General features: G+C 43.3%; 6 protein-coding genes and 1 long non-coding RNA gene across 24 annotated transcripts; 2 read left to right on the forward strand and 5 right to left on the reverse strand.

The window, feature by feature from the left end:
• Positions 1-21,917: 21,917 nt before the first annotated feature.
• LOC128786341 (tubulin tyrosine ligase 3-like) lies at positions 21,918-26,077 on the reverse strand. 5 transcript variants are annotated; one of them, XM_053939558.1, is made up of 11 exons: positions 25,827-26,077; positions 25,624-25,727; positions 25,155-25,502; positions 24,895-25,023; positions 24,703-24,817; positions 24,499-24,606; positions 24,099-24,264; positions 23,876-24,024; positions 23,557-23,803; positions 23,043-23,475; positions 21,918-22,971 (listed from the first exon to the last, which is right to left on the reverse strand). In XM_053939558.1, exons 1-11 carry the CDS (start codon positions 25,864-25,866, stop codon positions 22,135-22,137), a joined length of 2,676 nt encoding a protein of 891 aa, XP_053795533.1. In that variant the 5' UTR covers positions 25,867-26,077; the 3' UTR covers positions 21,918-22,134. The 5 variants fall into 5 exon arrangements, with proteins under 5 accessions (XP_053795533.1, XP_053795532.1, XP_053795531.1 ...); XM_053939557.1 differs by having other exon boundaries at positions 24,099-24,267; XM_053939556.1 differs by having other exon boundaries at positions 24,099-24,267; positions 24,466-24,606.
• A 154-nt stretch (positions 26,078-26,231) lies between these two features.
• LOC128786347 (uncharacterized) lies at positions 26,232-30,638 on the forward strand. The gene is made up of 4 exons (XR_008430251.1): positions 26,232-26,319; positions 28,099-28,212; positions 29,318-29,372; positions 30,550-30,638. It is a non-coding gene; the product is annotated as an uncharacterized LOC128786347 (long non-coding RNA).
• On the reverse strand, positions 27,938-43,918 carry ANKEF1 (ankyrin repeat and EF-hand domain containing 1). Of its 4 annotated transcripts, none has more exons than XM_053939560.1 (11): positions 43,849-43,918; positions 38,805-39,191; positions 38,168-38,367; positions 37,001-37,150; positions 36,405-36,528; positions 34,787-35,582; positions 32,958-32,975; positions 31,916-32,142; positions 30,536-30,702; positions 29,220-29,357; positions 27,938-28,199 (listed from the first exon to the last, which is right to left on the reverse strand). In XM_053939560.1, the coding sequence occupies exons 1-11, from the start codon at positions 43,916-43,918 to the stop codon at positions 28,074-28,076; spliced, it is 2,403 nt and encodes an 800-aa protein (XP_053795535.1). In that variant the 3' UTR covers positions 27,938-28,073. The 4 variants fall into 4 exon arrangements, with proteins under 4 accessions (XP_053795535.1, XP_053795539.1, XP_053795538.1 ...); XM_053939564.1 differs by lacking the exon at positions 43,849-43,918 and adding an exon at positions 43,031-43,117; XM_053939563.1 differs by lacking the exon at positions 43,849-43,918 and adding an exon at positions 43,031-43,111 and having other exon boundaries at positions 38,805-39,220.
• PAK5 (p21 (RAC1) activated kinase 5) lies at positions 43,551-207,162 on the forward strand. 6 transcript variants are annotated; one of them, XM_053939566.1, is made up of 10 exons: positions 43,551-43,638; positions 44,759-44,831; positions 167,134-167,348; positions 188,885-189,682; positions 194,839-195,330; positions 197,726-197,859; positions 199,557-199,683; positions 202,161-202,286; positions 204,314-204,448; positions 205,045-207,162. In XM_053939566.1, exons 2-10 carry the CDS (start codon positions 44,783-44,785, stop codon positions 205,198-205,200), a joined length of 2,232 nt encoding a protein of 743 aa, XP_053795541.1. In that variant the 5' UTR covers positions 43,551-43,638; positions 44,759-44,782; the 3' UTR covers positions 205,201-207,162. The 6 variants fall into 6 exon arrangements, with proteins under 6 accessions (XP_053795541.1, XP_053795542.1, XP_053795540.1 ...); XM_053939567.1 differs by lacking the exon at positions 43,551-43,638 and adding an exon at positions 44,000-44,078; XM_053939565.1 differs by lacking the exon at positions 43,551-43,638 and adding an exon at positions 44,039-44,117.
• Positions 49,647-63,936, reverse strand: LOC128786344 (D-beta-hydroxybutyrate dehydrogenase, mitochondrial-like). 2 transcript variants are annotated; one of them, XM_053939571.1, is made up of 4 exons: positions 63,596-63,936; positions 56,136-56,288; positions 53,322-53,452; positions 49,647-50,802 (listed from the first exon to the last, which is right to left on the reverse strand). In XM_053939571.1, the coding sequence occupies exons 1-4, from the start codon at positions 63,927-63,929 to the stop codon at positions 50,455-50,457; spliced, it is 966 nt and encodes a 321-aa protein (XP_053795546.1). In that variant the 5' UTR covers positions 63,930-63,936; the 3' UTR covers positions 49,647-50,454. The 2 variants fall into 2 exon arrangements, with proteins under 2 accessions (XP_053795546.1, XP_053795548.1); XM_053939573.1 differs by lacking the exon at positions 56,136-56,288.
• Positions 207,163-210,148: 2,986 nt separating the features above from the next.
• On the reverse strand, positions 210,149-221,600 carry LAMP5 (lysosomal associated membrane protein family member 5). 3 transcript variants are annotated; one of them, XM_053937648.1, is made up of 7 exons: positions 220,598-221,600; positions 220,020-220,118; positions 219,578-219,750; positions 219,256-219,387; positions 219,071-219,176; positions 217,463-217,651; positions 210,149-211,298 (listed from the first exon to the last, which is right to left on the reverse strand). In XM_053937648.1, the coding sequence occupies exons 2-7, from the start codon at positions 220,057-220,059 to the stop codon at positions 211,120-211,122; spliced, it is 819 nt and encodes a 272-aa protein (XP_053793623.1). In that variant the 5' UTR covers positions 220,060-220,118; positions 220,598-221,600; the 3' UTR covers positions 210,149-211,119. The 3 variants fall into 3 exon arrangements, with proteins under 3 accessions (XP_053793623.1, XP_053793622.1, XP_053793624.1); XM_053937647.1 differs by lacking the exon at positions 220,598-221,600 and having other exon boundaries at positions 220,020-220,544; XM_053937649.1 differs by lacking the exons at positions 210,149-211,298; positions 220,598-221,600 and adding an exon at positions 215,008-215,177 and having other exon boundaries at positions 220,020-220,554.
• A 2,482-nt stretch (positions 221,601-224,082) lies between these two features.
• On the reverse strand, positions 224,083-390,760 carry PLCB4 (phospholipase C beta 4). Of its 3 annotated transcripts, XM_053937644.1 has the most exons (38): positions 390,700-390,760; positions 309,098-309,198; positions 306,896-306,976; positions 306,536-306,595; positions 305,177-305,320; positions 296,045-296,124; positions 295,447-295,500; positions 290,220-290,301; positions 289,418-289,518; positions 288,721-288,778; positions 283,861-283,969; positions 280,766-280,976; positions 280,087-280,180; positions 279,447-279,526; positions 278,913-278,997; positions 275,861-275,951; positions 274,660-274,755; positions 273,501-273,601; positions 271,769-271,804; positions 268,972-269,113; positions 268,203-268,287; positions 267,846-267,970; positions 265,766-265,817; positions 263,450-263,552; positions 261,692-261,856; positions 258,711-258,915; positions 254,867-254,955; positions 254,325-254,475; positions 251,598-251,647; positions 251,411-251,476; positions 246,694-246,809; positions 242,845-242,920; positions 237,178-237,353; positions 232,430-232,531; positions 231,230-231,287; positions 230,692-230,778; positions 228,618-228,654; positions 224,083-225,901 (listed from the first exon to the last, which is right to left on the reverse strand). In XM_053937644.1, the coding sequence occupies exons 2-38, from the start codon at positions 309,179-309,181 to the stop codon at positions 225,813-225,815; spliced, it is 3,621 nt and encodes a 1,206-aa protein (XP_053793619.1). In that variant the 5' UTR covers positions 309,182-309,198; positions 390,700-390,760; the 3' UTR covers positions 224,083-225,812. The 3 variants fall into 3 exon arrangements, with proteins under 3 accessions (XP_053793619.1, XP_053793620.1, XP_053793621.1); XM_053937645.1 differs by lacking the exon at positions 271,769-271,804; XM_053937646.1 differs by lacking the exons at positions 228,618-228,654; positions 271,769-271,804.
• Between the last annotated feature and the right edge of the window lie 54,113 nt (positions 390,761-444,873).

The raw sequence follows: 444,873 nt of genomic DNA on the forward strand, positions 1-444,873 counted from the left end.
ATGTTTTGGGCTTTACAAATGCAGTTTTAATTTTGCCTTAATCCATACTTCGTTAAAGTGGGCCATGTAGAAACTGTTTCTCTGGTCTCCCAAGCAGCTTTCTGTGTTACATTAGGAAAGGAGAAGAAAAAAAAAAAAAGGGCAAAGTTATAGCATTCAAGACAGCCTGAAAAAATATTTTTCTTTTCCTTGGCCTCCCTTCCCCCTTCCAGGCTTTCTGCTCCAGTGGCTTGTATTGTAGTCATACTATGCTTGGAGTGACTTGTGAGCATCCCTAATGCTGCATCCCTGGCACTGTAAGCAAATAAGCTATTTTTGTGCAGCAATCTGTAAGCTGCACTTCAAGAAAAATTTCCTTGTCTGCTGACAGACACCCAGGAAGGCTCAATGAGGTTTGAACACAGTGGCAGAAAGAGGAACATTGCCTTGTTTTCCCTGGTGCAATAAATTCAAAACAGCTGGAGGAGGGGGCAGTGGCAGTGGGGTTTCCCCTCTGTCCATGAGCACCGTGGGAGCAAGGGGTTCTGCTGCAGGCACTGCATTTGGGTGTGTGGCACAGGGAGTGCAAGGGCAGCAGCGCAAGGCCTTGCAGTGTGGCTGGGGGCTGTGGCAGGCAGGGGCCAACACAACCTTCTGGAGTGCATCAAAGGTCAGGGCACCGCGAGCTACAACTTGGTGAGACGCAAATGGGACTCGATTTATGCCAGTTGTGTTTCAAATGTAATCACCTCACAGGAGGGAATTCTGCCTTAACACAAGGTTTGAGTGGAAGAAGAGGAAGTTGCCTCCTCCCTCTGCCCCTTTTATCATCGCTGGTGATGAACAGGGGTGTGTGGAGGCTTTCCTAGCTGTAGTCTGGAAGGAACACACTCATCCCACTGGAGTGACTGGCACCAAGGTTAACTGCAGAGAGGATGTTGGGCACCTGCAGGATGGAACCAATGGCAGGGAGAGGTATCACAAAAAGGTGGATTGCTTTGTCCTTAGATCTGTCCTGCTAAGGCAAAATCCTTTCCTTCTCAGAAAATCATGGGTCTCCCTGCCATGAAGTCACATCTGGCATCCAGGGAAGCTGCTTTTTCCTTTGCTTTCATTTCTAGAGAGTTTCCTGCAACTCTCTTTGGATTTTAAGCTGTTTGTTGAAGTCTTATATTCTTTCCCTCCCACTCCAGTATTTCACTTTTTTTTTTTTTTTTTTTGCCCCCTGCCTTTTGTTTGATAACAAATTGCTGCTGCACCACTGGAGCTGTGGTTTGCTCTGCTCTTTGTACAAATGGTTTCAAAGAGTGGAGGAATGGCTCAGGCCTCCTGACTACTCTCCCCATACACCACTTTTGAGGCTTCAAGGCTCACCTGCTTTTTAGCAAATCAGAGTTGACACTGGTTGACTTCAATGCTGGTGGAAGCTTTTCCCCTGCTTCATGGGGTTTGTGGATGGGCTGTTGGCAAGTGTTCCTGACTGCAGCTGCTAAAACCTTATTTCTCTCTGTATGGAGGTGCAGAAGTTGCTTCCAGTGAGTCCCTGGGGGCTCTTGCTGCAGTGTCAAAAGCTTGTTTCATTGCAGGGATGGGGCAAAGGCTGCAGAAGGCCAGTTCAGTGCACTGAGATTAGAGCTGCCTTTGCTGGGGGAATTGATGCATGCAGTGTAATGTGTGAGTTGTAACCAGAGGTCTGGTGTCCCAGTTAGCTCCAGTTAATATGTGAGAATGGCACTACTATTACTGAGAATAAACCTACCCTGCATGCTATAAAAAATCCAGCAAGACGCCCTCAGATCTTATAAACACTGCTGACTGCTGCTTCTTGGGGCTGGCTTGAACTGCAGCCTAGGGAGGAGCCAAGAGGTGGAGGAGAGCTGCTCTCCCTCCCAGAGTGGTCTGGCCTGGGGTGGAATTAACCTCTTTGTTCAGTGCAGAGGAAAAAAAAATTCAAAGCAGGCCAGGGTTGACCTACATTTGATCCTTGCAATGTGCAAGTTGTGCTTCCTGCACATTTTCTTGTGGTGACCTTTTGTTCCTAGGAGGTAAGAACTGCTTTGAGGCATTGCTGTATGTTTTGTACAGCAAAACTTTCCTTCCAACAGGAAAGGATAATTTGAAGATTGCTATTTCTGTTACAGGAAATCCCAAAATCGAATTAAAAAAAGGAAAGTTGTTCTTGTGAAGTCTTCAAATATCATAGGATTAAATCTCTCTTTAGATTCTGACATTATGGATGGGATGATTGCCACTGATCTCTCATATGTGCCTTGTGCTTTGGAATGGGATGTTTTGCCAAAGTCTCTCGTCACCACCAACCAAATCTCAGAGAGCAGGGAAGAGAAACATGGTCTGTGCCAGTGGGGTGAGGGAAGGGCCAGGGGGCCAGGTTTTCAAACAGGAAACTGAGGAAAGGATGGGAATTTTCATCTGCTTGTGACAGAGGGAAGGAAGCAGGAACTGGTTATTCGGGGGACAAAAGGCAATTCAGAGCAGCATATGGTGGTCCAAGGCAGAGCTGTGCCAATGCTTTTTTTCCCCTGCTCCCTTCTGTCTGTTTTCTGGAGGAACGAAGGCACGGGTGAGGAAGAATGTAAGGAAAGCTGCTTGAGGCTGAACAAGGCTTTTGACCTTGAACAAAATATCTGCATTTACAGAACTGGGAGAGCCACTCCCAAGGCCTAAGTGATGGATGGCTCCCTTGCACCCTCCTCACCCTTTCCTTAGTGACCGCTACCTCCAGCTGCTTTGAGCCTTTAGTTGATGGAAATAAGAGTCTGAAAAGACCCTTCTGAAAAGACTCTTCTTCAAGGGGAGCACAGGCAGCTGCCTGAGGCCAGGGGCCTCTCCCCACATCACTGGAGCACTGGTGGTGCTGTGTTAGGTTTACTGCAAGAGATGTTCAGAGCCTCTTCCATGGCCCACACAAGAGGAGGTACTGGCAGACTTTAAGGAATACTGGGATTTTTCAACGATGTTTTCCACCAGACAGTGACAAGGCCTCTTGGTGCTCATCTTCTGGGAGCCGTCAGCGAAGAAGGGCACTGGTGCTGCTGCCGAATTCTGTATCAAAGTGTGTGTTTTGTTTTACTTTCTCATGAGGAAGGGGCTGGAGAATGTGCAGGTGAGGATGGACAGAAGTGGCCCTTCCCAGCAGCCTCCCCCCTGCAAGGTCAGCCCCTCCCCAGTGGCACAGCATGTGTGCACTGCCTGCTGCATCGTGCTGTTTGCAGACTCCTAGCTGACAAAGGGAAGAAAAAACACACGAGGTGTCTGCAGGCAGCCACACCTTCACAAGGTCCCATCTGTAGCAGAGCTCAGCCACAAAACCGATCTGACCTATTTTGCCTTGCTGGCTCCTGACATAGGCAAAGGCTATCCAGTCACAAATCCTTGCCATGAGGGCACTTGGTGCCTTTTGACTGGGTTTTGTCAGCCAGCACCTTTTCCGTTCTGTGCAGCTAGCCAGGTGAACTCAGCTGAGCTAAATGCCTCGGGGGCAGAGAGCAGCCTGACCTTATCAGTGGATGTGTCCCTTTCATTTGAAGGATGCTGAGGTTATAGAGTCAGAGGTAAGAGATGGAAAACAATGTTTGCCGGAGCAGAACATCAGCTCCTGCCACGTTACCCCTCCTGCACAGTGAAGTGAAGCTGTGACCAAGACCAGAGTGCAACTGGTTGGCTCCAGGTTTTGATACAACGTTGAGTTCAGGTTATTTGTGCAGTCTTGCTTCTGCTGCATCCCAGCTTCTGAGAGCTTAACTGCTTCCATGTCTTCTGTGTGCTGCTTAACAAAAAACAAAAAAAAAAAAAACAAAAACCAAAAAAAATGGAGAGAACTAGAAATCCATCTGTCCTGTTTTGTGGCATTGCATTTAAGACCCACACGGGGCTGAGACCTTTTGATTGGCTTTACTTTGCTTTATGGGCTAGTAGAGCAGTGAACTGTCAGGCACTTACATGGTGACCCTGTTTCGTTTTCTCTTCTCTCTGTCATACCTCGTGCTTTGCAAGATCCAGCTTTGCTTGAATCCTGCACAGTACCCTTCCTGTGTCCAACTCCTGCTCACTTGTGAGCAGTCAGCACAATTTATTTGCTGTGGAATATAATCTGTCAGCAGATTTTTCTCCTTCCTCGTGGAAAGGCTGAATCCAACACAGTGCTGCCACTGTACTCTGCATTATAAACTGTTCCAAGCAGGGATTTGCACTTGCAAAGCATCTTCTTCTGTCCCTCTCTAGTGGCCAGCACACAAGCAGAGATTAATTAATTTCCATCACCAAAACAGTTTTGCAGAGCAGTTGGGCTTGCTGTCAGATGCTGTGATTGTCCCTTGATGGTAATCATCCAGTGTGGAATATCAAGTTATGGCTCCAAAGGAACAGCAAATCAGAGCTTTCGTTGATATCAGCCTCTGCAATCCCTCTGAAGGCAGCACAGCTCCAGCACTTCACACTACACATGGTGTGTGCCAGCCTTTATCTGGCATCTCCAGCTCTAATAGGAACATACGCTTGGCTAAATTAAGAAGGAATATTTTTGTGCTTTAGTATAAGCATACTAACAATTCCAGATTATTTTAAGGATGTGTCTTAAAAGCATTAAAAGTGGCATAAATAATATTATATGTAATTTACCACTGTGGAGACTATCAAGTGTTGTCATGCTACTGGCATTGTATTTAATACCCAGGCCGCCAAGAGGCATCACTAATGGAATTTGCATTAATATACACAGCTTCTTTAAAAATTAATTACCCAAAGTAGAGCATCATGTACTGAGACTCTCAAACAGGAGAGAAACACTGAAGCAGCACTAAAATAAGCAGTCTCGGAGCTCCTTGGGAAGCCAAGGGTGGCTGGAAACATTGCCCCAGCCATTCTCTCCTGCCCAGCGCATCATGATGGGGATGCAGACATAAACTGACAGCGGGAAGCATTGCCATGGAAAATTCTGAAGGAAATCATAGATTTGGACTGGGCCCGGAGGCTGCTGTGATGCTACTGAAGGCTGCAGCTGCAAAGAAATACAAGTAACCTGTTAAGTCACAAAAAGGAAATGTGATCTTTTCCAATGTTTCCCTAGAGGCAGGGAGGTTGCCAGCGCCTTACAACACGTGTGGGTCACACTTTTGTGTGCTGAGGGAGGTCTGCATGGGTCAGAATGCCTGGCATCACCAGTGAGGATATGTCTGATAACCCTCATCAACCCCTCTATTTTCCTTTTCTTCCATCAGCCTGCAAATGCAATGGCAGATTGGGATGCTGTTCACTTGACTGTAATAAATTCTCAGCAGCCATTCAGTCTCCAGCCCCTCCAGTTTCTTCATGTGCTGGAAATGGCTGGAGATGCATTTTTGCTGCTCTACATGGAGGACAAATAAACAAATGTTACTGGTCACGTGTATTGATAGCTTTAGTCAGAAGCTGAACAAAGTTAATGGTATTTGTGAAAACACTTCGGCAGCTCGTGTCCTTCCTTTCTTTTGTACTTTAGTTTTGCTGGTTTGTAAGTCTGAGCTCTGTCTATGAGGGATCTGACCTCATTGCCTATGGATATCCTTTGTATCAGCTGAGTGAGGGGCAACAGACCCAGGAATGTGGATTGTGCCTGGGCCAGGCAGAGTTTCTTTCTCTCCAATAAGTTTTTCACATTGTTGAGTTCTTTACAGATTTTCTGCCAAGAACTTCCCACAAGTGTAGGTATTTTCCTGCATTACTACCTGTAAGTGAATGTTCTTTCGCCAGTACTGTTAAAATTATGAGTAATTTCCAGCCTTCTTACTGTCACCTTGAAGGTATTTATGAGTTCTGGCCCTGCTCCCTGTGAGTCAAGGCAGTGCCATTGTTGCTCTTGCAATCCCAAGCCTCGCTGTCCAATTTCAGGGTTCGTTACTCAGCAGTGGAAGCTCTCTCTGGGCTGGAATTTGGAAGGTGGGCTCTCAGGCTGGGAGCAGCTACAAAATGTCCAATGCAGCTATTCACTGTTATACTCATGGCAGAGCAAGGGAAATGAATGGTTTTAGTGGCAGTTGGGCTGCTTTTGGTGAGTTACTGGAAGTTAAATTATTTTCAAGCAGTGCAACAGTTCTGCTTTTGCTGCAGCTTCTGTCCCCTCAGTGTCTCCATCTGCCCGAGGCATGTGTTCAGTCTGGGCAAGGGAACTCAGGTGCAGAGACTGGTGCAAGTCTCGGTGGTCAGATAGCTCTGGGCCAAAAATACTGTAGGCTAAAATACAACTGAAGACCTTAAAAGGGGAAGCTTTCAAGACAAATTCTTCAGTTTCTCTGAATCCAACCCTAGTCAGTACTTGTAGGCTTCTTGGCTCTCTATGGATGGAGAGGAAGGCCAGGTATAGTCTCTAAGAGCTGTTTTTTTGATTTAAAGGGAGGATGTTACAGTGAGAACTGAGATGTTTAATGAGAGCCTGTTTTTCTGATTCATCATTTCAGAGCTGTGTTTGGTGGTCTGGGTTACCTTCCCTCTCCAATCCCCAGGAAATCATGTTATTAGTGACAAATGCTCAGGCTGCTGCTGGTGTCTGAGGGTTCACTGCACAGAGCAGGCTCAGGGGACAGGAATATCCCCTCGGGAAGGCTGAGGGGGTGGTTGGCAATGAGAAAGAACCGTCACTTCATTCTGCAGCAAAATGAGACACAAATTAAATGCTTCCACACTAAACAGAAATTCAAAGGGCCCCTTTGCTGACCAGGTGTGCTGAGGGGCAGAAGGGGAACGGAGAGCTGGGGATGGGGGTGTGTGTGTTTGTCAAGGGATCCATTGCTTTCCACCCAGTGTAGGATGAACTGGTCACTGGGACATGAATAGAAGCCATCAAAAATGAGGGATATTGGAGATGAGTTGAGCTGGACTCCAACTCTCAAAGACAATCTGAAAGCTCTGGAGTGGGTCCAAGGAGTGAAATGGGTCAAGAAGCTCTAAATCTGGGAAATCATTGTTTGTACATCAGAATGAAAATTGGTATTTTCCCTTTCTTTCTCTGCCCACGCTGGTGGGAATGCCATTCTGGTGACTGCCCTGAGCCCCCCCCTGCCGTGCTGCTTCACCACCACCCCTGGAGCCCTACTCCTGCAGCCAGCATTCCAGGGTAAAAGAGGATGGAGAAGGGATTGTTCTCTGCTCCAATGCTGGGAACTGGGGATACAGAGTCTGAGGCTGTTGCTCCCAGTTTTTTTGTGGGAGAACTCCCCTGGGTTCAGACTGTCCTGAGCTTCTTCCAAGGCTGAAATCCAGAAAGTGCAGATATAGTGCTGGCAACAGCAGGCGGCCCCTTCCCTAGAGGAGGATGGAGCTGTCGAGATCTGCAGACAGAGGCTTTTGCAGGACTGCAGTGAAACAGGCAGCTGAAAACATTCAGCTACATTGTAAGGGGTGAAAGAGACTGCTGAGGCACTGGGGAGGGCAGGGTGCTTTCTGTGTCTCAGGACAGGCTGCACAACCTCAGCTGCTCCCACGAGCCACCAGGGCTGAGCTGTGCCGTGGGAAGGGCTCTGCGTGCAGAGCAGAATTCTGCGCTAACAGGAAGGGGATTTGTCTTGTTGTGCCTTGCTGCCTTTGATTTCCCCAGAAACAAAGTGAATCCCACAGGCATTTCTTTCTCTCTTTCCTCCTGAAGTTGATGTTTTTAAGAGATTCAGGAACTGCGTTATTGAGGAGACGGCTCCTAGGGAAGGCAGCTTACAGTGCTGGGCAAGGCAGCTTCTGCTGCCTGGTGCTGCATCCTGAGACTGAGTTAGGAGCACTCTGGGAAAAACTGAACTGATGCTCAGTGCCTGCAGCTCAATGGTAGCTCTACGGTAGTAGTTTAAACCAGCACAGGGCCTGGAGCAATATCAAAACAAGGTAGCAGAGGACTGGAGATGTAGCTAGTGAGGGCAAAATTGTTGCTTTCCTCTCTGTTACCAGCAGCATTATTTCAGCCTCAGATTATTCCTGCTTCCAGCTCCAATGCTCAGCCAAGCCGTGGGACAGACCTGGCTTCCTGACAAGGAAGTGTGAATCTGAACCAGCCATCACCCTGTTTCTGGAGCAAAGCTGATGTTCCCAAGGAAATCCCTGTTCTGGGGTGGCAAGGCCCCATGCTTCAGGGCTGTTTCGGTATGTCAGGGATTTGGCAGCAGGAGAGTGGGGGGGTTGATGGAGCAGGGGTGCATCTCCAAATTATAACCTGGTCCTCTTTTACTAAGGACAAAATGGTGGTTGAGTATATATATATATATATATTTTTTTTTTTTTTTTTTTTTTTAATATTACTGACAAGATGGAGTTTGAGTATTTTTATTCTCCTCTCTCCTCTATTATTTTTCCCTCCAGCTCTTACTAATGCTCTGCTGCTGCTCAGCCAGGCAGCGGGGGGCGGAGGGGCTGTGTGACCCTGTGTGTCCCAGGCCCTCCTGTCCTCAGGACATGGCTTTGCAGATGGGACTAAATCCATGTGCTAGCCAAAACCCCGGCAACACTTTCCTTTGAATCAGCATCTCTCTGGGAGCCTTTTCCAATATAACTTTGGTACTGTAAATGCTAGAGATATTTACCTTCTGTTTCAGGGGAGAGAGAACTTTGGTCTTCCAGCATGATATTTAATTCCTTGGGTGGGCTTAGCCTTTATGGGCTCTAGGTTGTCAGCCAGGGGGGCAGGGGAGCTGTGCTGGATTTCTGCTTGTTCCCTCCTAGGTGTGTGAGGTATCACCCTCACAAGCAGATGGCTTTGGAGGAGTCTGTCTCCAAGGAGCTCTGCTGGCTCTGGATGTGGCAGAAGTCACAGTGCAGAAATCTTAGCAGCAGCATCACCTTGCAGATGTTATCCTCCACTCACCACAGTTTCCTCTCTCCAGAAAGGCCTCTCTGATTGTTGCTCGTAGCATAGGAAAGAAAGGGTGACCACGACATGTGGGTCTCGTGAGCAGAGAATTTGAATTGACATGCATTGACCCAGAGGCTCTTGTGGCTGCTTGTAGGGTGATGCTCCACAGCTTTCATAGTCCCAGGCAGTCAGGGATTGTCCCAGCTGAGGGCAGGGCCAGAGGAAAGGCATCTCTAGTTTTCTCATGGTCTTTTAAAAATGGTCATCAAAATGTTTCCATTTTCAACAGCAACACATTTTCAGAGGTTACTAAACAACACCTGGATCTCTGAAAATTAAATACAACTTTTTATCCAAACCTAGGTATTTCTATATACTCTCCCTAGTTTACCGTTAGAAATGCAGAATGCTTGGAGCAGAAACTAAAAATACTCCCAGGTTTTTAATTGTGGTTGAAAAGGCTATTTGCCTGTTTTGAAGGGTTAGTTTTCACTGTTATTTGGAACTTGTTGCCTAAAGCAAAGCACAAAGTTTAGGTTTGGCCTGCCCACACAACATTGTCACACTGATCTTTGGTCAGCCTGGCCACCCACAGGCTATCCAAAATATCACCCTTCCTTGTGTGGCAATGGAAGGTGGGTGAGGACACACTGCAGCCAGTGATGGAGACATTCACGGATGCTGCCAGCTTTCTCATGCTCACCTGCTCCCTGGAAATGTCTCCTGAAGCTAATGGCTGAAGGGAGAAGGGTTCCAGGGCAAGGCTGAGGTGCTGCAGACACCACCCCAGATGATTTACCTGCTCCTGCAGGGAGCCACTGGCAGTGCCAACAGTGAGTCAGGTTTCCTGCTCCTTAAATTTAGACTCATCAGCCCTCACCTCTCTCTGCAGCTTTGTGAAGCATATTGGAATCCAAGGTAGTTACAAAACAATGTAAAACGATTACCATAAAAATACATCTGTTTTCTGCAGTAATGCCTTGGAATACCACAGAGCTCTTGGAAACTAGAAAGGTGGCACACTGTGTCTTGTGTGGACTTGGAGAAGTCTGCTAAAATGGTAGGATTTTCTTTCCTTTTCAAATCATTATTGTAGGCAGTTAGAAAAAAGCCAATTCTATATTCTCTGTGATGAGATATTGATCTAACTTCTAAATCCCTCTAACCTGATTAAGGCCATAAGAATTTCAACTATTGAAAAATATTAAAATTTTTTAATATAAATATCTTAAGCTTAACATCTCTAATGCAGCCTAAGTCTTTCCCTGAGAAATTCAAATAGCTCAGCCTGTAAGGATCATTCAACCCTACCAAAGGCTTTAACATATGTTTGTATGTAAATATAGTTTCCATATATATATTAAGCTTTTGTACATATATGTAAATGTAGATGATGTATATGGCAGTGTGCAGTCAATCTCAAGAAGGGATTTTATTGGTACCTTTTCATGGTATGTAGTTGGGCAAACAGAGCCTGATCTAACCCAGGCAGTTTGGAGATGTCTGTTATCCTTGTCATCCTTGGGATCACACCTTCCCTAAAGGGAGGTGAAGCTCAGGCATACGGGGGTGATTGCAGAGATGCTCCTTCCCCTGTGGTAGCATTCACTTCACTGCACATGCTGGAGCGGGTGTCAGTGCAGGAGAGTGGAGATCCAGAGTTCTGGGAAATGCTCATGGCAGATATCCTTCTACTGGAAGGGAAGGCTGCAATTTCCAGCTAAATTTACTGTGCTCTCATGGCTTGCCACGTCCTTGTGTGTGGTTTGCCACACTCTGATACCCACTCCAGCCTGGCATGTGCACCGTGCTGGCCACAGGGGTGACTTGAGTTCCCAGAGCTGAGTGTCCTTGTCCTCCTTGTCCTTGTGCTGGGCACAAAGTGGAGACAGATCTTGGCAATTGCAACAAGTGAGAGCAGGAGGGGCCAAATCCAACCAGTTTGAGCCCTGTAATGGAGCTGGTCTGGTCCTGCAGACCACAGACCTTTGGGAGACACCACCCCTACTAAGGTGGGAGTCTTGAGTTTCCTTGGAAGCAGGAAGCTTCATTTCACTCTGTGCTGATTTTTTTGGCCTTGGAGCATTGTGCTCCCTCATGTCTGCAGAGCATGGTCAACCCAGAGCTGGGAAAGAAGAGCTGCAGGTCAAAGTGGCTGTAGCACCTTTCACAAGCAGTGATGGGTGGTTTTGCTGCTCCCTGTGCTTTCCCTTCCCCATGTCCATGTGCTTTGTGGAGCTGTAAGGATCAGAGCTCCTAAACTCCCCACCAAAATGCTGTATGTGGTGTTTGGCTTTTCAGAAATACCATCTGGTGGCAATTGTCAAACTGCTTCCTCCTGTGTGCCAGCAGCCCCTGCTAAATGTGTGTAGGTTGGTGTTGACACAAGCTCCAGGCACATCCTGCTGCTCTGATCTGCAGCTGTGAACCCAACATACCAAGTGGGCAACGCCAGTCAATCACACATCTGGATTATTTAAAGGGTTGGAACTACTGGTGTGCTCTCAGCTGGCTCACAGTGGCATTTGCATTTTGGTAGCACAAGCGCAGCTTTTAATCCTGCCAACAAGAAATCTTTGCGGGTGCCCTGGCTGCATTCAGAAGTACAAGTTTCCTTGAGGCATTCCTGGTTGCAACAGTGAGATAATCAGTGATTGCTTTTTGAAAGTCACAAGGTTCTGGCTGACTTGTCTTTTCCCATGGAAAAATATTAGGATATATGATCTGGGTATGTGGTGGTAGCAATGGAGAAGCTCTTGACAGAAATAGAGAATCCTCCCGAGGACTTTTGCTCTCTGGCAGCTGAAAACTTATCTGCTGAGCTCCCTTTTGGGTAACTGAAGGAGACTGAATTCCCATTGTGAGCAATGGGAATTCAAAACTGTGCCCAAGGACTGTGCTGAGCGCTTCTTCCAGTGTGGAATATTGCCTGTTTTAGTGAAGGGACGGCCAAAAAAAAGAAGATAACTATGGAGAGGAAGAGACAGATGCAAGACGGAGAAGCACACAGAGCTGGAAGTGACGTAGCAGAAACACCACTTAGCACAGAGGAGAAAACCAGCATGGTGGCTGTCTGAGAAGGGGCAGCCAGGGTAAGGTGCAGGCCTGGAGAGATGCAGAAAAGAGGTGAAACAAGGCAGGCCAAATAGATTTCAGTTGTTGTGATGAGGCAGAGGGCATGAGGGATAAAGCAAAGCCAAAAGAAGGATGACAGCAGATAGCAGAAACTGAGAGACTGTTTTCCAACAAAAATGACAGCAGGTAGCAGAAACTGAGAGATTGTTTTCCAACAAAAATGACAGCAGGGGAGAGGCCACTGTGCTTTTGCCATCCAGCTACACTAGAAATTCAGAAAGAGATCCTCATGGATAAAATTTAACAGCCTTTTGGTTGACCTGAAATCTCCAGATTATTCACCAGCACCTTGAAATGCTGGGGCTGAGGTGTGGCAGGTTGGTTTTGTTAAAACACTCTCACTCCTTGTACTGTCTTCACATCTGTGATATCTATGGGTAAAAATAATTCAGCACAAATGTAGTTTGTGTCTGTCTTTAAGAAATCAAAATTGTTGTGGTGCCTTGTGGTGCCTGGTGCTTATATGGAGAGCATTAGAGAGGCACAAGCAGAAAACTGCTGCTGTAGGGAGGCAAAAAGATACGGAGTTAAATACAGCAACCAGCTCCAGCATCACAATTCCCCCAGCCCCTCTCCACTGAGCTCACAGTTGATCAGTGTGCGCTCCCGACAGCCCCTCTGATATATTAATTAACGCAGCACCTAACGAGGTGTTTGAGCGGCGATAAGCCCAGCTTTTCTGTGCCTTCTAGGCAGGATGGCTCACACTGACTCCTAGGCGCTGCCGCAGTACGGGATGGAAAGTGGGAAGCTGGAGGAGCTCTGGTCTCTCGCTGGAGAGACAGGAGGCTGGGAAGGCGCTCCCCGAGTGCCGGCAGAGCGGAGCGAGCCGAGCTGTGGAGCCAGCCCCCAGCAGCACGACAGCAGGGAGCTCTTAGGAGGATTCCTGCAGCAGCCTGCTGCTTTTAAAATCTGGTCAATAAACATTAGGTAAAATGGATGTTCCTTTGTCAGTGTGTTTAGCTGAACTTCAGTTACACTGGGCACTAGCCGGGAGACATAAAATGTCTTGTGCTGGTTTATTAAAGAGGACCTTTAATTACCTTATTAAGGACTGGTCATTCTCTCCAAGTAAATGAAAATCCAAATCTGTCAGTGCAGTTCAGTCACGATTATTTGCGTCCAGTGGCGCTGTAGAGAGGCTCCAATGTCCACAAACTCCCCTCATGGTGAAGGCATTTTCATGTCTCCTGTCTGCAGACACTGCCTGTCGAGTGTGGCTTTTTGAATGGGATTTGGAGTAAAACAGAAGTGTTTCAATGAAGACCTGGCTTTTGGGTCTAGACTGGAGTATTGACCTCCTGCTTAGATTTTGATTTGGTAGGGTAGGATGATCTGTTTGGGGGTGGCTTGCTGTGTCTGCTAGGATTAGGAAATGGAAAATCCTGCAGCATTGCCTCCCAACCTATTTGGTTTAATTCAGATTTGGGGGATCAGGGAGGCAAAGCACAGGCTCACTCTGAGTTTATGCTGTTCCATAGTGGGCCACAAACTGGCAGCTCTGCTACTTGAAGGGAGACTTGGTTTTGTGACTGTGGCCAAATGACAACTGCATAAACAAAGCAGAAGTGCTGCTGAATGATTTGATGGTGACATGGGCTTCTTGAGACCTTCCCCTTCAGTGACTCAGGCTCTTGGTCCCTCATGTGCTCAGACACATCCACACACAAAGGATGTTCAGGCAGTCTGCTTCTGACACATTGGGTTGCTTTTTAATTTTTTTAAATTCTTAGTTGTTAATCCCACTGAGCCAAGTGGTATAGATTTTACTGAAGGGGAAAATTGCTTGTTGCTATCCAAATAATGCAAGAGTCTTGGAGGCAGAAGGTGCATTTACCTGCTATTAACCCACCTCCTCACCTAAACCCAAACACCATGACCTGCACAAGGCACCTCCCTTTGCCCTGCAGCACAGTTGTTTAAAATGACTCATTGTGCATCAAAATATGCATCAGCTCAGAGAAATCCTCCACTGCATAACCTGTCACTTCCCTGGGACTGCAGAGCAGGACAGCAGAGGGCAGCAGAGCTCACAAGGGGGGTTGAACTGGCCACAAGTCATAGAAGCAGCAGGACTGATGTGGATCCTACTTTAGGATCTACATTCACCATTTACTTTTCACAGGGCTTATCAGAGAAAGCTGTTTCACCCTCTTAAGTTTCTCAATAGTTAAATATGACACTGGTGGTTGTGGTTTATGCTTGTTGCAAGCACCCCATCCAAGGGAGTAATACAAAAAGAAAGAAACAAGGTTATATCCAAGCTCTAATTTGGACTGTAAATCCCCTGGTGACCATGGCTCTCTGAGCAGCTCTGAGTGCCAGGATCTTCCTCTACAAACACCAGGGCCAGGAGGTACCGGAGGGCCGGTGTGAGTTAACCGGTAATAGCGGCAGGAGCCACTGAGTCTGTGAAGCAAAATCAATGGAGCAGGATCTAAAAGCTGTACTAAATAACTCCTCAATAATCATAAATCTTGTTACCAACAGCTCTCACGCTGTTTTACAGTGGAAAAGATGCCCTCACATCTTTTGCAGAGGCGGAAATTCAAGCATCGAGGAACAGAGCGATCATTCCTAGAGATGCAGCAGAGAAACAAGGGTCTGGATTTCTGGGTTGGTGCGTTATCCACAGGGCTGCATTGCCTCCCTACTGTGACCAAGTGAAGTGGCATAGGAATAGCCTGCTGGCAATTTTCAGCTCTCTGGCAGGTGCTTTAGGGAAGCATTTCCCTCTAGGCCCTGTGGAGCAGTGCTGAGCTATGGAGATTGTCCAGGAGGATGCCGAGAGGCAGCAGAGGAGCAGGCTTGAAGAAGATCTGCCTCTTCAGCCAGGAGCCTGCCTAATGGGTTTTTTTTTCCTCTCCTCTCAACTGGTCTCAGCACTTGCAGCAGAGGCAGAACAGTCTGTGCGTGGTTTAAAAATCTGTTTTGCAGCAGGAGATGGGAACAGCAGAGCTCGGGAGAAAATGAAGCTTGTTGGAATATACAGCAGTCTGGGTCCATCCCTGCTTGCTTGCCACAGCGTTTATCTCTATAAGAAAGGCAGATTTTGTCTTAACTTATTTGGGAAGTGCATCAGGCAGGGATTAGAGAATAACCTCCCCTGGGTTTTTCCCCAGAGTTCTGCACAGGATCTGGGCAAGACCCTCTGAGTGGTAGCCCCTTCCTTGAGTTGCTGATGGAAAATAGATGTCTGATCTAAATGTGGGATTGTAAGCAGCAGTGGATGGTGAAGGGCTAAGTTTCTCAGAACGGCTCCTGATGCAGACAGAAATTCAAGTGTCTTTAACCCTCATCCTACTTTTTTTTTTTTTTTTAATTAATACTGAAGTCTGTAAATTGATTAAACCAGTATTTACCTAGTGAGAGATAATAAGGACAAATTAACTTTTCAGTGAATTCCCCGTGGTGTTATAAGACAAGATATCCTTCACCGAGTGACTTTAGGGTTTGTATTGGGGACAAAGAAGAATCAAACCAACTGTGCCTACGCTGGGGGTTTAATGAGGCTGAGAGTGAGATTTTGCTGCAAAAGACCAAGGCCTTGCTTCCTCAGTAGGGCTTTCCTCTCTGCCTCAGCTGCGTATCACCAGAGGGCAGCAGAGATCGGAAGAAAACTGCTGCGAAAACCCTGCAGCAGTGGCCAGAGAAGCGGAGAAATCTCTCCTCCTCTATGTGATGGTGAGCAGCCTGCGGTGCTGGGTGCGTGTCCCTCCGGGTCCTCGCCAGCCGGGAAGTGCCGGGGGCTCGGCCCTGCACCGCTGCGGCACTTGGAGGAATGCAAAGAGAGCTCTGTCTTTCTGGCTGTGCTCTGCACCAGGACCTCTCCCCTGTCAGCTGCCTGCCACAGGGAAAATGTAGGGGCTAAATATTCACAAGGAAGGCGAAAAGCAGCTCAGATTGACAGCTGTGTCCCAAGTCCTGCTCTGGGCTGGGAAGAAACTAGAGCGTGCAAAATGCTAGGTCCCTTTTGCTCAGCCGAGGCAAAAGCCTTGTGGAGGGATCTTTCCCCTGACAGTGACTTTTATTCATGGCATGTGGGCAAACTGCCCCCTTCCTCCCTATGCCATCACCACCGTGCCCCAGCCCCTAGGAGCAGACCTCAAACACAAGTGATTTCCTCACAAAGTAATTCAGCTTTATTGATGGGGGAGCCTCCCCAGAACAGGATTGTTAGAGATCCAATAATTTGTGTTATATTGCATTTATTTGTATGAAATAATTATTTAACTTGATGTTATTAGAAGATCCAGTGGAAGGAAGGCACCAACATTTACCTTCCTTTGGAGTGAACTCCTCACTGAAGCAAAGCTGCCTGCTGAGGACTTGCAGGTAGCATATATTTGAAGGATTAAATAGCCTAAAATATCCACCAGGCTGCTGACTGCCTTGGCACTGTGACTTGCCTGTTTGGATGTGACTTTCAATTGAGCCTTTCACTTGTGCTGTAATTTTTTTGGCTTAGTTTATTGCTTCCAGGCAAATTTCCGAATGTTGTCAGGAGCCTGGGCAGAGAACCCAGTGAAACAGTACTGATGTCTCAGCTGCTGTAGTGTAAGCCTTTTGGAATCAGGAGGCTTTTTTTACTACTAAAGAAAGGAGAATGGTCTTTTTGTATTGCTGTGCCATGATGGTGTTTGCCAGGGTGCCATCCCTCCTTCTCCTTTTTCCATGCTCTTAGGAGGCCTTTGCAGTGCTCCTGGTTAGAAGGAAGGGAGGTGCAGGGAGGGAATGGGCAGCCCTTCAAAGCATGAAGGAGAGGCAGGTGATGAGGTGTGGTACCAAAACTTGACCTACCTAGTTGTTGTTTCTTTCCTAGTGCCCCTTTAAAACAAGATTCCCAAGCAGATGTTGGATCGGGAGCTCCGTACCAGAACTGGACTCAGGACCTCTTTACCACAGTTTCTTGCTGCAGCTGAGTTTGAGACTGAAAATGTCAGTGGCTGAGGATAAACTAAAGACAGAGCTGTGGAGAGTCTCTCAGGTGTGTTTTACATGGTACCAAGCCAGGCCCCAAGGCAGAAAGTGTGAGATAAATGAACTGGGAGGTGTGTGGGGTTGAATGGTGTTCATGACATCTCAGAAAACTCTTCTGAAGGTCCAGGCAGGATTTTAAATCCAGGTGTCTAACAAGGATCTTGCTTTACCCTGCTCCCAGCACATATGCAATGGCACCCCAAGGCTCCCCAGTTAGCAGCAGGACCAAAGCAAAAAGAGGTCCTCAGCGGGGATTTATGCCAAACCCACTCTTCTGTCACTGTTTGGAGAGATCCAGCCTCTCCCAAGCTCCTGAGACTGCTGCAAGCACTCCCTGTAAACAGGCAGTAGTTAACATTCAGCCTTGCAGCTGAGGCATTTGGTGGTGATGGGTCAGACCTGTCATGAGCAATTGTTTGTCTTCCCTGAGTGGATAAACATGCAAATACAGTCAAGGAAACAGAACTGCCCAAAGCCCAAGATTTGCTGGCATTCATTTTAGTGAAAATTATTGATGGTAAGTCTCAAAAGTCTGTTAGAACAGAGATATTAAGCATGAAGGGGTTTTTGTTTGTTTTCTTTTTGAGTTTGATTTTTTTTTTTATTTATAACCCTTCTCGAGCCTGATAGAAAATGGCCAGTTTTAAAGTTTTGATTACATACCTCACAAAAATTTTATTTTAAATGACCATATTTCAGCATTTTTCAGATCCTGCTCTGACTGCTGAAGGGTCACATTAAAGTTGTTTTTGTAAGCAGAGCAACATGCATCTCTGAAATTCATTTTCACTGAATATTTTTACATTCAGGTAAAGTTTCCTCCCACACTGAAAGTACACTGCCCAAGCCTGGCCCCAGCAAACTCATTTACAAAAAGATGCAAATCAGTGCTTCAAATGCAGATGGTGCCTGTCAGTACACGCAGGTTTGACTGTCAGAAGGTGGATATTCCTTGTTTACTGATAAATTCAAATCTGTTCGCCCAGGAAAGCTTTAAAGCTTTCAGAGCCACATGGTGACAAGGAGAAAGCACTGAATGCTCAGGCTGGGAGGGGATGCCCCCAGCTGCTGGCAATTCACAGGCAGCTGAAGGCAGCTGGAGGGGGGCCCTGGACCTTTACCAGTGTGACCCCCTCAGCTGGGACAGGGTGAATGGTGTGGGAAGAACACGGCCAAGAGCTCCAGCAAGCTGAGAGGGGAGTGCTGCCAGGAGGAACCAGCCATTGTGAAGGGGGGTTAAGAGGCAAAAGGGGATGAAAGTCATGATGAAATGACTCTTTAGCTATTTCCTTTAAGTAATGGTTAGATTTGATTTTTTTTTTCCTCCATAGAAGATGCCAGCTCACTCTGGCCCATCAGATAACAATTGCTGACAGGCATCCAGAATTAATAGGCAATTTGAAGCTACTTCTGGCTCTTGTGAACGTTTCTGTTGGTCCTGTGTAATGGTTGCACAGCTCAACTGCAATTCCCTATGATGGGCCAGGCTTCTTCTGGCATCTTTACTCACCACCTAGGAGCTGCATTGCACAAAACTAACTGTTTATAGACTGTTTTCTGTGTTTCTACAGCTCTCCTGCCTTTGGGGGTCTGTGGGCTCTGTTTCTCCTGTAAGCAGCATGTCACAAGCTGTAGCAGTTGTAGCAGCCCCAGAGTGTTTGATTTTCCTGCAATCCCTGTGCCACAGGAGAAGATCTGTTGGGTTGTACAGGCACTGCTGGTAGTAGGAGAGGATTTATTCACCCCATCCGTCTGTAAGATCACACTCAGCAAATACTCTGCCATTTTATTTTCTTTTTTTTTTCCTGCCTTCTTCCAGGAAGTCTCCATGACCTATAATGCCAGCACGCCATGATTTAGCCTTGCCCCAGTCAAGTTCATTCTGGGGGCAGGAAGTAGGCCCTTAGTTAGGGATGAGGAAATCCTACTTCCTCCAGCCTATTTAAGTCAATACAATTCCTCTAACTGAAAGTCTTCCCTGATTTCATATTATAAATGAGGTGTTCCTTGGAGCTATGGCAAGAGATTTGTGGCAGTAGTAATGCTAAATTTAATTTCCTGGGATTCAGTCTCAAACAATTGATAAAGCTGGGTTATTCAGGAGCCATTCAAAAGTCCTAAGCTGTAAATGTATTTATTAGCTCCACTGCTGTGCTTACAGCAGCCCAAGAATTTCACTATGTGGAATTTTTGTCTGTTTTGCATTAGCGTATGTGCACAGATTACTGGGACTAGAACAATATTCGTGTTGCAAATTGCCTTTCAGGAAAACCCAACTGAATGGTAAATGTGTTTAAAATGGACAGGAAAAAGCAGGTTCTTTATTTCAGTAATAAATACATACTTAGTGAAATATATGATAAATTGGGAAAAATACATGTACTGTAGGACACCTGTAAGGTTAATCTGAGGACAGAGGTGAGAGGGACTTGTATCATATAAATGTTATTTTGTACCTTTTACTGAAGCTATTGTGGTATCAAAGCGATGACTTGATGTCCTGTTTGCTAGCCAAGGTAACTGTGATCACATCTTCCTCCTTACAGCCGTAGCAGAGGCAGGCTGGGAAAACTCCAGGGAGGCTTAGGATGTCTTGGGAACAAGGAACTACACAAAGGGACTCACTGTGCATGTTTGTGTTTTGGGTAGATGTGTGAGGGATGCCTGGATGGGGGCATGGATGAAAGAGGAAATTAGGTGTCCACAAATCCAGCAGGACATGAAGCACTCTGAGGTAGCAAGAGCAGCCAGCCCGAGGTACTTCTGCTAGATTGAAATGATCCTTGAACGCTTCACAAGTGTTTGAACTTCAAAGGCAAATCACAAAGTGTGGCTGAGGTTAGATGACCGCCTGCCTGTGAACCAGCACTAGCATACAACTCCTCTGGCCTTAGGTTGTGTACATGTGCAGAGCTCATCTTTCCCTTCCTTTTTTTGTTGCTGCTCTCTGTCTGCTTAACTTTTCTGCACTGGTTTCCCCCTTTGATTTATTTTTTGCTTGTGTCACCCATCTCAAGAGACTGAGTCACAGTAGTAATCTGTTTGAATTCCTACCTGCAAATTTCCTTGTTCTCGGTACATTTTCTGACACACAAATGATTCAGCTTCCCAGAAGGGTCTGTCACATGGGAGAACAGAGCTTTCCTCTCTATTACCAAGGTCTCTCTGTCTCTCTCTCTCTGAATATCCCTTGGCTACCTTTAAGACCATCCACCAAATGATCACTCAGCTTTTCCATAACCAGTTCATTAGCACAATTTCTTTCCCTCTCTCACAGCTTACTTCCAGCTCTTTGTTCAACACCCTTATTTCTGCTGACATCATTTAAGTTCTGGAACTTCATTCTTTGACTCTCCTTGTGACACCTGCTCTCAGATCCCTAAAATCTTCCTGTGCCGCTGTCATTGCTTCATGCAAGAAACTGTCCTACTCCACTTCTGATGTAGAAGGGGAGTCTCTAAATACATTCTCACTGCCACCCTTGAGGACAGTCTTGGAAGATTCATCCTGACTCAGGCAAGCCTCTCCGTTTGCTCCACTTCTGCCTGTGGACCACTGGCATCTGAATGAATTCACCAGTCATGCAAAAATGTTTTCTGAGCACTGGGTTTTCTGACTGAGTGGCAGATATCAAAATGCCAGTTAAGTCAGCTCTTCTCCCTTTCTTTGTGTGGAACCACATGTGAAGACTGGGAGAGTCTGCAGATCATTCTGGCTGGGATGAGAAGGCCCAAGGATGATGCCTGTAAGGATTTCCTAGGGGAACAGAAGATGCTCCCCCCTCAGTACTTGCTCCGCCAAACAACTTTTTCAGGGGCTACTCACCATCATGGGTACATGATCCAAACTGATGCAGATGGCCCCTGCTGCTGGCCAGGTTTGATTTTCCCCTTGCATCCAAGTTCCCTTCCACTTGCTCCCAGTGGCCCTGATGAATGCAGCCAGCAGAAAATGGCCTGTCTGGACCTTAACGCAGCAGGAGTTCCGCAGCGAACAAGGAAGAACCTTGTGGTTCTTGCAGAAAGGAGGCCTGAGGAACTGGCTCTAACAGCAGAGCACTCTCCCAGCTAATCTCCATGTAGAACTCTTCTGGCAGAAGCAGCAGCCTCTTTCTGCAGCTGATGTATCATGCACTGGTCACGCCTGCCCAGCCCAGAGCGGGGCAGGAGAGGCCCGGCCCAGCCATTCTCGGAGAACAGCAGCAGGCACAGGGCCTGGTGGGCACAAGGGCTGGGGAGCCATGAGATCCTGTCTGCTCTCTGCCAGCACAGGGGCTGTCCTGGTTGTGCCAGTTCCAGCTGTCAGGAAGAACTCACTCCACACACTGAAACAGATCCCCCAGAGAGACTAAGAAATGTCCTTCCCTGGAGCACTCACGAACCACCTGGACACAATCCTGTCCCGTGTGCTCTGGGATCACGCTGCTGGAGCAGGGAGGTGGCACCAGATGACCCACTGTGGTCCCTTCCAACCCGAGCCATTCTGTGATTCTGTAACAAGGTGGGTGACCTTGTCACAAAAGGAACCTGCAGGAGCTGGTGCTGCCCCAGGGCCTCACTGCACTCCCCCCTCACCTCCTTTCCTGTACCTCCGAGCAGCCCCAGGAGCCCTAGTGCCTACAGGGGACCCCTGAGGATATTTGACTTCCCCTTGCCAGTTCATTAATCCCCACCTGCTTCCAGGCTCAAGCACCCACTTCTTTTCTTGGCACGCACACAGGATGGGATTCCTCCTGGCATCCCCCTGGTGTTGCAGGGGGCACCAGCCCTGCCAGCACTCCATGCCTGACTGGTTCCCAGTGCCGGGGTGCAGCAATGTCACCGGTGCCACAGCTCTGTCTGGCAGGGGCCACCACAGGCAGGCAGGAGTGGAGGCAGCTTCTCCCGCCTCCTGTGTTTCTATCTCAGCGGAGGAGCTGCCCTGGCAGCCCCAGGTCCTGCTTGCAGCATCATCCCCAGCTGCATCCATATTTCCAACATACAGAAGGTCCAAGCCAGGCTCCTTCTCACGAAAGTCTATTAAAGCAGGCATGCAGGTTAAGGTGGCTACCACGGCACAGCAGTGGGCTCCCGTTCTTGTGGGAGGCAGCCGGGTGCTGCTGTGTTACCCCATCCAGGATGGGCAGGGCGCTGTCACCTCGTGGGGGTGTCTTCTGCATTCCCTTGGGAGCTGCCGGGTTCTCCTGTCCCAGGCAGGGGCCGGGGGTCCCGGTGCTGTTACAGTGCCGGCAGGCGCACTGGCCTGGCAGGAAGTCCTGCAGGAGCTGGTGCAGAGCCCGGGGGTCGCCAGGGTCTGCTGGGGGCTCCCCGGGGTTGTGGCACAGGCCCCCGCACCGGGGGATGGGCATTGATCAGGGGCAGAACTTTGTGGGGCCGAGCAGCCTGAGGCTGCCCACCTGGCTGACTGAGCTGTGTCAATCCCTGGCTCCCGGACCCTGGGCGCCACCAGGGCCTCCTGGGCGCTTCCTGGAGCGAAGGCAACCTATCCAGGGGATGGCTATTGATCGGGGGCTGAGCTTCCTGGGTGTGAGCTAACTGAGGCTGGGCATCCTCAGCTTGCCCAACCAGATGAAGGAGCCATGGCAGCTCCTGGCTCCTGGCAGAACCGCCTGGAGGTTGCCAGGGGCTCTTGGTTGCTCCCCGGGGTGGTGACACAGGCCCCCTATCCAGAGAACAGCTGGTGATCGGCAGCAAAGCTGTCTGAGGTGGAGCTTCCTGGGGCTGAGCTTCCTTGGGCTGCCCCACCACCAGGTGAAGGAGCCATGGCAGCTCCTGGCCCCCAGCAGAGCAGTCCAAGGGCTGTGGCAGTGCTGGAGGGTCAGACTTGGGCAGGGAGCAGCTGCTCTGCAGTCCCAGAGGAGGCAACTTTTCCTGTGCCGCTCTGGACCAGGGGACCTTGGTGGCTCTGTCCCCTGAGGGTGCAGGGAGCTGGGGATTGAGTACAGTGGTGGAGGGCTTGTCCTGGGAGCGATGCTTTGCCAGCTGGGGCTTCTTCAGAGAACGGCCTGTGACCATCAGCTTCAGCCCCACAGTCAGACATGAGGACACAGGTGCCTGCAGGGGGACACAAGGGCAGTGAGGGCTCGGGGTGCCTGGGGTGTGGCTGTCCCCAGCTCCCAGCCTACCTCCCTGTAGAGGAGCTCAAAGGCACCAATGGAACAGGTGGGGTTGTCCTTGCGGTCGAGCACGAGGCGCAGCGTGTCCCGCTGGACGTTGGCGCACAGTCGGCGCGTCACCGCCGAGGAGGGGCTCATGGTGGGGCAGGAGTTGATCTCCAGCAGCCAGGGCTGGAAGTCCTCCCCGATGAGAAAGTCGGCCCCGAAGAGCTCAAAGCTGCCCTTGCGGGAGCCCACCTGGTCCCGGGTGCAGCGCAGGGCATTCAGGATTGCCGCCTTCATGCCGGGCACCATGACCTGCTGCCAAGCATTCGCCTGCCCCAGCTGTGCCAGGTGGGCCTGGAACTGCTTGTTGGACCAGATCTTGTCGGGGGGCACGCGGGAGTCCGGCTGTGATGTTTTGTACCGCTTCTGGATGGAGACGTTGCAGAGGTGCCTGGCGCTGCGGCAGGGAGAGCGCGGCTGGGTCAGGGGATGCGGGGGGCTGGGCAGTGCGAGCCGGGGGTGAGGGGGGGACACTCACGGCTCCAGGTGACACAGGGAGAAGGGCCAGGAGCAGAAGCGCAGGTAGCAGTCTCGGTAGAACCAGACAGTCAGTGGCTTCCAGTCAGTCACCAGGAACCACTGCCGGATGTCGAATTTGGTGTTGAAGATGGTCAGCGGCCGTTCCACGTACTTCTGCACCACCCACTCGCACACCCGCGCCGGGGGGCTCGTGCAGTTCTGCGCCAGCTCCAGCACCTCCTCCAGCCGTGTGGCACAGACGATGCCTGGGCAACACAGCGATGGTGGGATCCCCTCTCTGTGGGGATGTGTGTGCCCCATGCTTCCCCCAGCCTTACCCCTGCCACGGGATTTGGCGCTGGGCTTGACGATCCAGATGTTAAGGTTGCCCTCCATGCTGAGCTGTGGCAGCTTCTCCTCCAGGCGCTGCAGCAGGTACTGGCACCGCTCCTGCTGCTCCCTGCCCAGCACCAGCCTGGTCCCCTCACTGTGGGGGGACACGGGGGACTCAGCATCGACCCTGCCACCATCCCCCCTGCCCCCATCTTGCTCAGCACCCACTGTGCCACACGGTAGTATTCGGGCAGGAAGCGGTCCCAGTCGATGCATGTGCGGCAGGGCGATGGGGTCTTCCTGTCGATGTCCTGGTGCCCCAGGATGCCCAGGTGCTGCTCACAGACCTCCAGGGCCTCCTCCACCAGCTGGGGATACAGTGGGGAGCGCGGCTCTGCTGTGGACAGCATGGGGTGAGAGACAGGACTCCTACACCAGCCTTGGGGCCGAAGCACTGAGCCTTCCTGTGGGATGGGTGCCTTTGGAGCTAGGGCAGGGGATGGAATAAGGGATCCCAAGCCACAGACATGAACAGAGGCTCAGCCTCCAAGCTCAGCCCTCAGACACACCCTGATGTCCCTGTTTCATCCCTCACCTCCACCCTGCTCAGCCAACTCCGTGCACCCACCTGACACCTTGTCAGATTCTGGGGGCTGCTCTGTCCCCACCGGCCTGTCCCTGACCTTCTGCAGGGCCAGTTTGAGCAGGCTGCGAGCTGCTGTCAGGAGGAAATCCTCTGAAAGAGGGAAGCATCATCCCTAGCCAATCCTGCACAGGACACAGGAAGACTGGAGCACAAGGGGTGACAGGAGGGCAGCAGCCCCAGGCTCACCAGTGAAGGCTTCCTGCTCGTCCATGAGCCCCAGCCGGTAGCACCGGGGGAAAAAGGTGTTGAAGTCAACTTGCTCGAACCAGGGCAAGTTTTGCAGGCTTTGGCACAGCCCCTCCTGTTTAGAGATGCTTGTCATTCCCTTCTGGACACCCCCACCCCTTGTGACCCTTCCCTGAGGCCCTGGCCTCCCACCTTGGTGCAAAGCGCGGACAGCCGGGGATAGCGGTTCACCATCTCAATCCTCGGCAGCAGCTCCTGGTCAATGCTGCTAAGGTGAATGGTCCAGAGGAAGTTTGGCACCTGGTCCTGCACCAGGAAGGACTGCGGGAGAGAGTGGGCCGGGGTGAGCCAGGGAGCCTCTTCCTGCCCCAAGCTATGCCCTGCCTCTGAGGGTCCCAGGGGAAGGACATGGGGAGCTGTGGCAGAGCTCAGCCCTAGCCCTCTTAGCTAACCATGAGGTTATGGATGTCATCAGAGTCCTCATTGCACTGCTCCATGTCTTCCTTCGTGTCTTCATCTTCCCTTTGCCCCTTGTTCTCCTTATCGCGTGGCCATGGGTGTTGCAGGGGCTCTGCGGTGCCCAGGGAAGGCTGTGTCCCACCACGTGGGCTCAGCACTGCCTTCCCCTGCTCATCACCGCCACCACTTGCCCTCGCCTCCAGCTGCCGTTTGCTTTGGTCGCCAGGCTGCTGCTTCAGCTGCCTGCCATTGCGGGGCAGCTTCCTCTCCACCCAGCCGCGGGCGCGCAGCAGCCGGCGAATGACGGGGTAAGGCCCCTGCACTGCAAAGATCTTCTTCTCCTGCGGGACAGCAGCGAGCTCAGCCTGCCCACCCCAGTGCTCTGGCTCGGCTCTCCTGAGCCACAGGCGCACAAATGCAAGCATGTGCCATCTCGGGGCAGTGTGAAATCGAACCCCTCACCTTAATGGCATTCTCCACACGCAGCCTGGCCTTCCTGAGCCGCTCAGACTCAGCTGCATACTGGCGGCAATGGTGGTAGCCGATGTTGGCAGCTGCTTCCTGCCCTGTGAGGACAGCCCCACCTGAGCCCACTGTCCCCATGTCCCCACATCCCCATGTCCCGAGGCCCACGGGGCGGCCAGGGAGGGGGAGAACATGCTGACCTGTCTGCCTCTGCCTCACCAAGTCTGGGGATCCTGCCATGGCATTCCGTGACCTGCCAAGCCTTCTGCCAGCATCCCAGCTGCACTCCACAGCCTCAGGATGCCCCACTGTTCCCTTGTCCTTGGCCTGCTGGGCCAGGGGCAGCTGGACTGTCACCTGCTCAAGTATTTCCCCTGGCTGAGGGGCTGCTTTGTGTCACACTGTCCCAGCCTAGTCTGATGGTGAGGGGAGCTGTGGCTGGCTCTGCAGGTTTTCCTATCCCCCCATCCCTTAGGGGCCATGGTGGGTGTCCTGCACAGGACACGGCCTCCTTATTCCATCATCACTATGATGCCACAATACAGGATGCTCAAAGCAGCCTCAGTACACAGGTCCTGGTTCTCCCCTCTTATGAGGGACTTTAACTGCCGTGACAGCTGGAGAGGCAACACAGCAAAGTACAGACAGTCTAGGAGGTTCCTGGAAAGCTTTGATGATCCCTTCCTGAGACAGGTAGTGGATTGTACTTGGATCCTTGTAGAGGATTCCACAAGGAATGGTGTGCTGCTCAACCTTGTACTAAGAACCAGGAAAAGCCTCATTGGACATGTGAAGGCTGTGAACTAACCCTAGGTAATCTCCATGACAGATCTCTGCCAGAAACAGTTTTACCTTACAGTATAATTTCAGACTGCTGCTTGATTTTATTTTGATGGTTACTGTTCAGCAAATTGCCTCTGCGCTTTTCCTTCTTTCAGAGATGCAGTTTCATTTACGATTGTTCATGGGCTCCTTGCCCACGCTACCTTCTATGACTCAACTGCAGCTCTACTATTTTTGTTATTTACAATCATCTGCAGCCAGCAGAAGTTTTATGCTGGCAGATAAAAATCACACACTGGTCATTCAGTGTGGTTTCACTCTAATTGCCCCTGAAGGATCTGTTAACAAGAACCTCAGTTACCCAGCCACAGAGGTGGGTCACAATGTTAAACTGCCATCACAGACAGGCTCCCTTGTTTCTGGTGGAGTGATCAGTGTGGTCCAGACCTGCTGGAACGTTCTTCTCCAGGAGAAGTCAGGACAACCCTCAGAGGGTCATTAATAGTGAAAGCTTTGCAGCTCTCAGGAATACTCACAAGGAGCTGCTGAACCAGAAGTGGTTCAGAAGGAATGGGAAATGAATCAGTTGCTTCAATTTGTCCTTCAGGAGGTGATGGAGCAAGGTAAATATCTTAGAAAGAAACTAGAAGCAAAAAATTTGGAACAATGAATGTGATGTCAATTTTGGATGCCCCAGAACAGTGTTTGTTAATAACCTCCTCTGGCAAATTGGAAGCGCTTAGAAAAAAATTACTGGAGGATGAAGAGATACATATTCAGGTTAGACATTAGGAGGAATTTCTTCATGGAAAGGGTTAACATTGGAATGGGCTCCTCAGGGAGGTGGTGGAGTCACCATCCCTGGATGTGTTTAAGGAAAGACTTGATGTGGCACTCAGTACCATGGTCTGGGTGACACAGTGGTCAAAGGTTGGACTCGATGATCTCAGTGGCTTGGAACTCTGCAGTGCAGGTCTCCATCAGCACCCTCTATGAGACCCCTCCTTCATCTGAGAGATAACAACAGTCTGTATGAGACATGGCAAATGGATTACAGATTATTATATCGAGATTATTATCCTTTCAAAAATCAGAAGGAAAACAATATGAGCCTGCTGGGGTGGAAGCAGTTTCAGGCCTCACGTGCACTTTGGCAAATGAATGGGAGAACATGAAAGAAGTACACTAGGCACTGTGGTAGTCCTGGCTGTAAATTCTGAACTCTCTGTTGCCTCTACAGACAACTCAGAACATTGCTGACTTAGCTAATTACTGAATGCCATCTTCATATCTATATATTTAGAGTAGAAGGGTAATGTATCTTCCAGGAAGAAGTTTTGTGTTGGGGTGAAGAAAGACTTATAAAGCCACACCTTTACAAAAGATGCGTGTGTCACAAAAGTGGCTATTCCATGAAGTATACTGAGGCAGCTCCAAGACTTAGAATCACATGAGGATAAATCTTTTTTCCAGACTAAGCCCTAAACAGAAGATTGTGTGTAAGCAACATAATCTATAGAGGAAAAACTTGACATGATTTTCTTTTATGGTAACTGAGATATATTTACTGAGCACTGCACGATTCCTTCCTTGCAAATGAGTAGCCTTTTACATCTTTGTCTCCTCAAAACCTGTGCTGAAGTAGCTTTTTCCAGGTGCTGTGCTTATTTCTTAAATTTTCTGTTGAAGAGGGTTGTAAAATCTTCCATGTGACCACAAAGAGCAGCACGTTCACGGAGCAATTCTCGCTTTTCTGCAAGCTGCATTGCTGTGGCATCAGGGCTCCATATCTACAAAATAGAGGTATGTGTGGTTAATTTGGATGGGCCTTTTGCAACAGAAGCACTAAGAAGATACTGTTAGCCAAAGAGAGCCATGTTCTAGCAGTCCTTTCCACTATGAGACATAGAAAAGAAGCAGTGTGGCCTCCCAGCAGAAGAGAGGTCAACAATTTGTGTGTGTATAAACAGAGCATTCTCTTGTTGTGACTTCCAATCTATATCATGCCATGGACTCCGATTACAGATAATGTGGGAAAGAAGATCTTAAGGTAATTATTTACAATTACTGACTCAGCCTCATGATCCTCAGAGTGGAAAATGGTAATTAGCTGTAGAGTCATCAGCTATGTAGTTTCAGTCCTCTGAGACCATTGTAGAAACTAGCATAAACCAAACACAACTGCTCAGCCAGCAGTGGTGTTATTTTCCTTTTTAAGGAGAAAAAAAAAATTACCTCACTGTGATTATGTTGTTCTGTTTCTCAGTTATTTCTAAGCGTGTATTAATAAGACCTTGACAGAAAAGCTGTATTTCCACTATTCCAACTCTAGGTAGCAAATATTTAGTGTGCTGTGGTCCATCTAGTTCAGTAACTGTCACTGAAAAAAGTCATCATGTGATAACTAATCAACAGGGCAAGTTAGAAGTTGATGCCCATGCTATCCAAATAGACTCCTATCTTTTAAAAGCAGGAATATAAAAATGTAATTGCATTTTTATTTTACTGTGGCTGCACTTTAATCCAATTTTAAAATCTGATAAGAGCTTGATTTCCACAAATATTTGTCTCATATATATATATATATATATATATATATATATATTTATATATTTGTGTTATTATATAATATACCTCCATGAACTCTTTAACATACTCTTGTTTGGTGGCAACCTCTTCAGGCTGTGTCACGTCATCTCTAAGCTAGCTGAATGGTGGAAATGTCATTGGATTGTTCTGGGTTTTGATCTCAGCAAGGTCTACCCTTAAGTTACCATGGAACTGCACTCATGTTTTGCTGCTGTACGTACTTTTCTGGGTCTGAAGGAGATGTCATTTTTGTCTTCTCTCGTGGCCAAAGATTTCCAATAAGTAGAACTGTCCTTACGGGAACGCTTTGTCTTTTCAGGAACAGGTTCTTCCTCAGGTGGCTGAGATACATCTGGAGACTGAAGGGAAAGAAGGTACCAATTATACCAATACATCATGTTCAGAAGCAAGGCATGCATCCTGCATCTTCTGATACTCTGCTACACTATTTACTGGGAGAGTATTTTTCTTAATCTCTTCAGAATCTGTTTCTCTCAAAGTTGATTTTTTAAAATCAAGAATTGCAAGGGCCAACCTTTAGAAAGGTAAAAGACACCTCTCCTCCTTGGGCACTAAAACATTAACTCCTCTTTATGACTCCCAAGAGAGTCACCTTGTACCACTGGTGGTCCCATCCTCTTCCAAGTGAGGAATAAACAAGCATCCTCCTGCCTCTGAAAGTCCTTTGCTGTCCCTGACATTCAAAACCTTTGTGCAAGGGGGATGCCAACATTTAGCTACTGGGACATATTTACTGCACTGCCCAGGGCAGCTGAAGGACACCTCCAGCCATGCAGATGCAATTGCATCTTCTCGCTAAATAGCATTCCAGATGTGACTAAAAGTACCACTGGTGAATCAGGAAGGTCTCATCCACAACAGGAGAATCTGGAGGTGGTCACGGAGGCTGGTGTCAGCTTGAGAATAGGGGAATGCTGAGGTGCTCAAAACTCCCAGAGGGTGCAGGAAAAACATTCAGAAATAAAACAGGCAAACATCAGTGTAGGATTTGAGAAACAGGACTCAGGTAAATAGTGGAAGAGGAAGCATATTGGACAAAATGGAAAATAGGAAGTTAGCAAGCCTGGTATTGTCTCAGGGAGTTCAACTAGGAGAATAAAAAACCTTTTAACCAGTTTGAAGGGTATTGCTCTTATCTTGTGAAAAAGGAGGTTCTTCCTTTAAGAAATTATGGTTACCAGTTGTTCAGAGTTTACCACAACAGACCTGGATGAGCATATACTTTAGGAGGAGGGAAAAAGAAAAGGAAATCTTTTTCTGTGTCCTGTCAGTGATGCAGGACATCATTCTGATGTGTGTCTGGGGAAGACATGAAATTTGTATAATTAGCAAGACAAATTTCAACCAATGAACAAGTTCTAATACTCACAAGAACAAGTACGGGCATCTGAAAATACTCACTTTAACAAAGTTGCCCAAGTTACAGCATTAGAGAGAAATGGGTGGCAAAGAAAGGAAAGAAAGAAGCTCCCTGCTAACTATTAGCAAATGAGTCCTTTGTTACCATCTCTCATACCTCTTTTTTCACAGGTTTCAGTGGCTCTGCTGGTTTTGGCTTCCCACCTTTTGCTGGCTTTGCTTCTTCTTTTTCTTGTTCTTCTTCCAAAATTTGCAGTTGATTTTCAAGCAGTTCAATTATTGTAGCATCTTCAAATACTTGGGCAAGATCAAGAATGCTCTTTCCTGTATTTAAAAAAATAAATATCTGTGTAAACAATGAAAATTAACTTTGGCACTGGTTTATTGCAACTGGACAATCAACTGAATTTAATATGGCCAGTATTTTATTACCCATCCCATGTGCCAGCAGCATGCCTGACATTCATGTGAGGACCAGCAGTCATCAGCACTGCTTGCAGAAATAAGACCTGGCAGAAACAAGCTTTGAAATTCATTTTTGCAGGAATATTGCAGGAATTCTTGTATTGCTTGCTTTGTTCTTAATGTTCTGCCATTTGCAGCTTAATACACTGGTCCTGCAGGTTGTCATTTTGATCTCTGAGAGCTGAGAGCATTTAGCTCTAGGAGATGGTCTGCATTCCTGACCTTGTACTGTGCTGCCCATCTCCTTCTGCCTGTGCTTGCTCTGTGGCTGGCAAGGGAAAGCCCCCTGATGGAAATAAACAGCTTCAGTGCTTAATGAAGGAAAAAAAATCTGTTCTGGTTCTTATGAGACTCTGGCTGTAAAGTAGCTGTGAGATTGAACTGCTGTGTGAATCAGAACTCCACATGATATAAGAAATAAGGAATACACATCCCTTCTACAAGCAGGGTTTCACTACTAGGCATTTTGGCAAGGAAAGTCTCATTGTGTAACAATGTCACTTCCTATGTTAGAGCAAGAGCTTGAAAGGTGATGCATGTGAACTTTTAAATTACTCTGGAGACAGTGGAAATAACACTGAAGGAGGGATCTGCTTTGAGGAGGTAACACTTCAGTACCGGCTCAGATTTGGTTTTCTGTTAATTATGTTCTTCTCAGGAGTTATATCTACATGTAGAGCAGCAAGGAAGTTTTTTTAACCAGGGCTGCCTGTGCCTAAAAATAAATCACTTAAATGAGGGGCAGACTATACTCTGGGCCACAACTGAAATCTAATTTTCCCTCAAATAATAATAGATAGAATGTTTTCATTAAAGCCACTTATAACTCTGTATGTATCTTGTGAGGAGTAACAGTCTTCTGAATTGAGTAATTAATCATGATACTTCATTTTATAGATATGCAAAGCCCAAGAAAGCATTTTTTCAATAATGATTCCAGACTGGAGTAAACTAACTGAACCTGTTACCTTCATCCCAATGCTGACGGCAATGCTAAATGCAGAACAGTTCCCAAAGTGTTCCGGGTGTTTTTAATAAAGAAACAGCCTATTTTGGAGACATTGCTATTTACCATTGCTGTTTATAGCTTGGACATCAGCACCTGCAGTGATTAAGAAATAGACCATGTCCAGCCTGCAGGCCTCAATGGCTCTCATCAGTGGGGTGGCATCGCCTATTGCAGGGGCATTCACGGCTGCTCCAGCCTTCACCAGCACCTCAGCAATATCCAGGTGTCCATTATAGCAGGCATGATGCAGAGCAGTCCACAGGAAGTTGTCTGTTGCATTTACATCAGCCCTGCACAGGGTAAGAGCAGTTGTGGCAGCTGAAGCTGTTGAGTATCTACACTAACAGCCCCAGCTCCAAGTGCAGTCAGCTGGAACTGCCCACTGCAATGGGCAGTTTATATATATTCAATATAATATAAGTATATATATTCAATATAAGTATATACATTCAATATAATATAAGTTTATAATATTCAATATAAATAGCTATTTTCATATTGCTATTCTGAACCCATTTGAGTCCCTGAACTTGTCATGGAATAGTAAGTGTGCCTGGGTGCTACTCATGTTCCCCCCTAAGCCATGAGTTTTCTTCACATGGAGCTTTTCATGGGTACAAGAAAAAACCCAGTCATTCAAACACCTTAGCCCTCTAAAAGGCTGCTAGTGTTTGTGCTCCAGGTTCACTGAGAATGGCAGAAAGCAGATTAAGGAACTCAAAAAGTTCACTTCTGGGCCAAGAACAGGTGTTACACGACATGTGGCAACACTACAGAGCTCGCCTGCACGAGAGGGAAGTGTTCACCTTTCCTTTCATTGTTGCTGCCTTCTGCCTGCATCATTTCTCTGCATTGGCTTCTCCCTTCCACAAATGAGTTACAGAAGGTCTGCCTTGGGAATCTGAGCATTGAAAAACTATTCAGCTACTGTGCTGCTGGGCTAGGATCTGTTTCTGCTCCCAAATTAAAACTGGGATGCTCTGGATAAAGGAAGGGCTAGTTCAGGGGAGATCCTTGCAATAGGCTGCCTTTGGATGAAACTGAGAGGAAAAGCATTATCAGCCCTAGAGGTCCTGAAGGGAGTTAGGGACACTGTCCCACTTACTTGGTGGACAAAAAGCTGCTGTCTTCCCAAAAGACAAGGAGGAGAAAGAAGAAAAATTATGAAGGAAGCTGCTTCCAGGGATAGCTATTCACTCTTCAGGTCAGGTGATTGTCTAAATAAAAGTACAGATTCATCTGTTCTTCTTTCCTTGTTTAAATTTTTAAACTTTTTCAGAATTCTATCTTTGATGAGTTCTTAGCACAGTAAATTCCCCCGACCTACCACGTTTATCTCTCCTTTCAGTCACTAAGCTGTTATGGTTTATTTGTATGCAGTTTTCAATTGTTTTAATTCTCATTAAAATAAGCTCCTTCAGTTTTTTCACTTTCTCTCTCAACCCAACCTCCTTTCCTGCACTCACATTCTGTCTGCCCCTTAACCCTTCTTCCTAACTTCATCCTATCAGAAAGAAACCAATTAATGGGAATAGGGACAATGCAGCACTGATTTAAAAATTCCTCTGTATTTTCTGCCCATCAAGCACAGAATTTCCCATCAGACCAAATTTAATTTACTTCTAGTTCTTTCTGGAGGAAGATAGAAAGTAGATACCACCAATTTAATTTTAAACGTAATAGATGTTAACCATTTATCTGGATAAATGTTTTGTTTTGTATTCAATATGGATTTGTGGTTCTGTACTGAAAAGGTTATAATGTAAAAGGTATTTGAATGCCTGTGCCAAATTGCAAGCCCATAATGCTGAGACATGCAAACCTAAATGCTACTGATAACTTTCCTGTCAATTTTCATTTCTGTCAATTGAAAAAATCTCAAAAGTGGTACTATTTTTTCAAGCTAAGTTACTGTGTTTCTAGTTCTTATTGTTAAATATTGTTGTGACTCCAGTGCTGTCTATGGAGGCTTGGTAAAAGGAGTAGAGATTAATCTAGTGGATTAATTTGGTAGCTCCTACATCTTTATCTTTGGAAAACCTGAATATACACATTACCCAATTTTCCTTATGCTCTAGGAATGTCAGTGTAATTACCAGGGTGTGGAAAGATCCATGTGCTGTTTGTTTTTGCAGGAACCAGAGCAATGACTACAGCCCCTTTCCCTGACATATTAACATGAATTCTGTCTTTGTATAGTAGAGAGAGAACAGAGTTAACAGAGAAAGAGTTAACAGAGAAAGAGAGAACATCTTTGAAAAATGTTCATTTAAGCATTTATGTGAAGGATTGTAGGACCACAGCAGTCTGACAATAAGAGATTATGCTATTACACAAGTATGACTGAATCTTTCTGAAACTGCTTTCATTTTTAAGCTGTCATTGAGATTTTTCACAAGTGTGTCTGCAGGCTACAGAATTGCTGGAGCACTTCTAAAATGAGGACCAGGCTAATTAGTAGCAGGGGCTTCTGATGTAAATCCCACTGTTTCAGCCTGCCTCAGCTGCAGAGGAAAGTGAAGGTTTAAACCAGTCATGTGGAACAGGAAAGTCCAGGATCACCTCGATGATTTCAGGCAAGTCCTTCGAGTCAGATTTCCCCAAAATCATTTTCCAGTTTTGAGAGGTCACTTGTGAGGATGCACTACATAAGACATGGGTATGAACTCTGCTGCTGACCAAATGTCAACAGCCCAGACACCACAAATTTCAGTCCTGGTGAACTGGTCTCTTGGTTGCTTTCATTTCCATGCTACTGAAATGCAAAAAATAATAAATTTAACCCCTGTGACTTGAGATCCTAGGGAACTAACTTTAATATTAAATGTTACGTAAGCAAAAAACAAATCATAGCCTTTTGCATCCAAATATTTACTGGATATTTATGCTTTTGAAAGCCTTCCCAAAATAGCAATTAAATTGAAATTATCTTACCCCTTTTCCAGAAGAAACTCCACAAGAACTATATTGCCACTTGCACATGCAACCATCAAAGGTGTTTTGTAATATTTATCTTTTACGTCTACTGGCACGCCCTCGTCGAAGGCTTTCTGCAGAGACACAAAGTCTCCTTCTCTGACCAGGTAGTTGATATCCATGAGGGTTTTCCTTGGCTCCTCTACATACCAGGCACGGTCATCGAGCACAGGATGGGCGGATTGGAGGGCCTGTTTGAAACGCTGCTCTTCAGGAATGTTTGGGACAGCCTCAACCATGTAGGTAGGGAAGCCATCTTCCCTAAGCGAGCGTTCACTCTTAGGGATTACACAAATTGGCACAGGAAGGCCTTTTTTGCCTTTTTTTCTCGGCGGTTTCTTCTTCTTCTTTGCTTTGGGCCCAAAGGATGATAGCAGAAAAGTTTTCTGCAAGTATTTTGAGCCTTTAAAAAAATCGTCAAGGCTGATCCTGTCAGTAGATACTTCATGCTTTTTAGCAAGAATTTCTATTTGTTCCTCATCCACAGTGCCCCAGCGCTTCCGAATGACTGACATAAAATAATTTCTGGATACCATCCCATCTCCTTCTTCATCAATCTCACACTCCTTGCGGATGGCATCCTCATGCTGCAAAGACCAGTCGTACACCTTCAGGTACCAGGCAAGGACCTCATCTGGTTTTTTAAAGGCCTTTTCAGCTTTGCGCAATACTGCTGCTGCTGCTTTAAACCCACCGCTCTTGGCAACCTCCCTTGGGGTCAGATGTGCCAGGTTTGACCATGTAGGATCACAGCCTAGAAATATGGACACAATCTGGCTAATAGTGCAGTGGAATTCATAATGATGTAATATAAGAAAGTTATAATAAACAGGCAACTCATTGCCACAGGCCTACAATTTTATATAAATAGCAGTGGTAGGTGGAACCACATTATTGGTCCCAGGCTGGAAGGTCAGCCACATGTCCATATTTTTTTTCCCAAAGGGAGAAGCATTGAGCAACCCATGGTCTATTTATTTATCCACTCATGAATATGCATAAAAAGAGAAAAGTTCAATGGACACTTTACGTTTTACTTGAAGTGGTGAGCAAGGTTAAGAAGCAAACTAATATTAAAGTGTCACTTATTTCTGTACCCCAATTTGGCAATGGATCACTACTTTGATTCCAATAACAGAATGTGGATTTTGCATGGTCCTCTTGAATCAAAGCTTGAAGTGCCATGATCATCTGATCAAGTCAGGATAGGATCACAGCTGCTTCAGGGCATGTTTCAATATCCATGGGCATGAATTTTTCCTCATAACTGCACAGAGATTTTTTTTTAAGTGATCATCAAATCAAAAATTTATTTTCTATTGGAAGTTTCAATACAATACATCTAAACCTGGAAGCACTTAATACTGTCCAACATTAAGTTATACAAACCCCTGGTGCTTTCCTTGAGAAATGTTTTCTTATCCACATAAGAGCCTCTGTTAGCCCCTTCTAAATGAGAATTTTGCCACAGGGTACCCAAGAGTCAAATCCTTCATAGACACCCAATTGAAATCTTTCCTTTAGCACAGAAATAGAATACAGATAATAGTTGTGAAGTAATTTAGTTTTAATGTACCTCTTTGTCCTATATATCTGCAGCAATCTGTAAATCCTCCCTCTGCAGCATAATGAAGTGGTGTGTTACCATTCATAGCAATCAGTTTCAAGTCTGCACCATAACCTGAAATAATCGTCAGAATCTAGAAAAACAAACAGAGTCCCACCAAAAATCTTGTCTGTTCTTAACACATGGAAATGTGAGATTGATTTACAAATAAATGCAGTATCTTACATTCCCATTCTAATAATGAAGTTCTCTCCCATGTCCAGCTGGTCAATGCACATATAACATTAATGTTTTCTCTAGTACTATGCTTATTTAACTGATGAAACAGAAACCTTGTGTAGTTATAGACACCAAGGAGAGTGAGTCTTCTTGCCAGCTCACTGTGAGCCCCCATCTGGCCTATATATCACTGTTGGAATCCCTTTGATACTTAAAAAGAATCTGCTTTTGATTACTGATCATTATGCTTTGATCAGCTGAGATAATGGACTCAAAAAAACCCAAACGAAACACACTCCAAAAACCCAAAGCAAAACCCTGTAACAACAAAAAAGCCACCCAGCTTTGGCTTTGCAGCAATGCTTTAACACCACAAATGTTAATACCTCAAAAAAGCCTTCTTTGGCTGCGAAATGTGCAGCACTGTGTCTTTCAAAATCGAACAGGTTCACATCGGCTCCCCTCCGAAGCAGATCCAGCACCACCTCGGCAGCACCTTCCCGTGCAGCTTCCATCACGGCCGTGCGCCCCGTGGCCTGCAGGGGAGCGAGAGAACAACCAGTTTGTTCCGTGTGCTAAGGCTGCAGCAGTGGGAGCTGGCTGTTCCAAGCTGGCATAAAACTGGAAGTCTCCTTTTAGCTATTACTGGGAACAAACGACAAGCCTAATAGTTTCAAAGATATTTGCAGGTAAGCTTTCAGAATCTGCTCATAGTGCTGCTAGCTAAGAGAGAGCAGTCAGATCCCAACAACTCAAGTACATTGAAGGCTCGAGTCCCTTGAATAATGCCCATGAAAATCAATTCCTTAGTTAAGGAATCCTGTATTCTGTGGGTATCTTCTCATGCATATTTACAACATCTAACACAAAATACCACCTCAGCTTATGAAAGCAGGAGCATAAGGAGCTCTGGCTGGAGGAATACTATGGGGAAGGCAAAGCAACCAGGGAATTTCACTATGGTTCTGTGAGGAAAAGTTCACACTCTAATACATTAATGTTGTCTTTTCCTAGATAATAATGGATGTTTGCTTTGGATAACTCTAAGGGGAAGCTTGAGCTTCTTGATTTTATCAACAGCACAGAGCTTCAGTCTTTCAGGTCTTTGTTAAATTAAGGAAGCAAACAAATAAATGATTAAGACATACAAAAGAGAAAAAGTTTCTTATGCCTTGTTCCTGCCTTGATTGCTCATCTGATTTTCCCTAATGGACTTACCTTTTGGTGAATATTATTTCAACTCTGCAAATCTAAAGGCACATCATGGCAAATACAAATCAGCACTGCTCCACTGAAGTACAGTGAACTGCAGTTCCTAACAGCTGACTCAGTTACATCTAAGTTTGGGGAAATATTTGCACTCTAAACCTATAAAAATCGAAAAGAAGACTTAAATCTGTCTCCTTCAAAAAAAGAGTGGCACAGAAGCGGGGAAGGGGTATGGCCACCTAGTTAAGCAATTTTCACTGCTTTATTTTTTTAATGTGAGGATTTAAGGTCGTGTACTCTGCTCTATATCCTGTATCAGTCCTTAGTTACAGAAATGCTCATACCGGATCTTTTGCATGGGGATCTGCTCCTTTGTCCAAGAAAATCAGGCACATTTCTTTAACCTCATGAGCTTGCTCACAGGCTTGTAGCAGCACAGACCTCCCAGTAGTGGTACAGTTGTTGACATCTGCACCATATTCCAAGGCAATTTGCAGGCAGTGGGAGTGGCGTTCTGTAGGTGAAAGGCAGTAAAACAAAATACCTGCAAAGGAAACCAGTGGGGATTAGGGTGCAAAAGGAAATTACCAGAAATGTTCTGAGGCTGTGAGCTTCACAGCTGACCAGTCTGCAACAGAGACCCCTTCAGTGATGGTGTATTCATGCAAAAAAGACTTCTACTTCAGAGACTTTACTTAAGGAGAAAACCAGAGCTCTGTATGCCACAGACCATGTGAGGAATGTGAGTCTCAATTATAAGTTACCTCTCAGCTCTGTACTGGGGAGACTTATGATTTAAAGGCCTAGATTCTTCAGGGAGAATTATTTTCATTTCCATCAAAACTGTTATGGCCAACAGCTTCTGTTGGGCCATAAGGATAACCCTCAAGCACAGTTCCTCTCCACAGGTGGGACACATCACGTGTAGTAAGTGTGCCATGCAGTTAAGGGATTGCTTTATGGTACTTTCTTCTTACTCACCTTTCCCTTCATTATCCACAGCAGTCATGTCTGCATTAGCTTTTGCTAATAATTCCAAAATCACCTCATAGCCTAGCTCAGCTGCCTTCATGGCTGGAGTGCATCCCATGTTGTCGTGGACATTTGGATGAGCTCCATGTTCCAGCAGGAAGCGACACATTTCAATGTCATTTTTCATGGAGGCCACGTGAAAGGCACTATAGCCTTCCTTGGGCTCTGTGTAATTAATGAGATCTGGGAATCCTTTCTGGATCAGATTTTCTATTTGCTTCTTGTCTTTCTCGTGAACACACTGAAGAAGTTTGTAGATCTGTAAGTTTAGAAGCCTTTTATCTACTGGTAGCATCCCAGGATAGGGAAGATTTTCTTCTTTCAAGGAAGTACTTTCTGCATGGACAAAAAAGAAAACATGCAATCTCACAGAGGAGATTATAATGACATGTCATTAAAAATCAGGAATCAGAACATATTCACAGCATGAAAATATCCACTTTACCTGGACAGAACACTAGGTTTTGAACTAATTTATCTTTTACTGTGGGCAGCACATATAGAGACTATATAAACCCAAGTGGGCACCTTACAAAATTTTTGTTTCTAGTCATCCAGCTGTTCTGAAGAGGTCTCATTCAAAGAGAAAATTAAGTTAAGAAGCTGTAGGGTAACTGCTCTCCATTCAAGGAACTGTTATAATTTACAATTACTTGGAAGCCTAAGGGGAGGCTGTTCATCTGTTATTTTCAATGGGGGAAAAATCACAAGACACCGTGTCCTCTGCACTTGCTGAAACATAAAATTGATACAAAAATTTATACTAACATCACCTCATCGGTGCTTGAGCACCTTCCCCTTTTTTTTTTTTTTTTTTTTTTCTTGGTATCTGATGTATGAACTTCCTGATGAACTTCCTGCTAGGCTATGTACATAAAAGAGTAAGTCAAATTTCTCTGCAACAAAACCCTTGGAGAAAAAAATACGCAGATAGCAGGGCACTGGTCTGGGAAAAGGTTCTTCCAGCTCATGCATCACAAGCTTCTTGAAAAAAATTCAGTGCAGGACTTTGCACTTGCCTTAATTCTGGATGTTTCTCGGTTTTTTCCTTTTAGGTTTTTTAGCCTCTTTTAGATAGTCTCAGCACTCATGGCTGGAGGGTCAGGAAGGGTCAGACATTGTAGGGACCATTTCTGAAGCTTTCCTAAGTGGATGGGAAGCTTCCTATCAGCTTCAGCAAGCCTTGGGTCAGCCCGTCCTCCAGAACTCTTACAGGACATGCAGCACAAAAAGATGAAGGAACATCTGTTAGAGAATACTTGGGGTTTGGTTTGTTTGGGTTTCTTACTTATTGCAGTATAGTGTGTAAATGAGACCACTCAGCATCTGCCTGGCTACTGCTGGGTGCTTTGTGGATGTCTGTGAGAAGGGGAAATTGCAGAGAGAGATGCAGAAGGATGCACAACTCCAACAGACTTTGTGAGGCAAGACCTCCCATTCTGGGAAGGAAGCCTGAGAGAAAGCTGCAGGAAAAGTATAAAAAGATGACTGAAGGTGAATCATGTTGGGAATGCAGAGAGGTAATTCTTGTACCACAGGTACAACTTGCCAGTTGTAGTTTCTGTAGCTATTGCCTTTCATTTCTTTGGAAGTTCTGTGTCCAGCCTAGTTTTGGAACAGAGATTGGATCAATCTGTTGGCAGATTTCTGAGAACTGTCCCTCTTGTTTTCCCTGCCAGACAAGGCCCTCAGCTCCCTCCCTGTGCATCCAGCTATGCTGGCTGAAGGTGTTGTTATTAAAAGCTGCTCCCTTGCAGAAGTGTTTAAGTGAGTACTAAAATGCAAAGACTTTCTCTTTGCAATGAAACCTGGTCTGAATAGATCAGCTGCTCTCAGATGTTCTCCATTTAAACATGGCATTACTTAAATCCTTTTCTGTTTTGGTCTTACATAACCCTCATTCTGATAATAAACAAGTATATTCTTACATCAAACAATTAAATCTTTAGGTAGCAATAATTTAAATCTGTCACCTGTGGCTTGTTTGTTCTATCCCTGCTATGTTGTGCTTCCTATGGCATTTTGTCCAGTGAAAGGGAATAAATGCAGAGATTTTTATCCCGCTGACAGGAGTTACACCTATAGCAACCCTGTAGTCCTAAAGCTTAGGGCTGAGAAATAAGGGTACTTCAGAGTAATGCCCTGCTAGAAGTGAACACTGGAGTCCCCAAAGAGCCTGGCTTTTAGAGCCTGAAGCAATTTCTGAGCAAATCCTCAATACAGGAAGTTTTTTCTCTGGCTACTGAGTACAGGGAAAAGTTGTGATGCAAACTCTACATCACAGGGGCCGTGAGGAAGAGTAGCAGGAAGGTTCTGCAGGGAAGGTTCTTACAGTACTTACACCACTGAAATTCAGCAAAAGAAATGTTTTTAAAGATACTTAGATGGAACTGACAAGTTAAATATTCTCTTATGCTTTTGTTCCACTTCCCACCATCCTGCAGCAGTAAGGAACTTGGGTTTACTTCCAAAAAACTTTCTTCCCACTTTTATTCATGATTTGCACCTGGATTTTGCACAGCATTTTTCAGGAACTTATTTGGGATGAAAACCTGCTTTTTCTTCCCTTCTATCTCCCCCTGAAGCAGCAAACACCAAAGAAGTGACATTCTCCTTGGTCATAGGTTAGTAATGCCACAAAATGAGTAGAACTCATGAACTAGTAATGAGCAGAACTGCAGTAAAAACCTGTTAGTAACTAATCTTCAATGAACAAACATGAACAAATTGATATAACATTCAATACATGTGGATTTGGATTTATTTCATGGATTATCTTGGAGACTCCTTGAGATATTTGCTCCCTATAACCTCTGCCCCACGCTGGACATGAGACTGATGGCACACCTTACACTTACTGCACACTTTAATTTTTGCTCACAGTGTAATGCACAATTTACTACCATTTTAGTCTTGATCAGATTTTTTCTGGTGCTTTTGAGCTGCTTATCACAGTATTATTTTAACATTTCACATGCAGCAATAAAATTATTTCCATGAGCAGAAGTGAAATTATTTTTATCGTAATAGTGAAGTCTGTTGTTATCACAATTCAGCCACTGAGTCCTTACCCAGTTTTAAGTCTTCAAAGCATTAAGAACCAACAATTTACACGAAAACAACCATAACATTTTAACTGTTACAGTTATTATTTCTTTGCAGCATTTGTTGAAAGTGACTGGATCCAGTTTTATTAGAAGTTGCTAAAGTAGCAGCATCAAAGAAAGACAGGTGGGACAAGAAACTCTAGCCAGGGTCATGTAAAGTTATAAGCAAGGGAAAAAGGCTTCTAAAAAGAAAACTGCAACATCTTGTCAGTTTTCATTAAGTAAACACTACCAACCCTGTGTACTTCGTAGATTTTTTTTTATCACTTCACCTATAACAGATGGTTTAATGGAAAATGAGGGATTGTTAGTGTGGCTTTGAGACAATCATGCTCTTGGGAAGGCTTCATGAAGCCGTAACCACAAATCCCAAGCCTGTAATGTGTGCTTCGCAACAATTTTATCTGTTGACAAACATCAACAGACTCACTACCTTCATTCTGCCGGCTTGTGTCACTGTTCTGATGGAGAGCATGAACTCATTTCAAATCCAGATTAAACCTTTTCTCAGTGAACCTGGCATTAAAAATACCATTTTAGTCGGATTCCTGTTTTCCCACTAAACTTTCCAAGCTGTGATGTAGGTAGATTGATAGAGAGGGAAGTTCTGGTGGCCAGTGATCTCATTCCCTGTCTCCCAGTCAAAGCCTGCTGCCTGACTGCTGCTGGAAGAACTTGTGACTCTGCCTTAAAAGTTTGCACCGTTTGTCTGTTTCAACATTTCCAGTTGAAAACATCCCTTTAATTATCACTATGCAGAAACCAGTAAACAAAATTTTCATGTGTTTTATCTTTAGTGGGAGAAAATAGCTGAGCACTTTCTAAATTTAATCCCTTTGCATGCTGGGCACAGAGATAAGCACAAGCCCTATATGTCAGTATAAAAGGAACCAATATGGTAACAGTGCCATGGTATATTTACAGCTTTATGTGAATAATTGCACTGGATTTTTGACTGTGACTAATGTTTAATAGGAGTGATGCAGCAAAATCTTCCTAAAACTGAATTCCAGTATCATGAATAGCCTATAATGCTGTGGTTTTTTGGTGTTAATTCTCCAGTAATACCTTGCCTTGGGCTGAGGCACAGCTGAGCACAGTGATGGGCACTTAGGTCCGAACTGAACCAGTTTCAATGTTGTGTGGAGATCTCAGCCCAGATCCAGTCCTCTGGGAAATGGGGCCCAGTCCTGAGTGCTGTAAAGGCAGTTCCAAGGTTATGGCTGGCTTAGATCAAAATATGTGCATCTTTTTGTCTTCAGCTTGCTTTGCAACTTCCAGTCACTTCAGTACCCATCAAAACTGGGATGTAATGGAGCCAAATTTGCCAGCACCTGGCAATCAGCTTTGTGAGCAACACCTGTGGGGACAGGGGCTCGGGCGGGGGGGGGTGGCTCCTCAGTCAGGAGCCCAGCTGGGCTTCAGGGAAGCATCTGGAGTGCTGTGCAGTCGGGGATGAGGTGCTGCTGCGCCCAGGAACAAGGAACAGGGTGGCAGCCGGGATTGGTTTATTTTCCCTGGACTGCGACTCAGAGGAACGGGCGGCCTGTAGAGGATACTGGCTTTAACGGGAGAGAAACTGCTGGAACGGGAGGATGCTGGAGAGACGGTGATGACCCAAACAGGGTTTCCTGCTAAGGACGCGCTGGTCTGTCCGTTCAGACACCCAAACTGAGGTAAATGCCAGCGGCGAGAGGTGCGGGCCGTGAGGGGGGCGATGTGCGGCGCGTCCGTGTCCTGCGAGGCTGCGCTCAGCCCTCACGGCCCGCCGGCTCTGCCCGAGCCCCTGCGCAGTGCCGGGGAGGGCGGCCCGAGCCCCGCCGCCCTCTCGCCACCACGTCCGGCAGCGGCGGCGGCTGTGACCCTCGGCAGCCCGGGGCACTCACCTGAGGAGCAGGAGGACGCCGAGGGCTCGGGGGCCGCAGCCGGATCCCCGCCCGCCTCAGCGGCCGCCATCGCCGCCGTGGCCGTCTCCTTGGCAACGGCGTCGGGCCTGTGGGAGCCGTGAGGCGGCTCCGCTTCCCCTCGTCCGGCGGGGCCCCTCAGCCCCACCGCGTCCTCTCGGTCCCCTCAGCGCTGGCGGATCCCCTCAGTGCCACCGGGTCCCCTCAGCTCGGTACAGACCAGCGCCCCGCCGCCCTCCGAGCCGCCGGGGGTGAGGTGGGCACTCGGGAAGGACTTGGGTGTCGTGGGCTCTCTCTCCTTGTAGCTGACTTACCCGCCAAGCCTCCTTTTCCTCCCCCATGGGAAGCAGCAACGCTGTGTGGTTGTTTCAGCTCCAGAGTTTACTGGAGTTGCCACAAAAATGGAGTGGCAAGATTCGCATATCACCTAACTGCCTGGCCATTCCCCCAGGGTTTGTGTAGCACAATAATGTACATGAGCTTGGATGAAAATGTAATCGTTCACAGTCAGTTGGGCAGAGAAACCTGTATTAACAGGAGAAAAATGCCAGTAAATGGAAAAAAACAAACAAACAAACAAACAAACAAAAAAAAACGCTCAGAGCTTGTCAAGTGAAGCCTAAGTCATTCTAAAAGGCAACAGCACTAACCCTGGGACTGCCCGAGCTCTGTATCTCCTTTCCGTCCATTTCCTTCAGTGCCGAATTCCCAAATGCCACAACCCAGCCCTCAGTGCTCCTGCCAGGCTCAGTAGTCACGTATGGGATAACTGCAGCAACACTGCAGTTCCTGGCCAAGCCTGGCTTTGAATTGTTTGCAAATCACCTCTTGCATTAGGAAATTTCTTTTTTTTAAAAAAAATTGCTTTGTGATGTGACATCTCTTCTGCCAGGAAAGTGGTGACACAGCTGGATGCATGTCCAACAGCATGGAAGGGCGTTTGATGAAAGCCGTCGGACTGTGTGGTGAGTCACAAGAGAAAACATTGTTTTAGCATAAAGTTTCATTATTTACCCTGCAAGGAGTGCCATTTCTACAGCAGCTAGTTGGCATTAGCACTCTGTGGTGCGAATTGGCTGGATTGGTAGTGATGCACTATCGTGCCTTGGTGTATTGCTTTCCTTTACGGAAAACATAGCATCCAGGCCCTTCTCTTTCTCCTAGGTTGCACTAAATGGTTGATGCAGACATGGCACAGTAGAAGATGTTTCCCAGCCTGTTCTGTGTAAGACTTTTACTTTTGCTGTTGCCACAAATAGGGAGACACATGTCTTGGCCAAAGGCCTGGGGTAAATCCTCCTTTTTCACTTTGTTGAGTAGTTAAATTCCCATTAGAAAAGTTAGCACATGTATTTTTAAATTTAGTCCAACATGGAAATAACTGAAGATCCTATCTGAAACATCTGCATGCCTTTTCTCTGGAAGTTGTGGAAACACTGTAACCAGACTATAACCAGTCTGGGTACTTAGTATTTCACCCCAAAAATGAATGTGCATGTAACTGCATGTGTATATGTTTAGATTTTTCTGCTTATTTTCTCATGGTGATCAGCTTTTCATGAGCTTTTTGAGAGTGATAATGAGGATTCATGATGGAAGAAGCAGCTCAGCATCATATTGGATGTTTCAAAGCAATGTGGCTTCAAGAGCAGAGGTGCTGCTCTGGTATTAGGGTATGGCAACATCTCCAAAATAAATAGGATTAAAATCCTCTTAGAGAAATTCAGAGTATTCCCTGTCTATAGAGATAAATAAAGCTCACCAGATAAAATTATTCCAAGGTCTGAAGCCTCAAGCTGCTGGGCTCTTTTTGGCTGACAGCTCGGTCTTGGAGGAGTGGCAAGCTACTGCAGGAACGCAAGTGAGATGGTGCTGGTAAAAATGTAACTGAGTGTCCTAAGGAAGGAAAGGTGTGAACTGCTCTGAGCTTTGAGGATGCCCTGGAGCTCCCAGAGCCAAACCTGGGAGACATGGCAGAGCACAAATGTGGGCACAGTGTCCACGTGCTGTGCTAAGGCCCCAGGTGTGCCACTGCCCGAGTCCTCACCTGAGGGCAGTGCTGCCCAGAGCTCTGATGTGCTGTGAGTTAGGGCAGCACTAACTTGAGGCTGCTCTGTCCAGGGTGCTGTAAGCAGCTTCACTCCCTTCCCACGTGGGACATTTCTCACAGCCAGGAAGGAGCTTCTGGGACAATCCAAGATGTTCTCCACTTCATGGTTCCCTGGATGAATGCAATCTGTGGAGCCCACAGCAGATAGGTTTTGCTCACTGTGTCTGATAATGAGATCACCACTAAATCATGTCCAAATCAAGATTATTCCAAAGAGCATTTATTATTGAGGAGCATATATTTCTGCCTTGTTTTATATACTCTTAAACATTAACCTCAATTGTTCCTGCAACATACATTCTTTCCCATGATAGGTAATGCTCCCATTACTGACATGCTCACTTTGCAGCTCCAAAATCATCTAATTACACATGAAAATATTTCACTGCTGAATGGGTGCTTCCAAATACTTCAAATACAAAGGTTGTGAAGTTTTGTTTGGTGCTAGCAGAAGGTGCTAGGCTGAGAGCACTATGCAGTCCTGGAACATGTAGAACAATCCAGCTGCCATCTGCTGTTCCACTTGCTGTCTCTGCATTGTGCTGGGTTTTCTCAAAGCCCAAGGATGCTACAGCTGTCCCACAGCTGACCTCTGGAGGGATTCTGTGCACCACAAGGACTCTCGGGCTGGATGGCCCTGGGGTCCTGTTGACATCAGGGGGAGCTGGGTTGGTGACAGCCTCACTTCAGCTGCAAGGTGTGCTTGAGGATTGCCTGGTTTTTACTTAAGCCTTTTTACTGTGGAAGTAATTATCACTGCTATTCATCCCTCTGGATTCTGATGCTACTGCAAAAAAAAATCTGCTGTGTGGTGCATTCCGCCCGAAATCTCCTTATTCAGACCTGCCAGCTTGGGAGAATGTCACAAATTTACACATTTGGCTAATTCTGAAGGTCATCTTGGGAGCTGTGGTGGGGGCATACTGCCCTCTCCAGGAAGGGAAGTAGTTTTCTCCTTGAGACGGCCTTTGTTTCACACAGGAGCACAGCCTCCTCGGAACTGTGCTGGCAGGTACCACCCAGCTCCTCCTCCTGTATTTCCTGGGATCTGCTCTGTTTCTGGTTTTGATGCTGCTGTATGAAGCTATTGGTATCACGCAGACCAATGTACAACTTACTAAACTGGTTTAGGTTTCTTCCCTCTTCTTTATACTCTTTGTATAATTGCTTGGTCAAAACCAGCACTGATTCTTTCTATCAATTAATATGCACTCTTAGTAATAGGCTTTTTCATCAAGGAGAAAATCCATGAAATAACTGTTAGGTCCCTGATACTGTGTCCTTGGAGAAGAGACTTGAGAGGAAATCCGAGTCTCTTTTGGTGTGGTTATTTTCAAGGGAAAAAAAAATTCCCAAATTGTCAGCAAGGCTTATAAAGACAAATAGTGACAAAAACTAAAGTGTTTTGCCAATAAGTTCTCTGTTGAATGTAGCTCAGATGAATGCTACATAGAAAAACAGTCCCAGGAAAGTATCTACAGCACGTTAGCTGGGTTTTGGGAGAGGGGTGTTTCAGGTATAAAAGTAATGTCAATAGAGGTTTGGTTGTGGGGTTTTGGCGGGGTTTTGTTTGTTTGTTTGTTTGTTTTTTCTTTTATCTTTGTCACCTAAATTTTTCCTAAAACTGTTTCTTTTTTGAATGGTGTAAATACAAACTTCTTGTATACCCCTGCACTTCAACTTGACTTGAGGTAAAGGTGATTTCAGAGTTACTGAGGGAAAGGGAGGCACTCCTCAGCCAGGGACGTGGCAAAGTAAAAAGGGATGGTGGGGCAGTCCAGCAAATCTGCAGCATGTGCTTCCCAGGTACCATATGGGCCAGGATGAGGGCTGGGATTCCTAGAGTCAGGGGAGCTTTCCAGTGCTACAGAGCAGAGCAGGAGTTCACTGAAGAGCTGACAGCTCTAGGAGTTCTCAGAGTTCATCACTGACTTGGTTAGCAAGGTTTGTTCAGTAAAACCTTCAGTTACTGATCCTGCAGCTTCTGTACCCTATGGCACTTGTGGAGGAGGGAATGCTGCACCCCTTTCATCACCATTTCCTATGAGGGTACACAGCCCAGGGATTATTAAATGATTTCTGCTACTTATTTTCATGTTTACTTGTTTAACTCTTGTGGCTTGGAACACATAGAACTCAGTGGGAGGATCCAGATGACTTCAGTGGGATGTTCTGTTAATAACAAACTGACTCTCTTTATTAGTTCTTTATCTGCAGATCATAATGTTAAAAAGCTGAGGGGCAGGAATAAAGATGATAATTTTGTAGCTGGTTTTCAGTTAGCTTCCAGGCTGATGGTTAGATGTCAATGAAAGCCTTATATGTCCCATCAGCTCTCACCCTGTCACTGTATCCTCTTTAAAATCCTATGCACTGCAAGTTCTCAGTTTTCAAGGTGAAGGAATAAATGTTCTGGAGTCTTTCTCATCTTATGTTACATGAGGCTACTGAAATATTGATCACATGCTTCACCCCATACCCAGCAAATAAAGAATTTCCAGTTGGAGGTTATTGTATGTCTGTGAGGCAGATCTGATGGTGCTGGCTCTCAGCAACTTAGTGCAGTAACTCTTAGAAATGCAAACAGAAGGGAGACAGTGTAATGGGGTAGAGATCAGCACTTGTACTCTGGGCCTGATGGAGAAACATCTGGGCTTCAAAGCTGCTTGTGGAGTCCAGTGCTGCTTACTGTGAGGAAGGGCAATCTGCACAAAGAACAGCTAAGGGCATGAAAGCAGTGCTTCCAAAGCAATGCAGGGCTGCTGAAATCCCTGAGGTCAAGCAGGGGGAACTCCTATACAAGAAATTGATTGGTTCAGTTGGAATAAGCCTCATTCCTGTTCCCTTGCTTGGCCTTGCTCAGTTGTGGTTAAATGAGGAGAGAGATGATAATTATCTGATTATCCTGCTATTGACAGTCTGTGGAACAGTTGGGAGCCCAGGCTTGTCCTCTTGCCAATGCCAGCTCCAGGGATGGATTCATCATTTGGAAAGAGAAATAACATGTTCCACAATCTCTGACAGGTGCAGTGGCTGTTCCACTGCTGAGTGTACCAGGAGAGAGCCTGGAATTGTCACTCTGTGGGCTCATCTCGCCTGTGTTCTGATTCATACTGCCCAAATTACCTACCAGGAGAGAGCATAAATTTTCTCAGCAATTAATTAAATATGTTAGGAAAGATTTCCCAGGTACAGGGTGCAATTTCTGCTTCAGATTAAAAAGTTAACTGTGTCAACTTAAAGCAGTCTTTGATTTGTTAGAGGAGATCTGGTATGGGGGAAGCTAATGCTCAGTGCTGCTGCCCTGTATCTATCACTGCCACCACAGTTTATCCCAGCTCTTCTGGGATCTTTTGGTCCCAGAGTTCTTGGATTTTGTGCCATACCATAACCAAGTCAAATTTAAAACTGTATGTGTAAACCAGCAATCTTTTCCATGACAATTAGTAGGAGAGTTTTAATGGAGCTGCCATGATGAATTACTCTCGTAGAGAAATATTACTGTTTCCCTTTCCTTTCCCTTTTCTTCAGACCTTATTCCTTACAATAGCAGCCAAACTTGAATATGTTCTTTCTCAGCTCCGAGTATACTGATATGTCTCATGTCTCCTTGGTGTTTAGCTCTCTCACTATACTTCAGGTCAACACATTGATTAATCCAGACACTGGATAAAAGATAAGAGTTTATTTAGGATTAAATACTAATTTATAAATGGAATATATAACTTGTTTTCCGAAGTCTGTGATGTATTGGGTTTGTTATGGATTTATCCAGAACGCCTGCAAAAGGACTGAACTGTGGTTAGCCAAGACAATGTTTTCATATTATAATTTTATTATTCATAGAATCATAGAATGGTTTGGGTTGGAAAGGACGTTAGAGATCATCAAATTCCAGCTCCCTTGTTGTGGGCAGGAACACCTTCCACTAAACCAGGTTGCTTAGAGCTTCAAAACTTCCTAACTTGCTACAGCCATTTAACTCCATTCAAAGTATTTCGAGGTCCAATGCTCATTTCTGTGACTTTTCCATTAACCTCTTCCTATCACCCCTGAATAAATTGCTACTCAGGTTTCTACAAATAAGGGCTTTTCATCTCTGCTGTAATGACTTCAGGTTTACAGTTGCCCTGTAGGACATGCTCCATTTTGTCTGCATCATGTCTGTAACACAATAACCTGCTATTGCTTTAGAAAAAGATGTATTACATTTTCCAGGCAATAATGAAAGCGGCTTAAGTGGATGGGGTTTTTCCACAGGGGAGAGATAAAGTTACTTAAACAAATGATTTAATTTTACACAGGGTCCTGTATGTTTTTCCCTAGCAATCAGTGACAGTTCTGACTAGGGAGACTCCCCAAAGTTTGTACTGGTTAATCAGTGTCACCGTACTGACACATGGGGGCATTAAATTCAGCTCTGACTTTCACATTTTATAAACTGCCTCACCTGAGTCAGTGAATAGCACCACTGTAGGCTATGCAAGCTTTACTTTGCTCAGAGCATAAGACAGAACAGAATCCATCACAACAGTTGGGAACAAAGCACACACAAACACCAGGGCCTTCTCCTTCAGCTTCGCCACCATGTAACGTGCCTTGGGTGCAGGAGATGTTAGAGCATCCACCATAGCATCTACAACCTCATTGCCATTAGTGCTTCCCTCACTGAGGATGCTGTTGAAAAAGTTTGCCCGCTCTTGAACGTACTCCTTGTTGTAAACAGCCTTTTCCTCTTCACTCAGTTCATTCCAGATCTCTTCGGCACTGAGTGGTGGCTGAATTTTTGTAGAGCGCGCATAATTTCCTGGCTGGATAATACAGACCTGCAAGTGAGATATAGAACTTATCAAGGTGCAATCAGTCATTGTGAATTCAGTTAAACACTATAGTCAGTAACACAGACCAAAAGCTCTCTACAGACAGCCAGAAAATGCTGCTTTGTTGAAATTTTAATGCTGGAAACTTGACTGAAATCAAATATATTCCTGTGAAATATTTAAGACTGCAGAGGTGCTTTATTCTGACTTCCTCATTTCGCTCTGATGTTAATGTTCTTGACTACTCAGCACACTCTCACAGAATGCAATAGAGCATCTTTGATTGCTGTACAATGCTTAACGGTGTAAATGTTTTGACAATATTGAGACAAAGCATTTCAGCATGACTTTGATGTCTCCAAAGTGGAATAGTTTGGATTTTTCACTCAGTGGAGAACCCTGCAATAATTTTTGACCCAATTTGGGACAAAAGGAGGTACCAAAGAAAATTATCATGTCCTGGGGAAAGAACTGCTGTTTTCTCCAAGTGGGTGTAATTAAAAGTAAACTAGGTCTTGTCAGTAAAGAACAGGGGGACCAAAGGGTCCTGCTCTGCCTCTCACTGAAGCCATCATCAGATTTCTGTAGATTTGTGCACATAGATTTAAATGAAAGCACACAAGTCCTTTGCTGCTCCACGTTTTCTTTGTGTGTTGCTGCTGTTCTGCTCCCTTCTGAGTATTCCAGGGAGTTTTGGAGCAGGCTGAGCACTCACAGCACACATGCTGTTCCTCAGTTAGCAGCAGCCTTGTTCAAACTATTTGTAGATATGCAACATTAAAGCTCCGTGGCATTTAACTGACCTGATTTCTAAAGACTGTAACACAAGGTGAGGGAAACCCGTGCTGAGCTGTGTCAGAGACTTGGAGATCTGACAGGCATTCTTTGGGAAGTCTGTGATGATATAAAACCCTGATGCCTTCACTCAGCCAACCAGCCCAGCTGTGTCAGTCCCTGCCTGCTGACCTGCATGGTGACGGATTCGCTGCTCTCAGGAGGACTGGGGTGCAGGTCCTATGCACAGGCAGAAGGAAGGGAATGCAGACTAACTCCAGCAGAGGGATGGTGTGCACAGCTGGAACAGCTTCATGCTGCCTCAAGCAGGTTTGTCACACAGCATCCTTGGGAGCCCTCCCTTCTGGTGCTATTGAAAAAAGTGTTTGGTATCAGCCAAATAATAAACTTCCCACATTTATTGTTAACAAAGAGGGTTTGGAAGCTTCCTTTTTTTGGAGTTGGCTTGGAGAGAAGGAGAGATGGCTTGGTTTTTGCCCTTCCCACATTTTCTGTAGCCTTTCTACTGGAAGACACACGCTTTGTTTCCTGTAGGCTGTCAGCTTGCTTGGCCAGAGTTCAGTGGGACAGAGCCATAGCTCCATCTGCTCCTTGCCACCTCTGTGCAGCTTTCTCCTGAAAGGACAGACAGGGCAACAGAGCAGTGCAAGGGAGCACAGCAAAAAGGGACTGTGTATTTTGTAGGCTCTCCATAGGGCAGGTTCTCAGGCAAATGCCAGCCAGCATTTTGTATAAAGTGAGAAACAGAAAAATACCTCTCAAAGATACTCCAGAAATGTTTGTCAGGCTGGCTGACTCAGTTATGTGCTGGGACTATTGCAGAGGTGGAACAGGAAAAATCCCTAAACAACCAGAGTAGCTAACCTGTTAAACTAAGCCCTTCCATGCATTTGAGATTATCCTCAGCTAATCAGCAGAAATCCTCATCATGCTGTGTGGTATTAGGATGTGTAAAGTCACTTGTATTTTACAGCCACTCATATTTATCTGACGGGGGTGGCTAATAGATGCATAGCTGTAATATTTTCCAACACAAAGCTTCTGATCAATGCTGTAAGTCTGTGTACATAAACAGTACACCAATGTAAACCTGACAGGTAAGACTTCCAGTGTTTGAGAAAAGTGTTTCAGCAGTAGAGTGACTCCAAGGAAAAAGCCCAGTGAAGCTACTTAGGGATCTAAGCTCCAGGTTTGACTATTAGAGTTGCTTAGGGCACTAAGAGCACTCTTAGAGCCTCTTAGGTTAAGAGAATAAAAACATAACTACTCTGCACAATGCTGTCTCTTGCAGTGCAGCTGTTCTCACAAAAAGCAAGGAGCTGCTGTTGTAAGAGGAGAGAAAGAACCCCTCAGGCAAGTGACAGGCCTCCTTCTGGCTGCACAGCACTCAGTGTCTGGGCTCTTTGCAGCCACCCAGGGAACATTTGGGTTCCTCACTGCTGGTGGGAGCTCAGGCAGGCCTGTGTCAGGCCTTCTTCACTGCAGAGGATGTGGAAGTTTCAGTGCTGATACACAGACTGTTACCCAGCAGCTTCTCAGAACCAAAAACATTCCCCAGGAGTGCTATTCCCAGTAATTTTCAGCTGACTGATTAGCCACAGAGAAACCACCTCTTTCCAAAAGGAAGCTGCACCCATGAATGCATTTCTGAGCTTTTATCTTTGTTACTTTGTTTCACATAACTCATTACATCACTTACCTGGTTTCCAGGTTCTTGTTACATCACTTACCTGGACACCAAACTTCTTCATTTCCAGTCTTAAAGCATCACAAAATTTTTCAATAGCTGCCTTGGTCATAGAATAAATGCCATTTCCCAGAGTAAAATAGGCAATGATGCTGGACATGAAAACAATACGTCCTGGAAAGAAAACAGTGCAAATAACGTAACTTCACTCTCAGTCTTTAGCATGGAATTGATTTGCCTCAGTCTTGAGCTGCTAAGAATGCGGTGTTTAGCAGGAGACTGTTTTACTGCTCACTATGCCAAAACTAGGCAATGTCAGTGTGCAGTCCCAGCACAGAGAGGCACTCAGCTCTGCTGAGCAGAAAATGTCACACAAAAATCTTCACCTAGTGACAGATGTTGGATTTGACAAAGTGTAACATATTCCCAGTGTGCTGCTTATTCCTTCTGAGCCTGAGATAGGATGAAAAAGATGGAAACAAAGCAGTGCCCTAAAGACTGACAAACAGTAGTAAGAGACTGTGCTAGTAAGAGGAGAAGGACTGCAGAGGAGAGGGGATGTGATTTTCCCTGAGGTGGATTATATGGTTACTAATATCAGTTTTTTCTGTGCTAATAATGTCTCTGCACTGAGACCAGGTTCTGTAACTTTGCATATAAAGTCCAAGCCAGAATGTACAGTGATAAGCTTCACCAAGGAAATATGACTTGCCAAATATGTGCAGGTTTATAATACCTCACAATGATTTCCCTGATCTGTGCTGCCTTCCCTCCTTTCTAACTCCTGCTGAGTGCAGGCATGCCTTAAATAGCAGAGATTCCTCATGTGAGGCACTGGACTGTGGTTCATTTCCACTGTTTCCTTGTAAGCTTCTGTCACATAGTCCTACCATGAGGTAAGGAATGTCTGAGTGTGGATATACAAATACCAGAGGTGAGGGAGAAGATGGTCTTGTCACTGACAATACAGAGAATGCAGCTGCACTCCTGCTGTTGCCACAGATGCAGATAACATCTGGGCCCCAGATCTCACCAAATGGAGTAGGGTTGGGGGATATCAAAAGGTATGATGGGAATGCAGTGAAATCTGTCATTCTGAATCACAGCATCCCAAATAAATCTTATCTAGAGTAAGAGGAAAATAACTACCAGCTTGCTGATCAAGATGCCCTATCAGCTGGCCTGGCCAGCTGGAAAAGATATGGGGAAATGTTGCTCCTCTCAGGGTAGAATGTTTAAGTCCCAGGCTGGAGGGCATTACCTCCCTTTACAAGTATTAATACTTTTGAAGTGTTTCTTGGAATAGGTGCACATCCATGGCAGTAAGCAATGGGTAGGATGACCTCTGTCTCATTTGTCCAGTAGCTGAGTGGTCTGGGGCTCACACCCAGGATGTGGGACACCTCATTTAACTTCTCTTTAAAGTGCCTAAGGGAATTGAAACTCAGCTTCCCCAGGAAAATGCTCCAATGTAATTCAAGCTTTTCATTTGGAGAGGTCACTTGCTGCCCCCAAACACATAAGCTTTAGCTGTCCTGGTTGTTCCTGCAAGGAATGCGACAGCTAATCTAGGATTCTTCCTAGAATGCCTTGGCCTCCTCTCCTACATGGATAGTACTTGGAAACTGAGTGCAGGAGTTAATCAAGGAAACACTGACAGCCCTGGGAGAGATACAAAATGTTCCTTTGAGCTAAGGTGTGTGTGCAGCCATCCAGACCCAAACCTTCTAAAGGTTATGCATGTGCTTAATATTGCATGCACTGTTAGTCCCTTTTGCTTCAAAGTAATCCTGTGCAATTCATGGGGTTAGAGAAATGCCTCTGGTGGATCAGCATCACAGAGTTTCAGCAGTAAGTAGGACATGACAGGGAAAACAGATGCCTCCCTGTGTAATGGCCACATAACACACTCACTGGGTACACACAATAGCACATCCTTCTACAAAAACACATCCAGGTTTCTTTCTTCTTGTGTCAGAATGTCATCTATCAAAGGCAACCAAGCAGAAAGAAGCAGAATAGCCCAAAAAAAGGGGGATGCTTTTATCTTACCAAGTTTGTGTAGCAGTGACACCTGGGGTTTCCAGGTGAAACCTACCCCTTCCTGTGCTTGATGCTGCACACAGAGCACAAATCCTCACCCTAAAGAGCCTACAGCCAGAACAGACAAGGAAGAGGGGATCTTCCTCCCCAGACATGGATGGAGACAGGTAGGGAACAAACTGCAAAGCACCCAAGACATGCTGCCATGCTGCAGAGGGCTATTAAACATTTACTTCTCAGAAAGAAGGATAAAGCCCACATCTAGGGAGGTTCATGCAACTACATATATCCCACTGGATACCCATGCACCTCTACATACTTGAAGCTTCCTGCCCAAGGTCACAGAGGCTCCACAGAGGTGGAATTGGAAGGTGGATGTCTCTAGTTCACCTCTGTAGGGTCATTCCTCCTCTCCTAATTGCCAAACAATAAAATTGTAAAGCCTAAATAATAAAATTAGGCAATTTAATGGATCTTTGTGTTTTCTGGTTGTCAGTGCTTAAAAAGGCTTGCCTGGGCTTAATGATCTATGGTAAACATTCTTCCTCTTTTTTGAGCCCAACACTGAGAGAAATCCTTATTTATAAATACTTTTTTTTCTATGTGCTGCAAAGACAAAAACTTTAAGGATATTTTTTCCCGTTACGGCGTCACCCTCTTTTCAGGATCAAGTTGCTCTTTCAGGCCACACAGAAGGAGGCTGTCATTTCAGTTTAATGAAAGACAATTAAAGCCTCTTTTATAGATGTTACATTACCCTGATTATAGTAAGCTAATTATTCTACAACTCTAAATAACAGTGGATTAGCATTACCCTTGTATTTCCTTAGAAGGGGAAGAAAAGCCAGAGTTGTCCTGATGCTCCCAAGGATATTCACATCTGCAAATTTTTCATATGTCTCCATAGGCAGCCACCCTGTCTCACCAAATGTTGATATTCCTGCATTGTTGACAAGGCCCCAGAAACCTATAGAAGAGAAATGACTCAGCAAGCACCTTTAACTGCAAAGTAACCACTGTTAGATAACAAAGCAACACCACGGATTCGGACCCTTGAAAGAAACTGTATAGTTTTGTAACACCTTTGTCTTTTCCATTTTAAGGTGCAGGTGTGTTTTGTTTAGTGAAGGAATGCCATTGTGGCCATAATCTGGGCTAAATGGAATCACAGAATAGTTTGGGTTGGAAAAGCCCTTAAAGATCATCCAGTTCTACCCTCCCTCCCATGGTCAGGGACACCTTTCCTTTAAGTCTCAGTGCTATTTAATAATTGCTCACTTTATAGTTGTCTTAAGATATTTATGAATAACATGATCTGGGAGACTACATCTTACTGCCAATGTGGTATACCATGATATTTTAATTACTTTAATCCCACTGTGTGCTATGAGCAGCTTTGTGAAAATTATATTAAGTGGTCTAAAGGCTAAGGCGTACTATTTTCAAAGTGCCTGACTAATTTAAGAGCCTAAGTCTTGCATCTTTTTCCAAGATTTGAGCTCTGATTTCCTCTGAAATCAGCCACAATCAGGTACATGGCTGCAACATTGGGTAAAATAATCAAGCAGGGTCAGAAGCTACAATATTTTTAAAATTTTGTACTTTTGAACAACTTTTTTGCCCATGTAATGACAGGTTTTGGTGCTAAGGAGAAAAATGTCAGCATTTACAAGCAGAAGGGTGTTGGCAGTGCTGCTTGCTGTGCCCAAGCTCAGTGACAGGAAGCTGAAGCCCTTCGGCCCAAAGGCACAGCAGGTCTCCTGTGAGCCAGCACTAACAGTGTTAACAAGCTCTGCTGTGGAATGCTGTGTTGGAGCAGGGAACACTCGCAGGCTGCAGCTCACACGCTGTACAAATGCTGATGAAGCCGTGCTGGCTTGTGCCTGCCTGCACAGCCCCTAACTGTGGATGGCCAGCAAAGCAGGGAGTGACACAGTGCTTTTGGAAACATATCTGTTCCTGTCCTCAGTCCTCAATGACAGCATCTCGAGGGTGACAGCAGCATAACTGAGGAGTACCAGGGCAGCCTGACTGGCACTGAAACAGCTGAATTTGCAGCTTACTTCTGCCAGCCTTGACAATTTTGCTCATGCACTTCTTTTAAGGAATCCTTGTAGGTGTCCAAGGCAAATAATTGTTTTGTCATGCCTTGTACAGGATCTCTGAGCCTGGGTTTCTGGAGAGGCAGAGCAGGTTTTAGTGCCTCTCGTCCCCTGGATACATGAGTTTGGGGCAGGGGTGATGCTGACCCAGCTGTAGCTTCCTGTACCTGTGGCAGCAGAGTTATTCTCAGGAGACTTTTGATCACCTTAGTCAAGGCACTGCGGAAACCTTTGGCCTGAATCCTTTTCTTTCTGAACTTCTCTGACAAAACTACTGCAATAATTTCATGGTATCTTGAAATACCCATTTCTCATGGGTCCTTCCAGAGCCCCGCCAAGAAGTGCTAGTATCAGATTTCATTCAGAACAGTAGTTAGAGATGAAACAGAAATTTTTTTTAATTAGTTTGTAAAGCAGACCTCTGTAAGCTTTTATAACATATATACACTTGTTTTACCTAATGAAATTGGTCTTTAAACAGAGAAAGAAACTGATTTATTTTTGTGAATGTCTCATTTGCAGGGCAAAACACTCAAAATTAAGAATTTGCCACACAGAACTTGGATAACTCCATCCTCCAAAGAGAATCAATCACTATTCAGTAGCCTGTCAGCCAGCAATCCTTGACACTAGACCCCGCTTACAACTTCAGTTGCAGACAGACTGCTGCCCTAGTAATACAACAGTTTCCTCTGGATTCACTTCTTTTCCATGGCCCCAAATGTTAGCAGGCAGAGGAGAGAAAATGGACTTAAAAATTAGCCATGGAATTGGGCATCATAGACTTCCTTCTTGCACCCTCCACTGCCCTCTTTTTCCATGTCTTTCCATCATTCTCTGGCTCTATTTCTCCATCTTAAAATGGAACCCAGCCCCATGGGACTTACCTCCCCATAAAATGCTTCCAGATCAATGGCTTAGAGAGCCCTCTGTAGAAGCTAATTATCAATATTTTTGTACTTGCACACGATCCACTCTGCAGATGGGCTGAGCGACTGCACACCCCATCTGTTTCTGCTCAAAGCTGGAGGTTTCTGTACTCAGGGTTATTTTTATATAACCTAACTCTAACACAACCCAAATTAAAGCCCAACATCACTGCAAAAGCTGTTTTCTGATATTTTCAGCTTTACCTTTTCTAATTAAAAAAAGTCATTTTGCTTCTGCCACTGATCCCTGTGCAGCACAGCAAGAACACTTGCTTCATATACACCTAATTTCATCAGGCTTTCAGAAATACAGCCATTAATCTTTAGACAATTGATTTTCTTCTTCTTTCTCTAAACTGTGAAATCCAGAATTTAGCTTGCAAGGCTTAAGTTTTCTCTCCAACCATTGCCTCATGTGCTTCAAAGCATCTGGGTGCCTGCTGGTGAGGCCAGCCTGTGTATTTTGTGTATCTGGGAGCTCACAAAATAATGGCTCTGTCCTTCTGTGTAGTGGCCAAATCGAAAGCCATGAGGAGAAAAATTGGCCTGAGTTAAAGTAAAACAGACTTGAGTTTAACCTTTAAGTTAAACACAAATAGACACTTTGGACCAAGTCAGCTCAAAACACTTAGTTTGCCCTCAAGCAAAACATACTGTTTCTTAGAACATTTTGGCATTCCCAAATGGGAAATGTTCTGATATTTTCCAGAATGTTTCCTGCCACTTTGTTTAGTTGAATCAATTCACAAAATTCCACCCCAGTAGCAAACAGTTCATTATTCCCTTATGTATTTTCTAAGAATATTTCCTGCTTCCTGAGAAACAACCTGCCCAGCTCTGTATTCAGAGTACTTGAATCTGGTTTGCTCTTTCTTTCCTGAAATGCTTGTGGTAAAAATTAATGCTATAAATGTGCATTCAAAATATATTGTAAATTTGCTTAGCCAAATGCAGCTCAGGTAGCCTAAAAAATACAGAAGAAAATCCCGAAGGACAAGGCACAAGAATTAAACAGCTGAAGGAGAGTGATGCTGCATTTCCTCAGTGTCCAGGCAGAGCCACATTTGGAAAAAGCAGGTGATGTTTGATGTGTTTAGACTGTCAAAACAGAACTCAGTCCAAACACAGTTCATGAAGAGAGGTGTTAGACTATGCTACTGCAGGCAGGGAAAAAATAAACTGGAAAGCAGGACTGGATGTCACAGAGATTTTAATTGATCTCTGTGTTGGGAAAATGGATCCTGACAACAAAGATTAAAAGATACAGCCATGGATCTAAAAATCACATTAGAAACTGAACTTAAGATTAGTGAGGCTTTCTAGAGAACAGTAGCTCTCGTATAAACCCAATAATTTCTACTTCACAACATGGTGACCAAAAGGCACATATCCAAAGTCCTTATTTAGGCCCAAAAGATATGTGGTATTTTTTCCAGAAACTCTTAAAATCCTCTTCCTATTAAAGTTAGTCCAGCTGCAGGTGTGCAAAACCTTTTGAAAATCAGGTTGTTTCTGTATTGGTGCCAACACTCAAATAATACCTGAATTCTACCACACACTGTAAATTCCAACAGGTATTCTTGGGATCACTGATCTTTAGAGTTTCTCCTTTAAGTCTGAGCCCATATGAAAATGACAGGGTCTTTTCTGATAGATTCCAGACCAATACTAAAGGAAACTAAGCAGTGCAGGGTAGTAGGAGGCCAGATGAGATTCCCGAGTTATATTTACATCCATTTATGAGTCACCATCCTTTGCTTGGAATATTATACTGAAATTCTCTTCACTGTAAGGATAATCTATTTCTATAGGGAGTCTGGACTAAAATATTGTACCATGTTTGAATTCCATTAATACAAGATCATAATTAAGCATAAAAGAGTACTTAAAAACCTTTGAGTAGGAAGTGGGACTAAAACTAATATCCCTCCATTCCAGCTAGGTAATGTCACCCACTCATAGCAGGCAAGAAAAGGAAAAGAAATTCTGATTTGAAACAGAAGAAAATCAGAAAAATTCTGAGGCTTGCTGTAGAGCCTAATAGAATTGTAAATCACCATGCTCTGAAGTCCCACTCTATTTCTTATTGGCTTTGGATTTCTACTCTTGTATAACGGAGAGAGAGAAGATAATGAGGAGCTTGGGCTAGTTATGGTTATAGCATATAGGAACTGTAGGGAGAATTGTATTTTATTCCTGATACTCTGATTTTATTCTGATATTCTACACATTTTTGTGTACATTTTATACTGAATAGTCTACTTAAATTAGAAAGTCTCTTTTAGTCTTTTGTGAGTCTACTTATCCTGGGCACAGAAAAAAGGCAGATGAAGGTGATTTAAAAGAAAGCATATCTGCCAAAAAGCCCTGTTTGTCTGAGATGCATAGTCCATGGGATCCATAGTCCATGACACTGTAATCATAAAGAATATTTAATATTTACCAGGATTTACTCTGAACTACCTAAACCCAGGCATGCAAAAACCAATCATCATTTAACTGCTTTCTCTTCATTTTCTTCCAGCTTCTGAGGTTTTATTCAGAGTCTATGACCTTTGCACTCTTACCATTAGGCCTGGGATTATTGAAGTGACTATTTCTGGAATGGTACAGGAATGTTTTGGTGATCAGAATTTAGAAGTCCAGCACCAATATGATGTACTTAACATCTTTCATACCTGTGTGAAACTGATTACAGTTAAAATGGCAAAAAAGGAGGGAACAATCCCTAAGCAATACCTAGTGGTTCTCAGGGACAGGTTCCTCTTCCCAGTTTCTGTGGGGAATTGCTGAACAGAATTCTCCTGTTCTGAGGGAGGGGGAAGGAGAAAGAAAGAAAACTGTATCTTAGTATTTACAAGCTCAGAACACTGCTTGCAGCTACTTAAAAGGTGGATGTTTTCACAGCTTTTAAACAACATAATGCATGATCTACTGTAACCTTCAGCACAATCCACTGGATTTCTACATCAGTTTGAGCTGATGTAGGAATCAGCTTGTGCAAAAATCAAAAGCAGACTTTTTTATCTGTCCAGTGCTTATTTCCAACAGTCTACTTGACTCACCACCCACTCTTTGCTCTCCTCATTACAAATGTCTGAGCTGCATTTGATTTCCACTTTGGTCAGGACTCTGTTGTAGGCCCTGGATGTTGCTGTCTATGATCCACCAGGGAAAATGTCCTAAAGTTTCACCACAGAGGGTTGTTTAACTGGTGGGACACTGAGGCACATGCTTTGGGTAGCAGGTAACATGTTCTGTGTAGTCACATACTTTTCTTACCTTCTAGGTTCTTTCAGAACATACATGCAATTACAAATGGTTCAGAATTATCTTTCCTAATGAAAAAGAATTTAATTAAACACAATCTTTGACCCAAATATAAAAAAATTACAATTCCTGTATTTAATAAATAAATTGGTTAATATGAGAGCTAGCCTCCTGTTTAATCATGAAACTGAAACTGTTTCTATAAAGGTAAAATACTAAAGAAAACAACATATCTATTTTCAGAGGTGCCAAGAGCGAACACTCCTGAAGTATTTTTCTTACAGTCTGCATGAGCATTGCCACAGTTTCCTTACAGTTGAGATAAAAATATTTGTGCCCCTCTATTTTTGAAATTATGAAGAAGACTTGTAATCTTAGTCCATTAACAGCAGACATTAAAATAACTCCTTTGCTTCTTCTTATTAAATAAAAGGAAGAATACTTGATAAATGTGAGTTTCCCCATGTGGCCTATGTGCTACCTGGATCTATAAAACTATTTTTTCCTTGCTGCCTTTGCAGAATACCCTCAAAATTCTGCAGCAGCAGAGCTGCTGGAAAAAGGTTTCATAAAATGTGTGTGATTGCCCAGGCCAGTGTGGCTGGTGTGAGGGCCCAAGTGCCAGCCCAGAAGCAGCACTGTATACATGCTGTGTGTCTGCTGCATTCCTCACCAGCCGTGCTGAGAGTCTGGATGGGCCTGCAATTGCTCTGAAGGCACATGCACAGTCTGTAAGCAGCAAGGACAACCCACGAGTTAGTGCTGACTCTGGGCTCCAGGGTCTACGTGGGAGCACGAGCACGACCACTGCAGGACAGCATAAGCTGTTGGAATTGCAGGATAAATTATGTGAAACCCGGAGTTCCAAGTGACCTGGTCCCCAGGGAGCCTTTAAGGGCTTCTGGGAGATACTTGTGTTTATCTGTAGGTTGAGAAAAGGCCTGAGAGGGGAAGGCTCTGCCTTTTAATAAGATAAAGTCAAGATCAACCATAAATACATGTGCTTAATGAGCAATGTCCAGGCTTTATCTTCCTTCACTTCTCATTCCATCCCCTTCCCAATGAGATAATGAGCCAAGCAGGCAGAGACCTTGCATTTCCTTATCTCTCTGTGTGCCCCATTCTCCACTTTTATTCCCTGTATGAGCAGTAACTGTTTGTCTGTGATTTGGATGGAATCTCTCTTCTGAGCCTGAGGAAATCTGCTCTGCATCAAGTGTATCCCAGAATTACACCCTACAGTCCCAGTGGGAAAGGAGGTAACTGTGGCCCCATCACCTGTGCTGTGTCATGCGTGCTCAAGGGATAACCCAGGATTTAGGCTGTCTACAATTATTCTGGAGCTAAGTCTATCCATTCCCCTGGGTGCACACTCCCTGTAGGGTGTATAATTGACACGCTTCGCTTTCAGTAACCTCTCCAGGGACTAGCTTGACAAACCTCAAATGGTTCAAAGAAGCAGCTGCTTTGGTATGGCACAGCAGCTGACCTTGCTGCATATCTTGTTCTGTTTCCCCTTTCACAAGTCATGCCCAGAAAGGCATCAGTCCCATCCCTCCAATGCCTGCACAGTTGTTCTGCGCTTTCTCTGCCGTTTGTGCTTTTGGGTACCTACAGAGGGGCTCCAGGGACGCCCTACTCGGGGAGTTCCTCTCCCGGTGGAAAGGTGAAGCTCCCCGGTGGCACACTGGGCAACGCACCCGCTTTACATCGTCGGCACCTTCGGACAGGCCCCAGTCCGTGTATGCACCAAGGGATTTTTAATAAAATCCTGTCGTCCTTACCAATAGCGGTAAGCGCACCTAGCCCATCAGTGACGGTGCTCGCTACCCTCACGCTGTGACAGTCCAGCTGACCCTCTCAGGCAGCTGCCCGCCAGCAGTCCCGGGCGAACCGAGCCGCCCACTTGGCGACACCGTGTCCGCCGGTGCCTGAGCTGCCGCTCCCCCGCCCGCGGCCGCCCCGCCGCTCACCTCGCTCGGGCAGGTGGCTGAGCACCAGCTCCTTGGCGGCGCGTACGTCGCGGGCGCGGGTCACATCGAGCCGCAGGACGCGCAGGCGGCCGGCGCCGCCCGCCTCCCGCTGCAGCCGCCGCGCTCCGTCCCCGCCGGGGCACAGGCAGCCGGCGAATACGGTGAAGCCGAGGCGGTAGAGGCGGAGCGCCAGCAGGTGCCCGAAGCCGCTGTCACAGCCCGTGATGAGCACGGCCCGCCCGGCCGGCTCCAGCCGCGCCGCCCCGCGCCGGCACAGCCGCGCCAGCGGCAGCAGCAGGAGGAGAAGGAGCAGAAGTGGGGCCGCTGCCCACATCCCGCCCGCGCCGCCACAGCCCCCCTGTCTGGCAGAGAGGAAGGAACGCAAACCTGCGGGCAGCGCTCTTCCCGCCCCGCATCCCCTCCCCAGAACAGCTGCCGCCCGCAGGCACCGCCCCGCCCCGCGGCGCACGGGGAGCCGGGGATCGCGCTCCAGCCGCTCCAGCCCCTCCGGGCGGCGGCACGCTGGGGAAATCCAGGCCTTGGAAGGGGTTTCTCCCCACCGGGGTCTCCCCCAGTTTTAGTTCCCAAAAGAAAGCGCAGGCTGGAAGCATCATACCGTGATCAGCTGGAGCTGCTCTGGCGAAAGGGAGCTGGGTTATGCCGAGATCCAGCGGTATGGACACTTCAGCTTCCCTGCTCAGCTAAGTTTATACCGTCCCGCCAGTTCAGACTGACCGCAGGACACACATGAAAGCAGCCATGAGTGTTTCTAGATCGGTCAGGTGGGGATTTCTAAAACAGCTGTATTATTATGTTATAGTTGCTGTATCTTATGTTATATATTACGTTGCATTATTAAATTGATGTGGGTTTTTTATGACTCAGGTCTATGACTCTTGTTATCTCAAAGGTGCCTACATTAGCCCAAGGTGAAGGAAATGTCTCTTTCTTGTAGGCTAAAGTGACAGTTATACATTGGTGAAAAAAAGATCCCTGAGAGCTACGATTACAGGAAAAATGTGGTTAGACAGAGTATTCTCTGCCCTTTCTTTTATCTGAGCAACTCTCCAGGCAGCTATTGAAAGTGATACTATGTCATATTGCCTCCTCTGAGTAAAATGAAATGACTGAAAGAACCAGATGCCTTTATTAATTGTGATTTAAAGTTGGCTTGTGAAAAATACAAAGGGGGCAGTCATTCATTGACATATACACAGCAGTAGAGGAAGCAGCAGGTCTTAACACACACAGAGAAGCTTCCAAATATTTGCTTAAACTACATACCTCTGGCTCTCCAGTCAGCCCTGTTTATATTTAGTGAACAACCTGTATCTGGTTGTGGCAGATGGGTTTCTGAACTGGTGTTGCCCTGCTGTCCAGGAGTCTCCAGAAATTGTGTGGTCCCTACAGTCAGCTGTGTTTTGTGTTTGCTTGGGGATACCTTTGCACTGACATAGAGATTTTAATGGCATCCGAAGGAAAAAGGGAATAATTATTGTTTAATTTGCTTTTCCAGGCCCAAGGCATTCCTGTGTTTTTACTCTCGCTGCCTGCACCTCTGCCTAGATTTATTTTGGCTTTAAATTGTTCAGTACTCTCCCTCTCTTCTGCACAGCTCAGCTCTCCATAGGCATTGCATAATAGGACTCAAAGCCTCAAGTGGCTTGGGAATGCAGGTTATGCTTTGCTGCTGGGAGACAAAGTAGGACATGGAATCGTAAACCCCAAAGAAGATAACCAGATATTTGTCCTCAGTAGGATTTATTTGATCATGTTCCATCACACTGGGAGATGCTGCCCCTTTTTAGCCTTCAAAAGATCACTCAGTCTTCTGTGACTACATGAGTCACAAAGTTTTGTCTTTATACTAACAAAATAATTATGCAACCCTCAAAATCATGAGAGCTGGTAACAGCCTGTCCTCCAGCCACCTTCCCTGTCTGGTTCCTTCTAGCATAAAAAGACAAGGAGGGATTCCAAATTCTCCTCCTCCATACCTCCTACCCACCTCTCATCCATGTCTGCCAGTCTCTCCTCTCTCAGCTTTTGTGTCCTGTTAATAAGATAAGGATCACAGGCAGTGACAAAACCATTCATTTGAAGACTAAGAGGTTACCCAACTAACCTCTGAATTTTATGCTGCCTCTGTTCCAAAAAAAAAAAAAACAAACAAACTTCTAAGGGTGTTAAAAAGGTGGTACACAAATGTGACACACTTCCAGCTGAGAACAGGAGCAGTATGTTGTCAGAGCAATGGAATAATTTAGGCTGAAAGTTATGGATTACAGCTGTGTCCTTCACACTTAAAAACAACTTCATGATTACCTAGTCCGGGAAATGAGGCCACTTAGGTCTCTAGTGCAGCACATTTGCAGTAACATTTATTTATTTATTGGAATGATTTTCCTCTGGTTTATAGTATTCTGTTCCTAACTCAAATATATACACATATGTGTTCACACACGTATACATGCTTGCATGGTAGTACTTTGAATTTATGACCCTGCTTTGTCTAGTTTCTGACATATTTCCCATTTTTAGGACTTATTTTAGTTTTAAAAATGAAGTTTTTATCTCAATCTATTCTACTTCTTATGCAATTCCAGTTAGCTGTGGCTTACCTGTAATGAATCTAAGTAAAAGCTTGGATTCTGAGGAAGTAGATGAGGAAATGGAAGACACTTAGAGACTGACGCTGATGGGGGATCTGGACAATTCTGCTCCCAGAATATGCCCAGGGACCTTCAACTCTTCCTAAGAGCATTTCTGGCAACAGCAACCTCTGAAGCTTTTGCTTCAAAGCTTAAAGCTTTATTCTGTGTCGCTGTAATTTTTACAGTGTGAAATAACAAGTTGCTCTGGGAAGCCATCATAGTATCTTTTTTTGTTATTGGGTTGCCATGTCGTCTCTACCCTAAAAACACTAACTGCTTTCCTAAAGGACTTTCAAGTTTCTGTAAAGGACCAGGATAAAGGAGAGCTGGGATGTTCCTCTACTGCACCCTGGGACTTCCAGTTTGATTTCAGGGAAGACAGATCTCCTTTTTACCTCGTTCCTGAGCAGAGGATCGGTGGCTGTAAGGAGCAGAGCTTGCTGTGGTTGATCTGTTCATATTATTTAAATTCATATTTAAATAATATGAACAGATCTTTGTCCAGCATAGCTCCAGCAGAAATCGAGCTACAAGGGAAGAGAGGGGGCAGTGTAGCTTTTCTCTGCTCTTAATTATCTTCTTACATTTTTCCCTATTCTCAAATCTACTCACCTCTGCTTATTTTCCCCATTCTCTTGTTCCTGTTCCCTCAGCTCTCAGCCCTCTACCCCTCCTGGCAGCCTTATTGCAAACTGGAGCTGTCTCAACATTTGCCATCTGCCATGCTCAGTGGTGCCCACTCTCAGAAGTGGGTAGGAGGAGTAAGATCTTTGATGTCTTTCTTACAGGCTCAACTCTCCAGCCCGGTGTGGAAGTCATTATTATTTTGTATTCTAAAGCAAAGATGAAACTCTGATGTCCTTTGAGGTAACTGCAGAGCCATCCTTGGTTTCACATGAATCCCATGTGGTGCAGAGCACTACTTTGTTAAAGCTTCAGAAAAATGCTGAGAATGTGACAGAGTGCCTCCTAAAGGTTCCAAATAACCCAGCAAACAATAAATACAGATCCCTCTTTTTAACATTCTAATGCTCTTGGAGCTTTAATGATTTTCAGGGTGCAGGATCAGGATTTTGGCTGTATCACACAATTCCCAACAAATGTGACTTCTCTTTGCCATGCATTGCATCTTGTCAGCTCAGCCCCCAGATCATGTAGCATTCCTCTTTCTATTGTACAGTAAATAGCATAGCAGGCTGCTGGGACCTTTTGATGCTGGTGAAAATTAAGCTTATCTGACCAAAAAAAAACATAAAATTCATCTTGACCAGCCCATCTTGAAGTTCAGCAAATTAAGCTCCTACTTCTAATGTGACACCGCTTGCTGCAACTATCCAAAAAGATGACATTGAATTTGCATCTACAGTCAAGCATTTCAGGACTGGGAAAAGGTGCTTTCCAGGAAGAAATTCAAAATATGGGGTTTTAGTGCAGTTGAACAGGCAAAGACAAGGTGAACAGGAAGGCTTGCAGTTTTTAGAGCTGGCGAGCTGCATGTCCTACTTTGGGATCCAGGCAGAGAAGGCTGTGCTGTGGTGTCAAAGGAAAGGAGCCCATGGGCAGCTGTCATTCCATGGAATTGGACAGGAGCAGTTGTGGGCTGTGCATGGGGAATATCGAGCCTTTGAGTACTAAGCAGGATCTCTGGTTGTGTATAATGTGATGAGCTATATTAAAATCTTGCTGCTTATTTTTAAAAAGCCTTGACTCAGTTGACAAAACAGATTTAGGATGCCACGTGTGTTACTCAGTGTGTCAAAAAAAAGGGAGACGGCTTCTACTTAAAAGGCAAGGCAGGAATATCTCTATCCATGTAACATTTTCAAATACATGTCACTGCATACAGTGTCTAGACTATTCCAGAGATTAAGTCTTCCATTTGTCAGAAGTTATTTTAGTAAGTCCCTAGGATTAAGTCCTTTTTGGCAGTACTGGAATAGCAACAAAGCAAGAGAGAGAGATGGAAAGAAAATTCTCCTAGGAAAATTCGCCATCTTCTCTAACCTGAAGTGACTGATCCTTTTTCCACTGCAACACCCCTGGCTCGGGGACAGATGGTTCAGCTGGAGTATCCTTATGCAGGGGCAGTGTGGAAAGGGAAAAGACACCTTCTACCTGCCAAATAACACATTCCAAAAACAAACAAAAAAATAAACACTGTTGTATCTAATTTCTGACTTGAAACATAAATGTGGGATGATTCTGACTTCGAAAGGCTACTGTAAAATGATCCCAAGGGAGTAAAAATGTTTGGGCTGCTTCTCCACACAGACTAATACCCACTTCTGTCATGGAAGTATTACCTCAGCACAGCTAACTGAGAACTTCATTTGGAGGTGCAGGAAAAGGATGAGGGGAGATCAAGTCTCCTTTTCTTCCTGGTGACCAGATTTGGAAAGTGCTGAAATGAAAATGGTCTCCTCCAGCACATGTTTGCACCTTAGGCATACAGTGCAGATACAGATTCATCAGGTAAACTGATGGCACAACATTATGAAATTAGGATTTATCTCTGGTTAAAAGTTAATTATGCTGGAGAAACAGCATGTGTTTGAACACAGGGGCTCTTCCTGTGTTGATGAAAAGCCCTTGTACTGCCAGATTGTTGGGAAATTCCAGTGGTGTCAGAGTAGATACAAAATCAGTTCAATGATGATAAACTGATCCAGTGTAAGAATTAGCAGATTTAAAAAGAAGTTTACACAGGCCTTAAATATCCCACTCCAGATCTGGCCAGAATTAACTTTCAGTAATTTAGATTAATGCTGTAAAGGAAGTACCTGAAAAAGCAAAGGACATATTTACATTGATTTGACTGCAGATTCTTACCGTGAAATGTGAAATCTTACTCATGCAAGGAGTTCCTACAAGTGACATAGCCAGCAGGGGTGTAACTTTTGAGTACAAAGTGTGCCAATCTTGCTGGTTCTGACTAACATTCCACTGTGGCACCTATAGATTTGCCTGTTAGAGCTCTTATTTTTATGGAAAGTCTATCCCACCAACCACGTTAGAAGCTGAACAACGTTATCATCTCTGCACTTCTGCAATTTTCCCAAGCCAGGGACCCAAAGGGTTGCGGTTTCCTTGGATCATCAGTGCAGAATATTGACAGTAATGAGTTCTTTGCACTTGGGAGTTACTATTTCCAGGAAAAATCCCGTGCCAGTTGGTGCCCACGAGGTGGCAGCCTGTGCGGGAGAAACCTGCAGAAGAGGATTGTCCTGAACACCTTCCCCCTTCCCTGAGCAGGCAGAAGCGGCCTCTGCCCTGCAGCCCCGGGCTGCAGCACCCTCTGCACCAGGTTTAGGTGGTCGGATAATATGCCAGCCTCACCTGCACCGCAGGATCCCTCAGGAAGCAGCTGAGACACAGACAAGCAGGAAATACCACGGAGAAACCAGGCAGGCTGGGATGATTTAGAGGAATAGCAGGAAAGTTCCATCCTTGCAAACACAGTCTGGAGGGGGATGCAATGAAGGAGACCCAGGAGGCTGATAGCCAAAGTATACTTCGTGCTGATGAGCAGTGAAAGAGCTCTGAGCTTGCAGTGCAATAAACATACATGAGCACAGGAGGGTGCTGCTCTTTCTCTTAGCATAAGGCAGCATCTCTCTTCCCTGCTCCGTGGTGCCATCAGCTTACAGGCCTCAGAAGGGCTTGTGTTTGTTCATCCTGGATAGAGCCCATGGGGATACAGCTGCTGAATAACCCCAGATCGCTGCATATTTCTACAGTAAAGTGACATTCACGTGAAGGGCAGATTGTGGTTTGAGATGACAACCAGCACAGCCAGGAGCCTGCTGGAAAAGCACCCAGGTCTGTCATCCTGCAAAATGCTGGTACAGGGGAAGGTGTGGATAATTTTACTGCCATCCCTCTCTAGCTAAGGGTATGAATCAGAGACTGAGTGCTTGACATCCCTGTTGCCCTTGTGTGCAGCTGTTCAAGGACAGCCCAGAAGGTGGCACATCATTTGCCAGTTGGTCAGGGCTGGAGGAGCCAAGACACTGATTTCTATTGGAAATTACTCTGCAATTTTGTAGAGTATCATTTGCCAGATATCCTTAGCAGTGTATCAACTGGTAGTGAGGGCACAAGGATGGGTAAGGAAGTGCAGGAGAAGTGGTCTAAGAGAACAAATCAAATCAGAGACTAATGTGACAGAGAAGCCTGGTTTCCTTATTTACAAGTCTGAGTTGTCCTGTGTGCAGGACAAGAATAATACCTGCAGACCCTGATGCCCCCTCAAAATGAAAAGTAAACGCCCAAAGGATGGAAATACATGAAGGTTTGTATTTTTAAAAATAGGAGTCAAATAGACTTTTTAAAAATGGAAGTCAAAAGCCAGCTCCATTAGAGTTGGAGGGGTGCAAGAGGAGCTGTATCATAGACAGCAGAGAGGCTTTGAATAGAAGAAACAGAGATACTGAAATTTGCTGCTAAGCTCACTGGTGCAATTTGAGACCTACAGAGAGTGACTTGAGACAGCAGCTACCACTCACTCACCTGCATCTGATCCCAAACCTCATATACATAATGCAGAAGGAATTAATCAATAGGTCTGGTTTCTTCCTGGAAAGCCCACAGAAAAGAAGGCTTGGCTTTTCTGACACAGTTCCACCTCCAGCTGCCAGAAGCACTGTCCAGCCTGACATCTCTGAACAACTGCATGGGGTTACCTGGTTGTCCCTGCACTGGGACAGCACAGACAACCAGGTTGTGGATTCAGAGGGGAAGTACATGGCTGGCAGGGATCCTCCGTGAGGATAACAGGATTGGAAATGTTACTGTTTAGTGCCTCCTCATACAGTCCTACTTTTATGAGAACATACTGGACCCATGTTTTGGCAGCTGATGTTTTCCTATACACCTGAACTGAGCAGTTTCCCTGACTTGGGATTCTTGTCTCAACATTTGTATCACTGGTAAGAAATTGCAACTGCACCACTGCAGAAATATGGGGCCTCACTTTTCCAGCCGAGGCAGTGTGCAGATCATTTGGACTGGCACCTTCCCAAGCATAATGTTCTGAAATGTCATTCTGCTCCTGGGTGAAGCTTGGCTTCTTCCCAGCTTGTCTTCTCCTTTGGCTTGCAGCATCTGTGCGTCTTGCCCTCATTTCTTGGCATGCAGATGCCTGAAGGTGTAGAAGACAGTGCTCTTGTTAATGCTGGGAAAGTGAAAACAGATGTATTTTAAATCCTAGAGGGATTTTGCCAGGGTACTTCTTGCCATCGTGCAAATGCCCACTTTTTGAATGGACCCCCAAATGCAAGGGAGATGCTTTGGAGCAGCATAGGGAATGTTCAAGGCCTCCTGACAGCATTCTAAACTGGGTCATTTTTAATGCTCCTCACAGGGGGCTCAAAACTTTAAGCCTCTATATTTGGAACTTTGGATTTAAGGTTTTAATGATAAAATTTGCATTTGGGTTTTGACCATTCCCTTCCTCTGATGGTGTTGCACTTCCTTTTTAATTTTGGCAGATTTCCAAGGGTGCCAGTCAGGGAACAGGAATTGACTCAGATTCAGACAATGTGCTACAGAGCAGCCCAGTTCTGTGATGGTGTTCCCACTTCAAAGGAGCTTTCTTTTGAGCAGAGCCCACTGGTGTTGCTCTGGCAGTGGACAGGGATGGCCACAGTTGTATTTCAGACCACTGAGAATCAAAGCCATTCCTGAAGCACTGGGAACATTTGGAGGCTGAGTTCTTATCTGGGTTGCTAAAGAATATGCTGTTTCTGAAAGCCTTGTGTCACATGGAGGCTGGTAAATAATGAATGCGAGGATGCACAGCTGAGTGTTGGCATAAGAAAGGAGCTGTGTTCTGAGCACCAACTTCTCAGCCTGGCAGCAGCAGGACACAGTTTACCTAAATTTGCTCAGCTGTTTTTTTTTTTTTTTCATTAAGTTGATAATAGCTTTTCCTTTTCTGTCATTAAATAGCTTCTGATAAGAATTTATTTTCCCAAGGGATACAGGAAAGACTTGGAAATCTCTGAAAAAAATGAGTAAAAAAAAACCTACCACAAATGGAGTGTGTTCTACTTTCCAAAGCATTTCATTTCCTCTCCTGAGTTGTGATTTGACATCTAGAGGAAAGGGGGTGGCAAAACTTGATTAAACCAGGCTCGCGTTTGGACAGCACAGCCTCAGAACCAACACTGGTCCCAGGTCCTGCAAGGTTTTAATCCCAGGCATGGAAGAAATTGAAATCAGGTCTTTACTGTGTCGTGGCCATACCAGGAGGGAAGAGCAAATCTCTGACAAAGGTCAACAGAGACCCAAAGGCAGCTCACGGAGCTGGCCTTGTGCAGCTCTGTCCTGATTTAAAAACTCAGGGAGTGGCTTAATGTTACATCACAGAGTTTTGGCAGCACTGACAAGGGCAAAGCAGTACTGCTCTACCCTGTTCTCTCTGTTCCCTCCTCATAAGCCCTTATCTTCCTGCCTGTGTTCTCTGATTATGATAAAGGTGGTTCTGGCCCCTCCAGAGCCTGCCAGTCCCTCAGCAGGCAGTTCACTGGGCAGTGCCAAGGGATGATTCCATAATGTCCTTAAGTAGGTTGGAGCTCATAGCAAACACACAGGAATAAAGCAGCAGCAGAGAACTCAGTATCTGCTTAAATATTCTGATTACAGGTGTATTTAAAGGTGCTAAATTTCTGAAGCCAAAAGGCATTCTTAATATTCATTAAGTTAATAATGTCAAGGGCTTTCTTGTGCAAGGACATGGAGGAAAAAACCCAGCTTAATATTGCACAACAGGGTTTTTAAGATTTGCTGGTCTCAATTCAATTTTTATTTTGTTGTTCCATAAAATTGTGTGTTTGGAATAGATTTATACTAGGCTAGTTCCTTGGAGTCTCTGATTGCCAAATCCTTTTCTCTTTTTTTTCCTCCCCACAAGTGAATTTCTATTAAAATGTAGCCATTTGTAAACAACCAATGTATTCAATAACTTTCTCTCTGTGGTACATTTATGCTAGAAATCCAGAAATGAGAAACTCTGAAATGGCAGCATACTGAGAGCGCTGACTCCATTTGATTTCCTTCTAGCCTGAATTTTCATAACCGTTGCATTTGGGTTTCAGTTATACCCTACACTGGGTGATGAATATTAAACAAGGTCTACGGACATTTCTTGGGTTTGCTTTTACAGACTCTGCTTGTACAGAGATATATTTTTTGATGGTGCCCTTCTTGGTGCCCTCTATCTCACTATTTTATTGTTCTCAGGTTGTTCTGAGAGACAAGTGACAGTGTGAGACAGGATGAGAATGATTACATTTTTCAGGAAAATTATACAGAGTAGAAAATCAATAGTTAGATGCTCCCTGAAAACTTCTTTGAAGAATAATTAGCTTGCAAGAGAGCTCTGATGGCTGGAATTCCTCCCCAGTTCTGTATGCATAAGATAAATTTAGTCTGGAATAAGCAGTGTGTTTGAGGTCTCTTTGCTGATCTGGGGACATGATTCATGTGGACAGAATTAAGAAATTATATAGAAGAGGTGTGGAAGAAAATCAGACTGACCACATCCATCCTGGGCTTGGAAGCCAGGAACAAGCAGCAGCAGAAACAGGGAAAACCCAGCAGAGCAGAACTGATGGGAATTAGGGGCTGGGGCTCAGCACCTGATGGTCCAGGTGACTCTGTTCTAATGACAATTATCCACTGGACTGGCAGAGCTGGGGGATTACCAGTGGGGGGAGTCCAGCCCACTCCACAGCTGTAAGTCCTTCATTTGCTAAGCAGCAGCATCAGATCAAGGGTTGTATTTAAGCAAACTGCCTTAGGTAGGGATCAGGACAGGCTTTCTAAACTTGGAGGGGACAGTGGGGAGCAGCAGAGGTGTCTGGGTGCGCTCCACTATTGTATGCTGGTTCTTTGACCATTTTCAGTGTGCTGTTTCCTTCTGGGATGTTGCTACAGGTAATCCTGAAGTCAGGAGATGTAATAGCTCTGTGGGTTTGAGCTGGCCTGGGAGTGAGATCAGTCTTGCTCTCCAGAGCTGTCAGTGGTCTTTTTTTCAGAAGCATAAAACCACCCTTGGAATGCACAGACGGCTTCTGCAAGGGGTGTCAATAGCAGTTCATGATAGACTAAGTGACATCTAATCAATTCATTATCTCCCTAAAAGGAAGAACTAATAAGGCTGAAGAATGTGCTGGAGGCATAATGTAGGAGGTATTGAGGGAGATCTAACAAAACAAGAGAATGAAGCAGCACAGTAGTAAAAGAAGTCACCATAGTAGAGATGATCACAGGGTATTGGACAATGATCTCCTAGGATGAGTGAAAAGTCAATGTTTAGTATTTGTTGCTATTTCCATTCTTAAAGTCATAAGCACTGTATGAAAATACATCTCTGTTTTTCTTGGGTTTGGTGTGTTGAGTTTTTTTTGTCTGGATTTTTTATATGTATCTATTCTTAGGAACTAGAAGAACATCCAAGCACATGTGTAGCAATAAGCATGTGACTCAAACCTTCTACAGCCACAAATGTTGCTCCCTCTTAATAAAATATGTGCTTAAATGGTCTGTTGGAGCAAAGCCCAGTAGTGCAGGTTTGAGCTGTAGGTCCAAAAGTGGTGCTAACAAGCAGATCTAGAATTATAGACCTGTCAGCTTAGCTTTGGTTCTGGAAAAACACTGGAACAACCAACCAAACTATTGGAGAGCACCTAGAAGAAATTGAGGGGATGAGTAACAGGCAGCATCATTTTTTTTTGAGACATGAGACTCAAAGGTTTGAGTTCTGAAGCTGCTTCATGTGTGCCTCTATAATGATGACATGGCTGAAAATATCTGGATGCAAAATTGGTTGAAAAATTGGTAGGGATGTGTTTTAGGAGGGGTTTTGTTTTGCATCTGTCTTTTGTTACACCTGTGGCATGGCTGAGGCAAGAGAGAGCATGAAGTTTAAACTTGCAGCTGGCAACACTTCAGAAAGGCTGTGAGCCCACTGGGCAGTGTTAGAATTCAGTGTGATGCTTACAAGTGGAGAGGTGGTAAAAACCCCACCAAAATCAGCTTGCCATGCAGCTGGGACAGTGCTTTGTCCCTCTGCTGATATAGATTTATGTATTGCAATAAACTCTTCATGTAGGTTATTCTGTAGTTATGACAGGATTGGGACCAATGGCTACATCTGTAATTGACTTATCAATGGGGATGGTAGGTTTTGGTGGCTCACAAGCTGATCATCAATAAAGAACACCATTATGTTACAGAAGAAGCACATTAAGGACTGTTCCCCCTGTGGCAAGTGCAATAATCCAGCAAGCAGGAGCATTTGCTTTTGCCTGGGGTACTTCCAAATTGAGCTGGACTGGAATGAATATGAAAAGGAAGGCAGGAAGATCCAAAGGTCCAAAAAGGACCTTGATCCAAAAGGCTTGATTTGCTAGGGAAGGTGGAGGGGGTTTCATCCTCAGGAGAGGGAGGCTGACGGGAAGACTGTATTTCTCCCCAAAACACTGTCAGCTGCAAAGGAAAAAGGCAATAATTTGGTAATCCTGACCCTGGCAGTTAAGACAAGAATCTTCGGGCTAAATTGCTCCCAAGGAAAATCAGGGCACTTTATTTTTAGTAACTAATCTGATACTAAGGGAGTGTGAAGGACTGGAGCAGATTTCCTGGGAGAGGTCTGTGACTTCTTCAAAATAAGCTAGACCCCCTGTCAGGAATGGCCTATGCATGTCTTCCCCTAGCCAGGCCAGTGGACTACATAATCTCTGGAAATTCATTCTAGACCTCTGGTTCTTCTAGGGCTCATTTACACTAATCTACCAGCATGAATCCAGGTTGATTTAACTAAATCAGAGCCAGTAATCTCATCTCGATGGAAAGGGACTCTTGTCTTCTCAGCAATACAGCTTTAGTTATCCAGAGGTTTTCCATTTTGGAAATAATGAACGTGTAAGTGTAACTCACTTGAGTAACAAGTATTAAATGTGTAAGCACAGAGAAGAACAGGGTAGGAGGGTGCATGCAGCAACAAGGAAATCACAATATCTAACCTGAAACTCATTTGATAACTAGTGTGTGAAGTCCAAGTTGTTGATTTTTTTCCACATTGTCTCAGCCACTCAGTGATGGTTTTGGAGGCAGATAGAGAGCAGTAATGTAGAGCACGTTTCTGACAGCTCTCCAAGCAGCAGCAGAAGTAGTACTACAAAGAGGGAATAACCAAGGTAACTGAATTTTTTTGCTTGGCTTCTGAATTTGCTTTATAAACAAGCTCCCAATAAAGGAGTTTTACTGAAATCTCCTCGTTAGGAGAACTGACTAATTGGTGGGACAACCAATGTCTAATGGGCTTGATCTCAGTTTCCTAAACCCAAGCTCTTGGAAATGTTAAGGCTTCTTTGACAGAAATGTTCAAGTTCAAATGTTGTGGGATGATCTGTCAGCAGCATTATCCAAAGCCTGTCTGGTATATAAATGGCTCCTGGGACAGAGGACTCCAGACCCCTTGGCTTTCTCTTTTCCCCAGGTCATACTCTGTAATGCTCCTATCAGTTTCACTGCCCTGTCTATACAGGGGGACAGGTTCTCACATCCATTGGAAAAGAGGCAGAGGAGTGGAAGCCCTCTTTGGAAACAAGTATTCAGCCACAGCAGTGGGTATTTAAGGTTTTGGTCGGTGTTTGAGGTTTGTCCTGCTGGCCCTAGGCAAGAGAGGGTTGTTATTCAGTGTCTACTTGGAAGCACACAGAACTTATCAGTGGGGAATGGTATTTCAAGCTCTGCCTTGGGCACAGCTGGCCTGTGACACAGTGCAGTGCAAAGTGCATCCAAGTGGCACAATGGAAACTTGTCAGTTGTTCCTTATTAAAAGAAATATTCAAAAGGCCAAAATAATTCACCTACCCATAAGACATTGCTGCTTGCAGTTGTGGTTTTTCATGCCTCTCAGAGCTGATACAACAGCATTGCCCATAGTTATTTTTTGGTTTTTGTTGTGGTTTTTTTTTTTTTTTTTCATCCCTAGGGAATGCCAAAATAAATTAGACACATTATAGCAAACTAATCTTGTGACTTCACGTTTCCAAGTTCCTGTGCTGTGGGATGTGGAATTCAGGCTCTCTGGACAGATGCTGCCTGTGGCAGTCACTGTTTCATTGCTGTGTTTGCTCACAGATAAACAGCTATAAATGTGAAAAGTTCCCTCTCATGTGGTTTTGGGGACACGTGTTGGGATGGAGAAGTGCCCCCACTTCGAGCTTGGCAGTGGGGAAAGCTGTTCCTCAGGGAAATCTGCTACTTGCAGAGATTATTTCCCCCCCTGCCTTGCACTTGTCAGTTTGGAGATTGTCTCAGCTTATTTCAAAGTCAGTTTTAAGCCTTTTAAATGGGCTTTATACTGATATACCAAAAGGGTGTTTATATATGATTTTGGCATTTAGAGAGATGAAAGCAAAAGTTAGCACAAACTTTCTCTCTCTGCCTTAAATCAAGGTAAAGGATTGTAAGGAAAGCCTGTGGCTTCTTAGAACGTGTGCTGTGTCCTGTGGTATGACACCAGTAACATCCCATAATTGCCACGGTATGAATTGCAAATACAACTGCTCTAGGGCAAAACTCAGCAAAGCCTGTGTGGCACCTCCATGGGCCTGGTGCTGTCCCAGCCTGGCACCAGTTCTGCCTCATCCTTCTGTGTCTCTCTGCTTTCCTATCTTTTGCATCTCTTCAGCACCTCCTTGATGAACTCTCAAGTCAGGGGCTACTGCTAAGTTATTCCTGCAAGGGAACAAGCACAGGATCCAGGTGTGTGTGATCTGCAGAGCCTTGGAAGTGCTGGGCTGTCTCCAGTGAAGGTGAGAAGCATGTGTGGCTCCACCTGCAAGTCTGGTGCAAGCAGAGCCTTGGGGCACAGCACCCATAAGATTATCCTGCTCAAATTGAGCAAGTCCCACCTGTCCTGAAACCTGTCACAACCATGTTGTGTGTCTGGAGTATGCAGCACAGCCAGGACACACCATGGCATGGTCACTTGGGCATGGCTGAGTTTGAGACACAGGAAATCCCAGTCCTGCCTTTTTTTGTTGTTGTTGCAGAAGTGAGTAGTAGAGATTCAGGTGATACTAACCATGGCTTAGGAGTGTTGAGCTAATTATAGAGATCACTTGAGCATGGCAAGCATGTCAGAGGGTTCTGTATATGTTTATATTGATTAAACTATTAACAAGAATAGCAAATCCCATTACACTAATCATTATTTTGCTTTCCTGCCTTCTCCTCCCTCTTTGTCCTTCCCTGAATACAATGAACACATGAAGGGAAATTTCTCACCTCAGGCTGTCTGAAACACCTCCCAATATCCAGTGTGGAGGTGGATACTACCTGCTCTGGCTGTTTCTGTGTCTGACCCCTACTCAGGAGAGGAAAGTCAGGAGAAAAGCGTCCCAAAAATAGAGAGAGAGTGCTACTGAGGGAGTGACAAGGGTGCAGAGGATTTAACCCAAGGGGATGCTCTCTTAGTATCTTTTGACAGGCACGCAGACATCTATAAAGGAATAATATTGGCTTGTAGATTAGTTATTAACATAATTTAAAGTGGTAAAAGGATGTGTTCGTGTAACCAGCTTCCCTCTGGTTCTCCATCAGCACTAACATTTAGGTTCTGTTAGGAAATAATTTTACAGTGTTGCCCAGGAAAATCTGTTCTATTTGAAGTCCAATTCTGCACTTTCTTAAAAAGGTTCAAAAAATGGAAGTATTGTAGGTGAGATTAAGGTGAAAGAACAGGTCTTGGGTGACCAATTGTTTCTGTTCTCAGTTGCAGGACATGGGATTTGGTGCTAAAGCTATTTTTCTTTTAGCAGACTTTTATAGCCCAATTACATTTTTATTAAATGGATCAAAGTGATCTATTGAAAAACATGTTGGAATTGTTGGGGTTTGTTTTCAGAAAACATTCATTTAGACTTGGAATACTTTCAGGATTTTTTGAATCTCTAATTTTAATGGCTGTATGCTTGGGGGGATGTGTCTAAAAAGATGTTGCCAGAATCTTTTGGCCAGGTTTGTAGGTTTGAAAAGCCAGTTGCTTTCATGTTTCTGTGTTATACGTTAGTGATGCAACATTCAACACTATTTAAGGAATTCAAATCCCTCATTGTCACTCAAAAGCATCTGGGCATTCCAATCCCTTAGTCAGCATCAGCAGTCTGTAACTTCAGTGTTAGTTTGATATCACTAATTTGTGTTAAACATACTTTTAAGTGCAGTAATATTATAATTTATCTCATGGTGGTATTGCCTCACAGTGATAATTTTCTGCTTGCATACAGTAGTTGCCGGTATCCCAATGGACTGGAAAGCTTTATAAACAGATGTAGGCCATTCCCAAGTCCTCAGGCTAGCAAAACTTCCACTGAGGTCTTCAGGAGCTTTTCTCACATAATGTCTCTAATATTAGACCATGAATACTGCAGTGTGCACAAGCAGGCAGCATCCTTTGCTTGAAGGTCACTTTGGGAGAGAAGCAGTAGCCGTGCAGCGGCCCACACATGTCCCCTGCCATATTTTGGAGGAGAAAATAATGGTTATCAGCTGAAATTGTGCAGGGTTATGTGCACAGAATGGGATTTTGCACTGAGGGAGTTGACAACACTGGCTCAGAGCAGGGTTCTGACTAAAGGAAACATTTCCTGGATGTTCTGCAGAATATAAGGGTTTGGCGTCATTCATGTAACTGGTTATTTGCCAAATGTGTAAAGACTAAAACCTCAAGCTTTTAATTCAGGAATTTTCTGCTTTAGCATGTTCTCTCTCAGTGCTTTGATGTTACAGAATTAAAATGTTTGTTTTCAGTATGATTTAATATTAAGCTGGTTTAATGTCTTACAGGAGCTGTTTTGAAAGGTTTCCTTTTCCTCTCTGGATCCAGCTCCCTGGGAGGGTAACATCTCTTATCATCAGTCAGGCAGTTCTGAGGTGTGGCTTTAGATAATGAAAACCAAGCCCTAGCATTTTGCTTCCCAGCAGAGTTCTTCCTTTATTTCCTTTCACCTCAGATGTTTTTTCCTCTGTGCATATCCCAGTGCACACAGTACAGCATTGTAATGAACAATCCAAAATTTCAGTGTCTTGGTGTTCTCTTCCTTACAGATTAGGCTTGCAAGGGAGTTGCAGACCTGTGGCATGGTTCTGAAGGTGTTTTCTGTCTTCATCCACATTTTTTTTTTTTTGTTGGCTTGCAATTGAAGTCAATGCTCGTAGTCCCCTCCTGCCAGGAGTTTGTTACTTCTGATCCCAGCTATGCTCCTTTTTTCCACTGTGGTGTGACAGTGTCAATGTGTAGCGCTCTGGGTTTCCTTGATGGCTGAAAGACAGCAGGAGAGTTTTAGCTCTTTGGTGCTGTTTGCTCATTTCCCTGAGTTCACTCCTGCTGCTGCTGGGCTGCATGTGCTGCCTCAGACCAGCTGCTGCAGCAGGCACTGGTGACACAGGCTGTACCCACCTCGGTGCCCTACACAGTATCAGAGCTTGCTCTATGGCCCTGATCCAACACTCAGGCTAAAAATGCTACTGAGAACCAGACACCTGCAGCAGTGTTAGATGGAGAGCCAGGGACCATCTCCCCTTTAGCAAGAAAAGATTAGACTGCCCACTGGGGACACTGGCAGATCATATCATGAACTGTCTGGCTTTTTATTTTCTGGTTTTAATGTTTTTTCCTGTTTTCCCTCCTGTCCTAAAGCCTGGATCAGAGAATCATAGAGTGCTCTGGGTGCTTCTTTTCAAGCAGGGATGTTGGGGAACACAATTTCAATTGTTCTTACAGCCATGTGCTGGAGTAAATGGAATTCAAGGGCCTTTGGAGCCTCCAGCAGTGAAAATACAGGAGCTGGGGAGAAATGGTCCAGCAGTAAACAGACAGGATATTTTGGGGTTTGCCCTTTAAGAGTGACTATTGTGTGTCTTAAAATCCAGTGAGATGCTGGAGAACAGTTAATGCTCTGCCTCAGTGTTGGAGACTGAGCTGGCTGGTCTTGTGTTTGTATTGCTGTGCTCCAGGCTGGACTCCTCAGGGCCACATTGGTACAAAAAGGCAGCATCCCTGAGCTGTCCCCGTGCTGCAGGAGGCTGCTCCTGGGCTGTTCTCCCAGCCTCCCAGCCCTCTCCCCACCCCTGGGTCCCCTTCCCTGTCCCAGCAAAGGTGAAAGAGGTGCAGGAGGTGCTAGTTGCCTCTGGCAGGTAACTGAGCTGTGAGGGTGCTGCCTCACCTGTCAGTTTTTGGACTTCAGTAGAGACACGAGCAGTTTTGGGCTTCTCTTCAGGAGAGTCAGGACACAGGTCAGTGGGTGAAAGAGAACTGAGATGCAGAGAGCTGCAGATAGAAAAATGACACTGTTTCAGCCACTAACTCAATAGCAAAAGACAACATTAATGCGTTTAAAAAAAAAAAAAAAAAAAAAAAAGCAGCTTTTTAGCACAGCCTCTATGGGCTTTGGATTCCCAGAGTGAACACCCTGGAGGTACTTGGGTTTCTTGGTTGTTTACCTCATTTTTCTGGGACATGTTCCACATCTAATACTTCCCACTTGGGAAAGAAGGAGATGCCTACTTTTTCCTGCTGTTTCATGAAGGAGTATTTAGCTGTCTCTTCTTACAATTTTATTTTTGTTACTGCTCTTTTACTAAGTGCATTGGGACACCACAGCCAGAGCCATCCCTTCCACAGGGCCAGAACCTGCCTGTGTTGTGGAGGCTCTTACAAGCCCAGAGAACACCTTCCAATGGTGGCAGTCTCACAGAGGAGATTTCACACACAGCTAAAATTAAATATCATTGCTTGTAATTTATAACTGAATAAATAGCTACAAATGAATGTGACATGTAAATAAATAAAGCCGTGCTTTAATTAGAGGGTTATTTCTAATCAGGAAGTCTTCCTTCCTACAAACAACTGACAACACAGTTCTTCCAAGTGGATGCTAAAGCAGCAGTATTTTTCATGGGTAGAGCAAACCAGGAGGAGAATTTCTGCCATCTGATAAAGGCCCAGTGCTGCCAGTTACTGAATTGCATTTTGCTGATGGGGGCCATGGGGTTTTATTTGTTGTGTCAGGAGAAGGGAACTCAGCTGGTCCCTGGGACAGTGGAGCTTTGCAGAGCTGATCTTGCACATGTTGGCTCTGTCCTACCCAGGTAGTCTTGTTTAAAAGTCCAATCTGAGAGAGCAACACTTTTCCAGAATATTAGCTAAAACTTTAAACCCGCATTTTAAGCTGTCTGTGACCAGCCCTGGTGAGAAGTGGCCACAAACAAGGGCTTTGCTTTTGAAACTTTGGAAAGAATGTTAAGAAAAAGCCCTCTACTGGCTGCAACATTATAAAGACATTTTCCCCTCATCTAGACATTGTCAGTGAAATGCAGTATGTTCAGCTGTACCTGTCTGCAATAAGCAGTTCCTGCGTGGAGCTTTGAAAGCCTTCTTCCCCTCACAGGAGGGTTTTGTCTCAGGTACCCCGTGCGTGTCTGGTGCCCCTTCATCCCAGATCAGGATGGACGGCTTCCTCATCTCCCCGTACATGCCTGCCAAAACAAACCAAACCAACAGGCTTTGAGCTCGGCTAACTCACCCAGATCATTCCTGAACTACATGGGGATGTTTCTGCAAAGACACAACAGCTACAGATGAAATCTTGCCACTTGCAACTCATTCTAATGAAAAACCTGAGGGTAACGAGCTCAATAGCAGCAGTCCATGCTGGCAAGGAGGGGGCCATAGTGTGCAAGGCTTCCAGCATTAGGAACAGAGCTGGTTCATAGGTGGATATTCCTCCCTGTGTCCACTAAAATGTGTAATTACATATTCCCTTGGAATTTCAAATATTTTTTTATCAGTTCCTTGAAGTTATTTTTACAAAAGCTTTGGAAATGTTTCCCATCAGTTATATGACGAGGCTGTCTAGAATAAACAAGAGAAAGCTGTGTTCTATGAACAGCCTAATGCACTTCAAAAATTTCAGCAACCCACTGGGAAGTCAGCTTATTTGCAGAAGGTCAAACCAATTTTATGATCAGACAAATGTTAGCAAATTGCTTTTCTTAGAAGCAAAGCAAGGGATATGCTTGAGGAAAAATCAAATTACTCTTATTAGAAACCATCACTGAATGAGACCTGTTCTCTTTAAGGCAGTTATTCCCTTTGTAGTGCCAAGCCATTACATCCAAATATCACACGGAGGCATATTCAGTTACAAAAGTTTTTTACTCTGTAGAAAAACATTAATCAGAACTGGGGCATTTCTGTCTCTGCTGTAGTGAATAATCTTTGAGAAGGGATTTTTTTCTGTTTGCTTGTGTAACTTCAAAATAGGGTGCCAAGGGGCTCTGACCCATGCAGAATGCAGTGTCTCCTTAGGAGACATATTTCTTTAAAACCTGGTGGCTGCTCCAGATTGTGTCCAGAGAGTGCGTACATGGGAGAGGGGAAAGGCTGGGTGCCGTTGGAGGAGACAGTGACTTGCTGCTTGAGGAAAGAAGTGCCCTGCCTGGCCTTGGTGAGAGAGAGCCAGGATAAGGTATGGAAGAAAATAACTCCGTAGTGTTCTAGCAAGAGCCCAAGAAAAGCTCCAGATTACTTTTTCCTGGCCAAAATTTGTCCTTCTCAGCACTTGGCCCTGCTGCTTCTCAGAAAGCAGAGCTGGGAGTCAAAGTCTTCTTTCACCTGCTGCCATGGCTGAGTGGCAGAGTCAGTGCATCGACCTGTCTTGCATCAGTATCCACATGACTGACGCAGGGAGACATGGTCTGTGCCCTGGAGCTGGTGGCATGAATAAAAATCTGCAGGAGAGGTCAAAAGAGAGGGATGCAGAGGGCAAATGGATGATAGGAGCATTCCTCCTGTCACCTCTGTTTCCAGCATCCAAACATCTGGGGACTTGGCTTCTGTTGTATTATTATAGACCTTTTTTTATTTTTTTTAGTTTGTAATTTATTCTCATATATCTGCCTGTATTTTTATTTTCTGGGCCTTATATAAATAACACTGGAGTCTGCTCCTATTGAATGGATGGATAAGAAGGACCTGGTCCCTCCCCTTGCAGTTTGATACCTGGTAAATTAGTTAATGTTGTGTGTATGGTTATGGGAAATGCTCAGGAATCTTCCATCAGTGTGTTTATTCATTGGAAAATGTGCCCTCCATAATTTAAAACAGGATGGAAATTCAACTCTCTGATGAGGACTAAAGGCTTTCCTGATTTTGTGTAAGTCTTGGGTAGCAACAAAAGCGAGCAAATGCATTTTTAGTATATTTAATATGAAACCGCAAAGGTGGCCAAAGGGAAAGAAAGGAAGGCAAGCAACCTAAAAGGAGTTTTAGCTTTAAATTGGTGGCATCTCAGTTAATTTAATAATGTCCACATGAAATGGGAGTGGGGAACAAGGCTGTAATGAAGGACAGGGACCTGGACTCTTACAGGAAAAGAGCAGTTCAAATCCAGAACAGGATTAGAAAAATTAAAAACTTTCTGGGCTACTATATTTTAGCTGTGCTCTACGGTTTGATTGAACTTCTGTGATGTTTGTTACGTTTCTACATCGAGGACCAGGCAGAATGGAATTTAAATGCCAACACTGAGGTCTAGAGGGAAGGAGAGAAGCAGCCAGGTGTTGTGCCAGATAGATACATGCAGGTGTAAATGTCTGGATTAACCGCTGGGAATGGTTCTCTGGAGAGAAACGGTTTTATGGGAGGAAATATGAATACTGTTCATTATTGAAAATAACTATTTGTTGTACCTCAGTCTGTTGATTTAAAGAGTTACTCGCATCTAGTCAGGGGTTAGAAATTAATGCTGACTGGCAGGGTAATTTCTTATCAGACAGCTCATAGATTTCAAGCTATTTGGCCAAACCAGAGGAGTGAATACTTAAGAATAAATATAGTTCTAGAGACCAGGAAAAAACACCTAAGAACATAAGGAAGGTACTCTTTTTTTTTTTTTTTTTTTTTTTTTTTTTTGGCGACATAGAACAAATTAACTCAATAATGTGAAAAACAGGTTGATTTTTAACCCTCTGGTGGCAGATGAACTTATGCCATTTTTTTGAAGTCAGTATTGCTAAGGCAGCCTACCAAGGAGTGAAATTCAGCTCTGTGTTGGTATTATTAAGAGCTTTAGCACCACAACCTGTAGCTGGCAGACTTTTCTGAGACTTTTTTCCTCAGGATCTCCCCAGGAAAGCAGAGGAACCGTGTAGTGCCAAAGCAAAGCTCCAGGAGCTGAGCTGACCATAGACCTGGCCAAGTGCTCTGTCCTGCTATAAGGAGAACTCCATACAAGAGTTTGCTCTTGTCCCGCTTTTCCTACTGAAAACGCCATACAATCCTTCTGTGTTACCTTGGAGTTTGCAGCATAAGTTTTGGGAAAACAGTCTGTTAAATGGGAAATATGAAAAGAGTAGATTGACAATAAATAATCTACTCAGACGTTGTATAATCACAAAGATAATTTATTTGTATCAGGAAAGTATTTAATTATCATATACAGAAGTGTTCAATTTTTATGCATATTCAGTTTTACCACAAAATTCAAATTAAGTCTCTAAGCATAGGTGTTAGAACTGTTCAGCAGGTTTCTGTCTCCAAACACTGTAATATGGGAAAGAAGAGCTGCAGAAATATTTTCTCTCACTTGATTCCCTTTCCCTGTTAAAACTAACCTCTAGAAAACTTTTCTGAAGGACTGAGGTAAGGGGTAGAGTAAAAGCATCCACGTGCACACACACACTTTGACAAACTGCATTATTTGGAAAAGACACAGATCTGTAGAACTCTTTGGGCTTCAATCCTGGTATTTTTAAAAAATTTTTTTTTGATCAGAAGCTGTCCAGCTCTGGTTAATGAAAGACAACATCTCTAAACTGGTGCAAAGCTAAGCTCTTGTCTGTTCTTAAATTAGTATAAAGGTTATGTTACACCTGTGATTATTTCCAATGACTTCCAGAATCAGAGATTAATTCAGCATCATGCATAAGTGATAAATAAATAGCTTCCCAGATACTTTGGGGTTTATTTTACTTTGCAGGATCTCCAATCCTGCCACTGCAGTTGCATGAAAAGGTGTTGATCACTTGTTTAAAGAATGATATATCATAAATATAGATATCTTTTTGGCAATCTCTAAAAATACTCTTCAGTCTTGTGTGGTTTAATGATTGATGCAGCTTGGAAATCAAGCTCTTGTCTAGGGGTTGTTGGAAGATAAACTTATGGTTTAGGACTAAAATTCACCTGAGTTAAGCAGGGGCAGTGTGAAGAGGGTACTGTTTTAGGATGCTAAAAATGGCTTCTGGCAGAATTTAGCAGCCAGTATAACATAAGTATCCAACTGGCTGGGCTTTGTTTGGTTTCTTTTTGAGAAATGATCCACTTCTGTTCCTGTCTGCAAACAGAAGATTTGGAAGAAAGATTAAAAAGGCCTTGGCAGTATGTGGCTCTCTCACCTCCTCCTCTTTCTGTACTGTAGTCGTGGCTGATATTAGTGGTGAGCATGGCCACGTGTTCTGAATGCACCCAAATAAATAACCCTCTTTTTAACGTAGGGCAGACCAACATGCACTTTTAATTATTGCTTAAAGGTCTTGGTTTGCAAGCAGTGGTCCTATGACCACCAACAAGCAAAAAACCAAAGCTTTGGGATGGAGGTTTTGAACCCAAATGGGCTCTGCCCACTGGCAATGAGTGAGGGATGGGGGGGGAGGAGTGTTGCTGCAACTTTTCTGGATTGTGTAACACTTTAATCAGGAGATTCTATGTGGATGTCCCCCGTGCTTGGCGGAGAACTTGTCTGCTGAAACAAAAGAATTACAAAACCACTTTAAGGAAGTGAGAATTGGCCTCCCATAAAATGTCCAGAGTTACTGGATGCAGGGCTTCATTTGGAAAAAGAAAAGGATACCTTGACTCTAGATGATGCACAGATTCCTGTTTTTAAAAGGACGCTTTGACTGAGGAGCTCCCCTTCATCTTAAAATAAATAACTCCTCCCAGCCTATGGTTTCAGAATGAGATCTATTTTCTCTCTCTGGGTTGTTTTATAGCCCTGATGCTGCTGTATCAAAGTGCTTCTCTCATTTTGATAAATCCCCAAGAGACAGGAAGGCAGTATAATTGCAAGCCAGTTTTTCAAAAACTTCTGGATAACCCCTATTAAAAGCACAAAAGCATAGCTGCAAAAATTATTCATTTCACTTGTAAGTCCAAACGTGGTCATTTACAGCTTGGAAAATGGGCTGATTTATTCGAAGTGGCCTGCAGTTGTTGTAGCTGAGTGAAGTTAAGTAATGCAGTACTCTTTAAAATTGCATGAGTGTATGATTTTGTTTGCTTTATTCATTTCTACTCCCTTGTAGTTTATTGCAGTCATTGATTATTGCATCTGTTCAATCCATCTCTGCAGCTGAGGGAATGGCTGCTCATGCCACACACTAAGCTAGACTGTTCCAAAAGAAAGCTGAACTTTCTGCTCTGAGTGTAGGAATGGCTGAATGGCCTTGCCTTTATCCTAAGGAAAGCGCAGCATGGACAGTAAAACAACCGATCAATCACACTGGCATCCTTAGGAAGCAGAAGAGTTTCTACAGTGTGTCCACCACACAAGGCAGGAGTTCCAATGTCTCTGTCTCCTGTTCACGCTCACTTTATGGTCTTCCTTTCTGGGTCTGTGTCCCAAGAGAGCCTTCCTGGACTAAACTGTATGGCAAACTAAAGTCTGGGAATGCTGAAGGAGAGGTGCAAGGCAAGGGGAAGTACCAGGAGAGCATCTACCACTGCTACCTGCTGCACAGCAGAACTGCAAAAGCAGCCTGACCTTTGGAAGAGGTGGAGACTGTCCAAGGAGCCACGGGGCTGCTGGAAGCCTCGTCAGCCCAGTGCTGTTTGTAGCTCTGCCAGCATCTCCTTGAGCAAGCCCTGCAGCTGCTGCCACCCCTCCTCCCCCAGGATCAGCTGTGCCTGGCTGGGCTGGCATGACTGCCCTCACAGCTCCACTAAAAGAGATTGCATCAGTGTCCCACGGTGCACAGAAGAAAGTAATGAGCTGCATTAACACAGCTTAACACACCTATTTAAACTGATCCAATGATAAGGTGATCTGCCTGCACTCACTTAGGGAGAGGTCATGAGAGCCACTTTGCCAACAGCAACATGGAGATGAGGACAGATGGCCAAGGATGACAGTCCAATATCTCCCACTGGCCTAGCTGTCTGCTTAGGTAGCTCTTTCTAGGCCCTTTGGAGCCTGCAGAGCAAGGCTTGGAAACATGCATTTGCTGCTGGTCTGAAAAACCATGGTGCAGTGTGGTGGTGAGAGAGTGTTTTGGACATGGGCCCTAACATTATTTAGGAATTAATGTTATTCATTTGCATCAGTTATTTCTCTGCTTGTGTAGAAGTTATTGTCCTTCCTAATTGAGAGACAGGGACAGAGGGAAGGTGGTAAGTACCAAAGAATCCAGCAGTTGTCAGGTCTTATCTGAGATCCAGGTACAAGGCATGAAATCCTGACCCAGTGAAAACCAACAGAACTCTTGTAAGCATCTTCAGCATAGCAGAGATCTGAACTAACAAAGGAAGATTGTCCAGTGTGAGGCATTGCTCACATCAAGAATCATCTCTCCTGTGGGAACCTGAGGAACTACAGAGGATGCCTCATCCCTGGAAGTGTTCAGAGCCCGGCTGGATGGGGCTTTGAGCAGCCAGGTTTAGTGGAAGGCATCCCTGCCCATGGAATTGGGGTTGGCCCTAGATGGCCTTTAAGGCCCCTCCCAAGCCAAACAACTGTGTGATCCTCTGGCACAGTCAGTGCTGGTTTTGCCTAGCCCTGTGACTTGGGTGATCAGGTGAACTCTGAGGAACTGTGACAGCAGAGGCTCCAGCAGTTAACCAGGTGAGCATTTTGGTTGTCTGAACTCTTTTTGAGTCAGGTCAGGTTGCTGTCTGTTGGGTCTTGCCCATCTCTACATTTTTTTCCTGTTTGCCCTACCCCACCCTCCCTGCAGTCAGTCCTGAAATTTGTGAGGCAGTTGCCAGCATTTCCAGGCAACCTGCCCAAAGAGCAGCACGGCGCAGCAGTTTCTCAAGCAGCAGATCACAGAGGACTCTTGCAATATCTGATAGTACAAGCTCAGCTACTGGAGATGAGCAATAAAACACCTTCTCTCATCTTTTCCCCTCTGTCTCTTTAACCTCTTGGTCACAGAAAAAGTTTGAATATCTCATTTAAAGGCACCAAAGGCTAAAAGCCAGAAGAACCAAAGTCTTTTTATGTACCAGGTTAAGCTATCACACAGCAAAGGAAGAATTTGGAAGGGGGCTGGCTTGCATTTCTCTGTGTCTTTGTTACATTCTCCTTAGGCCTGGTAGCATCTTATTAACTTGTACAGTCACTGCAAAATAAAGGTGCTGGCCTTTCTTAAAATTTGGGTAGCTGGGCCTGTACTAGAATGAAAACTAGATTATCTTCGCTGTCCTAAGTATTTTAATTCTAGAAGGAACCATGACTGGGGGATTCTGTCTTCAATGTGTTACCTTGAAAGGCATTTAGGATGAATTTCAAAAGATTTGATTATATAGGAAAGTATATTTTTATTTACAATAGCAAAGATACAATGGTAAAAATGTCCTATAGGGACAAGTAATGAAAAAAAAAAGACCAAAACCCATAAAAAACTAGCAAAGGTTCCTTTCTTTAGGAACTAAAAATAGCATACACAAAGTGCATAAGAGAAGTTTTTAAATGGCGAAGAATGTGCAATGGTTCTGCCCTACAGCACTAACTCTTCTGCCCTTGTCCAGATCCTGCTGGCCAAACTGCATGTGGAGACCCACCAATATAGGCTTTTCATTTGGTTTAAATGCTTTCATTATTAGTCAGTTGGTGGTGAGTGTTCATGTTCACCTAACCCATGCCAAAAATATCACAGTAAATTTTGCAAAATTAGTATCAGCACTCACTCAAAACTTAACAAAGAAACCCAAGAAAACAGTGAGGTTTTCTTTCTCTTTTTATTTTTCTTTTATTTTTCTTTTTCTTTTCCCCCTCCCAACTTACTGCTTTGATCTGCCATGCAATTGGGTCAGCACTTGGGAAATACATTTCAACATCCACATCTATGATGTGAATATTATGCAGGAGTTCCTAAATGTAAAACCTCACAGATCCTATGACATCCCTGTTTATCCCTGTTAAAACAACATGACACCTGCAAAAGCCTTTAACTAGCACGGGGGCCAAACTAGTCAAGAGTAAAAAAAGACAGGTATCACTGTGCCAGAGCCTTCTTTAATTAGAACAGCATAGGCCCACAGAAATCACCAGCTCCCACAGATCATTACTGGTTAAGAAAGCCTCAGTTGTTCATTTCCAGAGTAGGATTATGCTGATACTCAGCTTGGGGAGCTTTTAGGCCTTGTCCACACAAGAAGGTTTTACCAGAGTAATTTTCCTAGGGTAAATGAGCCTAAATGCTCATGCAGGCAGCTGAGCACTCGGTCTGAAACCCACTGCTGGTGTGCAGGGAGCCATTTCTGGAGCCTGCAAGCAGGCAGTGAATTGGGGGATGCGTCCTGGGCCATGCAGAGTTGCACAGGCACTGCTGGTCTGCTGGGTTCTTCTGAGGAGAAGAGCACTGTGAGGGAACTGTGTCCTGAACAGCTGCAGCCAGCAGCAGGTGCTGGCTAGGGGTCCCTACCGCCCCTCTGAAGGGTGTCTGCAGTACAGGAGGCTTCGTGGTGCGTGCTCTGACTTCCAAAATGTCCTTCCTCTGCAGGGCCTGGGAGCACAGAGACAACTTTCAGGTTTGGGCAGCAGTGCCAGGGGTCTTACTTGTCCTGGGGAGAGGTGGATGCTCTCTGAGATCCCAGCTTGGTGGGAGCGAGCAGAGAGGCTGCCCTGGGGAGAGCCCAAAGGGAGCCTCAGAGAGACCACAGAGAGAACAAAGAGGAGAGGGATGGAGAAGGAGGGTAGCAATATGGGGAACGAGAGAGCTTTGCAACTCAGAGGGCCCTTAGGTAGGTTCACAGAGGAGAAGAGGGGTTGGCCTCTTCCCTTGTAACCCCATAGCCCGGAGGGCAATGAGGGTACAGCCCTGCTGGTTGAGGCTGTATTCTCTGTCACTCCCAAGAGGTGTAAAATGATGGCTGTGGAGACACGGACTCCTGGATCCCAGAGGTGCCTTAGCAGGGCATAAGCCAGTCTTCCCACTGGCACCTTCACCTGGGAAGGGCCGGGCAGATTCCCCAGCATCCCCTTGCAGCCATCCCCTCAGCAGGACACTTGCCCCGTGCTGTCCCAGATGAGCTCTGCAGGCTACCTTCGGTCCTGTATTCACACAGAAACAATGTGGTGTGGTTCAATGCAGTGTGGTTCAGGGACACTGTCCCAACCTGCCACACAAAGCTCTGACTTGACTCTTAGGAATCCCACAGCAGCCAAGAAGTCAAGAGGGAACTCAGTTGAGTTCCTTTTTAATCCAGAAGAGGTTAAAAATCAGACACATTCCTTCACCTCAGGTCACTGTCTGGGCTTTGCTCCCCATTGTTCATTTCTGTGTTTTCTTCTCAGAGCAAGTCCAGCCCTCTGTGCCTTGATAGGACCTTCTCCCCCTCCTTCCTTGGCCTACCTTGCCTTCCTTCAGGGACTGGGGTCTGCTGGGGCCTTTCACAGGCACCAAAGCAGGCTCTTTCCCCTGGAAAAAGCAAAATTTTTGTTTTGCACAACAAAATGCATTGCAGTTAGAGTGTTATTACCATTTGCTAAAGCATTCCTGCCTTCCTCGTTTGCTGAACTATGATCTCACAATCTTGTGCATTTTAATTTCTACAGTAGGCACAATCTACAAGTTTGCCCTACAAGTTACCTTTCAGGGATAAGTGGCTTTCTATGAAGGTTTTCACTGTCTTCTGATACTCATCTTCAGTCAGGTGGAGCTGGGCTACCTCTTTGTTCGATGAGCACTCTTCTGTCAGTGTCCTCTCCTCTTGAGCAGACCACTGTGCAGCAGACACCCCGAAACCTGCTTTATCCAGGTTCCTTGCAAACATCCTCCCAATAGAGCTGTTGGACACAAGAATTACAATTGCTCTCCCTTTCACATCAACATTCCTCTCCACGGTGCCAAAGGAGAAGACGATAATGCAGCAGGTCAGAAATGCGATGGAAACGCATGCGAAGGCGTAAAAGAGGCAGGAAAGGGTCATGGCGAGCACTAAGTCTGTGGCCAGCAGGAAGAAATACTGCAAGAGGAAAATCATCGTTAGGAGGATTAGCTGCTGCCTCCTCACTCTGCAGCCAGCCAAGGAATCTGCCAGGAGTCACGGCATGCACCGCCACGCTGTTATAAAGCCAGGAGCCTTGCGAAATGTGCGGAGGCAAGGCACAGCCCTGTGGGGAGGGTGAATCATTTTCTGGGATAGAGCAACAATGGGGATTTTCAAGCCACATATGCTTGCAGGCAAAAGCAGTGCTCTGTTTGTCTTGGCTTTGCCGTGCTCTTGGAAGCTCTGCTGAGCTGAAATGTAAGGATCTGTTTTGTAAGGTCATTTCATCATGTGTCGTCTTTCGGGCCAGCGATGTATATAGGTTATTTGGAAGCAGACAGTTTTAAGGGATTTCTTCAAGGAGTGTGTGCATAGCACTGGGAAACCATGAAGTTGAAATAATCCCCCATATCTGCTCAGCTCTCTGAGGCTCTTAAATTTGCCACTCTCCTACTGCTGTAACACAGGTGGTTTTGGTGAGTCTGGGCAGGGATCCAAGTGGGCACAGGAGTGGGAGCCCTGCCCTGTGTAAGCAGCTCCTATTGTACTGTAAAACAAACCACCCTGGGTGCACTGTGCTGCTGGGCTCTAGGGACTGTGCCAGTCCAGGGGGGTCACTCACGTCAGAGACAGGAAACAAGCTGGGTGCTGGAGAAAGTTTTTTTTTTTAAATGACAACAGAGATTGAAGGGAGGGTTCTGCTGTTTCTCAGGCAGGCAGAGCAGTGCCATGGCTCAGGGTGTAGTTACCTCTGACTGCAGGGCACAGAGCAGGACTCCCTGCTACAGCTGTAGCCTCTGCAGAACTGGGGAGAGCCCAGTAGACTTGGGAGTGAGACCAGCAAAGGTGAATGCTGCATCATCAAGACTCAGCTGACCCCCAGAAGAGAGTCAGGCCAGCTCTTCTGCTTTCTTACTGAGGCTGGAGGCAAGGCCTTTCTGTCCCTTCTTGGTCATGGTGGAAGTGCTGCTGATCACCGCTAAACCCTTGGCATCAGAACCTGCTCTTTAAATACTATTTTTAAAAATTATTTATTTTTGGTGTGGGTCCATGTAAAGGGCCCCCCTTAAGAACGTGTGGCTGTGCAGGTGGGAGTTGTGTTCTTTCCCTGTTCCAATTGGAAAGGCACTGGGAGCGTGGGACTGGCTGTCAGCACGACCCACACACGTTGTACTGGTCCTTCTTGCTTGTCCTCCGTGCGAACGTGCAGATCCCATCTTGTGGATCAATAGTGTTGTGCTATTACAGCCATCCAGCTTCAGGTGCTTTTAGGATGATGTTGCTGTCAGCTGCACCCCAAATCCACTCTGTGCACCCCCCCAGCATGTGTACAAACATGCAGATCATTCTTTGGACCAGGGAAGTAGCATCCAATTGGCTTTCCAGTGGCTCAGCAGCAGCGGGAGGCAGCAGGGCTGTGTGTATTTGGGGGGGCTTATTTTACTCACCAAGAGCTTTTACAAACCTTTAAGCCCTTCTTGCCAGAAGACTGGGACAGGACATGGCCTGCAAAGAATCTGTGGAGGAAAAGGACTACCTGCACTGCTTATTTAGCAGAAAGAGGTATCATTCCTGTTCCTGGCACAGGAACCACGACTGTAAATGCCTGTGCTCAGTGCTGACTGGGCTGGGAAAGCACACAAGTCCCTCCCTGCTGGTGAGGAAGCACAGGCCTGGCCCTGCTGCCAGGCTTGGCAACCTGAGTATCTGCGGGTGCCATGCCTGAGGGTGGCACTGGCCCTCCCCATCCATAAATCAGAAGGAGTGGGTGGCCCTGGCCAGACTGCTGTGTCTCGCCAGCATGAGGTGTGAGCAGGGCAAGCTGCTGTCAGCAGGCTGAACAGGCCATACCTGCCAGGCTTTGTGGGCAGCCTGAGCCTCCTGTATCCTTGCAGTCCTGGCCAAAAAAGTTCCGTGGTCCTTTTTGCTGCTAGAAAGGAAAAAAACTCAAGGCACTGCCTCTGTAAACAATGACTTTGCACACGCTGCTTGTTAAGTGTGCTGACAGAGCGTGAAAAGCTCCACGCTCCTCTAAACATAGGAGACAAAAGGTCAGTCCAAAAGGCAGAAGAAGGAGAGTGGAGGCACGGCTCCAATCTTCCCTTGCTGGCCCCGGCTTTTGGGGCTTTTGCCTGTCGGTGAGGCCAGTTGGAAGTTTTAATGGTGATGCAGTTGGGGTAGTGTGTTTCTGTGTGGGATGCACGGAAGGCCACGTTTCACCTCAGATCTAGGGTCATTTTTCTAGGGAAAAAAAAAATCGTTCGAGTTCTTGGGCTTTTGGCTTAAAAAGAAAGGGATATTTTACAAAACTTACCTTTTTGTAGTAAATGCCATTTCTCATGAATGCAGTGGCGCCACCTGTTGGCCGCCAACGAGACTGCAGCAGCGGGGGCTGGCAAAGTTCCCCGCCCCCCTCCCCTCCCCCCCATTTGCGGGGGCCGCAGCCCTGGGTGGCACTTCCCCTCGTTTTGGGGGGCCCGCAGCCCTGGGTGACCCCTCTGGAAACAGCAGCGACTGCTTCCCCCACCACACCGCCACACCTTGCAACAGGGGATGTCAGTATTCTCATCCTTCTTCTAGGCTGACCCTTCTGCTCTTCACCAGAAATCCTCTGGTTTTAAGAGGTAAACCATGAGCTACCCAGAACCACTGAGAAAATTATTTTATTTGTAATTTCTTTTCCCCCAAGGAATGATTTCTTTCTTCAGTGATTCTTCTAAATCAACAAATAAATATTAAAATGAGAGGTGCTAGCGCAGGTCAAGAAAACACTTCAAAAGCAGTGATTTTTTTATTTTTTGTTTATTTCTGTCTCCACTGCTGTAATATCTGGGAACAGTGAGTAGCTCAGGCTTGCCTTGGGTTTTATATTAGCATATTCACAAGCAAAAATCTGTTTTGCCAGTTGATGACCCATGGGGCAGCAGTGACACATCAATTGTCTCCATTTCTGGCTGCCACCAGTTTGTGGTTTGCACTACAGTTCCCAGCCTAACTCTTCCAAGGGTTTCCACTGAATCATTTCCTAACCAGCATTAACCCTCGGGCTGCTGCACCATTTTAATTGAGTAGATTGTTCTTTTCAAGCCTGTTCAAGTAATGACTGATTCATGCTCCACTTCTGCATGGGGTTTGCTGTTTCTCATGTTGAGCAAGAAGTTGAGTGAATACATGTGCCATGTGAGCTGGGTTATTGAGTGATCCCCTTGGGTCTCCTGGGCATCCCACAGAAGGTGTCTGCCTGTTTTCAGCAGAGCGATTTGGGATTTTTACTGGAGGGTGTGTGGAGATCTCATGGCAGGCTTGAGTGCACCTGATTACAGCTCTCTCCACAAATTGGTGTGTTAGAAGAGGCAAGAAAGAACCCAAATCTTCTGTCTCTGTGTCAGCTGAGTTCAAGAGCTGATTCATGAGAGGGAAAGTGATACTTATGCAGGGGAGCAAAGATTTGGGATGACAGTGTTGCTGTAGCACTTCTCTGTTGGGCTCACTCTCCTTGCAGGATGGCTGGAAATTGCAGTGGGAGAACAAGAATCTATCTGCCTTTGCTTGATGCTTCTTTAGCCATATGAGCAGTGATCTGTTAGAATAGCTATGTTAGCCTTTATTTGGGGCTTGCCAGAATTGCTGGCCACCAGAAAAGGGGATAGCACCTTCACTGGAGGTTTGGTGTCAACACTGGCTTGATTTGACCATGTGGTTCAAAATGCCTGTTTACAGGGAGCTGTATATTTTTTAAAATCTTACTGCTGTTTAATCTTTGTGTAATTAGAGCCTTGCCTTAAACCTCTTTCAAGCAGGTCCTGAAGCTCTGTTTATTTTCTGTATTCCTTGAGCAATAAAAAGCAATGTTTTTCATAGAAACCACATCCTCAAAATCAAACCTCCAGGAGACTTGGAGGCTTTACAGGGGCACCACAGGGCTTTGAGGCACTTGCTGAGGATCCAGGTTTGAGCTTGGTGCAGTTGTCATTTGGCCTCCCTTTTGCTGCCTGCATTTCCATGGGTATTTTGAGTTTATGAATTAAATTATTTCAATAATGTTTATGAGTTAAATAATTTCAATACTGTTAAATTTGATGTCAGCTTTACAATGGCTTCCCTACACTCTGGGTTTATTCTGCTGAGGAAGGGGAGGTACAAATTAATTTGTGATTTGGAGTGTGCTCAGGAGAGTTGTAGAGATTTGAGAGCTCAAAGGTAAGTGCAGTGAGAGCCTTCAGAGGCTCTTTGGTGGTCAGCAGTTCTCCGCAGGCCCTTCAGCAGCCTGTGGGAGCTCTCACAAAACAGCTGCTTCTCTTTTCCCCCTTCTGTTTGATTGCAATGCTTACTCCAAAGCATTATACCTGCATGAAGGATCACTAAGAAATTCAGTTCCTTACTGAATGAAAACTGTTGTTTAAAGCTACAGAGCATTGTTTTGTTCCCAGGCGCAGAAATAGAGTTTAAATTTTGCTCTATTGCCTTTGTTTGTTTTCCTTTCTCTCTTTTTCAGTAGCAACATGAAAAGAGGTAAAATTAGACTTAAAAAGAGAAAAAAGTTGAAAGGAGGAGTGGGGGAGAATAAAAGTTGCGATTTTTTTCACTTCCTTTCTTGAAAATTTTTATTAGAAAAGCTGAGATGCTGGTTTGATCCCCATTCAGTAAGTCTGGAGATTTTGTACATTGAGTAAGGAATGTTGTATCTCTTGCAGACTTCCTGGAGTGAAATGAAAACAATGACTAGCTAATGCTTTTTTAATTTTCAGTTTGGTACCAGAAGCAATAGTTGATGGTAATAAAAGAGTTCTTTCACTAATTATCTGGCAGCTTAGTCCTACCTGACTCCTAGAAAAAAGCTCCCTATTGCTTATTAATGGATGCATCCAAATGTTCTGTGATGTTTGACACCACTTTACTATTCTGGTCATGAATCTAAAGAAGAAAACTACCAGTTTTCCTTTTTTTTTTTTTTTAATCTTTTACAAAGGATGTTCCTTTGTGATTCAATAAAATACTGAGATATTTATGTATATATCTCATTGGATGCTCTAGTATTCTTCCCATTTTTATTTTCTGAAGGCAGATTTCCTTTCACTTGAGGCTTCTTGCTCACTGTTAAACATGGTTTAGTCACAGCCTGCTAATTGAGTGGAGCAGGAGCACAGAGGAGAAAATGCAAAAGGCAGCTACTAATGAGAGGTGCATGATGTGTGGACAGCGTGGCCATGCAGCAGAGCTGCACCACAAGGAGTTTAAGGGTACACAGCCCTCAGTGCCTGTAAACCAGTGTGTGAGGTGAGCACATCATTACAGGGCACAGGTTGTCACAGGGTCAAACTTACATCCCACAGACAACTCTAAATTATTCATGTGTTGACTTGCAAGCATTGACCTTTTCAGTTAAAGTATCCTTTTGTGTCTTCCATAGAATTTCTTAAGGTTAAAAACAGAGTGATGGTCTATAGAAATTGTTGAAACCTTCACAAATATTATCAGTCAGTTTGAGACTCTTAAGTTATAACTAAGTCCTGCGTTAATTAACTTGACTAATACGTTGTCAGAAATAGAATCTTTTGTCTTCTCTCAGATTTTAGCAGTGAGTTTTGTAGCCACTGGGGACTTGCAATAATGTTTTAATGGTATATATGCACATTCTTTGAATGTTTCTGTACTGGAACTCAAATCCTTGAAAAGCTCAGCTATTCCTGAAGAAAAATTACTTGCAGAAACAGCTTCTGTTGGGTCCTGGTGTTCTGAAAACCCAGTTGTACCTCTGGCCTTTCTTCCTGCCTCAGCCCTGAGCTGCACTCTGCCATCAATGCCCAGCCTCCAAGGCCAGCTCTAGGTGAAGTATTCCTCAGGACAGAGCCGTGGGCTGATCCTCACTCCAGCCAGAGACTCAATCTGCCTCCAGTGTTCTGGCACCCACCCCTGGTGTCCCCTGGAGCCTCCTCTGCAGCCCCCTAATGGCTTGTAGATCTTCATTTTCCCTTTTTCTGAAGTCTAGCTCTAGGTCAGTCCATGGGCCAAGGAGCCAGCATTTCCAGTGGTTCCATACAGCTGTGAAAGCTCTTTTAAAACCCAGCAATTCACCTTGCTAGAATTCTGGTCCTGGTTGTCATGGTCTTGTAAAATGAGTTGGGTTGAAAGGAACCTTTGGTGGACATCTAAGTTCAGTCTCCTTCTCAGAGCTGGTTCAGTTCTCAGGACTTCTGTGACAAACTCACTACAGTAGCAATGCTGTGGGTCTTGGAAGCTCTCCATGTGTAAAGACATTGAAAATCCAGCTGGATATAGAGCTGGACAGTCTGCTCTGGCTGACTGTGCTTGACTAGGCGAGTTAGACTAGAAAAATGAGGTCATTTCCAACCTCAACTGTTCTGTAATTCCATAGGATCGTGTTCATGGCCATCACATAGTCCCTGCATGTAAGTGGGTAATAATCCAAAGGGGGGCTAGTTGGTGCTGGAATGGTGCTGGAGAATGGGCTTTCCAGTGCTCTCTGTAAAGCACCTGACCTGAATGGTTGGTCAGCACCTCCCTTTGGGAAGCACAGTTTTACTCACAGCCCTCCTGTGCTTCCTGGAGGCTCTCAGGTCTCCTCTCCCTTGAAGAACCTCGAGTCAGTCTCAGGGCATTGAGCTGGCATTGAACCTGGAAACTCTGAAGAACAGAGACCCCCAGTGGAGATTTATCAGGTTTCACTCGACAGGAGAACATTAATGATTCTCTCTAGAGAACCAGGAGACTCAGCACAGGTCTGGAGAGTGGCAGAAATGCTACAGGCAGGAGTTTTGCCACATTTTTAGGATGATGTTATGTACCTGGCATATCTGTCTTGTTTGGGAAACCCGAGTCCCTGCCTTAAACATTCTCAAAGTTTTATGTAACCCTGTCAGCAATCACCAGTTTACAGAGTGGAACAAAATGCTCATATTTATAAGAAAAAAAAGGACAAAATTCATCATATGATTTGTTAATTTTAAAAAATCACAGATTTTTCAATGGTCTCTGAGTTGGATTAATGGAAAAATAAAATTAAACATATAGATAAAGTACAGAATAATTCATCAGAATTACTGTTCCCCATTTAGAAATGCAAGTGCTGCTTCTCTCCCTGGGTCAGGCCCAGCTGATTAAACACCACATTCCTCATGCGAGAGATCCCACGTTTCTCTGCTGCTGCCACACTGGGCCTTTAACTCCTGGCATCTCTCAGTTATGGTTTATAAAATAAAATAAATCCTTTTCCCATCATAAATCCTATATGAGTCAGTATTATCCTGCTTCTGTAGCTGAGAAAATTAGGTCAGACAGGAGAAATGACTTGATGGAAGCCCACCAGGGAGCTGTGTGTCGGAGTGACAATTAGGGTGGAGGTGCCCTGGGATAATCAGTCGGGTCCTGATGTTTGCTACATCCTTCCCATGCTGGAAAAAGCCAGTGACATCACTTCTTCTTGTCCTTCGAAACTGCTGGGTGGTGACAAAAATGAGTTATGTCTTGGGTTAAGCACACCTTTGAGTACATTTCTTAGAACTGCCAAATAGTCTAACTCCCAAATTGCTTTCCTGCTCACCATTAATATTAATGCAGATTTTCTGACTTAAACACATGGGTTTTTCTTGAGTGTACAGATACCAAATTGACTTAAGCCTGAGAAGAAACCATATTTGGGAAAACCTGAAAATCTTCTTTAATCAGAAGCTTATTAAATGCAGAGCACAAATATGAACTGCTAATTTTCAAAATGGACACACTCTACTTTTTTGCTTCCCATTCTTTTTCTCCAGCACAGTGATGGATGTTCTTTCTGTGCTCACCATAGTCAGACTTTTCTTGAAGGTCAGGGGCTGAGGATTTAAAAATGCAACCTGACTGCAGTTAAATTGCTTTTGCCTGTCAACACATTCTCTAGTTCTGTATACCAGTGTAGATCAGAAATATTTAGTGGTCTCTGTTAAAGGTTTGCCTCCATAGAAAAGCAAAAGAAGCACCCTGCAAGGAACTGAGGTAAAACAAACACCCTGCTTTGGATAACCTGCTGCAGAGGATTCTTCCATACAAAATACCTTTTTAATAACATCAACCAGTTGCAAGTGTGTCAGGTATCTGTTTCACCTGCGATGATCCAATGTTTTACCTGAATTACCTTCATTTCTGGTCTATCTTTCCAAAGTATTCTGGGCAAGCCCCAAAAGTGTCAGTTTTAGAGGCCTGACAACAACAGATTGGAGTCTGGTGAAGGTGGTGTTTGTTAGGGTTTGGTTGTGGCTTAAATCCTCTTTCTCCATATTCCAAGGGTGGAGACTCCCTCTTCTCTGGGCTCTAGAGCCCTGGTGTAGCCAGTCAGTGCCTACAACCAGCCTGGTGACCCTCCACTGGCATCACTCCAGCTGGTCAACCTCCTTCTCCTCCAGAAGGCATCATGTGTCTTCTCCAAATATACTTGCCTGGACTTAATAATTTCACTGGGAAAATCCTAATTGCTCCTGTATGGATGAACTGTAATCTTTCAGCAGTGTTTTTCCAAGCACTGATTTTTCTGGCCCTGCTCCCAGTCAGGCTTTGGTGCCTCCAGAGGGATTCAGCCAAGCTGCCTCCTTGAATCTGCAAGATACAGCTCATAGCTTCAGATAACAAACGCTTATGTATTTTCATTTTGTTTTTGTACTTTCTATCTAAAAACATATGCTCCACTGCCTCCTTCTTGCAGGAGCCCCAGTCCCCCTCCTGAAAGCTCATGTGAAGCTCCTGGCCTGCTGCAAAGCCCAGCATTCTGGGGCTGTTGTCAGAAATAAGGCCTCTTTATCTCCCTTCCTGTGTTGCCCATCTCCATCCAAAAGAAGGGTGAGATGTAAAGCAGAGCACACGGAGAGGCTTTAATCCCGCTGATGCCATGGTCCCTCACTGCTTGGTGGGTCTGTTCCCAAGAAAAGCGTTGCTGAAGCCATATCTACCTGTCCTTCTCATTGTTGTAAGGATGCAGCAGCTCTCCTCAGCCTTTTGTATTCTCTATTCCTCCTCCTGAAGTGTGTCAGGAGTTGACAGTGCTGTGTGGGAAGTGCAGCACAGACAGGGGCAGAAGGGACTCCTTCCATCTGGGTGCAAGGTTCAGCATCGCTCTGAGTTGTAGCACATCAGGTTTGGCCTTTGGTGCTTTTTGCCCAAGGGAAACTGATCTGGGCATTTCTCAGAGTGGCTTTCATTAATTACGCTCCAAAAGGAGTAGCCCAACTTCTCTGTTGCATGACTTCCCTTCAAAGCAAACCTTCCCCTGCCTGTTCAAGCAGTTCATGATGTTGTGCCACAACATTATGCTGATAACTGTAACCACAGAAGCTGCCTCTGTGCTTCATAATTCAGTCCTGAACTGCTGCCTACACCTGTGGTACAACCCACGTGAGCAATTTCAACACCCCTGGAACCTCACACAAGCTTTGCCTTCCATGTGAGACTGTGCCATTCACAGGAGAATTATAATAAAATAGGTCTTTGCATCCTTTTTCTGCCCAGATTACCAGAGCTACCCTAGCACTGCCTTTAGACAGGAGAGCTTGGGCAGTGGTGTCTTAGCTGCCTTGAAGATCAGATTGGAGGGTGTGTTGTGGAACATCACAGAAGACAGGAGACAGGATGTATCCCTCTGCTTCTGGATCCCTTTAGCTCTGAAGATTTAAGCTAGGTCAGTTATAATATAGCTTGAAGCAGAAAGATGAAAGAGCTGCAATTAACATCATCAAGTCTGTATTTTCATATGAACAGCAAATGCGAATGTTAATGCAGACAAGCAAAGACCTCTCCCAACCTCTGTGTGTGCTGAAATTTTAGCAAGCACATCAATAAACGGTTTGTGGATATTTTTGTATTTTAGCCTTGTCATCAGCAACTTTTCAAGATAATTATGTTATGTGAAATGATTACTAGAGAATGAAAGAGCAAGCTCCAGGGTAGTTTGTCTCTGTGGCTGTTCATTTTTCAGTGATATGAATGATGGTTTTAATCAACAGGTCTGTGTGATGGAATAAATCCCACTGTCTCATCATTGCTCTGGGTGCAGGCTGTTTTCACCAATAACTATATTTTATAACGAGAAACAGCTCCTGCTGAATCCCAGCAAAAAAAAGGACACATGGGCTGTACATGAGTACAATTGTGCTTTATGGCTGGCATTTCTAAAGCTACACAAACAATCAGGATGCCCAGATCCCATCAGTGTTAATGAGGACAGAATAACCAAGTCCTTCATTGCCCTAAGTGGAAAATCTACGTACACAGTGCTTAATTCAAAATATATAGAACTCAGTGGGTAGGCTTCTGTTGATATCAAAAGATATTAAACCTGGCCTACATCAAGAACTTCAGAGAAAGCATCAGCCACTTCACGCCCTAGCAAAGGGGTTTTGAGGTAACCCAGCTGACTGAACACTATGGGAATATTAGAGAGGACTGATACAGCTGGGCTGGGGAGCAAACAACCTCTAGTGCTGAGGGTCCCAAAATGCTGCAGCCCCTGCAGCCTGCAAGGGGATGCTTAAATTGCAGCACTTTCAGGAGGATTTGTGGAGGTTTGGTAGCACAAGCTGCAGCAGCTGTGTCAGGGCAGGGATGGGCCTCAGCGCATTGAGAGAGACAGAAAAACCCAAGTCCTTCCTGCACCTTCCTTTTCAGCCCAGCTGGCAGCAAGGCTGTTCCTTAGCAAGTGGGATGGCCCTGACCAGGCTGTGTCCATGCCCACAGAGGTGGCAGCCTCTGCACAAGGCAGTGCATCTCAGTCCTTCGTGGCCTCAGTCACCAGACTGAAGGGCAAACTAAATTCAGAGGCTATCCCCAGTTAACTCTTGGATGCTGTCCTGGACATGCAAACTCCAAGTACTTGTTTTGCCCAGCACTGAGCTGTTAACTTGTGGCTTTGCTGTGTGCCTCGGCTGGTGCTGAGCACCAGTGACAGCAGGTAATGAGAGTCGCTTACAGAGCAGCCATTGCACCAGTGGACACTTGTTAAGGCCAGCCTTAGTATTGTGTGCATGTGAGCAGAGTTACAGAAGTGACCAGGCTCTCTTGGCTCTTTTAGCACTTCTCATGTTCCCTAAAGGTTGTTTGGGCATGATCCAAAATTTCTATATAATGTCTGTGCCTGAAAGCCAGGAAAAATCACTACACTGTATTTTCCAGCCCTTTGCCTAGGATGCAACCTGGGCAAAGGGCTGAGCATACTCCACTGTGAAAGGATTTGTTCATTTTTGAACACATCTCTCTAGAGGGTCAGTGAGCTTTGCAAAATGACCTGGATGCAAGAGGCTCAGTTTCAGCACTGCATCTGTAAGCAGGTGGACCTTAGGGGGGCAGGAGAGGTGCTACTCAGTTGTTGGTGATATTAAATTAAGATTCTTTGTCTGAGTTTGCCATTCATCTAACAAAAACTGGTTTTCATTTGCTAACCTTTCAAATGTGTCCATCTGTAATTAAATACAGCCTCTCCACCAAAGAAAAGGATAACTCACATACAGGTTAAAAATTGGAACTGAGTATGTATGGTATTTATGTTGGCTTTTCAGTACCTAATGCTCTAACTTCAGCTTTTACTTAGGTTTTATATTCTGTTTTTACTTTTTTTTTTTCCTGGTAACTTGAGTCAATAGCTCTTGGGTAGAAACTAGAATGTAATTAAACATGCAAATAAGTGGACTTCAGATATATGAAATACTATCAAGTGTGTTGGATAGATAAGCAAAACCCAGGCTTATCAAACATGTTTTGTGTTCAGTGCTGTGTTAGCAAGTAAGGGTGATGTTACCCAAAGCCAGCAAACTGAAGTAGTTTGTGGTCTCCATGTTCTTCTGATTTTATAACCAGCAGCTCTCTGCCTTGTCCCTCATTTCAGTTACTGGAAATAAGTGTCTTGTTTTTCCAGCTCCAGATTTACTTGTTCATTCCAAGCTAAACCAGCAAAATAAGGAGATGCTGTATCTGCTGCAAGTCCCTTGTACTTCACCAAGCTCCAGACCTAAAGCTTCAGATTCCCCTTTACTTTTTCCTCCTTGAGACAGGACTCTTAAAGGCTGGTTTTATAAAGGCAGAAGTCAGATGCATTCAGAAAAGGTTAATCATTCACAGTGGCACTGTAGTTAGTAGCCGGGGAATGGAGACTAAGGAAATTGATGCTGACTTTCTGGGGTGCTTTAAATGTTCTTGAAAACTTTCTCTCTGGTCTTCTTGAAACCTTCCTTTCTTGTTTACAGCATCTTAAGGCTTTTCAAAGGATGAATTAAAATTCAGATTCTTTAGGAAGGTAAATCTAAGGAAACATATAGAAAAAGAACTGGTGTAACACTGAAAACTGTTCACATGGGAAACAGAAAAGGAAATTGTACTTTAGCATGCAGTGCATGCCTCATTGGATTTCACTAAATTGCCCTTGCTTTAGCACTTAGTCGCAGGAGTAATACAGCATTTCACAAAGCAGATAAACTCAGAAAAACTTTAAATGATTTCTGGGATATTAAATTCACAGAGACTAAGATCTATTGTACCAGCCTAATTATTTTGAAATACTGCTGGTAAATCAATGGATGTACACTTAATGTTTAATTATAGGGACCATCTATTACTTCCACTGTGTGGACCAAGTCCTGCTCTCATTTGCAATTAATGAAATCTTACTATAGGCAGTAATTCTGTGTGAAATGGGCAGTATTTCAGCACTCGTTTGATGATACACGTTGTGACAGAAAAAAAAAGCCAAGAGCAGAACACGTGGCTCTTGCTTTTCCACTACTGGCCTAGAGGTGGCATTGTAAAGATCTCCACAAGGAAGAGCAGATGAGTCCACTAAAGAAAAGTGCAAGTTCATTCTCAGTGGTTTTCCAGAAGGAAAGGACCTCTTGGGTCTATATTGGGTCAGGTGAGCGTCTGCCATCCAAAATCAATGCAGCATCTATGGCAAATAATGGCGTTTCTCTAATTCACTCAGAATTTGTCACCTTGGCTCTGACCTGCTCACTGCCAGGCTGAGGCAGTGCTGGGAATGTGGGCTCCTGCTCCAGCTGAAAGCTGGTGGCCAGGAAAAAACCGAGTCATTCCCAGTTTGGGGGAAGTATATTCCTCTTGCTTTATATTCTTCATGCCCATTTAGAGATGATGTTAGATGATGATGGTAAATTGTGACTGATTCCATTCAATGCTTGGCACTGCCAGGGGTATTTGTGTGTTTCCAGGCAGAACATTGCTGTAGCATTTGCTCCCAACTTGCTTCTATGTCTTTGTCTGTTGTCCTCATGAAAAGGATCCAGGTTTTGAGCTGGAAGCTCCCAAGAGGAGGGATTGCTGTCTGTGCATTCTCTATATGACTGGAAGAGAAAATGGGTTCATTTTATTTCACCACTAAGATCTCCTAGCACAAGGTTCACCCTGTGCCAGAGTGTGGAAGTGGGGCAGCATCACCATGCCTGGGCAGCAGGTGCTATGTGAAAATGTGATTCAGAGAAGAATATTATCCATCCAAGTAACTCATTAAAGGGAGCAGGTATTACTTAGGATTATCCAAAGGTCCTGCTTCCATCATCCCCCCTTTGCTACGTACTGATGTCAGAGCCACCTAAACTTCTGCCGTCCCCGTCTTTGCTTTGGGTCTGTGGTAGGCTGGAGACGTCCTGCCCTAGGAGTGCTCCTTGGGGAACTTGCCTGTCCTGTTGCTCCCGTGGCCTCCAGCAAACCTGCCCTCAGCAGGGCTAAATCCCTCGGGACAAGCGGCACGCATCGCCTCTCCGCCAGCGGCACCCTTCTGGGAGGGGGGAAATCTCCCGTTGCCATGACAATGAGCCTGTCGGGATGATCATCCCTTTCTGTGAAGAGCAATTGGAAGCTTAAAGCAGTGCTGCTGCCTCCCAAAGGTTATTAGTGCCACACGTAAACAGAGCTGGGCAAAGCCCTGGGAGAATGAAGGGGCGGGGGGGAAGCTAGCTAGTGCCGCAGACCCTTCCCCACTCGGGCTTCGAGCGGGGCAAGGCGATCGTGTTCTGCCTCTTTGTTCCCTGGCACAGATCCAATCCGGCCTCCCTTTCCCCAGCAAAGCTCCGCTAAGCTGGAGCACACTACAGCGAAAACGGATTAGAAAGAAAAATCATCCTTGCTGCAGCGGAGGGAGAGAGTGTATAAATCAGCGGGATAGAGGGTGCTCTGCCCCGGGCTGGGCTCGCCGCTGCTAACGAGGTTTTAAATCAAAGCTGCTCGGGGCCCGGCTGTGCGCCGAGCCCTCCTGTACGTTCTGGACCTGCCGGGAAGGGCAGCGGCCAAAGCCGCCCTGGGTGAATGTCCGGCAGGGCGGGCCGAGCCTGAGCCGCTCGCCACGCTGGAGGGAGCTCCTGAGACGGCCGAAGTGCCGTGCCCTGCCCTCCCCGCTCAGAGCCCAGAACCACGGGAACACGTGCTGTTTCAGGATGCCCTTAATGGCTTATGTTGGCAGACAGGTTGTTTCTTTTTAGATCTATGAAGAGTTATATTTCCCCCCCTGTGTAAATAGTCTTATGTAGGTTGTAAACAGTCTATATAGGTCTTGAATTTTTTTTTTTTTATTTTTACATACAAAACCTGACTTTCTTGGAGCCACGTGACTTCGGGAGCCGGAGGAGTGAATTTTCAGGTTGAAAGTGATACAGCATTACACTGTGAATTATCCTTTCCCCCATCAACTATTCTATAAACCTGGGCTGGCACTGGCACAGTACAGAGTGGGAGGGGGATGTTCAGCCAGCCCTGACAACTCAAAAATAGAGTGAAAAGTTGAGGTAAGTGAGCACAGCCCCGTGGATAAGCCAAAGTGGGAGCTGGGACGTGCTCCTTGCTGTGGGTTGGGTTCAGTGTGGCTGGTGTCAGTGTCCACAGGTCACCTGGCAAAAGCATCCCCAGAAAGAAAGGAGTTCTTGCATGGGTGGAAAAGCAGCTGGGCACGGGAGGACTGGGGGGAAGACTACAATGAAACAAACCTGCTTGGTTTGTGCAGGCTTTGGCAGCCTTGAAATGTGGGTAAAACTGGTGAAAGCCGCCCAGAGGTGAACGCTGAATAAGGACAACTGAGACCATATCTTCCTCGAGCTGGTTAAAGATTGACTGTGTTTTGGCACTTTTCCTCAGTTCTTGTTTTTATTTGCTTCAACCACTGGGTGCTGAGCAGCAATAAGCAACCCCAAAGGCTTATCCTTTGTGGAAGGGCTGTCTCCAGAGTACCCGGGGCAGTGGGGCTGAGAAGGGCTTTCAGTGCTTGTACCATGGTGGGAAACCCCAGATAACACCATAACAATGCCAAAAAGGGGGCAGCGAAAGGGGTTTTGGTTATAAGGTGTGATCTGTAACCAGAGTTGTGATGCTGGAGGACCCTCAAGCACAGGCATTTGGGTGTGGTGTTCTGTACAGGCCTCAAAATACAAAGAGTCAGGACCACACTTCCCAGAAAATGCTGGGTTTTTCCCTGGTGTTGTTGTGCCAGCAGGAATGGATTAAGGGAGGATTCCCTCATTTGGGAAAGGGGGGGGCCTCCTTAATCCCCGAAGCCTGGATTTAAAGATCCTAGAGAGAGTAATCACAGACAGTGGATTAGCATCTGTTGGGGAGCCTGGCAGGAGAGGGCAGCATGGCACTGCCAACCCCCGGGTTGTTCCTCACCCTTGTTTGCAGCTCCCTTGCCCAGGCCTGTGTCTCAGACATGTTCACTTGGAAACACAAAATTCACAGAAAGGAAGATGTCAAAAAGAGCATTTCCTCAAGTCATGGATAATTTCCTGCAAGTAATAAGTGTGTAAAACACATCTGGGGCAGGTGACAAATGATGGCAGGGGTGTGGTGTGTTTGTTTGTTTTTATAAGCACCTTTAATATTGCTCTTGCAAGGCTTCTGCCATCACAAACTGAGTCAGCCTTTAGCCAGAGAAGAAAAAGAGGAGATACTTGTCAGTCAACAGAAACTAGCTGGTGTAGGGCCATTCTCATGCTGCCCAGAGGCGTGTTGGGCTCCAGCCATGGAAGAAAACCCATGGTTAGTGCCTTGTTTGTGTGGGGAAGCCTGGAAAACAGAGTTTGTGGCAGTATGGCCCTCATCTGTTACTTACTGTGGCTCAGCTGTCAGAGAGCAGGACCATGCACTGCTTTTCTCCAAGAATGCCCAACCCAGTCTTTTCAGCAAGGTCTGACTTCTTTCTCATCCAAAACAAAACCTTAAAGCATACAATTTCCACACAGATATAGCACAAGTGAAGTATTTAGCCTGGCTGAGGCATATTTCCCCTGGGAGATCTTTCAGGAGAAATGGACCATATTGGCTTTTCCTACCGGCCTTAGGTACTGCTGCAGCAGCACATGAGCTCAGTGGTGTGTGTGTTTATCTGGCAGGAGACAATTGCCTCAAACGTAGTGAGGATCTGCTCCCCAAGAGCTTCACTATTTCAAATTTAGAACTGCATTATTTATTCAGACAGGATTTTCTGGCAGCAAACCTCGCATCCTTTTTTGCATCCTCTGTAGTCAAGAGGAAGGATGGAGCTACATGTGATGGTGCCCAGAGCATGGCCTGTGCTCCGTGGCAGTGTCCAGGCTCAGCTGGGCTGGGTGGAGCAGCCAGGCAAGAGCCAGGACACCCACCTGGGGCAAGGCAACTAGAGCTTCAGGTCCTGCTGCACGTTGCCTTCTTGGCTGAATCCTTTAGAAGTTCCCTTTGGGCTATACTGGATCACCTCTGTGCAAGTGCAGCCCATCAGCCACCTTGGCTTTCAAGCACAATATGATCATCTCCCTTCACCATTCCTGGCTCAACTGAGGGTGTTCTCTCCTCTCCTGCCCTTGCACCTGCTCAGCCACACTGATGGAGAGAGGGCTTTTTGTTCTCCTGACATCAACGCCCAGGCTTGGGAGACTCTGCTCTGCCCAAAAGAGGGCACATCCACCCCTGGAGCATGGCAGAGGAACACCCAGGTACTGTCTGGCAGAGGAAGCTCCATCAGCAGGTTACCCACTCCCGTACTTGCATGCTGCTGGGACAGGTGTCACATGCCCCATGTTGACAGACCTGAACAACTGTGGGGTTTTCTGCCTTTTTTCTTTCCCTCCTGGGCTATGTATTATTGAATTTGGATAGTAGGGGGTTTTTGTAAGAGACTGTGCCACTGCTCTGGAATACCCGCTCCTACAATTTATCCTTTCAATTTAAATGTTGCCAAGGAGCTGTGCTAACCCTCGCCTCTTAAAGGGAGAAAATCCTTTCTGTTGTTGAAAACTGACTGTGTGCAAGTCTCTAAGGACCAGCACCAGTTTGTACCACGCACCAAACAGGAGCAGTGATCTGAGTCTGGTTTGTAAATCAGGTCACTGACATTAGCAAGGCAAGAACAGCAAACAACCTGGTGCTATTCTCCTATCTCTGGTTGGAGGAGACCCGGAATGGTACCAGCAGAAGGGCTGCAGGGAGAGAACAAGGTGTCTTGGCAAACCTGTGTGTATGTAATAGTCAAGAGAAGCTTTTGTTTTCAGCAGGTAGTTTTCTATCGCTCCCATGGAGCCATCAGTGCAATTGCAGCATCCAGAGTGCTCAAAGAGATAATGCCCAAGAATAACAGCTAATGGGGCAGAATGAGAGAGAGAAGATGAACAACTTTTTTTTTGTTACCATATGCTTTAAATCCCTTCAGCTCTCTTCCTATAGCCAAAGTTAGGAAGTTAGTCTGTTTCAAAAGAGCCAGATTAGCAAAGCAAAAACAAGGAAATAACTGCCTGCCCAGCCCTGAGATGCCTTCTCTCAACATCTCATCAACTCACCCTGCCAACTTCAGGCACCTTCCTGGTTTTGCTGTCATGGTCAAATCAAAGAATGAAGAGTCCTTTGCTCTGAGCAGAGACCACCAAGATAAACCCAGGAGTGGTTCTTCAAATCTCAATGCATGCCTGGAGTGCTGGAGAGCATCCACTGAGAGGGAGGAGATGGATCAGAGTCCATGGGGGAGAGGGCAGTGTCTGAACCTGCTGCACTGGTTTGAGCATCCTGCAGGCCCCCTGCCCTGGGCAGCAGAGGCTGAAGCTGATTTTTCAGTCAGGGCACTGCTAGGGATGGAGGGGGGCAGACTTGGCAAAGCCATGATCCTGTTTGCTCTGATCACTAAAGGTCACAAAGTGGCTCCGTCTGTCTGTAGGAGGAAATGAACTCTGGAATCTTCAGCAAACTAATTTCAGGCTTGTACTGATTCCCCTTCCAGTTTAATTTAATCATCTTTGGTGTCTGATTCTACAAACACGGCTTTGTACTGCTAAAACTTTGCTGCATATTAGCTGAGAGGCAGCTGGAATTTGAATTTGATTTGAGTATAGTGAGAAACCTTATATTTAGCTCTTGGCAAATCTCTCGAATGCAAGAGCACATCAGTTTATAAATGCAGGTTGCTTTGATCAGTGTAATTTTGGAGGCTTAAGTATAACAGAGAGAATATAGGCTGGGTACTGATACTCGTAAAGGAGAAATAGACAAGTATTCTACCAGGTGATTGGAATTACATTACTCTACAATATCAACCTACCTGGAATTTGCTGCAAAGGATTGTTTGTAATAGAAAAACACCTTGGGTTACAAAGTACTTCCAATGCAGTCCTTTGTAGCCTGCAATATAAGGGTCAGGTACAGAAACACTCAGGTGAGGGGACTGAGGACAGCCAAGAATGGCCAGAGCTGGACAGACCCAGGGATGTGATGCAGACTAGGAAATAAAGACAAGCTGAAATAGCAGTGCCATAAATTGCCTGCTTTCATCCCTCTTCTCTGTTGGACAAAACCCCTGCTGGCTTCTTTGCCATGTAGGATGCCAAACTAAGAGTCACTCTTGGCATTAAAACACGTGTAGGATCCAGGGCTTTGCCATATGTTCTAACAAAAGCAAGTACTTTAGTTTGCAGTTTGGGGCTGGAGCTGGAGGCATTCCCAGCGATTGCCTCTTCCGAGAGCTTGTGTCCTTTTGGAACCCGTCCTGTTTCAAAAGGAGCCACCTCTGACCAACTTCACAGCAGCTCCTACAGGCACATGGACCCAACTGTGCCACTATACATTCTGCAGTGCTCCCTGCACATCCCTGGGGCCTGCTTTTCTTTTTGAGTTGCTGTTAGAGGGAAGGGTGCTTGGCACCTGCAGAGTGGGGAGCAGGGGCTTTTAGCAGCTGGGAGGCTCATCTGTGGATTTATTGCTTCCCAAGAAAAACTTAGATTTTTAGACAGAGGGTTCCCTTTGCCTAGGAAAAGTGATTGCTTCCAGGACTTAGGAGTACATGGTTTTAAGGAGCTCAGGTTCTGCTCCCAGCAGAAAGAGAAAATAACCAGGGCAGTAGCAGTGACTTTGCTCTTCATATTTGCATGGGTAGAACAGAAAATGGAGCTTCAATGAAAATATTATCAATGGTGTTGTGGGCATGATAATGGAGCATTCACCACCTCCCAAAAAGCAGTAAGATGAAGAGGTGACCCTTCCTATCGCTTCTGCCAGCTACTGGCTTCAATGAAATACCCCATCACTTTGATTTGTTGACATGCTGGGAAAAGCAGTTAGTTTTTACAATCAGTCAACACTGTGAGTTCAGATCTTCTGGAGCAGAAATGGAAGTGGAGACTCCCCACCTCACGTGTGCAAGGAAAGACTGACATTTTCAAAGCGCTGCTGTGTGATGGTGTGCTGGGACCTCAGCTCTGGGGGTTGCTCATTCTCTGCTTTGGGGGGCAGTGGCTGCCTCTACCCAGATGTAATTCCTTGGGGAGCTTCACCAGGAGATCTCATCTTCAGCAGGGTTTGGTCTGTGCGAGTCCCCAGCATAGCCCAGGGGACCTAACCTGGAAAATTGAGCACACGGGCCTCTTCCACAGCCACAGTGCCAAGAGGTTATTTCCCACTGTCAGAGCTCCTTCCAGCCTGCGATTCCTTCTGCTCCACAATCCACCACATCACCGTAGCCCAGCAAGCACTGGAGATGCTGCAACCATTATTCTTATGATGCCTTAAGTTTTAGTTTTTATATTTTTCAGATTCTGGGCTGTTTTGGTGTGTAGTTCTGAGCTTCATATTAGGGGATGGTAAGCTCTCTTCACAGAGTAGGGAGACAAAACAATTCCTTCTCTAACTGGGGACCAAGGACAGATGATCCAGATCTCAGGCCCAAGAGCATAAACAACATGGACTGAAGAGAGAAAAACAAGCAGGATGGGACTTCATGGGCTAAAGCTGGAATTGGACAATTTACTCCAATATGCAAATGGAGCAAAACTTATAAAAGTGAGAGACCCCATGACCAGTCGTGCATTTTGTGACCATTTTGGTTCATCTTGAGTGTAGCCCTGGCTAGGCTCTTGTGCTGCCCAAGGTGGATCCATTGAGGCCTCCTAATAAAACCCTACTTTATTCTTTAGCTCTGTCTAGCCTCTGTTCTAGGGCAGCCTTCCCAAGGCACCACTTGAACTATGGCTAGAGCGAGAGGACAAGAGATCTGGTGCCTTCCAACTGCTGCCCTTTGGGCCCATGGCAGCCACAGCAGGAGATGGTTTGTCTCCTGGTGAGGAGCTGAGCAAGGGCCAGTCGGCAGCAGGGATGCCGTGCTCAGAGCAGTGGGGATTGATGCACAGCATGTCTAAAACGCACTGACAGATCCGCAGAGAGCAACTTTCATGCATCCCATATGTTGCTTAGCTTCTTCTGGGTGACTTAAGAGAAGCAAAAAAATCTTTCACTGGAGGAGAATTAGAATATTTATATACTTGGCCATTTTTAGGTGTCTTTTTTTTTCCCCTTTGGCTTCACCTGATGTGGTCAAAAAGAATAAAAGGTATCAGTTAATAATTCTGGAAGAGTGCACATATGTATTAAATTAGTATAGTTTCCTGTGGCCCTAACAGCAGGCACAGGAACGTTCCCAAAATTGTCAAGAGGTTCTTTTCTCTCAGAATTGCAGCTCTGACTAAGATAATCAAAGATACAGTGCTGCTAAAGGGCACAGTAAGTGCCGGGGCACTCTGATTTCCACCTGAACTTTTGGCTTGTTACCTATTGCAGAACTTCCCAGAAAGTATGAAATTTAACCTTGAGGTCAAACAAGAACTTTTTGGAGCAATGCTATTTTTGCGTCTCTCTGTTTCATGTAGGCAAACACGTGCAGTGCAGACCATCAGTCCTGATGAAGTGCTGTTGTTTAATACTTAAATGCACATTTGATCTAGTTTGCATTTCCTAAAAACTGTGTTACTGATTTGACAATATATTTTTCCTCAGAAAAAGAATTCTGCAGTTATTTATTCATTCTTGCCCCTTGGAGAGCTTGCTACCATCTGTTTTTCTTGGCTTTGCATTACCTTATTTTTTTCCACTTGTTTTTTTTCCCCACTGTGCACCACTGAAGGACTATACTATACATTATCTCATAGCCAAATTATGCAGGGTATTGTAAACATGTTGTAAACTTTGCCAGCTGCAAAATCAAGGGCTCTGAGAGATCTTCCTTAGTACTGGAAGTGATCTTTGAAGAAAGAAGGCAGCCTCTTGGAAGCAGATTTGCAGGGCAGTGTGACACAAAAGTGTAATAGTGCTTTTGCCAAATGCTAGGGGGAGGAAAAAGGAGCAAATCCATTTGTTCATGGATCCTAAACTTTATTGCAGAGGCTGAGAAGTCCCTGAGCCAGTATCTGCTCAGCACCCACTGCTGAGGCGCAGCAGGGCTCTGGCAGCTGGGAACAGCGATTTGAGCCTGATAAAATCCCACACTGCTGTTCTTTCAGGCAGGACAGGACCATGCTCAGGGCACATCACAGGACTGAAGCTCCTGCATGGTCCCAGAGTTATCTCTGGAGTTGGAGCAGCCATGTCCTCCAACCATGTCCTGGGAAGATCCAAACTGCAGAGCATCTTGTGCTCTGCCTTGCAGGGTTGAGGCCCATTGCTACCCTCAGAAATAAGAGCTGAAGGGGAAGAATCATAGGTGTGGGAGGATAAGTCTGTGTAAATATTCCTAATTTTAGATTTTTATGTATCTTTTGATCGTTCAACAATAAGAATGTTGGCAGCAGCAATACCAGGCATATCAGAAATGGCTCAGAAATATACAAAAACTTTAAAACCCCCTTTATGAAATGTGTGTGTTCTCTTTGTCTGTCCTCTGGTGACTGATCTCGGTAATAGTGAAGGTCATGCCTTCAGGCTTTCATCCCACGGTACACTTCCCAAAAGGGCAGATATCTCTGTGGTAGACACCACTCAAGCCCAGGAGAAGGCAGTGCAGGAGGGAGGACTAAGCAGCACGGAAATAGAGGTGACTGTCACCCTTGCTAATAGAGAGGCAGGCCATGGGGCTGCACCAATGCATTCCCAAATTACTTGAAGAGGACTAAAAAGTGATGTGGATTATAGGACCACAGGGAAAAGCCCATTTCAGTGGATGGTGGACATGTAAAATACCTGTACAGGCTGATGACACTCGCACAGCCCTCAGTGAAATGTAGCTGTCTACATTCGCTATAAATTCATAATGAATGCTTTTGTGCTTGGATTTAGACTGACAAGGAAAGCAAAGGCACTTTAAGTTTAGAGGAGATTTGAAGTGTAGTTATGAGAGTCATTGTTCTGCTACCAGAGGAGTGGCCCTTAAACAGCATTTTGGACAGAGGCCAGGGGCTGCACAGGAGCACATGGTGCTTGGGTTGGCAAAGGCCCACTCCGCCCAGCATCCTTCAGCCTTCCTCCTTCTGCAACAGCTCAAGACCTTAAAAGGCTGCTGCCACCAGGACCAATAGCTGGACAGGGTGCTCAACTGCATTGCTTAGGGAATTCAAACCTGTCTTTTTAATTATTCCAGCAATACTTCATCTTCCTCTCCAATGGTTAGCGAAAAGGATCACCAGTTCAGTCATACTTACATAATGTGGCTGTGAATATCCTATGACTTATTGCCCTATCCCTGATCTTTTTACAGGGTTAAAAACATAGGGGTGAAGAATTGTTTGGCTGAGTAAGATACATTTCTTTTTGCAAAGGACGGATGATGTTCTTCCAGCCCTAGAAGTATTCTTGTGAAAGTTATTTTTTCTCTACAGAGTCTTTTATTACTATTATGGGCCTATGCTCATAGGCTTGCACTCTCATTAAGAGGCACAGATTTAAATAAGGGACTTTAATCAACAATTTTCATCATGATTTAAATCAGCTAGCAGGAAACACAAATTGATTATTTAAATTAATCTTGTTCTTCATTTGTAGTTTTTAATTATTTTCCTAAGAAACAACTGATACTTCCTCACCGGAGCCTGGTACTCTTTTTTCACTTGTGATCAGGATATGCTATTACCATATTTATTTAAGAATCTGCATATTAAGTCTAAAGTTACTTAACAATTTTCATTTATATGACAAACCAATGACTGATGCCTCTACTCCATGGCTTATTTTAATGTTCATGTTAAGGTACACTGCAGAAAAAAGTAACATACACTAGTTACTGTGCTTTAATTTAAATCACATACTAATCTTAAATATGATGGACAGATGGGGCAAGAGGAAGAACACAGGTATCAAAATTGATTCTGCATTTGAAATGGACATTTTCAACGCAGGAAATACTACCTCTTTGGCAGCAGACTTGGGTGTTTCTAATCACCAAATCCTTATAAAGACTCATATGGGAGAAAGTGCAATCTGCTGTTCCCTCTTTGTTTTCAACCCCCAATGATCTTCTCAGATTGGAGCGAACTGAAAGGAAGAACATCTTTTTGTGCATCCTGAGAAGAATTTGGTCTGTAGGAAATGGGCTTAGAGTCTCAAGAATCCCCTGATCCAGTTGGTTCAGCAAATACTTCAGCCACTGCAGTGGCTTGACTTAATCTAAAATTTGTAGAGGTTAACTGCTACTTCTTTTAGTATTACAATGAAATTTAGGCCATAATGTTTAGTGCCACTGGTTCAGGTTTTAAATTAAAATTATCAAATTTTAAATGTATAATGATAAACAAAAAATAATCCTATGTTCTGATTTTTCTGAGGAAGGTCATTTTGTATTTTTATCTGTCTTTAATTTGCATCAACTCTAGCACAGGGCAGTTGCAATGACTTGAGGAGTCGTATTTCTGATTCATAACGTTGTGTGTAAGGTAAAATGAGCCTTTTTTGAAAAGCTTTGGGGTATATACACATCCATTTTTCAGATTGAAGGCATTAGATAGTCAAATTTGTCCTTTAGGTAATTCAGCTGTCTTCAGTGGAGAAACTAATGCCCAAGTTAGAGACCTGGTTTCTTGTTGGCTTCAGCCATGAAGACAGAGAGTCCAGGGCTCTCTGGGATGGGATTTTCCTATGCTGAGGGATGCATCAGCCTCCCTTCTATGTGAGTCTCAGCAGGTTCCTCTTACTGAGCCTCTGTGCCAGCCATTCTCCCACCACCTCATAGGATATGGAGGGATACCTGCTCCCTCCCTCCCTGTCTTGTCACTCCTGGAATGGTGCAGTGGCTCTCTCCTGGTGCTATAGTTTGGCAGCCATCAGCCCATTTTGCCAATTCCCTGAGACAGTTTCCTCCAAGTCACACTTGAGACTAAAGACAAAACAGCAAAGGCTTGATTTCTGTTTGTTCCCCTGCCAGAAGCTGTATGTACCGTGCCAAGATGTGACATGCAGCACCTTGCATTACAGACACACGTCACTCCGGACTCAGAGCAGGGAAACCTCACTGCGTTGTCCCACCTTATTTCTGGTCTGATGCACCAGGGGAAGGCTTCAGCTTTGTGGTGAGGTTTAAAACCAAGTTGTTGGGGTTTTTCCCTTAAAGTTTTAGCCGGGTTTGGGGTTTTCTGGGGAGAGTTTGGGTTGTTTGGGGTTTTTACCAGAAGCCTAAATGTTCTTTGGTGATTGTTCTTAAATGTTCTTCTGATTCCAAATGATGCTTCTGGCTGCAAAACCCACTGCAAAGAAATGGAAACCAGGAGCAACAGAGTGTCTTCAACAATGGCACCCACTCAGGGTGACCCAAACCAGCCTGTCTCTGAATTTCACATCTAGGAGGTGAAAATTATGGCCCAGGGTTTTGAATAACTTTATACTATATTTTGGGCTGTGTTGGTCTGTGCCCCAGGTCCCTCTCAGAAAGCAGCGTGGCCCTGGTTGTGCTGGCACTGCCCCAGCAGTGCAGTGGGCAAGGGCTGAGGCTAGAGCAGGAGCTTTGCCATCCCAGCAAACACTGACACTGTGTGCTGTCAAGAACCAAGGGAGCTCCTTTCATCTCACAGCGTTATGTAGAGCAGTGATGGAGCGGAACATAAAAACAGTAGAAGCAAACACTACTGTAATGGGTAATGGAAGAGCACATTTATGATGGATTTGTTGTTGGTGTTCTTGCTGTAGGGTTTTTCATATGTGCAAAAACCTATTTGGACCTCGGGTGCCTTAGTGCCACGAGAGCCTCAGCCTCTGCACGTCCCTCTGCCTGACCCAGCACATCCACCCCACACAACTCCAATGTACCTTTGTCTTCAAGCTGTTCCTGTCGAATCCTTCTGCTCCTGCCACACAGAGCGCATGTTAATGCAAAGGGGCATCAAAGAAACTAGAAATGATGTGCAATTCAACGTCATTAAGTATGAAATCACTCCTCTCCCGTGCAGGGCTGTATCAATCAGGTTGGCTTTGGCTCTTTTCCTCCCGGGGAGCCTCTGCTGCAGGTGCCTCTGAAAAGCACTTTGCTGTTTGTGCTCTGTGTTTCCTGACAGGGATGGTTTGTGGTCATCCATGAGCACACACCATCATCTTCCTACTGATTTAGCATGTGGAAGGATGGATACATACCCTTATTAAAGTCAGTCTTAATCTTTCTTCTGGAACACTTCAAAAAATGTAGGCTTAGAGCAGCTTTCAGAGGCAGCCACAAATTGCCAGCAGGAATACACCAAAATTAGATGGGCTAGATGGGGTTTGTCTGTTGTCATCCTCTGATTGCTTCCTTCCATCACTTGCCTTAACCAGATTTGTCCCTTAGCACCTAATGTGACCATTGTCTGGGGAGAGCTTACAGGTAACAAAACACGCTGGCACAGTTGTTTTTATATTAAAAAAATGTAATAACTGAGGTCCAAGTGCGAAAGGAAGTGGGTGGGTGGATATAGGGGCATGTGGGTGGATGGCTGCAGAGTTGGGGTGTAGATGAATGGATGTGGATAGGAGTGTGGATTGGTACATGGGCAGGTGGATGTATTGGTGGAGGGGTGCATGAATTGGGTGTGGATGAGTGCACAGGTGGTGCATGCATGGATGCATTGGTTGGTGCAAGACTGGGTGGGTGCACGGGTGCCTTGGCTAGTGCAGGAATGGGTGTGTGGGTGCCCACGTGGATGAGTTGATGCAAGAATAGGTGGGTGATACATGGGTGCATGCATGCACGGGTGGGCACACAAGCTGGTGCACACATGGGCGGAGGGATGCATTGGCGGGTGCAGGCACGGCTGTTTGTGGGGGCAGGTGCCTCGGCTGGTGCAGGAATGAGCGTTTGGGCACGCAGGTACACGAGGTAATGCAGGAATAGGTGGGTGATGTACGAGCGCACAGGTGGGTGCACAAGTCGGTGCGTGCATGGGTTCCTTGGCTGCTTCAGGCAGGGCTGTGTGGGCGCGCAGGTGCCTTGGCTGGTACGGACACGGGTGGGCGCCCGGAAGGGCTGGTGGCCGGACAGACAAAGCCCGAGGACAGAGGTCAGGGCAGGTGCGCAGCTGCCGCTCTCGGCGCAGCCCGGCCCCGCCGCTCCGGGCGGCAGGCGCGGGCGGGGCGGGGCTGCCGTCCCGCTGCGGGGGCGGCGCTGCGCCCGCTCCGGCTCAGCTCAGCTCGGCTCGGCTTGGCTCGGCTCGCCTGGGCTCGGGAGTGGGCGGCGGCACCTGCGGCCGCGCCGTGAGGAGCCGAGCGGAGCCAGCGGAGCCGCGGCCCGGATGTAGCCGGAACATGGCGCTGGGGGCGGCGTGACGGCGGCGGCCGAGGTAGGGCGGCGGGGCCGGGGGCGCGGGGACCCGCCCGGGGGGCGCGGGCGGCGGCTGCCCCTGCCCGGGCGGACGCTCGACCTTGGGGGCCGCGGTGCCGCCCGGAGCCCGGCCGGCCGGCTGTCTGCGCCCCTGGCAGCGGCCGGTGCCCGCAGACAAAGGCACGGCCCGGGCATCCCCGTCCGCACCTGTGCGGAGCGGGCAGAGCCGCGGGCGCTGCCAGTGCAGGCTGGCGCGGGGCTCCCGGGTTCCTCTCCCAAGCGTCGCCGTAGGTGATGTTGCTTTTGGTAGCTTGCCGGGGTTTCCTACAATAATGCCTTTTCTTTTCTTTTTTCTTTTTAAGCCATTTTTGCTTTTTGTCATTTCTTCCCCCCCTGAAGTTGCTCCCAACTTTCCGTGAATATGATGTGATTTTGGATTTCCTCCAGGGAGCAGGTGCCCAGAGAGCCGTACAGTCGCTCGCTGGAAATGTTCCTACATGTGCCTCTATACCTCTACTCCCTCCTTTTTTTTTTTTTTTTTTTTTTTTTTTTCTTCTTCACGTAAAGGGTTAGAAATGCCTGCAATCGACTTCGCTCTTCTTTCAGTGTTCATGAGCCTCGGATCATCGCAGCTAAAGAAAATGAGCTGCATAGTGACTGCCGTGCTTGAATAACACTCCAGCCTCAGGCCAAGAGGGGTGTTTTTTTTCATAATATCGATCAGACCTTGAGAATTTTTTACCAACCCGCCAGCAGCACGCAGGCTGTCTTTCTTCCTCTTTGTTACGTACCAGCCCTGTGTTAACATAAAGAAACAATGGATTTTTTTTCCCCCAAATTATTCAGTGTTAGATCGAATGGGCTGTCATTGCCAATAAGAGTAAAATTCCCAACAACTTGAGAGGGGCCAGCAGTGACACTCTGCTAGTAGCCTTTCCTTTTCATTTTAGAATTTTTTATATGCTTTAGCATTTGCAAAATGAAGGAAATTAGTTGGTATCTGTGTTGAGATAGATCTCTGTGGTCCCTGCTGCCCAGGCAGCACTTAAGGAATAATTGCTCCGAATGTATGGCCTTTATTGTACCGTGAAACTTCCAATTCCGCTGCTCAGGGCTGCAGCAGGGAGCCGTGCTGCCCTGCCCGCTGTGACAGCCGGCGCTGGTGGCTGCGAACATCGCTGCTGCTGCTGCCGGGGACAGAGCTCTTGTCATGTGGAGGTGTTGGGGATGGCCCTGGCTGCCCGCTGAGGAGGGCGTTTCGGAGGTGGCAAGTGGATGTAGTGCCGCTCCTGGGGCTCCCTGGCCGTCTGCCCGCCCCCCCCTCAGAAGCGACCGGGAGAAGCTGGAGAAGCTCTTCTGGTTCAATTTGAGGTTCACAAAATGGCCCTTTGCATTGCTCTTTTTTTTCCTGCCCATACGTTGCTGTTTCTACTACATGTGGGTTACAGCTGTGTTGATTGCCCCATGGTGAGCAGCTGCTCTCCTGGTTTTCAGGTGGGAGTGAGAGACCTGTCTGCGTGGGGCAGGGCGCTGGGTTTCATAGCTGCTGCTGTGCTTTGAGAGTTACTCCTTGTGGTTTGCCTTCTTGCTTATTTCTGTGGCTTAGTCACATTTTTCTGGCTGTAGGTTGTTTTAGGTTGATGAAAGGTCTTTGCTCAGTGTGGAATTGTGTATTTGTGCTACACAAATAAATGTATTTGTGCTAATAAATAAATGTGCTAAATGTATTAATTTGAGATAATAACACTAAAAAGCATTGCTTTAATCAAGGGAAAGATTCTCATGTTGAGAGTGCTGAGGCTAAACTTTTTCCTTTCTCCTGCTTCAAACATCTTTCCAAATGGTTTGTATCCCAGTGAGACCATGATTTCTAGCGGAGATGAATTTTCATCAGCTGATTTGAGACCAGTCTGCCATAGTCCCATGTCCTCATTGTGCAGGAGCTTGGGGTGCTGTTACTCACCTCTGTTTTAGCCTTGCTGTGAGGCAGTGAGAGCTCACCAGTCACAGCGTGTGTGCGTGTGCTCAGCTGGAGGGACTGCTGAACCAGGCTTAACTGGGCAGCTAAGGAGTCATTTCACACCGGGAAGCAGTGCCACCGAGAAACTCTGGCAGGTCTGTTGTGGAGAGCCCTGTTAGGAGTCATCAACAAACTCCCTTGGCAACCCCCTGTGGAGCCAGACCTAGTAAATCCCATTGCTCCTTTGATTCCCTTATTATTTTGGCACCTCTGTTTGCTTCCCAGTGGCTTTTCTGTTTGGATTTTTTCTTTTTCCTGGACATCTTCATCCATTGTGAATAGTCACAGTAAGTCAGTGTTTGACTTTCAGTGAGTTCTCAGCATCCCAATGACTGATTCTAAGATGGAAGAGTGTAACAAGCAAAGTTCCTGCAAAACATTTTACTTCCCCATTACTATTTGCCAATGTAACAGATTTTGGCAACTCTTACTTTGAACACTAATATCTGGGAAGTACAATGCAGTGTAAGAAATTTTCTCCCCAATGTCAACTCCTGCTGTCAGTCAGCTGTGAACAAACTCTCGTGGTAGTTAATCACAAGCCTAAGTTTGGCTTTATCACATTGGTCTCACTTCTGACCCCAGATTTGCTGCTGAAATAGGGGAGACAAACTGTTTTCATTGACATCAGCTGGGGCATGCAGTTTGGGTTTAAAGCTGAGTTCTAGGAGAGCTCCAGCTTATGTGGCGGGAGCCCAAGAGGTGATGCTGACACAGATCTGTCAGGGGTACAGGTGTCAGCTGTTTCAGGGATGTGTGGAAAGAAAACCTGGAAAATGGAGCAGAAGAGTGCCTGCATCTCTGCTTCTCCTCTCTGATCACCCTCACATTTGACACTTAAATCCTTTTCCTGCTTTGAAGCTGCTCCAGTTAGGAATCTGAAGTGTTTGGCGTCTACTTGTTCAAATACATAAACTAGCTCTGGTTTTGCCGGTTTACTTTGCAAAAGCTACAAATACAAGTGTGGCATGTGCCGAAACTGCCAACAGGTGTCTGTGGGTACAACAAATGAAGAGGTTCAGAATCATAAATCTCAAACAAAACTTCTCTTTTAAATACCTCCTTGGGATACCCTACTCCTGGCATTAGCGTTGCTGACTCATGGTGCTGTTTGGCTGTGCTGGAGGCGTTTTTGGGACTCTGCTTTGCTCCTTGCAGAAATCAGAAGAGTTTTTTTGTTGGATCTGCTGCAGCGTTTGGCCAGGTCTCCCCGGGTTTTGGTGAAAGCTGAGCAAAACCTCTGTTGTCAGGATGGAATGGTATGTGATTGCAGCCAGGTGAAACCAGACAAATGATGATGGAGACTCCAGGTGGTTGATAGCCTCACACCTGTAGGGCCTACACTTTCTACCATCTTCCAGCTATACCCTTTATTTTTACTATTAATTCTGATCTCTTGAACATACTTGTCTTGCTACTCTCAATAGCAGTTTGAAGCCAGAAATGTGTTTTAAACTGCTTGCTTAAAAAATGGATGGCATGACCAACAGAGCCTTGGTTTTGGTGGCATGTTCCCTTGTAGCTTATCCAGTGTCTGATGCAGGTTTATGTGTTGTTCAGTAAGAGCTTCATAGTGTACCATCCTTCTTTCTAGATACAAAGCTTGATATATTTATGACAATTTCCCCCAGTTACATTCCACTCTGATTATTGGTGGTGAGGGTGCCAGAGCACTTCCTGATGCACAGCTGCATTCGCTTTATTATCAGGGAAAAAGCTGAAAAGGGGAATTACTCAAAACCATTAACAGCTGTGAACAAAACCCCAGTTAATTCTGCCCATTCAAAAGGCAACTCCCTCCACCTCCATTTAGAGCAAATTTCAGAGCACTTTAGTGGTGTTTAATGTTCAGGTAACTCTAATTAAGCCTTTAATCCATTAGGCCACAGAGATTCACTGGGGACTTGGCTGTTAATGCGGGTGTTTCAGCCTGCATGTCACCGAGCCCAGGAGGACTCAGTGTTGCATTTGGAGGTCTGTCCCTGTGACAAAGAAAACAAAGTGTTTTCTCTGCAGTTACATGTTAAATTTTGCTGGTTTTGGGTTTTTTCCTGGAGAGAGGACTGCGGCCACGGCTTCTGGTCTAAGACCAGCCGCAGTATTTGGTTCTCTCATGTTTCAGCTGTGCCTGTTGAAAGCCCTGGCACAAAACTCCAGTTTTAAACCAAGTCTTGTGCCTTAAAGGGTTCAAAGATTATTCTTTCTGAGTGCTGCCTGTGAGTACAGTGATGTGAGAAGTGTGTGCTCCCATTGCGTCACGGAGAGCCAGCCACAACATACCAAGTCAGCTATTTCGCATCTTTTCCAACTTTTTTTTTCTTTTCTGTGCCATGTGAGAATGCTGCCACTTTTGGAAGATGCATCTGGTGGAAGTACAAAGGTAACTGTTTCGGATACAGAGCTTGAATATCTTTTGAAATCAAACCAGCAAAGCAGAAATACATGAATCAAGTTCAGCTCTTCAGGGCTGCCGTTTGCTATTTGCAGCCTTCCTTATCTCTTAAGCAAAGCTTTTATTTAAACATGAGCTGTAGATACCAGTTAATATTTACACTTCATGAACCACCAAAACTGGGGTCTTGGAAGGGCTGGAAGTTGTGAGGGCTGGAGGAGGCCTTGTTTTCACCCTGTGGAGCTCAGGGCACAGGGTGCACCCATCCTGTTTGTGCATATGGTGTGAGCATGGCCAGAGCATGCCGGAGAGGAGCGGCGTGACTTGCTTAGAGGCACAAAGTGATGGAGAGTGGAAGTGAAGTCCTGTCTCCCATCATTTTCCTTCTGGGCTCTCCTGGCTTTGCTCTGCTGTTAGAGGTTGCTGCCAGCAAACGGCTCTGCCTGCAGTGGGACATGCTGCCCCGATGTCACAGGGCTGGGAGTTCTGAATTTGCTGAACAAAGATGCTCTTCCAAAAATAGGTTAAGCCAAAGAACTTAGATGCCAAAAATAGCACGAGATATTTTTTCCATTTTCTGACTGTCCTTTTTTTTTGACTGTGTTTTAGATTTATTGGTCCCTGCTGGAGGCAGCTAAAGAAATAAAAGAGATACTGCAGCTGTAGTTGAGGGAATAGTGGAAATAGACATACACAGTCACCTCTGATGGGGGAAAACTGCATGCGTCAGCTATCTCTGTAGAAGTACACAAAAATGCAAAATAACAAAGTCAACGAAAATGTGCCATGTCACTAAACCGCTTTCTTAGCAGAAATGTTGTTGTTTTTTTAGAAGTTAAGGTACCCCACAAAGGGAAGGGTAGAGAGAATCCTAGTGACAAAGGGGAGGACAAAAGAAATGCCAGCAAACAGAAACTGGAATGAATAAATGCCACAAGAATGATCCTGGTGATAGCCCCTATAAACCTTTTATTACAATGTGCTCTGCTGTGTGTGAATAATTCACTCGTCCCAAACTGGTGGCAGTAAAATCCGCCCAGCGCTTTTTCGTAGAGGCTGGGCAGGTTAAAGCTGTTAAAATTTAAGGCTTCTTTCTGGGGATTCTCCATAGGAAGTTTTGTATTATGAAGTTAAACTCCAGCTTTCCCGTTCCCCAAGCTAGATGCATGCTCAGAGGAGTGAGCTAATGGCTTGCACTGCAGCTATTTAAGGTGCTGGGCTGAGCCTGCAGCTGGGAGTCAGGAGGCATGGTGGCTCTAATCCTGGCTCTGCTGCTCACTGAGCCACCTCCAAGAAGTTATTTAACCTCTGCGTGCCACTGCTTCCCTCCGGGTAACAGCAGGGATTATGATAATTGCTTTTGAAAAGCACCTTAGGTGTTTAGTTTTAATTTTTTCTAAAGGTGCAGAACTCCCCAGTTCTGAGCTGGAGAAACTTGATCCTTCCCAGGAGGCTTTCAGTACTTTACAGGATTGTGAAAACAATTCTTAATGCCATATTGTTTGTCTGGGCCATGTAAATAAATAAACTTAAAAGATTTTTGATGTGTTTTTTGCACACTACTCACAGAAGGGCTCTTAAGATACAACCGAAGGACATAGAAATGAGGTATAGTTCAAAAGGATTGTTACAGGGCTCTTCATGAAATGCAAGTTAACTGTCAGAATGTTTAAATTGTTTCCTTTCTCAACCAAATCTTGCTGAGGCCACAGAAAGCTGGGTTTGCATGTACTAAACTTCTCTCACTTGTGTATAAAGGCCCCAAAGGCAACAGATTTGTAGTAGTGCTCACTTGGATTTGCAGGGTATTTGGTTTTGTGTTTTACAGCAAAGGGTGATTTTCTAGGCTGAAGAAGTAGGAAGGTTTCCCTGAGAGCTAGATGAGAACAAAGTAAATGCGCCCTGAGCTGTGCCTCCATCCCAGATTTTGAAGCATGCAGGAAAGAATAATGGTACATGAATTTGTCTCTGTTGCACGCACTGAACTTCTCCTTTCCAAAGAACAGAACTTCTTCCTATTTAAGCTTTGTGTCACAGGGAAAAAATAATCAAAGGGCAGAGAATTCCATGGCTGAGCTGCAGCTGAGACCAGAATATTAAAGAAGAAGTTTGTGGAGCCTGGTGCTGTTAGTGGGGTGGCTGGTTGGGAGGCACCGTACATGTCATGGGGTGTGCCGCAGGGTTTGGGGCAGCAGCATTACCAGGGGTTTTATGTTGTTATATTGTCACACAAACTTAGTGTGATAGTGGAAAGTGCTCCAGTGCTGAGCCAATGACTGTAATCTAAGCCATTGGCTGCTGGGGAAACTCAGGAAATAAAAAGGGTGCTCCCGTTTTTATGTAGGAGCTTGAAATGAAGCAGCCAAAAGCAGGGGGCTGTGTTCCATCTTCCCAGCACCAGGGATATGGGCCCCGTCAGCATGTCTTGAGAAAGGCCTGACTGCCAAAATAGTTCAGTGTTGCTACAGTAGTTGCAGGTGGTGATTGCCTTTTAAGTTCTGCTCTCTGTTCTGACATTTTTAGGACAGTAAATGAAGGATGAGAAGTAGAAATGCAAACAAATTAGAAAGATCCTGTGTATGGATGTCTGTTATTACAGTCGTGTGGCTGGATGGAAAGAGTGCTGTCCTACTGGAAGTCAGGGAGGGGTTGGCAATGAAGGAAAGTGGTTATTGCCAGTAGCTCCCCTGCCAAAACGGAGTATTGATGACAGGGCTCAGTTTAAAGCAGATGGTGTAATCCATACCCTAAAGACTGCCTGGGGAAACACGTGCAAAACCATGTGCCTAAATGCCATGGAGGATTTATTCCTAGGGGTGAGGCAGAAGAAGCTTTCTCTTGGATGGAAATTACAGTGAGTCTTGGTTCTGGAGAGCAGGGAAAGTGCTTTACTGAGGCAGGGTTTTTATGAGGGACTCAAGCATGTCTCTCATTTTCTGTTATTAGAGATACAGCACAGAAACTACTGAAGATGCAACATCCATCCCACATCAGTGCTTTCTCTACTCAGTCTCTTTGAGGACCAGCTCTTAGCACTGTCAGGATTCACATGGAAACTACATAGGGCTTTTTCAAGTACTTAAGAAGTACAAGGCATGAGGTAAATAATTTAAAAAATGGTTCAGAGCATTGCTAGCTGAAAAGTGACTTACAGTCTCTTAACAGGCTAACAATAAGTGGATGGTTTTTCTTCTGTTTGGGGAGAGGAGTATGAATGTGTTGCCCATCAGCAGGGCTGCTTCCTTCCAAGAGAAACGTTTGCTGTAATGAATCATAGAATGACCTGGACTGGAAGGGATCTTAAAGATCATCTTGTTCCATCTCCCCTGCTGTGGGCAGGAGCACCTTCCACTATCCCAGGTTGCTCAGAGCCCCATCCAGCCTGGACTTTAATACCTCCAGGGATGGGGGAGCCACAACTTCTCTGGGCAACCCCTGCCAGTGCCTCACCACCCTCATAGGGAAGAATTTCTTCCTAACAGTTAATCTAAACCTACTCAGTTTGAAGCCATTCCCCTTGTCCTCTCACTCCATGCCCTTGTAAATAGTCCCTTTTCATCTTTTTTATAGGCTCCCATTAGGTACTGGAAGGTCCAGTTAGGTCACCCTGATGCCTTCTCTTCTCATGAACTCAAGTTAAAGCCAGGGCTTTTTTCTTCTTGGGAATCCAGTCTGAATTTGGACGTCATCAGTGCAATGGATCCCTGGCATTGTGTGTGAAATGGGAAAAAACTGGTACCTCTGTGGCTCACATTTATAATAAACTTCTGTTTGAAGAAGCATTTTGACTTTTTCCTCAGCATCTGGTAGGACTTGGTCTACAGTATGTTGTTACCGCATTTAATTTTTGCGCAACAACCTGATGCTGCTTCTTAAGAGAGATCTTCAGCTGAGGATTGAAGGGGTTTTGTATGGTTTTGTTCCATAGCTTTTGCCATTTTTATTCCTCTCCTGTTTACTTTGCTCTGATATTGATCTGACAGCATCTTGCTATTTTCCTTCAATTTCCAATTCTGTGTGAAGAAGAAAAATAGTCAACTGTCCTGATTTAGCTAGAAATTAAATTGCAGCTATTTTTCCATGGAAAATTTCCTTAATAGGAAAATTGGTGATAATTGCTAACTAATGCTTTTTAAAGACTTTTTTTTAAATGGGTGAAAGGCTGTCAAGCTGTCAGTCAAGACAGATATTGGATAATGCTCCATTCCCCTGACAAGTTCCCTTTATTATATGCGGCATCTGTTTCGCTCTGTAAATTTGAGCTGCTCAAAATTTGCCCTTTAATGTTTATTTTTTCTGTCCTTTCTCAGTATTGCTCAAGTAGTCCTTGTGTACCTGTACAGCATGGTCAAATGGATGTAATAATCTTTGAAGAAAATGACTTGGAGGTGTGATTAGCTTTGTAGTATCATGTTATTCCTTAACCTTTTAACAGTCTCTGGCCTGTCATTCCATGATGCACCCACCTGTCCTTGCTGAAACCAGTAACCAGCTCTAAAAAGTGCATTGCCTGCCTTTGTGATGAGCACATTAAAGCCAGGCAAGTGTGAAGCTCTGAGTTGCATGAACATTTGTGGTCCTTACAGGCCATTTCTCAAGACTTTTGCCTATAACACAGGGCATTTAATTTTATCTTTATTTCTTTTAAAGCGGATTTGGAGAGAAAATTGGAGATTTTCTTCTTCTTGGTTCCAAAGGCCTGGGGTTTTCAGAGAAATTGTTAAGACAGGAGATTTATAATCAATGCAGATACTGGACCTGCTGAGAGTAGCATCTGTCCAAAGTACTGGCTGCTCTTTCATGGTTCTGGATTTAAAGCACTATGAAGCAAAATTTATCTCAACTCCAATCACCACCGGCATTGCATGTAAAGCACCACAAATATACAAAACTGGTTCAAAGCAGAACAGTCAACATTCCCAGACCATTGCCCCACCTCCAGCAGTATTTGCAAGTTGGAAACCATTGCCTTTCATGCACCAGGAGGTTCTGGAGTTAGCATCTGTAGCAGGCTTTGCTGCTCAGGCTGGGCAGGGGATGGAAAACTGCTCCAGCAGTGTTCCTGTGCTGCTGGGAGAGGAAATACAAGTGAAAGGACCAAGTACAGTATTGATTTTGATGTAGATTACAGTAAAAATTGCCGTGATGTCAGAGCAAAGCATTGCAGTCATTACAGCAAATAATGAGAAAAATAAAATTATAGAAATAACCATCTCCCTTGGCCTGCAGATAAATCAAAGCTTAGCCCTTGAACTCTCATCACTCACTAGCCTGGAACATAAATCCAAGGATTTATCATTTAAGCCTAATGGGTTGTAAAATCTGGGCTATTTTGGAGGTAGTAGCAGAGATTTGCAGCCCAGGCAGAGAGTGGGCTCTAAGCCACTGGGCCTTGTGTAACTGGGTAAATAGCAAGCTTCAAATAATGCTATAAAGCTATCAAATGTAATAACTAATGCAGCCAGGCGAGCATGTGGGGAGGGGAGCCTTGCTGGGGACAGGCTTGGCCATCCTGACAGAAGCAGCCCTGCTGTAGAAAGACCTTTTAGGAACAAGTTGAGGTCCCTTTTGCTTTACTGGTGACCAGGTACGTGCATGTGGTTTGGTTCACATGTAGCAGTTTTATTTTCTGCGCATCAGTTCTGTCCTCCATGTGGGCCCAAGGGAGTGAGCAGTGCAAACCAGAAACACTGGGGCACCGACACCTCTCTTACTTTGTCATCACCATTTAAATATTTATGATAGCACTTCACAGTGTGCTAGTTAATGCATGATAGCATGTTATGTAAGAGCAATAAAATTTTAGAAGGAGGAGACTTCACTGCTGTCCTTTGCTAGTAAATCTTTGCTGCCAGTTCACTGTAGTGAGGCATGTAAAGGCTGTGCCTTTTTCCTCAGTTATTTTAAGCGAAATGGGAGTTTTTCTTCCCATGTGGAAATGGGAATTTAGCTTTTACTGACATTTGTAATCACGTGTGTTTTAAAATTGCTCTCCATGTCTTACTCAGGGGAGACTTTGGATCAGGTCAAGTTCCTGTAGAAGTTGATAGCTCTGAACTTGCAAGTGAGTGGCAGGTTTTGGTGTATGATGGGGAGCACATCCCTTGATGAGGGAGTCTGGGAGGGGGATTTGGGCTGGGAGTCTTTCGGGTTAATTAAAAGTTCAAAGTAGCTTGTACTTTTCCTAAAGGGTTGTAGAGTATTGATTCCCATTAGTGCTGTACTGCTCCAGAGAAGGGGATTCTTGGGAAATTATTTGCAAAGTCAGTTGTGCCTGGACTGACCTGAGTTGGATTGAAGTTTGGGATGGGTGGCATAACTACTGGGAGAATTTGCTGCAGAATGCTGACTGTGAAAACAAGAAGCTAATGTAGATTTGACTTTGGGACAGCCAAAAGATTCAACTGTGGGACAAGTGAGAGGGTAACCCATCATAGGAGGAGCCTGTCTAGCTTAGCATAAATAGTCAAATTGATTTGTACAGAAGTGTGTACATTTGTGCCTTAATGAATGCAGGAGAGTCCCCCCATGCCTTTCCCTCTTGAAGGCAGACATTGGGAACCTGTGGTTAGTTAGGTTTCAGAATTGCAGAAAACAAACTTAGGAGTTAAAGATGATTTGTACTTGGCATGAGCACTGTTATCTGTCATGATGGCTTTCCTAGCAGTAGTGTATGTGTTTGGGAAGACAGTTTGGGGATCTGTGCCAGTAAGAGCCAGCCTTGGAAGCAAACTGTGTGGGGATGGCTGAGAAAACAAGCCGCTAGCATGAAGGATGAGCCGGCATGTAGCAGGCTCTGGGGAGGGTGGGATGCAGGGACTGAGGGCCCTGCAGGGCTTGGGCACATTTTCTGCGCAGTCATGGAGAGATTAAATGTTCAGCAGGTACTGGATTATTTATCTGCTGCGTGCACATGGGTGTTTACAAAAAACAAGTGCTCGATGATCAAGACTGTTATCTTAGCTTTTAACAAAGATGTTTGTAAGGATGCCAAGTGGGAAAATGAAACCTGCCAAAATCACAAAGTAGCACTAGAAGTTGCTGACTTTTAATATTGAGCCTTTGTGTATACAGGCAGCCCTAATTATGTGTGCTGTTTGATACACATGATTGAGCAGCAGTTGTTTCAGCATTTATTATGTCTCAGTACCTGCTGGTGCAAACTGGGAGTGCCTTGGCTGAGCAAGGCCGGAGTCCCCAGAATCACAGAGTGTTCTTACAGGAAGGGCTCCTGGATCTATCAGCTCCCATAGTTAAGTCTTTGCCCAGTTATGTGTTTCTAATAGCCATGTTGGAAGATGTGGTGAAGTTTTAGTTCTTTTGGTGCAGTTTGAAAAGCAGAAGCTGTGGTAGACCTTGGTACTTTGCTGGGGACACCCAGTCATTATCTTGTAGTTCTGTGTTGACCCCAATTTTCCAAACACTTTCCTTTTTTTAGACCTCAGGAGACTGCTGGACTGTGCCATGGGGGTCTGAAAATTCCCTTTTACATTTGAGAAAGGTGGTGGGATGGACGCATCTTGGATGGTTTTGAGTTTGATCCATGGGATGGGTGTTGATTCGGTGTCTGGCTGGGTCTCAGTTCACTTCTATAACCTACCTGGCAGTTCCAAAATTTCCCGAAATTTGCTCTTTCCCTCTTACACTTCTCTCCTCTAATGTTTTTGAATTTTGCAGTTTTATATAGGCTCCTTTTCCTCCCCCTCTCACCACTTGCTGCTTCTTCTCCTCCGCCCCAGTTACTAAAATTTCTCCCTGATGCATCACCGTCATCAGCAGAGCTCTTCATCTGTGGGCTGAAAGCAGAGCAGAGCACACTGGGGGAAGAAGAAATGACCCCGGACCCTCCTTAAGTTTTCAAGTGGTTGGAAATTGTTTGCTGATCAAAGGTGGCACACAGGAGTCTCTCCTCTTTGCTTCCTCCATCCTTTTTGTGGCAGCTTTCTCCCCGTTCCTGGCTGGCAGGGCTCACCCCTCGGGCTCTGCAGGGCCTCTGCTAAAATGAGAGTGGCTTTGCATTTCCAGATAAAAAGAGCTTCTTGTACCCTGGTGTGAAAATCCCAACTGCAAAATTCCTGCAGTCAGGGTGGTAGGTGCTTTCCAGAAGATGGGAACCCCTTTGGTAGGGAAAGAAGAAGTAGGGGGAGTGAGGAATTTTGGAAAGAGGGGTGAAATGAAGAGAGGAGAAATGCCCAATGACAATGCTCAACTGAATCAGCTAGTGAGAAAAAGTCATTTTGATTGCTGCAGTCATCAAACCATGACTTTGAGAAGTGTTATGAGCAGCACTTACATGGAGAAAGTTTGTAGGTGGGTGAGGAACAGATCCTGTTCCTTCCCCTGGAGATTCTGAAGCTGCAGCTGGACAAAGCTGTGAGCAACCTGCCCTGGTCCTGCTGCAGCCCCTGAGCATAGAGGCCCCTCCAGCCAGGGTGAGTCTGACACTGGTCTGTGTTTGGAGAGAGGATCATAACAAAAAAAATGTTTGGGTCATTGCCAAGTGAAAGTATTAGGAGTGACATGGCAAATTTGTTTTAATGTAATCTGGATTTAATCACTGGTTTAGACTGTACTGGAGGCTTTCAGCTCCGGTAAGGGGTTGGTTAGATAAATGTACTTATTTTCCTGCTATTCATTTTCCATGGATGAACATACCAGGGTAACTTAAAAGCATGTAGCAAGGGAGAAACAAGAAAAAGGCAACAAATTAAGTGACTGCTGCCAAATTAATTATTCTGTTACATTTCAACTCATATTTTTAAACCTACAGCTTTGAAAGAGAATGTTCAAAATTATCTTTGCAATGACCATCTTTCCATCAAATTTAAAGTCATTCAGCTTTACAAGAAGTAATTATGCTCCACACTAACAAATGAAAGGACATGGCAACATCAGAAAAACTGATTATTCAAGCAATCTTTCTTACGTAAAATAGCCAACTAATCTCCCAGCTTCAGTCCTTGAGTGCTATTGCAAATACCCTCCTGACAGAGAACTTCATTCTTGGCACATTGGCAGTCTGCCTCTGTCCCTGATGGCTCCTTGTGTAGTCAGTCATGGTTTGGGGGTTAAGAAATCCTTTTCTCTTATTTCTGTATCTCTTCTTGCACCCGGTGCAATTTTTTTTCCTTGTGACCAATGAAAGTAAAGTGCAGGGAATGAGGTTTGTGTCCTGCTTAGAAAAAAAAAAGAAACCTCCAGACTTGCTGCTCTTCTGCTGCTATGGCCATTACCCTTGAGGATTCTGAGGTTGAGGAGGAATCTAAATGTTTTGTAAGTCACTAACTAGTGCAGTGTTGCACTTGAAGTGGTTTATTGTTAGCCTAACTCTACTTATTATAGAAAAATAAAAGGAAAATAAAAAGTCCTGCTTGCAGAAGAACTCTGAGTAATAAGTTGCTGTCAAACGCCTAAAGTCCTGATACTGTGCCTTTCTCTTCTCAGAGTTCTCAGTCCACCTCATGTCCACTCAAAGCCCCCTTTAGCCTTACTGACCCTTCTATAAATTCAAAAATGCCTCTTCTGCAATGAAGCATTTCTAATTCCTGATTGGTTTTAATGGTAAACACATCTACAGAAAAAAAGTCAGTGAGTCATCAATGTCCTGTGCTGCCTTCAGTAGGAGCGTGATGCTGATGGGTGGCTTTTATTTTTCCTGCTGGTAGAAGCAGGAGGTGGAGATTGATGCTTTCTTCCACTCTGCTCTAGGATCCACTTGGGATAATAAATCTATTTATGTTTTCCAGCATGCTTTTATGTATTCTTTCTTAAAGTCAGTATCTGCACATTTGCAGCTGTCTTTGCTGTAAGTGGAGTGTCTTAAATACTTGCTCCTAATTCTGTTAGCCCTAAACTGGTTTTGTCAATGTCTGCATTTCTGTGGCTGTTGGTGAGATGTTTTTGGGGTGTCCAGGACCATCCCGTGCCCCTTCTCCTGTATTCCCACACCTGCACCCCCCTCTGTGACACCTGTGCCCTGCTTGGGAGCGCCCTGCTCTGTCATTCTGTGCGCCACCTGATGGCACTGGGATCATCCATATTTCATTCTCCTGGGAATACCTGCCTGTTATTACTGTCTGTACAAGCATTACAGTTATGTATAAGGATCAGCCACCTGGTCAATAGAAAAATTGCTGGTACAGCTAAACAAGCTGCAGCAAAGCCCCAGGGAGCCCCAGCAGGAGCCTGACCCTAGGCAGAGCACATCTGAATCATCTGGTTGTTTGCTGGTTTTGTTCCCCCTTTCCATCTCATAGCATTCCTTAATTTTATATTTTCATCCTAGTCCTTAATTTTATATTTTCATCCTAGTTATTGCTGAACATAAGGCTGATGTTTATAGGGAGCTATTCATGAGGCTTTCAAGACTTCTTTCCTGATCCCCAAGTTACTTGAAGGATTGTTGTGTTTGCAAAGCGAATGTTGCTGTCCCTGCCCTGGGAGTGGCTTTGTGTTTTCCCAGCACTGAATTTAAACTGACATTTTAAAAGCAATTTTGTGTGAGCAGCAGTCACTTCCAGTGTCAGAAAAGTTCAGGCACCACAGCCACAGGCCATCAAGATGAGTGCCCAGTCCCTGGGAGTTGCTGGGGTTTTGTGTCCCCACTGCCTGTGCAGGGAGCGCAGAGGAGCTGGCGGATGGATCACAGCTGAGTTGGCATGTCTGCCATGCTGCCTGGAATTGGGAATGACGTTGCAACTCACTGGGGTTGTGCTGCTACCATTAGCTTACTTACCTCTCCAGTTCTGTTGTCTTGGACAGCCAGCTCTGCCCCTGTTCTGTGTTTCTGGATGATCACAGTGTTGCTAATCTTTTCCCTAAAAAGTTATGTGGTAGCTCTTCATCTGTAGCCATTTGTAGTAATAAGCTGCTTTTCAACATTCCTGATCATCACTGGGGTTTTGGGTGGTCTACCATTTATCCAAAAATATGTATCTGTTCAACCTTTGTCTGCTGTGCTATTTTCATATACCCCTCTTCAGTGGGATTTGCCAAGCACTGTCTCTTTTTATAAATCTTGCTAAATTTTTATCTTTGAAACTGCAGAATTTTGCAGCTTCCACCCCCAGAAGCAATGCTGCCCTGAGATATGCTTTCTGATTTTCCTTCTTTCCTGCTCCTAACACTTCCCTGTATTAATTTGCATTTTCCAAGACAGACGCTTGGCCCCGGTTTCCTTAGGGAATGCTGCTCTTCCTTGGCAAGGCTTGATCTGCTCCAGGAGTCTGCTTGATTCCCTTTTGCTGTGAACCTCTTAATTCCTCTGTGTTTTGAGCATTTCAGAGTTTTTTACTGTGGTGGAGGAAACACAGAGAACAGCACAAATCTCACATCAGCCCTAAATTCTGCCTGCAGGCTCCTTTCCCTCTTTACACTGCTGTTGCCTGGGTGGACTGTAGCTACTGAGTCCCCCATGGCATTTCGCAAATATGATGTATCCCAAAGGATGCAGAAGACTGTCCCAGATTAAAATTGTGGTTTTCTGAGGCTCATCTATTCAGAATATGTTTAAGCAAATTGAGTATTCATGATTCTAGATAAAATTAAGAGGGAGGAGGGAGTGGTTTCACATGTTGAAAGCAAACATTTAAAACAGATGCAGCCTGCTGGGAAGGATCACATTGAATTGCATGACTTTTTAAAAAAAAAGAACATCCATTTGACTCAAGTCCTTAGTATGAAAGATTAGGAGTTAAAAGACTTTTTTGCCCACTTTGAAAGTAAATGTATTTTAAATTGAATTCTTTGGTGCAGCTGCTGCTTTCTCTCTCTGGAAAGCCTTCCTTGTGCTTTGAGCGATATAAAGATGTGGGCTGGGTGCTAATCCAGTTTAAGATTCCAAACTTCCTTTCCACTCTTTGGAGATTTTCCCACCACCACCTTCTAGATAAATGTAGAACTGTCCTTTATTTTAACACAGGACTGGTTAGGGAGATTTGTTGGAGATTGACTGACTCGGTGCAAGGAAAAGTATGAATGTGAAGGTTTCATGTTATTTCGGAATAGATGAATCAATGTAAGATGGTATGAAATTAGCTGATTTCTGTTTTCTCTCCAATATGAATATGTAGTGCTGCCTACACTTAAAAAAAATAAGCCAGAACAACCCAGGACCTGTGAAAGAGTCCCAGACCTGATGGTGCTTTTGGGGCAGCCAGGAGCTGAGGCAGGATGCTCCTGTTACTGCTCATCACTGATGGGTACTGTTGGAGTTACTGCTCCAGCTACCACTCACTTGGGGCTGCAGAATCATCCTGCAGAATGCCTTACTCTGAAGAGGCTGGTGAGTTAGTAATGCCAAAGTTCTGGGGCATCTGGTGTTTCCCGAACTCTGTTACAACCCATGGACTGCAGGAGGAATTGCTGAGGGCACACGACACCAAGTATCAGCACTGAGAGAGCTGGGCTGAAGCAGCAGCAGGATTTTGCTGTCTCACTACCCTTGTCGTCCTGATCCAGTCTGCCCCAGGGACTTCCCTCTCCTGTCTCCAGGTAGAGCCTCCTCCTTTCCTACTCCTCTTCTCCTGAAGAAAAGGAGTGTATTTTGTGAATTGAGTGTGCTGATCTAGAGCTCATTAATACTGTTGTACCATTCTGAATATATCAGCTGTGCCCATAATACTCAGTCTGAAGCCATTATTCTCTAGAAGTGATTTTCCTATCTTCCTTTATTATTGTTAATATTATTATTAATTTTATACAGCCAGCGCTGAGCACTTTTCCAATAGTAACTTGTATTTAGTGACTTATTAAGGTTTATCCAAGTCACAGATTCCTAGCGGATGTTCTGAGCTTGTTTCTTATTTTAAAACATCATCTAAATTCAAATCAGGAATTAACACAGTTCTGCAAATGACATTCACCCCTCTGCAGAAGGACCAGCATTAATCCTGTGTGCTGCAGCAATGGTATTTCAGGCCTTGTTTGAGGGCTTTAGTGGGCTTAAATCAGCCTTAGGCAAAGCACAAGCGTCTGCAGTAGTTAGAAAGGACTAACTTTGGGCAGCAAGTTTAAATGTGTCAGAGGGGCTGTATCAGGACATGGGTTCTCTTTACAGCCAGGGAGAAGACACGGTGCTCCACAAAACCTTCCTGCATCACTTGGTACTGGAGTTAGTGCCTACAGACAAAATCTTCACACAATCCTGTTCCTAAAGCTTTTGCCCTACTGCTGGAATCCTGGTCTTTGCTGGGGGAGGGGAGGGGTAAGGTCCCCATTTCTGAGTTCTAAGGAAACCAATGTGGTGCTGGCAGAACCAGCAGGATCTTTCTTTAGGGGTACTTCCAGCCTCTGTTGAAATTCAGTTCAGGTTGGTCTGGTTCCTGTAGGGCTCTCTGGAAATCCCCACTGTAATATATTAATATATTTGCCTCCTTACTGGTTGTCATCAGCAGCCCATGCTGTTTGAGTTCCCAGAGTTCCCACAAAACCCGTTGTGCTGAGCCAGTGGGTGGATTGGAGAGCTTCCATCCCTCCCTCCTTCCCTCCCTCCCATGCCTTTGTAGGGTAGAGTCTGCCCTTGGCATAGAAATTGTGAAGTGGGGCTCCGAGTGCAAGAGGAATGTGATACATTCGCATCTCCAGCATCCTGCTGCTCAGAAAAACATAAACCCAAAGCAGATGTGTCATTAAATCATTTTGAATCATTGCAAACATTGCAGGAGTTCAGTACAAGCCTCCATAGCTTTAAGCCACCTCCGCAAAGCGCTTTGCATCTGTCATAAAATTTGGATGAACTTCTCTGGGCAAACTATTCTACTGTTACCTGATAGCCACCTACCTTTCAGAGCTGAGACTTGCTGAGGGAAGATGGAAATAGATTTCAGTGCATTGTGAGAGCTCAGAGTGACTGATGTGATTTCTTGGTCCCATAAAGCTGCTGCCCAACATAGGAGAATACCTCCCTTTAATTCAGAGACCAGGCAAAGGAAGCGGTCTTAGATCTGAGATGAAAGTATATGATTATTTAATCACTGACTAGTTGGCGATAATGAGCAAGTATTTTGCAAAATGAGCTCTTAAAGGGAGTCTCTAAACATAGATCCTGGTGCTGCAGTGCTGGAGCTGAGCACAAAGTGTGGCCCTGCTGTTCCCAAGAAATGCTCATTGGATCACTGTTCCTTCGCAGCCAGGCGTTGGTGGCAAACCTGCTGCCCAAATTACCAAGCAAAAGGTGTGCCAAGGCCAGGGGGAGGATGGAGCTCCAAGGGTTTCTTAACTCAAAACTGTCATTTCTTGTGCTTTGCTGAGCTTTTCCAGCAAGGATACTTTCCCCTTTAATTGCTGGACTTTTGACAATGGCTTGACAGAAGAGCAGCCAAGCAATCTTGTTTTCCTTTGTTAGCTATTTTTATTTTACCTGGATCATTACTTATCAAAGAGCACTGCTATCACTTGAAATAAACATTTTTAAACATTAATAAGTAGCTTAAGAGATGCTCTTTTTGATGCTGTCTGGGAAAACATCGTCTGATTTTTGGAGGAGAAAAAATTCAGCGCAATTTTTTTTTCCCCTCATGTGTTTTAATATCCCTCAGCAATTACTTTGCAATTTTTAAAGCAAAGAAGGGAAATTGCTGCGATCAGCTGGCTGCCCTTAACATTGCCTCGACAAAAGCCTGAGCAAGCCAGCAGTGTGACTGAGGAGAGGTTTGTGAGGGTACCTGGGTCTGCACACTCTTCTTTATTATCTCTTATAATCTCAGCTGCATTGAAAGCCTCATATAAAATCAGAAAGTCATGGTGGCACCCATATTTCCAAATGTCTTGGAAAACTTTCAAAAGCTTTCAAAAGGAAGAAGCCTTCCATTTCCTTGTGGCTGAGCAGGTGCCAGTACGTGGGTGCTGCTCCGTGTCCATGTGAGCTGCTGGGTTGGTGGCTCCACAGTGGTTCAGACAGCCAGGCCAGAAGGGACTGTGGAGTCATCCTGGTCCTCACCCTGGTGTTCTGTGAATTGCTCCCTTTCCTCCTGCTGCTCCCAGCACAGGGCATGCTGCGTCTGACTGCCCTTCCCTGTGCAGGAGGAGACCTAGCCTTCTCATGGCATCTCCCAGAATTTAGGCGTTTTCTGCTCTATTTCATAGCTGTTGGAGAGTTTAATGATTCATGCTATAAAAATACTTTCCTTGTTGGCTTTTCCCTGTCTTCAGCTTCCAGCCAGTGATTTCTTTTCTTTGTTACTGCAGAGATAACAAAGCCTTTTTCTGGCACTGTGTTTTCCTTTGTGGAGGGGTTTTATGCTATAATCAAGTTACCTCTCAGACAAGCTGAACAGATTGAGCTCCACATTTCTCATTAAAAGACATTTTTCTCCCATCAGTAATTTTTACTGCATCCTTTTCAGTTTTTAACATTGTTATGCCTAGGTTGACCCCAAAGCTGTTCCAGTGATGCCTTGAGAGGCTGACCTGGAACAGAGTAGACAGAGCTATGAGAATAAAGTAGGTATTTATTAAAAGACCTTGAAGGATACACCTTGGGCAGTACAAGGCATCAGCAGGATCCATTCCATCAGCTGTGATGTGTGGGGGTGAAGTTGCCTCCTGACTTGCACGTGTTGCATTTCCGGTTTATATGGACATGGCCCAAGTGGAATATCCCCTGTCACACAGGGAGGTTGTGCTCTGGTCTTCTGGATATTTTTACAGAGGCATTTTGTTGCTGCCTGTCGTGGTCAATTCTGTAGGTACCTCCACAGATCTTGTAGTGCCAAAGAGTTTTGTGTTTTCTTTGCTTTTTTTCAATTAAAAGAGGAAAAAAGTTTGACAGGGCAGAGCTGTTCCTGGAGAAAGATGAGTTATGAATTTAATAAACACAGGTATTCCCTCTGCTTTCTTAATTGTTGGTTTTCTGGTTTGGCAGCTAAGCTAAAGTTCAATTAAGTGTCTATAACCCTGCTGCAGGGAGAGCTGGGGAACCATTTGTTATTTTAAATCCCTTTACTTTTCAATTGTCAAATTCAATTAAGGGAGAATTTATGCTTTCATAGGAAAAGGGCAGCAGCTATAGAAAACTCAAGGACCTGAGTTGTTCTGGGATCTGTAGAGGGATTTCATGCTTTCAGCAGAGCCATCTTCAGAGGTTTTGGCAGTAACTTCAGAGTTGTGGCAAATAAGTATTTGCTTATCTTAACTTTTGGGGTGTTTAATGTGCATATTTTCATGCTTTGCAGTCAAGCTGAAACCACAGAGGGCAGAGCTCAGCAACATTCACCCTTCACCAATGCTCTTAGCCTGTTGCAGAAAGTTTTGTTTGCACAGGCTGCACCTTGCCCCAAAACTGTTGAAATCAAAAGTGATTTTTCCAGGGAACCCAGACACGTACATAGAGGTTTTGCAGTTGGTTTTCTTTTAATTCCACTGCATCCCAGAAACATCACTTCTTTCCTTCCAAATCTCACTTTTGGTTATTTCCCTGGTTTTGGGAAGGGAGGAAAAAGGGCTTACTGTGCATCAGAGGATATCATATGTAAAGACTGTGGGGTGATTCAGTCCCATGGGTCCTGTGAAAGTCGGAGATTGGTGCTCTCATGTCAGCCCATGGTGCAAAACCAAGTTGCAGAGGTTGCTTGAGTTCCTCCGAAGCCACCTCCTAACCAGGGGCTGGGGCATTTGTGTGGAGCTGCTCATGTCCAGTGCCTGCAATTAGGAGCAGGAGACTTGTGGTGTAAAATACTGGTTTCGGGCTGTCAGGATATTCTGCTGGATAGCCTGGTTAGCTTTCTTTGCAGCCCTTTGCAGTAAACTTTGGGCTTCTCAGTAGTCTTAGACCAGGTGCCCTTTCTTTTGCTGTCTTGTCCCCTCCCCACCTCCAGTTAATGGTAAAAAGTATTTTTAAATACTGTTTCACACAAATTTTGGAGGCTGAGTGACTTAAAAGCCAGCTGGGAAGCTGAATGTGTCATCTCTGGAGTAAAACATAGATTTAGGGAGTTTTCAAGGGGTTTTTTTTTCCCAATGTTGCCATTTCTGGTGGGCCAGCAGATGGAACTGCTCACGAGGCTGTATTTATCCGTGCAAAGCCAGCTGCTGCAAAATGCTGGGGCGAGGGTTGCTTTGGCTCCTATGCTTTGGAGAAGCTTGATGTTATAATGAGAATAATGCCCCTCTGTTTGGCTTAGCAGCATTCTGCAAATCAGTATTTGTTCTTGAGCTTGTGTATAAATCCCACTTAGTTAATTTAGGCCAAAGCTGAAAGTCTGTATTTGTTCTATGAAAAACAAAAAAAAGGATCAGAGCAATCTGGGAGGAAAACGTGATTTCTGAGATGTTATCTGGTAAGATATCTGCTGGCATCCTAGAAATTAAAGGGGTTTTCCCCCTGGTGTGGATGTGATGCCATACCCTGCATTCTCCATAAATGCACAAATGTGGTGATTATGGTGAGTGGCAATTGGCCTTTAGATATTTGTCACTGATCCTGAGAGGTCTTGGAAAGGCAGCAGTCAAAAAATGTCGGGCCAAGAAACAGCCAGAACAGTGTTAAAGCTTTGTGATATTCAGGATAAAGAAATCCAAAATAGTGGCACCAGTGGGTTCGCTGTTCAGGTAGAAGAAGAAGACTGGGATGATAATAATAATCAAATATTTTTGGACGGTCAGGAAGGCAGAAGCAGGAGGAGTGTTAAGTGCTGGGTGAAGCCCACGGCATTCGTGTGGGAGTTGCCAGCAGCACAGCGGGTGCTGGGTGGTGGCTGCTGCACAGAGACTCTGTAAATCCTCTGGAAATGAATATTTAATAGAGGAAAAAAGTGATTATATAGATGTGTAAATTCTGGTTTTATCTCCTTGCTGCCCTATAAATGGCTGGTAGCTATCAGCCCAAGAGGGCTGCAATAATTACAGCTTCACTGACTTGGCTGATAAAAAAAATCAATTCCATTGGGATGATCTTATGCTTTCCTTAATGGGAGGCACTGGAAGCGTTAGCCCTATTTTAAGTATGCACCTACAAGAAAAAGGGACTTGCTTGGAATCCAGCTTTCCCCAAAAATGGAAAATACTGAAAATGCTGCTTAGCTGCCTCTTCCTTGGCAGCCTGTGCTGTGGACACGCAGCACTCCCTAAGAGCAATCACTTTTCCTGGCACCTACCAGCCTTTTTCCCAGCTGAACATCTTTGGTTTGGTTTGATTTTGCCTTGGCTTGTTTTGGTTTTTTTCCCCAGAGGAAAACTCCAAAACAAACTTTTTGCAAAATTTGCATTGTTTCTGTCAGTATTTCACATGAAAAAGTTTCTGTTTCCATAGGAGTGCAAGGGAGACAGGTAGAAACCCAGGTGGAGCTGGAGTGCAACGTTATTTGAGGATGTATAGATCCATCCTCAGTCTCCACTTGGGAGATGACACTGGGGCTGAACTGAGGCTGGTAACATCCGAAATCTTCAGAAAATGCTTTTATATCAACTTTCCCTGTGTTGTCTTGCTTCCTAGGGGCAATATGTAATTTGTTCTTGAACAGACTCTCTTATTTAGACAAATTAGACCTTTTTAACACCATTTGTATTAACTGGTTTTGACTGCACTGTGTTAATTACAGCAGGGATGGGGACATCATAATTGTAGAGAATTGTTCTCTAATTTAGGGAGAACAGGCAATACTCTGTGCCCAGCTCCCAGTTTCTTTTCCCTGTGTTCAAACGTGGTACTCAATCCATTAACATAATCTTGGGGTGGCTGTAATTATGTGAATAACTGGGTGGGAATGAGTCCTAGCACAGTACAAAAATAGCACCATGGAGTGCAAACTTGTTTCTATAAGCAAAATAAGAGCAGAAGGAGGAGGGAGGTGAGGTACAGGTGGTGCTGCATCCTGGAGCAAGCATGAGTGTCAAGTAGAAGTGGGGACTGGGTAATGCCATTGCATATTGCAGCGGTCTTCATCTTCCCAGTGGAAATTTGGAGTTTATTGCCTGTCTCAATTGTCCAGGAAAGCACTGAAGGCTTTGAGAAGACCCTCGCAGGGTTCATCAGGCACCTCTGCCTTTGGGGCACGTCTCCCAGGTGGAAGCTTTGGTCCCCAGAAGAATCCCCTGTTTACCTTAATCCCATGGCTCTGATCTCCTTCCCTCTGTGCTGTGAGGAAGAGGAGAGGGGAGAGCTGTCTCCTAGGCCCCTGCTGAAGCTGAGAACACCCAGCCCTGGTGGAGAGAGGGAGCCCTCCCAGTGCACCTGATCCCAAGCCTGATGGAAAGGGCATTGCTGCCCATGTGCACGGGGACTGGGGTAAACAATGTGCAGCAGGAGACTGGTTTCTCCGAGCTTGACTGCATTATTCTGTGTTCTAAAATCTCTCTGGTGCTGCTAAAGCAATAGGTCTCCAGCGCTGAAAGAATGTATAATGCTGGCAGGGTAACAAAGCACGTTCCTCTTCAGTGCAGAAATCTGGAATTTCGGCGTCCCTGACATGTTGAGGGTGTTGGAGCCTTCTCGCAATCCGTAAGAACTTCTTGGCTACACAATTGCCTTTTAAATTTTTTTAATACTTCTTCCATCATTTTCTGGCTTAACAGAATCACAGAATCATCAAGGTTGGAAGAGACCTTTGAGGTCACCCAGCTAGTCCAAGCATCCACCTAGCACCACCATATTCAGCACTAAACTACCAGACATATCCAGATGCTTCTTGAACACTTCCACAGTCTGCCACATCCCTGGGTAACTTTTTTCAATGCCTGACCACTGTTCAAGGGAAAACATTTTTTCTGAGGTCTAGTGTGAATCTCCCCTAGTGCAATTTAAGGCCATTTCTTCTCATCCTTTCTCTTCAGACATGGCAGGAGGGACTGATCCCCACCTCACTACAGCCTCTGTTCAGGTAGCTGTAGAGAGCAGTGAGGCCCCTCCCTGAGCATCCTCTTCCCCAGACTGAACAAGCCCAGTTACCTCGACCCCTCCTCACAGGACTTATTCTCTAGACCCTTCTCTAGGGTTTCCTTTCTCTGCCCTTGCTTCAGCACCTCAATGTCCCTTTTTGAAAGAGGGACCCAAAACTGAACGTAGCATTCAAAATGTGACCTCCCAGTACTGAGTGCAGGAGAACAGTCACTTCCCAGTCCTGCAGACCACACTGTTCTTGAGAGAGGCCAAGATTGCTTTGGCCTTCTTTGGCCACCTGGGCTCACATCCAACTGCCTGTCAGGCAGCACCCCCAGGTCCCTCTGTGCTGAGCAGCTCTCAAGCCATTCTTCCCCAGCCCGTGGTGCCACGTGGGGTTGTTGTGATCCAGGTGGCACTTGGCCTTGTTGAACCTCATACACTTGTCCTCAGCCTTTTGATCCAGTGTGTTTAAACCTGCTTGATTTAGAGTTGTGGAGATCCCCCCCCAGCCCAGCCTGACACCTTTCTCCACATCTTCAAATGTTGTATTTGTTCTCCCCTGCAAGCTGTAATGCAAGTAATGTAGTGCAAAGGGTTCATTCACTGCTGCTCAGACACAGGCAGAGATCCCCTTACTTGCCCTGCACCCATAGCTTGAAACCATCTTACCAGACTGTATCATGGCACTTTAGAAAGTCAAATCTCTTTTTAGCCTGACTTCCTAAGGAGGCTTAAGTGCTCATGCTCTGTTTATATCCTCATCCCTCCCCTGAAGAACTTTTGAACCTGTAGGCCCAGATCAGCCAAATTTATCAGCTGAAGGTGTTGGTGGTAGTAAGGCTGCAAGTTTTTTTTTGGAGCTAGATAAAGTGGTGGCACTGAAAGAAAGCACTTGTCTGTCAGCTCTGGGCTGATGAGACAGGAATTCCGCAGAGGGGCTTGCAGGCACCCAGGCACACGGCAACTGTGGGAATTGCTGGAGCAGCTCCTGCTGCAGAGGTGCCTTGGCAGTGCGGGGGGCTCCCAGGGCTCCCCCGTTTCTGTGGGGCTCAGCGAGGTGGTTTGGCTGTAAATATCTGCCTGTGCTGGAGGGGACCTCACCACAGCAAAGGGGCTTTTCTGCAGTGTTACAAAATTTGGCAGTATTAGGGAGGAACAGAGCAAGACTTACATTTTCATTTTTGCACTCTAAGCATCTGGGGAGATCATGAGGGTCATGATAATTTGGTGTGCTTTTTTTTTTTTTTTTTTTTAAGATCTGGGTCTCGAAGTGATGAGGAATCTCTGATTTGGGGGTTTATACACTTCTGACACTGGTGAAAATGTTTAATGAAGGCAAGCTACAGGGTCAGGCTCAGGAAAACTGATTAAAGCTGCATCTAGTCATGCATGAGTGTATATCCATACACGTGTGTGCAGTTACATGCATGTCTAGGTACATTTCTGTATTTGTGGGCACAAGGGATGATGTGCCTCTGATGGCAGGGTGAGATTCAGTATTCGTAATTTCAAGATTGAGAATACAGCAATGAAAGAAACCCCCCGTGGAGTGTCATCTCGGGGGGCAGATGAGTACGTTTGACAGCTAAACTAGCTCTTGTCACCATCCGAGCCGTGAGCTCCTCCAGACTTTGCACCTTTCTGCGGAGGACACGTGGGAGATCCCCGCGATCTCACCTGAGCCGAGCTCAAAACAAACGCACCCACGGCTTGTATGCCCTGAGAACGGAGCTCGTGTGAGCCGAGCGCTCTCAGCAGCAGCCGCAAGGAGATAAACACTTCCAGGGAGCAGGGGATCGTCGCGGGAGGAGGCTCCGTTTCCCCGCCGTGCATCTGTCAGGCAGCGCCCGCACGGAGGGAACGGGGAGCGGCGCTGCCGCCGGAGCCCGGTGTGAATTGAGTCTGCCCTGGCTCTGGGGAGCGGGAGCGGCGCTGCCGGCGACTGCAGCCGGGCACAGAGGCGAGCATCTCGCTGCCGCCGCTGCCGCTCGGGCTCTCTTTGGGGAATGCGCAGTTCCTTAGAGGAGGAGGATGTGCTGCGGGCTGCTGAGGGTGCTAAATCCATTCCTTCTCCGAAAATGATTGCGTTTGAGACCGGAAGGTGGAACTGGAAATGGTTATTTGCTAATTTCAAATAGCTTTTTTTTTTCTTTTGTCTTAAATTTGAAGTTTATACCCATGTCTTACAGTTTCAGTGGGCGTAAGCTCTGTTGCTTCAAGTCAGTGTTTGACATGACAGAGGTTGTCTGATGTCAGTCTATAATTGTAAAAGTTCTGTAGAAAAGGTGACAAATTAACCTTTAATAAGCAGGGCTACTACATTTTGTTTCTAATTTCTAGGACATGGCTCTGAGCATACTGTAAACAATACTTTCTGGCAATTTAAATCACTGTTTTATTCAAGAAGAATTAGAATACCCTAAAAGAAATGGCATGTAACATCAGCAAAAAGGCAGCAAGCAAAACTGTTCAGTGCTTCCATATTTCTTCTTTGTTATTTTAGCCTCTTGTCTCTTTTGGGATCTTTAAGCTAAGAGTTGAGGTTCCCTACATGTGCTTCTCTGGTATGTTCTCTTTTGCTGAGAAGGGTGTGGGTCTTCAATACTGCATTTTCCTACTGGCACATATACCAAACTTCAGTACTTTAATAAGCATGTTATTGACTCTAGGACCTTTTGCACTGGATTTCTCATTCTTCTCTTGCCATTTGTTCTTTTTGGCCTATTAACTCTGATAGGTGATTAATTTAATTATATGAAGTTGGATTTGATTATTTAACATTAATTAAACAACTCTGTGTTTCCATTCTTCAAATCTCTTGAGAAGGAATTACAATATTCCCTTTCTGGTGTAACCTACATTAAGAAAAATGGCTAGACTGTTTAAAACTCAGTAAGAGGGATAAAGCTTATTGGTTTCTTCAGCGGAATGTTGGTAAGGCCTGATGTTCAAGTTTGAGGTGGTGGAGACACTGGGCTCTGCCATAATAACAATTTCTAAGTAGAGCTGATTTCTCTTTTTTTTTTTTTTTCTTTTTTCCCTGTTTTTAGGAATTGCCTTCAAGCCTCGAGATTTCAGGAGTCTCTTTATATCTTGTTCAAATTCTCTCTGTGTGAGATCTTGTCCACAAGTGTGGTATAAATCACAGATTAGGTAGTATGGCCTGTCTGAACCAATATTTTAAAATTACAGTCCTTCTTATTTTAACCAGGAGCTTCAGAGCTGACTGTTAATAAATATCAACTTGAACATATTTAATTGGGTACAGAATATAATGTTGACCTGGATTTATTTTGAAAGGATTGAACAGTTATGAGATGTTCATCTGGGTTTTTTTATTTGATTTATGTATCTTCCTCTGTGGCATATTGTAGACAGTTCTTATGAGATATTTCAACTCTTTAATTTAATTACTTTAAGTGAATGTTCATACCACAGCTGTATATAGCACAAACTATGTTTCTGGTACCACTTCTTGAGTTTATTCTGCTAAATGTTTCCCAGGGGTTTTCTCTAATACTTGCATAAAATTTACTGCTTTTCAAACATTGCTGCCATAAATTCTCAGTCTAATGTATCCAAAGTAAACAAATAGGAGGATTAAGTAGAACATTTTGTATCTGGACAGATACTACAGAGGTTGTCCCCTGAGCTAGTTCAGTCTGATTGTAAACCTATTGTAAGTCCCCGATTTGCCCCGATGTGAGATAGCAAAGGGCTGCATTCTGTCCCAGATGGATGTCCCATCCGTCCTGCTGGATGGATTCTGGCACTGGGGTGTCTCCTGACACGTGCAGCACAGCCCTGCTGCTCCTAAAGCACTGCATCACAGCTAGGAAAATGAGAAAGCAATGGAAAATGCATGACTGGCTGGTTTGCCAGTTGAATAAGAAATAGTTTCTAGAGGCCATGAATTATGCACAAAATCACTTTTAATATTAATTTTATTGATGCTGTATAAAGTGGCTCTAGCAGTGGCATTTTGAAAAGGTTCAAAATAGTGAGAACCTGCGGCAAAGGGCAGCTCCATAAAATTGATTACTTTTCCAAGAAAACCAATGGCAAAACAAGCAACTTCTTGCCTCAGGGAAGAAAACTAGACATTGGTTCTGCAAACTTTGCTACTTGCTTTGCTTTGAGCACAGGAATGGCTTCCTTGTAAGATCAAACAGCTGGAATAAAGTTATGCCTGTGTGTGTGTAGGATCAGGGCTTAACTCCCCCTCAGCATCAGATATGATCTGTGCCTCCACCTCTGGGCTTGTGATTTCCCATGGAAATGGTCACATGAGGATGGGAGGAGTCTCAAAGGTCTGAAATCAAGCCCAGGCTCCTGGGGTGGTGTGGACAAATCCCTTCACCCTGCAGCTGAGTGGGGCTTGTGCCATTCAGTGTTTCCCTGCTCTGCCTTTTCCATCTAGGCAGTGAGTGCTGCGGGGTAGGGCTGCATGGGATGTGCAGCAGATGCAGCTCTTCCCTGGGAGCAGAACCTGCAGTCTGTGTAATAACTGGGATAACTTTGGCTCTCTGACTTCCATTAAATGAAATTCAGACAAAGCCCCTCCAAAGAGTTGAATCAGCATAATTCCTTAAGTTGAGTTGGGGTCGGTGGTGTTAAGATGTCTGGTTTAGGAATGTATTTTTTAAAATCCTCTGCAATACCACCACATAACCAAGTAAAAGGTATTCTGGGCCAGATTTGCAGTTACTTGAGCTTCAGTGATGTGTAAAGCATTGTGTCGACTGCAGATCTTTTCCCTGTCTGCACAAGTGGTGTTTCTACCACGTGTTCAGAGTTTTTCTCTGTGTGTGGAAATACCATTGCTCATTGAATTTATTGTTGCTGATGGGACTGAATCATCTGCATAACTCCTCGAGGCAAGATGCCAAGGAGCAATCCATGGGGCCTCATCCTGCAGGATACAGAGGGCTCCCGATACCCATCACAGGGTCGGATGGGGATGGGGACGGGTCTTGAACCTCCTGTTGGCCAACACCTTGGGGTCCACTGGGCGTGGCTGGAAATACCTTCTCTTTCTGCTGGCTTTGGCAGCAGGGAGGCATTCGTCACCATTCCTGGGTCTGGGATTCTGAGCAACAAACCTGGGCAGGATGGACAGAGAAGGAAAGGAAAACCTGAGTTGTGCTGGCCTAGGTCTGTGTGCACATCTCAGTGTTTGGAGGAGGCACTGAGGGACACTGGTGCAGGAGTGTTTAGAGGTGGGGGTGAGGAGATTCCTAAAGATGCTCTGTTAAATCCCTGCCTGGAATAAGACCTTGCAAAGATCTAGGCCTGCTTCTTCTGCCCCAGCTGTTTTTCATGTTCTCCAAAACAGTATTTTTGACAAATATGCCATGTCCTTTTTGTTAAAAAGACATATTTTAGTTTTCATCTGACACATGGTTGGATGTTTCTTTTGGTCTCTCTTCACATCTTTTCTGTAACTGTTTTTAATCATTCCTAGCAGAATGGGTGGATTCCCTTCTCAGCCTTTCCTTCATGAACTCCCAGGGGCCTTTGTCACAAGTTTTTCTTCCTTCACCAGCTCTGTCCTTGCTTGCAGGGCACCCTCCTGTAAACCCCCTGATCTCTGGGTACTGGCCACCATGGGTGTTGTTCCTGTGTTGAGAGAAATTATATTTAGCAGCAAGTAAAATGTTTGCTGGTGGAAAGCTACAGCATCTGCAACACTCGGTTGTGTTTATGTTAGCAATTTCAGTATCTTTGCTGTAACAACAGTAATTTAGACAGGTACTGTTGACCAGAGGGCAGTTAGGGATTTTTGAATTTTGCATTTCCCTAATACTCACCACAAGCTGCCCCTGAGTCCCATTCTGCTGGTATTTATGGAGCTGTGACTGAGCAGCTCCTTTGAAGTCAGAGGCAGCAGAGGGACGTGGAGTGCTTCGAGTGGCCCCGGCACAGCTCCCCAGCCACGGGCCCTGGTGCTGGAGGGGATCACAGAGGGTCGAGGCTTTTTCCTTCTGCAGAGATTCCTTCAGAGCTGCTCTTCCTCACAGCCTGATTTATGCCCTGGGATTGATGGAGCTGAACAAATGATTGTAGAAAGCTATCTGTTTTATTATACAGGGACCAATTTTCCCGAGCTAGAGGGCAAATCCTCTCTTCTCTACCTGCGCTCTGGTTGTGCAGCTGCTGCACATCCTCTTTGATAGACTGAGAGCTTCAGATTAGGGGATTCAAAGGGCCAGAGGAGTAATTTATCCTCCTTTGGAGCCCAGGAGTGCAGTGGGTAATGCTGTGGTTTGCTGCTGGCTGTGACCCTGCTGGGGGATGCACCAGCAGACCACAAGGGGGAAACAAGTTTTTCAAAATGGGAATTGGAGGAATTTTGTTTTCATGTCCATTTCCTGGGTGTTTGGTCTCAAAGCTCATTACTGGAGGGAAGCTGAGCACTTACCTCCATCTTCATGAGCTACTTCAGTAGTTTGGGACCCACACCAGCACTGCCAGAGGTGGCGACGTGAGTCATGACGACATGAGTTAAAAGCATTGCCTGCTTCTCCTCTCTCCCAAGCATTCCTTAGCAGTAGGCTTGCACTGATGTTGCTGGGTGTGAGATCTGACCCACAGGACCTTCACTGGTGCTGTCCAACAAGCCAGAGGAGACCTGGCTGGGCTGTGGGATACTGGCACTCTGCAATCAAGAAATGCAGATTTCCACATCTAAACTAAGCCCATCGAGCCTGGAGCATTGCCAGCACCACAGAGTTGCTGTTTCCATGGAGGCAGCTGTGAAAGCAGATTTTTCCTTTTAAAGGAGGGCAGAGCATGGGACAAAGCACATGTGCTCTAATGTGGTGTAATTTCTTTACCAGAAAGTGAACCCCTTTAATGGCTCCTGCATAAATGAGATGTTCCTGAGGCCATGGATGGAGATGGGGTGCTACTGATCTCATAAAGTCTTGCTTCCATGAGAAAAGAGAGAGGGTTAAGAGCTGAGCCCAAAGGAGTTTTATGAATTTGTGAAGGGAGCTGTGTCTAATTAACTCAATTCTGAGTGATCAGGGTGCTAGGAGAAATACAGAAGGTAGACCCAGGAGAGCGGGCCTGCAGCAGCTGCCACAGTAATTGTGCCACCTTCCCTTCACCTCATGGCTGACCAGATCCTCCTCCCTGCCCTTTAAGAACTGCTGGGCTGCCTTTCCTCTTCAATACTGAATCAAGTCAAAGCTAACCCCTGATTCAACTCCTTCTCACCTGGCCTCTCCTCCATTGCTCAGTTTTCTATTGCATCTGTTCCCTCTGGCTCAGCCTCCCCTTCACCAGGAGCCACTAACATCGATTTTTCTGTGCTGCTGTTGTCTTCCCAGAGAAACCCAGCATCATTCCTGTGTTTGTGCCTCCTGCCTTGTCCCCACCGCTCCTGCATTTCCCTCTTCCCTCCCACATTTCCCTCTTCCCTCCCACGCTGTTGGCCAGTGCTGGTTTCCCTGTAGGGATTGTCTGTTCCTCACATCCTTTCAGCAGGCACATGCACCAGGGCTGGGAGCACCCTCCCATGTAGCTGATGTGTGGGTAGGGAAATGGAGATTGATGCTTTTACTGCTTAGGGGATGTCACAGCACAGTGGGGGCTCCTTACCTGCCCAGTGCAAAGAGCTTGGTGCTGGTTGAGCACTGGAACAAAGCTCTACAGGGCTGGCTCTGGAAGGGGTAATGCTGCTTTTCCTGTTTTGTTGCTCAGGAGGATGGTAGAGTTTGACATGCAGAAGGGCTTTCCACAAAGGTCAGGGCACGCAGAGCGGATGGAGCACCGGGCGAGGAGGAGGAGGAGGGAGGGAAGCAGATGGGCAGCACAGCGTGGGGCTTGCCTGGCATTTGCTGCTTTGCTGTGGGAAGCTCAGAAAGGACCAAAGAAAGAGGGGAAAAAGATTGAAACCCATCAATATTTAGAAGAGCAGAAGAAACAAATGTATTGACCTAAATGACCAATGGTGACTCAGAAGCTTGAGGGAAATATATGTAAATGGTGCCATTAAGCTTGAGGGCTGTGGGGAAAAGGGGCTGGGGGCAGCTGCTGACTTCTGAAGGAAAATGCAAAATAATGGAAATTGTTTCTTTGAGGGTCCACTCTCTTCTGCCCTCTGTTCTTCTCCACAGAGGCTCATTCCAAACGAGACTTGCAAGTTAAAATGTTAACTTCTACCAAAACCAATTCAAACACTGCTGCCTTCCTTGGAGGAGAGTGTATCATAAAGCTAATCTGGAGAATAATTTGGTCTGAATCATCTCCATGTGATGCACCCATATGAAATGCAGACTGATTGCAATTTCTGCCTGTGTTTCTCCCAGCTAAAAGCAAGCTGACCTGCAGGTTTTTGTTTTGGTGCATCTATAGGAAAATTTTACTTTGCTGGTCTATTGTAATTTTTTTCCTTATTCCAGATTTTTTAAAATAAACAGAAGGGATTAACTGGAGTGGAAGGCTTAATTGACCTCTTTCAAACAAATCTCCTCCCTAGAGAAGCTTGAATTAAACCCCCACTTTCATTCCTGCAATTTAAGTGACTGGTGATATCTCATCTGTAAAACAATGTACTCTGATTAAGCCTTAATGTCTTAGACTTTCAAAAGCTGATTTTATAGAGATACAGGACGTGTAACACTTGTCCTAAAACCTGCCATGTTAATAATTTATTAATATTCTATTCTGGTTATGTCTTTTACATTTGTATTTGCTTTTTATTCTGTCCTTGTAACCATAGTTTATATAAATTTCCTACCTAATCCTTGCAATGCCCAAGTTTGCCTCCGTACTGCCTTGCTATATATTTATTGATTTCAGTTCATGATTATATTAAGGAAAATCCTTTTTATCTGCTCCCATGAGGAATTTCCTGTTGAGGACCATTCTTAGATCTTGTATTATTTTGCAGTAAGCATTGTGAGTCAGAAAGGAAGAGTGGGACAAATTTGGTTTTGATAACCTGAGATGACAGAGTTGGCAGTGAAGATGGGTTTGAGATGAAGTTTGGAAGGTTATTTTGCATAAGAAGGTAAGGAAGGAGTGGTGTGGAAAGGACAAGCAGGAGCTGATGGAATGAGTCCTTTGGGAGCCAGCCCCAGCTCAGCACATGGAGCAGAAGCACAACAAAACCAGGAGATGTGGAAGATCTGCAGGGAGTCCTGGCTCTGCTTGGAAAGTGGAAATGGAGAAGGAAGCTACTACTGAGTTCCCTTTGAGCTTTTGAGACTGAAGTATGCCTTTAGCCAAGAGAAAAAAACCCTGCTGTTCCTCCTCCCAGTCCATAATTCCCTTGCTCTGATTATTGCCAAGTGTGGAAGCATTTGCCTCTGCACATGTGATGGATGCCAGTGGCACTGGAAAGATGTCATTGGAGGGGGGAAAAAGAGAAAAAAGTCTTTTCTTATGTTTGCTGGTGCAGAGCTCAGTGGAGCATTTCAGATGCTCATGTTAAGATTACTGTCCTTCTCTTTTGCCTTTTCCTCTGAATTACAAAACTACCTATTAATAGGCTGGTAGGCAAGCAGTGATTTTGCATGTTAAACAGTGTGATTGCTTCATCCCATTGGGATTGTGCTCTCTCAGAGTTGGACAGCTGAAAAATACATACATTGGTAATTAAATTAGACTTTATTTACAAATATTGGCTCAGAGGGTTTCCAAGTCGGAAACTTTCATTCCTTTCCTTTCCTGATGAACATAAGCCATGCTGGATTCAGACCAGATAATGTGAAGCTCAGTCTTTTTCCAGCTTTACAAAGTCTTGGCTTAGGAAATATTGATGAAGGGGAACTTTGGTTTCCACTGGGAATGGGAGATAGTGGCAGCAAAGGAGAGGGGGGGAAGCGATGTCTCCTCTGGCCTCTGTTGCAAAGAAAGGGAGAAGGAAATGGGCTTCCTTAAATAAAGTCAACTGTGGTCTCTCTCCCCTGCACTTGGATGTGCTGCCACCATGGAGGGTTATTTTTCCAATTCTTCCCATTTTCAGTAGAGGGAAACAGAGAAAAAAGTTGTTATTTCTTGGGTCAGAGTTCTCCTGCTGAAGCCAACAGCAGTTGCACCAGGAACCGAATGATGCTCCAGAAAGCCCAAGACTGAGATGACAGAGCTCTGCAGTGGGGAAAAGAGAGATGAGCTTTGAAGATTAATTTTGGGGAGGTACAAAATACACAGGTACCTAGCTGTGCTCTGGGTGTGATTTGTGATCCACGTGCTCAGGATTTGCCCTAACCAGACTGAGAGTGACATTTAGGACAGAGCTCTAAGAATTTTGGAATTCCCTTTGAGTTTTGAAACTCCTTTCCAATAAGTCAAACCCTGTGAAAGAAGTGTCACACCACCCTAGTAAATATACGTGGGGTTTTTCATTTCCCCTGTAGATACCCAGATGCATATTTGGTATTCTAGAAAACGAATCCATATCCTGAATGAGCTGATGTTTTAAAATGTTACCATGGGTAGTTAAAGGCTGCATGGCAGCTCCAGTGCAGATCAGCTTTTCCAGCCTGAGCCCCTGCTAGTGAGAGAGGAGGAGCTCATATGGACCTAGCACTGATTTATTCAGATCACATCTCTTATGTGGGCGAGCTGAGCCTTGAGCTTTTGGCATCCTGAGCCTTGGTTACTTGCAATGACATGCCACAGGTGAGAAACACGGGGGGACAAGATGATATTTCCATTTAAAACATTCAGCCTGAGTGATACAAGGAGAAAGAATAGTTATAATAACACAGCTGATTGCTGTCAGAGTTCTAAAAGGGAGTTCTATTGGAAAAGGCATTATACAGCCCACTATGCTTTGCATAATCAATTTAAAAGCAGTTCAGGACATCTTCCTGCCTTTATCCTGAAGAAGGTAGAAATAATTTATAAAGCCAGAGTTGTCAGTATGGCTGAGCTCGAGGCTGGGCACAGTTACACCGGGGTGGGTGCACAGGGAGCCGATGCAAGGAGTGCAGAGACTGAATTACAGGAGTAGAGCACAAAAAGATGTTCTGGTCATCCACTTGTGGTGTCTCAAACAGTTTGAGTCTCATGGCTGTCCTGAAGTCACCTTTCTGAAACCTTTCTGTTGCCTTGTGAAGCAAACAGTCATCTCAGATTCCCACCTAGAGCACACACAATTTTCAGGTCAGCTGAAACAGAAAATTCCAGGGTATTTATTGAGTCTTGTGTCCAAAACTTGAGAAAATGGACATTTCGGGGGGTTAATTGTATCTTTAATAGCTTTTGAGTTTTATGTGATTCCTTATTTAAGTACAAGAGAGAAACAGTGAGAATTAAATGAGATATTTTGTAGAACAGCATATTTCAGCATATTTCATTAGAACAGAAACTATTTTTTTTTTTTTTTTTTTTTTTTTTTTTTTTTTTTTTTTTTGCTAAGAAAATATTTCCTTTAGGATCCAAGCTCCTTCTGCACATTTAATTTCCCTCTCAGCCAGCAACTCTACAGGCCCTTTTTTCCCCAAGTGCTGACTCTGGCCCCACCACTTGACATACCCACACATTTTCCCTTAATGCATTTTTTTGCAGTCATTTTCCTGGCTCATCTTTTGCTTTCCCAGTTGTATCAGCAGCTTTGTTGGAGTCCGTAACGAAGTGGGGAATGAATGAATTAATGAATCTCCCTGCCTCTGGAAACAGCAGTGAATGCAATCAGAGTCAGCATGCAGAGATGTCCTTTTCTGGTAATTATTATCTTCTAATTGATGGTGTATTTTTTGATGCTTCGCCCTTAAGAAGGGCCTGCAATCTCAGATCTAAATATGCTAAATTTAAATATAGACATATATATTTAAATACAAACAGAGGGGTTAGAGTCTGGTGGGTCACTGGCACCATTTCAGCAAGCAGGATGGGAGCCCTGGGGCTCTGTGAGCCATTGATTGCTGAGAGATGATGGCCAAGTTCTTCACCTCTGCATAGCCTCAGCATCTCGGCCTCAGTGGTAAATAAGATGTATCAGATAGTACTTGGAGAGGATCCCGCCTTCTCTCACAGACTCCTTGTCAGGATGGTGTTTTCCCAACGAGAGCCTTGAGAGCTGCTGTGAAATCATTCAGTGCAGACTGGGGAGAGATGATGCCATGTTGTTCCAGCAGAAGTGTTTCTTCTGGGAGACAAGTGGCTTTTTAACATAATTGTCTAGAAGTTTGGGAGCTGAATCAGCTCATCCACACAGTCACATGGCAGCTTCTCATGGTGTTTCCAGAGTAAGGTTCCTGGGAGTCAGCTGCTCACTTACCTGAGCAGCTAAGGCAAAATATTTTCCTTGTTGTTTTTTTTCTGAGAGGCTGGAAGTGTCCTTTTGGACCATTTCAGATGAAACCTCTCATCCTGGAGAGGGCCTGGAGAGGATGGATGAGCTCAGAAAAATGCAGTGATTCATGTGTGTACATCCTTCCTTGGAAGAAAGGGATGGGAACCACCTCCTGTAGCAGCACCATCTCTTGGAATGTGGCAGTGGTGGCCATCTGAGATGCAGTAACCTCTCCAGTTGCTCAAAACCTTCCTGCAGTCAAAACCCATCTCTATGGTTGGTATTTAAAAGGTGGAAAACAATAAAAACCTCACAGTAGCATTCATCTTGCTGGATTTGCACTGAAATAAAAACATGTGGGTTCTTTCATTCAGTTTACTGTAGTTTTTGTTTGCTTTTCTGTGTCTGGTCTAAGAACTTTCCTGTCAGCTTCAGAGAGAAAGCATGAAGAGAAGGGCAGACCCATCATTTCCAAACTGCTGTCTGGAGGTGGCAAAACTCAAAGTCTGCATGGCTAGGTTGCTTGGCTCTGGAAAAAAAATCAGTGTTGGGGAATTCCTCAGATGCAATTATTGATCATTGGGGATTATCCAGAGGGAGGAAGATTGAGCAGACATTTATAAACATTCCATGTTCTGTATAAAGAGCTTATGGTAAACTTTCTGAAGAAGGCAATAATCAGTAAGCTCTGGAAACCCTTCAAGGGATCAGTTCTCATTTTTATTGTGGAAACAGAGTATAGCCTGACAGCAACTCAGTAGGTAATAGGATAAGAATTGACTTTCAGACCAGCTTTCCAGCACAATGCAGAGTGGAACAAAAAAAAAAAATTAAGGTAGACTCTACACATTTGTGATTTATTGTAGACTGTGGAAATATTTTCCCTTCAGTTATAGCGATGCAGAGTAAAACCAGATAGAAGGGTAGGGAACCTGCAGTGATAACAATAGGCATGATTTTCATCTTGCAGGCATTCACTGTGGATACTTTTATCTATAGATCTGTTTGTTTGCATTTTAAAGGTATTTTGACGTACCAAATAAAACTGATTTTGCACCATTTCTTGGCCAACACAGGTCATATCCTGTGTTTTATCCTAAAGATATTCTTATGGGAGGCTTGCCATTAATAATGAATGAATAATGAAGCATCTGTTGCTGTTGATCATTCATTGGAAAGCAACCTTTTTTGCAAATGTTATGGTAATAGAGCAATTCCTCAGAGCCAGCACAGCCTGTCCTGTTTTAGAAGTAAAATAAGAAATGCAGTGAATGTTTTTGTAGGAAAATGAAGTGTGTTGAATGTAAACATAGCAATGAGGAGTTGTGGCAGGAGGTCAAATCCAGAGCCCCAGTATCATTACCTTGCTCCAGTGGTATGTGGTGCTGTCACAGGCATCTGTCCCCGTCCTGTCCCATTTGTACTTGTCACTGTGATACCTCTGGGGCCTGTAAAATCATCTCTGCTGGGGCAGGCACCCCCCTGGAGCCCCTCCTCGATGCATCCATGAACACACCAAAACTGCATCCAACTCTGGATCCAACCAGCTCAAGATTCAGCTGGTTTCTAAACCTAGAAAACATTTTGCCTCCTTTTTATCTAAGCAAAAGCTGTCTTCTAAAAATGATGAGAATACATCCTCAGTAGTTCCAGGCACTTGTGAGAAACTGCAGTTCTGTGAGAGGTCTTTCCTGGGAGCTGTGGAAAAGCCCTACCATGCTTTGGTCACTGCTGAGGTCATGCTGAAAATGCTGCACCTCAAGCTCTGTGTTCAGCTGAAGCCCCTCACTTCAGGAAGGCATTGCTGGAGAAGGTTCTGGAAAACATGTCCTAGAAGGAGTGGCTGAGGGAGCTGGCATGGCTGGGGGGATGTTACTGCTCCTGCAGCTAGCCAAGAGGAGTTTAGGTGAGGCAGGGTTGGTCTCTTCTGCTTTATCTCAGTTGGAAGGACCTGAGGAAGTGGCTGCTCCTGCAGCTAGCCAAGAGGAGTTTAGGGTGAGGCAGGGTTGGTCTCTTCTGCTTTATCTCAGCTGGAAGGACCTGAGGAAGTGGCCTTCAGTTGTACCCAGGGAGGTTCAGATTAGATACTTGAAAAAATGTTTTCACTGAAGGAGTGGTCAGGCATTGGGGTAAGTTGTCCAGGGAGGTGGTGGAGTCACCATCTCTGGAAGTGTTGGTTGGACTAGATGGTTTTGAAGGTCTCCTCTGGCTTTGATTCTGTATGTTTGTAATGCCATTTTTGCAGCTACCATCAAGTGTTGGGGAGGAAACTCAGTTTCAGAAAGTTAAAACTAAAGCTTTATGTGCAAACCCAGGATATTTTAGTGTCCCCTTTGCTACAAGTCTTGTGCCAGTCCATCTCTTTTGCTGAGGCTTTGCAAGCAGACCCCACTGTGGGTGTGGCCCAAAATGTAAAGAAGGTATAACTTGGTGCCCAGTTGATAAGAACAATTTTCCAAGTGTTTTTCAAGCACTTTGCTAAGTCTTTTGATAAATACAGAATTTCATATCCTTGCAGTTCTTATTCTACAGTTATCCCAACCTATAGGAATGTCCATATTTACTAATACTCAGAATTACAGTTTCACTGTCCTTGTTTTGATATTTCCTGCAGGTTTGTCTGAACCCTCTGCTCACGTTTTCTTCTCTACTGATAGATCATCCCTTTCATTTTTTGATAGTATTTCCTTCACTGAATATTTTTTTCTAATTAAAAACATAGAGATAGAGTTACCTGCATCCTTTAATATAGAACACTATAGAACTGTTTTAAAATAGTGCTAATATCAACTCAGAGAAAAATAATTTACAACTGAAGTTACAGCAATAACTTGAGACTTGGGGTGTCTTGTTTAATGGGTGCCTTATTTAATCCCCTCTCCCTGTGGATGTCCAGCATTTCCTACAAAGCTAATACCATTAATTATGTCAAGCTGAGCACCCAGAGGACTATTTGCTTCTGCAAATCTGGACTATCTTCACTTGCTAGGGATAGAAATTATTTGAGTTACCTCCAGGGGTTTGGGGGGCTGAGGGGGAGGTTTCCTCTTTAATCTGCCCAGAGCTGTTGCAGACTAATTCCCTGCACAAACCTCTGTCTCTATGTTGCTATTTATGTGTGCATGTGTATGAGATAATAGAGAGTGACTGACTACAATATATGCATTTAAGCTACTCAGCTGAAAATTACTGAGCATTAAAATCCCCTGGGAATCACAAGACTTCTAAATTAGGAAAGCACATGTCAGTCAGTGTGTGGAAATGAGCTTTCAATAAGAAGAGTGAATATTGTTCCCTGGAGTACATCAATCCCAGTTTGGCCATTCTGTACCAGCCTTTACTATTTCTCTGGAAGCATACGTGGACTTTTGTTACTATTTTTTCCTGTCTTTTGTTCTGTTGTGCATTTCTATTAGATATGTCTCATGGGCCAGCTATCAAGGGACACACTCCTGTGCTATGCCAAATGAAGGCATTTTCAACCATAAACAAGGTATTGTGGATTGAAAAGAACCATGGACAATGACATGTTCTGGACTTCTTGTAATTGTTAAAATGTATTTTTATTATATTGAGCGGTGACATAGAAACCCTGAGAAACTGGCTGATTTGACCTGAGGTTGAAATGAGCAGAATGCCCCCGCAGATTAGGGGCTTTGGGAAGAAGGCATTTTTATTGGTCTAACGATTCCGTGATTAAGGCATCTATTTTAATAGTGATTAAATGACTTAGAAGCCTGTCCCATCTCAAAAAAATACCAGACACCCTGAAAATCCATGATAACTAGTTGAACCCTACAGATCATCAAGCTTTTAATTCTGAAACTCACATGGGCATGCACTGAAAATTATACTCCTGTACTTTCATTGAACTGAAAGAATAGTCTGGAAAAACTATGTAGTCACAGGTGATTAATTTCTATCAGTATATTATTTGTGTGCAGAAGAGCTTAGCAGAATGGTAAAAGACTCAAAATGGGAGCTGACTTGGTTTGTTCATGATTTGTAGGTCCTTTTTGTTGCTGCCAGAGGGTCAGTGTTTAAAATCATCATTAGTAGAGTATGTGGGAACATTTGCCAAGGTGTTATTTTATTGTTCCCAAATTGAAATGCTCAAATAATAATGAGGAGCAGAGGGATGAGCAGGGATCATGAGAAATGGGGTCCCTCATTAGACAGGTGAGCCAGCCTAGCATTCACCTGCACATTGTCCAGTCCTGTTGCAAAACAAAAAAACCCCTTGTACTTAAGGCAATAATGAGTTCTCCCTCTAGCTAACAGCAGTAACTTAATAAATAAATACAAGACATGACCACAGGACTCACCTGCCCCTGGTTTGAGGTGCTCCCTGCTTCTTAGGTGTCTCCCATTTGTTTCCATCCTATCCATCCAGAATGACACTCTGGGAGTTAGGAAAGTATTTAGGAATACTGTATGTGGAAAGTCAAACAGGATTTCTCCTTTTGTCAGTAATGAGTCAGACCTGACCTGAAACCAGTGTGGTTTTTAAGAATCTTTCCATGAACTTTATTGTCTTCTTATTCAGTTTATTCTGCTTTTCCAGGTGTAGCTTCTGGTTTTATCACCTGAAAAATAGCGTAGTGCTCTCTGTATTTTCAGTTAAAAATAGAGATAAATTCTTCTTTAAAAAGTAAGCCTGCAGTCAGGGGCATGCTTCATTTTTTTTGCAAAAGAAGCTCATGCTGTGATTGCAGCCAGCAGCAGAGGGTCCCTACCAAGAAGCTCTGAACCATCCTTAAACAGAAAGGAAACACAAAACTATTGCTGTTGCTGTTCCTTACTAAAGAAAAAAACCCAAACAATTTTCCTCATTTTTAATAGTTCTATTAAATATAGTAAATATCTTAAATGTATGTTAGGTGTATAGATACACAGATATGTGTTGGTCTCCTTCCACTTGCCTCAGGAAGGAGCAGGAGCTCTCTCGGATGTGAGCTGAAGAACCAGCATCATTTTCACCTCTCCCTCCCAGAGGATCTCTCAGAGATTTGTGCTGCCATCAGTCCATCCCAGACATTGGCTTTCTTCTGGAGATTGAGTTTCAGCCCAGCTCACATTTGTCTGCAGCGCTGGCTCTGCAGGCTGCCTTGACACGTTAATTTAATTTGTGCTTCTCAGTTCATACTCTCTCATTTAGGATCAAGTATGGGGAAAGGTTACAATTAATCAGAGTGGGGGAACAGAGCCACCAAAGCTAATGATGTATTTCTGCGTTTGGGCTGCTCTGGAGGGGAACAATTGAGGTCCTTGTGGTATGGAAAACTATTATTAGTAAGTAAAAAGTATCAAAAGAAAGCAACCTGCACCCATCTCCTCATTTTGCAATCTGTGTCTCTGTCAGGTTTCTTAAAAATGAAGCATTGTATTAATGCTCCCGCCTGTAACCAGGTTTTTTGGCTGTGTGGCTGATTTGGGAGAAAATGTGCCTTTTCACAGGACCTTTTCACAGCCCTTGCTGCTGTCCCCCCTTTGGGCTCACAGATGATACTCAGCATGCATGAAGGCAATTTTTATATGCTAATAACATGCCCATCCACGAGGGAAACGGGCTCTGCTGCTGCTTGCTCAGCTGAGGAACCACTGGGAATCCCTGCAGAAAATACTTCCTAATTGAAAATGAACTAATTGCTGATTGTTTAAAAGCAAACACATTGCTGGGCTGGGGCAGACAGTGAACACAGAGCCCCTCCTGAGGGAATATTTTCAGCCCAGCCCATGCTGGAGCAGCAGTGAGGTGTGTGTAGGAAATCCTTGCAGGCTTGCCAGGGTGGCTCAGGGTCATGGTGAGCACACACGATTTCCTGGGGTTAGTGGGACACTTTATCTGGCTCCTGAAATACCGCAGTAAAAAAATAAAGCTTACATAGCTATAGCACATAGTCATTAAAAGTTCCATTTTAAAGTAAAAATTCCCATCTCACTTCATTATTCTAGGTACTGACTTTGTACGGTTATTGTGTGTTTCTGTGTGTGGCAGAATTTCACAGACCTTTTCTCGGGGTTATCTGGGGACATATGGGATGGCAAAGGCTGTTGTCACTGCTTAAGGGATGCACTTGGAAGACTGCTAGTTTTCAAGATTACAAGATGTGAAAGGTCTTTCCAACTTTTGTAGTCTTTTCTAAAAGAACAGCTATTTGAAGGAGGAGCAAAAATTTGCTCTGACTTTTTTACTGGGAACAGAAAACAGGGCAGAGTTAAACAGAGTTCTCTCTTATTTTGTAGGCTAACTGATTACTCTTAGGATACAAAATACCATTAACCTTAGAATGAAGTAATCCTTTTTTTTTGTTGTTGTTGTTGTTTTATTCCTACTGCCTTTGATCTAATTTGCTGTAAATGCAAAAAAATTGTTCTTTGAGGGCAGTAACAGTCTGGAAAGTCTGGACTTTCAGCTTTTCAGTTCATCAGTCTTGGAGTGTCCTCTGTTCTCACACACAGGAGAGGGACAACTCCTGGAAACCCCAGGATGGGACCAAACTTTTAAGAGTGAACAAACCTGTGACCTCTGTGTGAGCTGGCAGGGTTTTAACCTTTTGTGGGAAAGCTCCTACCATGGGAGAGTCTGAATGGGCACCCAGAATAGTACTGCCACCCTCTTGCTCCAGTGTGTGGGAGTGGAGGATGCTTCTTGCTGGAAAAACTCCTTCATCTGGGACTGGGAGGCAACACAATGAGAGTGCAGTAGCTGTCAGAGTGGATCTATTTATAATTTGCTGGTGCACATCACACACCTTGCACGGGCATCATGTCAGGAAATTTCCTCTGTGGGGATCTGGTCTGTCTGGGAAGGACATGGGTGAAATTTGGACCAGCCTGGGAGCCCACGGCACTGTGATGTCAGTGAATTATTTCTGTGCACAGAAAGGAGTGCAGTGCAAAGGAGCCAAGTCTGGCATAGACCTCGCAGGCAGGGTGTGCTGATTAGCATGTCATTCGATTTGTTAGGCACCACAGTCAACAGCATTAAGGGCAAAAGCAGTGATTGCTCCTGAGTGTTACCTGGTGCCTGCAGCAGCTACGTGGAGCTGTGTTTCTCAGCTCTTACTCAGCCTCAGCAGGCACCAGCAGAGCTGGCACTGCTCCTTTCCTGGGCAAAGATGAAGACAAAATGGCAATTGTAGAAGGGTTTGGGTAACAGTCTCCAGAGCACAGCTCACACATTTCTCCTGCTGTCCCTGCTCCTTCCCCATTCCCTGGTGGCACATCTGGGACCAGCCCTGCTGTGGGTTACTCAGGAGAAGTACTGAGTACCTGTAGTCTGATTTTTCCCCTCAGTACTGCATTTTCCTCTAGTAAGTGTTATGTCCCTATTTTTCCATCATTTGGTTCAGAAACTCTGTTGTCTGTAACTCTTGTGCCATGGCTGGGCTGTGGGATGAGGAGGTTGAGGAGCCCTTGGCATGGCAGCCTGGAGCTGAACAGGCTCAGCTCCTGGCTCTCCCATTTCAGAGCACTTGTTTAGGTGGCGTGCTGTCCTGCTTACTGAGTTCATTGTTTGCTGTCACTAAAGGGCTGCCTCCTCCAGACCTCACATTTACAAGCACAAAATTATTGTGCTCCATAATTTCAGCATAAGAGCGAGTAAAGAATCTGTAGAAATGCCCCAGTGAAGCACTGCAGTGGTGAGCCCTGTTTTCCCCCCAAAGCCAAGCCCAGTGCCATCAGTAGTAGCTGCCCCAGCCCCCTTGTGTCAAAGTGTCACCTTGTGCCACGTGCCACTGGAATCAACCAGACTATCCCTTGGCAAGGCACATGCAAGGAGAGGACAGACATCCTGGTTGTGGTCATCCCACCAAAATAGCAACAAATTACAAGTACAGTACTTCTCATTTCCTCTCCTTCTGTGGGGGTGAGCACAGGAGGAGCTGCACAGAGAGGTGGCATTTGCTGAGAGCCCTGGCACAGTCAGGGCCACGTTGGAAGCTTTCGGGAAGAATTAAGTAAAGGATGAGTGCTCTGGCATGGGGATGGCTCAGAGGCAGCTCTGTAGAGCTGTCCTGCAGCCTGCCTCCTCCCTGTGCCTCTGATAAAGGCTGCCCTGTTGTCTGGGGGATGTTTTCCCAAGTAATCCCATTAGGAAATTAGGGGTTCTTAATAACTGTGAGAGGATTGCTGTTTTCTGTGAATGGGTAGGTGCCTGAATGAATTTCATACATTTTGTGCTCTTGATACAAATTTCATAAGTTTTCTGCTACACACACATTATCCAGCATCCTGGAAAGCTCCGTCATTCCTCTTCAAAGCACTTGGGTTATTCATAAAATGGCTTTAGATGTCTTGAAGAACATGTAGTCGCTTGCTGGGGATGTTTTCTGCTTCCACACATGATTAAATAAGTCCTTTCTTTTTTGTGTCATATCAATAGAGCGGTGGGAAAAATTGAATCATCTCTCTGTTTTTGAGGTATGAGGACCAAGCACATCAGTGGGGACTGAATCAGGACACTTACAAGCCCAGAGCATAAGGTTTCGCAGACTTGGCTGCCCCAAACCCTCATCCTCAGACAGCTGAGGAAAACAGGCAGCATCATTTCCATTCTTTGGGAGAAATGAGGGGAAATTAAGCTTCCTTGTGACTGCTGTGTATGTCACAGCTCTTTGGAGGGACTGTGCTGAAGGGAGGTTGGCTTGGCTTTGCAGTGAAATGGAGGTAACTTGCTGGCCGATATCTTGTTGAGTGAATGTGCTGTTCATTTTAAAAAGCAGCATGCACTGTGCCAGCTGATGGGCTTTTAGTTACCCGACATTGTTTGGAGCTTGGGAGAACTTCAAGCATCCAGCAGCTGCCTTGGGATGCAAGTCCTGTGGGAAACCCTGGCATTGATCAGAGGAAAAAATACATGTCTAGAGCTGATGGTTTAAAATGTTACTCTAATAGTCTCATGGATTCTCATCCCTGAGGCGAATGAAATCGATGCAGTGCCATTGATCTACAGCTGGCTGCCACTGGTGGAGCCACTGCCTACCTGGGGCTGCTTCTGTTTGAGCCTGGAACATGGATAATCTCTGAGCAGAGAGCAGCCATCATGACTTTGGAAGCATGTCTGCAAGTGCCACAAGGTACCCAAATGCACCAAAGAAAAATGAAACAATTATGATGCTAGGAAAGGAAAAAAGACACATATCAAAGTGATTGTATTGTTGGAGGTTTTGGGAGAGGAAGGGGAGGAAGATACCCAAGTTAACAGAGCTGGAGAGAGACAGAGCAAGAGATTTTGGGAAGTTCAGAGTAGGGTAGAAAGCCAGAGAGAGGTGTGTGGAAGATGAGACCTGTGAAGAGAGGCCAACAGGAGCAAGTCTGCTCTGTCTAAAAGAAATATGCACAGAAGAGACAATCACCTACAAATACACGGGGAGGACTTACAAAGCAGCCAGCAATCAATCTTCAAATAATGGACTTGATCTTTAGATAAACTAGTAAAAGGCACTGAGGGTGGAAAAAATGCCTGATTTATCAACGCATCTTAGCTGCAGCAGCTACACAACCGTATTTTCTTCTCTGAGCTTCTCTCCACCTCCTGAATGAAAGTCAGGGAAGCACCTCTACAGCTGTGATAGAATAGCAGCTGGCAGCCTCCTCACCCTACTGCTATTTCAGACAGATGCTGCTCAAGTGCTTAGCCAGCCCTGCTTGAAGTGGCCCAGAGAGCAGGGTGGAGGAGTATTGTGAGACAGCAGAAAGTAGGCAGAGAACGTTTCCAGGACAGGACAGTATGTCACTGAAAAGCAACAGGACCTCTGCCTGTTTCCCTAGAACCAGGAATTTATCCTTGCCTTGCACAGCAGATTTCTGGAGTCCTCCAGAAAGTCAGTTCTGAACTTGGTTCAGTAGAACTGTTAGGCTGCACTTCATTTTAAGGTGGGACCCACCAACCCAAGGGTTAATGCAGGTGGAGAGTATTGGCTATTTCCTGTGCCAGTAGAATGAGCAAGTACCTTTATCCCTCTCAGTTTGCAGCTCAAGCCTCCTTCCACCTTGCCAATGAAACTTCTCTTGCCTCAGCCTGTGTTCCCTTGTATGCTTTGAAACCCTCCTGCTGCCTTCTCCACATTCCTCAGGAACTAAACAGACAGGAGGAAAGCAAATCAACTCAGTCTTATCAGGAAATAACAATCCAAATTGACTAAAAAGTTCACTTTCTGTAGGGCAGGAGCTGTAGCAATTAGCTTTAGCAGGCCAACCCAGGTGGATCCGGTGATGGAGAAGCTGGGAAGGTCACATTTCCTCCAGCAGCCTCCAGCTCCCTGCTTGTATAGGATTGGAAGGACTCCTGTCTCTTCTCCACACCACCTGCACAGGAACCAAAAGAGCTGATGCTCCTTCCTGGACCTTCAAAGGAGTAGGGCTGTGATGTGATGAATCCCACCCAAGCCTGCTGGCCAGCAGCCAGGGATCTCTGCCCACCAGGGCATGAACCCAGGTGCTTTGGGCATGTGGCTCTCACAGCAAATCCTCTCTTTCCTCAATAAGTCAGGCCATTATATTTGTAATAGCTGATACCTGATGATTTTTTTAAGCAGGATCCTTCACAAATGCAGAGGAAGGGCCTTGGACCAGGTTGGAATTAGATCTGAGCTCTCTGTTTTCATTGCTGAAATGGCACAGGAATAATTCCCCTTGGAGTGCTGCTGACCACGGCAGAGCCAGGCTCTTGTCTGAGATGGGTTGTCTTTGCTCTAGGACCTGGGAGATTTAGGATGCAAAGCTGTGCCTGCATTTGCTCCCCCTTGTATCAGGGCACAGCTCACCACTTACCCAAGTGCTGTCCTTGGAGCAAAGCCATCCACTGCTGCTGGATTGTTCTCAGCTTGGAGCTTCCATAGGATGCAACTCATAACATGAGCAGGGAGAGGAGTACAAAAATGAACCTGGGGCTTTCTTTCCTGGGAATTTCCTTGTTTCATAAGGTCTTATGAACGTACGTAGTAAGAGACTGGGTTCATTTCTTAACCTTTCTTCTTCTTTCAGAAAGGAGGTAGATAAGTGCTAGCCTCGCACAGATCTCAGTGTGTGCAGTGAAGTTCATGGAGTAGCTGGTTAATGACATCTACTAAAGTTCCCTGTGAAGCAGAGACGGTGGCTGAGGGATACAACAGAGTGTAAACATGTGGCTTTTTTCTCTAGATCTTTCCACCATGTTTGGGAAAAAGAAGAAAAGGCTGGAGATTTCCGGGCCCTCCAACTTCGAGCACCGGGTCCACACTGGCTTCGACCACCGGGAGCAGAAGTTCACGGGGCTGCCCCAGCAGTGGCACAGCCTGCTGGCAGACACGGCCAACCGGCCCAAGCCCATGGTGGATCCCTCATGCATCACTCCCATCCAGCTGGCTCCTATGAAGGTACGGTGCTGGGTCCCTCGCAGCCCCTCAGCCTGTCTTTAATTGCCTTAATGTCACCTGAACAAAGCAATGCCAGCAGCGTGTGGGTTTTACGTGTCATCTGTCCTGGGAGGCAGGTACAGCTGGGAGGGAGTTGCAAATCCAAACATTTAACAGCAGAGCTGCGAGGAAAAAAGGATAAAATTTGTGTATAAAACTTGTGGGAGTGTCTCTGAAGAGCGTGAGTCGCAAGTTTGGTGGGGGCTGAGCCTTCACACTCCCAGGCTGCAGAAGAAAAAGCCACAAGTCCCAGGGGAGACCCAAAATGCTGCTTCTCTGCAGCATAAAGCTCCTTGATAATTAATTTAAGAACAGTGCTTTAGGCAAAGGCAGTTTGGAGCAAGGGAGAGAGGGAAAAGTACACCAAAGGAAAGAAATTAAATTGCTTGTTCAGCCGGGCAAGGAGCTCAGGGAGGGAGGGATCTGATTGCACCCGCTGCTGGGGGTAGGACATGGTGATGGAGCTGAGCTGGTAGAAGAATGAGAGGACACAGCCCAGGTTGTGGCTTGTGGGGGCTCAGGCTGGACATCTGGGAAGAATACTTGGCTTAGAGGATAAAGCAGCATTGGACAGGGAGCCATCAGGATTCCAGGCTCAGGATTCTGGCAAATTGCCCCTGATTCTGCAGTTTCTCTGGGATTGCACATCCTGACATCCAGGTGAATCACACCTGTGTGATGGTGGTAGCCTAGACCCTGACAGCCGTGCACCTTTCCCTGTCATGCTGCTGCAGAATAAATTAAGGATTTCATTTTCATGTGGATTTTTCTGCAGCAAGGGAAAATCAGATAATCCTGAGAGGATGGACCCTGTAGTTATATTTGCTAAGTGCTCTTTGCTAAATTTACATTTACTGCCTGCTCCAGAAGGGCACTCATCACTTGCTGATCAGGGCTGCTGGGTGCTGCTGCAGGACAATGGGGATAAAATCAAGGTCTTTTTTTTTTTTTTTTTTTTTTTTTTTTGCTGTAATAAAATATCTTGCTGATAGTAGTGGCCCAGAATAATGAGGGGAAAGGTAGGTAATCTTTTTCCTGCTGGTGGAGGACAGCAACTTTATTCCAAAGCCCTTCTTAACACCAGAAATATCTCTGGATGTTTTGACATGAATACATGAAGATGTTTTAAAATTGGGGGGGAAGAAAGGAGTTTTTTATCTTGCAGAAATACTCTCTCTTTCCTACAGTTCTGGAGCTTTAAATCCCTAAGCTTAAAAAGTATTAAATTGCATTACTTTTCTCAGCTTTATAAAGATCATATGACTCTGGGTCTTGGCCTGCAAATGGATGTGTGCAGAGCTGGGTTCATGTCCCACTGAAATAATATATGGTGAAGGACCAAGCCCCAAATGGGAATTGGCATGTTTCTTTCCAAGAAACTGTACATTTAACTTTCTTTCCAAGAACTGTACATTTAACTATACAAATAACTTTCTTTCCAAGAAACTGTACATTCTTGCTTTTCTCCCTGTGTATCAGGGATCTACATATGTACGTATGCCAGGGATGTACTTTTCAACTAAACTGTCCTGTGCCAGGAAAGGGCTGGAGCCAGGAACCAAAATGTGGCTCCCAATCCAAGCTCATTCTTCCAATGTAGCCTCGAGCCATGGTGGTCCTTGATGCTGTCTGCATCCCACAGCAGCTTCCCAGAATGTGTGTTCCAGGGACAGGGTGCCTGCAGCCTGGCACCCTCATGGGGCTGAGCACAAAGCATCTGCAGAGACACCCCCAGGAAGGAGTTTCTGTTCAGGTAGAAAGTGTGAATTTGGAAGGAGATTACCCACCTGCAGTTGATTGCATGCCCACACATATAGGTAGGTGAGGAAATGGGGTTAAGAGTGAAGGATTCAAGAAACTGTGCCTTCACCATCCTGTTTCTTTCCCTCTCTGAGACTCAGTTGCAGCTAATTGAAATGGGCCTCCGTAACAGTGCTAGAAAGTTTTAATAGCAACTAAGAGGCATTGACTGTCAACTGAGAATTGGCTTTTAACTCTATTGCAAGATACCGGTTTAATATATTTTTGTTAAGAATTAACATGCTTTGTTTTGATACAGCTTAACTTACAGAGAGAAACTGAGTTGCAGTCACTTTAAAATTAAGAATATTTAATGTTGCTAAACCAGTTCAGCATAAACATTTAATTTAGACAAATTTTTAATGTGTGCACTTGCACCAGTACCTTTAGTGTTTAAAGGGTATTTGACACTGAGGATTTCCTAACTTTGCTGAGAACTGTAGATTTAAGATGCAGTTCATGAAGATAGGAACCAAAAGTTCTGAGATCTCAGTATTGTTTAGAACTTTTCTCTTTTCCACACAACAGCTGATAGTTCAGTTAATGCATTGATGTATAGCAGAAGAAGAGCCACAGTTGTGCCCCAAGTCATAGTATTAAGTCAGGCTGAGGCATTTGGCCATAGTTAATGCTGTGGTTTTGGGTCATACAGCAGCTCTGTGACTCTGCTCTTACGTGCTCCTAAATTTCTTTTCTATGTAATTCCCTCAGTATTGACTGTCTTTGTGGAATGAGGCAGAAGCGTTCCCCCTAACTGGTGCTCCTTCGTGACTGAAGAGTAGCACAGATCAGCAGGACAGACTTTGACAGTACCATTTCTGGTTTTGAGGCAGGACTGCTGTTTGCTTGCTTTAGGCTTCACGCAGGGCTGAGGCAGAGGAAGGGAAAGGTTTTTTTTGCAGCTTTCTCAGTTAGTGGTGTTTGCTTGTTTCCCAGCCTGCAAAGCAGATCTGTTGGTGCATAGTGTCTCCTTTGGGTGAAACCAATAAATGATACATACTCTCACTGCTCCATCTCTGCTCAAAGGCAGCAGCAGCAGTGATGATGGCGAGGCAGTGCCCTGCGCTCTCAGATATCCTGGGGGATGTCACCCCCTGCCTCTGTGCTGCCTGCCATGAAAGGCTTCTGGAGCTTTGGCGCGCACACGGTGGCCACTTGTCATGGAAATATCAGCCCTTGAATCCCAATCTGAGCTGACTGTACAGAGTCATTCACTTCAAAAACAACCAGAGACAATAATGGGATTCCCCTTCTCAGTGTGGCTGACCCAGATACCAGCAGATGATTGTGTATTTCAGGTGCAAGCACAAGTATAGCACAGCAGAAAACTTCATGAAAAATAGAACAGCAGTGATCTTGATAGGTTTGAGGGGTAGAGACAAGGAGGGGGTGAAAAATGGCTGATTTTCCACTTAAAACATCCCTGCATGAAAAATGTGAACCGTCTGTGTCTGCCTGTACTTAAAATAGGCTTCATAAAGTCTGACATCCTGTTGCCAGGCCTCTTGGTCCTCTTGCTTCAGTACTTTGTGGTTTTTCCATGTGTACATGGGGCTCATGGTTTGCTGTTTGTTCTCAGCACACAATATGCTTGGCTTATCTTTGCCTTTATGCTACACAGAAGCTCCAAATTGTTACCACCCTTTGATTTTTGGAAACTTCAAAATCAATAACTAAGCAAATGCATCTCCACTCCATTCAAAATACCAGGAAAACATACATCAGAACCTTTATTCTGGGGATTTTTACCAAAAGAGCTCATCATTGGCTTTGTAAAGATGCTCCATTCACATTCTTCATTGCCTGCTGCTTTCAGTGGGAGCAGGGAGACACTGAAGACTTGTTAAAATCCTTTCCCATGTTTCCTAGTGCAGGGAACAGCTGAGCATCCTCACTTCTGTCAAGTTACTGGAGGGAAAAATGCCATTTGTTCCTGAAAAAATACCATACTGGGGTTATTCTTAATTCTCTGTGCTGCTTCATGTGTCAAGCCTCCATTGCTATGGGTTTTTTTGGTGCCTTGGGTACTTTCATCCATCCACACCTTCAGCAAATCAAGGTTCCCAACTTGAGAGTGACAGTGCTGAGTTTGTCCTTGAGAAAGGAGGGAGGCAGTTGTCAGTGTTTGGATGGCTAAATATGTAGGAACTTGAAGAAAACTGAATCCTACCTGCTGGGACCTCCTCATGACATTCTCCCTTCCTCTGCAGTAAATCCAGCCATGCTTATGTGGAGAAATTTCACTTTTCCTGTATTTTCTGCCCCATTTCCTTCCTTTGAAACACAGGTGTGAGGGGGTGAGGGCTCTCACTGCCCCATGGTGTGTGCCATGCTCTGAGATGAGCGTTAGCACCGAGGGGTGATGCAGAGGGGTCAGTGTCAGCCATGGCAGAGTGAGATCCTCAGCTTGACATCCATGCTGTACTGTCAGGAGAGTGGCATGAGCCTCCTCAGTGCCTGGGGGCTGGGCTGCCTCCAGGGTAGAGGAAACACTGTTCTTTCCATCCCTTCACCAAAGTGCCCCTGGATGCCTGTCGTGGTTTGACATGGAAGTGAATTTTTTCCAGGAAGTTGGGTCAAACCAATCAGTGGTCAGGTTTGGATACTGGCACCTGGAGTGACCACTGAAAGTATGGACACGCCTCTGAGAACACAGGGGGTTAAAAGCAAGAACTCCCAGGAGAACTCTCTCTTTTGGTTCTGGTCGTCAGAGAGTGCAGACCCTCCCCTGCCCAGCCATGGGCTGGGTGGGGGAGGGGAAGCCACGCGGCCTTGTCCAGGTAGGCCGAGGTGGCTGAGGGTCTGGAACCCAGCCAGCTCCTGCGGACGGAAGGGTGGAGAGAAGCGGAGATGCCTTTGCCCCCCCCAAGAGGGAAAGAGACAGAGAGCCTGATGGCACCTGGAAATTTGCCGGCAGAGGAGAAGGAGAAGGAGAAGGGGGGGGGAATGCCCAGCGTGGGAGGTGGAACATCGGACGGAGATATCAGCCATCCAGGGAGTCTGAACGTTTAACCCTTTCCAGGAAATGAGGGCTTTTTTAAAAGTATTACTCCTCCTTGATTTGTAGTGGAAGAGAGATAGTCCGGGACCTGAGATGTTAGAAGAAGAAATATTTAGGTGGGAGGAGATGATGAAGTAGCTTTTGGCTGGACTTTTCTTGTTAGCCATGGACTGAACCAAAATCTCCTGCAATAGAGACTGCATTTTAGGGGGATGCAGTGGTGACCCAGGGAGACCTGTTTCAGCTTCGAACAGCACAAGAGTGGCAAGAAACGAAGAGAGCTGAAGAGGGAATGGTGATACCCTCTGTCTTCGGGAAGAAGATGAGTCCTGTTTTTGGACCCCTCGGCCCCAGGGGAAAATGGGGGGGACTGTAGTCCCAGGATGAGAAACTGAACTGTTGTATCTTTGGGTCCGTGGCAAAGCATCCTTAAAGGAGCCCTACAAGCAGTCTGTCCATGCACGGTGGTGAGAGCACTGTGACATGGAAAGGAGAGTGTCACACTGGCAGATTTTTTCTTCCGGGCGGTGGCCATGTGTGACAGGGAAACACAGGGTGGCAGCTGTGTTTCCTGGGGGGCCTGTGGTGCAAGAGAGACTTCTCTCTGCCTTGATAGTTTGAGTATGGATTACCTGAAGGGTGGTAATTTGATCAGGAATCCTGGGTGATGTTTCATGGCTGGGTGTCTTTGGAATTGGGAGGAGGAGGGGTGCTCTAAAAGGTCTTCATCCTGGATTTAGTTTATGTGTTTTCTGTATTAGTAGTAGTTTAATAAAGTTTTTTTTTTCCTTTGCTATTAAGCTTGGGCCTGCTCTGCTCTGTTCCTGGTAGCATCTCACAGCATTTATTTAGGGAAGATGCATTTTCATGGGGATGCTGGCATTGCGCCAGTGTCCAACCATGACAATGCCCCATGTCTGAGCTGAGGTGCACATTAATTTGAGATGCACATGGGCTGTGCCATGAACCCGTGGCAGTTCATTTACCTGTGTCCTGCCACACGTGGGTTTTGCAGAGCAGAGAATTTCTGTAGGGGACAGACCACAGAGTTGCCAGCTTCTCTCCCAGTCTTTCATCCTCATATTTCATAGGTCTGATCTATATGGTTTGTGTTAAAATTTTAGCCTTTCTCACTTTTGTCTCAATCCTTCACTCTAATTCTGGTGAGTGAGCTTTAATTTTTAAAACTTTTCAAAGTTTCTGCTGATGCATTTCAGCCTCTCTCCTACAAAGAGAAAAAAAAATCAGAAAATGAGTAATTGATTGTGGCCCTTTCAATACCTCTGACATGAAAATCAAAGCTTTTGTTTACTCTGCAGGAAGACAGAAGGAAAAAAGGCAAGCATTTCTCTTCCCCCTCCTGTTTGGCCTCTTAAAATTTTCCCAACAATGACATTCAAGCCTCGTTTAAGGTGACATTTTTTTCCTACATTTACTTGTTCTTGCTTAGATGGAGGATACTGTGCACAGTGATGCTGAGTGGTCAAAGACCTCAAAGAGGAGATGAGTGTGGGTCCTTGTCTGGGCTTGAGCAGTCAGAAATATCCAGATTTCATTAGAAAACCCCCATGTCTCTCCTCCCGGTGTGGAATTCCACAGGGGAAATGCCTGACCAGGAAAAGGGGGATTTAGAAATACAGAAGCTGTTCAGAGGCATGGGAGTAGATGGACAAAGCAGCCTTGTCCTGACCTCTCTTCCTCACACTCCCAAATTTTTATTTCTCCTTGACAGCTCCTGCCAGGACAGGACCTGGAAGGCTGCTGACATCTCGTGGGCCTTCCTTGTAACCACATCCTGAAAAGTCCCACTTGGTTGTTAATTCCAGGTTCTGCAATGGCACATTTGGTCTGGTGCTGGCTTAGCTGGGACAGGGTGGAGGGGCTGTCTCCAAGCAGCTTGCAGGAAGCAGCAGCTTGCAGCACAGCACATCCTGGGTGCAAGTAAAATGTTTTGCCACCAAGCGTGGTTGAGCAGCAGGACAGCAGCCGGGGGGGACTGTGGGATCTCAGCCTTTGGAAAGGAGAGGGCAAAATGTGATGGCCAATGTCCTTTAGCCTGGTCAGATTTCTATGTTAGCCCTGCTCTGGAGGCAGGCGTCCCTTGCAGCCACAGCTCTTCTGTGACTATCTTCATCTGCAAGTGATTATTGTCAGATTTGCCATTGGCCTGTAAGACAGCCCCACTTCCAAATTTATTTTGATCACTGAACAGGAATGCATTTGCTGCTGTGTGCTCCTGGAAGAAAATGCTGCCACACATTTAAGAGGAAGCTTTTCTATCAAAGGTATCATGCTTCACCCTTGAGTGCCATTTGTTTTACTGTGTCTGTAAGTGGCAATGCTACTTCAGTTATCTCTGTTCCCCCCTACAGATATAATACAAATATGCCATCTAGTGTCCATGTCTGACTTGGTGTGAGAAGAGCCAAGCTGACAATTTTGTGTAATCTTGCAGGAATTTCATCACTGGAATTTAATCTTGCAGGATTTTATTCACAAATAGAAATGAGCCACAGTATGAATCAGTGCCAGAAGTACACAGCTCAGAAGGTTTTTAGAATTTTATCATTATCATTAATATGTTCTCATACGTTCTGCATTTTACAGAGGAAACTTTTGGGTTTATTTCTGATTGTCTGATTTCAGAAAATTATATGTTTTATCTAAGTCCTTTAGAATAACACTTTTGCTGCCTGTGAAGTTGATTTTTACAATAGTGTCAGTGTTTAAAAGTCATCTGGAAAATGCCCTCAATAACAAGCTTTAAATTGGTCAGGTGGCTGGACTGAGTGATTGTTGTAGCTCCCTTCCAGCTGAAACAGTCTATCCCATTCCATTCCATTCCATTCCATTCCATTCCATTCCATTCCATTCCATTCCATTCCATAGGGAACACCTCTCCCCAGGATGCTTTAACTGATACAGTCTCAGTTCTTCTTTACAGGTTTCAGTTTCTGGCTTCTTCTTAATAGTTTTGCATTTCTGGCTTTCTGAACAGCAGAGTTCCTGATCAGCAGCTCTTTCATTTTCACACAGTTGTCTTCCATGCTGCTGAAACATTTCATCCAGCCTGATTTTGACATTGTTTTTCTAGAGCCTCATTTGGAGAATCAAAACCAGCATCATTATCATTTCGGACTGACTCAAAACACAGGATATTCCTTAATTTTTCAGTTCAGCTAATGTGCCAGGAAGTGAATTGTTCACATACTTTTCTTGGCCAAGATACTGGTCCTTCATGACAGCCCCCCAGGTTCAGCCAGGTACATTTGTCTGCAACTGGACTGTGGACATCAACAGTCTACAGGGTTTACAAGCAGGACCTGGCCATCCTAGAGAAACACTGAGGCTGACAGTAAAAAAACCCTCTCCTAGAACACAGATTAAATACTGTAAGTGGCAAAAAGAAAGTTTCTCATATTCCGTTTTATTACTGTCCTTTAAATGTGCTGAAACAAAGCAGGAGCAATGCCTGCAGGAATGTGGTTGTCAGAGGTGGTCGCTGTAGCTGACAGGGGGTGCAGGGGGTGCAGGACTCCACTTTGCTCTCCTTTGGACTGTGAAGACAAGTTCAGCCCTGCCCTAAAGCCTTTAGTCATCATTCTGCCCCTCTGCCTTGGAGGGGTGGCACATGGTTGCCTGCTGATCATGTCCCTCATTGGAAAGGTCCCTGACATCCCCAAAAGAACCTGTGCTGCCATACTCTCCTCCTGCAGGCACTTGGAAGCAGGCTCACAGCTCCACCTGCACAATCTCTCCCCGAGGAAGTGTTGGAGTTTGCTGTCTGCAGTGAGGGGCCCTAAGGAAGTTCTTTGCCCGTACAACAGTTGGCATTGGTTTTAATTGCTCCACTTACATGACAAAGGAGTTGTTTCCAATATGATTAGTAAAAGAATGTTTTAAATGCATCAGCACTGAGGTTTTATGTAATATTAGTGTTGGAGGAACCTTGCAAGGGTAAGCTTTAGTCCTGTTATTGAGAGCTTATGTGGGTGAGCAGAACTTTGTAGTACACTAAAGACTGAAAGTAAACTTGGAGTTCACAGTCTACAGCTGCTGAAGCAGAGCAGCCTTTAGAGCTCAAAACCCACATTAACCTATAGGTCTACACATTAAAGGGCCAGACTCTTGTGCCTGCATTTCAGAAATTAAATCTGGTCTCCTCTGGGAGTACCAGACTGGGAATACTCTCCAGGTAGCACTTTATAACCTGAAACAAGCCAGGAATTAGATCCTGACCAAGGACGCTCATAATCAGGTTCTTTTTTTAACATGGAAGTTAGTCCCTGAAGACAAATCTATAGGACACTGTTCCAGTAACTCCTGTGGCTGGCTTGCCTGTCCTGGAAAATGAGCTACACTCCCAGCTTGCTCCCTGGAGGTGGAAGGCTCCATCACTGCTCCATGTGGCTGTTGTTTGTAGCTCCTTCTCATTTGTTCAGCCCAGCTTTTTACTCCAAAGCCTTCTCTGTACTGACTATACTCTCCCTGGGGCCAGGAGCAGAGCTCAGGCCTGGGAAGGACCAGGCAGGTGGAGATGATGCTTTGGAGGTGATGCTTTTGCTTTTTTTTCCTCCTGGAACTTGTTGCATGGCCGTGGTCCCCCAGAGCAAAGCGTGGAAAATAAGCAGTGAGGTGTGAGTAGTGAATGCTTTCCCCAAAAGTGTCTGGAAGGGCTGGGTGTGTTTTACCAGGATCAGTCACACAGCCCAGCGAGCCCCTGCTTGGCTTGGCCGAGAAAGCCAAACTGGAGCGGCATGTGCTGGGAGATGCCTCGTTTCCACGGGTTGGCCGAGCCTCCAGGGTGCTGCTGGAGTGCCTCGGGCCACAAGCCGAGTTAGAGCATTCTCTGCTCGTGGTCGCTGGTGGGAAGCACTAGGTGGCAGCAGGCAATCCCTGGATTCCTATCCGTCTGTGTCAGTCCTGAGAGCTGAGGTAATGAGGAACCTGCTGGGGCATCCTGATGGCTTTGCTCAGGGCACATGCTTCAGCCCACATAGTAAAGGTCTCTGGAGGGGATTTCCACAGAAAATGGGTCCTGCAGAATCTGCAGTGCATGTCAGCACCAGGGTGGTGCTTGCTCCTTCCCCTTCATTCATCCGTGCAGTTCAGTCACTGCACATTCTGCAATCTCAGTGACAGAATTGTCCCTAGGTCTGGTAAGGAGTATGGTTTGAGCCCTTGTAGTCCAGAGCAGAAACCAGACAGGTTATAGTCCCATTGAACCATGCTCCATATAATAGAAATCTTTATTGTCCCTCCCAATCCAAACCATTCTGTGATTCTATAATTATAACCAAACAGCCACATTCATTCAATCCCAGCAGAGTTTAGTTCAATAGAGTCAGAGGGGAAAAAAATGTTGCCAAGCAGCTCACTTACCTGTGGAGCCAAAGCTCCAGGTATAAATGTGCTTTTTTCTGTCTCCTGCTCTGACATGATTAGATCTGGGCTTTGGTTGCTCTCTAGGAATTTGAAAGTGCTTTGCTGAGCTTTCTTTTTTGTCTTCCCCTTCATGCAGGATCCAATTACACCAGACAAGTGCTATGTATTACCAGGGAACAACACTGACTTACCTGCAGAGACTTTTAAATGTCTTTTCTGTTGTCTGTGGGATGAACGGTGTGCGCCAGAAAAAAAAAGGGCATTTCAGATACAGATCTTTGGAGAGAGAAAAGTGAATTGAAGTATTTAGGATGAACATTTCTGCTTTTTAATTGCTGAGATCCAGCAGGCATTAGTAGTTAGCTATCAGGATCACACAGTTAAAAGGATAGCATAAGATTACGAATTTTACTGAATTTTACAGTTTTGTAGTCTGAGCAGAACAGTAATTGGTATCTGTGTCCTAGTTTGCAGTTAATGATTCTCACAAAGCATAGTGCACATGAAGATCCTTATTGCTAAGGCTTATGCTTCTCTGTGAAGCAGCACTTTCCAGGAGCAGGGGATAGATAGGTGTAGAAATCTGGTTTAAACACAGTGGTTTTAATGACCACTCTGGGAAAGTGCTCTGGAGCAGGAGGGGGGGTGTGACTCCCATCGTACAGCCCAGGCCAGGGGAAGCAGCCCCATTTCTCCCTGATCAGCAGCCTTGTGCTGCCCTTCTCCTTCTCCGTGCCTTGCCATGCTGCCTGCAGGGCTGGAGCAGGGAGGAGCTGCTCTGTGTCAGGCGGATTCATTTATTGAGTGTGTCAGGACCAACCTGCTGCCAAGGACAGAGGGCACTTGATGGCGACGCAGCCCAGCAAATGGAATTAGATAGAGATGAGCCTAGAAATGTTTGAGCAGTTTCTTGTACACCAGAGATTGTTGTGCTGAGATTGCTTCACCTCTGCTGCAGAGCATCCTCTGAAATCTCCTGCCTCACTTTGTTCCCATCAAGGTGTTTGATTTGCACTTCTCTTTTACAACAGGGAATAATTAAAATGTCAGCTGAGGAAGCTCCTCGTGTCTTTCATCTCACCTGCCTTGTAAATTTGACCTAAGCATTAGATTTCTGCACAGGAGCACTTTTTGCTTCATGCCCATGTTTGCAGATGAAAACCACTCAGTGGGAGTCAGTCCTGCTTCCTTAGGACATTCCTGTGGCTGCATTTCCCATCTGATAGTGTCCTTGAAAAGGAAAAGTAATATATTTCCTTGGAAGAAAGAATTTACAATTGCAATTTACAATGCAGATGAAATTACTTTGTGTTTTTATTTTGCCAATACAAATTCCTGGATTCCCTGAAATCAAGGAGTGAGCTTTCAGGAGAGGATGAAGGAGTCCAAAGTAGTCAGAGACATCAGTCAGATTAAAAAGTGCTCCTTGCATGTCATGTGACCAGGAATGCACAATTTTAATGTGTTAGGAAGAACCTTGAAACTTTCTGGCTGTTTTAAGGCTGTGAGACTGAGGCATTTTTTTGGCACATTGCCGATGCAGGATGATTTCTTCTGCTGTGCCTTGATAGTGCCTTCCCTGCCACCATGGGCAGTGCTCTGCACACATCACCCTGCCTTCCTCGGGGTGCTAATCCCAAATTCACAGGGCTGAGATTGCAGGGACTGTCCCAAACCTGAGCAGGGCTCGTGGGCAAAAGCCCTATCCACCTCCAGTGCTGGGGACTGAGGCCTCAGCACTCACCAACATCACCTTCCTCTCTCTGCCTCTGCCTGATGATTTATGGAGTGGGAAGGTCATTGACAACCCTCTGCCACAGCTTGCAGAGCACCAGGAGCTCCTCGAGCTGGCCTCACACACTTGGAAACAGAAATGTTGACTTTGTCTTCAAACACCTGCCATAAATGAAGCTTCCTTTGCTGTGGCAGTACAGTTCTAATTGTTTCTTCTAAATTAACTGAGTGTCAAAATCCTCATTTTAATTAAAAGCAGGAGATGACCCTGACCACAGTGGAGCGACCCAAGAGCCTCTGCCCTCCTGAGCAAGTGCCCCTCTGTAAGAGCTGTCAGATGAAGGCAATTACTTCCTGAGCATAAAATTTTATCACACTGGAATTGACTTAAATATTTCAGAAAGCTCAATCAAACTGCAGCCAGAAAAATCTTTCACTGAGGAAAAAAAGAACCAGGATCATTAATTGGGTTAATGCTCCATCAACCTTGCATTTGTTAATGGGCATGTTTAGGGCACAAGGGGAGCCTCATCTAGGGAAAATTCATCTGAGCTACAGAGAGGGTTTATGCTGCAGTGTGACTTTATGAATTACACTCTGTCCCTCTCCTCAGCTTTTTTAACTGGGGCTGCTGCTCGAGAGCAGACTGCATTCCCCGTGTGAGTGCCCTGTACCACTATGGTAAATGTAGGGGTGAGTGGGACTGGGAGGGTGGAGTTTCACACCACCCACCCTACACCAGGGCTCCTCTGCCTGTGGAAATCCCACCCCTGCCCTTCTGTGGCCCTTCCAGTGAAATCTGTGATTGTGGCATGTGGCTTGGTTGTAGGAAGGCTCCTTTTAAATGTCTGTCAGCCCTGGGGGACTCATACGGTGCTGTGCCCCACCAGATCCCAGCAGCAATCATGGCTAGATGTGGGATACTGACTCTGTGCCCTAAAAAAAGTGGCACTGGGTGTCTCAGTGTCAGCACCATGGGGGACACCCACAGCTCCTCTGGAGTGTAGCACTACATTCTCAAAGTTGAAGTATTTGGGGAGCTGGTGGGGAAGTGTTGTTTAATTCTTGCAATTTCTAATGCCTTTGTTGAGAAAAGTGGGTTTTTTTTTTTCCCTCATGCTACCCCCACATAAAAACCTGGAAAAATAAGAGTCTAGACTGCAGATATTAGAGGTAAGGATGACTGGCTGATGCACATTAAGGTTGGTGATGATTGTGATGTGGCTGCAGAGAACTCTGCATCCATTTGTGTTGTGATGCACTAAAAAGGGAAACTCCTACACATTTGGGATAGCCCCGGGTCCCTGTTGGCTCCTCTTGCTATCCCAGCTCCCTGCAGTTTCCCTGAGGAGTGCTTACACCAAATTCAGATGGGCAGCAGAGTCAGTTCATACCTGGTTTGAGATGCATTTTTGTGATGTGTTTTCCTGTGAAAGGGATGATGCCAGGACTGATGGAGGCATCAGGATTGCTAGCAGCCCTTGCTTCATCTCCTGTGGCCTGCCTTGTGGCTGAGGATGAGGAGCTGTAGACAGAAGGCACCGTTCCCACGTCTCTCCCAAAGTGTATCAGTAGTCCATGCACAAACCAGTTCCCAAGGCCAGATCTCAGAGGTACCAGTGAGACACTGGAGCTTCAGTGCTTTAACAGCCCATGGTGGTGGTATTTTTATTTCCACAAAACCCTATGTAAGTCACAGCCCTGCCTGCAGCACACCTTTGGTCCTGGACCTGGGACGTGTCTTCTCCTGTCTTGGTGTTACAAAACTAAAAGTTGTGTTTCTTGGAGAGAGGGATTTCTGTCATCTCCCCTGAATGTCCCCAACTCTGCTTTGTGTTTTTTAGCTGGCTCCAGAGTCAGCCCTGTTGGAAGCTCTGGGGTGCTGCTTCTGCAGGATTTCTCCCATGACTGCCATGGGATCCTGTGTGGTGCAGAAACCACATCAGCAGTTGCTGAGCACATCTGTACCTCAGTAAACCTTACTGAATTTGCTTTGCAAATTCCTTGGGGGAAAGACACTACCACAGAGGCATTGGCAACTGATGTGGCTTGGAAAGGGGGAGAGCAAGGTGGAGAGGAAGATGCCTGGTCCTGCTGATTCATCAGGCTTCCCAGATTACATTATCTTTGTTCTTCTCTGCCAGAAAATGTTGATCTGACAAAACAGGAAAATTTTACATCAATGAACAGATGTTTTTTCCAGAATTTGGACAAAATATTGCAATCTTTGGTGTGGTTTGCTACAGTTTTTTATTTTAGTGGGTCTGCTCTGTGCACTGTTGTGCTGAAACCATTACCACCAGCCTTAAGAAAATGCAGCAGTACAGAGGACAGTTAAAATTCCTGTGACTAAGGTTTTTGAGTTATTTAATTTTGTGGGACATTTTTCTTTTCCTTTCCATCTCTGGATAAAAGAAAATTTTGAAGGGTCCTAAGTCCTATGAAACAGGAATTGTTTGGTTTGAAATTTCTCCACTCCTCTCCCTGAAGTTGTTGAACCCATCAGTAATACTGATCAGTAATACAGACACTTTCAAATTAGAACTTTTAAGTCACATTTCACTCATTTGTTGTGTGTCTGAGAGATTTGTGTGTGTATATGACATATAAAATTGCACAGATCAGATATGTTTCAAGTAGGCACAGAATAATTATTTTAACTTTTAAAATTCTCTAGTAGCATTTCAAATTACATATAACAAGCATTTTTGTGTATTAAAAATAAAATAAGAAAAAGTTACTAGAATATAGATATTTCAGTGTTATTTTAAAACTAAATGTTGTGTTAAAGTTGCTGTATTTTAAGATGTCAAAAAATTACCAGTGAATGTGATTATAATGAAACATTGCTCTTGTTGTTATGGAAACCTTTTAAAACTGCTGTGCGGGGTGGGAAATTACAAGGTGCCGTTTTGATGAGCCCTTTTTTATAGTTTCCCATTATTTTGCTTTTGAAGAATTTTAAACAGCTGGCAGTAGTGTTGTTAAGCATATTAGACTGCTCTCAAGCTGTACCTTTGTTTTGATCCCGGGATTTGGAGTCAGCTCAGGTGACGTGCCCATCCCAGATGTGGCACATCCTGCAGCATTCATGGGCTCGTATCTGGGGGCTGCTGCCCTCCCAAAGGCTGATTAGGCTGAGTTTTACATGGGGGTTTGCATTTCTCTGATTTCTCCTGTGCAGGGGAAAGGTCCTGTTTGAGAGCTGTCCCAAGCAGGGATTTATGGATCTCCTAGAAAGGGATTAGAGCAATTCATGCAGTGGGGTCTTGGCTCACATGCTAAGACACTTCATGGCAAGGGGCAGGTGACACTGTCTCGTGCTCCTGGTTTGAGCAGGTGACTCTGTGCTGTAAAGGGCATGTTTGGTCCAGGGTGCAGACACCCAAATCCTGGCCCAGCTGAGCCACCCAAAACCACTGCAATCTGCAGAGTGCCTTCCCCAAGGAGGGAGCTGTGGGATACCAAAATGATTACTGTTTTCTAATACTGTTTTTATGGGGAGAATGAGAATTTATAGCATTGGGAAGGAATTCATAACAGAAATTATATAAACTCCACGGCTTCCAGGTGTAAAGCAGGCTCTAAATTACAGGCTTCAGGAAGGGATGTTCTGACATATTTTCTGTCTGTTGTGTATTCCTTGTGACTAACTCCGAGTAATAGCTGTTTTTGTAGACAGGCTGTAGATCAAAACTGGAGCAGCTCCCACAGGACACTACTGGAGGGTGCAGAGTGATGAATTACCTCCTGTCCCATCCAGCATCATTTCTCACAATGTATCTGATGAGTTCCTGTCCAAAAAGCTTCTTTCCAGGCTAATCTGTGTGGCACAAGTGCCCTAAACTTCCCACTTAGAGGAAAGAGGGGATGGAGGTATAGAAATCTTTTTCACTCCTTCTCATGCAGAAGGAGACCATTCAGGTGTAATTAAGAATTCACTGGGATGTGGAAGGATTGGGAGGATAATTCTGACACTGTCATTTGGAAAAGCAGCTCAGAGGTTTGAATTTGTCCCCAAGTGAATATTCCATGGAGAAAAGCCTAAAGTGCCTAGTGGAACCACTTACCTGAGAGCAGCAGTCCCAGCTCCTGGCTGAGCTCCCCAGGCACTGGGCCTTCAGCTGCCATCCCTTTTCCTCCCTGGCAGCACATTTACTTCTCCATGTTCAGTCAGCCATTGGAGATGTGGGCAGGTCTTTATCTCTCACCTCCCATCTTCCCCCGAGCCCAGTCCTGGTGGCAGCCCTCAGGATGGCACATCAGCCTTAAAATTTAGCCTCACACACAAGGGAAAGGATCCACCTCATGTTGGCCCTGGGCTACTGCAGACAGCAGGGGTTTGCTTCGTGCTTTTGTCTCTTTCCAGGAGTTTTAAGAGACTCCATCTATTTTGGGGTCACAGAGTCACAGAATGGCTCGGGTTGGAAGGTGCCACCTCCCTGCTCCAGCAGGGTGATCCCAGAGCACACGGCGCAGGATTGTGTCCAGGCGGTTCTTGAATGTCTCAAGGGAGGAAGAGTCCACAACCTCTACCTGCACAGTAAATTCTTCCCTCTCTAAGTATTTTTTCTTCTGTAAGAGCAGATCAGATACAGACCCCTGACACATCTGGCTGCAGCTATAAAACTGTGTTACTCACAGGGAAAGCTGGAGTTTTCCTTCTGAAGTGATGATAAGGATCAGTTTTTCTCTTCAAGTGCCGTTCATATTTGTTTACACTGGGAGTAAAATGTGGTGTCGTGAACACAGCTTCAATCACTTTGAAATGTCTTGCAACACAAGAAAATAAATTACCAATATATCCATCACTTAGAATTCGATTATTCTGACCATCTGTGCTTTATGCACCTTTTCTTAAGAACAAAAAAAGTTATTTTCAGCATAGGCAGTGCTTTCATGTGCTTTATGTGTAATGCAGATGAGGGGAGAAGCTAGCTAGAGGTAAAATCAGAGTTTAGATTGCCTGTTTATAAGGGTGACCTTTCCTTAAAATTCCTTTTTTTCCACCCTGCACATTTAGAATCCTTATTGACTCCTGAAAACCCAGCTCCAGGAGGACAAAGGATGATATATTCCTAACGAGTGTGTAAAGTATAGTAGCTCTAAAGACAATAAATGCAAGGTCGCATTAGGGCACAACAGTTAATTACTCACTTCATTATTGTCAAGGTTAATACAGTGTTTGAGCGCAGGAGCTGTTTCTCATCTCCTGCTGGAAACCAGGCAAGACAGCCTCTCTGGCAGGCAGATCCATTACAGCTTATCGCGGCAGGACAGGCGCTGCGGAGGCACCATGAGGGATGGCTGCTGTCACCAGGCCTGCCCGAGGAGCCACGGGAGCTGAGCCCAGCCCCAAGTCACAGGCCCTGCACCCCACTGCTTCCATGTGCCAGGGTGTGAGACATGTTACTCACTTACAAAAATTTAGAAAGGTTTATTGAACCTTATCAAAAATACTACAGAAGACTGAATAGAGAAAAGATTATGGCTCCAGGAGCAGAGGATTTTCCCACCATGTGCTCATCCACACAATGGAGGTTTCGCTTTTTAACCCTTTGGCCCCTCCCAAAGTTCTGTCCACTCCTTCTTTGCTGTCCAGTGGTGGAGATCACTTCCTTCAATCTTGATTGGAGGTCAGCTGTTGCCACAGTAACGAGCCAACCCTCCCAAAAGTCCCAAATCCAGGCCACCCCTGATAACAACACAAGGGGGGTAAAATATAACTATAAATCTATAGAACTTTTCTTAACATATATACAGGATATTTGCATTTAATTGTGAGAGTCAACTATGGCATTAAATCTATCACAAGGGGAATGGCAGCATGGAATTCCTGGCACTCCTCCATCCGCGGGAGCATCGATTCCTCCTGAGCTGCACAGTTTAATAAACAGCACAGGTGTGGAGCCCTGGGGCAGCCCTGGGGGAGCTGAGGGGCTCCATCCCACTTTTCCAGCCAGGACAAGGTGCTTCCATTAGGGGATCTCAGCAGGCAGAACAAAGGCCTTGGAAATCTTTGCCCATCAAGCTTGGCAAAGGATACTTTGCTTTTATCTGCTTTGCCTGCAGCAGCCCTGAAAATTCCGTAAGTTTAAAAATGCAAAGACCGGTAAGTGGGTAAAAAACATTCAGAAACCAATCTCTGTAAATATGTCTAGAATATAGAGACAAAATCCCCTCCTCCTCCTCACATTTTTTTTCAGTTTATAAAGCTGTTAAAATTAGAAAAGCTAGTCTAGTTCCTGTGACACTAATTACCATTATATCTCTTTCCATGATAGCCCTTTCCTGTTATATTTTCTTTCAAGGTTTTTGTTTTGCTTTTTAAATTAGAGCTCAGATTTCCCATAATTTGTGATTCCTGCCATTGAGGAATGAGGTTTTCCCTCTGCTCACTGATACAGTGCCCAGAGTCCACAATCCCAAACCAAGACCCCACATCATCAGTCCATCTTTTCCCCTGAAGTCTTTCCTTGGAGCCTGGCTACTCCTTGTGGGCCTGGCACTAACATTAGGCTTTCAGGTTTGGGAATTTGGGCCATGCTTATGGCAGCTCCCAATCTCAGGCTTCTTTCTGCAAATCTTGTGCTTTCAAGGAAAGCTGTGGGTACTGGTGAGCGCCAGCACACACTTTCTCTCTAGTAAATCAATTCAGGACAAGTTAACATGGTACAACATGTGTTTTATTCTTTATAACATCTTATTTGATTCCGTTTTTTTAATTTTGATGCTCTGCTCATTCTTACAGAGCAATTACTTTAATTACTCCTTTACACCAATACCTTCTTTGGGATATTAATTTGTTTTTTCAGCCTAGTAAATGGTTCTGCCCACTAGGGAGTTACACAATGTACTTCAGAATTGTGTACAAACATTTTAAGTTCTATTCAGATAGCAAAACACTTGACAATATAGAGCATTTCACAGGGTCTTGGTGAAACACTTGCCAAATTTTCTTCTCCATGGACACTACAGTTTTTTTGATATGAATGGTGCAAGCTGGTGTAGGCTGGTGTAGGTCTGATTTAGCCTGGGGCATCTCACCAAGTCTGGCCTTCCATATAAGGGAAATGCAAAATTTAAAAAGAATCCAAAGCATAGAAATATTATTGTTGCTTTTGTTGTTAGAAATAATTAAGTATCATAACAGATAATAATTGTTATTCATAGTAACAAAGCACTGACTATTCAGTAGAAAGTGTGCCTCTGGAATAGGTAAGTTTTTTCTCCCTTTGTGCTGGCCATTTCCATTTTCTCATGGAAAATAATGTGAAGCTAATAGGAATTGCAGCCATCACACTGCAAGTCACTGTTTGCCAGTGATCATCCTTAAAATGCTGGGATAAAAGAAATGGGGTTTGGTTCTTAATCCCCTTAACTTCATCAGTCAGATGAGACAGCACTGAGGTCCCAGAGCTATCCAAGACAGCTTCACCAGGCTGAGGCTTTGGTGGCAAATGCTTTTTTTCTTTTCAAACCAGAATCTCCTATAAGATCATTTTACTATTAGTACTATTTTTAAATCCTCATAATCGAAAAGGTTACTCCCACGCATGCACCTGTCTGCAGAAAATCCCCAAACTGCAGGGATTTGTCACCAGTGAATTCCTTAACATATAAACACTCAGCTGCATTCTTCTAAATCTTCCTTCTGAGGGTGTCTGAAAATCCAGACAGAGCGTGCCTGGCGGAGCAGAGGGGCAGGTCCTCTTCCATCTAGTGGGAGAGGCCACTCTGCTCCAGGGGCTCCCTGCGGCTCCTCTGGGTGCACCCAGGAAACCTCTCCTTTGTGCAGGCCAGCCCCGTGGAGAGTGTTAAATGGGCATTTTCCTTCTCGGCAGGCGTTTGCACAGGGGTGGCAGTCGTGTATTTCAATCTTGTTTTCAATTATAAGCATTTCATTGTCGAATGTTGCTGGTTTATTACATGATAATTAAATATGAATGATCGCGCAGTCATCCTGCCTAAGAGGCTGTAGCAGAATTAAACCAATCCCTCTCATCTTGCTGAATGGCTTTGGAGGTGAAAGGAGTGATCTATTTGCTGTCTCTTATTTTTGCTGTCCTATTGTTTCAGTACCACTGGCTTCAAAATAGCAAACTAGGCAAGTAATTACGGATATAAATCAGAGCAGGAAGCAATGTGAGGTCAAGACTGCTTTGCTTTTCACCTGCCTTTTCTCGACTGCCTTTTGCTGGGAGACAGAGAAGTACATTCCTCTTAATTTTGTGATCTTACTAGTGTTACTAAGTGATTGAATGCTTTTTTTGACAAAGTTTGAATTCCTGAGCACTGTCAAGCAGGAGTTGAGCAGTCTCATTATGCTTTGAACAAAGGAATGAGTGTAGAGCAAGTGATCTGGCTGGATCTGATATGCTGTGGTTGGTGTCCAGTATTTCACATTCAGCCATGCCTGCTTGGTTCCTGATACACCACAGTCAGCGTGCAACACTTCCAGAGAGAAAAATCTCCTTGGGGTGACCACAGTGACTCTGTTGAAAAGCTCAGTGAGTTAAGTAAGATGCAGCCAGAGATATTTAGCCAAAGTAAATCAGCAAAGCAAATGTGTTTTCAGGAGAGCCTGGCTGATTTATGGCCTTGGCCACCAATCTGTACATCTTATTTTTGTTGGGTGTTTGTAAACGTGAAGTGGTTCTCAATGGCAGTCCCCAGGTGAGAAATGGATGCAGCCACATGTTACAGCCTTCAGGTGGTACTGGCTAAAAAAATAAAATCTTTCTTGGAGGAGAGCTGTAACAACAGTACTCACCTCCCATCCTCCCAGGAGCAGCAGTATTTTGGACATAAAGGAGTGGGGATGTGTAGGGGGATCTATGGAAGGCTTTGCAATTGTGGAACACAAATGAGGCCAGCACTTGGCATCCCTGATGTCAAGCAATGATGGGTGTCCCAGAGCTATGGTTGTGCACCATGGCTTGCTGGATGCTGTGTGTTACAAGGAGATGGAGTTCAGTATTTTTTCCTCTTTCTCAAGTGTCTTTTATCCTGAGTTAACTAAGAGGCAATCCTCAGTGGGATTCTGCTACTCAGGAACATACTGTTTTGTAAAAAAAGGAAAAAAACAAGAAAATTCACTGTCTGATTAACTGTATGCTACTTTTCATTCCAGCAATTTGTTGAAATAGCACATGGAAGTGACCACTGAATGATTCTCATTTAGCTTATCCATGCCCTGTAAATCCGACTCAGCCCACTAGTGTGGCTTGATGCAGACAACTGAATAAGAACAAATGAAAAATAAGTAGTGAGTTTAGATGTCGCTGTTGTTGGCCGCTGAACACTCACTTCTGAAATTTGGCCTTTTGAGAGTGCCTTGGGGTTGCATGTCAAATCCCAGCTTGTGATCTACACTGAATTTAAACATTTCTTCACATCCTACTGTAATTATTTATTGAGGGGTGTTTTTTAGCAATGAGATTTGTGACTGAAGACCATAAGACATTGCTATGGGTAGTCCTGGGTGAATATAGACTTTTTTCCTTTTTGGTGGTTTTTTTTGGTGAAATACTAAACAAAAACTAGTATTTAATCAAAGCAATTTTTTTATTCCCAGACCATTGTTCGAGGAAACAAGCCTCGAAAGGATACTTCAATCAATGGCCTGCTGGAGGAGTTTGACAACATCTCAGTGACACGATCCAATTCCCTGCGGAAGGAAAGCCCTCCCACCCACCGCCAAGGAAATGCAAACCACGTGCCGAGGCACCAGGAGGAAAATGGCTATATCACGTACTCCCAGTACTCCAGCGAGTCAGATACCACAACAGACTTTGTCGTGGAGAAATTCCGAGACAAGGCTCTCTATGGGGACGAGTTGGACAGGTACTACAAGGGCAGCTTCGCTGCCAAGCAGAACGGGCACATGATGAAGGTGACGTCCCGGGACATCTATTACTCGGAAGTGACACCCCTGCAGTCAGACTTGTCCAGATTCCTCCCAGATTACCACGCACACCTGGAGACCAAGCCCAAAGCACTGGAATACGGCGGCCTGAAGCTGGAGTACCAGCGGATCCCCAGTGGATCCTCCCTGGACTACAGGGATTCCTTTCCTTACGCCCCGTCCCGAGCGTCGGTGGAGAGTGAGTGCCCCAAGGAGAGGCTGGAGTACGGTGACAGTGACTGGGGACACAACCTGAGCAAGGATGACTATGACAAGAGGCCAAAGTCGTCCTATGTGGACCCTGCAAGCCCTCAGCCAGCCATGAGGCAGAGATCCAGGTCAGGCTCTGGCCTGCAGGAGCCGGCCATGCCCTACGGAGCAAGCGCCTTCAAAGCACACCAGCAAGGACATTCCTACAGCTCCTACACCTACCCCCGCCTGTCCGAGACTGCAGCAGGCATGCCCAAGGTAACCTGACCTGCCCAGGGACAGTGCTGCCAGGGCAGGGATCAGCCTCTCCACAAAGGGAGTGCCAAAAGTAAAAATTAAGGGCAAGGAGCCATGCTTGGGCACGCAATGCTAAATGTGGCTGGTAACATCCCCAAGAGTTGTGTGGCTGCTCCTTGGCAGGTGGGGAAACCTGCCCATTTTACTTGGGTGTATGAAGATGGATGTCAGGGACCAGTGGGTCTAAGATACTTACTAAAAGGCAGGTTTGGAGTGCCTATCTTCTGGGGATTTTATTTGAAATTCCCAGTAAATGCAAGTTCTTTGGCAGTTTTTTGTAGCTTCGGGAGTTTGTACACCTGAGCAGATCTCAGCCGGAGGTAGGTGAGATGCTGGTCTGGTTTGTGTATCAGATACTTCTGTGTTTGAATTGTTACTGTGCAAGGCTGAAACCTCTGTGCTTCAGTATTTATACTGTATTTATGCCATCTTTATATTACAAGCTCTTCACTGCTCATGCGGGGCTTACTCCCTTCTGTGTTGTTTTTAAGCATTGAAATGAAGTCAAAGCAGTTGATCTCACCTATTTTAGAAGACATTTTAGATATAGTTTAAAAAAAGTGTTGATGTGCAAGAAAGCATTTCAGCCATGTTATCTAAAGGCAGCTCCTCTCCACAAATCTGTCCCTGCTCTGCCACATGAGGTGTGTTACCTACACAAGCTTTCCAGCACTGCTTGCCACAGTGTGCTGTGACCACTTGTTCAGTTCAGAGAAGAGTGCTTTTCTCACACCTCTAGTCACATAACCATGATGACCTTCTTAAGCATCTAATGTTGTGCAAGAGATGCTTTTTCAGTGTAGTTTGCTCTGAACATCACTGAGATTCCCTAGCAACGGTCACTGTGATGATCATTTTTCCAAGTCTGGGGATGCTGTGACTTTTCACATGCTGAGGTAGGTGACTGTCAGTGGTGAGATCTGTTCTTCTCTCTAATCATACCTGAACAGTGCATTTGCTGTGTCCTGCTGCAGTCCCAGGTCTCTGTAGATCCATGGGTTGGAGGTGTGCCTGTGTCGTGCCTCCTTAGGTTTTGGCAGCTTTGCCATTTCCGTGGTGCAGTGCCCCATGGGAAAGGGTGAGCGATGCATTTTTTGTCCCTCTTTGCATTGAAGCACAGAGCCAGGCTTTGGATAAATCCTGGAGGGAGTAGAAAAGTCACCAGGTCTCTTTAGGCACCTTTCCAAAGCTCAGGGTGTGGTGAGAGGAGTGTGTGTGGTAGTTATGCACCAGTGAGGCATTCAGTGTGGATTCTAGAAGATGGGAGGAAAATCAGGGATGGGTTAGCTGCCATTTCCTTTATTGAAAGCAGTCATTTTGTCAGAGTTTAGAAAAGAGGAGGACAAATCCAGTAATTCAGAGACCCTGTGGCACCTGCTTCTGCCAGTTTTACACCAATCAGTAGGGCAGAGGTGTTTATTATAGTATTCCAGCACTTTGGAAAATACCCCATTAAAATGCAGTAACAACTTTTATTAAAAAAAAATATGCCTCTATGCAAGATTCATTGTGAGCTGTTCCTCTCCTCAGAGCATCAAAAACACTCCTACAACCTTGGTGTATTGAAAACTTGATGATTCACTGTTAAATGCAGCAGTTCAATTCCCAAACCTGTCCACAGCTCCTGGAGGTGAATAGGAGTTTCCTGTCTTGGATGATTGCTGAAGAATCTTCTTTTCAAGGAGGCATTAGTAAAATAATGGTTAATCAAATGGGCTTACTAAATGAGAGTCAGATCTCAAATCAGATATTTTACAAATGAGATTGGGTTTAAAGTATTATTAAAAGGGATGAAAAAGTAAGCGAAAAAGTCTGCAGGCACAAATGTGTGGCATGAAAGTGCCTTTAACAAGGGTGTTCATTTTGGCTTGTAAATGTGAAGAGCAGATTTACTTCAGTTATATTTGCAGGTAAGAGATGTCAGACAAATCAAATGTCTGCCCTGTTTCATCATCAGTGATTTCAGAGTTGTTACATCAGAAGACTTGCCCTGCCCTGAGCTTGGTCACTGCTGTGCAGTGGAACCATGGAAATGTAGGAAGCCAGAGGCTCAGATTTGCCTCCCTCTGAGCCACCCCTGTGTCACCTACCCGCTCTCCTGTCCTGCAGACTCACTCTAGGACACCTGCATGGAGTTGCAGAGTCTGCTGTCTTACCCTCACCCCACAGAGTTGGTGTCCCACCTCAATATTGCCTAACAATATCAAATTCATTGTTGGCTTATTTTTGGCCACTCTGTACTGCATGGGTTTTTTTACCCTCCTCTACATCGCAGGCAGCCCTCTTAACTTCTGGCACCAAGCCCTGTTATTTCAAAGTTTCTTTCCCTGTAGTTTTCCAGAAGCAGCTCTCTGTGACCCTCTCCTGTCCCTCTCTCAAGGGTCTATGATGTCTGCTCCCCTTTTGCTACCTCGTACTGCTGTAATGTAGCAGAGGTGTCTCTCTCCATGGTCCTCTGTGTCCCTCTGTACCACGGGGACATTTCCAGCCTGGCAAAGGCAGGGCCAGGCCTTTACTGTCAAAAACCCCCTCCTTTTTTCCCCTATATTCCCATTCATGTGCCAGCAGCTGTATATGAGTGCTGCCTGCCACCTCTGTGTGTGGAACTGGGAGTCCTGGGGCTTTCCACCAGCAAAGCACCAGAGAGCGACCTTTGCCTTTGTGGTCTCGGTGTGATTTATAGACCATCCCTTCTGCACCTTCCACCTGACCAACTGTGCGGGTGTGGGAGATGCCACTGTGCCGTGATGAATGTCATGTCAGAGCTTTGGCTGCTCCTTTGACCTGATCTTGAATGAGTGCAGGACTGTTTTCTTCTTTCCTTTGTAGTATTTAAGGAATTTCCATTCAGTAGGTGACTGCATTCAGTAGCAGAAATAGAATTATTAGTGGAGTAAAGTGCGTTCGATTTTGTCGTGATGTGAAGCACTGCATCAGGACACAGCCTTGGAGGAGAGCTTCAGCCGATTTATTTGTTTTAGCTCCTGACTTTTTGTAGCATTTCTTGGGATTCAGGAAGTGCGTTTACATTGTGCAGCAATGCTAACCTCAGAAAGCTTCTGAAAACTCTTAGCAAGCACACTGAACCCCTGAATTTTCATTCTAAAATTTTACTGAAGAATATTCTTTTGCCAATGTGTTAAGCCTAGGGCATACTCAGAAATACCAGACATGGGTGAAACCTCAAATAATTCATTGGCGTGGATTTATCCAGCTTGAATTTCTAGATCAAGTTTTTCCCATCTCAATGGTTATAAAGAAAATGGTGTCTTTAGAGCCAAAGCAATAAATTATTTGTCCCTACGTACACAGATATATAGGACAGGGTTAGATTGAGTTCCCCTCCCTCCACCAAACCATCTGAGCACTTTTCTGCGTTAATTAGTTTGGCAGATGTAATGTCCTTCCTGAAATTCATGTCTCTGACTCCCTTCTATTTGATGGCCATCCCTGCCTGATGGAGTAAGGGAAATGATGGCTGTAACCATATGGGTTTTTGCCTCAGCACACTGGGAGCAGGCTGTACAGCCCTGCTGAGTGCTCCCGGTGGCTGTCAGCCCCGCATGAAGCAGACTCCAGCTTTTCCGAGGGAAGCCTCTGAGCAGCCACTCTGGAGAGGCATTCCCTGTTCCCCACTAAAGCTCTGGTGGAATGAAAGGACAGGCACGCCCGGCTCACGCGGGAGCTGGGAAAGCGCCGACAGAAAATTGCGCTGGAGGCGACTCCAGCTCCAAACTCCTCCTCGCGGTGCAGAGCCCGAGCTGATAAATTGATCCTGCGGCAGATTTTTGTTCTTTTCTTTTCCTTTTTTTTTTTTTTTTTTTTTTTTGCAGTCTTAGCATAAAATGGTCAAATGATGTTCCACCGCAGAATTCAATTTCACAGTTCAGTTGGGTCCTTGATTACACTGCCAAATTCAGATTAATGTGCATTTAACTAACATGGATCAGGGACTCCTGGACGGCAGCCAGCAGTAATAGTAGCAACCGTGAGCTGTGTAGAGTTTGCTGCTCTGTCCATCCCTGTGCACTGCCACTGAAATTGATTGATTAAATGAACTCATTGCCATAATTATTTGTAATTGTGCTACATGATGAGCCTGTGTCAAACCACCCCCCTGCCCTGAGATGCTCCACACATGGTCAGGAGTCACATATTGTAAATGTGAAGATGCTCTTTTCCAGAGGAAAAAAATATAATTTTTGGCTGGGTTTTTTTTTTGTACTACATCTTTTGGGGGGTTTTAGCTTGGATGGAAGCAAGCAAACCATTATGTTTGTAAATGTGAAGTATTCGTTAGCCTTCAACATAAGAAGCTTGGAAAAGCTTGGAAAATACAAAAAATAGAAAGGAAACTACAAATGAACCAGGCTTCCTTTTGGGATAATTTCCTTTGTGATTTTGTCTGATTTCAGACGAAAATTAGCAGTTTTGTGACACTGCAGTTAAGTAGTGCGTCGCTGTGGAAAATGATTTAAGAAATGGTGAATTGAATTAGGCTCCTCGTCAAACTCACGTAAGCAGTCACTCAAACAACAGCTGGTAGCACAGCAAGACAGGAGATGACAAGGATTTTAGGGTACCACCACCTCCACAGGAAGAGGTTGGGTTATCCCTGAATTTCTAGAGAAAAACATAAAAAAAGGCTAAGAGCTGAGAATCAAAATCCAGGTACTGGTAAGACACAAATTGGAATTTACCAGAGGGCGAATTTTATGGATGTGACAGGGATGCATTCTTGGAGGAAATGGCCCAGAGAGCCTGCAGGTCACTGCAGATGCAGAGCAAATACACTTTTTTGAGCATAGGTCCCTTCCAACCCAGGCCATTCTGTGATTCAGCAAAGACTGTAGAATGTCCAAAGAGGTACTTGCACAAAAGAACGGACCTGAGATGTCCTGGACCTGCCCAGCCTCGTGTGCTGAGGGTACTGCAGCCCTCCGTGGTGTGAAAACCCCTGCCCAGACTGGGGCAGCAGTACCGTGCTGAGCAGAGTGGGTACAATGTGGGAGCACGTTGTGCCAGCGCTGCTGGGACCTCCAGGGGGCTGGAAATGGAGGGAGGGACAGGGAGAAAGGCGCTGCTCCCCGGCCTCACTCTCCCCGTTTGTGTTGCAGGTGGATTATGACCGAGCACAGCTGGTCGTCAGCCCACCGCTCTCTGGCTCGGACACCTACCCCCGGGGCCCAGTCAAGCTACCTCAGAGTCAGAGCAAAGTCAGCTACTCCAGCAGCAGCTACCAGTACCCTCTGGTCTACCACAAAGCACCCCACTATCACCAGCCGCCCCTCCAGCCCGGCTCTCCCTATATTTCCACTGCCTCCTACCCCAGCTCCCCCAGTATCACGTCAAGTGCTTATCCTCCCCCCAGCTGGGGCTCCTCCTCGGACCAGCAGCCCTCCAGGGTGTCCCATGAACAGTTCCGAGCTGCCCTGCAGCTCGTGGTCAGCCCTGGGGACCCCCGGGAGTACCTGGACAGCTTCATCAAGATTGGAGAGGGCTCCACAGGCATCGTGTGCATCGCCACCGAGAAGCACTCGGGGAAGCAAGTCGCTGTGAAGAAGATGGACCTCAGGAAACAGCAGAGAAGGGAGCTGCTCTTCAACGAGGTACAGGGGCTTGGGTGGTGCCTCGGGGCTTTTAGGCAGCAGGTTCAACAGGAGACATGGGCCAAATGCCACCATCAAGAGCCAAATTCATATCCTTCTAAACAAGGTGAGGAGTCCCACACACATCTGTGCTTGTATAAATATTGTATAGCCATTCCAGTTTCAAGTGAGCTACTTCTCCAGGCTTGAAACCTATGGTACTGTCCCAGGAAAGAGCTAAGAAATGTATCAGCTGGTCCATGCAGTGTATCAGGTGCTCAGACATAGCCCTGCTGCCTTTTTCTGACTGTCTCCTGGCATGTTGATCCTTCCAAGAAGGAGGATCCAAACTAACCAGACTATTCCAGAGTGTGTGCGCTGTATTTCTGGCATACATGTGCTTTTTGTTTCCTCCCTCCTTCCTCTCCTAACCATCAACACTCCCTGTGCTTTCTTGATGGTTACTAAGCTAAGAGCTGTGAGTCCCTTTTCCATGGAACTATCTGTGTTAATTCCCACATTTCCTTTCCTGAGTGGTTGCAGAGCCCACAGCTGCTTATGGGAGACTGTTTTACCTGTGTACATTACTTTAAATTTCAGAACACTGGTTTTCATTTGCCATTTTTTCACCCAGTTTGTTTGGGGCTTGAGAGTACCTTCTGCAACTTGAAGAGTTTCTCCTTTTTTTAACTTCTTACTCCCTTAAAGCATCTGATGGGGTGTGTTCACTGCTCCTTTTTTGAGATGACTTATAAATATCCTGATCAATACCAAAAACACTACAGGATCCCAAGGAAACCTCCTGTGAGAATGAACCTTTTAATTCTGTCTTTTGTTTCCTATACACTACAAGTGTGTCTCCCCTCAGCACATGACAGATTGGTTTCTTTAAAACCTTTGAAAACATCACTTTTTTAATTACAATATTAAATAACAAACTTCACCCTGTTCTTTACACAGTGCATGACTGTGCTGGTTATTTGGGCTTGACTTTGCCTCCGCTGGAGGCTGTGGTGGCTCTTAACTGAGCATCTCTTGAACAGTAACATCTTGAAGCAGGTCCTACATGCTGTGCAGGACCAAGCTGCTTCCCTGACACACTCCAGTCACTTGTGTCATCTGAAAATCTCTTGTAGCAGTGATGGAATCCCTCTGTCTGTGATGAAGCCTTGCCTGGCTGTTCTCTCTCGTGCTTGCCATTCTGACACCCCTCAGTACCCTGTGTTCTTGGACACTGTCTTGGCTGGGCTGCCCTTACCGTGGTGCCAGTTCTGTGCAGTCCCTTTTAGGTGTGGGATTTCTGTCACTCCCTGTAGCACCAGCAGTGAAAGACTGATGTCTCCAGACATTTTGAAGTGCATTTGTGTGGGGGCAGGGGCAGGTCTGGCCTTGCCCTGGCAAGGCAATGCCCTGCTCCACATGCCCCTAGAGCTAGTATCCCAGCCTGGTACCTTTTACCTGGCATGGTACCAGTCCCTGGCACTCTGGGGACAATGCTCCACAGCTGCCCCTGACCCAGAGTGGCCAAATGGCTGCAAGTCCCACCCAGGGGAAGGGCCCAGGAAGGCCAAGGGGTATTTAAGCCAAACACGAGGCAAACACATCTTGACCCTACCTTTTCTTGGACTTTCTGAGCTGTGTTGGAATCCAGGGCTTGGTGGTTGTTTGTGTCCCTTTCTGTGTATTTTCTATCTTTCTCCTTCTTCTAATTCCCTCTTCTCAGAATTTTGGAGTAACTTAAAATTGAACTTAAAATCAAATTAAAAGCTTACAGTTTGCCAAGTTGAATGGGCCAAGTTAATGGCTTCGGGAAGTGTTTTACATGGATTTGATGTTGCACAAAACATTTTACCAAAGTTCTCTGATTTTTCTTAAGTTGCCAGTGAAGTTTTTTGTTGTTTGATCTCTTGAGAATTTCTTGTTGGTATTTCTCCCATGTGTCTAACTCAGAGTACACATAAAGCAGTAAGCCTTTTAAAAGTCTCTTTGAGTGAGTTTTCTGGAGGCTTACTCCAGCATTCTTTTGAAAATCTGTGGAAAGTACCATTTACTGCATGACAAAAATGACTTTGATGTGTTGAGCGATTGATCAGGTCAAAAAAAAAATCTGTTGTACTGAAAGCAATTGGCAATAAAAAACCAATTAAATAAACAGGTATGTTCCTGCAGGCTGATATAAAACAATTATCTACTGTTTATACTTTATCAACTAGAGAGTCTTTCTTCCTCCTGATGCATTTACAATGACTGATATTTTTATGTAAATATATTGATCTTGTTTATGCACTGGCATAAGGATTAGGGAGGATGTGATTCATCGCAGAACCTTTCCTCAGCACCAGTGACAAAGAAGGTCAAAACAAGTGTCAGATAAAGCTTGCAGCATTGCCAGCCTTGTGCCTTTGTGCCTCTGCAGGTTGTGATCATGAGGGATTACCACCACGAGAACGTGGTGGACATGTACAACAGTTACCTGGTCGGGGACGAGCTCTGGGTCGTGATGGAGTTCCTGGAGGGCGGCGCTCTGACAGACATCGTCACTCACACCAGGTGGGCTGGGGGTGTGCAACACACAGAGAGAAAAACAGGAAACTGCATAAAATACACATATAAACACATATAAAGTAGAGATCCACACATTTTATATGTGCATGTAATTAAACCTGTTTGTACCATGCTTGCTGTACCGTCATCATAAGCCAGAGTTGCAGATTAATTCCTGTGAACACCAGCATTTGCTGAACCAAAGGAAACGAAACACCTGAGAGGGCCTGCTGGTAGATGGGGATTTGCCAACACTTTGGAAGGTAGTTTAGCACCAGCACAACTCTTAGCCATTACTTCCTACAGTGGCAAAAAAAAAAAAAGAATTTCTTTTCCCTGTTTGGTGATCTGTGTTGTTGGGTTTGCTGTCATAACCACGTCTGCTCTAAGGGTGATTTCTCCTCACAGAGGTTATCTGCAAACCAAGCTCAAAACATAAGGGGAAAAATATTTTTATATCAGAATATTTGTGCTTATGGTGGCGCACATATTTCAGTTAATATCACACCTTTAAAGTAGGAAATTAGCCAGCACAAGAGATGCAGTGTATGGAACTTCTCTGCCTCTTCTTAGGGGAGACATTAGATTTTACAGCCCTCTTTACATCTGCTCTTTGCTCATCTGCTTCTGATAAGCTGGATAAAATGAGATAGGGAAGAGGGATTCTTTATTTAATTTTTTCTTCTTGAATGAAAGAAAATTAAAATTTCCACATCAAACCAGTGGGGGAATATTTAGGGGAGCAAGAACAAAAGCAAGGAATTATAAATTTAAAAATTTTGTTCTCTCCAAGTTAAATGGTGCTCTTAGATCCTATCAAGAGTTATAACACAGGTGTTTTATTTTTGAGTGTTACTGTAGCTTATGTGCTGAAATAAATCACAGTATTGTAAGTATTTGCCAAACCATTAAAAGCTCTATCTTAGATGTTTCTGACAGAAGTTTGACAGCAAACAGATGTTCCCAGGATACCAGGATACCACTTCTTAAGAGCTGTCATCTATTTTTAAACTCAAAATAGTATTTTCTTTTTTTTTTTTTTTTTACATTGCATGACCTTCCCTCAAAGATTCTGCTAAAATACTGCAAATGGCACACAAATTAAAGCAGAAATCTCCACGGGTGTGCTTCTGCTCGTGTAAAAGAGATGCTGGGGACATCAGTGATGGGACAGTGGCATCGGGGTGCACAGCCCATTCCAGGCATTGCACTGTAGCTGAGAGAATGACCCCAGAATGGGTTTTTTCAACTGTGCACAGAAATGAGGACTCTTGTTTATTTTTCTGCTGAAACACCCAGAATATTTTTATACAAAGCATAAAAGTGCTTACAAAGAGCTACAACCCAGGGCCTCATGTTTTGCCTACACAATTAAGGGTGTTTTTCCTCATATTTATTCCACACCTGTTTCCATCCCAGTAGTGATGACTGCTTGGCAAGCAGAGAGCTTACTGTAAATAAGGCATTTCTGTGATTTCCCAGAGGAAAACAGGCTCCAGCACATGGCACACTCGGCAGGGAGTCTAATCCAGAGCTCGCTGCAGGGCTGATCCCCACACGTCATCTCCCCTTTTTTGCCAGAAACAGGAGCAGAGATTGGCCCCCAGAGGCACTGCCTGACAGATCTCCTGCACACGGGTGTGAATGGGAGCTGGTGCCTTTCCCCCCTCCCCACCCTGAGCTGTGTCCCCGTGCCGTTGCAGGATGAACGAGGAGCAGATCGCCACGGTGTGTGTGTCCGTGCTGAGGGCCCTGTCCTACCTGCACCACCAGGGCGTCATCCACCGCGACATCAAGAGCGACTCCATCCTGCTCACCAGTGACGGCAGGGTGAGCAACCAGGCTGCCAGCACAGCACAGCACTGCCTGCCAGGAGTGACCCAGGCATGGGCAACAGTGGGCTGTGACACACAAGTAACTTGTTAGAGGGTGTAAATAACTTGTGGGAGAGCTGAATCAAAGAAACACAGGCCTGGCCTCACTGGTGATTGGCATCTGTGCTGCAGGCAGAGTACTTGAGGAGTGATTGGAGCCTCACAGGAAACTAAAGCAGAAGAAACTAGGCAGTAAGGGTGATGATCTGGTGATTGGAGACCGCTGTTTGGGCTGCACCACTCCTACTCTGATGCCTTTCAAAAAGCACTTCCTTTTTACTGCACTTAGTTACCACTTAGCAGTTTCTGTACATGTGCTCTGCTTCTCAAAGCTAGCTGGGAAGGCCCAGCATCAATTTATCCAAATAGGAAATAAGCTGCATTACTGCTGAAACCCTCCCCAGATGGTAAGAGTTGCTTTCACACTTCCAAGGTGCTTGATAAAACCTATCTCACACTTCGATGTATGTTACTTGCTGCGTCTTTGTGTTGTTAATGAGCAGGGGGAGAAGGGGACAGAATGCTGCACGTGACTTGCTCGGTAAACAGAACGTGGTTTGCACACAAAAAAATTGAGGGTTGCTCCACTGGCCTTACACACCTGTCTAAGGCAAGATCTGGAGGGTTGGACTGAGCCCAAGAGCTTTGGTTTGGAACCAGATCCAGACCTTCCCCTTCCAAAGGTAAAGCTCTTGGCTTTCCAGGCCTGGTCTGACTCCATAGCCAAAGGCTCGCCTGTCTAATTTGATGCCCAGTTCACCAAGGGAGAGGGATTTTCTTCCTGCAGCAGCCACAGGCTGCTCCTCTTAATCCTGTCAGGAAAGAAAATCCCACATGTGTAGGAGTTTTTCAGTTGTGATTTCACTTCATGTTGCTGAAATAACATCTGATCTGTGCTCGGGATCTGCATACAGTGCCTCATTATACTCATTACTCCGGTCCTTATTATCTGCATTGCAGATTTCTTCATGGCTGTGTTGTGCAATTATCTTTTTTTAGAAAATCGTCGTCTTTTATGTACTCCAATGAGCAATAGATATGCAAAACCTCTTGTGCTCCTACAAAAGAAGATTGGGCTCTGCTTCCAAAATATGCATTATTTCTTCCATTCTTCATCCTGTAAGCTGAAAAATACATTTAGCGTGGAGAACTTGGCTATTATTGGCTTTGTTTTAGAAATACTAACAATCATTTCATAATTCTGTTAAAAATAATATCCATAACTTTTAAAAAAAGTAGTGTCTGTGCTGAATCCAAAAGAAAACAAGTGAGTGCTGACAGTAAGTCTACACAATACAGGGATTTATGCAGCTTCCCACTCCAGTTGTCCTGGGGCTGTTTGGCCTCACTTTCTATCCCCAGACATGGAGTACTTGATGGGACACACAGCCTGTCAACCTTGGGCATAGGTCACCACTAGATTGTGCAGTGATGGAGGTTGGGAAAATGTCCAGGAAAATCCCCTGGAGAGCTTCCAGGCCTCCAAGTACTGGGAGGGTTAAAAAAAAAAAAAATTAGCCTTAAGGAATGAGCCATTTCTGGAAGGGGGTGATGCCACCAACCCTCAAACCAGCTTGTTGTGGAATTTTCACCTTGACATTGTACAGTGACAGAGAGGGGAAGGTGATAATTTTCCATAATTTTTGTTGTTAAAAAAACAGTCATAAAAGTGTGAGCCAGGCACATGATGCAGCAAGAGCTGCTCTCCGGAGTGCTTGTGTATCCCATTATTTCTATTTCAGGTCACTGCCACAGCTACTCAAGGACAGTACTGATTCCCGAGTTGCCAAGCAAAGGGAACAGGTTAACTCTTTGGCAAGGAGTCCTGTACCCTTCCCTGCCTTCTCCAGCTTTGCTCTCCTGCTGCATAAAGATGGCAGCTTCTTCAGTGATAGTCCACAGTGTGAGGTCCTGGGCTTGGCAAACCATTGGAAGGGGTCTTATTTTCTCTGGGTGATAAAAAGGAATGGGGTGAATGTCACTTGTTTCCCACATTTTCTGGCAATCTCAGAGATTGTACAAACTGGTACAAACCACAGGAGGGGTGGGTGTCACTTGGAATATGTATTACTGGATATCACATGTATAACTACAAGCATGGGGGTTCTGTTTGGAATATTTTGTTTTCCTTTTATTTTTAGGTGTTATAAGCCATCCATCACCTCCACACCTTTTGCTGCTGAAGAGGCAATGGGCTGTGACAGATGATATCGTGAATGAGCACCACTGCCACTCTCCTACATCTCCCTTTCATTTTAATGAGCTGTGTGTTCTCCAGGCTGTGCTCCCATCCCCAGACACTCCTCCAGAGCTGGGCTGCTGTCCTCTCTCAGGAAATTGCTGCAGCTCAATCCCTGTCCCAACAGCTGCAGCTGGAGGTGTGGCTTGGAGGAGTTGGTCCTGTTACTCAAGAGGGACTTCTTCTTTTCACAGATAAAATTGTCTGACTTTGGGTTCTGTGCCCAAGTGTCAAAGGAGGTCCCCAGGAGGAAGTCCCTGGTTGGGACACCCTATTGGATGGCACCAGAGGTGATATCCCGCCTGCCCTACGGCACTGAGGTGAGCACAGGGGCACTCAGAGGGGATACCCCAGGAGGAGATATCCCAAGTCCCTACAGCAGCCAGGTGAGCACAGCAGGCACTACTGGAGGGGATATCCCAGCCTGTGGAGCTGTGTCAGAGCTGTGCAGTTCAGAAGCATTTGCACAGCTATGCTAAATAGCAGTGATTACGTTTGCCCCAGAGTGCTGCATCGTGGCTGGTTTGAAAGTGTTTCCCCAGGATGAAGTTATTAAATAACAACTCCATTTAGCACTCTCAGCAGTGCAGTGCTTTTACATATTTCAGCTTGGGTTGCTGTAGTAAAGGAACCTGGCCTCATTTGCACACTGTGAAATGCCCTTTGCTGCTATTTAATACCAAGCCTGCAGGCTGGAGCTGCAGTCACAGGTGTGCACACCTGCCTGTGCCAAAGCAGCAGCCACCTCACACTCCCCTCCCGCCCAGCCCGGTGCCATCAGTGTGTGCACAGGGCCACTCTGCTTTCATCCTGCCATTCCCCTCCTCCGGAGGAGTGGCAGGGAAGCACGGCTGCTGTAGGGTCGGTCCCAACCCGGGGCCAGCTGGGTGGGCTGTACTGCCACCCTCTGTGGTAGGACTGGTCTCCACACAGGCTCATGCCTTGCAGTCATTGCTAGGAGTCATCAGCTGGGAGACAGGGGTGAGAAAAACACCTCTGTGGGAGCTCTTCTAAGCACTGCCAGATGTTCTGGGAGAGGCAATGCACACATTTTTACTGGAACCCTTCAGAGGAGCCCAGCAAGAAGGGGGTCCCTGCAGCTCTGCAATGCCATAGCCCATCCATTAGGTAGCTGTGAGTCGCAGCACTCCTGCCCTGCGACTCACAGCCTGGGAAGAGCAATCCCCTGTGCCCATCTCCGCCGTGGCAGTGACTCACACCTCCCCTGCGGGGACACTGCGGCCTCTGCTCCTCTGCCTGGGGACAGAGCTGCTGCCTGAGAGGAGCAGCTGCAGAGCTCAACCCGGCCAGCAAACAGAGCCAGGACACGGTGTGTTTACACACAGCTTCATGTGTGTAACAGTTATACACACCTATATAAAATATAGACCTCTAGAAACACAGATTTACACAGGGAAGGGCAGATGAGCTGAGCAGGAGCTGCTCCATCCTCACACTGCTCTGGCATGGCACAGTAAGAGCACCCTGCAGGCACTGCTCTCCACCCAGGATCTGTGCTGTTGTAGAAGACATTCCAGAGATAATAGCATCAACTATTATTAGCCCATTAATAGCTTAGGGGGATTATAAAGTGGCTGAACTTAGGGCTGCATTAAGTTTCCCCACCAGAAGGGAAAGGGAAAAAATTGGATTTCAGCTAAAGGATAGTGTTGGCAAAAGAGCAAAAACAGAATGAATTGGCCCTGGCTGTATTTGGGTTGGCAAATGACAGGAATTACAGTCATCAGAGGACTGGGATTCTGGAGCAGCTCTGCAGCAGGCCAGGACTAAGAAAAAAAATTTTTTTTTTTTGTTTGAGCTGGGGCTGAATCACTTTCCAAAGGTCTTACATAATGTGCTACCTATGCTGGCTGTAAACAAGCCTGGGTGTAGTGAGTGCTTGCATTTGCCCTGGGGTCTTGAACAGAGTTCCCTTAGTCTTTAAGCTTCAGAGGAATAGAGTAAGTGATTTCACAGCAGCTGAAATCTGCTCTCCAGCAGCTGCAGAGCCAGCCTGGGGGTGGTGTTCAGTGGGTGCAAATCAGTGCAGCTGGAATGCAGGGCAGCAGGACACAGCCTCTCCAAGGTGTGGAGCTTCCAGTGGGCAGCCAGCTACAGACCCTGGTTTGTAAGCCCCTGCTAGTGTGTTTTGTCAAGGCACTCACTGCTCAGAAGGAAAGTCATGGTTGGCTGGGTGAAAAAGAAAGCTGGATGGAGCAGGCTGTCCAGACTGCTGGCTCAGCAGGCAGCAGCAGGAGCCAGTGCCGGGCTCTGCACAGTCCCCAGTGCAGAGCCTGCTGGCCCCACTCTCTGGCAGCAGTGCCCGTGAGCCCTGTGTGTGTTCCAGGTGGACATCTGGTCCCTGGGCATCATGGTCATCGAGATGATCGATGGGGAGCCCCCCTACTTCAACGAGCCGCCGCTGCAGGCCATGCGCCGCATCCGGGACAACCTGCCACCCCGCGTGAAGGATGTGCACAAGGTCAGCCTTCCCTGGCACTGAGGCTTGGCACAGGCCCATGGGCAGTGATGCTGGAGGCCCACCCAAACCTTGCCTGCCCAAACTCTAACGTCCATCTCTAAGCAGCCACCTTGAGCAGTGGGTCCCACACAGACTCCCATGGGGAGGAAGTGAGGCCAAAGCCATTGGTCACGGCCTTGTTTGTGCCTGACCCTGGCACTGCTTTTGCGGCCAGCGATGGGAAAGGGAGCTGGGCTCAGCCTCACGCTCCCTGTGCTTCCCACCCTGCCTGAGGACCAGAGCAGCCCAGCTCTTCAGCCCTACTGTGGGTGGGTTGGTACATCCATGTGAGGTGCTAAAGCTTTTGGGCACCTCCCAGTTTAGGGTGTGTTTCCAGCAGACCTGGGCCCTCAGCCTGCCTTAATGCTGTTCTGCACCCCAGTGATACCCAAATACTCCAAACATCAGCAGAGACCCACAGCCCTTCTGCTCAGCGTAGCTGTTGCAGTAGGGAAGATTAGAGTGTCCCTTTTCTTCCCAAGAAAACAGCATGCACAGAGCCAGCACAGCTGGAAGGGTGTGTTTTTCCCACCCCTAATGGCAGTGTGGTGTTTCAGGTCTCCTCGGTCCTCCGGGGCTTCCTGGACTTGATGCTGGTGCGGGAGCCCTCACAGAGAGCCACGGCACAGGAGCTGCTGAGACACCCCTTCCTCAAGCTGGCTGGGCCCCCCTCCTGCATCGTGCCCCTCATGAGGCAGCACAGGCACCGCTGAAGCTTTTTGGGAAGGAGTCAGTGCAGAGCCTGGCTCGCAACACATGGGATCCGCAGGCAGGGAGGAGGAAAGCCTTGAGGAGGGAAGCAGCCCTGTGGAAACACCGCGTGTACAGAGAACCCCAAAGGCCGGGCGGTGCTCCCTGCTCCCGCCGTGCCACGGACAGGAGCAGTCCCAGCTCTGCGCTGCCAGCACCGCGGCTGCTGGCCAGCCAGGCAGGGGGCACCGAGCGCCAGCCTGGGAGAGGTAACACAGCCAGAGCGAAACAGCTGAACTCCACCTTAGGCTGTGGCACTTCTGTTTCAGAAGAACACTTTTCTGACAAAACAAAGCACTTTTTATCTCGGTCAGAGCAGCGCAATGTATTTTGCAAGAAGTTTGTAATTTTCTGTACAGTGCGTTTTGATAACTTGCAGTACTTTGTCCTGTAACTGTTGTGTTAGTTAAGTAATAAGTGTAACTTAGCAAGAATTTGAGAAGGTTTCCTACTTTTTTAACCCTTTTGAAAACAGGAAAAAAAAAAAAAAGAAAAAAAAAAAGAAACCACAGCCACCTTTAGGAAGTTGTAAGGTTTTCACAGTTCCCATGGGGTGAGGAGGGGGCTCATCCCACCCTCACAGCAGCTGGAAGAGCCAAGGATAGCTGATGGTGGCAGGAGCGCTTGGCTTGGGGCACTCGGTGACAGTGGCAGCCCCAGCCCAGCTGTGGTCAGGGTCTCCCCTTTCCCCTCTAGCTGGGAGCCAACACCCCTGCCCAGCCTTGGCCCAGGGGGCCTCTCAGCCTGGGCTGATCCCTCTTTGTTCATGCCACCACAAGGCCAGTTCTGACACCACAGCGGCCTCCATGATTTCTGTCACACTCTGGTAGTGGAGAGGGAGAGCAGGAGCTCCTCCCCCCACCACGGAGGAGGCCCCGGAGCTCAGGCAGAGCCATGGGAGGGGATGGGATGGGTTGGGATGTGCTGCCATAGAGAAGTCGTGCTGCTGTCCAGACCTTTCTGAATGTTGATGCAACAGTTGACTACTGCGGTACAATTTTGTGTTATTTGTTGGATGACTTTGCATGTTAACTGTAAGTCTAAATAGATTTGCCTTTAAAATTTTTAGAAGTGCTTCATAATTATTTCAATGAGAAACTAGTTTTATTTATTAACTATTAGTTGGTTTTAATTATGTATAATACAAAAGCCATGTTTTTCAAGTTTGTTTTTTTTTCTTACTGACCTCATTTTATGGTATCTTTTAAGAACCACAAAGCCAACTTTGTGAAAACACAGTTTCTTTCTTATTATGAAATTTCATCGTTAATAAATTGTTATTTATTGTAGTAAATTATAACCAAACATCTAAACCTGGCAGGAGCTTGTTTAAAGATCTTCCTCTAGGAGAAAAGAGTTGCCAATAGTAAAGAAGCTCCTTTAGTTCTGCCGTTAAAGAATATTTGGAGGGAGAGAAGCAATTAAAAAAAAAAAAAAAAGAAAAAAGGAGATAAGGATGATCCGGAACATGGAATAGCTGTTCTTACATCAGTGTCTTATCCCCAGTGCTCTCTCTCCCTACTCCTGTTTGCACATTTGAAGACACTGAAGAAAAGGTGTTTGGCTCCCAGAGCCCACCCAGCAGGGAGCACCCCCAGCCTCCCAGGGCTCTCTTTTGTAGTCTTGACAACTCAGGAAACCAGGCTGCACCAGTCCAGGCAATGGCACAACTTAATACTAGCTACAAAATTACCTTTTTTAACCATCTTTGAATAAAAAAGGGGGTTGGTGGGGGTTTTTTCTTCAATATTCAGCACATTTTAGGCTGTACAAGTGAAGAATTTTCTGCAACTTTCTTATCATTAGATACTTTAAGCAGTGTTCATCAAATTTACTGAGAGTTTTGTCAAGGGTTTTTTTTTTGTGAACACCAGCTACTGGTGAGACAAATGGACATGCAAGTTAAATAAATTAATTAATAAACACTTTAAGTTTCAGTGTGGTATTTTTTCCCCATGCCTTTTTTCTACTTTATAGATTTGACTCAGTTCCACAGTACTGGACCAAGCAGATAAAAAAGTGTTCATATATATATATATATATATATATATTCATGCATATATATGTACACAAGATACACGTGTACAAAACACATACACATATATATATATAAATAGTGATTTATAGAGCTGCCTCAAGTGATTTCTAAATGTCATTGCATTTCCACCTTCCTTTCTCTATCCCCTAAATAATCCCTTTCTTTTTTTGCCTTACACATCCCTTTTAGCTCCCAGCTGTTGATCTCTCACACCTACTGACAGCAATTCTTCCCAGTTTCCCCAGCAGCACCAGTCAGCTAATGAATCTACAATGTTATTTGCTGTCTTCAAGTCTTATAAATGAGGATTTCTATTACTTTTGGTTTCTGACATCAGTAAATACTTCAAAATACACTGAAAAAATGTAATGCCATCACCTAAAAACAAACAAATAAGGCATGTGAAGACCATCCATTCACTTAGAAGCTGAGGCCATGTTCCAGGTATGGTGGGATATTCCAATTAAGTGATTCCCACCTGTCACTAAGGAATGATGGCTATTTCTGAGCTCACAGTTCTAAAACTACTCCCAAATATTCCTAATTTTAGTAGCAGAGGCCAGGACATTTACTGGCTATGTCAGCCCCCTCCTCAGCAATACATCAGTAATTTATAATTAAAGTTCTAATCACAAGTACACTGTAAGTCATTAGCAGCTGCTTTAGTAAGTGTCTAATTATTACAGGTTCTCATAGAGCTCAGTGGGGTGATAAGGTGTATTTATCCACCTTCTACTGCTGTGTTCATAAAGATCTGTAAAGCAAAGCTTTCAATTTGCAGCTCACCCATAAAAAGCCATCAATAAATGAAAGCTAAATACAAAATTAAATCACAACAAAGTGCTGCCATGCTGAAGATGCTGCTGCAGTTTGACAGGCTGGAGGGAAGCTGGACATAATCTCCCTCATAATTTTTCATAAATAGGCCAGAAAAGCTTAAAGCAGTGGAGAATTCAGATCAATTTTAGTAAAGGAGAGCAAAAGGGTAGGGAGAATGAAAAGATTTAAAAAGGTTTTCACCCAAAACCTTAAATAACTTTTTTTTTTTTCAACAAAGACATCAGTCTGGGACACAAACTGTCACTGAGATTAAATTATTGTTTCTTTTTCCTTTCTTCCCCAAAAAGCAAAAGCATTTCAGTCCAACAAAAAAAGTATTTTCTGTCAGTTCAGAAAAATTAAGAAATTATTGCTTTCCTGGAACTGCGTTCCTAACAGCTTACAGACACACTCACCCCCTGAAGGTGCTGCCAAGTGCTTCCTAAGGGAAACCCTCATCTGACATGAAAAGCAGCAGAAGCCCTTCAAGCAGGCACAGGAGCAGCATCAGCTTTTGGGGGGGGTTTGTCCCCATCCAATGGCCATTGCCACCACCTCACTGCTCTAGGGTCAGGCAGGGACAGTCCCTGTGAGTGCCCTGACAGGGTCAGTGCAGGATGCGTTAAAGACAGTTCACAGAGGCCACCATAATCAGCCTTTTTTTCCATCTTAAATTCACACAGATCTTTGGGAGCATCTCCCTGTTACAGCAGGCAGGTCTTGCTCATGTGCTGCAACAGGAGAAGCCACACCAAGGGACTGAAACCCACCAGCAGCCTTCCCTGGACAAGGCACAGCCACCTCCCAGAGCAGCTGAGCATGGTGTCCCCAGCCACTGCCTCTCCTGCATCTACACTCAGCAGCTCAGCCAAGCCCCAGGTCCTGCTGCCCTCAGCAGCTCCATGTGAGCCCCCTGAACTTCCCCCACTTCCAAAGGAGGAAGCCAGCCAGGTGGGAATGTCCTCTGAGTGACTGGATGGCACCAGTTGGGTGCATTCCCCCATCTTTCCCACAGCCTCTTGCCAGATGGCCTATCCAGGAGACAAATGGCAGCGGAGGGGCTCCTCTGGCATCTGCAGCTCAGCTGTTGGCTGCCTTTTTGTACTGGATTATTCTTTGGGAGGTCACAGTGGCAGATGTGCCTGGCTGATGGGAGCTGGCTGGGAGAGCCTTCCTGGCCCAAGGGCAGACAAGGGTGAGGCAGGACAAAGCTCCTCTCTATTAAGGATGAACCTTTAATCCTTTTACTCGCCCTCCTGCTACCTCTGGCTTTTTCTAACTGCCTCTAAAAGAAACTTTTCTTTTCTTTTTTAATTACCAGCTTATTGTAGGCAGTGGCACTAGGTCAGTCTAAAGCTCACCCAGGACCCTTTCACTGCAGTTCTAAAGGAAAAGGGCAAAGCCACAATCATCGTTAGTGCCACAATTTTGCTTTTTGCATCCAAATGAGAAAATAGCTGAGCACAGCACAGAAATGAGACCAGGAATAAAGTAGGACTAAAGGCTTATGCTGCATCCACCTTCATAAAAAAAAAAAAACATAAGTTTTGGAGGAGACTACAGCATTAAAGAACAGTTAAGTTTCTTCTCTTGCTTTTTTCCAACATTGAAATTACTACTTTTCTTTGATTGAGTTTTAAGCTGAAAGAAAACAATCAAGCCTCAGTTTGAATTAAATCAGTTTAAGAACAAGGAAGTGTTTTCCATACCCTAAATTGACACAAGGCCTGGACTAGCTCCTGCTGAGGTAACACCGGAGCCAGGTGGAGTCAAAGGGCTCAGTGGGAACTGGACTGTACCAGAATTAAACACATCACTGCCCACACAACACACAGGAAAAACAATCAAGAGACAGAAGAAAATTAGGGACAACCAACAAATCACAGAACACTGAACCACCACTGTGTCACCACCAAGCTGATTGCAGCACAACCACTGCTGGAAATAAATCCTCCAGGTGCCATCCATTCAGATGATGGATTTGTATTCTGATTCCATTGGTACCATGGAGTGAGTACAAAGCATTACATCATTTCAAATTAAGAAGGCAAATCAAGCATTATGTATGTACATGTTTTAATTAATTTTAAAAATCGTCTACATTTAAGGATAGATTTCAAGGGTTCCCTTATATTTTTTCTGTTACAGTAGATTATACCTGAATAATCTGCATAGTAACTTTAACATTACTGTTTTATTTTTCTCTTTTTTGTTTTGTTGTGAAAATTATCAGTTGCAGGTAGCAATGTAACATCTCAACCACAATCACAATACGTGCAGGATGCCCAGCCAGAAGCATTTCTCAGTTGACTTGCAGTAGCACGGCACTTTATAATTTGTATATCAATACTTTTTTTCTTTTTTTTTAATTTTTTTTCTAAGTTTACTTCAGATGTGGCTCAAGAAGCAAAAACAAACTTTCCTCACTCAGTCTCAAGTGTGAGGTCAGTTCCACAGCTGGAGTTACTGACCTTGATTTTTTTTTTTTTTTCCCCCCAAAGCACACCTGCATTTGCCTCCATGCTTTTCTTAACATGAGTGCAAACTTGGGGAGATGTGATTTGAGTCCCTTCATTAGAAGGCCTGAATGAGCCCAGTGCAAGGGCTCTGTCTCCCAGCCCTGCTTCCTGCATGGACAGGAACGTGGAGGGCTCAATGCTCCACAGGTGATGCAGAGGGAGGCAAGAATCTCTTGAGATGGGTAAAAGGGAAAAAATAAATAAAACAAGAATGTTAATTGTGGTCCCAGTGTGAAACTCTGACATGTAAAGCATTTCTGTTTCCAGATGATCAGCCCAGCTGCTTAGAGAAGGTATTCAAACCACCTACAGACACCTCAGACACTGAGTCTCCTTACAGAGTCTATGTTAAAAGCCAAGCCTTAGCCTGAGTGTTTCCGTGAAATACTCAGGATTAGGTGCCGTGAATACCATCCTTAGCCGCCCTAGAACCTTTCCTCACCCACAGAAAAAAGTGCTTTTGCTTTTTCTACCTGATAAATGCTTGGGTTGCTCGGTCCTGCTCCCTATCCCATGTGTTTGTACTGAGATCTGTCCCGAGGGATCTGCACCTGGCTGGCTGTCAGCTTGTGGTGGATGTGGTAGATGCCGAGGGTGATCACGATAACCAGCCCCAGGATCAGTCCCAGGATCAGGGGCAGAGTTTCTTCCAGCTGCTCCCTTTGGTCCACCGGGCACTTGTGTTCTGCAGGGGAAGAAAGATGGGAAAGAGGGACATGGCTGAGACTCTGCAGGGGCAGAAAGAGGGGAAAGAGGGACGTGGCTGTGAGCTGCACTGCCAGCAGCTCCCTGGTTGCTGCTCCACGCAGGACGGAGCGGCCTCAGCTGCCCACAGAGCCCCGGGGAGAAAATCAAGTGCTTTGGATCAAAGTGGAATCACTCACAACACAGGGAGAGGCTACATCTATCAAACCAGCCCACGCACTGGAAAAACACTTCCATGCCTATAAGCTCAGCCCTCTCTGCCACACATCAATGGCCTTTGTTGGGAACAGGGCAGCTGAAGTCTGAGTTTCCTGAGCTGAAGAGCTGCTTTGTTTATTCAGGCAGAGAGTCTGGAGAGGCCTCAGCGTCAATAAGGCTTTAATTCTGCACCAGACTCACCCTGCACATCACCCAGAGATTCCCCCTCTATCTGCAAGCTGGTAGAGGTCCACCAGCACCGCTGCCCCTCTCCATGAGCTCCCCATGGGCATGACACCAGCCCTAGCACAGCACGGGGCTGTGTCTGTGTCAAACAGCACCCCAGCACCCCACATTGTCCACCAAATACGCCAAAGGAGCAGCAGAAGCAACTTGAGCCCTGCCAATGTTCTTGTCTCTGGCTGATGAGTCTCTGCCTAATAAACCACTAGAAAATAGTGATACAATGGGAAAATACTTTTCTATTGAGCTTGGAAAGGCCACTAAGGTCAGGAAACATGGCACACTGGTAATCCTGGCTCAGCTCCCTTACACTTCCGGAGTCTACTGCAGGCCGGAGTGACAGGGTCATGATGCATATTTTTCCCCACAGGATTGTTGCTTCTCCATGCTGATGGACAGACAGGGCCCATGCTGCTGAGATGGGGCTGTCAGGCTAAAAAGAAGAAAAATGCCAGTTCTGGGGAGAAAAAAAAAAGGGGCATGTGATAGAGGAAGGACAATTCTCTGGCTCATGTTCTTCATCGTATTAGAAACATGCTGAAAACAATGACAACTTTAAGGAAAAAAAAAAAGAAAAAGGGAAAATAGAAAGGCTGTGTGTTAGATGAGTGAATACAAAGGGCACCACTAATTCTCCCCCTTGCTAAAGACTGTCCAGATGGGTCCCCTGGGCAGCTGATTGCAGAGATCTGTGATAACCACAAAGAGCAAACGCTCCACAAATCTAACAGCATGTGGCAAAGAGCAGGAGAAACCAAGAGACCCCGAGGCAAGAGGTGACAGCAGGGACCCATCTCCAGCGGTGCTGGCACCTCCAGGAGCTTCACTGCTCCTGGAGTGCAGCCTCCTCCCAGCGATGGCATCAGGAAGCATTTCAAGCTGTAAATGAGGTAAAACAAAATAAGGCAAAGGTGAAATGTTGTCTAACACAAAAGAACGTCTTTTTCAGTTCCAGTTCCTCACTGTTTCACCAGAGGAGTGATTAATCACCAGGACTGTGGCACAGGCGATTCAGCAATTGCTGCAATGCAGGGGTTTTGTTTGTTTGTAAGGAGAATGGGGGGAGAATTCCTGATGATTACTTAGCTCCCAAAATTTGGTTTCTGGTGCTCTGTGGAATTGTTCCCAGTTTTGGATGCTAGAGCCTGAGCAGCTCACAGGGACACAAGCCCAGGCTGAGCTGACTGCAGGAAAAGCCACTCACAGGGCAGTGCTGTGGGGCCAGGACTGCTCTGACCCACTCCCCACAGGTACAAAGCAGCACCATTCCCATGGGAAGCTCCAGGAGCTCCTGTGCAACCCCCACATAGCTGTAAGCAGGGTGTGCTGAGGTGCCAATGAGCAGGAGATCACTCTGGCTGGACACTGATTTTTGCTTTGGAAGTAGTTTAGCTGAAACCCAACAGAAGATGAAAAGAAAGCTGCTGGAAACCCAGCTGAGAGGATTCCCCATGCTCAAACACCCCGGGTTTTCAGTGTACCTTTCCCCAAACAGGAACACTCCAGGAGAAGGGGCTGGATGTGGGGGGCTCTAGCCAGTAGAGAAGGCAAAGCTGAAAGCACCAGTGCAGAAAACAGACCCAGCTCTAAAGTACCCACTTGTAACATTTGAATTCCACCAATTTTTGCCAAAGCAAACCGGCTGCAGGACACAAAACACACCCGAGGATGTGGCCAGGGATTGGTGGTCCACAGAAAGCCACAGCTGTGTTTAAGGGCCTGTGTCATGACTCAAAAAGGCGTCAGCTCCTGCAAGCAATCAAGGAAAAGAGTTCTTTATCCTGACACTATTTTAATGGGATTAAAAATCATAAAAAAGCCAACAGGAAGGAGGGGGAAAAAAAAGCACCAAGCAAAGCTGTCAGTCTCTAGCAGCACATCCCCAAACCCAGCTGGACCCACTGCACCTTCCCGGGCAGAGCAGCTGCCTCTGCCCTACCCACATCTTCTCCTCACCAGAAACATTCATTTTATCCTTTTGGAGCAGATCACCAAAGCCTGGGCTCTTTGGAGACTGCAGGGGGAATCGCAATGGGGGAACCCAGTATAGAGGCACTGGGAAGTGCAATGTACAAAGCACAAACATATCTGCAGCAGCGGTGAGGCTCTGGATGCTCACTGCTAGGAGGATGAATTCTCTATTTTAACATTAATATCATGTCAATCCACGTAATTTTAAGACAAAGAAAAGTACTTTTTCACATTTATACAGCATTTTTCACCCCAGGAATTCAAATGAAGTGTTTTTCCCCCCAGGAATTCAAAGCAAAGGCAATGAGGTCCACACATGGTAGGGAGGCAGGCAGGCAGCAGGTATCATTCCTGCTCCAGCAGCATAGGAAAAGGCAAAGGGGGAACAGGAGGGGAGAAGAGTTTGCATAAAGTCCATGGCAGATAAATTTGAACATTCAACCCCCCTCAAGTATTGGTAGGTTGATGCTTAACAAACGAAGAACCATTGCAGTGGGAACAACTATGATTTCAAAATTAATGACCCTGAAGGAAAATAGCCCTTTCTGTCAAATTTTCCCCGATATTTCGCTCCAGGTCACAGGGATCTTAGCATTTCCCAAATGACTGGGGTTTACCCTCAGTCCAGGGAAGCAAGAAGGTCCCTGGCAAAAAAGAGGAAGTTCAGGCAATGCCGGGAGCTCTGCTGCATCCCGAACACAGTGGGGTCACCCCTTTGCCAGGGTGGTGTCACCCCAGTCCCTGCCCCGTGCAACACCCACTGCAGATGGATACAAAGGAGGTGTTCAGGTACATTCCTCACCGTTCCTTTGTGCTGTGCCTCCTCCCAGGCTCACGTACTGCCACGGTTTCTATGGTGAGCGCTCACCCAATTCCAGTACCTAGCTGTGAAACCACCTAAGAGCCCATTCTCCTCTTCCAGAATCCTTCTGCAGAGCAAACGCAGCACAAAACCCGGCAAAAGGCACAGCGCCCTCCTGCAGGCACCAGCATGAGCCCAAGCATCAGTACAGAGATTGACCAAAGGGGGTGGAGAAACAGCCCAGCTGTGTCCAGCCTGGCAAGGTTTCTGAGATTTTGAGATGGGTGTTTGTAAGGAAACACTTTATAAAAAATAAAAAAAATAATGAAAGAAGGACCAGGTGCTTTCTAAAAAGTGGCTGCATACCTTGGAGCAAAGGACCCTTAAGAAAATGTGGCCCTCAAGTGGGACGTCACAGCTCCCTCTGAGCCACCCCAGGATCCCAGTCTCTGATTATCAGCTGTTGTACCCCTTTGTGTTAGTATTTTTCATCATATTGCTTTATATTCAAATTTTTAGATGTAAAATAAAAAGACCTCACAGTTTCTCTGAGGGTTCTTTCGTCAGTTAAAATCTTCTCCCACCCTCTTTATCCAGCTCTCATTTCACTCATCTTCTAAGCTGAAAAATGTACACGCACTTTCCCTGTTAAAAAAAATAGATTAGCAAACTCTGAATAAAAAAAAAAATTCTGCTGCTTCTCTATTGAAAAATAAAAATGCAAATAAATAAATAAATGTGGATTTGTGAAGGTTGGAAGCAGTGTCCAAAACAATACTCTAGCACATGAATTTAAGCATTCAAAAAAACCAAAGACAATCCAATCATTGCCTACAAGCTTTTTAACCTATCCCTACCAGGACAGTGTCTGGAGTAATGAAGAAACCTTCCCCCCATTTATTTGTGGAAAAAGGGCCCCAATCCTCCTGCATCTTGGTGATTCTTCTGCTCTAGCAGGTCTCTTTCTCTACTCCAAAATATTTTAAAATGTTCTGTAGCTTGTTCATAATTATTAGGAATTTTACCTAATGGGAAATTAATGAAGCAAAAAGGAGAAGGCTAATTACTGTAATTTGAGATTGGCAGTGATTCTCAGACCCCACAAAGGATCCTGTTCTGCCATGTGTGTGCCGAGGACGAGCTCGGCTGGAAGGAACGTGCTGCTGGGAGAAAGCAGTGCCCTGGATGGAGTTCCATTGATTGATAAATCACCTCCCAGGACCTCTGACCACCCCTCCAGGTGCTCTCTGCTGATTAACTTCCAGTGGAATTCAACAAAAATGAGTGTAATTGAATAATGAGAGCAACAACTACAGAAAACCCCATTGAGCTTGACAAAGAGAGAAGCCATGCCATCCTCCAGAGGAGGAATTCCCTCCATGTGTTTAAAGATTGCTAAACCAACACCATCTCTTTGTGTGCTGGAAAAAAGAAAAGCCCACCAAACTACAGCAACAAAAGAGAAAACAAAATAGAAACAAATTTACTGCCTGACAGGAATGAGCATATCAGAAAAACAGCAGGTAGATTCCTTTGGCAGTGAGCCCCGAGTTTGGTTGTTTAAACTGGGAGCACTAGGAATTCACAAGTTTGGTATCATGGAGACACAGACTTGCATATTTTAAACATGCTGTTCTTAGCCCCCAAGGTCTGCCCAGCCCAACCCTGAGTGCAGGAATCCTGGAACCACAGGAGGAAAGGAGAAGGTAAAGCTACGCCAACAAAAAAAATTACAGCAAACTATTAAGTTCTACTTTTTTCTTCCTGTAAATCTAAGAAAAATGTGGTACTACCTTGATACAAAAACATCCTGCCCACAGATAAAACCTACTCAAGTCTTACACTGGCCTGGCCATGAGTAATTCAGCCAGGCAGAGCTCTGCCAGAGCCAGCACATGCAACAGCATGAATGTATAATATCGGTGAGAGGATGCAAGTTGTGAGTGCAACCCCTCAGCTCTGCAGTCAGTTCTGGGCTTTTATTGTGTCCCAAAATATTTCCCACATGCAAAATAATAGAGCTCCATGTTTTTAATCCTAGGCTTGAATAACACCATTTTCTAACTCATTATTAAAAGAGTTGGTCATTACACATTTTATTTGCATCTGGTAACAATAACATGCTTAACTAATTTTAGTGCTAAGGCAGCAATATGAAATGGGACTGGCCTGACCTAATCCAAGTATGACTACACTGCCTCATTCAACCTGATGGGAAAACCAAGGGGGAGCCAGGGAGGAGGAGCACCATGGGTTCCTTGGGATAAAGGAAGCTGAAACTGCAGGAATCTTGTCCCACGGCAGCATTGCTGCAGATTCCAGTGCAACCCTTTGACACAAGGAGCATGTTTTAACTCAGGTTTTCTTTTCTCCACCATGGATGTTAAAGAATCCCAGAAGCAGAATGGCATCCCATGTGTTTGGTGCTTGAGGAGCCTCACTGAAGTCCCTGCTACGCTTCCTTCCCCCTCACAATGGGCATTAATCAAACTAAAGCCAGGAATGTGCACCCCCAGCCACTGCAGCCCCAAGCTTCCTCAGCGTGCAGCAGCCCTAAGAAGCCCCTGGGGCTGTGCTGAAGTATTTTTGTGCTGCAGAGGAGACATCTCAGCCTTGCAGGGTTCCCCAGGGATGCTGCATTGGGGCTTTCTGGCAATCTGACTCTACAAGTCCTTACAGAAGCCAACATACATACACAGATAGCCCGTGTTTTGGCAGCTAGGCTGAATTTGTAAAGCCTTTTGGGGGGCCATGGAGACAAGGGATGGGTTGGAGGGACTGCAGGGAGCACTGGTAACAGACTGCAGACAGGGGAAGGTTGCTCTGGAAAAGGTGGTACCCAAATTCCTTCAGTACATTGCAACATCCCCAAAGGCCGTGGCAGCATCAGCACCTCGGGGATGCAGGACATGCCTTTGCCCGCTCCTTACCTTCACTGAAGACAAAATCCGCGGGGATGTCGAAGGGCTGGAGCCGCACTTCCGACAGCAGGAGCTGCACGGACTTCTGGTGGTCGCTGGAGACGAGGGAGATGGTCTGCTGCGCCTGGCACTCGTAGGACCGCCCGGCAGGGGTCACCAGGGCCGAGAGCCGGTGCGAGCTGGCCGTGTGCTTCCCAGCTGGCCAGGGGACACACACGGGTCAGGCCCCGGCCCCGAGGGCCCTCACGAGCAGAGGCAGCGAGCCGAACGCGTGCGTGACACGGCCGGGGCGCAATGCGGCAGCAGCGGCCCCGCTGCTCCCGGAATGTCCTCCCGGGGTGGGACCCGGCTTTTGTGGGACACCCCACACAGCCAGGGCAGCTCCCACACCGGGATCGCCTCCCGCAAGGGGAGCACACGGCTCCAGAACACGGAGCTGCTCCAACAGGCACAGAGCTGGCTCCGCTGCCGCCAGCTCCGCTCCCGTCACAGCGCCTAGAGTCCATGAGGTGAAATGGTTCCCGTTCACAGACACTCAGGGGTCAGCCCGGGACTGTGGCTGTACTCCCTGCATTTGGGAAACAACCATTTCTGAGGCTGCACTTGGGCTCTGAATCCAAGTGGGAAGGAGCAGTGCCACTGGGGACCACACCGCAAAGCAAGACAGGCCATAAAGCCTTTCCTGAAAATACAACGGGACCGTTTCACCCAAGTATAAATTAGAGAAAATATTTTCCCATCACACCAAGCTTGTTTTGCAAGCGAAGGCCGAATGCTGAGCCAAGTGGAATGAGGGGTGTCTTCCACCTCCCGCTCTTCCGCAGCCCTTTGTTCCCCTCCAGCAGCACAAAAAGGCAATCAGTGCTTCACATGGGCAGGGGCTGATGCGGCACGGCCAGCTCCGTGTTTTGGGGACTCAAACACTGGAAACACCAGTGGAAAAACAGCCCCAAAAACAGCATGCCTTATGGCAACAGCTCTAAACGCCCTACTCACTGGAATTGGAAAATCCTGAGGGAGAATGATTTGCAAATGACAATATTATTTTTTCAATTCAAGACAACACATTTCTGAGCCAAAATGAAATAAAAACAAAATAAAAACCAAAAGAATGGAAACCCAGTGAGAAAAGAGGAGGCTGCTGTGTGCGGAGGTGTGTAGGGGTATGATACTAATGTCAATCTCAGTTATCTTGGGGAACTGCTGCTTTCCCACCTATTCAACCATCATAGGGATTAACCTCAAAAACATTCTCCCCCCAGGAAAGGAGACAAGGTTTTCCAGCCCAGGTGTCTCCCTGTCCCACCCCCTCGAGCCCTGGGTCCCACAGGACAGCCTGGGCAGCACAGCAAACAGGCAGAGCTGGGCTCTCCCTCCCCCGGCAACCGCGGTGATTAAAAACAAGGGAAAAACAAAAAACAGCTGAGCGAAAAAAAAAAAATCTAATATGTGGTTTAAACCCGGCAGCTGGTCCCGGCTTTGTCGGGAGGATTTGGGGTTTTCTTTTTCCCGTAAGCTACATTTAGCGAACAGCCCACGGGGTGCTCCCCTCGCAGCCCGGCACCGCGCTCGCCCGCCCCCCGGGATCTCCCTTAAGCCCCGAGCCCGGGCGCTTACGGCTGACGGCATCCTTGAAGTAGGTGCGCTCGGAGGTGTCGTAGGTGAACTGGATCCGGCTGAGCTTCCAGGACGCCTCCGGGCCCCGGGACGTGTTGTGCCCCTCCTGCCGAGACAGGGACGGTCAAGACCCCGCGGAGCCTCCGCGCCCCCGGCCCGGCTCCCGGCGTACGGGGAGCCCGTACCTTCAGGAAGGAGAGTTTGAGGGTGTACGCTTGGTCCAGCCAGGAGAGCTCCAGCTCCGACTCATTCGTGCCGCACTTGCCCTTCATCTCGGCGCCCCGCGACAGCGGGATATCGGCTTGCTCCGTGATCAGCTGCAAGAGGGGAGCGGGGCTCAGAGGGGCGACCCCCGGGTCCCGCCCCCCACTGCCCCGGCTGAAAATCCTCGGAGGGAATAAAGGACTTTCCGAAAGTACCGGCAGATGCATGCGTGTGCGTGTCCCCTGCCATCCCCGGTCCTGCTGGAACCGCGGACCACCCGGGCCGCCCCCGGCCCCCACTTACATCCACGTAATTGCTGGCCCACACGTCGTAGGGGACGATGAACTTGGCGGCGAATTCGGCCATGAGACACGTCGTCCGGTTTTCCCGCACCACGAAGATGTCCTTCTCGGGGTTAGGGGAGAGCCCAGAGAGGTTTTCAACTTCTTGCTCGGCGGCCAGGCGAACCGCGGCGTCTGCGGGCACAGCGGGGCTGAGCGCCGGCAGCCCCGGGCCCAGCGCCCCCAGCCTCTGCCTCTCACACTCCCCGCCACGCCCGAGCCCGCTGGAGCAAGCTACTCTGTCGCGACGGGGCTTTCCTGTCGCGACAGAGCAGGTGGAGATGATGTGGCAGCCGGTGGCAGTGATGCGAGACCGGGGCCGTGACAGCGCCGAGTCCGTCAGCGCCAGCGGCTGCCTGGTCGCGACAGGGCTCCGTGTCGCGACTCGCCACCCAGGTACTCACGCAAGATGAAAAGCAGCCCCGGGAGACACCCCCCGGCCATCCTCCCTGCTCGGTCCCGGCGTGGCCGCGGCTGCTGCGGCTGCTCCTCCAAAAGGTCCGCTCCGGAGAAAAGAAAAAAAAAATTAAAAATAAAAAGGAGGGGGGAAAAAAGCCGCACACCTCCTTGCTCAGGAGCCGCACAGGCTGCAAAAGCACTCTACTGCGGAGTGGTGGGGAGGAGGGACGGGGAAAGTGTGTGGGTGTGCGGGGAGGAGGAGGAGGAGGAGGAGGGGAGATGCCGGCGGAGCTGATGGAGCGCCCACGCCGAGGGACGGGGCGTACGCGCAGCCGGGCAGGGAGGAGGGAAGAAGGGATTCCCCCCCCACCCCAGACGCCGAGGCACCCGCGGAGGGGCTGCCGGGGATCCCCGCGGGGAGCTCGGGCCGCCCGACGCGCGGCTGGAGCGGAGTCGGGCTCACCCCGAGCGCTCCCCGCTCCCCCGGCAGAGCCGGCGCTGGGAGCGGGCCCGGGACCTCCTCGCCTCGGCGTTGTGCCGGCGGTACCTGCCGGAGAGGCCGGCGGGATGGAGGAGGGGATACCTATTCCAGTGCCGTCTGCTCACGGAGCGTCACTAATTTAGGTGAAGGCGAACAGCTGTTCCGCGTGTTAATTTAGGAAGAAACGTGCAGTTACTTGTGTGTGGCAAGGTCGGAAGCAAACCCACATCCTTCTCTGAACAACCATCGACGCACCTGGGCTCTAAGATGTGACAAACCACAACGCGCACCGTAACATAAAGCCCAAGAGCCCCCAGAGGGTTCTTTAAAACAGAAACACCGCCCGTGCGGGGCGTTTTCGTGGGGGGACAGACAAGAGGTGCGCTCGGAGGTGGGACAGGTACCGGCTGAGCCGGGGCACTCAGGGTTTTGTCCCTGGCCGGGTCAAAGGTGCGAGACAGCACCTCTGGGGGGCGCTGAGAAGCGGGGAGAGAGCACGGGGGGCTGCCCGCCCCCTGCCTTGCCGCCTCCGGGGCTCCTCGACTCCCTGCCAACGCAGCGTCTTCCTTTGCTCGCTGTCAGCCCGGAGTAGGGGCGGCGCTGCCCCCCAGGGCTGGCGGCAGCGGGGCGGCGGGAGGAACGGGCGACCCCAACCCGGGGCGCCCGGCTGCGCCCCCGCTCCGTGCAGAGGAAGTGCGGTCGACTCCCGTGCTGCTCCCTTGCTCCGGTGATGCCACGTTGAAATATTTCTTCCCGCCTCTCACCGGGACCTTTTTTTCGGAGCTTTAACGCGCTACCACTCTCGCACCGGGACCAGGAGCACGTCCAAATATTTACGACTTAACAGCGACACCAATCCCAGGAGCAGCAGGAATGAAGGGCCCTACACTGAGGATGGTTTTTTTGGTAAAAAGCTAAAGGGACGGCAGCGATCCGGAGTGATAACATTACTGGATTCACTACCAATTTACATTTCTAGTTCAGGAAAAGGCATCTGGAGGAAACGGTCCAAGGTTTTGCAAAGCAAGATATTGCAAGGTGAGTTTTGACTGTGGGCAGCTGCCCTTTCTCTGCCAGGGCACACACATGCAGAGAGGGCCTTTCTTGCTGGGAAATGGCTTTTTTAAACAATAAAAACTGACACTAAAGGAATATTAAAAATATATATATAATGTTGAAATTTCTTTTCTGCTTTCTGTACATATTAAATATATCCTGACCATTTCCCCTCTCTCTCCTGCTTCATGATAAAAAGCCATTCCTGCACACCCCTAAAGAGAGTCAGACCTGTGTCAGTTGTGCTACAGGATTAACCTATGGATAATAATTTCAGGGGACTATATAAAGGGAAAAAAATTAATCTTCTACAAAATGTAATTTTGGCTGTAATAGGCTGTATTTCTGTCGTGATTTTAGTCCTGGCTTCCTCAGGTCCTACACTGATGAGCTCAGTGTTTGACTACCCTTTATTTCCTTCTCTACTCCACTATTTAATTTCCAGCCTTTGTGAGGTTTCTAGGTAGATTTTTAAGGCCCAAAATACATGATTCTGAGCAGCTGCCCCTGCATCCAGCCTGTGCAGGAGGGTCCAGGGAGCAGCTGGGAGAGAGCAGACATGCTGGGAGGGGGGGGGGGGGGGGGGCGGGCAATGCTGCCCCACAGGACTGTGCTTCCCCAGCTGCACAGCACAACAAAGCCTTCAGTTCCAGGGAAAATTGCCACTTCCAGCCTGCAGAGCTGTGCTCATCCTGCTCTCCCTGGCAAAAAAAAGGGAAAGGCCTAAGACTTCCTAGCACCAAGCAACTCCCAAAACACAGAGCGGAAAGATCTCATCCGAGCGAGCCAGTGCAGCATCAGCCACCCTGAAATGCTGCAACCAGGGACAGTTTATAGTCCCAGATTAAGTCACCTGAAACCAGCCCTGCCACCTGCCCTTACCCCCAGCTCTGGAGACTACCTGGCTATCTCTGAAAGCTGAATCCCCCTTGCTACCCCCAACTACCAGACATAACAACTCTTACCAGCCTCCTTGAAGGAAGCACACAGTACAGGGACAGCCAGGCTGCAGTGCTGGGACCACTACTAACACAGCCAGCAGGAACAGGGCTTTACATTCAATCGTGTTTGCCACTTGCAGCTGGTTTCACAGGCAGCCCCTGGGCTACAGCACCTGAGGGGTATTTTGGGTGATGCAGTTTAACTGCATGCAGGTGGTACAGGGGTTAAATAGGCCCCCACCTGGAAACAGTCAAGTTAATGACCAACCCCCAAATTACTGCAAGTGAAAGAATAGCAGGCTGCCTAGGTGTCATGACCCTCTCCATCACAGCTGAGCTGAATTTATCTGAAGCGATTCAGAGAGAGAAAATTTACCACTTCTCTCCATGAAATTTCACTGAAGTGGAATCTATCACCCCGGCAGGGAACGACATTTTAAACTACTTTAACTCAGTATCAATGTTCAAATTGATTAGCCTATTTCATCTCAATGGAAATTCTCACCTCATTACATTAGCGGCCAAACTTCAAATAATTTTTGAATCAAATACTGCTTAAACAGTATTTCAAAACACTTAGCTGACAAAATTCATCACTTAATTTCAAATTACTGCCTGCATTTTATGCTAAATTGTCAGTGGATGAAATACGTATCAGTGTGGGGAGCTGAGCCTGGCAGCTGAGGTTTCCTACTCGGCAGTTTCACAGAAGCCCATTTTTCTGTCTGAATTGATGGATGTGTCACTGCTGGCTGGGCAGGGAGTACAGACTCAGACAGAGGCTCTGGACAGTATTTTCTGTCCTTCCAAAACCTGCGTTTTCCCCTCAGGGGATAGGCAGGTTTGATCTTCTCAGGGGCAAGCCCTCCATTCCCAGTGGTTTCTTTAGCAGGTAGGGCAAGGTTTTCCAGTCAGGTTCTACATGAGCTTAAGATGCTTCACCATCCATTTCTCTCCATATCTGGTCTGTCATTTGCTTCTCCTTACAGGCTAAAAACCACTGTAGTAGGCAACAGTGTAAAATTCCAGCTCACAGCGCTGTTTTAACTAACTGTGTTTTAGAGGACATTTTTAATTAAAAGAAAAATCATCATAAAAATCCTGTCCAGCATGCTCTGAAAACACTTCTGCTTCCAGGTTCATCCAGCACTTGAGCCAGGCTTAGAGAGCTGCTCTCAGTACACAACTTGTCTTTTAAAACATTATGGATCATAAAGGACCAGGAGCTACCTTCACAGGCTGTGGCATCAGCATGGGAATTCTGAATACGCATCATGAGTCTGCTCAAACCCTGCTTTAAACACCTAAAGATTCACTGACCTCTGTCTCAGTTGCTGCTACACTGCGTTCGGATTGCTGCATTTCCAGGTTGTGCTGCTGCACTTCACTGGGGCAGTTCTCTAGTGCTCCACAATGCTTCTATCACTTATATAAAATTTAAAAAAAAAAAAAAAAAGACTTCTTTGACTATATAAGCTGTGATAGAAATATATTTACACTATGCACATTTTTACAGGAAATACAACTTGCTAAAAATCTGCAATTAATAACACCACCACCCTGCAATTCACTGCAGTCAAAACTAAAGGATTTGAATTTTTAAGGTTTTTATTAGAGAAGTTGAAAGTTTCATCTCAGGACTGACAATAACATAATTATCTCTCTTCATTTATTTTGTTTATAGGAATATGTAGAATTTGTTTGTACAAGCATATACAACAAAGTAATTGGTGCTTAGTACATTGAAATCAGAAATCTGATTTGTTCTAAACTACCAGTTTTCCATGCAGTCATCTTTGAATTGGCAGCATGGACAAATTCCAAGCCGAATGCTTACATGCATTGTTTTGCAATATAACTACAGCAAGCCCTGGAAACATGCAAATTAACACATTAGCAAATTGTTTTTATATCTAATGGACATAAAAAGGTTATTCCTGATATGAAATTCTGAAAATCTGCATAAATACTTCTGTGTAAAATTAAATTAGTTATGTACTTCTCTTTTACTACAAGTATCAAGAATGCCCACGTAATTAATATACACACATATATATAGAGACCTTGTAATGCTAAAAGTCTTTGTAATTAATCAAACAATATTCTGTGCCATACATTTACTCAGTATTTACCAGCTAGTAGCATGACTGTGGTCATATAGTAGGCATGACAGCCTTAGTAGCATTTGTATCACATGCAAACATACTCTTAGCATTTCTGTTTACTAATTTTATCACGTAGCAACATGTATCTGATTTTCTACAATGTTGTGTTTCCCAAGTGTATAAATACTTTTTACATTTTCACAGTACAAACTCTTTGCCAAAAGCCTTTTAAACAATCTTTTAAGTTACAATGAACTGTAGTATCCGGGATCTGCAACAACAGGATCAAAATGCAATTTCTTTACAAGCAATGTAGGATGTAAACTTTTTCTTAAAGTGCCTAATACGTAATTCCTTAGAGCACTAATCAGTTTTGGCACAAATACACTGTATTTCCCTCAGGTTATCCACTGCAGTGACTTCTACAGGATACTGGCTCCCCTCAGAATTGATAGAGTTGATATGGCACTTGTGAATGACATCGTTAGGCTGCAGAAATACCCTGTCAAGTTACTGCTGCAGCTGATGAATTTGGCCGATGACTTTGTACATGCTGTACTTTTGAATATACGCAGTTACCTTTCAACTGCCTGTTGTCTGCTGCCTGAAAAAAACCCATTTAAATAGAATTTTAAATCACCCAAACTCAGCTCCTTACTATCCTAATTATTACTTGGCATAAGGTCCCGTTCAGTGGGCTCAGGGAACATCAGGTGCAGAGCATCTGACAAGGCGTGGCCTGGCGGGGTCTGGCAGCACGGGGTTTCTGCACAGCATATCACACATGAGAACACAAATGGGAAATTACATGACTCCAACCACAGCTTTGTTGCCATCTGAGATGATGTTAAAGGTATCTCCTGTATTTTGAGGCTCTGATCGTGTGATTCTGACACAGGCAAGTTGCCTGGTGAGACACAGAAAGGAAAACAGGACGGGGTTTAAAAAGCTCTCTTCATCTTCGGGTCGGGGTTTTTCTGAACAAAGGAAATTCTTATGGAAATCCAACAAAGGAAATTCAGTGCCCAATGTTAAAAAAGAAACAATGCAAACCTTAAGACTTGGTGGTCCATAGCTACCCTTGATATATTAAGAACAAAAAAACCCCAAAAGAAACCCCTGTCACAACCAAACCAAACCAAAAGCCCACTCTTCAACCTCAGCATTGTTATTTTGAATTTTGCTCTCATTTTAAGGATGCTGTGCTCTCCAACTTCAATTTGCTTGTTGAGGCTTTAAACCACTGTTGCTGGCCTGCGATCCATCTCTGCTTCCAGCTTCACCATCTGCTGCATCTCCTTTGCCTGCAATCCAAAATAACTGCGTGAAGCATTGCATTAGACCTTTTTCTCTCAATGAAGCACGTTTCACATGAGAGTGTCTGAGTGAGGCACACTGAGGAGGTAGGTAACAACATTATTTTTACACCATTTGTCCCCCCACCCCATGTCTCTCTGTTTTCAAAATTGGATGTAATCCTTATATCTACAAATTCTTAGGAAATATTTTTTTATTCTATTCTGGGAGTCATGGGTTGACTTTCTAAAGAAGTGTATGATAAAATGCAGAAGCCCCAGTTTTGGGCAAGCAGTTAGGCAGATGCCAATTTACTGTTTCTCCAGATAGGAAGTGTCCAGGAATGCATTCTTACTGCTGTTGTGAGAGTACTGCAATGTGTTAATGCCTGAAATTCATCCATGATCTGGGCTTGTTGCTTTCATAAAGACAAGGAATGACAAAATTCCATCAGTGTAACATCTCCCTTGCATTAGGTAAGATTTTTTAAGTAGTATTTTTAAAAAATAGTGTATTAAAAAAAAATAATTTTTGTCTGACCTGGAGATCCTTATGATTACAGAGGGGGTATTTTTCACCTCAAGATTAGAACACTGCTATGTGCTCCATGAGATTACACATCCTGAATCCACCTGAAACTGTATCCAAATGCACTATCGAGCAATGCAAAATCCAGCAATGAATACATGCCAGACTTCACTATAAACTGTGTCTGCCTCGGGCTCTGCAAGCAGAGTTAAAGCTCTGTGTGTAAATGGTGACTGGCCTGGGAATCCCTTCTCAGAGGGCACATTTTAAATTCCTCTCCTCTCTCTCTCAGACGCACACACAGCCACACGCTCTTCTCCTGTTACTGTGTTCGAAACTCTGCAGTTTAAAGGAACTGAGAGTTAGCATCTCCATTTTCCCTGGAGGTTCTCAATCTGGGAAATTATTTAAATCCATGCCCCAAGGACCCCGAATAAATTGACCCAGAGGGCAATGTAACCCATCTATACAATCAAACTCGGGAGCATTAGGACAAGTTTTAGGAAGAGACAATCCAAACCGCTATTTTCTTTGGTGTAATTCTGTATTATCCATCATTCAGGGAATAATGGTTAGGGGACTTGATTTATATAAACTATGTTCCCCAAGAAGTTGTAAAAGTTGCTTAGACAGGGAACTTTGCTATACAAGCTGCTACTTAAGGAGTCACCTATTCTGCATGTGACACATATTTGCATAGGTGAAAATGGGCAGGTGTAGGTCCAAAGTAATGAAGGTGCACCTCTATTCCTTTTCAAGATAAATGTGGATTTATGCAGATGTGACATACCTGCCTTCTTGAAAAATCTAGCCCTGCACTTGCTTAATCATCCTTATCATCTTCTTGGGGAAAAAAGTAATTAGGACAACAGCAAAGCAACCGTCATAAATATGATTAAAAATTAATTGACATTCTCCATTTAAATGACTTAAAAAGCTTGAAAGTAATGAATAAATAATTTTAACATGAAAATATGGAAACATAATAAATAAATCAATATGGACAACCTTGTCTGAAATGTTGGCTGGATTTCACCTGTGTGTGAAATGAAACATCCAAATAGAACAAAACCGGTGGTTTTTTCTTAGTGACTCACACATTTCACGTTTCAGGCTTGTGACTTGACTACAGGCACAGAGTGTCCTATAAATATTCTGTGTCCCAGTGTACCGTGTACAGAATTCTTTTAGAGAACCTGGCTTCAAAGACCACATTAGCATCTAGCAGAGGAGCAAAATCTCATTTGTGCCGTCCTGAGGCTGGGTCAAAGAGCATTCCGATGGGAACACAACAGCACAACAGGACAAGCCTCTGGAACCTAAAGTGGATCCATGGAGTCAGGGGCAGCCAAGGGACTCTGCTTTCAGGGTGCTCTCTACTGAGATCTCACACAAGCTAGGAAACACATACAGTAAAAAAAAAAATCTTTTTCCCCCCTAGCCTAATGAGAGTTTTTTTCATTACTATGTGTCCATAAATAAATGTTGTTACAGTGGGTGCTGTCAGTAGTGCAAGATGTTATGAGTTCAAGGGAGTAATTCAGATCAGGCAGTGCTGCACACACGGATGTTCCAGCCCAGTGCAGCTCTTTCCCTTGGAAAGACAGGGGTTAATAGGGATTTCTTGGAGTAATGATTATTTAGGAAGCCACAGAAGCACAGCCACATCATAAAGTGTAATTGCCAGAGCTTGTAAACACGTTGGAATTTGAGGTGAATTTTAAAGTGCTCTTCCACAGACACTAGGAAGCTATTTCCAGCCATCTAGTCTATATTTGGCTATTCTTAGCGTGGAATTACTTATTTTATTACTGTATGGATACCCTTTGTCTGACTATCAGCATTAGCAGTTAATCATATGTGTGTTAACTTAGATCAATAGACACACTCACAGACACAATTTAGAACTCTAAGCAGATCTTCCAGTAACAGCAGCTAATGTACAAGTTAATCTCTAAATATTTCCTCTGCGCATCACTGTTCATATTAATCTGAATTTCAGATGCTAAAGCACAAAATACTGCTAATATTGTGTCAGGCTCAAATATCTGTGTGCAAACAAGATTAACACTGTGCTCACTGTGTCAGTGGCACTTCCCAATGGTTGCATTTACAAGGAGGGCTCCAATGATAATGATTTAATTTAGAAGGAAAGCACACTGAAATAATAGTTTGCTTATTATACGTCCATCCTACCTTGTGTTTGAGACACTGCATGACAGGATTTCAAAAGCTGTTTGTACAAAAATAAAAATGTCAAAATCGAGTAATACAACAAGAAGCAAATTAAATGAATGAAAACTGAAGTGAGATTGAAAACTTAATGCAAGAAAAACATACATAAAACAAAACAAATTTAAATTTATAACAGTTTGTACTGAAGGCTGTTTCCACCCATAATTCTACTTTTCTCCATTGTATATTTGTATGAACATCTTCTTGCCTTGTTTGATCAGGAAAAAAAAAAGGGTTTCAAAATCCTCATTAAACAAACACCACCTGAATCCAACTAACTTCCATACATCAGTGTCTGTAAAAGTGATACCAGAGCCAGCTGGGGGTTGCACTGGTGCACTTTTGGGGCTACAAGGAATTGGTCCAAACAGCATGTATGGAAAGATAGGCTCCGATGGATCAAATTAGAATGAGTTAAAAAGCTGTTAAGGACAACTCCTGTGGTGAAGGCCAGCCACCATATGCCCACACAGGAGTGATAAGCAGCACACGGAACAGCTTATTCCATTCAATAACTGATGATTTATCTGACTTAAATGGCAAATGAGCAAGCTCATGTAGGCTGCTGCCATCCCTCAGCTGCAGAGCTGTAAGCCCAGGTGAGGATGTAACTAATTGCTCAAAGAGGTGACCCTTCAGTGACTCACACTTGTCCCAGCTCCCTTATACAGATCGTGGTTATCACATTATACTCAAAAGCACAACCAGAATAATTCTCTCCTCTCCTCATGTATTTTAAAAAATGGATCCAAAGCTCTCTGAAGCCAGTGGAAAGAAAGAACTGATAACACCATAGCTCTGGATCAAGCCCATCATTTTTTTGGCCGCTATCACAGTGACACTACAAATCTGCTATGGCCCAAATTCCTCCACCAGGTCCTGCCTCCCCCAGCTCCTGCCTCCCTGCCTTTAGATACTGCTCAGGAGCAGACTGACTGCCAGATCCATTCATGCTGGTCTACAACAACCCTGTGAGGGATCAGAATAGGACACGTGGTTGTTACGCAGGAGGAGGTGGAGCGATCAGCAGAGCCGTGGTGGCTGGGCCTCAGTGGTGCTGCCACCTGAGATCTTAGAGTGCTGTCACCCCCTGCAAGTTACCCAGGCTGCAGCTTTGGGGCTCTCTCCTGCCAGTGGAAATACTTGATTTGCCTATACAATTCCCTTCCCTATCTCTCTGCAAGATGGCTTTCATTTGTATTATAGTGTCTTCCAGAGAGTTCAAGTTCTGAACATTTACCAAACAAAGAAGTGAGTACACAGCCCTTAACAGTAGTGGGCATTAAATGCTCCCCTTCTCTCTCACCTTACGGAACTGCTGGGTATATTCCCCTTGCAGTTTACATTTTTAAGTGCAGTACTGTAAGTCCATGCAATTATTCCAGCTCTTCTGGCTCAACCTTTCAGCAAGGGAACTGCTCAGAACATAGTCTTTCTTCCACCAGAAAGAAGATTAGAATTTTCCTTTCCTTGCCAAGTAGTTTTTCAATTAAAAAAAAAAAAGGGAGCTTATAAACTAGCAGAAAATAATAAGGTATTTTAATTAGGAAAGGGTGTACTAGTACAGATAAAACTCCCCATGCTACTGTACATCTCTAGAATTTAGTCCAAACTCACAGTCTCTCAGAGCTCAGAGATGCTCTGGGCACATTTCACCTCTAATTTTTCAATCAGTACTAGAAATGTAAGCTCCAAAATTAAGTAAACTGACTTGCTTAAGTTACTTTTGGGGAGTAATTAGAATGGATATGCTGGGTCCTCGTTGACTGTCATATCTGGCTAACGAGGATCAGTGTGGCTGAACAGCTGAAAGGGCACTCTGGCTGAGCAGTTCAGCTCCCACAGGCTCAACTGAAACAAACCTGGTGCTGCATCATCATTTAAGTCACCTCTTCATTTTGATTCCCAAAGGAGGTAGTGAACATGAAAAAGTCACCATTTTGGTAAAGACTTACATTCAGAAGGATTCTACTCAGCCTGAATCTGGTTACTGTTTTCTCTAGCTTGCTTTTCTCCTAAGCTTTTTAAAAGATACCTGCTCATTCTGCTTCTCCAAGACTTCTAAGTGCTCAAGTTGAACTTTTTTCAACTGATCCATTTCCTTTGACTGTTTCATTGCCAGCTGTGATTGAGAGAAAATAATGGGAGTGGGAGAATATAACACATTTTTAACAAGTAAAATAAAAACCTGCTTAAAAGATACACACATGTACACTGTCTTGCACATTTAGGTGGCATAAAACATCAAGTAAGCCCAATCTTAATAAAATCTTAATATTATTATACTACTAATTAATAGATATAATCAAAAGATACATATTATACATATTGCACATAATACATAGACTGGGCAAACACACAGGAATAAACAGTAATTCTGTTCATTCAAAATAGCTTCATCTTGTATAGATGTCAGGTCTTTTATTCTACAAGTATGTGCAACAAAGCAAAAACAAAAATCTACAAGAGCTGGATTCTCAACACAGAATGAGAATCTTTTTATTCTCTCAACAGAGGAATGAAAATAAAAACATCCAGAAGCAGTGCCCAGTGACTTTCAAGGTTATAGTTACCCTTTTTCTCTCTTCCAGGAACTTTTTTGTGTTGCTGCTGTTCAGCTCTCTGACTCGCCTGAAAAAATGAGAATGTTCACCATGAAGACTCATTGGAAAAAAAGGAACCCAAAAGCTGCAACAGAGAGAATCACAAACTCTTCAGGTGTATTTTGTTTTCTGATTATCTGTACCAGGCGGGACTAGTGACAAATTGTACACTCCTCTGGCTACAGAACTTTACATTTAGAGATTTCCAAGTATATTGGCAGTATGAATGAAGGCTTGACTGCTGTGAATGAAGTTTGCTTTTTCTTTACTCAAGAGCGGTGGACAAAACTTCAAAACAAATGGTTTAATTAATTTGTACATCCCTTGCTGCACTCTGCTGTCAGTTTTGGTATATAAAAAAGTGCTGTGTGTCTTAAGAGCGGTAATGGAAAAAAAATCATCCGATGATCATAAGCAAAGTTACACTTATCAATACTGCAAGCTTCTTAAAGCTGCTATTTATGCAAAAATATAAATATACTATTAATAGTTACATAAAATAACTCAAATGTCTCTTCCTAAGATTTCTGCCATGACAGAGAACAAAAATAGTTCAAACAGTTGAATCAGCCCATAAACTAGAACTGCTTTCAGATCTGGGAACAGATTTACCTTGGAATCATTAGTGAGGTCTGACACAACAAAGCAAACGGTTACCGAGGGTTCTGACAGCTCATCCTCCTGATGAGCTGGGGGTGTGCAGCACTCAAGGGACTCGGTTCAGGCTTTGACACCAAAATAGTCCAGTACAAAGGAGGGGATGTAAAAAAGGAAAGAACAAGCCAGATGGCAAGGCCAGAGTGGAGGGGAAACCCTGAAGGTTTGTAAGATATCATTGTGTAGATTCTGCTTTTACTCCCTTCTCAGTCAGGCCCTCATTTCACTGAAAAAGCAAAAAAATATAATGCTCTTGAAGTACAATAATTAAAATTTAATAGTATGATCGGATCTCCTCTAGTCAGTCAAAGATGACCAGGGCATTAGAGTTATTAAAAGGATAAATATAAAAAAATCACTTTTTTTTCCTAAAACGGTCATCTAAAAATTAATCCAGCACAATCTTTAGACTTTAGTTTCCATCCATAAAAGCATGGTTTTAATGGGATTAATCCACAGCTTCCCCTGTCAGCCTTTGTCAGCCTTCTTCCCTTGTCAGGAAGGGATACTCACCTCTCCCTTTCAGCTTTGTTTTTGATAGATTTGTCTTGGCTAATGGCTTTGCTGTTCTCCATGGATATTTTAGCCTGGTTGGCACGCATCTCCTTGCTTTCCCTGGGCAAAACCAAACACAGTCATTAATGCCTGAGGTGCAACTGTTGCGGAAGTTGGGTTCCTCTACACTGTGGTTACTTTTTCCTTGAAGTATTAAGGAAGAGGAAGGAACAAACAACAGTAAAATTCCCTTCCTTTGGGTAGAATTTACAGTTTGAGGAGGCATTCAGAAATCTCTATTTATTCCAGAGAATATAATTGGAAAGATGAGTTCAAAGTCTTTTTACACTTTGAATCTTGTAAAAGGGTATAAAATACTCTCTTTTCTCCCTATTATACAAGTTGTCTTACTACAAGCTACTATCAAAAATTCAATTTGTTTTTTACAATTGCCTAAAAATTTACAAATCCTGCACTCAGAAGGTAACAGCAGTATCAATAGTAATAATATTTGCTAGTTGTGGTATGAGCTGACACACTTCCTTTTAAAACTTCTACTTTGGGCCTCTGGGCCTGAAAAGAGTGGTTTAGGCTATGGTCAGGCTTGTGTTTGGTTTCTCCTATTGCCTCAGTAAACCTTTCAGCCTTTCCTGTGAAAAGAGAGAGCTTTTTAAAAAAATTTTATTAAAGAACTGTGATGCCTTTTTTTTTCCCCTTTTCCCTCCAAGAGTTCGTAAGGTTAAACATCTCCTGAATATAGATTTAAAAGCAGTGGTATCACAGCAAAAATTAGTCTGAGTTCTAAAAAAAATGATGTGTTTAAAACATATTTCACTCCAACAATCCTTTCTTCAAATAAAAGCTATTATTTTCTACACTGAAATTGAAGTGATTTTCAAACACACTGTCTTAAGAGGAGTGCTGAAATAATTTATTTTTATTACTGTGCTGAAGGATATGAAAAAAGTCAGTGTAGGTGTTCAAACTGACTTAGCCTGTTTGCATCAGATACAACTTTAGAGTGAAAGAGGTTAAGAGGATTAGAGAACTACTGTGCATCACTGATGATTTAGAAATGAGGCATTGGCCATGGAGGTGGCTGAAAGGGCCAACACATCACGTTGTCTCCAGCAAAAACACTCTCCCTCCCACAAGCAGTGGTGATTCCTGGAACTGGAAGAAGTGGATAGGCCAGGATGGTAAAGAAAATAAAAATAAATAAGTATTCTGAAAAATGTGGCACTACAAGATTTAGCTGCTGATTCTCTACTGAGTCATAGTGACTGCACTTCTGAAATTTATGCAAACATGTCTATTGAAGGAATACTTAACTTTCAGCATGTAAATTGGAATTTATATATATATTGGTTTTTATATATATATTTAGATGACATCAAAGTGCATTAACATGTCATTTTCTGACACCAGTATTGTTTGAATAAAGAGAAATCTCTTCTTCTATTAAAAAAAACCCACCACACAATTTTTCTCTCTCTCTCTCAGGTTATTTTATCTGAGTAAAAATGCTTGTGAATAACAGCCTCATGTCCCCAGTTTCTGAACTGCTGCAGGATCACCACATCCAGATCAGCCAAGGGAACTCAGTCTGGGGAGGCAGGGGGCTCAGTGCTCCTGGAGCTCAATAAGCTTCAGGTTTTTAGCAGTATCTGCTGCCTTCTGCTTTGTTTTTAAATGAGCCAAAAGCACAGACAGAAATTGCTTTTTGTGCTACCCATGGAGGGAAAGCACCTTTCCTACAGCAGGCAACTGCATAATTTGAAATTATTGATCTCTGCTACAGCCCTGTGCCCTCTGCTGTGATATCCAACTCATTACCCAGCTCAGAGAGAGGGAAGTGCTGAGCACAGCCTGCTGAGAGCCTGCCCCACTCCCATGCTGCCCTCACACAGATCCCCTTTTTCCTGTGGATAGACCTGAATTGTCTCCTAGCCTCTAGAGATAAAGGCATGTCTTCCTACGCACAATATATTACATTAAAAAGTTTACAAATTATGAAGTGTGATGCCTCTTTGGGGCATTATTATTCACATTTCAATATTTCACAGTCCAAATTCTTCTGAAATATTCATAGATTCAGACACAGTCTTAAATTTGTTTTTAACAGCAAAGTCTCCTGTCTGCACATAATTCCCAAAAAAGCAGAAACACACTAAATTGCAATGAATGAAGCAGAAAGAATATTGAAGGTTGTTACTCCTGGGACAGCTGAGCAAAGAGGCTTCTTGGTATTTATCAGGATGTAAATTTTCAGATGTGGTTCTTTGTAGCTTTAAACACAGAGCAATATATGGACTGAACACAAATGATTTCTAATATGAAAGCAAAATCCATTGCTAAGAATATAAGAATCATATACAAGAAATTATAGAGGGATGTTTAAACAACATACAGATACAGAAATTCTAAAGCCAAAGACTAAAACTATGAGAAAAAAACTTTTAAAAAAAATTTAAGCTTTGCCTTAGTGTATATATACTGCTAGGCTGAAATGACAACTTCTAGCAAAGTTAAGAGAACGTGGAACTATGTATGGAAAAGAAAACAAAAAAATTACTTTTACAGGCCATATATTAGTAAAACATCTTCCAAGCATTCTGATGAATTTCAAGTAGGATGGAAAAAAAGACTCAAAAAAGGAAAGTGATATGATTTCCTGGGCTGATGCCGCCAAGTATGACTTAGAGGTACAGAACCAAGGACTGCACCTTCCTCCGGCTAATAGTTTTTGAATTATGAATTTGTATAATAATGTAACAATTTTTGGACTTCATATTTGACTAGGTATGTTTTGCAGGACAGCTTGAAGAGATGGGTTAACACAGAGATTAACATAAAGATGAGCTCAGACAAGTCTTTTGCTGGGACAATTCTCTGTTGGATGAAAAGCTTGCAGCTCCCAGCATGTGTTCTCTCTGATGCAAAGACACACTGCTTTTTCACTCAGGAATTTAAAAAAATCATTCCAATTACTTCTTCAAATGTGATTTATTTATTACTTTTCCCCCATGCTTTCTGTGTGAAAGATGCTGAAGACAAATACATATGAATCTACATATGAATATATATATTTTGCGTACACACATATTTTACGTCCATATGCTTTTAGGATGATTTGGATAAGAGATCATAGGATAAAAAAATGATTCCTCTACTTACCACCATTTTTAGCATTGTGACTATAGTGTGCATTTAATTTTATTTGATATCAAATAGGTAGGATGGTCAATTACAAAAGCATTAGTGTCATGTAGTGTCTTCTGTGTGATTATAGCAAGATATTCTATGAAGATAACACACCAGTCTAATGTAGCTTATCCTGCAACCCCTTGTGACCTCACTTCTCATGAATCTTTCTTACAGCCAGCAGTGCTATAAACACAAGTCCCCAGCTGACAGCAACTCCAAAGGGTACTCCGTATTTTATACTACTAATTTTCCAGCCTCTGAATTGAAGTTCCTGGGTAAAGTCAATGCAAACTACCAATGCTTCATCACCCCTGCTGCCTTTAAGGAGGTTCAGATGATCTAAATCAGCTAAGAAGCCCATTCCTACATCTACCTGTTGGATGTTGGAGGTTAAGATTTTTCTTTTTTTTTTTTTTTTTTTTCTTTCTTTCAGGGAATTTAGTCCCATTTGTTGCTAAGAGACAATAATGACCAGGTACCCAAGAGAAACAAAAGAAATGGCCAAGGCGGAGGAAAGGTGCAGGTGTACTCTCCTAGCTGAGGGGCCTTCTTTTGGAAGGCAGAGGTAGTGGGGGATTTTGGCTGGGGGGTGAGGCTGGGCTCAGCTCCTCTGTCTGGCAGGATCGAAGGGGAGATGCTGCGGTTGCTGTGGGGAGAATTCGCCACTGGTGGGAGGTTCTGTCTCCTGCTGTACTCTACCACGAGCGAGGCTGTGCTCGTAAGAGCAGCTGTTGCACTGGGACCTTATTAACACCTGACCTCACTGGAAAGGACCCTCACCATCTCGGGGAAAACCCGGGACCCCGAGTCCCTTGCCTCTCCGGGGGAGCCTCTACGGGCTGTGTTTGGGAGCCGGGCCGCGCTGTTCCTCTGCCCCTGCTCCAGGGGTTTGCACTACACTGTAACCCCACACCCCGTGCCTGCCGGGACGCCCCGCGGTTCCTGCTGGAGCTGCAGAGTTTCTGCTACGTTTCCTGTGCACTCTGGGGCCCGCTGGCCCCTGCCCTCCCAGCTCCGCTCCGAGGTTCCCCCACAGCCCCGTTGCTGCCCAGCCTGGCTGCCATCGCCGCGTGAGGGAGACGCGGCCGAGCTCGCGCCACAGCGCCCCCTGCTGGAGCGGGGAATCACTGCCCCTGCCCAGCCGGGAGCCAGCAGCGCCCCTGGCGGCCGCACCCAGAACTGCAGCAGAGGGAAAGCAGCTGGGGCCGGGAGCGGCTGGGGCTGGTGGATGGTTTGTTGGCTTGTTTGATTGTTGGTTTGTTACACAGAGTAAAGAACTGCTGCTTCTTTTCCCTTTCCATTGCCTGACAACCCCATGATTTCAGACTTATAATAATTCAGAGGAAAGAGGGTCACATTTTCCATTCCGAGAGGTTCCCACCTTCCCCAACAGACATATCTTTCACCAGGACACAACCTAAACCTTGTATGGCTGCTTCTTCTACTTCTGCCATGCATTCAGCCCAGCGCCTTTGGAGCTGTCAATGCAAAAAACTAAAGCATTACACAGAGCAGACCTAAACCAAGTGCTCATTATCAGGCAGCACTGCCCTGCTCACCTGTCATGGGAGAATTTTAGCTGCTGGGTTTGTTGTTCATGAGCATTAATGAGCAGTTTCTTCAGTAGTTCACACTGTTGGTTCAAGTGCAAGTCACGGATTTCTTGCTCCTCAGCGCTGTGTGTATTGATCATCTCAGACCACTCCTTGGTGTGCTGAGCCACAATCTCTTTGACCTGCAGGGAGGTAGCACCAGCTTTGTTAGAGGCTCCCAGATAGAGCAATTCCTCCTGCTGCTGAAAGTGATGTAAAGACAAGTATAAAACAGGTTCTAAAGACCGCAGCTGAATTGTGAAAAAATGAAATTGCAAGAATGAAGTTGCTTCACTGGTAGCAAAGCCACTGAGGGCACTGCTGGGTGGGTATAAAAACACCGTAAACCAATCCCTGCTATTAAGACACTATTACCTAAAGTGCCCTGAGTAGAGTGGCCGAATAAATAGGCTCTTCACTGTATTACCGTTGTTTTAATACCTTCTCTAACACTGAGCTAATAATAAAACAGTTTCACACTTTTGTTGCCATGAAAAATATATGTATTGAAAGTACTGAACTTAACAATGGACAAACCTAGTGAGCAGGACTTCTCTGAGGGCTTAAAGATAGCCTTTGGTACTGAGGAGACAGTTTCACAAACACAGAGCATTTACGGAGAAATCCTATATTTAGTACAACCTGAATCTGAAGATGGGCTACGTATCTTTGTTTTATAGTCATTAAGCCAGCAGGGAATCTGACAAGTATTCTTCTCTTGTTTATCTCCCAAGCCTCACAAGAATAATGAGATTAAAGTTTTGGAATGTTCCCAAGAGACAGTGTTAAGAAGCCTAAATCACCAGAGTTGCTATTATAATATATCGTGCTCATTGATTTCAAAAGGAAGCTAATAGAAAGATATGTTTTATTAACCTTTAATGATCATCTTTGGGTATTTTGACATGCTATCCTACTTTTCCATAAATGGTATATAAAATGTGCCTCCCAATAAATCCATCTTCAGGTAATAATTTCAACTACAACCAATAACACCTGGGTCATCTTCCATGAAAGGAAACTCTATCCTTTTTAACAAAAATTGCCACCATTTTGCTTAGAAAGTGAGAGAATTATGCAAACTCCAGCTAAATATCTTAGCTGGGTTTTGCAAAATGAAGAACAGATTGTCTTGCACACAGTGATGAAGGTGAAAAAAGTAGAGACTTTATCAGCCCCAGTCTCCATTCTGCCCTGGAGAGGCCCCTCTGAAGGGCCTCTTACCTAAACCTCATGTTGCCCAATAAAGAAGGAATCTAATGAAATAAAGAAGTGAGTAATTCTGAAACAGAGCAGGATGACTACTACTACCTGAAAGCCAGATTTGCACTGAACTACAGCTAAATGGTGGTCTCATATCAAAACAGGTACAAGCAGCTGATAGAGAGCAACCGGCAATTTTCTGCAGAAAACAACAAAAGCCTTTTGAGGCAGAAGTTGGTATGACTAACACAAGCCCAATTGATCAGGGTGCTTAAGAGTCAGTGTGCCTCCAGCAAAATGAGCCATGCTTCTTTTTGTGCATGTGGGGGCTCTAAGCCCAGAGCCTGTCAACCATGAAATGATATGAAGGATGTGGTGCAGTCTGTGGGAGTAGTGTTTTTAATAAGGTGTTCATCAGTACTGCCTTTGGAGCCTGAAAAACATGAGGATTCCGTTTTAAAATGAGTACAAATAAATGCTTGAATGTTGTGAAGGAAGAAAAACAAACTTTTCAGATGGGGTTTTTGAGAGGCTGGGGGGCAGACACTCCAGCTCACCCATGGCACCACCTCAGGTGCTTCAGTCTGGGCCAAGCTTAGCCCACGGTCCTTGTACTGCTGATGTGAAAATGTGGGCAGGTCCAAAGCAGGATTTATCATTCTCACACTTTCTGGAAATGCCCAGGGCCTCAAGCACCAAGACACTTGAGTTAGGTTGTATGAATCTCTTCTCAACAGTGATCTCATCTGGCTTACCAGCCCTCAGGGGGACCTAGGATGGACTTAGGAGAGCTAAAAGTCATGGCTGAAGGGTTTAGGAAAACATGTTCCTTATTTATTTTCAATGCAGAGTTTCCAGATGGAGTCAGCTTCATCCATGATTTGAATTCAATATGGTGCAGGTAGATCAGTCCAAAATCCTGTGTGTAATTTGGAGCACAGCAGTAAAGGGCCTGTGCCCTCAGAAAACTCCCACAGTCACAGTGTTAGAAATTGTTAGTATTTCAAAAAGACAAGTGCTATTATGTGGCCCAGGTAGAAGGAGGCCAAGTGTTCACCACCACCACAGGCATTCCAGTAAACAAAGAAGAGTTTGCTTTTATTTAAGGCCTCCTTACACTGTAGAGAAAATGCAAAATGAAATTTGCACAAAAAAAAAGAATAATGACAATAAAAACTAATAAAAGGACATAAAAATAATACAAGACAATAAAAATAATTTTAAAATGACAATAAAAATCATAAAATAGTGAAATAAATAGTGGAAGCCATGGTGGAAGTGAGTATTTTGTGACTTAATTGTAAAGAGTTTCCAAAGCAAGAACAAACACAGAGGAACAAAGACTCAAAGGCTCATTGCAAATGAATAATGTGATAATTGTTTTTAAATGGTGAATATTATAAACCACAGAGGAACCTGAAGGCAGGAATTCTGAATCTCAGGTACACTGATACCACAGAATCATATAATATTTCATAGAATTATTGTGTCCAACTCCCAAAGACAAACCCTGCAAAGTGTGGTAATACTTAGATAAAGTATTTAATCTAAGAAGGAGGAAATAATCAGAAGAACACCCTGCCTGTGTTCGTGGACAGATGTACTGTGATGTGCTGCTAATTCCAGAAGCAGCAGGCAGTCTAAGAAGCAAGTACACCTCCTTGTAAAACAAACTTTTCTGTGAAGCTTGAAATGTGAAACTTTCTTTTATTACATCTCCACCAAGGTAGAAGTCTCATTTCAGGTACAGCAAGATATAACCTGATGAGAAGGATATAAGGGATGTGCCAAACACCAGTTACAAGACTTTAAATACCCAATTTACTCAGATTCAGAAGAACTTAAAACTCATGGCCATTAAATCATCTGAAATCCAGTTCTGCTGCAGATCTGTGATACACTTCAAAGTTCAGCTGTAGTAAATTCAGAGAACATCCCTGCTTTTCTCCAATTTATTAGCAGCATAGTTGAAATGACTATTTAATGTTTACTGGGCTGTGCTCTTGTCCTACTTTCTGCTATTAAGGCAGTGTTGGTTATCCTAAAGGATAGGAAAAATAACCATTAGCTTCCTTCTCTCCTTCCTGTTCTGCAGACTGAGTAAGCCTGTCCTTTCATCTGTTCCTACACTGGGCCTAAGAGACTAATTAAAATCCTGATAAGGAACCTTCTTTTGCACAGCATATATGCAAGAAGTTTGTTTTGTCACTAAGTTCAAGCAGGAATGATCTTTGAAGTAATCTTTCCTTTTTTTTTTTTTCTTTTCATCCTCTGCCCACTTGAAATTGGGACCTACTTTCCTAATGCAGGCGAGTAATTTGCATTTGCTAGGTTAATTGTGTGTGAAGTACATGCTGGGACATTCAGATTTCATTTCAATATTTTATGTCAAATTTGGGCTGGATGTTTCCTCATGACAGGAGGAGTTTTGGAGATGAAAAGGTCTGTTTGATGCTAAAGGTATCTGCAGGCACATTGTGGCACAGAGCTGTACTGGAGGACATGAGCTGTAATTAAAGATAAATTATGTTCAAATCTGATATATCAAAATTAGTGGGCCAAATGCTGAGAAATGCTGAACAACTGCTAATTAATCAAACTCCCACTATATCAGTGTAATGCATTCAACATCTCAGAATTTAATCTAATTTAATTGCACCTACCTTCATCTAAGATAAGAGTTAATTTCCCTATGGTCTTGAGCACCGCTTTCCAACCCATTGCTTGCAAACTTTTGAATGATCTCCAGGAATAATTCAAAGGCCCACACACAGCAGTTGAAACAAAAGAGGCTGGTAAATAATCTGGACAGTTTTGATGGAACCACAGTGAGCAGGACATTGAAAATCATTAGAGGAATCCTCAGAGGGGGATGACATGCAGAGGAGATCTTTGGGAATTATCCAATAATCAGAAGCTTGAAATTTCAAGTCTTATATTGAAGTCTTACATTTCAATTCTTACATTTAAGTCTCCTTTCAAAATGTCATCCTAAAACCTGACATGGGAGTGGACAAAAAAATCAATCTTTTTTTCCAGGTATGGATTAAATTAAAGGGAACCATTTTGAAAGCAGGATTTTGAAAGGAACAGGGCTCAGAAATGGAATATATTCGTGGAAATGGAGAACATGAGTCACATTTATTGGATTTGGAAGACTAATGAATTTGGATGTTGCTTGTGTACAAGTGACACCTAACTCCAGACTATGAGTGATAGTGAGAGAGAGATCAGAGCAAATAAATTTCCGTGTAATGTAATTTCAAATGACTTTGGAGCTTATGTCTGGATGATTGGGAGTCAGTGCTCCTTAGAGAGTTTGTTTTAATAAGAGAGGAATGAAGTTTTTTTATTTTTTGACTTAATAAATTTGCTTTTATTTAAGGAAAGGGTTCTGGACTTTTCAGGAAGAAAATAGAGAGATAAGAGAGTACTTTAGGTTTTATTCCTGGGGGTATTTGGCTACACCAATAGCTGAGAGGGCAGCAAGAAGAAAGCAAACCTTGTTTAGAGAATTATGATCTTCTCTGCATGAAATAGTAAAACCAGAGAATCAAGTTCAAAGAAGGCAAGATAAAAATTAACTTATTCTAGCCTCAAAGATGTGACTGTGTTTGTGTGTATTTTCTGTTCCTGTCTGATTCTTTTCACAGGTTTCAGCTTTTACTGGGATTAGTCTCCAGTACTGTCCTCCCTCCAGCTGATTTTGCACATGGATGAGCCTCCTGGTGTCCCTGCCACCCTCTAGTCTGGACAGCTTTCAAAATATGTCAGCAAGTCCTGGAGAAGCCTTCCAAAGGAAACAGCAGTGGGACAGAAGTACAGAGGAAACAGCTCTGAGCAACTCCAGGGGAGCCATGAGCTTGAGAACAGCTTTTCCAAATCAGCTGAGGTTGAGTCCCAGGGCACTTTTATTCCCCAGGACCTTGGAGAAAACAAAGCAACAAAGCAATAGGAAAAAAAAAAAAAAAAAAAAACCAAAATAAAACAACACCAGAAATAAGAAGGCATTTGGTTCAAGAGCAACTTGGGGTCCTCATTCCCTAAGAAACTGATTACCAAGGCCAAGACAACAATGATGGAAAATGAAATAGAAACTTCTTTATGTATGCATTTTGGGAATGTATTTAGCATCCAAATTTCATATAACACATATTCTCTTTGTTTAACTAGAGCTGACACAAATGACCAGTTTCACTTCACGAGGCATGAATATGGTGCTTTCTTCAAAAATTTCAAAACAGCAGGAAATTGATGTTGCTTTAAAAATTTTTTTAAGAAACACTTTTAGACACTCAATTACTCCCATTCTTTTCAACGTGTTATTATTGGTGAAAATGATTCATATGCTTCCAGGAAAATTAAGTTCCACTTGGGTCTCAAAATCTCTCTTTCAGAAGTTGCATGTGTTAAAATTAGCTGTTTGCTTACCTTAGATTTGTGATCTGATGTTAATGTCTGAATTTTAATTTCCGTTTCTTTCTTCAATTCAACGCAATTACTTCCTCTAAAAAAAAAAAAAGAAAAATTGCAAATGTGTGCCACAAGTTAAACATCTCCCCATTCAGTCAGCGCTTACTAATTAAAATGTTAATCAAAGTTGAAGTGCTGCACCATATTGGAATCAAATTATTTCTTCTGGCAATCCATTCACAACTTACAAAATATTGTTGGATTAATGATCAGTCAATTCAAACACCACATGATTAATTCTAGATTGGCCTAGCAATTATTCTGTTGCCGAGCATGTGTCAGGCATCTCCATTTATGACACTTGGTTCCTTTTCCAGGCTTATAATGCCTTGCCAAGAGAAATCAGTTTCTGCCTGAAAATTTACAGGCCTATCCTTGCCATGATTTTTGATTCTGTTTTAAAAGTAATTTGGCTACTTACATTTAGTTTGAGGCAGAGAAAACTATGCAATTTGAATAATTACCTCCCAGGGTGATGTGGGTGTACTAAATTTGAACACCTACAGAAAGTGTGGGTGTCCCTCTGTGAGAATAAGTGAATGCAAAGGAGGGGCCTGGAATAAAACAGTATCTTGAGAGAAGTCTGTTTGGACAGTACTGTAATATTTCTGAGTTGGATCATCCACTGATGCAAAGTGATGCAGCTCTGTGTCTGGACAGGGACATGTTCATTTATCAGCAGCAGCTGGCCCTAATAACGATGGTCATTGCTTGACTGCAGTAACATTAATCCATGTTTGCTCCAGAAAAGCGGATTTATGAAATTCTTAACAAGTTTAAACCCTATTTTCATATCAAAGTACAGCTAAACTTATGGAAATTAGCAGAAAATTTTATCATCAAACAGTACCAGGAAAGCCCTTACTGAAAATAGTGTGTCTTGTTTTCCCAAGGGCCACCAGTCATTTATTTTCTACCCAGAGCACGGGAAATTTTGTAGATATTTCTAACACTGATTTGACACTTTTGAAGCAATCTAAAGTCATAGAGAGAGGTTCCGGCCACTGTTACTTCTGCCTGAAAACCCCAACAGCAGAAAGGGAAGTGTCTTTGATAACACCCTGTGATCAGGGTGTGGCTGCAATGGAATATTTGATTTGTTGAACAGTATGAAAGACATTGATTCTTAGGTGTGAATCAGACATACTCTATCCCAAAATAACCTCCTTAGTTCAATCACTGGACTCTTCAGAGTCCCAGACGTCCAAACCACCAGCTGATCCTGTCTCTGATAACGCAGTTTTCATCATGTGCCAAGGCTTTGTACCATGGGATAATGGAAAATGGGAATTGCTCCCAGCTGTGGTGGCAGAGCCCATGGCTGAACCATAGAATCACAGCTAGGAACAAGTAGCCAGGGCCAGTGCCACCTACCAAGCTCACACACACAGACACACTTGGATTTCTGGACAGTCCCAATCAATTAGAAGGATCTTTATGTGCCCTGACTCCAGTTCAGAGTGGGAACACAACCTATTCCCATATGCCTCTCTGAGATTTGTAAGCATTTCAAGTGCATGACAGAAATAGCACAGGGAGCAAAATCCTGTCCATCTGTCAGTGAATTAGCATGTAATTAAAAACTCCTACTTTGCTGAACAATATGCAGTTGGCATTTGTCACACCATGTAGCAGAAATGGACCACAAAAAAACTGCACAAGATCAGAAGAGAAAGCCGTCTTTACACCTATCAAAGGCCTTTTTATCAGGAAATAATCTGGCAATTTCAATATGAATGCCTTGAAAACATGTTCTACAAGTTCTCTTAAAACTTTTACTCCTTGCAAATGCTCCAGAATGATAGCCAAGGAAATTGAGCATGTCCTGTACTCACTGAACCTAGAACTCTGGATTCATCAGATCATTTAAATTCAATAAAATTTCTAAGTGTCAACCAATGTATTCACTTTTAAGCATGTCCTTTAATACTCTGCACAGCTGTGGTGGGTATAAGTACCTTGCAGAATGGGCTTTCAGGGCTCACCCTGAAGGAAGCCCTTAAAATATTTTGCTGTGTCATTAAAAAGTGCTTTCACAGAAAGTCTGTCAGATACTGATTCGGCTGTTAATCAGATGCATGCAGTCAGTCTTGTAAAACTGAAAGAGCCATCAGGTGACTGAGAGCTCTGGAGTCCATGGAAAGTATGGAATTGGGGTAAGGAACAGTGTCTGGCTTTGCATTGAAGCTGCTTCTGGAGTGGTCATTTCCAATTTTATTTTTAACTCATAATATGAGACTAGCATAAAGGCTTTGGTTTCCATGCATTATAAAATTAAGAAACGATGCTGCAAGTAGCCAATGAAGTGACCTCAAACTGTGAATCAAACTATGGACTGCTTTGACACTTGTCCCCTTTTGGGGTGATCTGGAGAGCATTGTTATCCAGAACTTCCCCATATTTATTGCACAGCGACAGCCATTTCCACCTTGAACTTCCTGGCACACCTTCCTTGGCTGTTTTGTCTGAACAGGCAGAGGCACTGGCTCCTTCTCAGCCCAACAGGAACACTGAGATTCTTAAATACCAGAGCACAGGGAAACCTTTCTGTCCCCACAACAATTGTGGTGCAATGCCCAGAGCTCACTTCTCTGCCACTATAGGAAATAACCTGACTGTATATCAGTAACCTTCTGCTGTGTTATATTCAATGAAATTGAATCAAAGCCAGATTAAATTAATCAATCCTGCAGTTGTCCCTTCTCTGCTTGGAGAAGTAGTAATTTTCTGGAACAAACTCCGTAGATTATAAGTATTTGTGTGCTTACAGTTCTCCTGTCTTGAACAAAAAAGTACAGCATGAACTCTGAGCTTTCCATAATTTAGTGAGGAGAATTCTCCTTACCTTGTTTACTTCTGACAGTCCTGCTTCTGTTCCTTTGGCAGTTTACAACATGTGCACTCAAAAACCCTCCACCATTCCAAGTAATTTATAGAAAAAGCATTCTTGAAAGAATCCAGTGCCAAACAGGCATCTATGTTCAGTATTCAGTGAGTGAGTTGCTGCCAGCTGTTGTTGCCAGATGACAACAATATGAAATTAGGAGCAACTGTTAGCATAGCTGGGTATGGAACTAAAGTAAGTCCGGCTGTCTCAATGAAATTCCAGGGACATGGTGAAAGGTGGAGAGGAGAAACTGCTGCCAGATGAACAGCAAGGCAGCAGCAGGTCCTGCCACTGAGTTCCAAATTAAAATTAGCCATTCTACTAAAGACATCAGCATCTTCCAGGAACCTTTCTGGGACAAACAGGAGACTCACACAGATAATATCCCAGGCCATCAGCTTCTGCACGTCAAAACAACTCCACCCCAGTCAAAGGAATAAGACTCCTTTATCCCAGCTGAGGATCTGTAAGTGTGTTGCCAAAAAGAAACTTCAACTCAACAGCACAGCAAAAGTCTATTATTTTCAAACATTCAGGATTTAAAAGCCAGCTTTTCCTCTAAAATCAAAACATTGCTACTTTCTGGTCACTAGAGCTGCTGAGGACCGTAGTCTGCTCTCACTGAACACAATAGTGACATTCCCTGGGGAGTGCAGTGAGACCACACCAGACCACAGAAATAAAAATTAGGCAAATCCTTTGCTTTTATTTTTAAAATTCTGATAGCAGAAGACTAGAGAAAGGCAGAGTGAGTCCAGCATTTATGGCCCATTGCTAGAGCTCATTCTCAGGCTGATGTATGATGCTGGTTCAAGCTTCAATGTGCAATGCCCTTTTTTATTGAACACTTTACTCCAGACCACAAAAGCATAAGATATCAAATCTAAGTCTAAATGAAAATAATTTAAAAAATATCTTACCCCTTCTTCTTGATTGCCTTTTCCAACATTTTCTCGTATGACACCTTTTCTTTATCATATTGGGCCACTATTTTGTCAATCTGTGTGCAGTGCAACTTCTGCATGGCGCTGTGCTCCTGGAAAACAGTAGGATCTCACCTTTAGGTTGCTGGATTTTTGATGTGCAATTTCCTTACAGCCTAAAAAATATCAGTGTACAAATGGACCATTTTGACAATGGAATTTAATCTGGTCTAGCTATGTGGTACTAAACAGTCCAGGTATTCCACCCCAAGCACTAAAACATTCCTTCTTTGTCTGAAAAATTGAAATCTGCAGTGAACCTTAAAAATATGGTACATTTTCAAACAAAGCAATGATGGGGAAAAAAAGTCATCTGTTGGAATAAATGTCCATTTAAGTACAATTCTGAAGGTCTGGCCCATGATCCCCAGCGATAGCAGCACTCTCACATTGAGAAATCCCACCTTGTGGCAGACATCTTCTTTAGCAAGTGACAGCAAGTTGTGCAATACAACTTAACTTTCTATTTTGCTTTATCAGAACAGCAGCTCATAATGATGCAAATATTTGACCAGCATGGAGAGCAGAAAATATTGAATTTACACTGCAATAGGAAAAATGGTTCTTTCATTCATGTTATTTTATTAACTGCCAACTGTCCTGTATTTTATCCAATCATGGCAAAAAGAACCTCATTAATTAAAACAGCTTCATCCAGGACTTTATTTTTTATAGCTCTTTCTGCACCTTTTCCACACTTGCTATTCTACTGCTCTTTATTATTATTATTATTTTCTATACACCTTTGCCTTATCACTGTTTCTTCCTCTAAAAAAACTAATTAAATACTTTTACACTCACTTTTACCAAAACATTAATACCAATGCTGCAGTGCTTTCAAAAATCTAGTACTGGGCTGTACCCCAGCACTCCAACCTCTGCCAAGCATCTCCCCAGGGAGCATGTACAGCTTCCAAGTGTTGTATTCAGAGTGGGGAACTGGATTTGCTGTTCCACAGAGGATTTAAAGGGAAACACATTGATTCTGTCAATATTAAAACATGGCAGCCTCACCAGGGGGTGTTTGCAGTGATTAACCAGGCAGGGAGAAATAGGGACAGTGAAAAGAATGGCTCGGGCTTGACAACATCAGCCAGTCAAAGGTGAAGTGACTGAGAGCATCTCTGAAAATACCCACTCTCCTCTGAATGAGCTGAACTATCCAATTCTTACCATAAAAGACTAAGAACAAACTCTGTAAAGCATGAGACTTCTGCCCAAACTTCTGCCAAAATTCTAAGAAATATGAGTGGGTTTTTTTTTTTTTTTGTAGCATCTTTTGTTTTCAAATGCAAAGTTTCAGTTGCTAACATGTCCTAGGTTGATTCAGAGTAAGTTTTCAGGTAAAAGTAGGTTCTAGTGATTTCCTCAAGCTCACTGAATCTGCACACCTTTCATATGAATATATTCAAAAATTATATGTCATTATAAACTGAAGCTACGGTTCTGCCAGCGTTCTGAGAGGCCACCTAATTGGTATAAAAAGACTCAAATCACAGCAAGAGTATCCATGGGAAAAGAATAGAAAGTCATTTACTGTTCCTTTGGGAACAGTGAGTGTGTGTGTGCAGAAATCACAGCTCAGGCTACTAAAGAGAAGAGGGAATAAATTCCCCTTATACAAACTGTTATTCCTGTCCAGTATCTCCCTAAAGGAACAAAAACACTGTGGACAACTGAAAACTGAGGTTTGGAGGATTCTCATTACAGAATACAAGGATGAGGAAATAAAAAGAAGGAACTAACATTTCCAGTTCAAAAATCCATGTTGCAGAACTTTATTTGTCTACAGTCCCCTCATCTTTTGTACTCCTACTTTTGCATCGTGAACTGGAGATTTTTTTCATGTTCTTTTTTACTAGGCTTTAATTCAAACAGTACATATTTTCAATGTCAATATGAATGTGCAGGAGATGCATTTGGGGATTTAGATCAATTATGCAATTCTGGTTACTGTCTAGAACCATATTAAATTCCTCAGGGACACTTGTGACCATCCCTGTTGTGTCTGAGACTGCTAAAACTGTACACCACAATCTTCTGTTGAGCTCCTGGGCTGGTAGAGAATATATCAAGGTAATCTCTCACTATCCTTCCTCTTTTGTCTAGCCCAAAGAGCACAGAAACTACCTGACAGCTCTGAAAAATATTAAAATGAATTAGGGGCCCATAAAAGCAGGCTGATAAAAAGTGAAGTTGGCTGACTGAGAAATGTCCTTTTCTTTGCCCAGCTGCCTGTGATGCCACCCCAGGTCATTCCCCTAAACAGTACTCACCATATAACTTGATAAAGAAGAGATAGAAACTAAAGGTCACCATTCAGACACATCAGCTGTTCTGTAGCTCAATGTAATATGGATATTAATTCATACTGGGAGATTAAGGTTACTTCAGGGAATGTAGGCAGGAAAAACTCTACCTCAAAAGCAGCCAAATGCAGGTGTTTAAATGGATGCATTGTTTAAAAAACAGCATTTCTGCACAGTATGCAGAAGTGACTGGACATATTATTTTAAATATGTCCAGTCACTTTTAAAACTACCTAAAGCACAGGTTACCAGAGCTAAGATTCAAGAGAAGTTATTCCTAACAAGGAGATTTTTTTAAAGTAGTGACAACTACCTGAATTTGCCACCGTTTTTCAGAAGTCAAACACAAGGAATACTACAGCACCAGCAGCTGATAGATCCCTCCTGGACTGAGGTTTGGATTGTGTTCTTTGCTCCCAAGAGCAATCATCTGCTCTTCAGCAATCCCAACAGAGGGATTTTTGGAGAATGTTATCGTACCTGCTGGAGCCAAAAAGGCTGAAATGCTGAACAGAGGTAAGTAAGTGGAAGATAACATCAAAGAACAACAGCAACAGGGTGTTGTGTGCTAGGAAGCCCGGCACCACTTAATTTTTGTTGGCCATAATGCATTTTCCAAAGCCAGTTTTAGATGGAAAAGCATTCCACTTTTCTCTCCTTAAGCATCATGGACAACTCCCTTCTGCTTGCTTACTCCTGCAGATCTCTGGAGTGTCTGTGGTTAAATGAGAGCCAGCCTATTTCTGGTGCTTTTAGGTTCAGCCTGCTTCAAACACAGGCTTCCTGAGGTTGATCATGGGTCACCAGCTGCAGAGTCCTGCTCCATCCCAGCTGATCAAATCCAGCAGGACCAGTGGTGAGCACACCCAGCACTGCCCTGAGACCACTGCTGACTCTCTGCATTCCAGGAGCTGCCCTGGCTGGGGCCTTTAGCCAGGCATGCCCTGGGCAGGCACTTTGTTGCTAGGACGAGCTCACCCTTTGCACTTAGGAGCAGCAGGACTCAGGCTGGCTCAGGCATGCAAGAGCTGTGCTTGAAATGCTGAAAGCCCTTCTGAGTGCAGGGCCTTTCTATATTATGGCTGGCAATTTGCTCCTCACATCAGAGGAAGCAAGTGCAAGCCTGAACAGACGGATTTTTTTTTTAATACTAGCAAGCACAGCCTTGGCTCAGATATCCTGTGGGTCACGTGTTTGAGGAGAGAGACCCCTGAGTAGGCCTGTTTTCTCCATAACCACAGGGCCACTGCTATAGCAAATTGCTGGCTGCTGGCCAATGAAATGACAAAGTATTGCTTAAAAATTAGAAGCCCCCAAAAAGATCAGCCCTATGAAGGTCTAGAAACTGTTGATATCAAAAAGTGTTGGTGACAGACACTTTTTTTTTTTTTGAGCATGGGCTTTGCACACAAGACAAAAATGCAGTAATCACTCATTTCCCTTCCGCACAGTCAGTAAGGAGGCTGAAATGTAACTAGTTAATTTTCTTACATGGCTTTCAATACTAAGAACCCCAAAAAAGTGCCAATTATGGAAAATAATTTCTCCATACTTCATTCTACAGAGTGTCCCATGCCCAAACAACAGTCAGGAAAACAAACACAAAGACTGATATTAGAAATGCCCAGGCAACCACATGACATCACATCTGCAGTGAATTGGTAAGCAAAGAGAGCAAGGGAACAACAGCCTCAACAGCCCAGAATGGATTTGTGGATTTTCTTTGCCAAAATTCAAAACTTGAGATATTTTCTTCACTTATTATAACTCCTTCTGTAACAAGAGTATGGTTTCCTAATGAAAGAGAGCAGGGCAAAATTGGCTGTAATTTCCTACCATGGAGTGTATTTGTGGCAGTGATATATGTAATTGTGGTATCACTGCCAAGAAAAAGCTGACTATGACGTGGTTAAAACAGATAGAAATGAGAAGGACCAGGGCTCTGCATTTCTCAGCTACACATCCCAGCTCTCTCTGGTGATTTTGCAGTTTCTCCAGTGCCTGTTTCATTGCAGCACCACCTCCCTCCCATCATTACTGCCTGGTTTTTCCATGTCAATAAGTCGTGCAAGAGGGAGCAAGACAAAATCATTACCTGAAAAAGGTGAGCCTTGAGCGTTTGTATGGGTCAAACAAATGTGCAGCCAGCCTCAGGCAGACACACAAAGGGTTGCTGAAGGGAAAGTGTGCTCACTGCAGCATATTGCAGTCCATTTAAAACATGTATGCCTTTCTTGGGACTCCAACTACCATCCCTTAGTCTTCTCCTATAATTTAATTAGAAACTGCCTGTGCTAGTGAGCAACTGTTTAAAATTGGGCTCAGAGAACCCTTAATGATCATACCTTGGCATGTTTCTTCTTTAAGGCATTCAGCTCTTTCTGCTGTTTCTTTAAATGCTTTATATACGCCTGAAAAAAAGATAAGCTGGATCAGTTTTTCTGTGGCCATATTGACTTTAGCCAGGTAAAATCCTGGCTACGTAAACAAAAAATTAGGAGTACCGCCTGAAAAGCTTGTGTCAATACTTACCTTCATTTGCTTTAAATCTTCTATCTTCACTTGAGGAATAAGGTCTATACCTGGGAAGGTATTGATATAGTTTATATAAAATTTCATACATACTAGTATATCTCAAATTCAAAATTTGAGTTTTATCACAGCAACCTATATTTACCTTAACAATTAATTAATGTTTTTCACCACATGAAAAAAAAATAATCACAGGTTAATGAGAAAATTACTTGTCAAGATTTAGCTAAGATACAGTAATTTCCTTTCCCCATGCACTCTTCAATCAGTTGCCTTGTGGAAAAAGAACTGAATCAATGAGTGTATTTTAATCTCTTACGGTTCTGGACTGAAGTGTCAAAACACAGCAATCAAAGAATTGAAAAAAAGGTCATTTTTGCAAACACAGCAAACCATTTATGCATATTAAAACAACTTCAGAATTTTGGTTCCTAGCTGGAGATTGCTCTGGCACCACTTCTTGCAGTGGGGAGGTTTCTTGGGTAGGTTTCTGCATGACTATAAAACTGAGGCTAGGTTTGCTTCTCCTCAGGTTAAAACACAGGAGGGAAAATTAACTTGCAGCCTGTGTGGTAACAAAAATAAAATTTGCATTTTTCTTAATACCAGGCTATGGGAAAAGGAGTAGAAATGTGCTCCAAGACTAAAGGAAAGTTAAAAAATGAAGGAGAAACAGAAAACCAAAAGAAGTGAAAATTCTAATGAAATTTCAATCACACAAGACTAACATTAATATATAGAATGAAAATGAAATGAATGAAAGTGTTTTGGTCACTTTACCTGCAATGCAAACAAAACCTAATCTCATTTAATGTTTATGCTTTCATAAATGCTATGTGACATATTAAGGGCTTTTTAAAAACTACTAAGCACATCCTACATGTAAGTGTTAATAAAAATGTCAATACAATGCCATGAAAGCTGTAATTTTTAGGTTTTCCTGAGGTTTCATACAGAAATGTTGGCCTGTGTATAAATACACTGCAAACATTATTAGTTACTGCACTTAATAATGTCTGTGGACTATAAGATTTCCTTTGCCTTGAAGAGGACTTTCTGGGTTTTAAGGTGAATTTAACTGGAAAATGCTCAGACACTGTAAAAGGGGGAAAAAAAAAAAAAAGGAGAGGGGGAGGAGAGGTAGGCAATCCCCTTAGGGAATATGAATATTTTCTTAGATGCATAAGACTCTGCTCAAGTATATGGTATCCACATTAGTCTAGTAAATGAGACAGGAGCAGATGTAGACACAGATAGAGGCTGAAGTTTTCAAAAACACAAGTGATTTGACTCTTACTGAAAATCTGAGACAAAAAAAACCCCACATTCTTGTGCATTTCAAAGCCGTCCCCATTTTGATGTAATTTCTAACAGCAAGATGAGTTGTGTATTTTAACAGTTCTGAATAACAGAATTATTCAGATCTTAGTAAATCATAGAGATAAGAAACACAAAATAAGGATCATGACACGGGATATAGAAATGAGCAGCTCTATTTTAACATGCAAGAATACAGATGAAAAGTGCAGTCAGGAAAGTGTAAAGCACTGAAACCTCAGGTCTGCATCAATTTAAAACATTTACTGCATAGAACCACTACACAGAACATTTCCTTAGCTGTCCAGGTCTGGCTCCATGGCCAGCAGGAATCTGTTGTCAACCTCACCAAATTTATGCTTGATTAATGCACACTAAAGCATTACACTTGTGCATCAGGGTCACGGTACATGAAATGTGAAAACACCTCGCTGCATGAAGTAACCAGGGGTTCACACCAGGGAAGAACTTTTGAAAGAGTTCAGGTGCCAGAGACAACCTGAGGCTTTGATTCATTGCCAAAAGTGACTCCAGAGAAATGGCACTTGGGCTCTCAAGAGATCCCTTCCCAAGAGTGTACTCAGCCACGAGTGCTTAAATTTGAGAACAAGAGCTCTGTATGCTCCTTTTCCCTCCTGGCAATATCTTTGGGCCAGGCTGGATGAGTGAGAGAACCACATGCTAATTCTTGTGGCCCACTAACAGAAATATTTATTGTCTGTCATTCAGCTGTACAAATTTGCTTTCTCACTTAATCTTCATTACCTGTGATGATATGGGAGAAATAATCGCATTTGAATGTATAAAATGGCTTTGTAGAGGCAATGGTGAAGAGTTAGGAAAAAATACTTATTCACTTATAAATGAGCATATCAAAAATTTTTTTTTTACAATAAACATGCCATTTCCATAATCACCATTCAGAGTAAAACCACACTGTGAAAACATTTCTAATTGTTAGGAAATCTCTACAGAATTCAGTGAATTCTAAATGCCTTTAATTACTTAAATCTGCAACCCTGCCAAGGGATTTGTGAGGGGATTTTTGTGAGGAGAGTTTCTGTGGACTATGCCAGATAATAGTCACTCCTATTGGTACTCCTTTAGGAATCTTTACCAGTAAACTATTCCCAGAGCCATGCAGTTTATGTGTATAATATACAGATAAAATAAAAAAATATAGCTGCATACTACAGGTATACAGCTATACAAAGAGGTCACTTTGTGAAATAAAGCTGCATTACCTTTATACAGTCATTTTAGCAATACACTAAATTCTTTTGCAATTAGCCAAACATAACTCCCAGTGGCAAAATGATAAGAATGAATATAACTCCAGAATTAAACCTGAATGATGAGTGTTCCTGTGTGGCTTTGTGAACCAGAGCAGAGGGAGGGATTTTTGAGTACCTTTCTTAGCGTCGGTGCCAGACCCAAAGCCTGCGGTGGTGCTGGGTCGAAGCTCAGAGCTGCTCTGAGGTGTTACATTGGCTTTGGGATTATTGGCTTTTCCTTTCTTTTCATTCTTGGAAGTGTCATTTGGTACATCAGCTATATCACTCTGAAAGAAACATCATAATAAATTGATTGTTCTTTTCACCTGTAGCGTAAAAAGCTGGGGAAATTTCTGAATGGCTTACTTTAAACATAATGAAATTGCAACATATTTTCAAACAATGCTATAGTAAAGCATTTGTAACCTATTCCAAGTAGCTACTTACTAAAATACAATTTGGTCCTCATTTATTAAATTCTCTTCTCCTAAAGGATGTATTAATGTGATCCATGAAAAGCCAGTCAGTATTTCAGTAAATGACATAAGCCTGACAAAGAAGCTTATATTTGAAAATGAGAAGTGATAAGGTGCATGGATTGGAGAAGGACCAGTTCACTTTAAATAAAGAACACAGTATGGACAGAAGTGGGTTGTGCTTGTCATTGATTTTACTTACTGTTTCAATACCCATAGCTCTCATTTGGTCTGCTCTTTTTTCTGTGATAGACAAAAATTTCTTTGGATCTGATAAAGCATCCACGATATCTGTAAGAAAAAAAAAAAATCAACTTTTTGTGAGTTTCGAAGCCATCTGGAAATTAGTATTTTACAAAAGTTTTATTCTATCCCTGTTATTATGAGACATGGCTTGCAACAGGAGTCCAGCTTTCTGCAATGAATTTGGCAGGACTGAAAGTGCTTATTTCTGCAGCACCTGGAACATGGAACAATTCATAATGCACCTTGGTAATCCAGGTACCTTATTTAGGAAAAACCCAGTGACTCTGTCAGACTGCTCTAACTTCCTCCCAGTTACTGACTGTAGAATTTGAGACCAGGATGGGATCTCCTGAACCACAAAGCACTAACTTTGTCCCTTGGTTGAGGGGTGCTGACTGACTTGGGACTGCAGGGAATTGCAGAAAATGCCATTATATTTCCTAGCTAAAGAGCAGTTTCAGGTGAATTAAAGCAATCTATTCTCAGTAGCCTTTGTGATATTCCATGTCTGGGACATGACAGGCTGTGAGATGGCTTTTCTAGGCATGACCAGCATCTGAATCTTGCACACGACACAGTACCACCTGTGGTACCACAGCTCTGGGTACCAGACAGATTACTGAATCTGTTTTCCAGTGCAGAGATAAATGTGCAAGCACAGGTTCACAGCATGACAAAGTTACAGGAGTTTTTTACCTGCATATCAAATAATCTCTTCCTGTGCTTAACTCCAACGGTCAGGAAAAAAAAAAAAAAAAAAAAAAAAAGAGAAAATATCCAACCCATCAAGAGGTTTGGCAAGAAACTTCTTGTTCAAAGTAAGGGCTGGGCTTTATCATCTCCCTCCCAACCTGAGTTGTTCTATGGAATGTTCCTCTGAAGCCACAGCTCAGACAGGCCTCCCATTCCCACAAAAGTTGTATTAAACACTTAGAATTACCCTTGAGATCTGTTTATCTACACGAATAGGTCATCTCCAGTAACTGCTGTGACCCACTGATGTCTCGTGAAACTTATTTCACACAGACAAAAGCCATGTAGGATTTCTTTTTAGCCATGGCAATGGCTTGTGGCTGAGCACGGACTGTTTCTCCTCTCCCTAATTCATTAAGGATGTCCTTTTGTCCTTGGCACACACATTTCAGTGAAAACCCAGGGCTACCCTGCCAGCACTGTGCATCACTTGGAAACTGAAGCTGATTATCAGGAGCTGCTAGGTAAAAATGCCTAACGTGTTTGGGAGAGCAGGACCTCTGTGGGCTGTGCAAGGAACCACACCAGCACATCCCCAAAGGCTCAGCACTTCTGAGGGGAGGTGACTCATCCCTGTCCTCTGCTTATGCTCCCCTTTCTCCCCAGGGAGGTGAGCTGGGGGTGGGGAGCAGCATTCTGTGGGAGAACTGCAGTTAAATACAAAACTCTGAGAATCTTTGGAAGAGTGCATTACAGAGGGCACCAACCACTAACCTGACAGCCAGGCTTACTCACTACAGATTTCCAGAATAGAAGCTTCTCTTTGGAGAATGCTGCTTCATTTGCATCAATTTGTGCCATTATTGTGCTTTTATTGGGAACAGAGGGGCTGATGCAAATAAACCACAAGAAATTACAAAACTATAAAATAAAATAAGAAAACCACATCTTTTAAAGCCTGCAATGCATCACCCGTTCTAGTTATTATTCGGGGCACATTTAAAAATCTTACTCATACAGGTTAAAAAAACAAAAAAGAAAGAAAAAAGAAAGAAAAAAGAAAGAAAAAAGAAAGTAGGCAGCTACTGACTTGAGCTCTACCTTCCTACAGGTTTGCTAAAACAACCATGGAGATCCTAATGATAGCTCATAAAACAATGAGAAGTTCACTATAGATGATAAGTAATTAAAAACCACATGCCAGCAGAATACTAATGATTCCACCTGAGTGTCAGAAGTTATCTCCCAGGTGTTCACCATGCTGCTGTTCCATACCAAGGAGGAAAATACATGAGGCACATCCAGCCTATCTGGGAAGGGAGAGGAGAACTAGAATTGAGCTCATTTAGCTCCTGCTCATATGGAGGCTGCTTTTGCCACTGCTGACAGTAAACTACAACCACCAGCCCTCCCCATTTTACTGTAACAACACTGTTACTTAGGGGTAGCAACGTTTTCTATCAAACAAACCACCTACAGCGCTACTGACACTGTAGCACACAATTTGCAAATTCTAAACTGGTGTTGAAATTCTCTTTGGAAAACTAGCCTTTCACTTCTGCACGTGCAGAATGCAGTTTAAAAAATAAATTAAACAAATATTTGCTCCTTATGGGTCCAGCACACTCAGCAGCTGAAGCCACATCAAACTCAGTGCTAAATTTAAATTCTATTCTTAGAAAAAGTCTGGTGTCATAGAACATCAATCCCAAATCAGAAGCATGTCCTTAGTTGAGAAAATATTTAAACTGAGTCATTTGCTGCCAAAAGCTTCAGTACAGGTAAGAATTAAAGGGCACACTTAAATATGTCTCTTAGACTGATGGTTCAATTACCCTTGAGAATTTCAAGTTTAGGGAGAAGCTTACATTTCTCTTGAGTCAAAGTCCCTGCAGTTAAATACTGTGGATGAAACGTGCTGCATAATGGCATGGTGGTGCTACAAGGCCTGTGGCAAAACTCCCGCTGACTTGCCAGAAACCAGGATTTCACATGTGAACAACACAAATGCTCCTGTAACACCTTTTTTCCATGAAATGTTGTTACTGAAGTCTCAGCCTGTTAATTTTTTAAAGCCTGGATAAGCACCAGCCAACACAGACTTAAGGATCGGTTAGGTCAACCTTCCCTTCCTCAGTTTCTACTATAGAAATCACACTCAGAGAAGTGCAGCCATTCTTTGCATGGCAGCAAGTTTGAAATGGGCTTTGTGAAGAGAAAAACATTGGTTTGATCAATATCTTTCATCAGTAACTCCTGAGGTAATTGCTGTAGAGTCAGAGCACTAGCATTTTGTGCAATTCCTACTCTACAGTTTTAAATGCTTTATGTATTGTCCAATGCACAAGCAAATTTCATCTGGGGTGAGGAAGCCCTTTCTGTCAGGGGAACTCAAGCATTACACAGATTTTAGTGGTGTAATGATTATTCTCAGCTCTTTGCTCCCACACATGTGTGGAAATTTGCCACTGCTAAGTATAAATGACCACAGCTCTGCCAACATGATCATGGATATGGCTCACATTAAATTAACTTTCCTGAGAACCCAAAAAACAATTAAACCACACTAAAGACATGTACAATCGGGAGAGAAAAATGCAGAGATGTTCTCAATGCTGAATTATTTCACTGGCCATTTCCAAAAATATGCCAATATTCCCAAGAATATAGAATTGTTTTTGTTTGAAAAGAACCTATATTTCTGCATGTATTATTTTATATTTGCAGGCCAATCAATATAGATAAAGTACATCATCCTAACCTTACAGATATTTATGTCACACAATATGTAATAAAAAAAAAAAGACTTTAAATTGTCAACAATCAAATTGAGCTAAGTAGTAGTAGCTTATTTTCCACATTATTTTCTCATTTTATTACATTGATGCTTTTATCATCAACACTGAGGCAGGCCCTTGGTCAAAAAGCAGATTCCTTCTCTCAATACCCAGAGATTCCAAGGAGATACAGAAAGTTAGAAATACTGAATCTTTCCATCCTCCAGCACTGCACATGTGCTTCTGGCTGGCACAGTGACCCTGGAGCATTCAGGACTTGCACACCAACACTCAAGAGCCATAGCACACCGAGACAAAGGCTGATCTCACCTCCAAATCCATCAGGCACGTAAGTTTTAAGCACAATGTTGCAGAAAACCGTTGGAAGAGAAAGGGGTTTGTTGCCCTCATTCCGGAGGGAAATGTGTCTGTAACCTGCTTGCAGCCCATCCAGAGGCAGGATCCTCTGACCAATCAGCTTATTATTGTCATCATACACTGCTATTCTCAGGACAGCAAGGTCAGGGAGGATAACCTGGAAAGCCACAAAACACAGACATTTAATGGCACTGACACAGCAGCTCCCTTCCCGCCTCCCGTGTGTGAACTCTGGATGCCAGAAACTATCAGCACTGTAAGATCAGGTTATTCCCTGCAAACCCCAGTTTTCAAAATTAAATCTTTCATAGAAAAGCTTTTTTTCACCCTAAATAACGGGTAGATTTCAGGTTATGTAAATCCTGCAGCTCACAGTTACACCAGCTAAATATTTTGTGTATTTATTTTTCATTACTGAAGACTGGTGGCAGTGATAAGAAGGCAAGTAAATACTGCATGAGAAATGACAGATACAGCAGCAATCAAAGGGCAGGTAGTGCTGGATCAGGAGGAATTATGACAGAAAGATGGGATTTGGGATGCATCCAAAAGGGCCAGGAGAGTGCAAGCACAGGCTGCTGGGGATGTCTGAGCTGCTGAAATGCTGTGCTGCCAGCAGAGGTGGGTGTGCTGCACTCAGGACGTGGGGGTTCAAGGCACACATGGGAACAGGGATACTGCAGCCTCCTGCACCTGTCAGTCCCCAGCTGGGCTGACCAGGACAGGAACAAAGAGATCCCCTGCCCTCCCTGCAGCAGAAGTGCTGCCTCTGTGCCTGCAGCAGTGAGGAGGAGGCAGACTAACAGAGGTGCAACTCCTCTGCCAGCCCACCCCTACCACACACTGGGAAAGACTTCCCACTCCTTCCCTACCTGGTGCTACTCACCATCTCCTGTGGGACAAAAGTAAACTGTAAACTGTGTCTGCCTTCTCCCTCAGACCTTGCCCCTGCCACTTCCATTCTCAGTCTTGAGGAGCACAAAATAAAGGCTGCTTTTGGTCTCTGAACCCATGTGAGCAGTTCATAGACATCCTGCTCTACTCAACTACATTTTAGCACTCCCAGCACAGGTCACCACCAGCACCTACTCCCTCCTCCCCTTACATAACAGAGGGACAACACAGAACCCAGGTCAGAGCGACTGAAACTTTATTTTAATTAAAATAAATATGAGAAAACATGACAGAAGAACAATCAAACACAGTACCTGAGAACAACTGTGTAGGGTTAAGCATCAGCCTGAGAAGAACACTGCAACCCAAGCAGGGCAGGTAAGATCTCTCCCCTACAGGTCACAGATCAGCACATCTTCCATTACATGATGATCTTTGACACAGATTTGCCAGGGACCAGAAGTAGGGACTGAGTTTATTGTTCCCTCTGCATTAATCAGTTCAGTGGTATCCTGCTAGACACTTCCATCCTCTCATGATGTTTTAGCACTGTGCACCCCGTGCCTTCAGTATCTCCAGCTGGAGGAATCCTTCCTGCTGTGTTCCTGCCACCCACCTGCTTGATCTTCAGGGTATGCTGATTACAGTGCTAAGCTATGATAAGGGCCTGACGTGAAGAAAAACAATCTCTTGGCTGACCTACAAGCTCAAGAGAGCATGTGTTCATGGGATTGCTCACTGGAGAGTAGTAATGAAAAATATTGGCCTCAGCCTCTGTACCCATGTCCCAACACACAGGCTGCACAGGGGTGCACCCTTGAATGTATGGCCCTTTTGATATAAGAAATCAGACAGCAGCAGATGCTGGTCATATGGCCAGCAAGCCATGGGCAGCCAAATTGCTTGTACATAAGCATCTTCCCTGTGCCTCCTCACACACAGAGAACAGCACCTGAAGTCACATTCGTTCCAGAATGTGAGCTCAGAAAAAACTCTTGCATCAACAAAATTTCTCTTAAAAACTGGCTATGCTGTTAAGAAGGCAGATTAAGTGTGTAATATACCCAAGTGTGATGAGTTATCACCACTCAGAAAAATGTCTGAAATTTGGACTAGAAGTCTGGACTTTGGAATAAAAGAGCAACAATTCTGCATGACAACAAAACAGGTGTAAGCAAAACAGATGTTATCCAAGACAGCACTGTAACACATGTAGTCTGGATGAAACTCCAGGCAACAGAAGAAAAATAAAATAAATATATATATATATGTGTGTGTGTATCATATATATATAAAGACTGAGAGACAAAAACTGAACACGGACAAATGGTCTCTCTCTTTAAATCCCCCATGCCAAGAAAAAAAAGGGTTGTTTTTTCTTTCAGTATTGGAAAAAAAAAAAAAAAGAAGAAGGTACATGATGCACATGGACTACTGAAGGAGGGAGCTGGCAACACGCCTGAGGAACACAGCACCCTTCCAACTTTTCCATGTAATGACATTGACCTTAGCTTTGGATGCAGCATCTCACCTGCCCTCTGGGCTGAAGGAACAGTGCAAGATAGCAGCCACTGCCAGGGCAGGGAAGAAGAAATCTCCAGGGAATGATGGTGTCCACCAGCGGGGCTCATTCTGAGCAGACTGCATACCTTGAACACAGGCATGGTCACAGAGGAGGTGGCTACCTCCAAGTGGGAGGAGGAAGCAAAAGGGAGGAAAAAGCCAAATGGAAACAAAAACAACAAAAAAAATATCATGTGATAGCTACAAAGGTTATCTGTTAGAAAAATAAAACCAAAGCAAAATTAAGAAAAAAACAGAACCAAAACAAACCAAAACCAAGCAACCTCTTGAAAGCTGACTTCAGCTTTCCATTGTTTACGGCAGTAAACAGGGGCCCTACAAACCCTTTTCCATGGAGCAGCACTCATCCATGTGAGCAGGCAGGCTGAAGCAGGGAGGGCTGGCTCAGGAGGGCAGGGTAGCTCATGGGCATGAGCAAAGCACAGGCTGTGCTCTGCAGAGATGCCACATCCTACCTTCCTGAAGACAAAGGACTCCTCGTTGTACACAGGGTTCAGGCCGTTGTTCATCACCATGCGTGTACGGAACTCCTTGCGGATCGTGTCCGTGGGCAGCCCGTACATGTCCACCTCCACGTAGGTCCCAATCTTCTTGTCTGACAAGAACTGCCCAGATATCACCTGCAACACAGCAACAGAGCAAAGAAAAGCAGTGTAGAGGAAGGATATTGGAAATGGTGGTTATTTCTTACTGAAAAATGGTTTATAGCTGACAGATGAGTTTAGCTCCTTGTGTGCAAACAGTGTATTTCAAACTGCACCTCTTTGGAAAAGCTTCTATGATCAGATATAGAAATACAACCTTCATCTGAAGTGGTATTACCAGCCAGTGTCTCACAGATGTATTCACTGTAAGAAAACACTGAATGGAACGACCAGATCTGGCACTGCTATTCCACAACTTCTAACACTCTGTTCAGAGGCACTTTTTTCTATGATACATCTTGATCACAAGAGGTAAAGGAAACTATTGTCTACTTTCACTTAGGTGAAGGTTTGAAACTAATCATGTGCCAGTCTGACTCCATATTAAGTGTCTGGAAAGTGCAGGATGCTTAAAAAGTGAAAAAACTAAAAACCCACACGATTCCTCAGTATCATTAGAGATATGAAGATTTGTTGCCATTTCACTCCAAGTCAAGATTAATCTAGCCACAGCAGGTGATTACTCCAGGGAAAATTTTTATTTCACTAAGATGATCTATTACTTAAAAATACAGCTAATGTTTTCATTACTACAATCAAGGAGGGAAGAAAAAAACTGAAACATGATTTCACAGACTTAAGCTCATTCCAAATCCTGTTGTTTCCATGACCTAACATCCTTCTGGGGAGCACTCTGGATAACAGATCTGAAAAGTTATGTGGCTGAGGACTATCATTGCTGGATTTTGCTCCACTCAACTCCTTAATTACAAAATTTTTATGTAATTTTCTACTAGTTTTAGTCATAATAGAAAAGTAAATGTCAAAATACATGGCCTAGGAACCATCTGACCCCACTTCCTTCTTGGAAGGAAAGTGCTTTGATTACCATTTAAGAAAAACTTAAATAAAACATGCTTATTCTACTAGAGGTACAAATAGAACTTAGTTCAACATCTAGAATGCATGAGGAATGCTTGGCCAGCAAGGGTGTGAAATTTAAATGCAGCCCATGGAAAATGCTAAATGAAAGCTGAAGTCTTTTGCTCACCAAACAGGTTTTACAATCATCAGCCTCTCACAGAACTTGGTACCTAACCATGCTGTAGAACTACAACGGGAGTTTTATGGACTTCATTACTCATGGATAACTCCAAAGTAAGGGCCTGCCTCACACCAACCATTTTTCTCCATTCATTTTGAAAATATCCTGTCTGTGTGTGCCTAGACTCCTCCCTGCTCCATGGTGAAGAGTGATGCTGTGCAATATCATACTGTGCATGGGAAGGAACGTCACTCCTTTATCCATTTGTGTGGGCCCACGTATTTCAAAAACACCACCAAGGTTGTCAGAACACCACCATGTGCAATAACACATCATTTCCAATTCTATCATATTGCACTCAGATCAAGGAAACAAAGGCATCTTAGCCAGCAACATTAAAAAAAAAAAAAGGAAACAATTTGCTGAAGTCTATCCAGTCCAAGCACATTTAGTGCATATATCCAATTTCTGGTGATTTTAAATGTGCTTTTGGATGTGATGCCAGCTGTCTGTTGCTGTTTTACCTGTACAGAACACGTTGCAGCAATAACACCATCTACAGGAGTTTCAGAGAACGGGTCAAACGTCCTGTCTGGCCGTCGCATGAAATCTGGCTTTAGTAGATACCTTATTTCAAGGGGAAAAAAAAAAGAGAAAATTATTCTTGATTAGAAATTAAAATTGTATTAAATACATATGAAATGGATGTTCTGCATTTAAACAATGAGCTGTCCTACAGCAGTGTAAAATACAGACTCATCCAGCTGCAAGTGTGAGGAAGTAAAAGAAAGTATTACTGTTGTCTGGAACACAGATAAACACTAATTTTCAATTTGAATTACCAGCTACTGAGAGATGAAATCAATCTGGGATTTTAAGATAAAAATAAATGTAATATAATCAAGGACATTTCAAAACAACTGAATAATACAGTTTAAAAATACAGGCAGTTACCATGTAATAAAACACAGATGCTCTCATTTGTTTTAATACTTTAACACTTTGGAAAAGCACAGAGGGATTTTTCAATTTTATTTTTCCAGATGAAGCAGTTCCTTACCGTTCCAGACTTATACACTAAATTTCAGCTTGAAGCTGTTTTTTTTCATTGTGGTTATGAAACCCTGGGGGAAACAACTGATAATGTCAGTGCTGACAGATTGTTAATTATAGCAGCATGAAAGGTACCACCACAGTAACAATCACAATACCTCCCTGAGGACCTCACACTGCATCAACATATCAATGAAGCCAATTTGTGTTCTGGTGCACCAAAACCCAAGGATTTTGCCATCAAAATGAAACAGCAGTTGATCACTGCAGAAAGGCTGCACATTACAGACATTCTCTTCCACTGATGGAAGAAAATGTGCAACTAGAAAAATCTTGCTAATTCTACAACCCTGACAGAAAAAGCTGCTAGAAAATGAATTTTTATCCACCCTTAGTCTCTCTAGTCAATCACTGGTACACAATATGATAAAGGCCTAGACAGAATTCAGAGGTTAAAAAATGTTAAAAAAATTCCAGTGGAAAGAATTTCAATGTTTTTACCCATTTTAAAATAAAATGGTTTCTGTTTGGAAGTAATATTACTTCTTTGTCTTCTATTAAAAATGTTTTTCTTCCATTAGAAAATGGATTTCTTAATATTTTGTTAATTTAAAACAGGTTGGGGCAGAAGGGAACTAACTATCCTTAGCCTCTGTTTTCAGCCTGCTGAAATAAAAAATGCTGAAATGATCTTGCTTCATCAGCATGAAAGCTGCAAATCTAAGAAAAGAGGAGTCCAGGCAGGAGGAAGTGCTCAGTTTTTCATTTCCCTCCTGTGACTGAAACACTACCATATTTACAATGCATATCAAAACATTACCATGCATTCCCACTACATTATTATCAAAACACCGAAGTAAGAATCCAGGAATTTAGTCCTTCAGAGAATTTGGCAAAAGTAAGCAGGTACTCTTTTACTAAGCTGGTGAGTCCAACAGGAAAGGAACCAAAAGAAAGCTTTGGTTTCTTTGGTTTCTCTGCCATAAGAAAGCTTTGGTTTTCTTCTATTCTTGTTGTTTTGATTGAAATTGCAGAGAGTGCACCTTTGTCAAAGCCAAGAGCCTCTTCTAGAGTGCTCACAACTGTATTAAAGGCGTGGAACAGCCAAGCACTGTGTGCCCATTCTGCAAGTGAGCAATTTTACTAAGCTCCATCTACTCAGACTTTCTGAGTAAGATCTGCAGTAGTAAAAGAGTAGTTCCTTCCCAGGAAGAGTTTGCAGATTCTGACATGTTTCTGGACTGTCATTTCCTGTGATTCATTAAACTTCTCCTTTTCTCCTGGTGCTAATGATCAGTCTATTCTATTAAGGTCTATGCTCAGCATTTGAGAAAAATCTATCAGCATCCCTTGAACATCCTTTGTCATGCAAAAATCACAAGCAAGAACATTAAAAATAATGTTCACTATGTATTCAGATTCCACTTGTCCAAGTAAATTTGGCAATTCTGTGAACTGTGCAATTCCATTCTGAAGCATATCTTCAAAGAAAGGCTGAGAGCAGAAGGCGGAGATGTATTTGAATAACTGTGGACAGTATTCATGGTCTTCATAATATGAACACAATGTGTTTTGGATCTCATTTAAAAACTGGGCAAAATTAAAAGCATATTTATTAGAATATCTCCTTCTGGGGGATAATTCTCCCTGAACTCTGCTGATTTCTACTCTTCACCTAGAATCCCATTTTCCTTTTGTAACACATAATTAACAGTGACAAAATCTTATTAAAACCTTAGTAAAGGACTCTGATACACAGTGACAACAGTTTAAATCATATCACTCACCCACATGATCCATTGTACTCAAATTTTCCTTGATTCAATTGCATTGCTAAATCTGCCAAGAGAGAAAATTTACTAACTTTCCTGCTGAATAATGCAGATAATGAACTAGATCAGAAAATAAGACTTTTTCCAGAATAATAGGTTTAAACAAAAGATAAATTTAATGCATAAAAACCCCACATCTAAGAAGTAAAAGGAAGCAACAGGAAAACTTCATATTTTTTCACGGGAGTAACAGCTTTACCAAGTACGCTGAAGTCCATGCTGTGCTTAGGAAAAAGTCTTTCCCTGAATTCAAACACACTTGGCTGGCAGGGAAGTAACAACTGTGGACATGTCAAGTGTCTGGGATGGGATTTCAATCATCTAATTTCTGGTATCTACAGTGCAGATGTCCACATTTTTGCAGATCACTTTGAATAACAGAGGGATGCAGGAGCTTTAACAGTGCAAATAACCTGAGAATAAAAAATATACTAGAGGAAACATCCTTGAAGAATGTATTCCATCACAATGGCAACCACCTCTGATGAAGCTGTCTGTAGCCTGATATCTCAAAGAAGGTGAGGTGCATATTCCACTGGTTTTCTGTGAACTTAGTTGAATAAAATACCACACCAAGAAACCACAAAGATCACAGCAGCATTGCTTAGTTTCAACATTTAAAAGCAAGTTTCAACATTTAAAAGCATGTGAGTTTTAGTGAGTGCACTGTTAGAGTACTTATATGGGAAGACATATCAGAAACATGTAGCAACCTCCCTCTCATCCAACCCTCTCCCAAACTTTGTGAAAAATGACATGTTTTCCTTCAGCTTTCTATTTACACAAGAATATAATTTCCTGGTTTAGCAACAAAACAGGTATTTCTCTTGCCCAACTGACTGTACCTTCAAAGGGAACAAAATCTATTCTGCTGGTGCTCTATATACAAAATGCAAGATTGTCATATGCCCATACCAGTTATTACTGAAGTTACTGGGCAGCTATAACTTTTATTTCCTCAACCATCTTCATCTTGACAGCACAGCTGGATCACAGAAGAGGAACACAGGAAAGTTGCTCACTTCCACTTAGACAACTACTACTCTTAATGTGGAATATGAAGGGGTTGGGAATGACATGCAGTGCACAGAGGTAGTGCTGAGAGCAGAGTGAGGCTTGCATTTCTGCTCCAGCCTCCCTGGCATGTCCAGTAGAGTGCTCTACAAGCAGCATATTCCAGTGTATCCCTTCTCCTGCTTCCTCAGCTGGTGAACCTGGGGCACAGCTTTGCAGGACAGAACTCAGAGGATGACCAAGAAGAGTGGGATGACCAAGTATCTGCACAGCTTTGCAGGACAGAACTCAGGGGATGACCAAGTACCACAGTACTGCAGTACCACTACTGTACCAAAGACACTGTTCAGGGAGGGGGAAGTGAGCACAAAAGCACTGCCACAGCCAGAAACAGGCAATGGGAAATGGGTCTGTTATATATATGACTGAAGATATACCTAGATGAATTAAAAAACCCAATTGAAACAACAAAAAGCCTGCCCTGCTATACTCACACCTTCAGTGAACAGGAACAGTACATCTCCTCTCAGATCACACTCTGGAGAGGCATTTCCATTCCCTGACATCATTGTCTCAGCTTGGATCTCAGACCTGAGCACATGACTCCTAACACTTCACAACAACTGGTCTAGAAATGCATTTGTCACACAGTCATTACTTTTTACCATCTTTATCTGTGCACTCCATCTTTGCTCTGCAGACATGCACCCAACTGTGCCAGAGCTGTGTTTTGTGCAAGCACTGATTTCCCTCTAATTAACACTTTTTATAAATAAAAACCATTTCTGTAGGAAGATGCAGTACTCCATTATTTTTCCATAAAAGGGGACTGAATTTTCCTTCTGTGCGTGGCTGTTTTTATTGCTCCTTTTCTTACGCTCCCGTGATTCCACCCCGCTGTATTATTTAGCCATATGTCTGTTTCCTCCAGAAATGCCAGAAGCAAATCCATGGCATCTGTCTGAGAGTTACTGCCCAAGCCATTCTTTAGGATTGAGGTTCACTGGTCGTTGCTGCCTACCTGGGGTCTGATAGTTCAGTGAGACCATCTGGCAGCCAGCGTTCCAGAAAATTTGAGGCATGTAATTACTGGAATCCACACGGCCTCCCTTTGGGTATATCCGACTCATTTGTCGCTTATTGTAACTAGAGAATTCATCAAGGAAAATCAAACAAAACCATCATAGAAATGTAGAGGCATGGCCTGGTATCTTCACCAGTTCAACATCAAAACACTCCTCTTCTGTTAATCTCACTATTTCTCCTTCCGTGAGGTACTTCCCTTTCTCCTTTGTAGACATGCAACACTAAACCTAGAAAGGTGCACTGCTTTATTTTAGGACTGGTAGAAAAGTGGGATGAGGAGGTGAAAGGATACTTCACAAACTCAATGGCATGAGTCTTCAAATACCCTAGTCCAACTGATTCGTTGAAAGAGGACATGTTATGGTGAATGTTACGTTCTAGAAAGAAAAGAGAAGACATTTTAAAACACTTCTGTAATGACAAATCACAACTCAAAACCATGCACTATAACACCAGGACACAGCAGGTTTTGGTCTCTTTCCCCATTATCTATTACTCATAGAATCAAATTATAGTGATAAGAAATTTCATAGAATCAAATTACAGCGATGAGAAATTTCATAGAATCAAATTACAGTTATGAGAAATTTCATAGTATTTCTGACTCGCTTCTCTGTTTCCCTCCTTGGGAAATCAACAACATTTTCCTTTTTTGTTTAGGACATTGTTACTCAGAGCCTGAGTTGTGTGGTAGATAAGGCAAACATGATAAATTGTCTGATGTGCAGTATCAGCTCACTGCTGCCCACTGTGACAGCTGTGCTCACCTTGCTGCAGAGAGAGATGAATTTAAAAAAAGCATTTCAGCTGGAAAGGCCCGAGGAAGAGAACCAACCTCAACAGCTTCATATTCTCCCAGTAATTTAGTGACTCCGTGTGGATGACTAATGGAATAACATGCTAACTTCACATTCAAGGAAACAGGTCCACAAACATACTGACGATGGTCATTAAACTATAAAAGTATTACACCTTTATTTCTAAATTCAGGAAATGTAGAGATTAAAAAAAACTACCTAGGTTAAGCAAATACTTGTATTTCATTCAACCTTTAATGTTACCTTCTGCTACATCGAAACCTTGAAATTTTACAGGTTGAGCATAGTTGACCATTGTTGATAAATATGGATGTATATTGGTTGTGGCACCTACATATTTGTAAGATGCCATCCATGCTTGTTCATCTTCCACAGTTACTAAACCCTGGAAACACATTAAAAAGAACAATCACCATTTCTGTGTGCAAACACTGCTGCTGAGTTTTTCAAAGGTGGGACAAAATTATAGCCAAATCTGCAGAAGGTCAAAGACAGTGCAAATTAATACAAGAAAAGTGAAAGTTTAGTGTCACAAGTTAAAACTTGTTTTCTTGCTGATATAAGACTCTCAGTGTTACAGGATGCATGCAAGAGGGCTGATGATAGAGAAGCTCCTAAGCAGTGGGTAAATATTACATGAAGTTAGTAGGATAACACTGGGATAAAACATAAATATTCCAACAGCCTGAACAATGCTGGGAGATAATGATCCATCTTTGTCAAATAAATTCCAAGAACTGTGATTTAATATGCATTTTCTGATAGAAACTGTGTATACTTGGCACTCAGTAGAACTTCCTCACCATCAAAACACAAATGGGTTCCACTATTAATCTTTCTTAACAGAAGCAAACAAAAATGTAGGAATCACACCCTTCACCGGACAAAAAGACGTCACAAAACTGACAAGAGACACAGTACCAAGTTCATATTCTTATCCACTTCAACTGATAAAAACCTGAATCCATCACCTATATAAATATGCACTTTATTTATAACTGAACTTAGAATTTTCTACAAGTATCTCATCTGCTAGAAACCCACATCAGGAAGCACTTCTGAATTGGCTCTACCTGTCCAATATTTGCCTTTCCCTAAACCAGTTCAAAACACATTCTTTTCACTGAAATGAAAAAAGAAAAAAAATAAATCTCTGTCAATCTAAGAAATCTCTGCAAATTCATCATGTTTTTCCCATACATGCATTTTTGGTTGTTCTCCTACCAAAAAATCTGTCTGTAGGCTGACAGTGACCTTCTGCTGGGAAGTACAAAGTGTATTCAAACATTCAGACTGCAGCTTGTGTTTGTCAGAAGTTCTCCCTCATCACTGACTCAGGAAATACTCAGGAAGAGGAAGCACTACCAAGTCCTTTCTGGGCTTGGAGGAAAATGCAGTTCACAGAACCTACACTACTGCAACTCATTTACTCCCTGAGGTGGGAGAGAAAGGAAAAGTGAACCCACTTACCAGAATTATGGCACCTCTGCCTGCCAGGCAGTGCAGAGACATCTCAAAGAATGAAAACCATGTGAACTGGAACCATTTGTGCCTTGGTATCAGATGATTATAGTCACACAAGGAACACAATTTTCTGACTGCATAGAATGACTGAGTTAGCAGAATGAGTCCAGGTACAGATTGTTGTATGTGCATTTTGGACTGAATTAAACTTCCAGCAGACCGTGAAATCAAACTGACACCATATTTTAATGCTGATCATCAGGGCTCAACACAACTGCTTTTCAGAAATGTGCACATTGAGGTTTCACAGATCTGATCCCAAGATATGCCAACAGCACATCCCTGTGTTAGTAGAAAACAGGTTTGTTTGGTTTTGGGGTTTTTTTGTTTGTTTGTTTGTTTGGGTTTTTTGTTTGTTTGTGGGGTTTTTTGGGGGTTTTTTTTGTTGTTTTTTTTTTTTTGTTGTTGTTACTAGGTCAATAGCTGTTAAGAGAGCTTAGGTCAAATTCAGGCAAAATGTACTCAATGAAACCAGTTCTTTTCAGTGTCTTAACTTTTGAAAGGCCATTAACTCAGGAAGAACTGGCCACCCATCTTCTAAAACCCAGGGTTCTTTAAAGTGCCTGTTGTTGACTGCTCAGAACAGCTAATCATATTTGACTGCCTTGATCCATCCACACCTACAGCTAAAGGAACCACAGTGAAAAGGGGGTCAAAGGGATTGTGATGCCTCAGTGCCCAGGCAATGGTACCCTGCAGGTACAGCTCTGGGACTGCATTAGTGACACTTTGGCTCAAAGACAATGTACTAGCCATTGGTTTTATCTTATTCCCTTGCAGACCCTTAATTTTTAGAGTAGTCCTATACTCTGCAGTGTTCACAACTTTAAAACTATGAGTTAAGAAAGGGGCAAGGATGGAATGTTTCCTAAAGTCTGCAGAAACAAAGGAATGGTTACAACAGCACACGAGCCTTTTAGGGGATAGAGAAGACAAGGGGGAAAATTGATCTCCATGTTATTTGCACCTCCCCACCCCTCAAGAAAAGAAGCAGAACTCACTTAGAAAACAACACAGACTGAAACAAAGTGTGGTTATGAACAGGAGCAGCCTGAATGAGAGAAGAGGAGGAGGAGGAGAGTGGAAAGTGGTGGGAAGAGTCTTACAGAAGGGATTCCTGTGAGAAGATAAATGCAGAAGTCCCAAGGGAAAGCAAAAGGAAGAAAGAGAGAGGAAAACAAAGTGCAGTCAGGGTAGAGGGCAGAGGGAAAAATAAAGCAGGGATAATACATCTCAACATCATTCAGAGAACAGGTTTCCCAGTGCATGAGATCAGATACTTCTAAGCAGGCAAAGGTCATGCACTCCTGTCTGTCCCCAGATTTTCTGACAGCCCTGATCCCAGTATAAAAGTATAGCAGAAGAACCCTAGAGGACCAAAGGGAGGTAGAGTCACTTTCAAAAATAGGTGTGGTGAAACTGAGCATAAAATTGCTAAACCACTGAGAATGCATGGTAAGTAATATGCATGTTATATATGAAGCAATAAAATAAACTACATTACATCCTGTGTCACCTTTTTATTGTTTTCTTGCTCAGAATCTTCAACAGCCTGAGGGAAAAAAAATATATATACATTACCCAAAGAAAAAACAACAGGAAACACTCACAGGAGAAAAGGAGAAAAAAATCCTCAAAAAACTAATGTATTTAGCAGAAAGTAAACCTTTTTCCACCTTCCTGCAAGGCTCATCTGTTCCATACACTTTCAAAAATTTGTAGGCTATTCCAATTTTGAGTACACAAGATCTGAAACTCAGCCATGGGAATAGGATGAAGGATGCCAGACAATTAAGCCTAAACCAGAGCTATCACTAGATGCTGGGGACAGGAAGCTTCAGATAAGAATGAAAGAATAACACACCCAGATAAAGATACCACAATAAAGATCATCTGATCTGGATGTGCAAACTCCCAGGCTCTGAAAACTCAGGGTCAAGAGTGCTGTAAACTGTGCTTGAAATGTCCACATTGGAGAAGGCCTGTCTCAAGATGTTATTTGCAATGCAGCAGTCTGGTGTCTGCCTTCAATTAAAAGCTACCAGTACTGAGAATCTCAGATAAATACTGTCTTGGCACTGAATACACATTCCTGCAGAATAAAGATCAAGTCACTGATCAGCATAGAAGCAGAGAAGTTACCCAAGGACATGTGCTGAGGATGAGCAACTAATCTGGAAACAAACACACAAAAATCCTCAAAACAATAACAACAACAAAAAAACAAACCCATCCAACCAAGACACCTCAAACCATTCAGGTAGTTAAGGACCAGTGACTTAGGAAATGCAAAGAAGTGAAATGATACTTCAGTTGGGGGATCCATAAAAGTCCTGAGGAAGCAAAGTTGATGACTTGAAGAGATTCACAGAAGGCAGGTCTGTGTCTGGTACTGCTACGGACACACTGCTATTTTCCACACCTATACTTCTGTCTGGAGAAATATCCAAAGGAAACCAAGGGGGAGGGAAGAAAATACTTGAGTGGCAGAGGAACATAATCTGCTAAGGCACCTTAGCCCTCACATGTGGGCTTTTCTCTGTAGCAAACTGCATTAGTGCCTTCAGTGCCAGAGCAGCTTAGTTCTGAATTCCAATATTCTGTATCTAATTACCATCAACTAATATTCAAGTTACTGATAAACTGTAATGGTCAGGTATGAGTGGAATAAAGAGAACCTTTTCCCTGTCAGCTAGCTGGCTGCCTGATAGAGCCCCCCTGCCACACCAGCTCACTGGGAATTATTGTTCTGCTTTGCCTTCGCTGCTGTAGGTGGAAGAGAGAACCTACCCTAAGGTTTAACCATGAAAAATGATGCAGGAAAACCCTGCAGTGAAGACACTGAGTGCAGCCCTGCAAAAATACTGCTGAGCAAGAAAGCTGATGTTACACCTCTTATTAGGATTCTGCACCTGAAATGCAAAGTAAAACACCAGAAGCTGGAGCAGGAAACTGTTTGCTGCCTTTAATTAGTATATCTGATGAAATCCTCCACTTGTATACTGTTCCCTACATACTGATTCTGTTTCCTCAATGAGTACATATCCCACCTGAACAAGAGGAGACTATTTTTGGTTACAAAGCTTTGTGTTCTCATGAACCTAAAGGTAAGGGGCACCTGGTGAAGATCTCAGGTTTAAACCTTCCAACAAGTGCTCTGATGTTTTCACAAAGCAGAGTGTCTTTTGCAACAACCTCCACAGAAAGTTTTCATAAAATATATATATATATGAAAGAAGCAATCCCACCTTTTTAACACTGATGGCAACAGCTTCTTTTTGACTGTAATCATCTACAGTAAGGTCACTTCCAAATTTGTACTCAGGATGAGCTTCCTCTTCCTGGTCAGCTGCACAGAAAACAAAAAGGATCAGTGCAAAAACCACAGCAGCTGCTGTTTTCTTTGCAAAGCATGAAACAAATGACAGTTGAATACAGAGGTTTGGGTTTGGAATTTTTTAAAAACAAGAATAAAATCCAGGGTATTAGATTTCTAAGACTTAGTTAACTGTTTCCAAGTGCAGTAAATTACAGCTAAGGCCTGAGATGGTTAGTAAGAGAAATTTTATTTGATGTATTTTTGAAGTAATGAGTATTTTGCCTAGCAAAGGTGTCAAAAAAAAAAAAAAAAAAAAAAAGCCAATAGCCTTGGGAAATAAGAAGAAGAAGATGCCAGTGGCCAGGCTTCTTGAGTGCATTGTTAGGCTCCTTGTGTGCCCCCACTACAGGGAATTGTTCTCATTTACTTTTAAGGTGATTTTCCATTAGAACCTACAGTACTTGAAGCTAAAAAGTAAAGGAAAAAGAAAAGTTAAATAAATGAGAGGAGCAGGTGGTAGGCTAAAGCTGGGACATTCACTGTGACACAGGGCACAGGCCAGTCCCTTCGTTCAGACACTGGCAGGTGGGGTGTGACTTACATCTTCTGAAGGTGCACATTTAAAACAGAGAGGGTGGATCACACCCTAAATATGTGGATTTTTCTCTGCTGGCCACATCACTGGCTCAGAGTTGCACATTTACAATGAGGATAACTGAGGTTTGGCAAGAAAAATCCTACCCCTCATTTTATCCTTATAAAGTATAATTCAGTAATCCCCTCTGATGTTGACACAAGTGTTAAACACAGTGACAATATGTGTTTTCAAAACAAAGATCACAACTTCTTAGTCTCCCTCTGCCAGACAGAATGAAAATCTGATTTGATTGGTGCTCTAACACAACTTCTGACCAGTAAATGGGAGTTAAAATTGCCTGGGGTGAGATGGCAAGGCTGGGATTTGTACAGATGGCTCTGCACTCAGCCCAGAGCTGCTGCCACAGAGCACAGGCACGTGGGAAAGGAGCACCCAGCCCTGGAATCTGCCACAGGCAAGGTCTGAGAGCCCTTCTCCAGGAAACCCTCACCGCTTTCTATTTCCTCTTCGTTATCATCCTCCAGGATATTTACAGGAGCAGCAGTTTCCCCAGCCTCCATCATCTTCTTCAGAGCATCAAGCTGTTCTGTTAATATGAAAAATGAAATTAAATTAGTCGTGATATGACCAGTTTGCAGCACAAAGAAATATAAGAGAACCATCACAACTGATTCCCTGATCCTCAGATGATTCTGTTTAATGAGTCCTCTGACTTTTCAGTTGGCAACAAAATGTTACAAAGTAGCATCAACAAAACCCGGACTGTTGTTAGATCTGAAAAGAGGTCAGTAAGGGCTGTGTCCAAAGCTCACTGAAGTTAAGGAAAATATTTCACAGAAGCACAGAATCAGTTAGGTTGGAAAAAGCCTCTGAGACTGCATCCAACCTTTGACTGAACCACCACCTTTGTCAACCAGAGTGGTTGAGTGCCACATCCAGTCTTTCCTTAAACTCCTCCAGGGACAGTGACTCCCCCACCTCTATGGTCAGCCTATTCCCATGCTGTGAAGAAATTCCCCCTAAATTTCCATAGACTACAAAGGTCTTTGGAGTAAGCACATTACTTCCTCACAGGATAAACAGACACCTGCCTCTTCAGTGCTTGATCCCTGCAAATGGAGGCAAAGAACTTGGATTTTCAACTGTTTCCATGTGCACTTCAGTTAGACAGGAGGGGCACAGCCATGTATGACTGAAGACAGTGCAAGGTCTGGGTGCTTATCTTTGAATGGAGAAGGACCAGGGCTTATCATTACAGCCATACTGGGAACTAATACAGCAACATTATTGTTACTGAAAGGAGATAAATATCAGAACTGGCAATAACAGCAAAAAGAGCAATTTGAAATTCCATTTCATTTCATGCTTATCCTGGAAGAACACAGCAATGCAAACAGACCGGTGTTGGCAGAATTGACAAGAGATTCTATCTGCCTTACATTTTAGCTCAACCAGCAGTCTGATAAAAGTCCCAGGATTACATTTCTGGGTCTATCTGTGCCTGTGCAGCATGCTGATATCAAGGCCTAGACTGGCACTCACATGAAACACAAGGGCAAACCAAATGCTATTTACATATAATTCCCATTCTTCCAACACTAAAGTACAAACAATCTGGAAACTTTGGTAACAAAGTCTGTTTGCAGTGATCTGGACTTTTGTTTAATTAGTATTTGACAAATGTTACTTACTCTTTTCTACTTCAGGTTTCAGTCTTTTATTCTTTATGAGAATCTTTCTTTTGAGGTCATTAGGAGATGGTAAGGCTTTACCTTGTTCAAGCTGTAAAACAATTCAAAGAAAATGCTCAATAATAACGACAGCCATTTGGCCCCTCTGCCCCTGTTTGGGATTTGGATTTTAGGACAGCCACACCAAGGGACATTGAAGGAACAGTGCCACCTCAGGCACAGCCCCAGGAGGTTGTGTGACCGCAGTTCCACAGTCTGCTTTCCTTCTTCCTTGTCCCAGGGGGAAGCTGTGCTCAGGTAAAGCTGCTGGATGAAGCCAGCACTCAGGTCTCCAGCCTGTGCCAGCCTCAGCTGCACTGCTCTAAACATTTCCCCATCTCTCCTGCCTCGTAGGGGGCGTGGATATGACCTGCACCTCCTCTCAGAGGAATTCCTGCTTTCCCTCCCTGTGGCTCACACAGCCCAAGCCACAGCTCAGTCTGCTATCATTTGATCTCTAAATAAGTCACCTTTTATGGTCCCTTTGAGCTGCAGTGACCCACCTGGAGAGTGGAAATGGACTGGCACTGGGGCATGGAAAGCTACCCAGTCTTCAGCTAGGTAATGGGGACTGGTTTTGCCAGTAGGGTCACAAATTCAGTATTTTTCAAAGGCAAAGGGGACACACACATACACACACAAGGAAATATCAATAAAAGTTCCAGTTTGGGAAGGAGAAAAAACATTATTCAGAAAAGAGGAAAAGTATGAAATCCTCTGATTTAAGCCCCATTGCATCATTGAGGCTAAGAAACAAAGATCTGGGTAAGGTAATTAGCACCCTCCCCACTCAGGCTTGCTAAGAATATTATTCAGGGAGTTGCTGATATAATCACAGAATATTCTGAGTTGGAAGGGACCCACAAGGATGATGGAGTCCAACTCTCAAGTGAATGGCCCATACAGAGATTGAATCCACAACTTGGCATTCTTAGCACCATAAAAGACTGGGGTTTCCAGTGAAGCCTAAATGATACAGGAGTAGAAAGTGACAATTCTTAGAAGAACTATTCAGATATTCTTATCTCTTAATCCAAATCTGAGCTAGAGAGAAGCAGCACTCCAGAAGAACAAAGCACCACAAATTGAAACAAAAAAAAAGCAGCAGAGGTGACAAATAACAACCCAGCAAAAAAAACCCAAAAACAAAACAAAACAAAACAAAACACCAAAAACCAAAACCAAACAAACAAAAAACCCAAACAAAAACCAACCAACCAAACAAAAAACCCCACCATATCAACCCAGCTCCAGGAGAATGGGTGGAAAACCTCCTCGTGGGAAGGTAAGGGTCCTGCACACCACCCAGGCAGGGAGTTTGAGCAGGTTGGATGATCACACTTGCTCCTGACAGCACTGGGGCTGTAACTCCACTAGATGTCAGTGCCGCAGAGCTAATTTCTGCCAGGCTGCATTCCCAGACAAGGCCACACTTGGATGCCCGTTTGGACAAATATTTGCTTTTACTTCAAACCGAATCTGCTCCAGCCAAGTGCCATGTCTCTGCTAAGTCTGCCTCCCTCAGGCACTGGCCCAGGTTATCAGATCCAAGCTCTTGCCAAGGACACATTCCAAGCTGCTTCTGCCATCTCTGCAGTGTTTGCCTCTGTTTGTGAGCAGCTGGGGACTGAACTCACCCATGAGGGGGAGAGGACACAGAATGCAGAGGGCTCAGCAGTGCTATGGAGCACAGGCAGCTGAGGCTAAACTCGGGGCCCTGAGGCATGGCAGCCTTTGGCCAGCTCTGGTTTAGGCTTCCCAGAGAGCTGCTGGGAGCTTTTTGTGAGAGGCGTGGCAGCGTCCTGTGAACGTCACTGCAGATTTAGTTCTTTGGGATGCACTTTTCACTGAATTTACACAGAATCACTGGGTTGGAAGAGACCTTCAAGATCATCGAGTCCAACCCAGCCCCAACACCTCAACTAAACCATGGCACTGAGTGCCCATCCAGGCTTTGTTTAAACACCTAAAGGGATGGTGACTCCACCACCTCCCCAGGCAGGCCATTCCAGACTCTTTCAGTGAAAAACTTTTTCCTAATATCCAACCTATATTTCCCTTGGCACAGCTTGTGTCCTCTGGTTCTGTCAGTGCTGCCTGGAGAAAGAAACCAACCCCACCTGACTACAGCTACCCTTCAGGAAGTTGCAGAGAGTGATATGGTCAAACACCTGACATTGATCAAGCCCTGTGTGCTGCTGCCCCTGCAATGTGCAGGGAAAGCCAGGAAAAGCAAAGCTCCAAGGGTGCCAATGCCAGGAGCCCCCCTTACTGAAAGGTAAGGCAGGGTCCTTCTTGCTGTGGTCCCCCAGAGCAAGAGCTTCTGCAGGCTCTGGGTGATGGCTGGCACACAGCAAGCCCAAGTTAAGGAGCAAGGAAGATCTGGAGGAGGAGCAACAAGCACTGTGTAACGAGCTGTAAAGTCTCAAATACTGTGTTTGTGAAGGAGTGTCTGTTGTTTTCTCCTGCCATGCAGGAAAGTGAAGTGCATGCCTGTTACAGTGCACTCCACAGCCCAAGTGCGGCTGCAGGGAACTCTTGGTGTTTAATTTAATTCTTAATGCACCAGTGGGGCCACCTGGACTGCAGGACCTGACCTGGAGCATGAAACATGCAACATGCAGCTGAAAGAAGAGGTTTCTTCAGCTGAGACCATGCAATTTATAAGTAATTGTTATAATGAATTGTTTTTAAACAGTGACTGGCAATTTCAGAGAGAGGTATGACCTGCAAAGACAATGCATGTGGTATGTTTTATGTAGGTGCTGATATTACGTCCCACATCAAGGGGGGGTTTTCCCCAGGCTGCTTGCCAGAGCCCTGTACAGAAGAGATTAAACAAATCAGATAAAGACAAGTTTGTACCAAAAAGCACAGCCACCCAAAACCACTACTCATTTCTGAAAGCACAGGACTGGCAGTGAACAGCACTAAAGGTGATATGACCTCAGTTTATAATATCTTCTAAATAAAACTAAGACAAAAATAGAGAGACTGGCACAATATAACATACTGGATGTGTTTCTAGAGGCTGCTTCAACAGGAGATCTCCAAAAAGATCTTCACAGTATTTTGACATCTTGTACTGTTGATATTTGCTGGAAAAGATTGTGCCAGTTAATTTTTAAATATAAAAAAGAAATTGCTATCACTCAGCACAAAAGAATAATGCTAAGTAATGTAGACATCCCAAATATTATACTGCCCACTTTGTATCAACTGAGAAGTATTACTTTACTGTAATTATACTGTCAATAAGAGTCTATTATTTGACATAGATGAATTTAACAAGACCAAAAAAGTAGAGTAACTGAATCTCACACAGCTAATGGAACATCCAAACACATTTCAGAGCTTTATCACAGATAAAAATATTGTCATTATTAAGCTACATAAAGATTGATTAGTATATTAATGGTATATTAAGTGACATTCAGTATGCCTGCATTACCCCCCTCCCAGTTTCCAAGTATCATATCATATTTTAAACTATATAATCTCTCTCAGACAATGCACAATTTAAAAATTAAAAACGGGCACTATGTACCTGCAGTGATTTTCAAATGAAAGAATGACAGGGTACTCTGACGTAACAAATGCTGTTTCCTTAATGGCTTGAATTACATCCTGCAAAAAAGCAACAACAGGATACAAGTCAGAATGGATCAATAAAAAACATAATAAAAGGGATTTTTTTTATTATCCACCCCACCCCTAGAAACACAGGGATGTCTTAAATGTGCAAATGAAGAGAGAGACAGAAAAACCCCTGTGCTCTTGATGCCCCACCACAACCTCCCTGCACCTGCAGCAGCATGGCACCTTGACCCACAGCCATCAATGGGAGAATTCCTACTCCCACAGAAACTCCTGCATCTTCAGGCTTTTTCCACAGCTAAGGAACTTCTCAGACAGCAAAGAAGATATTTATTCTGTGGTGCAAAGAACCCCAGGATGTGAAGAAGTGGGGCAAAAGCAGCAAGCCTGCTTCCTGCAGGTTCTGTGGGAAGGCAGATGGAGCACAGGGGTGGGTGGTGCAAGTCAGGAATGAGCCCCAAAGTCTGGGCCAGAAACCCTGCCCATGTCAGTGCATCTCACAGGAGCAGCATTCCAGTGCTGAGGAGGGGAGGCTGCCCTGCTTGGATTTTCCTGGGCTTTGCTGCCAGGTGTAGAGGCCAGGCATTTACCTTGAAAAGGATGTCTGTGCACATTGCTTTTCCATGGGTTATTATTGGTTCTTGGTCTTCACCTTTGCCATCCCAACAGTCCAGCTCGACACACCTGAAGATCCAAGGAAAATAAAATTAGTGTTTTATTACAGGTGAGCTACCTGGGACATATTTTAGCAGTGATGGTCAGAGCAGTAAGTTGCAAATCAGTTTTGGGCATTGCACAACTCTTTCTAAGCTGTACATGTGTTATTTCTAGAACTTTGGATATACCACCTTAAATATGGCATGTGTGAGTCAGTATATTCTCATCTGGACAATAATGTCTTTAGCACTGTGACACTTCTTATTCTCATTCTACTAAGTCAAGAAATTAAGCAGGAAATAATAAATTTCATTATTCTTATTAACATATACATTTTGTCATTAAAAGCAGAAAGCCCTCTGAAATTCATCAGCTGTCATTCTGAGATCAAACTTCTGTTAACTTTCTCATAAACTCTCTCCTTATATCGATTTCTACATTCCTCTGACTGGAATTACTTTTGTCAGAAAAATAAGATTCTTAAACAAACACATGTGTTTTCATTTGCCACACTAACATATTTACAAATTCACTTGTACAAGATATCAACATGAAGGTACATTATTTTTAAAGTATTAGATTCACAAATATGGATTATCTTCTGCTTCCAACCTGCATCCAGCCAAAAGCACTTGTCTGTACATCTCCACTGAAGACTTGCCCCCAAACTGCCTGCCTGTTAAATAGGTATTGTGAGAGGAGCTGATGAAGTAATGAGCCAGAGGATGGTCCATCTCTTGATACAATTCCAAACGGTCTAAGAAAACGGGGGCATTTTCATCTGACATCAAGTATCTGCAAAACCCATCACTGGATATGACACCTGGAAGGAAGGAGAAGGCATGGTGAATTACTACCAGGAATTTAGAGTCCACAGCACTCAGACCACCTCACAGAGCAAGAATTCCAGCACAGAACCTGTTATTTAAACAGGTTCATGCAAGCAAGCAGCTCTCCTCTTCCTTTGCTCCAGGCTGCCTAGCAGCTGGTGCAAAATGTGCCATTACGTTCCCAGATAACCAAATTAAAAACCAGGTGCTCACCAGTTCAACACCAGAGGTCCAGCACTCACCATCAGCAGAACTAAGGCAGCAAAAGGAGGTGAAGAAGGCAAAGAGGTAGTGACATCTACTCAGAACAGTCCCAACAATTTTGATCTCTGGGACTTTTAAAGTCAGGGACTGTGAGCTTGCACGGAGGAGGCTTCTGTGGCCCTTTCCTCCCACCTTTCATATTTAGTCCTGTACTACATCACTGTCAACCAGCTTATGCAGAGAGTGCTCCCCACTGACAGAAACATGGGGACGGGTACCTGCAAATCTCTGCAGTGCTTCATTTACAAAACATCAGGAAAATCTAAAATACCTTCCAGTTTACTGTTTGAAATACATGTTCATACCTTTGTAAATGAAAACAGAAATCTACAATGACAAGGAATACAAGAATTCAGAACACAAAATTCAAAACACCTCTCTCTTATCTGTCTGCTGGTCTATGCTTCAATAAAGTATAAAAAAGTACAAATCGAGGGATAATTTTTAGTGAAACCAAATTATGAATAGTTAGTATGGCAATATCAGTTTTAAAGAGGCCAAGAGTCTGAAAAATGAAAATTATCTGTGATAGGGAAGAAGGGATTACTCACAAAGAGCTGCTGCAGGGAATGATTACCTGGCACTAATTTTGACATTGCTTTCTCTGAAGTAATTTATGAACACTCAGCTATTGTTAAGGCAAGGTTGCAGAAGTCCTATTTTTATTTTCTTTAAGTCTAGTTTTCTCTTATACATAGAAGTGGAGTGATCCCAGTTTTCATTCTACTTCTAATTTTCTGGAAAAATCCTCTACTGGAGATTAAATTTTCTGTGCTTGGTCTCAGCCAGAGGTGAACTACTCCAGAATGTTTTACTCAGGTCATCTCAGCTGATCCTGCAACTGATCCTGAGTATGAAAGAAAGGGGGCAAAAGGGACTTTTCAACTTGAAGAATGTTTTTTTGTTATCACCACGTACTTTAAAGCTGCAGCACAGCATATGTCAGATGATACACACTCCCAGTGCATGATCTTGTGGAAAAATGTCACAGCTGGATGGATGTTCTAGACACAACACAGCTGAGACCTCAGCAACCTAACAGAGCTCTGTGTGTTCAGCAACTCAGACATTGTATTTCTCACCAGGGTTGCTGGGGTTTGTAGTGTTCCTGAGCAGACTCTGGTTACTGAACTGCCCAGCATTAACTTGTTCAGCTTTACTCACTACTGTCACTGAAATGTGACTGAGGAGGAGTCACCTGCTTATTGCTACTGCCTTTTGTATGTCAGCCTTGTTTCTTAAACTACATCATTTAGCAAAAGAAAAAAAAATAAAAAAGGAGAAGAAAGGTTGTCCTCAAGTACTTTGCTCAATAGCAAAGTTTTATCTAAGAAGGGGAAAGAAGCTGAAGAGAACAGCCCCTGCTGAGATCCCTGGAGGAGCACCCAGAGGGGACTTCTACTGTTCTGTTTTTGTACTCATTAAACTCATCCCTGCAAAAGGTTTTCCACATTTATTGAAAACCTAATAGAAATAAAAATCAATCAAAGAGGCTACATAATTAGCCATGGTTGAATTTTTTTTCCAATTTTAGATTTATTTCCACCTTCAGAAAATATGTTTTTACACCTTCCATCCTAAACAGGTGGCAACCACATTAGCACACCTTCCTAGTGCTGGAAAATATTTAAAATAGAATACATTAGCACCAAGAATCAAAGATGAGTGTGTTTAAAAGTTATAAATCAACTGGGATAGAGCTGACAAAAATCAATTAATACTTCGAGAGTTTACTTCATTTAGACATGGAGGGAGAGCCTCAGGCTTTACTGGGCTTAGATGCTGCCTCCTCCTGTTGCCTGCTTTGCACATCCCTCACCCACAGAGGCTGCAGCACTGGTGGAAGTATAAATACTTCTGCCTTGATCCATGAGCCTAAATGTCTGTGCAAGAGGATTCTTGTTAGGATGGGCTTTGAAAAGCTGCAGTCTCCTCTCTGCTTGTCACAACAGCAGCCCAGCGAAAAGGGCAGGGAAAGCAACAGGTTTCATTTCTGCAGCTGATCCCAACACAGCTGCTGCAGCAAAATGGGTAAGAACTGGGAACTGAGTTCAGCCCCTGACACCTCCCGCACTCACAGCAGCTCAGGACATGAGCAGCCCAAGAATGGCTTGCAGGTACTTCCTGCAGCCTTGCTCGGAGAAAACATTTTTCAGATCACCCACATAAAATAACCTGTTCTGAGCCAGGCTGCTGCCCTCAGGCACTAGAGGGGATATATTATAAGGAGGTGGATGCATATGGCAGTTTCTTTTTTATTTTTGCACAATATCTGTACTTTGCAGAGCTTGACCTTGACCACAGACATGTGCACGTTGCCTTGCTGCTGGAAGGAGCTGCTGTTCTGTATTTACTCAATCCCAGCCTCTCCCTTTCCTATCAGGATTTGCACCCACACTCATCTGGATCAGGGTCATAATCCTTCTAAAAAAATCTGATTTTGAAGGGGAGGTATTTTTTTCAGCAGAGCAGTTTCCTGGTCCAGCACCCTATACAAGTGCTTGTCCCCAGACCATAGGGACTATAAACTCCCTCTTAAAAGTCTGAATGCTTCAGAACAAATTCCCCAAATGCCCAAAACCCAATGAATTCTGAATTCCCTCCCCCATTTACCTTTCCTCTTCAAGTCTTCATCTGGCTCATATGTCTCAATTATCTGCATTGCTCTTTTTGTGTCATAAAAGGGAAATAAAATTTCATTGAGCCGAGGATCTCGTTGATGCTAAGGTGAGAAAACAACAGAATTCAGCAAAACAATATTGTGCATGGCTATCATCCAAGAGCATTTCATTACTGCAGATGAGAAAGAAAGAAGTGGACATTAAAAAAAAAAGGCAGCCCTAAAATTTACAGACTGTTCAACAGCAACTTCAGCATTAGGTTGAAAATGAACTTTATCTTTCATAAGAAACCTAGGCAGTTTGATCACAAAAATATTTTTTAAAAAGAAAAATCCAATGCAATCATATAACTGGTCTTACTCTTGCTTATTCATGAAAATTATAACTGCACATGGAATCTGTGCAAATGAGATGTTGAAAATAAAGAGCTATATGTCCCTTTGTAAATTCTCTCTCTCATTCTTCTTTTTGCAAAGTGACAGACTTGACTGGTGGCACTGTAATCACCTCTGCAAAAATGCAAGTCTTACACAATATCTACAGCTAAAGCAAAAAAGTAAAATAAAGCTATACTGTAAATACAGAATTTGAAATCCGAGTTTAGAAATATGCAAGTACTGGATGATTATTTGTGAATTGTGGAAACATCATGTTTTTAACTATTCAAAAACCAGCATAGGTTCTTGGAATAAATATGCACAAGAATTTCACAGCATCATCTCTTAATTCACAGTAATTTATAATATTAGAATTTCATAATATATGTCACGTTAGGTACAATTTAGCAGTGATTTCTGATAGACTAATAAAATTCAGAATTAGTATGTCTTCACTTTATAGTGTGCTATGTAACTTTGGCTTTTTCTCCATGCTGCATTAGAGCTGCACACTGTGTGCCTGATTCTCCATTAAAAGAAAATTAAAACCGGAATTGATGGAGTAGCGGCATGTAAGCAGATGCATCAAAACAAAGAAATAAATATGTTTGTGAAAACACTCTTTTACCCCAGAAGGTGCACAGTTTCCAAGCTTTAGTTTCAGTAGAATTCAGAGATGTAACAGGCCACCCCCATATTGGCAGTCAATAATTTGGAATGGACAGGATGGTGTTGACGTGGCTTACACAGAACTATCAGCATTGGCTGTAATTGCTTATGTGGAAACTTTTTAAACAATTTTTTCTTTTTTTCATGTACAAAAAGTAATATCCAATCCAATCTCTTTTCTTACAACCAATCCATTGGTGTGTGTGCTTAATTAATTCCAAGAAATTACAACCAATGCCAACTCAATCATGCAGTTAGGGAGGGATGTTTCAAGTAATGCTACTGGCAGTCTGCAGCATCTAAACACAGCAGGTTTGTCCAGGTCAGAGGGGCTGTTGGGATGCCCAGGAACACTCAGATCAAACACCACACAAGAGAAGATGGATGCAGGACACGACTTGTTCAGCAGCACACACCAACAACACCACAACATGGCATGCAACAGCTCCATGGTGACAAATGACAAGGCTTTATGCCCTTAGTGACAATACACTACCTCCAAAAATGGTCAGAAATAGTAGGGAAGGTTCTTTGCTCAGGAAAAGGGCTCTTCCCCACTCACTTTCTTCTACAGTTAATAATGAGCAAACAGAAGAAAATAAATGGGATAAAGCAAAAAGTCTCCTCTTGAGAAAAAGTCCTAGAGCTATCAGGAGCTGAGAGCAAATATTTTTCCGGTAGCAGTAATCATTGCTCATCATCGATCCTCCAGTGGAACTTTGTTTAAAAAATAGACTTGGCAACTGATAAAGATCTGCTTTTAAAAAGTGATAATGTTCTCTAGTGTCTCTTGGGGAAACATTCTGCACCACGGAGCTTGGTGGCACAGGGAACTTGTGACACAAAAGCAGACCAAAACTTAAAGTGTGAAATTTCATCTCAAAAGATAACATGCCCCAGGATTAATTGTGTATGTGCAAAAAAGCTGTGTTTGATTGTTCTGGTTACCTTACCAGACAGGGCACCCTTACACCAGGCACTCCCAGCCAGATGAGGGTGAACTGACTAAAAACATGGGGAGAAAGGGTGCCCAGAGGGTTTTGCAAAGAGAGAAGAGCTCATTTGGCCTCCCCAGCTTGCCTCCAGCACCTTGGAGTGGGTACAGACTGAGACACACAGCAGCTCAAAGTGTGCTAAAACCAGTTCTGCCTAAAACCATCATTTGCCCTAGGAGTGGTGAGAAGGCCCTTTGGGGATATGAACAGCTGGGGGATGGAAAGAGGGAGTGGGAAGGAGGGAGGAAGAGGAAGAAAGTGGAGGAGAGACAGGGAGGAAGAGCAAGGAATTGGGAATAGGAAAGGATCTCCCCATACCTGCCTCCCAAAAGAATGGATGAGTGCTGGTCAGACTACTGAAAATTCCATTTAAACTGTTACTTGCCTTGTTATTTTATTGCTGTAAATGAACGGCAGGCAGGAGTAAATCTCAGTGGTAGTGATTTCAGACCCTTTTTTTCTACTATCTTTCCTTTTTTTTTCCTCCAAAATTTGACTTTAAAATAGGAGATCTAGACAAAATACTTCGTGTATGACAACAATTAAGTTTTTAAAAACTTCCCAAAAGCTTTAATACTGAAGCACAATTAAATCATCTGTCAGCCAGCAGCATTTAAAAGTCAAATAGAGACAGGAGTTTGGAAAAACTCCAGGAAAGCTGCTCACTCTCCTCTCATACCCAGTAACATATTCTCGCGCTCTCTTAAAAACCCATAACACTTAGAGCTTCTGCAGCATGCCTTGGAGGTTACTTCAAAATAATTTAAGTTAAAGAGTCTCATGAAGAGTTTCTCTGCCAAGTAGCTCCCCTCTCCTATGTAATGATAATAACCTTTTTATATTTGCCAGCATTAGACACCACTGCTAATTGTAGTCTTGGCCAGCAGCCAAGGGGACAGAAATGATCCCTTCAGGAGGCACATTCCGGGTCATTTTGTGCCTTTCAAATTATGACCGAAACTTTAAACTCTGTTTGGAGACCAAAAAACCTCCGACACAGACCAAAGCCACTGGTTTCAGTCAACAGAATAAATGTCTTACCCTACAAAAAAACACTTGAGTAATTTTTCCCAGCTCTGGTCCCCAGCTAAAGGGGCCAACCACAGGATTTCCAACTGCAAAATATATTTTGTCAATATGAATGTAGTCAACAAGATGCATTTTCCCCCAATACTACCTATATTTACCGATATAAAATAATGTTTCTAGTTCTGTAAAAAGAACTGCTAAAGTCACACAAAATTGAGAGCACAGCAACTCAATTTTTCAATCAGTTACTGGAGATAGGAGTAACTATAGATAGTAACTGGAGATAGGAGACTGGAGACCTTACAAATGCTGGCAACTTTTCTTCAGAAGTTTAGGCTTCAAGAAACTACACTTTTAACTAAAACAATTAGAGATCAATTATAAAATAATGATAAAACAGTAATTTACCTGAAAATGAAGAGGGACACTAAATAAATCAGAAGCTAACATGATTTAAAGTGGGGATAGGGCTATGTGCTTCAAGCAGTAAAATATACCTAGCACTACAGGTGAACTGGGGGATGAGGTGCTTTAACGGGATAATTTATCATTTAAATCACAACACTGTCCTTTCTCTCCTCAATGCAGAAGCAAAGATGACAAGCCTTAGCTCTGATCCCAGCCCTGCAACCATTCAGACACTGAATTGTGGAAATAGCTGTGATAAAAGGATGTCTCACAGCAGTAAGATTAAGCCTGTGTAATCCCAATTATGCAATCAAGCTGTTAATCTTCTCTCTCTCTTTTCTTTTTGAATATCCTTTCTACAAGTAATTCAGGTTTAGTGAAGAGTAAGGCACATATTCCGTACTGAAAAATAAAATTATATTCAAAATTTGATATATAGGGAACTTACAGCTTGGATCTTCAGACTGAAGTATCCAATAAAAATACACACGCACACATATATATATATATATATATATAAAATTGAACTATAACTAGTAAAACAAGTTTAGATGGAGAGATATTTTTTTTTTGAAAATGCACCTAAAAATGTCACATAGTGAGGTTGGCAGCTTCCCATGTTCAGAATAACAATAATCTACTGGTAAAAAACCAAGTGGGATGTGTCTGTTTTCCATGGGTGTGCTCTTGTCAAATCCACATGCTGCATTTATTGCTGGAATTGCAAAGGAGGCAGTTTGCTATAACTTACTGTGCTTTAGAAAAGAGACAAGCCCACACTGTTTATTGAACTAGCTCATACACTCGTGATGCTTTTAAGAAATACTTCTGCCAACAACTGTATTCTGGAAATACAGCAATAAAAATATTTCCTCCTATTCTGCACACATGGTATTTTAAAAATCATATACAAACTCTTAAAATATCCTCTTAGCTCTTAGATTTGTAACAGACTGAAATACTACTGCTGAGGAGAATCAAATTCCTGTTTATAAACACCTACTTCAGTTTTTCTACTATTCTAGAAGGAGTAGTAGATATATTTAGCTGGGGTCTACAGGTAAAATAACGGCCTGCAATCAAATACTGGGTGTATTTTAGTGGAATGGAACAGTATAAAAAATATAAAACACACAGGACACACACCACAACACAGCAACAAGTAACCAACAGATGCAGCTGCAAGGCCAGCATGTAGAAAGTAGAACAGCATACAGGGCTGGAGCTGATTTTTTCACCTGGATGTTCCCACAATGGAAAGATCAGTGGATCAGAAGCACAGCAAATAACAGCACGGGGCATGCAATGGGAAGGTTGGAAGAAGCAAGCCACTGCAGACAGACTTTATGGTAGTTAATGTATGAAAAAGCTTACTTCATTTAGAAAGCTCACTAATTGGTCTACCGTTAAATAATCAGTTTTGTCTCCATTGCTGAAAAGGAATTTATTAGAGAATGTGAGTTTTTGTACATGATGCTACAGTAGGTATGATTTACATGTTGACATTGTTGATATTTTTAAAACCGCCTACTATTTTCTATTTGAATGTAGCTGTATAATCTCAAAACGAACAGTCACAGAAAACATGCTAATTGTCTATGCCTGGCACAGTATATCTCCCACAACATATCCTCCTATCCCTGAACAAACATTACATCATAAAACAACATGTAAGTCCTCCAGCTGAGAATAAATTGGATGAAGAAACTTTTCAAACTTCAAATTTCTTACTTAATTTAATTAGTTCACATACTGTGTTAATCACCTAAAGGAACAAGTTAAAAATTACAGTAGTTAGTAAAGCCAATGCAAAAAAAAAAAAAAAAAAAAAGTTCCAGGTGCTTCCTCTAACTCATGTAAAAGTTGCTCTAAAATACAGAGTGAACTTTTACATTAATAGTCTCAGAAGGGAGGAAGGGGTAAAACATAGACGGGAGCTTGTTCTAAAGTACTGCTGATACTACTAGGATTCAAGGGTAGATAAATTTTACAGTGTTCTTTTACTATTAGTTATGGACTAAAGATACAACAAAATGTCTTTAAAGCAAGATTATATTAAATTTGAACTTACATCTTCTTAAAGAGATCCTCTATGTCAGTTCGGGGACATATCTTTTGGGTAAGCTCATAAAATTTCTCATAAGTAAAAGCTGCAGGCTCAATTTCATCATTCTGCAATGAAATGCAAAGGTACATTTATCCAGACAAGACAGCTTATGTGCTCTTTTCCACAATATCTTATATCAGATAAAAGCAACTGAGAACTGGTTTAGCTCCTTCCCAAGTATAAATTTACCTGGTTTCTTTTTTATTCTCTCAGAGTAATTCTAAGTTCATCTTTATCATAGAGTTGTTTGATGTGACTGTATTCTAACCTCACAGTAACAACAATTCTACATAAACACAGAGCTGGAAAACAATCTATTTTTCTTCTGAAGTTTAAAAACACCCAATCCAAACCCAAAAAAGTTGAAGCCATCACCTCAGAGGGGCTGCTGGTAGAGGCTCCCACTGCAAGTGGGACAGAGCTGGAGAGCAGCTCTCCAAGGGAGTGGAACAAAAAGCAGGAGGAGTCCAAGAAATTCAACAAAAAATCAATTACATGCATATTTTGTGTTCATATACTTAGCATAAATGAACAAAAGGTAGTTTGTGACAGAAAAGAAGGGAAGCCTCCTCTAAGAGGTTTAAGGACCTCTGTGTCATACAGATTTAATTATATTTTGGCTCTAGTAAACAACCTCCAGTGATTAGTAAGTAGCACGCAATAGGCACACTTTTTGTGATGCAAATGACTTCGATTACAGCTACAAACGTGAATGAGTCATCACCTTATTAGTAAACAAAACCAGTTATTCACAGCCACTAAATACCTTTCCGCTGGGAAGACCCAATTCTTTCAGTGCCTGAAAGATCACTTTTTCTGTTTTACCTGATGCAAAGGTTCTGGTTATGCTAAAACAAAAAACAGTGGAGAGAAAAAAAACCAGAGAAATGTTAGTCACTTTTTAAACAATCAGTTCTCTCTCTCTTGCTTTCACTGCCAACACTTTCCTCCGGCTTCAATTGATAAATGTAAGCAGCTTCCAAGTAAGAATGCAGCTGAAGAAGTGCTCTGAGCTCCAGAGAGCAGCACTGCTCTGCCTGCAAGCCAGCCATCAGAAAATACATCAAAATAATGAATTGAAACAGAACAAAAGAGGCGTTTCCCCCCCAATACACTGGGGTACAGAACCATCCAAAGCACTCTTTTGTTTGCTCTTTTAAGCTGTGTGCTGGTACAAATGACTGTTTAGAAAGCAGCAGATTCTCTGAGGGAGGAGACTCGTGTCTCTGGTCATTCCTGATTGTGGTGACTTCCCTTCCACCCAGGCATTAAACTGTGCCTCCACAAGGTACAGTGGGCTGTTCCCAAAAGCAGCTTCCTTCCTCTTTCATTTTCAAGCAGCTGCTGCTACCAAGAGACTCCCAGGCACATGCCAAATCCCATTCCCTGCTGCAGTGTTCCCTCTGGATGCTCCCTCACCTCACAGCCACTGAGAATAAATACCCTGTCCCAGCCATGCTGCACAGAGACCCTCTCAGCTGCCACTGGAATATTTCCACCAAACTGATGACCGTCCTGCTCCTTCCCAAAGCATGACTTCACCATGCATACGACTGACAAACTGGTTTCACTTGGAATGAGATAAATCCCACAGAAATGCAGCTATTTGGTGTGATTAATAGGAGAGTGGTCTATTTCTGTTTCCATTTGAGAAGAGTCAGAATAATCTCTGGGTCTGGAAAGGGGGGACCCAAATCTGACAGCTCTCCTGCCTTCTGTTTAGGGCTTGAGCTGGAATGCTGTGACCCACAACCCTTTGATTTTGGTGTCTTCATCTGGAGAGAGAAACTGAAGTCTGCATCCAAGATGTGTTTCTAACAAAAGCTGCACACTGGGAAACACTCGATGGCTGCTGGTAAGAATGTGCTGCTCTTTATCATCAAGTGAGACAAACATTTGCTGAGACTTTTAGTTAATCTCATGCATAATAAATAATTTCACTTGGCAAGAGACATGAAACAAATTGTGGCTGCTATTTGTTGCCATAGCAATTCATGGTTGTTTTATTCTCCGAAACACTCTAAACTGCCTATGTAAATATTTTCATATTAATAAAATTAAGATCAGGAAGTGAAAATATCTAAATGATTAAAAAATATTTTAACAAAACTTAGCCATGTTTTTCGTCCTTCTGGGTCCTTACAACAGTTAGATTTCTATGTCCCTATTTAGGCATCTAAGTTAGCTGTTTAATTTTCCAAAGCTGATAAGTACCAAGATATTTTCACTAAAATATAGACTGAGTTTAATAACTCTAGGCACTTGTTTCTTAAAAAAATCCTCAGGCATCTATTTTTTCTTCTAATTCTAAACCACAGAGTAATGTTAACTCTACAATTTACAACCTATTTCCAACCCTGTAAATTTCTATGTCTTTTATAATGAATTGGACTCCAATAATAAATGTCCTGTAAAACACGTAATATTGGTGTAAGCAATTAATCAGATGTGTGCCAAGACTCCATGGCTGCAGGGAACTTACTTTTGATGCCAAATGTATTTTTTTATTTCACAAAAGCTGACAGCAAACACAGCAGTAATTTGTAATGACAGCAGCAGTGTAGAGAAGATTGCATGAATCAAAAAAGATTGTAAAAATACAGCACGACACGTTTATTTTGCCGAGGCTATTGCAAATAAAACTGTTTTTTCTTCAATCAGAAGAGACTTCATCCTAGCAGATTTACATTCATTTTGACACCTACAGGTGTTTACTCCTCATGTTCCACCTACAGTAGTCTGGGGCTCATGCTAACGTGCCTGTGTACTTCTTCATAAATATTTAAAATACTTCCCAACTCTGGAACTGAGGGATATGACTCTATTGTGCTTGTGATGGATTAAATGACCTTCACCACTTTCCAACCATCACCTCAAAAATCAAGCCACCACAACCTATGGAAATCAATCTTCTACCATGGCTTGACCTGCCTACACTGTACAAGAAATTATCTAAATTTGATTTCCAACCAACACTGAAGTATTGCAACAGATTTCTTTCAGACGCTCTGGAGTAATTGATATGGAATACACTTTAAAAAACTCTACTTTCAAATTATCTTAATTAAACTACTGAAAAACAGATTTAAGGTTCATTTGTCATAGTTTAGCCCTTTCTTCTTTTACTATGGATTTTCATAGTTAGAACCTAAACTTGCTTGAATCCTTTTAAATGTAGTGATACAAAGGGAGAAGCACAGTCTGAGCAAAGCTAATTTCTAACCAGGCTCTAGATGAACAGGTGCAACTCACTCACAAAGAAAATGTATTTTCTGCCAGTAGAAAGTTGAAGAACCCAAGTAGATTTTTTTTTTCCTTTACAAACGCTGACCTGTTTGCTCATCTGTTACAGTAGTGTTAAAATCCGAACATACAAAATATCTTACAAATGCTATGTCTTTGCAAGAGCTGTAAATGTAATTCTAGACTCAGACTGCTAAAATTTATCAAAGCCCAAAAGGCAAAACTGCTACTCTCCTAAGGTTTTCACACTGCTAACTGCCAGAATTTCTTCTCTCCCAAACACAGCACATCAATAGCAACAGACCTACGCCCCAGAATCCATTAAAATCCAAAAGCAACTTGAGAAAAATCTTTGTGACTTTGCAACTCCCAACTGCACATTCAAGGAGTCAGGAAAATATTTATGGCATCTACCACCAACAGCCTGAGGAGTGTCACCTCCTCAAGGCTCATCATTCCCTAAGGGGAAAGTGACAGTTGCAAAATTTGTTTCAAACTTGGGAAGAAATGCAAGGAGCTCTGATTCTGCAGGTGAGGCTTTTTTTTCTCTTGGTGTTTTACTGCACTTCTGTGTAAAAATGAAATACAGGTGGATCTTGTGATACACATTCCTATGGCTGAACAGACCTGCTGGGGGTTCTGTTTCTGAGAGAGGAACCCTCCCATCTGTATCCCCAGAGCTACAGCAATTGCTACAGGAGCCCTTGGCAGCAAAAGGAGGAGGATGAGGAAGCAGGGCTGAATAAATAACAGTGGATTTAAAACAGGTAAAAGGGAAAGGTCAGCTGGAGGGGAAGCACCAGTGGTTTACACCAGTGCATGAGGTACTGGGGGAAGCTTGGGGGGCAAATGTGAAACTTTGGTGCCCCTTGCAAGGCAGAGGCACTCAGCTCACATTTCCCAGGGCTCCCTGGCTTGCCTTCCTCAGACACACATCCCTTCCTCATGCATCTCCCTCCTCCTGTCTCCTCTTGATCTCTCCCTTTCTCTTCATGAAGGGCTCATGGAAGAAGGGGGAGGCAATGAAATGCCCCCATCTCAGGCTGACCCCTGGGTGTCTGTGTCCCACTCCAGGATCAGCATCTCCTCCTGGATCAGGCCAATCCCATGGCCTTGCCATCCCACGTCAGGGCCCTGGCTCGCCTTTTTTCCATGCAGCTCTGCAGAGCACATTGGTTTTTCCTCTCCTCCATTCACACTGCTCTTCTCACTGACACCTCTCCTCATCCTTTGAGTGGGTGACACCCCACTTCCTGTGTGAGCCCCAAAAATTTGCCATGTTTTACCCAGACCAAGATAACACATTCCTTGGAGTGTCCAGATGTAAAGGAGATTCAGCTCCATGGAATAGTAGATCCCTTATGAATTTACAAGCAGCCAACTATTACAATACCTTAAACTGCTAGGGACTGATCTATGTTAACCTGTAAATAGTGCAAATTCAAATGTCAAGATTTAATACACTGGACCCAGTGAACTGGATTTTTAAGCAATAGACAGTCTTCATACACAAATCAGTATGCTGCAGCCCAACAGACAGAATTTATGCCTCACTAAATGTGATGTAAAATATTTAAAGGCAGAAACAGTTTCAGACAAGCTAGCACACTATAAATTCGTACTGTGGAATAGGGTTCTGTGTTCAAGCACAGGCATAAAGCTGTAAAGTCCTGAAAATTGATTTGTCCCTGTGGTATTGTTCCCTCCTCATTACCCTCCGGCTGATGATATTCCTCATGGGACTCCTGCACAGGAGGTGCTTCATGGCAGCTGAGTTTGAGGAATAAGCAGGGACTTGGCCGTGTGAGAACTGGAAGATGAACACACTGAAGCAGCTTTAACACTGTCAAGGTGTCACTTGAGTCATGAAGCTAAAGAAACCAGGAAAGCAGCATGGCAGGCCTTTTGTCTTTTTTTTTTTGTAGATTCTATAGATGCAAAATCCTCTTTCCTCCCTTAGAAAAAAACATGTTGTATGGGGCTTATCTTACAAAGTCCTCCTTCTTGCTTCCTTCTGTGACTTTCTCTTTTTGAAAAACCAGCATGCCCCAAAAATCTGGTTTGCATGTACTTTATGAAGAGAAAAGCAGGTCAGTGTATGGGCAAGAATGAAGTCCTAGAGCAGGAGGGGGGAGCATTACTGCCTAGCCAGAAAGGACTGAAAACCAGTAATTTGTAATAGTTAATAGCTGCACAGAAGGAAAGATGCTGTTCTGGCTTTGCTGTTCCCAACAACAATAACCCAACAAGCTCATTTACCATGTGGACAAAACGAAATATTATCTTGGGGGTTCCTATAAAAGAAGGAGCATTTTTGGCAGACGCATATACGTCTCTTTTACAAGGAACTGAAGTTTAAAAGTACTTTTTTGACCTCTACTTAACTGTCCTGCAAGCTTTTATGGTTCATTTTTTAAAGTACTTTCTCAAATTTTACAACTGAAAAACTCATCCCAGGGTTTGAGGAATGTTAGGCTGAGAAATCTGATGCTCTTAGCTCTAGGTGACTTTGAAAACTATTAGAAGAACTCATATCTTCATTACAGTGGACTGCAAAAAAAATTATTAGGCAGATAAGAAGTCCTGCCTAGCTTACCAAGGAGGGCAGATAAGACTATCTAGTTCTGTACTTACTCTTACATATGTATTAGTAATTAAATTAATATTATATTCTATTATTAAGCCACAGAATTTTATTAAAATTATAGAACTAGGAAGTGAAAAAACATAGAGCTCCCCAATGTGCTTACCTCCGAACTGGAATTTTCCCATTTGTGTTTGTTAGAAAGGCCAGCTTCATCCAGCTGAAATTAGGAATGAAATATTATTAAAACATTATTTATTAAAATTGGGGTCTAGATACTAATGTTTAACTTGTTGCCATGTCTGCTAAATGAGTACAAACAAATAATTGTTCTGCAATAAAAACATTTTTCTGTAACCTTTTAGTGCTTGAGGTAGGGTAGTTCTTTAACTGTAAAGGCAAAAAGCAGCCCAAAAAATCAGTACAGCAATTAACACCAGTGTGAAGATGAGAAAGTCTTACGGGCTTTTGCTTGCATATGCATCAAGGAAAAAACAAACCAGCCAATAATTAGAACATACACTACAATAAATCAAATGAACAGTTACAAATTCTCCTGTAATTTCTCCTGGGCAGGTGCCAGATATAGCTTTGAGACATCTTTTGTCTCAATAAAAGACATGCTCTTAACTCATTTAACACCATTTTCTTTCTGACACTGTTTTGTAAATGTCAGACTATGAGAAGCATTTTTTCCAATTCCCACAAGGAAAACACAAAGAGAGAAAAAGAAACGAGAAAGGGGAGGAAAGAAAGTAACTTACTGTTTCTTGAGACACGTCATTGGACTGACATTGTTAGCTCTAAAGTTATGTATGATGGATCCAAGCCCTTCTACCCATTGCTGAAAAACACAAAAACAACACCAAATTAGCAAAACTGAAGAGAGAAAAGGTAGGAAAGTTTGGCTTGGGGGAAGGCTCCTTCTTGGAGCCATGGGTAATGTTAATAACCTGTGCTGAGGAAAAAACTGCCCACGTCACAGCCCATACCATGGAAAAGCCCATCCCCATTTCATCCATTTTAACCATCACTACTCATCCTCCACTAGACAAAGGGACTGTGCTTTCCATTCTTTCAAATGCTACGTGTAGTATCAGCAGTGCCAATAAATCAGTTTATTGCCAGCCAAGGCAAGTGATCCACTAACTGATTTATTAAGGTCTCCATTTGTATCCTGTATGAACATTGGCCTCCCTTTTGGTAGCAGGGGGCAATATCAGCTCTTGTTGAGCTGATATTTATTTATGCTGAGGCCTCTATTTATATCCTGTATGAACATTGGCCTCCCTTTTGGTGGCAGGAAGCAATATCAGCTCTTGCTGAGCACCATCATCCAATGTGTGAGGACATATTTCACTGGTCCAGCTTAGAAAAGGAATGAAATAAAAGATCAATAAGCTAGAGGAGGCAAAACAACTGCTGTAACATCCTGTTACATATTCAAGCCCTGCTTGTTTTCATCCTTACAATGCACAGCATTCCAAATAATCCCTGGGATCACTTCCAGCCAACAGCAGCATTACAGCACTTATTTCTGTAATTCCTCTTCCAGGGATCTATTTTTCTGCTGTAGCCTGCACCCCGACTTTGCAGAGCTGCAGAGAAGCAGCTTAAGGCTTAGGCCCTGACATGAACTCCCATTGATTTCAGCAAGAATCCTGGCAGGAAAAGGCCATGGCAAGAGGAAAAAAAAATGGCAGTGCTATAAGCCAAGTTCCATCTCAATTATGCCATTGTAACACTAGGATTACTCAACTGATAATTTACACTGGTGGAATTGAGATGGGATTTGGTCCACTGCTAAACATTAACCTTGGGAATAAAGGAGCTTTTTGCTTCTGGCCAAATGCTGTGCATGCAGCTTGAGCTGACTTGGGCAGGATCCAGAATATGACACTCATAAATAGATGCAGATGAGTGTATTTTTCTTTTCATGAATGAGTGCTGTACATCTGCAAGACAGATGAAAAAAATCATGATTTATATTGGAGGAGCACTAACCTGTTTGGGAAATGGCATATTGTAAACTGCAGGCAGCAAATCTCTGGGGTTAAAACAAGCTCTGAGGTGTCAATTCAACAGATAAGCAGCACACTTAAGGAGACCCCTGTTCTCATGAAATATTAAATCTGTTTTGCTTTAGGAAAAGTAGTCACTTATTAAGATATGTGTTAATACTTAAGTGTTCTTTTTAAAGTTACCTTTTAAATAAGTACTGCATGAAATATTAATTTAAAGAGATCAAGTGTGTGTCTGAGAATAATTTGAAAAGCAGAACTATCACTTATGAAAAAAAGGTAGCATTTGGGGTTTTCTTAGGTGTGTTTTTGGCCTTGAAAACAATCCCCCAGTATGAGTCTGCCCTCCCATCTCCCTTTTTCCAGCTGCATGAGTAAAATGACTTTGTAGTCATAGGCTGAAGGGACTGCCTAGGAAGATAAAGCAAGCAAGGTTCATGGGGCAAGATAATATTATTTATTAGAACTGATATAACTAGAAACCACTGACAGATTTAGGAAACACTTGTGTTTTCCTACAAATGTTCCCTCACCTCAGATGATAAAGGAATGGTGCTTGTAATAATTCCAGGGTAAACACCTGAACAAATCCTACACAGACTTCAATTTCCTAGAACTGTTGAAATTCAACTATCATCAACTGCCTACATTTGGGATTTGTGGTTTGTGAGGGTTTTGGTTTTTTTTGTTTGTTTGTTTGTTTGTTTGTTTTTGGGTTTGGGGGGTTTTTGGCTTGTTTGGTTGGGGTGTTTGTTTTTATTGTTGTTTAAATCAATTAAATGCAACATTCCTGCTGCATTAACACTGTCACACACAAACATTTATCCTTGTATGACCTGCATTGGTCTGCAGCCCTTCAAAACTCCTCAGCCTTCCAACACTGACCCAACCAGTCAGTGGCATATTCACTGCAAACAAAAAAACCTTGCAAAAATTAAATTACACCAAATGCATGTTGGGAATAAGCTGCAGGCTTTCTGCCATTTTCTTCTGCCAAAAAAAATCACTGGTACAGTACTGACCATATCAGCAGTACTGACCATTTCATTTGGAGCTAACACTACAGACCCATTCTGATTTGAAGGCAATGGATTATGGCTACACCAGCTATAACAAAAACTAACATTTAAAAGCAAGGCTGGCCAGCACTCAGCTCTGGAGTTACTCCTGCTCATCTAGAAGAACTGCCAAAAAGGAACACTGCTAGAAAAAAACATAAGTGAAGAGAGAAATCAATACACTAAGCACTTCCCAAGTGATTTTTTTGCAGGAGTTGTCTTGATGGTTCCCACTTTAGAGGTCTCCCTAACCTTTTTTCAGTGTTAATGTCCTTCCCTGACAGAGATGCCAAGTCAGGAATTGCACTCCCTCAGAGCAAAATAGCACAAACCTCCAACCAAACACTGATGCATCACAAAAGCATCACATTGCTGCTGGCAGCAAGCAAAGGAGGGACCCAAAGGAGGGACTCTGTCCAGCTCCGAACCATCTTCATGTTGGTGTGATGTGACCTGGGCAGGAGGTGACAGCTCCAGAGCCATGCCTGCCCATCTGTTCCACCTCACAGAGCAGCACCTGGCCGCCTGCCCCTCGCTTTGGGGCCAGAGCAACTTCTGCAGTGTCACATCCGATGCTACCCACAGTCATCAGCTGGCCCCACATTAACCAGGAATACAAAGAAAAACCAAATTCAACAACACATTCAACAGACTTTTTGTCCCTCTGAGCCAGAATAGTCTCCAATTAATACTGCCTTCATACTTGCTTTTAAGGTACTGTGATCCAGTGCACAGATACTCACAAAATTCAATATCAAGATGGCAGTATATTGCTTTCCTGACAACAAACCATTCCCAGATTTAATGTACACTTGTCTGATGACCTTGCAGGAGGGATGAAAGAAGGGCTCAGGTTTCTCTCAGCTAACACAGAAGCAAATACAGCAGCAGCCTTGCTTGTATTCTATGACAGCACCCCTTATTTTACAGATGAAGCTGAAAGACCTTTACATCTACCTAGGTAACAGGGATAGAGATCCTCAGTTCTCTTCTTTCATCCTCAGCATTTTCAAGTCACTGTCCGTGCAAAGGATGAAAATCCTACAACAAGTGGAATTCTGAAATTAGGTATATAGGAAACACCTTGGTCTTAGAAAAAAAATATATCTTTGATAGAAATCAGGGTACATTCGATTCTTACTGATGCTAGTGCTGAATATTTTCCAATTTTCAAAATATGGTTCAGTACCTTTAACCTGTCAAGGTAACTCCTGAATGGCTCCCTATATACAAACATTATTCCAGATTCATAGAGGGATCTGGACCCTGATATCTACTCATAGAAAATTAACAGTCATGAAAAGAAACAAAACCAATCACCAGTGCATCCTAAGCTCAGACCCCCTTAGGCTGATACAAGAGGCCAAAATCTACACTGCAGGCTGGAACAAGCACTGTGTTGTTTTTCTCTGACAAGATCAAACACTGTCAAACATCTCTAGAAGGAGAAGGGGCAAGAAAAATTAATCAAAGAAGCACTCTCTTAGCTTTTGCTGTCACACTGAAATGCTTCTGAGGCACTTAGTGACCCTTGTTAGCTGAGGTTCACTGATGAAACATGGGCACAACTGGCAGGGTGCACAAATAAGTTTGGCCTTTCAGTTCTATTTTAGCCATCAAGCTTTTATTTAGGCAGGGTTAAAAAGGACAAGAACTATGAAACATTAAAAACCACCAGAGCCTACAGCTCATGAAATTCCAGACAAGGCCATGCATGGCTTATTGACCGATGGGGTCAGTACTACCAGACCTCTTGAGATTTTACCTTCCATTGCAGTCTCTCTAGGGTTGCATGCCAATTATTCCAGGCATTAGAAAAGCCAGGGAGGTATTGCCCTCTGATTTTGGTGTTCAGGGTCTGGGACTGCCTGCCAAGGGCTCCATAGCCTGAAGGCTCAAGAAGCCCACAGAGAATTTTTTCCCACCTCTCCCCAGGACATGCGTGGGCTGGCAGGAATCCCTGGCACTTGCCCTCAGCCAGCAGATGTCCCCATTCCCTCAATGCAAACATCTCGCAACTCCTCTCTGCTCCAGGAAAATCACCCAGGCAGCCACAGCAAGGAGACCTGAGGAGTGACAGTGCCAAACCTCCCCCCTGCCCTGACCAACCGCAGCACTGATTTTCGCAGGACATCGCTGTGAAAACACTGCAAAGATTCTCACAGAGATAAAAGGGATCCTTCTGACCTTCAGGTATTCCAGCAGGAAAGCTGAGGCTCACAGGCTCTGTACTGGGAGCTGCCCAATGTGTTCAGACTGCTGCCACACTTCAGCCAAGCTTCCTACCCTGGAGTGGCTTTTCCAGCCTTGGAGAGGTCTGCTGTGAAAGGAGCTGGAAGAGCCACTTTGGCTGCTCTTGTATGCAAACTAAGAGAAACACACTGGAGCTTTCACAGTGAAATCAGCCTCCTGGCTATGGAGAACCAGGGCTAAAGCTGTCAATTTACTGATAATTCCACAGTGGCACAGCCAAGAAAGTACATGGAAAGGCAGAAAAGCACATGCAAAGCACCAATAGTCAACTGCAGGCTGTGAGATGGAGATTTCTCTAAAGAACCTGGAATACCATACACAGGCAAGCTGTGGTCATATATTCAAGGCAGTCATGAGTTAGAAAAGTTTATCACACGGGCTATGAAATGTAAGCCACATACTTCCACAGTGGGACACAGAGAACAGCAGGAGGCTTCTAAAGATCTGTTCAAGAGTGTTTTGCAGGTTCCTTGAAAAGTTTTGCTTTGAAACATCAAAACAAAAAAAGCTTTGGGAAAATAGATCTTTTCTATAATATATTTGTGGAATATTCCCATTGGAATCTTCTGCTACTTTCTATTTGCCCTCTAAACAATATGATTTGGGCTAATCTTTAACAGCTTGTTTCAAAGGGGGGGGGAAAGGGCAGGGTCAATTGGGCTGGACTGGATGGGCAACCTGGTCTCAAGGAAGGTGTCCCTGCCCATGGCAGGGGAGTTGGAACTGGATGGTCTTTAAGGTCCCTTCCAACCCAAACTGTTCTATGATTCTATGAAACACAATTTTTTTGTAAATCAAGGAGTTTGATTAGTGGAAACACCAACAAAAGTGATCAACCTGAAGCGCTTTGTCTTGTCATAACCATTTTAAATTAAAAAAAAAAAAAATCTCATCCCAGCTGAGATGTTTAAGAATGTCAGAATTAAATGTTTTCAACTGCATTGACTTCCATGCCATGAATATTGTTAGCTGTGTGATAAAGCCTGCATTTACCTATATGTTGTGTGAGTAATGAAGCATTTTAGCCCGTTCTGTTCATTGTGGTGCCTCACAGGTTAAGCCACCAAAGTGTGAATCACTGTCTCAGTGACACACAGGTAGAATACAACTATTTTCCATCAAATCCAACTAAAGGTGTAAAACCAGTATAAAAGGTTGCTCCACTCTCCTTCCAACCCTGTCTCCTCCATGGCTGTTCACATCCTGGATGCACTGCCAGAGGAATGCATCAGCACCCCCCCAAAGCCAGATTATATTAAACACTGGTGGGAGCTTTGCCTATAACCATGATTTTAACATTAAGGCTCTTCCTTGAATTGAGTTAGGAGTGTTCACTGAACTCCTTTGCCAGCAGGGCATGGGGAGAAGTACTTTCAAGCAGAAGGACAAAATCTCTGAGGTGGAGAGATGGTCCTTTCCAAGGAAACAGCTGGAGCTGGGAAAGAACAACCACCAGGGCAAATTTACCCCTGATATGCACTAAGTAATGTTAAAGAAGCTGACTTAAGTTAACCTTTTAAGCTAAACTCCCAAATGCACTGCCAGAGTGGATAAGCAAAGAAGACAAAAAGTCCAGATTTTGGGTGGCTGAAGTACAACAGCTTTACTGGACTAAGGCCAGAGTTGGATAGGCAGCCCATGTGCCAAGGGCTGAGGCCTCACACTAGCACTAGATCAATTCTGCCCCAAGGAAATTCACCCCCAAATGCACACTGGCCTTTTCAACTGTCCTAGACTGAGGAAAACAGATTATCCAATTACTAGGACACAGAAAGTCCACCTGGGAAGTAAAAAGAAAAATACACACATATGCTCTCATCTCTAATATATGTGTGTGTATGTATGTGTTAATTTTAGCTCAGAATAATTTATATAACCTGATTTAATCAGGATTCCAAACATCAGGTTTTAAATTCCACCTTTTACAGTCACTCTCTGCTACCACAGTAGAGCTGTTTTAGGAGTGGACCATGACAGTTGCTTGCAATCAGAGACAGAGTACACCCTATTTTGTGGCTGTTTTAAGAGTGGAAATGAAAACCAATTTCTCAGCTGAAAACACCAATAAAATTTAAGTAGATAGAATGTAAATACCAGAGCTGGAGCTTGGAGACAAGTGGAGAGACAATAAACAAACTCTTGTTGCTGGAGTAGCTATACTTGGAGCTCAGCAATGCCTTGGCCAGCCCTGCTGAGCACCAGGGGCACACAGGGCACAGGTGACAACAGCCAGCCTGGGATGGGACCAGAGGGGAGGGTCCAGCACTGCCCACAGCAGGCACCAGCCCAGCTGCCACAGCTGGGGCACCCCCAGGGACCCTCAATCCCTCAGGGACTGTCCCACTTTGCCACCCTGTGCCAGGGACCTGGCAGAACCTGCTTCCCAGTGGTACCACTCCTTGCATGGATAGGCTGAAGATGCCAGGAACTTCCACCAATTTTCTTTGTCACGGTTAGCCAGTCCCATTCTAACCCAGCTTTCAGTGAGTAACAATTGCTTCTTTTCCAATTGTAAATTATCACCTACAGAAGCCTTTCTGGGCAGAAAGGTTCTGAGCTTTTGTGCTTGAATCTGTCACTCAATTCCCTTATTTTAAAGTATCCCAATCAGGTACAGACCAAGGCTCTGTTCCTCACAGCACCAGGGAGGACAGCAAAAACCACAGGTTTCATATGCAAATTTTACAGCCCTCACACATATCTGGGCAGCTTAAGCTTTAGTCATTGCTCCTTCTCCTCCGAACTCTTGCCTCTGCCATTTCAAAGGAGGGGCTTTGAACATAGATTAATTTGAGGCCTATTTTAAGCTGCAGTTAGCAGCTGCACAGCTACTTAATGCCATGAGAAAGCTTGGTTCTTCTGGAGGGGATTTACTGAGTCCCACAAGAAAGAGGGTTCCTCCTGAACACAACAGGAAGAATTAAGCAGGAGCACTTCTATGTGCAGATAACTCTTAGAAAATTCCATTTTAGCACAGAAGTGCAGTAGCAAGTTGATGTATTTACCATATACCAAAGGTCAACACAGTACAGGCCAAATTCCCCAGCAAAGACAACTTAGAAAGCTCTGCATTGACTTTTTTGGCTTGATCTGCTTTATGCTCTCCCTCATGCTCAAACATATCATATCATATCAGATGAGGTGGATCATCACTGCTGACAGTACTGGATATATATTTTGGTGGAAAGGCTCCCAAATGCAGGACTCTGACTTCCATGGGCCTCTCAGAGCCTGCCCACTGCAGCATGACACACCATTTCTGTAAGGCTTGGCTGTTAATGAGCAGTAGATCTTTTCTACAGCATAATTAGCTCATCTCTTGTGACAGCCTCTGTAATGGGCCAACATTCTCACAAACCAATTAGTCTAATACAGGTTATTGAGATCTAGGGTGGCTGAGAAACTTAACTGCAGCTGCTTTCAGAATAAATCATAGATGCTGCTGGGTTGAGTATGAAAGTGAATGCTGCCAACAACTCCTTTGCTTTGCTTCTTTTTTCAAATGCTTTCAAAACATAACTCTGACACGCCATTTCCCTTAAGGCCTGCTGAAAATACACACAGTAAAATCAATTTAGTGCACCCCTGTAAGTCATACAAGTGTTTCTCCAATAAAGGAGTTTACTCAGCATTGCCAGTGTTTCCAAAGGTATGGATCCAAAGCAATGAAAAATAAACCAGGTCTGGCAAGGGATTTAGTGATGTTGCATGGAGCAAACAGTTTTAAAGGAGGGGATTTACCAGGTGTGTAATACTGATCACTATTTAATATTTATCTCACAGGCAGAACAGATTATAATCCTAAATAACCTAAATACATACAGACAGAGAATAAAAGCAAAGAGTGTATATTTTAAACTCCCATGAATGTCTGGATCTCAGCTAGCAGTGTAATATCAGCACTCTGAGCAGGTTTCTCAGAGCAGTTTACAGCTGAGTACCAGGGCAGGTGGAGGCCAGGACTTGCATGAGAACTGCAGTCTTTAGCTCTTAGGAAGGATGATGTGTAAAAAAAGCACCATTGTTTCCTTCGGGCTGTTCCATGTCAACGGGAAGCAGAAAAGAACCTGCCTACACTGGGATCCCCATAACTGCAGAGAGTTTCCTTTCCTGCTTTTGTTTTTTTACATAATATGAACCACATGATACAATTAGGTTTATCAGAACAGAATTTTGAAGGGCTGAACTCCACCCACCAGGAAAATGGCAACAATTGCACTTCTCTTCAGCATCCCTGTCACAGATCCAGCATCACCACCTCGTCTGCTGAGCCAGCCCCACACAGAGGCACTGACCACCTCAGGGAATGCTCTGTGCTATAGACAATGGTCTCACTGTCGAATTTTGATGACCCACTGTGCATGCACAGAGGGAATCACTGTTTCCTCTCACCATGGCACACAGACGTGCTCCACATGGATGTTTGCTGTCCTCTGGAAGAGCGAGGCAGCAGACACTAACCCAGGTATTTCAGTCAGCCATGCAGGCAGACTTAGGAAAAACAATTGAGCACTGCTGATGAGCTCTTCTTTCAACTCCCACACACTGTTTAATTGTGAAATACCTTGGCTATTTCTGTGTTTTCTGCTACCATGAAAGTGAAGCTGATGTTCACCAGATCTGTGCCACTGCAAACACACACTATCCGTCCTTCCAACTCGTTTTCTGATTTTCCAACAGCCTCGAGCGCAGTTAGTATTTTGGGATCCTGTGAAACAGAATAAAGAACTTGTTACATTTGCAACACTTCTGCTATGCAAGGCACTATGGTAAAAATGCATTTTCACCTCCTTATGCATTTACACCTTTAAACCCTTGCCAGTCATCTTAAATGAGTGCTTTCACTCAGAAACATTGTGTGCAAACCTGAAAAACCAATATATTCTAACAGGAACATGATTGTGAGAACTCATATTTTCATCACGAAGAAGAAAAATTAATGACTCCAAGGACTGGAAACAGAGGATCAGTACTAATCTCTAAGTTAATTATTCCAATCCAGTTAAGTCCGTAGTTCCTGAGAGTCACAATCTCTGTGACTCCTTGGCTGTTTCTTAGCGGCGTATCACACGATCTGCTGTCCCTGCTGCTGGAGATTTAATGGGCATACTTTTTTAAAGACAGAGCTGAAGTCTGAAGCACACTGGTGTGGCTGTGAGCATGGGGAGGATAGGGCTGTCTGCATCACCACATCTCTTGCCCCTTCTCTGTGGGGCAGAGATCTCGGCCTGTTGATTCCCAAGAGGATTTCTAAGAGAGAGTTACCTACAGGCAACACAAAACCACTTAACATGTGAAAGTGGAAATGCAGGGCTCACAACAAATCTTCTAACCTGAAGGCCTGCTGGAAGGAGAGCCACAACACAGTGCAGAAAACCCTGCATATTCCTTCTCAATACTACTGAGCATATTTCCAAAGGTTTGGGGTTCTCCAGAACTCCTAGCTATCAGCAGACTTCTGCTGATACTCTTTAAAAAGGCAGACTGTGACCAGCTGCCCTCTCTGACCACCTAAATGCATAAAGAGGGATGCAAACAAATCTTTCTACAGTTTATGCCAATGGAGTGAGAAGATAAAATAAATTCAAACAGACCATAACAAAATGAAACATTTTTTTCAGATCCCTAAAACAAGTATCACAATAAACTGTTACAAGACAATTAAAATCTCCTGATATGTGCTCTTAATGTCTGTTCAGCTTTCAGTGCATCCTGAATCCTGCAGTACATCAGAAAGACCAGATGACTGAACTTGCCCACTGCAATCACAACAAATCACTGCAAAACTTCAAATTTGAGGCTATGATTGCAAAATAAAAGCTGTGTTACTGGTATTATTTAAAGAAATTAATGGCATCCTGCATTTCACCTTCAGCTTAAATACTCTTTGTTCAAATGAAAGTAAAAAGTAAGTATAGAGTACCTTTGGTACAGCTCCAAAACGAACACTGTTGATCAGGGAGCATTCTAACACCTGTCCCTCCTGAAAGGACAAAAAGGGTACAAGTTCAAAGGTCTGCTGAGACATGGTTCCACTGGGAATTTCAGCAAAAATAAACAGTGAATTTTATTGGCAAACTCTGTTAATAAAAACAAGCAGTATATTTCCCTCTAATATCAGTTGGTTCCCTCTTAAATTCTTCACTTCTATCAATTCTAAAAAGAATAGGATGAGGACTAGTTTTGTAAATAAACTAACACAGTATTTTAGATTTTTAAAAACCAGAATATACCTGAAGTGCAATAACATATAATATACATTCCTGACATAATTGCAATATACCTTTCCTTCACTTTTCCAGCTCAGAAAAAAACCAAATTCATCCACTTGGAAGAGACAGTTACTTTCAAAGACAAAAGATTCCTATAGAAAAGAAAATACAGACCATTATTTTAGTCAGTTTGACAAATATCAATTATTTATCATTCAAAAATAAAGGACTGTTCTGCTTCCTCCCAAAGACCCTCCTGCAAAATTTGCTGTTCCCCCCCCCAAAAAAACCAGAAACAAGGGAGGCAGGCTTTTAAAAAAGAGATCACTTTTAATGATTTGTCTTATTGTTTACACTTGAGACACTGGAATGCACATAATTAATATTTTCCTACCACATTGCAACTAAATGAAGATGTTTTATTTAATAGAAGCAGTGATTCTTACCTAATAAAAAGTCTTAATGAAATGTAACTTCAAGAAATTTATTGAAAATTAAATGCTTTAAGGTAAAAAAATATATAATTTGCCAATGCCACCTTCAGGATCAAATGGCCACATTTCCTTTTAACGTGCAGAATTTGGGAAGCACTTTTCTGTTGCACTACGGCAGTGTATATGCTGTGAGTGCTTTGCAGCAGAGTAAATGACAAGCAGAGCTTGAAGGATATTGATTTTTAGAAGAAATCAGGAAAGAATGGCATTCCAGAGAGACTGGGCAAGGCAAAAAAATCAGATTAGCTGAATTTAAAATGAAATTTCCTCCACACACCTCCAGCCTCAATTAGAGCATCATAAATTAAGCTAAAATGCAGGAAAACAGTGTGCAGAATCAATCACTTCTCAAGAAAAAAGAGGATCCAGAACTTCCTGACTTCCTTAATTGAATAGCAAGGCGAATTTGTGGGAAGAGCCCTCTGTGAGGAAACAAAGCAGGCTCCCAAGTGTGTCACAGAAAACCTGGAACAAACTGTAGCAACTGGGAGCAGGAGGGCATCACAGAATGGGCAAACAACCTCCTGCTCCACGGGGGGAAAGCAGGACCCCCTTTCTGTGGGGTTTTGGGGGGCAGCAAATCCAGCTGCAAGGAGCAGGAGCTTGGTGCCAGCTCTTGCCCCACGCATGCCCAGAGCTGTGGAGTGTCCCAGAGGTGCCTGCTGAGAACAGAACAGTTGTGCCTCATGCTGTCCCTGCCATCACACCCAAACTGGAGCACTTAGGACTCTCTGCTGTAGCTGCCCACTCTCTGTTCCTTGTTGAAAGATGAGAGAACAACCAGGGGCTGCGCCCCTCACTCAGCTCCTCACAGGCTGTTTCTGCAGCAGAGTTTGCTGAAGGAAAAGACAGCTTTTTTTTTCCCATGTCCACCACTATCTACGTCATTTATCTGTCCCCAAATACGAAAACCCAGGGTAAACCAACTATCCCTATCTTGGCAAGCCTCGTGACAAAAAATATCTTTTACTTACATTTCAAAAGATAAGAAAATACAAATATCCTTGAAGGCATTTACCTACAACTTCTAGAGATCTCCTGTTCAAACAAGATTAAAAATAGCCCCTGATAAAATTATTCTTACCAGCATATCAATGCTGAGTATAGGGTAAACTTCTCAGTACTTTAGTTCAGCTGCCTGTGTAAAATGTTCTGTTTTGCATTCCTTCAATAAATATGGATTAAAGCATAGCTGAAAGCAGGATCATAGTAATCATATTTCAGATAGAGTGCAGATTGATTTTCTAAAGTAGATAAAACCACTCTAGTTCTGAAATGATGCATTTGAATCAGAAAATGAATTTTCTGTGTTCTCTGACTTTCCCTTGTTATAGGCAGGTCCTCTGTTTATATATTTAAAAAAAAGCAATATTCTTCCTCCCTCCATTTGATAGATAGTACAAAAAAAAATGAAAGATTCACTTTGTTTAATAATGTGCTTTATGAATCTGCAAAGATGAGAGTTTTATACACGTTACAGATGTTTTGAACCAATTCTCCCTTTCTCTTCCTCAGGGCTTATGTCAAATCAGAGGCATTAAACATATTTTAAAGCTATTTCTTTTAAAAGCAAAAAATCCCTGTGTAGCAATAAAGTCTGTTGATATTGCCTCCCCACAGAAAAGGGTTTTCTGAGAAATTTTTTTTTCCATTTTTTCTGAGAGTATTACCAGAAAAAATTAAAGTTTCTTTGTGTATAGTGAAAGCAAAACATGAAATATTCTGGAACTTCTGCATATTTAAAAGAGAATAGCAAATGAAAGGCTACTGGCTTCTTACCTCTTCGTATCTATCAAACACAGCTCCATCTTGCATAAAAGAGGGAACTGGCTTCTGCCAGTTAAATTCATAAGGTTTTGCCATGATTACAGAAGAAAAATCTGAAATGGAATGGAAAAGCAGAGTTCAATTACTGTCCTTCAAAAGGAGTATTTCAAAGGCCAAGCAGGAAAAAAAAAGTGACTTTTAGGTTTTCCTTTCATACAGAAGTACTAAAAAGTCACAGTGCATTTCCAAATCAAGAGCTTTCCTCCTAGGAGTAATTTTGTTTCATATCTTTAAAATGGAAAATACTTGTATAATGTGTATATGAACTTAATTCTTTGAAAAACACTTGCACTGTAACTTCTAGAGTATAATGAGGCTGGGATTAACCTAGCTCTAGGTGACCAAATACCACAACCACAACAAAACAAATACTTCTTTTTTTTACTGGAAAACACCAGATGCTACAGAGACAGATTAAATATTTTCTTAACATCCTAAACTGTATGCTAGGGGCAAAATACATTTTTCTGTTTCAAATGTCATTTATGTTAAATTCCTGGGTATTTTCAGTCGTATTTTACCCATAATTCAAGATGTGAATAATATATATGTCAAAATTCATAGGGGAAAATACTGTTTAGAGATATAGGCCATTAAATAAAACTGGGTAGTTGTATTGTGCACTTCTGCAAGAGAACAAATGTGAACAAAATTGTCAATTTAAAATAAAACCCAGAAGTCATATTATATGGACATTACAATAAAGACAGCAAATTATCCAGTTACTTTCCAATGCCTTCCAGGTTACACTAGAAGGGGCAGAAAATGGGGCAGAAAATGCCCCAACTAAATAATCTGAGATTCCATTTAAGTTCTTTTCATCTGAAGTGGTTGCTCCTGCTTCATAATGCCATCCAGGTCACACAGCATCCCAATCATCCCTTTATCCACTGGAGCACAAAGAGTGGGAATGCCCTTGGCAGCAGCAAGGCCAGGTAAGCTGAGTGCTGGATGTCAGGGAATTGTGCTGTGAGAGGTGACATGGAGGGTGACAGCAGGACAGGGCCACACCACTGAACTAACCCTGTGCTGCTCATGGAGGGTGACAGCAGGACAGGGCCACCCCACTGAGCCCAGCCTTTCCTGCTTGTCCCTGCAGTGACAGCTGGGTATGCTCAGCCACTTCTGACTGCCCCCAGAGGCACCACAGGGGTTAAGGGTGACCAGCCCTGAATCTGCTGCAGCACAGGCCCAAGACCCGAGAACATTTGTCCAAGCGAGAAGAATAGTCACATAAAACTCCAGGGAGGGCATGACAGCCTGGGCAATCCATGCACACAGAGATGTCTTCTCTGACTGAATTTTGAACCCAGAATAAACACAAGTGATTAAAAGAGCCTAGGAACTTTGTAGTATGCCCCTTGTCTGTCTTGCCTTCATTCACATAAAACATCTTCTAACAAGGAAAAAAAATGAGAACAAAAGAACTGTTAAAAGACTCTGTCCAAGATTTGCTTTAAGTACAGTTATTTTGGTAATTTTCTACTGAAAAAATAACCCTACTACTTAAAACATGCACTCTGAAACCTGGATGTGAAGAGTGCTTGAGCACACACTTAACTCTCCGAAAGACTCACCACCTTAACACTACACACATGCACCTGGTCAGCACAGCTGAGCTCATCATCTAGTCCCAGAAACAGGGCTCTGGAAAAGCCTTCTCCACAGAGGTCCTCTCCTCCATCTGGGTACTCACACAGTCTGATGAACCCGTTACTTCATCGCTGAGACATTACACAGAAGGAGCTCCTCAGTTTGTGCTGCAGTGCGCATTTCTCAAACCTTGCAGTCAGCCTGAGCCCTCTCCACTTTCCCTGCTGCTTTCTGAAGTCAGGGGCCTGGACCAGGACCAGTAACCCAGCACCACCCCCTGTCACAGGAACCAGGACTACAGCCCTTCATCTTATTTGCATAACCTTGCATTTAGCGGCAAGAAAACATGCCTGACTGCTCATAATTCATCCAGCAAACAACTTCTGTCTCAGGGACTCCAGCTCGTTGTTATTTCCCACCTTCCCAGCCCCTTCTCTAGCTCTGCTCTCATAGGTCACTTCAGTTTACAGATGAACAGAGACAGATGAAGTGTGAGGGAAAGACAGCTTGAGTACATGCAGCAAGGAGTTGGAGGAATTGTAACAAACAACATTTTTAAGCCTTATGCTTTGGCAGCTGTGCAGAAGGTGAAGAAAATTCTCACTGCCTTTAGAAAAGCTCATTTCAGTCTCTCACATTTCTTACACTCCTCTCAAAAATCCATTTTTTTCTTAACCCTGTTAGCTTTTAAGATCACCAAACTAAAATACAAAATATTCCCCTGTCACTCTTTGGACCTCTGTTAATCTTCATCAATTGTTTTAGCAGTTCAAAGACAGTGAAAAACAACACCAATCCCAACCAGCAAACCCAAACAAACATGACATTGTAACATTCATATGGCTGCAAATATATGCATGCATATATCCTCACTATGACGAGAATCAAGAATTACCCTCTTTAGAGAAATTAAATAACAATGAAATGTGTGAGGATTCAACTGGGAGACATAGAAGGTTAAGGAACTAAATTTAAAGGCAGCAAAATTTTAATTTGAAAACTTTTATACCGCCTTAAAAACTGAAATCAAATCTTACTGACTTAGAGTTCTCAAAGCATAACAACTCCTCTGAATACATGCTATTCACAAAAGTAGAAAGAACACTGATATAAATACACCTCAGGAGTTAATTAATGACTACCAGGGAGAGGAGGGTGAAGTGCAGTAGTTAAATGCCTCTTGCAGTATCTCCTTTTCTTCCAACACTGATTTATGCCTGAAGGCATGATTTGGATGACATGAAATTCACCTGGAGTACCCAAAGAGCGAGGACACAAAATTAACCATATTCAGAAGAGCATTAATTAACACAAAAGTCTTCCTCTTCTGTAAGCTTGGCTGTACTAAGCTAAATGTGAGGCGTGTGGGCTATAAATCCTGGGTTTTTTCATTCTGTGACCAAAAGAAGGACAAGGTGTGGCTGAACAGGAGGAGGAAAGGATTCTGTTAATACGAAGGAGACAAATGTTTGGGGAAAGAGGTGATATTCTAAACTAATCCACAGGGCTGGGTAGCATGATGGATAGGATACTCCTTGCATCCCATAAACATCCTGTCAATGTTGAGATACTGCTGGAAAGGACAGCAGAGTTCCTCAGAGATGACCCCCCCAGTTTCAAACACAGAAACACAATTTCCGCACTTTTCTTAGCCCCGAGTATCCTAACAGGACTTGTCAATTTTTTTTTAGTCATTATTATTTTTGCCTCTGGAATGAATCCCTATTGGCTGAGTGACAGGTGAGGAGGCTCTACACACTGTGTTTGCCATTTCACCTCTTGGAATTATATTCCCTAAACTTGTGCAGCACCCACCCAACACTATGCTGACTTTAGGAATCTTGCCCAGGATGTTTTTCTTACAGATATGAGGAAGCAATTAAAAAAACCCCAAAAATGAATTTATTTCCCATTCCCAGTCACCCCAGGACATCCCCCCACCTTGAAGTATATATAATCTTCATCATCAGTCCTGTTTGGTAAACAAGATTCTTCATTACAAAGACAACCAGATCTAGATCAGCAGATTTCTCTAACTTTTGGGGTTTTTTTATGGAGTTCATCCCAGTCCAGCAAGTCTCCCTGCAAAGCTGTGGACTAGAGTGAAAATCCAACTGTCCATGACCAAACAGGCAGTGCAGCATTGAAATTCTTTTTAAAAATGCCCCTTTCATTTTTAATGAGGCTTTGAAGTACTTTCATATTCAAATACTGTAAACGTTTCTAGAAACTTGAAGAAAAGTCGGACCTTCATGTATTTACTCCTCTATGTCAAATTCATTTGGTCATAAAGGTACTGACATTAGCATAAGCAAAATGCAGAGACAGGGAAAAGGAAAAAAAGCAAAATGCAGTTTCATGTCTTTTAAACACGAAACCTTGGTTTCAACTCTAGAACTTAAAATTCAGAGTAAGTTTTAAGAAAATAAAAGACACTATAGTGTGAATTCTATGTAAAAAGTAACAGGGCCATGCTGCTGAATTTCTGCAGTGCCCACTCTATACTATAAGACAGTTCCAAGATTTCCCAGCTCTCCAAGCTGTTCCACAATCAAATTTGGATGGGTTTTTTTTTTTCCCTTTTTTCAAGATTAATTTTTCGGCAGGCTATTTTTAAACTCATTATTACCACAGCTAATGCAAGCAACTGAAACCAGTTCTCCCCAAAACAGGTCCGGGAAGAATACCAGACAACAAGAATACCTGACCACACAGCACTGCTCTGCATTTCCATTTTGTCTCATTTTCCATTCCATTTGAATTGCTGGAATGCACTGGAGTGCAGGGGCAGCTGAGGGCTTAGATCACGACAAGATGGGGTCTGTTCTGAGCTCATCTGCTTAGCATTTCCCCCAGGTCAGTGAGGCTGCCTGTGCAGAGCTCAGAAATGAGTACCTGCTCCTGGCCCTGCCTTCAGGTCCCAGCTGTGCCTCAGTCACCACCTCTGATGACAGCCACTTTTTCTAACAAGTGGAATTCCTAGGATAAAACACAGGACTCAAAGATCACCCCTCAGCTTCCTCACATATTTTTCTTCTTGTCCTAATGGCTTCCTAGTTTGTTCATATCTAGAGTTTTCCCCAACCTTCCTACTCATTTGAAAACTCTCATTTTTTTGACATAAGTACTGACCACCCATCCTCTTTGAGGGTGACAGCATTTGCCTTTATGAGAAGTGAATGCTGTAGAAAGAGACATGCTGGTTTTGTAAATAAACTTATTCTGGTATATTTCCAACAGTATAACAAACCTCCATTCTGACAATTAGAAATATATTTAAATCAAGCCATTATGGAAAGCTTCTCAGATGATTCACTCAGGTCTAATTCCTCACAAACTTCTAAATTACAGACATTTGTAGGCCCAAGAAGGCAAATTATTTCTCTGCTCACCAGCAATATAGAGCCACTAGAGCAGAGTTTCCCTTTTGAATTGATCACCAAAGTCTTCTGGACTCATCACACACTGGGATCAGTCCTTGTGTGCAACCATTGTAAACCAGCTTTACTAGTTGCACTTGCTGACCAAAATGAACCTTTAGATAGATGCCACTTGAAATGCCTGGAAAAAAAAAAAAAAAAGCTGCAATTGCAACACCAAAGTGTTCAAAGAAAAGCTAACATTTTACTCATTTTCAAAAACACTCCTAAAGCAATAACAGAATCTGAGAATCTATACATATTTCTAGAAAATGTGTGACTTGAATAGTGAGCTAAAATGCAGAGCTATCAGAACTGGACGTTACTAAAAACTTAAGAGTTAAAAATCAATAAACCAGACATAGGAAACTACAAACTTCCTGGAATAAATAAAGTTGTATTTACTATCCTTTCCTTCTGTTGATAGGAAATTTGGTGTTCATATTCTCAATTTTGTAACAGCAAATGTGAGAGGAAAAGGGAAAGGCACAGATCTCCCCAAGGGATTATTTCAGCATTATTTCATAATGCTGTGAATTGTACAGAGGATTTAGCAATCTGACTCATCAAAAGACAATAAATGACAATTGATTTTCATTTACACATATTATTCAGTATGCATCTAACAGTAACATTTTGCTTTAGATCTGTCAAGTGAACTTCTCATGTGAGCATGTGATGAGGAAACACTCCGTAGACCCTTCCCTGTTTTGTCTCATTCCAATAACACCAACCATACAAAATATTAAGTTGTCTAAAAATGTGGAAGATGCTACATTTTTATCTTTAGTCATGCAGAAGTCTTAGAGGTGCTCAAGATTCATTTAGCATAATATCAAGTGTCCCATTTCCTGGAAGCCATCTCATCCCCATGTAGTAATAGAGAGCAAATTGGACTTCGATGGAAACAATGGTGTGTGTAATTGCTGCCAAGATCCTTTCTGAATTGCTATAGCATGTGATAGATGTATACAGTGGGTCTAGATTTAACCAGCAGTGACTTTTATTAAGTTTAATTACTTCACTCTGTGCCTTTCAATGGAAGGCAGTGTTAAATCAAAGGCTACCTCATGGAATAACAAAACAAACAAACAAACCAACCAACCAACAAGCAGCACTTGCAAAACATCTCAAGTATTTCCTGATTTACAGAAGCCCAGACTCTCTCTTTACAGTTTTGTAAACTCGGACACCTTGTATCAATACAGCAGCAAATTACAGCCTAAAGGAATGGGATTTTTCAGATTTATTAAAAAAACAAGTTTTCAATATGGCGTTTGGGCAATTAATACCATACTTTATTTCTACTGTTGTTTAATCTGCTGCTGACAGGTAACACATCTTAAGTCAGTGAGTAGTGTTTCTCACTTTTAGGTACATCTATACAAAGTGTTTGTGCAAATTATTTGAATTAAAATCATGGGTGATTTTGACATTTAGAACTTCGGTTTCTTCTTTTTAGTTTTATTCTGGTGCATTGTGCTCTAAAAGATCTGAAGCAGAAGTGGTTCCTGTACTTTAATGTGAGAGGAAGACAGGAATAAATTTTTGGAATTAAAATTCTAGAAAGTGTTCAGGTGGGAGTATGGATAAACACCAAACAACCATAAGTGAGCATCACTCCAATTACAAATGCAGGAGTTCAGGGATCCAAGGACATAAAACAACTGCAAGATCTTAAGATCGAATTATTAACTACAAATACCATGAAAACAAACTTCCAAACTGCATTAATATCAGCAGTCTTTCCTTTCTAAGTCCAAGGAAAAGTTTTGGAAAGAACACAATGTAGTACCTCTAACAAAAATAAAACAAACTACAACTATCAGCTGCTCCGTGACCACATCCTGAGGACACAGTTGTCTGTTTCCAAACACTTAAACAGGCCCGGACTTTGTATTAATAAAATCCAATGAAAGGTCAAGATCATATTTTTTTAATAACTTCTAAATCCCTGCGTGTTTGAAATAATCCCTCCTACGGTCAGGTACTTTAGTTCAAACCAAACTTTAATAAAGATTGGACATATTTTATTAGGATCTTTTTCAAAATATACAGATATATTAAAAACTAATAAGCTGTGAAGAACATAGATGTTATTTTAAAATCCAAAATTAGGAAAGCGACATTATAATTTGCTGGTTTTCTGGATGATTTCTGAGAAAACAAGAGTGATCCACATTGTTGGCTTAAAATTTCAGACAAAGCTAAGGTGATCTTTGGCAATTGTTCCAGCAGTCTAAAATGCATTAATATCAAAATCTCTGTTCATTATTTGACAGTTGGCAGTGTGTTAAAAGTAGGTATTTGTTGGAAGTTTAAACTAATTACAAATTTCTTGTTACCCTGGATAAAGCCTAGGAACTAGAGCCACCATGGAAATGCACAGGGCCTTTATACTTTTAAGACTGTAATTATGCAGTTTAATCCATGACATCAGTAAGATTTTGGTATCTATCTCAGAAGATGTAATGCTGCTCAGATTCCATCTCAACACCTTCCCTCCCTCCTTTCCTTCCTTCCTTCCTCCCTCCCTCCCTTTCCTATCTCCCTTTATCATCACCCTGGAGTTACATCTCAAAGGCAGGGGAATGCAGGCAGGGCATTATCAGCTGGTTGGAATGGAAATCATCTTTTCTGAATTGCTATAGCACGTGATGATGTTTTCTGCCAAGATTTCAAGTTCACATCACAGAAAATCTCCCAGTCAGTATCAGGAAAAGAAACTACATGGGGCTCACAGCGTGTGCTTCAACACTCCTGTGCAAAAAGCACATCTGGGAATCACAATGACATTTAACAGATGGAGAAAAAAAATAATAACTGCCTGGCCTAAACCCTGTTGCAGAGGTTCAACTTGTTTGTTTTTTTCACCCCTCAGCAATCAGTCTGCCTGTTGTATGCAAAACCAGCACTTATCATCAATTGCTCAGGAAAAACACATCCCCTTTGGGGTAGGTACCAGTCAAAGGATCCAGGCTGCAGCCAGACAGCTCTGGAGTCCTGGATGGACATTTTACTATTTCCCATTTTCCTCTTCCTCCCTCTAAAGAATGAGGCTAGCAAGACTTGTCTTACAGAATTAGCAATGCTAAGTACCCCTTTCATCACCAATAACACCCAGTGCTAACTCATTAACAAAGTGGGCATTTTGCTGAAGATGAGATTGTCCTGGTTTTAAACAGTGTATCACAACGAGGCAAGGCTGAAAATAAACTGCTGCCCAACGTTTGGAAATCTAGAAGCCCTTTTTCCAGCAGGATAAATACAGACAGCCACGTTGCAGATACACCAGGTTATCACTTATTTATATCTTTAATTTTGTAGAGAAGCAAGAGGAAAAGCAACTGGTTCTGAACTTTTAGTTATTGTTCCTTCATTATGGTAGGTAGGTGGCAGAGTAAGCATTTCTTGTCAATTTGTTTCAGCCACATTTCTTTTGAAATGGTTGTTGTGTCACTGCCCAGAAGCTCTGAAAACAATAGGAAAGATTGTGCAGAAAATATGGCCAAGGATAAAGAAAATATATCCCCAATCCTTTAGCTGGTAAACTCATAGTTAACCACAAGCAAAAAATGGGAATGCATAAAACATGGCATCACAGTCTCTCTCACTAATCCCTGCCTCAGAGAACCTGCAATTAAACCTGTAATCTGCATATTCATTTCTACTAATCAAATATTAAACAAATCTCTTGACATTGTGCTCTGTTTCCTGTCCCTGCAGTGGCCACCAAACTGACAGCTGTTGTCTCTGTGGGGTGAAGGGAGGCTGCCTGAGATTGCTCAGAACTTCATCTGATAGAACAGTTCACAGTGCTAATGCAGTCATTATTGAGGCATTCAGCTGTTTACATGACTTCAGAACAGCACCCTCAAAAGTCACTAATATTTGAATATGAATGTATGGCTTGTTGAAGAAATGGGGTAAAACCAGGCATGTCAGCTGTTAAAGAGCGGGGTGGGGGAGTGCTCCAAGCCAGCAGCCTCTCAGAATTTCCTGCTGGATGCATTTTGGCTTGTTCAGTTATTCACAATATAGATATGACATTTCTGAAGGAAAGGCATCTCAATTTTTCATTGCTCCAAGTGGATGACTTGACAGAGTATTCCTAAAGGGATAAAAATAAAAGTGTTGGTATGTAACCTATTTGTCCTGTATGGAGACAGAAAGGAGGGCCAGCCTGCCAGTCAGGAGCACTGGTATGGCCTGCTGGCCCACACAGCCCCTTTGGAACACTTCTTTGACAGATCCTAATAAACAGCAAGATCTACAGCATGCTGAGAAACCCCATTTATTCAGATTTTTCTGGACCAGCTGGCGACACCAGAATCAGGGGACTCAATTTCTCTGAATTCCTAACTTAAGGATGTAATTTCAGTGTCAACCAGCAGGAAAGTGGGAGCTGATCCCTCTCGGAGCTCCACTTCATCATCATCATCATCACTGTTCTTTCTTGCCACCTGCTGCTGTGACACCCACTTGTGCTGAGGAGGAAAGGGACACATAGCTCAAGCAGAAGATAGCTCTGCCCTCACAGGTACATGGGGAACACACCCACAAGGCAGGGAGATGAGCAGCACCTTCTCCCCTGTCCTTGGAAAGGTGAGAGCATGAATACCATGAGGACACTCCTGACTCCAGACAGCCATCAGGGCTGAGAGAAGTGAACTGTGTGGGGAAGAGCATAAGATTTGAAAAGAGGAGGAAGGAACTAACAACAGGAAAAGCTACAGGAAGCAAGGATGGGGTGTCTGGCACTGATGTGGGCTGAGGCAGCCTAACAAAGTGCCCGAGATAGCCACACTTTCACCATGCTAGAAAAGAACAGCAAATAGTTTGGGAAAGCTGAAATGGAAATTATTTGGGATAGCACAGGCAAGGCTATTTTTAGAGATTATTCCAAGTATGAAGTTGGGTAACTGCAATACGGCTGGAAAGGAAGGAACTGGGTGGAATATACACTAAGAAAGACCAAAAGAAAAACAATGCTGGTGTTGTGTAGGGGGGATGAAAAAGAGAAGTGGCAGGAACACTGCCAACATTCCAGGCATGGGTAGAGGGGGTCACTTACTGTGGCAGCTCAGGAGGTGGGATGGTAGGGCTCCTGGAGAGGAGGAGTTCAGTATTGCCCCATGCTGCAGACAGACCAACAGATGAATGGGGAAGAAGCCTGGAAAGGTGAAAGAACTGATTCTAGACGTGAGGGTGGAGGTCAAAGAAAGAGCAGTCTGTTTGGAAGCCATCAAATGCAGTGGGAATCAGCAGATATTAACCAGTTACATCATAAAAATTGATAAAGAGACCCTTGCAGAGACAGAGAGAAAATGTTTTGCCATTTGCACTGGCTGGATGAACTGAAGTGTTCTCAAGTGGTGCTTAACTATGGCTGCCACCATCCACTCTGGCCTCCTACAGCTCAGTAACAAGTGGCACACAGGCTCAGCAAAGGCACAGCCCATCAAAACAAAGAGCAGCATCACACCCAAAGCACAGCAGACCCCGCAGAAAGTGAACTTTTTACGTGTCTAAAACCAGCTTTGTCTTCATCACTGTTAAGCATTTCCAGCATAATAATTACCACTGTAAAGAATAAAAACTTGAGCCCAGCAGGCTTTTCCCATAAGAAAACTGGTCAGCTAGTTCAGACTGCTTTTTTTTCCTGTCACATACCTATTAAATGCTTCAGACTGTTTAATGTGATAAAAATGTCTAGACTGGTTTTTGACTGAAAGCTTAAGGAAGAGTGTTCTTTGCCCTTGGCTAGCAACCCCCTTGTAAGCACAATAATGTGAACGTTGTCCTTCTGCAGCCCACACTTTCTGCATACATCCATAAATCCATTGCAGGAATAGTCAGAAGTCTTGAGATCTGATAGACCAGCCCAGGGAAATGTGAGGCATATAGATGCAATATAGTATATATGTAAATATAGTGTTTCTTTGCAAGGAAAAATCTGCAGTTTATAATCAAAGTACAGGCATTGCTGAGGAGAAGATGACAGCACCTCTCATAACCCAGTTAACAAAATCCCCCAAAAAATAACCAAAAATATTCTGCTGAAATTGATGAAGAGCAAACCACTTTGCTGAAGCAGGCAGTAGAGTTGAGGCAAGGAATCCCAATGGGCATATTAGGAAAAGCAGTGCCACATGTGAGTCAGTGCGTTCAATGCTTTGTGGTCCCGAGCAGCTGTTTATTTTTGTGTAACAAAACTTCAAACATAATTACAATCACTCTAAACTTAGATGCAAGCACACAGTTTATACTAAAAATACCTCTGGCAGTGAAATTACCCAGCTCAACTGGTCCACACCCTCCAAGCCTTTCTTTTTAGGGGCTTTTAATCTGCATCTGTGGAGTGGGCTGTGGTCAAGGAACAGGTGCATCTGATTCTTGTCAGCACGGGTGACTTGCATGCTGGAAGATCAGCTGCATACCATGGAAAAAGCCTGAGAAGAAACACTATCCCTGGACACCACTCCTCGTGGCCGACTCGTGTAGGAAATAAAACTTGCCAAAAGAATTAATGGACAACGTGATGTGACAGGAACATCACTCTGGCCCGGTCACAACTGGACTGTCAAATCACAAATCAAAGTCCCACTTCCCACCTTCCTGTACCCTATTTGTTCCCAAAGCAGTCCTAACATCCAGAGGATGATTTTTTGTTTAAAATGCTCTTAGTCCCCCTCCAAGACCCTAATTAACTCTTGTTCTTTGTGATCAGATCATAAAGTGCACTGCCAGTCAAAGGAGTTGAAAAAGAAACAACCGAACACACTCTGCAGGAAAACAGCCTAGAGCTTGGGAATGTCTATGGAAAGGTTGTTTCAAGGGAGGGAAATGGCAGTTTTTCCACATCAAAAAAACACGGGTAAAAGGATTTATACAGTAGAGGTATGGACCCACCACTGAGCCAGAAATTGGTTTCCATTCTCCTTAAGATACCATTTCTCCTAAGCAAGTCAGAATATTCCCCTCTGTTAAAAGCAAGAATGTGTTTTTTCAGCATGACCAGGGAAGGTGATTTTATTGGTTTTGGAACACTTGGATACTATACAACTACACTGTACAGTGGAGAATAGACCAAGCAAGATGTCACTTTTGTGGCACTTTTGTGATGAATCTTTTGTGAAATAACTATGTGTACAAATTGAAAGCTTGCACCAAGGAAATTGCACACTGTGAGTTTGTTGTTTGCTTGCTTGCTTAAATATTTATAAAGGGTTTAGATCATCAATAAATCTTTCCTTTTGTCAGCAAACTCTCCTGCAGTGTTGGTTTCTGTACAGTCCATGTCCATGTCAGAGGGTGCTTTGCACAGTCATGGCACTGCTGAATTAAATCCCTTCTTTGCTCCATGTATATTGTCTTTGGGCATCTGAGTGAAATGGCACATGGAGGGAAAAGGCACTAGGCCCAGGTGGTGTTCCTCTTGCGATCCCCAGGAACACTGAGAGTGGTCTGCAAGTGTTTTAAGCTAAGCAGCTGGCAGCAGCCTCCTGAAGGCAGGCAGCCAGGCTGTGCTTACTGACATACCAGGTTGTTGGCAAGGCTTTTTTGGATGGGAGATAAAAGCAGCACAGGGAAGGGAGAGGCTACTGCTTCTCCTGAAACAGAAGTGGCTGGCATGAAAACCGAAAAAACAGATTTCATAAATAAAGTGACCAAGCCTTCCCTTCCTGGGTTGTATTTCTGCTGTTTTCTCAAAATCTCAATAGCATGGGCTCGTTAAGGGTTAATGAATAATACGGCTCATTGCTGTATGCAAACTAACTCGCATAAAGATCTGTGTGTGAGAAAGTGTGAACTAACTGAGCCCACCCCTGAGTGTTCCTGATCAACCACGTGAAGGGCACAGATTAGCTCTGTAAACAGGCAGGGCTGGGGACATCTGTGTCCCCAAGCTGGTACCAGTGTGTGCTGGAGGCCATCCCTGATCAGGGCAGCCAGAGTCACCTCCCTGCAGAAACCCCACACAAACAGCATGCAGCTGCCTGCTCAGAGTGCCAGCAGAACTGAGCCCCTTGGAGCCATCAGGGGCCAGAAAAGGAACCAATCCAACTCCCTGTCACTGAGAAGAGCAGTCCTAACCCTCTGCTCTTGCTTCCTTTGTGATGATCCCATTCCTGCCTGCCAGCCTAAGTGACCCCATCTCAAGCAGGTCACAGCCAGATATGGATAGAAAGCTCTTGGTCTTTTCTGCTGGTTTTCTGCAGTGACCAGGTCACACAGGAGCCACGTCGAGACAGCACCAAGGACAGGCTGGAGCACAGACAGAGCCAAGAGCAGCGAATTCCAGGTGGCAGCAAATTGCATCTCACACACACTGATGGGAAAGACCACTAGGATTTTGAAAACTGGCTGACTTTGAGAATAATTCCTCTCACCTTTGATACTCTGCAGCCCATTTTGCCAGGACTCTTGGTCTAATCTCCCAATTCTAAAGCAAGTTTGCCACTTCTTAAATTGTACAACGTACTGAAAACTTGGCTTTAAGACCTGGTTACAAAGCCATTCAGGAACTTGCTTCATGTAATGTTAAAAAGCAAACCCACAGCCAACAGGTACCATAGCTGGTAAGCTGAAACATTTTCAAGAGCCTATTTATTTATTAATAAATCCCATGATTTATTAAGAAACTGAACACAAAGAAACAGCAGAACTATTAAGCAGAACAAAGATGGAAAAAATTTATTCCTAATTTTTTTCTGAAGCTGTGGTTAAATAACTACCTGATCTTAAAGTTCAGGATGGCAATACTTGAAAATCAGGTTGAATACAAGATCCTGCAGGTGCTGGATGTGATAAGAAGGGAAACCCTGCTTTTCCTTGGAAATCCAAATTCACACACAAGATAAGGAGGAATAAGTTACTCAGGCAAACCTATCACTGTGGCAGAATTATCAGATCTAGGAAACAAAGGCTGGTCTTTTCAAGCTGTGTAACAGACAGTGCTCCATTACAATTCAAGAAATCAAACTTCCTTTTGCTTTCACACCCGGTCCGGACAGGCACAAGATAACATTATATCTATCCAAACCTGTCTTTCTCAGTTGTGGTTGTGTTTTAGAGTAGAAATACAAAACCAGGAAATAAACCAGGTTGATACACTGAGATAAAAACTACCTGATCCAAAGCTAACAAGGCACAGCTGTAGATAGGAGCTCCAGCCACGCTCCCTGAACCCCTCTGACTGCATGTGCCACAAACTGAACTTAAGCTCCATCAGGCAATCCCACCAGCAATACTACACTGCAGAGCAAAGCCACCCACTCTGCAATCAAACCTGCAGCTGCAGTCAAGGCATGCCCACACAGACCTGCTTTACCAGTGTACTCAAGATTGTTTACAAAAATATTCTTAAAAAAAAAGACATGAGCTACATCTTTAAAGTTTCAGTCAATGTTTTAAACAAGAAAAACAAAAAAAAAAGTATAAAAATTAAGGGTTTTTTTGTTTGGTTTGTTTTTCATACATGGGTATTAAGAGACTTCCCTTTTTTTCCTGCGTCAAGAGTACAGACAATTCTTGGAGAACGTGATGCCTCAATCCACCCTTCTGCTCACACACAGAAATCCTTTGGCATGAATTAAGGGATGTTTCCAGCTGGAACGAGGGGTCCTCAAGTGATCAAATACCAAGTGCAGGTGAGACACAGCTGGTAGCAGGGAAGCAGCAGCTCAGGAATGCTCTACCCAAGCCTTCAGTGGGCACATTTACACCATGCAGATGCACGAGCAGGCTCCGAGCTGACTGTGCTTCACCTGCCTTCTGGGGTGGCAGACCCACCTCGCTGTGCTGGCTGGTTCAGTCAGCTCCTCAGCCACACACAGCTCCATGTTACTGCAGCCAGGCTGCTCCCAGCTGGTTTATAGTGCTGCAGGGATCCTGGGAATTTCTACCCATTATGGTGTGTAGGGCAGCCATACCTTCTGCTGCACCACTCCTGTGACTGCTGCTTTGCAGTGCATCCACAGCCACACAAAACAGGCTGTCTGAAAGCCTTCTACTATCACAAAGCAATCAGAGATGATTCTAGACTGCAGTAATATTCTCCAAAACTCTCCAGTAACATTCATATTTCTTCAGAAGAACAGCCTGCAGATACTGAAATCTCCATAAATCACTCTGTATGAGCAGTGTTGCTCTAATACTGATTATGTGTTGTGAAGATGACTACCTGCTCCTGTGTAACATGGCAAGACACTGAGAACACAGCTCTCTAATAGATTTCTATCTTCCAACTATGAGCCCCTCCAGGTATGTGCACTGCAAGCTAAGATCACTACAGCCAAAGCATGGGTGAAATCCAAACCCCAGGTTTGTGCTCCAGCCTTTAAAATTGAAAGTTTTCTTCAACAAATCTATTGTTTAAGGATTAAGTTGTGACTAAAACTCAGGAAACTGAAGCAAATTAAACCAGGAAAAATAGGCTTTTTTCCCCACTGACTCTAACCTGTGCTCAGCTCACACAGCACTGCTTAGGAAGGACCCAAGAGAACCCCACAAGCATTTGCAAGAATTTGCAAGTAGTGCTTCAATGTAAACCATCCACTCGCCAGAGTCAAGTGACCCATCTCAAGAACACCTTGAATGGCACATCAAACCTATTTTGTTCTTATTCAGTAAAAGACATAGGTGAACAATGATAAATAGTGGCAGTGAACATACAGAGATGACACAGAACTGCTCTGTTGCCTTCAGGGAGGAGCGCAGTGCCTCTGCTGTGAACAATGGGAGAGAGAAGTGGGATGGTGGGACACCTGAGAGATGCAAAGGATGCAAGTTCCGGGCATTCTGTTGGCAGAGAATCAGCCAGTGTGAGACACACATGCTCATCACAATTTCCACAATTTGTTCTATTTCTCCCAAAGCCCTTGACAGCACACGGTTAAACAGGAATATTTGCATCCATCTTCCACACAGAATCACAGAACCAATTCTGCTGGAAAAGATCTCTGGGGTTACTGAGCCCAGCGTTCGACTGAACATCACTGTGTCAACCAGACCATGGCACTGAGTGCCACATACAGTCTTTAATGGAACACCTCTAGGGACGGTGACTCCATCATCTCCCTGGACAGCCCATTCCAATTGATGCCTCAGGCTTTAGCTTGTATATTTTTCAGATTCTGTGCTGCTTTAGTGTGTGGGTCTGAGCTCCATATTAGGGGATGGTAAGCTCTCTTCACAGAGTAGGAAGACAAAACAATTCCTTCTCTAGCTGAGGACCAAGGACAAATGATCCAGATCTCAGGCCCAAGAGCATAAACATTTTATGCAGTGGACTGAAAAGAGAAAAACAAGAAGGATGGGACTTCATGACCTAAAACTGTAATTGGACAATTAGCTCAAATATGCACATGGAGCAGAACTTAAAAAAGCGTGAGACCCCGTGACTGTGCGTCCATTTTGTGACCATTTTGGGTTCACCTAGGGTGTAGCCTTGGCTGGGCTCTTGTGCTGCCCAAGGTGTGTCCATTGAGGCCTTTTAATAAATCCCTACCGTATTCTTTAACTCTGTCTAGCCTCTGTTCTAGGTCAGCCTTCACAAGGCATCACAATGTCTACTCATTCTTTCTGTAAAGAAATTTCTCCTCATGTCCAACCTGAACCTTCCCTGACACAGCTTGAGACACACAAATAAAACCCAGAAATGTGACTTGGTTGTATCTGAAACATCGTTAAGAGCAGAAACATATAACTGCATGCAAGCACACCACACTTAGTTGCTCCTTCTGGACACTCCTTGGGCAGTTGGTGTGCACAGTTTCAGGGAGCCCTGGCTGCAGGAAGGGTTTGAAGCTGTAGCAGGAACAGCTGTTTCCCATCAGTGTAATGCACTCGGAGGCACCTTGCCTGTCTCCGGTGATATAAACCACCTGAAGCACCAGCAGAATTGTATCTTATTCATCTTCTGCTGGAGAAGGAGGAAAAAAGAGGTGCTTGCCAAACATTTGAGATGGCTGCAGAATGAATCCCATAGGAGACAGTTTATAGGTTAAAAAGGAAAAATAGTTTTTAAAAAACAGAGATCTAGTCAGGACAGAGGGATGCTGGATCCAGAATCACTAACCTAGGGAATCTTTGGGTTAAGATTAGCCAGTATAATTTGTCTGGCTGTAAGCATTTGGCTCAACTCTTAATTATACATCCTTTCTAAAGGTCTTTGCATGGTTTCAATATAAACACTTTAAAAAAAACCATTCTGATGCTGAACCCAAGTATGACAAGCAAACAATTTTAAAAGATGACAGAGACTACAAACCCAGAGGACATACACCTCGATGAAGAACCAGGTGATTTGGTCTAACTTTTGATTTTTCTTCAGAGCAGTCTCACATCCTTAATGAATTAGAATTTATGTTTATTAGCAAGTCTTTCTAAATTGCATTGCCTGTTTTGTGCAGCATGAATGCAAAAGAAGGTTACCTCAAAGCATTCAGACCCTAAAGATTCCACTTCTGCTACATACAACCTTGGGGGCTATTTTCTTGCACATAACCAATAGTCAAGAGCATGCAATAGGTACAGATGTTGCTAATAGCAACATTAACCACCTTAATAGGCAGAAAACCAGAGGAACAGTGAGGAATACAGGTGGAATCAACTGGAAGTGAGAATACTTAAGGAAGATTTCTGTGCATTGTGCACAACGTTAGGACAGAAAGCAGGGAGAAAAACTAAAGGCAGCTTCTTTAATTTCCTACTCCTGAATAACAATTGTAACATTCTTCTGCTTCACAGCAGTGCATAGTAACAAAATCTGTGTGTAAGTCTTGTGTTGTTTACTGAAAAAACACTGAATAGGTTTCTGATGGGCAGTAAATGGCAGAAAGGGGTAAAGCAAAAAAAAAAAAAAAAAAAAAGAAAAACCCAAAACTAAATTGAAGGGAAAATATTAGACGGCATTAATGACTTAAAAGACATTTTCTCCACTGAAATCTTATAATAAATAGTACAGTTTTACCTTTTCACAGACTGCTAGTCTTATTTTTCTTTAATATATGCTAATATATGCTAATGTAGCTAATCAGCTTCTTGAAGTTAAAATTTTTGTATACATCTGGAGGAACCAATGATCTTGAATTAAAAGAGGACTGTTTGATATTTTCACCTTAATTTCCAGCATATAGTATATATAGTCAGCTGTTCTTTAAAAGAGAAAAAAAAAAAAAAAAAAAAAGAAAAAAAAAAAAAAGAGGTACAAGGGGAAAATTCCTCTTTACATCTCATTGGGATTAGAAAATCAAATTCTAGTACATTAATACACTTGGCTGTGCACAGCATTGTTCATCAGATTGTTGGAAAGCTCACCAGAAAAACAGACCCCTCTTACAGACAGGGAAAAGGCTATGAATGATAGAAAACAGAGATGACCTAAGAGAATAATTGCATTTCTCACTCTGCAGATGAGCAGTGGTATTCATTTTATATATCAAAGGGCAATTTTCACCAGAACAACTAATCTGACATTGCACAATGCATTTGTGCTTTAACATCCAAACTGGGTGGGATGGCAGAGGTTTGATCAGCTGGAAGGACACAGCTACTCCAAGTCCAGGTCTGAAATCCAGGGACACTCCACAGGAGCTGGGGGATATAATGATAATTGTAATGATAATATATTATGTTCAGTGATGTGGCCAGAAACACCTGTGGGATTCACTCACACACGTTTCTGAGCCCCAGAGAATCATTTAAATGTTTCAATCTTTAAATACACTTGCAAATCGAGTCCAAATAACGTGTGAAGTCAAAGCACAGCTCGGTCCCTCCAGGTCTGGGGTCACAATTCTACCTGCATCTCCCAGTCCACTCCTCTGAAACATCACAAATGCTCACTAATCATTTCCCTATGGTTTTTGACTTGTTTATAAGGTCAACTTTCTGATAGTCACAGAGTCACGTGCTGCCACAGCCACTATGGAATGATTCCAGGGCAGCCTGGAAGCTCATTCCAAGTGTAACACATGCATTCTTGCTTCTTGTCATCACAGGATTTATCCCAATCTACTTTGAGAATTATTCCCACAGAAGCCTCTCACAGATTTCCATTACCACACAAGCTAATGATGAAATAAGCACCCTGCTTCTACTTCATTTTGGTGCTCCTCAATCAGAGCTGGCAACATTTCTAAAAGTCATTGCTAATAGTTGAGCCAAAGTAAAATTCAGCACCTCATCATGTAGGATCTGCAAGATTTTCAGTTCGTTTGCAGGCTTTTTGTTCTTATTCCATGCTTTGAAAATGCTTGGATCCAAAACCATTTTCTCTGAGGTACATTCCAAATATTCACAAGCTAAATGCTGCAGAGGAATCTGAAATTTATAATAAGACTTAAACTTTGCTTAGTTTTGTAATTCCCTCTCTTAAATCACTTTTATTAGATGCTCTTAATGTAAGTGCTTTACCAGAATGGTCATTTCTTGGAAAACATGACTTCAGCCACATTGAAGACACCATGACTCCTATTTGCAGTGATCCCTCAAGAGAAGGTAAACAATACAAATAGACTGGGCAGACTAAAAGGGATGGATTAAAATCGATATGAAGATGTCATCAAATATACTGGCACATCAAAGTGACTGTCAGCTGCAGAAGATGTGACTAGTGGTGTGATGCCTAGAGAGGCTGCCTGAACAGAGGCTGGACAGAGTTAAAGAAGAAAGTAGGGATTTATTAATAGGCCTCAAAGGATACACTTTGGGTGTGTCACGAGTTTTCACACTTTTATAAGTTTTGGTCCATTTCCATATTGGGGTTAATTGCCCAATTACAGATTCAGGTTATCAAGTCCCACCCTCCCAGTTTGCCCTCCTCAATTTGCTGTTGTTTGTACTTTTTGGGCCTGAAGCTGCAAGTTCTTGGGCTGGAAAAGGATTGTGAAGAGAACTTGCTAGCACTTTATATGAAGTTCAGAGTTATACATCAATGTAGTACAGAATCTGGATAATATGAAAGCTAAAACTTAGGGCATCAGGTGAACTCCACTTAAGAATAAATACTGACTTCATTTTAATCTGATTTTTTTCAGCTGTACTGTCTGTGCTTGGAAATACTAACAAGCACAGCTTTTGTTACTAGATAAGATCTTGCCTTTTGGGTAGCTCTATTTCAAATTATTTCTCTCCATAAAATGAGCAGACTGTTCTAAATTCAATATTTAGTGACTAAAAGATCCAAAGTAACCAGAAGATTTAATCTTCTGGTGTGCTGCCAATCTCATTCAAAATAACCCATGCCTTAACAGCAGGTTTTGAGATTTTAAATATAAGTGCACAAACACACACACAAAGTTTATATATATATATATATATATTTATGAGTGTGTGTGTGTGTATAAAACATGGATTTTTCAATGCACAGAGACTGCTTTGAGATATCTCATTGTTAGCTAAATATATTTATATTTTTGTGCAAATTTTAATTGCTTCTAAAGGATTCAAAGGTTACAAATCTTGTGCAGAGGGACATAGATGTTAGATTTAATAAATGATTGAAAGACTAAATCCCAATAAATCAGTAATGTCTGATTTCAGGCAGTTTTGAATGTTAATGTAGAATAACTTCAACACTTTTTAGTAAATTAAATAATGACATTAGCTTCATGAAAGATGTTTATAAAAGGTCTGTGCATCTTTATGGATAAAAACCCCAAACAGACCAAAATCAACCCCAAAACCAACTATAAAATCCTACATACAAGACAATCACCAAAAAACCCAAACCAAACATTAGGGCCTTGAACTGGAGGAGTCTCATAGAAGTCATGTACTCCATTATTCATACCCTGGAAGGGCCAAATCCATTCCACTCTGATAGATGTGGCAAATTTTCACCTTTATTGTTCCAGAGGAAACCAGCTCTGCAGGCAACCTATTCAAAGGTTTCACTGTCCTTTGCCCTGGAAAAGCTTTTCCAGCTCTAAAAAACCTTTACTTCAAAGATTTACATGTTTCTTACCCCAAACACCACAGCACATGCATTTTCCCTTTTCTCTTTGCAGAAACCTATCAAATATTTAAAAACCACGGTTAAGCCATGATCAGTTTTCCAATGATCAATTATGGAGACTGTAATTTGTCTAAAAGCTCCTCAACTGATTAAATGATCTGCTGTAAAAGATGATTAATGACAGACCAGGTGGTGCAGGGACCATGCTTCTCTTGAGGTTCTGCGCTCCAAACACTTCCCAGCATTTTGTTACCATAAACAAGTAGGAAGCACACCAACACCAGTAATTACCATTCCTTCAGAAGCCGTGGAGAGGATTACAGTAAAAAAAACCCATTCCAAAGCAAAACCACTCCAGGTATGACTTAGCTATAGTGCTGGACTTGCATTAAACCCTGTATGAATTTCTTGAAGATGCCTAGAGAAGCTGCCTTCTAGAGGAGCTACCTTTAGGCTCTTGGAAAACTCAGCAGTAGATATTAATTTTAAATTTCTGGCAAGTTCAGTGGTTTAAATTATTTTTTTTCCTTGAAATACAAGCAGGAATTAAAAATACTGATTTCCAGTATGACCCATAATCAGGAATTCAGGTGTGCAGACTCTGACACGTGTACAAAACATGCATGATGTGACAGATGAAATACCAGCCCATGCTGAGCCAGATGGCAGAAGTGATCCTGAAAGCATCCCAACCTATGCAACTTGGCTGGGAGTACTTTGCTTAAAGAACAAACCATTGAAAGTTTGAAAGAAAAGTGGTCAATATTTTTGCTACATAGTTTCCAGTGTACACAATTCTGAAACATTTCTCCTCTTTAAATTTAGGCTATTTAAAAATTAATTATTACAAAAATAAGGATGCCCAGTAGGTAGGAACACAAATCTTTAAGGGCTGCAAAATAAACTGGATTTTATCTTAGTGTCAGACCAATGCTTTTAGCTGCTTAAAATAGAAAAGAAATAAGGGACCAATGCACTTTTCTACACAATCCTTATTACCATGTTTAGGACCTTGAAACAAATTATAGTACTTGCATGAGATTTGCTACTTAAAATTTTCAATCCAGCTTCTTCTAATCCTGGATTTAAAAAATGCAAGGACTGAAGGAAGAACGCGAACAACATGAGCTTTCTGAGGCAGATTTCCATGCTGTCCCATCTGAAAAAAGATGTGAGTAGTATGGCCCAACAGTAACATCAATACTGTGATCTGCCACCACCTACAAAGGGTTAACAACCCTGACTACAGCTGGCTTCACTCAGCACCCACTCTGTGCCTTGCAAGAGGGTGTCCTCTGGTACTTGTGAGACTGATGCTGTTGAAAGAAATTAAAATGGAGCCTCAATCCGTGAGTTTGGAAAGACATGGCAAAAAGAATCTCTGCTGAGGAAGGGAACACGTACCTCACACTGATCTTCAGACCTCCAATGCACACTTTTGTTCTATGATTGCCATTTTGTAGGGAGAAAACATTATTGTCTAACTATCAAGCATCATGAAAATGAAATCCATTTTCTCAGTTGGAAATTGTGATCTCTCTGGCCATTGAAACACGGGAGTAAGATGAGAGACAGGCAATCAACAACACATAATTAGTAGATCTACAACTTCCTCTTGATTGCCAAGGCTTATATAAATAACATGTAGACACTACTCCTCCTGTCTGAGGATTAAAACATGTTTTGTTTTTTAATGGTATTTACACAGCTAAAGAATGCAGCTACCATTAAAGGACTCTTCAGTGACATCAGCATGTTTCAATTAATAGAACTAGCTAGCTAATACCTGCCAGTACTTATGTCTATATTTAGATTTATTTGATAGTTGCAGTAAAATTAATGAGTGAACACATACTGAGAGTGTTTCCAGGATTTGGACCCAACTGCTGAGGAGAAACAGGACCTCGACAAAATTCCTTTTCCTGTTAGCTTAAATCTGGCCACATCCCAAAACTTTTTGGGATTTAAATAATTTACACTCAGCCAGTCAAAATGTTCCTGTACCCTACATAGAAACTCTTTCACAAGAATTTCAATGGGAAATTAAAATACACTACTCCTGCCTCTGACAGCAGCAAACATTTCAGAGTAAGCACAAGGCAAAGATGAAAATTACAGTGGGAGGCAATCACACTCATTTGCCAATGTAACTGAGAACTCTACAGTCCTTTTTTAAGTGTAATGAATTTGCAAATATTAAGATTCATGTGATCACTTCACCTCAGCTTAATTACTCTCCCAAGAGAATATCATATGCATAAGCAGTGCCAGCTGTAATCCCTGATTCACAGTTTAAACACTTATGCAAAATCATCTTCTGTGAGAGAAGAGGAAAACCCGCATTGCAGACGGCAAGATTATAGGAAGCAGGGAAGGTGACAACTCTAGGTTTGCCAACCCTGGAATTACACTGAATGCTTTTTAACTTGAACTCCTTCTGGAGCACAGCCAAGGATCTGGTATCAAGGGACGCTTTAGAGCAACATATTCCACATGCAAAAGTGCCAAGAGAATATGTTAGGGAAATTAAATCATTCTGTTCCACTACTCAGCACTCATGGAAGCCTGAGCAGAGGCTGGTAATTAGCTAATTTACATGAACTCTGTGCTGAAGAGTATTTAAAAGAATTCCAGCAGTACAATCTTGAAGGGGCTTGACAGCCTGGCCCGACTGGCTCGTTGGCCTGCACATCCTGCCATCCCTCTGTCTGAGGCAAGACAAGCCATTTTTAGCTGCACGAGGATGGGCAGTTGGATGCCTGAAAATAGCTCCATCTCTGCAATTTGACAGTTAAATATGTAATTTCCTCACAAAGAGTCTAATCACTGTCCCATTTAAGTGGACTGCAAAAGCTGGATCGGAGAGGCAACGAATGCAACCCTCAGTTCAATATCTCTGTAGGAAAACAGACATTATTCCTGGGTTTATCCAGCTATCCTCAGGACTGGGACCAGCAGAAGCACCCGGGCAGGCAAAGCTTTCGGTGCCACAAAGCAGCACGGAGGCTCTAGGGATGCTGTGAGGGGATTTCCTGCAAGAGGCAGACATTATCTGTACAGGTTTTCAGATAATGGAGGTCAGGGGCTTATTTTGAAATAATACTTCCCTGTATATGATATTTTATCTTCCCGAACACCAATTCTCCAGTTTTAAGCCATCTCGTTCCAAAGTTTGCCACGATAAAAACGTGGCAAGATCTGAGGTACAATGAACCATATTTAACACAGAGTACAAGTTATAACTGCACATTCCACTGCTTTTACACAACTCATGATCTGCTCATGGCTCTGCAATCACTATGGAACATTATCTCTCTATAATCTCATCAATTTTGTATAGGAAACATGCATTTGAGAATTAATGCCCTTTATGATGATACAGCTTCATATCCTGCTAATGAAACACCAGCCCAAAAGCTGTTTTCAAATCTCCACAAATATTACGTCTAATCTACTATGCAAACATCTATCTTGGAACCCTGACAACAAGGAACTAACTTTTAATGCTTTCATAACATTTGCAAGTTGGTAAAAAAAAAAATGTTATGTGTCAACAGGATCCTCCTCCTTATGGAAATTAAATGCCAAGAGCAAATATGGAATTCCCTCATGTGGCCCTGTTGTTTTCTTTAGTTTTCCCATAGAGTTCAAAAAAAAAAAAAAAGCACCTACACAGGGATTTTTAAAAAATTTAAAAAACAAAAACATGCACTGCAGACAGAAAAAAGCTATATATTTTTACCAGTTTTTAAGTTTCCAGATTTTATGGATAAGGTTCACTGATAAAACTAGGACAGCACCTTAGGTGAGACAAGTTTACAGTTATTAATCACCCAGTAACTAAATGAGAAGAGCTGAAAACAGACAAGCTTTGGACACAGAGACATGGTTTTAGGACTGAAACAGAAATAGCAAAGTTGAAGCTAGAGAGTTTTCTCCCCTTGATCTTCTGATCTTTCTGACAACATTTGCAGCCAACCCCCAAAGTCCCAGGGAAGAAAGAAGCAATTCTCCAGAGCATCAAAAACAGATGCACAGAAGAATGTTCTGGCTTAACTGCTGGAACTCTTCTGTGATTAACCACCAGTCCAACTTGTGGAAAACTAATTTCCAATCTTATTAATCTTATTAATAGTAATTATTAAGCATCACTAGGTAAGACAGCTCTTCTCTCCTCCTCCCAAGCTTTGTGTGTATAAGCCCCTGGTGCTTTCCCCCCAAATATCTCCCTCTCCTGTAAGAGCCAGAGACCTTTCTGTCTCCATAATATGGAGCCCTTCAAGGCCCTTAACACAGAAAGAATTATAGCAGTCACTTTTTTACTAACTTTGGGATTTTTTCCCATGCAGAAGCAAACAACTCATTTTTATAAACTGAAGAACACACAGGCATATTGGGATGTTTTATGTTGCTACATGAAAATGCAAATGAAATAGCACAATTAAAACCAGTCCTTTCTTAAGAGTATGTAAAGAACTGGCAATTTTTTAGCCTTTGCTAAAAGGCTTTGTCTGTGACACAGGTAATACAGAAATCTTGGACCAAGTGATTTACTCGATCCTAAAAGCGAAAACTTCTGCAGCGAATGAGAAGTGTGATGGTGGCAAACAGAGTTGATTAAAAAAAAAACCCAAAGCTTCAAAGTATCAGATATCAACTTAGAGGGCCCTGCTCTAAAATGATGGGATGGCTGCAGAGCGTGGGAAAAATGCTTGTGTGGTGGCTGCACCTGCAGGACTCTGCAGGCAGATGTTCCTGCTGGGGGTGAACAAGGAGTCAGCCATGCAGCTATTTGCAGCCTGTGCACTCCCAAACATCCACTTCCGTGCAGAAATGAAGGGCTTGAAGGGCACAACGTTCATGTCTGTAGTGGTTTTGGTTTGCCAATTTGAGATTTTCTTAATTTTAAGATTTTCTAGTCTGATGTACTAAAGAGTGTGGTAGGTTTTGGTGCTGGTCAATTACCAGGGCACTCATTTCCTGCTGTGAGATAGGATTGGGAGAAAGGCAAAGTAGGCTCAAAACTTTAAAAGGGTATAAAGAAAATTTTATTAATAGTAACTAAAAGAGAAAAAGTAGTAAGAGTCAAAGCAAACATTTTAGAATACTTCTCCTCCCTCTACAACTTTTTCTTTTCTACTGATAATGTAAAGAAGTGAAACTTAAAATTTCCAGTCAGTTTACCACCTCTAAAATAGTTTTTCTTTAGTCTACTTAAGGAGAGAACTCCTTCTTGTTAATGTTATGGAGACTTCTCTAACATTCTTCTTTTGTCTTTAATATGTGTCTTTCACAGAGGTGTGTCCAGCTTCTCAGTGGTTCAACAGACTGCCAATTACACAAAAAATTTTTGTATCACTTCCCTAAATTCCTCCCATGTCAAAACCATGACAATGTCCCTGCAGTAAAAAACTGAAATCATGAGCCCTGCACTGTGACACAGCCACCAGTAGAAGTCTCAGCCTTCATTCCTAGACCAATTATTCCTTCCAACCAAGACGTGACATGGCAAGTGATCTGATGCTCCTTTTTACTTTGTGCTTTATGAATCTGCCTTTCCAGTTTTGGGGGAAAGAGAAATCAGTTGTTAAAAACAAGAAGCAGCATTGAAGGATTTGCTCAGTATGACCAGGGCACAGGGTTCCCTCTCTTTTCTTCTTTTTCTGCCCAAGATCAGCTGCTCCCAACAGTGGGTGTGGCCTCCCACTAGTGAACAGCCCACAGGTAGAGGCCTGTACCTAAAAAAAGGCTCTTTCATTGCCAAAACCACTGGCACAATGGGCAAAGAGAAGGGGTAACAGGTCATCAGAAGATGAGGAGGTAGAAGCAGACATCTGACTGTTCTTTTTTTATAGCAAAGTATAAAACCCCCCAGCAATATTAAAAAAGATGTTATGCACTGCTGCAAGCTTCGTGATTCTTATCTCTGTGTTTGTCAGGCAGTTACTTTGTATTTGGTTAAGTAAACTTTGTATTTGGTCAAGTAAACTCAGCATACCAAAACATTGCCAAACATGGTTAGAAAGTAACAGAAGCCAGTCAAAAGACATTGTTTGAAGGGAGAAATTTAGATGGATGGGAGGATACTTGCATACAACACATCAATCAATTATGCAACCATCTGCATGACTCAGTAGATGTGAAAGATTATTCTCCTGAAGGAATGTCCTTAAAAACATATGGAACAATAATATTTCTCAGTAACTTCCCTCCACTCTGAACTTTCTCTGTCCATTTAACAAACACAAAGGTGCTTCAGCACTGCTATGGACTACAGTACATTTCATTAAACCTTAATCTCTCACAGGAAATAGCAAGAACAAGATCACAGCCTGCAGTTGTTACACCCAGGCCTCACTTCCCACACTAACTCCTGCTATCTGTGTATGAAACTTGCTAACCTGCTATGCCCAGACCTGCAAAAAGACTCTCTTGCTTCATAGGACATAATCCCATAATAAATATTCCCCTTTTTTGAAATCAAGTAATACACAAGAGCTGCCAGCCTCCAGGTAATCATGAAGAATTTAGAACTGCATTATTGTAGAACAGTCACACAGGAGCAGATTACAGATACAGAGGCAGATTTTCAAACTGGCCCAATATTAAGACTTCAAAAGAATTTCACTCCTTTTCAGGCTCATGATGGAGTGTGTGAACTTTCAAGTGCTCAGCACCCAGTGAGAACAAACAGTCCTGTTTGTATCACTTGTACAGCAATTGGCCATTTCTCTGAGGACATTATCAAAAGCTGTTCCAGCTTTGTTCTTTTCAACAGCGTTGCTGCCTAATGGCACCAAACATTTCCTGCAAAATAAAGATAGGCTTACTTAGCTTTTCAAAATAATCAATTTGCAGAACTGGGGCAGGGAACATGTGGACTGTATTAACTTGTCCTGATTTTCAGGAGGACCTGTCAGTTGGTTTGTATCAGAGTAGGCCATTCTCTTGCTGCAAAAGCTTTGCATTTCAGGAATTCAGAAACTGGCCTGGGGGAAAAAAGAAGTCCTTTCCTGCTGAACTCAGACATGAAAGGATCTGAGCTCAGAGGTGCTTTGCTGCTTCACTTTCTAAAAAAAAAAAAAAAAAAAAAAAAAAAGCTAAATTCTCTGAAATGTGAGTACATTTTGATAACTTGTTCAAGTTAGAAAAGCAAGTTTCCATGGTCTGGTGCTCCCCTCTACACAAAAGTTGTTTCTGTTACAATTACAGTTAAGAAACAAGAGCCAAGTTTGCTGAGTGAAACACAGTAGATGCTCCAGAAAAAACTGTTTTCTGCTTTATCTCCTGACAAAACCAGGGGAAGCAGAGACTTGACATTGTTTACCATCATTACTGTTATTCTGACTGTTCTTCAGTAGATATGAGCTCCTTTCTAGAGGCAGCTGCTTTCATCGAGGCAACAAGAGCTTTAGTCGCAAAATCGAATTCTTATGCATAAAAATCTTAAAACTTTTTCCCTCCATTTACCTTATTTGAAAAAGTCTTTATTCCCCCATACTCTGCCAAATTCAAGTACTGCTTCTTGACTTCTATTTTGGCAAACATCTTTGTAAAGATCCCTTAAACAATGAATAGCAAAAACACAGTTGTGGAAATAAAACACACACTAGGTAACAACAGGGATGCAGCAGTGCTTGCAGAGCCTGCTTCCCAGTCAGAAATTGCTAAAAAGCTATGGAATTTCAGTGGTATTGAGGCACCTTTGGGCCTCCTAATCACTACCACTGCAAAAGCCCTGTGCAGATATACAATGCCTTCATTATTAACACATTCAGGTCCTTGGGCAGCAATCTCTCTGCAGTGGAGTAGAGTTTAAGTCTCTATAAAACTGTAAGTAATGATAACAATTTTCAAATTCCTGAGGGTCACATTTTAGCTTTAAATTAAGCCTCTGTTAACCTTTTGTATTCTCCTGCTTTGCCACTTCTCCACTGTCTTTCCCCTGCTGTCCTTTGCGGCAGCTCCTACATTTCAGAAAACTCAGCAGAGCTGTAACTTATTGCAGTTTTAATACTCATCCTTTGCAAATATACTCACAAGGAAACCTGGGCATTGCCCTTAAGGCAATTGAGAGCAGACAGAAAATGCCAGGGTTTAATACAGCAACACAAGAATGCCTGCATTATGCAGGTGAGGAGAAGAGCAGCAGGAGCTGTATCAAGCTGTGTATGAGGCAGTCCTGAAATCATCCCTTACACCACACTGGAAGCATGACTACAGCTCATATTCAGCACAAATCACAAGCAAACTGCAATCCATTGAGCAAATGGGCTTCACTGTTCTGTGAGTTTACAAAAATGCAAAGACTTGACTTCTCCACTACAACATTATAGCCTTGTTTTCTAGCAAACTGCACTCAGATGTTGCTCCTGTGACATCATCAATCTCCATGGAAACCTTAGAATAACTGTTGGCCTGAAATAGGTTCTGTCATCCCAGATCAACTCAAAAGTAGTCCAGCAGAAGATCTTATATCTCGTTTTTTTGGCTGTACATTCTTAACAGCACAGCTGAAGAGTTACAATTCCTGCAGCCACTCTGAAATAGAGCTTTCATTCCTAACAATCAGAACATACAAAAAGTGAACTATTTTTCCAGCTGAGCCTGAGATACAGAGATTCAAAGATTACCTACTTCTAGAGTAAGATATGGACTTGGAAAAAAACCCAAATGATGTGTCTGTATGGAATTTTACAATATGATTAAAGCTAGGAGACCAGGCTCCTAAAAATCCTCTCGATCTCTGCACAGCATTATCCCCTTACAAGAAGGGAGCAGGGCAAAGCCAAGAGATTTTTCTGAAGGTATTGATTAAAATTTCCTTTTGAGAGAAACTGTCTATTTTAAATGTCTGTTTCAAGTGGACTGCAACCAGATGGGTCATGTTGGGTTTTTCTTTCTCCTTCTCCATACCAACCAAGCCTCTCTCTGTGATTATTGTCCCCAGCATGGGGTCAGGAAAGTTCCTCAGAGATGTTCAACCCAGCTAACAGGTCCTCTGCAAACGAGTTTTGTGCTGAGTTGAACTGACTCAGAGATTCACTAAATGTCAGGAAAGCTGTTTTCTTGGCAAGAAGCCCTGTGCACAAATTGGTTCTACAAGGAAAACATGCTGCCTGGCTGTCTACAAATGCATAGTATGTTGTACAGACATATACATAATTTGGCCTCTCGTAGACCAAAACTAAGAAAGTAATCTGGAGAGAGAGAATTTGAGACTTGCACAGGTGTGTCACACTGCACTAAAACTGGCATTATTGAATGTAATTCAGTCATTGCTATGAATTTCTAGAGCTAATTAACAAATTACTGTATAAATTTTACTGACATGCAAGAAATAAAGAGGCAAAAACAAACAAGGGGGGGAATTAAAATAGTATATGAAGATTTGTACTTATTCATTTTCAACAGTATTGAAAAGACTTGCCTCCGCCTACAGGTGCAAGAACTAAAGATATTTCCAGGAAAATAAAAATAAAAGAAAATTTAAAAAAACAAAAGAAAAAAAAAAAAAAGACATCTTTAATTCTTCAGGTCTGATCTTCCCAACTTTAACTCTTACATGCCATTCCATGATCACAGTTTATTTCTATTCTAGCAGAAACCTTCTTTTATTGCATATTTGTCCACTTTCAAAGCTAATAAAGCCCTGGGGCTCTCTGTATGGCTGGGTTATTTTAGCTACTGCTGTCATATGGTAGAACAGAAATTTCTTAGCATGGGGTTGCTGACAGTGTCACCAGCTTCAGTAACACTGCTGATGGCAAATATCACCCAGGTACACTGTTGAGTCTGGGGTTTTTTGTTTGATTGCTTGTTTTATCTCAGCAGCATATAGATGTGTGCTAGGCAGAACTGGCTGAACTTGGCTGTGGAATTATTGATACCATCTACCCTGAATTTAGGAGTTCATTTGTTAATGGTTAAGCTGCTAAGTGACACTCCAGAGGTCCACAATGCAGAGAAGTCCACATCAGTTCCTAAGGGGATACAAATACTCCCCTGGACTGGGCCCTTCAGGCAGTAGCTGACATGTTCAAAGCCAAACACTCCGATTTGGACCCTTCTCCAAGCACCAAGCAGAATTAACAAGGCAGCTGCATAGTGGCATCCTTTTTACTGAAGTCCTGGGAAAGAGAGGATTGATCACTGCACTCAAATTCATCTGAACCCAAAGCCTGAATGGTGCCAGCTTTACAAGCACATGGCACAGCAGGCTCTCACCTGTCTCTTACTGTGGGGGAACAAAACACAGTCCCCTGTCTTTGTGCTCACTGCTTATTACAAGGACAGAGTCAACAAGCAGAGCCTGTCCAATACAACAGGAGAGGAAAGCAAATGCTTGACATCTTTTTCTCCCCCTGTGAGCTCCTTGTAGTTTGGCATTTTCCCATGTGCTGCGTTGGCACTCACTTGCTAACAATGGAACAGCACCTGCACAGTTTGGATTATTGCCTCAAAAAGAAGGGAAGCAACAAACACTGGATTTTAACTCTTGAAGAAGACTCTTCTAGCAATGGTAGCCATGAGGTGAGACCCAAGGGACCAGACCTGATCAGACCAAGCATGTAACTACACTGTTGTCAAAATATTCTTCTGCACTTCTCAGGAGTTTTGAGCCATAAGCAGTATTTTGGTGTCAAATGCTTTTCTTGATGTGGTTTCATTGTATCATCAACTTGTTAAATTTGTAAGAACAAGTTCTAAATAACAGGAAACCAAGCTGACAGATACCTAATCTAATCTGCTAACTCTGACTAAAATTCCACCTCTGGAACCCAGGCATGGGTGTCCAAGGAGAGACAGCAGGATTGCTGCCCATGCCTGTCTCTGTGCATTTTCTTCCAGGTCTCCATTTTTATGATGGTCTCAGAACTATGGAATCACAGTGCAACATGAGAACACAAAACCTTTAAACTACACAACAATGACTCAGTAAATTAGCTTAGAGATAAAGCAAGAAATTGCTGCTTGCAAGGGATTTTTCTCCCTAATTCTGAAAGTCAGGCCCACCTTCCTTTTCTCTGGCTCCTGCCTCTGAGAGTAAGAAGTTATGAAGCCCTAATAATCCTGCTGATCGCATGAAGGGGAAATTACTTGGTTCTTCCTCCCGAAGAGGCTTTTATGAAACATTCAGACTTCACCAGCTCAGCAAACAGAATACAAAACACTGCCTGTAGCAGAGAACATCAAGGTAGAAAATACTTGAAGAACAAAATGAAAAGGCAAGTAATTTTTTTTTTTTTTTTAACTGATGTTAAGTTTCACAAAGGAGGTCCTCAAGTTTTTGTAAAAGACAAGATGTCCTGGTTGCTTCTGTTATTCACCTTCTCCACAATAAAGTGTCTCCTTCTGGTCTTAGAACAATTAATTCTAACAAACAGAAGCAGCAGGGACAAAAAGGAAAGAAAGAAAGAAAGAAATCCACAAAAGACAGCTGAACTTCCAAGCATTTACGAAACAGATTGAGGACCAAAAGAGGCAACATCTGACAATGGTGACATATTATCCTTGAGAGGTAAAAGCTCAGGCTGTACCAGCAGCCTGACATTGCAAAGCACCAGCAAGTATCAAAACAAGGAGTTTATTAATTGCTGTAAAGTCACTGGGTTGTTTTATTATACAAAAAGCACCAGACACAACAGCAGCCAAAATGTTTTAAATGAAGCCAAAGTTTTTTAGAAATTGCTTATTGAATATGAGCAATTGAATCATTCCCAGTATTTCCAGCAAGTTCCTGTGCTAAACGGATCTCATCCACTGTGCAACCTTGTGTACTTAATTAAAATAAGAGGAAGTTCTTTAATACCTGTTATTTCAAGGACCTTATTTCAAGTGCAGCTTTTACTTTTAGGACTGCTGTGAGAAAAATTTGACTCTAAGAGAGGACCAAACAAGCTTCCAAGCTGTATATAAAATATGGAAAGTCAGCAAGGCCATCATAAGGTTTAATTACAGAAAGCAAATGCAGTTGATGAAGATGAGCCTTCATGGGTCACAATCTTGTTACAGGTCCAGCAGTGAACTCCAGTGCTGAAGTTTGGCTTGGTTTAAAATTTATGCTTATTTATACTTCTTAAAGAGCACCTTAAAACTAAGTCCAAACACAAGCTAATAATTTTTTGGCATTTTGAAGCTTAAATGACTGGCAACTCATTTTCTTTTAGGATACACACACACACAAGCACATCCACGTGCACCAAACCACCACTGCAGCTCTGTAACACTGCAAATGCTTTTTGAACTCCAGGACAGCCTGGATATTATTGTTCTGTCATAGCCAAATGCTTCATTATCCACTTGATTTCTGAGCAGCATGTATTCTCCTTGGCCTCATATGAATGCCAAAAATTACTTGTGTTGCTGTTTGTCTGTTGCCATGCTATTGTCAGCTATTTAGCCCTTTGGGAATACAAAAATCCACCCACTATTGCTCCAGTTTGGATTAGTAAATTCTGCCCAGCACTAGCCTTATTTTCAGGAAAACAGTAATATTTTTCAAGTATTCTAATCACTGGTTATTACTAGTAACAAACAGATTCCATTTAGGGATAATCAGTGCCACTTGAATGTGAAGCCAGGACAAAGGGGAAACCCAAGATACAGCAATATCTGTATATAGCTCTGGTATATCCATGGAGAATATGGAGCTGGGAATGTGAGATGAGAGTGGGAGTTGTTTAGCCTGGAGTTAAACCCATTTGATGGGCGACAAAAGCAATTCCAGGTAATCCCTCTACAAGGTAGTACTCCCTTCTCCCTCACTGCTTTCTGTGTGAAGACTTTTCTGCATAGTACAGACTGCAGAGAAAAAGACTGAAACATTCTTAGCTGCCCTCTGAGATTCCCTTGGGTCATCCAGAGCCCCTGGTGACACTGGCCCAGGAGATGACAGCTTTTAGGCAGACTGGCCACCCAGTAGTGATTGTCACAGTTTATCATTGAACCTCACCCTCATTTCTCCAGGAGAATTCAGCAGATTAGAGACCCACAACACACAGAGAGGCACTAAGGAGCAAGACATCCAGAGGTGTATCACGAGGAATTGTTTACAGGAATAGTTCCTTTCCACTGGGTTTGAAAAATTGGATTTTCTGGATGAAAAACAAGTACTTCTAAATGTGGGCCACCGATTCCAATATTTGTTATCAGTTTGCAGGCTTTGCAGCAGTTTTATCAGTTGCCAATGTTGTGTGACACTCATCCATGGCAACAGAGCTCAGAATTCAGTCATGAAGAAGTCTCCCATTTAGTGAGAACAAGGACTAGATGGAGCATTTCACTGATCTTTTTGTTGGCCTGGCTTTGTCATGACAATTACTGAGGTTGGCATGGACCAAACCAGAGCTAGGCAAGTTCAAAAGGCTTTGTTAAGCTGCACTTTGGGAAATCCTAGCTGTACTTCTAAAATCCTAGAGCTGCTGAGGCAGCCTTGCTGTACAGAAGCAGTTTCTAACTGCTACTCCCCAGAGTTCCTCTTCATAAGCTGATCATTTATATCTCACCACCCCTGACTGTTCCCTGACAAACTGAGCAGGCTCTAATTGTGGGAATAATGCCACTATTTCCAAATTTACCAAACACCAGTTTCTCAGCAGCAACAACCCATGCTCCCCACTGTTCCCCAAGCTTTCTCCTCAGTTATAAAGGTGTTTCTTTTGAGTCCTGGCTGTCTTAAGCCATTGGATGAGGTAACAAAGACTTCAGTGGCACTCCCAGCTCCCTGACCTCCCCTCCAACACCAGCAAGTTTTTCCTGTCTCTGCAACAGACAGGATACTCCAGCAGTGACTACACCACAGTACAAAAAAATGTGTCTTTCCCTTTGTTCTTAAGGACAAAATTGGCTCCTGATGAGGTTCACAGCCTGACATTTCCACAGAAAGGAGTGCAAACAGTGCTAGGCTGACATTATAAAACACTGTAAGCCAATACTGCTGTGAAACACATAAACCCTACAATCTACATGCTGAAGTAAGTTGCTTTGATGCTCCTAAAAGGTTTCATCATACTAAGTACAGGATAATATATGAAGTGATATCCCTATATATATATGTGTGTGCACACACACATAGTGGACTGAGAGTTTAAGCTGATGCATTGAGAGAGGAACAGTCTCCATCAGCACCACATTTGCAAATGCTACTCAACTGTGATTTCTAGCTTATGAGTGAGCAACTTACAAAGGAGTTCTGGACAGGGTGGATAAACAGCGGTCTAATTAGACTGCTGTGCTGGGAAACTCTTCCTTCTGTGAAGCAACAAAACAAGATGGTCAGTATGACCAGTATGAGACCTGGTGTTATCTGCTAGATCTTGCTATTGCAAAAACACCCTTCCCACGATCCACAAAAGTACAGTATCCAGACAAACACTTCAGAACAGGATTTGGTTCCACCATTGCTAAATCCTCCTTGGGAAATGTTTTGCACAGAGAAGGATGGGCTGGGATGTAGCTGGGAGGTTTGGAAGCTCTGGATGAAGCATCCCATTCCCCACTGCAGCACACCAGGACAGCTTTTAACATTCATAAAGCATCCTGAATGATTAATAATCATCACAAAGAAGCAGCTGAACAGTGCTGCCACATTTATATCTTCCCAGAATAAATGCTAGCTGATTTTAATTGTGTTTCATGTCTTCCTTAGATGAGCAACATAAACTTGGGAAAATTTCACTCCAGAATGAGTAACAAACAAGCTCCAGTAGCACAGGAGTGCTATCACAGGAGTACAGCATGAGAGCTACAAAATATAAGGATAATGATCCCCCTGCACATCCATTCCTAAGGTTTCTAAACATCCCACCTGCCACATGGCCAGGCTTCACCCTGTTGCAGCTCAGATGTTTAGCAAGGACATGTTAGTACCACTGCCAGGCCATGTGCCATTCTGTCTGGCATTGTACCAAAACAGAGCCAAAGTTATTCCACATCCTAAAGAGCTCATGGGAAGTGCTGCCAGAGATACACACAGCTAAACTGGGGGCTCCTTGGAAGCAGTGAGGAAATACTTTCTGCACAAGAACCTCAGAACTGGGCCTTGTTTACAGAAAAGAGACTTTACATGAGACACTGAAGAAGGATAATGAGGCAGCTCATCAGGTGTTGTGGTGCCATCTTTTGCTGCAAGAGGCCACAAAAAGAGTAAAAAGGTCTAGAATGGAGAATGGAAAAAATGAACAACAAAGGGTTGGGCCCTGGACTGGTCAGAGGTGAGAGTATGTTACTTATTAGCAAGAGAAACAGAGCAAGGGCAATAGGAATCATGGTGAAGAGCCCTGGAAGTACAAAAGGAAAGCTGATGTTTGATGTACAAGGAGCCAGGAGAGACAGAGGCTAAAACCCAAGAAACCATTTCAACTTGGTGAAGTGAAGTAAGACTGCAATTATCAAGGCAAGTTTGCTACAGTAACAGGAACATAACAATTAAATGTGTGCACAGATAAGAAGACTTTTCCAGCAGATGTTCCCCATCTGCCATGCAATCCCCTCATGCAGCAGTCTTCAGTCTGCGACCCAAAGAGAGCTGAGTAACAAAAAAAATTGTCACTCAGAGAAGTGTCCTGGGGATGCTCACAGCACCCACAGTAGATCATGGGCAAGAGGAAAGCAGCAGAGAAGTTTGGGGGAGACCAAGGAGGACAAAGAAAGTACTAAAATCCAAGAGTGCACAAAAAGGTGAAAACAGCTGTTTGCTGTGTGTGTGAGTTTAGGAGAAAACTGGAGATTAAACATCACCAAGTGCACCAACAGTAGATGGAGCTGTGAGATAAGAGGAAAAAAATAACCTTTAAAGGGCCAATTAAAATAGCAGTTCTGAAAATGAACTTTCTTCATGTAAAGCCATGACAGACAAGCCACCAGAGCTGAGTCTGGAGGAGCATGACAGCATGAGAAGCATGGCAGCAGGAGTAGCTGCAACACCTTGTCACTCTTTTTCCTGCCCTTAGATAAGACAACACTGCCCACACTAGCACAGGTTAAATCCCTGCCAGCTTGTTGCCAACCATCTGCCAAGATCAGCCAAGCACTATGCAAAGACAAACTCAACCTGATCTAACCATCTCATCGAGGGGTTGCTCCCATTCTCCACACTTTGCATTCTGCTTTACATTCTAACACCACCTGAAACTGTTTCACAGAAGCACAGACTAAAAATTTATACTGTTTTCTGGGTTATTTTTTCAAATGGAATTAGTCATCAGAAGCCTCTTGATCTCTGGGAAGAACAAGCAATACTTTGAGATAAGGGCTAAGGAACACTAGTGATGTATAAAAGGATCTGCAGAGACAACTGGTATCACTCATTGCCATAAGGAAGTCTGTAAATGGACTTCACCAACACAAGCCCTACCTCATATCCAGATTCCAAACAAAGCTGGACAACTCTAGTTACTCTAGGTGGAACTATGAATTTTACTTGAAACTTTTCTGTAAACAGGAAAAAAACGAACTCTGGTCCAGCATAAAATGGATTCCTGTATTAGGCAACATGCAGTGAGCCTGTCAAGCACAAGAACAGCTTCATTTGTCAGAGATCTAAGAACTGCTCTAGGACAGGCTTTGACATCTCATTCTTCTGAGAACATCATCTGAAGAAGCAAGTTCAGGTTTATATGAAATTAAGGCACAAAAATGGAATAGCTTCTAGCCTTGTTGACAGAAGAAAGATCCCCGTAACATTCCTGTGAGAACAAGCAACAAAAGGGACATTTCATATAAACTTTAATTCTTTTTTCCTCCCACAACTTTACAAGTCATCTCCAGTCACCTTTTTCCAAGGAAAGAACTGGAACCTCCAACGCAGTGCTGCAAATCTTTTTGGAGTAAGACCACACAGATGATGAAGTGACATTATCAGAGCTATTTTTCAGAGACCTGGAAAAGAGCCTATGTCCAAAAGCTTAATGGCTGGTTTCAGCAGTCAGCCTGATAAAAGATACCATCTGCTTTTACCAGTCTTGCTTCTTAACTTAGGGAAAAAAAAAAAAAAGAAAAAAAAGTAATATTTTATAAATAAGCAGCCGATTGGCAGCATTTACTAACAATTCATAAGAGGTGGCACTGAGGCCTAACTCTATCACATGGTGCTAATTGGAGTCCAGGGCCTCCTTAAGCTATCAAATGGATTGCCGAATGGGAATTCTGCGCATACTTACAGGATAATATGTGGAAGTATATGATTAAATTTATCAACAATAACAGGCTTGAAGCACAGGGTGCATTTCAGTTTGCAGCCACAGAAATGAGCGTACAGTCACACAGCTGACCAGCTGCACACCAGGCAATCAATTTCTCTTAGTTTTGTGAAGCTGAGCTTTAAACAATGTTGTGTAATTTATAAATCACCACACTAAACCCTGCTGATTACACCATGCATGCCAGGACTCAACTGATTTCCAGACACAGTGGAAACCACAGAATAGTTCTCAGGCCCTTCAGACTATTAAGATATATGCTAATTAGTTGAACTTGATAGTAACATATAGCTAGATGTAAATTACAACATGGAAGAGCTGTTCAAGCCCTTTGTTATTTAAAACAATTTTACATATTATCATTTTCAAATCGGCATCATAGCAAAGCCACAAATGGCATCAACAATCAGGTTGATAACAGGGAAAAAACCCAAACTACCAGTGCCATATACTGCTTGCAGTGTAGCAGCTGAGTAACAGAGGGGATGAGGCAGCACAGGATCCATCCTGTCCCAGCTGAGCCTGCACTCCAGCTACCCAGCCCTGACAGGCACAGAATAAACCCCCTCTCACCACTGCTGTACCAGGGACAACAAACACACAACTCTGCTTTGATTCCACTTGTCTACCTCTGACCTAAAGCTGAAGCCAAGTTAAAAATCCACCATGAGCAGTTGCACAGCTGCCCCTGAGATGTCCTGCTCCCAGCACAGCCCCTGCACCTGTGCACTCAGTGAACCTTGCTCCTGGAGCCTGGGCAGCAAAGGGACCACAACAACAAAGGGGCTCTCTGCACACACAGCTGGCACCTGAATGGCACTGCGGTGGTACCACCAGGAAAAGGAATCCCCAGGCAGGGGACAGCAAACATTTTCTCTTTGTTTCTAAAAGCTCAAACACTCAATTGCTATAAGAGAACACAATAAAAATATAATGGAGCAGTATTTAGATCTAGCAACTGCCAAAGCCAACAATACAGAATCTCTCTGGTGCCCAGTGTGGCTAGTCAACTTGTACAGTATGCTAAAAGTTGAAATATTTTATTCTTGCTGTAGCAAAAAAAAAAAAAAAAATTGTGACTGGAAGCACTGCAGCAGAATTCCAGGCAGAGCAGTAATTTCTGCCTTAATGCAAGGACTTCTAGACCACTTGGAAGATAAATAAGAAAGCCAGCATTCACCTGGGGATACAGCAAAGAGGGAGAGGGAAGAGCAGTACTGTTGTTCTTCTCTTGGAGAGTTGTCTTGGTAGTGCTTCTGGCCAAATCACATGGATCAATTTGTCCTAATTCTGGCAGCAGGAAGAAATGTTCTTAGGGACATTCCTAAAAATCCCACAGCAAAAAAAGTAGGGGAAGTGGGGGGTTTGTCCATCCAAGTGCAAACATCTGCATTAGGGCCTTCAAACCATATACATGGATCACACAAAGAATGCAGAAATTACACAGGGACTACAGTTTAAGCTGACCATTACAATTTCCCAGTGGCAAACACATTTTACAATGTCTTTATTTTATTTTAACAGGGAAAAAAAAAACCCAACCAAAGTCTGCCTCTTTCATTCTTTTTTCTTATGGGTTCAGTGATGAGGGTTAAGGTTTGGATTGACAAGCAGAAACATGAGCACAGCTGAGGGAATAGCAAACTTAGAAAGCTACAAAAACTTTATACCCAGAGCAATACAGCAGGGACCTGCATCCTCACACTTCTATTTCTATTTCATGCAGGTCAGAACATTTGTCTTTTTTTTCACTGCTGCCTTATGTGTGCTTTAATTGCATCATGCTAACAAGCAGCTGACATTTGACAACGTGTTAGAACAAGGGATTAATGTTTTAAGGGATGTAAAGGCTGTGATTTCAAGCTGCTTTTATAAGGAACATTGTTGTCAATAGAGGGTTGTAAGAGGACCAGCAAAAGCCATGTCCAGGTTGATAAGGGGAAGAGAGTATTCCAAATTTTGAGATTCTGTATCTGATAAGATTTTGATTGTGTGTTGAAATGACAGTTATACATCACTCCTCTTTCCCACAGCACTCAATCTTTTATATTATTTCTTCTGTTCAAGCTGGAATATTAAAGGAAGATTTCCAAACCCACAAAGACATTTCATAAAGAAAAAAAAAAAATCAATATATACCCACACCCCAGCTGCAAAGATGTGCAGAATGCTCTAACAGAAGCCTATGCTTGCCATAGAAAACAAACAAAAACTTTCTGCAAAACGGGCTGTGGCAGGAACAGAGGGAAAAACATAAGAAAATACTTTGGTCACAGCAGTAACTGCCTCATTCACCCTGGTGGAACCCACTGTTTGTTTCTGAGGCATCAATGGTTCCTTCCCTGGTGACTCAGGAGGGATGAAAATCTTCCAATGCAGAACAGAAGCACTGAAGTCACTGCAGCAAAACAATCAGCCCAGAGGGGATTAAAACTGGCCTGTGACTGCCTTCTCCACACTCAGTCTCAGCCCTTCTTCCTGGCTCCATGGCTCCCAAGCACAGCAGGGCTCAGGGATATCCCTCCCAGAGTGCCACACCGAGGAAAGTGGGAAAGAGCAACACACACGGGGGCTCCCTGCAAGGGGACCCAAGCTGTGAGCTCAAAAGGTAGGAAATAAATACATGGAACAGAAGTTAACTGCTAAACCCTAGCTAGTGTGCAAGCAGTGAAAATAGAACAGAGATAGGAAAGAAAACTTTATTTATACTTGGTGAGGGCTGCACGCTCTGAGTAGCACCATTCTGTGAAGGACTGAAAAGAAAAAATAAGAAGGAGAAATACCAAGAGATGATTCCCAAAACTTTCATCTTGTGCTCTTAAGGATTAAACCTGAAACCTGAAAATGGCAGCCCCAGCATGGCAATAGAATAATTGATGAAGTTTTTTTATTGGGGACAGTTTGGCAGTATAAAAAGGTTGACACAATAAACATAATAAAGTCAAGGCAAAATAAGATAATCTCAATAAAATAAGTAGCATATTTTACATTTAGTGTCTCTGTTACTTCCTTTTTCTTCATAAAACTCTGATCAAAACAGATTTTCTCCTCCATAGCCTTTTCCACCACTGATATAAATGAAAAAAAGAATAAAGTGACTCTCATTACAACGGATTTGAAGCATAGTAAAGGATTTTGGAGTATTGCATGTGTCCATTTTTGTCCTTTAGACCACTTAGGTGATGATTTATTTAAGTCAACTGGAAGTTTGTTTCTGGCCCAGTGCTGAAGGGTCAGCAATGCCAGGGAAATCCACACTTTTGCATGTACAGGCACGTAGTGCTGTCCTATTTATATTTTTATTTTAACTCTGTTGGTCCAAAATGCATCTGTAGCAACACAGGACTCATGGAACTCACTAAACTTACTGCTGTTTCCCATTTTAAAAAGCATTCCTGTTGGAGCTTATACATGATAGATGAACTTCGAATATTTTCACATCATTTGAATGGTAATGGTTTCAGCACTGGAAACTTTTTATCCAGAGAAAAGTTCATGAACACACACAAATATTCATGATCTCACCATGGTCAAGTGATCCTGGTTAGAACTGAATAAAAACATATACAGACATTTAACACTGGACTGGATTAAAGAAATTCCAATGTTAAAAGTATCAAGTTAAGCATTTCCAGTGCAAACAATAAAAATTATGATGACATTTTCAGTTTGATGTATTTAGAGATGTAATAGATGATAATACTAAATAAACAAAGAGGAATAATGTGTAAAAGAAATATGCAAAGTTGCAGAGACAAGCAAATACCTTCATCCAAGTGGTTGGACTATATGAGTAAACAGTTGAAATTTGGATTTCATTTAATAAGACAGTTTTGGCAAAGATTTTAATGCATCACCTAAATCTTTGAATCAATTTCAGTGTATAAATTAAGTGTCACTCAAATTTTATGCTAACCCAACAGGTTATTTTGTAATATATAATATTTTGTAATATATAATTTTGTAATGCTTTCTAATAAAATGTCACGTTAAACTTTATGGATAATTCTTATTTACAGTGATTTTCTGTGGAGTTTTATATTAAAAATTACCCAACATAACAATAAAAAAAAAGGTAGATTATCAACTACTTCTTTCTAACTGACACTGGAAAAAGAAAAAAAAAAAAAAAAAAAGGATCAGTTCAGAGCATCTTGTATTGAAATTATGTTGTCAGTTCAGTGTGTTCTCAAAACAAAGCCTTATACCCAAGAATTTCACTTAGGACTTCCAGCAAGACCACTTGGAGGTTGTGTAAAGTTGTACCCAATACAGAGAGGCCTTGATCTTTTCATCTTGCACATATTTAATCTTGTGATTGTGCTCACTTCAGTGAGGCTTGCCATGGAAAAATTGTAAGGAAAAATTGTATACTTTTCAAAGTAAATTTGCTATCATTCTGAGGAAAAATATTCTCCACTTGAAACAGCTCGACAGCAACAATTTGGGGTTTTATTTTACTTGTAAAAATACAGGCAATAGTCTGCATGGGCACTTTATAACCTCCTTGAAACTTAAATCTCCTAAAGCTATGAATAAATTCCTTCCAAAAGAAAGATGGGTCTCTTCAGACATTCTTAGAATTCCCCATGATCATTACTGAACAGAGGGACTATTCATGGTGATCTTATCACTTACTCCCACATATTATATATAGTCCAAAGTCTGCTCCAGTGCAGGCAGGTGGAATGTAAGTGATTTCATCTGGCCTGCACTCGGCCCTCACAGCCCTGATTACAAAGCTGGATGGAATGAGCTCAGGGAAAACACATGAAATAATTCACAGCACTGTTATGCTGTGCTTCAAGAGCGTCACAAACCCAGTTGCATCCGTTTGCTTGTTTAAAGCCATCCCAATCTCCCTCTGATCTCCTATGTATGCCAAAAATTAAGAATACAACACAAGAAAGCAAAGAATTCATATTTGTCACTATTTGCAACAGATGGATGGTGAGAGCTTAAAAACCACAGCTGAGCTGCAGAATCACAACCAGCTTTTTATAACTGAGCTTCTAGTGGCCATGGTAAACTGCCCAGCAGGAAATAGTTAATACTTGTTCACTCTCTGCTTTCCCCCAGACTCCACAAGACTCTAGTGACAACTTGCATTTCTGCTTTTTCCAGGCTGAAATTTCTCCCAAGGATACCATTTTTTTGGAAGAATAGTCCTTATGAATCAGGCAATGAGTATGATTTTTAAATTGATGTGAATTCTATCACTAACTTAGGAAGAACTAGGATTTAATCCAAAGAATGTAACCATATGCTATTTAACATTATCTGTAATGTAAACTGTGATGTGAAATACAGTCTGACTGTTGAAAGAACCAGAAAATTGTCTAGAAGCTTCCTGGTTCACCATATTTCCTAAATTTGTCTGCTATAAACTCCAGCTCAGTTTTTGTCAATTCCCTACAAAAGACCATTTTAATTAGAAAAAACATGAAATTAAAAGGCATGAAAGTCTAATAAGTTGTTTCACCATGCAAAACCAGTAACATTCCTATGTATAAATTTTCCCCAGCAGTGTATCTGGCTGGTGTCAGGTTGTCAAAATGATTGACTTGATGAAGTCTGGAAATTGGAGTGACAGGAAATTACATGAATAATGGATCTTTGACACTTTATAGACAGAGCCTGTTGGCTGAAAGCATCTGATCATGAATATACTGGCCCACCTGCAAAGAAGCAGCGAGCACAACTCTCCTTCCTACGCTGGGGAGATGAAAGATACTTTTAAAGAGCTTTGAAAGAAGAGAAAAGGGAATTACTCAGAGGACTAGACCTGAGAATCCCACACCAGACATCCAGGGCTTCCTGGTCAGCACGAGACCTCACCTAGGCAGGTCAGAGATGGCTAACATGATTAGGCTCAGCAGCAGATTTAATCCCAGAGCTATCCTTGGCTGCACAGTGGAGCCTGTCTGGATTTACAGACTCCATGGGATAGCCTTCCCTACACCAGAGACGTAAATGGTCATTTACAGTGGATGTTCCTCACAGAGGAACTCCCCACTCTTGGGATATCTCTCCCAACTCACACAAATCTCTGGGGTTTGCTTCCAGGAAATTTTGAACGAGGAATTTTGAAGAGGGGGTGCCTTATCATATTCTGTCGCAGCTACATGCTTTGGATGTAAAGTTTCTGTTCTTGACATTTATTAAAAGGTTCTTCAACACCTCATAACTTTTCTGTAGGCATTTGAACCATTCTGCTCATTTTAAGAGGACTGTGAGCCACTGGAACAAGTAGCCCAGGAAAGCTGTGGATGCCCCATCCCTGGAAGTGTTTAAAACCAGGTTGGATTGAGTTCTGATCAACCTAATCTAGTGGAAGGTTTCCCTGCCCATGCCAGAGGGGCTGGAACAAGATGATCTTTAAGGTCCTTCTCACTCAGGCCACTCTATGATTATTTTAACTTTATAGGTTAAGTTAAAAAAAGATAAAAATTGTATGATTTCGTTCCATTTGACAGCATTTCTGACAGTCTGTGCAGCTTTATGGTTTTTTTCTTTTTTCCAGCAGTGAAGAGTAAGAATTTACAGAAAACAAGCCTCTTAAATCCTTCAGTATTCCAATTTTCTACACTGTAATAGGTTGTGGCATAAGTCTGTGGCAAAGAAAGCCAACAAATCCTCTGCCAAAAAGTCAGAACTTGTTAGGTGCATAATCAATTAAAAAGATAATGCAAGCTACTATCTGGCATGTAAGACATCCCCCAACTGCACTTTTGAATTTAAATGGTGCTCTATATGAATCACTGTGTGTTAGGCTATAAAGTTTTGCCTTTATTTGTGTATGTGTACCCACCTTATTTGCAGTGCTACAAAACAGAAGTGAAAAAACAAATGGTTCACAACTGATGAACAGAGCTCAACTGGTAAATTGTTTATTTCATTTATGTTTCGAAAGGAAAATGTCTCACACGTGCCCCAGCTGCACTCCCCATAACTTAACATAAATTATGCAGGCAGCCTCTAAGTCAATGAACCACAATCACAATTTAACTCCTCTCCCTTAATTAGAAAGGCTGTTAATTCAGGAGGATATCACTGACTTAGAATCTGATACATTTCAAATAAAACAATAACAGTCCCATCATTATAGCTTCAATCTATCCAGCTGCTGGCTGATTCTTATGATTTTATTGCATTTATTTTCCAATGTCTTCTGCTGTTCCTGCATGCTACTGCGTGAGTGAAAGAAAATTCCACTGTCCGTCACTCCCATAAATGTTCTCCAGTTAAAAATAAATCAGACAAATAAATAACAAAAATAAAAGTGACCAAGAGTGCAGCTTCACACTGTGAAACTGCTCATAAAGGATGTGCTGACAGGTCCTAAGTTACTGAATGCATAAAGGAGACCTTAAAAATAATGTTAACCACTGTGAAGATAAAAATCTGTATTTCACTGGGAGCTTTCTTTTCTGTTGTGTTTCAATTTCAGTGCATTAATGTGAGTCCAGGAGTGCTGGAAACAACCTTATAACCCCTTTGACATACCTCAGATATTCCGAAGGATGCAGAAAGAGTCTGATAACAAGGAAAGTGTCATAAATGTTAAAATACTTCTTCAAAGAAGGTAAATATTCCTTTGCTGCTTTTATTTCTCACCCTGAGGCCTAACCTGCAGTGGAAGATTGATTTACCTTAGCTCTATCAGTTTTGCATCATTGAGATACAAAGAACATATCCTGTTGTAGAGTAGATAAATCAATTTTTACTAAGATGGCTGCTTTCACCCTTGGGCTTGTACTGGTTCAATTGCATTAGCCAGTAAAATAAATGAACGTGTTACAATATCAACTGGCAAAATCAGAATCAACACACTTTGAATTCAGGTGAGAGTTGACTCCTAACTATTAAAACCTACCAAAAACTAAATTTGAATGAATATTTCTTATCCAAACAAGTCTTGAGTTGCACAAAGCAATGTATTGAACCATCAATTATATGAATTAGTGCTTGGCTAAGTAAAGGTTTGCTTGTTTGTTGAGCACTTCAAACACAGCTCCTGATGATGCGGGATGGACACGGCTCACCCACAGCAAGGGCAGAACTCTGATGGTGCTGCTCTCCCTGGGGAAACCAACTCCTCCTGCTGAGGATGCAGCTGTCTCAGCCTGGACTGCTGGGCACTACCAGATCATTAAGCCAGAAGGCCTTGTCCTGAGCAGAGAGGAAGGGAAAGAAGAGAAATCCATTGATCTTGGCCTCCCAGAGACCTTGCCCTTCCAGCTACGCATCGCTCAGGCTGTAGCACCTCAGCCTCTCTCACTGAGGAACTCCACCTGACATCCAGTGCCAGGCCTTGCTCTGGCTGGGACTGAGCCTTGAGCACAGAGGGAATTCCTTATCCATCCCATCCACCCTCCTGGCATGCTGCTAGCCCTGGCTGCACACCTGGGAAATGACTGCAAGCACCTGCCATTCTGCCACACTAACCCTCTCCCTCTCTCTACATCTCTCCACTCATTTTTAAGCAAGCCAATAATGCTTTAACCAGGCACAGGGTCTGCATTTAAGACAGGCTACGCCATGTCTAAAATCTGCAAGCAAAGTGCTAAATTCAAGACAGATAAACAAGTGATAAATTCTGTGATAAATCACAGCATAATGTGAATAAATGCATGTGTCTGAATCCTCACATCATCATGACACTGGATCATCACTGCCTGTTGCTCCTGAACATCACCAAACTGAGAAAGCAAGTCATGCAGTGCTGCCTCTGCAGTTGTATTCCATTTTGCTGATCCAAGGGAAAAAAAAACTAGAAAACAGAAGATAAAACATCCAGCCAAAATATGACAAAGATAAGTTACTTGCCTTCTAATTTTGCCAAAATCTTCTAGGAAATGAAATCAGAATTCCCTTGTGCTGCATTGCAAACGGAAATGCCACGCTCCAAGAGCACTGAATGAATGTTGCACTGCAGCTGAGCAGGACAATAAAAGCATTGTGACAAACGCTCTCAGTGCCCCACCACACAGACTCTTTCCCAGTTATCCTTAAAAGCAGAGACAAGTCAAAAGGAATAATAATATTAATTCTGCTTGACATACATTTCCTACCAGACAATAGACTACTGTGGAAGAACGCCTGGTGACAGATTTTACAGACAGACACAAACCAGCCCTGCCCAGCAGACCACCCAGATCATTGAACATGATTCTATTGCGTGCACCCTGAAAACACTTGCAGATCAGATCCATTCTGGAAGCAAAACTTTTACAGTTTAAATTCCAGGCAGTAAATAATCCTAATCACAGTCGTCATATAATGGGCCTAATCTATAAAATTCTGTGTTTGTCTAGGGCAGGAACTGGGCCTTGTGCTGATACTAAAGTAAGGACAAGAATCACTATGAACTCACTGATTCCCAAACACTCAGTATTCATCCATGTGCACTATGGAGCAGTGGGACTGCACCCACCACTCCTGCTCCTTGCTTTGTTTTTTGCTGTAACTACCCAGTACTGGCAGCAGACTCCTGGTACAGCACCAGCCACAGCTTCCTTCCAACATCAGTCGTGCTGCCATCCTGATTCTGATGCAGGTCCAGTCACCCTGTGTTTACCGTACATACAGAGTAAGCAAAATGGCCTTAAAAGTCATCAGCAGCTCCACCTCTCCAGAGTGGCAGCAGCAGTACTTGAATATGCTGAATGTAGAAAAAGAAAATCCACTGGAAGTGGCAGTAAAGTTGATTAATTTTTAACTTGTTATTTTTTTGTCTTTGAGAAACAGAAAATAATTTGAAAACAATCCTATGTTTATAGCCGAAGTGGGAAACTATCTGCAAACACAGTCTAATCAATTTTTCTCCTTATGTGGATATATCCTGGAGCAATGCACACATTCCCAAATCTCAAGATCCCTAACACAATAAGGCACGAGAGCACTCAGAAGAATATCCCAGTACAAGAAAATAAACATTTCTTTTTACTAATCTTAAAATATCATATCCACAAATGATGCTTTTTAGGGATGGAACGTAGAGAAAAGCTTCTTACAAAGCATTTAGTTTTAGATTTATGAGAATTAATTCTGTAAAGCTCAGCTGATAAGCTCCTGTTAATTATAATGCTTTCTGTGCACGCCTTTCATCTGAGGCTCTGGAAGCACATGGAAAATCTTAACTAGGTCTCAAAACACTACTGTGAAGAAGGCAAATTCTCCTTGCACAGAAGACAAGGTACAGTCAGCTTATGTGATTTGCCAAAAGTCACCAAAGTGATGGGTACTACAGGGCACTCGCCAGACAGCAGCAAAGCGGTTCCTTCCTGCACCCCACCCCAGGTCACACCTCAGAACCACCACATGATTCGCTCCTGTCCCTCACACAAAGGATTTGCAGTTACAGACTGCACAGCAGGCCACAGAGGCTGAAGGCTTTTTCCCATGGAAGGTGCTCTTCCATCTTGGAGCAGTTGTGTGAATTGCTCTTCTTTAAACCCAATTGCTCTACACAGACACAACTGTTCATTAAAGCCAAAGCAAACTCTGGCTGCTATAATTAAATGTTGTGCCTGGAAGGCTGAAGTATCGTATAGTATCAAAGGTTTAAAATCTCATTTTCATCCCTGCCTGATTACTTAAACCACTACTATAAAACTATCATGGATAAAATCCCACCTCAAGCTGATTAAATCTTTACTGATGTCATGGAAGAGTAGCGAACAATCGATTTACATTTTTCTGTGAATATTTATTTACCTCTACTGCAGCTTTGGGTTCTGCACTAGAGCATTTTGCTTGCCAACTTCCTGTAACTTACGCCCAAAACTTCAATATCCCTCTGCCAATTGTCTGCTTCAACAAATCATAAATGTTGAAATATGTTTTCATTTGCTTAAAATGAAGACAGCAATTCCATTTGAAAGGATTCATGATAGCTGCAATACAAAAGTGAGGTGAGAAGATGACTAAGTTGCAAAAGGAAAGCTCTATCTCATAAAAAAACACCAGAAATCCAGAAATAAAGCCAAACATGACTGATTCTTGTAACTGCCAGCTAAAATACATTCAGCTTTCTACACAGACTTGTATTAATGCGTCTAACAGGACAGCAGATGAATTCACACTGTGTGCCCATAAATAGAATCAGATCCACTCAGACACCCAAAAATCTCCACTTTTCAGGGGTGGTGAGCACACACAGCACGAAACCCTTGTGCTCACCAAGAGCAGGTTCTGGTGACAGCACACCTGGGATGGAACCTCTCCTGAAATGCTGACATTCACCACGGATCCTGGCTGACAGCTCAGCCTTGGGGCTGAGGGTGGGGTGAAAATCAGCTTCCCACAGTCAGTTTATACTCAGCCGGCTTTAACCTTTACCTAAACCAAAACAAATGGGGAGTAACCCTTATCAGTGAGGCACTGCTACTGAAAACAGAGTACCCAGGATACCCCTCACTCATTAGGCTGAGAGAAGTTCAATTTTTGAGCAGGGAACAGATCACTAACAAATTAATCTACCTCCTTTCAGGTTTGGTCATTTCAGCTACTTCTTTAATCACTTCTTGACAATACAAGATACATTTTTATATCATTGTGCTGTTTCACACTAGTCATTAATTTGAAGCTTTTGCATTTGGAGCCATCATTTACTACTCAAACAGTACTTGGTGACACACAGAGACTAAAGAGTTGTCAAACAAAATGACATACAGCTTTTAAAAGTCAGCAAAGCAGTAAAAGCTTTAAGATTAAAAAACCCAAACAATCAGCCTTGCAAATAGTATTTGAAAGGTGTAAATGCGGGCCTAGTCTGTGCTATCAGAAAAAAAGAAAAAACAAACTTTGAATGAAAACAAACTTTTAATACAGGTCTTCAATAAGCCTGATGTGCAGTGCTTCTACTGATAAAAGGTTGAAGTAGCCCCTTTGGTACATAATAAAAGCTGAGTTAAAATGTTTCTCACACAGACCCCATTGACATGAAAACCCTGAGGAGAAAGCAAAGCCCTGGTTCCAAACTAAACCAAATAAAACCAAGGTCACCCCCAGTACTTTCACATACCAAGGACAAGAAATGTGCAGTTGTGACACCACTATCCCTCTGCTACTACAGAGAAATGGCCACTGCCAGCCCCCCAAAATAAGCTGAATTCCAGATTATACTTCCCTTGAAATTAGTTAGAGATGTCTCAATTTACTGTTGTGCTCAGAGAGAAGCACCACTGAAAAACAATCACAGTACTAAGAATATTGTGAGTGTGTGTGGGCCCCAAAGGGCACTGCAAATTGGAAGAAAAAAAGAATTCCAGTCTTCTAGCCCTCAGGCATGGGAACAGCTCTCATGAGACTATCTGGACACATAATTCAAAACTCAGTCAATACATGGAAAACATACAGAACACACTAATTCCCTGAGCCCACTGGCACAGCCAGTCAGAGCCCCTTATTTACAGCTATTCAGATTGCAAGGAAGCTGAAGATGGGCTGCATTAATTTTATATCATGTCTTTTAATTAAATCTTTCTGGCTACCCAGAACTCAATTTTGTCTTCATAAGATGAGTCTTTAGTGGACGGCTGTAAATAGAACATGGATTCATTTCCATATAAAGAGATCCAAATATACTACCCTTCACTAATGGGAAAAGCCAGAAAGCCCCATGTTAACAAACAACTCATCTTTCACAAACTCAACACACACATTTTAGCAGAACAAAGTGTCAGTAACAGCTGGAAAAGCAACACCTTGAGAAGAACTTCTGTTCCTGCTCTGTAAGCATGGAAGAGGGAAAGGGAAAACTGAACTGGCAAAATAGAACCTGAGATAAGCGAAGAGTTTGGGGGCTTGGGAGTTTTGTTGTTGTTTTTACAGGGGATTTCAAGCTTCATGGTTTCTCTTCACCATTGCAATAACAGGGTTTTGTCTCAGGTCTTCATATCCAATTCAAGTTGTACCTTGGACTTGTATCTCTCAAAGAGTTATGCACTCCCTGGGTCATGTCAGGCAGCAAATCCAGTGGCTTGTCTGTGCTCAGGTTACTCCTTCTGTCACATGCAAGTTATCATCATTGCTAATATGCTGCTCATACTAATTTTCTTTAATAGGAATGAATTTTAGCAGTGAAGTGCAAAAGCACAAAGACACTATTGGCCTTAGAAGGCAAAATGGCAACAGGTAATTCTATTCATCTTTCATAACATATTCAAGTTAACATTTAATCTAAAAATCAGAAGGCTTTACATATACTCTTTTCAAAAAGTATTCTACACAACAAAAAAGGGAAGGCTGGTTTCATTTCCAGGCATTGCCTGTTAATGGTTTGAGAACTAAATACCTATTGTGAAATTCTAAAAACTACGTGACTCAATTGTTAAAATGATTGCAACACCATTCAATAATTTGATTGTCTGTAGTGAGAACTGCTAGATACGTAAGAGTACTGAAAATATGGGACTTGTTTGACCAGGGACCAGGAAGCTTCTCAGAATCTCACCAACTACTTATGAGGGAAGAGCCAAGAACTGAGAAATTCTGACAAATCTCGTGTCTCAACTTCTAAAGCCCAAGATGTAGAAGAATTATAATTCTGGTGCCAAGCCATTTCAGCAGGAACACAAGAAAAAACAATGCTTGGGTTTTATTCTCGTATAGTATCAGGGAAAAAAAAGGAGTATTAAAATTTTTTTTTAAGTAACAAATTTGTTTAACAGGCAATCAAGCAAAAGCCAGTCTCAGGTAAGTTAAAGCATCTTGTGTGAGGAATCAGTACAAGCAGTTAACTTCTACAGAGCAGGAATTGTGTGCGTAACACCACAAGGACACCTAGTGTGCCTCTGAGTACTCAGTAGCAGATCTGGGGGGCAAAGTGTTGCCCATCCCTTGTGTCTGGCCAACATGATAGTCTTTGCATCAATGACTTGAAACACCCCTTCATGAAAACTGAGCATGAAAACTGAGCTCAGTCACTTGAGAGGAAAAATAAAAAGAAAAAAATATGAAGAGAAAGGATTTAAACCAGTTTGCAATCTGATACTTCCAGTGCTCATTTAAGACAGGTTCAGAAAAGGCAATTTTTATCATTATCAAACGAAGCTTTGGTAAAATCTGGTAGGTAAGCCTTCTTAGAGTGGTACATTGATAATTTTCAGTGAAGGCTGTTCCTGACTTTTCCAAACACAAAATGTAATAGGGAATCACAAAGAGCATCTTGCCCCCTGTGACATCCTACACATAAGCCAAGGTCTAGAGCTGCTGCTGCTGCTGCTACAGCCTCATTTGAAAATGGAAGCTGGCAGCTCAGCCCTCTGAAGCCACTTGGTCTCCCCCTGCTGCAGGCACTGTGCCAACCAGAGGCAGGAACCAGGCTCTCTGCTCAGGGCTGCGGCAATGTGTGGCTGTGGAGCAGGAAATTTGGAGATGAAGGATAAAAGCTCCTAGGGTACCCAGGCAAAGGTGTGTGTATGGAGGTGAAGGAGGTAGAGAGCACAAGGAGGAGGGTATACCTCAGGGTGGAGCTAATGGAGGGTGGGGAAGATAAACAATGTGTAGTTATGGGAACATGGTGCAAAAATGAAAGTCAAAGAAAGTAGGGGTGACATGACTCGTTTCAGGAGTCAGGTGATACACATGCAGAGCGGGAAGGGCGGAACAGCCAGTTTCCAAAATCAGCATGGGTAAGCAACAGGCAGAGTCAGGACCATTAGGATCCCTGCAGCAGAGCTGCTCATTCCCTCACCTCTGCTCTGTAATAGGAAACCTGCTCTGCAAAGCAAGCTGTCATCTCAGAAGAGAGGGACATGATTCACTGGAGCACAGCAGTGTGCAGCTCAGCAGAGTCATTCCAGACCACAGGGCCCAGACACAAAACCTCCTGCTGTTCCCAGCTTTACATCCTGTCTCAGCAGAGGGGAAGACTTACCTGACAGGAGAAGCATCACAGCAAGGAGAAGGCATGGGGCAGGGACCAGCACTACCAAAGCAAGGCTGAATACGAGCCTCCCCTTACACTTCCAAGCACATGGGAAATACCCTGTCAAACTCTTCCAGTCTTCATTTTGCATGGCAGAGCAAGCAATCCAGGTTACAGCCCTGTTTTTACCAGCAAGCTGCCACAACTTTCAGGGAAGTCCTTGATCTCTTTTTGTGTGTCCATGTTACCCCATTAGCATTTTTTTATTACACGCTCTGATGCACTTTCTTTCTTTGTCTGCCACTCATCTTTTTCACTCTTGACTCCTCAAAACAACCATATTGATCATACTATCTTCAAAAGATAATAAATTGCTGAAAACCAGCAGCCAGCACGAACAGAGCTAAATTCACTTTCTCTTTGCATAGTTTCTTCCTTACTCAAGCTTTTCTAACTTTGACACAGATTATTAATAGGGCTGGTTTAAAGTTTTCCACTCAAAACTGAGATTTTATGGAAAACATGCTTTTGATTACATTAAATTTTGCCTGACCCCCATTCTCTTCAGTGATTAATAATTAATAATCTGTCATCATCAGACTGATATTATCACCCCACCTTTTTTTCTGAAAAGAAAAGGAGTTGTGCTGAGCTGTAGTTTCACACATTTCTGGGTGAGGACTCTGCATCTTGAGCCTGTCTGCTTGGCACCTCAAACCCTGCATCCACCCATGTGAAAGGTTTTCTCAAGTCTATAAACAATCACAGTTGTTTTCCAGTCCACCCAACTGATACACTCTGCAAAAATGGATATGCATAAAAGTAACATAAAATGCAATAAATTACACTAAACCAGAAACTACCAGCTTCAGCAGTCCTCAGGTTGATTCCTAATAACCAAAGATAAATGTTTAAGGAAATCTGTCAAATGTTTTTATTTCCCAAAAAGAGCAAAACACACATGATCCTATCGGCTTATCTCACTCAGTGGAATTCTCAGGAGTGATGCCACTTTGATTTCATGGATGCACTAGACTAAGAGTTGTCAGCAAACTCAGTTAATTAGAAGAGTTTCATGCAGAAGTATACTTTAATATACTTTAACCTACTGCTGACTGCTTCAGAGATCAGGTTTTTAGGAAGGCTATTAAAACAAGTACAAAGCCAAACAAGGATTTGGTCAATGAGTTTACTACATTGCACTTTGTTACTCAAAAAAAAAAAAAAAAACAAACAACTTTCTTCCTTCCCCTCAGATCCTTTGACAGAGAGCAGATGATTTCATTCACGGAGACATGCAAAGAAATTCAATGAGGGCAGCATTCCAGATTGCCTTCCGGACACAACATGACATCCTCATCACCTCCAGAGGAAACGCACGCCAGTGCTGAAATTCCTACTGGAATATGTGCTCCCTCTTCACTTGGAAAAATCCCACAGACCAAAGAGCCTCAGCTGCTGTGTGATACCACATGCCAAAACACAGATAAAGTCTTTGACATCATTCAACCTCCAACAGGAGGAACTCTTTATACGACTACGAGCAGAAGTTTTAAGTAGCAACATTTCTTAAAATGACACTTGAACTGCTCAAAGGTCTTTCTCATCCCATCTTTCCCCACTGATGCTGTATCTATATGAGCATCAGAACACCCACTCCCACCCCACCCCTAATGGCCATGCTAAGAAGAAAAGGCGGCATTATAATCTTGTTCTAGTTCTTACAGGCAAAGTACCAGCATAAAATACAGTGTTCTGAGAAAAGAGGATGTGCTTACATTTTGAGTTAGTTTGGACAGTACTAAAGAGATAGAATTTGTAACCTAATCCCTTCTGGAGACTTATAACAAAAGCAGATCGATGGAATGCCCTGCTTTTTCTCAAGGATGATCTCATATAGCAAAGATCAAATGAGGTGAAAAAGTTGCTTTACAGAATAAGTATCAGCAAATTTCAAAGCACTGGAAACACAAAGTGGATTAGAACATGGCCCTATAAAAAGGAGGTCTGGGGTTTAATCTCTGATCTGACAACGCCTGGCTACCCACCCTTAAACAATACACTCATCCTTTGTGTTCCACCATCTGTAAAACAGGGGATAGTGCCATCTCATGGGACTGGTTTGAGCTTTAATTAATTACTGCTCACAAAGGACTGCAGCTTCCTCAGCTCTAAGGCACTATTATAACTCTCATCCATAACTCCTATAACTTACAGCCTTTAGCAGGCAATCCAATTAAATACCAGACCATGCCATGTATGTAAAACCCATGAGGGCACACAAACATACAAAAGATTGTGCAAATTATCCAAATTATCACAGGCTCTGTGACAAAGGAACCTCTGACTTGCCCACACAGGAAAAGTGTTCGCATCTAAATGCTCCAGTAAATCTAACAGGAATATTCTTGTGCTAAGCACTGGACAAAACTTTAAGAGCTTTCAATACTTCTGAAAAATCCCTTGCCTAGAAAATAGATACAAGCAGAGGGCTCAAAATATTTTCACCTCTAGATGAAAGTGGGTAACAGCAATAAAATAACAGAGAAATAGTTCACTGCAGAAGGAGCAAGTGATTGTATAAAAAATGCTTCTCTTTTGGGATTGCCATCCTTCCCCTCCAAAAAAGGCTTCTGGTGAAAGATGGGAAGGAAGTGGGGCTGCCTCCATATTACCTCTAGTCAACCTTTGGGACTTGATTTTCACATGAAAATTATACAGTCCTCACTTATCCTGATTTCACAAAATAATGGCTTTATTCTGAGCTACTGCAATTATTGCATTTTACAATCCCACCTATCTATTCCCTCCTAGATGATACCAATATGGACATGCAGCAGTGCACTAAAATCCTCAGTACAGAATGCTCTATTTAATAAATTCTCCCAGTTCTGACAGTCTCTGAAGTTTCAGAAAACCAAATGAGAAAGTTAGACAAAAAAAACCCCGATAGTATTATTCAGCATTGTATTTCAAGAGAAAGCAAAGTGCTTTGAGTTCAGCTTTTCTGTTATGAGCATAGTCTGCCTTCAACACAAAAATACAACTGAAAATGCTAGCAGTGATCATCAGCAATTCATTCCTTTCCATTTATAGTTAAATGCTGCACCCTCTCAATATGCAAAATAACTGCTTTTCCACTTCAAATCTCAAATACCAAAGACTGAAAAATCAGCTTTTAAATTGCTTTCAGTGAGATTTACCAAAATTATTGAGGATTCTTATTAATTTCACTTTGCTCACAGGAATATGATGATCAACATACACTGAGGCAAAGCTTCTTGCTGAGAAGCAAAGTTCTCATCCACTCTTGTCAGAGGAGCAAGAGAAAATCCTGTGTGTACAGCAGGCTGTGGATATATGAAAAGACCATAAACACCTGTATCATATTCTCATGGGAGTCAGGAGTCTGTGAGAGTATCAGCAAATCACCTGTAACTGGGGGTTACTGCAGCCATTTACCTCGGAGTGATGAACAAGAAAGAATGACATTTTACTGTCAGACAACAGGGTTTGCACAGGTTTAATGCTAATATGGGAAAACAAATCAAAGCTTATTAGCTAATGAACAGGCTGGCCCACTCCTTCTATCCAGTTGGGGTGTTACATCTGGAGAAGTGGCCAATTAGGTGGGTAAACAATGAGGTGGTTGGGCTCAGCAGTTCCCAGAAAAGACCAAGGGTCCTTCCTGGCAGCAAACAGCAAGCAGAGCACGAGCCAGCAGCGTGCTCCGGCAGGAGAGAGCAGCAACAGCCTGGCCTCAGCTGAAGGGCAGGGCAGGAGTTTCACCTCCTCCTGCTCAGTGCTTGTTAGGCCACACCTGGGACAGCACTCAAGGAAGGCTTGGACCAGCTGCAATAAGCCCAGCACAAGCCCCGAGACTGGCAGGGATAATATCTTTTCCCTGGGGCAGGGACTGCGGGAGCAGGGCTCATCTGCCTTCAGATAGGGTGGCTTGAGGGACTCCCACAGCAGCTCCAGCAGCACCCATGGGGGTCTTAGAGGACATGGACCAGGCTCCTCACAGGGAGCAAGGTGTTAGAAGGAGTTGAAAACACACAGCCTTCAGTTCTCTTCCTGTGCCAGTGTGGCACTCTGAAGACAAGGGATGAGGCAGAGGAATATGGGATGGATATCATGGAAGATGGGCTGTCGATCCCGAACACAGAACACTCAACAAGTGGAGCAGAGCAGAGGCCTGCTCCCACCCAGTTGAGGCTGAAAGGCTTCAGCAGACCCACCACAACAAGCTGACAGCTGCCTGCAGAGCAGTAGGATGGAGGGAAAAGAAAGCTTCCTTCAGTATCAGCACTGTGTGAGAGGCTTAACACTCGTGCCACCTTCTATTTATGACAGTTTCATATAATAAAAAGAAGGTATTAATTTTTGGGACTTAAAATAAAATTTAATCTCCAAAGGTCAATAAGCAGTACCTGATTACAAACTATATAAAGGCCAAAGAGAGTATTGTGTCATTCCTGAGACTTGGTTCTCGTTCTGTCACCTTTAGAATGACTTTCTGTTCAATCTGAGTAATCACGACCTTTCTCATCAGAAAACAGAGATCAAATTCTTAATCCATTAGGAACATGACAGAGACCTCTCTCCCCTTCATTGTTAACAGTATTTATGGTAGGCCATAGACGAGTGAATGGTCTCAGATGATATTTTGATGTTTGAAGATAAAGACCAAATGGATATTTTTGCAGACACTGTCACTAGGGAACAAAGCTGTGTTAGTATGGTTTTCAGTTAAACTTTTATCTGCTTGTCTGGAAAAAACCAACTCAAATAGAGACTTGTCCAGCTATTCTAGAATTAAAATAAATACCTACTATTCCTATTTGTTAATTATATAAGCCACCTTATATAATAAGGTGGTAATTTATATAACGTTGAACAACATTCAGTAACAGATCATAGACTGCATCACCTCAATATAAGTAGCTTTTTTTAGTGCACATGTCAATTGTAAAAGCAATGACTTGAACTAAAACAACAACACAGGGGAAAAATTATTCTCTGTAAATCCTGGGCAACAGCACGTGTGGCAACTGTAAAAATGAAGAACTACAAATCCCCTTAGCTTCACAGAGAAAATGAGAGGTGGAAGAGGACTTTAATGCAGCTGGAATGTCCTCCCCACCTCAGCTCTGTGCCCCAGCTGAGTTATCTGTCTGGCTCGCTAATCAATGCACAATGTCACACCTCCAGAGGACGCGTCACAACCTCCTAGGGTATTTGTCTGAGACAAGGCAGATGAATCATTCCCCCAAAGATGCCTTCTTCTCTCCTCTGACTTCACAAGCAAAACAACAGCTTAAACAGATGACTTGTTTTAGGCAGCCAATATAAATTTTAGGCAGCAAGATAAATCCTACCTGTGGGGCTAGACTGTATCTACACTTATCTGGACACATAAACATTGCCATTTATGTGCCCTTTCTTCTGGGTGGCAACTTAATAGTTCATTTCTGCTTAACTTATGCACCAACCAACTTCTGCTTTTATGACACCTTCTGCAAACGTCTTCTCTCCCATTTCTCTCTCGCAGCTCCTGATGTTTTTTAGGGTTCCTTTGGGTTTTAAAATTGTGGAAATCTTGTTTAGAATATACTCCTTGAACTGAAAGGATTCTTAAAACCACCTAGAGACATCCACTGCATTGTAAGTTTACTTACAAAATGAAAAACTTCTACATCCAAAAAAGAAATGTGAGCTTCTCTTTATGCATGTTAATTAACATGTTCTAGCAAAGTTTCACCTCATTTCCCCGATGTAATAAATTATAAAATCATTAGAAATACTGCATTTTACTGGAAGGCAAATATAATACAAAATACAATCAGTGCAGCAATGAGTACTTGAGAATGCCACTAATCATGAAAAGCTTAGTATCAGTCACAGCTCTTTTCTAAGTAGTACAAAAATGTGGGGAGAGAAATACAGAAGGCTCAGGAGAGTGGAGGATGAGGGCTTTTTTTAACCTCTTATGATTATGTTCCCTTAATGTACTATTCTTCAATTCAACCAAAAATAGAGATGAAAAGACAATTTCTAAAGTCAAATTAAAATAAAACCAGCAAACAGTATAAGGTCTTGAATTACTTCAAAATCACCGTGTAAGTTAACTACAGAAATTAACTCATGTGGAACATTTTATGACTAGAAGTGATCAGAACATTGGCAGCTGTTGTTACCCAGGGAATACCAGGAAAACGTAATAATACAAAAGCACAGCTAGAATAAATATCTTCCCTCATAAGTAGGAAAAGGGGAAAGAACGGATGCATGTCTGGTGAAAACTAGAAATTTTGCTGAAGTTTATGGCATCTGAAGATATGGGCTGACATTTTCTTGCTATAAGGGGAGAAGAGCAAGAATACATTCCTTAATAAGCAAATACTTTTAAAAATATTGTCATTATTGTTTTAAACCAAGAAAGCTGTAATTTTGCATTACATTAACCAATGTAACTTGACCCTAAAAAGGCTGTTAAGCAGTTTAGGTGGAAGAAGTGACCTACTTGAGTATTAACAGTGGCCCGGTGTGAGCACCCAAGGACTTGCAACAATATTAGATGTAAATAAGAGAACAATTCATTGTTCTCAAGCTACTACCTACCTGGTCACACAGCATTTCCTCAAGCATTCCTGCCATTAAGCATGTACAAAAGAGCTGAAACAACCTTCCTTTCCACTGGGCTGAGGCTCTTGAGGAAAGCATTTCAAAAATGCCTTTTGTTGGTCCCACTGCACAGCTGCTGTCCTGACACCAAGGGCAGCTTGATGAAGTAAAGGCATATTTGCCTGGGCTTTGCACAGAGCTTCCTCCTCATGAGCAGGCACAAAAATACATCCCATATGTCAGAGTGAATGGGCAGAACCTGGTAAAGGCCGATCTTCATAGGTGTGTTAGTAATCATGGCAAACGAGCCCCATTTCTTTAAAAAAAAACAAACAAACAAAGAAAAAAAGGGCTGAGTTCAGAACTGAGAAATTCAGTATCTGGTTTTTCATCTCAGTTTTGGGGGCGCCAGCAGGAACTACTGATTTTAGCAGATACTCTAATTTTGCAGCAGATATTCTAATCTGTACTTGAGATGTAGCTGATTTCTTTAAAAGAAAGATACTATTTGAAGTGAAGGAAGAGAACACGATGGCTTTGTTTAGTGTGCTCTGCACAACTTCAGCTGTGGAACTTCAGCTCTCTCCTGGAGCCTCCCTCTCATCCAGAGGAACACAAAGGTCAAACAAGGTACGACATGCAGTTCTCAATCAACTTCCTCAGCAGTGCCTGAGCTGAGTTAATCACTGAGAAGGAACAGCTGAGTGACCTGAGCCACAGAACAAACACTCCCTGCCTCTGGAAAAACCTTTTGTCAGGAGCTGTGGGAGCTTCTCAGCAAAGACTGTGCCAGCTCTTCCTCCTTTACAATAGCAATGACCACTTGATGACTGCAATTACAGTTCACATTTCTATTTCTTACTGGTATAAACTATGGTATATCAGTTTATCACTGAATTTCCACTTTCGTGTAGCATTATTTTTAAAACATAATGTGGAATTTAAATTCTAAAGATCAAAGTTTAGAAAAGAAAGCAAAATAAAACCAAAACCAAACCATCCCTTCACAGCGGGAAAGGGAGGGGTAAAGAAAAACAATCCATCATATATTGCATGTTACATTAAACAGCAAAATACACAGACTCACTGGAGTAAAGGTGAGAGAAGATGGAAGCTGCAGTAGTCCTTTAAAAAGGTATAACTTAAAATCTTTTTCAGAGCTATGCTACTTTATAATTTAGCTCATAGTTAAAAGAACAGATGAAAATTTCTGCATTCTCCTTCATTTCCAAATGTTCCTCATTGACTAACAGAAGGTTTATCTCTATTTTCATAAGCACAGGCTCCTTAACAAAGCCCAAAAGTGAGACTGACAACAGTTTTCCACACAGTGAGCTTATTGAATTCTGATTCAGTAAAAGCAAACACAGGAATAAATTCAGGAAAGCTGTTATTCACACTGCTATTAATGAAAACAGTCCCACAAATAACACTGCTTGACATTTAACAAATCAAATCCTCTTGCTGTAAAATCATCCGCTGAACAAAATACATTTAAAGGCCTATTTTAAAACCTCTGAGGTGAATTAAATACTTCAGGGTTTTATGTTAGCGAGATTAATTAGTATTTATTTATTTTAAAAAACAATAAACTACTGTGAACTCTAATCTGGGAAAAGCAATGCTTCTTCTGAAGAGCTGAAAACTAAACATTCATCAACTTGAGTTGAAATAACTCCACTATTGAAGAAATGTATTGAGAAAGATCTTTTTGTCCTCTTTTCCTATAGCCTACAAATAAGGAAAGTTTAGGTATATGGCTGGGCAAGCTTGAACAATGCCCTAATAAATATTCATAAAGCATTTGTGCTGCAGTACAGAGTTTACAAGGAGTGAAACTACACAGCTGCATATACCTGTCACAAACCTTGACATCTGTTCTCTTTTAAACCTTAAATTGGCAGTAGAGGTGTTTATAGTGTATATTACTACATTTAACAAATCAAAAAGATAATCACCTATTAGCATGCTATCAGAAAGGTATTTTTTTTTACTCAGAAAGGATGAAGATAGCTGATGTATCCAACAGAAACATCTTAGTACAAAGAAATCTGAAGCAAATTTTAGTAAAGAAAACAAATAATCTTAAACTTATGTGGTTGCCCAGTTAATATTAAGTATATCTCAAAGATGTGTATTTTCATTTTTATACAAGTTAATATATTTAAAATTAGCAATTTTTCATCCATAAATCTACTGCTAATCCTATTATTTGAGTCCTTAATTGAGCTGGGCAGCAGGAAATAGCATCTAAACCAGTCACTATTCATACTTATAAAACACAATGTTTCCATGAATTGTCTCTGCTGAGTTCCCAAACTAAAACAGAAAACTATCTTATTAATGCTGGCAAACTTCCATGCCCTCTCAATTTTCCAAAATTTAAACTACTAATATGGAAACAAACAAACAAAAAAAAGTAACACACAATAAACCAAAATTATTTCCAGTTGTACAGTAAAAAATGTTACAGGTCATGACCAAAAAACTATCCTTTAAAGCCTGCACTATAATTTACTGGAACAGTGAAAACTCAAAGCTGTTCCTTATATAAAGGTGTGTGGTAACACCAGGAATAAGAGGTTTAATACTTGCTAACACCTCAAAACATCTTCCTGTGCTGGAATATGCTGCTCCCTCCCATACCATTTTCTCTTCTTTCTCTAGGTTTCAACTACGCTCATTAAAAAGAAAAACTACTCACAAATCATTACAAATGTATGTGCAGAATGGACAGAATTACCCTCACCTTGCACTGAGCTATTTCCCACCCTCCCAAACCATCTTCTGGCACCTGGGGAAACCCATCTTTAAAAATAATTTTTTTCACATTTCCCTCAGGTAACACATCTCTATACCAGCCTTTTGCTTTCCATTTCCTACCAAAAAGTTATCCCCAAACTTTCATTCAGTTCAGTTGCTTTCCCAATTCCACACCCTAACAGAGCAGGAAGGGCAAGAACACAAAGAAATAGGACACAAAAAGTGCATCACACTAAGTCAGAAGGACATCATATTTTTAGGGGCCAATTTAATTAACCTCACCCCCCCAAAAAACTGGAGTCAAACTGCTATTCTAGTAAGGAGGCATTTTCTTACATTTAGATATAGATATAAAAGTAATGTTATTTTTATCATGACTTTTCACGAAGCTGTACGTGACACGGACAAAACATCAGAAAGAACATTAGCAACCTGAAAGCAACTAACAAAACAAATCCAAGAAACTTCTTTTTACTGTGCTCTCCCTATTCCTCCCTCAGCAATTCATTTAATTTTGCTATTTCATTTTTCTGGTTTTTTTTAAACATACTTCTCTCTCCTAGGTCTGGATAACCTTTAAACACATCTCCAGCACAAGTGAAATGGGAACACGCCTGACTGATTATTCAAGAGAAAAAGTGGAGCTATAATTTACAGAGCACTGTCTAATGCACAAAGTAAACTGGGCAAAGACAGAAAAAATACCGCTGTTTATTTTGTGTTCGCCTTCTGATAACTATAAAGGGCAAAAGCTGAAAGCTACCAGTTGGAAGGTGACTTGCAGTGTGTTAAATGTTACTGAGGAGAAATAAAAGGTTTCATCAGTTTGGTCTGAAACATGACTGGCTTCCTAGGTTTTGCAGTTTTGCAGAAGCTGAGGAAAACCACGGCTTGGTCATGTCTGTCTCAGCCCATCCACCTAGTGAAGCTCCACATGGAATCCACACCACATGTTGTGACCAGGACACTTTTCCAAAGTCACATGGCAATTCCTGACAAACCAAAGTGTTTTATAGAGAAAAGCCAATGCCAGCAAGTTTTTCCTCAAGCCCGGTTTTCATGTGCCTAACAACCAATTTCCCATGGAAGCAAACCTGCCTGGTGTCCTCCAGCAGCCAGCAAGTGCTTCCAGTGGGGTGCCTCAGCCTGGGACAGGCACATCCTCCCAGTCCCCAGCTGGACTCAGCAGCTCCTCAAGGGAGAGTCCCCTCATTCCCTGAGCATGGAGAACTCCAGCTTGAAACTATTAAAAATAAACACTGGAATTATTGCATTACATTCTCCTCAGACTACTTTTGTTCTAAAATGGAACAGCTACTTATTTTCTGTTTGGATATTTTGGTGGGTTTTTCTTTTTTTGTTCCCTCTTGCCTAAAGATTGGGTTTTCCTGTATTCCAGAAGTGTGCATGCACATAACTACATGCAAGTCTCCATGTGTAATTTTTATTTTATTTAAGTTTTTATAATTTTATTTTATAAATATTTTTGAACCTCTTATTTACAGTCATATATTCTATATACCCATAGGGATGGGTGCTGTTTGCAGGTAAGATATACACAGAGATGATAAAGGTAGATATAACAAAATGTTCTGTATATTTTTCCTTCTCCTTCCTAGAATGAAGAATTTGTAATTCAACTGGGCAACATACTACTTATCCAACTCAAGGCAGTGGAGCAGGAAATCAAACCAAGGTGGGAGGTGAGAGTTATTTACTTTTTAGAACCTTTTTTTTCAATGTATAGCATGTGTTTCATTGTTGAGGTTTTTCTGAGATAAAGTGACATTAGGGATTAAATAAAATATTGTAGCAACATATAGTCTGGAACATTTTGTTGGCTTCAGTATTTTATTGGTGTAAGTATTACAGACACTTGTGTGTGTCATGAAAGAGTTGGCATTTTTGCTTGTATGCACAAGCATAAAGGTGAATGTCAGTCCAATGGATGCATTTACTTAAAAATAAGTAAATACCAAGAACACAAGGCTTCTCTCTCACTGACTACCTTTACTGTGCACACTGGATTAATGTGGAGCACATTTGGATGGTTAGAGATTTTACTTTCCTTAAGCCATAAGCAAAGAAATAGCATGAGAAAGGATTTTTAGACAAAGCTTTTAGTGACTGCAGCACAGCAGTCAGGTAGGAAGCAGCGAGGAGAGCTGAGCCAATGAGCCAGAGTTTTACCAGACCTCCACCCTTCCCTGCCCTTCCCTAGGCAGAGCTGGGTGATACACACTGCAATTAACTGAAAGAATATTTTGATTTATATTTTGAAATTGAAAAAAAAAAATTAAAATGAGAAAAGAGAAAAAAAAAGAGTTCTAAAATGGTTCGGCTTCATTTTCTCTAGCAATTTTACATTTCTTTTTGTCACCTCTTGGTTGCCTTTTTACCCCTTCACAAAATAAAACCAGATCCAGCTATTATAGCACAGCTGTGGAAAATACTCCACTGCCACTGAGATAAAGAGCTTCCCCGAGTTCATTCTACAGGTTTGCCTCTGGCACATTGCATGGTCTCGCTGCCTCCAAGGCTCCAGCTCTCTGAGACAATAACCTGACATTTCACTGCACTTTACTTCCTTTGAACCCAAGATACAGCATTTGCCTGTTGTTATGAACAGTTTCCAGGTGTTCCCCAGAGACGCGGGCAGGGCTTTCCTAGTTCCCATGGCAACACTAAAAGAAAACTACTAACTCTAGCTAAGTTCCGATATTGAAATGCTAATTAGCTAATTGCTCTGTTTGTTTTCTCTAAACTACCTGGAGATAACTGGCCTCCCACCCCTCCACGCTGACATTCTGGGACTAACATGCAAATAAAAACCCCTTAGGATCATGGGAGTATTTTTAGGAGATAAAAATGAATATAAATCAAAAACTGAACACAATAGAGGAGTCTAGACAAGTGCCCTAGCTGAGGAAGAGGGAAACACATCCCCTGACTGGCTTTTAACCGTCGCCATCACCTAAGAGAGAACAGACTATATTAGGCTCTGAGAAGCAGGGAGATAGAGACAGAGAGCCCTGGTGCTGTCACCACGGAAGGAGCGGGGACAGCTGTTGTTCTGGACTTCAGCAACAGACTCTGCACGCCACGCCTCCTCATCCTCGGGCCACCGGTGTGCCACAAGGAAAGAAGAAAGGACAGCTGCTGCTTGGGACTCCAGTGACAGACTCTGCACGCCTCCTTCCTTTCGGCTGCCTGGGAAAAGCTACTACCGCGGGGGCGAGCTCTGTGTCGAGCCCCCTGCCCAGCTGATCTTTTTAATAAAGAGCTGAACATTAATAAAGGCATTAGCCCTGTTCATTTCACCTGTATTTGTCTTTGAAAATAAGGCCTGAATAATAAATTCCTGACAATTATGTTCAAATTACAGCTGATCTGCAATCAGCTCCTTGGAGCTACTTTGGGGTAAATAATCTCCAGTCTTCTTCCTGCCCAAACACACAGGTATTTGACACAGCTGCCATTGTCCCTTGCCTTCATTCTGCCAGCCTCTTTCATCTCCTTCCCTCTCGAGCACCGTCTCCTTGCCTATGTTGCAGTTCCTGATTCCTGGTTTCGCTTCCAAGTGACCCCTCAGCTCTGAGCTGCCTTTCCTTTGAAAGGGAGCCTGCCAGGGGCAGCTGCCTGCAGGCTAATGTCACTGCGGTAGAGACCTGCCGATTTTTGGTACTCAAGTTACTCATGTCTCAGTGCAAGGGAGGCTCTCCTTTTTCTAAAAGAAACCATCAGTTATGTCACAACCTCTGGAAAGCCAAATCACTTCATCTTTTCTGGCAGCATGAAAAGGGAAGAAAAATGTCTTTTCCCAATGAAAGTGACTTTTCTGTATCACACCACTAACACTGTTTTCCTCAGGATAAAGAGTGAAGCACAGACTTTGGACTGCAGTATAAAATGGAGCAGTGCTCTTTCCAGACACAGAAAGCTTCTTCCTGCACGAGGTGACAGCAGCCTCTGGACCATGAGCCAAGTGGGAATAGTGCCCTTCCAGCAGCGTCACACTCTGAATCCTGCCACTGATAACAACGTGATATTCAACACAAAATCAAGGGGTTTAATGGTCCCATATGCAATCTAAGCTCCCACCATTTTATTTATGTAATTTTGTAATAAAATGAATGTAAAAATGCTTCCATGGACAGCTCAATACCTTGGGTGGTCATGCATATACTCATAAATTCAGGCATGTACAGTTTCACTCTCTCCTACATTGTACTACAACATCCATGGATAATGGAACACTACCAAGATAAGAAAAAAAATCCATCTTTTACTTAGTATCTAGACTAACACTACCCTAAATTGTCTTGTATTAAAACAATTACTCAAGTCATTCAATCGCCCTGCTCAGTGTTAGGTTTTGACATGTCACAGCTCTCATTTGACAGCAAATCAAGTACAAGCTACTTCTTTTCCCTGAAGATGTGTTGCTCAAGAGGAGACTTTATTCTGTAGTCTGTAAGTGCCCTAGAATTGATATGTATATGTTAATGGAACAGTATATAAAGTCACCTCAAAGGCAATTGGTTTAAAATTGTAAACCCCTACAGATGGGATGTAGGGTGACAAGTTAATTTAAAATTAGATATAGTGCACACCTGATAATTGAGAGAAGTGGGAGGAGGGAGAAAAAGGTTACTGCTCTATATTTGAAAAGGTGAATCCCTCCTTCATGAGAGGATGAGGAAGGCAATCCAGAACCACACTGCAAGGACTTCCAAAGAGCTACACAGGCTGGGGATGGGTGTTTTGGTGCTTACTATTGCTGCAGACTATTTCTACCTATGGCAATTATCATTTGTGGGATGCCACTACTGTGTGGGATGAAATATAATACCAAAGGGAAGCAAGAGAGATTCAGCTTTCAGTTGTCAGACATGAGCACTACTTTTAGGAACAACAGCTAGAACAGAGACAATGAGCAGAAAACACAGTCACAGTAGCTTCCTATTTTGATAACAGTTCTAATTGCTGACATTCAGTTATTCATAGCCAGCTCTATGTTCCTGTTGTGCCAGGAGCACTGGAGGAGCTCTGAAGATAAGAGCTGCCATCCTGCCCTTGGAAGTGCTCCGTCTTAAAAATTACTTGGGCAAATAGTTGTGTGTGAAATCCCTCATACACACAATGTGAGCATCATGCAAGTGAGGATAAAAACCAAATAAATGAAATTTGGTAGGGTAAAGCAACATGCACTAGTGGGGCCCATTCCCAGCTCCTGAGGCTCCAGCATTTTGCCTGTTGATTTACAGGACAGCCAAGTTCATTTTGACACCTGACATGAGAACTGCAACTGCAGGTGAGTACATACACACATTCAAGCACAAACACTGAGAAAGCAAATATGCAAACTGGACAGAACATCTGTAGAGATTTTTCATGACTGAAGGAAAAGCAGAAACAGCAGTTCATCTCAATTCTAAAAGAAGAGTAATATAAAAATACAACAAAAACTATACATGTAGCTCACAGAAAACAACAAGCAACTCTGATTCAGCACAGCTGAAATAAAATCTAAATCAAATCTCTGTACTTCCCTCTTCCCCCTTTACAGAAAAGTCAGCCTAAAAGCACAAGGATGTAAAAATGCTCTAGTTTGGCAAAATAAGCCGCATTCCACAAAAGACCTATTATTAGCTTTGTTGCTGTTCTATTTGTCTTCAATGTCTCTTCTAATAAAACCTAGAAGAATGAAGGGCAATATAACTATTTCTAAATCTCTATGTAAACAAAAAAGGAATGTGCCTGTTTATTTTTTAGTACAGAACTAAACACCACATCAATGATAAATTATTTAGGGTGCAGGCTGTGTTCATGCTGACCTTACCTGCCACTGACTGAGAATTTTCCATCCACACCAAACAGGGAACAGCTTACATGATAAAAAGTTGATTTTTATAGTATCAGGCAAATTTACATTTCTTTCTAAATGAAAAGTGTACAACAAACCTTATGGCCAACCTCCAAGAGGCTTTTGTCTTCTCCTGCATTATAAGGGAGAATTTTTATGTGCTGCCAAATGAAGCTCTTAAGAAATCACACTTTGGAACTAATGAAATACTGTGGAAACCATCAGCCACTGACTCACATTCCCTTTATGCTAACAACTGACCAGCCACAGCTCCTTCTGTTAGATAAGCCTGCACTACATATTTTCGTCCATATTAGCCAAAGACTATTTGAAGTAAAACTTTCCAGCTTTTCCTCTTTGGTTACTAAATATCCTTAAACTTCACATTATCCAAGGAGCTTCTGTGGAAAGAGCTCATCCTATTCTATGATGCTGCTATAGGAGAAAGGGGAAACTGAGGGAAAAAGAAAGAGAAAGAGCAAAGAGAGAAAGAGCAAAACAATTGGTAGGAGCATCACAATAACCCCCAAGGCCCTTACCCACACATGAAACTCAGACACACACCTGAGATGTTGTGGACTTGAGGAAAAAACAGATCATGGGTCACAAACATTTATGTGTGTATATATATATATATATACACTTAACACCATGTAACATCTTTCTGACTATGATCTACTTAAAGAGTCTTTGCAGACCAGCATTTATTCCTTCCATCAAGAAGGATGCAGGAATTTCATTTTCAGCCCTTCCTTATCTGTCATACTCACACATATATGGGCCTACTGCGAGACAGGAGCTGGACTTGAGACAGCCCACGCAGAAATTCAAAGCTAACCATTTTAGGTTTGATGTGTCCTGGCTTTGAGTTATTTTTAAGAAATATTCATCATTAGCAGTAAAAAAAATTAAAATAATATTTCCTTCCTCTGCACAAAATGGTACATGCCATGGTTAGATTTTACATCATAAACACTTGTATGTTGAATATCAGCACAAAAATCAAAATAAGGGGTATAAGATACATGGGTTTCCCTTTCACACCCTTTAGCTGGCATGGCAAATGCTGTTTCTTTGCTACTTTTCTGGGTGTGGAACATCTCTTTTTATGTCTCCAGAAACTAAACATAGTCAGACACACATGGTGCTTCAGACTTTTGAAGGAACTCTGTGTTTTGCTGACCTTTAATTTAGTTCTGAACACTGACTGTTGTGGTCCAACACATATACCCCAGCGACTCCAAAATATGTTTATCTACACACTGCTCTACCCTGTTATTCAGCAGTTCTGCAGGAATGCTTTAATTCACTGCTCCCTGGGAGTGGCCTGTAACATCTCCCATAATTCAAAAAGCAAATTGATTCATTAAGGGAAAGCACCTCACTGCAAAAGGGCTGAGCAGCCACCATGTAGCAGCAGTGGACTGCACATGGGCAGTAAAAACAAGAGCGAAGAATCCACTTGTGATGGAAAGCACATTATCCATGGCCAGGAACTACTTCCAGCAGCATCAGTCCAGTGGTAACCCAGAATTAGCTTTTAATTATGCAGCCAGTAGGCACAGCTGGTGAAATCCTGGCATCTCAAACTAGGAGAGCAATGCTCCCATTCATGTTAAAGGAAGATCAGGAATTTCATCTGCTGTCACAGTAACAAATAAATACATTATTCACTTTTGTACCCCCTGCTAAAAGCAGAATAGGGTAAAAAAGAAGTGACCACATGATTTGCTTAGTTCAACGGGGTGTAGAAATTCTAACCTGCTTAGCTTTGTGTTAGAGCTCATTAGAGAAGCCACAGAAGAGGAGCTTCTCCTTGTCCTTCTACACATGCATGGAAAGGGACAAAATCTCCTCTGCCACCCAACAAGAGGACCTAAACCAGATTCCTCAATCACTGGTGTTTTCTGTTACAGAGCAAATTAAGGTTTCTCTTAAGCAAAAGCACACTATAAATATTTCTTCTCATACAAGGCAAATGGAGAATTGAACAGCAAGACTATCTGCAACCATGCATTCAAGGTAAGATCCTGAGACACATTTCTTTATACTTTTCAAGAAATGGAAATATTAATTTGGCGTATTAGAGTCACACAACCCCCGACCCATTACCACAGTCCTGTGTTCCACCACAGTTTTTCTTTTCACATTTGTTTGCTGATTGACAAACAAAACTTTGCCACTCTTTGAATTTGCTGAGTACAACTGGAGTGGGAATGGCAACACTTGCCTGGTTTAAGAATTAACTGCTTGTTGAGAAGAAAATCATCGCTGTGATTGACCAGCATCACTTTTCTGATGCTCTGCTTTCCTGCATCAGTACAAGATATGAACATGAGGCACTCAAGCACCAAAATAAAGCATTTCAACCACAACCTGCCACAAGAGCTGCAAGACTTTGTGAAAAGACCTGATCCTCTCAACAGCTGCCAACCAAGTTAATTAATTGAAGTGAATCATGGGAAAGAAAGGTCAAAAGAAAAACAACAAGCAAAAAAAAATCCACAAATGCACCACAATACAAATGTATACAGCTTCTTTCTTAGAGCCTGTTCGTGCAACTAAAAAAACTGGTCCCACTGATGTTAGCAGGCTATACAGCAAACTCATGATCTTTATATTTTACATCAGGGGAAACTCAACTGATATAAAATGTTATTAGTGCCTGTGAAGTGTCCTGGCTGAAAAGCTGTCCAGGGATTAGAATAATTAAAAACTATTCAGGCTCTGCCCCTTATCTGATTCTACTCCAATAAAACCAATTCAATTTTTTTATTTCAACTGTGAGAAGGATTTGGCCTTAAATTACAATACTCTGATAGCTAAATTTACAGAATTAGCAATACCCTGAAAATGTAAAACCGCAGTGAGAAAAGAGACCTCATAAAAAATAAACCTTATGGGATTGTCAATTAAGATATTTTAGCTTCCCAACTTAAAATAAATGGAAAATATGCCATATGAACCTCTGTAGATATTCAATCATTTTATTTTTATTATATTGAGATCCATAATTGTACCTGGAAGGAAGGAAAAACTGGATCACTTTGTCCCCATTGGTCTAAAAGCACAAGTACCATCAGGAGACATACCTGACTCTCTGTCAGAGTGAGCAGTGATGAGACCTGCATTAGCAAAGCTTCAGATGGAAAAAAAAATTAGGACAGTCAGAAAAATTTCAGAGTATTTAATTGTTCACACAGCTACGGAATAAAATCCACACCATTTTGAATGTTTAATGAAACCATAGCTGAGTAAGAAGTGCAGCACACACCTAATCAAATATAAATACTGCTATGTACTTCACCACATATGCTGAGTAAAACTACTTTTGGATCCTAATTTTACCTTCTGTTGTGTGCCCCGTGCTCAAATCTTAGGGCTTGCTCTGAAAAATGTGTTTTGGACTGTACCATGCAGTCTGTAGTAGACTACAAAAAGCAGAATCCTTCATGTAATCACATGTGTATGAGTTTCACCAGGTAGCTTTGACAAATTTGCCTTTATCCCTTCTTCACAGCATTTGCACAGAAATAATCTTCTACGTAAAACAGCTTGACTGGAGTTAATAATGTCCCCTCACTGAACAGAGGTGTTTAAGCTGAAGAAGAGTAATTTGCCTGTGGAGAGAACTTGAGTATAAAAAAATAGCCAAGATGAAGAGTCTTTGAACTTAGCATCAAGTATTTATCACAGCTGACAATGGAAAAATAAAGAAATGCCAAAACAGAAAAAACTATTCCCAGAAGGACAAAACCAAGACTGAAGTTTAAAGTCTACCAACAGCCTGCTCCCATCCTTCTCTTTATTTATACGTGTGGTCAACTGTACCCGAACACGCTCAATACAGAAATGTTTGTGCAAGAAGGGCCTCGCTGGCAATGCTGCTTGAAAAATTGTCCTAAAGGAACATTTCTGTAAGAGACATTTTATGAGGGCAGTCTTGCTACAGCCCTAATCGCTGCAAGCAGCAAAACAACACCTCCAGTAAAGCAGAAGCAGCAGCTCTCCTAGTAGCTCTCCAGCAGCTTTACCCATCATATCAGGGTAAGCAAATTTCTAACAGCCTCCTATTTCAGTGCCAGACTTGTCAATATTCCCCGTTTACAGCTCCTCTAAAAGGAGCAATAAACCATCTGCATCTCTGTTTAAGTAAAGCTTACAGAAAGCACAAGAAAAGGGACAATAGTTTCAAGTAAAGAATGCAAGGAAAAACGTTTCTACACTTAAAAAACCCCGTGAGATGAATGAATCTGAGCTATTTATTTAATTGCCTTTTATGTTCTCCCAAAGTATCTTACAAACTCCAGGTACCTGGTACAGGCAGACCTCGAAGTGGAGCTGACACAGTGCAGCAAACATTTTGTTTACCAGAAACATAATTAAATTTGCAGACATTTGCAAATGTTAGCTTTCAGACTGCTCTCCTGATGGGTTCTTTAACAACCCATGCACAGGAGATGCACAGGAACTGTGGAAGTATTAGGATAATCACTCTCAGGAGTAAATCTAGCCTTTTAGTAATGTTTCAGCCTCAAAATGACAAACAGAAAAAGCCATTTCAAGCAACACAGACTCCTGGTCCTAAGGAAATCTTTCTGGTGGATATGTTACACAAGAAAACCTAGTATCCAACAATTTCTAAGTAATTATATCCTGAAGTTTTGTTGTGACATTTGGAAAACCACGGGATGGTTTAGTTACTCCAATCTTTGCTGCCAAGTGCAGATGTGCAATACCCCTCAAAGGAAACTACGGATTTTTTCCTTTTTTTTTTCTTTTTTTTTTTTTTTTTTTTTTTTTTGGCAGGTGAAAAGCAAAATTAAAATTTAGTGTGCAGTAAAATTTTCATTTTGAAGAGCTTTTTTTAATAACTTTTACTACTTCCTACCAGGTTACTAATTTAAATTACTTCAGCAAACTAGCAAAAGAATCAGTCTATTGTACTTTATTGTCAAATTCCAAATAAAACTTACAGATAACTCCAAATGTCAAAACATGCTACATACCATGCAACCATGGGAGCATTAAAAAAGAAGACACCGTGTGTGAAGAGGAACAAAATGCTTTTAAAAAGAATTCTTAATAAAAACCCCAACAAATCCTAACTGAAACCCACCCAACATTTCAAGATCCTCAAGCAACTAAGAGAGTTCAGGTACAAACTTCCAAAGCTAGAGAGAAGGAAGATTACTTTTTTCACCTTTCTGTAAAATGTCAAAATGTAATATTAATTCTTCCTGTTCTCAGAAAATCTAAAGAGGACTACCAAGCTATTAAACCTTCTAGTGGATCATTTGTGGTATGAGTTACTAGCATAATTGGGGGCACACTTTATTCTGACCTTTGCAAAACTTTCATTTCCCAAATGTGATAGATACAAAGTGCTTTTATAATACCAATAATGATTATTTCCTATGGGAAACTGCCAATTATAAGTTGGTGAAAAATGCTATATCAGATGTACATTGAGAAAATGAACGCACCTACCAACAGTCAGACTAATTAAAGCCATTCTTCAAATATTAATAAAGCTTTTCCCTTCCATGAAATACAACCTGTACATTTTAGTCCAGCTCTATCCTTGTCAGATCATTCTTTCAACAATAATAAATGTTTGATTAGTGGTTAAATACAGCATTTCTGGTGTATTTCTTTCCCTGGCAGTAAACCAGCACATGTGGGAAGCTGTTTTAACATTTAACCACTTGACTCGAAATCACATTGTTTATATCAAGTTCACATCAAGTGCTAACAAAAATACTCAAGATAAGGAAACAAACCTCATGTTCTGGACACAGTTCTTAAAGGAAAAAAAAAAAAAAAAGGCACAGGAAAGATAAGCAGTAAACTGTCAAAGAGCTTGGGTTTGGGTTTATAATACTGACTCCAGCACCTTCTGCTGCAGCCACAAGTACAACAGGGAGTGGCTTCAATAGCATCATCTCCTGCTCTCGTGTCACCTGCTGTCCTGTGTCACCTGCCAGGAAAAGAAGAGACAGGGAAAGCACAGCCAAGCCAAAACTGCTAAACACACTTACTGGGCAGAGGACACAACTGCCCTCCCACCAATATACCATCACTTCCACAGCAAATTCAGTGCAAATTAACACAGAAAAGAGGAGTATTACTAATGAAAAAACTGACTCCATATTATATGTGACAATAGAAGAGCCTCTGTGCTGATACATCAGTGATGAGCACAGGAAAGCCTCTGATTTCCTTCAAAATATTCAACTGGAAACAGCCTCAAACTGCTTAATGTTTTAAAAGGGTAAGCTTCCCAGTTCACCAACTGTGTTTAAACACAACAAGAAAAAAGATTCTATAGAATCCAGGCAACAAATTGTTCAATTAAGACATGTAGAAAAGGGCCAAAAGAAAAATAATTTTAAACCACAGAAGTTTATTTTTTGGACTTTTCAGAATATCTAGCTAGTTGCTTCCTACATCCTTGGCACAAAAGCAGACCATAAAGGCTTGCAGAGAAAAAAGGAATCCTAGTAGTTTTCAGGCAGGTAGACTTGTATGGCCAAATGTTCACACCCAGGACCTGGATACACATGTGTGACCATCTGATATAATGAGGTAAGTGAGGCACTGCTTCCTTTGTAAGGGAGGTTCATCAGGTCATTTATAAAAACACCCACTGCAAACTCAGCAAAAATGGTCAATGTCTTCCAAGTGTACAAAAATGTACAAATGCCCAAGAAAGGGGTGCTGCAGATCTTGAAAAAGCAGTTCATACATCAACATAAGAAATACCTGCAGTATCTACAGTAGTTCCAGAGATGTCCTCCTATTTGCTAACTGCAAATGATCATGTTTCCAATCCGAGTTCTCAGTCTGGTACTGATCACAGAGCAAAAAGTGCAGCTATGAAATCTAAGTAGATTTGCTTGCTACTTTTCATTCTAATGTTTAACAAGTCTCATTAGTTTTGAGAGGAAGAAACAACAGCTAAAATATAAACAACTGAAAAGTGGTGTGTGTGTCGTTAAGAAGTAAACAACATTCCCTGTTTGTCTGTCTCTACCCTTTGGGTACAGAAAATAACTAGACAGCAGTCTCATCACTCCACAGACTCTACCTTTCAAAACTTGGCACAGCCCCTCTTACACACTATGTTTCAGATCAAACAGCTCAATACGTGCTTCAGAGATCTGGCAGCAGTTCTTCTGGGAGTTATTTCCTACTATTCTGGCTTATGCAACCTGTCGAGCCTGGAAAATTTACACTTAGTAGATCCCAAATATGTACACAGAGAAAGAGGAAATCATAATAGCCACGATTATAAATGAAGTTTTGCATGTCAATTTGATTTGCCAGAGGTATTTCCATTGCCTCCAAGAAATCATTCTGAGGTGGAACAGCACGTGCCACCTTCTAAGTTTTTACAGGTACTATGATCAAAAGGGATTAGTCTGGGAAAGCAGCTGCAGTGGGGCAGACTCCACAACACACACACAACTCCCTGTTCTCTACTGCAATACTCCTTTTAAGAGCAAAATTACAATAGATAAGACATGAACAGTAGAACAAAAGGAAGCTCTGGGAAAGCCAGAAGATACTAAGACGTTTTGCCTTTGATTAGCATCTGTTTACAGATTTTTTTTTTTTTTTTACGTTCAACCAAATACTGCTCCTCCATATCAAACTCAAAAGCAGTAGAGCAAATATCTCTCTAAAATTTTCCATAATTTTATAGTTTAAAGTAGTTGAAAATACTGGATGAAAAGAAAAGTCCTTTCAAAATACAATGCAGTTTTTGGCAATAATTTAGTAGTTTTCCTTTTTGGCTTTGCCAAAAAACAGTAAGGGTTAAAGATGAATGCACTATTCATCTGACAGGAGGAGACACATCAGTTTAAAAGAGAGCATCCAACAGGCCAGTAATCTTGCTGTATCAATAGTAGGTCTTGGCAGATAGTTTCAACAGGAGAAGAGAGTCAGAAATGAATAAAACATTTTGTCCAAACTCAGCTGTGCATGACCTCTCGCTTTCTTTCCCACCACATAGGTATTTCCTGTATCTGACAGTTTTATGATGACATTTCCCACTTTTGCTACCTTGCTTCCTTTATCTCACAGCTCCCGCCATACTTTTCAGATCATTCTGCTAATTCTTTCACTCTCCATTTCTCTCATAATTAGCCTCAGTTGAAGTCAGAGGCAAAAATCCCACGAATGTGTCTGCAGTGGTATCCCTTGGGAACACAGGAATGTCACTCACGTCTGCCCTCCAGCTTTGGCACTGAGTCACGTCAGCTTTGGGTAGGCTGAGAAACACGAAAGGGAAGAGTTTCCTTCCTCCACTTCCTTCTACTGCACTCTCTCCATTTCACACATTCCTGCTGGATAACTACAGCAGACTCTTGTGCTCTGGTTTGCTCGTGGATTCAATACAATCCACTAAGAAAACAAGCAGAAAAAAGAAAAGAAGGGGGAGAGGGGAAGCCATAAAGAGCCCCAATATGCCTGAGAGAGCTGAACCTGCACAGAACAAAATGGTTTGCAAGAACTTCACTTCCTTCAGGTTTTACTGAGGCCAAACAGTACATGATGCCACTGTGTCTCTCGTTTTCTGAGTTGTTCTTCCCATACTCTGCACTTTTGGATATAAAATCAGGTCTTCACAAACTTTAAAAGAAGAAGGTTTAACTTCAGGCATTGATGAAATAGAAATTTTGAATAAAACAACGCTATGACTTCGTTCTTTATATAATCTTTTCAAGAAACAGCAAATAGTCTTTCCTTTCAGGACAGTTTTACAAGGCAGTCAAAGAAATACACAGACAAAGAAAACAACCTTTCTCAGCCTAAGACAACTCTTATCATAAACAACTAAAATTTGCAGAACCCAAGATTTGTTTTCTCCCTTTTTCTGCATTAGAATGTCTGATGATTCAGGTTTCAGACAGACCTACCACAGACCAATCTGAGGCAGCAGTCTGGTAAACTTTGGAATCCTCTCCAGAAGTCCACCAGTCACTCATTCTTTCACCATTAACTTTTGCTCTGGCAGAAAAAAAGAAAACTGACTCAGATTAAAAAAAAAAAATCTTTTGGAATACTTTTGGTTGGAAAGAGCCTTTCACTGTCATCTGTCTGACTGTCATCCGGTCCTGCAATGAGCAGAGACATCTTCAATTAGACCAGGTTGCTCAGAGACCAACCCGGCCTAACCTTGACTGTTTCCAGGGATGGGGCACCCACAATCTAACTGGGAAACCTGTTCCAGTTTTTTATCATCATCATTGTAAAAAATTTCTCCCTTATGTTTCCCCTAAATATACCCAGTTTAAATTCAAAGCCATTACTCTTTGTCCTGTCACAAGACCCTACTAAAAAGTTTGTCTTCATCTTTAAGATCCTCTTAAATATTGAAAGGTGGCAATAAGATCCCCCTGGAGCGTTTTCTCCTCCAGATCAGAAATGACCTTTTAGAATGTTATTTATCAGGACTGCTTTTGGGCCAGCTCAGTCCCTGATTCACTGTTCACACAGGCTTTTTGTGTGAACAAGCATCCAGGGACAAGAAATTAGTCTCCATTCTCACTCCCAGCCTCTATTTTCTTTATCACAAGTGTCAGTTTAAATGTACACGAAACTACAGAGATGCTAACAATTAAGACAGTCACACGTGCCATAAATTATCAGTATGCTTTTGTTATCACTTGCTTTTTAGCTCCTAGAGCTCTGCATCCTCTCCAAACCAACAATCTTTCTCAGACTGAGATCCTTGCCACTACGCATGTTTTCTGCCCTTTCCATGCTCACCTCTCTCACATGTCTGCACAATGCTGGATTTTGCTGTAATTAGGCAGAACAATCTTCCAAAGGAAAGCATGAAGACAACAACATGATCACAAGAGCAGGGAATATTTGGAAAACAATACTTCATCTGGATGCAGTAAGCTTATTTATTTTTCTTTTGCCTCTCTATTTTTGTTTTATACTGTTGACTCCAAGTTTTAATGACCAAAGATATTTTAAGCATTCCTGACCTAGAAATGTGCTAAGAATAAGAGAACTTTATTATAAAGAAAACATTGGCCATCTGAAGGGAAGCTCAGTGTATACCCCACCTTAGTGAGCTATGCATGTTGCTTATGAACAGCAGGTAAGTTTTCAGACCTATAAGGACTCAATTTCCAGAAGACAGAGATAACATGGATCAAGAATCAGATAGGCTTTAGGATTGAATGGACCTGATTAAGAGAACAGTTGGGGGATTCATGGCTAAAATGGATGCAAAATCCAGCTCAAGTAGAAAATGCCCCCACAAAATATGTTAGTTGCTGAGTTTTCAGCAACAGTAAAAATATATCCAGTGGAGACACAGCCTAAATCTAGGAGAGAAAATCTCTTTATTTTCACAACAGCAATCTGAGCAAATGGCTTTGGTCCCTAACAAGAAGGGCAACTTTTCTTTATTCTCTCCCCTATAAAGGGTCACTTCCATTTGGGACGAGCTAACATGCCCCTTATAATGAACAGGCAACAAATAGTTTGGGACTAAAACTCATCCTAAATTATGCTCAGTAGGTACAAGAAAAACAAGTGCAAAATACTTCTGTGATTGCAGCAGGCAGATTACACAGAGGGAACTTCACCAAGGTTTGGCCAAGGAATGCTTCTCTTACCTCCCCAACTCAGAGATATAGTGACACATAAGTACCCACAGGAGCACAGGTAATTTAATCAAAAATGCACATGCCAAATATTCAGACTCTGTCCTTCACATAAAAAGGTCCGCAATTCTGTAAATATACCACAGGGATCTTATTTCACCTCCATAAAAATCAGCTGTGAAGTGCTGATGAATAAAATCAATGAGCTAACTACAAGGAACAGTACATTGTTTTAATTATTATTCCAATCAGGAATGCCCAGTGAACATCATGCCCAGTTTTACACTACAAACTTGAATAGGGATTCAGCCCTCTCTCCTTTCAACAGTGTTGGAAGCCACCTTTTATTTAAAGGGTTTCTTTGGCTAGTTTTCTCTTCAGCTCAATCTCTTTCAGACTAGGAGAGGGGTCAAAGTTCCTGCAGCTCCTGATTATTCAATAACATGACTAATACTCTCCTAAGGGAAACAAGATTACAGGTAAATGATGATGTTATGATAAAAGCACCATCTCCCATTTGCACAGGCCTGTCCTCCCACCCACCACTATGTAAACAAAATAAACCTTTAAGGATGCACTGCCTGACCTCATCTCCTGAAGAAATACTGCCTGGGATCACACTGTAATGAAACACAGGACAGCACAGAATGGTCCCATCTAATCTTTAACAATATGATATTTTAACAGGCTTCTACCCAGAAAACCTCTCCCAGGCATCCTCAGTGCAACCAATATTAACTGCAGCATGCTGTTCACAGACCCTAAACCTGGCTGTACAAATTGTGACTGCTCAGGGCTACTTTTGTTTTGTTATGGAGCCAAGTTCTCTTCATATTTACTTGATGCAAAATGTCAGGAGTTTTGAAATTTGCTGTTCCTTTTTTCACAAAGTTTTTGAGGTCTTTGGCTTTCAGGATGCTGTGTAAAGCCTATGGCATATCCTCCTTCATGCAATGTTAAAACGGTTAAAAAGAGGATCCAGTGGAAAATTAAAAGCAACATCCCTAATTTCCCTCACTAACTCCAAAGGGGCTTTTCCCTCTAATATTTACTCTTATTTTGAAAGCATCAGATGTAACAGACACTCTAGGTAAACTCGTGCAACTCCTATTCCTTTATCACTTTTAGTTCTGCCATTAATGGGAATTCATTCTAAGTCTCTTGCTAGTAAGATTTCTACTGTTGCACCTGGATAAGAAGTCAGCCCTATCTGTATTTTCAGACCATTGCTCTACAAAGATATTTACAGAAGTATCTACTTACCAAGAAAGCTATTTCTGGCCAATGTAGGCTTATTTTTTTCTTTTCAATTATTTTAAACTGTACTTGTGCCCACAGAAGAATTATTTTTATCAGTTACAAATAAACAAACCAACTGTGACAGAACACCAGGTCACAGTGCAACAGATTCCCAAATGCTTGTGGCACAAACTACATGGATAAACCAACAATCCAGGAGTGAAAAACAAGGAAAACAAGTCTGTTTTAATCACTAATGTCAAGGTAGGATAGGTAGAGCACTGCCTACAACCTTTGTACCATTACTTCCAATTCTACAATTCTAGGTAAACACTACAACCACATCTTTTGGTGTCAATGACTTTTTCTGAAATGAAATTTTCCTACTAAAGATCCCTTTAGAGTAGATCCATCAGCAACTGGAATCCCCATCTGCGATTTCTCACATGATTTCATTTCAGACAACATCATATGAATTTAGGTGTGGTTTTAGAAGAACAATTAAAAGTAAATGCACCATCTCATCATTATCATTTCAAAAATTTCATGCATGAAGTCTGTGCCCTGCTCTGCACCTCTGCAGTAGAGCAGGAATCAAAGACCTCATCTTAGCTAAGCTTGAGGTCTCAGTCAGGATTAGCCAGAAACTAACATTTGCCACAACAACTTTTTGAGCCTGCTCAAGGCCTGGATTGCTAAAGTAATTGGAATTTTTTGACAGCTTGGTGCTTTGGAAAAAAGTTTTCAGACAGCAGAAGCCAAAAGTGTAAGAATCCTTTATGCCAATGGCACGGATAAAACTTTACTCAGACTAAGAAGAGAACATAAATTGGTATGCAAGTGACCCATGCGTGAGTACTAAAAGAAAGTAAAAAAGTTGTTCTCCACAAACATAAGGTGAGAAGAATCTGCTGGAACACAGAGACTCTGGAACTTCAATTGACTTTGCAGCTGTTTAGGAATGGTTATCACTGGAGTTTATTGGGCCTGAGGGAGAGCACACAAAAGAACAATTTCTCCTCATCCAAACTTTCCAGAATGTTAGACTTCAAAAAGATAAGGCCTCTGAGAACTGTGAATACCCTCATCTGCCTGTGTCTGATCAACCTCACATGTAGACACTTTCTTAATGTCAGGATGTCAGGATATCTGCTTTCAGGAGACCACAGCATCCTCTGAATTTGCAGTTATGATCTAAATTTCTAATAACTTCTCTCCTCTCATGAACCCCAACCACTGCTTTTTCAGAACACATTTTTCATTCTACTGACATGGACAGTGCAGCATTGCAATGGTAAACCATATTTTAAATGGGAAGTAGATAATCTAGTAAAAAACAGAATTAAAATACTAAAAGAACAGAAAATGCATACCTTTTGAAAATCAGAAATTGTTCCATAGAAATTCACATTGTAGAAAATGTCTTCCTTTCCCTTAAAAGAAAAAAAAAGCCTTAATTGTGCGTATTCATATTTAATTACCTAATAAAATCCTAGTAAACTACTTCAAGACCTTCTTTTTCCTCCAGAAATAATTTCTCCTTATGGATCAGAATATTTACACCGTAGCAAACAAATACTGAGTTTTCATTTGAAGTTCATTTTATTTTGAAATTCCTGTCATTTAAGCAGAAGCATCATAGCTGCAGGTGACAGGAACACATGGCACCCATTCTTCCAAGCATTTAAAACTAGAAAGCAACACAATGGAGAATAAAGATGGAGCAGCGTGTCAGGAGCAGGGAAAATAAAGTATTTCATTTTGAGACATATAATCGGGTCTCTTTATCATCCAGTTTTGGGTAAAAAGTAAATTATGCCATTGTTATTAGTGCTAGAATGCATTTCCTCCATTGTTTTGCCAACACTTTGAAAGGATGAAAGCATCCACTTCTTCAGTCTCTCCCCACCTTTGGAGGGGAAGGGGCAGCATAGGGGCACCCAACACTTCTGTACCTCTGAATAGTACAAGAGGCCAGGGCTGCTTTGGTGGTGTTACTTTTCACTCCTCTTTTTTTTCAAATGCACAAACCCAATTGATTTCCATCTGTAAGACCTAAGTGTGAGACCTTAAAATGGACATGAGCACAACAGCCCTTCAGCAAGCAAAGCAGCAGGTTTACACAAACAGGAATGAAAATGACAAGAGTGCTCAACAATGAAATCAAATCCAAATTCAGATTAGAAATCCATGTTTTATAGGAGACGGTATTTTATTAAAAGAAAGCAAGTGCCTTCAGCATTATTGAAAATAACATGAAATTGACTGCTTTTTCAAAGGAATTTCTATCAAGAGCTCCTGCACTTTACATCAGAAGCTGTATTTTTCTCTCTTCCATCAAGCTTCCTCTTTCTTCCTTTATAGAAAAAATAACCTGAAGCCTAAAGTTGAAAACATCTCAATATCCACTAGATGCATACACAGAATTAAATTTAACCTGATATTCTTCAGTTTTATGAGGTTTAAGTTTTATGAGAAGAAGAAAAAAATCTCAATATTAGAAACAGATTGCAGAAAACAAGTGAGTCAGCCAAGGGAAGCCAGAGCATCTTGTGGGTCTAGCATTTGCTTTGAGAACTCACGGTACATAAAACACCCTGAGTATGAGACCAGAGAGACCGAGAACCACAGCAATCACAATTACAGCAATGAGGGCAGTTCAAAAAAATGGTTTACTCCTCTGTTGAATTCTCCCAAAGTTTTCAAAAGCATCTATTAAAACAGATTTTGTTTCAAATCATAAATAGCAATGCTGAGAGGATGATGGCTACATACTTTGTTCTCATTAAATATTGACAGCACGCTCTTCTAGTAAGAGACTACACAGTGATTTCAATTTTAATTATTTTTTTAATGCCTCAAACTCTTTCATTTTGCTGGTGCACTTTCAGACTGACCTCAGCAGCTCGTAATTACATGACAAGATATCACTGTGTCTCCAGGACTTTGCAGCTTCACACAAAAGCATCCTTACACTTACTTCTGGATCAACTAGAGCCAGCTTCATGCTAAAATAAACTCCCTATCCAAAACACGTCTGTGCTGGGAAAACAAAGACATGACAAGATTATTTTCAAGCACACAAACTGCTCTGTTAGTCTGCAGTGAGAGATACACCTCAGCCATTTTTGTTCCCTTGCAGCGTGCAGTCAGATTTCAGCAGGGTTACATCAGCGTGGGATCCAGCCCAGCTCCCCTGGAACCAGAAACATCCCAGCATCCCTAATGCACATACCAGAAACAGAACCTGCTTCCCCACTGGTTTTAATCATCCACAGCTTTCTGGGCAGAAATGTCACAGGGCCCTGAAATTTCTCATGTTCCATGTAAACACATGAGTACAATCTCATAAATTTAATGAAGAAAATCAGTTTCTTTTTAGCTATGCAAATACCAAAAATCTCTCTCTCTGTCTTTCCACCAGTTAAGTATTTCTTCAGAAGCTTGTTTGTGTTCAAAATCTCCAGTGGCCCTTTCAGCAAGACTGTAAATTCTTTGAGGGAAACACTTAGAGCCAGATTGAAGTCTCACTTGCAGAAACACTGAGCAGCTTGTAATTCACAGTAACAGGACAACTGACAGAGGAACAGACAGTGGCTGTAGCCTCAGGTTTGCCCTTCATTCCAGAGCTGGGTGTAAAGCTAATATACAAAAATCCCACAATTTTCATTTTTCTCATGTTCTAAAGAATTTTTTTTTTTTTAGTGAACAAGCTGGTCTTAAGAACCTTGATGCCCACTTTTTTTTTTTTTTTTTTTTTGTAAAGGATCTTTAATTTGATGTTCCTCACTTCCTGAACACCTAACTAGACATCACAGGATTTCAGCTGAATCTGAACACCAAGGGAGGTGTAAAGGCATCAAATTCTGATGTGCCCAGTGTTCATTCCGGCCACAACACACATTTCTTCACTACTGTTCAGTAAGGCACAACGTGTTTCTTCACTTGCCACCTGGCCTTTCCTGTGACCTTAAATACACCCCACTGTTTTCCTCTCTCTTCTGGACCTAACCCCAATATAACCTACAAGGAAAAGACTTACTTTTGCAAAAGACCCAGCTGAATTATAATGATCCTTCAAAAGGATGGGCAACCTTCATCAAGACTCTGGGCTTGTTGACAGATTTTTTTTCTTTTCTTTTTAGTTTCAAGCAGAAAACAAGTTTTTATCCACAGGGATTCATCATTCAAGGCTCTTTTTCACCGGTCACTCTGAAATGCTCAGAGAAAATGACCTGACAAGTACACATTTCTGCAAGACTTTCCCATTGATGGACACTTGGTTACAGATAATCACCTCCTTGAGTTACCCAGAGTATAACTTTAGAATTCCAATAAGGACCTTTTGCCTCATTCTAATTAAAAGCGATGTACAAGTACTCAATTTAGAAAAGACCATTAGAGACTTAATTTAAACATGACAATTTTAGTCCGTCAATACACTGAAATGATTATTACCTACCAAACCTTCTCTCATTTTGTGCCAAAAAGGAACTTTGACCATAGCTCATTAGTTAATTTTAGATACACAACTGTTAACATTTTTCAGACATGAATTGCCTGTATATCCCTAATCTGGATGTGTATCTTCTAAAAAGGTCCTTTCTTTCTTTGTATTATTTTTCAGGATCTAGGAGAAAGGGGAAAAAAAAAAAAAAAAAAAAAAAAAGAAACAAAGCAAAAGAAGTGGCAAACACACAAGGCAAAAAGAAAACGTGAAGAATTCCCTATCATTTTCACACTTGGGGGCAGGAAAGCACAGTGAGCGATGTGGTGTCAGCACCCTGCCACCCAGCAGCTCCTGCCTCCCACGGGCCAGGCTCCTCCAGCAGGGCCTCACTGCACATCACTCACTCTCCTGTGAGGCTTCTGAGAAAGCACAGCTCCTTCCTGGAGTGGAGCCTTGCCAGGGACATCAGGCTGTTGCTGCTGACATGCTCCACACATAATTCGGTGGCTTCCTGCTCAAGGCATTACAAAATTTGAGCCTCTGGCATATCCTTCTGGAACATTTTGTGAGCTCACCCAGAGGATCAGCAGCATCTTCAGCTACCAGATAGCTCTGTACCTTTTCTGCACTGATTTTGACCTGGATGGCACTGACTACAGGCACAGATGGCTGTTCATCGCAAGTAAATAAAAACTTGACAGTATGACTCCCAAAACAGACAAAAGAAGCAGGTTACCACACAGTTAAACACAATTAATGGTCATAGGATTACCATGATTGAAATAACTTTCGTAAACCACAGAATTCTATCAAGGGCTGTTGCATTCATCTTCACTAAGAAACTTCTTAATCAAAGAGAGCACACAGCCTCCTGCCAGTACCACACACAACCCACCCCATAAGTCCTAAAGCCTGCCTCCAGGCATGAAATCCTAAGTCAAGTGAGCTCTTGACTCAGGATCAATGTGCATATAACTAAATTGAAAGGTACAATCACTCCTTGATGTTTGCTGAGCAAGACTCGGGGCACTGCCCTCCTGAAAGAGGCAGATTGTTTTCACAGAGATGTCAAGTGCTTGGAGCCCAGAGATTCCATTTCATGAAAAGCATATCAATTGATAATAAAGTACACCCTCCAAAATGATGTGTAGATAATAGAATCTTTTAGACCTTTTTCTACAGAGAATGAATTATATGTATATGATAATCCCCCCATAATTTAAGCCAAGCAATAAACAACAGCAGCATTTGTGCAACATAGAACAGTTACTACAAACTCTCATCAGTATGCAAATGTAATAGCACCAAGATACACAATCTGCAATTTGACTCAGAGAATTTCAGTGTGTCTTGGAGGTAATTATATACTATTCTACAGCTTCTGCAGAGAATTTTACCTATGGTTTAGGAAAGTTATTATTCTTTCTTTTTTCTTTTTTTTTTTTTTTCTGGGGGAATTCTCAGTTTTTAGTCGCCTCTAGTAATTCTCTGGAACCAAAATCATCGTGCTGCAGTTTAAGAGGTTTTCAATCTATGAAATAACTCACTGCTGATGAAAGCATTAACAATCCAAGACTTCATTTACAGCATTACAAAGAATCCAGGTCAATTATGGAAAAATGCTTTTACTTGGCTTGGGCCAATGAAATTAATTATTATCATAAAAACCTGCACTCCAACCAAGAGTAAAGTTTAAGGGTGTCTCACCATATTCAAAGAGAACAGAAAGGAAGGAACAGGCCTGGACTCCAACATGGAAAGTGGGCAGCTAATGCAGGCACTGGGGATCATGCAGCAGGTGACAAGATGGGAAGAAGATGGATACTCCTTTCAGGCCAGCAAGCCAGCAGCTGCCAGCACATCATATCACCAAGATAAAATCTGTTGTCTCCAGGGAAAGCTCAGCATCCTCGCATAAATCCCACTGCAGCCTAATAGTTCTCTTTAGGATGTACTCTGTGTTCCAGAAACTGGGAGCCTGCTCCTTGCCAACCTCGCTCTGAAATGTAGGCCAGCAGCTCTAACACAGCATGTTGTGATCTATGCTTTTTTATCCCAATCCTCCACAACAGCAAGAGAAAGGGATTAAGCAGCATTATTGTTCCCCCTGAATATTTCCTGAGATAATTACATACCATACTATAACACAAGATTATTTTGCACAGTGCAAAATAACATAGAATGGGCCCATCATTTTATGGAAACCTCTTGGTCCCATCACTCTTGGGAGAGTACGTGGCTGATCATGTTGAGCATGCTACTTCAGGAAAGTTTAATAGCAAACACTTCCAAATGTACCAAGTAGATGCACTCAGATTGCTTCTTCATACAATCCCCTTTTTTGGCAATCATATTTTAAAAATTATTTCATAAAACATTATTAATGACTAAAGCCATCTGTGTTTCTAGAGAACGCTCCTTTCTAACTTTTCTTTCCTTCCTACTGGGCTGCACAGTAAAGATTTTTTTATTTACAACCACTTTTAAGCCAGCAGATGTTACACCACATAAAACTGCTTTGCTGCAAGTTCAAGAAGAAAGTGGTGGGAAGAAGTTTACATAACGAGACATCATCAACAAAAGCAGGAGAGCTTGGCAAACCAGGCCATAGTCATTTAATTCACACAAATCTCTCTTCCCCTTTCTCACTCTGTTTTCCAATTTGTTTTAATTCCATAGGAGAATTTGACTGGTAGTCACTCCATAATGCATTGCAAGGTTTAAATGCCAGCAGCTTTTCTTGTCTTGAGAAAATGTACAGAGCTGAAATTTAATTACAACTAGTTCAAACGCACTTATGTTTTGCTTCTACCCACCTGGAACACATAGCCCGTTTAAAGTAAACATGTTTAGTCACTGGATAATACGAAGTACAAAAGAAAAGTTACACTGTAATAAACAGAGATACATTTAAAAACAATTTTGAGTTCTTATCGCTGAACCTGGCTGCAACCAGCTAGATGAAAGTGGCATTACTGTGATGGAAATAGCATGGTATTTCAATGCAAGAAAGTAAACATATTCTCCCAGATACTAGCACAGGAGTTGAAATCCACCCAAGAAAACCATTTGCATTATCGGTGTGCATTATTCTGCCCTAACGTTTTGACACTGAGTTTAAACATTAAGCTGGGAGTACAATGCCTCTTTTTTAAACTAATGCAATTTCTTGGGGCAAAATCTGATATGGCCAGCCAGATTTCCTGAGTGCTAGTTTCTCCTGAGGAAAAAAAAAAAAAAAAAAGAAGACATCAGTTTAATTTTGATTTGTCCAGTAAACAGATCAAAGCATTGCAGTTCTGCAGAGGAGGTTTACAAAGCCTCATTGTGCAAACATCCTGGGCCTGATGCTGCCAGTTGCACTGAAGCAAATCTCATCTGAGGGCAGCCAGTGCTGGTTTGTGCTACATTGTCCAATGCAAAAATTTACACTTTAAAGGGAAGTCAAAATCTTTGAAGTTCCACTTGATCAAAAATCATTAAAACATGCAGCTTGAATTTTTAGGCTGATCTTAAACACATGTAGCTGGAAATGTTTCACACTTCTGCTGCTTATATACCAAAAATTGTGTTCAGCTCCAGGCTCCTCCTATTCCAGCGCAATAAATTCTTTGGGTGAAGGAGCATTTTTAACAAATATGTACAACGCCTAAAAGAGAGATTCCAGAACCACTATTAGATCACTGAGAACTGCAAGACTGCGAAGTGTAAATAATTTTTAGCATAGCTGAAACAGCTTTTGAGATCTTTGCTTTGTAAGATTGCAATTTCTTCCCAGCCCCTTCTATTTCTTTTCTCATCCAGCTGGGCATTTGAGCTTGTTCAGGGTTTGCTGCTTGCTGCCTTTCACAGAACACAAAGAAAGAGGGAGGAAACAGAAATAAACAAGCATATAAATTAGTTTTAGAATGTTCAGTGGTAGGCCTGATGTCCACAGATACTTTGATTCTTTGCAAAAGAAAATAAGAAAATTCCTTTTTATACATACATATGGTTTTCACTTGAGTGTCCCTTTAAGCCAGCTTTGCTGATTCAGACTATGTTCACACCCTTTTTATTGCCAAAGCAATAAAAAAAAAATTAAAAGAAAAATAAAAAAAAAAAAGAAAAAGTGTTCCTGAGTTATGTTCTTTATTTAAAAGATTTACACAGGGAATCTTCAAACTTAGAAACAACACTACGAAGAACACTGTCATTTCTGCTGCAAGACTGCTGTCGATGTCCATGTGCAAAAAGACTGCTTGATAAATATCCTATAACAGGCTGTGCTTCTAAAACTGAAACTTTCCTCTTTCTGGGCTACAAATCAAAACTGGATCTCTTGCATAACAAAGGTATTAAAGATAATGGCCTCTAATACTGCATGGCACATGAGTGTGAGCAGCGTAAGCAATGCCTTACTCCATACATTAGTCTGCACCCCTGGGAGTTGGATTGGTAGAGCGTGGCCATGTCCCTGATTTCCTACATTTTGATTTCCAAGTCAAGGTCAAGAAGTAATTTACCAGGAACCCTGTTGCTAACACTCATGGGCTGCAGGCTTTGGGGAAGTCATCTTGCCACGTTAAAAAAGGTCTCAACAATTGGAATATAAGGAGACGAAACAGTCTGAAAACTGCTTTATACCCTTAGGTACTTCAGCACATTGAACTGAACAGCATGGATGCCATTTCTTTTTAACCTGCATATATCAGTTCTGTATATATATTCCAAATAAAAATGCTGTATTGCAGTGTATTCTCTCATCTGAGGTATCAGCAAATGGGCACCAAGCAGGTTAAATAAAAAATAACAAAGAATGCATTGGAATAAATGCCATAAAATAAATAATGCAAGGATAGTCCCTGCCCCAGAAACCTTGCAATTTAGGCCATGAACAAAGAATCCTTAAGGGATCATACCAAACCTACCTCACATTCCTGAGCTGACATTTACATTGTGCTGTACTTCAGTTCATACTTTCAGGGCTGGAACTATGCACTTGTTCTGATGTGCACTGCTGAAATCTGCTCTGGATCTTGTGGTTCATAAGACAGTGAGCCTTCTTGTCAGGCATTATCATGACTTTTAAGATAGATATTGAAAAATACCTAATCAGAACACTCTGGATGAGGGTGTGTGTTGTACTATATTTAACCCAAGTCTTGCTTTAGATCAAAGAAATCTAATTTTTAAAGTGTGACCAGCTATGCCCATACACAAAAGACAGGGGGAAAGGGAAAGAGGACTAGGTGGTGGAATTATCAAAAGAATACCAAGCAACAAACAACTTTCTGTTTGTGCCTCTCTCCTCCTGTGTCACAACGGGTTACCTGTCCTAACCCAGGAATACCACTGCTCCTCCTACAGGATCAAAAGTGTCCTGACTGCCACTCCTTGCTCAGCTGAAACTGAGCTAAAAATTAGTTTTGAAATTATATCAGTCTCAACACGGCCATCTAAAATTCCACCAGTACCTCTCCATCCTTAAAAAAGTGAATGCTTTTGACATCTGATCTTACAAATGAGAAGGCTTGAGCCAGCTTTGTGGATGTACGCTTTGCTTTGGAAGGGATAAACGGAGCCCCATCAGATGTGGAGACCATAGGGAACAAATAAAGCTCTGAAATTAAGGTCTCAAATTAACTATTTCACCTGCAAAAAAACACAGGCTGATTTAATCAATCTCCAGCTCTGGAGGGCTGGGTTTGTGCACTTGCAGTATGCTGTACTCAGGTCAGTTTTTTTCCTCATACATGGCAAATCCCCCTGCCAAGTCCTGACACTATTTGGATTCTTGTTACCTTTCTTTTGTTAGGTCAAATTTCAAGATGAAAAAAAAAAGAAAAAAACAAAACCACACACTGCCAAACAATAAAAGAGAAGCTATTATCTTTCAGATATAATAGCTTTTTTCCCCATTATTTTCCCTTTGAAAGGGGAAAGGAATGAAGCATTGAGTGGACAAACACCATTTCGGCCTATGAATCATCCCTGATAAAACAGCAGATGCACAAACCCAGTCACAACAGTACTGCAGTAAGAGAGAAAAGATAAATTTCAATAACCATCCAAAAGGCCCCTTAGATGAGGCAGGATGATTTTGAATTGAATTTTGAGATGCAAGACTCAAATGGACTCAGGTTACTTGCTTGCAACACCCACTCTGTCATCAGACAGTGCTGAAAGGGAAGAGCCAAATCTTGTTAAAATTATGTTTCAGTCACTAAAAGAAGTGCTAATTACCAGCTGGATTGAAGACCACTGAGATAATCAAAACATTCCCTGCCACAGCCCTTTAGACAACATTTGTTAATTTCTAAAACCCAAGATGTGATGACAGTAGGAAGAGATGGAAGGAAGAAAAGGATTAATCCACTTTCTGTCATGTTTAAATAAGCCTTCCTTTAAATGATTTAAAATTAACTGAGAAGCATTATCTTTTCATCAACTTCTACAAAAAGAAAGGCAGCCAGAAATTTATTTGTGTAATTAATGTGGTATTCATGTACACAGAAGCACTTTTTAATTGAAACTATAAGTTGGCTTTTCAGTAAGTGAAGGATTTCAGGTAATGGTTTATGAAATCAAGAAATATCACCAGAAAAGTGGTTATAATTTAAATTACCAGTCAGTTTTTTAAGGAAGAGATATAGCTCACCTGAAAAAATACCCTAAGTCTACAATTTTGAAATGTTTACATATATAGTTTCATAGCTCCTAAAAAGAAAAGCGAAAAACAAACACAAAACCAACACCTTACTCTGATAATTACTTCCACTAATGCTTTGAAGAAATGCTTCCACAGATCTTTCAAATTAACCAGGTGAAGTAACACAAGTTTTGGTTTAAATTTCAAATTATTTATGAAGGTCTTAATGAGCATTTAAATGCTGGTAAAGGTTCAGGCTATCCTTTTAGGTGTATCCCTTTATTGAGGGAGTACAACTCCCTGACAGGAGGTTGTAACCAGGTGAGGGTCAGCCTCTCCTCCCAGGAAACCAGTGGCAGGACAAGGGGACAAGGTCTCAGCCTGCACCAGGGGAGGTTTAGGCACAGCAAGAGTGGTTAGACACTGCAATGGGCTGCCCAGGGCAAGGTGGAGTCACCATTCCTGCAGGTGCTTAAGGAAAGTCTGGATGTGGCACTCAGTGCCAAAGCAATGTTGGATCACAGATTGGATTCAATGACTTCAGAGGCCTTTTCCAACCTTACTGATTCTATGAAAATTAAATAATTCAAAAACTAAACCCCCAAAAAGACTAGCAAAAAAATGTTTCATATCTTGTAGTATTATTGTCTTCTGTAAACAATTGCACTTAAAAGCAAGAATGAAAATACCCAGCAAACATTCTGACACTAAACTACAGTGGGATGGAGCCAATTCCTTAAAACCAAATAATGTAACTCTTAACACAGCAATGCAATTTTCTCTGCCATTTCTACCTGTGAGGATCAAAAACTGTTTTCCAAAGTATCGCCACATTGCTCAGCACCCGAATCATGGAAAACCACTAATGGAATCAATCATTTGATGATTCAAAATTACCTGAAAAACTACCTGTATGTTTTTCCACATAATTTCAGATCAGTTCAATTGATGTTTTTAACGTGTCAGATATTTGAGAGCTGCATTTAAGATCTTTGTTTTGACAATATTATTATTCATTTGTTCTACTGTGGGGAGAGGAGGTGGTTATTCCAGATTAAAGTGAGCAGTGTCTTTTCAACGGTAAATTAAAAATTAAAGCAGGATGAGATCAGGGAAGATTACCAGGCACTGTTTATAAACTGAGCATAACTAAATCAGAGGTATATAAATCAGAGCATGCATTTCTTGGTATATTGATTCAGTTTTGGAAACTGAAGTGCCACAGACTTCATTAAAAAAAAAAAAAGCAATAAAGCTCAATTTTTTTTCAAAAGTAACTGATATCATACCAATTCACAGTTACTCGTGTAAAATACTGCTTTCACCTCATGTGTTTTAAAATACAAGAAGCATTTAAAAAATAAATTCATGTATAGCAAAGATTTACTGCAAACATATTCTTTTGATTTTCCCACATGTAGAAATGCAGTTAGGTTGCACGAGGCTTTTAGTTCATCACAGGAAAGCCGTAAGAAACTAACACACAGGAATCCACACAAAACAAACAAAAGTCATTACAAATAAGAACAACAACTTTTTTAAAAGAATGTTAAGAACGTTTAAGAGCATTTTTTAGGTCTTAAAAAAAGAAAACCTCCAAAAAAAGTCCCCCAAAACCCTGAATCAATCAACTGGTAGACTGTCACCACAGCTAAAACCCAACAGACCATCTTTTCTCTGAGATTGCAATCCAAAGATTTAGCACTGGAAATGAAGATGCAGCAGAGACTAGGAAGTTTTTTTACATAATTTAGACTACCAGATAAAGGTCTAAGCAAGCTGTGTTTCTTCCATCCACACAGGGACCACAGCTCTGCAGTACAAACATCACTAGTAAGAATTCCTCTGAATGAACTCAACTAGGCCACAGGAGCTGAAGATTTTTATTCCTTCTATACCCAGCAAACAAACATTCAATAGGAACAACACCCAGCATTTCTCCACAGTAATGCTCACCCAGCTCTCTAGAGAGGTAAAAGCAAAATGCAGAGGACTGATCCTGCTGTTACCCTTTCCTGTCCTTCCAAGGCTCTGTGCACCTTTGCTCCCTGCTAGATCCAGACAGCTCTGTGACCATCAGCAGCAGCTGGGGTCACAGGAGTGCCTTTGGGGGTTCCCTCTCCCAGGCACCCAGCCCATATATCCATCCACAAAAGCACCCCTGCAGATTTACAGAGCCCACCAGCACCACACCAACTTATTAATTCTCCCAGTTAAGTACCACGTGCTTCCTCCAAGGCGTCATTCTTCACTAATTCCACAGGGAAGAGATGGCATTACTCCCATAAAAGCAGTGCAAATACTTCTGTTACCTGATGCGAAGACTAATTTAAGACATTTTCTAGTATAAAGACACACAGATGAAATGGCACAGCAACTATTTCCATATGGCTCTTCTAGTTAAGTGCATGGTCTAGTTAGGATATCTCAAAGGAGACCATTTTATCAACATCTGTTTACCAGGCTTGGCACATATGCCAATTCCAGTACTTTCTCAGTTTGTAAAGAAAAACAAATAAAAAATTAAAAGCATGCAAATCCAAACATGCACAGTACTTTAGGACACATCCAAGTAGATAGGAGTTTGCTTGAGAAAAACAAAACTATACCAGTGATGTGTGAATGCAGAAAAGCAGCAACCTGTACAACTAAAAAAACTTTGCCCAGTTTGTCCTCACCTGGGCCAAGGTCTTCTCAGAAGTTATTTCTCTTCCCAGCTACCTGGTACAGTCACAGGTCATCAAAAAGCTACTCTATATTTCATAGCCAAAACCAAGAGCATCAGCAAAAAGGACAGCCAGACTCTGCTACATACTGCCAGATTTGAAGGGCTTGGGGAAAAAAGAAATGAGTCTCCGTATCAGTTCAGTCGCAGCACAGAGATTCCAGGACCTTCCCCCGGGCAAACGCAGATGCACAGCGAGGGCTGCTCCTGCTAGCCCCAGACCGAGCAGAGGAGGCCGCCAGGGTCCCCGAGCCCCAGCTGACGTGCCTGGGGGAATGTGGCACCGGCAGCACCCCGGGACACCGAGCCGCAGCTAAGCCTCCTCCCGCCCGGGCTGCCCTAATTGAGCCCTCTGTTGTTCTCCCAGGTCACATCGCTCCCCGCCCCGCGAAGCCCCCACCTTCTCCTCCAGCCCGGGGATTCTCCAATCAAAGCAGATAAGCGCATCATGTGAGGGATGGCAGACACGCTGAGGGGAATTTCCGAGAGCTCCGCCGCACCTGCAGCATCCACGGATACAGGAGATTTCCAGTGTGAAAACGACTGGAAAGCCAAGCAGGGGTGCCAAAGTGTCCACGTTACCTGCAACTCATGGCTCCTATGCCAGACTGCAGCACCTCATTTACAATCTGCTCTGATATACCTGCAACCACATTCCATCTTCCCTTGTCATTTACTGTATGACCACTATTCCTAAGCATATTTTGCTAGGGAAGCAGTACACAAATAACACAGGCTGAAAGACCAGAAAGCAATAATTACTCAGTCTATTCTTTGCTGATGTCAGACATGCAGTACAGCTCTCCAAATCCACCAGAGCACCCAATTAATCTGCACTAATCCTCAAGAACTGTATCTGAAAAGCAAGTAGTAAAATTGAATCATCCAACAGCCTCTGCCTTGCCTTGCAGACACTACACCGTGCCACCCAACCTCTCCTTTAACACATCTGAGCTTCCTTCTCATTGCTGCAAACACACCATCTGCTTCTTTCTTCAGAAATGCTTTTCTTTCCATGATCACGGTCCTTCACAGAAAAAATTATACCAATTCTGTTGAGTTCAACAGATCACGTTAGCCTTGCCAAAGAAACCACTCCATGGCTCAATTTCCTACTTCCCAATAAGGCATTCATATCCCATTTCAACACACACTTCACCGAGAAGAATTCTGTACAAATTATCCTAATTTGTGTATTTCAAAACAAATAGGCTCTCACTGCAGCTATCAATCCCTTTCTTCCCTCTGTTTTCTTTCAGCAGTGGCAGCAGCAGTCTGATGGCAGAGATGGAGTCAAGCACCCTGGATCCAGCACACAGCCTCGGCTGAGAGGAGAGTACAGAACATCTGCACATGCAACAAGTACAGCACATGCAGCAACATCAACAGTGCACATCCCCAGAAAAGAAAACCAAAGGGCAAATGTGAGAGACATGGCAATTTTAGGCATGGGAAATAAATATGTTCAAGGAGTAGAAAAATGGAAGCAGAAAAACCCATAGAGTTTTGGAATGGTCTGCAAGATCAAGGAGGAAAAAAATGCCACTTTGGTATGAGAAGTTCTTTCATCCCACCTATCTCATTCAAGACCACAGCTTACATCTCAGAGAACTCCCTTATTACTCGTTATTTTCCACATCATCAGTGTTCACAGGATCATGGACACTCAAGATCATTAGAATCCAAGAGATGCTCCTTATTAACCTTTAAATCCTTATTCTCTTTTGTCCCCTTTATTAGTAACTGACCTCCTGGCTGATTACTTCCAGTCTGCAGGAACATGTGTGCTCAGGCTGAATGTAAAAATTGTTAGAAAGGGAAATTTATCTGTAACTTCAAGAATAAAGAGCCTACTCTTTAATACCTTTTTCATGCCCATTTCCTCCTTACTAAAGTGCACCCAAAATTTCTGTAGCTTAATATATATTCCCTCTTGGCTGGCATATTGCTAGACCAACTGTAGACATAAATTACTTCTATGTAACTATTTGATAGCTCGATGACATTTGTAAATTTTTTATCTTCATAATTTCAGATGGTGCTGCACATAAAAATGACATAATACAAACACCAAGACTAGATTAAGACTTTTCAAGTAAATGACCTATTGGTACAACATCTGAGAAGGAACAATGTATAGGATTTCATTTGAACAGTCCCTTTTAAATCCAGCTTCTGTAATGTTACACATCTGCTCAAGGTCTTCTAGGTTGCAAGGTTGGCTCACAAAGGAAGTTACAATTTGAGAGCCCCAAAGTCAACTGAACAGAACCAGTTTCTTCAGAATCGAGAGGGCAGGGGCACTTTGTTACTTCAGCAACACCAATTTCAACCAGTCCGCAAACAGCTCTTACAATAGAGCACTTTCCAAACAGGCTGTCTCACCTCATTTGCCTAAAGCTCCCAGTTATTGTTACTGGGGAAAGAACAGGCTCTTATTTTGAGGAAAGATCAGACAAGGGACTCTTAGCTCTCCAGGAGTAGGGCCTCATGGTGTTAGAATTATACATCCCATATAAAATGGAAAGCAAGGCCCTAGTTTTGGATGTACGACAACTGCCAACCAACTTCTTAACCTGCACTTTGGTCCCTGGCTATTGCATACAGAAAGGTGAGAGACCCACAATGAGGAATTAAGAGCACCTATGGGTTACAGAATAGATTTTTTTTCCAGGCAGCATGAAGCAATTGCATAAAGTCAGATTATGGATTCACCTGCAAGGTGGTCATGAAACAGGGGAGGACAAGGGATGCTCCACACTGTATCCATAGTCTCTCTCTCCCACGACCAGCTATGAGCCACAGGTGGGACAGGATCAGGACTGAGTTTAACAACACTGACTGGTAATGGAAAAGAACAGGAAACCACAAAGAGATACAAGTAGCAGCCCCATCTGCCACAGAAACCTACATCGTGCAAAAGGCAAGTGGCCTTAAAAGCTGGATACTTTGTACTTCTCCCTTTTCATGACCAGATACACCACATTAAACCTAACCTTTCAGTGACACCTGCACTGCTCCTCAGGAACAGGCTCTCTCCCACAGGAAGACTGACTAGTGCCTCTAAGAACTCTAAAGGTGAAATGAAACATTTTAATAATTCACAAATATCATTTATCAAAAACTAGCAACAAGGGAAACAGGATACTATGACTTCATATTAGGCTGGGAGGCTCTTCAGAGGAGAGGAATATGAAGGTTTGGTCTCATTCTTCTCCAAAAATCAAGATTCTTTTGCTGTTGCACAGGTACAACTTTAACAAGTACTTCTTTCAGTGGCTGACACGTAGAATGACTTGTAAGGCAATCTGACAGAAGAAGTCACAGCACTTCACTACCTCGCACAATCTGATGTTGGTCTTCACAAAGAGGGGGTGCAAGTATTGATTTCCCTCCAAGATCCCTGCAGGGAAGACATCAGCAGCCCATCACCCAGAAGTCTGCTGGAGAGGAATCTCTAAAGCCACAGCTGAACTGCACCATCTATTTCTGTGACTCGCAGAAGCCGCTTGGGAGAGTCTTGCCCTGAAAACTGCAGATTCCCAGCATCATCACCCTGAAGACAGTGGCGGAGGGGTTGTTCTGATGCTGCTTCCCATTTTGTGGAACCCAATTCCAGGCACTCAGATACTTTAGCATGTCCTTCTGGAACAAGGAACTTACTACTAGGTCTGATGAATTCATTCCAGAATGGCTGGGAACCTGTCTTCTTCCACAGTTTCACAAGCCTCTTTAGCCATATTTACTAAACTTCCAGAAAGCACTACCACCATAAGATGGGTGAGGACCAGCAAGATAGATTTTCATAGCTTAGTGTTCACAGGGCAAGATACAAGCAAAGCAGGATGGCTAATGCCAAAGCATAGTACCTTTGGTATTTATACCAGGGATATCCCATATATTCTAACCCTCTACAGGTCAGCTCTTTGGAATACAAAGTCCAAAAATCACATTCTTTTTCTGCAGAAGCAAGAGGACCACAAAACCTGCTCCCAGAAAGTCCTGCCAAATAAAATTTATCTGAGCCTTTGATGCGTGCACATAGGTAATTTTGATGTGGTGCTATGCATGAATCTTTCATAAGAATAAGATGTCCTAAATAGTATAATCAAAAAACTTCTGAAGAGTTAATAGGCTGGATCATAAACACCTCCACTGTGTGCAACTTCTCCAGACATCAAAGAGTCTTTCCCAAACCAGATGTATTACATATCTTGCAAAATTAGTAAACGTACTCAAGCCATCAATTTTGCAATTTTTGAAGTAGCACAATGCATCTATTTATTAGAGAATGGAACTAAGCCCAGGCTGCTGATTAGCCATCCTACAAATAATGCTTATGCAACCCTTTGTAATGATTTCTACTAACAATCAACCAGAGATTTTATGACTTGGAAAATTTCACTTCTAAACCAATTTACAACACTTCCCAAAATCTAATGGGACAGATGATTGAAACTACAGAGGAAACCAGCCTTCTCCAAAATCAATGAGGTACAATTTTCATAAGTAGCGTCTCTTAGGTAAGATGTTTGGATTAAGTTTTGGTTCTCATTTCTAAAATTCTCATAAGTACTCCTCTGTCCCTTCCTCCCTTTCTACTAGAAAAGGGATTAATTCAATTTTAAGGAATATATTAAAACAGCAGTTTCAGACTTCAGTCTCTGGCAAATTACGAAGAGGAGAGAATAGCAACTGAGCTGTTAAAACCACCAAGGAAAGCAAACCACCAAACAATTTGAAAAGACCATAAAAATGACAAGATAAAAAATGAAATACAAAACAAGTCATCTTGACAAGCACAAAACTTATATCCCCACAAGTTTTCAATACAGTATACCTAAACTGGGTGAAAATGAAGCCATCAGTTCCTACACAGCTGTAACAAATACTTGACAGACTTCCAGCACAGCCCCAAGTTCACCATCACAACCAGATATTACTGGAACAAATGCCCAAAGTCTGCAACAGAAGTCAGCAGTGTATATTGAACCCAAACAACTTGCCATTATTTTTGAAAAGGTGAAAACAACACAATATTTTGTGTGAAACATAACAGGGAAATATTTCCTCTGTCAGTAGGGGAAATTCAAATGGCTTCTCTTTCCTGCCCCTTTTGGTCTTTCTCTCTTCCCCTTCAAGGTTCTGTCTTCCCTGCATTCTAAGAAAAAGCAGAGAGTGTAGGTTATGCATAAATTCATGACAGAAAACAGTATTTTAGAACAAAGCTCCTGTGCGTGGGTGCATGTCTTTAAAATAAAAGGCATTGTTACTCTCCCAAGTGCATATCCACAGCCAGCAATCAAGTCAGATCCTCACATTCTATTTTGACAGCCATGCAGTTATATTTTCACCAGGGGTTTGACTTTCCTATCAATACCTGATTTTTAATGATATCATCAAGAGATGAATCAAAACTGACACGTGAAGGCACTGGTATTAATGGCTGTGGAAGAGAATTCTCATCCTAAAGCTCTGTAATTTAACTACTTCACGAAGTTATCAGTTGCAAGGAGGAATAAATCTGTTCTCAACTCGTATTTAGGAACTGTCTCTGCACAATACAAAATTGCTTGTCTGCATATAACAATAATTATTTTGTAGTACACGACACTATTAGGTACCCTTGATCTGGTGAAAGCCTGCAAGTACTGTGGCCATAACACTTCCAGAAGTTGGAAGGAAATTAACCCGAAGTGAGTAGTATCAGCTTGCTAACACTGCTCAGGTAAACTCCAGAATACCACCCTGAACACAAACATGTTATGGAAGCATCTGCTCCATCCCCTCGCAGGATTCAAAATGCGACATTTTCCCCAGGACCCTCGTTAATACCAATTATTAAAATGGAAATTCCATGGTGCAACAGCAAGTGAAGTTTGAGAAACACAAACATTATTTACGTATTAATAGAGGATGATGTACACTTTACTGAAGATTTATACTGTGTAAGACTTTGACTCCATGTCAAATCCACCTTCCCTAGAGATGCATCCCCATGGACACTTTAACATTATATAAACTCCCCCTGAGATAATGATTATTCTATAACTTTCTAAAATCATCCCCCTTTGGGAAAGTATTACCTAACAAACACACATTAAATACCTCACAAGCGCATTAGATCCCTGGGTTTCTACTAGATGCTAGCATAAAAGAATATTTGTACTTTATTTTGAGATATTTAAAATAAAGAAGACAGGGCTGTATAACTGTAACTGGAAAGCATAAACAGGATTAAGTAACAGGTGTCTGACTGCACATAATTCAAAGTCGTGCATGGAATACAGTGCACAGCCTTGGAATGGCTATGGAATGGAAATGGAAATATTGCTTTTACACCTTGCTTTGAAAATCACCAGTAAATGTCTTGTAAATTACAACCACACAGACAGAGGCAACAGGAGCACTTGTATCCCCAGAGACCTTTGGATATATATGAAAGAAAACAAACAATCTTCAAAGGTAAGCCGGCAGGGGGGAGGGGGGGGAGGGAAGGAAAAAAAAGGGAAAAAAAGGAAGAAAAAAAACCCCACTGCAAGAAAGTTATACTTAACTACACAGAAACATTTGTCACACTGCCCAGCACTGACAAAATCCGGATACACTCAGAAACTACAGCAGCGAGGATGAGGGGAGGACTCCAGCCGCCAGGCGCACACACAGAGGGAGTCACGCACGGATCCACGCACGGATCCACACACGGACACGCGTGTGCACACAGACACGCGTGAAGGTGACACGCAGGCACACGCGTGTACGCACAGCCCTGCGTGCATGTCGCACACAGGCGTGTGTGGCATACAGACATATGTCAGACCTATGTGACACACACCCATGTACCACAGACCCACATGCGTGACGGACACACACGGGGGGTGAGGGACCCTCGCAGGTGACAGTCCCACATGTCTGACAGCCTCACATGTCCGACAGCCCCACACGGGTGTAAGGGACCCACACGGCGACAGAACCTCACAGGCGACAGTACCACAGGTTTGTAGCAGCCCCCCACGCTCGCGCCCCTCCCTCACGGCCGGGAGAGCCCAAGGTTACGGCTCGGCGCGGGGGAAGGGGGCCCCGGCAGCGCCGCTCCCCGCCAAGGGCGCGAAGCCGCGGACGGAGCCACGGCCGCCCCCCGTCCTCCCCGCCTCAATGGTGGCCGCTCCCGCCGCCCCTTACCTTAAGCGCCGAGGCTGCTTCCTCCTCTTCCTCCTCCTCACGCTGTGCCAGTGTCTGTGTGTGTCTGTGCGACCCGCCCGCCCCACAGCGGCAGCGGCTCCTCCTTCCCCCCTCCCTTCCCTTCCCCTCCCTCCTCCCCCGCCGCCGCGCCCGCCTCAACCCCCGCAGCGCCGGGAGACGCGGCAGGGACGGGGGAAACCCCAGGGCGGCCGCCGCCTGCGCTGGCCGGGCCGGGCCGGGCCGCCGCCGGCTCCCCCCGCCGCCGCGCAGGGCTGCGGGCAGCGCATGGCAAGTGGACGGCGGGGCCGCGGGCGCGGAGCTCCGCCCGCACGGCCCCGGGCGTGGAGGCTCCGCGGCTCTGCCCGGCACCCGCAGGTACCGCACACGTGCCCCCGGAGGATGCCCGCGCCGGCGCGCCTCTGCTCACTACACGTATTGGAAAAGGGCGAGGGGGAAAACCCCCTTCCCCCGTGTGCTCCCGGGCTCCCGCCAGGCCTGCTGCTCTCCACGCTGCCAAAGGGAGTAAGGGGGTGTTGCGGAGGACGCTGGAGGGTTCCCAAAGTCTCGGAGTTTTCATCTCAAAATTACAGTTGGACTCCTTGAGGTCTTTTTGGAGTGAGCCTTGGTGGAGCTCACCGCACAGGCAGCGCGGGCGCTCTGGAGCGCGGGATTCCCTCTTCCCATATCCCCTGGCCAGCCCTTTCACAGCTCATGACTCTGCAAACCACTGCCATGGACTGCCCTTGTGCCCTCGCTGTGCTCCCCTCTTTCTGTCACCATGTGCCCAGTCTCAGCTTTCCCCGTCTCCTCATGATTTCACGAGAAATGTTTTCCCCTGCGTCGAGGAAAAACAAAACAAAACAAACACACACACAAAAAAAAAAAAAAAAAAAAAAAAAAAAAAAAAAAAAACCCAACAAAAAAAAACCCAAACAAACAAAAAAAAAAACCAACCCCAAACCGTGAAACGCCCGCAAAACCAAACAAATTGCTGAGCTTTACGGGCGAAGCAGGTTCCCCCATCCCTGTTCACCTACAGCCCGCCCTCTTGGACTTTGTTAGTGAACTGTGGAGCTTGGACGTGTGGGACCGCTCCGAGGGGACACTGGTGTTGAGAACTGGTGTCGGGAGAGACAGCCAGCTACAGATAAGAAGTTATCCAGGGTGAGTTGAGGAAACAGTGAAGGAAAATCTGAAATAGTTTCGCTAGTCACAAAAACGGCGTTGAATTGCTATGAATCGAGCCAGTAATGCGGTAGCCAAGATCTCAGGCTATGTTATCCTATAACATACACTGCACAAATCCAAGCTTGGAATGAGAGCTCCCATCCCGACACCAGTGCTACGATGTGATTAAAAAAATATATTCTGCCTTCAAGAGCTGCCACCGTGCTCCTGTCAAAGAAGTAAGCAAAGGGGGGGACTGACAACAAGAGCAAGGACGACACGCGATTCCAGGGTCAGCCTGTCAGCCGAGCAGACCTGCGGTCTGAGGGGTTCCTGTAGCCGAGGCAAGTGCTGCGTTAAGCAGATGTTTGTTTGCTGAAGTATCCCCAGTTAGAAATTCCTCATGGGCACGGTGGCAGAGGCAGGGCTTTAGAAATCCACGAAGGGCAGCAAGGCTGCAGCCTGGGCTGGGGTGGGCGTATCACACCAAAGGAGGTGCAGGAAGGAAATAACAAAGGAACCTGGATGAGAAGCACGTGAGCTGGACGAAGGCCAGTATTGCTGGCAGGGCTAAAGGGATCTAGTTAACAGGATATGGGAGCAGCAATTATAGCCATTAAAAATGGACGGTATCAGCTTGAATGTTAGATGGATGGGGGTTAGTGAAGAGGTTTTTTTGCTTGTGGTTCCAAAGTGTTTGTTTCTAAATGAATGGGAGATGGATGCATTTGTGTGTACCTAAATGAAGTGTTCCATGTCCTTTTCATTGCTTTATTTTCCTTTGATTAGTTTTTTTTTTTCTTTTTGCCATTGGGCTGTATGTAAATTAAGTATGTTATTATATAAGTAGTAACAAAAAAGTATTTTAATTCCAGTGAGGCATAATCAGTTGCTCACTAGAAAACAGTACTGGATTCTCTTTAGGAATCCCTGCGTGGTTTCTCTTTAGCTCTCTAGAGCTGGCAGAGTCTGTAAGCACTGACATTGTTATTCTGGTCCATAACTCTATCTGGCTTTTCCCATGATTTCTTATCTCCTTTTCCCCAAAAATGGCTTCTACGTGACTATAGGTCATGGCTGCCTGCCTGTGCAAGGAAATTTTATTCCAGGATAAAACTAGGCCTATTATCTTCATTATTGTTGTTCTTAAAACAATTTTAGCAAAATGTAGGGACCTGAAACATTTAGGTAACTGCATGAAATGCAGGCAAGCTGTGGCATCTCAGAATTAGTGGAAGTATAGTTTCTTTAGAAAAAACTGCTCTTTGTTCTTTCCCAAACACTTCTTCCCCTTCCGCTGTCACTCCCTGACCTGGCTTGTTCACTGAAAGAGGAGCAGTCAGCAAAGGAACCCACGTCAGGACCCCAGGTCTGCGAGGAAACAGAGGTACTGACAATGTCAGTTTTTAACAGCAAGGGTTCTCCACACTAAAAGGTGTTTGAAGTCATAGAAAGTGAGGCCATACAAAGGGTCTGAAACTCTCCGCACAGTTGCAAATGGCTGGGCCAGGCCCCCGTATCAAGATTAATTCCCACTTCTGTGAATTTTGTTGTGGTACAACTCTATTTACACGCTTGGACTTGTAAACGCAGCACAACTGATGACAACCGTTTCATCTTTGTTTCTGAAGTGATTCCCTCCTGACTTCAGCAGTCAGTGTGACTTGGCTTGTTAGGGATAAGTAAGGAGTCAATCTGAGAACCTCCAAATTTCCAGCTAGTTCTTAGGCTGCCTTGCTGTGGACAACATACAGCTGTCCTGTTTAATTTTCTTCCAACAGGACAACATTTGGTAGTTATAGCTTTTGGAGCAGTAAATATAAACATATGCAAATGCTAAAGATTTCACCGTCATGACTTAGCAAAAAGATTTAGGGAAAGATAGCTGTGCCAACAATTCATATCAGGTGGAAGCAATATGTCCCAGGAAACACAGCAGAACAGTCCTAACCTCTGCAACAATTAGCTGAAACCTGGTGCATTTAAAATGGCTGCCTCATAAAGGTAGAGTGCCACCTCACCTGATTATAGTCAGCAAAAAACTAGAGTTGCCTTCACAGGAACCCACTCAAACTGCAGCATATTCAGAGTGAAAAATATTTTTCCAAAAACATTGAAATTTTGGTAAAATAATATGATATTTCAATGTAATTTCTTCTCTGATACAAGGGTGCAGGACGTTTTATAATCACAGCCCCACGAGGTCTTAGAATATCCACCCAAAGGAATTTATTCTCAGTGGTTTATTTTTGGGCTGTGTAAGGCAAAATTTTCCTTGGCTTTCAGCATGTGCAGCGATCAAAAGCAGGCAATAGGCATAGAAACATGGTGGGTATTGGAGCCTGAACCTGCAAAATTCAGAGAGTGGCTCTATGCCAGTTCACAGACAATCTCTGACAGATCCTCTGTGTGCTCCTCACTGATTTATGCCACCTCTTGGTCAGGCCATTGATTATTTCATTTCTCAACATGGATGGTTCCAGCTAAATACGTTGACACTATATGCTAAGGGAAGTTTCATGTGCACAATTAATTGCCATTAGAAGTGTGGTTTATTAACCTGGCCTCAGTGCTGCACACAGCAGCTCCAGTGCATGTAGCTGCATGGATTTACCTCCCCACTCTCCCTAGGGAGAGCTTGGCTGCTGCCCCTGCTGCCACAAGGCTCTGCTGGATGTGTTATCATCTGCCGCTAATGGTGCTGCCGTTGGTATTGATGGGGAAAACACTGGCTCCGCAGAGTCGATAGCAAAGCATCCACTTAGGGCAGTGATTTTCCAGGTCTCACACTGCAGCCAGGTCTGAGCATCTGTAATGCAAAAAGGGTGATCAAATGGTCACTCGAGGGGCAAATTGCAGGCTGAAGTAGACAGATACTTTATTTCAGGTCTACTTCCAAAAAAAGAGCTGCAGTGAATAACTTTGATTAAAAATACTTCTGATTTTTTTCATAACTGTTTTTGTGAACATTGCTGGGCCATTTTGTTGCAGCTTGAGGCAGACAGCAAACTTGGAATATTTTAGTCTGGTAGTTAAAATTTTGGCAAAATACTGGAAGTCTTGGCAGTTTAACTGTAGATGTCTCTACCAGCTCTCCCTTGCAAAATGTTCAGCTACACAAATATTTTGGTTAGACAGGACACAGCAAAATGAAAGAGATTTTAGTCTTGAAACTGCCCTTTTTTGTAGCTTTTTTTTCCTCAAGATTGTTAACTTTCCACATCTGTAAATACCATCATGTTCCAGACCTTCATGGTCCCAATCATTTGTATCAGCTGTGATCCCTTTGTGTTGTGCACCTATACCCCATCAAATGCTTTGATTTAGAAAAAGCTGAGGTTACATTACTGAAGGCTGGCTCTCTGAAGAAGCAAAATTTCCTCCAGTATCAGATCTTTGATTTATTACAAAATAAATTTTTCTGTGATCATTTTTTCAAAAAGACTGTTAGCTTCCTTCTGGGCTTTTCAGGGAGCTACACATACAAAGATTGATATAATAGGAATGAGTGGGAACAAAGGGAATGTTTTTCCTCTGCCCACAATGTAATATTAATGACAGGCATTGCAATTATTATTTTTGAGGTCTTTCTTATTAAAAGGAGTGTATATTACTAGTCAAGAGTGCCATAGTGGATCTATTCAGGATGCTAATTAGACTCTTCATTGTGCTGGGATATATTTATCTTCAGGCTTGTGCTCCAGGTCTTCTGAATGCAGCACTACAGAAACACAGGCCTTGAGAGGAGTTCCTCCAAAAGCTGCATAATGCAGCAAGGAGGGAAACAGAGCTTTCAGGGTAATGCTGCTAATAAGACTGTGTTTTTCCATTTGGATGTAAAGGGAAGAAAAGGGTTGAGTTTCTTTGCCTGATTTAATGACAAGATATTTAATTCAGCATTGAACAATACTTTTTGTATCTTTTAAGGTACCAGTAAGGTATTTCCACCTTCCAAAGAAATGGCGTCAGTATCAAAAATAGCACAGTACTATTCAGCCTTTCAGACAAGGTTCCAGTCAGGGTTTGTGTGTGCATGACAAGGGGCTCTGTCCTTCATCAGCATCCCTGTCCCCATCCACCATGACCTGAATAAGATTTGTTGTTGCCAGACTTTGCTATGTGCCAGGTTCAGCAGCCCAAGGAGGGAGCTCTGGGGCTCCTTTCTCACTTTTGAGAGCTCATTCCTCATTCCTGTCTGTAGAAGAACAAAGCCCCAGTGCAATGAGAGAGTGCATTTCACCTCCAGACTCACCCTCTGTGTATTTACATGGCCAATAAGACTCAGCCTGCCTGCTGAGCTCTCAAGCCTGCTTCTGCTCCCCCTCCTCAGCTGAGTGTCTGCAGGGGTGCAAATCAAGTTGACTTTTGCCTAAGTGTTCAGGAGAGCTAAAGGGGGTTGGCATTGCCTGCAAGGAAATCGTGAGAGTATTGGCACAACCAGGCTGAAACAACAGCACTTAGCGCTGTAAATGATGCACAGAAAGACAAGCAGGTTATGTAAAAAAATGCTCTTTGAAAATCATAAAGGAAAACTTATTAATAAACTGTAACATATTAATGCAAAATGCAAGAACTTTTCAGTTCAGGACTTTTCTGTCTAAAGAAAGACTTTAAAGAAGTCGCAGAAGACAAAAGCAGTCCAACCCATGAACCTTCCTGTGTGACTTTTAGTTCTGTAGTTGACAGTCCTTTCTTTTCTATCCCATCAAATGCTTTTGAAAACCCATTTTCCTAGTATCTAACCACTTGTGACTTGTTTATAATGATAGAGTTAAAAAAATCCACTATCAGTGAATTTCAGTTCCAAAGTTGCTCTAACATCAGCAGCAAGTTTTTGCATTAGCCCTCCAATGTAAACAGTGAAGTCTAGGGACTCATCAGCTTGGGTTTGTGTTTTTATTGTGGATTGTATGACACGGTGCTTGCAGAGGAGGGTCCCTTCCAGATGTCTGTATACATTTCCTGTATCTGCTTCTCTGTACTTCCCATTAGATCTTTCAGGAGAAGTACCTTAACCAGTAACATTACTCTGTTTCCCTTCCTATAGACATGTTCCTGTTCTTCCTTTTCCAGGGCTCACGTTGTTTTCTCTTAACACTCCTCTGAGTTGTTGGATGATGTGGTTGGATTACTAAGGTGCAGAAAACATTTATATGTCACCTGAGTCTGTATTTGTACAATGCAAGTTCAAGTGCTTATGGACTATCCAGAGGCTTTCCATATTGCTTTGACATCAGAGATGGCCCTTGAAAATGGCAGTGTGTGTAGTCAGACCATGATCCTGGATACACAGTGAATAAACAAAAGAAGTCATGTCAGCACACTGTCTGGATAGCCGTGATATTTTAATTCTTCTGCCAATTGTCATGTTTCTGCTCTGGTACCATTGCAAAAAGTCAGGCAGCCTGGTCTGTCTTTGCTCCCCACCCAGGGGAGGGGAACAAGCCCCCTGGGAGACAGCCAGCCGTGTTTTGTGCGACAGTGAGTTCCTGCTGTGCACTTCACCTTACAGCAGCCAGGGGCAAGGCTGTCTGCTGGTGAAAGGAGAGGGTGGAAGGACAGGGCGGGGCACCTGTGTGCCAGAGGGGCCCAAGGATATTAATGCCGCCCACTGCTGAGCCATCTGCAGGTTATTACATGACTTGACGGACAGTCAGTTATTAGAAACGAGTCACACTAAGTCCACTGCGTGGGCTTAAGCACATCTCCTGCTATGCTGTTATTTATCTCTTCCCTGTATTTCCAGCATTTGTTTTTAATTCATATACTGACAGTGACACATGGCAGGAGTCCACAAATGCATAAGATAGCAGCTGGTTGAGCCCCAAAGGAACTATCTTTTGGCAATAAATCCGAGGAGCAGACAGCAAACCACACTTTGATAGGTACAGAGCAGGTTGGTCTCTTGAATGCTTATGTACCTGCTTGCTGCAGGGCATGCACTTAGGCAGCACCAATGCAGCATCAGTGCCCTGCCAAAGCAGTCCCTGGGGACCAGTGAGGTGAGGATCACACAAGGTCCACCAGGTTAACACACGGGAACTGCAGTTACCCTCCTCCTCCCTCCTTTGGGCATGAATTGTTGCCACATCCATAATTAAACTACAGCTGAATAATTCAGAGTCTATTCAGAGTCTATTCAGATTGTCTATTGTCTGGTGCTGAGCAGGGGATGACTGTCTGAAGCAACACACAATACACAACAATGCTGTAATATAATATGCTTGCTAACTCCAAGGGTAATTTTTTTTATTACAAAGCTACCTTTGGAACTTTCTTTGTCTATTTGGTTTGTGCTCCCTCCCTTCTCTATGCTAATATTGCCCACAGCTGTGGATCTTGAGGTACCAGTGACCAACCTGCCCTTGCCATGAAGAGGGGAGCAGTCTCCAGTATCAGGCTGGTAAAGAACTTCCTTCCGACATCACGTGGACAACAGGCTGCATCAGGAAAACAAGGTGGTGTCCTTACTAGCAGCCTTGTTCAGGCCTGCAATAGGGAGATGCTGGATTTCTCCTCCCTCAGGCTGTGTGACAAGGCCCTAAAGAGCTGACAGTGGATGGGCTTGAAGGAGCTGGAAAGGGGCTTTGTGATGGCAACCAGGAGAACCTGACATGCAAAGGGAGGTTCCCACTTGTCTCAAGTATGAATTGCTGGGAGAGGCACAATCTTCACCATTCTTCATCCCCAGCATTGCTCCACTGGGGTGTGTTTCACATGCACTTGGAGCACAAGACCTGATCCTGCTTGTCAGCTTGACCCTAGGCTGGAGGGTAGGATACACTCATTATAATTCATCATTGCTAGCCTCAGAACATATTCAAATCAGATAGTAAATATATTTTTTCTGTCTTTCTTTTTCTGTCATCCTCCACTCCCCCTCACTTTCCTTCCCATATCTGTTGCTGCTGCTGCCTCCCACAAGCCTTTCCCCATGTTCTGCTCTCCCAGCAAAGGCAGGGGCTCTCCCTGTGGAGCAGTGGGTCTGCCCCAGCAGCACACAGGGATTTGCAGCAGCACAACCAGGCACTCACTGGCTGTGAGGAGCAGAAACAGGTACCAAGTCACCTGGGCTCAGCAGAGGCTGGGACAGAGCACAGGGCATGCCAAGCAAGCAGTTCTGAGCAAATGAAGTCAAGTAAATTATTGATGCAATTTCACCAGTTTCACCAGCTCTGCTGAGGATGAATTTGGCCCAAGGAAACAGCAGGAGGGCAGCACATGAAAAAGTCAGACCCTGGGAACCAGAGAGCTGAGCTCCACAAGCCACACTGACAAGGCTGTGCACACACAAGAACGGCCATGCAGCTCCACAACTGCTCATCTTCTGTTCTCCATCTCTGTAGTATCACTCCTCAGACTAAAACCTTAATGAGTGCTTGCCAAGTTCTTGTAATCACACCAAATTTCATAATTTAAACATGTTTTGAAGCTCCAGAGAAAAAATGTACATCAGTAGGAACCAGCCATCTGGAAAGCTTTGGAGTCTTTTTTTGCTCATTTGTTTGTTTGCAATTCAGCTATTCCAGTACTGTAAGGGTAATTTAGTTATTTATTTAATTTTAAATTTTTTAGGTTACAACATGAGTTTTAACTAAGAGATGAAGGTACAACTCAAGCGGGGATAATTCACCACTATGAAAAGTAACTGATTCCTGAATGATGAATGAGGTTTGTGGTTATGCCAAGGTATGGTCCATACTGTTAAAACCCATTACTTCCTGATGCTCTTTGCATAATAGTTTCTTGTAATGTCATTTTTCTCTTGCCTCCGAGCTGTAAGAGAGGGGTAGGGTCATAAACTTAGGGTACAAAAGAAGAGACAGAAGCAGGCTCACCAGCCATGACCTATTGAAAGGTCAAATCATTAAAAGAAAAAGAGATAGTGATACAAAATGCCTTCAGAAAACATCCTTTGCAATATGCCATGATCCTGGCCCAGGTGCACTGTACCTTATGAAATTATGTATTACAGTGTGTGCCAGCTCTTCTTTCATACAAAATTGAAACTGCTTTAAGTGATAAGATTATCTTTTTCATATTCACACTTTATTTTTTTAATTTATTTAAATTTTAAATAATTAAATTTAAATTAAATTGCTGAAATGAGTTTATGTACCATATTATTACTTTCATTTTCTGGATGGTGTTTTTTGTTATGATTTGTTTCAGTGGTCCTTTTAAGGCCCCTAAACAAGAAAATAGAGTCAGGAGAATTGAACATGAATTAAAGTGAAGGAAGAGAGAGACTAACAAGTGAGCTATGACAGCAAAGATTACTTTTGGGGGAAAGAAATCAGCACAAGCAGAGGAATGAATGGACACAGAGGAAGAAATAATGACAAGAGAGAAAGAGAAGACACGGTAAAAGGTAAGAGGTGGCAAAATTTGTAATACTGAAGAAAAAAGGTCCACGATAATCTGCTATACAGGAAAATAAAAACATTAGGCTGCAGAAAAAACTGAAAAGGAAGTCAAAAGAATACACAATTTTTTTCCAAAACCAATTGAAAGGCCAATAACGTGTCAAATATAGAACACAATAAAATAATCCTTTAAATGACAAGATCCATGACCTTGGAGGAGAGGCAGCAGTTCTCAGGTTTTGTCCCAGCCATATCTCAGGCAAAAACTGGAGGTGTTGAGTATATTTTTAATTGCGTGCATAAATGATTTAAAAGTTCACAGCAATGCATCCCTCTTTCCTCTGCCACCAAGTGAAATTCTTTCACAGCAAGCATCAAACCTTGATTTCCAATGTCATTGTCATAAATAAAGGCCTCTAAGCTTTCTCTCCTTCCTGACAGTACATTGCTTTGTGCCCACTGTCCAATTGAGAAATTTCTCTTTGAAAGTGTGTATTTTAGAGGAATGTGGCAATCCAATCAAAATAGCTGTTTATAGCCTTAGGAGGCAAAAAACCCCAACTGTTAGCATTTGGATGTTTCTACAATTAACATTTGTGTGATCTTACATCTTAATGTGAATATATTTGAATGCTTTTGGGTGCTGCATAATAAAGAGCTGGTTACTAAACTTAGCAGCACTTCATGTAGATTAGACATTATAATTGATGCTTACAGAATAGGACCCAGAGAAATGAATTTTTTTGTTGCTCCAATTTCACTGGTTTAAATTAAAGAGTTACAAAAGGTCTTTATACCATGTGGGAAGAAAAAAAAAAAAAGCGTGCATTCATCAGCGATGGCAATCATGTTTATTTGTTCTCTGAAGTGCATGGATGTCTTGTAATTCCTGCCCAGGGTGAGCTCTCCCATCTCAGTTCCCTGTGCTGCAGTCTTGCTGCATCAGACTTCAGCCTCCTCCTCTTCTAGCATTCCTGGTCTCTGATTTTTCCCTATTTCCTTGTCCTTTGCTTCATTTCTGGAATAGTGACAGTATTACAGCCTTGAAAGATGCCCCTATCCCAAAAAGTCAAAAGAATACTGCTCACACTGGGGTTTTTTTCAGTCCTGTAACCAACCACCCTTTTCCAGCCTGAGGCCTTGGACATGCCATGGGTTTTAAGCTCACAATTCAGGAGCAGGCAGGCTTGGCTGGCCTCCTTTGGCTGGCCTCCCCAAAATTCTTATGTACTGGTACATATTCCTCTGCCTCCTTCCTTCCCCATCCCTGCTCCTCCTCATGCTTCATTCAGCTCTTCCAAAAATCTAAATTTTAGGGTCCCAATCTGTTCTAACACCTCCGGTTAGTCCAGGTTTTAGCAATATTCCAGTCAAAGACCTGGGGTCACGCACAAAGCTTGGAAGAGGAGGCTTTGCCTAGAGCAGAAATAATCTTTCTTTCTCCAGAGCCTGTTCATGTGCCAAAAGCCTTTATTGATCAACCTGTATAGATCTGCTGGCACTCTGTTGTGCCTTCAGCAGAAGAAAGGCTGCCAGAAGCATAAAGTGGGGATAATTCATATTAGTCAGGTTGGGAGCTGTATATTAGGATAGATAACTCAAATCATCCCAATACGATCTTCTACGTGGGAGACAATTTCCTGTCCAGATGCCAGACCTGAGGTCAAGCAGTGAGATTTGCACCTCCTGAGCCAGGAATGTAACTCAGCTGCAGCTGATCCATGGCAGCCTGAAGCAGGTGGAGCAGCTGCAGGCTTGTATCCAGGTACAAAGCCCTTATCCCAGCTACAAAGCCCTTATCCCCAGCACAGACTGCAGCCTTGGCCAGCTCCCTCCCAAGCAGGTGCCACAAGACTCCCAATCTGGCATTGAAAGGCAAAGTGGTAATGTGGTGGTACCACTTTGCCTTTCAATGCCAGATTGGGAGTCTTGTGTGGGAGTAAAAGAATGACTTGGATGTCTGACCCCAGGAGACAACTTTGAGTTGTGCTGGATTCATAAGACACTAAAGAGAGAAATCTAATCCTTCTTCGCATATCCCATGAAGGAATATCACAGAAGATGTTTTGGATGCCAGTAAGGAAGAAGGAACCCCCTGAATCTATAATCTATCTCCATCACAAATAATCCTGAATAAACACCATTAATGAGCACCGGCAATGCTAGTATGAAATTCTGTCCCAGCAGTTCCTCATTAAGTTGGCCTGTTCCAAACACTCTAATCTAAAATTATGTGTATCAGGGAAGTCATAAAAAGCAGGAGCTCTAATCAGCAATGTTTGATGAAAGAAAGGTATAGATAAGATTTTTCATATGCCTAGTTAAATAATGGCAGAAAAGGGATGTGAAGACAACCACAGGCAGGGGAGAACCTGTAATCATGCCTCATTAATACTATAGTTAATTGATTTTCTGCTCAGATTCCAAGGAGGAACAGGAATCTTTAAGGTGGGTAATAGATTAACAAACATTGCAGAGGCAGAGAGGAAGGAACACACTTGTATCCAAGCAATGTGAACTTTTCCAGTTTTGAAAACTCTATTTGCTTTAAAAGTTAGCATGAAACTCAGTGCTACAATATGCACAGGAGTTTTAAGCCTTAAAATATTTTTTTTCCCAAACTTTGCATGCTTAATAAAAAAAAAAATGTTTTTCCCTTTTTGTGAGACTTCCCCTCTCCTTTTATCATACCAGGGGAGCCATACATTGAAGAATCCAGCATTGCTCTACTCTGCTAATCACTTGGCCTACATTTGATTCTCTTTTCAAGTGGTGATTCAGATGCTGTGACTAGTGAGACACGGAGAGAGAAACAAAAACTATTTTCCCAGAATGAAAAAGGCCTGTTTTAATTCAGTTCAGGTAAACTATGCAGACTTTTTAAGTGGTTGGTGCTGACTGAGATTAAACAGGAGCAATACAGTGCCAGAAGTGTTGTCCAAGAATATTATCAAAGTAATGGTCTGTCTAACCACATAAATATGTTTATATGGGATATTGCTCTCTGAAATCCCATGGGCTGCAGAGCAGGGTTTTCCCATGGCATCTCCCCCAAGCTCTGATGTGTCCATTATGTCAGTGCTGAATTCATCCCAATAGTCCGAATCCAAGAGCAATGCTGCCTTACAAATCTGTTTACCTCAAAGTGCACGGTTTTTTTCCCCCTCTAAAACCTTTTCCTATTTATACACTACTTCAACAGCTGTGCTTTATTCCCCATTCAACATCCATTTTCCCTTAAGAGGGATAATTAATTTAGAACTCTAGGCAATCAGACATAGGTAAGAAACCAGCTTTCCTGGTGTTGCCTTTCTTTTCTTAGCCATTAAATGGTGCAATTGTGCCTCACGTTTACATGGGAACAAGGGAATACACCCAAAATCAAAACCAGAAAATAATTCCTTTGAATGCTATGCTAAAATAATGAAGCATAGAAGTGCAGAAGTTGTATTCCTCTACTACAGTATTAATTCATCCTGGGTTCTTAGGTACTAGAAAATCAAGAACTGACAAAATTAGGCTTTGATGTATCATTTTCACTTAAGCAACCAAATGCTTGCCCAACTTAATAGTTTCAAGAAGTGTTTTCAGGAACCTCAGGTGCAGCAATACTTCAGAGATTTCTTTTTCCCATCAGAGAAGAGCAGCCTGTTTGCATTTACTGGAGATTTCTGTACGTGCTCCCTGCTTTTAGTCCCGAAAGCTGCCAGCAGTGGGGTGCTTCAGTTACAGGGTGAATCTTGACCCTTCCTTACCCAAAGTGATGGATGCAAAAGGTCCCCAGGCTATGTGAACTGTCGGCTTAGGTGTTTTGTCTGAACTGGTCTCAGGGTGTTTTTGACCCTTAGAAAGAAAGTCATCCTCTGGGACTCGAAAAGGAAGAGGGGGGCTGGGAAATAGTTGATGTCACCCTTCTCTCAGTCAGGTTTTAATCCCATATTCTGAGAGATCATCTCCCTTGCAGCCTTGGGTGACCTGGCTTCTCTCAGCCACCTTGTCCTGCTCCCTCAGGGAAGGAATACAAAGCAGGAATCAGGTCATAGGTGTCCTAAGAACATATAAATAGGCACATATTGGTGGTTATTTAGTGAGACCTGTGCTCATGTTTCATCACCCTAGACTGAGGTCAAATCCTCTTTTGATTTTAGCATATAAAAAGCCCTTTCTTGATGATGTAATTAAATATATTATTTATTCATACCCTTGATGCAATGAGTGACTTCTGCTAGCCTGCTTTTTGCATGATTTCCCTTTAGAGCTAAAACAGTTGGGATAGTGAAAAATATATTACTTGTCACCTCCCACCCCCCAATATTGGCATGGTGTGTAAAGTACGAAAGCGAAAACATTCACACATGCAGCATTCTATCACAGTGAGTCTACTTGGACTCCTGTTTTAATAAAATCCAGGTGATTCCATGTGATTCTACCTTTGCAACACAGCATGTGCTCACACTGGATGCACTGTGTTTTGCAGACGCTACGGGAGAAGCCTGATGGAGAGGGGCTTGTGGACGAGAGCGAGAGAAAACTGCATTTACAGTAAATAAAAACATCCCTCACAGAGGATCTCTCAACTCAGTGACCTTTGAAGTTGCAAGGACACATGGCCTAGACAGGTAAGGGAATTCTGTTACTCATTATTTTACGGTGGTTTTGTACTGTGATGCATGCTTGTACAAGGAAAGAGCAGTTTGCAAAACTGTGTTTAAAAAGAGCTGGATTTGTCAGCCATGACAACAGCTAGGGGAAGATTTATATTAAATAATAGGTGTTTTTTGCCTTCAATGTCTATAATTAGTTAATGCAGTGTAAAAACCAGCACATCATTACTCTTCCTCTCTCCACTGTAGAAAAAATCAACAAAGAGAAAACATGCAAACCCAGTATTTTTTAGCTTGTCTTTTAAGAGCCTGGCTCCTGTTTAGTATGCATTTAGTAATGATGCATTCAAATGAATAATTTAGACCTTTGGTGACAACTTTTTAAGAGCACTTTTATCAATGTCAGACAGTTTCCCGTTTTTGACCATGGAAACACAAGACAGAAACCACCACGACCATTATTAGTTTTGGCTCATCTTCCGGTGTTTGATAGGAAAGCCCGATTTATTTATTTTTTTTTTCTGGGGGTGAATTTGCATCCTTACTTTTAGAATTTCCTGATTGTAAATGCTGAATCAAATGTATTACCATAAAAGAAAAAAAAAAAGCCCTGCCTTCTACCAGCACTGCTAAAGCTGCAAAGCCAGACACTCCTGGGAAATATTAGAATTCATGCTGTCTTAATTTTGCAGGTTATTACTTCTGTGTTCTAAGGCACAGACAGTCACCTTAAAGGTACTGACAGGCTTGCTTACAACAGACCCAGTGATGCCACATTTATTTACAGAGGCTGGAAGAGGGAACCATCCCCACTCAGCAGAGCAGTTTCCTTTGTTGACAGTACTTTTGGTGGCAGTTGTGTGAGGAAGGATTATTTTAAGGACTTTTTTATGTTCAGCTGCACACAATTGCTCCACATTCTGGTGCTCACTCCGACAGCCTCACAGGGGTTAGTTTTAAATCAAGGACTGTGTCTGTCCCTTTCTGTAATGGTCTGTAGATCTAGCATCATCATGTTGTATGAATTTTTCCCATCCCTGTGGGTTTTTTTCAGGTTGTCACTTACTATTTCACTTTGTTAGGGAAGGATATGTAGAGAACTTTGAAATCAAGAGATCAGCTAAACATATCACTAAACATTTAGTATTCCCTTCCACATACTCATGGAGATTTTCCCGGCTTTTTCTTTGAACCTTATTGATTCCTGTTATGAACAGAATCTTATGTAGGTGCACACCCTGCATAAGGTGCCAAGCTGCACAGTGTTCTGTTGGATTCAGTAATAGAATTACTTAAATTTAGCAATTTTCTGATTGGAAATAATGCCATTATTCATGTGCCCTTGTACCATCTCCCAAGCTGCTGCCTGGCTCTCTTGACAATATGACGTTCCTGATGTACATTATCTCAGAGGTCAGTGCAGAAGGAAGGTGTTATACAACAGTCAAGAACAAATCCTCCAAGGAGGAGGTCTCAGATAGGCACAAAAATCCAGTCTTGGCACAATATCTGCTGGGTCCTTACACACTTTAAATATATTAAGTGCTCCTTTGTTGGGTGTTACTTACAGCTGAGACATCAGCACTGGCTCAGTACACACAGTATAGTCATTGGGACAGCTGGCCACAAGAATGGTGAAGAGCAGTGACTGATGGACTAAACTGGGGGGAACAGGAGCTTTTTCTTATTTTTTGAGGTTGTATGGAGGTTTTTCTTATAGCTTGTTTTACTTTGTGAGCAACCTGCAAAGGCACCTAAAGACAGCAATCTAAATCCACAAGCAACCGAGCAGCAGCAGTCCATTTGTATTCAGAACTTTGCTTCTTCATCAGATCTAAATTTAAGATTTTGGGTCCAGTTGCTCAGTGGCTTAATTGCTACATCTGAAAATTATATAATGTCTTCAGAGCATTGTGAAAAAGAAAAGGCTAGATCTCCATCAGCCCAGCAGCCTAGGTGTGAGCACAGAGTGAGCTGAGAGACATCCTTAGAGCAGCCTGGGAACCAGGATGCAGCTTGGCCTGCCCTGAGCATCCTGCTGCTGCAGCCAGCCTTCCTCCTGCCCCCCTGTGCTACAGCCCAGGAACAAGTCAGGGCTGACAGTGCCCAGGTGCAAAGGGAGAAGCTGTGCAGCTGCAAACAGCTGGCACAGGGACCTGGGATAAGGAGTCACCGGTTCAGGAGTGCTGATGGGGACGGGAGCCCCTTCAGGCTCTGCCCTGCCCCGCCTTGCAGCTGCAGCTCGGAGCCTCTTCCTTTAGAGGTTTGCGTGCAATTGAGCACGAAAGCTGTGAGGACCTGGAGAGTAAAATATTTGATTTGCCTGAGCAGAAAGGACTTACTGACACAAACCAGGGCCTGTGATGAGATCTTGTTTACCAGGCAAGTGTGGGGCTGGAAATCAATACACCAAAATTGCTGTGACCAGAAATTAGACTCACTTAGTGAACGAAATTCATTAAAACAAACTATGCCTCACATCACACCTTTTGCATGACTGATTTAACACTGTTACTTCCTTCTTGCTTTCTCCCAGAATGACCTTTTTAGAGCAAAACATTTGTAGAAAGTCACTTGTAAAAATGATAAAGTAGAAAATAATAAAAAGCATCAGTCTTTTATAATAAGGCACTTGCTAATAAAGCCTTTAATTAAAATATTGTTGAAAAATGTAAAAGACAATTTAAAAAACCACAGATGTATGCAGTAAGTCACTTGTGCAACATCTTTAGCAATTTCTTTTTAAGAACCTTTGATGTGTTCTCTTTATATTAAAATTTCCTTTATTCCTTTTCCCTTAAACATCAGCTGCCCCCCACTTGCACTGGCCATAGTCTTATTAAATAGCTTTAAAATATTTTCATACCATGAGTTACTCTGCAAAGGTAATTTGAAGTTGAAGGAAGAAGCTTTGTGAATCAGAGGTGCAGCAGACACAATAGCAGGAGTGTGTGAAATTGTAGAACAAGGGGAGAGACAGGAGCTGGTGACTGGATTACTAATAGAGCTGGGAGAGAACCATGGAGTATCAGCATCTAATAAACTCCCTGTATCTCTCATGCTAATGTGCCTTTCTTCAGATACAGGACAGAAAGCCCCAAGGCCCTGCTCACAGAAAATGGTGTTGTGCTGCTGACTAACAGCCCCTCTGGCTAATTTAGGCAAGCAGATTAAAATAGGCCTGATAAAAGCAACAAAAGGAAAAATTTGTGTCCCTTGTATCTTCCTTTCATACTGATATCCTTGGGATGGCAAAAGAGAGCTGGCAGGATCAGTACCACACCAGTTTGTGGTACGAGCATCTAGTGTGTGCTGTATGCACGTTTTTATGAAGCACATTTTGGGGGCTGACACTTCTTGTCTCTCTTTTTCTCTCCCCTTCTCCATCCAAACAGAAATATCCTCCAGCTAGTGCTCATCCCAGCAAGTACAGTAGTAGTACATCTATGTGTAGATGGTGGCAATCAGCAGAAACTGAGAACTGTCTTTTCTCTCCTGAATGCTCACCCACAAGCTCAGCTTCCACCTGAGCATGCTGTGTGTGGTGCACAAACCTGCTGAGCCCTTAGGCACAGCTATATAATAAGGTGTTCATTGCCAGGAGATTAAAATTCAGGTTAACACCTATTGGCCCACACAGAGCTGGTAGCAAGGAGCAGGTCTCATTAGCATTCTGCTGTGCTGCCCCATAGACCCAGGAGCTGATAGCAGTTATTTATGCTTTTAGAAGGTAGGTATAAACCACAGAAATTATTACAGTTGTGCTTGGACTGCGAGACAAAGGTGTTTTGGTTCACTCTGTGGTGATGGGTGCCTCAGGATTTGGGATATGAGGCTGGATAAGGGATGTGCAGGACACACAACCGGGGACAGAACAAGGGGTTCACTTGACTCCAGAAGCCAAGAGATGCTATACGATCCTATGGTCTGGCCATGGCTCTGGGCAGCATCCAACAGTGACAGGCAAGTCCTCCGAGTTGCCACAAAAGAAAGAGTTTTTTAGGCAAAAACCCTCTTCTGAGGGTTCTTTCTTGCATGGAAATAATGCTTTTACTATTATTAAATGTTAATTTAAAAAAATCAGTAGGAATGGGGCTTTTAATTTCTGAAGGCACAGAGGTCCAGAGCTATAGAGTTATAGTAGCTGACTTTCATTACAACTGGTTTCAGACTGGGATTTTAGGAGCCCCGTTCTTTGTGCAGATCTTTCTTTGCAGGAATTGGAAGAAGAATGGAAACTAAGTTGCATTTGCAGCTTGACTAGTTGTTCATCAGCAGGTCCCACAGGTTTGGTAGACAGGATATTGCATTTCATTTATATTCGCCTTTCTGATTTAAACAATAGCACGTCTCCCCTAGGAAACCAGCAGTATTTAGCTAGTGCTGAATTACAAGTGACATTGAAGAACCTGGTTTTGCAAGGAAAAAAATATGAAAAAATTGCATTGATTAAAGTTACCAGCTTAAAATTATTTGTTCAAAGTCCATCTACTGCAGTGAAAGCCCCCGTGAAACCAACCTACAGTAGAAAGTGTATGCATATAATTTTCATAGCTGCCATTCAAAGCCAGACAGAGTAGGAAATAAGAGGTTACATACAATTCAAGCTCTAACCCCAAGCCTCAACTCCTTCCACAGTCTCAGTACAGCTGGAGGTTTTTTGCTAAATTTGTCACCACTGTATCAGGGAACAACCAAGAAAGAAGGAAAGAGCATAATTAGACATCAGACTCAGTATCTCAGGGGTGGGAGCAGAGCAGCTCACCACCCCTTTGGAACCAAAAGCTGATCTCAAGAAATATCATAAACCCAGCCAAAAAAAAAAAAAAAAAGATGTCACTAAATGGTTGCGTTTGTATTTAGGATAGGTAAAAAGCTATAACTGTATTCAGAAATTTTGAAAGACAGAGTTTAAATCAGCTAAGAGTTTGATTTGAAACTGAAATGCTGTGTTCTGGTTTGTTTTATGAATGTCCATAAATGCTGCACTCTTAGGTGATTTAAAAAAAAAAAACAAAACATTTTCAGTGAAATGATGCTTCAGGGGTAGTGAGGTTATGGCACATTTTCTGAAGGTTGGATTAACATTGGGTAGGACGCCAAATGCCAACGAGTGCCAAATCTAGATTATCAAAGCATATCTTCATGTTTTGGAAAAGAAAAAAAGCAGTCCATCTTGAAAACTTTTCCTATTCATCCTTTAGTTTCTCAAAAAACCCACTTCATTTAGAGTCATATTTCTGGAGTGGATATTGAAAAAAATGCTTCTCTGATGTGAGGATCCCCAGTTTCTCATGAAATCAATATTGTGTATTAGTTGTCCTCTCAATCTCTGAAAAAAAATCAAGTCATAAATATTTCTGGCATCTCTATTCATTCTCCTGATTATACCATATAATGCTGAGGAACAAAGCAAGCTTTTTTTTTGTTAAATTGCATGTCTGGAGAGGCTTGTGGGGGGGACTGTATAGCTGTGGAGATAAAGCCTCTAACTCCACATTAAGATGTAGCTCAAAAAGAAAAGAAATTGGAACAGCCATGAAATATGGAGTATAAGATACACCTTGCATTAGTATTTCTGAGCTAAAGGAATGGGCTATCAAGATTTAGGTGGCATAATATTCTGAATTCTATTTTAAAAGCATCATTATCATCAGAGAACACTTAATATAAATCTTTCCTACAGATTCCCTGCAGGAATAAGGTGGCCTAGCTAACAAAGCCTTGATTTATTCAATAAAACATACTCCATTTTCCTATGAAATGTAGACAAGGCACCTGCTTCTACCATCTCCATGGCTCAGCTGCCACTGCACAAATATTCCTTTATATGCAAGGAGTACCTGGGCACTACCACATGTCCTGATGTACAAAGGACTCCATTCACATGCCTCACAAGAAAGAGCAAACAAGGACACCACAACTGCTAAACACACAGGAACTTGTTCAGCTCCAACAGACACAGCATTTCCCACCCCCTGCCAGGATTTTCACATAGCAACGCCTTAGCAGGCACGTGAAGGAAGCCAAAACAAGAGCAGGATTTGCTGCCTTAGCTCTTCCCTTTGCAGCCTTGCAGGAGGGAAGGGTGACAATCAGGGTCCTTGCAACCCAGAACCTATAAAACCAGTGTCAGTGCGCCTTTACCTGTGTCCCAGAGACACTTTTGCTTCTCATTAATCATTCCTGCCTCATGATAACGCTGTGCCATAAACACATGTTCATCTCTCTGTCATTATGTGCTGTCACTAGAAGCATGAGTGCCCCTTTGACCCATTAGATGCCCACAGACTGGGGAACACCACACGGCGGCGTCAATCCAGAAGATCTGGCTCCCGTCTGTGTTGTGGGCTCCCTCTGGCAATGCCCATCAGGAGCAGTCTTTGGGATGATCTAAAACAGTAGGTCTATAGACTGGGTAGGTCTTACCAGCATCCTGGTGGGTGCCAGCCCGCTGGCAAATTCCAGCCCTAAATTAGGCACACAAGGAGCCTGCTGAGGTCAGGAAGACTGCTCAGCTGAGCAAGGCTTGCACACAAGAACTGCAACACAAGCTCCTGCTAATTGCAGTGAGAGCAGACTTGGCCCCAAGGAAGGGAGGTACCAAAAACATCCAAGAGGATTCTCTCTGTGTCCTTGTGTGAATTCACCTGTGGAGTACATGCCAAACATGGATCTGTACCAGGAATGAGAGATACAGAAGCTTGAATAGCACCCAGGCAATATCCCTAGCATGGAGTACACTGATTATCTTCCCAGATCCATCCCACTGTGTTTCTGCCCTGCTCCAAACCAGTGTCTTACATTAGCACAATGATTTTTCCCAAGGAGATTTTCCAGTGACCAAGACCTACTTCATGAAAGAAGTTGTGATGCTGCTTCTGGTACAGCAATCAGAAACCCAACAGGGAGAGAAATGCAGCTCAGGCAGCATAACTCAGAATTACATTGCTGCAAGACATCTGCTCTTTAGCGTATGACTCTGATCAGATCATAAAGAGCACGCAATGAAGAGTAACCTCCAGACACTCGCCAATGCATCTGGAAATGCACACGTTGCCACCACAATCAGGCTGAAGACATAAGGGCGTTTGGTACTCTCAATACAGATTAGAACAACGGATCACTTCCATTCCCACAGCTTTCACAACCTGGCTATAAGAAAATAAATTTCAGCTTAGGGAACCGGCAAGTTATGATCTGTGTTTAAAAGAGGAGAAGATGGAAAATATCTGTGTGTAATGTTTAGTGCTTTATGAAACCCTTCCCTATTTTTCTCTAAACAATTCTGAATAAAATAGCAGCCTGTCTTAACACAGCCCAAACCCAGTCCCTCTATGATAAGGTTTTAAAGATGCTTGAACCTAGTTTGTAAGCAGCTTCGTTTCTGATTAGGATGAAAAAGTATCCTGAGTATCAATCCTGCATTCTTCAGTAAGCTTAAAAGAAAGGAAAATATATAGTGAAAAATTCTTCACTAACCAATCAACCAACCAACAATAGTGTCAGGATGGCTACAAAATTGCTTTCTACATGTCTGCAATAATTCAATTATCGTTTGTGCTTGCGAAGGAACAAGAAGTGTTGGTTACTTTGGGACAATATTCTCCCAGCTCTCTTTGGAAACCATTTGTGCTATTAAATAATTTATTCCCAGCACTGTGCTCAGCTGATAGTCCCATAGTCCCATACATCAGCTCATCCAGAAGAGAAGATCTATATAAAGTCTTTGAGCAGCTCTTCCCCAGCATAGGACGCTCGTGTCTTGTCTGCGGCCAGGACATCACTACAATACAGCACTACCTTCTTTGGTTTTATCAAGCCTCAAGGAAGGCTGGTAATTTCCATTTCCCCCCTCAACACCCAGACCTACTTTCCTTTAAAAACTCTGATCTTTGCATCCCTTTCCACCCCCTCGTACACTGCAGTTTCTATAATCATCACCTTATATAAGAGACCCAGAACCGGGAGCAGTTATTTATCCATGTTTGCGTGCCCTCGCTTTCTCCCCGGAGAGCACCAAAATAACCGAACAGGTCCCCATTTGGTACACGTGGGCTGGCATACTCTTGTAATCAGTGGTGCCCGCTGTCACCCTAAGGGGAACAATGCTGCGGACAGAGAAAAAGGGTTCCTGCTGAAGGTATCATTAGAGGGTCCTTGCTCTGGTGTTGTTTTTCCAAATATTCAACTCCACTCATGTGCTAGCAGCAGGTGATGGGGTAACCAGCTCTGCCAGTGCCCTGGGTTTGCACGTAGGGAGGCATGCAGGGAAGCAGCAGGGAGCATCCACAGTCCCAGAGCCACTGTAGCAGTCAAACCTGCACCCACCCAGAGAGCCAGGCTTCTGACTTGGCCCCTGTGCAACTTTTAATGTTGGCTTGTTTATTTTCAGGTGGCCCTGTTGCAGCATTGTGACTCAGCTGGTTTCTAACTGACCTGGCAGGTTTTTACTGCTCTTCTGTCCTGCTTGCTGGCAGAGCAACAAAGTCTGGGGGATTTATGTGCCCTGACACCCACGCAGGAGCTGTGAGAGAAGCCTCCTCCCAAGGAGAGGAAGTTTTTGCAGAGAGATGCCTCTGTTTGAAGTGTCCATGTGTATTTAGGCCCTGATCCATTGGAGCATGGGAGCACTCAGCCTTAGGTACATCCATATTGCTGTCACCAGGTTATGTAAAGTAAGGTGGATATTTAAGTCTTTCCTGGGCTTAAAGCTTCAGGGTTTTGTCCTGGCAGCTCTTGTAGCCTGCAGTGCTCTAGGTTGATGATTTACAGAGCAGTTAAAGAAGAAGGTTTGCAGCCTGCACATATTTCTGCAGTGAAAAAGCACAGGATAACTTGTTTAATCTATTCTGGGGAAGGTCTTTTACAAGCAAACATGCATTTACCCTTTTTATTAGGCTTTTCAGCCACAAAATTTATGACCTCAGCACAGTTTTGCCCTGTGCAGAGCACCTGTAGGCAGGAGGTGCTGCAGGAGAAGTCAGTGGTGTGTGGCCTATAAATGCCTGTTAGACACCATACAGTGTGCTGGGGTTAGAAGCAGCTTCATAGGGATTGACACATTCCACATTTAGTCACTGTTTCAACCCACTTCTTGTCTTGCCAATTTGGTTCCTGCCAAGCTCTCCACTGACTTGGTTACTTTGAGGGAAGCAGATGGGAACTAGTGGTATTCCAGAAGGCTGGGGGAGTTTCTAATGGGCCCAGACAAGTTTGACAACAAAAGCCTAGTCCTGAAGAAACACTTTTCTTCTTTAAACAAAAAAAAAAGTTTGGTTTTATTGGGAAAAAATCTCAACTTATTATCAGCATACAGATTTTTTAGTGCAAACTAGCACCCCAGCTTGAGCTTTGTGTTGCTGGTACCCTCCATCAGCTTTGTTCCTTGGCCAAACCATTTCTTCAGTGAGCTGCTCTAGTCTGGTGCCCTCCAAAGCTGATTGTCCCTGCCACTTTCCAGACCACCTGCCTTCCATTTCTCCTTCATTTCTGCACAAGTGAATTCCAGACTGTACAATCCAAATTAAAAGACTAAATTTTTATAACTTGTCAGCCAGACAAAATTAGTTTTGCTGGTGAGGGAAATCCACTTGTTTACTGGAAGAGAGATGGAAAGTAGCTGTGCCAGCTCGGGGGATCGTACTGAGCCAGGACTGGAAATAGCAGCACTCAGCCTCAGAGTTCATCAGTGAGACACTTCTGCAGTAAAATCACCCAAACAATTTCCTGATGCTTCCCTATTCACGCCTCTCTGAAATTCTTCTCCACCCCCCAGCCGTTGATTTGGAAAAATAAATCCCTTTTTCTTCTCTTCAGAAACTACATTGCTTTACTGACAGGCTTGAAAATGGACATTATGGTTGATTGTCTTATTCACTCATCTTCCACAGGGATGGCATACAGCAATGATCAGTAAGTACAAGTTTTTACATTTGAAATATAAAGCTACTTGGTGTCATCATCACCTCATCTGTGTTATAATAATGCTCGATTTTCACCTGACCTTTAGAAATCAGCAGATTCAATTACTTGTAGCATTTGCTGAAGATCCTCCAGGGATTTCACCATAGATTATACTGTATTCTACAAATAGATATGACAACACTGATCAGCAAATTAAATGACAGTGATCATTCCTGCAGAGATACTTAAATATCTGATTGAGCTGGTACATTGGATCTATGCAGCCTTCATCTTCAGCAGAGTCAGTGCTCTCATGCATAGGAAATGCTGACCTTGCAAGTAGGCACCTGTAGGATACCGAAATGTCTGATAAAAGAAGGGAGAAAAAGCCTGATGCCTCCAAACAAGTGGACATGGGTGGATGGACTCCAGTCCCTTCATTAATGTTTTGCTCTGATATTGCTACCCATTTGACTTTACACAATCATTCCCAGATGGAGCAGGTCTGGACACTTCCTAACACTCTTTTCCCCAAGCATGGGAGAGCCATCATTACCCCAGCACCAAGATGCTGCTTCCCTCCAGGCAGTCATTGGCAGGTAGTCCTGAGGTATTCCTCCTTGAGATATGTTCCAATATCTACCCAATAGCCATTTTGCAGTGGATAGGGACTAGATCTTGTCCACCCTCATTGCCCTGTCAAGCTGCAGTAGCATAATACTTGCCAAAACCCGAAATCATCAGCTGTCTGTCTGTGACTGTGCTCCATGTGTTGCCTGCACAGTGTGGTTGGATCAAAAATGCTGGGCAGGAAGGGCAGGATGCAGAACTTGAGGCTGGAAGGTGCAAAAGACCTTCTATAGGTCATGGGGCAAAGGAGACCATCACTGAGTCCAGGCTGACAGTGCAAAAGGCTGGAGAGGCCTGAGGCCATGGCTTTGCTGGGAAGGGCAGCCAAATGAGCACTGAGCCATGTCCTGCACTCACAGCCAGTGTCACCTTCATCTGGCCTCATCCTCCAGCCATTCACTGGAAGCAAGGTGCTGCAGGAGAAGGGCAGCACGGAGCTGAGAGGTGCGACTGCATCCTCCACCACAAGCTGTTATTTTGACAGCTCTATTACAGTCATATAGAAACAACTCCTGGGAAGTGTAAAGCACTATAAAAAAAACAGGCAGGGAAATCATCTGTCCTGCAATATGCCAGCTTTCACTACAGAAGAGGATGGGATGCCAATGAAGATCTTCAATGGGTTCTTTCCCTGGCTCTTTCTTTGGCCGCAGTCGGTTATTGTTCACCCCCAATCCACTATTTCTCCTCTTAACTCTGTGTGGTTGTCACATCTGATGTTTATTTCATAGCAACCCTCTCCCTCAGAAGATTAATTCATTTTTCATACAAGCATGAAGATCTCAGCCCAGCTGAGGTGAAGGGATGAGCAGCCCTTTCTCGAACTGCCTTTCTTAGGGAAAAGCCAGAAGCTTATCCCAAGAATCACTAGCTGTGCTCAGAGTTAAGGTGTGACTCTGCATCCACACAAAGCAGTACAGATCCTGGAGATACCACAGTGATTTCCTGCCCCAGGGGCCACTGACACAAAATCCAAGCTGCTGCTTTCTGTGCATGTCCATGCCAGGATTTCAGTGAAGGATTTTGGGAATGCAGGTGCATTTCTTGGTGTAATGAAGTGTCAGATCCTGTACAGACCAAGGTTTACCTCATATGGAAACCCAGAAGCCCTCAGAAGAGCATGAGACTTCTGGAGTCACCTCTGATACAGCAAATAGAGTTGTGCACTCAGCCCAGTACAAGCTGCAGCAGTGCAGCCCTGCTGGGACCCCAGCCACGTGTTCCCACTGCTATGCTCCTTCAGGAGCCTGCAGCATCACCTGGAGGGCTTGGTCACCAGGAGAGGTCTTTGCTCTGCACACCTGTGGGTGCTAGGAATGCATCTTCCTAATCCAACAACACCCCAAGAGCAGATATGCCCAGCTACTCTAGCACCAAAAATTCAGTTTAAAGTTTCTTTTTTTTTCCCTCCTCTTCTAATCACACATAGTACTTGGTAGCAACACCATCTCATAACCCAGCATAAACAATCCTGCTCATTTGTGTTGCCTCGTTGGCGTTCTCCATAGAGACACACACATGCAAGTTTTCTATGTGCCACTCCTCCCACCTTGGGGAAGGAAATTAGAAATGCTGATGGAGGAGCTCCAGTCACATTTCCTTCCAACTTCTGGTGGCATCAGCTCAATAGTGACAGTTTGTAAGGCAAAACAAATGGCTTGTGAAGCGAGTGTGTGTTATGGAGCCCTGCCCAGAAGAAATGCCTGTCAGGTATTCCAGAAGCTCACTGTGACTTTGGTACGTGCTTTTTTTTTTTTTTTTTTTACAAGAGCTATGCTGCAAAGTTTAGCTTTCACTCTCATTACTGCAAATTATTCCCCCAGCTGAAGTGCCTTTTCTCTTAGGCAGTACACTGCAAACTGGTGCTGTACTCCCAATCAGCATCACCCTTCTGTCAAGGGAATGCCTTCAAGGGCTTCACTCTGCACCTGGTACTTCTTGTGGAGAAGTCCTTGCAGCAAAAGGGAAGTTTTCAGCCTGAGGAGCAACACCCAAGTGCTGCTGGCAGGAGAATCCTCACTGGCAGTGTAGGGGAGCTGTAAGTACCACATAGACTGACATACACCCCCCCTCTTTCATCCCTTTACAAACCAATGATTCCATGAAACACTTACACAGAAGATCAAGTATAGGAAGTAACATTGCATCCTCCTGTAGCAACTCTGGATGCCAGCAGGATGTGATTTGAATTTAAAACACAATTAAATTAATTTGTACCCTCACTTATTTAAAAACCACATGGCAGTGTGGACATTATCACAGGTACAGCCCTTGTCCCTTCCTTGCCTTTTTTGTCCATGTATTTCTAAGGCAGCACCAGTCCTCTAGAGTCACAGCCTTAGCTGGAGCTTTGTGGGAGGCTCATAATATATATTAATATTACTATATTAATATTGTAAGAACTACAAATAATGCCTTTTGCTTTCTCCCTTCCCCCTCTCCTGTGTCCTCTGTCATGGATATCATGGCATTTTTCTGAACCTCTACACAGCACCTCTTGTGTCTGGGAATGGTTACAGGAAAAAATCTGGACAAGACAAATATTTCAGCCGTGGAACACCAAGGAGAATTTCATTTGTCCCGAGCTGGAGTAATTAAAAGTAATTTTTGCATGTTTTGGATACTGACTTCGGTCAGAGCATGAGCTGTGCAAAACGCTTATTTTTATAGTTTTGACGTAAATCACGGAATGTTTTCTTTCTTAATTTGGAACACTTGCCCCAAATGTTCCAAGTCTCTGTAGATAAATCCAGACTCTTCTCTTCCTGATGACATCTATCCATCCATTAAAGTCCCAGGGCTGACTGCCCAGGTTGTTTCGCTGGACTGAACACAGGACTGAGGCATCTTTTAAAAGTGGTAACTTCCAACAGTCTTCATAGACCACTGATTCCAAGTAAGACACACAGTTTTACTATCTAAAATATGCCTTTTTCTTTGCAGAAGTGCCATGGGTCATTTGCTTAATAAAACAAACCCAGCCTCCTCCCCCAAGCCCATCACATACACAAAAATAATTTCCTTGGTTTTATTTTTCTCTGGGGAAGTTTAAAGTGTCAGCTTTTCTGAGCTACATTCTCCCCTCTCATTCTTTCTCATGGGTGATGTCCTGTCACAGGGGACTCAGTGCAAAGTCATATTTTGAAATTTCCCAGAGGATTTAATATTAATACATGTATAAAAGATTTGCAAAATCTTTCTCTTTTGAAATCATATTCTATCAATAGTTCCTAGAGCTAGAGTTGTTCAGATTTGGCAAATAGTTGGAAATATAAGAAGCAAGCACTTCTGATCCCAGAATTACATGGATGTATCATTTTTCAGATCAGTCACTGTCTCAGGGTATGGGCACGTGATCATTGGCTTACTCACACTGAGATCCATTTGAAATTATCCCACGTGATTGGAATCAGTGTTGAACGAGGAGCTCTCTGTTTCCAGTTGTATCTTCTCTTATCCATGGAAAGTCCTACTTGGCCAACAACAATAAACTCTTGGAAATGATCGCGCACATCCCAAAACCTCTACAAGTGAACATGGGAAAAGCAGAAGCTAAAGTTTTGTTTTAACTTAGGACACTGGCTAAGAATCAATTACTGTAATGGATAGCAATGCAAAAATGTCAACCCACAGGGCCTGTCTCATATGGATACCCATTTGAGAGTTTCTCACATTTGCAGTTTCAGCTGTCATCCTCTGCAGCCACCCACAGCCAGAAGCAACGGTGCAAGATCACCGCCAACAGCCTCACACTGACACTTGGGCTCAGTGTTTAATATCCATGATAACCCATCAGTTAAAATCCACAGAAATTCAACTCTCAAAACACTTGAAATGATTAATAATTAAAAGCTGCCTAGATAGGAATGTAACATGCCAAAATGTTGGCTAGCAAAGGCAACTTGGCACAACGATTTGCATTAAAGCCTTTTCATCAGTTACAATAAATGAGTGTAGTAGAATGTCTCCTCCACTATTAAATTAATATGCCTTTTTGTTTTTTTCCTCACATATGGCAGAAATATCCTTGTGGCAATAGAAAGGGTCTTGGCAGACCTGTGCCTAAACTGTGTGTTGATGCCTGTGCTTTCTTGCCTTACAAGTCTCCTGTAGGGACAGCAGGGATTTAGCCCAGATACAGCCACCATGATCACGAGTGCCTGGCTGTCAGCGTGCCTGGATGGGCTCCATCTGCAATCAAAGTCACAGTGTGGCTCCCATAGAAAGCTGCCTGGGAAATCAATGTGTTTTATTGTAAGATGAGTCCTGCTCCTGCTGTAACTTGTGGCAATTTTGCCAGGAAAAGCAGGATCAGGTGCTGTTGGCTGATGCCTGTATTTCTGCTGGTAAGGAATGCTAGCCAGAAAACCCAAAATGGTTGTATAGAAACATCCTCCGACTGGTTTTCCCCCCATTTTGTATAAATACTGCATGCTTTAAATCAATTACCTGTCTTCTATAGCTCCCTGTGTTGGTGGTTTTTGCAGCCTTCACTGATTTAGGGTTTCTAACTCTGATTTTACTGCAGGTACTATGATGTTTATTGACTTTTTTGGAAGTATCATCTCTTTGAGTCATGTGAAAACAGTTTCCATTTCACAGCTCAGGAATGGTCCCACGTCTGCTGCTGGTCAAGGAAGGTTGCAAGCATGCAATTGGTAACTGCTGTAAGCACCAGTAATATTAGTGGGGATAATTCTTATAATTAAAATGAAAATGAAGTTTTTATTTAAAGGAGGCTTTATGAATGTCCCAGTTTGGGTTTTCAGTGGGTGGTAGTACAGAGGAAGAAACCACCTCCTGTCCTACTGGACACTAGTGCTCCAGTCACCTCGCAGTGTACACGTCACACTGATTTACACCGTACTAACAGACGTAGCTTCCCTACAAACCTGGTCCCAATTCTGAGGACTGTTATAAGAAATTAATTTGAGTGGCTGATATTGAATTCTGAACCTCCAACCCTTGCATTTGTCCCGGCATCCCCACCATCTGCATCCATGATGCTGCTGGGTTGCTGAAAGATGACATGGTTTGGACCAGATCCTCCTTCTGGCTCAGGGCAAGCACAGCATTATTTTCATTCCATTATCTGAAGGAGGCAGATCTGGTGGCAATTTAAGAATCATACATTATCACAGGCTATGAAAAGAATAATTTATGCCCTTGAGCATTTCTCAGATCTTTCAGCAAAATCAGACATCTAAAGGAAAATCTGGTTCTTTGGAGAGCCTCAGGATGAGTAATGCACCCAAGAGGAGTTGGGGTTCAGACATGAAGGGATTAGCATGATCTACCCCATGTGGTTTTGTCTTCTCAGACAGACTCAGGCACATCATGTTTCCTTGTTTCATAACAGCCATCTGGATGTGAAAATGGGAAGATGGGAGCTTGTTCTATGGCTCTGGTTTGTCATCCCATGGGCCACACGTCACCGACCTTTTGTGCTGGGAGCTTGCACCACTCCTATTTCTCTCTGACACACAGTGCCATAGACTGCAACAGGCCTTGGTGCCTGGAGCTCTGAAAGAGGGGAAAGACTCCAGAAACACCTCACCCAGTATGGTCACAATCATCCAGAATGCTTTTGTGCTGGGGTGGAACATGCTGCTCTGTTGGGCATTTGTCAAGCAGCCCATGTATAAAATTCCCAGTGCTCCCCCTGTATCTTGTTGCTTTCACACAAAGAGTCACTAAAATAGCTTTGCCTCTGTTGGCATTCACCTTCTGCTAGGATAACCTCTCCCCCCAAAAAAGCAACCCCAAAGCTGCCCATTAATTGCTACAGCACTGACAATTCCTACAGTAATGGAGGGATCTATCTGCAGTTCCTTGAGCATGTGACACTGGGCAGTCACCATTAAATAGCTGACCTAAGGCAAACGCCAGATGATCCAATTATTAAAAAAAATAAAATAAATGCCCCCTCTCCATCCCTGCCTTACAGGGACAATACCACCCTGAATTTGTGTGAATACAGGGTTTCCCAGTTCATCTCCCTCACTGAACATTTGATAGTTCATTTAAAAGAAAGAATAAAACCAAACAGAGCAGAGGATTCCCTCGTGGAATGTAAGACCTCCAAAGGACTTTTGGTAGCATCTGGAGATATTATTAAGTTTTCAGACTAGGTATGCATAGCACAATAATTAGGTCCCCTGAAGAGACCCCAGTAACTGATGGAATTTTATGATATCTATTATGAAAGTATGAAATGGCTCTTCATGAAAAACAGTGTTGGATTTTTCACTCTTTATTCCACATAGGCTAAAAATCAATATTAATACCTGGCTAGTGAATTCTAACACTTGAAGAAGTTTGTGGCACAAAGAGCTCAGAACACTGGGTACTAACTGCTGTGGAGCTAACGAGGGGATCAAGAGCACTACGATATCTGCATTGGATTAGACAGACTGCTCAAGAAATACCCTTTGTATTTCTTTAAGAAATATTGAAGAACTTGCATTCTGGAACAAAAAGCTGTAAGTATTATTTTGTGGAGCTGCCTCTTTACTTTTGGCAATTCTCCAGGAGTGCTGAAAAACCAAGTGAGCAGGGAAGAAACAGGACGTGCAGTGTGCATTGGCATTGCAAACAGAGGAGATCAAACATCAGACAGTTCTCATGCATTTTGGGACTGAGCTGAAAACAGCCACTCAGGCAGAGGACATGAGTGGCATCTGGATCTGCCCGGCCCTGCCTGACGATTGTCCTTTGCTGGGGACAGCCAGGCTGCCCCTCGTTCCCTCCAGCCTGGTGTCTGCTGCGGCTGCTGCAGAGCGGCAGCTAGTGCCGGCAGATGGGAAAGGCTGGGAAAATGAAAGTGCAACCCGAGGGGAAGGCAGCAACCTGCAGGAGCAATGTGTTTGTATAGCAACAAACTCCTCATTTCACATGCAGGTCATGTGCTGGTTTTCATACAACTGTTTTTAAGGTAGTGCTGTGTTTTGACAAAGAGGGCTTTGCTGCAACGATCTCAGTGAATATGGAGAAAAGAGGTATTTAACTCTATTAGCTCCATGAAGCAAGATAATGATAATTGTGTCAAATTCACCTTAATGCATATGGAAGCAGGGTCAATTAAACTACAAGATTTTTATCACTGTGTGTAACATCAGCATATGCCTGTTCCTGTGCCCTGGACCCCTTCTGGCACCACTTGCATCCCCTGTCCACAGCCAGTCCCAGTATGAATGTACAGGTGAGGATCTGCAGCTTTCCTCAAATAGTTGAGAACAGCAGCATTTCCATGGAGAGCCACATAATTTCCCTCTCATTAGTTACCTTGACACAAGAAAGTTATCACAGCTCCCCAGTCTGTCACTGGTCTGAGGGAACAGGAATTTTAAAACAGATACGGGTTTAAATTATGGCAATATGAAACAGTTGCTTTTTATGGAAAGGGAGAGTGAAAGCCCAAAGCTGGATTTCCTCGGGGAAAGCAGAGCAATTATTTTGTTGCTACCAAGGTGATACCAGGGTGTTTTCTCCCTATTTCTAGACCCCTAATACAATAAAAGCAGCTAACAGCAGCAAGATGTAGGAGCCACACACTGGTGAACGCTCTAATGCACTGCGCTAAATCAGGTCCTGTGCCAGAGAGGCAGCACAGGGTTTCTCAGCAGTGCAGAGCACAGGCCTGGGCTGCCACAGAACAGTGGCATTTCATGGTACCACTCCACATGTCGTACCAGCACAGGTGACATGGGACAGCCTGTGCCACTCTGCACCCCCCCAGCCCTGCCCAGGGATCCCCAACCCCAGCACTTCCGCAGGTGCAGAAAAACTCCTCCTAGGGAGCAGGAAAGGACTTCTCTCCCTCCCCTCCTCTCCAGCCGGGCCTGGCAGCTGCCTGCAGGTTCCGAGCATGGCACAGAAGACAGCAGTGGCATGAAGGGGCTCTGTGGTCGCTTCCAGCCCATAAATCAGGGCAGCAAACAACCCTGCTGACGGCCGGGCTGCGGTCTCGGGCTTAACGATCAGAGGGAGCACCCTGCGGCAGCAAAGCAAAAGCAGAGTGTCATATTTATTTACTGAAAGGAATACAGGCTGCTTCCTACTTTTACAAGTCCCTTCTTATCAGGAGAGGCTTTTCACCTAGCTCGAGGAACGGAGCTCTCTGCTGAGATTGTTGCACTCTCGGATGGAAATCGTGCATGCCACAGCCACTGCGTCCTCCTTGCTGGAGCTCTGTCTCCAGCTGTTCCCCCAGGCAGCACTCGGTGAGTCAGAGATGATCTTACCACAGGCTTCACAGCCTGCCTCTGCTTCCCGCGAGGGAGCTCATCTGCTCTGCTCGGTTGGTGGTGAGCTGCAAGAGCACTTGGGTTGAGTTTATTTATTGCTGAGGGCTCCTGGGATGCCACAGATTTATACCCTTAGAGAGAGGTGACTCGTTTTCTGGGAGACATCCCATGCGGCTGAATCACCATTCAGGGTTACTTTACTGACCCTGACAATTAAGAGGACATTAGAAAGCCTTTCCAAGGGGAATCACATGTGAAAGCCTTGGGGTGATCACATGTGAAAGCGCTCTCCTGGGGTGGGGGGGGAAACCCTCGAAGAAAGGAACATTATACTAAGAGCAACAGCTCTTAAGGCCATGAGATGTGTGAGATCATCTGGTCTGGCCTGTCCATCAGAGTCCCCTCTGCTGCATCCACACCAACCACATGGTGCAAGTACCTGCTGTGGCACCAGCCCATGCAGTGCATCATCTGCTCTTCCTGTCAGTGCTTACAATCCATCATCTCTGCTGTGTGTATGCAGAAAGAAAATAAAGCTTCAGTGTGTCTCTAACTCATTTGCCTCCAGCTTCCATCTGGCAGCCAGTGTTTTGCCTTTCCACCAGCCTCTGGTGGTTTTTCTGTGAAGCCCAGCTTTCAGCTATTCGTCTATAGCCCAGGGACTGCACAGGGCCAGTTTTTCTCTGCATTTTCCTGAAAATGTGGTACAAAACCTGGACAGGGTGGTGTTTCCCATCTGTAACCTCTTTCCCAGCTGAAGGCAACTCACCTGCCCTGCCATCGGATTAGTGCAGCAACACTTGCCAGCTAAATTTCATCTTTCCCAACAACAGAGCAAAGTTTGATTCACCCCTCCCCCTGCCCCTATTTTTTCCTCTTTTAAAATTATTTTATCCCCCTTACCCAGCCCATAATCACTTATTTGTACAGACCAATTATCCCACAGCAGCTCATGAAACTAATTACATTACAGTTCTCAGCAGTGGAAGTTGCCAAGTTCTCCTGCTCATCAGGCAGGCTTCCTCCATTGATACAGCAGCAGGCTTTACATTTCCTCTCTTCACATTCATCAGGTTGGCTTCAATTTGTTCTGAATTAGAGCTTGGCTTCCCCAGTGCTACTTAAAGCCCTTCTGCCTGGAGGGGAATCCAGCCATAAAGATTAGCACCTCTTACCACAGTCTTCCCACTGTGTTTTGCAGCCCACAATTCCAAAAGCCCCAGCCCTATAAAATGATGTGAATTATAAAGTAGTTAATAAATTACCTCCAATATTTTCTTCCTTACTGTCTGCAGGCTGAACAGTTGGATTTCTCATTTCTTCAGTGTTTTTTCCTTCAGATCCTCTTTTTGATTATACTACCCCTGTGATACTGATCTTGAGGAACCTGTAAACTGAGCCTCTAAACCCTCCCACTGAGAAATAGTACAATGGAACTACGCTTGGGAAAGCAGCACAAGCCCCAAGCCTTTCCAGCTGTCTGTCCAGCAGATACCCTCTCTCTCTCTCAGAACCATTTTTAGGCACAGAATTCCTTGTTGCAGTTGGCTTCCTTAACTTCACTAGTGACCATCACCTGCTGCTTTTTGAATGTGGCTTTGATTTCCTGCATTGGCCCTTTTGCTGAGCAGCTCTTCCTT

This window comes from Vidua chalybeata, chromosome 3 (assembly GCF_026979565.1).
Source record: "Vidua chalybeata isolate OUT-0048 chromosome 3, bVidCha1 merged haplotype, whole genome shotgun sequence".
In the NCBI taxonomy this organism is placed as follows: domain Eukaryota; kingdom Metazoa; phylum Chordata; class Aves; order Passeriformes; family Viduidae; genus Vidua; species Vidua chalybeata.

Coding starts and splice junctions, on each gene's coding strand:
- PAK5 (XM_053939566.1), top strand. CDS start 44,783: ATGTCCAACAGCATGGAAGGGCGTTTGATGAAAGCCGTCGGACTGTGT. Junction 167,349..188,884: donor TCCAGCTGGCTCCTATGAAG/GTACGGTGCTGG, acceptor TTTTATTCCCAG/ACCATTGTTCGAGGAAACAA. Junction 195,331..197,725: donor GGGAGCTGCTCTTCAACGAG/GTACAGGGGCTT, acceptor GTGCCTCTGCAG/GTTGTGATCATGAGGGATTA.
- PLCB4 (XM_053937644.1), bottom strand. CDS start 309,181: ATGGCAAAACCTTATGAATTTAACTGGCAGAAGCCAGTTCCCTCTTTT. Junction 306,596..306,895: donor GCTGGAAAAGTGAAGGAAAG/GTATATTGCAAT, acceptor TTGTCCTTTCAG/GAGGGACAGGTGTTAGAATG. Junction 231,288..232,429: donor AACAAAGCTGAAAGGGAGAG/GTGAGTATCCCT, acceptor TCATTTTTTCAG/GCGAGTCAGAGAGCTGAACA.
- LOC128786344 (XM_053939571.1), bottom strand. CDS start 63,929: ATGTGGGCAGCGGCCCCACTTCTGCTCCTTCTCCTCCTGCTGCTGCCG. Junction 56,289..63,595: donor CAGCCACCTGCCCGAGCGAG/GTGAGCGGCGGG, acceptor TCTCTTCTATAG/GTTTCTGGGGCCTTGTCAAC. Junction 50,803..53,321: donor TGAAGAAGTTTGGTGTCCAG/GTAAGTGATGTA, acceptor TCTCACTTGCAG/GTCTGTATTATCCAGCCAGG.
- ANKEF1 (XM_053939560.1), bottom strand. CDS start 43,918: ATGGCGGCCGCTGAGGCGGGCGGGGATCCGGCTGCGGCCCCCGAGCCC. Junction 39,192..43,848: donor GGCGTCCTCCTGCTCCTCAG/GTGAGTGCCCCG, acceptor TTGTCCATGCAG/AAAGTACTTCCTTGAAAGAA. Junction 35,583..36,404: donor CAGATATATAGGACAAAGAG/GTACATTAAAAC, acceptor CCATATTTCTAG/GCTGTGATCCTACATGGTCA.
- LOC128786341 (XM_053939555.1), bottom strand. CDS start 25,866: ATGGCAGGATCCCCAGACTTGGTGAGGCAGAGGCAGACAG. Junction 25,503..25,623: donor GTGTGGAGAATGCCATTAAG/GTGAGGGGTTCG, acceptor GCTGTCCCGCAG/GAGAAGAAGATCTTTGCAGT. Junction 24,607..24,702: donor CGAGCAGGAAGCCTTCACTG/GTGAGCCTGGGG, acceptor TCCCTCTTTCAG/AGGATTTCCTCCTGACAGCA.
- LAMP5 (XM_053937648.1), bottom strand. CDS start 220,059: ATGGCCGGGGGGTGTCTCCCGGGGCTGCTTTTCATCTTGC. Junction 219,388..219,577: donor GGGCCAGCAATTACGTGGAT/GTAAGTGGGGGC, acceptor CCCCTCTTGCAG/CTGATCACGGAGCAAGCCGA. Junction 217,652..219,070: donor CTTCAAGGATGCCGTCAGCC/GTAAGCGCCCGG, acceptor TCCCCTGGCCAG/CTGGGAAGCACACGGCCAGC.